General features: G+C 43.1%; 8 protein-coding genes, 4 long non-coding RNA genes, 1 other non-coding gene and 2 pseudogenes across 37 annotated transcripts in view; 8 read left to right on the top strand and 7 right to left on the bottom strand.

Moving 5' to 3' along the window:
• Positions 1-1,111: 1,111 nt before the first annotated feature.
• On the bottom strand, positions 1,112-58,924 carry CDC123 (cell division cycle 123). 5 transcript variants are annotated; one of them, XM_019460784.2, is made up of 13 exons: positions 58,814-58,924; positions 55,271-55,342; positions 41,534-41,591; positions 41,259-41,291; positions 36,003-36,098; positions 33,419-33,525; positions 21,087-21,135; positions 16,748-16,823; positions 14,989-15,111; positions 13,579-13,607; positions 6,361-6,489; positions 2,247-2,384; positions 1,112-1,397 (listed from the first exon to the last, which is right to left on the bottom strand). In XM_019460784.2, the coding sequence occupies exons 1-13, from the start codon at positions 58,885-58,887 to the stop codon at positions 1,371-1,373; spliced, it is 1,011 nt and encodes a 336-aa protein (XP_019316329.1). In that variant the 5' UTR covers positions 58,888-58,924; the 3' UTR covers positions 1,112-1,370. The 5 variants fall into 5 exon arrangements, with proteins under 5 accessions (XP_019316329.1, XP_019316331.1, XP_019316332.1 ...); XM_019460786.2 differs by lacking the exon at positions 36,003-36,098; XM_019460787.2 differs by lacking the exon at positions 14,989-15,111.
• LOC128775231 (U2 spliceosomal RNA) lies at positions 24,576-24,682 on the top strand (annotated as a pseudogene).
• Positions 50,766-50,884, top strand: LOC128775203 (U6atac minor spliceosomal RNA; annotated as a pseudogene).
• Positions 58,925-59,054: 130 nt separating the features above from the next.
• On the top strand, positions 59,055-82,338 carry NUDT5 (nudix hydrolase 5). 7 transcript variants are annotated; one of them, XM_053895306.1, is made up of 10 exons: positions 59,198-59,370; positions 69,083-69,190; positions 70,413-70,480; positions 74,479-74,528; positions 75,500-75,607; positions 77,009-77,104; positions 77,662-77,763; positions 79,477-79,514; positions 79,620-79,673; positions 82,093-82,206. In XM_053895306.1, the coding sequence occupies exons 2-9, from the start codon at positions 69,128-69,130 to the stop codon at positions 79,632-79,634; spliced, it is 540 nt and encodes a 179-aa protein (XP_053751281.1). In that variant the 5' UTR covers positions 59,198-59,370; positions 69,083-69,127; the 3' UTR covers positions 79,635-79,673; positions 82,093-82,206. The 7 variants fall into 7 exon arrangements, with proteins under 7 accessions (XP_053751278.1, XP_053751280.1, XP_053751281.1 ...); XM_053895303.1 differs by lacking the exons at positions 59,198-59,370; positions 79,477-79,514 and adding an exon at positions 59,055-59,170 and having other exon boundaries at positions 82,093-82,338; XM_053895305.1 differs by lacking the exon at positions 79,477-79,514 and having other exon boundaries at positions 59,197-59,370; positions 77,009-77,080; positions 82,093-82,338.
• A 2,128-nt stretch (positions 82,339-84,466) lies between these two features.
• On the bottom strand, positions 84,467-116,962 carry SEC61A2 (SEC61 translocon subunit alpha 2). 3 transcript variants are annotated; one of them, XM_019460781.2, is made up of 12 exons: positions 116,831-116,962; positions 114,697-114,764; positions 113,516-113,581; positions 107,327-107,405; positions 102,098-102,229; positions 101,866-101,975; positions 96,584-96,737; positions 95,441-95,601; positions 94,918-95,115; positions 92,910-93,101; positions 88,231-88,307; positions 84,467-85,572 (listed from the first exon to the last, which is right to left on the bottom strand). In XM_019460781.2, the coding sequence occupies exons 1-12, from the start codon at positions 116,835-116,837 to the stop codon at positions 85,386-85,388; spliced, it is 1,431 nt and encodes a 476-aa protein (XP_019316326.1). In that variant the 5' UTR covers positions 116,838-116,962; the 3' UTR covers positions 84,467-85,385. The 3 variants fall into 3 exon arrangements, with proteins under 3 accessions (XP_019316326.1, XP_053751277.1, XP_053751276.1); XM_053895302.1 differs by lacking the exon at positions 107,327-107,405 and having other exon boundaries at positions 116,831-116,950; XM_053895301.1 differs by lacking the exons at positions 113,516-113,581; positions 114,697-114,764 and having other exon boundaries at positions 116,831-116,954.
• A 5,596-nt stretch (positions 116,963-122,558) lies between these two features.
• DHTKD1 (dehydrogenase E1 and transketolase domain containing 1) lies at positions 122,559-173,389 on the bottom strand. Of its 2 annotated transcripts, XM_019460797.2 has the most exons (17): positions 173,139-173,389; positions 158,507-158,662; positions 153,239-153,450; positions 152,262-152,456; positions 149,313-149,582; positions 144,638-144,809; positions 143,415-143,613; positions 140,785-141,097; positions 139,454-139,538; positions 138,577-138,716; positions 132,372-132,522; positions 130,453-130,559; positions 129,230-129,394; positions 126,515-126,597; positions 126,011-126,180; positions 124,232-124,317; positions 122,559-123,310 (listed from the first exon to the last, which is right to left on the bottom strand). In XM_019460797.2, the coding sequence occupies exons 1-17, from the start codon at positions 173,293-173,295 to the stop codon at positions 123,209-123,211; spliced, it is 2,763 nt and encodes a 920-aa protein (XP_019316342.2). In that variant the 5' UTR covers positions 173,296-173,389; the 3' UTR covers positions 122,559-123,208. The 2 variants fall into 2 exon arrangements, with proteins under 2 accessions (XP_019316342.2, XP_019316343.2); XM_019460798.2 differs by lacking the exons at positions 138,577-138,716; positions 139,454-139,538.
• Positions 157,234-157,338, bottom strand: LOC128775137 (U6 spliceosomal RNA). Its single transcript, XR_008419788.1, has one exon. It is a non-coding gene; the product is annotated as a U6 spliceosomal RNA (small nuclear RNA).
• Positions 173,390-183,549: 10,160 nt separating the features above from the next.
• Positions 183,550-192,226, bottom strand: LOC128774979 (uncharacterized). 2 transcript variants are annotated; one of them, XR_008419568.1, is made up of 3 exons: positions 192,133-192,226; positions 190,900-191,057; positions 183,550-185,742 (listed from the first exon to the last, which is right to left on the bottom strand). It is a non-coding gene; the product is annotated as an uncharacterized LOC128774979 (long non-coding RNA). The 2 variants fall into 2 exon arrangements; XR_008419567.1 differs by lacking the exon at positions 192,133-192,226 and adding an exon at positions 191,866-192,068.
• A 468-nt stretch (positions 192,227-192,694) lies between these two features.
• On the top strand, positions 192,695-302,078 carry UPF2 (UPF2 regulator of nonsense mediated mRNA decay). 2 transcript variants are annotated; one of them, XM_019460800.2, is made up of 22 exons: positions 192,695-192,818; positions 198,248-198,627; positions 202,592-203,371; positions 212,538-212,698; positions 219,058-219,255; positions 228,774-228,923; positions 230,977-231,080; positions 236,611-236,696; positions 252,646-252,754; positions 260,517-260,630; positions 263,151-263,267; positions 264,343-264,528; positions 268,172-268,375; positions 269,094-269,369; positions 271,409-271,592; positions 277,440-277,579; positions 280,823-280,927; positions 281,228-281,326; positions 284,278-284,445; positions 293,299-293,440; positions 294,844-294,964; positions 301,674-302,078. In XM_019460800.2, the coding sequence occupies exons 2-22, from the start codon at positions 198,266-198,268 to the stop codon at positions 301,681-301,683; spliced, it is 3,816 nt and encodes a 1,271-aa protein (XP_019316345.1). In that variant the 5' UTR covers positions 192,695-192,818; positions 198,248-198,265; the 3' UTR covers positions 301,684-302,078. The 2 variants fall into 2 exon arrangements, with proteins under 2 accessions (XP_019316345.1, XP_019316347.1); XM_019460802.2 differs by lacking the exon at positions 192,695-192,818 and adding an exon at positions 193,109-193,133.
• Positions 302,079-320,157: 18,079 nt separating this feature from the next.
• On the top strand, positions 320,158-337,976 carry LOC109273832 (uncharacterized). Its single transcript, XR_002083306.2, has 4 exons — positions 320,158-320,300; positions 330,733-330,825; positions 332,200-332,338; positions 337,745-337,976. It is a non-coding gene; the product is annotated as an uncharacterized LOC109273832 (long non-coding RNA).
• Positions 337,977-339,390: 1,414 nt separating this feature from the next.
• On the bottom strand, positions 339,391-384,215 carry PROSER2 (proline and serine rich 2). Of its 3 annotated transcripts, none has more exons than XM_019460805.2 (4): positions 384,106-384,215; positions 363,261-363,477; positions 344,431-344,683; positions 339,391-342,396 (listed from the first exon to the last, which is right to left on the bottom strand). In XM_019460805.2, exons 2-4 carry the CDS (start codon positions 363,396-363,398, stop codon positions 341,363-341,365), a joined length of 1,425 nt encoding a protein of 474 aa, XP_019316350.2. In that variant the 5' UTR covers positions 363,399-363,477; positions 384,106-384,215; the 3' UTR covers positions 339,391-341,362. The 3 variants fall into 3 exon arrangements, with proteins under 3 accessions (XP_019316350.2, XP_019316348.2, XP_019316351.2); XM_019460803.2 differs by lacking the exon at positions 384,106-384,215 and adding an exon at positions 383,950-384,098; XM_019460806.2 differs by lacking the exon at positions 384,106-384,215 and adding an exon at positions 383,094-383,939.
• Positions 384,216-384,265: 50 nt separating this feature from the next.
• LOC109273735 (uncharacterized) lies at positions 384,266-414,372 on the top strand. Of its 4 annotated transcripts, none has more exons than XR_002083223.2 (6): positions 384,266-384,527; positions 386,117-386,482; positions 400,537-400,707; positions 400,893-400,993; positions 403,924-404,014; positions 413,247-414,372. It is a non-coding gene; the product is annotated as an uncharacterized LOC109273735 (long non-coding RNA). The 4 variants fall into 4 exon arrangements; XR_008419676.1 differs by lacking the exon at positions 400,893-400,993 and having other exon boundaries at positions 386,117-386,230; positions 386,335-386,482; XR_002083222.2 differs by lacking the exon at positions 400,893-400,993.
• Positions 414,373-423,629: 9,257 nt separating this feature from the next.
• Positions 423,630-456,857, top strand: LOC128775063 (uncharacterized). The gene is made up of 2 exons (XR_008419677.1): positions 423,630-423,752; positions 455,488-456,857. It is a non-coding gene; the product is annotated as an uncharacterized LOC128775063 (long non-coding RNA).
• Positions 428,792-460,686, bottom strand: ECHDC3 (enoyl-CoA hydratase domain containing 3). Of its 3 annotated transcripts, none has more exons than XM_019460808.2 (6): positions 460,389-460,686; positions 456,014-456,135; positions 454,183-454,280; positions 449,278-449,478; positions 439,485-439,792; positions 428,792-429,295 (listed from the first exon to the last, which is right to left on the bottom strand). In XM_019460808.2, the coding sequence occupies exons 1-6, from the start codon at positions 460,529-460,531 to the stop codon at positions 429,250-429,252; spliced, it is 918 nt and encodes a 305-aa protein (XP_019316353.1). In that variant the 5' UTR covers positions 460,532-460,686; the 3' UTR covers positions 428,792-429,249. The 3 variants fall into 3 exon arrangements, with proteins under 3 accessions (XP_019316353.1, XP_019316354.1, XP_019316352.1); XM_019460809.2 differs by lacking the exon at positions 428,792-429,295 and adding an exon at positions 432,616-432,907; XM_019460807.2 differs by lacking the exon at positions 428,792-429,295 and adding an exon at positions 432,876-432,988.
• A 61,060-nt stretch (positions 460,687-521,746) lies between these two features.
• Positions 521,747-576,716, top strand: part of USP6NL (USP6 N-terminal like) — a 229,874-nt gene continuing 174,904 nt past the window's right edge. The window contains exon 1 of one of the 3 annotated variants that reach the window (XM_019460816.2): positions 521,747-521,767. The gene's annotated coding sequence lies outside the window, so the exon portion shown is untranslated. Of the gene's footprint in view, positions 521,768-573,321; positions 573,436-573,586; positions 573,691-576,716 lie in introns of those variants that run through there. The other 2 variants (XM_019460815.2, XM_019460817.2) reach the window with 2 other exon arrangements.

Raw genomic sequence — 576,716 nt, forward strand, 5'->3', positions numbered from 1 at the left:
TTGCACCAAGAATTGTGCTTTTTATAAAATATTTGCCAAATTTTGCTTCAGTCTTTTTATTACTTACAGTCCGATTTTTTTCAATTGATATTAAAATATATCAACTATTTTTTTTTCTTTTGGGCTGGTGAAATACCACCTTGACGAAGCCCGCTTCCAGAGCTAAGTTTAAATCAACTCATGATTATAAATCCCTCCATTATGAGTTAAGTCCCTCATGAGCAATTTATTTAAAAACCAAAAATATTTTAAAGCACCTCAATTCCAGACAACTGGCCTCAGAAATGGCATATGATATACTGAGTACAAAGATCACAAGTTGATCTTTGTATTTTGTATTTAAAATACTAATATCCAAGTGACTGTAACTGAGAAACCACACAAAAAGCTACAATTTGAGATAACCAAAAAAGAAATACCTTTCTTCATTATGTATAATCTGCCTTAACCAAACAGAAAGGGGAAACTCTGCTCCATTTCCCTACCTTCCTATGGGAACATTCATATGTGCTTTCCTAAGTCGAAAAACATACCTCCAACTAGTAAAATATTCCTTCATACACACTACATAGATACCCTAGGAATGACTTCCTTCAAACTGTTCCACAATGTAAAACAATACACAAAGATCACATGGCAGAGTGTCTCAGTATATAGTAAGTACTAAGTAAATTAGTATTGATGATATCCTCATCATCAATTAGGGCACTGAAGAATAATTACTAAAATGGTGGCCTAAGTGAACTGACCTCCCCAAGATTCCGGCATTTTTTAAAAAGGCCAAATTCTAACTCTGTGATCATTTTACTAATACATATTAGACTAGTTGTGATATGCTGACATTTTCAAGGTTATGTGATAGCTTGAGAAGTCTATTATTTTACCGACACACAAACCAAAGATAAACCAGTAGAAAAATTATATGAAAATTCTCTCAAAGTAGGAAAAATATTTTCTACAGTAATAGAAGGTTCAACTTTTTTCTGTGAAAAAGTAATGATTAAACAAGAACCCACTTCTGTATAACAAATATAAATTCGCCCATCTACCCAATAGGTATAAAAACAGCACAAGAAACATCGGTAAATCTAAACAGACTGAGCCAAAAGAGTGAGGTATTTCACAGAAGGTATTTTATCATCAGAACAGTATGCTTTCCTATGTTTAAGATCTATTTATTATTTATTTTTACAGGTAGCAAAGTCCCTCCATTTTCTTCCAGCTTAATATACATGGATATAAAAAGCTATTGATTTCACACTGTCTCCCACCCTGACCCAAGAGGGGGAACAGGAAGTTGCGAGCTCAGAGCAGCCTGTTGACACCAAGGTGGTCTCCTCTTTACCTCGGACTTAACTCTGGCACTCTAATCAGTCATCCTCTTGCTGATTTCTTTTCTGTCAAGGGAAACCAAGATACATTAAAACAGCACATTCTAGTTCAGATATGTTCAGATATGTTCAGCCAAGATCACTTTTTCTGTCAGCAAATATAATTTTCTAGAGGCCCTGGTCAAAGATATGATTGAAAATCATGACGGAAAAATATGCCTTAACTAATTCATCGGACCAGTTTATCACTTTGGCTCCTGGGCACATTACCCTCAGCTATTTGAATACTTGACTTTCTTCCACATGCGCAAACATTCCCACACAGAAACACACAAGTACAAATACACATATCCGCCCCCCCCACCGAATAACCATAGCAGAGAGCTGGATCTTCTCTTAGCCCAAAAACAGTATACAGACTTCCTTCAAAATCAGAAGTATTATGGGGCGCCTGGGTGGCTCAGTCAGTTAAACATGAGACTTTGGCTCAGGTCATGATCTCATGGTTCGCTGAGTTCAAGCTCTGCATTGAGCTCTGTGCTGATAGCCCAGAGCCCTGAGCCTGCTTTGGATTTTGTTTCCCTCTCTCTCTGCCCCTCCTTGCTTGTGTTCTATCTTTCAAAATAAATAAACACTAAAAAATTTTTAAAAAAGAAGTCAGAAGTACTGTGAAAATTATTCAAAAAGCATAAACATCATAAAACACATTTCCTATCATTCTAAGCGAATTATTCCTTCAGCTTACTTCATATATTTCTTTATAAGATGACCTCAGTAATTCTGCCCAATTAATTCATAATCACCAAATAAAACCTAGGTACTATATATAACTAAAATGGAATTATTACAAAGTCAATTTGAAAATTTGAAAACAAAGCTGTACACGTATGTGTACTAAGTATATATATACTTTACCAGTTTAAGAAAATCTATGAGTTTGTGAGCATCCTCCCCAGTAGACAGGTCTACAAAGTCCTTGGGAAGTCGGTAACTCAGATAGGGACTTGGTTGAACTGTCACTTCACTGTTTGTGCAACGGAAAGCTGGAGAATCCTGTACAAAGAAAAAAAGGGGAAAGTCTGTGAAAAATTATCTTTTTAAGTCTATTCTTCAAAGTGACAAAGATGCTAGTATAACAATTTCACGTTCCCTTCTGTACGAGGTAAGGAAGAAAATAAGACTTTTTTTGAGTGTGACAGTGTATGTACACATGTGCGAACAAGCAGAGAGGGGGCAGAGGAAAAGAGAGAGAGAGAATCTTAAGCAGACTCCACTCCCAGCAAGGAGCCTGACTTGGGGTTCCTTCTCACAACTGTGACCTGAGCCAAAATCAAGAGTCAGACACTTAACCGACTGAGCCACCCACGTACCCCAGAAAATAAGATTCTGAAGTGAAAGAAACACCAAGACTTTAAGAATACTTCCACATGGGGGTGCCTGGGTGGCTCAGTCAGTTAAGTATCCGACTCTTGGTTTTGGCTCAGGTCATGGTCTCACAGTCTGTGAGATCGAGCCCTATGCTGGGCTCTGTACTGACAGCACGGAGCCTGCTTGGGATTCTTGCTCTCTGTCCTCTCCCTCCACTCATGCGCACACTCTCTCTCAAAATAAAAAGGAAAAAAAAAAGAGAATACTTCCACATGTTCACTGGAAAATAAACACATAGTATCTGAAAACAGTGTCCTCATGGAGAGCTATGGTCAAGCCCTAAATGCTACCAGCCACTGCGTCCTGCATATGGGTTATGGGTTCCTTAGCCCTGGAATGGGCCCGAGGCCTATGGCTAGTTCTCTCTGGCCTTGAGCAACCTCATGCAGGCTGGAGTGCTTTCTCAGTATTATCATTTTGTACAGGTGCACAGTGGAGAAGTACTGCCCTGGACCCTACACTTTTGTGCTTCTCTTAGTCATTTAACTTACTTATTTATCTCTCTCAACACCTATGGAAAACTGCAAATTTGAGTTTCACATTTAACAAGTCTTCACATTCTTCAACGTACTTGCTTAGAGTCTTGTATTTAATATTTACACGTTGCCTTGTGCCAAAAAAGGATTTCAGAGACAGAAGGCCTCGGGTTTGGACTTCCTGGGTGGCAAATATCTAGGTGAGGGATGAATGGGGTCCAGCAGATGGAGACAGTCCACGAACTGGAGTAGAACAGGACCGCAGAGCCCTAGAAAGCAGGCCGTATCTTATGACAGACAATCATCTGACAAATACTTAGGAAACATCCACGTGGTGCTCACCTTGTCCTAGGTATAGGAGATCAACTGGTAAACCAGACTGGCAGCCAGCCAATAAACAAGCAAATAAATACAACAGCAAGATCATTTCAGATAGTAAGAGGTGTTAGAAAAACACAACATCCGGGTGCCATAATATGAGGAGAACAACACAGGCTACTTCACCAGGATGGTAAGACCTTGCTGAGGAGGGGCCACGGGGACTGAAGAGCAGGACGAAAGCAGCCTCGTGAGGTCTGGGGACTCGGACAGGGACTGAGTATGGCCTGAAAGGCAGTGGGCACAGCCAGGGGGGACTGCGAGGCCCAGAAGGAAAGCCGGTTCTCTAGCGGTGGGGAGTAAGGATGGGGAGACAGCAGGACATGACACCGGGGAAAAAGCAGGAGCCAGTTCTTGTTCCCTGTCCTCCCCCGACCTCCAATATAATGTTGTTTAAATTAAAAAGAACGAAAAGATTTGGATCATAGAGTGAATTTTGTACAAACTGTTTCTATCCACTGACTGTGTCCCTCATCTTTAAAAATAACCCTGTGCTGAATAATTTACATTCTCTTTCCTTGACGCTCAGATTGAATGGCCCCCAAATCTAAGATGCCAGCACAAAGAAAATTCCTGCACTCGTTAATTCCACAAAAATCCGCTGTGCCAGAATTGTGCCAAGCCGCACAGATCTGTGGAGAACACGAGAGATACTACCCCTGTGCTCGGAAACTTACAATCTGAGGCTGGACACAGGGAAGTACGACACAGCAGGGCAAGAGCCGTGACAGGGAAAATAACCATCTGAGCCACATCTAGAACAGGGCCCCAGAGGGCCCAGGACAGAGAAAGGATGAAAAGAAGCCTTTCAGACGGAGACAAGAGAAAAGATGTGCACACTGAAGGCGAGGCGGCCGCCAGAAAAGCAGAAAGAAGACCGGGAGGAGAGCTTGTGTCACGGAAACCGAGGGAAGAGTGTGGTGAAAACCCAGAGGGGTAACACTTGCCAAGGGGTTAAGTGAGAAAAGGGCGGTGCATCGTCCACTGGCATCGGCAACGGGTCAGTGGAGCCCTTGCTGGGTGCAGTTTCCGTGGAGCGGCAGGGACGGGGGCACCCGGGCAGTGTGCGGAGGGCGCACAGGTGGGAAGCAGCAGGCAGAGGTGGCCAGGGAAGGAAGCCGGCTGCCAGATGCCCAACTACTGAGCAGCTACAAAAAGCAGGTCACACGCTAGCGTGAGTGAGGCTGCTACAGTCCCACTAGTGGGAAATGTGAGTGTAGGTGCCTACAGAAACATGCCCGCACTGATGTTAACGGAAGTGGTAAGGGTGGCAATCTAATTCTGTGCTTGAAAATGAGCAGGTAGAAACACGACTTTGTAAAAACGATATAAAAAATACACATAAGGTAACAGGGAGGTAGTACATTCTCATTTAAAAAGTTTGTATATATATTTACAGATATGTTATACATTCCAAATATGATATACAAAAATATAAACCATGGTTCTCAAGGTAGTAGGATTACGGGCAATTTCAGAATTCTCTTTAAAAATGGGCATGGGCTGTGGTGCCTGGGTGGCTCAGTCAGTTAAATATCCGACTTGGGCTCAGGTCACAATCTCATGGGGTTTTTTTTTGTTTGTTTGTTTTTTTTTAATGTTTATTCATTTTTGAGAGAGAGACAGACAGAATGCAAGCCGAGGAGGGGCAGAGAGAGGGAGACCCAGAATCCGAAGCAGGCTCCAGGCTCTGAGCTGTCAGCACAGAGCCCAGATGCGGGGCTTGAACCCACGAACTGGGAGATCATGACCTGAGCCGAAGTTGGACGCTCAACCGACTGAGCCACACCCAGGCACCCCACGATCTCATGGTTTTTGAGTTTGAGCCCCACATCGGGCTCTGAGCTGACAGCGCAGAGCCTGCTTCGGATCCTCTATCTCCCTTTCTCTGCCCCTTCCTGGCTTGTACTCATTCTCTCTCTCAAAAGTAAACATTAAAAAAAGGGGGCATGTATTAATTTTCTAAGTAGAAAAAAGCAACACAAAGGCGTTGTTCAAAGAAAGTCTGGCTGTGAAGATGAGACAGAAGGGCTGGCTGAAGACATGGTGTTAAAAGGCGTTTGTCTATTAGGACAGAAGATGTGCGAACACAGATGGAGGGCGGGTACAGAAGAGAACAGGGACAGGAGGGAGTGAATGGCAGCATGGGTATCAGAAGAGGCAGGAAGGAGCGGCATGCTGTTAGACTCAGGAGGAGGGACGCAGGGATGCTTGTTGGTTCGAGGACGATTACATGGAGTCCATTCACACCAGATTTTCTTCCTGTGAAGGACGTGGAATCATCTGCTGAGGAGGAAAGGGATGATGCGCAAGGAGGTGAGAGGGGCGTGCAGAGGTGTGGCATGGCCACCGTGGGTGGAAGAGGAAGCTGGTGAGGCAAACACCATAGGAGCGCCGCCTCGATGGGGCAAAGACGGTGCAGAGCACCTGCAGTTTCGCTCTCTCAGGGGTCAGCAGGTGGGGTTAGGATCAGCGTCAACATATAAAGTGACCCAGGGTCAAGATTCTTCCATGTGGGCAGGACCGAAGGAGCCAAGAGAAAGAAAAACAACTAGGGAAATATATAAAAGATGATCATTATTTGTTTTTATAATGTTAAACAAAACAAATGAATCACAACACACACGTTTTTTTGGTCACCTCCACAGGCAAGTATCTATTGGCAAATCTGTGTTCGTGCCTAAAGAACAAGCAAGCAATTATTCAGTGGATTATAAGGTTTCCTGGTATCCTTTTTATCCCCTTACCTGCTCCAGGCCTTCTCCTTCACTAAAATCACCTTTTAAGTTTCTTCCAGATATCAGTTCTTCCCAAGTAAACAGCAGTGAATCAGTTACTTCACCAAATGGATTAAAGTCAATCAGCCACACCTTCCCCTGGAGTGAAGAGAGAAAACTTAGTAAGCAGGGAAAAAAACCAAACACTTCCAATATGACACCTGTCTTACCTGGAAGATCATCTTCCCATTATTTTACCCGAAAGGTAATCTTAAAAATCTTTTAACTCATTTCAAAAGACAGTTCCTCCAGGTCCCAGCTGAGAAAGGGTCGGTCACCTGTCTAAAGAAAGCAGCGCCAGGCCCAGAGAGAAGGCTGCCGCTGAATGCAGAGAAGGGGCCTGGGAAAGCAAAGGCCTGACAAAGGCAGACACGTCAACTTCCTGCCTGGAATCACTCAGAAATTATAAGTCAAAAAACCCAAGCAGGAGAAAGGACAATCTCACAAAATGGTTCCACCGAAACAGCATGACTGGAACGCATTCAAGGGTGTCTGTACACTTCTCTGACAAGAGGAAGCCAGGCGGAGGCAGGGAAGAGCCGGCAGATCTGAGAGCACTCTCCTTACCCTCAAGAGCCTGCTACAAAGCGGGGAGGAGGTTTAAAAAAACATATGAAAGATGTAGGAAAATGCTCAGTGCTCTCTAACCTTGATGCCTTAACGTAGTATTTGTTTTGTCTGCATGATAGAGCTTGCGGCTCATGAAGATGAAAACAAAACAAAACAAAACAAAACAAATCAATCTTTAAAAGAAACTTCTGTCTTCTGTTCTGAGTAGTGGTGGGCAATCGGATAGGTTCTAGCCTCGAGGAAGGAATACCTCTGACCTGATCATGAGTTAGGTTAGGGAGGTGCATCTTAGTATATAAAGCAGCAGAGTAACTGACGAAACACACCTGGGAAATCTGGAAAATCCTGCCAAGAGATTAAAGCCACCGTTGATCACAGAGATCCATGTGACATTTAGTAGATTAAGTGTTTCCTTGAAACCTTTATCATTGTTCCTCTTGATTTTTCTCACGGAAACATTTATAAAACTGAGCCAGGGGCGCCTGGGTGGCTCAGTCGGTTGAGCATCCGACTTTGGCTCGGGTCATGATCTCACGGTCCGTGAGTTCGAGCCCCGCGTCAGGCTCTGTGCTGACAGCTCAGAGCCTGGAGCCTGTTTCGGATTCTGTGTCTCCCTCTCTCTCTCTGGCCCTCCCCCATTCATGCTCTGTCTCTGTCTCAAAAATAAATAAACGTTAAAAAAAAATTAAAAAAAAAACTGAACCATTTTGTTGTTGGCAATTAATTTTTTCTGTAAATACGTAATCACGTCTTGATCAGATGTGCGTGTACAAAATTACATAACCTCAGGAACTGGACTGTCGAGCCGGCATTATTAATATCTAGCACTGTTTCTCATCCGGGTTACAGGACAATTTTAAGAAAGATGAAACACCTTATTAGGACTAGTTTCAAACATCAGAAACGTGTAGTAAGTAGCCAAGAACCATTACAAGAAGTTTGGACCACACACCTTTTGGTAAGTTTCCTACTATATACAAACCCCAGGAGAAAGCCCGTAAGTCTTGCCACTTGAGTTGTTTCCTCACAGAGATTCTACAACCACTTGTACGTTGTTTGACTATGTGCAATGTCAGCCTTTCACCATCTTCTTCTGTGATGTTAGCTTTACTTTGGGGTGATTACTAAGATGTCTTTAACATACTGGATGTTATTTTAACAAAATAGGTATTTTCTAACCTGCAAACTCTTTCTACTTAAGTTTTTACAACCAGTAAAACTACCTCATTATTAAAAAGGGGAGGGGGGAACCCTACCGTACTTGTTAGTATAGGAATATTAAGCTCTGTAAACTAAAAATATGCCATCCTATAAAAAACAAGCAAAACAAATAAAAAACAAAGTAGACCACCACTGTTAGGACTGACAGCTGGCAGTGTGTGTTCTGTAGCTCAGAAGGCAGCCTCCACTTTAAAGGAAAATGAAACCAGCTGTAATAAGGTATGAAACAAACCATCAGAATGAGGATTTTATAGCTGTAACATGTTTTTTATGTGATATCTCAGGCACAAGACATCCTGAGAAATTCTGTTTTTAGGCAATCCATCAGATAAGAGTGGTCACGCTGACTTATCCACCAACTAACCACCCCCTCACCCGCCCAAATAAATCTCTATGCACCAAACACTGCTAGGCACTGAGCATAAAGATCAATAATACAGAATCTATTCCTTCAAAAAGCTCAGGCCAGGACGGACGGACGGACACACACACACACACACACACACACACACAGGATTGTTCACAGGAGTTTGTAAAACACTAGAAATAAGCTATGTATTAATTGACAGGAAAATAGCTAAACTATATAGTATATCCATAAAATTAAACACTACGCCATTGGAAGAAACTGGAAAGCTCTAAAAAACACAATGTTTTAAACAAACGTGTATATAAAGCAAGGTGCAGTGTGTGTATCATATGCTAACTCTTCTGTAAGAAAGATGAAAAAAATAAGTATACTGCTTGTTTTTGCATCAAGAAATACTGGAAGGATATATAAGAAACTGATAAATGTAAACCTGTAGGAATACAGAGGAAGAGGGTAAGACTTTCTACATATGTTTTCACATTGATTTAATTTTTGAGCAACGCAAATGTTTTATCAACTAAAAAGTTTAAAACTCAGAAGGTTTTAGAGAGCAGTGTTTGCCAGGGGGTAGGGTACAGGGAGGGTCATGAGGAAATTTGGGGGAGTGATGGAGTTCTACATGTTCACTGTAGCAGTGATTATACAACTGGATGTATCTGTCAAAACTATCAGAACTATACCCTAAAAAGGATGAATTTTACTCTACGTAAATTATTTCTCAAAAACTCTGATCAAAAAATGCAGTAGTTTTAAAAGACTGAAAATATAAAAGAAATCAAAACCCAAAGATGCAAGATACTATGAAAAAAAAACATACACAGAACTGAAGTTACCAAATGGAACCTACAGAAATGACAAAATGTAGCTAATACAATTCAAACTTAGTGGAAGGTTAAAACGCATCCAGTTGGACATAGCTAAAAGATGTAAACCAGATGTATCTGAGAAAATTACACAACACAGTACAGGAAAGAAAAGAGGTAGAGAAAAAGTTGGCACACATGAGGATAAAATGAGATGCACTAACATTCCTCTAAACAGATTTCCAAAGGACAGAACCCAGAAAGAAAGAGATAACATATGAAATGATAGCTGAGGGGCACCTACGTGGCTCAGTTGGTTTAGCGTCCAACTCTTGATTTTGGCTTAGGTCATGATCTCATGGTTTGTGAGTTTAAGCCCCATGTGGGGCTCTGTGCTAACAGAGCCTGCTTGGGATTCTCTGCTCCTCTCTCTGCCCTTCCCCTCCCCTGCTCTCTCCCTCCAAAATAAATAAATAAACTTAAAAAAAAGATAGCTGAGAATTTCTCACAAGTGACAAAGGAAACGAATTCTTGGACTTAGGAAGTATTCAAAAAAGACAAAAGAAAAGGAAAAAAAGATGCCAACGACAAGGGAGCAATGTCTTCAACATGCTGAGGCAACAGAACTTGTCAACCAAACATTCTATACCCAGCTAGGCTTGCCATTCATGCTTGAAAGCTAAAAACTCTTCCAGCCAGTGGCTGAGGGAATTTCTACTAAAGAATATACTATTAAAGAGAAAATGGATCCAAAGAGGAGTGGTAAGAGGCACTAGTAAGCAAAGAAAGTGAATAGCAACAGTCATGACTAATTTAGAGCTATTAAATACCAAGTGGAACTCAAAATCAGAAATCATACGTAAAATGTAAGCAGGTACTGGGAATTAGTGTTCCAAGGTCTTTGTATCATGAGGGCAACAGGAAGTGAGATTAACTTTTGAGCTTAATAAATATCCTTATTAAGATTTAACAGTAACTACCAAAATAAATAAAACCCAAAACTTCAAAATTTAGGGGGAAAGGGTAGGGTGGAAAGAATAAACAAAAACCAGTAGTATAAATGAAAGGAGAGAACAAAAACACAGAAAAGCAAATTGAAAACTCAAGATGGTATAAAACATTCAGATAGCAAATATAATATATGCAAACTACACTCACCTGTTAAAGCCAGAAATTGTTGGTGATTAAAAAAACAAAACCCAGCAATGTGCCACTTATAAGATATGTGCACACACTTAAAACCTAAAGGCTAAAACTAATAGGAATGAAAAAAGGTAAATTCTAAGACCAAAAGAAAATTATACTAACACTATTAATACCAGACAAAACATACTTTAATGTGAAAACTACAAAAGCATTCTTAGGGATAGAGAAGGTCACCACCTAATGAGAATTCACTGGGTAAACAAGACCATTATAAACTAGCATTTGTCTAAGAACATAACCTCAAAATATGTTATCACAAAAACTGACAGAATTAGAAAGCCGGAGATTTTAACATACCTTGTTCAGTAACTGATAAATTAAGTAGACCAAAAATTAGGGAAGATACAGATATTTTTTCATGGTTTTTAAAGTTAAAAAAATTTTTATATGAAAAAGTTTAAATACATACAAAGTAGACAAAATAGTATAAAGAACCCCAAAAAGCTACCACTCGGTTTCAACAATTATCCTGGGGAACATCACGGCCAGTCTTGTTACATCTATATCGCATCCATTTCCCCCAAATCTCTATTATCTTGAAGGTCTCCTCAGACATCATTTTGTCCATAAGACATAGATTTTCACATTATCACCAAGCTTAATGTAACAAACATCTACAGAATACTTCAGACAGTTGTAATTTTTCAATCACACATAGAACAGTCACAAAAAAAGTGATCAAGTTGCAAAACCAATCACAACAATATCAAAGACTCAAGATCAGACAAAGTCCACAAAGCAATGAAATTAATAACAAAACAACAGCCATCACTAAGGGAATACATACGGAGACTGGAATAATTTTTCCAGTCTCTGAAGAAGTTATTCTAAATTCTAGTTATGCGTTATCATCACTTAAGGAGCTTCTTAAAATACATATTCCGAAGCCTCATCCCGGACCTACTGAGTGTATGGGCCACCTCTGACATACATGATGGTTAGAATCTATCAACAATGAGTCAACTTGCCCAGCTGCAGTAAGAAAGTAGACACATCAAAGTACTGCCAGGCTCAAACACACTTCAATTCTGCACAGAAGAGGCCACCATAGAGTTAGTTTTCTACAACTGTCATTAAATCATCTATGCAACAAAGTTCCTAACAGTGATACGTGTGCCACTGAGTAAATGCAAATGGGTTTTACATCATGGTTTAAATCTCTTCTCAGAAACTGTCAGGAAGTTTATACTAGCATGCTTCTCACATGAAAAACACACAACTACTTTCAGTTCTGTTAGATCACAGCAGTAATTACTTCTGTATACGTGTCCAACTTCAGTTAAGACGTTTATATAACTCTTTCACCAAATTACACATTTGCAACCTTCTACCGCTATTGAATCAAAGCAGATCTTGACATTTGCCAGGGAAATATGGAGACCGTGGCAAATTCTAAATTTTTAAATGCCATTAAATATAACTGCATCAAAATATAATTGCTTCAGTTTTAATATGTGTAAAACGAGAACAAGCGATACATACCTCATAGGGTATATATGGATAACCTGAATTAAATACAAAGTTCTTCTCAGCTGCTCATCAGGGTAACAGGCTAGGTTTACTCACTAATTGATTTGATCCTGCCTGCTACCAGGCCAATTCCCTGGAATGTTTAAGCCTTGAAGATAAGCTGCTTGTAGGTCAGGAGATCACCTTGTTGGAAGCTTCTCGTTAGAAACATGGCATCAGACAGTCCACGCTCTCTATAAATGTTGGCTACGTGAGTGATTATGTGGCCAGTGTGTATCTATCCGTAAGAAGCAGAGGGAGGACCAGAGCCTGGGCCCGTATCAGCTCCAATTTCTATCCATTCCATCACACCAGCCTCCTGCCCTTTCTCTAAGGTTTCTTTCCACTAAACAGAAAGTGTGAGTAACATCCTTCTTCCTTACCAAGTCTCAATTGATAATTCCTCTTTCTTTTTCTTAAATTTTTTTTTATGTTTATTTATTTTTGACAGAGAGAGAGAGAGAGAGAGACAGAGCATGAGCAGGGGAGCGGCAGAGAGACAGGGAGACACAGAATCTGAAACAGGCTCCAGGCTCTGAGCTGTCAGCACAGAGCCCGACGCTGGGCTCAAACTCACAGACCGCAAGATCATGACTTGAGCCGAAGTTGGATGCTCAACCGACTGAGCCACCCAGGCGCCCTGATAATTTCTCCTTCTAACTCTTAATAGATGTTATCACCCTTGAAGACAGGTGAAAACAGAGGGAGTGATGTCTTTTGGCTAAACAGAGGCAAGTCAACATTTAATAGTTATTTTGAGACACGACCATATGGGCCATTTCTTTGTGTCCAACAAATGATTCAAAGGTTATCGCAAGCATCACGACAGTGAAGCTGATACAAGCTTGGAGAGGGAGTGAGAAATAGGCGGGTAACATTTGGAAAACATATGGTCACATATTCGGAAAACACACCTGCTGTCTTCTCAACAGCTTAGTAAATAAGCACTAATCGCAGGATGTTTAGTGACCCAAATTCCTTTGAAAAGATGGCATGTCTTGATAAGGAAATCTCTGCTGTAAAATGTATGAAGTCAGGTTTTTGTTTTCTTTTTCATTACACAAGTTTCCATCACTTGGAAGATTTAAAGAATACACTAATCCTCATCTTCACTCTAAAGATATAAGCGATTCCAATCATGCTAAGTGTCTTTCAGTTGACTAAAAATAATTATCTAAGTATCGAAGGAAAACTTCCTGGCCACATTTAAGGGCACAAACTGAACTTTTTAAGCAGGCCTGGACCACTGACAAAAGGGGAAAGTGGGATATAAGGCAGCCATTTAGCCATCTCCGAAATTAATAATCCCTAAACTTGTGACACAAAATTACTCAAGACACTATGTCTCCCAACGTTAAGTATGTGTTCAAGGAGATTCTTGAGCACTGTGAATTTCCAACACCTTAGCTGGTTTGAGAAAATAGTTTTTGAGCAGTGGGCCCTCTACATGCATAACGGCCATGTACTCTGTACTCTGACTTTAAAGCATGTCAGAGAGCTGTTACTTACCCTACTGTCTCTATATACATCGAACACAACTGTAAAAGAGGAAAAATTCAAGGTTAACAATGAACTACTATTTTCATGATCTGAGTCTCCTTTTGAAAATTAAACTGCATATTTTTATTACTCAAATAGCAGAATTTAAGTGCATTGGGAACTTCATGCTTCTTAGTATCAAAACTTTCAAACATGATAAAGTAGCCTACAATGTTTTCTTTGTATCATTTTGTTTTCCTTTTGTCTACCCTCAGCCGCAATCTTTTCATACAGTTGATCATTAAATAATGTGGAGGCTAGGGGAGCTGACTTCCCCAAAACTTAACTATTAACAGCCTACTGGTGACCCAAATCCTTAACAATAACATAAATAGTCGATTAACATGTATTAACATGCAGTCGATTACTGCATTCTTACAATAAAGAGAAAAAATGCTAGTAAAATCATAAGAAAAATATATTTAGAGCCCTATATTGTATGTATCAGGAAAAAATCTGCATCAAGTGGGCTCATGTAGTTCAAACCTGTGTTATTTAAAGGTCAACTATAGTTAAAATTCAAACACATCATCTCAACAAATTCACCATCATAAACAAATTATACATACTAGTGAAAAAAACATCACTCACTTAACTCATCTGATGAGGAATGATATCAATATAACTTGTAGTAGAAAAGCATAAAACCAAGCTGTGGTTATAGCATGACGAATCTTTTTTAAAATCACATCTGCCATAGAACACAGACTTGGCAAGTGAAAAAATATAAATCAGAGCAGATGCAATTTTAAGATCCGTGAAAACTCTCATACACAATGCGCTTTCTTAAAAAACAAGTCACAAATGTTTACTTTGTAACTGGTGCTGTCTGATAATTCAAATAAAAAAATCTAGAAAGGTAGATCAGTCAACTAATTCAGTCTGAATAACAGAAGCATTTTGCTCTCTGTAGACAGCCCTTTAAAATGAATAATAAAACATGTACAGAGAGAGAACTATCTCCGTATTAAAGTGACTCTGATTAAATCAGGTAAAATCAACACACAAAAACATCAGTAATACCAAAGAGCCAATAAAGCAACATGCTGAAAGTACAGTGTTTTGAATCCAGTTTTAAAATATGAGCCACCATGAGGGGCGCCTGGGTGGGTCAGTCGGTTGGGCGTCCGACTTCGGCTCAGGTCATGATTTCACACTCTGTGAGTTCAAGCCCCACATCGGGCTCTGTGCTGACAGCTCACAGCCTGGAGCCTGCTTTGGATTCTGTGTCTCCCTCTCTCTCTGCCCCTCCCCCGCTCATGCTCTATCAAAAAATGAATAAACGTTGAAAAAAAAGTTTTTTTTTAAATATGAGCCACCATGAAATAAGGTTCAATAACATCATGTACTTCATTTCACTGGGTCAATAAAAATACTCACAGTCTTCATCTAAGAATTTGTACTGTATGTGTTTCTTGAAAAAGTCTTGTATGCATCTGCAAATCTCTTCCTTTTGTTTAGAAATATGATCATAGTACTGTGTATAGTCCCTTTGAGAAATACCTGACAAGAAAAATATTTTATATCCATTATCATATAACATTCTTTTCAAAAACACCAAAATGTGATTTAAACCTCTTTTTGAGAGAAGCATTAAAGTAGACCAGGTGAATAATGCATTATACATGATTCAGCATTTTATATAAATATAAAACTTATCAGTTGTAAAAACTTACCCATTCAAGGAGTTGTATCTAAGTTGCATATCATGCATTCTTACTTTAGAAATAGTATTTTTATTTAGTACAATGGAAAGAACTCAGTCATAAATACGTTCATAATGTAAAAAATGAAAAAGGTGGTTTTAAACCTCTGCTTCTTTGATTTTTTCTATCAAACTCTACACAAATTAGTATTCTTTCCCAATTTTCTTTGGGACACTTAAAATATTCCATAGGTCTTCCGTGTTCATATTGTATTTCACAGAAACTGGCTATTTTTCCTGCTCATACATGCTACCCTGCCTTCACAAGCCTGAGGTTTCAAGCCATGGAAAAGTAAACATTCCTTTCTTCAGAGTTACTTGCTGATTTTATTCCAAATACGCTAAAGGGATTATTGTAAAAACTCTCTGTTTGCTCTAGGCCTAGGAAAAAGTTTTCTGCTCTGAAAAAAGGGTTTCCACCCAATTTCTTAATCACATGCAATATGACTGCCTTCTTTAGCTGGATTTGTACTGCAGTTTTTCCAGGACTATCTAACAATATGATAAATTCAGACACCCCACGTTACTTTTAGGTAAATTAACAGATGTCAACATCACATTCACTACATAAGAGTGCTGATTCGACTCTAAATCACACATTTCTTGGCTGAAGGCAAGTTTCACTTCATGGAAAACATGCAAAGACAAAAAAAAAAAAAAAAAAAGAAATTATCTTCAATACTTAACTTGAATACATCACAGCAAACAAAATTATAATCTGACAGGAAGAAAACGGGTGGTTTTTAGAGTAATGCACTTACTTGTCCACATATTTCCTCTGGTTAGAATAATAAACACTGCTCCAATAATAGAAATAAAGATCCCAAAACTTGGCTTTTTATGATGCTTAAAATAAGCAGTGTGTTGCTAGTAATACTTAGGAAAGTCCCAAAGAGAAAGCAGGTAATAAGGTACATATCCTAAATTGGGGATGGTCAAGACCATCACTTTCATCTCCAGAATCCAGACAGACATAATTAAAGGACAAGATTCTTTTTGTGGAAACTGAATATGGCCTCAGGATCATTATCAATATAGCATTCCAGTGAGTTAGTACCCATTGATTAGAGGTAGCATCGGAAATATACACTGATTTATTACCCTGTCCTAATTACTAGAAATTCACTTTCATCAAAAGCTTGTCTTCTTGGGGTGCCTGACGCTCAGTCCGAGAGACACGTGACTCTGGATCTTGGGCTCGTACGTTTAAGCCCCACGTTGGGTGGAGAGATTACTAAAAATAAATAAACTTTAGGGACGCCTGGCTGGCTCAGTTGGTAGAACATGCAACTCTTGATCTCGGGGGTCATGAGTTCAAGCCCCATGTGTGGCATAGTTTACTTAACACAAAATTTTTTTTTAAATTAAAATAAAAAAATAAGCTTAAAAAAAAAAAAAAGGCTTGTCTTCTTTTAATGGGTAAAAAAAACTCACCAATAAGCTTGTTTTCCTTTACAAAACATCTGAACTCAGCCCCCGGAATTAATTCACACCATTTTCGAAGAACAAGCTGTAGACAAAGGAAAAATGTAACAAAACTAAGTAACAAGGGGATGTTTACTGGTCTAACAGACAATTTTATGTCAAAAGTGTATCTTAACAATTGCCATTATCAAATAGTTTGGGGAAAAGAAGGCATCATTTCACTCATATGTGGATTTTAAGAAACAAAACAGATGAACACAGGGAGGGGAGCGGGGAAGAGAGAGGGGAAGGCAAACCATACCAGACTCTTAACAACAGAGAACAAACTGAGGGTTGCTGGAGGGGAGGTGTGTGTGTCGGGGAGGGGGTGGGGGAGGGGATGGGCTAAATGGGACATGGGCATTAAGGAGGGCACTAGGGATGAGCACTGGGTGTTGTATGCAGTAAGTGATGAATCACTGAATTCTACTCCTGAAACCAGTATCACACTATATGTTAACTAACTAGAACTTAAATAAAAATTTAAAAAATAATAAAGTAATTACAAGACTTGCATTTTGAAGATAGACCCCCAAATATCATGTGACAACACTTTTCCCTGTGTATCTTTTCATTTATCATAAAATTGTAACATTTATTTAATAAATATGCTGCTCAAATTTTAAAAAAATGGCATCATAAACCATTCTCATCATGAGACGTAGGGGACAGATCTATTAATTCAGTAAGCGGGGGAAGCACTATTGCACCTGTTTATGACAAAATGCATCTCTGTCACTTACTCATCACTCTGAGAGCTCTGACATGATATACATGTCCAAGGATGAAGTCGAACCCTACCATCATTGTGTACAGTTGCCCTGTAATTCGTATGTTCTTCACCCCTTATATCAAAAAAATAAAACGATTTCCGAGTTATCTACCTTAGCAACATTGTGTACGATGCTGATAAAATTATTATGATTTATCACTAAAAATTCCTATAACCCTCCCATGATTTTCCCACTACTTTAAAGTAAAACAATTCTAACAATGGCCCAAGTCATAAATGGGTCCTACTACCATAATTATTTAACATGTATAAATTCTCATATACTATTGAATTGCTACAATTTTATAAATAGGATAGTTGACAAATGCATGCTTCTGACCTTTCTTTGGAAAAGACTAGCCCTGTTCCTGTGAAGTATTAATTCTAACAAGTGGCCAGTGCCTCCAGGCTCCCTTTTCCTGGCACACACTTCGCATACACATCTTTGCCCTTTAGGACCTAAGAGATGGAACCTGAATTCTTCTAAGCCTCATTCCTGGCATTCCCTCCAGTGGGCCCAGTATTCCCCCTTCCCATATCCTGTGCTCCCAGTTTCTTGTACCTAACATTCTAGAGTAAGCCCACGCATACCAAGCTGTACTATGATAATCTGATACAGGGCTCTTTTCCTTCCTAACTAGCAACTTTCCTAAGGGCCGGAAACTGGGTCTTACTCATCTTATGTCCCCAACACGTATGTAATAACTAACAGGTGCTTAAGGAATGTTATAAAGTAAAACAGCAAATATATAGGATAAACAGCCACTAAAAATCCTGATACAAAAAAATACCTACTGAACTGGAAAAATGTTCACACTAAGTGAAAAAAAAATGATATGCAAAGTAATGAAGAGAGTATATATACACAGATATACACATCTCAAGAAAGGGAAGTTAAATGCCAAAATGCTAATACTGAGGGTATGTTCAGGTGGTAAATTCCGCGTAATTTCTGATACTTTTAAATTTTTGATAGTAAATTTCTTTTCTTAAAAAAAAATCTAGGGGCGCCTGGGTGGCGCAGTCGGTTAAGCGTCCGACTTCAACCAGGTCACGATCTCGCGGTCCGTGAGTTCGAGCCCCGCGTCAGGCTCTGGGCTGATGGCTCGGAGCCTGGAGCCTGTTTCCGATTCTGTGTCTCCCTCTCTCTCTGCCCCTCCCCCGTTCATGCTCTGTCTCTCTCTGTCCCAAAAATAAATAAAAAACGTTGGAAAAAAAAAAAAAAAATCTACATTGTTAAAATATGTCTAAGATTTTAAAATGCACTGATTTCAATTTTCATTATTGTGAGCTCTTGGTCAAGCTTTTTACGTGCCGTATGTTTAAAATAGAAATGAATTATTAAATGAAGAACCCCAAACTAAAAAATTACACTGCTGTCATCTATTAAAAGCTGATACTGGGGCAACGGAATGACTCAGTCAGTTAAGCACCAGATTTCAGCTCAGGTCATGATCTCACGGTCTGCGAGTTCCAGCCCCACGTGGAGCTCTGTGCTGTCAGCACAGAGCCTGCTTGGGATTCTCTCTTCTCCCCACCTACTCTCTCTCAAAATACCAAAAAAAAAGCAAAAACTGATACTGCCAAATATAGTTTTTTAGAGCTATAGTAATATTTACTTAAGCAATTGCTATAAACATTAATTTTGGGAAGAATTTGCATAATGTTTACTAAAATGTTTTGGACAGGTAGCACATATACTACAGTCAGTTAAAAAATTACACGGCGGGGGCGCCTGGGTGGCTCAGACCGTTGAGCATCCGACTTCAGCTCAGGTCGTAATCTCGCAGTTCATGGGTTTGAGCCCCGCGTCAGACTCTGTGCTGACTGCTCAGAGCCTGGAGCCTGCTTCAGATTCTGTGTCTGCCTCTCTCTCTGTCCCTCCCCTGCTCATGCTCTGTCTGTCTCTGTCTCTCAACAATAAATAAATGTTAAAAAAAAAAACACAAAAAACCATGAGGGTAAAAGAATTCTCTTCCCACCCCCCACCACCGTGCAAGACCATACAGTCCCTCTGTCTTCCTCCTCAGAGGTAATCAGTGTTGTCAATTTCTCACATATCTTTACAGAAGTAATCTATGAATATATGAGCATGGAGTACACGTACGTATCTTTTTAAATATACACAAAAGGAACACGACTATCCAGGATTCTGCTTACAACTTTTTTCATTTTAATTATTCTAGTATTACTTTCCTGAGCTTTTAAAACTGAGTTTTAAATGCTGTGCCTTAACATGATGATAGGATATTCCCCAAAAAACAATAAAAGCACAAATTGCTGGGGAAATGAATCTTGGGGACAGAAGATGACATCTCAACAAAGATCATGCCTCAGGGCAGACTAGAGAAACGATCTTTGTCACTGTGTTTTCAAGCACCAAGTAATAAGATACAGCAGGTGTTTAATAGATGTTTGTTCAATGAAACAAGAGACAAGAATATAATATGTGCACAGAAATAACATTATAAAAATGTTTAATGATTTGGGAAAATGCTCATACTGTGCTATTAAGCCAAAAAACCCCTCACTAATGGTACATAAAAAGCTCCATTACAAGTACTAATGGTACATAAAAAGCTCCATTACAAGTACTCCAGTTCAGTGGCCTAGGTAAATAGTAAATTATTCCACACCATGGCATGATCATAGAAGATACATCAATATATGCTTTAACTGCATCAAGTGATACAGTGAGTCAATGGACAAGTTTTGAAAGCACATGTGTACAAAAGTGAGTGGAAGCAAACAGACAATGAAGAATTTTTTTTAAAAGACCAGTGAACTGATTCTAATTGGTGTCATAAATCCCAAAATGCAAATGGTTTACAATTATGGAGCAGGCTGGCCACTCTCTTCAACAAATTACAAGCTATCAAAGTTTTCAAAAGTATTACATTTTGACAAGCCAAGTGCAGGAAGAACCAGGAGTGATGATAATAAGCAAGAGCCTATCAGGCATGTAGCTGAAACCTGGAGTCAGGATTTCAAAGAAAAGTATGTTCCAGATTCACTAGTGACAGCTGATGTTGGGATGGGCATGGGTGGGGGGTGTAAAATACCCTCAAACTAGGAAAATACGGAATATAAATTTGGTTTTGCTATGTCTGAATTCTCACTGCTACTTCTAATAACATTTTCACTACCCTTTCATTCTTACATCTGCATGTAATTTGCAAAATGAATCAACAACACAAAAATAAAAAGGGCCACTGGGCCTAAACGGTAAAATGATGATTACTATTTTTTCTTCATATACCAGGTTAAAAAGCTTACCCAGGTTAAGCTAGATGGTGGGTACAAAGCTATTTGTGTTATTACAAAATATGTACATTCTATAGTATATATATACTTTGTATGCATGTGTGTATATATTTGTATGATTTTTTCATAAATTTAAAAATTCAGTGCTTCTAGATTGCCAGAGAGATTGATCCAAAAAAATTTATTCATTCTGCTTAAGAATAAATAGCAATTTTCAAAACATCTTCATCTAGGATTATCAATTTCATCAAAATTAAAAAAATAAATCCTTACCTCATATTCTATACAAGGATCTGGAGAATCATCAGTACAATGAATAAATCTTTAAGAGAAAAAAAAGGCAATTGAATCTTTTTTATGGTGCCAGTTTATGTACACACATTACTTACATTCAATGTGAGAGTAGGTTTTACTAGAAGCATCCAGAAACAGGAGGCTAATTCAAATCCAATAAACCTTTATTAAGCACTATCGAACATCACACGTTAGCCGAGGCACTCTGAGATGTTATTTCACTAGTCCTCAAAACAACCATATGAGCGTTACTTCCATTTTTCGGTCAAAAAAAAACAAAGAAACTGAGACCCAGAAAAGACCAAATTTAGTGACCAAGCCAGGACTACAACTCAGATTATCTGAAGATAGATTCCAAATGAAGGCAAGACAGCGCTGAGGTTTTACAATACTCATTGCCTTCTTTTTTATGGCTAAAACCAGAAGTCTACTTCTCTGTTGACATCAACTCTACCATCTAAAGCCACACAAAGTTATAATCTAACGCTTCCACTGCATGCCATTTAAAAAAATATTTGATAGAACTACTCATTCCTTAAGTAAACTGCTTTCCACTCTAAAAATCCTCCATTTCATGAACAATTTTTCACGTATTAAATGCCTTTATTAAATACCTCCCTATGCCAAGGACCGGCTAGACACCAGGAATGCTAAAATCACTCAAGTCCCCTGTTCTTTAGGAGGTTAGTCTAGTGGGGAACGCCTAACAAGTAGACAAAGAACTTAAAACACTGAAAGTAAGAATAAAAATACTCTGGCAGCATAAAGGAAAAATGGATTAGCTCTCCATTGTATAGGGAGGAGGGAGGTCAGGAAAGCTTCAGTCAGCAGGAAGGGAAGGTCCACATTTAAGGCAGAGGGAAGCATGTGCTAAAGCAGGACGAGAAATGAGAACGGCCATGCAGAATGTGGAGAACTACTACAGATGGGCCCTGATGGGAGTGCAGAATGCAAGGGGAGAACTGCCAAAAGATGGGCTTAGGCCTCGCGCACCGCTGGTGGGCATGCAAACTGGCACAGCCACTGTGGAAGACCGTATGGAAGGTATTCACAAAACTAAAAGTAGAACTACCATATGATCTAGTAATCCCACAACTGGGTATTTACTCAAAGAAAAACACAACACTAATTCAAAAAGAGATTCACGCACCCCTATGTTTATTGCAGCATTACTTACAACGGCCAAGATAAGGAAGCAGCCTAAGTGTTCACAGATAGATGAATGGGTAAAGAAGATACGAGGCTTAAGTTAAACAAAAAGCAAAAACAGACTCCTATAAGAAATAGACTCATAAACACAGAGAACAAGCTGATGGTTGCCAGAGGGGAGGGCAGTAGGGGGGCGGGCAAAAAGTGAAGGGGACTGGGAGATCCAGGTTTCCAGTTAGAGAATGAGTAAGTCCCAGGGATAAAAGGCACAACAAAGGGAATCTAGTCAGTGGGACTGTCACAGCGCTGTATGGGGACAGACGGTAGCTACACGTATGGTCAGCAAACCATAAAACACAGACTTGGTAAATCACTGTTTCACACCTGAAACTAATGTAACGTTGTGTCAACTATACTCCAATTAAAAAAAAAAAGATGAGGTTGGAGAGAAATTTGCGATAGAGAGGAGCATTCAGATTGTGAAGGCTCTTGTCTCCCTAGGGAGGCTGTACTTCATTATACAGACAACGGGGCGCTGCAAGTTTCTAAACGCAGGAGGGCTTTCACTGTGGCAGTGGTACTGGATAGCCTGTGGGGGGGGGGAGTGGCAAGTAGGGAGGCAGAGAACCAGTTAGAAGGCTCCGTCCGATAGCGCTGGGGAGCGATGAGGGTCTAGCTGTCGCAGCGGGAGCAGGGAAGGAGGAAAGCACGATGTAAAGATATTCAGGAGGCAAAGCCAACATGGCCTGGTGCCCTGGTGGAAGTGAGGGGTGAGGGAGAAAGAGGTCGGGATGACTGAGGTCATCAATGACTGGCTGGCAGGTGATGGGAATGCCATTCACTGAGACCGGAAGAAAAGCAGCTGACGGGTGAGAGAACGATGGAAGGGAACCATGTTTGCATGTGGAGAGCTGGAGACATCCGGGAGAACCGCACAGAGAGGTCTAGGAAGCAACTGGAAATTAAGAAACTCAAAGAGAAGGAGGAATTGGAGACAATTATCTGGAGGTGATCCCACGGGTGTAAGAGATAAAGCTGAGAAGTAAATGGAAGGGATCACCTCAGGCACATGACAGAACCTTGGAGAATACTAACAAAGAGTGAGCAAAACTTGTGGTGGAGAGACTCTGTTATTAAAAAAACAACAACAAACACAAAACAAAACACCACGCAAACAAAACAGAAAATACTTTTAAAGATCTCTTTAAAAGAAAAAAAAAGATCTCTTTGAAGCAATTTAAAGTAAAATTGAGTTTCCAAAGACTTTAGGGGGCACCTGGGCGGCTCAGTAGGTTAACTGACCGACTTCAGCTCAGGTCATGATCTCACAGTTCGTGAGTTCGAGCCCTGCATTGGGCTCTGTGCCTGACAGCTTGGAGCCTGGAGCCTGCTTGGGATTCTGTGTCTGCCCCTCTCTCTCTCTCTCTCTCTCTCTCTCTCTCTCTCTCTCTGTGCCCCTCCCCCACTCACACTCAAGCGCACGCGCGTGCTCTCTCTCTCTCTCAAAAATGAACATTAAAAAAAAATTTTTTTTAAACAAAAGCTTTTAAATTTCCCTGAACATTCGATTAGGTTGGAATTCTCTGTAATCATTTGTGACCTATACTCCAAACAGAAACAATTCTAATTTATTTGGCTGGTTGAGGTCATCAGAAAAAAAACTTTTATCCCCACTAACAACTGGGCATCGGTTGATAAAATCTGAATTACAAAGAGAAGTACACTCAATGTGCTTTGTTAAAAAGCAGTGGGTTTTCCCTGTATTCTTGAATGGGCACCAAAGGAAGGATCTTACATTTGCTATCTCATTTAATCCTTTCAAAAGCTCTATGAGAAAGTGCTATTAATATCCACATTTATCACATGAGGACACCAAGGCTCTGAAAGGTGAGAGATCAAGCTAGTGGTAGGAAGGGTATGAAACCCTCCTCCAGCTGCTGCTGAAGCTCACAGATTTCAGCAAAAAGAAACAAACAAACAAAACCACAACAAAATACCACAAATACCAGATGCATCTAAAAAAAAAAAAGTCTTTGACCATCTTTTTTAATAGTCCACAATAGTCCATAATAAACTTTTCTTCATTTCAAAAGATCCCTCACTTTTTCTTCCTGGTTTAACAGTCTAAACATTTTAATTAGTAAAAAATTGCTAATTATTTTATGAATTCTATCATAAAAATTCCTTTTATCCTTAAAACATTTTCCATTTATCCTTAAAACATATATATCTATACACTTTAATTTTACCTTCTAATTTTAAGAATTAAAACATACATAAAAGTACAAAGTATACATGTATTGCTTTTATAAGAAACCAATCGCTTCTCGGCCTTTTGGCTAAGATCAAGTGTAGTATTTGTTCTTATCAGTTTATAAGAAACCAATTCAAGTTTACAAGTTAAAAATTTACATTTTGGAACATATACAAATATGGAATTGTCATGTGGTACACCTGAAATATAACGTTATGTCCATTCTATTTCAATAGAAAAAAAGTTAATATTTTGGCTTCCAACTAACCAATCGTTCATTATCATGTTAAAATTGAACTGACTGCCAGTCTTTTCTTAATGTAAATGTATCTACAACATACAGGGAGATGAAAGGAGAGAGATGACAAAGGACAAAATAACAGGGTATTATCTTAATGGTTAGTGTAGTCACAGAACTAGGACCATCTGTATTTTTGAAATGTGACTTTAATCGTGTGGGCGGCATACTTTTTATATGTCTGGTAACAGAGGATAGTTCTTATTAATATTCTATAAAGAACAAGGTAGATTAAGGTTCTATATCTACCTATTTTTTTTTTTTTTAACGTTTATTTATTTTTGAGACAGAGAGAGACAGAGCATGAACGGGGGAGGGTCACAGAGAGAGGGAGACACAGAATCTGAAACAGGCTCCAGGCTCTGAGCTGTCAGCACAGAGCCTGACGCGGGGCCCGAACCCACCGACCGCGAGATCGTGACCTGAGCCGAAGTCGGATGCTCAACCGACCAAGCCACCCAGGCGCCCCAATATATCTACCTATTTTTAAAACACTACAGGAAACCCAAAAGGCACAATTCCAAAATCCAGATATTCATTGTTGAATATTTTTAATGCTTCAATATTCCTACAAATACTGATTTCACTTGGTTAATCCTCATATTGCTACTTCAAAACAGATACATATTTTATTTTTTTTAATTTTTATTTTAGAGAGAGAATGAGTGAGCGGGACAATGGTAGAGGGAGGGGGAAGGAGGGAGAGAGCGAGAGCGAGAGCGAGAGAGAAAGAGAATCTCAACCAAGTTCCAATCTCAGTGCAGAGCATGACGCGGGGCTCGATCCCATGACCCTGGGATCATGACCCGAGCCCAAATCAAGAAGCAGACACTCAACCGACAGAGCCACCCAGAGGTCCCAAAACAGGTATACATTTTAAAACATATTTGCATTCTCCCATCTTGTAACATTATTTAAGTGTTGATTGGTTTAGCATTTAATGTTATTTTAAAAACCTGACTAGTTTCAAAAGGTAGAAATGAGAACGTCTGTGGTATGTGGGATTACTGTAGAAGGCTTTTTCATATTAAGATGATTAACCAAATGGTCGGGTACAGACCCTACAAGAGCAGAGAGCAGAGACAGTCAATAATAACATTTACAGGAGCTCAGCTGAAATACTGCAAAGAACGCTGTGTGTGAATATTTAGATTCCATTTACATTCTGGAGAAGGCAGGTTTAAAAGAGTAAAATGAGTAAGATAATTACAGTACTAACAACACTGGAATTTTTACAATCCTTCTATGTAAATTAACAAACCTAAAACTTGTTCTACGAGTATTGATTCTTTTTATGAGTGTAAGTAATTAAAACACGTCATTTACATGATCTTTGAGACTTCTGCTTTTAAATTCATACAGCTCTACTTCCTCTTGCCTGTCGTCTAGTTTGGGGGCCTGGTGTGCTGTTTCCTCAAGTATTTCCGTATTTTTGCCGAGAGCACCCATCTGGTGCAGCTCATTTCTCTGAGGGTCCCCCTGAGGCCTGGGTTGCCGAAGTCTTTCCAGAGCACTTTGTGTTTGCATCTTCTAGGTGCCTCAAGGGTAAAATGATTCAGGGACTGACTTTTACCTTAATGTCTTAGTTTGGGAGAGCTCCAACCAGACAGGTGGTTTAAATTTGTACTCCAAGTTCGTTGTGAGGTAGAGGCCTGAGGTCTCAACACTTTAAAATGCAAAACCCAAAGCACAAGGAGTTTCAGTTCTGCCTCCTGGTCTCTGTGCCAGTGGATGAATTGTTTTCTAGTTCATCCTTTACTGGAGGTGCAATAGGGTCTCTTTTCCAGAACTTTACTTCATTTTGGCTTAATGCTCGGCCTCCAGTCCCAGCAAGGGATTAAAAGTTATGTCCCTTATCAGTACTGGTAACCGTCCCTAAAAGGCTTATCTACCTAAGTGTCTGATTTTCCATCCTCTTTCCATTTCTTGCATCTGGGATTGCCGTTTGTTTCTTGTGAATTCAGCTGTGCCTTACATTTTTGGGTCGTAGCTCATATCTTATCTAGCATTTTTAGATACTTGTAACAAAACATTTTTCAAGTTATCTTAGCCTGTTACTTAGGCAGAACCAGAAATTAATGATCAGTTTCTTAAAGTTCTTTTGTAACTACAAATAAGAACATTTTGAATCGCATTTGAAGATCTGCCAACCTGACCAGCCTAGCTATATTAGATTAGCACTTAATAGCCATTTTCATATACACTTATGACCATGTTGGTTTTTAAAAATTTTTTTCCTGGGTGTGGGGAATAAGCTTAAGAATTCCCTGAGCCTGCAGCGATGGGTTAACAAGGCATAAAGAATTAGAAAGCCATAGGGTGTACATACCCAAGTTTGGGTAAACAAGATTAGGTAAAGGCAAAGGCCCCCAGTACAGGTAAAGCGGGACAAAGACCCCCAGTATAGGACAAAGATATAGGAATAGGGAATCTCAGGATGAAGACATCCATGAGGAGGTAAACAAGATTAGGTATTCAGGGTGGTAACGCGCCCCCCCCCCCCCCCAGTTTAGTACAATAGCAGAAAGCTGCTTTCACAGGAAGGAAGGACCAAATTAGGTAAACAGGTAAATAGGGCTATGGACCCCTGCGGGGCGAAGTTTCCCAGGGCGGAGCTAGTTAGCAAAAGAAAGGTGCCTTGCTGACCCTGAGGTAGCAATCTCCGTCTTTCTTGTCCCCTAGGCCAGTTTAAGTAAACAGAGGTGGGGCCTCAAGTCTGCTGTAAGCAACCTTCTGCCCAGCGCCAGGATTTTGTTTTGTATTGACCCAAACCCCCTTTCCCTCAGGCCCAGCCAGGAGTTAAAGTTCAGGATTTCCTTGTCTTTGTGCACGTCCATCACTATGTTTGTAAGCCTTCTGATCCTAATAAAAATGGAGCAAGGACCCTTACTCGGGGCTCTTGTCTCCTCTGGGACATTAGCCTCTCTCACATTGTTAATCCTGCCCCCGCTTTCTTGCTGGATCAGAGAGAACTCTAGACCCAGAGTCTACGACACCTGGGTTAGTATTTTATTTTAACTTGGGTAATTTCTTTGATTGAAATTTTCAACAAGGTAACAAGAGAAAGTAGTACTGAACTCCCTGCTTTACAGTCTGGATAGAAAGGAGGCCCCTGCACTGTGTAAAAAACCTGAAAGCTGACATTATACCTCAGAGGAAACAATTATTAAGTATAAGAAAAAGTATAAATCATGGGCAGAAAAAAAAAAAAAGAGAAAAGAAAACTGTAAAGCCAGGGGACATGCCGTATCAAAGTTGTGGTGTTGTAGACTTTACTGCTTGTGAGGAACCAAGTTAGGAGCACTGGGGCACAGACTCCATTTCAGATTTCACCCGTGGTAGAAAAGGAAAGATAAAAATAAAACGATACTGAACAAAGGATCATCGGGTGTGTTCATTCAGATTTTCATAGAGGGGCGCCTGGGTGGCTCAGTCAATTAAGCGTCCGACTTCGGCTCAGGACTTCGGCTCAGGTCATGATCTCGTGGTCCGTGAGTTCGAGCCCCGTGCTGACAGCTCAGAGCCTGGAGCCTGTTTCGGATTCTGTATCTCCCTCTCTCTGACCCTCCCCCATTCATGCTCTGTCTCTCTCTGTCTCAAGAATAAATAAACGTAAAAAAAAAAAATTTAAAAAAATTTTTTTCATAGAATTCTTCTTCAAAAAGATAAAATATGCTATCTAAAACTAATATAATCTATAGCAGAAAAGTGTCAACTAATTAAATGGGTCTTAAAAGTCACAAGGCACAGGGGCGCCTGTGTGGCTTAGTCAGCTGAGCGTCCGACTTCGGCTCAGGTCACGACTTCACAGCTTGTTGAGTTCGAGCCCAGCATCGGGCTCTGTGCTGACAGCTTAGAGAGTGGAGCCTGCTTCGGATTCTGTGTCTCCCTCTCTCTCTCTGCCCCTTCCCTGCTCAAGCTCTGTGTCTCTCTCCTTCAAAACATAAACATTAAAAAAAAAAATTTTTTTTTTAATCATAAAGGTCTAACTCACACACAAAATTTTACTCCTGAGACTATTTGCTGACCTTTATGTTTAATAACCAGTTTTGTAATAATCTTAAGAATGCATACAAACTGGGGAGCCTGGGTGGCCCAGTTGGCTGAGTGTCCGACTTCGACTCAGGTCATGATCTCACAGTTCGTGGGTTCGAGCCCCGCGTCGGGCTCTGTGCTGACAGCTCAGAGCCTGGAGCCTGCTTCGGACTCTGTCTCCCTCTCTCTCTGTCCCTCCCCCACTTGTGCTCTCTCTCTCTCTCAAAAATAAACATTAAAAAAAAAATGCATACAAATTATGTCGAGCATAGCAGTTAAACTACTAAGCCAAGTGAAATTTCCTGACCTCTAGTCAAACCTATCTCATAAGTGACAAGTCCCTCAGAGAAACACTTAATGGATTAATTTTTTTATTTACTCAGCCCTTTCTTCTAAATGCCAATTGAATAGCGAATATTATTTTCTTGCCTTGGCCTACTGAAATGCCACTTAATCAAGAAAATAATTACTGAAAGCAGCCATGATATTCGACAAGTCTAACCACATAAAATGTTTACATCTGGGCCAATAATTTGCTCAGTGACTACAGTGCAGACACACTGCGTTCAATGTGTCATACTTCAACTTCCACTTTTTAAAGCTTCCTGTGTACCATAACCAGTTGAGGAACGGGAAAAAGAAGAGCATTTAATATTCTGTCTTGGATTACAGCTGTGGCCGACAGTACTGGTCTCCCGCTAGCTCTTCCCAACCTCCATCCTTGCTAACACATCAGGAAGCACTGACGTTCTCGTTACCCTCCCGAATGCCAGGGATGCACGTGCCGGTTAATCTCAGCGGTCCTCAAGGTGTGGACCTGTCCAAGCATCATCAGGATAACCTGGGAATATTTTAGAAATTGTATTATTCTTGCACCCGGCTCCCAGCCTACTGAACCGGAAACTCGGGGAGGGGACCAGCAATCCCACCTCTGTTTCACCAAACCCATCAGGTGATTCTGACGCGTGCTCACGTGTGACAGCCCCGGTCCAAACCAGTCACGGCATTTCTGTTCCCTGACTATCGCTGGATTAGGCTGGTCACACTGTGCGACCAATGAGTCTGACAGGAAGTCTCCTGGAGAGCTTCCAGAATGCTCTACTTGCTCACACACAGAGAAGAGTGAGAGGAAACACACCACCCCTTCTATTTCTGGTGCAGATACCGTCAGGTCTTCATGTGATGTTCAGAACGGCAGCAGCAATCACGTAACCATCGGGTGATAATCCCAGATACCAAGCCAGCGAGCCAAGGATGAGAGTGCGTAAACACTGAAAGAGCCGGGGTCCCTGGAGACCTCGAGGACCTGCTCAACCAACCCCAGAAACACCCAAGCTCCAGAGTCCTTGTTAAATAATATATTTTTTAAAACTCTGCATGCGTCAAGTGCTTTGAGTTGGCCCTCTGTTAACTGTAATGTCTTTCTTTTTTTGAGGCAAGCCCCAAAATAGTATAAACAACATAACGTCACTTTCATAATATTATATAATCTTATACATATCACAGATTATATAATACCCCATAATGCCTTATTATGGTCTATGCTTATATTTATTATTATTTATAATATTCCTTATTATTTAGTAATTAAACTCTTATAAAATTAAGTTCTTTACAATATTTTACTATATTTTAATTTGAAGCATTGCTAGGGGGAGGCATTTATAACCTTACTATAACCTAACCTTACTATAAAATACTGTAAACATTTAGCATGACGTTGACTGAGATCATATTCTGGTTTGGGCTCTAGTAACTAACTTGTGCAAACAAATTACTAAACAGATTTAGGCCAATTTTCTAGCCAACAGAAGGAAAGAGATTAAACCATTAATACAATCCTGTCTACTTTAAAAAATTAGACTCCTAATTTAATCTTTAAGGGGTCCTGAAAGGTCAAATATGACACAAGTTCATTTTTCGGTGGAGATCCTGTCAATAAAGATTTCTGCACAGTGACAAGACTTACTGGCATGCAGCTTACTACCGACAAACGTTTCCAGAAATGGGTGATGACTCAGAGCCACCCAGATGAAAGGCTGCAAGCTCCGTGCTTGGGGTTTGCTCCTGCCGACTCTCAATTATTTAGACTAAGAGAAGGCTGGTATTCTTTGGGTAAACGCTCTTAATCCGGGGCCTCAAATTCACTTGCTGACTTTACTTCCCCCTCATGCAAAAATCAAAGAGTACAGAATACAAAACAACTGACGGGTATTTCCATCTTCTACTGGAGTCCCGGTTACATTCATGCACAAGGAGAGAGAGAGGTGAGCTGGGAAGAAGCAGCAGTTCAGCAAACTGCAAAGGTGATATAAAACACCACTAGCCACAGAGAATTAAAAGTGACTTACAGTTATTTTTGGAAAGGAAAAGATGTCCTCATACTCTCAATGCAACTAGTATTAAAGGTACATGAAAGCCTGTATCTGAAGAACTAACAGGTACAGAGCATTTTTTAATGTAATGTATTTTAAGACCTCTTTACTTAAAGCATTAGATATCAAAAAGCTTTATAATGGGGGTGCCTGGGTGGCTCAGTTGGTTGAGCATCCGACTTAATTTTTTTTAAGTTTTTATTTTATGTTTTGAGAGACAGAGCACGAGCAGGGGAGGGGCAGACAGCAAGGAAGGGGTAGAGAGAGAGGGAGGGGCAGAAAGAGAGGGAGACCTAGAATCTTAAGCAGGCTGCAGGCTCTGAGATGTCAGCACAGAGCTTGATGCGGGGATCGAACCCACAAACATGGGATCATGACCTGAGCCGAAGTCGGATGCTTAACGGACTGAGACACTCAGGTACCCCCCGTCTGACTCTTGATCTCAGCTCAGGTCTTGATCTCAGGGTCATGACTGCAAGCCCTGCGTTAGGCTCCACGCTGGGCATGAAACCTACTTAAAAAAAAAAAAAAAAAAAAAAAAAGGCTTTATAATGGACAAAGAAGATAGCCATCACTTCCTCTAACCAGAGGGTCTCTCCTGGAATGGAAATGCAACTGCATTATTACTAAAACAAGGGCCACCAAACACCTAGTAATATCTGTGCCAACATGATCATAAAAGGTGGACAATGAAATATCAAAACAATACGAAGCTTTCTTCTATAGATGAACCAAAAATATCAATACAGGTAAAACCCCTTTGTAATAACATTACAACATAACCACACTCGTTTATTATTACTGAATTTCATTTCTTTGATTACTGTAATACTAAAGTCAATGCCTGAGGTACCAAACTCAGATATAAAAGGGTAGATACACAACCGACGTGCAATGAATTTATGGTTTGGTTCCAGGTTCCTCAAAAAAAGATCTGAGGCTGAAATGGGGTGAATGGGCAGGGTGAACTACACGGACAGATGGGCAAGAAGTGGCAAGTGCGCACCGTGTTTGCACCCCTGCTCACCTACTTAGTTGCTGGATTTTGTGAGACACTTCACTTGAGAGGTCAGGTCTTAAACTGGTTTAAGATGGGAGGGATGGAAGGGGCGCCTGGGCGGCTCAGTCAGTGAAGCGACTGACTTTGGCTCAGGTCATGATCTCACAGCTCATGGGTTCGTGCCCCACATCGGGCTCTGTGCTGACAGCTCAGAGCCTGGAGCTTGCTTCAGACTCTGTCTCCTCTCTCTGCCGCTCCCCTGCTTGTGAGCAGTCTGTGTCTGTCTGTCTGTCTGTCTCTCTCTCTCTCCCCCCCACCCCAATATAAATAAACATTAAAAAAAAAAAAAAAAGAAAAAAGAAAAAAAAAAGGTGGGTAGGATGGGAAATCTAGAATACCTACTATTTGGTGACAGAACAAGAGTATAAAGAGCCCACCGACAGGTCAACAGTGCAGGTGCATTACCTGCCTATGATAAAGACAGCACAGGGTCAAGTTCTTTAGTTACAGAATTAACTGGCAAAGAAAGGAAAACAGCAATTCCACTTCCAGAAATTTATTCTAAAAAAAAAAAAAAATTAGGAACATGCACAAAAATTTAGCACAGGGATATTCATTGCAGGACTATATAAAAATAGAGGGCTGATCAAACAAATTATGCCATAGCTATCCAGTGGAATACCATTAAGGTAATTTTAAACAATGATATACACAAGTATTTAATGACATAAAGATGTTAATTATACACTGCAGTCTACTAAGCAGTGTGAACTACATGATCCCATTTCCGTCTTTAAAAAAAAAATCAGAATATGGTTAGGGACAGGCATATCTTTATTAGACGTATGCAAAGAAAGAATTCTGGAAGTATATAAAACCAACTGTGGTGAGATCATGAGTGCTTACTTTCCTTTGTTTAGCTCGAATCCCTAATTTTGTTTTTCTATGATGAGCATATATTGGTTTTTCAATAAAAAAATTATCAAAATACTTAATAAGCAGATATAAAGGAAGCCCTTGATATTTAGGAATATTCACTGTGGAGCATTTACTATCAAAGGAAAAGGAAGGTTTGCTTTAATAGGTCTGTTCTATGGAACGGCTGTTTTTAACAGTACTGGAAGTAATGGCATTTCGCCTTCAGAAAACGTCTCACAAGTACTGAACCTACTGACATGGGAGATCAAGAGACATACTTACGGCTGAGTGAAGTCACGAGTGATGAAATCAGAGCTCTTGAACAACAGAAAGATGTCGCTGAGGGTTTTACATTTCAGAGAACTGTTCATTGCTATCCAGTACGCATCCTAAATGACAAAGCACATGCTACTTAGGGTACATTCCAAGTTAGTTGTTATGAATGAAGCTCAGGCCTATACACAGAATCAACAATGCACATTACGTTTAAAGAAAAAGTTGAGGTAAGACATTTTAGCTGTACTGTCCAATTTCAAATTATACTTCTAAACAGTGAAGAGCGGGGCCGCTGCATGGGGGACGCTGGGTTACAAACACACAGGTCCTCACCATCCCGCTCAGGTGCAAGCACTTCCCTGCGTTTTTCTCACCGATGATGAAAAGAGGGGTGAAGAAATAATAGAAATCTGACACTTCAGCTCAACGATCAAGGTGTAAAGAGTCTGACCAGCTACTCTCTAAGAAAAAGGAGATCCTTTCTCTCTTCTTGTTTCTGGGCAGTGACAGCTGGGACACCTGAACTGTGAGGACTGGAGTTTAGACCCATATCTATCAATCTGCACCATCACAGCTTTACACGGTGAATGTCTCACACACATGAACCAAAAAAAAAGGTAACAAGAGCAGGCATGTGAGGCACAAAGCTTAGCAGAACATGCCTAAAAAGGACAGAATAATTAAGTCACTTACACAGCATACTTCTCCCATAGATCAGACACAGGACAGGAATGTGATTTTAAGAAAATTAATGTTTGCAAAAAACTATCCAAAAATTATCCACACTACGTGAAAGAAAGCAGTGGCACATGGTAGGCACAGAGAAAATGAAATATAAATGAACAAATGAATAACTCAAAACCAAAATAATATATCCATCTTAAGTGGAAAGCCTCAGCCCAGTTCAGCAGTAAGGAATGATTCAAATTACTGTTCATATACAAACTACAAATGAGTCTCAATGACTTCGTTGAAATAGCTTCTTTATAATTTCCCCCAATGAAAAAGATGATGAGCTTCTAGTTGAAAATGGTACACTGACCATAGATTTCCCTCCACTGAAACAACGGTTTATGCGTAGAAAACCATGAACTCCAAGAAAAACAAAAGATTGAGTAAGAAAACTGCGTCATCCTGGAGTGCCTGGGTGGCTCAGTCGGGCTAAGCATCTGACTCTTGATTTCGGCTCAGGTCGTGATGTCCCAAGGTTTGTGAAATTGAGCCCCACATCAGGCTCTACGCTGACACTGAAGAGCCTGCTTGGGATTCTCTCCCCCCTTCTCTCTCTGCCCCTCCATGCATGCATACGCATGAGCTCTCTCTCAAAATAAATAATCGTTAAAAAAAAAAAAAAGAAAATTACGTCATCTTGTGAAGCATGTATCAGATGTGCATACAGTGTCTGTGTTACCCTAACAGGAGAAACAGGGAGTCCTGACCTAATGAAAACATGCTATTACTCGAAGAAGGAGAATGGAATATAAAACAATGGGAAAGAGAGGAATGAGCATAATCTTCTCATTCCCAAATGGGCAGCAATAATGGGTATTATAGCTACAGCTAAAGAATAAAGTAGAGGAAAATAACAAAAGAACGTACTGAAATATGTGAAAGCAGTTGGCTCTGAAGAGGAAGAAATGGTGAAGAAAAAGAAATGTTAGGATCTGCTTATTTGGGAAGCAAGCATATAGATCTTTTAAAAATTTAAATTGTATAAAAAATTTTAATTCTATACATGTGTAACTAATTTTAGTAAGTAAAACTACAGGCTAGATGAGGTAGAATTTATCTTTCACTTTAGAATAAGCAAAGATAGGCACATGGGATGATTTTTGAAAATGTAAATAAGTCTTTGATTCCTTAAAGGAGCTTTGCTGACATAGTTGTTTTCTATTGGATTAGAAAAAAGAACAAATTTTTCCACAAAACTTAATATAAATATAAAAAAAAATAAATAAATCTTGTCAATGCACTATTATAATAAAACACAATTTAAGAAAATGTCTGTTGATTTCCCAAACGGCTCTATTTTTTAGGTGTTTTGACATTTTAATTTTTTTTTAATGTTTATTTTGAAGGAGAGAGAGACAAGGGGAGGGACAGAGAGAGAGGGAGACACAGAATCCCAAGCAGGCTCCAGGCTGTGAGCTGTCAGCACAGAGCCCAACATGGGGCTCAAACCCACGAACCGTGAGATCATGACCTGAGCCCAAGTCAGACGCCCAACCGACTGAGTCACCCAGGTGCTCTGGTCTTGTGTTTTAATTTTCAGTACTTTTCAAAAGAGAAAATTTCCTGTTACACTGTGAACAGCTGAAGTTTTGAAAAGGGGCAGAGAATGGATTTCCTCAGATTTCTAGCATGATCAGCAACATGAGAGATTGCAACTGTCTTCTGGCAAAATATATAGTATTTTACAAACCCAGGGAAGTGCTAAATCAGGAAAATAGGAGGAGGAAAATAAAAATAAATTCCACAGTATTTTCCCTAGAATTAGGAATAAAATTATATCTGTGGGGGATATAAAAAGAAAGAAATAGCAAAACAAAGAATATTTCAAACAGTGAGAGATTTACTGATGTGTTCCTACCCTTGGGGCACTCCAGTTAAGCTTAGGAAATACACTGCCCCCCAGGGAATTGATAGCTTCTTGGACCTTAGTGGTGAACTCGGGAAATTCTGGTGCCTATAGAGAAAGAAGAAAGCATTTGGGCATGTCAATAACGTCACAATAAATATAGAAAACAAGATCAAAATCTCAAACAATTAAGCGTGTTAAAAGTTGGAATACAAAGTACTATCAGAATTTCTGAACTGAGCCGAATAAAATCAATGATCAAATATTTACCAGAAAGGGGGGGGGGGGGGGAATAATAACAAGCGCCCAGATGGCACTTTCTAAAACCATCGAAGCCCACATAGCTAAAAAGACAGACATCACGAGGCATCTGGGGATGTGAGGAAGGACTGAATGGTTCTCTTCACATCTACAGAACCCACAGTTATGAAGTGAAAAGAGACAGATGAAATGTCACCTGTACACATATTCCAACGTTCAGAATTAACACCTCCCATTTAAAGGGCCAGAAGCCTTTCCATCTAGAGGAAAAGATTCTTGGACATAGCCTCAAAAGGCTTCATAAGAATGAGAAATAAATGATGTGCTTAGCCATATTTAAACACCGCTATTTCCAGACAAGTTTTAATATAAACACACTCAAAAATAGGACCTTGGTTAAGTTAAAATGTTCTTTCCTTTTTGGCTGATTTTAAAATGTGTATTTTATATAAGCAAGTAATCAAAATGTCCAAAATGTGTGAAGGAATGTTCTGCCGTGAGCCTTATGTCACTAGCTAGGGAGTAGTTGGACACGAGTAGAGAAAAGGGGAGCAACAGACGTGGAAGTGGAGCCTGCAGGGGACAGAATACGAAAATATGAACAGATTCGCTATGGGCACGTTATCCGTTTATATTTGCCGCCCCCTACTGGGCCAACTGCAAATTCTGAAAAAGTCCAGTAATGACCAGTTCTTCCAGAGGGGGCAAAAGTTAGAATGGGTCTAGAATTAGCTCAACTGCACACTGCAAAAAGAACCAAATGGCTTCTGTTGACCCCCATCATCTAATCCAGTTGCGACAGGGAGCAAACTGTGTCAAGAGTTTGGAAAACACACCAAAAAAATGTCATTTAAAAAAAATGGTGGCCTATTCCCCAAACTAGAAACCAGCTTTAAGCAACAGGCTAGTGAGTAAAGAAGGGAGAGCAGGCTGGACTCCCTTCCTTATGCTACAGAGGTCTGGGACTTCTAGACCGGCTGGCAGCATCTTTCGTATGTGCCACCGCATCCATTTTTTCGGACACCTTCAGTTTAGACACAGGAAATTAAACTGCAGCCATTCAGAGAGGCTTTCAAAATGAGTAACAGCCTTGAGTCCTTTATTTTCCATTGGCCTCTCCCCATTGAGAAGCAATCAGGATCTCTATTAAGCCAGTAATTTCCTTACGGTCTCCTGAAGTTGCTAATATGGCTCGCCAGGGTTCTATCCATAAAAACGTTTCTCAAAAATCTGCTGTAGCAATATTTTCGATGAATGGCAGTTATACAAATTTTATAACATGAAGGGATTCAATCTTCAAAGACAAGACAATTTAATTTTCCTAACCCATAACAGTTCAGATTGCTTTGTATTTACGTATTATATTTTAAGAGGTGACAGAGTTCCTCAAATCCTCAAATTATTCCACTTCAGGAAATCCTGCTTATCAGGATCCAAAAACAAATTTAAATTATGAAAAGTTTCCATACTGTGAAGACAAACGCGTGCTTCGTGGAAGACCATATTGTGCACCCACAGCGCACCCCCTGGATTATCTGACTGTAGCCAGGTCGACGAGCGGCTTTACGACTTGGTGAATTGCAGGTAAATGATGACAATGAAAAGTCCTTCTCTTGGACACACAAATTCTATCCTGGCTGAGAGAAATCCAGCAGTCTTCCTCCCACCCTTGAAGGAGGCAAAACCAATCATGCCTCATTTACATATTCATTTCAGTATTTCTAATCTACAAAGGTGTCTCTTCTTTGGTTTCCCTTTGGAACCAGTTAAAATATCTGCCTAGCTCCCTCAAGAGTTAAATAAAACCTTCAACATGTGTCAAAGAGTTTTATTTCAATATGGGAGCCATGATTCTACCTTTTTCTGAAAATTATCTTTCAACAGATCATTTTAAGCTGTCGCTCAGTGAGTCGATTTTAAATATGCAAAACACCTCAGTTTTCTGGGTGAAGTTTCCTGTTGTGAGGTAAAATCTACTTTTTTATCATATCTGTGGACTTTCTGTGATCCAAACTCTCCTGTCTTTCCAACTACACCTACCATACCCATTAAGAAAGGATATTTCTTCTTATATTTTTTTTAAATCATGAAATGTTTAAAATATAAAAAAATATATATATTCATGTTCCTGGACCCATATATTCAACAATTTGGTATACTTAACCCAGACGTTTAAAAATCTCTTAAGGGAACAAAGTGACAATACAAATGAAGTTCCTTACCTCCTCACTCTCTTCCCTAATCCTAATCCTAACCCTTCCCCCTCCCCAAAGGCAACCAGCATTACAGACTCAGGCATATTCTTCCAGAGTCATGATTTTATAATTAATGATACATGTGACTGACCATGAATTATAGCATTTAAAAAATTTAACCTAACTGCTGTCATTGATATGTATACCTTCAGCAAACAGCTCTCACTTTTAAGATTTACCCACCTGGACTGTGTTTTAATTTTTAGTTCCATGTCTTTGTATCTAGATTAATGGACTATTACCATTCGCCAATACCATGTATTACCTGCCCTTGGACCTTGGCTCACATTCCTCCACTAAGAGTGTGCTACTATGAATGCTCCCCTGCCCAACAACATCTAGTTCCAGCCAGTGAAAGCCAATCACTTTAGTGACTTTTTATTTTGAAATGATTTCAGTCCTTCAGAAGGCTTAAGAGAAGAATAATCAGAATTTCCAGATACTCTTCACCCAAGCATTTACCATGTTTGTTTTATCCTTCCCTGCCCCAAATCTCTCTCTTATAGATCTATGCAGATATATGCATTTATTTATACATATGCACACATAAAACAAACTTTTTTTCTTACATTCTTAAAGTAAGTAGAAGTCCCAATGCCTTTTTACCCCTAAATACTTCAGTATGGTTCCTAAAAAGCAGTAACATTCTTTTATATAACCTACAAAATTATCAAAACAAGGGAGCTAACAATGACAGAATACCATCATCTCATCTGCAGATCTTATTCACAATGTGCCCATTTCCCCAATAATGTCTTTTATAGCAAAAGAAAAAATTTTTCTGATCGAGGATCAGGTTGCCATTGATTACATTTAGCTGTTTTATCTCTTCAATATCCTTTAATCCTTCTTCCTGTTGTTATTATCTTTCATGACCTTGACGTTTTTGAAGAGTACAAAGCAGTTATTCTGTATGATTTCCAAAGAGTTGAGTATGCTGGATGCTTCCTCATGATTAGATTTAGGTTATGGATTTTTGGCAGGTGATGTGTCCTTAGTGTATTGTATCAGGAGGCACACAATGTCGGTTTGTCCCATCACTGACAAGGTTAACTTTGATCACTTGGCTGCCATGTCTTTCCTCTGTAAAGTTACCATTTTCCTCTTTATAATTAGTAAGTAATTTTGGTGGAAATACTTTGAGAATATTTAAATATCCTCTTTCTCACCAAATATTCACTCAATGGCTTTAACATCTACCCCAGCAATTACTATGATCATTGCCAAATGGTGATTTCCAAGTCTGTAATTCCTTCTACATTTGTGATTTGGTGCCTTTTCTACTCTAAAGGGTTTTCCCCTCTGCTCCGTTTAGTTAATATAACCATTTGTTTGTCAGTATGGGATCACAGACTCTCATTTTAATAAATGGTGACACTTCACTAACGTCCCTGTTTTGAGACTCCAATATCTGGCAGGGGGTTGGCCTATTCAAGCTGGCCTCTGGGTCCTTCTAGTCAGGTCTGCCTCCTGCTTACTTTCTGACACAAGCTGTCACAGGTTCATCTTCACTTTCTGACCCCTGGTCTTGACTTTCTCCAAGGAGCTTCAATTTCTTTCAGTGGAGAATGGTATCTAGAAACCACGATCAAAACACTTGGTGTGCTCACTGCTGCTATGATGTCACTACATGACAGCTCCCAGGCCTTGGAGAACAGAGTCTGGTAGATATACACACATGTAAGTTAGTAATTTCCCAATCTATCCATCTATTAGATAACAGGAGTTAGAACTGATAATCCTTAACCTTTTTAGGGTCCAGGTCAAATATCATTTCTCCCTTTACACATTCTAACTGTTGTCTGTTCTGACAGCACTTTGCCATCTACCCCCAAAGTGAGGCATCTTTCCCTGCTGGCTTATAAACCCCCTAATGGAAAGGAAGCAACCCAAATTCACCTTTGCTCGGAACTCACTACAGTGCCCTAAATATGGTAGATAACTACCATGTATGTTTAACTGAACAGGACTGTCATGAACAGAGAGTGACTGACCTGCATGACATCCAGAGTAAAAGGAAAACATAGAAACTTTCCCTTCCTGCATATAATGGCATGCTTTTTATACCTAAGGAAATACACTGGCTTAAGCACCTCCAGTTACTTTGCTTGTACTATATATACCAGGTCTCTTCCGTTGAAATAAACAAAAGTATCTTCTTATTTAGAATTGTATCAGAATATAACCTCCCCTAAAACTAGTTTCCTTTGTTGTGCCTTTACGTCTATTAGCAGAGAATTTGATAAAAAGTTCTCTTGTCTCACAGTATAAGAAGTTTCATTTACCTACTACATTTTTAGAAATACGTGTTTTACTTCACTCATTCCTTTAAAAATATTTTTATTAAAAATATATTTCAAGTTGACTTAGACAACAGCATTCTTATCCTCAAAGACTCCATAATACTCAATCCACTTCCACATTTTGATACAAGATACTGGTTAAAGCCACACATTACTCTCACCTGAAAGAAACTGTAATTTTTATGCCATTTAAATATATTTGAATAAGTGAACAGAGATTTCACTTTAGGTTCCACAGATCTGGGAAACATCAAAGTTTAATGTTAGGCTTGATTACTTCTTTCAGAGCTTAAGAGAAACAAGTCACAGCACCAACTATGCACCTTAATAAATAAAAGCCAACGAGAAAAATAAGTAAATGGGAATCCATCGAGATCCGCACTGAAATCCCGAAACATCCCAGGTGACAGCGTGAGGTTGAGCCCCGGCTGGCACAGCTCTGCTCTTACCGTTAGCGTGGCCGTGTTCTCGTCGTCCGACCACTGCACGGAGAGGACAGAAACAAAGTATTAAATGTGGATAGTGCACTGGGCTTCCCCAAAGCAATGCTCCATCTAAAAATGATACATACATAAGAGACATCTTTTCCTGAAAACAAAGTACATGTCAAAGCGAGATTTTCATGTAATTTCTCACTTTACCAAACATAGGCTAAGATGTAAATATGAGAACCATTTCAGGGCTCACTGAAATGATAGAATGGGCTGTTTTATTCTGAACCAACCTGTATTTCTTCTGCTTCATCATCACTGTCTGGCTGAGAACATGTTGGTGGATCTTCCCTAGAAGAACATAAAACAAAAATTAAGCAAGAAAAAGGCTTCAGTACCATGTATGTAGTCCTAAGTTCAGTCATACTAAATATATATTTGAAAAGGGAGAGGGTATGGTTTGCTCAGTTGGTTGAGCATCTCTCAATTTTGGCTCAGGTCATGATCCCAGGGTCATGACTCCACGTTGGGGTCCATGCCAAGTGTGGAACCTGCTTGAGATTCTCTCTCCCCCTCTGCCCCTCTCCCCTGTCACACGCTTGCTCGCTCTCTTTCTCTAAAATAAAAATAAAAAGACAGCCTCAGAATTGGAGGATAATGTTAGGAAAAGTTCATTTTTTTAGAGAGAAAAACCAATACAAAATAAAAAGAATACAAACTTCCTGCCCTCTTCTCATACGTCACTAGAACCACGGAAAAGAAAAATTCAACCTCCAACTCCAAGGACACTAGCAGTCATCTACAACTCTGAATCCCGATATATGAGAAAGTGCTGCCACAGACGAGGAAGATCAAGTGAGATGAAGAAGGCAAAAGGAATCATCGGAAGAGCTGTTCTACTGAAGAGCGGGTCCCCCTGAGAGGCAAAATCAAGAATCTTTTTCTACCTAGTAAGAAAAGAGTGTGTGGGCTGGGGTCAGGTATTGCCCTGGACCTTGACTGGCACCACGGAAACGTGTGGGGGGAGACAGGGAACGAAAGACTTGACGTGCCTCCTTTGAAGCAGCTGGCGAGCACAGCACGGGTGGAAATGGACCACCTAGTAGCCAATCCTCACTGCCTAGGGAGAAAGCAAAGGCTGAAAACACTCAGAAGGAATAACACTGCTTTGGTCTCTCATCAACACTAAACCACAAATAACTGGCCTACGAAGAACTCACCACGTCAATGAAAACAAATAATAATCCAAACAAGAACCAGCACAGGATCTGTACCAAGAAACTATAAGAAGAAGGGAAAGGGAGGCTGCTGGTTGACCAGGGGCATTTATCTATCCCTATGCTCCTCTGGAAACCCCACTAAAATGATAGGAAAACTCTCAAGGAAAAAAGGGATCAAAGAAGAGACAGCTGCAGAAAAGAGACAGCAACAGAACTTTGGAAAACCGAAAGCCAATGAGGAGGACAACCCAGCGAGCAAAAGGGAGAAGCTAGAATTACCACTGATGACGAGACCGAAGTTCTGGGCTACAAACAGGTAGGTTGCTTGTGTGAAGTCCACAGAAGGGACAGTAAGATACACGTAGCCTTCCTCACCCTGCACACCAAAACAACTAATCCTCTCCATGAACCAAAGAGGGTAAGGACTCAGGTCCATACTGCCCCGGAGGAATACGAGGGTGAAATGCTAGAGTGCGACAAGCAGCCTTGTGAAAGTCACACTAACAGTGAGGCCCCTAGTCCCCTTCCTCCCACTCTGCTCCCAGAACACACACAGGTTACAACATTCTTCTCTGTAGAAACTCAACCACCCCAGAGGAAAGACCTGTAGATCTTTCCGGGAAACTTCCGTCAATTTCTGCTCATTGCTGGCACTCTTAGCGAGCCCCACCCGGTTTTTACAAAGTTTCCAAGTGTGTGTGTGTATGCGTGTATGTGTGTGTGTCCCCCTCACTCTCAAATATGAATAAAAGGCCTAGAATCATTAGAAAACTAAAGAAAGGCTCCAAGATGAAAAAAAAAAAAAAAGTTTTTTAAAAGGAAAAATATTTTTTAAATCATTAATATCCTTAAAAATAAAGATACTACATCCACAAGAGAAGACCAGAGGGAACAGAGGACAGGATTGAACCTGTAGAAATTTAAATCTGGTAGCTGAAATTTAGTTGTCTTTATTTTTCTTAATGTTTATTTTTGAGAGAGAGAGAGAGAGAGAGAGAGAGCAAGCAAGCAGGGAGAGGCAGAGAGAGGGAGAGACCCAGAATCCAAAGCAGGCTCCAGGCTCCGAGCTGTCAGCACAGAGCCAATGTGGGGCTCGAACTCACAGACTGCGAGATCATGACCTGAGCCGAAGTCAGATGCTTAACTGACTGAGCCACCCAAGTGCCCCAAGTAGCTGAAATTTAAAAATTCAATAGCATGAATATGGCAAAATGAAGGAAATTTCCCAGAAAGGAGAACCAAGAAGACAAAGAAACAGGTAACAGAGAAGGAATGATAAAATTCAGAGAACCCAGCAAGATCCAATATCTAAATAATAGGAGTTCAAAAAAGAGAAACAAGAAAATAAGAAAAAATTATCAAAGATACAGTATTTTTAAATGTCCCCAAACTGAAAAATAGGTCTCTAGAATGAAAGGGCTCACCAAGTACACAGCATAGAGAATGGAGGAAAAAAACCTTAAATGCTATGCAAAGATGGCCACAATAATTCTTGCCATCTGGTCTGATATGCTCGTCTGCATGGCGACTTTGCCACACTTGCCATCAAATAATGGCATTTATTTCCCCATTCCTTTCATTTAAACTGGCATCAAGATTCCTTGTAATCAGCAAAATGTAGCACAAGTGACAGCACGTAATTCAAGGTGTCAGAAGCCTTTACAGCCTCCGCTCAGCATTTGGAATGCTGCCAACCCTATGCAAAGTAACTAAGGGTAGTCTTTCTTCTTTTTTAAAAAAAAAATTTAATATTTATTTATTTATTTATTTATTTGGGGAGGGGGGGAGACAAGCAGAGAGAGAGGGAGAGAGTGAATCCCAAGCAGGCTCCAGGCTGTCGGCACAAAGCCCGACATGGGGCTCGAACTCCCAAATCATGAGATCATGACCTGGGCCAAAATCAAGAGTCTGATGCTTAACTGACTGAGCCACCCAGGCGCACCCCGCCCCCTCCCCCAGAAGGGTAGTCTTTCTGAGATGAGAGTCCACATGGGAAGAGAAACCCAACATCAACTGCCAGACACGTGAGCGAGGCCATCTTAGCAGAACCACCAAATGACGACAGCGACAAGAATGCCTTAGCAAGACCAACAGAAGACTCATCCAGTGTCAAGAAGTATGGGCATCAGTTCCCTCTAGCCCGTCTAGTCCCGTGGGAGGTCAAGGTGTGGCCCAGGTTTGCAACACAACTGAGGAACCCTGAACTTAGGGAATCACGTCTTCTACAAGGTAAACCGGTTCGGTCTCTGACCCAAGGGCAGAAACACTGTCTTCACCTGTCCTAGACAATAAAAATCCTGTTCTGTGCTAGAGAGGGAGCTGCTATCTCTACCTTCCAAGGCTCTCTGCTATATAAACATCCTTGAAAAGATAACAAGAATAAAAGGCATCAGTGCCTCTGCTAGCAAGGTAAGCAGGAAGTGAGAGACCCAAGGAGAACTCTCAACACCCAGCGACGCAATCACTGACAAAGTGTTCATTGTTTTTAAGTCAATACGTTTGGGCAATACAGAGGGCTATTGTGAAATGTAAAAACATGAAAGAGGAATTCTCAAAAACATTCATAAAGAAAACCAAGTCACAATAAAGGAACACAAATCAGAATGACATGGGACTTTATGGAAGATAGTAGACCATGCCTTCAAAATCACAGGGAAATACTCTGCCTAAAATCCCATACTAAGCCAATTCACCCCCTCAAAAAAATCCAGAGTAAAATAAAAACTTTTTCCAGGTATGAAAAGACTCCAAGTTTTTCTTCCTATGCATTTTAGAGCATGTGCTTCAATAAAACGGGTAAATCAAGAGACCCAAAAACGTGATATCCAAGGAAAAGAAAATCAGGCACAGAATAGGAAAGTTCCAAGGTAACAACTGTATACTAGCCCTGAAGAGCTGCCAGACTGGAACAGGAAGATGGACTGCTAAAATGAATCTGGGAAAGGAAAATGGACCCGCTGGATCTGAAATGTCCTGGAGTGTTTAGAGAAACAGCTAACAGGCTTACGCCCTGTTTACTGGAAAAATTACTAAGTATTAGTGACAGACATATGGGAATTAAGTAAATTTAACGAAGCTGGCTAGTAGTTCCAGAGAAAACAAGGTTATAAAAAAAGAAAAGGTTGGGGCGCCTGGGTGATCTCGGGCTCAGGTCATGATCACATAGTTTGTGGGATCGAGCCCCGAGTCGGGCTCGGTGCTGATGGCGTGGAGTCTGCATGTGATTCTCTCTCTCTCTCTCTCTCTCTCTCTCTCTCTCTCTCTGCCCCTCCCCTGCTTGCACGTGTGCCCTCTCTCAAAATAAACTTAAGAAGAAAAAAAGTACAAAAAATAATTTTTTTTTAAAAAAGGTCATCATAGTACACAACGTGGCTCAGCAGCCAACAGTAACATCATAACATTGTGACCACTGACTAGTGATTTAACCAAAAGCTGTAATGAAGATCTCGAGGGTGTAGGAAAACTAAATCTTCAAATATCATAACAGAAAGGTGGAGATAGCATCTTTTTAAGAAATAATTAGTGTAAGTATATTGTTAAATACAAAGCTACCAACAGTGGTTCCATTCAAATCTGAGGGCGTAATAAATTAAGTGTTACGGCAGCAATCACTGGAATGGCATATCCTCCTTTATAAATCAAGAAACTGACACGTGGACTTATCAATAATTTAATCAATCAGTCAATCTGGTGTGATTTTGGTTAATGCAGATCAGTTCCCTACCTTTTTTTTCAAGTAAGCTCTATGCCCAACGTGGGGCTTGTACTCACAACCCTGGGATAAAGAGTCGTGTGCACGACCTACTGAGCCAGTCAGGCACCCCAGGTCTCTGAAGTTTAATCAGTCCTCTGTAATCCTCAAGAATAGAGTTCCCAGATCCACAAAGCTAAGACCCAGACCCTGGAGTATAATGAGAACGCTAACACACTGTCACCTGTGAGTTCCCTGCTCAAGGAGCTATATAGCCTTTCCTTCTCTTGCATCTCTTTCAACACCACACATCCTTAAATATGACATTATCATCTTTAATATTGCTCCACCATACAAAAGGTACTCAATGAACTTGAAAATGTGTTTTACCACTCTAAAACATCAGGTTTTTTTGATTGCATAATGAAATACATTGAAAAATCATGTTTATAATCAGTGTCTTCATACAGTTCTTAGAAGGACTTATCACAATGCCTACTCTGAGGTAGCTCACAAAACCGGATCACTGTAAATGATGACGGAAGGTATAAATTCTCAAGTTTACTAGACTTTCTTTCTAAGGTATAGCTCTTAACACTGATGACTGGAATGGTATGATGCTAATATTTAGAACTATTCTGTATTTCCTGTATCACCTCCAGCACAGAGCAATGGGAACCCTTAAGAGCACTGGCTTTGGAAAAAGACATGGTCTGAGTGTGTCAGTTCTCCCACTGTTAGTCGAGAGCTTTGCACCATTATCCCGTCTACAAAACCAAAAGAGAGGGGCTACTCTCGAGTTGTGAGGATTCAAATCAGGAACATACGCAACACGTCTTTAATAGCTGGTGTCTATCATTATTCTGCCTTAAGGGAGACAGGTCAGGAAAGAAAGAACTCAAGACCAGAAAGGAACAAATCAAGATTAGTTCTTGGAAGCAGTGAGTCAGACCACCTGAGTCAGACCCAATTTGTGAGACCAGTTCAAGTATCACCTCTACTGCAGCTTACAGTGATTATTTAAACTTGAAAAACATGCTTATCAGAATATGGATGCTTTTATTAAAAACAAAAACAAAAACAAAAAACAAAACCCAGACACCTATTTATTTACATCTAACTTGGCCACTGAACATGGATTCCCAAGGTAGGATACCCCACCCATCTTGTTATCTCAGTAACACACTCGGCACCCATTTCATATTATAGGCACCTAAAAATGTGCAAAAAATGACTCACTTGTATCAGAAGTGGATGTTACCAGCCTCCTTTCCCAACCCACTACAGACAGTAATAATCAAACCAAGCTTTCTTTCTTACTGAACCCTGGATGCAGCCTCAGAATCCTTCTCAACACATCACTCTAGGAAACCATTACCAGATCTGAGTTGGCAAACAAGATAAACCCAGTTATCAGCCTTGGTCTATACTATTCATTTGACTCTACCGTGGAAGAGAGTGAAGTAACCATGTTCATTTATTCATTCATTCACTCAATACATACTCATTAGGCCCAGACTCCGTACTAAGTTAAAAATGTAAACAAGATCCCTTACAGAGCTGAAACGCAGAAACGAAAAAAAACGTACTGCATGTGGAGGTTATGGGAGATTAGGAATGAAGAGTCAAGAGCTATGGAAACCCCAATACCCATTTCCCCACTTCTCTATTAATAAAACCTCCAATTTGTTCAGAAACTAAGTGCCCCTGTGCCTTGAGGACTTCTCCCTAACCACGCCAGTACCTACAGACCAGTCCACCACTCATGGCTATTCCAACGCCCTGCCACTGAGGGGGACCCACCCCTGACCAACAAGGGACAGAGAGCTCCCGAGAAGGTTTGCTCTGCTCTTCAAGAGGAATGTGAGACAGGATCTCCTTTCTTCTGGCTTCTGGATATGACAGTGGGAGGGCGTGATGCTTGAAACCACTATGGTGAACTTGGACCCTGGAGAGGCGAATCAAGAAGTTCACAGAGAAGCTCTTTTTGGGTCCTAGCATCACTGACCTACTACACTTCCCAACAATTGCCATGTCATAGGACTTCTGAAATAATTCATTTGCCTCCTTGTTTAAGTCATGTTTAAAATGGGATACTAAGTTAGTCTGTCTGGGCTACTAAAACAAAACACTGAGTGGCTTTATACTGAGTGGCTTATAAACAGGAGTTTATTTCTCACAGTTCTGGAGGCTGGAAGCCAACATCAGGGTGCCTGCAGGGTCAGGTTCTGGGCTGCAGATGGCCACCTTCTCACCGTGTCCTCACATGGCAGAGGGGGCAAGGGAGTTCTCTGGGGTACCTTTTATTAGGGCACAAATGCCATTCACGAAAGCTCCACCTTCATGACCAAATCACCTCCTAAAGGTCCCACCTTCCAATACCAAGTATCTTTGGGAGTCAAGACGTCAACATATGAATTTGGGGGCCACACAAACACTCTGACCATAGCAGATGTCCTGTATCTGCAATGAAAATCAACCCACTGACCTGGGGAACACACACAGGGAGCACTGGGTGGCAGGTTAAGGAGAGTATGTAAGAGCTGGGGGAGCAAAAAGGCCACATTCACTTCATGAGAGATGAAACTGAAGAAATATTCACAGCCTTGGTCTGCCTTTTAATTTCTTTGTACCAACTAATTTGGAAACCTAGAGGAAAGCATTTAATTAGGAAATCCACTTTCTGAGATAAGTACCTTAATACACTAGTGTTAAACATATAAATTGGTACAATGGTTAGTGAAAACTATCTGGCAATACTAGTCAATATAGGAGTCAAGACTCCTATAACTGGAGTCTAGGATTCTTATTGTACAGAAATAATCCTACGTGCAAACGGTGTTCCATGCAGAAATATGTTCATTGAGGAATTATTTTTCTATAAACTTGCAAATGACCTAAATGCCCAACAACTATGAAATTAATTACAGCAAGTACATATCCATGGAAATTATGCAGTTACTAAAAATAATTTTATGCCAGGGCGCCTGGGTGGCTCAGTTGGTTGAGCGTCCAACTTCAGCTCAAGTCATGATCTCACTGTTTGTGGATTTGAGCCCTATGTCGGGCTCTGTGGTGACAGCTCAGAGCCTGAAGCCTGCGTCGGATTCTGTGTCTCCCTCTTTTCCTGCCCCTCCCCCACTCACGCTGTCTCTTTCTCTCTCTCTCAAAAATAAACATTAAAAAAAGATTTTTTTTTTTTTTTAATAATCTTATGCCATTTTAAAAACACATGGAGGGGGTGCCTGGGTGGGTCAGTCGGTTGGGCATCCGACTTTGGCTCAGGTCATGATCTCACTGCTAGTGAGTTCGGGCCCCACGTCAGGCTCTGTGCTGACAGCTCAGAGCTTGGAGCCTGCTTCACTTTCTGTCTTCATCTCTATGCCCCTCCCCTGCTTGAGCTCTGTCTGTCTCTCAAATATAAAAAATTAAAAAAATCAGAAAAAAACTTAAAAACACATGGAAAATTACACAATTGTGTCACTGAAATAAAGAATATAAAATTATATATTATATAAAATATATATTATATGCAAACATGTATTATGTATAATATGTATTACATACTAGATGAATATAGTATAAATTATATAAAATAGGACATTACATATTATATAAAATATAGTATGCTCGTAAGATAGGCTAAAAAATGTATTTAAAAAGACTAGAGAAGATATTCCAATATTTGAACAGGATTTGCTTTTAGGTAGTAGAATTAGAAGTGATTTTTTTCTGCTTCTTTATATTTTCTCTATAAAGTTTTCAAGTCTACTATAATAAGTACTCCTTTGGTAATTAGTAATAAGGTGGGGCATCTTTTACACATGATGGAATCTCTAGGCATTCGTATTGTTCCCACTCCGTACCATTTCAGAATTTATCTTACCAAACAAAACTGAGTCATACATAACTCCCATAGTCTATGCTAAGGACAGATGCCTAATCGACAGATCTCAGTGTCTACCAGCCACAGTTCACTACTGGCCTACTCACAATAGAAAGAATATTCAGTAAGTCTCGTCCATTAACTCCATTCTATTTGTTTGTAACTATAATACTGTATTCCTTGATGCAGGGATACATCCCATGTAAAAGAGCTAAAATGTCCACATATTAATAGACACAATTGTGGTACTCTATTAACAATATTTTAAACATACACACTCATTCAACTAATTGTCACTATCTGAACTCAGGGAGAAATTACTGATAGACAGAAACCAACCTGGATTACTCTGGCCTGAATAGAGATATTCTGGCCTGCAGGACTTCAACAGTTGAACAAATGAAACCAATGGGATGTCTGGATCCGAGGCCATAAACCCTACTGTCGATATGAACCCCAGGATAGGACTGTGCTGTTTTCCCTAGTGTAACTTGCTCCGTTGGTCAATATCGTGGATCGATAAGTGATGTGATATTATAACCAGTGCATCTAGATTGTAATCACCTGGAGGCTGCCCAAAACTGTTAACCCATTTAAAGTTTAATTATCCCTTTAGGTTAAGTTAAATTATGTTCTTTTGGGGTTAATTAAAGCTTCATGGGGTGTTCTAGTTTTACTTTTTTATCCCCCTACTCTTCCTGGGAAAGTCAAAAAGATTAGGATAGCAAGTGTCTGAGCTGAGATGTCAGCACTCCCCTTGACAAGGACGGAAGGGGCCCTCAGGCCTGACCACACACATTCGGTTAAGGCACCGCCAACTACTGTGACACACCGACCATCATTTTTCAAGAAACAGACTCTTAACTATGGAGAACAAACACCTGGTCACCAGAGGGGAGGTGGGTGGGGGTATGGGCGAAGAAGGTGACGGGGATGAAGGAGCGCACCTGTCATGATGAGGACCCGGTGATGTTTCCAAGTGTGGAATCACTGTATTGTACACCTGCAACTAGTATTACACTGTATGTTAACTGGAATTTGAATTAAAACTTTAAAAAAAAATTCGTAGGTTAAAAAAATTAAAAAAAAAAAAATAGCATGGGCTCCAAGGAAAAAAATGAAAAGATTAGGACAGCAAAGAATATACTGAGAGGGATACACAACCAAGCCCGCACACAAAACAAACACTGAGCTTTAAAAAGACACATCCGGGGGCACCTAGCTGGCTCAGTCAATAGAGCATGTAACACGTGAGCTCAGGGTTGTGAGTCTGAGCCCCAGGCTGGATGCAGAGATTACTTAAAAATATCTTTAAAACAAAAAGGTTTGAAGAAAGCTACTTAGCAATGAAACAGAGTAACACATGAATCTCAAAAGCATTATGTTGAGTTGAAGCCAGACACAAAAAAATACACACTATATAATTTCACTTACACCAAGGCCTAGAACTGACAGAACTAAGCCATGGAGACAGAAATCAGACCAGTGTTTGCCTGGGGTGGAGTTGGAGGAGGTGGGCAGGATTGACCAACAGGGGAGAGCAGGGACTTTCCTAGGGACTGGAAATGTTTGATTTTCTTTTTTTTTTCTTTCTTTCTTTCTTTCTTTCTTTCTTTCTTTCTTTCTTTCTTTCTTTCTTTCTTGTTTGATGTTTATTTTTGAGAGACAGAAAGAGAATGAGAACAAGAACGACTGGGGGGGGAGGGGCAAAGAGAGAGGAGACACAGAATCTGAAGCAGGCTCCAGGCTCTGAGCTGTCAGCTTAGAGCCCAATACGGGGCTCAAACCCACAAACTGCACGAGATCATGACCTAAGCTGAAGTCAGACGCTTAACCGACTGAGCCACCCAGATGCCCCGGAAATGTTTGATACTTTCAATGGCAAGGTGATGAAACAAGTGTGCATTATTTATCAAAACTCATCAAACGTTACACTCAAGATCTGTGCATTTTATTGTAAATGTACCTCATTTAAATTTCACCTGTATTTTCAAGTTTTTACCTATAAAAATAACCCCACCTAAAATTACTGCCCTTTTCAAATCAAAGGTTTTTCTCAGCCAGAGTAAATGACACCTTCGTCCATCCAGACGTTCAGCCAGAAATGAGAGGGTAATTCTTGCCAGCTCCTTCTCTGTCACCAAGTTCTGACGGTGCAGCTCCAACACCTCACATGCACTCACATCTCCCCTCCAGTGTCACCATCGTAGTTCATGCCACTGTCAGTTCTAACTCGGCCCAATGCAGTATCCTCCTAACCAGTCTTCAATTCCCACATGGTAACCGGTCCCAGTTCAAACCCTGAAACCTGCTCAAGTCACTGTCTTGTTCTGAGCTCTTCAATGCATTCCTACTGACCTCAGAATAAATACTAGAATCTTTAACAGGACTCCCACACACCCCCTAACTACCTCCCCGGTGGCACCAACCAACTCTTGCACCGTTCGGCCCTCCGTGCTCCAGCGGCATGACTCCCTGTAGTTTCTCGCAGATCAAGACCTTCCATGCCTCAGAGCACTCCTTAATGCTGTTCCCTCAGCCTGGGAGATCTTTCCCTCCACCCATCAACTGACTACCTTCCACCCAAACTTCCTGACTGAGAGGCTCCTAAGTTACTTCTTCAGGGTATTCTCTGTCCTTCCCTGCCATCTTCAGCCACCCCACCCCCAGTGATTTAAAGTCTCATCAGAATTCTCAGTTACATATTTACTGGTGTGCTTGCTTAATGTTCCAGGTGAGATCAATGATGATGGTGAGAGCAGGTGGTGTTTCTTCAGAGCACACAGTAGACCAGGCACTGGGCGAAACATTTTACACATTATCTCTTTTCATCTGTGCAACAACCCGCAGTAAGTTCTAGGGTATCAGTCACCCCATTTACGGACAGGGAAACCCAAGCACAGAGCACTAGAAATTACAAAGACATGATCTGCCAGCAGGCAACGGGACTGGAGGACAGGCACTAGGCTGTATCCACTCCCACACACTTGAAGCTGAACCGCCAACTCCAAAAGGGCAAGATCCCTCTCTGATGGGTGCACTACTGTGCGGCAAGGTGCCACAGAGCCGTGCAACGGTATTTAGCAGGGCCCACCCACGCCACAAGCCCGCACAAACACCTGGCCAATGAAAAACAACACGGAGCTCTTCAATACGCTTGCAATACGGAAATCTACCCAGTACTTTCTAATGTTAGAAATTATTTTCTCTGTAGTCCCATTTATTTATTTTTGAGAGAGAGAGTGAGAAAGAGAGCACAGGGAGGGGCAAAGAGAATCCCAAGCAGCCTCCACGCTGTCAGTGCAGAGCCTGAGGCAGAACTCGATCTCATGGACCATGAGACCATCATCTGAGCCGAGATCAAGTGTCGGGCGCTTAACCGACTGAGCCCCCTAGGCACCTCTACAGTTCCATTTATATAAATAAACTCATTATTGTTCTAGACTTGAGAATAATAAAATTATGTTTTTAAGTGCCCCAAAGTTGAGTCTTGCTTAACTATTCTACTGTTTCCTAATCCTGCAATAGAATTCATGAGACTCTCATTAACAATCTTCAGGTTATTATGAGGCTAAGAATAACCAAAAACAGAAATGTAATCCAGAAAACTACACAGAAAATTCACAAGAGAAAGGGAAGCAGAGTATGAAATTAGTGTTACTGAAAACACACACAATTCTATTCCCAAGTTCCTTCATCCAACAAATGTCTACCAAGCACCTCTCACGTATCAGGTACTGCCCCAAGCGCCAGGAACAGACCTGTCCAAGTCCCCGTTCTCATGAAGCCTGCACTCTAATAAAAGAACAATTATGGGAATTATGCCAGATGGAAGTAAGTATTATGCAGAAAAATAAAATGAGGTAAAGAGTAAAAGTGAGGCACCAAAATGTGCCCACTCATACCATGAAGCAGTATTCAGCCTTAAAAGGAAAGAAATTCTGACACACGCTAGAATATGGGTGAAGCTTGTGGACATTATGGCTGAGTGAAATAAAGCCAGTCACAAAAGGACAAATCCCCTACGAGTCTGTTCATGTGGGGTATTTAGAGTACTCAAAATCATAGGCACAGAAGGTAGAACAGTGGTTAGGAGGGGCTAGTGGGAAGAGAAATGAGTAGTTCGTGTCTAATGGGGGCTGAGTTTTAGTTTTACAAGATGGAAAGAGTTCTGGAGGTGGATGGTGGTGACGGTTGCACATTATAAATGCACTTACTTCCCCTGAGCTGTGCACTGAAAAATAATTATGATAGCAAACTTTATGTTATGGGCATTTTATCACAATAAAAAAATTTTTTTTCAACAATTCCAAGGGAGGGACGCCTGGGTGGCTCAGTCGGTTGAGCATCTGACTCTTGATCTCAGCTCAGGTTTTGATCGCAGGGTCATGAGTTCAAGCCCTCCATGCTCTATGCTGGGCATGAAGAATACTTAAAAACCAAGGGCTCCATGCTGGGCGTGAAGAATACTTAAAAAAAAAAAAAAAAGGATAATAATGATAATAATAGTAATTCCAAGGGAAAATTATTTCCAACCTGGAATTCTACAAAAAAAAGGAGTTCTGTACACCAAGGGTTCCTGTTAAGCTAGTTCAGAAAGGAAGTGAGGGATGAGCATTTATTTAGGTAACATGACCTGTGAGCAAACTAGGAACTTCATTACATTCTATGATTCTTAAACTTTTTCAAGTTTGCCCTAAAAAGACTGAAGCATGGTAATGTCGTCCCTTTATAACTAGAGGAATTACAGCAACAGAGAAGGTGGAGGGGGGTTAAGCATGGGGAAGAAAAGGTTAAGGAATTACACGATACCCTAGTAAAGCTTTCTGTTTGTAATGGACAATTAATTTTTTATCTTAAAAGTTGAAAGATCTCAAAAAAAAAAAAAAAAAAGAAAACGAAAACGAAAACAGGCTGAAGAACTTCAGAGGGTCCTAATGGGCCCTCTTCCTGCCCCCACCCCCCTCCATTTTCTCAAGCAAGAGATGGAAGGAACTGCCCAGTTTCACAACCAGCAACTATCAGAGGAAGGAGTACTCAATTCTGAGTCTTATTAATTGAACACTGACAAGAAATACCCGACAAAGATCAGGATGTAATTTTAACTAGGGGAAAAAAAGGAGAGAATTGTGCCAAAGCTAATGTATTTATTTTACCTGGTAATTATTGAGATCTAATCACTGCAACATTTCTTTGTGATAAAGTTTAAAGAATTTTTCCTGGTACACTTTACCTTCCTGAAACCACCAGAGTTCCATCATCGAGTAAATAATCCTTCACATTCTGAGGAAGTGGAAGAATGACACTAAAAAAAACAAAAAACAAAAAACAAAAAAAACAATAATAATAAATAAATTTACCAAAAAGGCATCATTTTAAAAGACCAATCATAAGCAGAGAGAAAAATTCCAAACTCAATTTTTTAATTACTTGTTACCTTTATTTTAAAATAAAATGGGAAATGTTAATGATGTACATTCGATAGGAGACTGAAAATTAACAATATCAATAAAGATTGTGGGAAACTAAATTCGGCTCATATATTAACAACCGTGGTGACGAAACAAAAAACCACCAAATCCAAAGAACCACACTGAAATTACAGCATGAAAGGCACAAGCTCAAGAGAATTCTGAGTACATGGGCCTTCCAGAAATCAGACACCAGCAGATATCGGCAGCAACACAGGAAATGCAGTAAGCAAATCAGAAATTTACAGCATCTGACCACCTTCTACGACAGAAGACAGAGGTGGCCTTAAGATCTGGAAACCCTTCCTTGGTTGGCAGTGAGCACCTAAGGCTAAGAACCCACCATGTGTCTGGATGTGTTTTGGTGGAATCCCATTCAGCAGACTGGACTGCCAGAGCTATAAAGCTGCTTTAATTTGTTTCAGACAATTAAGGGAGGGCGAAGCCACAACCTGAAGTCACTTCAGAATCTCATGGGATAATCTTTTTACTCTGTAATAATAAATCATCAAGAAATTCTGCAACAGGTACCTAAACGTAATGCTATTATTTTGACCTTGAGGCATATAGTCTTTAACAACTGAAAAGAAATGATGGCTTGCTTTCAGAGTCAAGAGGACATCGACTCATGCATCATTTATTAAGTTTTCCGGCAAATCAGAAATGGTTTGTGTGCACAGAGATTATTCATGGGCTAGTTCAGTTCTTAAAACTAATATCTGATTTATCGAATTTTACAATTTTACATTGAAAAGCTTAATTCTTCAGGCTTTTAAGGTCAACCACTAGATCTTACTACTCTATTTGTAAATCTGCTAAACTTTAACCAATTTCAAGTGAGACTATGAAACTCAAAAGCTGAAAAAAAAAAAAAATCACCATATAACATGTTAAGTGCTACTCCAGGGGAGAATGTGCTTTACACAAACTAATGAGGCTGTCCAGAAAGAGCTTAGATCGGTCACTGAAATCCAAGTCAGGTGAGAGTCCAATGAGGTCTGTCCAACAGATGTAAAAGAATTAAATGACAAAGTACCTACTCCATTCTGTATCCCATTCAGTACCTTATACATTCAGTATCCTCTTCTAGATTCCAGAATTCTAGATCTTATCTGATTCTAGACCAAGGGAACATAATTATATACACACAGACAAGTTATTCTAATACAATTTTAAAGGTAAAAGGGGGCTTAAAAGATTATTTAATATAGCTCTTATGTTTGAGGAAAATAACCGATTTTAAAAAGTAAAGCAGATGGCCCAAAGTTATCTAGCTAATGATTCTTAAGCCTGAGTCAAAGTTCTAGAACTCATCAAAAAATCAACTTGTATTCTTACCCACCTAGTCATCTCTGAACCATGTAATAAACACTGAATAATAATGCTGAGTCAATAACAACAATATGGTCTCTCAGCATTAAAGCTGACAAGGACAATGACAAAGCTAACACAACGCCACCAGACTGGCCCAGATTGTGGAGGGATATCCTGCTGTATGTTAGGTTCCCGTGATATTACCACAGAACTAAACAGACTGAAGAAACAGCTTAAAGACAGAGCAAAGAACAGTTTCAGGCAACACGGCTTAGTTGTGGACTTTTAAAAACCCCACCTCCTGGTTATTTTTCACTCTTTGCTTCCGAGGAGTGGTACACACTCTAAGTGAACTAAAGTTATTTTGGTCAATGGAGCTTTGACTAAATCCAAAATGTAACAACAAGCAGCATTTCCGTGTGTTTACTACATGCCAGAAACAGTGGCAAGCATTTTAAATGTTTTATCTCATTTAATTCCCATGCCAATCCTATTATTTTCTCAAATTTCCAGATGGGGCTTAGAGAGATTAAGCAATTTGCTCAAGATGCTGGTGGGACCAAAATCCAAAGCCAGGCAGACGGCCCCGATTCGAGAGTCCAATTCTTAACCATCAGACTTTCCTGCCGAAGGCAAAGGAAAAACCACGCCACAGATGACAAAAAGGCACCTGCACACATTGCAGGTCAGCTTTAAGTGCCCTCAGTAGGAAAATGTCTGACAGGTTCACAAACACCTCTCTCTCACCAACACAAATAACTCTAGCCTCATCTCAGACCTAAAGCTTATTCTGATTATACAATGTAACAAAGGATCGGAATACCATAGGGGAAGATAACTTCTTAGGAGGCAATGTCCACTGCAGCTCTTGAAGCTCTTCCTTTTGTTTTGGTGTCACTTCAACCACCTTCAAATGCTTCAAAAGGATTATCTTCCTTGGAGCTGCTCTAACCTCCAACTAGAAACAGATCCTATGTATGAATACCAGGATGGAAGAGAACGGTCTTGTGAATAATCTCCTTACGCTCTTCCAAACCCTCAGGATTTCAAAATCGTTGGCCTCTCTGTATTCACACTCTGCACCAAGGGGACCAAATGAACAGAAGACAGTTGGTATCTAAATTAAGTGATAATATAGGCCTAAAGGGGGAGCGGGCAAAATACAGAAACTCCTGTCCATGAATATGCAGTTCTTTGATCTATCCCTCTTAGTGAGTGACAGCCTGCTCTTGCATTATTCTCCACATGTTATGATTGCTTTTGAACACTGGGGGTATTCTCCTAGCTGCCTTGCCTATATTACCTTGAATGACCCAGTGAAGGAAAAGTTACTCTTCTGCTTGCCCTGCAAACCAGGGATGGATCCCCTGTTGTAGGCCAGAGAACTAGACAACGAATCCCATTCCACTCCTTTTCCAGGGATGGCTTCCTGTCAAGGTACATCTCGATCCCTAACAACATATAACTACACTAATGCTTTCTTGTTAAGCTATCTTATCGGAGAATTTCAAGCAGGGTCTGTATCACTGTTCTCATCCTACAGCGACTGAAAGCAATTAAGACCCCAGCGGGTTAGTCAGTGGCAAAATCCAGACTACCCAGTTCTCCTGATCACTTCTCCTCTCTGGCAGTTCTACAAGCAGTGATGGTGAACTCCCAAGCCTGAACCGGCTTAATCCACTAGTCACCCCGCCATCTGACCTTCAATGAACCACGACCTGCCCTTCTACCCGCCCTAGCACACGCCCTGAACGCAACACGACGCACAGCAAACTCGCATCGACTTCATTAATCTCCCCACCTGAAATAGTACTAGGAAGTCGAAATCTGGGCACTGGCGCTTCCATCCAGTCGCTAAAAGGCCTGTGTTGTTGTTGTTGTTGTTGTTGTTGTTGTTGTTGTTGTTGTTTTTCGCTGATGGAGCGAGGACTCGCCCCAAATGTCGCAGTTCCCTTTTGCCTATCGCCCCGGCGTAACCCCTCCTGTCTTACCTCTTGATGGTAAGGCTTCGGAACAGTGGATACCACGCGGAGAACTGACAGCGCAGCACATGCTCCTTCTTCATCCTCCAGCCGCCGCCGCCTCTCCCTCTCTTTCCAGCACCCTCCCGGAACCCAGGTCTCCCGTCCCGGAAGTACCCGCCGAGCTATTTTGGCTCAAGGACTCTTCCGGTCCATCAAGCCAGGAGGCAGTAGCAGAAAAGGGAGCGGAAGAGAATCGCGGGGCGTCCTTGTAGCAGTCACTCGTACCCGTACACACGCACAAACGCACGCGAGGCGTTCGCGTCCCGGGAAAGGAATTCCGGAAGTGTTGAGAAGCGGCATCTAAGAAGTGCCCCGCCCCGGAAGGTAACTTTCTCAGGCGAGGTTACGGGCGGGGATTCTACGGGTACCGGGAGGGGCCGAGTGCACATCCTCATCACCGCGAGGTGAGGCTTTGCCTCCAGCAGTAGCACCGGTGTCTTCTGAGACTGCTGCCTCGGCTTCGTGCTTTCTTCTTTCGTCCCCCTCCCCAAAGGAGTACCCTCCCCTTCACCCCACACCTTGGAGTAGGTAACTGGGCGCGGGCCAATCATGTACAATCCCCTCTTTGGGGAAGAGGGAGGGAGCACATCTGGTGCGTGCGGGCAGCCCCACGCGCGTGTCCCAGTCTGCGGACTGGGTGCGCGACCCGGGAAGCGAGGGGGCGGCAGCTGCGAAGGCGCGGAAAGGAGGGCCAGTTTAGAGAAAACCAGGGACTGGGGTAGAAGAGCCTGGACTATTCGGAGAAGAGAAAGCAGGAAACCACTGCAATTAACTTCATTTGAGTGCAGTGTTTAAAGCATCTGCAAAGAGGATGATAGCACCTCTTCGTTCGTGGAGGGGAACTAGGAGAGAGAGGGAGAGAATCCTGGCCGTACGCTCCTGGGGGTTCGACTTTGAAGGTAGAGGAGGAGAGAGAAATTTGGGAACACCGACGAAAGGGGAGAGGAGTCTCTTTTGAGCGTGAAATTCATTTATTCCAGCCCTGCCAAAGTAACAGCCTGGAAAAATACAGCCAGATTGTATCAGTAGCCGGGCCATGCTGGAATCATAAGACTGGAAGAATTCTAGTCTAGTGAAATTTGCAGTATCATTCTTTTTCCTTCTCTTGCCTCCACCACTCCGTTATTTTCCTTATCTCTTCCGTAATGACGTTATCAGATGGCTACGAGACAACAGCATATTTTAAAAGTAAACTTTTGTTTGTGTCTTCAAAAGAATCAGATTCTAGTTGCTGAGAAATGCCTTTTAGAACCTAGCTTTCTTACAACTACATGCCCTGGACTTGCCCCAGTCACGTCTGTCTAAGGGCGTGTATTTTAGGTATCTTTTTAAAATTGCACGCTCTCCGGTGATCTCCAGGTTGTGAGTTCAGGCCCCATGTTGGGTGTAGAAATTACTTAAATCTTTTGTTTGTTTGTTTGTTTGTTTGTTTGTTTGTTTTTAATTGCACATTCCGGGCTAAGCAGTTTTAGGTTAGAAAGCAGGAAGCCCACCGACTACGGGCCTCTGTAGAAAAGTATTCATTAGGATAATTACAGGATCCTCTGCCTGTTTGGAGTGAAAAGCTCTTCCCCCAAAGAGTTCAATGGTTTGTTTTTCTCAAAAATGCTACTGGCTAAGTGGTTTAGTTGGGAGCATCACTTTTAAAGATACATTTTTCCAAGCAGAGGTAAATTACAATGTTGCAGTATATTCTGGGGGAGGGGAGGGCAGTAGTTTTTCATAAGTGTTTGGAGAGCCAAGATTATGCAGTTCTTTCTGTTTTGAGGGGCAATGAAGCAATATTCCATATATTTCTGGGAGAATAGTGCCAGACTGCCAGATTTAGGAGAGACCTGATGTGGGGGAGGGGGGGTTGGAGCAGTCCCTCTAAATGTTTGTTTTGTTTTGATTTGACTTGGAAATCAACAGGTTACTGCTGAAGGAAATATTAGCAGTGCGGGGGTGAATTGGGATAAGGTATTTTCTGTTGAAGATAATCAACAGGTGTATAGGAGGAAGTAGAAACTGGGAACACGGTCACTTCAGGAGGAGTAATATGTTAGCAGCCCAGGAAACCTGAGTGTCGAGGTTGAGGCAGCTGCAAAGCATTAATACAGAGCTGCAGTTATTTGTGCCGAAGCAGCCAAATTTGTAAACTTAAATATAAACACTGCAGGGAAGGAATTTGTTACAGATGTCTTCTATTCAGGCTCTATACTTGAGAAGCAGTGTTCAGTGACTTTTTAGGATTACAGTTAATTTTAAGTAACTAGTTACACATTTAACCAGCCTCAAATAAATCAACATTACAACCAGATGTGCCAGTATTCTGAATGGTACAGCTAAATTCCCTTCCATTATTTTTTAGCCACCATATTTGTCTTTTCTTAGCCGTGAAGTGTTTATACTCATGTTGCTTCAATAAAACCTTTACAACAATGGAAATAGTTGCTTTTTCTCATGCATGCCTGAAAATATCAACAGTTAAGTGATTGTGGAAGGGGGGGTTATTGCGCAATTCCAAATTAAATAATGGAAAAACATTTCCTTCCTTGAATCCCCCTTCTAAATTAATATTTCCATCTACCTGCTGGTTTTACCCACTTGGATATCTTGCCACCATCTCAAACTTGGTGGGCCCATGTTTGAATGCTGTACTGCCCCTTTCTCCTGATGTCCCGATGTCCTTTAAGAACATCTTCTTGCAAGTAGCTTTGGAAACCCTGTCCCTAAACACTGGTTTAGGACAAGTAATAAGGTGTCATGTGCAAGTTTCCTTGCCACTGCTGCCACCCTAGACCAAACCTACATTCTCTCTTGCCTGGGCTGTGACTCGTGGTTCTTTGCTGGTCTCATTACTGTAGGGCTGTAACCAATTAACCTTCCCAAGGGTAATTAGTTCCCAGCCGGAACTAAATGTAATGATTATAAATCACCAAGTAGCATAATTTCAGTAGAATGTTAGTTACCTCTTTGCCCACCCAACCCCCACATCTGCCAGAAAAGAAAAGAAACTCGATGACTTTCCATAATTAACAAATTCACTGCAGGAAGTCTTCATTATCAAGATAATCGTTGTCAGCAAAGAAAAATTCATATGAAGTGGATCCTTTTGATGTGAATACCGAAATTTTACCATAAGTGGTACCAAAGAAGGACCCCTCAAAATATTATCTTAAAAAAAAACTGAATTTTTAAAAGTTTTATGACTATAACCAAGACTTAACTGTAGCGATACTAATTGATTATTGTTCATTGTAAATCAAGTGTTTTTTCTGTGTAATTATTCTGAAAGAATGTAGAATGGCATCTTGGTCAGACCTAAGCATTTGATGTTTGACTTTACAAGGTCATAAAGTTATTTTTGCAAAAAAAAAAAAAAAAAAAAAAAAAATTTTTTTTTTTTTTTGCAAAAATTAACCCTTTCCCACTTAATTTCTTTCAAAATGCCTTATTGTAAATGTCTCGATCTATTCATCAAACTGTTCCGACTGCCTGACTTTGGTTCATCAGCTTTGCTCACGATTTGAGTTTCCACACCTTTTATTTGGTTGAGTATAAATGGTGTTTCCAATATTTAGTTTTTACCTGGGAGAGAGGAGCCAGCGTGTTTTTTCTTGTGATTTTTGCTTCACTTTGCAACCTCAGCAAACTGCAAGGATTCCGATATGGTAATAACTGAATAATGACAACCCTGAGTGCGAACTTCCCTCCCTCTTAACCTGAGTCCAGCTCTTGTTACTGAGACTGAAATACCTGAGGTTGTGAAAAAGTAACCCTTTCCCTTCTTCCCTGGAGCAGAGAATTTAAGTGCTGTCCTCAAGAGGAGTTTACATAGCAACAAGAGTTTGTGGCATGCCAGTTAGGGTTGCCCGCAAATTTGGGGGAGGGTCAGGCATCCAGCCAAATCTGCGTAAGCCCTTGGAAATGAGTTTGCAAGTATTAACATCATCCATTATATGTGTGGGCTTGGCTTCAGGTGTTTTTTGTTTGTTTGTTTTGGAAGGGGTTGGGAGGGAAAGGTTGAGAACAACAGAGTTGGCCCAACTCTACTGTACTTTCTCAACCCTTCCCCCAGTTAGTGTTTTTGTTTTTCATCTGGTTCCTTCTACTTCAAATGCTCTCCCTGCCTTCTTGGTATCTAAATCATATCTTAATGACCTCTTAGTAGCAGCCTTTTCAAAGTCTACGATTTTCCCTGCCTCCCAAGTGGATGTGATTTGTCACGCACTTAAAACACCCTGATATCGCATTATCTCTAGGATAGTCGTAGAGAACCAGGCATACCCTCTGGTTCTTTTCGAGTTGAACTATAAAGTCCCCAAAGGCAGGAATATGGATCAGTTTACACTTAGTATATACCTACCCAAATGTTTGAACTGCCCATGCTCATAAAGCCAGCTAGCTTCCTGCCTATCACTGTATGGCCCTCCTAACAATCCTTTGATGTTTTCCCTCACTAGAGTTTTTTGTGCCCTGGAAAAATCATACAGCAAACACATCATAGACCTTCAGTGTTTCAGACCAAACTAAGCGAAAATGCGTTATGTGAATTAAAACAACTCAACAGTATGTATACGGATATTATTTTAAGTCTAATGTGCATATTAGTAAAATGTAGGTGACTTGAAATGCTAGCTAATGAAGTGGAGAAAATTTACACTTTACTTTTAACTCTCAAAATAGCATTGAATCAGCTCAGGAAAGCTCTGTCACAGTAAGGGGAGGGGGGCGCAGGCTGCGGAGCCTCATTTGTTTCTGCGCTGCCTAAGCCTACGTGTAATGACTGCCTGTAATGACTGTCCCCAAATGGCACCATTTAGCTTCTGTTTTTGAAATGCTGCTAAAAATAATATTCTTTTTCTGTTTCAGTAGCATTTTTGAGATGCTTTTATAATCCTGAACATTTTGGGAATCACAGGGTGAATAATATACTTTGGAAATCACCCTTTAACCTCATTTTTTTTTTTTCCAGTTATTTACACTGTCAGCAGATTGCTACGAAATACTGTTGCCCCTTGGGGCTGATTGCATTCCAAGTAATTACCCTAGAGAGTCCCAGCCCTGTTTGCCACTTTTTTTCTTTCATGTAATTTATGTTTGTAGCTTGTTTTTTGTTTTTCTAGCTCTCTAACATTTCTAGCTTCAGTATTTTTTAATATGATCTGTTGAAACAACTGTTTAGAGCTTAACATTTGCTGACCAAAAATCCAGCTTTTGATTACAGAGACTGTTTTGTAAGGGAGTTTAACCTGGTTAAATGAAGAGTAGTAGATGAGGAGCAGTCCTTCAGAAAAGTACTTTTTCACCTTTGGGCCATCAACAATCCCTTTGACAATCTAAGGGAATCTATAAAGATACAAAGATAAGGAGACCTAGCAGATAATTTAAAGGAGCTGGTGGCCCCTTTGCCCCTAAAGATACTCACCTGGGGCTGGGGACTTTCTCCATTTTGTCTAGATTTACTGGCAATCCAGATTAAGAACCCTTTTCATAGAAAAAGTGACAGATTATTTAGCTCTTCCTTTATGAACTTCTGGTGGTGCTTATACTTGTGAGGTCTGCAGTTCGCTGTTTTTAAGTTTGGGTAAGCACAGAAAAGTTATTCGGGGTCAAAATACCATTTTTCAAAAGGAGGTAGAGGGGTGCCTGGGTGGCTCAGTAAATTGAGCGTTAGAGTTCGGCTCAGGCCATGATCTAACGGTTCATGGGTTCCAAGCCCCACATTGGGGTCTGTGCTGACAGCTCAGAGCCTGGAGCCTGCTTCAGATTCTGTCTGCCTCTCTCTGTCCCCTCCCCCACTTGCGTTCGGTCTCTGTCTCTCAAAGGCAAATAAATGTTAAAAAAAAAATGTTTTTTTCAAGAGGAGGTAGAAAATTAATCCAAGTATTTTGCATCATTCTAGACAGATTACATTGTGCAATAAATGGGGTCGCTTAGTTGCCTAAAGGTTATTTTCTTTTAAGTGTTAGAATTAAAAGCAGAGGAAATAATTCCTTCTCTGATGTATTTGTTACTAATGAAAGGAAATGGAAATCTGGAAGATAAAAATCTAGGTAGATGAAGTTCTTTTATTTGGGTGTAGAGACCACAAATAGTGACGAGCAGCCAACCTTTGATTTAGCTAATGGTGAGTTTTCATGCTGTTTTGATTGCCTCTAACAATGTAGGTTATTTGTCATGTATAAACCAAGGCTAGTTGAAAGTTTACCAGGAATCACTGCCTGTTTTCTTATGCTATATGCCTGTAGCTAAATGACTGCCTCTACACGTCCACATAGCTTACTGTTTTATTACTTTCAAGCCTCCATTCAATGTCACAAAATTAAAGGGAGCTTTCTTGATCACTCCACTCCCCCCCCGCCCCCCCATCTTCTCCACTCTTCTTCTTGGCCTTTTTCGTAAACTTAGCGGCTCTGACATAAATTATGTATGTTGTTCCTCAGTTTCCTCCCTTCCCCCCCCCCACCAGAAAGCGAGCCCCTGGAGGACAGGACCTTTGTCTGTCTTGTGCACTGCTGTGTCCTCGCAGCACGAGACAGCCTCACTTCCAGTGGGTCTGCTGCGGGGTGCTTTCGCCGAGTTACCTAAGACACACACTTGATGTTGGTTTGTGTGTGTGCTTTTTTACAAACATTAATACAGTTTGTGCGTATCTCTTCAAGGTTTAAATGAGTGTGAAAATGTGTTAACATTTCTTTCTCTCATCTTTATTAAGTGGTTTTTATTTTTTTAGCATAAAGTCATTTTTTCTTACCTAGGGCCTCAAGTTTTGCTTCTTTGCCAAAGTCCTTATTGGAAACTGAAATCGTAGGCTTGCCCACGTAATAATCCACAGGAACCGTATTGATCACAGCTTAATAATACAACAGAAATACATTTAATTTTACAACAGAAATACGTGTTGAGTATCAGGCAAAATATACACCCAGAGAACGGTAGAATGGTTGCTTGGGTTCAGTCACGCAGGGCTCCTTGAACTAGACTCCCAGGCTTTGTCAACCTTTAGATTTAAGGTGGCTTTCAACAACCCAACTCTTTGTCTCTTGGGGGTTTTAAGACTGCAGAGGTGATTGTTGTTAATTGAAATGCAATTCACATACCATAAAATGCACTTTCTTAAATTGTAAAATCCCCTGGTTTTTAGTGTATTTGCAAGATGGTGCCACCATCACCACTATTTAATTCTAGAATGTTTCCCATCAAAAAGAAACCCCATACCCATAAGCAGTCACTCCCTACTCTCTCCTTCCCCCTAGTCTCTTGGCAACCACTACTCTGCTTTCTGTATCTCTGGATTTGCTACTCTGGGTATTTCATATGAATGGGATCCTACAATATTTGGCCGCCTGTGTGTGACTTCTCTCACTTGACATAATGTTTTCAAGGTTCATCCATGTTGTAGCATGTATCAGTACTTCATTGCCTTTTTTTTTTTTTTAAGTTTATTTATTTTGAGGGAGACAGAGCACACGCATGTGGGAGAGGGGCAGAGAGAGAGAATCCCAAGGAGGCTTGGCAGTGGGGGCTGGGATTCACAAACTGTGAGATCATGACCTGAACTGAAGCCAGATGCCTAACCAACTGAGCCACCCAGGGGCCCCTGTACGGATGAATATTATTCCATTGAATGGAATACCACATTTCATTTATCCATTCATCAAATGATGGACATCTGGGTTGTTTCCACTCTGGACCTATTACAAATAATACTGCTCTGAACGTTTGTGTACAACACGTTTCACTTCTCTTGGGTGTATATATACTAGGAGTGAAATTACTGGGTCATATGGGACCTCTGTGGCTAACCTTTGGAAGATTGTTTTCCGAAGCGACTGCACCATTTTGTATGCCTTCTGGCAGCGTATGCCAGTTTCTCCACATCCTCACCGACACTTGTTATTATCAGTCTTTTATTATAATCATCATCATAGGGGTGAACTGTGGTATCTCAGTGTGGTTTTGATTTGCCTCTTTCTGATGGCTAACAACACTGAACATATTTTCATGTGCTTATTGGCCATTGTGTATCTTCTTTGGAAAAATGTCTATCCAAGTCCTTTGCCTATTTTTAATTATGTTATTTGTCTTTTTAATTACTGGGTTTTAAGGATTTTTTTTTTTTTTTTGCATATTTCGGATAGAGTTCTATCAGATTTATAAAATTTTTCCCCCATTTTGTAAGTAGTTTTTCACCATCTTGATGGTATCCTTTGAAGCACACAAGTTTTTAATTTCGATGAGGTCCGGTTCATCTGCATTTTCTTGGAATGCCTGTATTTATGTGTCACATCTAAGAGATTATTGCCTAAGATCATGAAGATATACACTTTTTGTTTCCTAAGAGTCTTGTAGTTGTAGCTCTTACGTTAGATCTTTGATCTCTTTTGAGTTAATTTTTATATATGGTGTTAGGTAGAGGTTCATTGTTGTCCTTATGAATGTACGTATCTAGGCCCAGAACAATCTCTTGAAAAGTCTGTTTTTTATCCCCCTTGAATACATGGCACTTTTGTTGAAAATCAGTTAAGCAGGGCATCTACGTGGCTCAGTCAGTTGAGCACCCAACTCTTGATTTTGGCTCAGGTCATGATCCTAGGGTCATGGGATTGAGCCCCACATCAGGTTCTGTAGTGATCATGGAGCCTGCTAAAGATTCTCTCCCTCTGCCCCCTACTCTGCTCGCTCTCTCTCTCTCAAAAAAAAAAAAAAAAAAAAAAAAAAAAAAGACCATAAATCTGTGGGTTTAATTCTGGAGTCTCTTTTCCAGTAGTTTTTATGTCTATCCTTATGCCAGTATCCACACCATCTTGGTTACCATGGAGCCTGTTTCAGATTCTCTCTGTCTCCCTCTGCCCCTTTCCCCTGCTCGTGCTCTTTCTCTGTCTCTAAAATAAAAACAATAAATTGTTTTAAAATGACAAGAAAACAGAAAATAGGAATGAAAAAGACAAGACAGAAGATCAGTTCAGGAAGTGCAACAGTTCCTGAAAGAAAGAATAGAGAAAATGAGGAGATTATCTGTGAAATAATTCAAGAAAAGTTCCCCATAAGCACAGTACGGTTTCCAGACTGAAAGGACCCACTTGACAAAATAAGGGAAGGGGATCAAAAGGTACAAACTTCAGTTATAAAAAAGACACGGGGACATAATGTACAGCATAGGGAATATAGTTAATATTGTAACAACTTTGGTGACAGATGGTGGTAGATTTAGCATGGGAATGACTTCATAATATATGTAAACATTGAACCACTATGTTGTATACCTGAAACTAATATAATATCGTATGTCCACCACATTCAATAAAAAAAGAAGGACCCATTTGAGTACCCAATGCAATAACGTCTGCGTGAAGGCATGTATAACCACAGATCTCCTGAGAAAGAAAACAGGCCACACAGAAAAAGAATCAGGAATCAGAATGGCTTCAGATTTCACAGCAGCAGCACCAGAAGCAAGACAACTGAGCAGTGCCTGCATATTTCTGGTAGAAAGTGACTTTCAGCCCATAATTCTGTATGCAGCCAGGTTATTCAGCCTATTTTGAGGGCAGAAAAAGATTTTGAGACATTCAGGGTACAAACGGGAGAATAAGCCAAGAATAGAGGACGTAGTAATGGATAACAAAAGAGATGGGGCCTTCTCTTTCCACAACAGACATGGTGGTACTTGTCAGCTCATGGACAACCGTGACTCTGATAATGTGTTAAAACTTCAAAGTGAACGGGCCACAATGAGATTGTGTTTAATTCCACTGAACCGCACATTTTGAAATTATCAAAATGGTATATCCATTTACTACCAGTTTAAAAGAAAAAAAGATACACGGGAGGTAGAAAGACCCAGCCCATGCCACTCTTACAGTTGAGCTGTAAAGGGTAGATAAGGGACAGTAGTTAAGGGGTGGGAGTGAGGAATGGTTTACAATTTTTGAACTGTTTACCCTGGAAAGTTTTTAAATTTGGAGTCAGAAAATGCAAGAATGTATATGTAAGTGCCTGATGCCCGCCCAGGAGGAGCTCAGCCCACATGGGCTGAATCTCACGGGGCCGGCTGTTGGTTCTTTTTGGATGTTTCCTGGGGCCTCTGCACTGACCTTCCCTCTAGGGCAGTTCTCCCAAGCTCACGTGAGCAAAGCAGCTTTGATGACAAATAAGTCTTTCACCATGTTAAGTACTTTGACCAGCAGCCTCTGTTCAAATGTTGAATTCGGAAAAATAACTGTAGCCTAAACAAATCTTATCTTACAGCGTGAACTTCTTGCCTGAGCATTGTAAAGACTGACTGGTTTGAACATGGAAAACCAAGAACCAGCGGATCCTTCTCAAAATACCAAACAGTCTATTATTTCAGAGGAGGTATAAATTGTTTTTCACTACCCTGCTCTCTCCCCACACACAGCCAAGTCCAAATGAAATGTGTAGACTGTCGTTTCAAATGATTGTATTTAATTCTTAAAGACGGGTTTTAAACATTGTTCCTGCTCCCTTTTTAGGACTCAGGGACATTTTGCTCTTGTGTGGGAGCAATTGTGTATCTCTTCATTATATGCACTCGTGAAATTGAGACTGTTTTAAAGTGGATTTTGGCTCTTCGTACAAAAAGTCTCAAATTTTAATAAAAGTTTGCCCGGGTAGAAGAATTAGTCCTCTGGGAGTTTCAGGGTTTAGACATTTCATACTTAAGCCTCGCATCTTCGTTAGCTGTTTATGGTCTCAGCATATATGTTTAAGAACAATAAAAACCTAAGTTGTTAGTTGTAGTCTGAATTCCAGAACTAATGTACGTCTTACATGTTATTCAATTTAGCTTTTAATAAGTCTCTTCCTGCAGGAAGCATTGGAATGGATAAATTTTAAGTCCTTCATCTTGGAACTCTGATCTTGACCCCTTCCTGCGGTTGTTTATGTTTTAAAAATCTTTCCATGTTGTCTGTGAATAGATCTGCAGATAATTATTAGGTTGCTGCCGGCCAGAAGTAAAAGATAGGATAGTAAGAAAAAGGCTACTGCTTTCTGTCCGCAGCGAAACTCCCCTCTCAGTTCAGTATAGTGCCGTAGGAACGTTAGTCCTCGTAACCGAAACTCGGTGTCTAGGCAGAATGACCCTGGGCTGCCTGTCTCAGATCGGGTGGGAAACCCACGAGTCACTGGAAATGCAGTCGTTGGACACGGTCTCCTCAGTCAGCCTTCCCATGTCTCGCTGACTAAAACGTCAGCGAGGAGTTTCTACCTACTGAACATACCTGTGTGACGGGCCCCAGGCTCAGAGCATAGAACGCTGGGTCCCAGAAAACCCCTCACTTCTTCGTCCTCCCTCTCTACCTACAACCCCCGGCCGCCAGGATTTTTTCAACTATCATCTCTTTTCATCTCTCAGTATTACTTCCAAAACTCCAAAAAGAAGTAGAACCACCCTTCAGGAAGATAGCTTTCCATACTTTGAACTGAAAACCTGCACTAATTATTGGGAGGGAACCGTGATCCCTGGGGGGGCCACACAGAGAAAATCTGAAAGAAAACACACCTTCTAAATAAAATCCTCGGTTTAAAAGCCTCCCAACTTATTGTCTCCTTTTAGTTAATTTCAGAAGGAAAATGGGTCAAGCTTGAAAAAACAACGTACATGGATCCTACTGGTAAAATAAGGTAAATGATTTTTTTTTCCCTTTTGTAAAATGCTCGGTATTCGGGTTCTCGGGGTCTCCGCTTACTGTTTGACATGAACTCTGATACTTTTCTCATTGTAAACTCGATCTTAAAGGAGAAATCTAATTCAGTATTTTCCCACTCTCAGAATGTTTGGCTCACTTCTCATCTCGGAATACAATCACATTGTAAATTTGTTACATTAACTAATCAGGAATTGATTTCAACACCATTCTCCCTGAGTAGATTAGTATGAACCTGAAATTTCGGTCCAAGCCCTATCGAAGCCAATAAAGCAGCAAAGTAATTAACAATCCAGATTGCCTCCTCCGAATCATACCAGGTTTTAATTTCTAAATTAGGATGAAGGAGAGAACATTGCTGGGTTGAGGTAAAACTTACGTGCTTTACACCTTGCTCATGGAAACGTAAATTGGAAAAAAAGAAAAAAAGCTTTGCAAAACATTTCACAGTATGTACCAATTGCTCGTAAAGATATAACACCCTTCAACCCAAGTAATCCCACTCCTGAGACTGGAGTCGGATTTATGCATGAAAAATGTTCACAAAATTAAAAAAATAAAAAGAAATCGAAAGCACCCTAACCATCTTAAAAATGGGGAAATAATTGTTATAGTGTAGCATGATAAAAGAATATGTACAGTATGAAGGCATACAGTCGATATTATAACAACTCTGTAGGGTGACAGATGCTTACTACATTTACTGTGGTGACTTGTATATAACTTGAGTGACTATGTTGTACACATCAGATACAAAATTGTATGTCAATTCTCAGTTTAAAAATGGGGAAATAATTTTTTAGTGTATTCATTTGGTAAAATCTATGCAGTTATCTACAAAGCAGATTCTGAAGACAATCTAGCAACTTGAGAAAAGTTATTAAGTTGACGATAAAATAGGAAATTGTGTATATGCTTTTTAAATTCTTTCCAAATAATATATAAGAAAAGGCTAGAAGGAAAATTGGCAGAACATTAATGGCATCTGTGTGGTAAACCTGTTTTCTTCTGTTTTCCACATTTTCTGTTTAGAATTTTTTCTTTCGGCCCCTGTCACTCTGCCCTGAAAAGAAATTTTTTGAAAATTATAATTAACTATCAGAAAAAAAAGTGTTAAAATAGATTAAACATTTCCCTAGTGAAATATGAAAAGGAATGAGAATGAGAAAATATAAAAATGTAACTAAATATTAAAGTATCCAGATTACATGATATATTGATTCATTAAAAAAAAAAAAAAAAAAACTCCATTTGCTAAGTGATCAAATGAGAATACAGAGTTTCTTCATGAGGAAATACTTCTGTCATCAGCGTGAAAGTACACGGACTTGCCAGTAATTGAAAGCACTTTAATTATCTCTGCTAAACTAGCAAAAATATTCCTAAGGGCCAGTGTTGGAGAGCTGTGGGAAACTTCAAGCTATCCATAGCACTCTTAAATTAAAACCTCAAAGCGAGAAAGCCAACCATGCTACCGCCCGTCAACACAGTGGATGTTCTGCCTTGGGCAGAACACTTGTTTAAAGAGACCGATGTGCAGAACTAAACAGGAAATAAATAGTGGGGACAGGAATACAATACAGACACGTGGCCAGCCCCGAGCCTGAAGGAACACAGTATGTTCAAATGGACTGATGTTTGTGAAAACGTAGATTGGCACCCAGTTTGTAGCGATACAGTTTGGCTCTCTTTTCCCCGTTAAGCTGTTACGGTTTATAACACAAATACGCCTCTTAACACTAATTAAAGAGTACGTGTTGGTTTGCGCCGGTGGTGCATCTCTTCACGGGACTCCTCTTCCTCCTTCAGCATTTCTTAATCAGGGACGTGCGTCAGAATCACGTGGAGACTCTTTTCGGGATACTCGTGTCCAGGTCTCACTTCCGGGGAGTCTGTTTGAGTAGCTGAGGCATGCACTGAAAAGCCTAGCGGGTACCTGCTTATGTGGCCTGCTCATAGCATGTTCACCTCCTTTCTTGCACGCGTAGGTCTTCCTCGTGAACTCCGGGGAGCTCGTAGGCAAAGCACTGACATCTCCTACCGGAGTGTCAGGCTTTGAAGAGGGAATCCCCGTGCTTTGCCATAGGTCATGACGTATAAACTCATAAAATGTTTTATCTGTTACCTGATGCAAAAGCATGTCGGTAAGGATGAGAGCAGCTAGAAAATCCTCTGTTCTACCATGTTAGTCGTGGATACGGATACGGAGTTGAGTCGAGTAGCGCAAACCTATGCTGGCAGTGTGCCCCTGATGGACATCGGGACAGAGCTGAAGTCATCCTTCGGTGCCCTTCCTGCCTCCTGCGTTTGTTGACCCGGGGAGGAACGCAGAGCAAGCTTTCTCCTATGACAGTTCCTCAGAAAACGGAGTCGCTTAACTAGAATCAGAATTCTAACGCCACAAGAGGCTTTTGAGCTAACATACTCTTAATTCCCTAGTTTTACACCGGAGGGAACGGTCTCACGGGATGTGTGGCTGGGCGCTCAGCTGGTAGGCGGGTGGAGACTGAGATTGTCTGACGCGGTCAGACGCTCATCTTTCAGAGTCCCTTGAAGATGACCGGAGCTCCCATGGGGCATCCCTGTTCTAGGATCCCGTGTCAATGCGTTTATATTTCATGGTTCACGATGTATGGCTCGTTACTGGTTATTTTACACCATCTTAACCGTAACCATGCTGCTCTTTTGTTTCCCTTATTCCTAGAGTATCTGGGATGGCGCCTTCACGGCTCCTCCCAGCACTGCCTTCTAACCCTGAGGGGTGGCACAGAGAGCTGAAAAGGTTTTCATCTCTTGCCATCTGTACTATTTACTTACCAGAGTTGCTTGTTGGTTGGCTTCTTGTTACTAACAGGAATGTCGGACAGTTGTGAGTCGTCACAGCAGCGTTCGGCTTTCACGGGTTCATTTTGACACACTCGCTGCTCGAATTGGGGTATAATATTGAGAGATCTACAGTTTACAGAAAGGTGTTTTTTGGGTTTTTTTAACTAGACTAAATACCGGGATTTCTTTCACAGAAACGTGACACAGTCCAACCCAGCCAGATAAAAAGTGCGAGGCTCCCCCCACGTGGCCCGTCTCATCATTCCTGCTCTTCTGGCGGGAGGCGGATGTTGACGCCTTCCTTACTCCGGTCCCCAGAGCCACTCAGATGTCTTACTTCTCCCAGATCCAAAGCTGATCTGCTTCTCCACTTTCATTTCTTACCACTGCTTCTCTCCAGTTCAAGGGAGAAGAGAGTGAAGGGGACTTGGCCTCATATGTCCTTCCCCTTCAGACAGCATTGTACCAGTAACCGGATTCTCAGGACGCTGTTCCCCAGAAACAAACAGCCCATCGGGAATAAAGCCATAAAAGGGAGCAGAAACCTACCATTCCTCATCTCACTTTCTCCACTCTGGCCCATTTTCCCCTTAGATAAGAGAGATCTCACACGTGCAAACTAGAGCACTCACCTAAATGTAATAATTCCTCAATTAGTAAATGGGACGGCCCTGCTTTCTAAAATTGTTATTTAGGTCACATATAAATAACTGTCTCAGTGGTTCCTATTCCGCAGAGTATCTTTTCCTCTTAGCGAAAAGGCTGGAATTCTCCTAGGAGCTTAATTTGCACAGACTGGTCAATACTTTCATTTACTGCTAACCTGTAGATTTAGGATCAAACTGAAATCTTCCCAGTGAATGATCTGAAAGGCAGCTCAAGCGATGAGTAGGCCTTCTGTTTAGATAGCACTCAGAGGGTCAGGCGTAGGGTGGCACGTTTTCTTCAGAAAAAGTTTCAGAAGCTACAGGAAAGCACGATGGAATTGGCTTTTCCCATATAGATCTGTACTGTCGTGGTCTCCTTGGCCATTATCGTTATTACACTCGCATGCTTCGCATTTGTAAAGTTCTGGTTGTGGACTGAAAACCCAAGGGCATTCTCCTCTGTGACGTTAGTGATTTTGTTTTTGCTTCTCTGCCTGAACAGAACGTGGGAAACGGTGAAACGTACGACCAGGAAGGGGCAGTCGGCCGATGGTAGGAGTGCAAACCCCTTACGACTCTTCATGGAGGAAGTCACCGTGCTTTACTGCAAGAGGCGGGGTTCTTTTTACTCTAACCCAGACCTCAGAGCAGCTCTCTTCGATTATGGTCTTTTATGTTTAAGTCTGGTCTTCCTTTTTGCAGTGCTTTGTGGCTAAATCAGGCTTTCTCTGTAAATAACTTCTGGCTTCAGTCCCAGTGTTTTTGAGGGAAAGGTATACTAATATTTATAGCCAAACAGAAGTCAGTATAATTTGAAGCCACATACTGCATCTAGATAGGACTTCTAGAAATCCTGTGTTCTGTTCAAAGGACCTAGGTGAGAGCCTTTAGTTTGGAAAAATATTTGGCACTACTTTATGACGGACCAGTTGCTTTATAAATTGAGAAGGATGCGGAATTAGGAGAAGAGACTACCCATTCAGTTCACATTCCCTTCTAGGCATAAATGCACTGACTGCAAAGATCCTGAGAATCACCTGTGCTCTGGGGGAAGTGGGCAATAGGTCTTTGTTTTTCCCTTTCATTCCTCCCTTTCATCTTGTTCTCTTTTTAGTGGAAGTAAACCGAGTAGCTGCCACAGCTGCTGTTTCGGTCTGCCGGGAGAGTTGGGTGGAGGGAGGTAGCCAAGAACTCCTTGTGGGCAGTTTGTGTTTTCCAGAACGCACTGGGGTTTTGTCCGTGTTCTGCTGTAAGTAAAATACCTCTCTCTTGGGAGAAAAGGTCCTTTATCCTAAAACAATAGACTCTAACTTAGCATCTACTACAAACACTGGGACTGACTCCATTTACTGCTGAAAGGAAATACAAGCACACGTAGATCAGTGAACACGGCCTGGCTGCTGCAGGTTGAGAAATAGGTCTCGGCAGAGGTTAGCGTAGGCAGGAATGTGGTCCTTGACCCTGTGCCAGGTACTCCCTGACCTTTCATGAGGGACCTCCTTGGTTTTATCTCCTGGTCGCAGGGGTGGCGGTCATCCCAGTGCTGCAGCGGACACTTCATTACGAGTGCATCGTTCTGGTGAAGCAGTTCCGACCGCCCATGGGAGGCTACTGCCTAGAGTTCCCTGCAGGTGAGTCCCTCACCGCGGGCCCGAGCACCCAGAACAGCCAGAAGGGCAGTGCTTGGACATTTAGCACTTTTTCACGTGTCTCGGCGGTTTTAAGTTTAAAAAAAAAAAGCATCCCTCCGATGCACTCTTTGGTGCACTGACCCCCCAAAGCGAGGCGAGGGTCTGACCTTCCCAAGCCACCCGTCCTCTCAGCAGCATTCTCTCTGGCTTCTCTGAGTAACTGTTCTTCCCTAATTTGTCAGGTGAGTTCATTTTCTATCACTAGCAGTCTGCTTCTGATAAGAAACAGTAGTAACAAGGCCAGACTCTTAACTCCAAAACCCGTGACTGGAAAAGACCGCTTGATCTTCCTGTATATACACAGGCCAGGGAAACTGCCTTAATTTCCACTAGAATATTCTCTTGAGTTGCGCAGAAAGAGCTATCCAGAGTTTGAAGTACTGTGTCGTCATAGGACCTAATTGGGCTGCTCCCATCTGAAGAGATTAGATCTCATTTACTTATCGTTAGTGGGCTGTGTCTTGTACTTTGAAATTCTAGCCCACGATAACACGTAGCAGCTCCATTTTTTTTCTCATGTACCCGCCATTTCACTGAAGAAATTAAGAACTTGAAAAGTAAGTAAATAGCTTGCATTTCACTTTTTTCTTCGCATCATCTCCTTTCGGGTGAAATAATCCGAGTTCTTCCGTCCTCCCCACTTGGCCTCCCTGGTTACTGCTGGCTCTGAGCACGGCCCCTGCCCCCAGTCCGCCAGCCTTCCGTCCTCCTCACAGGTGATCCTCATCCGGGCATTTCTCTGTGGCCTCAGTATTGCTCTGCGAGGGAGGAAAGCAAGATAGGTGACAGGGTCACATGAGGAAAACGGAAAAGAATGACAGGCTTCCTGGGCCATGCCACAGAGCCGGGTCCGTGAGCCGGGTCAGGGGGCCGACAGCAGCACCAAGCCAGCTCTCCTCACGGGTCCGCGCTGTCTGTGCTGCAGAGATGCCCACGGGAACAGTCGAGGTCTGAATAAGAGGAACAGCTGTCGGAACCTACTTACTCTGCCTGGGGTTTTATTCTTTTGCTTTTTTTTCTTCTTTTCTAAAGAGAAAGAGGGTGAGCACGTGAGCAAGGGAAGGACAGAGGGAGAGGGAGAGAGAGAATCCCAAGCAGGCTCCATGCCCAGTGCTGAGCATGACGTGGGGCCCGATCTCATGACCTGAGCTGAAATCAAAGGTCGGACGTGCAACCGACGGAGCCACCCAGGCGTCCCTGCCTTTTCTCTCAGAAAAGCTCCAAGCCTCAGTGTCACCCGTGCAACCGCTTCCCACAGTCCTCTGATTCCTCGCGTAGCTCCCAGCGGTACGTCAGGAGAGGGTTTCCCTGTCGCACCTCACAAAGGATTTGGACTTCCAGGTCTCATCGATGATAACGAAAGCCCGGAAGCAGCAGCTCTTCGGGAACTTGAGGAAGAAACTGGCTACAAAGGTGATGTGGCAGAGTGCTCTCCAGGTTTGTACTGCTCTCCGGGCGTGCGCTTGGGGACAGACCCTTGAAAATTAGCCAGCCGTTACACTGTGCGTGGTGTAAAGGATCTTGCGTTGAGGCTCATCCACGGAGGAGAAATCCTAACTAGGTTCGGTCACTGTCTACAGGCGAGTCTCTCTCCGCGCGAGGGCAGGTTTGAACAAGGAGGCCCTGAAGCTGGAGAAGAGATGGGAGATTCGCTTACCTTCCAGAGTTTCTCAGATCCTGAGCTTTATTACCTCATCCACGTGCCAGGCTCCTCGCTAGATTTTTTTTCTCAATGTGGTGAAAGGACCTGACAACATGTCAGCACCGTCTCACCCCCAGACTTAGCGCGCTTAACTCAGGAACTCTGGAGGGAAACACGTATGCTGTGCTGTCCCACAGCGTATACTGAGCGCATCGGGCCGAGTGTAGTTTTCCCGCACGGGCTCCGTGGGCACTGTGAATCATGAGCCCGGTTTCCTTCCGAAGGCATTTAAGTAACGAAACGTGTCGTGTCGGACCGGTGTCTGAACTTGAGCGTTTGCTTCTCTCCACAGCTGTATGTATGGATCCGGGCTTGACAAACTGTACCACACACATCGTGACGGTAACGATCAACGGAGATGATGCTGAAAACGTGAGGCCTAAGCCAAAGCCAGGTGAGTGTGCATGGGCCACGGTTAAGGTGGTTCTGTCGCACTGATGATTGGTTAACTTGCTACTGCCTTGGTTTTTGATCTGTGAGAAGAGGAACAGGTTTCTAGATACTTCATCAGTACTCTGGGCTGTTTTGCTCATCGTGGGTCCTGTAGCATTTTTAACACTTAACTGATTTTTAGGTGTTCTTTACAAATGTTAAATTCTCACATTTCCCTATCTTCTGTATGGAGCTTATTCCCACTTAGGATTATGAGCCCAAGGTCTGAAGAGGAAACAGTGAACACCTTCAGAATCACAGATGTGTGTCTTTGTGTGTATTATAAGAGTGGCAGAAGTACTTATCACTGAGTTCCGTACTTAGAGAAACGTTTAAGAACTTCCTTGCTCTGTTAGATTTCTTAGCAAGTTTGGGCTCCAGCTTTGATGCTTCTGTCAGTTCCCTGTCGTCTTCCACCCCGTTAAAGGGGGTGTCAGGTGGCACAGCCATATTCTTCCGTTTCTCATCACCTCGGTGGCTCCTGAATGTGTCGGGGCCCATCACAGCTGATTTTAAATGTTCGATGTGCAAACTCGCAAGTACGCACCTAACGTGCCGTGAAGCAGCCTGCCAGTCCTCGGAGGTGAACAGAACCACCGTATCGAGTCCCCTCGGAGGTTTATACCCCAAAGCACAAAGCAGGGGCTCATGTAGGGACTTGCACACCAGTGTCAGCAGCACAGTCCCCAAAAGGTGGACGCCACCCAAGTGTCCACCAGCAGATGAGTGGGCCCACAAAACGTGGTGTAGATGCCCCGTGGAATACCATCCAGCCGCTAGAGAAACACGCTGGTGCCTGCTGTGGTAGGGTGACTTTTGATAATGTCGCGCCGAGCGCTTCGGGAAGCCAGACAAAAAAGCGTAAACGGGGGCCCCTGGCTGGCTCGGTCACATCTGGGGGGTGTGAGTTCAGGCCCCACATTTGAGTGTAGAGTTTACTTAAGAAAAAAAATTTTTCAAGTGTAAATATTGTGGTTCCACTCCTATGAGGTGACCTAAAATATTCACAGAAACAGAAAGTAAACTAATAGGCACCGAGTTTCTGTTCGGGATGCTGAAAGGTTCTAGAGAAGGATAGTGCTGATAACTGCACAACACTGTGAATGTATTTAATGCCTGTAAATTGTATTTTCAAAAACGGTTAATGGGCACCTGGGTGGCTCAGTCGATTGAACGTCTAACTTCAGCTCAGGTCATGATCTCATGGTTCACGGGTTCAAGCCCCGCGTCGGGCTGTGTGCTGACAGCTCGGAGCCTGGAGCCTGCTTCGGATTCTGTGTCTCCCTCTCTCTCCGCCCCTCCCCTGCTCTCTCTCGCTCCCTCTCAAAACTAAACACTAAAAAAATGGTTAAAATGGTAAATTTTATATACTTTAACAACTTAAAAATACCTGTGTGTATTATCATAGAGTATGCTTTCAGTTTGGCTATTAAACATTTGATTTGGAGAACAAATTCTGTACTGTTGGAATGTTTTTTACATAGATTCTAATAGAATCTATAGAATCTGATTCTCCATAGATCACACACAGAACCTAACGTACATAGATTGGATTAGTAGAGACCCAGGTCTCTGTTGAAGTCTCAGACCCTTTTCGGTATGTCTTGCACTAACCTCTTCCAGTGTTTGACCAGAGCAGGCCTTGCTGCAACGTCCTCCTTCTGTTTCTTTTCAGGAGATGGAGGTACGTCACCCAACTCAGCAGTGGCTGACGTGTGTATGGCTTAGCGCAGTGGAAATGGCTACAGGCATGTTGTGGCGTTCTGGTAGGCTCTCTTATTCTGGAGCTTTGTTTTCACTTGCACTTTCTTTGTTTAGAATTTGTTGAAGTAATTTCCTTACCAAAGAATGACCTGCTGAAGAGACTTGATGGTAAGCATTCTTAAGACTGCCAGTTTTCTCAATTTTCCCCATCCCCAGTCCCATTCAGTGAGGAACTAAGTATAATTCCATTTCTTTATATTCTTCCTCGTTAAAGCCAAATACCTAGAAATGTTGGAGAACTGCAGTTAACCAACAATGATTTTCTTTTCTGGGTGGCACTGAGTTTGAAAATAGGAGCAAAACATTCTCTGTCGGGTTGAAGGCTTCCAATGGGATTTTTTTCCTATAGAATAGCCAAAACTATATTCCTGCAGATTAGCCAAAACTTCTGTACCTCATGTCGCTAATCCATGGCACTGAAGAGGCCTAAGTAGGTATCTCTTAGCTGATCCTCAAAAATGCTAGCATGTTGGATGGTACTTCGTGCAGGGTAGAAGTTAAAGGAGAATTTAACAATATTCTTTCTACAAAGACTGAGGTATCTGCTATATACAAAGAGCAACACGCTGATATAATGAACCAAACTAACAGCGTCACCCCTAGTAAATTACTGGTCATGAAATTACATTGTGTACTTTCTGGCCAGCCCATCTCCTAGGGATTTTGTAAAAAATTGAGTAAGCCTACGTGGGCAGATTAGGATATGCTGTACTGGAGCGTGACAGAGACCCTTCAGAGGGAGCTCCTCCATGCCGGCTGCTAAGTCCCCGATCACTCCTTTGTAAAGGAACAGACAGTCGTCATGACTTGAATGTTTTAAAGTTTTTACTTCAAAAATTAACTTGAAGCACAATTTGACTTGAGGCTTTGAGGGCTGTCTCTTCCTCCCCTTCCGTAAGTACCAGTGGCTTACAATTTTATTTCTAATGACTCTCTTGTTTTAAAAGTAAGTATGAGGGGCGCCTGGGTGGCTCAGTTGGCTAAACGTCTGACTTCAGCTCAGGTCATGATCTCACTGTCTGTGGGTTCGAGCCCCACATCGGGCTCTGTGCTGACAGCTCAGAGCCTAGAGCTACTTCGGATTCTCTCTCTCTCTCTCTCTCTCTCTCTCTCTCTCTCTGCCTGTCCCCCACTCGTGCTCTGGCTCTGTCAAAAATAAATACAAATTCATAAATTAATTAAAAGTAAATATGAGCTTCCAAGAACTACTGTGATTCAGATTCCTAGAAAGCTTCCCTTCCTGCTTTGCCTTTTTAAAAACTAGACCTAAGGCAACAAGTACCTCAAGATCTCAGTCCGAATGAGAAGTGCTCATACTGGAGAAAGCCTTAGTTGCCTCAGAGAGCTGTGGCTGCCAGTAAGGGGCAACACATCTTTGAGTCTGTCGGGTCTGACTGGGTCTGAGGTTCCACCGTGTATGGGTTACGACCTTGAACACGTGCCACAGCCTCTCCCGGCTTTTCTCCCGAAACAGGAACGAGAGGTCGCCCCTGTCTCTGGGGAGGCGTGAGTACAATTAAACAAGACAGTGGGCACAAAAGGACTTAAATGTTAGATGCTATATGTCTTTACTGCATTTTTATATTAGAGAAGTATTCTTTTAAAGAACGTCCTTCTCCCTTCCATCTAACTTAACCTCCCTGGATCTAGGCTTGGAAGAGGGGGCAGTCATAGTGCGAGAGAGGGAGGAAGGAAGGTAGACGGGGACAGATCTACAGGAGGAGGAAGGGGGGAAGAACCAGTTTTCCTAGCTTTATTAGAGTGGAAATATAGTAATCAAACCACTTATTCCACAAGTCACATTTGAGAGATTGGGAGGAAAGTATCCAGAGTTCAGTTGGTTACACAGAATAGCTTTCAGCACTTCCCCAGCCCCCGCCCTGCACAGAGGAGTAGGACGCCAGCCTCCCTTCCGGGATCAACGTGTCTCTGAGCTTGCGCCTGAACTAGTGGCTAGGAGAACAAGTGACAGATTCCAGGTGCGATAACCTCCACCTGAACGAAACAGAAGTTCCCCTCAAAGCCCATGGTACGACGTACGCTCCCGCGGCCTTGTTCTGGAATTCTCTAGAATTCCAGTCCTGTCGTGCAGGCGGCTGAACTTGTAGGCGGAAAATCAGTGCTGTCTGGCAGCGGAGAGGACGCACGAATCCCGAGATAAGGCACTGAAGGGTCACCACGGCAGCGCCCTAGAGCGCACTCTAAAAGAAGTAGTGATTGCATCTGTAGACTTACAGCTTTGCTGTTTTAATGCATCAAGTCCTCACCTCTGATATGTGTGATCTTCTGCCTTTATTCTTTCTTCCTGTTCTGGTCTTTTGCTGGAAATGTAACCCTGCTTATATATCCTTTTCTCTTCTGACTAGAGCAAGGTCCTTGAAGGCAGAAGGGGTCCTGTTCACCGCTGTATGTCTATCTAGCATTGTAACCGGCACGTAGTAGGAGCTCAGGCTGTATTGATTGATTGATAAGGGGTATTCTCCTTTATTCTCTTCATTATCTAACTTGTATTCTTTGCTTCCTGTAGCTCTGGTAGCTGAAGAACATGTGACAGTGGACGCCAGGGTCTATTCCTATGCTCTGGCACTGAAACATGCAAACACGAAGCCGTTTGAAGTGCCTTTCCTGAAGTTTTAAGGCCAAAGGACAGTAGCCATGTTTTTACAAACAAGACCACCCACCAGGCCTCCTTCACTAAGACTTTGTTATTCAGCTTAGCTTAATGTAGATTTGAAATTAGTTTTTTCATTAAATAAAAGCAACACAGAATGCATGTGGTGATATGGAATTGTAATTACAGGGAGGCTGTAGCCTTCATATTTAAATGCTAAACTCCAGCAAATATTAATGAAAAAGAACATAAATGCAGATATGTTTAATCCAGTGTTTTTTAATCCAGTCTAGTCCAGGAGATAAGGGTATTTCTAGAGGAAAAAAGACCTGAATTCCAAACTAGGGTCAACCGCCCCCACCCTCAGCCCCCATATAAACTTCCGTAACGAGGTATGCAAATAACTATTTACCGTATTACTGTTGAAACAAAGATTTTTTATAAACATTTTTTTTTTTAAAGAAAGACCTATGTAGGGACTTTTTTGGTCTCCTAATTGCTGTATGGAATTAATATACATCCCTGCAAAGCAGAGAATATACAATCAACAGAGAGTAACATTCGTGACGAGCAAATGTTTACATTTGGCCAGTCCTGCCTACCTATCGAGGGTAAACCAGCTCGTAGGTAATGAAAAGTGGCTGATTCCATTCATTGTAACAAGGTTAAGAAGCCACTGAAAATACAGGGCCCTTCCATCAAGCAAGTACCTATATTTTGGAATCTTTTCCTACCCTTACCTCAGAAACCAAGTCCATTTACATGGCTGGTGGGCATTATGGTCTTGGTGTTAAACCATGAGTGTAGCCAGCAAGGTCACCAAATACCGGAAACCCAATACAACTACCTTAAAGGGGAGAATAGGGGACTGTTTCCAGCTCATTCCATGCCTAAAGCCCGTCATTCAAAACATCTACCAGTGTTGTGGGCCGTTTTCTCGTCCTTTGGCTGAGCTCTTATGGTGACTTCCACAAGTCTCCAGAAGCTCAGGTTAGCCCCCAGCCAAAGTCTCACGGTGATGCTCCTTGGCCAGCCCGAAGTTGGGTTTCCAGCCCTGGGCTCAGGCCCCTCCAGTCAGATAAAACCAGGGTACTCATGCCAAAAATGGCGTGATGTAGTTCATTTGTCTACAGGTCCGTTGTGCTACCCAGAGAGGTTTTTGTGAGCAAAAAAACACGTATCTTTCTATTATACTTCCAAAACAAAAGCGGAAGGTATGGAAGTGGAGAACTGTCTAGATCAAATCTACTATCTATAAATATTGCAAAAATTAGGCCCCAACTACTTGCTCTAATAGTAGCCTTCCCCTGGGCCCCTAGCCCTTTTTTAAAAAATCATTATGGGCATCATGATGCTCCAGAGATCTTACTCTCTTTCTGAGCTCTCAAAGACCAAGTTCTATTATTTCCCTTGTTACTGTTGTCCTTCAAAATCAAGAACCAGATGGTATGTAGAAAATCTACAGACTCAGGCTTAGACCAGTCTCCGGACTAGCTCTTCCAAAGCCATTCCCCACAGGAATTGAGAAACCTACTCTTAAATGTCGGTAGAAGAGAGATGTTTGTAACCCCCACCCGTTCTGCCGCCTTCTCTTCCTAGGAGTGCACATTAGAAGTGACAGCTAAATCCTAGAACATACCCCTAATGCCATTTATGTTAACCTTTAAACATCCAGGGCTGTACTTTGGAAGTCAAGTCAGTTTGAGAGTTGGCAGCCTGAAGGTCTCCACTGGCTGGCACGGTTAATTTATGAGCATTTAAAAGGTGAAGGTTTCCTATAAAAAGCCCTGTTTCCACCTTCTCTTGAAAAAAAAAAAAAAATCCTATATAACAACACTGGATCCACATTTCTATTCTAACAATGGTCTGAGCCCCTTAGGAGATGACCCTTGTTCCTATCCTGCCAGCCTTTATTTTATCTGCCCTGCCCCTGTAATTGTTTGGTTTTGTGATGGTAGGCTAAAAAAGATATACTTCCTGCACTTACTAAATAAACAACGAGAAAATCTTACTTCTGAAAAGGATCTTTCAAAAATTAAGTTTGATCTCTTTCTGGACAACAGAGCACATATTTATAAAGAGCTATGTTATTCCAAATGGAGGCTGGGATGTTAATCTGACACCATTTTCCTATCCTTTGTAGTATCAGTCACGTAACTGAGCACCTTTAAGTTGGTCAGTGTTCCTCAACCATTTTAGGATTAAACACTAATTACATTTGACCTCTTACAACAGACATCTCAGGATGGGTGAGATGACTATGATGAACCTATACAAATAATCTCAGAAATCGTTTAATATCTGATTTTATTTTTCCAACACAACTGAAACAGTTTTATTAAATAAAGGTTTATTTTCTACTGTTTACACTCATGTTGCTGCTGTAAAGTACAACAACATACACAAATTCCTAGCATGAATTACTCATAATGTTCACCCCCACTGAACTACAGACATTGCTTGAGAATTAGATCTTTGCTTTAGGGGTTTAAAAAAAAAATGGGGCATTGTATCTTGAAAGCATATTCTCAAGTGATGGGTTGGAATTCGAAGGCATAGCCAATACAGTCAAACAGCACCGACTGCTGTCACTGGGAAGGAAGGAATGAAAATCAGCAAGAGTCCTCACGAGCACTTGTTTCTAGGAACAGCTGTAACCGAAGCCTGATTCTGCCAGTCGGCTGAGTGGCAGCTTTGAAAGGGGACAAGAAGGGGCGGTGGACGGAGAGGGAGGGTGGGAACGTGGATACTATGAGTTAAAAAAGTATAAAAAGTTAATTATATCTAAAATACAGATTAGATATAAATGTTCCAGAACTCATTAAATAAGCTCAAAAATACTGGAAAGTGGCAATTTGAACTACATTTATTTTTAAACAAGTGGGGGGAATAGCGAGTGTTTTGAATGTGTGCAAAACTGATCCACGTCACCATCTCACCGTCACAACTGAACATGGCAAGGCGGGCACATTGGTTTCCAGCATCACGGGCAACACTACGAGTACATTTTTTAACGAATAATGTAAACTTTAGTTTTAAGGCAGCTGGTACTAACGCTGCACACAGGCTTAGCTCAGTGCCCATTTCACAAATGGGACAGTCAGCACTTGAAAACAAAGTGTGAGGGAAGAAAAGGGGAACCAGCAGTTGACAGAAACAACGTGTCAAGATTATTTTCCCTTTCACACACACAAGAAATACTGGAACACTTAGAAAAACAAAGCACCCATCCCGCCAACTTCAGCCTGCTCCTTGACAAAAATTTCAAAATACTGATAAATAATAGTGACTGCGAGCAGAATCCCAGTGCCAGAGCCGATGGCCCCGAGGAAGTCGGCCAACACCGACAGGGCTCCGATGCACAAGCCCCCAAACGCAGCTGCTGTGGGGATGTACCTGGAAGACAAAACCCTGGGTCAGGCGGTGCAGCGAAACAGGAAAAGGTGCAACGGTCAGAAACAACACACTGACGCATCGTTAAACAAGCCTGTCGTGAACTCCAGCACGGAATGACCCGTTGTGCACAGTAGTTACGTGTTGGTGAAAACTTTGCCATTAAGGTAACGATGTGACCCCGACTTCCAGAAACCAGTAAACAGCCGAGAAAGACAATACGTGATTTTTATGGCAGGTTAGGATCCTCAACAGATCTACGCATTAAAACATTTAGTACTTCAAATAGGTCATCTTCAGCTCCCTCTTGCAGATGAAGAGTAAACTTCAAAATGCTAAGTAACAAATCTATGGGACAAGATGTGGAGGACCCTCTTTACAGTAATTCAACCTTGGCTGCACATTAGAATCACCTGGAGAGTTGTTTAATATACTTGGGTGATATTTAAAATATTCCAGAAAGGAAAAACAAAAGACTGGGGAGATGGTCGATGAACAGGAATGGCAGAAAGATGCTTAACTACTGAAGCTGGATACAGCTGAATACCCGGAGGTTCCTTATACTACTCTCTGCGATCTACATTCTAGATAAATAAAAAAATTACATAAAAATACAAATGCCTGTTCAATAAATAGTTCTGGAACAACTGGATATCCACACGCACAAAAAGAAATCTGGACCCCTATCACACCAAACACAAAAAACATTAGCTCAAAGTGGACCACAGACCTGAATGTTAGAGCCGAGACTCCTAATGGAAAATAATAAATCTTTGTGACCCTGGGTTAGGCAATGGTTTCTTAGATAAACACCAAGACCAGCACAACGCAACCAAGAGAAACTGAACGTTGTCAAAATTAAAAACTCGTGCAAAGGACACCAAGAAAGTGAAAAGACAACCCACAGAATGGCAGCAAATTATTTATACATCATACACCGAAGAGGAGCCATATCCAGGATATTGTCATAAAAAAATCTTACAACTCAGGGCGCCTCAGTAGTTCAGTCAGTTAAGTTCAACTCTTGATTTCAATTCAGGCCACGATCTCACAGTTCATGAGTTCAAACGCGGAGCCTGCATGGGATTCTCCGCCCCCCCTTTCTATCCCTCCCCAGCTCAAGTGCATGTGCGCGCATGCGCTCACTCTCTCTCCCTTTCTCTAAATAAACTCAAAAATTTTACAACTCTAACAAAAAGACAACCCGGTTAAACATAAGCAAAAGATGTGAATAGACACTTCTCCAAAGAAGGTACACAAATGGCTGATTAAACACATGAAAAGACACTCCACATCATTACTCATCAGGAAAAAGCAAATCAAAACCACAATGAGCTACCACCACATGCCCACTGGATGGCTAGAATCAAAAAGCAAGAAGCGGTGCTAGCAAAGGCGTGCAACGACTGGAAGCTTCACCCACTGCTGGGGGGATGGAGAGCAGTCCAGCCGCTCTGGAAACACTCTGGCAGTTCCTCGATACTAAACACAGCATTGTTAGGACCCAACGATCCCACTCCTACAAGAAGGAAAACACATGTCCACACAAAACATGTACAAGTATGTTCTTAACAGCATTATTCGTGATAGTCAAAACACTGGAAACAACCAAAATCTCCATCAACCGATGAACAGATAAACAAAACGTGGTACAGTACACCCATATAATGGAATAAAAGAAAACTATTACAAAAGATCACAATTCCACTTATATGAAATGTCCAGAATAGGCAAATCTGTAGAGATCAAAAGTAAAAAGTGGACTGGGGCGTGGGAGGGTGCAGTGAATGGGAATAGCCAACAGGTGCAAAATTTCTTTATTGGTGATGAAAAAAAAATTTTTTTTAAGTTTAAAAAGTAAGCTTTATAGCCAATGTGCGGCGTGAACTTATGATCCCGAGATCAAGAGTCACATGCTCCTCCAACTGAGCCAGCCAGCTGCCCTGGTGACAAATGTGTTTTTAGAATTACACTGTAATGATTCCACACTCTGAATATACTAAAAACAAAAAAAAAACACTACACCATACACTTCAAATGAGTGAATTACACAGTATGTGAATTACAGCCCAATAAAGCTGTTATCAAAAAATAAACTAATGCAAAAAAAGAAAAGAAGGGGCACCTGGGTGGCTCAGTCGGATAAACCTCTGACTCTATTGCAGCTCAGGTCAGGACCTCACATTTGTGGGATCAAGCCCCATGTCGGGCTCCGTACTAAGGGTGGAGCCTGTTGGTGAGCACGTGCCCACGTGTGCTCTCGCTCTCTCTCAAAAAAAGTAAACAAATAAACGAATGTATGGTATCCACCTTGGGCCAAATAAATCACAATTCCTAGAGGTTGAATATCAGTGCCTTTTAAAAGCTCCCAGGCGATTTTATGTGCAGCCAGACAACAAGGACTTCCAATCAAGAACATTTTACCACTGGGCTGAACAGTGAAGGAAACAATTTTACTTAAATCATTTAGATGTCAATTTTGATGTGGAGAACAATTCAGTATTGTGTTAAATTTTGGTTCTTCTGTGTGAAGTCGAAGAAAAATGCTTCATATTTAAACAGGACAACATTTGACAATAAATTAAAGACTGAAAAGCCAGGTATATACGTATGTACACACACATGTACACACACATCAAGGGTTAAATTTCATGACCTTACCTATTGAGCTCATGAACCATAGAGGTATCTCTGTGGCCCCTCATAACCATTTGCTGTTCTTTAAGCTGTTTAGCAACCTGCCAAGAGAAAAACAACTTTTAAAATCAAACTCTAGGGGCACCTGGTTTGCTCAGTCAGTTGAGCATCCGGTTCTTGATTTTCACTCAGGTCATAATCTCATAGTTCACAAGTTTGAGCCCCTGCACTGACAGCACAGAGCCTGCTTGGGATTGTCTCCCTCTCTCTGCCCCTGCCCCACTCTCTCTCAAAAACGAACATTAAAAAAAAAATTAAACATAGGGCACCTGGGTGGCTCAGTCAGTTAAGTATCTGACTGGCTCACGTCGTGATCTCTCGGTTCAAGGGTTCGAGCCCCACGTCGGGCTCTGGGCTGACAGTCCGAGCCTGGAGCCTGCTTCAGATTCTGTGTCTCCCTCTCTCTCTGCCCTTCCCCTGCTCACACTCGGTCTCTCAAAGATAAACATTAGTCAGTGGGCCACATGCTAGAAAGAACGTATTGGGAAGATGGCGGCATAGGAGGGCGCTGGGCTCACCGTGTCCTGCTGACCACTTAGATTCTACCCACATCTGCCTAAATAACCCAGAAACCCGCCAGAAGACGAGCAGAACGGACTCTCCGAAGCCAAGCGTAGACAAGAGGCCCGCGGAAGAGAGTAGGAAGGGCGGAGAGGCGGTGCACGCTACACGGACTGGCGGGAGGGAGCTGGGGCGGTGGAGGGGCAGCCCTCCCGGCAAGACAGAGCCCCCGAGTCTGGCTTGCAAAAGCGGAGGGGCCAGACAGAGTGTGTTCTCACAGCCAGCGGGACTTAACATCCCGAATGTTATAAGTCAACAGCTCTGCTCAGAAAGCGGGAGGGCGAGAGGACGTTGGGAGGGAGAGGTGTTGAGCCCCGGAAGACAGAGCTAAGCTCGGCGGGGAACAAATGCACTGGCCAGGGCCATTGCCCTCTCCCACCACCACCCTCCCAGCCAAAATTCCAAAGGGAACCAACTCCCGGCACTGCGCAAACGCCCAATGTTGTGCTTCTGTGGATCCATCCCTCCCATGGGCCTGCCTCCCTCCTGGTGCTGCAGGGCCTCTCCCGCAGGGGACCACCGACAGCAAAGCTGGCTAAGCTTGCCCCTCCCACCCCTGTGCACCTTGCGGATCCACCCCATCTGATACGACCTTGGCCAGATCCCATCAAAGCAGCTCCACAAGCCTGGCAGTGTGCGAGCAGCCCAGACAGGGGCCACACCACTCCACAGTGAGTCCTGCCCCTAGGACAGGGGAAGATAAGGTACACACCAGTCTGACTGTGGCCCCAGCGGTAGGCTGAGAGCAGACATTGGGTCTGACTGCGGCCCGCCCAGCTACCACAGGGACTACCCAAAATGACAAACCAGAAGAATTCTCCTCAAGAGAAACTCCAGGAAGTAGTGACAGCTAACGAATTGATCAAAATCGATTTAAGCAAAATAACGGAACAAGAATTTAGAGTAATAGTCATAAAATTACTCGCTGGGCTTGAAAAAAGTATAGAGGACAGCAGAGAATCTATTGCTACAGAGATCAAGGGACTAAAAAATAGTCATGAGGAACTAAAAAATGCTATATATGAGGTGCAAAATAAAATGGAGGCTGCTTCAGCCTCTCACAGACTGAAGGGGCAGAGGGGAGAATAGGTGAATTAGAAGATAAAATTATGGAAAAAGAGGAAGCTAAGAAAAAGGAAGATTAAAAAAATCCAGGATCACGAGGGGAGAATTAAAGAACTAAGTGATGCAATCAAATGGAACAATATCCGTATCATAGGAATTCTAGAAGAAGAAGAGAGAGAGAAAGGGGCTGAAGGTGTACTTGAATAAATCATAGCTGAGAACTTCCCTGATCTGAGGAAGGAAACAGGGATTGAAATCCAAGAGGCACAGAGAACTCCCTTCAGATGTAACTTGAATCAATCTTCTGCATGACATATCACAGTGAAACTGGCAAAATATAAGGATAAAGAGAGAATTCTGAAAGCAGCTAGGGATAAACGGGCCTTAACATACAAAGGTAGACACATAAGGGTAATAGCAGACCTATCTACTGAAACTTGGCAGGCCAGAAAGGAATGGCAGGAAATCTTCAATGTGATCAACAGAAAAAATATGCAGCTGAGAATCCTTTATCCAGCAAGTCTGTCATTCAGAATAAAACAAACAAGTGTAAGTTAAGCTTTCACTTTTTGCAGATACATGATACTCTACGTGGAAAATCCAAAAGACTCCACCAAAAGTCTGCTAGAACTGATACATGAATTCAGCAAAGTCGCAGGATACAAAATCAATGCACAGAAATCAGTTGCATTCTTATACACTAATAATGAAGCAACAGAAAGACAAATACAGAAACTGATCCCATTCACAATTGCACCAAGAAGCATAAAATACCTAGGAATAAACCTAAGCAAAGATGTAAAAGAGGTGTATGCTGAAAACTATAGAAAGCTTATGAAGGAAATTGAAGAAGATATAAAGAAATGGAAAAACATTCCGTGCTCATGGATTGGAAGAATAAATATTGTTAAAATGTCAACACTACCCAAAGCTATCTACACATTCGATGCAATCCCAATCAAAATTGCACCAGCATTCCTCTCAAAGCTAGAACAAGCAATCCTAAAATTCATACGGAACCACAAAAGGCCCCAAATAGCCAAAGTAATTTTGAAGAAGAAGACCAAAGCGGGAGGCATCACAATCCCAGACTTTAGCCTCTACTACAAAGCTGTAATCATCAAGACAGCATGGTACTGGCACAAAAACAGACACACAGACCAATGGAATAGAATAGAAACCCCAGAACTAGACCCACAAACGTATGGCCAACTAACCTTTGACAAAGCAGGAAAGAATATCCAATGGAAAAAAGACAGTCTCTTTAACAAATGGTGCTGGGAGAACTGGACAACAACATGCAGAAGGATGAAACTAGACCACTTTCTTACACCATTCACAAAAACAAACTCAAAATGGATAAAGGACCTGAATGTGAGACAGGAAACCATCAAAACCCTAGAGGAGAAAGCAGGAAAAAACCTCTCTGACCTCAGCCGCAGCAATTTCTTACTTAACACATCCCCAAGGGCAAGGGAATTAAAAGCAACAATGAACTATTGGGACCTCATGAAGATAAAAAGCTTCTGCACAGCAAAGGAAACAATCAACAAAACTAAAAGGCAACGAACGGAATGGGAAAAGATATTTGCAAATGATATATCGGACAAAGGGCTACTATCCAAAATCTATAAAGAGCTCACCAAACTCCACACCTGAAAAACAAATAATCCAGTGAAGAAATGGGCAGAACACATGAATAGACACTTCTCTAAAGAAGACATCCAGATGCCAACAGGCACATGAAAAGATGCTCAACGTCACTCCTCATCAGGGAAATACAAATCAAAACCACACTCAGATATCACCTCACGCCAGTCAGAGTGGCTAAAATGAGCAAATCAGGAGACTATAGACACTGGCGAGGACGTGGAGAAACGGGAACCCTCTTGCACTGTTGGTGGGAATGCAAACTAGTGTGGCTGCTCTGGAAAACAGCGTGAAGGTTCCTCAAAAAATTAAAAATAGACCTACCCTATGGCCCAGCAGTAGCACTGCTAGGAATTTACCCAAGGGATACAGGAGTGCTGATGCATAGGGGCACTCGTACCCCAATGTTTACAGCAGCACTCTCAACAATAGCCAAATTATGGAAAGAGCCTAAATGTCCATCAACTGACGAATGGATAAAGAAATTGTGGTTTATATACACAATGGAGTACTACGTGGCAATGAGAAAGAATGAAATCTGGCCCATTGTAGCAACGTGGATGGAACTGGAGAGTGTTACACTAAGTGAAATAAGTCATACAGAGAAAGACAGATACCATATGTTTTCACTCTTATGTGGATCCTGAGAAACTTAACAGAAGTGTATGGGGGAGGGGAAGGAAAAAAAAAAAAAAAAGGTTAGAGAGGGAGAGAGCCAAAGCATAAGAGACTCTTAAAAACTGAGAACAAACTGAGGGTTGATGGGGGGATGGGGGGGAGGGTGGGTAATGGGTATTGAGGAGGGCACCTTTTGGGATGAGTACTGGGTGTTGTATGGAATCCAATTTGACAATAAATTTCACATTAAAAAAATTTAAAACAAACAAAAAATAAACATTAAAAAAAAATTTTTTAATCAAACTCTAAATATTTCACTGTTTGCTACCTCCAAGGTTCTGTGGGAAGTGCTTTCCACACATCAATAAATACAAGAACCCTGAAGCAGGTGCGGCCGTACCATTACCATTACACCTGAGGCTCACTGCTGTGCAACCACCTAGTACCCACATACTAAACCATGGTTTCTCAATCTTTTTTACATATCACCTCCCTGAACAGAAATTAAATACTAAGGAACAAGAATTTGTTGGGTAAGGTTAAGCTTTGGAGGGTCACAAACCATTGTAAAACTCTAAAAATTTTTCCACTTTCAGATACCGGTTTTTAATCCCCGACGGGTGACATTACCTCATTACGAACATATGACTTAAAGTTTAAATTACAAAAGTAATTAAGAGAATTCCAATTACCATTTTTTGACAGCTAAAAAGTAAAAATGTTTATTTTCATATAAAACAAATACCTACATCTTTGGCTGAGGAACCAGACACCTCTATCCACGTCTTAGAAAAGAATGCACATGATCCCAACATGAAGATGATGTAAACAACCACATGGACAGGATCCTCAAATATGGCGCCCATGGACTCGGGAGGAGAAAGATAGTAACAAAGGCCTCCCACTGGGTAAGAACGAGCAGGTCCTCCCCCACTGACATCCTACAGGACAAGAACAATAAGGGCAAATGGTCAACCCAACTGGTCAAGATACATTTTTATGACTTTTCAAACTCCTCAACAATTATGACAATGTTATAAGCTCAAAGCACCTACAGCTAATGATCCTATGTAACTTGAAGACTTACTTCGGTGTCTGATATTTTCACTCCTTCAAAATTATATAGTGAGCATCTTTTACATAAAAGACACTGTGAATATATTATTAACAGAAGAGTGATCTTCTAAAAACCAACATTATAATACCTCTACAAAAAAAATCCTCCTTCTCTTCCTAAAATGGTTCCATTTACAGGCAACCTCTGATTACATTTAGAATCTGAAACTTTCTGCAGTATACAAGACCATGCAACATATTCTTTCACTTCATAGCATTCCATGAAGAATACAATTAACTGAAATACTGACAGACAACAAACAACTCGCTGCCTAAACTTTATATGTTTTTGCATGTTTTAAGAAATAGTCTTTTAGTAAATATTTGTAAGAGGGTATTTATCCAAACATTTAAGAATTTTTATAGTAACAGAACTGGGTACAGCATATGTTCTGGGGTATATGGGGTAGAAAGCAATTTCTGGCCGCAATGATGAAAACGTCTGCTTCCTGAATATACATTTCAAAATGATTTCTTTACTGTGCCCCTAGAATCACTAATCCCCAATCAAAAGCACTGTTTATAGAAAAATTCAATTTCCCAGTAATTATCTCATTAAAAAGAATCTTCGTTAGACCACAACACAGTCTATATACAACCACTCAATGCATTTATTGCTATGAAATTACCATAGTCATAATTATTGCTGGACTATTAGCTTGCAAGGGGAGGGACCACATCTTCCCTCATCACAGGTAATCACATTTCTGTTACATGAATGGAAAAAGAGTACTATAGATAAAGAGAATCCTATTTCCTTCAACTAACACTCAAGAGTTGCTGTCTTGCCCTGTTAAACTTTAAATTTAAAAAAAAATGACCATTAGAAGCAGAAAGATATGTCACTATAACTTACCATGGAAAAGCTAGCATATTAAGATAAATGCGTAGAATGAGCACATTTCAGAAATAAGGTAGTTGGTGAAATACTAATTCCACAGTTACATGTTCTGTAAAAGAATAAAGGCTCAGAGTCTCCTTCAATTCTATAGTTGTAAGGGGGAAAAGTACTCCGTGGTCATATGACGTAATTTAAATCACTCAAAATTCAATCCGACAAGAACTCGCACTCCAGTAACAACAACATGGCTGGGCCTCTTTAGAAAAAGCTATGCTGACAGGATCTAAAATGGGAAGTCAGAGAGTGCTGGATTCTATTTCTAGTAACTCTGTTCTCTCCTCAGGCCAATAATCACGTGCCTATCTCCAGCCCAGTTCATCACAACTAGTTTATTGCCACTCAGGCCGTGAAAAATGGGGGTGAAACAGGAGATCTCAGTACCCCACATACAGTCAGCAAATAGCTTCCTTAAAAAACATTCTAGATAACAGCAGAGTAAGTTAACAAAACAGAAAACCGCTTTCATGAGAGCAGCTGTGATTTTAACCTTGAGGTCCCTCCAGGGAGATGTGAAAATACTTCCTAGACAGTAAATTAACACAAAGAACCTGGCCAATCTTAGTTTTTGCAACACTCATCACTCCTTCCAAATAAATGACAAATTCTGCTACAGGTCAGTGAATATGAAAATGCTACAGCAACTGTTTCAATTTTGGCTTATCTCTTTCGACTAAAAATACAACCATGAAATGCAAATTACAATAAATTTAAATGTTTAGAATAAATAAGAAAATACTCACAGCCCACTGTCCTAGTAAATTTACCAAAAAGTTGCCACTAAATCGAACAGACAGCATCTGGGAAATAACATACAGGTTTGACACTAAGGCCGACTGGAGAATAATGGGAATGTTCGAGGTGTAGAAGAGCTTGATGGGATAGCTACTGTACTGTCCTCGATACCGGGCCGACTTGATGGGCAAGTCAACACGAAATCCCTAAAAAATGAAAGGAAGAGGAAGTAAGAGGAACTGTACACATCAAATAAAGAACAAACAGACGGCAGACGGGACCACCACAGTGGGGAGTATGAAAAGGCCATGCTAACGTTTTCCCTTCCACAGGGCACACAGAAACGGAAATCCTGTTCTAGGCGGTAACCACAAACATTTTGCACCTTGGAGTCCAAGAACAGAATCATGTGCTTGACTAGATTCTGCAACACTGACTTGTTAAATACTAACATTTCAAATGGCATGCTTTTCTTTAAAAGCTAAACAAAAGTCCACATCCCACGTATTTCGGTGAAGAAAGCAGACTTACCTGAAAATATATGACAACGGCAAATACAAAAACTGTAGCAATGAGGTTCATGAGGTTGGGTAAGTTCTGCCGGTAGAAAGCCTCCCTTAGAGCTCGGACTTTGTCTGTCCTGGTGGCCAGTAAATGAAAGAGAGCTATGACTGCACCCTCAAACTCCGTACCTGATAAATGAAGATAGAAATTGACTGTAGACTCGTTACCCAAAGTTGTCCCAGAAGCAAACAAATAACCTTGAAACTCCAGTACATGGCAGAAAATAGGAGTCAAAATAATTCACCAATGTTTACTCTTTAACACAGCCATGTGTGGGGCTTCTAAAAATAGCAACATCGTTGAGGCAAATGTATCTTTTTTAGCACAAATCTCAAGTTTTCTCAAGAGACTGTTCCTCATGAAAACAGCCAAAGTAGAATAAACCTAAGCAAATATTTAGGTCATAATGATTTGCCTCTCCTTTACTTTAGGGAAGGGAAGGGGACTATTTTTAGGTGGGGCTAGGGGGAAGCAGCAGCAAAGCAGAGTAAAGATGTCAGAATCAAAAGGTATGTGTTACTCTATCGTGCTTGCTTTTAAATTTGTTTTACCAAGAATATTAACAAACCATCACTGCTATTTTCCTAAGGCTGGGATCAGTTTAGATGTTAACCACTATGAACCGTGGATGGCATCTGAGAGAAATGGAAATGGGGAAAAGGAAAGACAGAACGAATCACTTCAAAATTCAGTTGCTATTACAAAGCCAAGTAGAAGAGCAGCAAAAGTATTAGTGCTCCCTCATACAATATGTAATAGTTTTTTCATTTGAAAAATCTTAATCCACTACCTTTTTATCCCCCTGGGAATGCGGAAATCGGTCAAATCAATGACTTCGGCAGCAATGACTTAAGCAAAAAACATTTTTGAAAAGCTGTTTGCAATCACTGAAATTTTCAATGAGCAGAGGCTAAAATTTAGTTATTGTTCTTTTTGAAGTAGTATTTCATACTCCACAAATCTCTGCTGCTTAACTCTTGAGCAATCAGCATCAGTGGTCCCCTGGGAGGGCAAACCAGGATGTCTACAGGCATGTCCTGCTCCGAGACAGGTTACTTTCCAGCACACATCCAGCAAAACTCGTGCAGTCGCAGACACTGTGCAATGTACCTCTGCCAGTGTTAATAGTAGTGGGACTAAAGGCCTTCCAGACAATGGTTTCACAGATGTTGGTGGCAATAAAGAGGGAAATACCAGACCCCAAGCCGTAACCCTTCTGTAGCAGCTCATCTAACAGCAGCACAATCAAACCAGCAACAAACAACTGTGGGGAAAGAAATGCAAGTAAGCTGAAGCAAGAATCAACTCAAGAAAGGGGAAGATGAACACCATTGACTACTTTCAAAGTACGGGCATTTGTAAATTTAAAACCTAACTTTTGCAGTATCACTGTTACTACTCTGCATCTTTTTAACCCCTCTTTAGTTCAGACAGAAGTCAGTTCTGCCAATCAGAGGGGTGGAAATATCGTTACATTATAAAGCAGACATTTCAACCTTTAAAGCATATTTATAAACCATCTGAATAGTTTCTCTTACAATGTTTACGTAAGGCCTATTGAAAAGCACCCTGGAACAAAAATGTTCAAGTTGTTGAATTTAGGACAGCAAGAAACTGAAAACATTCCAAGTAAGTGAAAGACCAAATGAAATAAGGTATAGTAATGAGGTGCAATTGTATACTGCCATTAAAGGAGAAGTACGTGCACTACGTTGACACCTTTTTAAAGCTACTGTATGTAATACTTTATAGATGTTATACATACAGTTGACCCTTGAACAACATGGGTTTGAACTACACAGGACCATGTATACGCAGATTTTTTTTTTTTATAAATACACTGCAGCACTATAAATGCATTCTCTTCCTTACGATTACCTCAGTAACATTTTTTCTCTAGCTTACTTTATTGTCAGCACCCCAGCCCCTGTACTGTTCAAGGATCAACTCTAATACATATAGAGTAAGTCAAAAAGAGCACAAATTAATATGCACAGATTATAACTGTGTAAAAAATGCATTCTATACATACAGTGGCAAAGACTGAATGTAAATGTGAAGACAAGGATTTGCCAGGTTCTTAAGCTCCTCATTTCTTAAAAAATAAAAGCATACTAACTTTAGTTCATGTGAAACTGAAAATTCTTAATGTTCCTCTTGGAGAAGACATTTCTGTAAAAGCATGCATCAATTAAAAATAATCCAAAGCCTTGCAAGTGACCTCCGCAGTCACGACGCCTTCCCTGAACTTCAGTAACCTGATCAAGAGGGGAAGAAAAAAATGCTTCTATGCCCCCAACCTCACACCTGTCCCCATTTTAAAAACACCATCCTACATAAGTGAGGAAATACCACTTCCACTCTTCCCAGCTCTGAAGGCTCCCACCCGAGTATTTACTCAGTTTACCCAACATCCCCGGTTAGGAGAGAGAGCAAACAACTACCATACACATACGCCATTTTAAGCATGCTTACCTTCTGCAGGGTTTTTTTTCCTTAACTGTCATTTCAGTCCTTGGACACAGACTACATTGTCTATTTACAGTCTTTTAGTTTGCCTTTCAAAGGACCGGAAAAAGGTACAATTCTTCAAACTTCTAAGAGAGCTCATGAATCCTTTACTGTTTGAAAACCAAGTTTACCACTTTGACAAGATAAAAGAGAAGTTAGGACTTACTACTGAGCTTTTAGTTTGACCACAATTATGTAATAAGTAAATAAATACTCGCAATCAGAAACCCAACCCAATGCAGGGAATAAGAGCTGTCCACAATGGATCAGCCCACCAAAAAGTCTCAGCATGGGCTTCTGATTAAATGACCTGTCCAGAGTCACTGTCACTCTGAAACACCTTTAATTCTCCAAACCCACCGTTCAGACCAATGACCATCAGACTACAGAGTGATTCCACATGTATCCGGTGAAAATCAAACTCTTATTTTTCTAACTGGAGAAAGGAATTCTAGAGAATCCTAAATGAGAGACACTTTCTATAATCAAAGGAGTAAGATAAAGATCGTAAAAAGTATAAGTATGCCTCTGAGGGTGATGAGAAACCAGGAAGTTACAGCACCTCACTGACTAGAACGGTGACAGAAAGTGAGCGCTACGTGCATGCTCTCGCAGAATGCACCATATGTGTAAGTCTCTACCGTAGACTTTACAAATAAAGTAGACTTTAAAAATAACTACATTTCAACTCTGCTCATGCATGTGCACATGCACACACACAGGCACACACATTTAGTGTGATGAAACACTTCCCTTTCCTATGTGCCATGCACACTGACGGTTTCTATTCTTTTATTTTAACCGAGAGCCGCTACTTAGATTTCAAAACTCACTAAAGACATGACCGTGAATGAAATAAGAATAATTAAGGTGAGAAACACCTTACATAACTGCATGCAAACGGTTTTCAAAATCTGCTTCTAGGTGAACCACACTGCTCCAATCATATCTCCTCAGCATATCCACACATTTGCAATGCTAGCAATGCCTTAAAAGATGCACTACCATCTATGATCAAACAAGACAAATTTCTCTCTACATTAACACCGGAAGACTCAATCTCAGAATTTATGTTAAAAAAAGTATATATCCATGTATTCACTCCTGGAATATTACTATTCCTTGACTTCTGATACTGGAAAAAAAACTAAAATAGCTTAACTCCATTTTATCTCAAATTCAAATTCATAATGACTCCACAGAAGTTACTTCAATCTAGAACTGGTCAGATGAGGTTAAGAATCCAAAAGTATCCTAGGGTGCTTGGGTGGCTCAGTCAGTTAAGCATCCCACTTCAGCTCAGGTCATGATCTCGCAGTTCCTGGGTTCGAGCCCTACATCAGGCTCTGTGCTGACAGCTCAGAGCCTGGAGCCTGCTTCAGATTCTGTGTCTCACTCTCTTTCTGCCCCTCCCCAACTTGTGCTCTGCTCTCAAAAATAAACAGAAACATTTTTAAAAAAATTTTTAAGGGGCGCCTGGGTGGCTCAGTCGGTTAAGCGTCGACTTCAGCTCAGGTCACCATCTCGCGGTCCGTGAGTTCGAGCCCCGCGTCGGGCTCTGGGCTGATGGCTCAGAGCCTGGAGCCTGCTTCCGATTCTCTCTGCCCCTCCCCCATTCATGCTCTGTCTCTGTCTCAAAAATAAATAAACGTTAAAAAAAATTTTTTTAAGAATCTAAAAATAGGGACGCCTGGGTGGTTCAATTGGTTAGGCAACCGACTTTGGCTCAGGTCATGATCTCACAATTTGTGAGTTCGAGCCCCGCACTAGGCTCTGTACTGACAGCTCAGAGCCTGGAGCCTGCTTCAGAGTCTGTGTCTCCCCCTCTCTCTACCCCTTCACTGCTCATGCTCTGTGTCTGTCTCTCAATAATAAACGTTTAAAAAAATTAAAAAAAAAAAAGAATCTAAAAATAGCTTTACTAAAATACTAGAAAAATTTTTACTGGAGCATAATGTTCTAAGAGTTAGGTACCAATTCTGTCATGTAAAAATCAGGGTTATTCTCAACTATGGATTGCATAAAGCAAAGGCCATAAAGAAACGGAAGATGGCAACGAGTGATGTATCAGTATTCTCAACAATGCCAAAAGCATGTGAAGAGATCCTGACCACTGACAACAAAATCACTTTTGAGAGGATCTTCTCTCCCAAGACATTCTAACTCTTCTGCCTCTAATTCTCAAAGGTTATAAATTTGCCAACCAAGTGTTTTTAAAACGGAGAAATAATAATGTCATTCTAAAAAATTCTACCTTATACCAAATGAGAGCTCACTAGGGCTCAGAAACCTACCAAAGACACTGATAGTCCATTAAAATTTCCTCCCCTGGTCAAAAGACAAGATATTTCCATCTAGTGAGAAGATCCCTCCCTGTTGTTAATGATGCCAATAAATATACTTGAACAATCTAATTCTCCTTGTTCTCAATCAGACTTACTAAATGATCTTATTTTGATTTGCTTCTATGTAACGTTTCTCATTAAAAAATAATGGTCAACCATGCCAGTCTGAAATGATCCTCTTTCTCAATGTATATATTAATAAGTTGGTATTTTAGTTTTATTTACTTCTAACCTTGATCCTTTGGCCATTAAAAAATGTTCCTAGGCATGCCTGAGTGGTTCAGTTGGTTAAGCATCCAACTTCAGCTCAAGTCATGATTTCACAGTTTATGAGTTTGATCCCTGCATCAGGCTCTCTGTTGTCAGCACAGAGCCTACTTCGGATCTTCTGTCCTCCTCTCTCTCTCTGCCCTTCCCCCACTGGTTCTCTCAATCTCTCACTCTCAAAATAAATAAACTAAAAAAAAAAAAAAAGAAAAAATAAAGAAAACAGAGGAAGGCAAATGGTGTCCTTTAAAAAAAAAATGTTCCTAATGAATACTAATTCCATAGAGAGAGCAAGAAGAGGCATTTCCAAAATAATCAAGACTCCAAATGCTATTTTTAGCTTCTCAAACTTCTTTTCAAAATCCCGTAATTATTCTAGAAAAGTACAATCCATTCGTGAGTAGCTTATCTAAATGATTTTTAAGGACTGCACATTAGAGAAATATCTTCTAAATTTGACACACTTTAAGATATTTAGAAGGAAAATTATGTTGGCCTTTAAAAATTCAATTCCAAAAAGTAAAAAATAAAAATAAAAATTCAGTACCAAAGGGTTTATTTTAAAAATCCAGGGAATATATATATATGGGCTCATGTATTTTACTGCTGAGATGTTATTTGTAATGCCATTATTCTGTGTACCACTAAGAGAAAAAAATACTGTCAATTAAACTATGACACAATAGCTTATCAAAATTTTTATTTTCTACTTATAAGAAAAGTTACTTTACACCTAACCACAGATTTTATCATCTAGCTTGCTCTGTGCCTTTGTGGCCATAGTGACTGTTCCATAATAAATCATAGGCTTTTGAAGACATTTTAAACAGCAACTAAACTCAAAAACATGTTACATCAACGATGCACGCAACAGATGTAACGACCATGTGAACAGCCCCAACCAGAGGACGCACACACGCAGGCGATGATTACCATCACCACTGCTGCCTGCCTGACAGCAACCATGAGGTACCATCAGCTCTGAGAAAACATCCTGGCTTCAGAGACATCAGAAAGTAAAAAATGTGCATCTAAGAAACAGTGAAATACAGTTGATCCGTAATTCTTTATCCAATGCAGCTATGAGGCTATCATAATAAATTTTAGTTTTTACATCAATACAATTTACATGGGTCACTTCAATAATCAAAATCTTATAGATAATACAAAAGTAAGAAAATTAATGTTCAGTCATCTAAAGAAGTGCTAGAAAAGAAAAAAGAAATCAAACTGCTTTGTTATCTGCAAATGAAAAATTGGCTTTCTTACCTGAATAATGATAAGGAGACAGATGCCAGCACCCATTTCAGCAGGGTCCCCATACATGCCCGTCATGACATACACAATGGCTTGCCCAATGGTAATGATCATACCAAATACTGATGAAAATTGGGGGGAAAGGAGTACATGCTTACAACCAAAGACAAAAAAAGACTAGAAAAATATCTTTACCACAAAATTCTCAAATTTGGTAAAGACTCTAATTGCATTAATAGCTCACGTTTCTGGGCTCCATTGAACAGAGCTCTGTCTTTGGGTGTGTCTCCAACTTCAATGATTTTGGCTCCAGCCAGCAGCTGCATAATCAAACCAGATGTTACAATCGGGGAGATACCCAATTCCATTAAAGTTCCTGCAAAGGAGAAAGAAGGAAGCAAATAATCTTTACTATACTCAATGCAGATTAATTTAAAAGTGATGCAGTCCTTAATTATGTCTATTGAAATACACGCTCGAATGTTAACAGGCAGATTTTCATCCTTTAAACATTAACTGCCAAAAAACAAAAAAACAAAAAAAACCTCTCATTTATTAACACAACCTTGCAACAATTGACTGAAATAAAATTACTATAGCATAAAAATGTAAATTTCTGTAAAGTCTAAACTTAAAATGTGAAAGAAATCTTGGAAGATTTATTTTTTATTTTATTTATTTATTTATTTTTTAAACGTTTATTCATCTTTGAGAGACAGAGACAGACAGAACATGAGCAGGGAAGGGGCGGAGAGAGGGAGACACAGAATCCGAAGCAGGCTCCAGGCTCCGAGCTGTCAGCACAGAGCCCGACACGGGGCACGAACTCACAAACTATGAGATCATGACCTGTGCCGAAGTCAGATACTCAACTGACTAAGCCACCCAGGCGCCCCTCAAACCATTATTTTTAAAACTTACAATGAACGTTTTACTTTAATGCAAAATAAGAAGTTACATACCAAGCCTGAAAATTAAATACCAAATTAATAAAAAATGATATTTAAGAATATTTGTGACTCTGGGGCACCTGGGTGGCTCAGTCATTTAAGTGACTGACTCTGGATTTTGGCTCAGGTCATGATCTCATGGTTGGTGAGTTCAACCCCCCATGTGGGTCTCAGTAGCACAGAGCCAGCTGGAGATTCTTTCTCCCTGTCTCTGCCCCTCCCCTACACGAACATGTGCACATGTGCACTCTTTCTCTCTTAAAATAAACTTAAAAAAAAAAAAAAAGGCTAGGGTACCTGGGTGGCTCAGTCGGCTGAGGGTCTGACTTTGGCTCAGGTCAGATCTCACAGTTCATGAGTTCAAGCCCCATGTCAGGCTCTGTGCTGACAGCTCAGAGCCTGGAGCCTGCTTTGGGTTCTGTGTCTCCCTCTCTCTCTCTGACCTAGCCCCCCAAGTCATTCTCTGTCTCTCTGTCTGTCTGTCCCTCCCTTCCTCCCTCCCCCTCTCTCTGTCTCAAAAATAAATACACATTAAAAAAAAAAAACAATAAAAAAACTTTAAAAAAAAGAGTATTTGTGACTCTTCTAATTCAAAATCTAAAATTACATAAAGTGTCATCTGAATCAATGTTGTAGAATATTTAGTGGCATGAAAAATGTTTGTGACCTACTGGGTAGCAAAAAAACATCTGGAAAATAGTATTACAGTTTGGTTTCAGTTAATACTTAAGTGGAAAAATAGTTTCCTGATATGGTTGCTAAGATATGATTTATTTTTACCCAGTGAGATTATAGATAATTTTTATCTCCTTCTTCTTGCCTCTCTTGATTTTTTTTCAGTTTTTCTTTACAGAAAACACGTTTTGTACTTACAGTGAAAAATAAGAAAACCAAATACGCCCAGTGTGTAAGGTAACATGTAGAACTAAATAATTCTACAGCACCAAGAATAGGTTTCCACTGGTTGTTTTTTTACCTTAAATCCTGGCTTTTATAAATCCTCAAAAGGTACCCTTAATATGAGAAAAGATCCCATTCTAGAAAGATTCTTTATGTCTTCTCAAATACTTCTTCAACAGTAAAAGGTAACAACATTCCCTGCTGTTAAAACCACTAGGTAGAGAAATAGGTAGGAAGGTAAACATTTTTTTTTAAGTCAAATCACAAAAATCTGTAACTGTCAAAAGGATGCAGTCCAAAATAAATCCAGTCAAACTTTGATGACAATTTCACACAGGAAATATGGCACCTCAAATCAGTAGGGAAAAGGACAAATGGACCTTACCAAGTGACTGGCCATCTATAAAAAATCATGCCTGCATTTCTTACCTCATGACTTATTTCAAAATAAAGGCCTGATGTATAGAAAATGTGACCATAAGAGACAAATAACAAAAAGACTAGAAGTGAGTATACTTGTCATCTTGGAAAGGAAAAAGCTTTCCTAAGCCTGACAAAAAAACCTAGAACCCACAATAAAAAAAATCAGACCCCCTGGTTAGATATAGCCATGAAAAATCCATGTGGCAAAACACTGCGTAAAAGTTGAAAGAAAGAAAAAAAAAAGGCAGAAAAGTTAAAATAAAAATATTCAAACACAAATGACAAAGAGTTCTTATCTCCAATATGCAAAGGGTTCTTACAAATCAATTAAAAAGGAACAAGCCAACAGAAAAAAATTTTAAAAAGGACAAAGAGAAACATAGTATGGCTGCTCCCAACGATGCTCTTTCTCAGGAAATACTGACAGTACAGGAGGGACCCCAGCACCCACATCTCAACTACATAACCCTGAAACTCTAACCAAAGCTGACAGAGCATGGTATAATGTTGGAGTTTGGAATTTTGAGCTACGAACCAAAGAACCAGGAATCTGGGGCGCTAATTCCCCAAAAGAAGGTTCCCAGTCTCTGCTGCTGAGTCTCTCTCCCCGGCCAGGCTTAGTTCTTTTACCTCCTCTGGATTCCAAAAAATAAAACAGTTATCCTTCTAATAAATTCCATTTTTGTGTTTGAACTAGTAAATTTTCTCTTACTTTAAACAAGTCCACTCAGAAAAAATTCAAATCTTCAATAAAAATATAAAATGATGTTCAAGGTCACCAATACATAAAGAAATACAAATTACGTAACAGATACCAATTTTTACATGTCCAACTTCCAAAGACTAAGATGTCATTCTCATATACAACTGCTGAGTGCACAAAATACAAATCGTTTGGAAGATAATTTAGCACTATCTATCAAAAATGTAGGTGTATATATCTTGCAAACAGTTAAACTCCTAGAAATCAATTGTATTAAAAAATTACAGGACAGAGCATAACAGTGATTGTGTCAAGGTAACACCGGTTATGATACAAAATCAGGGAAAACACTAAATGTGAGACTCAAGAGGACCCTAGTGGCCTGGAATCACACTTGAAACACTCCTTCATTTGTCTACAAAGCCATTTATAATCTGGCTCTTGGACTCATCTGCAACCACATTACTCCTTTCCTTATTTTCTTCCAGCCACAGTGACTCCTCATCGTTCCTTGAACACATTAAACACACCCCCATCTCAGGGCCTTGGCACACGCTATTCCCTAGAATGTTCCTTCCCCAGATCTTCACATGGCCTTCCATATCATGTCCTGTAGGTCTCTGCTCAAATGTCTCTCCCCTCGCCCGAAATACACTTCATGTAGAAGTTACGTCCCCAAACAGCGTACTATAAACTCCATGACAACAGGGACATTGTCGTGACCACATCTCTAATCTCGGCACCTGGCACAAAGTTTGGCACACAGTTAAGAACTCAATAAATACCTGAATAATTTGAAAAAAATCATGGCATATCCACCTAATGGAATGGTATATGGCCATTAAATGAAATACCTCGTCCAAAATACTAAGTCAACACGCTAAAGTAATAGAATAGTGACATAGTTTATCTTATTTTTAGCTCAAAAGAAAAAGTACAGTTGGCCCTTGAACAATGTAGGGGTTAGAGACACTGACGCCCCACACAGTCAAAAATCCACATATAACTTCTGACTGCCCAAAAACTTAATAGCCTACTGTTGACTGAAAGCCTTATCAATAACATCAACAGTCAATTAACACATATTTTATATCGGGGCGCCTGGGTGGCTCAGTCGGTTAAGCGTCCGACTTCGGCTCAGGTCACCATCTCGCGGTCCGTGAGTTCGAGCCCTGCATCGGGCTCTGGGCTGATGGCTCAGAGCCTGGAGCCTGCTTCCGGTTCTGTGTCTCCCTCTCTCTCTGCCCCTCCCCCGTTCATGCTATGTCTCTCTCTGTCTCAAAAATAAATAAAACGTTAAAAAAAAAAAATTTTATAAAAAAATTTTTAAAAAAACATATTTTATATGTATCATATACTGTGTTTTTATAATTAAATAAGCTAGAGAAAAAATGTTATGAAGACTGTCATAAGGAACAGAAAACAAATTTACAGCACTGCACTGTATTTACCAAAAAAAATCCATGTAGAAGTAGACCCACATGGTTCAAACCCATGTTGTTCAAGGGTTAACTAAATATAAATTTACATATGTGAGTGTGTATGCAGAGAAAAGGTCTGGATAGATATTCACCAATCCATTACCTTCCCAGGAATTAACCTTGACATGCAAGACTTTCATTTTCAGCTTTATATAAAACCATATTCAAATTTTGGGGCGCCTGGATGGCTTGGTGGAACATCTGACTTTGGCTCAGGTCATAATCTCACGGTTCACGGGTTCGAGCCCCACATCAGGCTTTGCGCTGACAGAGTGGAGCCTGCTTCTGCTTCTCTGTCTCCCTCTCTCTCTGCCCCTCCCCTGCTTATGCATGCTCTCTCTCAAAAAAGAATAAACGTTTAAAAAAAATTTTTTTAACTATACAAATTCTGGTGCATTTTAAAATAATTAACCAATATTACTATTTTAATCTAAAAAAATTACCAACAAAACCCTTCATAATCCAGCCCCTACCTATCTCTTTAGCCACTGCCTTACACACATGTGCTGTTAGCTCAGGCTTCCCTCTCCCATGAATCCACACACTAAGTTCCAATTCAAATGCCATTCCAGCACTGTCTGCTCTCTGACACTGTAGATCAGGGTCATTGAGTCCCACACAAAACCCAAGGGCAGACTTTGGATGGTCTGTGAATCTCCTGAGATTTTATGCAAAACATGTGTGTGTGAGTGTATACAAATTTTTCTCAGGAGAGTATACTTAAATTTAATTAGATTCTCAAAGGAAACATGACCCATAAAAGGATGGAGAACCAAAGCTCCAGCCGGCACTATCCCTCTGTCCTCCGTTGTACATCTACACTCCATACATACTTCTATTATTACAATACATGGAGTTTTGTTAAGTATTTATGTGTTGGTCTCTTCTCTTAGGCAATGAGTTTCTTTTACCATATGCTCCCCACCCCTGTAGACAACAAAATAGTTGTTTCCACATTGTCCCATCTATCTGATGTCGGTACTAACGAGCATGGAGGCAAAAGCAGAAGTCCATACCTCTGTTGGATGCAAGAATAACTCTCATCCAGTAGAAAGGATCTGCAGAATCTGATGACATGATTCCAAATAGTGGTATCTATAACATTACATAAAACAGTTTCTAAAAATGAATTATGTCAATTAAGTTGGAACTTAATTTAGTTCAATTACTTAATATTTGCAACACTTAAAAAAAAAAAAAACCGTTACTTCCCATGTTCTATAACAAAACAAGTGTACCTAAAGGCAAAGTTTTTTTAACAAAAATAAAAAAAACAGAAATCACTACTTATAGCAGTCTACTAGTAAAAATACCTAGCAGGATGAAGATTTGTTGCAAAACAACGTAAATGCACTTAACACTACTGAACTGTACACTTAAAAATAGTTAAGACGGTGGGGGCGCTTGGGTGGCTCAGTTGGCTAAACGTCCAACTTCAGCTCAGGTCATGATCTTGTGGTTCACAAGTTCGAGACCCACCATCAGGCTCTGGGCTGTCAGGGCAGAGCCCACTCCGGATCCTTTGTCCCCTTCTCTCTGCCCCTCCCCTGCTCGCGTGCTGTCTCAAGAGTAAATAAATAAGGCATTTAAAAAAAATAGTTAAGATGGTAAATTTTATGTTATGTGTGTTTTACAATTAAAAAAAATATATACCCCTACCAGGGCACCTGGGTGGCTCACTCAGTTAAGCGTCCAACTCTTGATTTCAGCTCAGGTCATGATCTCACAGTAGTGAGATCAAGCACCACATCGGGCTCTGTGATGACAGCACAGAGCCTGCTTGGGATTCTCTCTGCCCCTCTTCTGCTCATTTTCTCTCTCTCTGTCTCTCTCTCTCTCTCAAAATAAATAAAGAAACATTTCCAGGCACCTGGGTGGCTCAGTCATGATCCTGAGCCTTGGCTCAGGTCACGATCTCGTGGTTCATGAGTTTGAGCCCTGCACTGGCTCTGTGCTGACAGCATGGAGCCTGGAGCCTGCTTCAGATTCTTTGCCTCCCTTTCTCTCTGGCCCTTCCCCTCTCCCTCTCTGTCTCTCTCTCAAAAATAAATAAACATTAAAGAAAATTTTTTAATAATAAATTTTTTTTTAATTTTTTTTTCAACGTTTTTTATTGATTTTTGGGACAGAGAGAGACAGAGCATGAACGGGGGAGGGGCAGAAAGAGAGGGAGACACAGAATCGGAAACAGGCTCCAGGCTCCGAGCCATCAGCCCAGAGCCCGACGCGGGGCTCGAACTCACGGACCGCGAGATCGTGACCTGGCTGAAGTCGGACGCTTAACCGACTGCGCCACCCAGGCACCCCAATAATAAATATTTTAAAAAGATACCACAACCTATAAATTATAGGATATATCTACCTAGTCATAAAATAATTTTGCTAAGCTATGGGTACTAAGAACAGCCAGTCACACTCCCAATGTAAGACTGAGGATTATACATACAGTGGAATATTATTCAGCCACTGAAACTTATATAAAGCAGCTTATAATAGCATACAGAAGTGCTTATTTTGCAACAGTAAGTATGACACTGTTGTTATCAACCTGGGGCAATTTTACCTCCCAGGGGACATTTGGCGCTATCTGAAGACAATTGTTACAACTTGAAGGGAGATGCTACTGGCATCTAGTGGGTAGGGGTCAGGGGTGCTAACATCCTGCAGTGCCCCCACAACGAAGAACTGACTGGCCTAAAATTCAGCGCCATTGCGGAGAAACCCCGGGATAAAAAGAAAGGTGTGGAATTGTATGAATAAAAGTTCAACACTATAAAATATGTTCAGAAGATAAAACTAAGTGTAAATATTTACAATCTTGAAGAATACTAATCTGTAGGGGTAGGATTATGGTTGACTTTATTCTTTTCAGCATTGGTCAAGTTTTCTATAGTGAGTGCGTCTTAATTTTTAATCAGAAAACAAAATAAATTCTTAACTTCAGAACGTTTTGTATTATATGACCAATGTTTAGGACACAGCACCAGGCCATACCCCTCCCCTCCCCATGTGGAGATCAGACACAAAAGAAAAATACATTTCCAATCTCAAAAACCTTCTTTATAATAAAGCTGCTTTTCTTTTTTAAGTTCCAAAAGATGCTGCCAACAATGGTGAATGACCCATCTGGTCAACCTAAACCTCTCTAGATGTCTGGATTTATTAGCTGGGTAAGCAAAACTGGTGAAGCAAGAAGCATGGATATTTTACACGTACCCTAATGCTGCAGATGGTCTTCAGCTAACGTGAGAAACAGGGAGGAAGGAAGTTATTGTATTAAAACTAACACTATAGGACAGTCTACATCACAACATTCCCTAAGTGGAAAGAGGTCAATCAGTCAAATTACTTTCCTTAACTGCACCTGATGGAGATGGCCATTTCCTCCACAATTAGACAATTTGTGGGACACTGAACAAGAAAAAGTGAGCCAAACTCCCCTAAGTAAGGGCATTCCCTCCTTTCCTGTAGTCAACAGGATTATTAAACTCAGTGTCTAATTTTATTCCTCTTAGTAAAATCCATAGCTATAGGTTTACGTACAACAGTATTTGGGCAGCAACAGGAGCTATTTTCTGTGACCATCACAGTTACAAAGTTCCGGATTTTGCCCTAAATTACATACAATAATCAGTTTCAACTTGACAAGATACAGTACAGTACTTCAGAGAAGCATTCTATATTTTAATGAAAACCCTCAACCGATAAGGTAGACAAAAGAAAATTAGCAGTAGGGATTTCCAAAGGCAGTGGGAATGGAAAGCCAAGCAAAATACTTCTGGGCTAAGGTGGTGAGCTGCAATTCAGTTACACAATATCCTCCCCAGTGCATAAGAAAACACGATTTTTTAAAACGTGTAAAATAGTAAAAGCTAATACAACTGAAAAAAGCTAAGGAAAAAGAAAAAGGAAAAAAAAAATCTGTAAAACAGCCAAAGAAGAAAAGAATCGTAAACTTGAAGCACTAGTGGTCACGGGCACGAGAAAACCATAGACAACTGAGAAGTAGATAGAGACTCAGCACCAAGGCGGCTCCAACCATCACAATGGAAGGCAAGAGATTCCTCACAATTCCCACAACATTCCAAACCTGGAGAACAGCAATCTGCACGACAGCCTTATCTTTTTTGCCTCCTTTGGTTAGAAGGGAGTAGAAACAGCAGCTGGGAAGAAACGGATGAGAGAAGTGAGCGGTGGGGCTCTCTGCTGGTCCAACTGACAATTACAGGGCTGCCCTGAGTTGGGAAACAGGGACCTGATCTGAGGTTAGGAACGAACAGAGCCCTCCTCAGTCGCATGGTGAGAACCACCCAGGAGAAGACAGAGAGCAGAGCGCAGGGAGCATTCGCTGCGCTTCTCACGGTTCATCACCCCTCCCGCCATTCCCTCAGGTCAAAGAAAAATGGGTAGAACAGGAGACCCCAAGCCCTTTAACTGTGGCTGGGAGGGGAAAATAAACCTGAGATTCAGTGGTAAAAGAATCAAGAAATCACCAGCAGAACTGCCCAAGCATGAGAAAGACAAAAAACACAGCTTGGCAACTGTGCAATCATACTGTAGGGAAAAAAATAAATAATACAGTAATATAAAATGCATAAATTAATTTACTGCATGAAAACAGTCGTGAGAAATGCCACAGTTTTTGAGCAACACAGTTCTTATGGTTCTTGGGTTCTAGCTGCCAAGCTTAAAATATTTACCACCTAGCCCTTTACAGAACGTTTGCTGACTCTTGGATTAGAAGATTCAATACTGTCGACACGGTAATTTTCTCTAAACTTATCTATAGAGTCAAAGCAATAAAACCATAATCTCAGCAAGCTTTCGTGTAACAACTGACAAAGCTGACTCTAAAATCTATATGGAAATATTAAGAACCTACTTAAGCCAAAAACCATTTTGAAAAGGAAAAACAAAGTTGGAGGATTTTTATGACCTGATTACAGGACTTAATATAAAGCTACAGTAATCAGTGTGGTTGCCCATAACAATCATGGAATATACATCAGTGGAACGGAACAGAGTACAGAAATATATCCATGCTTATATGGCTAACTGATTTTCAACAAAGATGCCAAGGTAATTCAATGAAGAATGGGCAGCCTTTCAACAACTTGCTATCTATACAGAAAAAAAATGAATACCAACCTTACCTTATGCCCTAACACAAAAATTAACTTGGAATACATCACAGACCAAAGCATACAAGCTAAAACTGTAAAATATTTAGAAGAACACAGGAGAAAATTTTCACCACCTTAGAAGAGGCAAAAATTTCTCAGAAACAAACACCATGGACCATCAAAGGACTTGATCAAAACTTAGGATGTTTGCTCTTCAAAAGATATTAAGAAAATGAAGAGCCAAGCTATAGACTAGGAGAAAATATTCACAGTACATACATCTGAGAAAGGACTTAATCCAGAAAATATTTTACAATGCATACAATTCAATGGACAATAATGTAATTATTTTCAATGGGCACAAGATTTGAAAAAGATACTTCACAGAAGCTAAACACCTGATAAGTACATGAAAAAGTTGCTCAATATCATTTAGCAGGGAAATGCACATTAAAACTTCAACATCATTTATCAGGGCAATGCAAATTAAAACCCTACCCGTTAGAGGACTAGTACTGAACTGCCGAACAGTATCAAGGGTAGGCAAGGACGCAGAGAAATGGAACTCCTATCCGTAACTGGTGAAAATATAAAACAGGACAACCACTTAGAAAAAAGTTTGACAATTTCTTATAAAGCTGAACCTATAATTGCCATACAATCCAGCAATTCTACTTCTAGGTATTCACCCAAGAAAAAGGAAAAGAAATATTCACAGTCTTGCACAGGATTGTTCACAGCAACTTTATTATAGCCAAAATTTGGAAACCCAAATGTCCAACAAGAGATGAACAAATCATGATATAGTCCTAAAACAGAACACTACTCAGAAACAGGGATGAATTACTGGTACACCAAACACATGGACAAACCTCAAAAAGCTAGTGATGAAGTCAGACGCTGAGGAATAACACTCTATGACTCCACTTATGTGAAATTCAAAAGAAAAGAAAAGAAAAGAAAAGAAAAGAAAAGAAAAGAAAAGAAAAGAATCAAATTCTAGGTACAGAAAGCAAATTGGTGCTTGCCTGACACTGGGGGTGAGGTTAAAACTGACTAAGACAGATTACACAGAACTTTCTGGAGTGACAGAATGTTCTATATCCACTGAGGTACTAGATATGTGGGTGTATACATTTGTCAAAATACTTCAAAATGTACACTTAAGAAATGAGTGTATTTTACCATACATAAATTATACCTTCATAAAGTTGTGTGGGTTTTTTTGTTTTGTGTTTTGTTTTTTGTTTTTATGGAGAGGAAGGGAACTTCTAAGATGTTAAACGCGGTAAAAATAAGATTATTTTTTCTACTTTTCCATATTTTAAAAAAGTTCTCTCTCCCTGACCACCCAAAACAATTTTAAACTACATACAGTAGTAAAATATTAATGATAAAATCATTTCACTCTTCAAAAAAATATATTTAGCTTTTCCCCAGATTATGGACTTAATGTACTCCACTGCTTCCTAATACAATTTTTTTTTTTATATTTCCTTATATGTATCTCAATAGCTTTTCAAAATCCTCAAAAAACTTTCACCTAAATTATCTAATTTAATCCACACGACAATCCCATGACATGGACAGGTCACATTTATTCTCATTTTGTGAACTTAATCTCTGCAAAATATCATTTAAACGCATCACTGAATTTCATCAACTTATACAGCATATCACTGGGGTTCTAGTATTTGACTTTGGGGGATTTTTAAATCAATACATGCTACTTACAACATGATTAAAGGCAAACAAAACAGAAAATACATTTGCAATGTATATGTCAAAGGTGTAACACATTAATATACAAAAATCCATCTTAAATCAGGAAGACAAAAAAATCTCAAGAAAAAAGTGGGTAAAGATTATTAACTGCACGCTAAGAGAAAAAAAGGAAAAAATGTTCAAACCCACTACTAAAAACACTAGAACAAGGTAACCATTTTCGTCACCAAGTCAGATTAAAAATAACAATGCTCAAATGGTATTTATTGTTTTAACTAAAATAAGTTTCTCAAACTCTAACCAACCAAAACCCTCCAACAATTGCATAGATATCTAATTAGTATTTGGTTTACATACCTGACAACATACTAAGAAAATGAAGAGAGTTATAGCAGTCCATAGTACCTTCTCTCTAAACTGGATCTGTACAACAAAATGAGGATGAGCCATCAAAACCAGGAAACCGCAATCACAGGGCAAAATTCCACATTAAAGCATAACATTCCGCATCGTGACATGCTCCTATTAGTTGCTATTACAATACTCTCACCTAGTTAGTAGCAGCCAAAGCAAACAGCTCAACTTTTCGAACATAACTTTCTTTCCTTTTCCAAGAGTTAAGTAAGTTACATACAGGCCCCATCACACCGCACGACGTTAACGGAAACCAAAAAGGACAACATGCAAGACACAGACCAAATACGCATGCACTTCAGTTAACAGCATTGTGCAAAGCTGGGGTGCCCATGATAATATGCTACGAATATTTCGCGGAATATGAAAAGCTAGAGCTTCTTGGGACACCTAACATGGACCTGGAACAACTATTTTTAAAACCTCAAAGCAATAAAAAAAAAAAAAAAAAATTTATATATATATATATATATATATATATATATATATATATATATGCTTGTGAATAAAACAATAAGATGAACACAAGTTTTCCTTATTTCTTTCTACATCCCTCTCCCATTAGTTTTGTGAGATATCACAAGCACAGCAGAAGAGGACTGTCTGGGAATTGGCCATTCGGGATTAACACTATTTCTGAATTTAAATACCTTAGCTCCAAAAGTGTACAGTGATGGAAGAACAATGTGATGCAGTCACATTATTTTCTGAATAAATTTCTGTAATTTTTCTTTGTACTGAATGATCAAGAAATGCGAGGTCTATACTTGCACAATTTAATTCATTTATGTAAAACAGCTGTAGTCCTCCAAAGTGACCCAGCAGACTGGGTCATTCATAGCGCAGTGGGATCACCAGAGATAGAAGAGTATCTTATCTAACAGGTAGGCCAAAGAAACACTTGGTTTGGAAATGTCAACCTCAAAGAACTGTCATTTTTAAGACCACAAGATAACCTATCTGGATCTACACTGGCCCACACTAGTTTTACTCACTTTGTGCCTCTTGCGAGGAGGAGCAGGTAATATTTCTCCAATTACACCATAAAAGGGTTGGGGATGGTAAATCCATCAGGAGCACAAGTCATTTAGCTGCCCTCTATATTACCAAAATGGTATACTTACTTTCCTTTCAGGTTTCTGAATTTCTGGTAGAACTGCACAGAAAGGTTTGATAACTTCTAAAAACTTGACTGTTAAAAAAAAAAAAAGAAAGAAAGAATAAATGTCCCTATCACAAAGTTTTTAAAAAGAGATGTACCTTTTCACAGAAACAAATACAAATGTTCTCTAACTCTCAATGGCAATCCATCCCATTCCTACCTCCAAAAGTAATCATGGTGTTCTCCATTTCAAATACATCAGGGAAGAGAAATAATTCAAGGGACAAAAGAATCCAAAAGGTTTAAGGGTTTAGTCAGTGGAAGCAATACAAGCATTCTTTTACCAAGATTTTGCTTCCTCATGCTTGAATCCAGCTTTATAATATATAGAAAAGGAATAATTCAACGAGCATCAAAATACATCAAAGGAAGCAAATGCAGTCTACTACGTTACCCACAAGACAATACGCCAGAGAAGAAAATAAGACCTACCAGAGGAGGAATACAGGAGGAAAGTACAACAGGAAATGGGCTAGACTGCAGGACTGACTTTAGATGGAAAGACGCTGAAATGGATACGTGAGAAACATCGCGGAAACACCTGCTATATAGATAGCTCTTTTTGAAGCATACAATCTCTACTTCATTTCACTAAGTCAACACTCATTGCCTGGTTGCTCTCCCACATAATCTCAAAGTACTTGTGTATGTGTAATAATCAGCCCAGAAAATGACAATTACTTTTCATTAGAAAGTACTGCTTTCCCAGAGAACTCATTATATACAAAAGTAAGATAAACCAAGGTTCTTTAAGGATAGACACTATCTTCTGGCACAGCTTAAGTCAATTCCTGCCAAAGAACGGGAGAATGAAGATGATATTCTCTCAGTCTTTGCCAGCGTCTGAAATGTGCAGAAACACAAGAAGGCACAACTAGCTATTAGTTATGATCATCTTCCCCTACAGACACTGCATTCTGTATACTAACATCACGAAATTGTTTTAACACGGACCTGAGAAATTACGCTCTCACAGTTAACCAAAAGTTGACTCGATCATCTCACGAAACTCTCAAAATGATGGCAGTCACTGATGTCTGACCAAAGAATTCAGAAATTCTCATGGGAAGATATTCACTGCCCAAGTACGATTCTGGACTATTTGGAAAGCAAATCTGAATTATGGAAGAATTATTCTCTATGCAAAACAAATATTAATCACATCGGGAAACTTCCTAGACCCCTTTATCCCTTTTCTGCCCCACCTCAATCCAAATCCCCTCCCAGATTTCTTGGCTTTTTATGATCATTTGTGTTGGAGAGTTCAAACAATGCTTTGGTCAGCCACTTGTCCATTCTTGTGTTGCAGAATTTCACCGATTATACTGTAAATTCAAGGTCAGGGGTCTCCTCTACTTCCTTTCTAAATGTCCACTAGTTGGCCAATGGGGGCACGGCTCCCGTTTGCACTTACCCACTCATCCAACAAACATCTGAACAGCTATGTAAGTATCTATGTGAATACATGTGGTGTTGAGTGTTTAGGAGATGGCCCTCAAAGATGCCCATAATTCAAGGCCTTGTCCCTACCCTGAGGTTTATACAGCCTGACACACAGTGAGTTTTCAGTAAACGCTACAAAATGACTGAAATGAAAATTTTAGGGAAAACGCTATGCTACCAATCGCGCTTCTTTCCTCCCCTAACATATATATATGCCATGCATCACTTTCTAAAAAACCAAACAAGCCAGGGCACTTTATTCATCCCAACTAACACGCCAAGGAAGGGTGATTTGGAAATAAAAATACGAGCTTCCTAAGCTCCTGAAAAATCAGAAGTGGTCCAGGTTTCACTCGGTTCCCTAACTCCCCGCCCCCAAAACCACTGGCCTCCCCTCGCCGTCCCCCGCTCCTCGCCACCCAGCGAGCGCAAACGCCGGGCCTCCGGGTGCGGGCCCCCGCAGGCAGCCGGGGCAAGGCCGCACCGCCGGAGGAGCCTCGGCGGAGGCCCCCGGCCCGCGCCCGCCGCAGCGGCCCGGCGCGGCCCGTGCCTCTCCGGCCCCCAGGCTGGGCCACCCCGGGCGGGCGCCCGCCCCACCGTCCGCAGCCCGTCGGGGCCCACACCCCGGCGAGAGCCGCGCCGACGCTACTCACTGCCCATGGCGGCGGCTGAGGCGGCCCGGCGGGGCACAGCGGCCTCGGCACTGCCTTCGCTCGGGTCCCGCGGCTTGGGTCTCGCCGCCCGCTCCCGACGCGCTCCGGCCGGCCCCGCGCAGACTCCGCCCTGGACCACGTGACCCGCGCGCCGGCCCCGCCCGGCCCCGCCCCCCGATGAGGCCCAGGCAGTTGGCAGCAGGCGCGGCGGAAGTCCCAGCGCGTTGCCATGGCTACCGCCGGCGCTCCTGTGGGCGTGCTCCCGCGTTGCTGCGGGCTTCGGGAGCTTGGGTGAGACCATGGCGGCTGGAGCCTTTCCTGCGTGAGCTCGTCTGCGAGCTTGGTGTCAAGCAGTGGCGGTTTCCTCGACCGGCTGGTCCGGCCCAGGCCTCCCGGGCGCCCCGCGCGACGGGTCAAGACCCGGCCAAAGCGGCCGCCCGAGGGTCGCGGCCCTGAGACGTGGAGCTAAGCCGTCCGGGGAACCAGTGTTGACCCTAACAGCCTTTTTTATTTTGCTCTCGCCTTATCGGAACTTCTTGGAAGCTTTCAAAAATCTGTGACACTTTGGCTATGGTTAATAGCTTATGAACTTTCCACTATTACACGTGATCCTTCTTCAGCTTCTCTGACATACAGAGATCAGGATTTTGTCCTCTTTACCCTTCCTGGACAGCGTGGTGTAAAGGAAAGCAATCCTAGAAATCAGCCAGCCCCACAGTTAAATCCCTCCTCTCCTTCTTAATGCCTTTAGGCAATTAACCTTTCTGAGCTACATCAGTAAAATAAGGATAATAGCTGCGAACTACAGGTGTGAAAATTAAAGGACAAGATTGACACACAGAAGCCGTTCAAATGTACTTCCTAACTCAATTTTAACCCCCTGCAGTGTAACTTCTGCTCTAACTTCTAATAAAACAAGCTATTTCAAAGGCCACTAATGACCCATAATCACCAAATCCAGTGATCTGTTCTAATGCTTAGATCTGTGTCCAAGAAGGAAACAAATTATTCGTGTGTGTGTGTGTGTGTGTGTGAGAGAGAGAGAGAGAGAGAGAGAGAGAGAGAGAATTTTTCTCCTTGACCAAACTCCATCCAGCCTCCTATGAGCCCTTTCTCCATTAGGCTTTACCTTGGACTAGAGAGACTAAAACAGAAACAAAATTTCTGACAGCTCCATCCCTAAAATGACATTAGCTCTCCCTTAGAGAATCTGCCTTGGAAAACTCAAAACTGCCAGAAGAATTTACCAACACCTGAAGATAAGGGTTTCTGTCTCCCAGACTCTGAGGAGGGTAGGAGCCTAACTTCCAGAAGCACCAGCTAACAAACCCACAAGGGTGTCACATGGACCAATCCTTCCTCCTTCCGGCTCTCTGTAATTTTTCACTTCCCTGACTCTACTGAGCCCCACCCACCCCCTCCCTGTTCCTTTAATTTCCCTTTAAAACTCCACTTGCCTCTGTACAAATTAAAGTTGAGTTCAGCTCACTCTGGACTCTCTTTTTTTTTTTATTATATGAAATTTATTGTCAAATTAGTTTCCATGCAACACCCGGTGCTCATCCCAAAAATGCCCTCTTCAATGCCCATCACCTACCCTCCCCTCCCTCCCACCCCCCGTCAACCCTCAGTTTGTTCTCAGTTTTTAACAGTCTCTTATGCTTTGGCTCTCTCTCCCACTCTAACCTCTTTTTTTTTCTTTTTTTTTCCTTCCCCTCCCCCATGGGTTTCTGTTCAGTTTCTCAGGATCCACATAAGAGTGAAAATATATGGTATCTGTCTTTCTCTGTATGGCTTATTTCACTTAGTATAACCCTCTCCAGTTCCATCCACGTTGCTACCAAGGGCCATATTTCATTCTTTCTCATTGCCACATGGTACTCCATTGTATATATAAACCACAATTTCTTTATCCATTCATCAGTTGATGGACATTTAGGCCTTTTCCACATTTTGGCTATTGTTGAGAGTGCTGCTATAAACATTGGGGTACGAGTGCCCCTATGCATCAGTACTCCTATATCCCTTGGGTAAATTCCTAGCAGTGCTACTGCTGGGCCATAGGGTAGGTCTATTTTTAATTTTTTGAGGAAACTCCACTTTTCCAGAGTGGCTGCACCAGTTTGCATTCCCACCAACAGTGCAAGAGGGTTCCCGTTTCTCCACATCCTCGCTAGCATCTATAGTCTCCCGATTTGTTCATTTTGGCCACTCTGACTGGCGTGAGGTGACATCTGAGTGTGGTTTTGATTTGTATTTCCCTGATGAGGAGCGACGTTGAGCATCTTTTCATGTGCCTGTTGGCCATCTGGATGTCTTCTTTAGAGAAGTGTCTATTCATGTTTTCTGCCCATTTCTTCACTGGATTATTTGTTTTTTGAGTGTGGACTTTGGTGAGCTCTTGGATACTAGCCCTTTAGGACTCTCTTTTCTACTGCAGTAGTATACTACTGATTAAAAGCTGTCCTGACCATTGTAACCCATGTGGGGCATTATTTATCTTTGAACACACACACACACACACACACACACACACACACACACGGCAATTTAGGCTGGGGATGCACAGGTCTCTGCTCTAATTGGGGTCATCTGGGATAGCTCCAAGGCTGGGGATTTGAATAATCAGAAGGCTCTCTCACAAGTCCAGCATTTGCAGCTGGCTGTGCGCTAAGACCTCAGCTGAAGCTGTCAGTTCCAGTATTTCCACAGTCCTTCTTCACATTGCCTGGGCTTCCTCACAACATGGCTGCTGGGTGCCAAGGGGGACCTTGTTAGTGACGCAACATCACTTTCAGTGTATCATATTCATAGAGGCACCCACAAAGTCCTGCTCAATCTCAAGAGAGGTGGAAGTTTGACTCTACCTCTAGGTGTGGTTGTGGCAAGGTTCTGGAAGGGCAGATGGAGCAAAATACTGCTCTAGCCACTTTGGGAAAATCCAGTTTGCCCTAGTTATAACCTCACATCCTATGACGTAATTCTTACCTCATTCTACTTTGTATTAATCATTTTCATCCTTGTCTAATCTTCCCTATTATCCATAAACTGCTAGATGGCATCATCTACAGTGACTTGCAAATGGTTGACTTACATACAGTTTTGACCCTAGATTATGAGGTAGTTTCATGAATATGATTTCCTTTCAGCAAAGATGTGTGAAATTGAAAGTCTAATTGACAGAAGGAAAGTTGTTTGCACTTGTCTTTACTTTCTATTTCTGCTACGACTCTATCTTTCAAGTAAGAGCCTGGAATAAACTTTGACACTCTAGATCACTGCTGTGAATTACCCTTTCACCATCCCTCAGTCTTTCTGCTACTACGTGCTACTCAGGACTTTTTCTTGTATAACCACAATATGCCACCTAATCTACAGCTGTCAGGAATCTCACTCTACCTTGACATCCCACACTGTCTTAGTACATCCAACAAGAACATTTCTCCCTATGTGTAAAATACTTTGTCTTCTCAAATAGATGGTTAGTCCAACTGAGGACAAATGGCAAACCATGTTCTCTTTTCTTCCTGTGTATTTCTAATGTCCAGAACAATGCCATATATGCAGATGTCCAATAAACTATTGAGGAAATACCATTCTACTCTTACAGGGTCATTTCTTATTTTTGTTCAATTGTAGCCTGTTCTCCATATGAATCAGAGAAGACACAGGGAAACAGCTCTAGAGTAACACACTTTTACTAAAAGTTTTCTAAAATTAACTGATTTTGCAAATGTCAATTGGGGAAATGACAGTGTGCTTTAGACTGTTTTATCAGATTTAAATACAACCATGACAATGAACTACAACTTCCATAGAGTAATTTAGGAGTTGTTTATTTGTGTCATCATGGGTTATAAATATTGAGGATTTAAGCATGTTGTCCAAATGTCCTGAAAATGTGATGGTTTTAGCCTGAAACTTATGAGAAGCTGAAGATGAAAACCAAATACCCAAGTAAATCCAAGAGAAATGGAGGTGAAGCTTTTGGAACCCCAGGATCTAAAAGTCTTGACTCTTATCTGTGACTTCCTTCCTGTATAACCCCTAATTTCTTTCAACTGTATTTCCTCAGTTTTGTAGAAGGGATACGATTTCTATTGTCAGTCAAGGAATTTTTAAATAATAAAATTTCAGAGGTAATTACAGTCAGGCTAAAAGAGGTTATGCTTTAGAATATTTTCCTCATAGTATGCAGACAGAAAACTGAGAAAAATGGTTCTTTTTTTAAATGGTTTATTTATGTTTGAGAGAGAGACAGAGCAAGTATGGGAGGGGCAGAGACAGAGGGAGACAGAGGATCTGAAGCCGGCTCCACGCCGACAGCAGAGAGCTCAATGCAGCGTTCGAACTCACGAACCATGAGATCATGACCTGAGCTGAAGTTGGGACACTCAACCAACTGAGCCACTCAGGCACCCCCCCACCTCTTTTTTAATGTTTTATTTATTTTTGAGAGATAGAGCGAGTAGGGGAGGGGCAGAGAGAGAAGGAGACAGAGGAAAAATGGTTCTTAAGGAAGAAAAATTTATTTTACAATGAATATGTCACCTGAGACAAAATGAACATTTTTTTCATGGTTGTTAAAATTTCTATTCACTGAATACCCCATTTAAGTCTGCTCTTCATTGAACATGAACTTAATTAGCATAGATATAACAGGATACAAATATCACATTATCGAATTTCTCTGAGAAATATAATAAAATATTTTTATTTTACTTTGTGATTATATTTTTATTCCATACTTTCTAATGAGAGTATTTGATTTGGAATTCTTTAAATGGTCCCTTCCTACAAGGTGATTCAAGATGCTGACCCGTGTTGCAATCATGATTGAAAGTAAGAAGGTTAAGATACAGGAGACATCTTCTTTTTCAGAAGACACATTTGATGGCTCAAGGTGGAGAAGTGTAATAAGATACCAGAGATGAAAAGTTAGAAATTTGGAGAAATCTAAACTGAACTTTAAAAAGATGAAAAAAACAAACCAGTTTTCCATCTCATTATGTGCTTAAACTTTGAAATGTTTAGCCAAGAGATCTGAAAAACATGACAGCGCTTTTATGTTTTTCCAGTTCAGTATACCACACTGAAAACCATTCTCATTAAAAGGACCTTTGTAATTTTACCGATTTACATGCGTGGCACAAAGTTACGTGATTTATAAGGCTTGACACAGGAAGGAAGCATTAAGGTGCATAGGGATAAAAAAAGGATGTGAGTTTTACAGAAATATTAAATCAATACACTAACGCATACGTTTAAGATGTGAATCATGAATCCACTCCTGTGGCCAGAATAACCTACACATCGATTCTGAAAGACATTACCAGCTGCCAGGAAAAGTGCCCCAGCATGTCCTCCATCACCTCTGAGAAAAATGTCATGGCACAAGAATGGTAGATGGCCGAGTCTCTGCAGCACCAAGCCACGTAAAGCTACACCATTTGCTGCCGTTTAGTTATGTTTCCACAAAGTTTCAGAAGTAACAGACTGGGTGGGTGATCTCTGTAAATCCCCAAGTACCTGGTGCTGGGAAGTCTCCAGCATCAAAGTTAAAAAGCTCCTTAAACACTGCGAATGAACATCACATCACGTTGTCATACCTTTTAGAAGTAAGACTGACTGACCAGGAGCTGAAATCCCCACATCAGATACCCAAAGTCAATTAAAAATATCAAGATAACAATTTGGCGGGGGGGGGGGGGGGGGGGGGGAGATACTATGTAGCCCACAAATCAATTTCATTGTAGCTAAAACTCCTTAATAATACTGTGCAAAAAGATTATACATCCAGAGAGTTGTATTGAATGGGATGGATATATAAGGACAGCGGGTGAAAACAACTATCCTAAAAAACACGAATCAGGACTAATATGGTTTTGCTGCAGCATTTGGTGAAAACATTCTTCACAGTGGCTGGAAAGCAGCACTAGATATTACGTCAAAAGAAAATATTGATAGTCACAATGGCAGAATTAATGAAGTGACACACATCAAGCAAACGGAGAAGTAATGTTGAGGTCATCTGGATGGAGCTGCAAATTCCAGCTAACGAACTTTTCCTGGGCATATATAGTGAGAAAGAGTGGCCTGAAAAAATCTGGTTCATTGAATTAGCTCTACAACTCAGAACCAAAACAAAACACTGCTGTACCTTTAAGGCTACAACGGACTGGTCAGATTCATGTATTCATGGATAATTCATGCCCTTGGCTATTCCACATATTCTGATTAAACTGCCCCCATGAATCCCAACATCTTAGAGGAACATAGGCTTTTCATGTTACCTAATGGAAGGGGAGAGTACAGAAGCAAGCCTTTCTTCTCACGGAAGTTTTCTTAAAGGAAGTAGTAGTGATTGGAAGGACACCATCAAGCAAAGGTCTTGGTGAGGACATCTTCATGCTGCTGCAGGTGAAGGGCGCCAATTCCTACAGCGGGTGCTGGCAAAGGGGGTCGGCTCACGAGACGGAGCTGTCATTGGAGCAGAAAAGAAATAAAATGGCATTTGAACCTGATGAGAGCCCTGCTTCCTTCTCCTAAGGCAGTCCATGCATTTCTCTTAGCTTGTTTAACCACAAATCACCTTTTGGGCAAAATAACGAGTTACCTAGAATAGACTGGAAGGAGATATTTGTCACGACTAAAAACTAAATTCCAGGCACCATGAGGTGAGATGAATTCTTGAATTATGTCCTGTTCTTCAGTAATTACTAGTTGGTTTAACCTGCAGATTTTCCTAAATTAGAACTATCTATAGGTGATAGTTTGCTTGGGCCCAGCAAACTAGTAACAAATGTGTAAACTGAGTCCTGATCGAAGCAGAATAGGAAGATAAACAGAAGCACATTTGCTCTTCTCATTGTTCTTCCCTTTCTACAGCATGATCAGGAAGAATTTGGCCTTTGATGGATGCCAGCTATGCAGATGAGCCTGGGACAAGCGTTACCCGGCACCTTTTCTCCCACATTGTAAAATAAACCCACTCATCACCCTGCTCCCCAGGGCTGGATACTGAGCTTTGGGACAAGGCTTCTGAATGGACTAATGGGAAAAGTAGATGACAGGGAAGGGCTTTTACTGTTTGAAGGATAATCATTTTTTTCTTACATGATACTAGCATGTACACATATGTGTCTTTCTTGATAAACATGCAACATTTTATTCTGAGAAAAGAGCCTAAAATTAGATTTTATGTTTTTGTTTATCTTTAAAACAACTGGAGGGGCGCTTGGGTGGCTCAGTTGGTTAAACACCCAACTTTGGCTCAGATCATGGGTTCACGGTTCATGGGTTCCAGCCCTGCATCAGGCTCACAGGGGACAAACACATTTCTTGGCACTCCAGGAGAAATAACACACATACACAAAACATTACAAGACAGAAAGCCATTACCTTGCAGGCCAGTTGCTTTTCAAACCTGGGAGAAACAAAGCACCACGGACCCATGTTCTGAGGCTCCTCCTGACTCCAAATAAAATCTATAACAGAAGAAAGTTCATTTCAGTATTCCAGGTAAATGTACAATAACACACACACACACACACACATACACACACTCTATACATACATATATATATATATATATGTATATATACACACAGTGAGTACATACATATACTATGTATCTACACACACAGACACATCATATCCATTTTTATACACATATGTACCATATATAGTGTGTATGTATAGATAGCTCTCCTCAAGTAAATATACACCTTTCCAATATGGTATAGTGTTACTTGGCTTTTGTTTTTTTGTTTTTTGGTTTTTTTTGACAAATGCATAGTCGTGTATCCAGCACCTCACTTGTGATACAGAAAAATTCCATCAATCCCCCAAATTCCCTCAACCTGGCCCTTTCAAGGCAACCCCTCCACCCACCCAACCTCTGGCAACCACTGATCTTTCCTCTCTCCCTATAGTTTATGCCTTTTCCAGAACATCAGATAAATGGAATCATATTATGTAGCCTTTGGTTCTGGCTCCCTTGAACTGGCAAAATCCATTTGTGATTTTGCCTGTAGCCATAGGTCACGCTCTTATTCCTGAGCAGTAGGTATTGTAAGAATGTAACATGGATTATGTATCCGTCCGCAGGTTGAAGGATGTGCTGGTAGCTTGGGGCAATTATGGATGAAGCTGCTTTAGACATTTTTCTGTGAACATGTTTTCATTCCTCTTGGACAAATACCTCCAAGTGAACCGCTGGGCTGTACGGTAACTCTGTGTGTAACCTTGTAAGGAACTGACACATGTTTCCAGAGCGACTACACCAGTTTCCATTCCTTCCTGCAGTGAATGCAGGTTCCGGGTGCTTTGCTTCCTCATCAGCCTTGGATACAATTAATACTTATTGTTTTAATTTGAGCCATTCTAATAGGTGTGTAGTCGTATCTCATTTGGGTTTCACTTGCATCTCCCTTATCACTGATTATAGTTGTGCATCTTTTTTTTAATGGTTGTTTGCCCTCCCATTCTTTGGTTCAAATCTTTTGCACATTTTAAAAACTTGGATTATTTGTTTTTCTTACTGTTGAGTTTTGGACACTCTCTGAACAATCTGGATAGTCCTTTGTCACATATGTATTTGCAAATACTTTCTCCCAGTCTGCGTCTTGTCTTTCCATTTGCTCTGCAACACCTTTCAGCAATGCAAAAGCTTTCGCTTTGATAAAGTCCAATTTTTCTGTTATCTGATGTTCTTTTAGTGTTACATCTAAGAACGTTTTGCCTAACGGAAGGCCACGAAGGTTTTCTCCTAGAAGTTTTAGAGTTTTACGTTTTACATTTAGGTCTGTGATCTTGAGTTAATTTCTGTACCCAATGCATAGAGATGTCCAGTTATTCCAGTCCAATTATTGCAGCCAAAAAAAAAAAAGCCTTGCCTTTTACAGTTACATCAATTTATCCAAAGTAATATTATAGCAGAGATTACCTCCAGCCTCTCAAGAAATGACATGTCTTAAGTGAGAGAAGGGGAGACTGAAGGGATACCAGAAAAGACAAGGAGACATTGGCTCTAGCAGTACTTTTTTTTTTCATATTTCTAGACTCCAAGGTTGTTTCCTAATGACTCTCTCTGCCCCCAAACCTCTTTTCACATGAGATAGCTGGACTAGGTTTCAGGTATCTGAATCCAGAAGAATCCCAACAAGACCAGTGCCATACCTTTAACATGTTTGTATTTGCTCATCTCTTGCTGTAACGAATCCACTGGGAAAGGACAGAGTTCTTCTAATCGGATGATGGCAAAGTCACCCTTCTTGGCCTCCAAGGATTCTCTTTGCTTCAGCAGAGCATAGAAATGTTTGCCACAGCAGAACACTAGACTCTTAACACTGTTGGGTAGAAAAGGGACAATGTGGTAGAGGAGAAATGTCTGAAAGAATTGTATCAGAAAAGGAGGAAACCACGAAGATGAAAATGCTTCATTACTGAAGGAGTGGGGTCTCTGTAGTTGGGTTCAGTCTCATGCTGTGCCCTGGCAAGTCTTATCCAGCAATGTATGCCTCTTCCGCACATATTCTAACTCCTACCCCATGGATGCAAAGGACTTTCTTCTATCAGGATACTGAAGATTTGGGTCACTTTGGGCTCCTTAACATGAACTAGTTTTCCCACTAATTAAAATTCTACCGCAGAGTATGAGAACAGAGATACACATCAAATTACTTTTTGGGATCCACAGATGAATCACCAATGACCGGCTTGAATGTTGTTCCTGGTGCCATTTCGTGAAGACTTGATACGGCTGCCTAAGGAGAGGGAAAAAGGCCACAAATCTAGCAGCTGAAAGCAAGGAGCCAAAGTGCCTTACTTATAAGGGATCTTTACCAAGAAATAACAACAAATTTCCCTCCTAGCATTATATGTAAACATGTGTACTAATAAGCACAATATCTTTCCCAAAAATATCGATTCTGTATATTTCAGAATAAAATTATTTGTTCAAAGTGACTTAAAATTGCCTATTGTCTGATGCCACAATAACATTTTAAGAATCAACATTTCAGTTCAATCACACTTTAATATCCATCAAAAGTATGCTTTAATTTCTTGGAATTGGAGAGGACAGTTCATGGAATCTGTGAATGAAAACAGCTAAGCCAGGGCAATGATTTCTGTCTTTAGGATTTTAACCATAATTTATAAGTGAAACCTAATGAGTCACAGAACAAACCAGGAACAATAACAAACATTTCTGTGATGAAAAGAAATGGTATTAAGGAGTTCAATTTAAATAAGTACTTGTTGCAAAGAACTCAGAATAGACCATTAATGAGGGTAAGGTTGGGGAGTGGATTCCATTTCCTCATCTAGCTCATTTCCCTACAGTCTAGTCCCAACTGGGAAGGTGACACTTTGACTGGGCCACTGATAGGCAGCCTCGCTGACGCAAGACACTGTGATGTAACCTAAAAAAATAATATTAGCGAAGAGAATAAAATAAAAATGAATATATATTATAAAATAAAATGTACTATATTTATATATTACATGAGTTATAAATAGATACATTATATATAAATATATATTCTTTATTTATTCTTGTTGCTCAATAATGCACAATAGAATCAATCTTTCTCCATCCTGAACCAGAGCCCTTGGTCAGCTCACACTTCCTATGGTGGGAATCAAAAGGGGCTGGAGGGGCACCTGGCTGGCTCAGTCAGTAGAGCATGTGACTCTCGATCTCTGTTCAAGCCCCGCATTGGGTAAAGAGCTCACTAAGAAAAAAAAAAAGGAGCTGGAGTTGAGAGCTGGGTGGGAAATTGGGGTAGAATTTAGGTACCACTTGACAGGCAAACTCCCTAGAGCCCCGAGTCGTGTTTGTCACATGGTAAGTCATCTCCAAATGGGCCATGGAAACAAAGAGTGGACTTCTATTCTGCTAGATCACTTGTACCTACTGGTACAGTAGCTAATTTTCAGGAAGAAATCAGACTTCAATAACGGTGGTACTCACTTTCAATTACTAAAAGAACTTATATGTTTAAGGAAGATAGTTAACTACTTAATAAGAGTACATTTTGCTTGAAAATCTGTAGGAAAGCTATTGATATTTTAAAGGCTCCAGAGCAAGGCCTCACTTATTTCGTAAGTTATAGATTAGACATGGGGAGAGGAGTGGACAACAACTAGGGCCAGAATTAAATCTAACTCTCAGTTACAAACAGCAAAAGAAATTCTCAATAAAATTTCCGATAGTTCATTCAATACTTAGTAACATACATATATTATATTTAATATGATTATACTCTTTTAGAGCCATGATTGAGGGAGCAGGTGACAATCTTGCAAGTACAGTGAAAGTTGGGTGAAGAATCCCAGGTGTACATATTTCTAGAAATAAATTAATGTGTATTATGACTTGGCCCCTTTCACGTTGCCATTTCAAAATATCTGTCTCAGGGGCTCCTGGGTGGCTTAGTCAGTTAAGCGTCTGACTTCGGCTCAGGTCACGATCTCACAGTTAGTGAATTTGAGCCCCTGCGTCAGGCTCTGTGCTGACAGCTCAGAGCCTGGAGCCTGCTGCAGATTTTGGGTCTCCCTCTCTCTCTGCCCCTCCCCCACTTATGCTCTGTCTCTCTCTCTTTCTATCTCCAAAATGAATAAACATTAAAAAATTTTTGGGGCGCCTGCGTGGCTCAGTCGGTTGAGCGTCCGACTTTGGCTCAGGTCATGATCTCTCATTTTGTGGGTTCGAGCCCCGCGTTGGACTCTGTGCTGACAGCTCAGAGCCTGGAGCCTGTTTCAGATTCTGTGTCTCCTTCTCTCTCTGACCCTCCTGCATTCATGCTCTGTCTCTCTCTATCTCAAAAAAAATAAAAATAAACGTTAAAAAATTTTTTTTGTAATTAAAAAAATTAAAAGATGTTTCTAAAAATTTGTTTTAATGTTTATTTTTGAGAGCCAGAGTGAGACAGTGCGAGCAGGAGAGGGGCAGAGAGAAAGGGAGACAGAATCTGAGGAAGGCTCCAGGCTCTGAGCTGTCAGCACAGAGCCCAACACGGGGTTCAAATTCATGATCCGTGAGATCATGACCTGAGCCAAAGTTGGACACTTAACCAACTGAGCCACCCAGGCGCCCCTAGGTGTTTCTGTTTAAATACAATGAGACACAAAGGGAGGTGGGGGGGGGGTGGGGTTAAATAGGTGATGGGGATTAAGGAACGCACTTGTCATGATGAGCACCAGGTGATGTATATGGAAGTGCTGAATCACTATATTGTACACCTGAAACTAATGTAACACTGTATGTTAACTGGAATCAAAATTTTTAAAAGGCCAAAACGTTTTAAATAAGTATCATTACAGAAAATAGAGGCAAATGCATATAAAAACGACAGAAGGAGAAAGGCTTCCTAACCAGTTGTTTCTACTTACAGGGAACCTGAGTAACATCTTCGGAGAAGCAACAATGAGGGGTTTTCGGAAATTCCGGACCATCTGTCTCCTGAGCAAGTGGAAATACTGTGCAGGAGTAGTTGGGTGTACCACGAACATGTTCACTGTGTCTCCATCCACCCCCTCTTCTACACTGTCACACATCTGGGAGTGAAATGAAAGAAATAAGCAAATGTTCCGATCATCTAATTGAATCATAAGGACACGGCTGTCCTAAGGGAAACCCATCTGTATACTCATGACTCCCAAACGATGTCTTCCGCATACTCGTCCTATATTTCTTCCCAAAACTGTAGTTTTGTATTTCACATGCAGTCTTTAACTAACCTTCAGTTTATTTATTTCTGTAATCCACTTTTTATAAAATCATTTTTCTGTATTATTACCTATCAACATAACTATCCATCTATCTACTGTTCTACAGTAGACTAAACCGTCATCTAGCTATACATTTATCTGCACATATGCTAAAATAACTAATGATATTCATGCACTTAGGATAATGTGTACAGATTACACATCTGTGAACTGTACGTGGACACACGTCTCCATTTACCCTGAAATGCATCAGCAGATAATACAGATTTATAGATAGAAGAATGATAGATGAGTAAATGTGATAAAAACAAGTACAGTATAATAAAATATTAGTGGTAGAATCTAAGGGATTGGCATATGAATGTTCACTGTAAAATTTTATAACTTTTCTGTATGTTTGAAAATTTTCTTAATACTAGGAAGTCATATGCATAAAAAGACATAGGTAATGATCCTTACCAAATATTAACTGTGGTTATTTCTGCATGATTATTGAAACATTTTTTAATGATCATGAATCACTTTATAAAAAATACTATAGTTACTCAAAAATAATTTTTTAGGTAAAAATACAGGCTAGGCCACACTCTGAAGAATCTGATCTGGTGTTGGTCCCTGGATCTCTATTTACAAAAAGCTCTGTAGATGATTTTCATTATCAGCATGGTTTAGAAACCACTGATCTTTTCCATACAAGAACCACTTTTTTGCCATAAAACCACGACACTAATATACCCAAGGCATCATGTTGATAAAGAATACCGGCAGTGCATTAAACCCGTTTCATTCAGATACTACAAGGCCTTACAGTTTAAGGTACATATTAAGTATTCACAGGAGGTAGGTCTCTTTCAAAGCACCTAGGAAGCAGGGAGCGGACATACCTGCAAGAAACGCTCTATGCGACAAGAGGAGTGGTCGGGTCCAGCCCCGTCATACCCATGGGGAAGCAGGATAACAATGCCGCTCTGAAGGAGCCACTTGGCCTCCCCTGGGAAAGCACGTGACAGGGAGTGAGAACTCTCCGAAGCAGGAACAGAACCGTCTGATGTGACGTGAGTAGTGACACAAACGTTACTTTGCCGTCTGATCCCCTAGAGTCGTTTTTCCATTCTGTGTGCTTTCCAGCAGTGTTACGCGCTTAGGAGGACAATGTCCATCTTACCGGCTGAAACCCTATATGACACACTCACTGAACGGGCTGTGGCAGATGAGAGACAAATCACGAGGTGAATGTACCGGTTTCAAGGACAGCATGGGCCACTCTGCTTCCTTTGCAGCACGACTCCTACTGAGCACTGGTGGCTCTTGTCTTCCCCCCACAGCACCAATTACAACACAGCCCACTGTCCTCAGGCTGCAAGTGTGGACACTTCTGGATAGTCCCTGGCCATGTCAAAGTCCAGTCTCCTCAAGGCACTTTTCTTCCCTACAACCACAAGGTCACAGAGAAACACGGCCAGAGGGACGACTGGAGTGCAAAGAATCCAAAGGGGTTGGTTACCCCCCGAAAATGGGGTGATGGGGACTCACACTTGTACTTTGCATACTCTGATTTTTATAATAAGTACGTTCTGTTTTTGTAAATGATTATTAAAAACAATAAGGGAGCACCTCGTTGGCTCAGTCAGTTAAGCATTGAACTTTGGCTCCGGTCACGATCTCAGGGTTTGTGAGTTCCAGCCCCTCTTCCAGTGGGTGAGCTGGAGCCCTGATTCCGGTGAGACCTGCTTCTCTCTCTCTCTCCCTCTCTGCCCCTCATGGGATTCTCCCTCTCTCTTTCTCCCTCTCTGCCCTTCATGGGATTCTCTCCCTCTCTGTCAGCCCCTTGCTCACATGTGCCCTCTCATAAAACAAAACAAAACAAAACAAAACAAAACAAAACAAAACAAGGGGTGCCCAGGCGGCTCAGTCAGTTAAGCCTCTGACTCTTTGGCTCAGGTCATGATGTCATGGTTTCGTGAGTTCGAGCCCTAGGTCGGGCTCTGTGTTGACAGTGCTGAGCCTACCTAGGATTCTCTCTCTCCGCCCCCCCCCTCTACCCCTCCTCCACTCACACTGTCTCTGTCTCTTTCAAAATAAATAAACTTAAAAAAATTTTTTTAAACACAAAACAAAAAAATAAAGATGTCCCACTACCAGCTTTCAGATAGTTGAACATCCTTGGGTTGAGGGAAGTGGATTTTCTTTTCTTTTCTTTTCTTTCTTTCTTTCTTTTTCTTTTTAATATTTTTCTTTAATTTGGAGATAGAGAGACAGAGACAGAGCATGAGCAGGGGAAGGGCGGAGGGAGAGAATCCGAAGCAGGCTCCAGGCTCTGAGCTGTGACATGGGTCTCGAACTTATAAGCTGCAAGATCATGACCTGAGCCGAGGTCAAAAGCTCAACTGACTGAGCCACCCAGGCGCCCCGAGGGAAGTGGATTTTCAAGGCTGCCATTCACTCTGACCACAAATCTCTACTATGTCCCCACTGCCTGCTCGGTATTCATGTCACAGTTATGCAACATGCCCCAAGTGCAGACCGCAAAGTCAAACTACCTAGGAGCTGGCAGGTACATGCCCTTCTCCCTACAGCCAAGCACACTGCCCTGGAGAAAGTGCTGCCTGTACAGTGACCGAGTGGCCCCTAGCCCTCCAGCAGCTTCTGTAACCATCCAATAGCTGCCATGCCCCAGGAGATGGCAGGGCAGCCCCTAACTCTCCTGAGGGGCTGTGGTAGAGCAGTTATGGCCCCGTCTCATTCATGTTTCCCCACGAGGCTGGTGCTATACACCATTCCACATGCATATGCTGACACCCACCTCCAGAGATGAACGTGTCAAAGATGATCTGAGCACCATTGAAGAAATCGCCAAACTGAGCCTCCCAGATGGGCAGTAACCTGGGGCTTTCGATGCTCATCCCATATTCAAATCCCAGGACAGCCTCTTCTGACAGCGGGCTGTTGCTGATCTAATTAATACAAAGGAAAAGAACAGAAACACTGTCATGGCAAGGAAAGCCGGGGACATAGATCAGTCAAGGTAAAGCGTCACAAACCTCTCAAAAAGGAGGAAGGGCACAGAGGGGAGCTTTCTTTCCAGTTATCTCCTCATTTCTCGAGAAAGGACATCTACTGCCCCCTGTGAGTGATGCATGTGGGGGAAGGTGGCTCAAGGAAAGGAGGAGAAGAATGCAACGTGGGCAGTAAAAGTGATCTTTAAGGATAAGCAAAATTGATTGGTTAGAGTAAAACTGTGTCATACAAGCTTTTAAAAAACATATCACAAAGCAAAGGGGGAAAGTTACCAAAAGAAGGCCTACCTTTGGTTAGAATCCATTATTCTAATATCCTATCTGCACAATAAATCAAAAGAACCGTCACAGCATGTTAAGATAAAAAAGAAAAGCAGAACACAAAATTAGATCTCTGAGGAGGCAAAAGAGGACAATTAAACGCAACGTGATTCTACTCAGTCGTATGACCACATGGGTGGATCTAGAGGGTACGATGCTAAGTGAAACAAGTCAGACAGAGATGGACAAAAACTATATGATTGTGCTTAAGAGAAACAAAAAGACAAACAAAAGTGGAAACAGACCCATAAACACAGAGAACAAACTGGTGATTGTGGAGGGAGGAGGAGCGGGGAATGGGCAAAATGGGTGGAAGAGTGTGGGAAGTACGGACTTCCAGCCATGGAATGAGTAAGTCACAGGGATGAAAGGTACAGCATAGGGAGCATCATCAATGATATTGTAATAGCGTTGTTAGGTGACAGACGGTAGCTACACTTGTGAGCAATGCATAACACAAATAGACCTGTCAAACCACTATGTTGTACACCTGAAACTAACACAACTTTGTGTGTCAACTATACTTCAATTTAAAAAATAATAAAATAGGGGCACCTGGGTGGCTCAGTTGGTTGTGTCTGACTCTTGATTGCAGCTCAGGTCATGATCTCACCATTTGTGGGAATTTTACCCTTTAAGCTAGTAGCGTCTAGCTTCTGTTCTCACTGCTCCACTAAAATAGCTGTACGTGAAGTCAACTCTTGACTTTCCAGTGGCTAAATCCAATGGCCATGTTATTCTTCCTCATATTTGACTTCTTTCTTCTTCAGGTCATGACACAGTGACTCCCTGTTCTCCTCCTCCTCTGGATGCACTCTAGGGAAACACTTTTCCCCTGCCAGCCCCTTAGAAGCTGTTTTTCCCAGGACCCTATCCCTTGGCCCTCTTCCCATTCTGCTCTCTCCCAGGGAGATTCTCCCACCCTTGTGGTTTCAATCACTTCACCCTGATGATGTCCAAACCTGTATCTCAAGATCAGATTCCTTCATTAAGTCCAGACATACATATCTAATTGCCTTTCTGTAATGGACAGAAACTTGTATGTTACTCAGCCACCTCAAAGTCAAATGTTCAAAACTGAATCCATCAGCTTTCCTTACCAAACCTGTTCCCCCTCTTTATATTTGGGTGAGTATCACCATCATATAGCAATTGTCCAAGTCAGGAAGCCAGGAGATAAGCGAGACTAGTCTTCCTCACTCCCTCCATCTACCGCTAAGTCCCATAGCTGTTGTTTGGTAAATGTTCTCAAATCTGGTCCCATCTTCTGTCTGCACTGCTATTGCCCTCGTTCAGGTCCATGTGATTTCCTGGCTAGACTATTGAGAAGCCTCCTTAGAAATTGTCCTATTATGGGGCACCTGGGTGGCTCAGTCGGTTGAGTGTCTAACTTTGGCTCGGATCATGATCTCATGGTTCATGGGTTCAAGTCCCATGTCAGGATTTGTGCTGACAGCACAGAGCCTGCTTTGGATTCTCTGTCTCCCTCTCCCTCTGCCCCTCCCCACTCACGCTGTCTCTTAAAAATAAATAAACATTAAAAAATTGTTTTAAAGAAAAAAAGAAATTGTCCTATTATACCTCAATAAAGCTGGGTGGATACACCATCTGAAGTTCTCATCCATCTTCAGCTTCCAAAGTACCATGGGGAGGGTTCTTTCTGATACAAAAATCTGATCACCTGTTCAAAATTCCCCCATGGTTTCCGGCTTACATAACATTCCGAGTCTTTCACAAGGTGGGGAGTCTGGCCAGTCTCCTCTTCCTGACTTCTGTTTCCACTTTGCAACTTAACCTCCAGTCACATGGAGCTATTTGTAGTTCCTATCTTCTCACTTCACAGGCTTTGTAGGTATTATGGTGTCCACCTGGAATGTTCTCTCTATAGGCATCAGACTAGGCAACTCCTCATGTCCTTCCAGGCCCAGTTCAAATCTGGCTTCCCCTCCCAAGGTTTTCCTGACTTCCCAAGTAGATTCTCTGCACCTTCTCCTAAGCATTCACTGTCATCTGTACTCATGTATACACATATCTACTTTCATTTCTTGTATTTATTAATCCTTTTATTTATTCCAAAACATACTTGAGATGGCTCATAAATATATATATGATGTACAATGTGATGATGTAAATGTACATAGAAAAAAGATAAAGATTGAGACACAGAATAAAGGGGAAAAAGACAGCCTGGTGGCTTACAGTCACCAGAGGTCAGTGGCCTCCACCTCTTCCTGGGAGCCATTACTGACAGAAGAATGTGGCTCAATTGCAGAATTCACGGTACACACACCATAGAGACAAACCACTGCTCAGTCAACTCAGTCAGTACCAGGACCAGTACCAAGAGCAAGCAGGAATTCCTCCCAGGGTCCTTCATATAAAGGACATGGTTTTAATAGAGAAAAAAACTGAGGGTTGCTGGAGGGGTTGTGGGAGAGGGGATGGGCTAAATGGGTAAGGGGCATTAAGGCATCTACTCCTGAAATCATTGCTTCACTATATACTAACTAATTTGGATGTAAATTTTAAAAAATAAAAAATAAAGTTAAATTATAAAAAAATAAATTAAAAAAAAGAAACAAAAGAAATGAACAAATAGAAAAAGACACACACAAAAACAGACTATTAAAGAAGAAACTAGTGGTAACCAGTTTTTACCACTTGTAAAAACTGGTTTTACCAGTGGGGCATGGTTTTACCAGTGGGGGATGTGTGAAGTAGGTGAAGGGAATTAAGAGTAGGCTGATCTAAGATTAGTTGGACATACGTTTGTGGGTCCAATTCTGGAGTCTCTATACTATTCCATTGGTCTATGTGTATGTTTTTGTGCTAATACCATGTTGTCTTGATGATTACAGCTTTGTAGTAGAGGCTAAAGTCTGGGATTGTGATGCCTCCTACTCTGGTTTCCTTCTTCAATATTTCTTTGGCTATTCGGGGTCGTTTGTGGTTCCATACAAATTTTAGGATTGCTTGCTCTAGCTTCAAGAAGAATGCTGGTGCGATTTTGATTGGGATTGCATTGAATGTGTAGATTGCTTTGGGTAGTATTGACATTCTAACAATATTTATTCTTCCAATCCGTGAGCACGGAATGTTTTTCCATTTCTTTTCTTCAATTTCCTTCATAAGTTGTCTATAGTTTTCAGCATACAGATCTTTTACATCTTTGGTTAGGTTTATTCCTAGGTATTTTATGATTCTTGGTGAAATTGTGCATGGGATCAGTTTCTTTATTTCTCTTTCTGTTGCTTCATTATTGGTGTATAAAAATGCAACTGATTTCTGTACATTAGTTTTGTATCCTGCGACTTTGCTGAATTCATGTATCAGTTCTAACAGACTTTTGGTGGAGTCTGTCAGGTTTTGCATGTAGAGTATCACGTCGTATGCAAACAGCGAAAGTTTGACTTCATCTTTGCCAATTTTGATGCCTTTGATTCCTTTTGTTGTCTGATCGCTGATGCTAGCACTTCCAACACCATGTTAAACAACAGCGGTGAGAGTGGACATCCCTGTCATGTTCCTGATCTCAGGGGGAAAGCTCTCAGTTTTTCCCCATTGAGGATGATATTAGCTGTCGGCTTTTCATAAACGGCTTTTATGATGTTTAAGTATTTTCTTTCTATCCCGACTTTCTCAAGGGTTTTTATTAAGAAAGGATGCTGTATTTTGTCAAATGCTTTTTCTGCATCTATAGACAGAATCATACAGTTCTTATTTTTTCTTTTATTAATGTCATGTATCATATTAATTGATTTGCAAAAGAATATCCAATGGAAAAAAGACAGTCTCTTTAACAATGGTGTTGGGAGAACTGGACAGCAACATGCAGAAGATTGAAACTAGACCACTTTCTTACACCATTCACAAAAACAAACTCAAAATGGATGAAGGACCTGAATGTGAGACAGGAAACCATCAAAACCCTAGAGGAGAAAGCAGGAAAAAACCTCTCTGACCTCAGCTGCAGCATTTTCTTACTCGACACATCTCCAAAGGCAAGAGAATTAAAAGCAAAAATGAACTACTGGGACCTCATTAAGATAAAACGCTTCTGCACAGCAAAGGAAACAATCAACAAAACTAAAAGACAACCAAGGGAATGGGAAAAGATATTTGCAAATGACATATCAGACAAAGGGCTACTATCCAAAATCTATAAAGAGCTCACCAAACTCCACACCCGAAAAACAAATAATCCAGTGAAGAAATGGGCAGAACACATGAATAGACACTTCTCTAAAGAAGACATCCATATGGCCAACAGGCACATGAAAAGATGCTCAACATCACTCCTCATCAGGGAAATACAAATCAAAACCACACTCAGATACCACCTCACGCCAGTCAGAGTGGCCAAAATGAACAAATCAGGAGACTATAGACGCTGGCGAGGACGTGGAGAAACAGGAACGCTCTTGCACTGTTGGTGGGAATGCAAACTGGTGCAGCTGCTCTGGAATAGCACTGCTAGGAATTTACCCAAGGGATCCAGGAGTGCTGATGCATAGGGGCACTTGTACCCCAAAGTTTCTAGCAGCACTTTCAACAATAACCAAATTATGGAAAGAGCCTAAATGTCCATCAACTGACGAATGGATAAAGAAGATGTGGTTTATATATACAACGGAATACTACTTGGCAATGAGAAAGAATGAAATCTGGCCATTTGTAACAATGTGATGGAACAGGGAGGGTATTATGCTAAGTGAAATAAGTCAGGCAGAGAAAGACCGATACCATATGTTTTCATTCATATGTGGATCCTGAGAAACTTAACACAAGACCATGGGGGAGGGGAAGGGGGAAACAAAAGTTACAGAGAGGGAAGGAGGCAAACCATAAGAGACTCTTAAAAACTGAGAACTGAGGGTTGATGGGGGATAGGGGAGAGAGGAAAGTGGGTGATGGGCATCGAGGAGGGCACCTGTTGGGATGATCACTGGGTATTGTATGGACACCAATTTGACAATAAATTATATTTAATAATAAAAAAAGATACACTAGATGAGCACTGGGTGATGTATGAAAGTGCTGAATCCCTATATTGTACACCTGAAACTAATAAAACACCATGTTAACTATACTGGAATTTTTTTTAATTTTTTAATGTTTTTATTTATTTTTGAGAGAGAGAGAGAGCAGGGGAGGGGCAGAGAGAGAATGGGAGTCACAGAATCTGAAGCAGGCTCCAGGCTCTGAGCTGTCAGCACAGAGCCTGATGCGGGCTCGATCTCCTGAACTTGGAGATAATGATCTGAGCGGAAGTCGGACACCCAACCAACCGAGCCACCCAGGTGCCCCTAAATTTTTTTTTAAAACGATTGAACCCAAAGTTGCTGACATCTGTTTCTAGCTGCTTTAAGAATCCTGTAACTATAATTATCAGCACCTGGGTTTTACTTTTTAATTTTTTTTTTTTTCAACGGTTTTTATTTATTTTTGGGACAGAGAGAGACAGAGCATGAACGGGGGAGGGGCAGAGAGAGAGGGAGACACAGAATCGGAAACAGGCTCCAGGCTCCGAGCCATCAGCCCAGAGCCTGACGCGGGGCTCGAACTCACGGACCGCGAGATCGTGACCTGGCTGAAGTCGGACGCTTAACCGACTGCGCCACCCAGGCGCCCCAGCACCTGGGTTTTACAATAGACACTAAGACATCCTACCTCTAGAAACCCTTTCTGATTTGGGTCCATATGGTTCAGAGGGATATAGGTGTCATCGGTGTTCTGGCAAACAACCATGGCGTGCCTCTGACTAAAAGTTCCACGGCCGACATCTTGCCCACTCAGACGGACATTAAAACCTTAAGCAAGCAAGGAGGAAAAAACAAAAAAAAACAGATTCCCGTGAATAACCTAAGTATTAACAACACATGGTGATGCTGAATTCTTACACATCAGTTCATCCTGAGAATTTCCCTTAGCAATAGATTAACCACATTAAAATATACCTGTTCTGGGGCACCTGGGTGGCTCAGTCAGTTAAGTGTCCAACTTCGGCTTGGGTCATGACCTCACAGTTCATGGATTCAAGCCCCAAGTGGGGCTCTGTGCTGAAAGCTGGGATCCTGAAGCCTGCTTCGGATTCTGTGTCTCCCTTTCTCTCTCTGCCCCTCCCCTGCTCACACTGTCTCTCTCTCTCTCTCTCAAAAATAATAAACATTAAAAAAAATTATAAAAAAATAAAATATATCTGTCCTATATTCAAAAGTCTGTGTAAGGCAAGATCATACAAGAATGGAGAGTCATTGCTTGCCCTACAATGTTTGGAGGAAAATATCTTTCCAATTCATCCGGCACAGGGCCCTTTGTTTCCTAGCAAGAAATGTTCTATAGTCTATTCTTTGATGAAGGTCACCAACACGACTTATCCTGAAGATTAAATAATATTGTCGAAGAAGAAAAGCTAACACATTTTAGAACCTCTCTAGTTACTGAAAACAATTGGAGATAGTTTTACTCAGAACTGCAGGGGTCACATACATCAAGTGTAATATAAAGCAATCCCTACCAGTTGTGCAACTAAACAGAAATGTCTTACCCTCAGCAAGTAATGAGCCCAAGGCAAGAGCTTCTGCCGTAGCCCAGTCTAATTTTGTTCCATCCATCACTTTCTCCAGTCTGGACTGCAAAAAACAGAAGCAGAGGGGAAAAAAAGACACTTTTAACAGTCTATACCCTTTTCCACACTGAGTTCACAAAATGTAATGCAACAACAGTATGGATCAAAATTATAATGTTATATTAAAACAGAAAGTGCAGAAGGGAAAGATGAGAGTAAGATAGCAATTATAGGTTTTCAAACAGGCAAAACTAGCAGGCACTCAGGTTAGTGGTTAAGCCTGTGCACAATGGAGAGGAGACGGCACCAGGGAGGGCACGCAGAGAACTGTGCTTGTAATATTCAATTTCTTCACCTGGATGGTAAGTACACAGATTATTTTAAGAATCTCTGTACCTATAATAAAAGCCTAGGGGTGCCTGGGTGGCTCAGTCAGTTAAGCGTCCGACTCTTGATTTCAGCTCAGGTCATGATCTCATGGTTGTGAGATCAAGTCCCAAGTGGGGCCCTGCACTGACAGCAAGAAGCCTGCTTTGGATTCTCTCTCTCTCACTCTCTCTCTCTGATGCTCCCCTGCTGGCTTGCTCACTCTCTCTCTCTCTCTCTCTCTCTCTCAAAATAAATAAATAAGCATTTAAAATAAATTAAAAAAAACTGGAAATGAAGTAAGCATCTCAAAATCATTCAGAGGACAAAGTGCCTCTATCCAAGTTTAAGAAAGACGAAGGCCTTTGACTTTTGCTCCCTCACTTTGAGCATGCAGAATCCCACGTTCCAGGAAATTCCTGAGTCCCAGGCAAACCAAAGTTTCAATCTATCTTTAACGTGAGACAATATGTAAGAAACATCAGGGTGTGTAAGGGCAAATGGTTGCCTTTGGGGGTATGTTTGTTGATGTGTACTTATTTTTATTCAAGCTGGCCCCCAAAATGAAAGTGTTTTCTGCTCACTAATCAGAGAAATCAAAACAGGTATTTCTGTCCTGTATTTTTGATAATGTGCATGTAGTGCATGTACATGTATTAAACATGTATGAATGAGTAAGTAAATCGAGGAAAATGAGAAGTAGACAAAACCTGAATGGACTATCAGTACCAGAACCTGTTTGTGTATACAAAGGAAAGAAGAGAGAAAAGAGCACAAGTAGACAAATCTGACTTAAGAGAGCATCACTACCAAAACATCACTAGAACCTAGTGGCATGCAATAAATGTCAAATTCATTAGCTGAACCGAAAAGACCAGATCAACACCAATTTCTTTGTTGCACAAGACGAACAAACAACAACCGGAAATTCTAATGCTCCCTACCTGAACGTACATCTTCAGAAGGTGACTGTGCATGTGGAGTCCCTCCGGCACCTCCACGGACTTCCCACCAATAAATCGCAGGAGGTCTAGGGGCACACCAGTGTTCCAGGTTGTAATGGAAGCCTCCGGCTGGACCAGGCCCTGCCAATGAGCCTGCAGGTTGGTGGCCGAGGGGCTATAGTGGGCCATGTTAGTTAAATGGTCATTTAACTTTGCATAGTAGGAGGTTTTGATATCCGACACCTCTTCCTCGGTCATGAGTCCGTTGGCAATAAGGTGCTCTGCATAGGTGTCTGGGATGCTCTTCCGGGCTCTGTCCAAGAGAGAGGAGAGAAAAGTCAATCGGGTTTGTAAAAACCAAAGTGTGACAGATACACTAGTTGTCCAAGGTATCACAGAGCCACGTCACTATAAAAAGGCACACAGGAAATGTTCAGGAACTGGATAGAAGGGGTGGTTGTACTACGTTGTCAATGTACTAAATGCCTCTGAATTGTTCACTTTAAAATGATCCATTTTATGGGCCACCTGGGTGGCTCGGTCGGTTAAGCATCCGACATCAGCTCAGGTCATGATCTCACGGTTCGTGAGTTCAAGCCCCACGTCAGGCTCTGGGCTGACAGCTCAGAGCCTGGAACCCGCTTCAGATTCTGTGTCTCCCCTACTCTCTGCCCCTCCCCCACTTGTGCTCTGTCTCTCAAAAATAAAAAAATGTAAAATAAACAAATAAATAAAATAAAAATAAAATGATCCATTTTAGGGGTTCCTGGGTGGCTTAGTCGGTTAAGTGTTCGACTTCAGCTCAGGTCATGATCCAGCTTGATGAATTTGAGCCCCGCGTCAGGCTCTGTGCTGACAGCATGGAGCCTGGAATCTGCTTCGGATTCTGTGTCTCCCTCTCTCTGCCCCTCCCCTGCTCATGCTCTGTCTCTGTCTTCCAAAAAATAAATGAACATTAGAAAAATTAAAATAAATAAAATAAAAAATAATATGATCCATTTTATGTTATGTACCTTTCACTCCAATGCATTATTTTTTTAAGGCAATGGTGAGTAACAACTTCTTGCAGGCAAGCAAAAAAATAAGATTCATCTTTATAAGCTTTTAGCTACATCAAGGTAGAAATAATTAGTAGAGTTTTTCTATGAATTGGTACATTCTGGAAAGTTATCTACAAGACTGACCTACATTGTCTTACCACTTTATTTCAAACAGTATTGAACTCAAAGTCACCAACATCTGTTTCAGGTGGCTTTAATAATCCGGAAACTATAATAATCAGTATCTCGGTTTTACAACAATAATAATGCCAATCTATGCTCAAGTAATACTTTAAACAACAAATCTTGCTCACATATTTTATCATATTTAATCATGACAAAAGTGACAGATGGACTGGATAGATTTTTTTTTTTTTTTTAATGGGGCCTTGAGCCACATCTGGTCACTCAGCAGCTAAATTCAAAGCTAAACAGAGAACCCAGATTTGTTCTTCCAAGAGCAGGGTGCTACCTCTGACCAGAAAGACCTATGAAGTATCATCAAATTTCTTTCTCTACTTTAATTTATATCTATGAGGAAATAAAGTGGGGGAGGGGGTTCTCTTGTACTTTCTAGTATCAAAAAAGGAAATTCCAAAGTAACACGTTCCCCTCCATCTCATTAACTTTCTGTCTCAATGCTGTCCAAGAGAAATGCAGAGCCAGCCAACATGTAATTAAAAATCTCTTAGTGGTCACGTTAGAAAAGGTTAAAATTGGGGCGCCTGGGTGGCTTGGTCGGTTAAGCGTCCGACTTCGGCTCAGGTCATGATCTCACGGTCCAGTGAGTTCGAGCCCCGCGTCGGGCTCTGTGCTGACAGCTCAGAGCCTGGAGCCTGTTTCGGATTCTGTGTCTCCCTCTCTCTCTGCCCCTCCCCTGTTCATGCTCTGTCTCTTTCTGTCTCAAAAAATAAATAAACGTTAAAAAAATTAAAAAAAAAAAAGAAAGAAAAGGTTAAAATTAAACAGGTGGAATGAATTTTAATGACATATTTAATTCAGTTTACTCAAAATATAGTCACTTTAATACTTTATCAACATAAAAATTCTTATTGAGATAGTTTACATTCTTTTTTTCAAAGTCTTTGGAATCTGGTGTGTTCATTACACTCACAACCCATCTCCAGCAGGAATGGCCACATTTCAAGTGTTCAGTAGCCATGTATGGTAGTGGCTTCCATATTGGACAGCAGAGTTCTCTAGGTTCCTTAAAATCCATCATGTTGCCTCTTGCTGAGGCACCACGTGAATCACAGAGGATCTATTTCTGATCCTGTCAGTGACAAACTAAGTAGCTGCGGGCTAAGGGCTCTGCCCCAGTCTTCCTACCTCAGTGAGATTGGTAAATTGCCTTCATTTATTCATAGAGTAAACGTGTGGAGTTTGAAGACTCTGGGGAGCTTTCCCGGGATCCGTAGGATGATCATCCCAGTTTGCTCAGGACTACCCCAGTTTCAGTCCTGAAAGTTTCATGTCCCAGGCAACCCAAGGAGTTGGTCGCCCTACTTCAGAGTGTCTAATAAAAATAATTTAAAAAAATGCAAGCCCTATGGGAGTAAGGGGATCTTCAACGAAGATTTATAATTATACCTGATGATTTTGTACATGACTGGATTTGTGAAGAAGGGCTCATCCAGCTCATTGTGGCCCCACTGCCTGTAGCATAACAAGTCAACAATCACATCCTTCCGGAACTGGCGCTGGTATTCAAAAGCCAGTTGTGTGGCCCGAACCACTTCTTCTGGGCTGTCTCCATTGACATGGATGACGGCACAGCCCACAAGCTTCCCTGAGGCAGAGAAGACAGATGAAGCTGGCTAGCCGACCCCAATGGACATTAGCCCACCTCCAAGTCCTCTTGCCTGCGTGGGGAGGCAGCCCACATACTCAGAGATGATTTGGCTGGGCTGTTAAGAACCCACACTTTGGAGTCCAGCTGATAGGAAAGAGGTCATGTCCTAGCTCTGTGACTCACTCTGTGACCTTAGTAAAGTTATGAATCTCAGTTTTCTCATCTATAAAACTGGGATAATAGCTCCTATACCTCCTGGTGATGTTGTAAAGATTCCCTGAGTTACTGCATATAAAGTGCTGAAGAGTGCCTGGTATGTAATAACTACTATTTATTTTGTTACTGTCATTGTTACTGTATCTTTCCTCCTGAGATAAAACGGTCATTAAAGGACGAATCCTAAAAAAAATTGATTTTCTTCAAAGAAAAGCCCTAGAATGTGCTTCCAGTATCTTTGTCAAACTAATCCCAAAACATTCACATAGATAGCTCCAAAAGGCATCCAGGCCAGGGGCTGGGTGCAAAAACGCAATAGTTCCTACCATCTAACAATTCAGGTAACTCTGTGAATTGGGGGATGGGTTTAAAAAAAAGCCCTGCCTTTCTCTTAATATTGCTAATTTCCAGGGTAGAACAAGTCAACTTTGCTTCTTTGTATCTGATTTCTAACCAAGACCCCTTAGCCAAATTCAGTATCATTCTTGACTAAGGTCTTGGGCACCCTGGATCTGAATCTCCTAAAGATGAGTACCCCGGTGTTGTACTAATTGTGTTGATCTTTGGTTCCCATGAGAGCATTCAACTGGGTATCTGGGCAATTTGAGATGGCACCCTTTGTGTTTCCCTCTTGTTTCACCTCTTTGGATTCAAAGGTCACACTCGGATTTTAAAGGAACATGGATACCACTGTTGGTGACTACTAACCATATCTGACCCCAAATTTAAAACGGAGTAACCAGGGAGGCTTACTGTTCCTAGTGAACTAGATGTTTTTCTAGAGATGCCTCCCTACGTCACATACCGATATCACTGCAGTATAAGGAAGACCTTCCTCTTTCGGCAGGAGTGGTGTAACCCAGCTGGTTATTGACAATCAGATGGACACTCCCACCAATTCTGAAATGTGGGAGATTAGACAGCGTAAATGTTTCAGGAACAATCCCCTGACCACAGAAAGAAGCATCACCGTGAACCTAAATCATAGAGGAGAAAACAAGAAAATGAACATAAGAGGTGGAGAAATTTATGTATCCAGTTTGGAATAAATTGTTTTCAAATAATAACAGGAATAAAAACAACCACGCTCTCACTGCTCTCCTGCCCTCCTAAAAATCTGCTGGTTCCGTACAGGACTTTCTAGGATGGTTAGGCTGATCTCAAGTTGGTTTCAAAGCCCCTTTACCTCTTGTGGCCACCGCCAATCGATCTATTCTTTCACCCCCACATTGTCACTCGCACGCATCACTTCTAATATACCTATCAACATTCTAGAACATACAGCAGCACCACAGAAGGAAGGACTATCAGCAGTACTGAAGGAAAATCAGCTCCAGTACAGTTTTCATGAAAACAGCTTGCAAGACATGAGGAACAGTGCATAGCTTTGAACTCTCTCTCTCTTCTCCAATCATCCTGCCCCTGAAAAGAGACGGTGTGCAGCTCACATCACCTAATCCCCACTGGCTGTGTTGGCCACACCGTGAACACAAAGAGGTGGGGGGAGGGAGATATGACAGCAAAGACAGGAGGCATGGGGGGAAAGTATATCACAGGTAATTGAAAGGATGCTTTGAGGAAACAACAAAATACTATCACACAACATCTGAAATGTGCTATTCTCCCAGCACATCTGAAGTCTGTTAGATCACAACATCATCACAAAACCTGATAGATGGAAAGTAGTAGATAAAAGGGGAGATCATTTTCACAGAAGTTGAAAGCAAATAACAAGGGAATTATAGATCTTAGAAGATCTTAGAAGAAGATATGAGTTCTACTGACTTCAGGCTGCAAGGTGATTATCTGTGACATCAACATGTTATACACCTTAAATTGACATAATGCTATTGTCAAATATATTGCAATAAAAAAATAAATAAAAGTCTAGTATCATAAACAGTCAAAATGCTGAACTAAAGAATAAAAGTGGCGCCTGGGTGGCTCAATCGGTTAAGTGTCTGACTTTGGCTCAGGTCATGATCTCACAGTTTGTGAGTTCAAGCCCTGCATCAGGCTCTGCACTGACAGCTTGCAGCCTGCTTCAGATTCTGTGTCTCCCTCTTCTTCTGCCCCTTCTCCGCTTGTACTCTGTCTCTCTCTCTCTCTCTCTCAAAAAGAAACAAACATTTAAGAATAAGTAATCTGGGGGGCCCGGGTGGCTCAGTTGCTTGAGCGTCCAACTGGGTTTTTTTTGTTACTTTTTTAAAGTTTATTTATTTATTTTGAGAGAGAGAGAGAGAGAGAGAGAGAGAGAGAGAGAGAGACAGCATGAGTGGGGGAGGGGCAGAGAAAGAGAATCCCAAGCAGGCTCCATACTGTTAGCACGGAGCCTGATGCAGGGCTCAAACTCACGAAACTATGAGATCATGACCTGAGCCCCAAACCAAGAATCATACGCTTAACTGACTGAGCCACCCAGGCACCCCTAGCATCCAACTCTTGATTTTGGCTCTGGTCATGATCCCAGGGTCAGGTTCCTCACTGAGTGTGGAGGATGCTTAAGATTCTCTCTCTCTCTCTCTCTCTCTCTCTCTCTCCTCCTTCTGCCCCTCTCTCCTGCTCGCACTGTCTCTCTCACTGTCTCTAAAATAAAATAATTAATAAATAAAATAATATGATATGTCCTAACTGAAGGTAACCACTGGGCTCTAATAAGAATAGAAGTAAAAGACCTAAATATAAATGAAGAAAGAATACCTCGAAGTACATTTTTTAAAAGGACATTGACAATGTCCTTAAAATAGTCATTTTTTTAATGTCAGTAGAATATTTTGGCTAAGAAAGGAAGCACTCCTTGGCCTCAGTGAAATTTCCAGGCCCCGCCTTCATTTGGCTAGGGTGTATAGGGATGACTCCCATTTTGGAGTTATCTATACCTACTAATAACACACCCTTCCATTATCTCCACAGCATTAATCCCCTCAACAACCAGGTGGGGGCCAGGTAAGGAAGTCACTACTGTCCTTTTTACAGAGGAGGAAACCAAGGCTCACAAAGAGTGTATACTTCACATTGGACTATACCCTGGGCCTTCTGTGTTTTTTCTACTTATGTCTCCACCCCTCCAAGCCTTTCTCCTGGATCAAGGAAGTTATTATGTCCATGTTCGCATTTAATTCTCTGAACACACTCCCATTTTTCTATGAGATTCAGAGAACTACCATAACAGAACCAAGCACACCAAGCCAGAAAGCAGCAAAGCCAGGATTTGAACTCATCTTCTTGGTTCCACAGTCTTTGCCTCTTCTATACCACGCCACACTGTCAAGTCCAACCCTTAGCCACAAGGGCCAGGGGCTCCTGGCATCTGAGCACTCCTCCTTGCCCATGGGATTTCTTGGGGGTAATGATATAGGAGGAGTTCATTGGGGTGCCGGGGTGGCTCAATCAATTAAGTGTCTGACTCTTGATTTTGGCTCAGGATGTGATCTCATGGTCTTGAGATGGATCCCTGAGTTGGGCTCCCAGCTGAGCATGGTGCCTGCTTGGGACTCCCTCTCTCTCTTTTTTCCTCTCTCTCTCCCTCTGCCCCTCCCCTGCTCACCTGCACATGCGCTCTCACTCACTCTCTCTCTCTCTCTCTCTCTCTCTCAGAAAAAAAGAAAAAAGGAAAGAATTTCAGTAAAGCAAGGAAGATGTGTACTTCTTCTGCTCCTTTACAAAAATGTTACACTAGAGACATCAATAAGAACATAACATCTGGAGTCAACTATACTCAAAGAAAAAAATTTTTAGGGGTACCTAGGTGGCTCAGTCACCTTGATTCTGGCTCAAGTCATGATCTCACAGTTGTGAGATCTAGTCCCAAGCTGGCCATGGAGCCTGCTTAAGATTCTCTCTCCCCCTCTCTCTGCCCCTCCCCTGCTCACCCATGCACGCACACACGTACTCTCTCTCTCTCTCTCTCTCTCTCTCTCTCTCTCTCAAAAAAAACCTTTTTTTAAAAGTAACATAACATCTGCTCATAACTTGCATCATTTTATCCTGGTCTTCGGATTCACGGCACTAAGGCACACAGGTATCATCTGTTAATTTTATTTTCTTCTTAAATCAGAAGAGAAACCACTCCACTATGCTGCATATAGATTTTTGGGAGTGAGGGTCTATAAACACAAACAAATGCTGGATGAGGTGGAAGCTACGTAGCCAAAGATGGCAAGGGGGTTTGGACACACACAGATCACAGATGACAATCTACTTTCACCAGGTTTGGGACCAAAATAAACAGAAGAGGTCAGGCAGAAAAAGTAGCATCCAGAATCTCACCCACCATGATTTTATAGGCTCCAAATTTAGAGTTCCCACAAGAAATCAGCACAGCAGGACACGTACAGACACAGCAGGGCAAGTGATTTGGGAACACAAAATAGACAAAAGAGGGAAGTTTCCTATCACTTTGAAGAAAATGTTGGGGTGCCAGCATGGCTCAGTCACTTAAGTGTCTGATTTTGGCTCAGGTTATAATCTCGCGGTTTGTGAGTTTGAGCCCCGCGTTGGGTTCTATGATGACAGCTTGGAGCCTGGAGCCTGCTTTGAATTCTGTCTCCGGCTCTCTGTGCCCCTCCTCCCCCCTCCTCTCGTTCTCAAAAATAAATAAAGTGTCATTTTCATCTCTTGTTTCTGAAGTCTATGTTAAGACTTGCTAATGTGAATGACTAAAATATTTTACAGTATCGTGAATTAAGTCGAGCAAAAGGTAAAGAGAATGGCTAACAATGCAAGATTTCCATTTTGAAAAACTATGTCATTGTCAAATGCAATGCTGCATACCCCCAATTTACTTACTACAAGTTTCTGGCCCATGAAAAATTAACATGAATAAGATAAAGTTGTTATTTGTATATGCAGTCAAATATTCTCCTGCCTTACAGATGTACCTATTTCTATAGGGTTTAGAGACTCAGCCACTGATACCGAGAATTAATTACTGCCCGGTAGTTAAAGGTTCATATTTAAATGAATACTCATAGGGAAAAAAAAATGTGATCCACAGTCTGAACATCTAGGCTGTCAAGTTACAAAAAACTGAAGCAACAGCCACACTAATGATATGTATGGGTGGCCTTAATGCCAAAGACCTTCATTTTAAAACAAACAAGCAAGCTAACAAACTAAATCCAGACTCTTACAGCCTTGTTACGTATATGGATACTATGTAGTTTCCTAGAGGACCATATTTTCAGAGAAGTTCTGACATCTGTCCTCTGAAAAGCATCAGGGATACTAGTCAATACCCCCCGAAATAACTCATAAGAGAGAAATAAACACAGTGAAATCTCAGTCTAAAGTCAGTTGCCTTGAGATGAGACCTCATATCTGCTGTTAATTTTAAAAACAAGCCCAGAATCTTCTTTTACCAAAAGTTCATCTCAATTTCATCTTGGATGTCCACCATCTCCTTTCAGAACTACCAACCTGGGCTTCCCTTCTTCCCGGTCTCCCCACCCTCTGGCCTCACTTCCTGAAGCTACAAGTACCTGTAAGCAAATGACTTTGTCCCCAGGCTGAGCCGAACTGTCTGGAGAGTAGTCCCCGTCCTGTCTAGACTGCTGCCTTCCCCGAGTCTTCCCGACAGCCACGGGGTTGACGGCTTCCAGGTGCGAGGGATTTGGCAGCATCGTCACATGGAGGGGATGGTGCGCGCCGAAGTCCAGGTCAACCGAGGAGGTCAAGTGAGATAGGACATCACCGGTGGCTGAAACACCTTCTGGAAATTCACTTAAGCCTCGCATTTTACGGAACATCAGCTATTATGAAAAAACATACAAGAAAAAATGTCTTTTATAACAATGGACAGCTGGGAAGAGATGGCTAGTTTAAATCATACAATTAAAAAATAATTTAAAAAACACTTTTCTGTACATGCTTGTGTAAGTATTATTACCATGTATTAAACAAACTTTTAACTGCTCAAATGCACAGAACTATTTGAAGATCTTCATAATCAAATGAAGTACCAACAGTTTTTGCTTTGGTTTGCTTTATTTTTTTTAATTCTTTTTACTTTTTTTTGAGCGAGCACAAGCAGAGGAGGGGCAGAGAGAGGGGGACAGAGGATCAGAAGCAGGCTCTGCACTGACAGCAGAAAGCCGAACGTGGGGTTTGAACTCAGGAATCGCGAGATCATGACCTGAGGTGAACTCGGGCACCCAACCAACTGAGCCACCCAGGTGCCCCTATTTATTTATTTAGAGAGAAAGAGAGAGAGAGAGAGAGAGAGAGAGAGAGAGAGAGAGAGCAGGGGAAGGGCAGAGAGAGGGAGGGAGAGAGAATCCCAAGCGGGCTCCTCACCCAATCTCACAAACTGTGAGATCACACATGACCCGAGCCGAGATCAAGAGCCAAACACCTAACCGACTGAGCCACCCAGGCACCCCTGAAGTAACAACACTTTCAGAAGAGCCTAACATGACAGATGTGTAGATGATAAGTTAGACATGTAGACGATAAGTTAGGCAGTAAAATGTTAGATGGTAAGTCACCTCTACCTTGCCATAAGCAAAATAATTTTTTCTTGAATACACCTGTTAGAATATATTTTCCAAAAGAATTTTGTATGAATCTTGTTAAAGGTACACAGGAAAATGGCAGAATAGAACTTAATCCCATTTAGACATAAGATAACATGCACTGATCAGCTCAAATCACACCTAAAAAAACCTCTACTGTCTGATTCTCAAAGGACTTCTTTGCATACGTTCTCTGACTTCATTTTCATAGTCTACCACAAGATACATGTTACTACCCATTTTAAAAATGCACAAGCTAAAAAAAAAAAAAAATGCACAAGCTAGGAGTTAAGATGGCAGAGGAGGAGGGTGACCCCAAGCTTGCCTCCTCCCTGGAATAGCTAGATAAATATGAAATTATTCTGAATGCCCAAGAAATCAACTAGAAGTTTTAGAGAACAAAGCTGCACATCTACAGACAGAAAAAAATGACCCATGGAATAATTCAAGCAAAAATTTGAAAAGAAAAAAATTAAATATTTATGATTTTACATTTAATATTTATTTATTTTTGAGAGAGAGACAGACAGAGTGCGAGCAGGGCAGGTGCAGAGAGAGGAGACACAGAATCTGAAGCAGGCTCCAGGCTCCGAGCTGTCAGCACAGAGCCCAATGCAGGGCTCAAACTCCTGGACCGTGAAACCATGACCTGAGCTGAAGTCGGACATTCAACCGACTGAGCCACCTGGGTGCCCCTTCATGATTTTACATTTTAAAAAATGCACAAACAAGAGAAATTAACTAAATTGTTAAAGTTCCTTGGCCGCTAAGTAACAAAGCTGGGTCTCAAGCCAAGACAGTTACCAAAGACAACATGTTATTCTCAATTATCCAAATGGTTTGAGTGACCCAAAAGCTTCTTACTGACCAATTTACAAACAGGAACACCCATACTCACACAGTGTGGGTACATATGTGTTTCTCACAAATACGCTCATTTATAATTCAGTATCTTGGAGTCATTTTTTTGTGATATTTTTGGGAATGCAATTTTTGGTTTAGGGATTTCTGCATGTATTTAAGCACACCTGTCAATCACTTTATTTTGTCATTGTCTGCCTTTTCTAAAGTCTCCGTCTTTTAAAAGCAGATTATCAATCTCTCAGCATCAGAAAAACTGAGGTATGAGTAGTAGTGGTAAAGCTGGGCCCCAAACATGGCGTCATGTATACTTTCCAATGATGTAATGATGACACATCCTTCCATGGGCTCCATTCACTCCATTAACTTTCACAGTCCCTTTAACACTTATAATTACTTTTACTCTTCTGGCCCAGATCAGTGCTGAGGTTGATCCACACACACACAATGGCCACAATCTTATTAAATTACAAGTCATTTTGATGTTCCTGGCCATCAAATCTGCAATCCGGACTCACGAGTCTGTTTAGAGACTGATAGAGCAGCTGAGTTGGGCGAAAGAAGAACACCAAGATCCAGTTACCTACAGAACCACTCATGTGAGTGGTCTCCCAGGATGACAATAATACTAATGTATTATTAGTTTTAGTACAATATGTTAAGTATAAACTCTGCAAATAAATGGAAGGTAAAATTGACTCCTTGGAGGGTGAAATTGTAAATAATTGCACAGATCTTAATGTTTGAGCAATTTTTATTAAATTAGTAAAGCGTGCTTCAAAGAACAGAGATAATTTCAAAGAAATTATCTATTCATATCATCCTTGAGAAAACAAACTAACTTTTACTTTCCCTGAAAGAAGAAAGAATCCATATAAGACTACACAGAAAATCAACCCAAATACCATATCTATCAGCAGTGTTAGGTTCCATCAATTAATTAAGCTACCTCCTGGACCAACGGCTGAGATGTTTACTCAGGCTTCTAGAAGGAATTACTAGCATCGTCGGTTCTATCCTGTTACAGTCAATTGTACATCATAGAAAGTACCTTACCTCCGGAGGGAATTGCAGAAGGCCTGTCAATAAATTAAGCCTCCCTCTATGGGGCATGCCAATAATAACATCAGTTATCCCACTGTAGGCTGCCATTTTCAGCAACTCATGGAAAAAGCCCATCATGCTTTCAGCTCCTTCGCCTCCATACCGCTTCACTGTAGCAAACTTGGTGGCCAAAAAGTGGTCAAACTCCTATGGAACATCATGTCAGACACATTTGTGGTGGGAAGATAGCCAACTACTTAGGTCAAAATCAGACACATTCGTGTGTATTGTAGGAAGACCCCACACTGCTTCAAGTGACCGCAGCCGTGCCCCTTCACAACACACCCCAGAGACAGATGTAACTAATCCAGAACATGGCTGGAAAGCCTAAAGGACAGCAGGCAGCAGTCAGATTGCAGAGAAAACCACCCGAGTGGTGGAATAACTTACCCCAAGAGGGATCCTCTTAGAATGTGTTCCTCTAGAGTTGGGGCTGGGCCTTAGGGGTCTGCCCCTCCTAGCCCTTGAGTTTTAGTACCAGGCTCTACGGTACTATTTTGTCAAGGCCGCAAATGACCCAACTATCCAAATTACTGGGAATAGTTTCCTTGTCATCTTGACACGCCTGAGTCCTGATCATAGCCTTGACAGACTCAAGGTCTATTAATCTGCACCAAGAGTCTCTTCCATGCATTGTTCTTTTTTTGATCACTCCAGGTCATAAAAAGAGAAGCAAGGTCTTAAGGGCTTTTCAGTCTTTTACAGAGTGAAAAGGCAATTACATAAAAAGTATATATTTTGACTCAGTTGTTTGGGGTTCTACTTTTTCCTACTTAGAACAAAGTGGTGTGTATTCTATTATCTAGTGTGTTGACGCAACGAGGTAAATAGGGGTAAGTAAATGCTTTAATTCCCTCTCTTCAATATTGATATATCTTTGTAGAAAAAGAGCCGTCCTATTCCATTGATGTTAGCTGGTACTTTTATACCTGAGATTCTAGCATTAGTTTTGACAGATGTTTTCGCTCTTCTGTGGTAAAGGTCTCTTTTTTCAGTTCCTCAAACCGTTTGGCAAACCAGTCTTTCTCCTCCTGGCTCTCAAGCTGGGAGGTTTCAATAGAAATTTGCCCACAGTAGATTTGGTTGAGATAGGCTACTATTTCCTCAAGAGAGGCCTCCTCCTTCCCCATGTTCAACAATCCTACAAAAATGAAATCATAGGGATCGTTTTAAAAAACAATCAAACATGTAATTAATTATAGAACATACCAAAATAATTATTTCAATTCAGAGCATTTTGTTTTGGATAAGTTGGGTCATCATCAATGGCTACCTAGATTTTTCTAAAGACAAAACTAAAAATATGGTCAAAGGCCACAAAATAGTCAGACTAGGAAAGAGAATATCAGTCTTTCTCCACAAGGACAGAGCCATGCCGCTTTATGCCAAATTTTGATTCTATTGTAATTTCAAACTAAAAATGGAAAGTTAACACTCAACTGCTTTATAGCTACAGATCAGATATTCTACCTTTATCTGAAATACCTCCCCAAATGTTTAACTCTTATATTAATACCTACAAAGTAATGTCTACCATTGAACATTTGGCCTAAATGTTATTAATATTGATAGCAAAGCAACATTTTAAGCTAAAGGGAAATCTACCTGAACCTTGGTCAACAAAAGGAGAGCACTGTAAGTGTATCAATAGCTCAGCACCAAATCAATGATCAGTCATTTGCCTTAACCTACAACGTGAGTTTTTAACAAACCAACATTTACTTTATTATTGCTTATGGTTTCTTACAATAAACTTTAGCTCTTTGATACTGATTGACCATTCAAGTTATAAAAATTATTTTGCATATCGCTTGGCTTCTCTGCCCCACATTTTAATCTATAAAACAGGAACACCTCAGGGGGTAGTTGTTAAAATTAAATAAGATAGGAGGGTGCCTGGGTGGCTCAGTCAGTTAAGCGTCTGACTTCGGCTCAGGTCATGATCTTGCAGTTCGTGGGTTTGACCCTGTGTTAGGCTCGGTGCTGACAGCTCAGAGCCTGAAGCCTGTTTTGGATTCTGTGTCTCCCTCTTTCTCTACCTCTCTCCCTCCTTCATGCTCTGTCTCTCAAAAATGAATAAATGTTAAAATTTTTTGAAAAAAAAGATTAAATGAGATAGGAAATAACCTAATGTCCACTGATGGGATAAACAAAATGTGATATAGCCATACTGTTGCAGACTATGACTCTTGAGTTCTCTTTTGTCCAGCAAGAGAGTGGACACAGAATTGAATACAAGAGAGGCTAATGTCCAGAAGGAGACAAAAGCCCTGAACACGTGTTTCATCTCGTATTTATTGAGCTCTCAAGATCTTACACAAGTGTTGTACATGAGGAAATAATCAGATAGTAATCAATAACTTGTGTGTGGGGGCGCCTGGGTGGCTCAGCCGGTTGAGCGTCCGACTTCGGCTCAAGTCATGATCTCACAGCTTGTGAGTTCAAGCCCCGCGTCGGGCTCTGTGCTGACAGCTCAGAGTCTGGAGCCTGCTTCAGATTCTGTCTCTCTCTCTCTCTCTCTCTCTGCCCCTCCCCTACTCATGTTCTGTCTCTCACTCTCAAAAATAAATAAACATTTAAAAAAAAATAACTTGTGTGTGTAAGAAGCAAAGGGTCTGCCTGGGGGGGGGGGGGCAAGTGGTGTTTGTGATCAAAACAAATCTGGTATATTGGTACAAGATGGAAAGTAGTTTCCTGCAGGTAATATAACAAGTTACTTGTGATCCCATTATAATATCTTGCTAACTAACCTTGGGCGCTTTCACCCAGTGGTGGCAGCTTTCTGACCTAAGCTTTCTTAACCCATTTACATAAGTGTAAGGAATTCTTGAACCTATTTCCCCACACCATATGACGGACTAGTGTTCAGCCACATAAAGGAATAAAGTACCAGTTTATGCTACAGTATGGATGAAACTTGGAAACATTACACTAAATGTAAAAAGCCAGACCCAAAAGGCCACATACTGTGACTTCATTTATACAGCATGTCAAGAATAGGCAAATCTATAGAAACAGAAAGTAGATTAGTGGTTGCAAGGGGCTGAGAAGAAAGCAGAATGGGGAGTGAGTAAGTAAGTTTACTAGGCACAAGATTTCCTTTTGGGGTGATGAAAATGTTCTGGAACTAAACTGATGATTGCATAACATTGTGGCTGTATGAAATGTCACTGAATTGTATACTTTAAAATGGTTAGAGTGGAGGGCACCTGGCTGGCTCAAGCGGTACAGTGTGAAACTCTTGATCTCGGGGTTATGAGTTCGAGCCCCACGTTGGGCACAGAAATTACTTAAGGGGCGCCTGGGTGGCTCCGTTGGTTAATCTTCCGACTTCGACTCAGGTCACGATCTCGCAGTCCATGAGTTCGAGCCCCGCGTCGGGCTCTGGGCTGATGGCTCAGAGCTGGAGCCTGCTTCCGATTCTGTGTCTCCCTCTCTCTCTGCCCCTCCCCCGTTCATGCTATGTCTCTCTCTGTCTCAAAAATAAATAAACGTTAAAAAAAAAATTAAAAAAAAACCAAAACACTAAACTTTCCATTCCTGAAGGGCCATTTAAATTATGATGGCATAGATTTTGTCTCCAAGCCCCCCAAGTGAGAATTGCCTAGCTGAGTCCAGGCAGATTCTAGAACTGCGAGATAATAAAATTGTTGTACCCTTAGAAGTTACTGCATTTTGGGGTGGTTTATTACACTGCAATAAATTACCAGAACATTACTAATTAATGTATATACCAGAATTTGACATTGCCCAAAAATAACTTTAAAAAAAATGACATTGGGGCGCCTGGGTGGCTCAGTCGGTTGGGCATCCGACTTCGGCTCAGGTCATGATCTCGCGGTCCGTGAGTTCAAGCCCCGCGTCGGGCTCTGTGCTGACAGCTCAGAGCCTGGAGCCTGTTTCAGATTCTGTGTCTCCCTCTCTCTCAGCCCCTCCCCCGTTCATGCTCTGTCTCTCCCCGTCTCAAAAATAAATAAACGTTAAAAAAAATTAAAAAAAAAAAAAATGACATGACAGGGATCACCTGAGTGGTTTAGTTGGAAGAGTATGTGACTCTCAATCTTGGGGTTGTGAGTTCGAGCCCCGTGTTGGGTATAGAGATTACTTAAACATAAAATCTTTAAAAAATAGTAATAATAAAATAAAATAAATAAGTAAAATTTAAAAATGGCATGAGATAGGAGCCCAGGATGCTGCCTGGTTATCTAGCCCCCATTTTTTTTTAAGTTCCCAAGCTGGGAAATAAAACAGGAAGTGAGAGCTGGATTGTCACCTTACCTCTGCCACTTCTTAGCTACGAGTTACTTAAGTTCTCTGAGTTTCTGTTTCCCTGTCTGTAAAATAAAGATGGCAGTAACTTCTTAGGGAGTAGGTGTGGGAATGCATTGACAAAACAGATGTAAAGTGTCTGGTCCATAATGGGTGTCCAGCTTTTTTAAAACTATTATTTCAGGGCTTGCAACGTTTTATTCATTTTTTAAAAGTTTTTGGTTGTTTTTTTTTTTAGAAATGTTTATTTGTTTTTGAGAGAGAGAGAGAGGTAGAGAGCAAGCAGGGGAGGGGCAGAGAGAGAGGGAGACAGAATCCCATGCCATTGGCACAGAGTCCGGATGTGGGGCTTGAACTCACAAACCATGAGATGATGATCTGAGACGAAACCAAGAGACGGACACTGAACTAACTGAGCCACCCAAGCAACCCTTACTACATTTTAAAAATAGTTTTCTTTTGTAGTAAGAATGCTGATCGTAAGATGTTCTCTTAGCAAAATTTTAAGTATGCAATACAGTATTAACTAGAGCCCCTAGAACTTATTTATCTTTCATAATTGAAACTCTGTACCTTTTGACCACCATTTCCCTATTTCCGCTTCTTCCCAGACCCTGTGAACCACTGTCTAAGTTTGAACATTTTATCATTTTTCTTAAATATGGAAGACTTCACGAATTTGCGTGTCATCCTTGTGCGGGCACCATGCTGATCTTCTCTGTATCGTTCCAATTTTAGTATTTGTGCTCATGAAGTGAGCATGAGTTTGACGATCTTAGATTCCTCATATAGTGGGATCAATCATGCAGTGCCTGTCCTTCTGTGACTGGTTTAATTTCACTTAGTGTAATGCCTCGAGTTTCATCCATGTTGTCACAAATGGAAGGATTTCCTCCTTTTTTAAGGCTGAGCAATATTCTGTTCCATATACCACATTCTTTTTTTCTTTTTTAAGTAGGGCCTATGCCCAACGTGGGGCTTGAACTCACAACCCCAAGATCAAGAGTCACATGCTCTAGCAACTGAGCCAGCCAGGTGCTCTCATACTGCATTTTCTTTATTCATTTATCCATTGATAGACATTTAAGTGTTTTCATATTTTTTGCTATGGTAATAATGCCACAGTACATAAAAGTACAGATAACTCTTTAAGACCCTGATTTCAATTTCTTTGGATAAATACTCAGAAGTGGGATTGCTAGATCATATGGGATTTCTATTTTTAATTTTTTGAGGAGTATCCGTACTATTTTCCACAGTAGCTACACCTACTTGCAGTCCCACCAACAGTGCACGAGGTTTTCTCTACATCCTCACCAACACTTGTTATCTTGTGTCCCAGCCATTCTGGCAGATGTGAAGTGATACCTAATTGCAGCTTTGATTTGCATTTCTCTGATGATCAGTGATGGTGAATACCTTTTCATGTACTTGTTGGCTATTTAGTTGTTTGTTTGTTTTAATGTTTTTATTTCTTTTTTGAGAGAGAGACAGACAGAGAGAGAGACAGAGTACAAGTGGGGGAGGGGCAGAGGGAGAGGGAGACAAAATCTGAAGTAGGCTCCAGGCTCTGAGCCATCAGCACGGAGCCCCATGAGGGGCTCAAACACACGAACCGTGGGATCATGACCTGGGCCGAAGCCTTAACCAACTGAGCCACCCACGCATCCCACCTGTTGGCCATATGTATGTCTTCTTTGGTAAATGTTTTTAAACTTAGAGGAAATGAACCCTACTGAAAGACTATTCTAGAACCTCAAGACCAGTCCTCTTAGACAGTGCTTGAATGTGCCCCTCACGGTCAACTCACACTCCATGGAAGCCTCAGCTCCAGTGGGCATGTGAGTTCTTCAAGAACAGAGAAAGGAGCCATACTGCATCTTGGCAGCTAACCGTTACATGTAGAGTCTAGTGTTGGTGGGCTTTACCTGTGGTATTAAAAGGTCCCTGTAGGGTCTGCACAAGAGCTTGGACTTCAGGCACATTCTCCGGCAAGGCTTGTCCAGTGAAGAGGGGGTTGATTTTGGCAGCTTTATGACCATGTTCACAGTATACAGTCACCAATCTGGCAAGGCCATGATCAACTAATTCAAGGGGAAAATAAAACAATACAAACAATTTAGAAAATGCCCACAAACTAAAAAAAAAAATCAGTTTTTCAAAGAACCTTTGTGGCCTTAGACACTTTTAATGCATTCCTTCTACCTACCACATCTCAGGTTTATAGACTATCAGAATCCAGGAAAACACACTTACTTTTTTTTAATGTTTATTTTTGAGAGAGAGAGAGAGCACGAGTTGGGGAGGGGCAGAGAGAGAGAGAGGGAGACACAGAATCCAAAGCAGGCTGCCAGCTCTAAGCTGTCAGCACAGAGCCCGATGTGGGGCTTGAACCCACAAACTGCGAGATCATGACTTGAGCCGAAGTTGGACGCTCAGCCGACTGAGCCACCCAGGCGCCCTCAGGAAAACACACCTATTTCTTTAAATTTATCTCATGATTGCTAAAGTCAGTGAAGGAAAAAAAAAAAAAAAGAGAGAGAGATAGAACTATGGGTGCACATTTGTAAAAATAACTATGCCTGTAGAGAAATAGCACTGAAAATAACTGTTAAAATGCTGAGATTGTGGATAATTAGAGTCCTCTTAATTATTATTTGAGATTTTTAAATATTTTACTTAAAAAATAGACATAGGTAGAACTACAAAATCAGTTACATCTCCTTCCCTATTGCTTAAAGACCCAATGTACAGAGTTATTTCATAGACTCATGAAATTTATACTAGAAAAAGATCTTTTTTTTTTTCTTAATGTTTTTTATTTATTTTTGAGACAGAGAGAGACAGAGCATGAGCAGGGAAGGGGCAGAGAGAGAGGGAGACACAGAATCCGAAGCAGGCTCCAGGCTCTGAGCCATCAGCACAGAGCCTGATGTGGGGCTCAAACTCACAGACCGTGAGATCATGACCTGAGCCGAAGTCGGATGCTCAACCGACTGAGCCACCCAGGTGCCCCTAGAAAAAGATCTTAAAAATGATCTTTTCACAGGGCACCTGGGTGGCCCCATTGGTTATCATGATCTCATGGTTTGTGGATTTGAGCCCAGAGTTCGGCTCTGCACTGACAGTGTGGCGTCTGCCTGGGATTCTCTCTCTCTCCCTCTCTCTCTGCCCTTCCCCTGCTCGCACTCTCACGCTCATGTTGTCTCTCTCTCTCAAAATCAATAAGTAAACTTAAAAAAAAAATTTTAATGATCTTTTCACTCACATAATGCAAAACAAAACAAAACAAAACAAAACAAAACAAAACAGGAAACAAACCCTTTATAAAGCTCTAAATGAGTGGTTCCTCAGTCTCTGCTTGGAGGAGTTGCATTATCTTTTAGTGAACCCAATATGATGATTCTATTTTGAGCCCAAACTGCTTTTCTTCCCTCTTCCATATGAAAGTTATTCCAAAATTTGAAGAAAAAAAAAATCCTTCATGCCCACACTCCGCTAACCTTCAGTTCATCAAGGCAGCCTTACAAACAGCACAAATCCCCGATGATGAGCAGATCCACCATTTCTGAACATTTTCTGAACATTTTTCACCTTATGTGTTTATTCTTAGAACCCAGAGAAAAGTTCAGCATATTTTGAAACATTTAATGACCATTTTATGAACATTTATTGCCATGCAGTGAGCTACATATGTGCTTTGTATTCAGAGTACGGCAAAGTATGTGTCTTGTCACGGGCTGACAGGAAAGAACAGAGAGGTACTGAATACGTGAAGGATGTGTTGGCACTGATGCAACAGTTAGGACGATCCATGCTACGTCTAATAAATTGGTAACCTAATCAAACAATCCCAGTAAATGAATCGATTCCAGTCTGGAGATAAGTCATATAAATTGCCATAGGGTTCTATTCTGAATCTTACTGAGGTTCTCAATTGCTGTGTTATAAAGTAGGAAACCTTCACATTTATGACTAAAATCCAGAAAGACCACGTCTAAAGCATTGTCCCCACCAGTCACTCCTTAAAAACATATTCCTCCTCCCCACCAGAAAACAACAAAACAGCAAAAAAAAACCCCACATTCTTCCCTGGGCTCTGCGGCATCACCAAATCCTGGCTTTTCTCCTAACTCACTGGCTACGCACCCTCAGTCATTTTGGGGAGGGAGCTCCTCTTCTTTGTCCATCTCTAAAATATTAGTGGTCTGCAGATCTGGCAGCAGCCTTTTTCTCAAGCTGTTTTTCTCTGGGTGATCTCCTGCACCTTCCACAGTTTCCAGGAACATGTACAAAACTACATCTCTGGTGGGGCAAGTCTAATAGTAGATATGCACAGTTATCATCACCATCCCCAAATTAGCAGCCCTATTGAAAATATTCTCTTAGTGAACCCACATCAACTCAGAGATTATTGCTCCAATTTCTAAGTGTTCCCCAGGCTTCTCATGCCATTCTAAGAGCAATGGCATGGGAGTTGGCACAAAAGCAGGCTGCTCACTCCCAGGGACGTGTGGAAGCTACTATTCTGGCAGAGCCTGAGAGAGAGAGGTCCACACCCCTCCACACCTCTGGGCACATCCCACATCCATCCTGGCAATCTATTTTCTCTCAGACCCTCTTCCTGCCTTTGCTCTGGTTTCTTTTTTCCAGACCCAATCCCATATTCCTTCCCTCTCTGCCTCCCAGATCCTTCCACTGTGACCTCTGGGATTCTGCTCCATGATTAATCAACCTCTCCGCATTCTTACCCTCCTCCATAAACATTCCTTATACCCCTATCCTAACTGGAACCTGCTTTCTCCCAGAGGACAACGGGAGGTGAAGCTGCTCATCACCACACTGACCCCTCAAGTACTGAAGGTGGAGTTTCATTCCTCAGGGACATCCCCCCTCCCCCCACATTAGTCCTCTAACTCTGAAAATCTCCAGCCCCCAGGGGGACACGCCCTAGGGTTATCAACTAATCTCCATCTAGTATCAGTAGCCATTACAAAACAATGTTGTAGGAGAAGCTTCAGGGAAAAGTGTCAGTGTATATAGAGGAAAAAAACAACTATAAACAGTATAAATAGTATGAGCCTGCTCTTTGTTACAATGTATATATGTATAGTAGGTAATGTATATTTCATTACCTAGTCTATATAGCATAGTATGAGTATCTATATACTTTATATATGTGAATGTGTGTACATATATCCCATATACATAAAGGAAATGGACCAAAAATTTAGCGATTATCCTGTACAAAATTCCTCGTTTTTTCTTTCGCTTATCTGCTAAGTTTTCAATGGCAAACATGTAGAGCACAGCTCTTCAAATGTTATCCTGACTTGCTGCCTACTGCACTCGTAGGGCACTCCAGTGTACCTGTCCTCACCAGTGGGCTTTATGCTTGTAAAAATCAGTTATATTTGTTCCTAAGGCTGGTGCTGTGGGAGAAAGAAAATGTGGGGGGAGAAATCATAAAAATCTAGAGAGATGCTGCATTCAGATTGCTTCCATAGTGCTCTTAATTTTAAAGATTTGCAAAAACAAATCCAAGAAGAAATACATTTGTCAAAATACATGAAGCATCTCTCATTTCTTTATCATACTCCTTGCTTTAAAGAACTTTTTTTTTTTTTTTTTTTTTTTTTTTTTTTTTTTTTTTTTTTTTAATTAACTGACTACATTCTAGTTTCAAATCCATCAGGGGTGCCTGGGTGGCTCAGTTGGTTAAGTGTCTGACTTTGGGTCAGATCATGATCTCGCGGCTCATGAGTTTGAGCCCTGCATGAGTTTGAGCCCTGCATCAGGCTCTGTGCTGACAGCTCAGAGCCTGGAGCCTGCTTCGGATTCTGTGTCTCCCTCTCTCTCAGCCCCTCCCCTGCTTGCACACACACACACTCTCTCTCTCTCTCTCTCTCAAAAATAAATAAGTACTAAAAAAAATCCACCAGATATGATTGCTTCATCTATATTTTGTAGCAAACAGTGATATTATAAGATTTCAAAGGATGAGAACACATTGAATACATATATTGTTCATAAAAAGAATTTCATATCACTGTATAAATAAGTCAAAGGATTACTGTAAAAGAAAAATGAATATCTTCATGCTAGGTATACTACCAACCAAATAACTTGATACTCAGGATATCTATAGAAGTTCAGAAGAATTTAATTTTGTGTTTAAATCCCTAAGAAGCCAGAGAGAATAGGGAAAACAACAACACATATACACACTCCTTTACAAAACAAAATGGAAAATACTGAAGGCATGCTTCTGGCTCAAGAGACTGGCACATAGCAAATGCTCAAGAAGCATTTGTCATTAACTGAATGAAGTCCTGAGATTCAGCATATCGTAAGAGAGTCACAGAATCCTTGTGATGCAAGTTTTCCAGAGCCAGAGCCCTCAAACATGCAGTACAAGAGCTGCAGTGAATACATCTTCCACCTCACTTTGAGCTCCTCTTTTTTTTCTTTTTTTCCTTTTTAGAGAGAGAGACAGACAGACAGAGAGACAGAGAGAACACACGAGCTGGGGAGGGGCAGAGAGAGGGAGACGGAATCTTAAGCAGGCTCCATGCCCAGCACAGAGTCCCACGCGGGGCTCAATCCCATGACCATGAGATCATGATCTGAGCCAAAATTAAGAGTCGGATGCTTAACCAACTGAGCCATCCAGATGCCCCTGAGCCCCTCTTTCCCAAGAACTGCGCTCTCCCATTCCAGGGAGTGGGTTCCTAAGACCACGTCTACCTCATTCCATTCTGCCTCCCTCCCAATTAATGGATTCCAAAGACACCTGAGTCGAAGTGGGTCAGATTCACTCTTTCCAGAATTTATGACTTGGGATAGGGAGACACGGGTGGTCCACTATGCCTCCTGTTTGTGCAAACAACATGGTTAACGCTGAACACCTGCTTTCCTTCTGGGAGTCTGGAATTTTGGCACAGGCAGAGGGTGTTTACATGGACGTCTGCCAATAAAAACCTCGGGTGATGGATCTCAAATGGACTCCCCTGGGTGACACGGCACATATATTGCTGTATTTACGTTGCATGAACAGGAGTGTTTCTGTATCACCCCTCACGGGAGAGAGAGCACAAGGACTCCTGCACCACGGTGCCTGTGCTGTTTTCCGCGACAGTGCAGCTATGTATCCTTATTACATCACTGTGATGAATCTGAGCCATGAGTACAGCTGTAAGCTGAGCGCCATGAGGCTTTCTGGCGAATCTCTAAATGTAGGGGTGGTCTCGAGGACTCCTGACACGCATTATGGGTAGCACAGGAGCTGAGTACATTAACAGCTGTGCCCTGTGGGCCCACACACAGCTTCTGCCAATATTCCCAGAGTTAGTGCTGGTTTTCTCCCCCGCTGAGGCTTGGTTGCTGCACACATCCTTCAGCTCTGGGAGATATCCTTGTATCTTTTCAAATAAAGTCCCCGCTTCCCCTTAGGTGGCCACAGTTGGTTTCTGTTGCTTGTGATCAAAAGAACCTTTGCCGATACGGGGGTAAAAAAAAAATTATGATAAGGATATCTACATCAATTACTTTATTCTCTCTGTAAGCAAGCACAGTCGGGGCACTGAAGAGTGTTTTATTTTCAGGAAAAAAGGGTTCGTATTAACCAGCCTGAAGTACACTGACACATAAACTAAACTTAGTACTTAATCTAAAAGTCAATACAGTTCTTTTTCATCATCTGGTCATAAACAGCCTCCCCCCAAAAATATCTAGATCATATCCATGGGTTTCTTACATTCAAGGCAGCATATGCTTATAGCAAGTGGGAATGTTGGATATCTATAAAATGGCTGAAGATTCCAAGAAAGAGAATTTCATAACTGGAGTCTCTTCAAACCCCATTAAAATGTGATGGCCGCCCCCACCCCCCACCCCCCACCCAGTTTCAGCTTAGGAACTTTGGAAATAACCACATTAAAACAAAGACTTCAGGGGCACCTGGGTGGCTCCATTGGTTAAGCATCAGACTCTTGGTTTCAGCTCAGGTCATGATCTCACAGGTTCATGGGATAGAGCCCTGCATTGAGCTCTGGACCTGAGTGTAGAATGTTTGGGATTCTCTCTCTCCTTCTCTCTCTCCCCCTTTCCCCTTCTTCCGAGCTCTCTCTCCCTCTCTCAAAATAAAGAAACACTTAAAAAACAAAGAAATTAAGGCAAGACTTTGTACCAGACTATTATATTCTGTACAACAAATTCAGATAAACCTAGGCTGTGCAACTGAGTTTATTTTATATCATACCTTATCTTTCCACCTCAAATACAGTATCTTTATAAAATAAATTTATTTCAGGGTGCCTGGGTGGCTCAGTCAGTTAAGCGTCTGACTCTTGATTTTGGCTCAGGCCATGGTCTCAGGGCTTGTGGGATTAAGACCTGCATCCAGCTCTGAGCTGACAGCGCAGAGCCTGCTTGGGATTCTCTCTCCCTCTTTCTGCCCCTCCCCCACTTGTGCACACACACGTGCTCTTTCTCTCTTTCAAAATAAATAAACATTTAAAAATACAATAAAATAAAATAAAATAAAATTTATTTCATTCTTAAAAAAAAACAAACAAAAACCTTGTTCTGGTCCTTTCTGGTTTTTTTCCTAATCCTTTCTTAAATCACTGCCAACATAGATAAGTAAGGATCACAGATTGATAGTGAATGATAGCAAGTACTAACTTTTGCTCAGTGTTTCACACACGTCATCTTACCCAACTCTTGCAACAACTCTGAAATAGGTCTCCTCATCTGCAGAAGAGTAAACTGAGGCGCAAAGAGGTTAAGTGACCTGCAAAATGTGACAGAGGTAGTAAAGAAGCTACCTTCAAGCATATTTGACTTCAATCCAATGTTTTATCCATTATGTTATAACAAAAATTGAAAAGGGAAGTCCAGAGCCTACAGCAAAAAGGATGAGAGAACTGGAAATCAGTGAGACATTTGAAAAAAAAAAAAGTACAAGGGCTAACGTCATTAGCCTTTTCTGGTCTGCATTGTACCCGAGAATTATCTAGATTTTTTTTTTTTAATTTTTTTAACGTTTATTTATTTTTGAGACACAGAGAGACAGAGCATGAACGGGGGAGGGGCAGAGAGAGAGGGAGACACAGAACCGGAAGCAGGCTCCAGGCTCTGAGCCGTCAGCCCAGAGCCCGACGCGGGGCTTGAACTCACGGACAGTCAGATAGTGACCTGAGCTGAAGTCGGACGCTTAACCGACTGAGCCACCCAGGCGCCCCTATCTAGATTTTTTTAAATCTCTAATGCATTAGGATTTTCTTCAACTGCTTTTCTCATGAGTCCAGTAAAGGCTCCTATTATTTCTAATTTGCAACATACCCACAACCTCACTTCAACTACTAAAGCTCAGTGCCAAGGTCAGTAATGGCTAAATGCTGCTTGAAATCCTATGGCGCCCATCTCCTGCTGGTCCCTCAGTTCTGCCATATTTTTGTAATCTGAATCCTCCATAATGACATTGATACTCCTGAATCGGCACTCCTCCATTTTCAATTGGGATTGTTGATGAATAAACTGAAGTTTACCTGAATTGAGGTTTACAGAGGTTAAAGTACAAGCTGTTACTAATAGCCAGCAACAAAGAACACTCACCACAGGTCAAATTTTAACTAGTGAAACCACTGTCATTTAAGAGGTTACTAGAAGGAAATTCAATATCTCTTTAAAGCCTTAATGTAATGGATGTCTTAGTGAATGATGTAGTCGCCCCATGCAGGCATTGATTTTCAGCCAAGATAAATATTTGTAAAAAGAAGGCTGATGAAGGAAAGGCAAAGAGGAGGAGGGAGGCACCATAACTTTGATCGTATCCCATCTCACTATGTCACCTTGGATGTGGGAGGATGCCATGTGTCCATTTTCAGGACGGATTGTCCTTCGATTGACTTTGCCAATCCCAAAGAGTTGTGGACATGATCCACCAACCAACCCAATCATTTCTCTCAACCAAGATGGTACCTTTTAGGACACTGGCAGGCGTCATGAAAAAGGCTTGAGCCGGTCATGATCTCACGGTCCGTGGGTTCGAGCCCCACGTTGGGCTCTGTGCTGACAGCTCATAGCCTGGCGCCTGCTTCAGATTCTGTGTCTCCCTCTCTCCCTGCCCCTCCCCTACTCATGCTCGCTCTCTCTCTCTCTCTCAAAAATAAATAAACATTTAAAAATTTTTTTGAAAAAATAAAAAAAGGAAAAAGACTTGAGCCAATTAAATCATGTACTCCTAATTAACGGAACTGACCATAAGCACCCACTTAAATGGAATTTAAGGAAAAACCCAGCAAGTCTTCATTGTGTTCATGAGCAAAAAAGAAATTATTAGTTCTTCTAAAGCATAGTAATATAGTATATTACCCAATGTATACAGTGCTTCCTTTCTTGATAATTGGTGTTACGGTTATACATGCAAAATTCAAATGCGCTAAATGTCACAAATAAATTGCATATACAGAATTGTATTTCCATTTCTTAGTAGGAATAGCTCACTTAATAAGTATTCAGTTAAATACAGAGCTGAGAGGAATGTAAGACAAGGAGCTTACCAAGCAGGATCTTACAGCATGAGAGGATGGTCTCTATATGAAACTGCACACAGTCATAAAAAGTTCAGTAGAGTCCAAGGGGTCTCTCGGACTGAGAGTTGAGGGAGATCAGATTAGGATAGCCTGGAGTTGTCTAGACAGATGTTACAGAGGAGATGGGAACGGAGATGAGCCATGGAGAATGGGTATGAAGTGGAAGGGCATACAGAATGAGCGGGGAGAGCCTTGGATAACGGCTGGAACATGGGGGAATTTATGTCAGAGAAAGGTAAGAAAGAAGGCAGAATGGGTCATGAAACATGAAGGGCGTTCAATATCAAGCTAACAAATCTGGGATCTTATTCTGAGAGGCAAAATAGAGCCTTTGGAGACTTGAGTTAAGAAAATAACTCAATGAGGGGCGCCTGGGTGGCTCAGTTGGTTGAGTGTCCAACTTTGGCTCAGGTCATGATCTCACAGCTTGTGACTTCGAGCCCCGCATCGGGCTCTGTGCTGACAGAGCCTGGAGCCTGCTTCAGATTCTGTGTCTCCCTCTCTCTCTGCCCCTAACCCACTCGCATTCTGTCTCTGTCTCTCTCAGAAATGAATAAACATTAAAAAAATAAATAAATAAAAAATAAATAAATAAACATCAAAAAAATTAAAAAAAAAAGAAAATAACTCAATGAAACCAATGTCTTAGAGAAATTGTGGCAAGACACTAGGCTACAAATTTTCATAGCAGTGAGGCTAGCAGTTTTATCTTTTTGAAGTCATGGGAATTCAATGAAAGCTACAGGCCCTTTGCCTAAAAATAGACACACACAGTTGTGCAAAAGCCACAGACCCTCTAAAACTTTTCCACAGGGATCCGTAGACTTGGCTAGGAGCACCTGGATTAATATTTCTTGCAGCAGCAGCAGCAGACCAGAATTAAAGGCCTACGCTAGGATCCCAACAGTGAAAACAGAAAGCAAGGCTTTGAGAAACACAGTGCTCAAGATTTGATATGAAGTATGAGGTGAAAAGTTGAAGGTGGGTTGTTTGCCCCACATTTTTACAATATGTCTGTAGCAGAGCCTGCTACAACTCCTGAGATCCATTTTCTCTTCTCTTTCATGGTGATAATCAAACATATGGCCATGCAGAATAAAGATATACGTCCCAGCCTTCCAGGCAGCCAGTTGCCCATGTGACTAAGTTCTGATGAATGAGAAGGTAGTAGCCATGATCTGTGTAACTTTGGGGTCTTGCCCTTGAAGGGAGATGTGTCCTCTTTCCCTTCCCCCTTTCCTCCATCCTGCTGCACAGTGTGGATGCAGTGATGAGCTATCCTGGACCGGAGTAGACAGCAACACCCACAGGATGGTGAAGAAACAACACAGAAGGAGCTTGAACCCCTTTGGACCTTGCAGAGCAAAGCTGTCATACCAGCTCAGACCTTTACTCGTCTCACTTAGGTCACTGTTCCTCCACGTGTCCAACACAGCCCCTGAACTTACCCTATCTAATACACCATTTGGTACTCGAGGTGGGTTGCTACCATAACAGCCTAAAATACATATGACCGTGGCTTAGCAGTCAGGCGGTAGGTACCAAGAACCCAGATGTTTCAGACTAGAAAGCTAATGAGCACTGTGTTATGCTATCTGACAAAACGCGTGGTGAAACTGTCACCGGTGATGTCCTGCAAGGCAGACTGTATGTCCACGGAGCTGTGGCTCAGTAGCATGTGATCGTTGTTTCTTGTCACTTTCAGGAAAGCCCTGGGAGGGAGATGAGGTCAAGCTAGAGCGAGCTAGTTGGCAAGAAGAGATGCAGGGAAATTAAGCTCTGCTAGAAGGCAGATCCTAGCAGGTTTGGACAACTAGAGGCAATTATAAAAAGTGGTTCTGAAAAAGCTGTCTTACCAAGAGGGAAAAACAGACAAACCCTTCTTCGAGGACCTTCCAGTAAGCATTCCCCGTTAGGCAATGAGGGACACTGAGCCTCCAAGGTCCAATCAAGGGTATTACCTTCCCACTCAAGCCTATTATTTTTGATGGTCTCAAGGTAAGCACCTCTAAGTTTAGGAAGCTGAGTGGGTGGAGCACAGAAGCAGTAAATAAAAGACTGGAGTTTTCAGGCTTAAAAACTAGCTCTAGAGGAGATCTTTGTCTGGGGGCAATTTGGTCATAAAATGACCACAAGCAAAAAGACTGTAAGCCTATGAATTTCATGAGAAAACTGTACTGCCAAAGAAATCCCAACTTCGGCCATTAAAAATAAAAAAATAAGTAAAAACAACCGTGTCGTTGATAACCCCCTAAAGTAACTCTCAGGTTCCTAACCTTACCAAAATAAGGTAGGCTGTGGACGGTGGGCAGCCCCCAAGGAGGGCATACTCCCCAACGTCCAAGGCAGAGATGGCCACAGAAGACAATGGATAAAGAAAGACCCACACGGCAAAGCCAGGGGAATGTTGTGAACTTGCTACATCGCCACAGAAAGGAGCTCTTATCATTCCTCTCCAGCAGGATTTGATAACTGGTTTGAATAGTGACTACTAGAGTTCCTCATTCCTTTCTTTTCCAGATGGGAGTTTTCTTTGTATATGGAATGTGTCAGTAGGGGGTGCATGGCAATTCATGAAATTCTAAAGCATGAGCAGACACAGCCAGTCCTGACAGAGAGGACTGCACATTCTTGGGAGATAACAGACTTTGAACTGGACTCAAAGACTGAATAGAGGAGACAGAATCCATTCTATAAAAGGGGAAGAAAAGGAAAAAGCTTAGGTTATCTGAGTGGCCAAAGGGGTGGAATGTGGTGATTACTAGTTATTTTTCAGCATTTTCCCCAGATAATTCTTAGCTGACACATGGCCAACCCGAATAAAAATTATGCTTTCCAATCTCCTTTGCAGATACATACTGACCAAGTCCTGACGGTGAGATGCTACCAGAAGTGACAGCAACTCTCTTTGCCCCCTTTCTCCAACCTAGGCTAGTAGGAGACAGTGATCTACAAAATAACTGGTACCTTCTGAAACAGAAGAAAAAACTGCTACAGATCTGCATGCAATGGTAATTTTGAAAAAGGTACAAAGTGGACCACTTGCCTTTCAGTTTTATGCACAGTAGTTAAAAAATAGGAAGAATTGTGGGAAGGGGGGATGGGCTAAATGGGTAAGGGGCATTAAGAAATATACTCCTGGGGTGCCTGGGTGGCTCAGTCGGTTGAGCGGCCGACTTCGGCTCAGGTCACGATCTCACGGTCCGTGAGTTCGAGCCCCGCGTCAGGCTCTGTGCTGACAGCTCGGAGCCTGGAACCTGTTTCGGATTCTGTGTCTCCCTCTCTCTGACCCTCCCCTGTTCATGCTCTGTCTCTCTCTGTCTCAAAAATAAATAAACGTTAAAAAAAATTTTTAAAAAAATATATACTCCTGAAATCATTGTTGCACTATATGCTAATTAACTTGGGTGTAAATTTAAAAAATAAATTAAATCAAATGGTAAAAAAATTTTTTTTTAAAAATGGGAAGAATGAAGGGGCGCCTGGGTGGCTCAGTCAGTTGAGTGTTCACCTCTTGATTTCGGCTCAGGCCATGATCTCACAGTTCATGAGACTGAGCCCTGGGTCAGGCTTTATGCTGACAGCTCAGAGCCTGCTTGAGATTTTCTCTGTCCCTCACTCTCTGCCTCTCTCCCTCCCTCTCTCTCATTCTCTCTCTCAAAATAAACAAATGAATTAAAAAAAATAAGAATAAAAGATTGCCCTTAGCAACAGAATTTCTTTTCTTTTTTTTATGTTTTGATTTATTTTTGAGAGAGAGAGAGACAGCATGAGTGAGGTGGGAGGGTGGGACAGAGACAGAGACAGAGAGAGAGAGAGAGAGAGAGAGAAACAGAGACAGAATACAAAGCAGGTTTCAGGCTCTGGGCTGTCAGCACAGAGGCCGATGTGGAGCTCAAACTCACAGACTGTGAGATCATGACCTGAGCCAAAATCAGGTGCTTAACTGAGCCACCCAGGTGCTCCAGCAACAGAATTTCTTAAGCTAGATTCTGCAACTATGCATCAATTATTTCCCAGCATTGATTTCACTCTTTCCTCCCAATACCACACGAGCACACCCTTGGCATTCAGTCCTAACTCAATACTGAACTTTCAAAGTCACCAAGCACCTCACAGTATAGCAAAATCATTACTAGTCTGGATGGGCGGGGGGAGCGGGAAGAGTCAATTTGGTAATGAGGGAAGAGGGAAGGGATTACATATAAAATCAACCCCAGAGATATTTTTTCAAGCCACACCAGCCCAGAGCTCCCAAAATGATTTGGATACAGTCTTCCAGGTAAAAACCACTGGCCTAGGTTTTCCAAAGCAAGGCTTAGTTTTCAGCTGCCAGGCTGAAGAATCAAATAGAGGGGTACCTGGGTCGCTAAGTCATTTAAGTGACCAACTCTTGGTTCAGGTTCAGGTCATGATCTCATGGTTTGTGGGTTTGAGCCCGCATTGGGCTCCGCGCTGACAGCAGGGAGCCTGTTTGGGATATCTCTCTCCCTCTCTCTTTCTGACCCTCCCCAGGTTGCTCTCTGTCTCTCTCTCTCTCTTTCTAAATAAATAAATAAGAATCAAATAGAGGCCCAATTGTGAGGGAAAACCTTAAACAAGATCACAATAATTATGCACTGAGCACACAGTAATATGATCCTAAATGAAGAAGAGATGGTCAAATATGTCCTATACTTGTGAGTTATGACTATAACAGTATTTGGCCATAGATGGCTATAGCCTTTCTGCTAAAGAATCACCAGGGGTGCCTGATAAAAATCCATATTCTTGAAATCTATCTCAGACCACTGAATTAGAACCCTGGGGTGGGGGGAGGCTTGGGAAATGGTATTTTAAAAATCAATTCAAAATGATTTGAACACACACTTAACTTTGAGAATAACTGACATAGAAAATTCTTGACACTCGATTTGCAAAGTGAAATAAGATACCAATAGTCTTATCCCCAAGGATTAACAATCTATTTGGCCAAAATGAACCTAAAGGAACCCCACTGCATCTAAGAAAGAGAAATCAGGTTTACTATCAAAGTCACCTGAGGTCAAGAGCAAACTATGGGTTTGGACCTAGCAAACTAGGTCCCAGTGTGTAATATAAGAGTCAAAGTTCAGGTACTTATATGATGAAGACAATCTTCATTGTCAATCTAGTAACTGGATCAAAGATGCCAAATGATCTTCTTCTAATAATCAATCTGTATTCATCTGTTCTGTGAAGATTAAATGCATCACAACTTTGCGGCACAAACCAAATACCCCAAATAGATTTTTTGTACATGAGCATACAAAGAGAGGTCTCAAAAACTAATATTCAGGTCTCCTAACCCATTAAAACCATCAGTGACATGGTTCTGAACTCAGCAAAGAATCTTAAACTCTGAAATTAAAGTAAGAGGCTAGTTAGGCCAAGGAGACAAATAATGATTACCATGCTGTGGTCCAATCACCAGCTAACTGCCCTCTTCACCCTAGCTGTACAGTCGTGATCCCCACACATTCTGCTCACAAGAGCCTTAGAGATGGCCCTGGAAATGTATCCTTGAGTAAGCTCAACGAGCTGGGAGATCTTAGAGCTCTTCTTTTCCCTCAGCTCCGCCTGCGCAACAGCTAAGTTCCCACAAGTTTACATCCAAGGAACAGAAAAGACAAGACCTCACAAAACAAGTTTGAACACGAGCGATGGGAAGATCACCCACGCGTGGATCCAATGCCGAGACCCCGACTTCACGTTTCCCCACCTACTAAGGCTGGACAGAGGGTGACCCTCACACTGACAACCTCCCTCTGCCCAACCTGCCTTCCTTGGCCCCCTCATCTCCCCTTACTCCCTACGGGCCTGAGCGCACAGTGCAGACCCCCAGAAGTCCAGCCTCTCCCACAACAGCATCCCACCTCAGGCCTGTCAGGGAAGTCCCCTGCTTCCCCAGCCCCTACGTGCACGGCACGGCCCTATCCCCGACCTGAGGGGCGCGCCAGGCCGCCCCGGGGCTCCCGGCTCTCGGGCTTCCTCGGCCGATAGCCATAGACACCCTTCTCTGTCTGGTAGCCGCGCCGGAATAGGAGCGGAGGGGCTCGGCAGAAGCCTCGTCTTGCTGCTGCCACAGTGGCCGTGGCCATGTCTCGCCTGGACTCGGGGCGGAAGACAAGGGGCAGCAGTCGCCAGGATACGAGGGGTCAATCCTGGGCTGCCTGGAACGGGAGCAGGGGGAGGAGCGGGAAGCGGGAGGCGGGAGGCGGGAAGCGGAAGCCCCGCCCGAGACAACGCCCCCGCGCCTGATTGGCCAGGGGCCTGCCCCTGGGAGCCAATCCAGGTAAGCTGCCGGAGGGGCGGAGCCACCTCCTGGGCTCTGGCGCCAGGCGTGCGCTTCTGGCAGCCGAGGGAAGCCGGGAGTGCAGAGCCTGACGTCGTCATCTGCTTTCCGGTACAAAACTCGTTATCTCTATATATCCTGCAGACCCCAGCCAGGAGTATTCACCCACCACCCCTCTGCTGGAAGCCCCCGAACACGACCACACAGAACGAGAAAGGTTCTCGTACCGAAGGGAAAAATTCAGCGACAGGGTGCAAAAAAGTCGTGGGACCGAGACCAAGGGACTTAAGAAGGAAAGGCCATCTGAAGGAGCCAGAAAATCAATATCGCTCCTTTTATTTTTTTCTTAAGAAACACTGAGGCGGGGGGGGGCGGGGGTGGGCTGGGTGGCTCAGTCGGTTAAGCTTCCAACTCCGGCTCAGGTCACGATCTCGCAGTTGGTGAGTTCAGGCCGGGAACCAGAGCCGGGCTCTGTGCTGACAGCTCAGAGCCTGGAGCCTGCTTCGGATTCTGTGTCTCCCTCTCTCTCTGCCCCTCCCCCACTCGCACTCTGTCTCTCTCTCAAAAAATAAACATTAAAAAATTTTTAAATAAATTAAAAAAAAGAAACATTGAGGAAGAAAGTAGAAAATAGGAGAGAAGGAGCCTGCAATAAAGGGATAAAATAAGGGGCACCTGGGTGGCTTGGTCGGTTAAGCGTCCGACTTCGGCTCAGGTCATGACCTCACAGTCCGTGAGTTCGAGCCCTGCGTCGGGCTCTGTGCTGACAGCTCAGAGCCTGGAGCCTGTTTCAGATTCTGTGTCTCCCTCTCTCTCTGCCCCTCCCCTGTTCATGCTCTGTCTCTCTCTGTCTTAAAAATAAATAAACGTTAAAAAAAAAAAAAAGAAAAAAGAAAAAAAAGAAAGGGATAAAATAAAAGTGAAGAGAAATCAGGCAGTGTGGAGATATTTGAGATTCTCGGTTGGTGTATCTCTGACAGAATTTCCCCAACTAATTTATTCCACCACTTACCTGCCAATGGAGGGGGGGGGGTAATGAAAGGGATCTGAATCCTTCCCTAGCCAGTCATCCGCCATACTGTACCCCCCGCCCCCCACCATACTCCTAGAACATTACAAGATATCTCTCCACCTCGCTCACTCAACCGCTGTGCCCACAGAGCGCTTCGCTAGGTTACAAAGATTCGTAAGAAACAGTGTCTGCCCTTAATCAGTTCCCAGTCCAGCTGCAAAGTGAACTCAACACACAGTATGAGAGATGCTTGGACACCTGCCTGTGCAAGTACCCGGCGAGCATAGACAATCAGCATGGAGTACAAACAGGTGTGTCAGGGAAACCTGCAAGGGGAAAGGACACCAGACCAGAATCTTCAGGGATGAAGCTGATTATGGCAATTATGATTTTTTTCTTTATAATTTTAACACAAAAGAGTCCAGAACATGTTTGAAAGGTATTACAAAGTACTAAATCAAAAATACAGAAGGGAGGGATAATCCAATAGACTGAAGTCCATGCAGAGGTGGGAAAGGATGTGATCCAAGCACAGAGGATGCTGGAAAGGAGGAGAGACATGTCTTCCATTGATTTAGGTGGATATAAGAGATGATTGGTACAAAAGCAATTGGAGTAATAGATTCAGTGGTGGAATTCTGAGGGGATTTCTTCTATGTAAAGTATGAGGCTATAATTGATCCCCAAAGAATTATCCAAGAAGGTGCTGGGGAGTGGCAAGGCAAGTCGGAATTGAGAATGGTAGAAACAGTACGAAACCATTATTGAGGAGTGAAATGTAGATTGTCCTAAAGTTTTGGGGGCCACCCCGTTGAGGCTGGTGACCATGAATAGAAAGTGATAACAATTTCTGCTCTTTTGTGATTTTCTCCATTAGTGCTCATTTGGCTTGGTACAGAGAAGGTGGGAAGGATGATGACCGGATCCATTCAGGGCTATAGTTTTTCCAAGCAGATATAATAGGCCAAGAGTCAAAGACGTCTAAGATACTAGTTAGAGAGGGGTGCCTGGGTGGGTCAGCTAGTTAAGTGGCTGACCGTGGCCCAGGTCATGATCTTGTGGTTCCTGAGTTCGAGCCCCGCATCAGGCTCTGTGCTGACAGCTCAGAGCCTGGGGGCCGCTTTGGATTCTGTGTCTCCCTCTCTCTCTGCCCCTCCCCCCTTGCACCCTGTCTTTCCCTCTCTCTCTCTCTCTCAAAAATAAACATTAAAAATTATTTTTAAAAAAGATACTAGAGAATGAAATTTAAAAAATGGACTCTATGCTGAAAATAAAAAGGCAAGGAATATAAGAATGGACTGATAAAAGGAGGGAGGTGTCAGTGGGCTGGCGATTCCAACAAGGTTGAAGAATAGGTAAACTGGGGGTGCCTGAGAATCTGAGCTAGAACAGAAGATCTTAGCAAGAAAATGGGGTGTTTGATGTGATGATTGAAGTGATGCAAAATTTGACAATGATAAGGTTAGTTGGCTAAAGTAGAGTGTGGAAAATGTCATCAGAGGTGTGAAGGTCAAGGAACTGAGAGGTCAGATCTTTAGGCAAGTTGCCATTGGAACATTAACATCAGGTTGGAAATGGCCAGAATTGAGGTCTTCGTCTTGCGTTGAAGCCTCTGGTGAATGAAGAGGAACAAGTAGGAAGGTGGCAGTTGATGCTGAGGAGGGGAAGAAGGTATGGCATGTCCATAAGGCATGGATTCATTTATTTATTTTTAAATGTTTATTTTTTGAGAGAGAGAGAGAGAGAGAGAGAGTCAGAGAGCGCACATGCGCAGGCAAACAGGGTTAGGGCAGAAAGAGAGAAATCCCAAGCAGGCTCCGTGCTAACAGTGCAGAGCCTGACTTGGGGCTCAAACTGTGAGATCATGACATGAACGGCAACCAAGAGTGGGAGGCTCAACCAACTGACCCCCCCAGGAGCCCCCCCTAACGTGTGGATTCAAATCAGCAGGGAAATGTGCAAAAACCTAGGCAGCAACTGGGAATAAAGATGATATAGATCCCGTCTCTGGACCCCAAGTACAGTATATCCGAAATAGTTCTCAAATCCTTCTACTCTCCATCATTACTGCCTAGTCTGGGCCATCAGCACCTGTCTCCAGGAGTACCGCAATGGCTTCCTAAATGGTCTTCCGGCCTTGGGTCGTTCCTGAACTTGCCATACTTCATCCACACTGAGTCAGACTTATTTCCTAGAATTAATATCTGATTCATATTGCTATTGCCTGAATTTAAAATTATAACATTCAATTTAAAAAATACATAGCAGACTGTGGAAAAAGAGCTATTATAATCATTACTAAACTACTAATACTGTTATAAAACTACAGTTTTATATAGTTTAATAGTTTTATTATTCCTGGAAAACAAATGTTTTGTTCTCTTATTTATTCTTATGTTACATCCACACAGGATAGATACAGTGATGTAGAGATGGTTCTATGTACAGTTCTATATAGATAACTAGAATTAAAATGTAAAGCTGTCGGGGCGCCTGGGTGGCTCAGTCGTCCGACTTCAGCTCAGGTCATGATCTCACAGTCAGTGAGTTCGAGCCCCGCGTCAGGCTCTGTGCTGACAGCTCAGAGCCTGGAGCCTGCTTCAGATTCTGTGTCTCCCTCTCCCTCTGCCCCTCCCCTGCTCATGCTCTGTCTCTCTGTATCTCAAAAATAAATTAAAACATTAAAAAAAAGGTAAAGCTGTCATAGTTGCTTGAGTGTTGTACTGGGTATCAGGCTAACAGATTCTAATTCTATTTTTTCCATTGATTGGCTATGTGATCTTGGGAGGAGACAACCACTCTATTTCCTCATGGTCTACCTTGTCTTTAAAGTTTCTTCAATTTCTAAAAGTTTTTTATTCTAAAGCTTTCTATAAAAAGTAAAAGAAAGTGTATTGGGCCACTAGAGGAGAAGGGGAAAATGTAGGCTTAACTTATTTATACCATGGAATGCCACACAGAAATTAAAGATAAATGAACTAGATGTACTCATAGAACATAAATAGTTCCCAAGAATATAAAGTTGAGGGGAGATTTGATAGGAATGATATTCACACAAATTTTAAAAATATGCCAAATTAGTCTGTGTGTTTTTAATGAATATGTACATATATAGTAAAAGTATAAATATATGGTTAGGTAGGATGCATTTCAATTTTAGTAAATTGGTTATGGGGGGCATAGAGAAGAATAGAATGGGTGGGACAGCAGCTTTTATGATTTCTACAATGTTGTAGTACTTCTGAAAATTCTGATACAAATATTTCAAAATGTTATCTCTGTTAGTATTTCAAAATTTTAGCATTTGTCCAATTGTCGGAGAACATGGATATTTGGTTTATGATTTTCTGTATCTTTCACGTTTAAAAATATTTTAAATTTTAGGGGCGCTTGGCTGGCTCAGTCAGTAAAGCATGTGACTCTTGATCTCAGGGTTGTGAATCTGAGCCCCACGTTGGGTGTAGAGTTTACTTATAATATCCTTAAAATAAAAAGCTATATTTTAAATTTTAAACATTTATAAAATATTTTTAAAACTGTAACTGAAAATTAGAAAGGTCTGCCCTGATGTCCCTCTTAAAATCACCAGTGGCCTCATCACCCCTCATATGTCTGCTCCCCCTTACTCCACTCTTATTTTTACCATAACGCATATCATTTCCTAACATACCATACAATCTGCTTCTCATTTTTTGTCTATCTCCCTTAACTAAATGTAAGCTCCCTAAGGATAAAGATTGTTGTAGTTTTTACTCACCATTGTATCGTAAGTGCCTAAAACAGGGCCTGGCACAAAATAGGTACCCCAGAAACATTTGTCCAGTGAATGTATGGATATTAGAGCCTGACAGCCTGTGTTGAAATCCTGCTGCTAGCTTTGGGACCATGGCCAAGTCCCACTCTAAGTCTTAGTTTCCCTATCTGTAAAATGGGAATTGTAATACTACCTACCTAATGGTGTTGGTGTAGCCAACTATAAAACACTTGAGAACAACTCCTGGCATAATGTAAATAATACATATTAGCTGCTATCATTATTATTATTATTATTATTATTATTATTATTATTATATTGTTATTACAAGGTCTTAATCATGGTAGTGGCTCTCAGCATAATTCCTAGAATGTAATGATCTTGAGCCTGCATGAGGCCTGATAAGTAAGTCTGTGTGTCAGGGTACAAGACAATTAGCAATGGATTGAGCATGAGAATAGGAATATTCTAGGTATCCTCTAAAGGGGTTCATGGTATGCCACTCCAAAATATGCCACACTGGCATAAGGATCATTTTGAGCTGAAGGCAATTTAAGAAAATATAAAAGCAAATATAAGAAGGGCAGGATGATTCTTAATCACTGGACACAACTATAGACGCTAATCAGCTCAGAGAAGGCACCAGAGGAATCTACATAACAAACTCACTAAAATAAACCTTACCTTCCATTGACTCCCTTTTGTATTTACCTTTCCACAGTTTGCCACCCCTGAAAGCCTAAACCCTGTTTCCTTTGTCTCATATTTTCTACAGATTTATTGTTCTTCTGTTAAGATGCCATATGGGCCCAAGTTCTAACCACTCCTTTGAGTTACTCATCACTGAATTTCTCCTGTGTTTGCACACACACAATGCATGTGTTGATAAACTCTATTCTTGTTAATCTGTCTTTTGTCAATCTGTAATTTGAAGGACCCCAGCCAGAGAGTCTAGGAGGGTAGAGGGAAAAGTTTTTCCTCCTTTATACAGCTTATTCTGTTTTATTAACAGAATGTTCAAATATGAGAACAGTCAGTTCACCAGGCTGGAAACAGGCCTATTTTATTTTTGAAGAAAGGTCTTTCCTTGGGTTCTTTGCCCTATTTGAAGCACTGAGCATGCTAAAGTGTATACTTCTGAAGGTAGACTAATTTCTTCCATCAGCAACTTTTTTTAAGAAGAATTTTCAAATTACCGTGATAATGGGGCAATACATGCATTATTCTTTTTTATATATAACCCAACATTTATCTATTGCCAAAGGTAACTAATTTCATTTTTCCTCCTTACCCCTGCCCACTTTTACTAGAGATGTTAAGAAGAGTAAGGTAAATATGAACAACTATTCTGACCCATGAAATTGAGGAGCAAAAGGTGAAATTTATTCCAATGAATCTTTTAGGCTAAAAAATAACATCTTTCTCTATTACTGTTACTTAATCTTATTTAATTCCTGATTAATGGAAATTCTTTTAAAAAATGACTACTTCTTGGGGCACCTATGTGGCTCAGTCGGTTAAGTGGCCGATTCTTGATTTCAGCTCAGGTCGTGATCTCATGGTTCAAGACTTTGAACCCTGCATTGGGCTCTATGCTCACAGCACAGAGCCTGCTTCAGATCCTCTGTCTCCCTCTCTCTGCCCCTCCCCTGATCGTTCTCTCTGTCTCAAAAATAAATAAATGTTAAAAAAAAATTTTTTTAACGACTACTTCTTAATATCTTTACTTTCCTTGGGTTAATACCAAAGTTCTTCTCTTTGTTCTCATTAGTTTCCCCCCTACACTGTGGAATATATCTAACTTATCAAATAAATATATATATATATATATATATATATTTACACACACACATATATACATATATACATATATATGTGTATGTATATATATGAGTATATATAACATATAACATTAAAAATATATAAATAACTTTGATTATTATCATATCATTTGTCTGTTGTTGTATAACAAATTACCCCACAATATAGTAGTTTGAAAAGACAAACATATTATCTCACAGTTTTCGTAGGTCAATAATCCAGACAAAGCTCAGCTCAGTACCTGGGGCTCCAGGCCTCTCACGAGGTTGCAGTCTGACTGCTAGTTGAGATTGTGGTCTCATCTGAAGGCTCATCTAGGGGAGAATGGACTTTCATTTCACCCATGTAGTTGTTAGCAGGATTGAATTCATCATTGGCTGTTGGTTAGAAGCCTCCCTCAGTTCTTTGCTGTGTGTGCCTTTCTGAAGAATAGGTCACCATATGGCAACTGGCTGCCCTCAGATTGAGAGAGAGAGAGAGGAAGCTGCATCTTGGTGTTTGTAAACTAACATGGGTACTAACACACCATCATTTGTGCTGTATTTTACTCACTGGAAGTTAGTCACTAAATTCAGCCTAGGCTCAAGGAGAGGGGATTACATGAGGGTGTGAAGACCAGAAGGCAGTCATCATTGAAGGCCATCTTAGAGACCACCTACCATAGCTATGTGACCCTTTTTAGAAATGTATGACTGCAGGATGCACTGTGCTCATCCTTTTGGTCTGTTATCCATGCATTCAATCTTGCGACTCTTCCACTGGCTGCCATGACACTTTGCCCTGTTAGTCCTCTATCCTTGGTTTCTATTCTGAATGCTTTTTCTCTCGTTTTCCTTTTCCAACTTCTGATTTTCATCTCTATGCTCACTCTCTCAGAAAGTCCATCTGTCACCATTGAGACTTGCAGCTCAGGTCTCCCACCTGTGTTCTGTGAAACCTCTAATTGATGCACCCAAGCTGACCCCTTCCTTTCCTGAATTCCCATAACACATAGAGGCAGTGTTTTCAGCTGAACATTTTTTTCCTCTGTTTATCTTGTCTCCCAAAAGATAAAGTATTTGAGTGGGGATAATGATTTTTTTTTAAGTGTTTGCTTGAGTGGTATTTATCTTGAGTGTTCTGTGAGAGTACTTCCAATTCTCGCATTCTATAACTCAGTGACTCCCATCTCCTACCCAACACAATAGAACCTTGACATTATTTTACTTTATTGAAAATCAATCTGGCATATATTCATCCGATGGAAAGTAACAGGCATTTACTTAATATTTATTGAGTACCTACTATATGCTAGCATTGTGCTAGATTCTTTGGAATATAGAAGTGAAAAAGTCAGACATGGTCCCTACTTTCAGGAGCTTACAATGTCAAACAGAAGTAATCACATGAATAGTTAATTATAATTGTAAAAGAATCATGAAGGGTGGGTATAAGCTGCTATGAAACCATGTAACTGAGGCAAATGTTACCTAGTCTGGAGGATTACATAAACTGCAACCTTAAAAATGAAATAGGAGTTATGCAAGTAAACAGAGGTGTCAAGGATGAATAACTGAAGGACAACATCAGGTTGTAACAAGCTCCTTATCCTCTCCTGCTGCTTAGTGAAGGAGGGAGTGTATTTTTAAAGTACTTTTTTTTTAAACCATATTCTTTACTTGTGCCATGGTCTTATTTTCACTCTCACATCATTTCATCAGAGCCATAACAACTATCATGTTAACACACTGTCTTTGCAAACTATTGTTGGGGTGCCTGGGTGGCTCAGTTGGTTAAGTTTAATCTGACTTTGGCTCAGGTCATGATCTCATGGTTCGTGGGTTCAAGCCCACATTGGGCTCTGTGCTGACAGCTCAGAGCCTGGAGCCTGCTTCGGATTCTGTGTCTCCCTCTTTCTCTCCGCCCCTTCCCTGCTCACGCTCTGTCTCTGCCTCTCAAAATTAATAAATAAACATTTAAAAAATAAAGAAAAGAAAACTATTGTAAATGTTGCTCCTTTAGAAAATATCCTTGAGGTAAGTGACCCATCCCTTGTCCCTTTCTTAGCTTTGCTTCTGGAACAACTGAGTTGATGTTGATGCCATTAAGTGAGATGAGGATGAGTGGAAGGGGTGGGGTGCCTGGGTGGCTCAGTCAGTTAAGCCTCAGAACTCTTGATACTGGCTCAGATCATTATCTCACAGTTCATGGGATCGAACCCCTCCTTGGGCTCTGCACTGACAGTGCAGCTGGGAACGAGGACAGGTTCCCTAACTGCTCTGTCCCTCATTTTCCCGATTAGTAAAATGGGCTTAATAGTACCTATCACATTGGATTATTGTAAGGATTAAATAATTAGTGCATATAAATGTTTAGAACAATGCCGACACATAGTAAATAAGCAATGTTAGCTGTATTATGATTGAGCTGTTTTAAAATTTAAAAAAAGAATAGTTGATTCTCTCTCTCACCTTTCTGCCCCTACCCTGCTTGTGCTGCCTCTCTAAAAATAAATAAACTTTAAAAATTTTTTTAAAAAGAAAAATATTTTTAAAAATAAAATTAAAAAAATAATAAAAGAATAGTTGCATAGAACTTGCAATTTAGGAAGTACCAAAAGATGACAGTTTATGTCATTATTATTAAATGACATTGAATGTTGGGTATGAGAAATTTAAACCAAAGGGTTTAGATGAGTCTTTCATGAAGATGGAAGAAAGGGAGCAAAACACAATACGAATGGCTACTTCTACAGCTTCTATGGGGGAAAATTTAGGGAAGTTTAATGTAAACATAATTGTGTCTGCAGTACAGTCTTCCCAACGACAAATAAGTTGGAAATTACACCCATTCCTTTACCACTGACACAGAAGTTGGGGCACTTGGGTGGCTCATTCAGCTGAGCATCCAAGGGTTCATTTCAATTCAGGTCATGATCCCAGGGTCGTGAGATTGAACCCCATGTTGGGCTCTGTGCTGAGTGTGGAGCCTACATATTCTCTCTCTCCCTACCTTTGGCCTTCTCCCCTGTGCACACACACACACTCTCTCTCTAAAAAATTATTAAATAAAAATGAAACTACAGTCTATGATTGTTTCCTCTAAAGTGTTGCGCCCTTTCACTCTAGTTTTTTTTTTTTAATGTTTGGTGATTTTTGAGAGAGAGAAAGACAGAATGCCAGTGGGAGAGGGACAGAGAAAGAGGGAGACACAGAATCTGGAGCAGGCTCCAGGCTCTGAGCTGTCAGCACAGAGCCCAACATGGGGCTTGACCTTGGAAACCACAAGATTATGACCTGAACCAAAGTTGGACGCTTAGCCAACTGAGCCACCCAGTCACCTTATTTTCGCTCTGGTTTAATCCTACATTCCTGCATCAGTACACAGATATTTCTGCCTCTTCCAAGCCAGCATTTGTAGAAGAGAAAAAACTTTTCCTCTATCCTCTTAGGTGTTATAGCTGATGTGTATGAATTAAGCTAACAAAAGACAGATTAAAGGGAGGACATGGTTTACAACTTTAATTGATGTTTTTAATTTTACATGCAAGGAGGCTACACAGAAAAGAAGTGAAAATCCAAAGAAATAGATTCAGAAGCTTATATGCCATTTTAACAAAGGGTGATAAATTATGGAAAAGTGATTGGACAAAGGAGAGTTTGGACTTCTAGGGGCAGTAAATTATGGGAAGGTAAATATATGTGGAAACTAATGGAATATAAGGCTTGTTTTAGTAAGGTTTGTTTGTTCAGACTCATCTTGGTGTCAACTTTCCATCTTCTTCATGGTCACAGATCTCTCTGAGAGAAGATCAATGGAAGTCCTCATTTCACAGAGGTTTCTACTTTCAGTCAGATAATGGAAGGCCGGAGGCGGCTTCTTTGTGCCTGTTGATTCTCAATTGCTTTCAGCTCAAAATAATTTGTATGCCAAAGTGGCATATTTTGGAGTGGAATATTCTAATCCCCTTCCTATTCATTCACTTAATAATTCTTCTATCAAAATATTATTAAATGCCTTCTGTGGCCCCAGGACACAAAGATTAAGAAGCTATAAATCATATATTCAAGGAGCTCACAGTTTTAATGAGAAAACAAATATAAACAGATTATTTCAATATAATATAATGAATGTTATAACAGAGATGTTCAGAGGCTACTATGGAAACCAGGTAGGGCCAGGGACCTAATTGGATATATGTGGGCTGGTGGTGATAAAGAATCCCTTCCCCGGGGAAATGATGCTTGAACTCCTAATTAGAACACATTCATGGGAGAAAGGGCATTCTAGACCAAAGCATAATATGTGCACTAAGGGAAGAGGAAGTCTAGTCTGTGCAGGTTATTTATTATAGCTAGAACTTAGACCTGTGGGGAAAATAGTAGGAAGTGAGACTAGATATATAGGCAAAAGGTATGCATTATTAGGGGCTCCTGCTGAAGACTCTGAGTTTTACCTCATAAGTCAGTGGCTTCCAAAGTAGACTGGCACAAAGGGGTATGCAAGATGATTTACTTAGGCAAAAATATTAGAATTTCTGTGAGTTTTTTATTCTTACCTTTTCTATTGGGGGGGCTATATTTGTGTAGTATTACATATATACACAGTTTGTATCGAAGTAAATATACATGCATTGGGAGGATGCCCTCCTCCCCTCCCCATATGATTGTATGATCAAAGAAGTTTGGGGATGATTGCCACTAAGGGGAGTTAAATGATCTAAGACCCTCTGAGGTCAGAAGTGGAGAAGACTAGAAGCAATTAGGCAGGAGAACTAAGAGATGGTTGCCAGCAGTGTGGGTTTAAATTATGTGGGTATGAACTGAGGCTGTGGGGGTGGGGAGATGGGTGAGGACCCAGGCAAGATCTTTCTTTCTTTTTATTTTTTTTTTCAATGTTTATTTATTTTTGAGAGACAGAGACAGAGCCTGAGTGGGGAGGGGCAGAGAGAGAGGGAGACACAGAATTCAAAGCAGGCTCCAGGTTCTGAGCTGTCAGCACAGAGCCTGATGCGGGGTTCGAACCCACAAACCATGAGATCATGACCTGGGCCGAAGTCGGACGCCCAACTGACTGAGCCACCCAGACGCCCCTATCTTTCTGAGACATGCGGATTGTATTTGGACAAGGGGTGAGGAATAAGGACTACCTAACTACCAGAGAAAACCTTTTCCTCTATGTTCTTCATTTGGAATTGTGAATTAAGCTAACAAAAGATTAACAGGAGAAAAGACACTATTTTTATTAATATTTACATGCACAGGAATTCACCAAAAAGAAGTAAAACACAAAGAAGCAGTTAGACTCAAGGTTTGTGCATCATTGTAACAAAGGGGAAGGGGCTTGGGCTTCAAGGGATGACACAGTGTGGGGAAGTGACTTGGAAATATATGGGGAAACTGATAGAAGATAAGGGTTGCTGTGGTTGATCTGTTTATGCAAACGCTTCTGGGTGTTGACTATCACCAGTGATAAGAGTCCCTCTCTTCTTCCTGATACAGGAGTTGGGGGTGGGGCAGAAACCTTCACAAAGGGAAATTCATGCACTGCTTTTATGCAGATAAGGGGAGTTCTAGAGAATTCTTCCTGAAGCTGTTGATTCTCAATTGTCTTCAGCTGAAAATAACGGTCATGCTGGAGTGCCATATTTTGGCGTGGCATATTCTGATGCCCTTTAGCACCATTAACTGAAAGAATAAAAATTAAAAAAGAAGTAGTGGAGTTGCAGACCAACATGAAGTCCAATTTTGAACATTTTAGGTTTGAATATATGTGGAATATTTCATCACAGCTGTCCCACGGCAAAGACTCAGAAATATAGTTCAGGAATTAAATTAAGACAATTAGATGACCTGGGATTAGCTTTCTTACCACTTACTCATTAGTTCCCTCCCCCCAAATATTGAGATCGGTTATTCTGCTGGACACACTGAAGTAAAACCAGAATTAGAAACAATATTTACAGGGACCCCCGGGTGGCTTAGTTGGTTAAGCATCTGACTTCAGCTCAGGTCATGATTTCACAGCTTGTGAGTTCGAGCCTTGTGTGGGGCTCTGGGCTGACAGCTCAGAGCCTGGAGCATGTTTTGGATTCTGTGTCTCCCTTTCTCTCTGCCCATCCCCCACTCGTGCGCGCGCGCTCTCTCTCTCAAAAACAAATAAACATTAAAAAAATTAAAAGTACATATTAAAAAAAAGATGATATTTACAAACCTCTGCCTTTATTGGTTACAACAGCTGAGAAATCTCTTCCTTTTCTTCCCCTGCTGGCCTCCCAGCTTTATTGGGGTAGAATTGAAAAATAAAATTGTAAAATATTTAAAGTGTACATTGTGGCGATCTGATTTTCCCCCTTTTATTTTTAATTTTCATTTTAAGTGCATCTTCTTAGCACAAGATTTCCAATGCTTGGTGTAAAAGGTTTCAGGTGCAATGATGTCATAGTTGCATTAAGGCAAGGAAAGATGTGTTGAAACACTATTTATATGAACTGCAAGGCCAATTAGATCCTTTAGATGACTGTGTTTAATATTTCTGAAATGATTTAGTACTAGCTAACACAGAGCATATACTGTGAGCTAAGTGCTTTTATTTGAATTACCTCATTTACTGTTCGCAAAACCCTATGAAAAAGTACTGTTATCAAGATTTTTAAGAATTAAAAGCTGTGATCTAAACTGGCTAAAGAAAAAAAAAAAACTGGTTAAAATATTAGCCCCAGCTCAAAGAGCTGGTGTATTTTGGAACTAGAATTTGAATTCACGCAGTCTGACTTCAGAGATGCACGTGTCTTGCTTTCCGTGGTGGCTTTTAAACTAGTTCTCTTCCATCCTCTTTAAAAGCCCTCAGGTCTTCTGGACTTGTTCGTCTCTACTCCCAGCTACCGCAGCTCTCCGGAACCACATTCTGATGTCCTCCCCTATCCCCTTTAATTCACTGATGTTCTTGGTTTTGTTAAGAAGCAAACCACGGGGGGCGCCTGGGTGGCGCAGTCGGTTAAGCGTCCGACTTCAGCCAGGTCACGATCTCGCGGTCCGTGAGTTCGAGCCCCGCGTCAGGCTCTGGGCTGATGGCTCGGAGCCTGGAGCCTGTTTCAGATTCTGTGTCTCCCTCTCTCTCTGACCCTCCCCCGTTCATGCTCTGTCTCTCTCTGTCCCAAAATAAAAAAAAAAAAAAAAAAAAAAAAAAAAAGTTGAAAAAAAAAATTAAAAAAAAAAAAAAGAAAAAAAAAGAAGCAAACCACGGGGCCCAAATGGCGTCACTTAGGTGAAGGCCTCATATCAGCAAACCAAGACTAACTACCTAATGCAGTTGCAGTCCTCACAGGAGTGTAGCCTTTAACCAGTCACCATGGAATTTTCTGGTCAGCACTAGGAATACACTCATATTCCTCCCCTTACGAGGGTGACCTTGCCTAAAACAGTGCCTTCTTTGCTAATAATTTCCTTTATTCCACTCTCTACCTTTAAAAACTGTCTCTTTATAAATACAGAGAGGGAGGGAGGCAAACCACAAGAGACTCTTAAATATGAGAACAAACTAAGGGTAGATGACGGGGTTGGGGAGAGGGAAAATGGGTGATGGGCATCGAGAAGGACACTTGTTGGGATGAGCATTGGGTATGTAAGCCAATTTGACAATAAATTATATACATATAAATAAATAAATAAACTTAGAAAAAACAAACCAAAACAAAGCAAAAAACGGTATCTTTTTGGGGCATCTAGGTGACTCAGTTGGTTAAGGATCTGACTTTGGCTCAGGTCATGACCTCACGGTTCATGGGTTCGAGGCCCACATCAGGTTCTGTGCTGACAGCTCAGACCCTGGAGCCTGCTTCAAATTCTGTGTCTCCCTCTCTCTCTGCCCCACCCCTGCTCACGCTCTGTCTTTCTCTCTCTCTCTTAAGAAAATAAACATTTAAAAAAATACAAAAAAACCAACTGTCTCTTTTCTACAGCTTGATGGAGCTTTTTTTTCCTATTTCCTAGATGGTATACTGCCCAATTCATGAATCATTTAATAAAGCCAATTAGATCTTCCAAATATACTCAGTTGAGTTTTTGTTATTAAACAGTTTTTTGGTCACCATTTTCTTTGCAACCTCTACTCCTGTCAATATGTTAACCCTATGCACACTCACATCTTGTTCCCTTTAACTTCCCTCCGCACCCATGATCCTTCATGATTATCACTCTCTTGCAAACACACAATCCCCTTACTCTTTTCTTTGTCATCCCTCTCATGGAAAACAAACAAACAAACCCAAAACAACAACAACAAAAAAAAACGAACTGTTCATCTCTTCTTGAGAAATTGGCATATGTAGGCTGGATGGTTTTACTTTAAATTCATGATCAGAAACATCAAGTAGTGTGTCAGCAACAATCCTTAGTATGCATCTCCATTGCTTTCACACTCTTCAAGGTGTCTCTTTCCTACTTTCCCCTCTTATTTCAAACCTCCCCCAGTCTCTCCCTCACCTCACTCTTAGCTGATGACCTTGCCTCCAATTTCATTGAGAAAACAGGAATGATCAAGGAGGAAGTTCTTTATAGTCCCCCTTCCAAGTCTACAAGCCTACCTGTCCACGCATCCATCTTCTCTGTCTTCTCTCTTAATATCTTGTAGAAATGCCACTGCTATCAAAGGCACTCCTGCTTGTACTTTAGATTCCATTCCTTTTTACCACAAGGATTTTGCTCCTTTGTTACCTTCTTTCTGTCTCCTGCATCATTAATATTTCTCTCCCTATTGGATCATTCCCATTAATATACTTCCTCTATATCTCTCATAAAAAAATACAAAAAAGATATAAATGTAAAAAACACAAAACAAAATCCTCCCATAATCTCCTCCTGTTATATTTTTCTGCGGCTCTTCACAATAGTTTTTCAAATACCTGTCTTCACTTTTCCCATCCCTAACTTAGTCCTGAACCATTCCAATCTGTCCCCATTATTTCATTGAACTGCCACCTACAAAGTCAATATTGATCTCTATAGTGTCAATCCAATGAGCCCTTCTCTGTCCCCATTATTATGTTCTCTTAACAATATTTTAGACAGTTAACCACTTTTCCTTTCCTGATGCTTCTTTTTTGGGGCTTTCGTGACACTGCACTCTCCAGGTTTTCCCTTTCTTTACTCCTCGTTTTTAGAGACCTAACCACTATATTTGGAAGTTTCTCAGAGCTTAATCCTGGACCCTCTCCTCTTATTACATTTTCTTTGGTTAACTCATTCTTTCTTATGACCTTGAATACTAGCAATGTTGATGATGCTCTAATTGTCACGTCTATGCCACAACCCTCCTCTCTGCCCATTGGAGATCTATATATCGAGTTGCAAAACTTGAACCTTTCAATTCTTCAGGTTTTAGCTCAAATTTTGTATCATTACAGAAGCCTTTCCTGACCACTCTACAATAGCCAGCCTCTTCTTTCTCTCCAGTTACTCTCCATTATATTACCCTGTTTATTTCCTTTGCTACATATATTCCAACCTTTTAACTTTTTGCTTATTTACTATCCAGCTCCTTCATTAGATTATAATCTCATTTACAGGACTTTCACTAATTTGTTAGGCACTGTTCTAAGCACTTCATAAAATCTTGTGATTTATTTTGCTTTTTTGACTCACATATTTATCAAAACTAAGAAAAAAAAAAGAGTAAGCTCACATTGCTTCATTTCCATTTTGCTCAAATTAATAGAAGGCAGTATTAGTGAACTGATTTTCAATCTTCCAGTCCCATGAGATATCTCAATGATTTGGTAACTGGTACTATTATGTTTCATATATGTGATATTTACATTTGCTTAAATGTACCCTCACTTAGATATTTCTTATTGAATGAATATATCACAACACATTCGAGAAACTATTAAGTAGAGAGACAAAGGTAAAGTTGTTTGACAAATTTCCACCATATACTTTGAAGAGGTGGGTGCTTAAAGAAACAGGTAGCTTCAACTAGCTTAGTCAAACTGGACATTAGCATCTAAAAGACAGATGGATTTGTTCAAGATACAGCATATTTCTGGCAGAGCACCAGGCAGTTCATCTCACATGTGTTTTTTTTTAAATTTAGGATTTGTCCTGCCCTGATATTGTAATCCCTTTCTTTTGCGTTTGCTTTCTTCTGAGAAGCAGCATTGTAACTGGATTTAAAAACATTTAATGTTTATTTATTTTTGAGAGAGAGAGTGAGTAGGGAAGGGCAGAGTGAGACGGAGACAGAGGATCCGAAGCAGACTCTGCTGACAGCAGAGAGCCTGATGCGGGGCTTGAACTCATGAACTGTGGAATCAGGACCTGAGCCGAAGTTGGACACTTAACCAAGTGAGCCACCCAACGGCCCCTTAAATAGAAAATAGTATCATGTAAGTATATATATATACATATCAGGTTTTTCTTTTTTCATATCATACAGTTCTGTCAACAGGCAAAAAGAAAAAGGCATTTTTTACAATTTTCTCAAATAATGATATATCTAAACCCTTAAAAGCTAAATATAATGGAGTTACTGAAAAAGTGAAGTTTGAATTATCAGAATGCAAAAATGATGGCTTCTTCAGAGAAATGTATTTCTTGCAGTTACAGATTGCAATGATACCCCACATTAGAAGGCTCCGGTGGCTTTTGACATCTTTCTTTGGAAAGAAAACAATGGGGAGCATTTTCAGTTTATGAAAAAGTCTAGGCATAAAGGCAATAGGATACATCAAAAATATCTTGGGTTTTCAGTTAGATTTGCATATAATGCTATGCTTACTAGTTTTGTGGTATCAAATTAATCTTTCTGTGACTCAGTTTCTGTAAAATGAGAATCCTAATACTTACCAACAGTATTATTATGATTATTAATTAAAACAAATTTAAAATAAGCAAAATCTCCATAAAAATGCTCTCCTCTTGGGGCGCCTAGGTGACTCAGTCCGATAAGCATCTGACTTCAGCTCAGGTCATGGTCTCACAGTTTGTGGGTTCGAGCCCTGCATCTGGAAAAAAAAAATTTTTTTTAATGCTCTCCTCTTTTTTGATCCCATGTATTCAGTTGGTTTCCTTTTAATACTCGATGAAAGGCAAAAGTTGACTTCAGTTAGGATAAGCAGAATTTATTTATTAACAGCATAGGTAAATTTTCTTAGGGTAGCCAGACAAAATGAGAAATACTTTTGAAAAGAACACTGGTGGTCATCCCCAGTAAGGTGTTTTGGGACAGTTCTCTCCTAATTGTTTATCAGAGGTACAGAATTGTAGTACTGTCTTTCTCTTTCACTACCCTTTAAATGATTGACCTCTTGGAAGTAAGTGTTTTGGGGGAAAAAAATTAAGTACAGGAAACATTAACCCTTAACTTGTGAAGGCAATTTGCAAGCTAAACGGGATAGGAAAATAGTAAATAGAAGCAAATGGGCAAAAGCTGAATATAAGTGAACCTAGACCTTCCTCAAGTAGTTGAGGTTGGTAGCAGCTCATTTTGTGGGCTTGTATATCGGGTGGGGCGCCACATGTCAAGCAAGAATCAAGACCAGTTTGGCACCTTTGTTCCTTTGGCTCCTGATCAGCCAAAGCCAACCAGTACGAACACCCGGTGAAATCATGTTGGCAGATCCAAGCACAGTTTCAATAAAAATCGGAGGCCGGATACACAAACTCAATTGATAAACTAATACCCATTTTAAGAAGCTGACTTCGTTTCACATTCGGAAGAAATGACAAGACTAGCCAATTGTGACTACAATAATGACTTCATGGAGGTCATTTCATTGTAATTTTTAAAATTCGTTTGCTAGAACAGGGTACCTTCTAAGACCTGTTGAGGAAAAACCTTGATTCTTCTTCACTCTGGGTTGTTTTTACGTGGAACACCTAAAAACTGCTTCTGGAAATTCCCCTACGGGACTTTCGTAGTCTTTCTAGGGCACTCAAACCTAGACCCATTCCTAACCAACCTGTACCTTCCTCACCAGCCATATTCTTTAGCTTCTCCAGTTTCTAACTTCCTAAGTCTTCAACCTCACCCCTTGAATTAGTCCAATCAAACTTTCCCTTCTTAGACCTCTTCCTTACGTTCGCTCCTGGAAACTCCCCTGAGGATCACGTGGCCAAACTTGTCCTTAATGGCGCTCCGTAATTCTCCTACTGTTCCACCGCCCTTCCTTACCTCCTGTTAGCTCCGCCCCACCCCATTCTAGCTACCCCCCCCCCTCCCCTCCGGCCCGCAGTACCTGCGCCTGCGCATCTCTAATTCAGGCGCTTTCCCTTTCCAGGCGACCAATCCACTTCCTGCCTTCGGTCCTTGTAACACTCCTCCCCTCCGCTGGGGACCTGGCTTGAGGTGCTGGTTGTGGCTGCCCTATTTGTTGCCTGTCTGAAAAACTCGCTCCTCCCATCGAGTAGACCATTTGAACTAGCCGCTTTGTGCGTCGCACATCTATGAGTGTTTTCTCGCGATCCGCCACCCCAGCGTTAAGCCAAGGGCATCGTCATGCCGGCGGAATGGAGACCCGGACAGTTTGCGATCAGGCAAGTGCGTGGACGGCTTTTTCCTTTCCCCCACCCTCCGCCCCGCCCCCACTCGCAGCCTGGCCGCGCTGGTGAGTGGCGGGCGGGAGGGCCGGCGGGCGGAGGGAGGAGGGGGAGCTGAGGGAAGGCGGGCCCTCGGCTGCGAGATAGGTGGGGGGAGGGGAGGGGAGAGCCCGAGCGCTGGAGTTGGTGCTGGGAAACCCGGGGCTAATGTTGACAACAGGCTCGAGGTGAGTCCCGGGGAACCTCCTTCCCCTCCGCTCCAACGATCGGGAGGAAGCGGGACTGGGGGGCACCGGCCTGGACTCCTACTCCCCGAGGGACCCAAGAGGCGACTCCGCACCCCAGCGCTCCGGGGGCGGCGAGCAGTACACGGACCGCAGCTCCGGCGTCGTCCTCCTCAGACCCCTCTCCCGGAGGCTCCCATCACCGCGGGCGCCCCCGGCCCGGGGCAGACATGAGGGGCGGCCGAGGGGGTGTCTGCCCCACATGCCCGGGCTGGGCCTCGGGGCTGAAGGCGGGGAGCCTGCTGTGGCGGGGTGAAGGTGTTTGGGGGTGTGGAGTGGCGCGAGGGGAGGTTGGGGAAAGCTCTTCGGGAGCCGGGAGGGAAGCGAGGGCGAGGAAGTGGGGAGGGTGCGTGTGTGGGAGGATGTGGAGTGGGGAGACCTGTCGGAGAGTCCCGGTCTCGGGTGGTGAGGGAGTGTGGGGTGAGAAGTTGGGGTTGGGGCGAGGATGGTCCGCGAAGGTGACCGTGGCTACCCGTGGGAAAGGGAGTTGTGGCGGGGAAGCGTGTTGGGTATGGGAATGTGCCGCCGGAGCAGGGGTTTGTGGGACATGTGTGTGGAGGGGAAGGGGATTCGGCGTGTTTGGGAATGGTGGGCATGGGTTATTTGCTCCACTTCTGTTTAGTCACATAGACTGAGGGTTCTTCCCTTGGCTTCGTCCCAAGGCTCCTAGTACTTACTCTCGTTGGTACTTCTGAACTAAGGAGATCATCACGGGGTATTTGGTCGTCAGGTTGGCCAAGCAGAACCACCTTAGGATCTTGGGGGTGCACGGTGAACCGGACCACCTGCCCGCTTGCTCTTTGAGGACCCGTATGTAGTGATGCAGCCGACCAAAGTAAAACCATCACCCTTGTCGTTTATCGTAGTTTTAGGTGTTTGTAAGAAATGTACAACTCCTCGAGAAAACCAGTTTTGAACTCTGGTGAAATTTGTAAAAACTTTGAATGAGTCCTTGATAGGAAGGACGTTTTGAAAAGCCAGAGACTGGGAGATAATGCCCCGGTGCTATTCTGCCCATAGAACATTTTGAATAATAAAGAATTAAAAGGTAAAACAGCATTGTCTAACTCTGAAATATTTTCAGAGCAGCCTGATTGTGATTTCATACATGATCCATATGGTACTTTGTTAAAGGGATATCTTTAAAAGGGAAACATCCCTTTCTCTGCGTTCTGCCCCCCGCCCCCCCAGTACACTCCATTGATACTTGTTTTACTAACTAATAAGGTAGTTTTACTTTCTTTTAGGCATCGAGAGTATTTTTAGAAAACCAACTAAAATATACAACCCAAGAGCCAGGACTCTACTCGGGGAGCTAGGAAGGTGGTTTTAAAAGCATGGTTTCCTTTTAAGGACTGGCTGTGATTGTACTGCGTAATTTGTAAGCTAATCATATTCGAATTAAAAGATCACTCGTATTTATCTTGATTATTTTGAGATGCAGTCTATTTAAAATTTTAGTCTCTACTTGAAAAACTTTTTGAAGCGCTTCAGATACAATCTTTGGCTGTTTATTAAAGCATGGATTTATCAAAATAGTTTAAATTTTGGCATTTCACTAAATACAGTTTAATTGACAGTACAAGTGCGTACTGATCTAAATTACGTTGTTTGTAAATTTGGCTTTTAAAATCTTGAGTCAGGGCATTTAGTGGAGAAGAGCACTGGACAGTGAGGCTTGACTCAGCCATTAAACTAGTGTAATTGGATGGGTCACTCTTCTGCTGTCATGTCAGTGTAAAAATCGAGAATTGGAGTGGAGAAAGTCTAGTAGTCCTAACCCTAAAAACTCTCGTCTTCCAGCGAACTTTTCAGTGTTCGGTGTGAAAGAATAAACATTTATTGAACGCCTTCTGGATGCTAGCTGCTTTGTTAGTAGTTTAAGAATTGTCTCTCTGTTAGTAGTTTAAGAATTCTCTGAGAGAGGTAGCAGTGCCTCCATTTTATCAATGGGTAGACTCAGAGAAGTTGCCCAGTTCCCATAGCTAGCAGGTTGCAGAGTAAGCGTCTGATTTCAGAGCCTGTGTTATTTTCACGTGTTGCATTGCCGTCTTTACATGAGCCTGTACATTTTTATCACATTTTTTTGTTCACTGAAATTTAGTTCCAAGTGTACTCTGGGTGTGTTTGTCATACAAAGATGAGGGGATTCAAAGAATCTAACAGTACCAAGACTTAAGAGTCTTACTGAGAATCTGTTTTATCATGCTGTAGAGCAGGACCAATTCATGAGTGCCTACTACAGTTTGATATAGTAGGCACTTAAACATTTATTGAATAAATGAGTACTGTAGAGTCACAGAAGTTTAGGAAACTCTGTTAAGCTAACAAATGATCCTTTATGAATTTGTCAGATTCTAAGTGAATTTCTTAATGTTTTTGTAGAACTTAATATGTAGTCTTACCTTGATAAATGAGACATTACTTGTAAATTTTGATGCCGTTCTTTTTATTGTGTGTAGTTCCTTGTATTACTGAAATGTCGCTTGTTGATACTTCATTTTGGAAAATCCATACTCTATATATAAACAGTATTCTATTTTGCATATAATGACAATCTAAATAAGATTGTATTGCTACCTTAGGAATTATCATCCCTGTATGTTTTCGCTAATATCTGCCAAAAGTTAAAAACGTAATGTAAAAACTGCTATTAGGGACTCTTTATTCAGATACGTTATTGTATGATTTGTCACAGTATCTATGATCAAGTCTTCTGCCTCACAGTTTGGTACGCATGGTTCTTAATAACTTTAGTTGAGAGTATGGGTTCAAATTCCTGCTCTGTCACCAGCTGTGGAGGCCTTGGTCAAGTTACTTGGTCAAGTCTCAGTTTACTCATTTATAAAATAGGGAAAATAATACCCAACTCATAAAGATTTTAGTATTAAATGAGATAATGTATGTAAGATGTTTACTGTGGTGCCAGTGAGTGGTAGCTATGAGTATTCTCTTTTAAAAGTTTGCTTGCTTTAGGGCATGGTATTTTCACATTAAAGGTGGGTTATTTGAAGCTGTGTAAGCTGCACTTCCCAGATAGCATAAATGTTAAGGCAACCTTGCCACACAGATAAGTAATTATGCTCTTTCGTGTTTTAATGATTGCCTAAACGGGATTGACAGCTTTTTTTCCTTCTGAGTTACAAACCATTGAGGTTAACTAAAGCCTTTGGGTGTTACCGTCAAAATAAATGCATAGAACGTAGACAGCAGAGTCAAAAGAAAAAGGGGAAGAGGTAGCTGAGAAAAGATATAGAGTATTGAATGTGCCTCCAAAAATTACTTAAAGTGTTTTTATTGGCCTAGGTTTTCTTTCTATGATAACATTTTATTGGAGTGCTGAAATAAATGTGTGTGTGTGTTTACGAAATAAATGTTTATTATTGCAAATGTTTTGTTTGCTAACCTAGTTTTTATTGCTGTCACTTAAAATCTATATTTGAAAATAATTAAGAATACTGTGTGTATATTTAGCTTTTAATAAACTAAGCAGTTTAAATAATTTAATTCTGTGTTTCTTAAATAGAAAGTATTTTGATTTTCTCCTGTGCAATTTGAGATGATTTAGGACTCAAAACATGAATTGCTGTCCATTAAAGAAATTATATTAGAAAACTAGTACACAGAGAAAATTTATTTTTTGAAAAGAAAAATGCTGAATTTTGCTGGGAAATACAGTTTTTTGTTCTACAGTTTATTTCCAGTTAATAGAGCATCTGCTGTAGACTTACGTTATCCAGTAGAACTTAATGTGATAATTAAAATATTCTGTATCTGCACTGATGTGGTAGTCACTAGCCATGTGGAAGTGAGTACTTGAAATACGGGTAGTGACTGAAAAATGGAATTTCAAACTCTTAATTAATTTGCATGTAAGTAGCTACTTGTGGCTAGTGCAGTGGTTTTTAACTGGTGGTGATTTTGCTCCCAGGAGACATTTGGCAGTGTGTGGAGTAATTTTTGGTTGTCAAACTGGGAAGATACTGTTGGTACCTCAGTAGAGAAGGCAGGATGCTGCTAAACTTCATGTAGTGCACAAAATAGTGTCAGCCCCCACCCCCCAAACAAAAGCCCCAAAGAATTGCCTTGCCCGAAATGTCAGTAATGCTGAGGCTGAGAAGCCCTGGGCTGATGGTTACTGTATTGGCAGATACAGGACAGAATATACAGATTCTATAATCATCCTTATGTTTATTTATAGATTAATTTTGACTGATGCTAATGAAAAGATTCAAAGTCTAATTTGAGATATTTGGCGGTTTCTGTATTTGAAAGTTTGATAAGGTTGAAAACGATGGCATGAATTTGTGTCATTTTGTCTGTTCATTTATATAAATTTTTTTTTAATCTTTATTTTTGAGAGAGAGAGAGACAGAGTGTGAGCAGGGGAGGAGCAGAGAGAGAGGGAGACACAGACTCTGAAGCAGGCTCCAGGCCCCAAGCTGTCAGTACAGAGCCCAACGCGGGGCTTGAACTCAAACCGTGAGATCATGACCTGAGCCAAAGTCAGACGCTCAACTGACTGAGCCACCCAGGCGCCCCTTGTCTGTTCATTTATAGATGGCAGGAGCTTGTTTATGTTCCTGCTATAATACTTCTGTTGCACATTGTATGGAATAATGTCACCAGAATCTCTTCACCAAAGTGAAATGTTGGGATTGAAACTGATTCAGAGGCGCCTGGGTAGCTCAGTTAAGCGTCTTTTTTTTTCCAACGTTTATTTTTGAGAGAGAGCACAAGAGGGGAGGGGCAGAGAGAGAGGGGAACAGAGGATCTGAAGCGGGCTCTGTGCTGACCGCACAGAGCCTACTGTGTGAGACTCGAGCTCACAAATCAGCAGATCATGACCTGAGCTCAAGTCAGATGCTTAACCCACACTGAGCTACCCAGGTTGCCCCAAGCGTTTGACTCTTGATCTCAACTGAGGTCATGATTTCAGGGTGGTAAGTTCAAGCCCCGCATTGGGTTCTGTGTTGGGCTTGAAGCCTACTTAAAAAAAAAAAAACCTGATTCAAAATATTCTCAGATGCGTGCTGAAGTATTTATGATTAAATGCTATGTTTCATAACTGATAATGCTTGAATTTGGGAGGTTGATTATATTGTGTTCTCCACTTTTGTTTGTGTTATTTTTCCTTAAGAAAGAATGAAAAAAAAAAGTACTTAGACAAAGGCATAGCTAATAATGATAGAATGTGGAATGTGACCAGGAAGTTATTTTATCACAGAAATAATACTCATTTTGCGTGCATTTATTTAATATCTCACAACAATGCATTAATGTGTTCTGTTTCAAAAACAGCGTCACGTTACTAAAAAAGTCACTGCATCTACAATACTACAAAGAATACTGACATTCTTTTACTCTTACAGATTGTTCTGGGTAACATAATGCCAGCTGAGCGTAAAAAGCCAGCAAGTATGGAAGAAAAAGAAACTTTACTAAACAACAAGGAAAAAGACTGCAGTGAAAGGCGGCCAGTGAGCAGCAGGGAGAAACCAAAAGAGGAGATCAAACTTACTGCCAAGAAGGAGGTTATTAAGGTCCCTGAAGATAAAAAGAAGAAACTGGAAGAAGATAAGAGAAAAAAAGAAGACAAGGAACGAAAGAAAAAAGAAGAAGAAAAGGTGAAGGCAGAGGAAGAATTAAAGAAAAAAGAGGAAGAAGAAAAAAAGAAACATGAAGAGGAAGAGAAAAAGAAGCAAGAAGAGCAGGTAAAACGTCAGCAAGAAGAAGAAGCTGCCCAGTTGAAGTAAGAACATTTATTTTATTTATTGATAAGAAGGAATGGGAAGAATGAAGTGTTGGGAAAACAATGATTATTTGAAATCCGACTTCTGGGGTGCAGTTCCTTGAGAGTTGGGAGTATCTTAAGTTACTGGTTCTGTTAGTTTCACTGACCAGAAGCATGCTTATGATGCTTTAATTCCTCCAATTAAATAACAGGAATCTTTAATACATATTTTTTGAGAGGGTAATCTGAACTTTTTAATATTTTTGAGAGAGAGAGGGAGAGAGAAAGAGTGCGAGCAAGGGAGGGGCAAAGAGAGAGGGAGACAGAGGATCCCAAAGCAGGCTCCATGCTGACAGCAGAGAGCCCGGAGAGCCCGATGTGGAGCTGGAACTCCTGAGCCACAAGACCATGACCTGAGCTGAAGTCAGACACTTAACTGACTAAGCCACCCAGGCGCTCCTGGATTGTTTTGATTTTTAAGATGGCTCTTTTTTTTTCATGGTCTCTGGGTTTTTATTTATTTTTATTTTTTTAACGTTTATTTATTTTTGAGAGAGTGACAGAGCATGAGCAGGGGAGGGGCAGATAGAGATGGAGACAGAATGTGAAGCAGGTTCCAGGCTCTGAGCTGTCAGCACAGAGCCCAACACGGGGCTCAAACTCACAAGAATCATGAGATCATGACCTGAGCTGAAGTTGGGATGCTTAACTGACTGAGCCACCCAGGCGCCCCTCATGGTCTCTTTGAAGTTGAAAATCTTTAGTTCTTAATGGCTGTTTGCTGAATTCTTACTATGTGCAGGACACTACAGAGTATATCAGCACATATCCTAAAGGTAGTCATAATGAATAAATTTTATGATCCTCACTTGACAGATTAATAAAATGAAGCTTGAAAAGGTTAAGTAACTTGCATAAAGTCCTAATAAACAGTGGAGCTGCTGGGTTTTTTTTAACCTAGTCAACTTTAAAACTTTGGTCCTTAAAAGCGATTTCGTAGTACCTCCCATTCTTATCTTCATCTAAATCTATTTTTGACCTTGTAAATCTATGCAAGTAGTATGATGAACTGGCAAAAAACAAGGTAGTCCTCACAGGAAAACTACCAAGATGTAGCAAAAATGGCAGCTATTGAGTAGCATGGACTTTTCTCTTCATATGTATAAAAATTTTATATAATGTTTAAAAAGCTGTTTGCAAACATGAATTTTCATGGATCGCTAGAACAGCTCAACCACCTACTTTCCTATCAAAGTTTTTTAGTACCTGTATTTTTTTTTTAATGTTTACTTTCTCTCTCTCTCTCTCTCTCTCTCTCTCTCTCTCTCGACAGTGACAGAAACAGAGACAGTGTGAGTGGGGGAGGGTCAGAGAGAGAGTGAGACACAGAATCTAAAGCAGGCTCCAGGCCCTGAGCTGTCAGCACAGAGCCCGATGCGGGGCTCGAACTCACAAACTGAGGTCATGACCTGAGTCAAAGTCAGAGGCTTAACCGACTGAGCCACCCAGGCGCCCCGTGTACCTGTCTTTTTAATGAGGTAGTTGAGCCTTAGGTCTGGAAGGCAATAGTAGTGGCCAGTTTGGGAATATTCAGAGCCATGATTCTTGAGAGTTTCTTATATTCTGCTTTAAAAAGAAAAAAATTAACAAGGAGCTGTGGACCACACAGAATGAGGCAGGTACAAAATGAGACTGCTGTTAAGTATGAGTGTAAAAAGAACCCTGGTTTTGAAGACTCATGAAAAACAGTGCAATGTATTTCACTGCTATTTTATATTAATTACGTGTTGAAATTGAACTATTTTAGATTTGTTGGGCTAAAAATATGTTCAAATTAATTTTAAAAATTCATAAGGATATTCAATTTCACTTATTTTTGCTCCTCCCCCTACCCTCCTATAGAAAGAACAAACAAAACAAAACAAACCAATCACCAAAATCCCAACTTTTTATTGGGAAAAATTCACACATATTCAAAAAATAGGATAGAATAATGAATCAGTCCTCCCAACACCCCCCAATCACTCTGTCTACCCAGCATCAACAATTACCCACTTTTTTCCCCTGGAAAAAAAGGGTATTTTAGAGCATTATTATTTCACTGGTAAATATTTGATTTATGTATTTTTTTTTTTTAAACTGTTTTAAAAGTTTATTTTGACAGAGAATGTGCCGGGGAGGAGCAGAGAGAGAGAGAGAGAGAGGGAAAGAGAGGGAGAGAGACAGAATCCCAAGTAGGTTCTGAACTGTCAGTGTCGAGCCCAATGCAGGGCTCAAACTCACGAACCCGGGAGATCATGATATGAGCCGAAACCAAGATTTGGACGCTTAACTGACTAGAGCCACCCAGGCACCCTCATTTATGTATTTTAAAGTGTTTTTATTGCTAATGAAAATAGATTTAATTAATGTATATACATAGTTGTTTGTTTGTTTGTTTATTTATTTATTTATTTATTTTGAGAGACCCAGAGCGTGTGCAGGGGAGGGGCGGAGAGAGAGAATCTCAAGCAGGCTCCGCACCGCCAGTGCAAGAGCCCCACGCACAACTCCATCTCACAAACTGGGAGTTCATGACCTGAGCTGAAATCAAGAGTTGGATGCTTAACCAACTGAGCCACCAGGCACCCCAAGAGATATTTTCTTAAAGTGCATTCTCACTGCTAATCTTGTATTTGTGTTTGGCTGGGAGACTTCTTTGAGATACTCACATGTCCGTGTTTGCAGTGATGGATGCAATTTGCTGTTAAAATGTTGTGGCTTTTAGTGGAAAAATCATAGAAGGGTTGCTCAGGGATGGTTATTTCAGAAAGATGAAAATCTGATTTCTTAGAAATTTATATTTTAAAGTTACATATTTTAGTATCTCAGAGGCCTCACAGTCAGAGAGATACCCTACCCTCCCACCCCTGCCCAAGTTATTTTATTACTTGTGCAATTTAAACATGTTCCATCTTTTAATTTTTTTTTTTTTTTCAGGATAAACTGTTTGTTAGCCTTTTATTAAAGGAGTTTTATCGTATAGTTTTCTTCTGGTTCCTTTCCAGAATTTCTTAATTACACTTGAATTTTAAGACCCAAACCAAGAAAGGTACTTTATTAAAGGTTTGGTTAATGCTGAAGTATGGAAAAATGGTACTTAACATATTAAAACATTGTTTTTCTAATTTTTTTTTAACATTTATTTATTTTTGAGAGACTGAGAGAGACAGAGCATGAGCAGGGGGAACAGAGAGAGAAGGAGGCACAGAATCTAAAGCAGGCTCCAGGCTCTGAGCTGTCAGCACAGAGCCTGATGCAGGGCTCAAACCCGCTAACTGCGAGATCACGACCTGAGTCAAAGTCGGACACCCAACCGACTGGGCTACCTAGGTACCCCACATATTAAAACATTTTTAATGCATTTTTTACAAACCTTATTCTTTATAGTCTTTGTGGACAGTTTTTTTTTCTCTCTTACCAATGCTTTTACCTGTTTTAGGTATTTTAGGTATCCTTCCTAGGTATTTTGTATTTTTCATACTATGCATCATGTATTTAATCCATTTATTTTTTCACCTTTATTGCGGTAGAATTGACAAAAGTGTCTTATCCATTTCGTTTGCTTGTTGGCAGAATGATTTTTACTCTAGTTATTCAGAATCCTCCACTCTGTCACATTTGATATTTTCAGCGTACTGGGTTCTTATTATCTTAAGTCATTAATAAAAATGTTTTTAAAATTAGGAAAAGGAGCACCTGTCTGGCTCAGTCGGTAGAGCGCGCAACTCTTGATTTCGGGTTTTGAGTTCGAGCCCCACATTGGGTACAGAGATAACTTAAAAAAGATATCTTTAAAAAAGAAGTAGGAAAAGGGCCTTTTGCATGGTTTGTTCCTTTTGGATGCTGATGCTTATATGATTTTACTTTCGCTCTTATGAAATTTGTCAGAGATGCTTCAGAATATACAGGTTATTTTATTTACTTGTTTGTTTTTATATAGAGAGAAAGAAGAATCCCTTCAGCTTCATCAAGAAGCTTGGGAACGACATCAGTTAAGGAAGGAACTTCGTAGCAAAAACCAAAATGCTCCAGACAACCGACCAGAGGAAAATTTCTTTAGCCGACTAGACTCAAGCTTGAAGAAAAATACTGCTTTTGTCAAGAAATTAAAAACTATTACGGAACAGCAGAGAGACTCCTTGTCCCACGATTTTAATGGCCTAAATTTAAGCAAATACATTGCAGAAGCTGTAGCTTCTATTGTGGAAGCAAAGCTGAAAATATCTGATGTGAACTGTGCTGTGCACTTGTGCTCTCTCTTTCACCAGCGTTATGCCGACTTTGCTCCGTCACTTCTTCAGGTTTGGAAAAAACATTTTGAAGCGAGGAAAGAAGAGAAAACCCCTAACATTACCAAGTTAAGAACTGATTTGCGTTTCATTGCAGAATTGACAATAGTTGGGATTTTCACTGACAAGGAAGGTCTATCCTTAATCTATGAACAGCTAAAAAATATTATTAATGCTGATCGGGAATCCCATACTCACGTTTCTGTGGTGATTAGTTTTTGTCGACATTGTGGAGATGATATTGCTGGACTTGTACCACGGAAAGTGAAGAGTGCCGCGGAGAAGTTTAATTTGAGTTTCCCTCCTAGTGAGATAATTAGTCCAGAGAAACAACAACCTTTCCAGAATCTTTTAAAAGAGTACTTTACATCTTTGACCAAACACCTGAAAAGGGACCACAGGGAGCTTCAGAATACAGAGAGACAAAACAGGTGATTTTCATATTTCTCAGAATTGAGAATTTATTTTGGAGCTCATACTTAAAAAGTTTCTTAAGTCTTCGTGCCACTGAAAGAACTTGTGGAAAAGGGCTCATTGCAGGGGATTTCTTAACATTTCCAGGAGAATTTCAGAGTGTAACCGTTAAAGTACTCATGTTTAAATGGGAGTCTTATCATAGATTTTGTTTCTGAATTTAAAAGAAACCTGGCAAGTATATGGTGATTTTTACTTTGGGGATGTGTTTTGTTCCTGTGATTTAAGAAACTCCTTACTGTTGAGGGATTTTCTTTTTCTGTCACTTTAACTTATCTGCTATTATTTTTGTGTTTTGTTGTGCCCTCTCTATAACAGGTTTGCTTTCATTGTTTTGAATCTTAATTCATTGATGTCACTGTTGATACTTGCTCTTCTTAGAAAACAAGTCGTTTTATTTCATAGTCTGTATTTTAGATCAGAAATTTGGAAAATAGTGCAACAAATTAGATGTGAAAAAATTTCTTAAATGCTACTGTGTAGAGTGCATTTACAGGAGTCTCTCTCCGGGGAACATCCATTTAAAATTCTGAAGGAATAATGTATGTGTGTGGTAATTAGTGAAGATACCTGATTGAGGGGCCACCTTTGATTGTTACAAGATAACTATTCTGTAGCCTCTGGACCTAGGAGGCATCCATAAACTAGAAGTTGATGGAAGTTGGTGGGCACTAGGTCAACTTTTATGGAGGGTGGATTTGGAGGGCTGAGGGGTACAGAAAGGAGACAACAGCAGTAGCCAAAGTATTTGGCTGAATACTTTCATCTATTTGAAGTGCATGGTTGAGTCTGAAATTGCTGTTTTTCAGGAATTAGGATGGGAGAGGATACTTTTCTATTTCCATAAGGTCCTTCCACAGTGGGGAAGGACCTACTGGTTTAAGTAGTTACCACTAGAAGGTGATTGACTTAACTAAAGATTAGTAGTATATGCCAGTAATACAGTTAGGTCTGGGTCAGGATAGGTTCAGAGACTGTATGGCTAAACCCTGGTGGTTGAGGATCATTCAAGAGGCGAGAGTCTAAGATGGCAATGGTGTTCCTCAAGGTTTCTTTAAAAAAAAAATTTTTTTTTTGTTTTGTGCTTTTGATAGTGAGGACTGTTTTAAACTTTGAATAGGCAACTTCAGGCTGAATTTATATAGTCAGTAATGAGTTTAAAAAGAAAGTAGTGGTCCTCTTAATAATTCTCATATATTCAAGATCTTAATTATGACTTACATAGTGTTTTGTCATTTTCCTAGTCGTTTTCTTTTTCCCATATGTTCTACCTAATACATCACAACTGATTTTGTAGGTATGCTTTGATTCCTTTTTATTGGCTACTTTAAAGGTTTTGTGTGTGTGTTTATTTTTGATTGGCCTCACAGAAGCTTAGAGGGTGGAGTCTACAGTGATTTAATCTAATCACCCAATGAAGGAATCCATTTTACAGATTATCTGACAAAGTATTCTTCCTTTGAAAACCTCTCAAAGGAGCTTAGAGCCATATCTGTGTGGGACACTCCTACTTACTAGGAATTCAAGCAGAAAATTAACTCCATAAAATGGTTCCCTTTGATGTACTTCTTTTTTTCTGGTTCAGATGGAATAAAGCTGCTGAAAGTGGGGGTCTATGAACTGTTTACCTGTTCACAATGAATTAAGTATAGAAGCACACGAAGCATTTAGACATCCTTATAGCAGTTTTCCATAGTTGTGGTATTGTTCCTGTATTTTATAAAAGCACCTGCAGTGATTAGAAAAAAAAATAATTCCTTTACCACAGTTTGAGAAGCACTGATATGGGACATGTCTCCTCTTTTCATGATAATATCTCAGATATTTGCAGACTGCCAGGTGGTTTCCCTTTCATCTTCTCAAGGCTAAATACCTCCTGTTCCTTCAGTTTGTTCCATGATTTCGACATGACTATCCTTAGGACGTTTGTTTTGGATGCATTTTTTCCTGCCTATAATCTAAAATTCCATTAGTTTCTATAGCTGCTCTGTCATTCTTTTGACATTTAGGCTTATATATGCCTAAAGACTAATTTTTCAAATGAACTGCTGCCAAATCAGTTCTTCACCTTGAATTACTATAACTAATTTTTTGAATCTGAATGCAGACTTCCCTCTTTTAACTTTATTTAGATATTTTTGGCATATTATTTTAGTCTAATTATAATATTGAATGATGATTATTATTTTTAATATATCAGTGACTTATATTAATTTGTACTTACTTTCTGGTCATATCCAGCTTTGATAAGCAGACCTGTTCTTTAATATTATTTCAAGTGAAAATTTTGAACAGGATATAGTGTTAAGAGCATGGTTTTGTGGACTTTCCCTAGAAACTTTTATTCATTTCAATATGGAACTGTTAGGTTATTAGAGGAGGTTATTTACCTAGCAGAAATTGACCTTACCATCATAGCAGTCATTTTATCATGGGATACTGCCTACTTAGATGTAGTAATTTGGGAGATGGGAAAATCTTAATCATCATATAACAAATAATTAGCATATAGCTTAATAAATAACTCATGCCTAGGACAGCGTCAATCTGAGGAGCCTCTGTAGTGAAGATTTGAATACCTGACTGACCAAGACGCATGAAGAATGGATTAGTGCAGAGTCCCTTGGCCTAGTATTAGTACATTACGGTGTACTGTAAAAATGGTCAGTTTCCCAAAGTTTCCCCCTCCCAGTCATTATCCAGTAGGTGTTTTGAGGTTTTTCTAATCATGGGAATAAATCATGGACAATAATTTTTCCCAGTAAGGTTTCTCTTAGGCATGGTAATGCTGGAAATCTAGGTGCCAAGCTAGTGGATGTTTAAGCCTTTATTCAGTATCTTAATAATGACAGTTTTAAAAAAATCAAATCCATTGTATTTTCAGTCTATGAATCCTAAATGGTTTTGGTCATTTTAATTAACTTGGGAGATGGCACTATTCATAGAGGTTGTGAAGCCTTTGTGTATACTCCTTTGTTTTTATTTTAATTTTTTTAATGTTTACTCTTGAGAGAGACAACACTAATGGGGGAAGGGCAGAGAGAGAGGGAGAAGAATCTGAAGCAAGCTGCAGGCTCTGAGCTGTCAGTACAGAGCCCAGTGTGGGGTTTGAACTCACAAACTGTGAGATTATGACCTGAGCTGAAGTCAGATGCTTAGCCAACTGAGCCACCTAGGCGCTCCTATACTCCTTAAGCTCTATACTTAAGAATTCTTTCAACCAATTAAAAAAAATAGAATAATAAAATCTCTGGTATTTTCTTAAAGATGTTAATGAATGAATGAATGAATGAAGACAGTGACTGCACAAGACCTGTTGAGTCTTAACTGTTCCTTTCTCACGTTTGCTGGGCTGATACCATAGGTATTAGATAGTTAGTTCTGTTTCTAAGCCCTTGAGGGATTTACAGTTATAAGCAGAATACAACTGGCCCTAGGGTTTGGTGAATTTTAATAAATTTGAACTTACAAGCTTTTTGTACTTAAAACAATTTTTAAAATACATTTTAGTTAAGCGATTGATCCTGGGGACTTATAATTAATATTTAGACGTCTAAAAATATTATCTTGCAACATCTGCCAATTTAGAGTTAATAGCTTTACTTCTTGGTAAGTTTTATGTTCAGTGCTCTATACTTGAAATGTTTTGTACTATGAGATATTATTCTCATAGAGGTAATATTACCTGCTACTTTTTGGCTTTTAATAAAAATTGAAGAAATGATTTAATTTTTATTTAGATATTACTTAATTATGTAGAAGAATTTGTTTCTTGTAGTGAAATCGTGAATTCAGATGTTAAGTCAATTCTTGCTTGAATAATTTCGAAGTGTCTTAATTTCTTTCTTTCTCCCTAACTGATGGGAGTGGTAGCAGAAGTTTCTCCTTTTAAGTATTGGTGAATTAGGACCTTCATGATTACATGTTCAAACAGCACTAAGTGATTTGATTGAAAGTATAGTTAAAAAAAAAAAGTACAATGTAGGCTTTCCTCCATTAGTTAATAAAATCAGGGAGGTTTCTTTCATTAATGCAAATTCATGCGGTATTACTTTACCAGTGATGAAACTTGATAGCACATTAACGTAAAATTAAATAGCGTTGCTTTTACCTTCTGCTTTTCTCCCAGGTAAGTTGTACCTTGCCTATAGTTGTGGGTTGTTTGTTTTTTTTTTTTTTTAAACAGGTGGATTGTTTGATAAATTGTGTAGTACTTAAGCGCTATTAAGATGTTCTATCACTGTACTTTATACTCAGTGAGGCTTTTTTTTTTTTTTAAACTCAGTGAGGCTTTAACAGTTTTGTAAGTGCTCTAAAATTGTTACCTCTTTCCAGGTATTCTCTAACTCTGATTCAATGACTTTGACAGTTTAATAAATATTTGATCGAGTACATTTATGCTTACCGTGCAGTAGTGGCTTTTCACACAAGATTATAAGACATCCATAACTAAATTCTAAAATGAAACCGAAAGAAAATTATTCTCATGAAAATTTGACAAATTGCTGAGATGAAAGGTAAAATCTAGTAGCTTTTAATGGGTCTGCCTCATGATTATAAATGAGCTTGCTCATTGTGACTTATGTAGCAAGTGACAGATCGGATTCTTTCATACCTCTTCATACTGTATTTTTCACAACTTCCATGTTACTCTTCATCTGCATTTAGGACTTGTACTAGACTTTAAAGTGTCTAGTAAACACATTAGCAGTGCACACAGTGCTTACCCTGTCAGGTCCAGATAAAAGGACCTGAAGGAATATAAAATAAGCACCTCAGTGTGAGAGGGCTTGCCTTTGATAGATGCATTTGAGAGACATTCTAATTCCAATGTTAGGTACCAAGTGGACAATTTTACTTTAATTTGGGAGGCAGTATATATGGTCCAATAGTTGTGAGCATGGACGCTGGAGCCTGGCTACGTGTGTTCACATCTTAGATTTGTCATTTACTTAGTTCTGTAACTCTCAGCAAGTTATCTCACATCTCTGTGCTTCAGTTTTCCCTTCTGTAAAATGGAGTAACAGTAGCACTCTACCTTGGAGGTAAATGTGAACGATGCAATGAATTCACATGTAAAAGCACTTAACAGTATCTGATTCATTGTAAGTATTCAGTAAATGTGAGTTTATTGCTTGTGATATATTGCTTGCTTAATCCTTCAGAAAGTCCTGATTGGGATGTCTCTTGTACCTTTTTATGATTTTGAAAATTTGTATATTAAGCTTTGATAGCTTTTAAAAATTTTTTCATTTTTAAAATAACGCGAGACAACAGCATACAAAATAAAAGCGAGAAAGTCAAGAAGAATAAAAATGAAAAAAAAAAGAAAAACAAAAAATAGGTCTCAAGACTAGAATCATTTGAGACATTTATGACTTTTCTCATGAGATAGAATGCTCGATTCAAGAGTGGACTATTTGATATTTTCTGTCAGTTCTACAGTATTGAATTAGTAATATAAAAAACACTAGAAATCAAAGATTGACATACCTTAGGGTTGTTTCCACCCAGCTCATCATTGGGTGAAGGAGGTCTATTGTATTTTTATTATAATGAATCAGATTTGGAATTAATTTTGTTTTCATTGCTTGCTTTTCATATCTTTAAGATGGTCCCAGTAACTCCCTCTTGTACAATGATGTCATGAGAAGGAATGTACTCATTTATAATACCTTTAACAGTGATACTAATTCAGAGAACTCCAGTTATGACAAGGATTGGCAAACTATGGCCCGCAGGCCAGATAGACCCACCACTACTTTTTGTACAGCTGGTGAGCTGAGAATAAGAATGGTCTTTATCTTTTTAATTGGTTGAAAAAAAATCAAAAGAGGAATATTTTGTGAAATACTAAAACTATATGAAGTTCAGATTTCAGTGTCCATAAATAAAGCATTATTGGAAAATAGTCATGCTCATGTGTTGTTGTATTATTGCCTATGGCTGCTTTTGTGCCAGATCAGCAGACTTGAATACTTGTAACAAAGACCATATGGTCTGCAGAGCCTAAAATATTTATATCTGGCCCCTTTGCAGAAATAGTTTGCTAACCTCTGATTTATGATAGTCTCAAAAAGATTGGCTTCTATTCAACATTCTGAATATATGTGCTTCTGAAGAGATTATAATTAAAATGATATGTGATAAATCATATATTCAGCTTGATTTTGCATAGTGATAGATTGCTGTGGAATTTTCCTAAGAAATTTTGGTGAGATTTATTTTACACTGATGAACAGACTAGGTACTTGGGTCAAATGTGCTGTGTAATGTTTAGTTCCCTCATACAGGTCTTCTAAAAAAAGCTAAACTAAAAATCTTTTCCAATGGGCTTCATAAACATAAAAAACTGCCATATATAAAACATTCATTAAAAAATGTCTCATTTTAATTTCATTCAAACCTCTAAATGATTCTAGGGATTTTGAATGTTCAGGTACCTATGGTGCATTTATTTCTCTGCTTAAAATTTATAGACTTACTACATCCTGTGTGTTCAGTCCGATGTTTAGTAAATGTATATTAAATAAATGGTCAAGGAAAATATGTAGGACTGTATAAGTTTTGTGTGTAACAGAACTGTTCCCATGCCATTTCATTGGTATCTTGCATTGCTTGCCAAGTTTTCAGTATAAGGTATGATTAGAAAATAAATCTACCAAAATCTGAGCTTTTTTTCTGAGGACTGTTGCCTCTAGGTCGTAACCTAAGCACATATTAGTACTGTTAACAAGTCTGATCATGGGATTGAGATTTAGGAAGTGTGAGGAGTTACCTCTGGAGCTTCAGAGTTTTAAATTGGTTCCAGGATGACTGGAAAGGAACTGGAACGCATACAAAGGCAGCTATCATAGAATTATATCACTTTTAATTGATCCACTGCAAAGTCCCAGGCAAATGATTGAAAATGAGGTTGATATTGGAAAAAGAGTGTTTTCTGCTGTGATAAAATAGTCCTCACTTTGCTAATGCCTATGTATCATAAATCCTTAGTGAATGTTGTATAACCTAAAACTGGATGTATTGTTCTTTAGATGACTCTAGTGTTGCAACTTGTTAGAAAAATTAAGTTCCAGGTTCTGTTATTTTGTTTTTTTTTTAAATTTTTTTTTTTTAATGTTTATTTATTTTTGAGACAGAGACAGAGCATGAACAGGGGAGGGTCAGAGAGAGAAGGAGGCACAGAATCTGAAACAGGCTCCAGGCTCCGAGCTGTCAGCACGGAGCCCGACGCGGGGCTCGAACTCACGGACTGTGAGATCATGACTTGAGCCGAAGTCGGCCGCTCAACCGACTGAGCCACCCAGGCGCCCCCAGGTTCTGTTATTTTGAAACATTTCCCAGTGTCTTTTCAAGTACTGAAATAATTTTGCATCATCTTAATTGTCATTAGAGGTTCTGAAATCCCTTAGAACTGTTATTATCCCTCTTAACATAATTTGCTATGGAACAGACTGCTAAGGGGGTGCCTGGATGGCTCACTTGGTTAAGCGTCTTGATTTTTTACCTCAAGTCAGGTCTTCATGTCAGGGTCGTGAGTTCAAGCCCCACTTTGGGCTTCATGCTGGGTGTGAAGCTTACTTTGAAAAAAAAAAAAAAGAATAAAGTTTTTATTGGTTAACATTTTTCCAATACATTGCAGAACATTTCAGAGTAGCCTACTTTTGAACATTATTTATTTAAACAGTTTAATTTTAGTGGCTTTTTCTAAATTCAAAAATGACATAATTTCTAATTAAAAGTTCTAACAAGCTCACTCATTGAAAGCAGTCCCAGTCATTGCTTTCATGGTTTAAGTATTTTTGAATGCTTTGAGTTTAGAATTCATTCATGTAACTTACTGAAAGACTGTTTTTTTCAGTAAGATTAGTTTGAAATAAACAGGTGAAGAGAGAAACTATTCTTGTTGATAGAACGGTATCGTCCAATGTACTTTTAAATCGTAAGAAAATGAATGAAAATTTCTCATTTTAGATCCCTAATAGGCCAGATAAGAAAAAAAGAAGATTGAATTTAATGAATAGTAATGTATGCACTTATCTATCTTGTGCTTGTAATGGGAGCTGATAATTCCTAACAAAAAAAATGTTAGCTGGAATGTTACAGCATTTAAACAAAAGTTTATGTGAGTAGGACTAGGATAAGAGAAAAATTTGGAAATTGTTCCAGCTAAGCAGGGATGAATAAGTGTAGGCATTGTTTTTCACGTTATTTTCTGTTAACTTTTAAGTTAACATCAGAAAGTAACTCGTTCTCTTCACTTTTCATAAGGAAATTCAAATGACAAGTAAAAAACTTTATAATAATTTGAAAATGACTTAATTTACGATTGGCTTTTTGAAACCTATATTGCATTAAGATTTGTAGATTTCAAACATTACACTACATCTGTATTATAAATAGTATTATAAGTAGTTGCAGGTGTGGACATCTCAACTGTCTATATAGAGAGATTTTTACTTGACTATACATTTTGAAAAATTTCGAAAGTTCTGCATTTCTAATTATGAGTGGCTTATTAGTGAACTGTTGGTAAAGTGAAAGACTAGTTGTGTTCTCTGCTCCTCAGATGGCCTGGCCTGGCTTAAGTGGGTTTCTCAATTAATATTTGTTAAATGGATAAATAACCAGTACTTGTGTAGGAAACAGAATTGGCTGTTTGCAATATTTGGGCTTTTTCAAAAGATAATCTTGATTCATATCATTGTGAATGTTTAAGAATACTGATTTTATAACTTACTGTTTTTGAACAGTAACTTTTTAAGGTGTGTTAAGTATTTTTGATTAACTGTATGTCCGAAGGCAGTATGGCTTTAACAAAATACTTTAAAAATAATTTGTGTTTAGTGGCATTGTTAAATTTTATATTACTGCAGGCATAATTGTTAATTACTTTTAATGTTCTTTGAAGAACTAATGTTGAAATTTAGTTACTTAGGTGAATTTGATTATACTAGTTTTACTTTCAGATACATCTTGGAAACTTTACAAATAATTTGAAGAAAATCATGCTAATAAGCTTATGTGATAAAATCAAATTTTGTGGAACGTTTCCAATATAAGACATGATCACATCTGCTTTGATGAGTTTATCAGATTATTTCATCATTCATTTTATAGGCGTATTCTCCATTCTAAAGGAGAGCTAAGTGAAGATAGACATAAACAGTATGAGGAGTTTGCTATGTCGTATCAGAAGTTGCTAGCAAATTCTCAATCCTTAGCAGACCTTTTGGATGAAAATATGCCAGATCTTCCTCAAGACAAACCAACACCAGAAGGTAAGATAACCCTAAAAACATTGTGATTTTTCCACTAAGCACTATCCCTTATCTTTACTTTCTTTAGATGTATATCATTAAAAATTTAAGTTTTCAACATGCATTTAGAGTTTTTTAAATGAAGTAGTATTAAGACCTAATAAGAACTTTGAAAAGCTACTACTTGAAATGCTCCTCTGAATAGAGAAGGTTTGGCACTTAACAATACTTAACTCATATGATCTTATGATGTATTCTTTTGGGTTCTTTTGTATTAAGTATCTTTGGATTACATCCAACAGGGACCTGTCTGAAAACCATACCTGGGGTTATAGAAAGATTCACTTTCTTTCTCAAAGAGGTAATAAAGTGGATTGGATCTTTGGGATTCTAGTTTTGTTTTGTTTTTTTTTTTTAAGTTTATTTTATTTATTTTGAGAGAGAGCATGAGTGGGAGAGGGTCAGAGAGAGAGGGAGAAATAGAATCCCAAGTAGTGTCCAAGCCGTCAGCACAGATCCCAACACAGGGCTCAATCTCACAAACTGTGAGATTGCGATCTGAGCCAAAACCAAAAGTCAAACACTTAACCAACTGTGCCACCCAGGTGCCCCTCTAATATTTTTATATTTTCCTGGGGCGCCTGGGTGGCGCAGTCGGTTAAGCGTCCGACTTCAGCCAGGTCACGATCTCACGGTCCGTGAGTTCGAGCCCCGCGTCAGGCTCTGGGCTGATGGCTCAGAGCCTGGAGCCTGTTTCCGATTCTGTGTCTCCCTCTCTCTCTGTCCCTCCCCCGTTCATGCTCTGTCTCTCTCTGTCCCACAAATAAATAAAAAAACGTTGAAAAAAAAAAAAATTTAAAAAAAAAAATATTTTTATATTTTCCTTTTTTTTTTTAAGTTTATTTATTTTGAGAGAGAGAGCGAGAGTGGGAGGGGCAGATAGAGGGAGAGCGAGAGAATCCCAAGCAGGCTCTGTACTGTCAGTACAGATCCCAATGCGGGGCTTAAACCCACGAACCGTGAGATCATGACCTGAGCTGAAACCAAGAGTCAGCCACTTAACAAATTGAGCCACCCAGGTACAATATTTATCCTTATTTTTAATCCGTTGGTTTTGAATGATACATTATCTTAAACTGTTATTTAGAAGTAAAACTTGCTGTTTTGTGAGGTAAATTTTCATTTTGTGAGATGGGTTGTTTTTTATACTATTTCAAAGGTGTTTTAAAGTTACTTTTTTGATTGCCCTTAAGTTGGTAGGGCTCTTAATGCATTAAATCTGTCATACCAAGTACTTGATGAACGAATTATATTTATGTTTGTAGATGTATTGATACATCACTAATCTTCAAACTATCTGGCACTTCTGTTCACTTAAAAAATTTTTTTTTTTTTTTTTATTTAAATTTTTTTTTTTTTTTTTTTCAACGTTTATTTTTGGGACAGAGAGAGACAGAGCATGAACGGGGGAGGGACAGAGAGAGAGGGAGACACAGAATCGGAAACAGGCTCCAGGCTCTGAGCCATCAGCCCAGAGCCTGACGCGGGGCTCGAACTCACGGACCGTGAGATCGTGACCTGGCTGAAGTCGGACGCTTAACCGACTGCGCCACCCAGGCGCCCCTTGTTCACTTAAAAATTTTAAGAGTAAAGTATTTGTAAGGTATCTTTTTATAGCACAAGAGTTATTTTGTATTTTGTATCTCAATAAGAAATATGTGTTGCATGCCTGTATATGCATTTATTTTATTTACATTTAATTATGTATATAATTCCTACTAATTTTTATATCTCTTGATCAGTGAGCCTCAAACTTTTTTATTTTTTAAAAGAAGTTCCACATGGGGCACCTGAGTGGCTCAGTCAGTTGACTGTCTGACTCTTGTTCTTGGCTCAGGTCATGATCCTAGGGTCTGCACTGACAGTATGGAGCCTGTTTGGGATCCTCTCTTTCTCTTCCTCTACCCCTCCCTTGCTCACACATGCATGGAGTCCGGATGCAGGGCCTGATCTCATGAAACATGAGATCATGACCTGAACTGAAACTGAGAGTTGGATGCTTAACTGAGAGTTGTATGCTTAGCCAACTGAGCCACCCAGGTGCCCTGTGTCATCATTTAAAAATATATTTTTTTTCTTAATGTTTATTTATTTTTGAGAGAGACAGAATGTGAGTGGGTTAGGGGCAGAGAGAAAGGGAGACAGAATCTGAAGCAGGCTCCAGGCTCCGAGCTGTCAGCACAGAGCCCGATGTGGGGCTCGAACTCACGAGCTTTGAGACCATGACCTGAGCCGAAGTCAGATGCTCAACCGACTGAGCCACCCAGGCGCCCCACTATGTCATCATTTTTAAAAGAGATTTTCACCAGGTATAGAATTTTAGGGTGACCTTTTTTTTCCTTTCAGTACTTTTTTGCATGTGGTGTATTTTTCTTCTGGTTGTTTTAAAATTTCTTTATTATCACTTAATTATGATGTGGTTTGGTGTGGTTTTTTGTATATTTCTTGTGCTTGGGATCACTGGACTTCCTGAATCTGTGAGTTTACAATTTTCATCAAATTTCCCAAACCTTGACCCTTGTTTCTTCAAATATGTTTTCTGTTATTCTTCCACCTGCTATGGAGATTTAGTTACAACTCTCAGGTGGTTTGAAGTTGTCTTTTTTATTCTTCGGTACTTTTTCGTCTATTTTTGTATTGGATAGTTTCTCTTGCTCTGTCTTGAAATTCATTAATCTTTCTTTTTACAGTGTCTAATGTACTGTTAAGCTTATATAGAAATGTAGTTTTTATCTCTGGAACCTGGTTATATTTTCCATGGTCTTGAACATGCTCAGTTTATCTTCTAGTTTGTTGACTATATGGAAATAGTTATAATTGTTTTAATTTGTCTACTAATTTTATCATTTAAGTCATTTCTGCATTGATTTTAATTGAGTGATTGCTATAGCTCTTGTATTTTTTCCTACTTCTTTGTATGTCTGATCATGTTTACTGGGATGACTGCTGGATATTTTTGTATTCTTAGAAATATCATTGAGCTTCATTCTGGAACATAGTTAAGCTACTTGGAAAGTTTTATCCTTTTCAGGTTGGCTTTGTTAGGTGGGGTCAGAACAGCTGTTAGTCTAGGGCCAATTTTCCATATTACAGAGGCAATATCCTTCTGTACTCTACCTGATTTCCAATGAATTGGAAGTATGAGTAGTTATTTTCCCAGTCTCACCCAGTTCCCTCACAGGTAGGGGCTGATCAATATTCGGCTGAACATTCAAGGGGAGCTTTCTGCTGATATTTGAGGTCTGTCGATGTGCTTTCTCCTCTCTGGTATTGTGTCCTGCAATATCTAGCCACGTTGACTAGAGTAGTCTTGCCAGACTCAGCTCTGTCCTCAACTCAGGGAGACTGCTGGGGTCTGCCTTCCTTCTCCCTTACTTGGCTGTAGCCCAGAAAATCTTACCAGGCAGTAGTAAGCTAGGGCACTTAATTGTTGGGCTCAGCTTTTTTGTTTCTTCTCTGTAGGAATCACTTACCTGTGCTATCTGATGTTGTGTTCAAAAACTTGTATATATTGTTTGGTCTTTTTAGTTGTTTTAGGTCACTGGTACCCCATCCTGGCCTGGAGAAGCCTCAGCTTTTCAGTAATCAGAATGCCTGTTCTTGCCATTCAGAAATGAGATCGTATTATATACACTATTCTGCAACTATTTATTTTTTATTTTACTTCTTATGTTTTAAGTTTTTATTTAAATTCCAGTTAACATACAGTGTAATACTAGTTTCAGGTGTACAATATAGTAAATCACCAATTCCATAAGGTATGTGCATTTTAAGTTTTAATATATAAAGTTAGGGACGCCTGGGTGGCTCAGTTGATTAAGTGACTTAGGTTCACGTCATCATCTCATGGTTTGTGGGTTCAAGCCCCACATTGGGCTCTGTGCTGATGGCTCAGAGCCTGGAGCCTGTGCAGATTTTGTCTCCCCATCTCTCTCTGCCCCTCCCCTACTCACTCTGTCTCTCTCTCAAAAATAAATAAACATTAAAAAAATTAGAAAAATGTATACATATTTAAATACATATTTAAAAATATGTATAAATATTCTTCCAAAGAAATTTACATGCTACTAGCTATATGACAATGAATGTTTCCTTACACTCTTATTGTGATGTAGTTGTTGATTTTTACCTTCTGAGTGAGGTTGAGTATCCTTTTCTTTAGGTTTATATTGGCTGTTTTATATATGTTTGTTTCTCTGTGACATACTGGTTTGAATCCTTTAACTCTTCCTTTTCATTTTAATAAAATATTTATGTATCTTTAATCAAATTGTAAAAGCATTTTGCATATTAAAGAAATTATTCTTTGTCACATGCATTACAAATAGTTTCCTGTGATTATCTATTGCTTTTTTTTTTAACTTGGTAGCATTTGTTTGCTTCTCAGAAGTTGATTTTTCACAGCTTATGATTACTATCAAATACATTTTTCATATATGTAAAATATTCGTGCATATTATAGAGTGGAAAGTGAAAGTCTCCTAGCATATGCATTCCATTTTCCAAGGTATCTGTGGTACAGTTTGATATGAATCTGTCCAGACTCTTTTTATATAAAATATTTATGTAAAATATATAATCAGATATTGAGACATAGCTTGTTAATTTATGTAGTATGTTATTTTGCATGACTTGCTTTTCTCTTTCAATAACATATTTTTGAGAATCTACTGAGTCTGTTCAGATAGATACACGTCATTTTTTTTAGCATCTGATTAATATTACAGAGTGTATAAATATCAGCTGTTATCTTATTGGTAGATACTTAGATTCTATCCACTTTTGCTCTGTTACAAACAGTGCTATAGTCAACCTCTTTGTGAATCTTACTTCACACTTCCGTTATTTCTTTGGTATAAACTCCTAGAAGGAATCTTACGGGATCAAATATTATGCTTAATTTAAATATTGATAAGTACAGACAGATTACATCCCCTTAATGTTGTATTAATTAATATCCTAGATAAGATATGAGAGTGCTTACTTCCCTACCGTCTTGTTAGCATTTAATGATATCAGTCTTTGTTAAACATAATCTAATGGGTGAAAATGATAAATGTTTGTTTCATTTAAACCTTTAAATATAAAACATAATCACAAATATAAAACACTAAATATAACACTTAAATATAAAAATTAATAAAGCCCCTAAACAGGTAAGTAAAAGAGTATAGGAAAAGAACCTTAACCTCAGTACTCAGGTATTATTAATGAATATTAATGATATTAATTTCTTTGTATGAATATTGCTAGTATTGTCTTCTGGTTTGTCCTTTGCTTTTGTTTATATTTTTCATTAAACAGAAGTTATTATAAATTTATCACTCTTTTCCCTTATAGTGTATGGTTTTAGTGTCTTGTCTTTAAATACATTTGGTATAAGGCATATAAGTAATGCATCAGGGAGCCAGCGTTCTGTTGTTTTTGCTCTTGTTCTTCTTATGAAATGAATACTTTTAAAAGTTTACTTATTTATTTTGAGAGAAAGAGCACGAGAACAGGGGAGGGGCAGAGAGAGAGGGAGAGAGAGAGAAAATCCCTGATGCAGGGCTTGAACTCATGAACCGTGAGATCATGACCTGAGCTGAAGCCAAGAGCTGGATGCTTAACCAACTGGGCTACCCAGGCACCCTTCTTACAGTTATTTTCACTGTACATCATCATTCTCCACTTTACAGTTGTGGTTTGGAGAGAAGCACAGTGAGAACAGATAAATTCGTGAATGGTCTCATGATCATGAAGTTGGAAATTCTCCTGATCTGAGTTTAAGAATTTTTAGTTGTATGTAAAAGGTAGAGCGTGTGTAGGTGCATGTATGTATGCAAATGTGTGCATGGTTTTCTGTCTTCTACTGAAATATCTGTATATTTCTTCATCTTTTCTTCCATTATTTCCTATTTCTTTATCAGTTGACCATTTATAGCAATCTGCCTTATACTGTGGGAGATACGGATGTTTTAGGAGTGGCCAGGCTTATATATTTCTTATTTGGGTTTTAAGTTCCATGAAAGTAGGCCTAATATATCAAATGGCTACTTAATCTGACAGTAATTGCTTAAAACATTTATGAAAAAAACATCTTTCTCATATGCTGTCTTCTAGTTTGTCCGGATTTAGAGCTTTACTTAAAACACAGTTTATGATTTGATGTTAAAGATGGTCTTGTGAACAATTCAGAGTGTTTGTTGATTGAAGAAGCTTTTGTTAACACTCAAGGTTCATTAGTTGTGAAATTGAAAATATAAAATATCTTGTTGCTGTGTGGTTTTACACACTAAACCTGAAATGGTTTTAATTCCCTGTGGCTTATTTTATTATAGAGCATGGGCCTGGAATTGATATCTTTACACCTGGTAAGCCTGGAGAATATGATTTGGAAGGTGGTATTTGGGAAGATGAAGACGCTCGGAATTTTTATGAGAACCTCATCGATTTGAAAGCTTTTGTTCCTGCCATCTTGTTTAAAGATAATGAGAAAAGTTGTCAGAATAAAGATTCCAACAAAGATGATTCCAAAGGTAAATCCTAGAGGATAAATATTTACATTAAGTGCTGTAAAAATTGGTTTCAAAATAGTATTTGTAAAAGGTTTTTGTTTAGTTACTAGTTTTGCAATATGAACATTGAGTCATTAGATGAAATGAATGACAGAATAATACGCAAAGGAGCATGAAAGGGTGATAAGTGACAGTTTCAGCAGTGCTAAAACATTTATGTTAATGTGAAATAATTTTTTTCACTTTTAAATTTTTTGAGATGGTGTGAGCAGGGGCGAGGGTCTGGAGGGGGGAGAGAGAGAGAGAGAGAGAGAGAGAGAGAAAATCTTAAGCAGTCTCCATGCCCAGCACAGAGCCCAATGTGGGGCTCTGTCCCCTAATAGAGGCGCCCCCAGATAACTTGTTTTTAAATGTACTTTTGTATTCTTTTTTTTTTTTTTAATGTTTATTTGCTTTTGAGAGAGAGTGTGCATGAGTGGGGGAGGGTCAGAGAGTGAGGGAGACAGAGGATCCAAAGTGGACTCTGTACTAATAGCAGAGAGCCTGAAATGGGGTTTGAACTCACAAACCGTGAGATCATGACCTGAGCCAAATTCAGATGCTCAACTGCTCAATCGTCTGAGCCCCCCCCGGGCGCCCCTGTACTTTTGTATTCTGATACATTTATTAGGGAACCCATTTAAAAAAATAATAGCTAGTGGGGCACTTGAGTGGCTCAGTCAGTTAAGCATCTGACTTCGGCTCAGGTCATGATCTCGTAGTTCGTGGGTTTGAACCCCTCATTGGGCTCTATGCTGACAGCCTGGAGCCTGCTTTGGATCCTGTGTCTCCCTCTCTCTCTGTCCCTCCCCTGCTCACACTCTGTCTCTCTCTCTCTCAGAAATAAACGTTAAAAAAAAATAAAATAATAGGTAGTAATTTTTATTTGATAATCACTTCATGCCAAACATCATTTTAGTACTTCGAAATATAAGTGAAAAATTGTTTAATTCTCATAATAACCCTGTGAGGCAGCCACTGTTGTTACCCTGTTTTCTCATGAAGAAACTGTGGCACAGAGAGGTTAAGTAACTACCCAGGGTTAAGTAACTTACACAGCTAGTGCATGGTAGATCTGAAATTTCAGCCTTATTAATTAATGACTTGGGCCCTTAATTACTGTGTTCTACTGGTTTTCAGGTTATGTTGAGTAATTTCTGTGCCTTACACTAAAACTAGGAAGTAGTATTCTTTGCTTTGATGTATGAGTATTATAACACATACATCCAGAGCATTCCATTCATTACTCCTGTACCCATTGAGCAGTTTCTCTCCATTCCTCCCTTCCTCTAGCCCCTGGCAACTACCAGTTTGCATTCTGTGTCTATGGATTTATCTATTTTTAGTGTATCATATAAGCGGAATCACGTGATGTATGTATGATCTTTTGAGCTTACTTCTTTTACTTATGTTTTGGAGGTACACCACATTGTGCATTTATGAATACTCCATTCTTATGAATGAATTATATTTCATTTTGTGTATATATCACAAATTATTTTTCCATTTATCCATGGGTGGACTTTTGAGCTGTTTCCACATTTTGGCCACTGTGACTTGTGCTGCTGTGTCTGAGTCCCTATTTTCAATTTGTTGTGTATACACCTAGGAATTATAGGGTTATATGGTAATTCCATTCTTTAAAATGTTTATTCATTTAATTTTTCTTAATGTTCATTTTTTGAGAGAGAGGCAGAGTGTGAGCAGGGGAGGGGCAGAGAGCGAGGGAGACACACAATCTGAAGCAGACTCCAGGCTCTGAGCTGTCAGCACACAGCCCGACTTGGGGCTCGAACCCACAAAGTGTAAGATCACGACCTGAGCCTAAGTTGGACGCTTAACCAGCTGAGCCACCTAGGCGCCCCTAATGTTTATTCATTTTTGAGAGAGAGAGTGCATGCGCGCACGTGTTTGGGCAGGGGAGGGGCAGAGAAAGAGGGAGACAGAGAGTCCCAAGCAGGCTGTGCACTGTGAGTGCAAAGCCCAGCGTGGGCTCAGAGTCATGAACTGTGAGATCACAATCTGAATTGAGAACAGGAGTCGGATGCTCAACCAACTGAGCCAGGTACCCCTGTTTCTGTTTTTGTTTTTGTTTTAATTTAAGTGTAGTTGACATATAATATTATATTAGTTTTAGGTGTACAACATTGTGGTTAGAATATTCTGTACGTTGTGTAGTGCTCACCACTATAAGTGTAGTTACCATCTGTCCCCATACAATGTTATTACAACAACTACTGAATGGGAGAAGATACTTGGAAATGATATATTCGATAAGGGGTTAATATTCCAAAATATATAAAGAATTTCTACAACTCAACACCAAAAAACCAAATAATTTGATTAAAAAATGGGCAGAGGACCTGAGTACACATTTTTCCTAAGAGGACATGCAGATGGCCAATAGATACATGAAAAGATGCTCATTACCACTACTCATTAGGGAAACACAAGTCAGAACCACAGTGAGATACCACCTCCCACCAGTCAGAATGGCTAGTATCAAAAAGGCAAGAAATAACAGGTATTGGTGACAATGTGGACAAAAGAGAATCTTTGTACACTGTTGGTAAGAATATTAATTGGTGCAACAATTATAGAAAACAATATGGGGTTTTCTCAGAAAATTAAAAATAAGAACACTATACAATCTACGATTTCTACTGTTGGGTATTTACCCAAGGGAAACAGAAATACTAATTTGAAAGGATATATGCACCCTCTTTATTGCAGTACTATTTATTTATTTATTTATTTATTAAAAAAATTTTTTTTAATGTTTATTTATTTTTGAGACAGAGACAGAGCATGAACAGGGGAGGGGCAGAGAGAGAGGGAGACACAGAATCTGAAACAGGCTCCAGGCTCTGAGCTGTCAGCACAGAGCCCAACGCGGGGCTCGAACTCACAGACCGTGAGATCATGACCTGAGCCGAAGTCGGACGCTTAACCGACCAAGCCACCCAGGCGCCCCTATTGCAGTACTATTTATAATAGCCAAAATGTGGAAGCAAACTTAAGTGCCCATCGATAGATAAAGATGTGGTATATATATAAAATGAAATGTTAGTCATAAGAAAGAATAAAATCTTGTTATTTGCAGTAACTTGGATGGACCTAAATAAGTGACAAAGACAAATACCATGTGATTTCACTTATATGTGGAATCTGAAAAATAAAACAAACAAGAGAAAAAGAAAAAAAAACAGAAATAGATTTATTAATACATCTAAAAAACTGGTGGTGGGCATAGGGGAGGATGGATGAAATAGGTGAACAGGATTAAGAGATACAAACTTCAGTGTTTAAATTTTAGAACTCCCAAACTCCATCACACAGTGGCTGAACCATTTTAACCTTCCTAGCAACCATGTACGAGGGTTCCAGTTTCTCTACATCCTTGTCAACACTTGTTATTGTATGATTTTCTTTTTGATTATAACCATCTTAGTGGGTGTGAAAATGGTATTGTGGTTTTGATTGCATTTCCTAATGGCTAGTGATGTTGAATCTCTTTTCATGTGCTTCTTGGCCATTTGTCTTCGTTGAGGAAACAATGACATGGACAAATCCTTTGTCCATTTTTTTTAGAAGTTTTTTTTAACGTTTTTATTTATTTTTGAGAGTGAGAGCACACAAACATGAGAGAGGCAGGCAGAGGGGGAGAATCCCAAGCAGTGTTGGCACAGAGCCTGACATGGGGCTTGAGCTCCCGAACTGTTGAGATCATGATGTGAGCTGAAACGAAGGGTCAGGGGCCAACTGACTGAGCCACCCAGCCTTCCCACCTTTGTCCATTTTTCAATCGAGTTATCTTTTTGTTTTAAGTATTTTTTAAATATTCTGGATAGTAGACCCTTACCAGATTTCCAGATATTTTTTCCCATTCTGAAGACCGCCTTTTTACTTTCTCGATTATCCTTTGATGCATAAAAGCTGTTTTTTTTATATGTTAGACTTAATTTTTAAATTTAATTTTATTTATTTTTTTAATATCTAAATTTTTAAAAATGTTTCATTTATTTTTGAGAGAGAGTGAGACAGTGTGAGCGAGGGAGGGGCAGAGAGAGAGGGAGACACAGAGTCCGAAACAGGCTCCAGGCTCTGAGCTGTCCGCACAGAGCCTGACACAGGACTCACACTCACAAACTGTGAGATCATGACCTGAGCCGAAGTCACATGTTTAACCGACTAAGCCACCCAGGTGCCCTTAGACTTCATTTTTTAGAGCTGTTTTAGGTTCACAGCAAAATTAAGCAGAAAGTACACAGTTCCCATATCCTCCCTCCCCCCGCCCCCCCCCCCCCCCCCACATGCACAGCCTCCCTCATGGGCAACATCCCCACCACAGTGGTGCATGTGTTACAGGTAACACGTGTAATAACATATCATTATCACCCAAACACAAAAGTTTTTAACTGGGGAAAAAAAAAATTGAAGGATTAGTTTTGTTCTTTTTTTCCATATGTAACATATTAAATGGGGGATGGGGCGGTGCTGGTTAGAATACTGATTGGAAGAAGAATAGTAAAACCGTTTCTTAACTTTTTATAACATCCTTCAGAATCTAAGTTAAAATACATTGAAAATTAGGGTATTATTGTGAAAAGGGTAGTTGGGGTCATCCTATGGTGAGAACACCTTACAAGGGGCCCCTGTGGTACTTTGAAAATATAAAAACCTTGGTTGATCTCAAAGACGTTCTTACCTTAAGGTAAATTTTACTTTATATTTTTTGAAGAATAGTGTTGAAATATTTGAAATATGTCAAAAAATATAGGGAAAAAATATATATATAATGCTCATTTTAGATGCCTCCTACCCAGTTTTGTCAGTTAAAATTTTTCAGAAGGTATCTTCTCATGTATAGAGTTGAAGTCCCGAGTGAGGAATAGTTTCTAAAATATTAGTCACCTCAATAATTCTTACAGTTTTAAGGATTTGAAAAATTTGTGTGATTTTTACCATGGTCTAGGTTTTTCGTATCATCATGCAAGTTTGACTTACTTGAAGGGTTCTGATATTTGTTTCTCTTTGAGAAGTGGGTGTAGGACCTCATCCTCTCATGTGAGATAATGTACTGAGAGACAAATATGAACCCAGGGTCTGTGGTCTTCACGGTCACATTAGTGGGGAGCAGCCAGGGCTCAAAGAATTCTAATGTGAAGGAGAGTAAGTGTGGGGCCTTAGGAAAAGTACAAAGAACTGTGACAGTGGAGGCAGTAACCATGGTTGGAGATCAGATAAAACTCTGGAAGAAATGGAACTTGTGACAGACTTTGAAGTTTGGCTTGGGTTTTGACAAGAGACGACGTGGACCTTCCAAGTAGAGACAATGGCATGAAAGAAGATATTGAAGCTGGAAATGATTGAGTATATTTGGAGAGGAAGTAAGGATCAAATAATTCATTTTGTCTTTTTAGAAGATGTAATAAATAGGAGAGTAGGGGAAATTGGTTTGGACTATCTTGCTATAAACCGTGAATACCATTTAATTGAAGTTTGTATAACATGGATGCATAGCTGTGATCAATAAGTAGCTTACTGTTACTCTGGTTACTTTCTGTTAAAGTTTACTCTAGTCAGTGACATACAGCATAAAGTAAAGTGGAAATATGGTGTGGACTGGCTGGGTTTCTGTTTTAGTAATGTTAAGAGGTCTGTTATAGGAGCAGTAACGAGAATGAAAAGAAAGGGATATGGTCTCACATACAGATAATCAAGAATGAATAAATCAGATTTGGTGACTGACTAAATAGTTGAACTTCAAAAGAAAGAAAATGCCCTTGTATTTGGTAGAGGTATTTTGTGGATAAAAAATTATAGGACAGTTTCCACCAGTAACTGGTTTGAACTTAAGGAATCTCTCACTGCCTTTCATTCTTACCAGCATGATAGAAAATTAATCTTCCCATGGGGCGCCTGGGTGGCTCAGCTGGTTAAGCATCCGACTTCAGCTCAGGTCATGAACGCAAGGTTTGTGAGTTCGGACCCTGCTGTGCTGACAGGTCAGAGCCTGGAGCCTGCTTTGAATCCTGTGTCTCCATCCCTCTCTGCCCCTCCCCTTCCCTTCTCATGCTCTGTCTCTCTGTCTCTCTCAAAAGTAAATAAACACTAAAAATAAATAAATAAATACTAATAGTCTTCCCAAACTGCACCACCCTGAAATCTCTAACTTTAATATTTCTCTGTCCTTGCAGCTTACTTTCTCAGATCCCTTCATTGCCCCTCTTACTGTGCTTCTCTGAGACCTCTAGTCCATTGTGTGGCTCCCTTAATTTTGTTTTTTTCCATTCCATTAGTCTCCACCTGCTTTCATTTACCTTTTTTTCTAGATTGCATTCAGGTATTCATCTTTAGTATTTCTCTTGTACATTCTTTCTCTTTCTGTCTTTCATTTATATATGCCTGTCAAGTTCAACCTTGGCTGAACTCAGTCATCCAACATACTGGTTTCTGTATCCAAACTGTTATGCTCTCCTAGATATAGAAGGTCAGTTAGATAGCTTGAGAACTTGATAAATTCGTGGTCACCAACCTCAACCAGGTCCCCAACAGTGAATGGAAACTTGACAACATCTTTGTCCTCAGCTAACTCTCCCATACTCCAAACACATTTTCATTCTTTCTCCAGTTTCACTCGGCTTCCCAGCTTAGCAGATAATCATGTGCACTCTAGTACTTCATAGAGAAGATAGAAGCCATCACATAGAACTCCTTCAGCATTGTGCCCCTTCTGATTTATAAATCTACCTGTCTTAGGGCTTCTAAAACGTTTCTTCCCTGGGTGATAAGGTGAACTTTTATACCTTCTGTTAAAGGCCAGTTCATCTTACTGCTCTGAATCTTGTCGCCCTCTTTCTTTCGAACCCTATTACAGTCCATCATCCATCCTTTTTTGATTTCTTTGGTATCAAACTCTCGGTCTCTCTGTCCTTTTCTCTACTGGATCTGTAATCTCAGCATTCAAATATTCTCATCTTTAAAAAACAAAACAGATCAAACAAGTTGTGAATACTCTGACACCTCCTGGGTCTCTCATCTCTTTCCATCTATCTTTTTTTAAGCAGTCCTTTTGAAAGAATTGGCTATGTGTAGATTCTTCACTTTCTTACTTCCTCCTTTAGTCTGCTCCAATCTGGCTTCAACCTCTCCTCTACCCTGAAACTGTTTTTGCCAAAGTTACCATCATTTTCATGTTGCTGTGTCTCATGAGCAGTTTCCAGTCTTTGTCTCATTTGATTTCTCAAACCATGCAGCACAGTTTACTATTTCCTTTGTGGGGCATTTCCTTTCCATGGCTTCTGTGGCACTAACCCTTCCTGGCTTTTCTTACTGTTTTTATCTTCAGCTTCCACTTTCATTTGCCCTTTTAAGTGTCAGTGTTTTTCAGGGTCAGATAGAAGAGGAGGGAGCAGTCGCTTTAGTAATCTAGTTAATTCAACCTTTTAAATATATCTCAGATTGGTTTTATCCTTACAGCTACTGTTCTAACCTCAGGTGCCATCACCTCTGAACGTGGGCCACTATGTGATACTTCCTCCCTGGCTGCCCTGGATACGCTTTTGCTGCCTTGTATACATTCTAAAAAATTAATTTTACTCTAATGTCTTCTAATGGATTTGCGTTTATTTGGAATATAATGTAAACTTAACATGGTCTCTTGAGCCCTGCATAGTTTGGTTTAGGTCTTCCTTTCCACTATCTGATACCACATTACTCTTACTTTTTTCTCTTCAGTGTCTGCAACAGACCATTTCTCTTGCTTCATGGCCTTCATTCATTGTTCTGTTTTCTGCTTGGGGTCCTCTCCTCCCCTTCCCATACCCCTCTGAGTCTCTCAAGAAAATCGGCTTAATTTCCTTGGGTAGATTGTACATTTCTTGAGTGCAAGGGTCACATTTTAAGCTTTTTGTGAATATTCAGCAGCTTGGCATAGTTTTGAATACATAGTAGCTGATCATTGGGCTTTTGATAGGCAGATGTTAGAGATCACTGGGGAGTGAGTGTGAGTGTATGCTCCATGTGGGCAGGGTTTTCATCTGGTACAAAGTTGTATCCTTATTGTTTAGAACAGTAGTTAGCATGTAGTAGGAATTTAAGTGTTAGTTGAAAAGGTTAATGAATGAGAAAAGTCTGCCTCCAATAGAGGCAGCAAAACCAGTCCTTACTAGTTAAAGCTTTGATTCTTCCGAATATGGTGTGGTGTCATTTATCAGTGAAACATTTCTGCTTTCGATGCAGAAATTATGAGATTAGAAGATGAGGGTGAGAAATATAATAATTTTAGTCAACACTATAAGTCTACCACTCTTAAGCATAAAGTCTTGAATTTAGGATTGTTTGGTTTTTTATTTATGAAAATGTTCAAACACAAAAGCAAGGCTAGTATAGTGAACTGGTGGTTACCTATCACCTGGAAATAATGATCAACATTATGGCAATCTTGTTGAAATTGGGTTTAGTTCCTCTTTCTTTTTTATCTTTTTTATTGAGCCTTATTACCAACTGCTAGCCATTTTGCTTGTTTCTTCTAACCCCTGACATCTAAATCATAAGGATGTTTCCCTGATTGGTCTTTTCACATCTAATCTTTCCTTTCTTTCTAATTTATCTTGTATATTGTTGGTAAGTTAGTTTTCACGGCACTTCACATTTAATTTTTTTTTAATGTGTACTTATTTTTGAGAGAGAAACAGAGTGCATGTGGGGGAGGGGCAAAGAGAGAGGGAGACACAGAATCTGGAGCAGGCTGTCAGCACAGAGTCTGACACAGGGCTGGAACTCACAAACCGTGAGATCATGGCCTGAGCCAGAGTCGGACACTTAACCACCTGAGCCTCCCAGGCGCCCCTTCATATCGCCTCAGGTTTCTATGTTACCTCCTGGGGGTGCCTAGGTGATTTAGTTTGTTGAGTGTCTGACTTTGGCTCAGGTCATGATCTTACGGTTTATGAGTTTGAGCCCCACAATGGGCTTGCTGCTATCAGCGCAGAGCCAGCTTTGGATCCTTTGGCCCCTCTCTCTCTGCCCCTCCCTTACTTACACTCTCATAAAAATAAACATTAAAAATTTTTTTAAATGTTATCTTCTGCTCATGATTGAGTAAAGCTCATACTGCATAAAAGAGAAAGTCTGAACTTGTCATGGTGGAGTTTGGGACCCATCTTTATCTGAGTCCACTTTATCTAATCAACTTTATTTTCTTCTCATCTTTACTACAATTCTTCACACCGTGTACGTCTCCTTCCTTCCTTCCTTCCATCCCTTCAGTAAATAGATGGCATATTGAATCAAAGAAGTTATGGTTTTTGTTCTCAATGAGTATACTACATTTTACAAAATCTGAGTATATTAAATATACGCTCAGATTTGTTACCAGGTATATATATAGGTTCCAGAACAAATGATGCAGATTTTATGAATCCTTACCTATTTTTTGTGTCAGGATTTCAGTATGACTTTTAATTCAGAGATACTGATTCTTTGTTTTCAAATAGAGGCAAAAGAACCTAAAGATAATAAGGAGGTATCGAATCCTGAAGATTTGGAACTTGAGTTGGAGAACCTAGAAATTAATGATGATACCTTGGAATTAGAAGGTGGAGATGAAGCTGAGGATCTTACAAAGAAACTTCTTGATGAGCAAGGTAAGCGCTATATTGCTAACAATTTAATTAAAAAAAATTTTTTTTAATGTTTATGTTATTTTTGAGAGAGAGAAACCGCATGAGCAGGGGAGAGGCAGAGAGAGAGGGAGACACAGAATCCGAAGCAGGCTCCAGGCTCTGAGCTGTCAGCAGAGAGCCTAATGTGGGGCTTGAACTCACAAACCATGAGATCATGACCTGAGCTGAAGTCGGATGCTTAACGAACTGAGTGACCCAGGCACCCCACTAACGATTTAATTTTTAACTAAGCTTTATACACAGAACCCCTCGTTAAGAATATAGATCTTTACTCTGTAATTCCTTTTTTTCTTGTTGTTTCTAGGCCTTCACTTTTTTGGATTTTAGGATTTAGAACAGAAACACCACATGTCCCATATAATGTGACTGTATGCTTTAATGATCATCTACATTCTAAATATCTTCTTAATAGATATTTCTTACACTTCTTTACTTGGTAGTTTGTCCTGAATTTACTTTAATTCTGTGGTATAATCTTTACAGTCCTTTTTTTTATTGTTTTGTTTTTTTGTTTTTTAAAAATTTTTTCTTAATCTTTATTTTTGAGAGAGAGAGAGAGAGAGATAGATAGACTGCAAGTGGGGTAGGAGCAGAGAGAGAGGGAGACATAGAATCAGAAGCAGGCTCCAGGCTCTGAGCTGTCAGCACAGAGCCCCATGTGGGGCTTGAACCTCCTGAACAGCGAGCCCAGGACCCGAGCTGAAGTCGGACGCTCAACCGACTGAGCCACCCAGGTGCCCCTAATCTTTACAGTCTTAACATAAAGGTATTTAAAAGTTACTCTAAAATGGCTGAATTATAAAAAGACAACTAATATATTAGTTGATCTGTTATACTTATATCTGTCTTTATAATTGAGTAATGTTTTATATTTAATAATAAAAATGTTATACTATTAATTGTTTCCTAAATACTTCTATTGAGTTTATTAGTTAGGACATTTTTAATTGAAGTATAATTAACATATGGTGTTACATGGTTTTCAGGTGTACAATGTAATAATTCAGTGATTCTGTATATTACTCAGTGTTCATCACAATAAATGTACTCTTAATCCCCTTTATCTGTTTCATCTGCCTCCCCATCTACCTCCCCTCTGGCAACCACCAGACAGCAATTCTCTGTATTTGAGAGTCTTTTTTTTGTTTGTTTGTCTCTTTTGTCTTTGTTCATTTGTTTCTTAAATTGTACATATGAGTGAAATCCCAAGGTATTTATTTGTCTTTCTCTGTCTAATTTCATTTAGCATAATACTCTCTGGGTCCATCCATGTTGTTGCACATGGCAAGATCTCATTCTTTTTTAAGGCTGATAATATTCCATGTTATATGTGTACCACATCTTCGTTATCCATTTATTAGGATTTTTTTAATTAGAAGGATACCTTCTGTCAGTATTGCGTGCATATTTATGTATTGGCTTCGTTGTTTGCTCCTGCAGATTTTCTTTTCTCTATATCCTGAAAGGGACAGTGGGCATGGCTGGAGGCTGCTCTAGGCCCAAATCCTTCCTACCAGTGACATCAGAGGTTCTCCTTTCTCACTGTCAGTACTTAAGTGTCATGGAAGGATCTGGCTCTGTGTCATGACTGCCTGTGGCTGAGAGGAAGGTGGTGTGCTGTGCTTTAGCAGTGCCCTTCCCTGTCACAGTCCCATGGGTTGCCTTCAAAGGCGAGCAGGTGATGGGAGTGCTGTCACTTGAAGACATGGGGGAAGAGATGCTCAGCAGATAAAAATAACAAACTTACTGTCAAACTAAGGGCAATTGTTTTTAAGTTTTTGTGTCTGGTGCAAAAGTTTGCCTTTCATATTCAGCATCTGCAAGACTGTAATGACTTTGGGTTATGCTTCTAGAGATATCCAAACTTCAGGGTAATAGCTCAAAAAAGGCTTTATTTTTTCACAAGTTAGAAAAGCTCTAGATTATTTCCCAAAAAACTTACAATTGAATGTTTATATTCTTAGATTGTCTCTCTGTATTTTTTTAACCTATTTAAACACTAATTTTATATTAGAACAAGAGGATGAAGAAGCCAGCACTGGATCTCATCTCAAGCTCATAGTAGATGCTTTCCTACAGCAGTTGCCCAACTGTGTCAACCGAGATCTGATAGACAAGGTATAATTGTCTGTTTAACTTTATGCAAGCACATAAACCTTGTAGGATAGCTCTAATTAGGAATGTCTGTGGGTTTTGGACTATTTTAGCCATAGAATGAACCATTTCTTCAAATGGAATCTTATATGAGAATACAAAATAAACATAGAAGATTGGAGCCAATTTGTAAGTGTTCTCTGAGTTGAGAACTATTTGTTATAGTCTGGAATGGTGTCTAGAATCCTGTTGGGGTGACACTTCTCCCCTTTACATAGGGACCCCAGAGTTTGGAAAATATGGTTTTAGACCAGAAGTTCTTAAAGTATGTTTTGTCAGTTCTTGGAGTGAGTCTTCTGAGGTGCTTTCATGACGTTTTTAAGGTTAAAACTTTCATACTAATACTAGGGTTCTATCCTCCACCTTTTCATTGTCTTTGACATTTGCAAAAGCAGCCGGCAATTTGGCATTAGTGGGTGCAGTGGTAGCAAACTATAGCCTTTGTATTCTTCACTGCCATGAATTAAAAAAAGAGTGCTGCTTTCACTTAAGAATCTCCTTGATGACTCCATCAAAATTTGTAATTTTATTTCATTTCAACCTTTGAGCGCACATCCTTTTAATCTGAAAAAATGGGAATGGCGTGTAAGGCACTTTTGCTGTCTCAAGGTTGTCTTGAGAAAAACCACTTGTGTGATAGTTTGAGTTGCAAGCTCAACTAGTTGCTTTTTTCATGGAATACCATTTTTACTTGGAAAAAGTACTTAAATAACCAGTGGGCAAACTGTGGTTATTCAACCTTGGGTATTTAGCAGACCATTTTCTAACACGAACGAAGTGCACCTCTCACTTCAAGGAAAACAACAAAGTATTACCAATGAACAAATCTGAGTTTTCAACAGAAGTTAGAATTTTGGAAAACTGCCACCATAAATTTGATACCTTCCCAATTCTTTTCTGAAGAGACTTTATTGAGGAGATTGGCAGTGATATTAAATAATACAGTTCTAAAATGTCGTGTATGTGTGTGGAACATCTGCACAGCTCAGTGAACCATTGTTCTCAGTGACCCCTACACATTGTTAACAGAATCTTGCTTGGGTATCAAAGATGCATTCAAAAGTACAAGATAGGCCAGTGGATTTTAATGTAACATGGCATGAAAAATTGATTTCTAGCCCTTAAAAAACTGTCACTTGTCAAGTTTTGGTGTAGTATCAAAGAATATCTATGATTACTGGGAAGTATATTAAAATACACCTATTAAAATACACCTCCCTTTTTCAGCTATGTATATGTGTGAAGCTGGATTTTCTTTATTTACTTCATCCAAAAAAACAAATCACCACAGATTAAATGCATAAGTAGACACAAAAGTCTAGCTAACTTCGAAAAAAGTACTTTTGTCACTAAATTTTTTTTCATCTTGAAAAGTATATAGTTATTTCCCAAAAAAGTAACAACTAATAGGTTTGTTGGTATTTTTAAGTGAATTAATATTTTAAAAGTCTTTTAGTTTTAATTTCTAGTACAGTAAATGTTGATAAATGTAACCCATATAAATAAAATTCTTTAGGGTTCTTAATATTTTTGAGAGTATAAAGTAAAGGGCTCAAACCTAAAGTTTCAAACCTAAAGTTTGAAAATTGTTGCTTTAAATCATTTTTTTTGTCAAAGTTTATTATACTTAATTTTTTTTTTCCCTCATAATGCTTTGATGGTTTCCTATAGAGAATTATAGAAGTTAGGTTATTTTTCAACTTTGAACTCGTTTAGTCCTTCTTCAAATAATTTAGATGTATTTCAGTAACTATTTGTGTAATCGAGCAGGCTTGAAAAACTGTTTCCAAGTTGGTTTACTTCTTGGAATGATTAAATCAATGTATGGGTTTCAAAAACTTAGTAAGTTTGAAATATGATTGAATCTTTCCCTTGCCAGATTTTCATATATTCATTCATATGAGAGGATGAAAGAGAAATCTTGATACTCTGCTCTACCCCCGTACCCCATTTTGAGCATCATCATGAAAACTGAAGGTGGAAAGGGTCTCATCGGTTTTGTATACTAGTAGTGTTACTGTTCCAAGTGTGTACTGAAAAGTATCCTTTAGCGCCCAGTTCAGTATTAAGAGCTGTTGCCAGTAATGACTATATATTCAATTCGAAGTTGACTCTCAGAGTCAGGTGAAAAATAGGGGCCACTCTTCCCTGTTGGACCCCAGTGGGTTCCCCTGGGAGTCCACTTCTTCATGAAGGGAATTTCTTCCCATATACATTTACAAAGGTGCAATTGGCTTAAGAGGGAAAGGTACTTGGGAAACAGGTAGAAAAATCCAAGACTTGTTTGAACTCAGTAATTAGGTAACAATATAGAAATCAGAATGAAGATTTTTTTTAAGTAACTTTCTATGGGTAATGTCATTCATGGTAGTTTATTTCTGCATATATTTGATGATTATAAGAATGTATTTTTACTAAATAAAGTAAGAAATGATTGCTGGATTGTCTTTCATTGACCTAAAATGTTTTGAAACAGCTTTCAAAATACTGCTTATTGAGTTGTCACTTAGCTGTTGTTACCCAGACAGATACCATCAGGGCGACCTCTTTGCTTCTTTCTCCCCATAGGACAGGACTGGTTAAGTCTAGGAATTCATATACACATGAAGCTTTTTTCTTTGTAGTTTTCTGAAATTTATTCATTCTGGCAGTTTTTCTACTCATGTCATCTTTTGTTTATTTATTGCATATATTTATTAAATCCCTACTGTGTGCCAAGCATTGACATGCTTTAGGGACTCCTAATCTGTGGAGATTTTTGAACGTTGTAGGTTTGTTCCCTAACTGACCTTTGATTATTGTGGTAGGTGAAGTGAATATTGCCTTCTCTGTCTTCATAAAATTTATTTAGATAGAATATGCAAACTACTTATGTATTTTAAAGGATAGTGTTCTAAAGTAGTTATTGAAATACATTTTATTTTTCATGTTTTCTAATTTATGGTGAAATATACCCAATATTAGCTATTTAAAATTTTTCTTAATATCATCACAAATTTTGCTTTGAGGTTTTTTCCCATGTTTGTGTGAGAAGTTTTCTACTGTTAACCTATTTTATTTCCTGAGTTAACCTATTTCATTTTATTTCATGACTTGGGGTTTTTGTTTATTAGGTCCAGAATTTTTCAGTGTTTCGTATGGGTGAATTACTTGAAGGAAAATGTGTTATACTTTTATATTTTCTCTTTGTTATTTTAATTAGCTGTAATCTTTAATGTTATAAAGTGTAAGCTTTAATAACATTTATTACATTCTTTTTACAAGCGTTAAGAAAAATTTATTACTATTTTTTTAATTAAAAAAAATTTAAAAATATTTATTTATTTTGAGAGAGATTAGTCATGAGCAGAGGAGGTGCAGAGAGAGAGGGGGAGAGACAATCCCAAGCATGCTCCGCACTGCCAGCATGGAGCTTGATGCAGGGTTTGAACTCATGAACCCAAGATCATGATCTGAGCTGAAACCAAGAGTCAGATGCTTAATTGACTGTGCCACCCAGGCACCCTGCAGAAGAAAGATTTAAATTGATTTTACTCTCTTGACTAATTGTTGATGTAAAATTTCGATCTTGATGAATACTTCCAGTGTGAGTCAGTTTCCTGAATTTGAATCTAGTCCGTGTTAGTTGTGCCATTTATTTCATCAAAAGATTTAACCAAATAGGAGGTGTTACAGTATATTCTGTCTATAGTGAAGAGTAGAAATCCTTTATAGTTCAGGGAACTCTATGGATCTTCTATTTGCATCTGATAATCAAGAGATTATCAGATTAGAAATTGGGATTAATGATAAAATAATCATTACATATGAGCCTATGGAAGGACAATATTTGAGATCCTCAGAAGTATATTTAAAGGTAGTTTATTCCTATTTATTTTATTTATTTGAGAGAACGAGAGAGAGTGAAAGCACAGCAAGGGGGGGGGGAGGGGGGGAAGAGGGGAAGAAAGAGCATCCCAAGCAGGCTCCATGCTGCCAGCACAGAACCTGATGGGACATGGGGCTCGATCTCATGAACTGTGAGATCATGACCTGAGCCGAAATTAAGTCTGATGCTTAACCGACTGGGCCACACAGGCGCCTCTATTCTTTTTTAAATTATAACTTAAACTTGTTATTTTTCTTAAATGAAATATCAAACAATAAACTGAAAATCTTTAACATTTTAAAAATATACATGCCTGGGTTTTAAAAATACTGTATTTTATTTATTTATTTATTTATTTATTTATTTATTTATTTATTTTTAATGCTTATTTATTTTTGAGAGAGAGACAGAATGCGAGTGGGTTAGGGCAGAGTGATAGGGAGACACAGAATCTGAGGCAGGCCACAGGCTCTGAGCTGTCAGCACAGAGCCCGATGCGGGGCTCGAACTCACAAGCCGCAAGATCATGACCTGAGCCGAAGTCGGAAGCTCAACCAAGTGAGCCACCCAGGCGCCCCTAAAAATACCGTATTTTAAAAATTACTCATATTTTGTTTTCCAGTGGCTTTCCAGAATGTTCATCTCTTCTAGCTTTTCTTTTACGCTTATATGTTAGACATATTGATGAAATATTGAACACTTTTTTTTGATCTGTAGCATAGAATGGTGGATTGCTACACTAAATAATAGTTGTATTTATTAATAGTGGGCATTTATTACAATATTGCGATGTGGTTTCTTTAGTTTAAATTGTCAAGTCTGATTGTTGACACTAAACTAAATCTTTTTCGTCAATGTTGGGGCATTTATTCTTACATATTCCTGAGAATAATGTATGCCTTCTTTTCATTTCCAGTTTATCTTTGCTCCTTTTTTATTTTTGTTATTAGCATTAATAATTTTCTTGGCTCCTGGTAACTATTATTGCTACTTTCTAATTCTATCAGAGTTTTTTTCTGATATTACTTGACTTCAATGAGGTCGAAGGCATTAATTACACATTTCATACAGTTATTTTCCAGATAGTTCATGGTAGGTCTTCAGTCTACCCACTTGGGGTTCTGTTTTTAACACTAGGTTGCAATTAAAAAGTTTATGAGGGGCGCCTGGGTGGCTCATTTGGTTCAGTGTCTGACTTTGGCTTGGGTCATGATCCACGAGTTCGAGCCCCGCATCGGGCTCTGTGCTGACAGGTCAAAGCCTGGAGCCTGCTTCGGATTCCGTGTCTCCCTCTCTCTCTGCCTCTCCCCTGCTCACACTCGGTCTCTCTCTCTCTCTCTCTCTCTCTCTCTCTCTCAAAATAAGTAAGTAAGTAAATAAATAAATAAATAAATAAATACATTAAAAAAAAAGTTTATGAAACATGTATTTTGAGATCTGAAAGGAGAGGATAGTTTAAGTTCAGTGATCCTTTAATTTGGCATATGCTTATAATACCAGTGTTCTAAAACCATTTTGAAATATTTAGGAACACATAGAAGTCCTTTGTAGCATGGAGGGTTTCTGCTTTCATTAGCTAAATCAAAAAAGTTTTTTAAGGAAAAAAGTTTGCTTTTTCTCCCATAGGCAGCAATGGATTTTTGCATGAACATGAATACAAAAGCAAATAGGAAGAAGCTGGTACGGGCGCTCTTCATAGTTCCCAGACAAAGGTAAGTACTAAAAACAAAAAGTAATTTGTTAGTGGTTTTACTCTGTAATTATGGTTATCAGATCAACATTCACATTTAATTATCCCCTCAAAATATCTTTTGTCAACCGAGATGATTGTTTTTTTGCATATTTTCTAGGACTTGTTTCTCATTGACTTCTGTTCTTTTGTTCTTTTGCCCTAGTGGAAATATTTCTTCTGATGTTTACCTGTTATTTTAAGAGAAAATATTTAAGAATAATAGTAACTTAATAAGAATAGTAATAACTTAATCATTTCTAGAAGCAATTGGTTTACATTTTTGCCTTTGAGGGAGAAAAAGTAACAAAAGGTATGTAAGTTTTTTGGAGAGTTTTTATTTTGTATGAAGATCAGACTTAGTGTATCTAATTTTTAGTTGTGTATAAATGAAAAATTTCAAGTTTTTGTAATTATGCTAGTTTAGAGTTGAAAGTCACATTAGTGATTATGTTGCTAGTAATTCAAGAAGCATATTTAATTGTGTAATGCTTTTAGAGAATAATAATGCTGTAAATTACTCTAAATTAATGGTCCTGAAGTATGCAGGACCACTCAGACTATTGACCTTGGAAACCAGAGGAGATGCATTTCTATCTCTTCAACAATGAATAAATAATTTTGTGAACTATTATGATGATTACATACAACATAGCTAGGGTACATACTTTCCTCAGAAGATAAGGGTTCTGAGGGATTTAACTAGAGTTTCTGGAGCAGAATTTTAATTAGGCCCATTCGTTGGAGAGGCCCATGATCTCTTAATGTGAGATTTCTTAGTGAAACAAAATTGCTACTTGTTTTTTTCCCTTTCATACTGGATTTTATCTCCTGTCACCATCATTAATATGAGCATTTGGTTTTCATATTAGTGGGGCAAGAGAGATGGAATATGTTAATAATAGTGAGTAGGTAATTAAGAATTATGTAGTTGAGAAAGTCATATAGATAAATATTTTTATAATATGCATTTCATCAAATCTAAGGTACCATTAGTTATGAGGTACACCATTATTTTATGTACGACTGAGAGAGAAAAACATTGCCATTTACATTTAAGACCTTAATTGTGAGGCACATTCCACTTTCATGTATTTGTAAATGGGAAAAAGCTTACATCTTGAATTGATGAAAACTCAAATACTTTTTCCTCAGTATCTTGGACCAGTTTTTTTTCAACTGATTCTTTTCTTTCCTTTTACAATGGAATGTTTATTTTCAGATTTTTCTTTTCAACTCTTTATTTGCATGAAGAAACATGTATTAACAATTATTTGAACTTATATAACAGAATAAACCAAAGTTAGCAAAAATAAAAGGTCTTGTTTACAAAAGAAATTATGCAGTGATGTTTAAGTAGTTTACTTGTAAAAGACTGTCTCTTTGCATCCCCATTCTGTCCTTCACCACACCCTTCCCTCCCAAACCACCACCCCCTCAAGAAAGTCCTCAAAAGCTACTTGGTCTTATGCCACTTGTATCTCTTATAACTCTGTTTATCTGTTTAGCTCAGGAAATGGCTGCAAATTAGATGTACTTGGAATCTGCTAGAAGTGTAGACTTAAAAGTAGTGGGAAGTAACAATTTATGGTTTGAGAGGAAAGAAAAAAAGTCAAGGGACAAGTACTTGAAATGTATAGCATTCTAGAGCCATGAGGAAGAGACCGCATAGTCTGTATACCTGAAATGTATAAATACAATCATTTGGGTTTTTTATAATCCACCTGAGTGATCAGGAAAGATTAAATTATGTTCTACAATTTATTCATTTATTAATTCATTAAGGGTCTGCTGTATACTGTGATTAGTGCTAGAGATACAGTGTAAACAGGACAGATTAGGCTCTTGTATTCATACCTCTTACAGTTTGGAAAAGAAGAAAGACAAAGACTTCTAAGTGTAGTTACCAAGAAGAATCACAGCATGCTTTCAAGTATATAGCAAGTGGAACTGATTGATTTAGTCTCAGGAGTCCGAGAAGGCTGCCTGGAACAAGGGTTATTTAATGGGAGTCTTGAGAAAGGAATTAGCTAGGCTAGGAATGGCTGGGGAGAGGAAATGTAGAGAGCGCATTCTGATGGAGGCAATGGAGTATGTGAAAAGAGCTAGAGACAGGAAAGGTCCCGACATCAAAGTATTGCAAAAGCTGCTTTCTTGGTTTTGTTGGGTGTTATCCTCTAGACTAAGCTACAGGGAGGAGGCCATGTTTACTTCCTTATCCCCAGCACTCAGCATAATAGCGGACATGTAGAAGGCAATAGAATTACATAACATGGTATTTCATGCCTTTTCTTATCTAGCCCCCTTTCAGCTTCAGTCAGAATTCTAGGCACTCTTCCTGTTGCAAAATCCTGATCTGTAATGATTTCTTGAATACCTTTGCTCTCTTTACTTCCAAGCCTCTGTTTTCTAATCTGGGATGTTCTTTTTCTTTTTCTTTTTTTTTTTTTTTTTTTAAGTTTATTTATTTTGAGAGAGAGCAGGGGAGGGGCAGAGAGAGAGAGGGACAGAGAGAATCCCAAGCAGGCTCCACACGGTCTTTGCAGAGCCCAGCTCAAGGCTGGAGTTCACAAACCATGAAATCATGACCAGAGCTGAAACCAGGAGTTGGACACTTAGCCAACTGAGCCACCCAGGCGCCCCTGCCTGGCATATTTTTTATTTTTCCACCAAAAATTTCTGGCTTGCCCTTTAAATCTTAGCCTAAGAGTCATCTTCCCTGAACAACATCCTCATTTCCATTATGTCCGTATAGATGCCCTTATTGCACTTTCCACATACTGTCTTTGTACGAAGGATCAGTCACATATCCCACCTGTGTCCCCCTAAAGCGTAAAGACTACAGGCTTTTTGAACGTTCTGGGGGTGCCTGGCTGGCTCCATCGGTAGAGCATGCGACTCTTAATCTTAGGTTGTAAGTTTGAGTCCCATATTGTGTGTAGAGATTACTTAAAAAATAAAAAAGAGAGTTCTGAATCTTTTCATTTTGTACATTTTCAATACCAAATACAGTTTTGGTAAGTGCTTGAAAATATTTGATAAATTAATGTTGGTCATATGCAAATCTAAAATTTTATTTTAAAAAATAAGTAGTACATTTACAGGGCTCAAAACCCAGAAGTATAAAAACATTGTGTGCTGAAAAACATCCTTCAATATATCCTTGTCTCCCTATACCCAATTTCTACTCTTTCCAGTTGGAAACCACTGTCTCGATTCTTGGGTATCTTCCCGAAGTTTCTTTTTCATGTACAAGAAAATGCAATTATAGATTCTTATATTTCCTGTTTTTTGTACAAGGGCAACTTACTGTGCTTATCATTCTGAACCTTACTGTTTTCACTTAACAGTATATCTTGGAGATCTTTTCAGATCAGTATATAAAGATTTCCCTTGTCCTTTTAAAGCTGCAGTGTTTCTATTTATGAATGTGCTATATTTAATCATTTTGGACATTCCAGTCTTTGCCATTACAAACAATGCTGTATTTCTACTTCCCCTGACTTTTTCTCCTCTTGATCATGTTAGCTACTGGTTAATCCATTTTAGTTTCCTCACCAGTAAAACGCCTCAAGAAGACCAGCTTCCAAATGATAATGTATTATATCATTTTACTATTGTTTTACTCCTTACTTGTATCTTTACTGATTTCTTCTCTCTTGGTTTCTTCATTCTGTTACTTTTTTGGCATTTGCTGTATGCCAATACTTATTTGGCATTTACTGAGAATGGTCTTAGTTCTGACTTGTGATTTCTGTTTGTATGTTTTCTAGAAATTCTCCAATTTTAGTTTATATTTCCTTTTTGTTTCTTAAGGAGATGTTTGAGAAAGTCTTGAAAAACTTCCAGGTTGTGGGATGTTTTTGTTTTGTTTTATTTTGTAACTTGGTTAATAACTCATACTCTTAACTGCACTATGAATAGAAAATACAATTTATTCTTTTTGGAATTTTTTGAAATTTTCTTTCTGGCCTATTATAGAATCAATATTTGTGAACATTCCTCGAGATTTTTTTTTTTTTAATGTTACATGCTTTTTTTTTTTTCCTGCAAGTTTTTATTTATTTATTTTGAGAGCGAGACAGAATGAGTGAGAGAGGGGCAGCGAGAGAGAGAGAGAATCCCAAGCAGGCTCCGCACTGTCAGCTTGAAGACTGACCTGGGGCTCGAACTCAGAAACCGCAAGATCATGACCTGAGCCAAAACCAATAGCAGACGCTTAACCGACTGAGCCACCCAGGTGCCCCTAAAGGTTACATTCTTTGTTTTTATGGTGCAGAGTTAAATGTACTGATCAGGGAAGTTTACAGTATTAAATAACTTTTATTGAGTTCTGTTTTCTTGACCTTTTTTGTCTACTTGCCGGGGGGTCCTAGGCTAAGAGAGGTAAATTAAAGACTACTACTACTAATACTACTACTGTGATTTCAGTTTTTCAAATGTTACTGTTGTGTTACTTGGTGTGAAGATAAAACTTACACCTCATTGTGAATTTCACCTTTTATAAAGTGTCATTCTTCGTTTTATTTATTTATTTATTTATTTTTTGCCTGCTACTACCTTATCTGGTATTTATATTACAATTTCTAATTTCTTTTTATTTGTGTTTTTATAGTAGCTTTTGCCCTTTTATATTCAATCTTTCAGAATAGCTTTATTTTAGTTGAGTTTTTCTTGTGTGTTATTTATTTATTTATTTATTTGTGTGTGTGTGTGTGTGTGTGTGTGTGTGAGAGAGAGAGAGAGAGAGAGAGAGAGCGAGAGCAAGAGAAAGCTGGGGAGAGGGGCACAGAGAGAGAGTGCAGGCCGAAAAGAGGGGCAGAGAGAGAATCTTAAGCATTTAATCTGAACATGGAGCCCGACACAGGACTCAATTCCACGACCCTGGGATAATGACCTGAGCTAAAATCAACAGTTGGACCTTCAACCTAGTGAGCCATCCAGGTGCCCCTCTCTTGTATATTCTTGAATTGAATTTTACTTTGAGATCTGTTCTGAAAATATGTTTCTTACAATTGAGTTAGGATTTTTACTTTATTTTTTATAATTTTATTAAAATTTTTTTTTTAATGTTTATTTTTTGAGAGAGACAGAATGCAAGCAGGGGAGCTGCAGAGAGAGAGGGAGACACAGAATCCCAAGCAGGTTCCGGGCTCTGAGCTGACAGCACAGAGCCCGATGTGGCACTCAAACTCACACCGTGAGATCATGACCTGAGCTGACATCTGACATTTAACCGACTGAGCCACCCATGTGTCCCTAGTTTTATTTTATTTTTTAACGATTATTTATTTTGAGAGAGAGAGGGAGAGAGAGAGAATCCCAAGCAGTATCTGCACTGTCAGTGCAGAACCCAATGTGGGGCTTGATCCCATGAGCCATGAGATCATGACCTGAGCCGAAATCAAGAGTCAGACGCTTCACCGACTGAGCCACACAGGCCCCCCTAGGGTTTTTACATTTTTGATAAGACAGATATGATTGGTCCGTGTTCTGTTACATTATTTGTCTTTTTGGTTTAATTTTTAAAGTCTTTCATTGTATAATCTATATTTTATTTTCCGTACATTTTTCTGATTTGAGGAAGGTTTGTATTTTTATTTTAGTAGTTAGCTTCATAATTATGGGTTTGCTTCTTGGTCATTTATTTAGACAGTCTTTGTTGTTCCTACCACAAGTGATGATAAAATTAACTGTGTTCTCGTCCTTTCTTCTCACTCTCTGTCCTCACCCATCTGGTGTTGGTCCCTACTGTTATCTTCCTTAACATTTTCCTTTTTTACTGTTAAGTGTGCTTATGCTTGTATCATAGGGTTTATCAGCTTGAATATTAATTCGCTCACAGCACTACGAATGGGCAAGCAGGAAGCTTACCAGACTTCCCATCCTCTTTTCCATTCTCCCTCCCCTTGTTTTGTCTCTGTGTTGATAACACATCCTGATAGGGAATATGACATTTACATCCTCATTTGTCACTCTGACCCCCTCATTTGTTTTATCTTAGTTCTACAGGTTAAAATATTCCATGCTCCCTGCCAGTCTTGTTTCTCTGGTTTCCTAGTTATCTTTTGGTTTGCTGAAGTTTATCTTCTAATGATTTTCTGAAGGAGAGTTCTTGGGAAAAAATATCCCTTGAGTTCTTGTACAGAGTGATGTTTCTGGAGATTCATTACTCAAAGGACAGCTTCGCTGGTTATAGGATCTATGGCTCATGCCTTTTCCCTGAATACTTTATAGGTGTTACCCTGGAGTCATCTGGCATTTGCTACTACTGTGGAGAAATTGGAGGCCAGCCTGCTTTTTTTTCTTTCATTAATTTATTTGGTGATTCATATGGCTGCTCAACTAATTTTTTTTTCTAGTAAATCCAGTGGCTTTACTAGGATGGATATGCTGTGTTGTTGATCATTCTGGGTCACTCTCAACGCCCTTTCAGTTTTTGTATTAAATACTTCAGGGAAGTTTTCCTGATTTTCATCTTTAAATGTGTTTGAATACTTGTTGTGTTTTCTTGTTGTGGTTTTCTTTTTTAAGTACTCCAGGCATGCATATGTTGAATCTCCTTTGTGTATTTGTAGCTGTCATATTCTCACCAATCATTCTTTTCAGTGTCTTCTTTTCTTATCTTCTGTCTCTTACTCAGCGTTCTACACAGTCTGTTCTCCCCTGCGCTCTCTTCCTCATTTCTTTTAGGATTCATTTAGTATTTTTAAATTCATGCCAAAATGTTTGGCCAGAATTTTTTTTGGCAGTATTTTTTTGGTAAATTTTGGTATTTTTAAAGGAACTGTTCTTTTTCTTTGTTCTTTTTCTATTTTTAAAAGTTTTTATTATTTTTTTAGAAGTAATCTCTAAGCTGGAGTGCCTGGGTGGCTTAGTCGGTTGGGTGTCTGGCTCAGGTCATGATCTCACATTTGGTGGGTTTGAGCCCCATGTTGGGCTCTGTGCTGACAGCTCAGAGCCTGGATCCTGCTTCAGATTCTGTCTCTGTCTGTCTCTGCACCTCACCTGCTCATGCTCTGTCTCTCTGTCTCTCTCAGAGACATTAAAAAAAAAAAAAAGTAATCTCTGGGTCTAGCATGATGCTCAAACTCATGACTCTGAGACCAGAAGTCACATGCTCTACTGACTGAGCCAGCCATGCACCCTTCTCTGTTTTTTAAATAAATTGTGGTTTATATAAATCGATTTCAGAAATTTGCCCTGTTTGGATTAGTTCTCTGTTCACTTTTCACTTGTGACTTCTGCTGTAATTTACCTTGCATTGAATCTGGACTGATTTGGTAGCCTCCATCAAACATTCTGCAACATTTGCGTTTACTCTAAAATATGAAGTTTATAAACTTCATCTTAAATCATTGCCATAGCTTCCAAGACTGCCATGGCACGGGAGGACAGTGTGTGGACTCAGCTCATTCTCTGGGTACCGTGGACAAAAAGTGATGTGTCATTTACACTCAGCCTGAAGCCTGAGAGGGATCAAAAGGACATTCGGAAGATGTGGGGAAGCACATGGAGCCTTGGGCTAGCACTGTTGTCTTTGCTTCACAAATACACGGATTTGTTTCAGATCATTAGATTTTTCTATCTCTAGTAAGTTCTCTTCCTGAAAACAATAAGAGATACCAATTATGGTTTGGCTGGTAGGGGGTAGTCTGTTCAACAATGGAATGTACAAGTAGCAATGACTATTACTCTTTACTGGCATTTCTGTATTTTATATACATTTCAGATGAGCTGAGTTACAGAAAAATCTCCCAATTTGTGTAAGAGCAGATGTCTCATCTACCTGCTTTTCTAGTGTAAATAGTACTCTCTAGTCTCTAACAGTTTCAGTGTTTGGTTAAAATTTTGTTTTTTTAACGTTCCTGAGTGATTTGGAAAGTCAAGGCCTCTGTTTACACATCTATGAAATGGTGCGTTAGAGTCTGGGACTAGGTTAATGTTGCCTGGTTGTATATTTTTATTAATCAGAAAAGCCTTTAATTTTGAAAGGTTTTTTGTTGTTTTGTCTTAATACCCAGGCACGTTTCTACCTTACCTGCAATATTTGGCTTGTCCTGAGGATTATAGCTTGGTCCTTAGGGAGGCCAGAGTAAAAAGATAATAGTCAAGTGCCAGTGAGTCTCTTCTCATTCTATTTCTCATTCCCTATCTCCTTGGCCTCATAGGTTTACAAACCCTTCTCCATCTTTTATTGATTTTATTCATTCAACCTTGAATAAAAGAGATGACTGATCACCTTTAAGGGAATCAGTAAGAAGAGGGAACAAAGAATGTTGGGTCTAGAATGAGCAGGCTAGAATATTCTCTTGGGGAGCCAGTTATTAGGGTATTAGGGGTAGCCAGTTATTCTTTGAGTCTCTGGACTTAGGGAAAGCTGGGACACTTTGCAGCAGAGGGGAAAGGAGATTCTTAACACCTTCTTTTAGCTCTTGCTCTTACCTAGCCTCATTTTCTGCCTGTGCCCAACGAGACTCTGTGGGACCCCGGGCCCCTTTGGTAAGGTGCACCTTTCTGTTGGTGTGTCATTTTCTCTCCCCCACCTTCCCCAAAGGACATGAATCGTTTTGAGTGTCTTTATGGCCAGGATTCTTTTCTGTGGCCAGGATTCCTTCCTTTCTCCAGCTCATCCTGCCTGAGCTAACCAAATAATGTGCTACCAAAATCAGAATGAATTGTTTAATAGTTATTTGAGTGCCTACGACTGTGAGGGCCCAAAGGTTTTATATAGACAGTAGACCTTTGAACAATGTAGGAGTTAGGTTAGGGGCACTAGTCCTCTGCATAGTAAGAAATTCACATATAACTTGATTCTCCCCAGAACTTAACTAACAGCTTGCTATTGACCAGAAGCCTTACTGATAACATAAATAGGTGATTAACACGTATTTTGTGTGTTTATACAAACATATATGTATGATATATGTAATATTAACATGTAGTGTGTGTGTTTATTACATGCTGTATTTTCACAATAAGCTGGAGAAAAATTGTCATTACGAAAATAAGGAAGAGAAAATAACATTTACAGTACTATACTGTATTTATTGGGGAGAAAAATCCACATATAAGTGGACCTGCACGGTGCAGACTCGTGTTGTTCAGGGATTAACTGTATGTAGGTTGCCCCCACTATCCGAAAGTAGACCGTTCCTGTAAAACCTTTTTTAAGCCAAAATGGTGTAAAGTAAAGCAGTAAGTACCATAAATTCATATGGAAAAGTTTTTTAATGTACCCAGACCCAAAGAAAATCCTGTCTTAGGCTTTTGTGATACCCTGGGACACATCGTGGTAACAGAATCCAGAATCCGTCTGGGTGAGGCACAGTTCACACGGTTCAGAGCTGTGGCGATCTGATGCAGGGTTCCTGGGGATGGAGCTTGGCTGGGCCACTCTTGCTGCCCCCGGTCCATGCTGCCTCTGTAAGTGTTTGCTGCAAAACCAGCACTGAATGCTATATTTGCTTTTCAACTTTTTTCATAAAAGTGTGAACTCCTCTTCAGATTTTTTCCAGTTAGCAAAAGAGGTGCAAATGTAGGTCTTAAGGAAAAGCAAACATGAACTTTTGAAAGGCATGGGGTCCCTATGCTAGAGAATTTGACTGTCTTAACCTAGTCTGTATAGTTAGGTTTAGGAAGCACGTGACTAGATAAATCTTAAGGTTCTTTATAGTTCTTTTCCTTAAAAAAAAGGGTTTTTTAGATAATAATTCACATACTGTACAATTCACTTATTTGAAGTATACAATTCATCATTCTGAATATATGTAGCCATCACTATGATCATATTTTAAACGTTTTGTCTCCACCCATTAGTATGGATGGATCTCCTATCCATTAGTAATCAATCCCATAATTTCTCTGCCCACCCTTTCCCCTGACAAAGAAACCACTAGCCTACTTTTAGTCGCTTTGGATTTGCCTGTTCTGAGTATTTCATGTAAATTAAATCATGCAATATATGCCTTTTGTATCTAGCTTCTTTCACTCAGTATAATGTTTTCAAGATTCATCCATGTTGTGGCATGTATTTGAATTTCCTCCTTTTTACAGCTGAATAATGGTCCATTGTGTAGGCACCATATTTTGTTTGCCCATTTATCAGTTGGCGGACACTTGGATTGTTTCTTTTAGCTACTTGGAATGACGCTGATGTGATTACTTCTGTGGATATGTCTTCATTTTTCTTGGGTATATATCTAGGAGTGAAATTGCTGTGTCCTGTAATAACTCTAACATTTGCAATAATTGCCAAACTTTTTCGGAATGGCTACACTATTTTACATTCTCATCGGCAATGTATGAGGGTTCCAATTTCTCCACATCCTTACCAACACTTGTTATTGTCCCTTTTCTGCTTATAGCCATCATAGTGGGTGAGAAGTGGTATCTCACTGTGATTTCGATTTGCATTTTCTTAATGGCTGCGGATTTTAAGCATCTTTTCATGTGCTTATTGGCTTTTTGTATGTCTTTTTTGGAGAAAATTCTGTTAAATCTTTTGTCCTCTTTTCAATTGTTATTTTTAATGAATGAGTTTTAAGAGTTCTTTACATGTTCTTTATTCGTGTGTGCCTTATCAAATATAATTTGCAAATATTTTCTCCTGTTCCTTGAGTTATCTTTTCACTTTCTTGGTATCATTTGCAGTACAGACATTTTAAAATTTGATGTCCCATCTGTTCAGTTTTGTTTTTCGTCTGTACAGTTCTTAAAGGTTTGAGCTAAAACGTTTTAACTTTTAGTGTATTCTTCCTTCAGTAAATAAATAGTTGGCTAAAAAAATCTTACAGCCTGGGATTTTATTTCTGTTGAAGGACTCCACAGAAATGAAACCTATTAGAAATTCTCTTAGGTATTTCATATTATTTTATAGTTAATTTGTAATATAACACATATAATTGAAGTTGCACAGAAAGTGTTCATACCTTAAGTATATACATGTATCCACCACCTAGCTAGAGATCAAACCTAGCACCTCAGAAGGCCCCTCACCTAACCTAACTTTTGGAATGTATAGTCAGAATCAGGGAAAACACGTAGGAATGTCTTAGTTCCTGTTCTGGTATAGACAAATCTGGTATTGGTTTTAATGACTTTGTAGCCAGATAGATTGCCAAGTTTTTAAAGATGAATGATCAGATTAATATAAGCAAAGTGTTGAGAGAATGAAATGCTTCTCTTGATTCTTGAACAGCTTTTCCTTAGTCTTTTGAAGCGTATTAGCGTGTTCTACCACTTGATGGCACTATTGCCCTGGGAGCGTCAACATTGCTGGAAAAATCTCTTAGAACATTTGGTTGTTGATTTTAGAGTAAATGACTCCAGTCTTTTATTATGTTTCATCCTTTTTGAATCATCATCTGCTTCATTGTTTCAATGGAGAAAATCCTTTGTATTCTTTAATCGAATGGTAGGAGTGTTCTTTCATGTTGGTTCTTTTCCTAGGCATTTTTGAACAAGGTAAAATTAATAGCTTCCACCAGTTAAATTCTTTAGATTTTAAGGAGGGGAAGAACCTGGACATTTCTTTTAGAAAGCTGATTGATTACAAGAAAAAAACCTTTAAGAATTTCTTACCCTTGAGTAACAAAAGTGTGTGTGTTTCTGCATTCTTGTTACTTGTAGTTAATGACTGGATGTTTACTAACGTGATCATTAACTGCTAGTGAGGTACTTAAATGACCTTGAAAATCTAAGCAAGGTTTTATTGTTTAAGAAAAAAAATTGTTTTTAAAATGGTTCACTCATTAACTGTTGGTAAAAAATAGTCATCATTCTCTTAGAAGATGAACATTCAGTTTTCAAAGGAAGAATTTATTTTCTAATTGACTTTCAGAAAAGTCTAAAATAACATATATAGCTAGCTTAAATTTTAACACAGAAATTTGCTCTTTAGGTTGATTAAAATGTTTTATTTTGTGTGTAATACCTTTAATGATTGATATAGCATTTGGCACTCCATTCCCTTGCAGGCCTGCATGCATAGAGGAGTAGAAACAACAGAAAAACACACTTAAGCAGAACTAACATTCAGGAAATATATAATTTATTACCTTATTTACAACATAAAGGATTTTATTTTGTGAAGTAATGAATGGTCAGAGTTTGAAGATTTAAATAGGGCAAGGTGATATTTACTATCAGCTATCCCTTTAATTGTTAAAGGTATAATGGAAAAAGAGGAGTCTTAGAAACTTGTTGGTTTGAGAAAGATTTGGTGGGCTTTTTCGGAGTAGTGGGTTCCTGAGAAAATGGAATATCTAACTTTACTTTCACGTGGCCAGTCCCCACAGAACAAAAACCAGGGTTACTAACTACCTGGAAAGACATACAAGAGTTAACATCTTCCAGGGAATTCTTAAACTATTTAAAAAAAAATTTTTTTTTAACTTTTATTTATTTTTGAGACAGAGAGAGACAGAGCATGAACAGGGGAGGGGCAGAGAGAGAGGGAGACACAGAATCTGAAACGGGCTCCAGGCTCTGAGCTGTCAGCACAGAGCCCGACGCGGGGCTCGAACTCACGGACCGTGAGATCGTGACCTGAACCGAAGTCGGACGCTTAACCGACTGAGCCACCCAGGCGCCCCTTAAACTATTTTTTAAATCACGGTGGAAGCTGAAAGCACTTAGCTGTGTTATTAGTTCACTAATGTGGCCCTCAATAGGTAGCACAGACTGCTTTCCTCTAAAAAGGATACCTATATCTGCCTTTCTTTTGGGACTGGGAAAAAGGTTTGGTATAGATTGGGTTGATTTCCTAGAAGAAGAAAAAAATGAAACAAAGTATAAGTGACTTGTCCAGGAAAAGAAGGAAAAGGAAATGACATAGGTTGGTTAACACTTTTGATGCTAAGTGAGAATAATCTCAGATTGTGTTGAAAAATACACTGAGAAAGACAAGATTAAAATTAAAAATTAATTTTAAAAACTCAAGAGCTGGTTCTTAATTTCCAAATGGAGAAGCATTTAGAAAATAATAAGGAAAAAGAACATTTATTTTTTATTTTTCAAAAAAATTTTAAATGTTTAGTTATTTTTGAGAGAGAGTGTTCACATGCGGTCTCACGAGAGAGGAGCAGAGAGAGAGGGAGACAGAATCCAAAGTAGGCTCCAGGCTCTGAGCTGTCAGCACAGAACCTGACATGGGGCTCAAACTCACAAACCACGAGATCGTGACCTCTGCCAAAGTTAACACACGTAACTGACTGAGCCATCCAGGTGCCCCAAGAAGAACATTTTAAAAGTTTAAGAAAGGAGCCAGATGATAAGCTAAAAATATTTTTTAAAACACTTGAAAATCTCAGTGAAACAGAATTTTTTAAAATTTCCAAACTATTTTAACATAAAATAGACCAGTGGCATTATCAGTTAATTTCATCTTAAATAATCCAAGGCCAGATAGCTTTATTGAGTTCTTTCGATCTTTTATGGAACAAGTAATTTCTCTGCTGTCTTGGTTATAGAAAAGCAAACTTGCCATTTCATAGTATAAATGGACAGAATCTGACTGCCTACTCAATCTCACTTTTGAATGTCGATATAAAAATTCTAAGCAAAACACTAGCAAATCATATTTAATAGTATATTTTTAAAAATCCAGTAAGATCAAAGGGAATTGGTTTTATGAATAAAAAGATACCTTTATTTTTTAGTGTTTTTATTTATTTTTGAGACCGCGTGCAAACCAGGGAGGGGCAGAGAGAAGGGGCCAGAGGATCTGAGGCAGGCTCTGAACTGACAGCAGAGAGCCCGACGCAGGGCTCAAATTCATGAACCATGAGATCATGACCTGAGCCGTAGTCAGATGCTTAACTGACTGAGCTGCCCAAGCACCACTAGAAAGATACTTTATATAGGAAACATAGATATGACATAGGAAAAATAAGAAACTGTATGGTTATCCTTTTAATTGCATAAATGATATTTGATAGTTTAGCTTTGATACAATGTAAAATTTGAAGTTAATATTATTTTTATAAAAGTATCAGGTGATACTTCCTCACTATGGTGAAGAATATTTTCGACTGGGGGTGCCTGGGTGGCTCAGTCGGTTGAGCATCTGACTTTGGCTCAGGTCATGATCTCACAGTTTGTGGGTTCGAGCCCTGCGTCAGGCTCTGTGCTGACAGCTCAGAGCCTGAAGCCTGCTTTGGATTCTGGGTCTCCCTCTCTCTCTGCCCTTCTCCCCGCTTAACCCACTGAACCACCCAGGCGCCCCGAATGGATTGAACTTTTTATTCTTTCAGTAAAGAAGAATACGATGCCTTTGACAAAATTTATTGACACACTAGTACAAAGCCACTATTTTCTTGATTTTTCTCAACATCTGTTACCTTATTTCTGAAATGGTGATCAGAATATCCACTTCGTAAAATGTTTATTAGTATCAACAAGTTAAATAATGTATATGAGATGCCTAGGATAGAGCCTGGCATGTAAGAACTAAGTAAGTGATTATTTGTAAAATAAATTACAATGGTTAAGGAAGAATGCAAAGTTTTTCAGGCTCTTAGGTTTGAATTTGAGCACTTTTCTCCCCTTTCGAATTTACCTCCATTCTCCCTTTCTTTGCTATATCTCCTCTTCCAGCTGAGGCTTAATCTGTCCATGTTGGGAGTTTTCCAGATCTAATCCTAAGTATTGCATGGTGTGCAGACTTTTCTCTCATGATCAAATCATTTTCTCATATTCTGTAGTGATGTATTTAGGGATAACTAAGGCCTGTAGGATTGTTTGTTTCTGTCCTCAATGGCTTTGGGCTGTTGTAGTCTTTTGAGCTCTTGGCTTGAATTTGTATAGTTTTTATTTTTATTTTTTTATGTTTAGTTGTGTGTGAGAGAGAGAGAGAGAGGGAGAGTGGGGAAGGGGCAGAGAGAGAGGGAGACACAGAATCTGAAGGCTCCAGACTCTGAGCTGTCGGCACAGAACCCGACTCGGGCCTTGAACCCACAAACCATGAAATCATGACCTGAACCGAAGTCTGACGCTCAACCAAGTGAGCCACCCAGGCGCCCTGAATTTATAGTTTTTAAACTTCCTTCCTTACTGTCAGCTCCACATTACTTTGTATTGTCAGTACAGCTGCTTTTGTGAGTTCCTCACTGCTTCTCACCTATAGCGTACGATCTGTCCAGTGTTGCATCATTGGGTAATCGAGTTTTATAAAATAATGTCTGTGGAAGGAAGTGAAAATAAATTTTAGCTTGTATGTTCATTCTGATTAGTAGTGGCTGCTTCGAGTGCTGTGTTAATAAGCAGGATTCTGGAGCTGCATTGAAGTTTTATGAGAAAGTGCTCTAATAATGAAAGGGGGTGGCAGTGTGAATGACCACATATTTGTCATTTATTGTCTAGAGTAAGAGGAGATAGACACTGTGGGAGAATCTGAGTAGGTTCTGTAATGAGGAAGGTACAGAAGTTAGTGTGTGGTTTTGTGGTAATCTTTTGCCTTCTTAGATACCTTCTTAGTTATCAGTTACTGTTTCACTTTAGACATTAAAGTTTCCAAGTAACTTATCCATGGATAAATGAAGGAGATAGTTTTAAAAGGATTCTGTTTTGCACTATTTGAGTTACCTTTAGGGTTGTTTACTCAGTAATTACATGGTTAGAAATTTAGGCCATGTCAAAACTTGGTGTTCTCTCTGCTTGGTATTTCATATTTTACCAAAATTGTATACTTAGTGAAATTGCAGATGTGCAATAAATGCATGGAATAGAAAATACCGGGTTATTAGTAAGCTTTCACAAAGCAAATTGAATTTCCATATGCTTCATTATGATGGCAATAATAGGCAAGTCTGTGTGATTACTAGTTTTTATCATCATGTAATGTGTAAATATATCTGAGAAAATTTAAATTTTAAAATGAATTACTTCTGGTATGTCTTTCCTCTTACATATATCACATATAACTTTTGCAGGTTGGATTTGCTACCATTTTATGCAAGATTGGTTGCTACATTGCATCCCTGCATGTCTGATGTAGCAGAGGATCTTTGTTCCATGCTGAGGGGGGATTTCAGATTTCATGTATGTATTTAAGCATTTATTTTGTTTTATATATATATACATATATATATATATATATATACCCACACATATATACTTATAAGTTAAGTGAGGATTCTTTAGTTTAAGAATAAGATTATCGTATTGGTAAGCATATTTTTGAAATTTGATAGTGGTATAACAGTTCAGAATGTATGGACTTCTAAGTTTGTAAAATGTAAATTTTCTCAACAAAGCTTGAAATTGGTAAGTGATGTTCCAGTTTGGAGATGAGCTGTTGCTGCTACCTTGTTTCCTACAGGTACTACACTTGTTGGTTTTGTAAAGGAAAAGCCATCCTCTGAGGTCAAGAGAGTCAGCAGGTCTCATTGGTGTTCCCACGAGAAACACAGGATTGGCCCTGTGAGTCAGGGCACAGTGCCTGGAGGACACCTGCTTAGGTGTTGGGAGTCCAGATATCTGGGGCACCCGACATTGCATAATTGCTCTGATCAGTGAATGCTGTTCTGGCCCACTTTTTACTGACTCTTCCCTAAACAGCCTTTACCTTGAATAGTAGTCAGGGACCTGTTTCCAGACAGCTTCTCTCCCTTTCTAGTCCTAGGAGTCTTAACTGCCTGTTAGTGGTTCTCCAGATCCATATTACCCGCTCACCTTGTGCAGGTGCTACAGATACAGCATTGAAAGGAGTAAAATGACGCCTTACGAGTGTCTGAAAGTGCATATTGGTAGACCGAAAAGACATGAAATTCAAGTAGTTATGTTAGCCAATGGAAAAATTGTGTTGACAGAATTTAGCTTTATAGCAGGTTGCTTGGAATGCAAGTAAATGTTTGCTATGCTCACGATGCACTTTATGCACTCATTATACAGAAATTGGTATTGCTGAGCGCTCAGAGAACAGAAATAATTCCTGAGATGAGGAATCTCACAACATAGTTGGGAAGATAAGACATAAATACTCACAAAAATAACAGTGAAATAAACATTTAAACTCTAAATATATTTAATATTATAAAGAATGGCATGCTTAATTGCCAAATGAATTGTTCAAGAGTGAGAGCCTTGAGTTCGGAGGAAGGAGAGAATCTCAGTGAGGTGTGGGTTGGCCTCTAGGCTTCTTGCCATAGAAGCCAATTTATATGAGATTTGTGGTTAACGTTTTTCTGGGGCAGTTTTTGATGAAGTGTGTTTTGAATTTTTATGGATAGTATTAAGCAAGGACAGGATTCTCTGTTTTAAAGGAAGTTTGGAAACACTGACCTCAAGAAAGTTAAATGGTTGTGTTTTGTTTTGTTATAAGAATTCCCAAAGCTTTAGTAGGGTAATGTGCAGTGTGAACCTCCTGGAAGGGGTCAAATACGTAGTCTGATTAATCAGAGAACACACTTTGGTAAATGCTGCCATTTGAGGGACTGACGTGTCAGAAATTGTGATATTCTTGTTGATTTATTTAATCCCATCATGCAAAACAAGGAACTGTTTTACTGGCAGGCAGTATGACTCTATTATATGAGTTATATGCATATACCCCTCAACTGTATCCAAAATTAAACAACACACAGGTTGCTGGACCAAGCATGATTAGTGCTTTTGGTGAGAAACTTAAAATGAAGTATATTCTATTCATGTATACGTCCCCTCCCATCTTTGATAATTGGGGTGGGAGTTGAGGAATTGGACAGTTTTGTTCCTGATATAATGCTCCATTACAACTCAAAGACTTACCAGAATTCTAGGAGGATGCTGTGGGAACACTGCTCTCAGAGGAGAGAAGAAAAGGTACTTGAGGTCTGCCTCCTCCCCCCACCCCCAAATCTGCAGACTTTGCCAATGACTTGTTATCAGTCTCTCTCTCCCTCCCTCTCTCTCTCTCTCTCTCTCTCTCTCTCTCTCTATATATATATATATATATATACACACACACACACAATCGGTCTGTATATATGCTCAACTTTCCCATCCTTAAATGAAAATAAAAATAGCAACAAGAAAATGTTTTCCAGCCTCACCCCCTATCCTCTTTCACTTTCTTCTTGAGTTTTTTTAGAGTGTACTTGCCTCTTCTGCTTCTTCAAAGGCATTTACCCTTTGTCTTGCCATCATAGCAAACCTCGCAGAGACCACCAGCATCATCCTAATCACTTCATGCCAGTTGAAGTCGAAGTCCTCGCAGATTCTGAACTGCTGGACTGTTCTTTTTTTCTGTCATTCTGTCTCCACCACTTGCTAGCATTGTTAACTTTGGTCAAGTTACTTAGGTAGTATATACTGGTATCTTTTTATACTGATATCTTTTTAAATGGGATTGTTGTTATGGATTAAACTAAATGGATATAAAGTTCATCACACAATGCCCAGACATAGATATTATTATAACAATAATTATCCTTTCTCTCCTACCACTCTCTCCTGGCTCTTACGAGTGCTATTCTCAATATCATTTATTGATAGTAAAAATATTTTTTTCTTTTTTCCAACTGAGTTTATTTGTTTGCATTCCCACACTTTACTTCCTTCAACCTCTTTTTTGACAAGAACCCATTTTACCCAGGATTCAGTTGACATCAATTTCTCAGCACCCTCAAATACATATTTCTTGCCAGAACCTCTCTCTTGGTGCTTAGTAAGTTTTCATGCACTTATAGCTAAATACGTCCATTAAAAAAAACAAAACAACTTAGTACTTCTTAAAAACATCTTTACCCTTGGGGCGCCTGGGTGGCTCAGTCGGTTGAGCGTCCGACTTCAGCTCAGGTCATGACCTCGCAGTTCATGAGTTCAAGCCCTGCGTCGGGCTCTGTGCTGACAGCTCAGAGCCTGGAGCCTGCTTCCGATTCTGTGTCTCCCTCTCTCACTACCCCTCCCCCACTCTCTCTCTTTCAAATATAAATAAACATTAAAAAAATTAAAAAAAAAAGTCTTTACCCTTCACTTCCTCATATCAACCTCTATTTTGTCTGTAAATTTGCAGTATTCTTTTTATCATCACTAAGAGAAATACTTCTGCTTTTGTCCCTCGGACATTCAGGAGCCAGCATTCACCAAATTCTGTTGGCACCATCTTCTAAAACACCTCCTCAAATCTAGCATCTCCTCTTCTTAAGCTGAATGATGAGAAGAGCATTTTACCCAGGTTTCCCTGTCTCTGTTTCCTGTCCAGTTTCCAGCACGTTGTCGTAATCTGATCAATGTGCCCGCTTCTTAAGAACCTCACCTAAGGGGTGCCCAAGTGGCAGGGTCTGTTAAGCATCTGACTCTTGGTTTTGGCTCAGGTCATGATCTCACAGTTTGTGGGTGTGAGCCGTAAGTCGGGCTCTGTGCTGACAGCATGGACCCTGCTTAGGATTCTCTCTCTCCCTCTCTGTCTGCCCCTCCTCCGCTCACATTCTCTCCCTTTCAAATAAACGTTAAAAAAAACAAAAACACCTCACCTGAGAAATAAACCTGGTTAACAAAACTATATGAAATCTCATACAGTAGTCAAATTCTAGTTTTAAAACAACAGATCTGCTAATTTGACCAACGGATTAGTAAAGGTAACAGAAATGAGAAACCAGGTATACTTGAGGTCAGGATTTGGAGGAGGAATTTGGTAATATGTTTCAAGATCCTTAGAGGCGTTTATACATTGGACAGTTTTGAGAGTCTGTCCTAAGTAAATAATATGATATACCCAGAAAAGTTTTATTCACACCATGAATTAGTAGGAAAAAGGAAAATAATCTAAAAGCCCAAGAATGAATTAAGAAAATGGTCATATAATCAAAATGCTGAAATGATATAGAGCCATTGGTAGTAATATTTAGCAAAAAATTTTCATAACAAAGAGAAGGTGCTTCTTTTGGGCAAAAAAAAAAAAAAAGCAACAAGCTATAAAATCATAGCATAATAAATTTATGGTTGTGATGTTAAAATGCTTGGAAAGTTAAGAACAGAAAAGGATTACATATCAGTATGTCAGCTGTGGTTGTCTTTGGATAGGGGCAATAGAAAATATTTTTTCCTTTCTAGTTTTCCATGCTTTCCAAATTTTCAACAGAGCCTACTTCTTTAATAATGGAGGTGCAACTGTTGTTTAGATATGAGCATATCAGTCTAACTCATTGACATTTTTAAAATCAGTGGTCTTTCAGCTTTTTAAATCAAGCCTCTTTAGTGGTAAAATAAGTTGACCACATACCCCAATTTGGCATATTTGTATATAAATTATATGTGTTTACAGTTATATCAAATATCTTATGTAAATTTATAAAATAAAAGCAAATTGAAAGGTATGATATATCAGAAACAAATACAAGTTCCAAGATTTTTTCAAACCACACTCTAATAGATCAAGAGTCTTGCCCACCCTACCCTGGATATCAGTGGTCTATACCATAAAATAAACAAAATTTTTGAAGGCAAATTTGCTTGTTTTGTAGACTCAGTGTCTACTTAGTGTTTAGTATATAGTAGATTTTCCAAAAAATTAAAATGGTAAAATGAATAAAGTTTATGTAAAACAAAATGAGCAAATTATAGAGGAAAAAGTGTAGTATCTGTTTGGGTAAAGTTATAAAAGAGCCAGTTTGGGGCAGATGATCTTCCTTGGATAGATAGGCCTTTGAAATCCTTACTTTTTATATGTTGACATATCTGAAAAGTTTTTGTTAATGTTTATGAATTTAGTTATTCAGTTGATCTCAATTTCAGCAGTCATTAATAAATGTAAGGATTTTTGCTAAAGATTGCTTATATAAGTAAAATTGTGTAAGAGACATTGAACCAAATATATATATAAAATTTTATGTTGTTTATTCATTTACTTTTGCAGAAGTGTTTTGCTGTGTCTTTTGATCAAAGGAGTCAACAAATGAGACTAGAAAATAATGAATAAGGAGTCAGAATAAGTTAGGCTTTTTTATAAGTTACAGCCTTTTGAAAAGCTTTTATGTTTTTCCTCTGAAAATGAGGGAGTGAGAACTGATTTCTCATACTTAATTTAAAAATTAGATAATTTTGTCACGTTAGTTAGATTGTATCTCCTTAACTTCAATAATATTTAGAATAATTGTGGATGATACACTGTGTTACATGTTTTCAAAGTTATAAAGGTCAGTAATACTTAAAATTGTATGATACTCCAGAACAGTTGTTAAGAACTTGTACGTCCAGAATCACCCAAAGAGATTTTCATATATTTCTCAGCCCTACTCCCTCTATAAAGATTCAGCTTTAGCATATCATTTTTGAAATGCTTCCTTGTACATTTTTTGTTTCCATATTTCTTCAACTGTAAAAGAAGCACATGCTCAATGTGGATTATTTAGAAAACATAAAGGGGGAAGCCCCATAATTTCATCACTTTATTTAAAAAAAATTTTTTTAACGTTTATTTATTGAGACAGAGAGAGATAGAGCATGAACGGGGTGGGTCAGAGAGAGAGGAAGACACAGAATCTGAAACAGGCTCCAGGCTCTGAGCTGTCAGCACAGAGCCCGACGCAGGGCTCGAACCCACAAACTGCGAGATGGTGACCTGAGCTGAAGTTGGATGCTTAGCTGACTGAGCCTACCAGGCGCCCCAATTTCATCACTTTAAAACAGACTTATTAATCTTATAGTGTATTTTCTTTACATTTTTTCCTCTGTAGTTGTTTTGATGAATTTATAGTGTATATACAATTTTCCATTCTTTATTTCTCACTGAGAAGCTTTTTGCAGTCACTTCAAACACCTCTTACGCATCATTTTAAAGATTGTATAATCTGTTGTTCTGTACACTAATTACTTAGAAGTGAATTGAAGTGTAGTTGTCAAGTTACGACCACCACTATTTCCATCATCATCACCCTCCTTATTTTTATCTTTATTTAACCAAGTGAGCTGACAGATTCAGGGAATTTATGTGAGTTACCTTTAAGATTATATACCCCCCAAAATGGCACAAAATGACAACAATGGCTCAGATGTTCTAACTACAGATCATTTGCTCTTTTGTATCACTACAGTACATATATAAACATTAAACATTTTCTTTTATTTGTTCACTCAGTGAACATTTATGTAGTGTCCACATATTAGTGATACAAACATACAAAGATGGATAAAACTAATAATAGCTAATATTGACTCTCCCTGGTCTCAGGCACTGTTGTGTGTGCTGTACATCAGTGCACTTAAGACAACTTTTATGAGGTAGGTTACTTTTATTAGTTCCATTTTAAAGATGAGGAGATTGAGGCACAGAGTTCAAGTAACAGCTAGTAAATGATAGAGCTGGGATTTAAACCCAGCAAGTCTGGTGCAGGGTCTGTACTCTTAATGTATCCTGGATAATAAGCTTAATCACTATGAGGAGCTTTTCATATGTAGCACTTAACATAACATTTATTTGTGAAAGGATCTTTATGAAAGCTGTGCTCTTTTCTGAATTGCTGAAACAGTAAAGGTTAAAGTTCTAGAAGTTGACTTTTATGATTTTATTTTTAATCAGTGCAGTTTTATTGATGCTTTAATAAATACTTGTAGTGAGCTTCTAGTTTGCTCTGAGTTTTTAAATGAGTAAACAAACATAGTTTTGTTTACAAATTAAATTATCTTTGAAGAACTAAAAATCCTAAACACCTACCACTGCTTACTATAGACAGTAGGTCCTTAAAATTGAAGATGATAAACTTAAGTGTTAGCTCTCTGAGTATGTATAAGTTTAGTATTTATAAAATGATTATCATGAATTGTCCGGTGAGGTTGGGCCTTATTTTAAAATGCAGTACATACTAAGGTAGTGGGATTCTCCAGTACTAGTTAGTAGACTGGGATTTTAGTACTGATCTTTCATCAAGTCATTTGAGAGTTTTATGTCATTTTGTTATTTTAATTATTAAGCCAGAATTATAACAGCCATGTGGTACAAATAAGATAGGATAGGATAGTAATCTGGAAAAGTAGAAAACACTGAAAAAACTTTTCAAGTCACCACCATATTGAACAATTGCATAAGACAGGAGAGTATTTTGAAAAACTACACTAAACTAGCACAAGGCACCACCATGTTATTGTCACTGTTGCTTGCATAGGTTTCTAGACTGTAAGTTGTTTTCTGATGAAAATGTAATCCATTTACATTTATCTTGCTATGTCTGTTTGCACTGTACTGTTGTAAGAGGGTTTTGTTGTACTGAATACTTCTTGAAATGTGTGCCTAAGTTAGAGGCCTTATATTTGCAAAGGATTTGAATTTTGGTCTACAGTTTTGATGATAGAAAAGAATAGTGATTATATTGGAAATTTTGCTGTAATGAAATTATAATAAAAAATGCAAACTGTAGTTCACAAGTGTAATACATGAAGCTTTAATAATATTTTTGCTTAAGTGAACTCTTGGTACTTATTATTTTTAAGTTAGCATTTCCTAAAATGTGTTCCTTATTAATTTAATGGGATGTTAACTAGTACTTGCTAGTATTTCAAAAGGGGGTTTATATTGCCAAATAAATTTGAGATAAATTGAATTAAGTTAAACAGTCCTCTTTATTTGAGAACCTATTTAAGCCTGATAAAGTGTATTGTTTCCCCAAATTACTTGACCGTGGAACTGTTTGCAAATCATATCCCAGCACTTGTGTTCTGCAGAGCTTATATTGCCTTAAATGAAAGTAAGTTGTGTAGCAAGAAATTTACCCAAATTTATTTAAAATATTTGGAATGAATGCAGACTTAATAAAATAACATTTCTTATCACAAGAGATTTCAAAATGCTAATTCTCTAAGTTAATGTCTCCTTTCTCTTAATTTGTAGGTACGAAAAAAGGACCAGATCAATATTGAAACGAAGAACAAAACTGTTCGTTTTATTGGAGAATTAACTAAATTTAAGATGTTCACAAAAAATGATACACTACATTGTTTAAAGGTTAGTGCTGCATTATTTGTGTTCTTTTAAAAAAATTTTTAATTTTTTTTTTGCTTTTTATTTATTTTTGAGAGAGAGAGAGAGAGAGAGAGAGAGAGAGAAAGCAAAAGCACGGGAGGGACAGAGAGAGAGAGAGAGACAGACACAGAATCCAATGACAGGCTCCAGGCTCTGAGCTACCTGTCAGCACAGAGCCCAACACGGGGCTCGAACCCATGAACCGTAAGATCATGACCTGAGCTGAAGTTGGACGCTTAACCAACTGAGCCACCCAGATGCCCCTTGAGTTGTTTTTAATAGACAAATTTAAAGTTTTGGTTATAAATGCTGGAAAAAATGAATTAAGTAAGGAATATTTGTTTAATCTAAAGGAAGATAGGAGTGAAAGGGAATATTAAACAGATGAACAGAGTAGAAAACAAATAATATGCTAGAGATGCAGCTATCACAGTAGTTACATGAAATGTAAAAGGACAAACTACATGAAGTAAAAGCCTGAAGAATATAAGGCTTGATTAAAACAACACTGTAGGCTGCCTATAAGAAACATACCCTTAAATACGAAGACCATAAAGGCTAAAGTAAAAAGATGGGAGAAATATACCAGGGAAGCATTAATTAAAAGTCACCTGGTTTCATTATTATCAGGCAATTAAGGCACGAAGCATTTGTTAGAAATAAAGAAGGATAGTTCAGAATGATGAAGAGGTAGTTTTAATAGGAAGGTATTACCTTACTGAATCATTATGAATCCAGTAAGGTAGCTTCAGAATATATAAAGCAAAAATCAAGGAAAGGAGACATAAACAAATTCACAAACGTAAAGGGTTGGAAACACCTTTCACTAGCTGAAAGAAGCAGCAGACCAAATCAGTACATATACACAGATTTGAATAACAACAACCTGGATCTAACTGACACTCTACCCAACAGCATCAGAATTTACAATCTCTTATGATATACATGGATCATTTACCATAATTAACCATCAAAATAAAATCTCAGCACATTAGGGGTGCCTGGGTGGCTCAGTCGGTTAAGCATCCGACTTTGGCTCAGGTCATGACCCTACAGTTCGTGAGTTTGAGCCCCGCGTTGGGCTCTGTGCTGACAACTCGGAGCCTGCTTCAGATTATATGTCTCCCTCTCCTCTGCTCGCTCGCTCTTTGTCTCTCAAATGAAATTAAAAACAAAAAAAAGAATCCCAGCAAATTCGAAAAGACTGAAATTATTCAGATTATGTTTTCTGTCCACAATGGAATTAAGCAAGAAATTAGTTAATAAGTAGTTATATGTGGTAAAGCTGATACAGTATAGATGGAATAATTCTACATTTGGAATTGATTATTATTAACAACAACAAATTTTGTATCAAATTGATTTCCTAGGGATATTATTAGGTAGTTTACACAAAGTGGGTCTCATGGATTCAAGTACATTTGGAAAACCCTGAGTTAAACAAATTTGCCCAATTACTTGACTGCTTGATTTCTTAACAGTGTTTAAAATACTAATACTCATTGTAAATATTCAAGGGGTTAAGTTTCGTAAACCTACTTGGAGCATCTCAGGTGACTACAAAGTACATTTAGAGAAACTCTGGATAACATTTTAAGAGGGATTGTTAAAGATTTCTCAGTGCTGTAGTTGAAGGGAGTCATACCATGGAACAATTTAAACATTAGTATATTGCTTCATAATAATTATTACAAATACATAAGAAGGATATACATTTTTTTGACACAAATTCCATTTCTATAAGTTTTAAGGTTATTGCACAGATTTATCTACAAGGATATTAAGTATTGTTAAGTATTGTTAAATATTAACAAGTAATGTTAAGTACACAATTGTTTAAATAAGAAATTGTAAACAGTTTTAATATTCAATAAATAAGAATCATTGGAGTTTTATTGTAGTTCATATTATACAGAAATATGTCCCTTTTAAATCATGCCATGCAAGGGTAAATAAGGACACAGCCAAAATAGTTATATTATCTAAAAAACACCAAGTTATTAAATGATGTGGTATATTTGAATGTGTTTTGGTTTAGAAAATATGCATAGAAAAAGATTGGTAGGATAAATACTTAAATGCTATGGTAATGTGTTATGTTTGTAAATTTCATACAATGAGCCTGTTGTAGTCAGAATTTTACAAGTAAATATCATATAAACCAAAACAAAAAAGCCATTTAGAAAATGTTAGCTGTGTATGGTGCAGATATTTAAATACATAGCATGTGATAATCAGTATAGAAAGGGCTTTAATATTAGTTTTTCATGTATTTATCTGAAAGGAAAGGCAGGCATTAAATGTATTGAAGATTTTAGATTAAATTTTTGTGGCTGAACACAAAAGATACTTAGCAATGACTCTTGTTAAGCTAACGTAGACTAGCTTTTGTTTTTCACACTGATATTTTTAAGATTGTTACACACAGTAGATCTGTATTTTCTTTCTCTAATAGGACTGAAGTATTGTCTTTGTGTTCTCTCATCATCATTATTATTACAGATGCTTCTATCAGACTTTTCCCATCACCACATTGAAATGGCATGTACTCTACTGGAAACATGTGGAAGATTTCTTTTCAGATCTCCAGAATCACACCTGAGGACCAGTGTACTTTTGGTAAGGGCTTGAGGATCCTGGCAAGAGCTTGAGGTTCTTGATTTACTTCAGGGGTTAGAAATATTATATTGACCAGTACCTATGATCGATCTTGCTCTGCAGCATAAGCTAGAACCTCCCATATTTATGTGCTGCGCAGCCAGTCCAGGAGAGTTGCAAGAATTTTTCCCACTTGGGCGCCAGTGAGTTCACACTGTTGTAAAGGAGGATTAAGTTCAACCCCAAATAACTTTTGATAAATGATTCAAATGAGCCAAGTACTCTTAATACTATTATATTAGAATCATTGTTATGGATGTTCTTGGATATTCAAAGAAGCCATTGTTAAGTGCCATGAGCATATAAATTATAAGCTTAAACATATAAAATTGAAATTTTAAATTAAAAACAACTTTAAAAGTTAACTTGGGGTAGAAGTTATTTCTTAAGCTAATTAGAATACTGAAATGGCCATCAAGTTTCTTGATCAGTTAAATTGTTATGCTTACTGATAATACCCATGCATTCCCTTGCAGTCTTGGGACCTTTCCAAGTGTGGTGGAGGGAGTATTGGTGTTAGTGTTAAAGGGAGCTCAGGTTTAGGAATCGCCGGGCATGTACTGTCATTATTTCAGTGTTGCTGTTACAAAAGTCTGGATTGTGTCATTTTTTTTAGATGTTATTTTTTTAAAAATCTAGTTGTGAGCCTAAACATTCTCTGGCAATGCTATTTAAAATGAAGAAACACAAGAATTTATTTCTTTAAAAATTTTTTTAAAAATATTTATTTATTTATTATTTTTTTTTTTGTTTTTTTTTGTTTTTTGAGAGAGAGAGCGCAAGTCGGGGAGGAGCAGAGAGAGGGAGACACAGAATCTGAAGCAGGCTCCAGGCTCTGAGCTTTCAGCACAGAGCCCAACATGGGGGTCGAACTCATGAACTGGGAGATCATTACCTGAGCTGAAGTCCGACGCTCAACCAAAGGAGCCACCCAGGCACCCCTAATGTTTATTTCTGACAGCGAGACAGAGAAGTTTTGTTGGGAATAAGTATTAGAATGAAAGTATTTTGACTAACTTAGACTTTTTTATTATAGGAACAAATGATGAGAAAGAAGCAAGCAATGCATCTTGATGCAAGATACGTTACAATGGTGGAGAATGCATATTACTACTGCAACCCACCTCCAGCTGAAAAAACAGTGAAAAAGAAACGTCCTCCTCTCCAGGAATATGTCCGGAAACTTTTATACAAGGATCTCTCCAAGGTTACCACTGAGAAGGTAAATCTCATCGAAATTATAAAGTAATAGTAAATTTGAGATTTGTGGGAGTGTTAAGGTTGTGTAATATTCGGGGGCGCCTAGGTGGCTCAGTTGGTTAATCATCCGACTTCAGCACGGGTCATGATTGCTCCGTTCAGAGTTCGAGCCCCACGTCAGGCTCTGTGCTGACAGCCCAGGGCCTAGAGCCTGCTTCTGATTCTCTTTCTCTCTCTGCCCCTCCCCTGCTCGTGCTGTCTCTGTCTCTCTCAAAAAGAAACTTAAAAAAAAAAGATTATATAATATTCAAATTTATTCTTCTTCCTCCTAATGATAGTAGTATTAAGAGCAGTGCACTTTCCTTCTATCCATTGCACTAAATTATTTTAGGTCAGGAACATATATTTCAGCTTCCTTAGGTCAGTTTGTTTTATAAATTGCTTCAGTGTTTGACAAAGTATGCATAAGAAATTGAATCAGAGCTGTTAAATTTCAGTACTGAAGTTTAGGAGAGGTAAGATTAGATTCCAAGTTTAATTATGGTTGATTCTATACAAAAGTTCCTAAAATGGAATTCATATGATGATACTTAATATATAGGACTTATGTTTTGTTTTCTTTTATGATTCTCTTACTCTGAAGTAGCAATTCTTTCCATTTTAATTTTGCTGTTGTTTATGTTTGTAATTACTGCTTTGTCTCTCATATTCTATAATCAGTTTGACTAAATATTTTCCTTCAGTATAAAGGATTATAACTTTGAGTGGGCTTTCGGAGGTCCATGGCCTTCTGAAATTTCATAATTTTGAATGTCTAGGGCTGTTTATATTTTTCTAGAGGGAATGTTTATAGTCTTCCTTAGATTCTTAGCAGGGATCAATTTCCAGAAAAGGTTAAGAACTACTAACCTATTTTCTTTTTCTTTCTTTCTTTCTTTCTTTCTTTCTTTCTTTCTTTCTTTCTTTCTTTCTTTCTTTCTTACTTTTATTTTTTTAATTTACATCCAAATTAGCATATAGTGCAACAGTGATTTCAGGAGTAGATTCCCTAATGCCCCTTACCCATTTAGCCCTTCCCCCCACCCACAACCCCTCCAGTAACCCTCTGTTTGTTCTCCGTATTTAAGAGTCTCTTATGTTTTGTTCTCCTCCCTGTTTTTATATTATTTTTGCTTCCCTTCCCTTAAGTTCATCTGTTCTGTGTCTTAAAGTTCTCATGTGAGTGAAGTCATGTGATATTTGTCTTTCTCTAATTTCGCTTAGCATAATACCCTCTACTTCCATCCATGTTGTTGCAAATGGCAAAGTTTCGTTCTTTTTGATTGCCGAGTAATACTCCATTGTATATATGTACCACATCTTTTTTATCCAGTCATCCATCGATGGACATTTGGACTCTTTCCATACTTTGGCTATTGTTGATAGTGCTGCTATAAACATTGGGGTGTATGTGTCCCTTCAAAACAGCACATCTATATCCCTTGGATAAATACCTAGTAGTGCAATTGCTGGGTCGTAGGGTGGGTCTATTTTTTAATTTTTTGAGGAACCTCCATACTGTTTTCCAGAGTGGCTGCACCAGTTTACATTCCCACCAGCAGTGCAAAAGAGATCCTCTTTCTCTGCATCCTCGCCAACCTCTGTTGTTGACTGAGTTGTTAATGTGAGCCATTCTGACAGGTATAAAGTGGTATCTCATTGTGGTTTTGATTTGTATTTCCCTGATGATGAGTGATGTGGAGCATTTTTTCATGTGTCGGTTGGCCATCTGGAGGTCTTCTTTGGAGAAGTGTCTCTTCATGTCTTTTGCCCATTTTTTCACTGGATTATTTGTTTTTTGGGTATTGAGCTTGATAAGGTCTTTATAAATTTTGGATACTAATCCTTTATCTGATACATCGTTTGCCAAATATCTTCTCCCATTCTGTCGGTTGCCTTTTAGTTTTGCTGATTGTTTCCTTCGCTGTGCAGAAGCTTTTTATTGATGAGGTCCCAGTAGTTCATTTTTGCTTTTGTTTCCCTTGCCTCTGGAGACGTGTTGAGTAAGAAGTTGCTGTGGCCAAGATCCAAGAGGTTTTTGCCTGCTTTCTCCTCAAGGATTTTGATGGCTTCCTGTCTTACATTTAGGTCTTTCTTCCAATTTTGAGTTTATTTTTGTGTATGGTGTAAGAAAGTGGTCCAGGTTCATTCTTCTGCATGTCGCTGTCCAGTTTTCCCAGCACCACTTGCTGAAGAGACTGTCTTTATTCCATTGGATATTCTTTCCTGCTTCGTCAAAGATTAGTTGATCATACGTTTGTGGGTCCATATCTGGGTTCTCTATTCTGTTCCATTGATCTGAGTGTCTGGTCTTCTGCCAGTATCATACTGTCTTGATGATTACAGCTGTGTAGTATAGCTTGAAGTCTGGGATTGTGATGCCTCCTGCTTTGGTTTTCTTTTTCAGGATTGCTTTGGCTATTCAGGGTCTTTTCTGGTTCCATACAAATTTTAGGATTATTTGTTCCAGCTCTGTGAACTAACCTATTTTCTTGATTATTGCAGTTGCCTTGTTAAAAACTTCACATTTAAGTAAGATATGATTGAAGAGAACATTTCAAGGTTAACTCTACAAGTGTGGAACTTTTTTGTTTTTAGGAAAAAAATGTAAAACAAGTTAACTTCTGAACAGAGTAAACCTGGGGGAGAAAAGGTGTACAGTAATACTCATGTTATATATGCGACTTTGGAAATTGGACTCAGCTTTCAGAGAGTCAGAGACAGTACTTGTTTCAAACAATAAGCAATTTGAAAGCTGTTTTAGAATTGGCTAAAAGTTTAAAAAATATAGATTGCTTTTACAGTTGATAGCATTAACAGTTCCACTGAAGCTGATTAGAGAACATACTAAGTGCTTGAAAGATGGATTGTGGCTGTAGAGTAGAGATGGAAGGAGTGCTTTGCAATCTGCCAGCAGTATCCTTTTTTTTTTTTTTTTTTTTTAGAATAAAAATGGAAAGAACTTGATTATGGGTAGAGCTCTGCTCATCTCATTACCAGTAGAGCTTTTGAAATAGTAATGGCTAACTTTTATGCGGTACTTATAATGAGCCAGACACTTCCCTGGGTATCTCACATGTTTTAATTTGTCTAATCTTTACAACAAACTATGAAATAAGTGCTGTTATTATCCCCCCTTTTGCACATGTGGAAATAGAATGCTGTGTAATGTCAGCCTTGATTTTGTACCCTCCAGTTTAAGTAGTCTTTTAACCAATTGACCTTGGGTTTAATTTACTGGAAATTTTTGATTCATAACAAGTATCAGAGATTATTAACATTAATTATATGCAAAAGAAAATATTATTTTTGGTAAACCTTTATTTTTTTTTAGTGATCTGATTTTAGGAGTGTATGTTATTAGCTTGTATGAAGATCTGGGAACTCTATGAAATTTAGAGACTTTATGTGAATAAATTTAGTGACAAATGTGAGTAAATTTTGCCAATAATTAGAAAAAAATCTCACTTTTCCTATGTCTAAAGTCAAGTGGCTGGTAGAGGATCTCTAAAGTATTTTTCATTTCGAAAATTGTATGACTGCACAGTCAAAATAACTATATTACTGGGTATATGGGAATATTATGTGCTTATGTTAGTAATTGAAACAAAATTCTCTTTATGTAGGTTTTGAGACAGATGCGAAAGTTGCCCTGGCAGGACCAAGAAGTGAAAGACTATGTTATTTGTTGTATGATAAACATCTGGAACGTGAAATATAATAGTATTCATTGTGTAGCCAACCTCTTAGCAGGACTGGTACTCTACCAAGAAGATGTTGGAATCCATGTTGTGGATGGAGTTTTAGAAGATATTCGATTAGGAATGGAGGTACTGAGTACTTTCTTTAAAGGCATCAAATTGGAGTTTGTGGAGAATTTAAACAGCTTTTAAATTTGATTATTGAAAAATAATAATTTGGAAACCTTCCTTTCCTTTCCCGTTATGATGTCAATTTACTATTACTTCTTCAGAGTTAGTGTTTTCTTCAAAAACCCTTTTGTCTCAGATTTCCTGGTCTTGCAGGCTAATGCTGGAGAGTTTTTTGCCTCTTTCTCAAGTTCAGTCAGGCTTTTGAAAGATTGTAGTTTTTTTATTATTTCTGGGGCACAGTTAGGACTCAAGTGATAGGTGTTTCTAAACCTCTTAATTAGGAGACTTGGTAATCATTCAATAATAATTTCTGTAAACAGTTTTCTGTAAAGAATTTCTGTATGTATATAATTCATGAATTACAGAAAAATTAAGTTTTGGGGGCTTATAGGGAGAATTACATTTTAACTGTTTTGTCAACTCATTTAATGATAGCTTAATACTGAGTTTAGTATTTAACTTGTTCTTTTTGTAAAACATTTTAAACATAGTCATTTCTTAGAGAAAGAATACCCAGTGATGATCACTTTATTTAGAAAAGAAGGAAAGAACCCATTATTTTTTCTGTTTAGTATTCTTTCAGTAATTGATATTATCAAGTGACAGAGGAGAATTTTACCTCTTTTCAAACACATTACTATTCTTTAATGGAAATCTGTGTTTGTTTTTCCTTTAGGTTAATCAGCCTAAATTTAACCAGAGACGTATCAGCAGCGCCAAGTTCTTAGGGGAACTTTATAATTATCGAATGGTGGAATCAGCTGTTATTTTTAGAACTCTTTATTCTTTTACTTCATTTGGTGTTAACCCGGATGGCTCTCCAAGTTCACTAGACCCCCCTGAGCACCTTTTCAGAATTAGGCTAGTGTGCACTATTTTGGATACCTGTGGCCAGTACTTTGACAGAGGTTCTAGTAAACGAAAACTTGATTGCTTCCTTGTATACTTTCAGGTATGTAAACTGAAATACACAGTTTCGCATTTAATGCTTTACTGCGGTTACAAAAATACCAGAGAAGAGATGCTATAGCATTCACATATCACATGTGAGATGTGCTCATCATTTGATTTACTCCTGCTGCAAGGATGTAGAAATTAAAAAATATATGATGAATTCTATTATATAAACATTCTACTTGCATTGTCACTTTTATAATTGACAGTAATTCATCATTAGTTTGGGAATTATTTTGGTATAGTTTATAAATTTGGTAAAGTAATTTATGGATTATGGTATTTGGTATGGTAATTATGCATTAAATTACTTGTGGGTTTTTTTGTACATCTCATAACATTTTTAACTCATCTATGTTCTGTTTTTAAATCTAAAATTCTTGTTTCTAAAGGATTTAAGTTTTTTTTTTTAGAAAAAACTGTCATTTTTGGAAAATATGTTGTTTTCAACACAGGAAAAAATATTTGTTCATTCATGGTAAATTCTTGGGTTGTACTTTTCATATCTTAATTTTAGTTAATTATGTAAACTTATAATTTAGAGTAAATACAGTATAAATAAAATTCAGATACAAATATGGAGACAGTTCTATAACTTCTATGAAGTTGGTGTTCCAAAAGTTAACTTATAGGTTGGTTGTTTGGAACCTACTCTTTCCCATATAATACAGTGTTATAAATACTGATTAGGGTTAGCTGTTCACTATCAGATTCTCCAGGTGTTACTGAAATAAACTACCAAAAGTACCATTCAATTCTATATGATCATTCCATTCTGTATAATCTTTTGTTAGTGTTTTCTTCCTTTATTTATTGGTGAAGAAAATAAATCTAAAACTATAATTTTTGAAGTATCAAAACTATCTCCACATAGTGGCTGGTGTTAGATGGGAGGTGAATACTCTCAGGGAAGAGCAGTTCATTAACTTTGTTCTGCCACCGTACCTGTGTAGTAGAGGACGACATGTCACTCCCTTATTTTCTTAGTTGATAAGCAGAAAATTTGGAAATTTGAGAGTGAGATTGCCTGTTGTATGTAAGGACTATCTTAAGTTGGAGACCATCTGGTTTTGAAAACCAGAGATTTGCTACAAAATGTCACCTGTAACTATCATCATCAAAAGTAAACTCTCTTTCAGAAGTGTGTTCCTTATTTGCATTTACTCTGAAATCCTAGACTGAGAGAAAAAAGCCACTTAGAAATATCCAGGAGCAAAAAGAGACCAAAGTATTTTCCATACTGATTAGTCGGCAGAAATGTGTAGTAGGGTATACCTAGGAAATAACGAGTAAGGAGTGAGTGAGGCCGGGGAGATGAGGGCAGTGTGTTCTCCCAGGACAGAGGATGTACAGTGAAGTATGGGAAAGCCAGATGGAAAGTATCACCTGCAGCAGTGCTTCTAAACTTCAATATGAATATGCACCACCTACAGGTATTGTTAAAATGCAGATTGTGATTCATTCGGTCTGGGGTGGGGGCCTCAGATTCTGCATTTCTGACAAGCTCCCACTTGAGGTCTACACTCAAACTGGAAGAGAATGAAAGCACCCAGAAGAATACCTGTTTATATACAAGCAAATTCTTGGGTTGTGCTTTTTAGTTAAACTAAATGTAGGAATTACAAAGTATGAAATCGAATGAAGGAACCAGGCTAGGAGAAGAAAGGAAGGATATCTAAACAGTGCCATATACACAGTGGATGTTCAATGAATGCTTGCTGATTAATGATTTTTTTGTATTTCAGAAACTGTATTTTCAGATACTTTAATTGACCTTTTAAAATTAAAATCAAAGCAGGTAGTATAGAGAAAATGATGAAAATGTATCAAAACTATGGCTTTGAATCTGGTTGTTTTGTAAAATCAGTATTTAAACCTGGTTTGGGAGTGGGGTTTCTGCCTTGTGTCAGTACCTAGAAATTTATTTGGTATTTTATTTATGATTTTAACTAGGTAACATCACAATACAGATTATTATTTGAAAGTATTTTGGTTGACAATTTCTTACTGCTAAATTTATTTTTCATTTGTTATCAGCGTTATGTTTGGTGGAAGAAAAGTTTGGAGGTTTGGACAAAAGACCATCCATTTCCTATTGACATAGATTACATGATCAGTGATACACTAGAACTGCTAAGACCAAAGATCAAACTCTGTAATTCTCTGGAAGAATCCATCAGGCAGGTACACGACTTGGAACGAGAATTCTTAATAAAACTAGGTAAGCAACTAATTAAAGAAAATGAAGATGATATTTGGCAGATTGTTTTTAGAATTTGCTTCGTATTATCAGTTTGCTTTTGTATACTTCCTATTTTCAGTGTTGAGTGTTACTTAATAGTGTTAGGTGAGACCTGAGTGGCATATTTGATTTCACTGAATAATCCCAAATTGGAGGAAAGCAGTCATGTAAGTAGGGATGGAAAAAAACACAATCCTGTTAGCCTTTCTTAATTTTAGGATTTTTGGTTGCTATAATACAAAGTACTTTTGATTAAAGCATCTCTTATATATACAGTATGTATGTATTTTCAACAAGTATTATTTCCTAAGACAACTTGGGCATGACACTGTAGGGAGGAGTATCTGTTAGAAGTTTGGAACTACCTTGTGGAATTTCAGACCTAATTCCCTGGGAGAGTTGTCTCTTTTTCTAAGGACTAGAGAAAATGTGAGAAATAATGTGGTACAGGAGACTTGGTCTATTTACTTTCTCCACATCCTTCTGCAACTATTCTGGAATAAGAGTTAGCTCTTGAACAGTTCCCACAAGGGACTAAATGAGCTGACTAACTTTGTCAGTGGAAATAACTGGAACGAGGTGTAGTCTTTCAAGTCTTGTTTGCTTGCTAATAGTTCTTAGCATGTTAGCATGTTTTAGTGTAGTCATTTCAAAGTGACATGCTTTTAGGCTATTAAGCTAGTGTTTTATTTCCTCCTAGCACTCAGCACCCGTATGTCTGTCGCCGAAAGATCCTTAAGCTTCACCAGTTACACTAATTGCATAAATTTACTATGTTGCATATATGAGAAACTACTTTTCATGGCAAAGCATTTGTGATTTTTTTTTCCTTTAAAACTGTTTTTCTTATTATATCCAGCATTTTAATAGAATTTCTTTCTCTAAAGATCCGTCTTCCTTTGGAGAATATGATTACTGTTATCTAACTGAGCAGTATTTTTAAAGGTGCTACCGATTGTGTAACTATTGACTTTTCTACCACTCCACCCAGAAGGACATATGTGATTCTTTTGTTCTTTGAACTTTGTCCCAAGTCAGCACTTTTTTTTTCCTTTTCAGATTTCCAGTTGTATAAAATGGTCATTTCAAGCAAAGTACTTACTTATCTACTTATTTATTTCATTTATTTAACATGCTTTAATATAGTTAAGTCTTAGTCTTGTTTCCCAAAAACCTTCATGAATGGTTCTCTCTGTGTAGTGGGCATGAGATAGCGCTAGTTTGACACCCAGTTTGATAGCAGCAAAGAGTGTGGTATGCTTTATCCTTTGTAGAGCAAAGGGTTAAATGAAAGGACCGCAAGCTTCTTTTGAGGGGTCTGTTCCTGTTTAGAATATGGCAAGGAAAAAATAGGCCACCATTTGTGAATGAAATTCTAAAGATGATGGCAACTGGAATCAGTATGCTCCCAAGTCCCATTTTTCTCTTGCTTTAGAGTCTAAATATCAGGAAGAAGATGTACATGAATGAATCTATATTATATTATATATAGATTATCTTATATATATAATATATTATATAGATTTATATAATATATTTTATATATAAGATAATCTATATATTATATATATAATATAGATTATATTATATATAATATAATCTATATTATATATATAATATATAATATAGATTATATTATATTAAATCTGTATTTCCTATTGATAGATAATACAGTATCCTTGATAGTTTTTTTTTGTTTTCAAGCACTTTGTAAATTCTTTGTTATTTTAACTTTATAACAACCCGATGTAAACCTAATAGTTAATGAGAAAGCACTACAAAATTCCCTAAGATTTTTAAGTCATTTTTAATATTATTAGAAGTAGTACTTATTCATGGCAGAAATCCTGAAAAATACCGAGAAAACAAAAATTACATATTCCATACATAAGAACAATCATGTGTTAACATTTTTTGGTACATGTTCTATTCTTTTGAAATTTTTTCATGTTTGTAGTTATATTACTGGATTTTTTTTCTACCTAATACTTACGAAATTTCTTCCTGACATGAAATATTTTTCTAAGTCTTAATTTTTTTTTTAAATTGGCTATATTCCTTTGTATGAATGTGCCATAATGTATTTAATCTTGTTGTTTGATACTTAGGCTGTTTCCAGTTTTACATTAGTATAAATACCATTTCTGTGTGATTTTTGTGTGCATCTTCGTTTTCTCAAGAAAGACATAGAATTATTGTTTCAGACATTGTCTTCCAGTTTAAGAACAAAAAACAAAGTGGTAATAGGCAATATAATTTAGTCAGGCATGGAAGTTGTAGACTGTATAATAATACAAGGAACAGAAATGAAGGAAACAGAAGTGAAAAAAAAGAAGACTCATAAGTAAATTATAAAGCCAACAGTGTATTTCATAAGTGAGAAACAAATTCAGTAGAACAGAATAAAAGGCCTAGAAGCATCCCCAATTAAATATAAACTTATTTAGTGTATAATAAACTAGGAATCTTAAAAAATAGCATAAGGGCAACAGGTTGGCTTATAGGAGGAAAACTGATAGAGAGCCACATCTGATATCCTCAAACTCCAGATGGATTAAGCAGCTAAGTATTTTTAAAAAGTTTAAAAAGATATATGATTATCAAATATTTGGAGGTGTTAATTTTCCCAAATTCTAAAACAATTGAAGAAAGCACACACATGGCCACAGATCTGGGTGCTTAAAGCTTTTATACCATAGAAAAATAACTGAAATTAAAATGAGGACAGTTTGCATGTCAGGTTTGTTTCACTTACATAAAGGGCACAGGCAAATTGGTAATAAATTAGAATACCCCAAAAAATAAATGAACATGATAAGGGAAGGCGGGGAGAGTAAGTGTTCTTACTGAGTGCTGCCTGATGCCAGAAATCAAAGACTGTGCTCTCTCTGACATGTTGAGTATGGGAAGAAATGCTCACTGGGGCGCCTGGGTGGCTCAGTCGGTTGGGCGGCTGACTTCGGCTCAGGTCATGATCTTGCGGTCCGTGAGTTCAAGCCCCGCGTCGGGCTCTGTGCTGACAGCTCAGAGCCTGGAGCCTGTTTCAGATTCTGTGTCTCCCTCTCGCTGACCCTCCCCTGTTCATGCTCTGTCTCTCTCTGTCTCAAAAATAAATTAAAAAAACGTTAAAAAAAAAATTAAAAAAAAAATTAAAAAAAAAAAAGTTAAAAAAAAAAGAGAAATGCTCAACATGCCTAGTAAGCAGAGAAATATAAACTAAAGCAGTCTAAAAGGAAGTATTACAGTTAACTACTATCTCGGTTATGAGCAGGAAAACTGAGGCACCAAACAGCGTTTTATTGTTTGTCTTCTGTATTTTATCCCTATGTCCTGTGGGTATACATTTTTATTTCATTGTTTATTTTAGATTGACGGTGTCCTCGGGGTCAGCAGTAGGATAGTTCATATATACCGTTTAGTAAATGCAAAATGTATTTATAAATTGCTTTTGAAACTGACTTGCAATGCAAATGCAAATGTGTTAAAAATAGTATGTATTTTTCTTAGAAATTAGTAGGAGTATGACTATCAAAACAAAGTGACTTACAAGTTATAGTTCTTCCCAACCTGCATGTTTTAAATGGCTGTAACAAAAGCGTAAAAATAGCCCGTGCCATGTGAATTTATCAGTACGTGATATTTTTACCGAGAATGTTTAGATTTAGACAGTCGTGGGGTGCCCAGGTGGCTCAGTCGGTTGAGTGTCCCACTCCAGCTCAGGTCATGATCTCACGGTTTCTGAGTTTGAGCTGTGCATTGGACTCACCGCTGTCAGTGTGGAGCCTGCTTCGGATCCTCTGTCCCGCTCTCTCTACCCCTCCCCCGCTCGCTCTCTCAAAAATAAACCTTGAAAGAATAGATTTAGACAGTCGTGACTTTAAATTTTTGCCTTTGATAACTTAATTTTTTTGTTTGTCTGTTTGAAAGAGACAGAGTGCGAGTAGGGGAGGGGCAGAGAGAGAGGGAGAGAGAATCCTAAGCAGGCCCTGCGACGCCAGCGCATAGCCCAGTGGAGGGCTTGCAACCACAAAACCCCGAGATCATGCATGACCCAAGCAGAAACCAAGAGTTGGATGCTTAACTGACCGAGCCACCCAGACGCCCCTCTCTTTGATAACTTAGAGAACAGGGGCGCCTGGGTGGTTCAGTCGGTTAAGTGTCCGACTTCGGCTCAGGTCATGATTTCACAGTTGGTGAGTTTGAGCCCCGCATCGGGCTCTGTGCTGACGGCTCGGAGCCTGGAGCCTGTTTCAGATTCTGTGTCTCCCTCTCTCTCTGCCCCTCCCCTGCTCATGCTCTGTCTCTCTCTGTCTCAAAAATAAATAAACATTAAAAAAAAAAAAAAATTAAAAAAAAAAAAACTTAGAGAACAGTCAAATATTGTTTCTTAAAGTCTGTATAAATGAATAAGCAAATAAATAAAATTTATATATGTAAAATCTAAATTTGTATCTGTGAAATCTAGTAAGTGATGAGAAAATAAGTATTTAAGTTAATGGATTCTCATTCTGAGACACCATCTTCTTTTCTCAGCATTAATTTTCCTTTCTCTCTGAGCATTATCCATCTTTTCTTAAATTTTATTTTCAAACTTGAATGTACCTACTTTAATCACTCTGTACACTCATATTTTTGTCAGTTCAGTTAACTTCTTAGACTTAAGACACTGGAATAATTTTTTTTACTTTTATTGGTTAGTTAATTATTGAAACTCTCTGAACTTCAACATTCCTCATAAAATGAAAGAGTTAAATCATTACATGGTTGCTAAAGTTTCTTTTTGCCCTAATCATCTAAGAGTCTGAATAAAGTATTTATTAAACACCTGTGTGTTTATCAATATATGGCCTCTGATAAGTTTTGAATGTATAAAACAAGGTCTTTGTAGTGAAGAGTCTTATAATCTGATGTCATGTTTTATGAAATCTTAGAAAAAATACTACATGGTGTATTCTTAGATGAAAAGTGCCATGAGAAATTCTCCAAGAGCTTTAGGAGCAGATAGGAGGAAGAGTAATAGATTCAGGTACTCATTATGTGTATTCAGGAAGTAAAATTTAGACTGAACTTAGAGAATGTATAGGACTTGAAAGTACATAGTGAAGGATACTCTGCATTGAGAAGAGTATCTGATGAACAAGATTGCAAGATAGTATGCTTTGTGACAGAAGAGGCCCAGCTATAGGAGAAGGCTAGAGAGAGACAAGGGGAAAGTCAGATCAGATGAGGCATCTTGAAAGTAGAGAGAGTCGTTCGGAATTCCATTGTTAACTAAGAATTGACTAGGCAGTGAGATGTGACTGAACATAGGAGGTGGGAGCAAATTCAAGCCCAGGGGTTCCCTTAGGAGGAGAATGCTATTACTGAGAAAAAAAATTAAGCACTTTGGTGACACGCCTTTGGCTCCTTCCCTTAGTCTTAATTTGCAGACATTCAAATTGATAGCCAAATGTGATTTCTCTTACATGGTTGAGGCGGCATTTTATGTGCTAGTACTTTTTGACATGTTCATCTGAGATGGAGATAAACAGAAGCTGGAAAAAAAGTACACATATATTATTTGTGTGTGTGTGTGTACATATTATATATGTATTTATATATATATATGTTTGTTCATATATATAATGTATCATTGATTTTTTTGTTGAAATGAAGGTCTCTTTAGTTTGTAAAATGTTTCTCAAAATAATTTTAAATTGTATTCTTGTTTTACTATTCTGAGAAAATGGCTTTTGAGTCACTTTAATACATACTTCTAAATTAAGTGGTATAATATTGAAAATTTATCCTTTTTTATATACTTCTTCACTTTCTCCTCATTTCAAGGCCTAGTAAATGATAAAGATTCAAAAGAGTCTATGACGGAAGGAGAAAATCTTGAAGAGGATGAAGAAGAAGAAGAAGGAGGAGCTGAAACAGAAGAACAATCTGGAAATGAAAGTGAAGTAAATGACCCAGAAGAAGAGGTGATGACTTTTATTTATAGCAAATAGGTACATTTGTACAAGAGTATCTTGATTATTTGAGCCAAGATTTCCTTGAATGCATAAAATAAGATCTCCTTCCAACCTGCGAACTCTGAAAGTTTTCTGGGAAAGTAGATATAAATGATAAAAATTTAGAACTGGAATGTTTCTGTAATTGGTTTCCATATAATAGGTAGACATTACATTGTTCTTTTAAAAAATGAGGTTGTTGTAGAAACATTCAACCATATAATTTAAATTGGATTATTAAGTATTTTATAATAATAGAAGGAAATGAGTGTATCAGACCAATCTTATGGCTGCCTTTGGATTTTGCTACTACACCAGTTAGATAAACAGAATCTAATAAATTAAACAGCCTTAGTAAATGTGACTTCAAAGAGTGACTTGCGGGGCCCCTGGGGGGCTCAGTCGGTCGGGTGGCCAACTCAGCTCAGGTCACGATCTTGTGGTCTGTGAGTTCGAGCCCCGCGTCGAGCTCTGTGCTGACAGCTCGGAGCCTGGAGCCTGCTTCAGATTCTGTGTCTCCCTCTCTCTCTGTCCCTCCCCACTCATGCTCTGTCTTTCTTTGTCTCTCAAAAATAAATAAATATTAAAAAAAAAAAAAGTGACTTGCTTTCCTATAAATTCCTCATTTGAAGAATTGGGATGTATTACATTTTCTTCACTAAATACATTTCCTCCTTTTAAAAAGTGAACTTGATAATTTTGAAAATTGTATCTTTAAAAAAAAAAATGTGTATTTATCTATTTTGAGAGAGAGAGTTTGAACAGGGGAGGGGCAGAGAGAGAGGGAGAGAGAGAATCCCAAGCAGGCACCACGCTGTCAGTGGCAGCCAGACATGGGGCTGGATCTTATAAACCGTGAGATCATGACCTGAGCCTAAATCAAGAGTCTGATGCTCAACCAGCTGAGCCACCCAGGCTGAAAGTTGTATGATTTTTAACCATTGCTTACTTTTCCAATTGCAGTTGAATATCATACATGATACAGTGTGTTTGCTAAGTGGAAAAAAACACAGTGTTCGGTCGGCATTGCATGAGCCTTGTCTGGGAGCAAAAGTGAGAGAGATGTGGTTTAATAAGTGAAGTTGCATAGTTTGCTTCTCCTCCCACTCAAGACCACCCTCTCCCATGGTTGCTCTCTGAGCATAGGGAGAACATTGTTAAAGAGAGAAAGCGGGTTGATTAATAGCAGTGAATAAGAAATTCTGCAACCGCTTGTTTCAGCTGAGAAAGAAAAGGGCTGGAGTTCACTCTTCAGACAAATCGTGCTCTTTGTTTTCATCTTGGTCCTCACTCCTTCAAGCTCCGCGTGGCATTTTGAAGTTCTCCCCAGCAGCTAACAACCAGAATATTTCCTCCTTAATATCAGCTACATAAATTAAAAATGACTTTCAAGATTAAGTAAATGTTCTTCTAAAATTTGAATTTTCTTTAGCATTTATACAATTTAGCAGGTTAAATACAAGATTTATCATTATAATAGCAATAATATTTATCGAGCATTCATTGTTCATAGTCACTTTTTTAAACACTGTATTTACATTACCATTTCTCATACCACCCTGTGAGGTAGGTGAGAAAATAAGGGACAAATAGGTGAATTTGCCCAAGATCTCAGAGTAGTAAGTGGTGAGCCAGTATTTGAACTCAGACGGTGTGACTGGTGCTGTGCTGACCCCTCCTGCTCTCCTTAGCCAGCTTAGATTTTGCAGTCCGTTCACTTCCAGATCCCACAGGTTATTATGTCGGTGTATAATAGGGATTAGGACAATGGGATTCTTGTCCAGCCTTTCGGTTTCAAAAGTTAATTAATCCATTGTGTTTGCCTGAGTTATAAAAAATAAAGGGTAAGGAGAAAAAGTTAATGCATTTTATTTTATTTTTTTTAATTTTGAAAGAGCACAGGCAGGGGAGGGACAGAGAGAGAGGGAGAGACAGAATCCCAAGCAGGCTCCATGCTGTCAGCGCAGAGCCCCACTTGGGGCTCTATCCCACAAACCGTGAGATCATCACCTGAGCCAAAATCGAGAGTCGGATGCTCAACTGACTGAGCCACCCAGGCACCCCAATGCATTTTAATTTAAGTGTTAAGAAATGATTAATTTTTTTCCAAGGGCAAATTTAAGAGCATCTCTATTGCAAATTTGGTTGTGAATTACAGACTTATGTTAAAAAAAAAAAAAGTTAATGCATTTGAAAAAAAGTAAATGCATTTCTGTACATTCCCAGAGTATTTCCACTTTAGAAACTCTATAAGTTTCCAGATACCAGTATAGTAAATTATAATACACTATTTGGATTTTTAAAATTGTTATGTTATTTCTCATTCACATTCATTGTCTTGGCAGAATGAGAAGATGCTGGATTTAGCGTAGTCTTTTTTTACACTTACAGAACCAAGTGAGAGTGAGTTATGTTGTTGGAAGTGAAAGGCTGCACAGATGGGGCACAACTGTGTGCTTTTGTATGTGTCTGCCCTTTTGAAATATCCTTTGGGGTTCTCTTAGTCTTCTGTTTGAAAGGAAATCTGGCTGATCGAAGAGCAGGTGGGGGCATTGACAAGAGAGGATGGGGAGAAGTGGTGAGGGGGAGTAGAATGTCTAGCTCCTGCTTAATAGGCAGTGTGTCCTTGGGCAAGTCACTTCCGAGCCTTAGTTTGTTCATGTATAACAATGGGGCGTGAGGTCTTATCCTGCCTTCTTAGAACTGGATAAAGCAAACAAAATGAAGTATGTGAGAACACCTTATAGGCTGTGGTGCTCTGTACAGTGTAGTGCTTTATAAATCTACTGTCCTTGCTTTCCACTGCTAACCAGGCTAAATTTGAACTATTTACTGACGTTCATTCCAGAGTTAGTTGAGTATTAAAGAACTACTATGAGAAACTCAGTCTCAAAACAGCCAGGGAGGAGGAATAACACAAAAGGTTCAGGAAGCTCATTCCTTTTGGAATTCAAGGAAAAGAGTTTCTACAAAGGATCTTTGTATTATTAGATCGGTGGAAGATAGTGAAATGGGTTTTCGGCTACTGGTGTGCATTAGTTTTCAGCTAATGTTGCCAGCTGACTTTGCCCTAAATTGTAGGCAAACCACATAAAAGGCTGGAACTTGAGAATAATGAACAATTATACAGAAATTTTTAAATCTTTTTAAGTAATGTAAAATATAGTAACCCTTTTCAAAATGTTTTAATCTTCTAATGTTATATAATTTCAGGAGGGTTCTGATAATGATGATGATGAGGGCGAGGAAGAAGAGGAAGAGAATACCGATTACCTTACAGATTCAAATAAAGAGAATGAAACAGATGAAGAAAATACTGTATGTATGGCTGAAAATTTGCTTTTGAGGTCACACAATATTTTCATTAGTATTTCAGTTTTAGCCACTGAAGTTGTGTTTCTTGTGATTACTGAAAAATATTCTTTTGGAAATTCATTTCAATTTGTTTTCCTATCTAAGTACCTTACTGTATTAACAGGTTTTTTTAAACATGTAGTGTTACACATTTTACTCACTTGTTCCTTGAGTTATGTTGAGCAAGTTATCCATACAAAAGACTCTGCCATCCAAAACTCTGGTTACAATTTGTGGTCTGATTTCTTGTTTTGTTTTAATAAGGAGGTAATGATTAAGGGAGGTGGACTTAAGCATGTACCTTGTGTGGAAGATGAGGACTTCATTCAAGCTCTGGATAAAATGATGCTGGAAAACCTTCAGGTACGAGCGGTTCCCCTATTCCAGAGGGTCCTCTCCCTACAGGATACTGCAGCCCATTCAGTTGTGGTGGTTACAGGGGTCTCTACAGCTTAACATTTGCCTCTGCAGCAACAGTACAGTTTGCGTCTGCCAGTACTTCTTATACTTCTCCTGATGTGCACATTTCTCTGGGATACACTGGGGGGAAAATGTAGTTAGTGTAGGACTTTGAACAGAGTAATTTCATTGTACCAGTCTGCCTTTTTTCTCTGAAGTCCTATCTCTGTTGCTAAGACCTTTTACTTCTAGTTTGTTTACAATTCAAACTTGGCCAAAGATCAGTATTTGGGGAAATTTAATACACTAAATTATTAAGCTTGATTTAAAATTTGAATAACTTGTCTATAAATATTTAGAGGAATATTGGTTATTTGATGTTTAAAGAAATTTTGTTTAATGTATTCTTGACATTAATACACTGGATTTTATAAAAAGCTCCATCTTCCCAGTGATATAGAATAATTATGAATAAACAAAATAGCTAGGAAACTTCTGGAAGCTGGCAGGTAAGATACTCAGTAAGACAATAAAACATTTTAAACACACAATAATAGATTGGCACAAGAATAAATGGATTAATGAAATAGGAAAGTCCAAAATCGACCTAAAACATGACAATTTAATAATATGGCAAAGACAACGCTGCAAGTCAATTGAGGGAAAATGTATTATTCAATGGATTGTCAGTAAAAATAAAGCTGGATTTCTATTTTATATCCACACCGGAATTAACTGCAAACTTATCAGAAATCTTAATAATTGTGGAGACTGTTGATTATTGCATTAAGACTTCACCTTCTTCATACAGTGCTGTCAGACACTATTAGTATTGCTACATTTCAGTTAAAGCCACAGTAAGGCCACAAGAGTAGTAGTGGCGTAGTCTGTTTTCAGCTATCTTGCCCTATTGCTTTCTAGCCCAGAATGCCACGAGAAATGCCAGACCAGAAACAGACTGTATAATGCAGGGTAACGGCTGTATTATATCAGCAGGTCCCACACCGGTGAGGACAAATGAATGACCCAGGGTTTTTTTTGTTGTTGATTGAAACAATAAAGTCATGCTAGAGCTCACTGATAATCAAAAGATAAGCAGATTAAGAAGAACCTTTTTATCAGATCATCAGATACTAAGATGCGAAAAGTGATACTACCCATTGTGGTTAAGTATGGGTAAATATCTGTATTTGGAATATGTAAATCAGTCCATCTTTTTTAGAGAGAAACTTAGTAAACCTAGCAAATAGGCATGGCTTTTGATCTAAAAGTCCACCCTTAACTAATTTTCACCCAAGTATATGAAGTTAAATATATAAAGATGTCATACTGTAATGGGGAAATAGGTTTAGTAGAGAACCAATTATATAAATAAGAGAATATCCATATAATTAGCTCTGTATATACTCAACACAAAGATGCCCATTATATAGAATCAAAAAGAAGAAAAACGTATATAGTGAAGAACAGTATGCATAGATGGAGCTTGTGTGTACATGTGTGTTACTAATATTTTCAAGAAAAATGTGGAGAACACGCCCCATTGATACTGGTTGTTGTTCCTTGAAGCGTGGTGAGGGAGGGGTTGGTATGGAGACACTGGCTGATGCATTTTTGTATTTAAATAATTTACAAAGAGAATATGTTCATTTTATAATCAGAAAAAAAAGTTAATTTACAAATAAAGATTGATCTAACATGATCCTTTGAAATTTTAAGTAAAAAAGTCTTTGTAAATCTTATGAATCTGGGAGAGCGTCAAGCAAATTCTACAAATTGGAACTTATAAACAATAAGACCTTACCCCTTTATTACCATTTTATTTGATTTAGATCTCTTGCAAATATGGAGCCTATATCAAAGGCTATTTAAATTGTGGTAAAGCATTTTCAAAACCTTCGTGGCCTGTTAGCATTACCTGCTTAGATTTGAAGAATTACATTCAGCTCTTTCCTCATTTGTGCTCCATTCAGCAAATACAGAAAATTACGTGCAGTTTCCAAAATGCACCATGCTGTTTCATGTCCTTGCTTTTGGACCTGTCCTCCCCTTCGTAAACTCCCTCTGTATCCCCCAGACTGCTCTGCTGCCATCTGCTTACAAGAAGTCTTATGAAGCCTTAAAGACATTCTCAGACGTCCCAGTTTTGTTTAGTCTTTTGTGAAGTTTTAGCATCCACCCACTCCTAGCCAGGCCTATATAGTCACTTCACCCCAACACAGGTTATACATGACTTGGATGAATTGTAATTAATTTATTTCTCTATCCTAATTAACAGTTTTTGAGCTCTTTGAGGATAGAGACTGTCTTTTTAGTATTAGTATCTCAAGTAATAAGCCCAACGCACAAGTCTTCACTGAAGGTTTGTTTAAATAATTGATTAATAAATCCAGTGTCAATCTTGAAAACTTGATATTAACAAACAAAGTTAATCTGAACAGTAATAGATTCCATTCATTCCTAAATATTAATTGAGCACCTGCAGTATTTAAAACACCACTAGGGTATTTAAAACACCAGGGAAAGGGTATTCAGTGCCGAACCCCACCAGTCTGGTGGAGCATTGTCACAGAGAAGCAGACACTTGTGACACATGAGAAGTATGAAGGAAGATATGTGGTGCGGGTATGCACTTCAGGAGCATGCGGAGTCAGGAGAACCTACAGCATTGTGTGTTTGAGCTGCACCGGTAAACAGAGCCAGTCACTGGGGACTTGCACAGGTCTTCCCAGCCATACGAAAGAGGTGGGGGCAGAGGAGGGGACGCCTCTGTCTCAGCTGCCCGTCAGGTTACTTTGGCTCTAATGATGATTGTGTTTTAAGAAATAATGGCACTGAATGAATTGTTCAGTTTATGTTTACATATATCCCTGTGTACGTTGGAGTATTTATATTTTTTCATTTCTATCTTTAAGCAACGAAGTGGCGAATCTGTTAAAGTGCACCAACTTGATGTTGCTATTCCTTTGCATCTCAAAAGCCAGCTGAGGAAAGGGCCACCACTCGGTGGTGGGGAGGGAGAGGCGGAGTCTGCAGACACTATGCCCTTTGTCATGTTAACAAGAAAAGGCAATAAACAACAGGTAAGAAACTGGCCACCACAGGTGATTGTTACTTATCAAGTGTAAGCAATAACTTTGTTTTATAGGCTGTAAGTTATGTTTTGCCTATAAGAGGAGAAGAGTTGGAAACATGTAAAGTATTCCGTGGTAGGGGCGCCTGGGTGGCTCAGTTGGTTAAGCATCCAACTTCATCTCAGGTCATGATCTCACGATTCATGAATTCAAGCCCTGCGTTGGGCTCTGTGCCACAGTTTGGAGCCTGGAGCCACTTCAGATTCTGTCTCCTTCTCTGTTCCTCCCCTGCTCGCACTCTGTCTCTCTCTCTCTCTCTCTCTCTCTCTCTCACACACACACAAATAAAGATTAAAAATAAAGAAATAAAGTATTCAGTGTAGAAGTAATTTTATTTTTTATTATGTATAGAAGACACAGCTGACTTCTTTTGAATGTATTTTTTTTCTAAAATTTTTTTGTTAACGTTTATTCATTTTTGAGAGACAGAGAGAGACTGAGCGCAAATGGGTGGGGCAGAGAGAGAGGGAGACACAGAATCTGAAGCAGGATCCAGGCTCTGAGCTGTTAGCACAGAGCCTGATGCAGGGCTCAAACTCATGAACCGCGAGGTCATGACCCGAGCTGAAGCCAGACATTTAACTGACTGAGCCACCAGGCACTCCATTGAATGGATATTTTTTCTTTCTTTCTTTCTTTTTATTTATTCTTTAAAAGGAAAGGACATTTAAATTTTGAATTCATATGTGTTTGTTAGAATATATAAATCCCTTGACTTTCAGGAGGAAGGTTTCATAAGTAAACTCAGGGTGGGAAAGGAAAGGAGGGTGATGACAGATACATCTCAAGAAAATGTTCCGTGGTTAAGATTTTTCTTGAAAATCATTGTTTTTGACCCCTAATCCTTCTCCATTCTCCTTATACTGCTTCCTCCTTGTTTCCCATGTCTTACAGATGGCCCTCAAAATCATTTCCCTGACCACTAAGCTGTTAGTTTAGGGATTCATACTTTGGTTCATACATTCATTCATCAAATATTGTTGAGCATCTCGTATGTGCCAAATACTGTTCTAGGTGCTGAGGCTATGGTGATAAATAAAAGTCCCTGCCCTTGTGAGCTCACATCTTGCTAAGGTTGACAAATGTATTTGTAAGGAGTGAAAAATACTATGAAGAAAATAAAGCCCAACTCTCAGACTCAACTCTAGGATATATCACATATTACTAATTCTCTAAGAGTTTTTTCACATTTCAACATTTCTGAAATCAAGCTGCCTCTTAGCGTTTATAACTGGCAGCATTTTTTTTCTGTTTTAGTGATGTGTGATATAATGGTGTATCTTACAATTAATGGACCGTCAGATTCTACGAAATATGGCAGCCACCACAACTTAGAGACGAGTTGAATGCCTGGCTTCCATATTCATTCACACAGTCACATAACAGGTAATTGTTGTTCACTTGCTGTGTACCAGGCACTGCCCCGGGTGCAGAAAGTACAACTGTCACTAGAGTTCCTTCTCTCTTGGGAGCTTTCATTCTGGTGCTGGGAGGCAAACAGTGAAGAAATACGTAATGTCAGGTTGGGGGGAATGCTCGGAAGGAAAATAAAATAAAAAAGAGGCTAGAGAGAGATTGGAATGGGAGGTGCGGAGCCTGCTGTTCTGGGACGATCAGCAGGTCCTCTAATGAGATGCCGTCTGTGATGGACGGGATAGTCTGTTCCCTCCGGCAACACAGCCTCCACGAGATGATGCCCAAATTAATTTTTATCTTTGCTTTTGTCAGGTAATTTCTTACATGCTCAGAGGATCAGAGTTGTGCGGGGTACATTATTTTGTTATACTGCAAGTAAATCTTGAGATATAAAAACTGTACACCAATTAGAATCCTGGAAGGGAGGACCAGAAAAGACTTTCCATCGTGTTGTATGTGAAGTTAACCTTGGCTCAGGCTCAGAGCACTGCTGTGTCTTCAGACATTGCCTTCATGATTCCTTTCCAGCCGTAGCCTTTCCTCCATTGCGGCCTCTGGGGTTAGTTCTCAGGAGAGCTCTGCCCTCACCCACCCTCAGGCCAGGGGTGAGCTCTGGCATGTCCTCAGTCCCGATCCTCCACTGAGTCCCTAGAAAAATAAGGGCGGGGTGGGAGGAGGGTTTGATCCAGACCCTAAACTGAGCTTTGCAAAACCGCGAGTTCATCATGGTTCCTAGGATTCTCCAAGCCCAGAGTTTCTGCTTTTCTTTTCTAGGGACTGCATTGCTCTCTGAGCTTCGCTTTTCTGTTTCAGTCATTACCTTTTAGATCTGCTTCATTCTCTTTTTTCTTTAAAAGCTCTCAGCCCCTCCCTGACCCCATCACCAAATGTTCTTGGCATGAAAGAGAGGGGTTTTTCATTGTGAAGGGCCGTACCTGACAACCTCAGGTAGCTGTCCCTTGGTTACCATTTCTGTAGCGCTGCTGGACATTTGTATTGCTGGCATACTTCTCAAACACTTTTTCTTATCTGAAAGGGGGCTTAGGAATATCTTTCTGTGAAGATCAAATCACACAAAGGAAATAATTTGTTTTCTTCGTTTGTCCCTCCTTTTTGTGAGGCACATGTGAAAATTCATTTTAACTTTGTCAACTCGTATACCCCATTTGACCTTTTTAGAACATGTAGGCATAAATTAAACCACAGCCTACCTAAGAAACTCCTGAGCTTTGAAAAATAAATTCATTTCAGCAGTCCTGAATTCTATCAAGCAAAGTAAGACTATGTGTTTATTTTGTAGAAGGAATATTTTTGCTTTAAAGTAGATAAATTATATACTGTAGAACCCAAATAACTATACAAAATGAAGAGTGGAAGTTCTTATTTCTTAAAATGTGAAAGTCTGTTTAATTTTTAAGGAAACGTTTTTATTGAACTTTATTAAAAAATATTAGCAAGCATGAAATGAGAGCTCAGAGTACTTGGTTTTTAAGTAAATTTTCAACTCATAAACTTTATTTGGAATTTTGGAAAATGTTCAGTTTCAGGAACATTATTTGAAGAAACATCACTGGTATTTTGTGGTCTGAAAAAGAAAGTTATTTTGTTCTGATTTTTATTTCTTTATTTAACTTTTGGGTGTTAGCCCTTCTGGTGCAACGGTTTTTCTAGGAATGTGAAATGTTTTGCCTTATAGGAATCTTTAATTTCTAAGTCAAAGATCTCTTTGTGTACCAGATTTGTGCTCAGAAATAACTTTCTTCTGTAGTCATTAGGAAAATAAAAACTTGCACCAATTAAATGAGTAGTTAAAAACAAAGAGGATAATGCTATTCATAATTTCTTTCTTTCTAGATTTAAATATTTATGAAATAGAGTAATGAATTGAAATAAAATATTTTGATCATTAAAACAAGTTTTAATGTAATAGGAGCATTGTATTATGTTTTAAAGAGCTTTTTTTGATTGCTTTAAACAAGTATACATTATGTTATAGCTTAATACTTGTAAACAACCCATTTCTTTCCAGTATTTTAATATTTATAAGGAGTCATCATTTATTTTATATATTGTTTATCAATTGATACTTAAAGTAACTCGGGATTATGTGTGTATATATGCGTGTGTGTATTTCAGTTTCAGCTACAATTATGAAGTAGCTTTAAGATACAAAGTAAATCACCTTCATTCTATTTTTATATTCCAAGAAATCTCATTCGAGTGACTTTAGTCTTTTTGTCATTTAATTTGCCATAAAGTAGTGACTCTTTTTTAAAAATGTTTTAAAAGCTTTACGGGAAAGGCACTGGTGAAGTGGCATCAGAAAATTGGCCTCTTGTGCTCTCTGTATTTAATACTGTCTCTTTGGTCTTCTTTTTAAGTACATAATACTTGGAACACTTTTGTCTCAGGCCAGTTAGTCTTATAAATGAATAGAAACCTATGTTTTTCACATTTTTGATCAAATCATTATGAAATTTCTTATACGATGTTTTATGTTGTTTCATTAGTGTGGTAAATACCATCACCATTAATCTCGTCGTTACTGAATTATGAAGGACAATTCAAATGTTATTATTAGGAACCCAGTAAGGGGAAAAAATGGCCACCCTGTTTTCTCTCTGAATATGTTAATGTAGTGACAGATCGAAGCATCTTAGAATTGCAGCTTGTGGTTTCATAGCGATCAAGAAAGTGTCTGCATGCTTTGCCTTTAGTGTTTTGTAAAACAGTAATATGTCACTCTTTCTACGTATGCATGTATTTATACACATTTACAGACCAGTTTGTAAAGGCCCTGAGGAAAAACCAGCCAGCTGAATAAGTAAGAGCATTGTAATATTTGGAATCTGTAACTTATCTTGAGAGACTCAGATTTGTTGCCTCTCTTTACCCTTACCATCTCAAATAAGGCATCTTATTTGACACTAGGAACCGAATGACTTAAAATTTAGCTGTGATTCTTGAAGCCTAATAGGTATTTTGCATTTCACTGAGATAGTACTCAACATTGCCCATATTTCTTTACTTTAATAAAGATAATAAAGTAATTATGGTAATAACAGCTAAAATATATTGAATTCCTACTATGTTTCTCCAACATTGTTCTTTGATATGTTCTTTAAAATTGTTCTTTAAAATTATGTGTTAATTTATGTAGCTGTGTCTTTATTGATTTATACTGATGGGTTAAATTTTATTTAGAGTATTTGTCCCTCTGATGTCTATTTACTAACCAGATTTCACAGTTGTTGTGTTGAGGGAAGATTGGAAAATTGTGTCAAACCATCGTTTTGGAGATTGTTCTCATAGTTGTGGTCTTTGTAGAATTTGACATCTCTGTCTCTGCTGCCCTAGTAATTTGGCGTACTTCTGTGTACAGAGTCTGTTTTAGTTCAGCTTTTCTCTACCATTAGTTCTTTTAGCAGTGGATTTGGAAATGCGGGTGCAACAGGATGCTTTCCTCATGAATAGTCCTGAAAATGAAAAATTTCGTTATGAATTACTGTGACATCTTAGTAATTATGCTGCTTATTAGGAAGAGTACATATATTATGACGTTTTTGTTTCACATTAGATACATGTTAAGAGTCTGGCAGAAAATTCACTTGGAGCTGAACTTTTTCATTAAATTACTTTTTGTGTACCTTCCTGAGTTGTAAAACATAAATTAAAAGGTTTATTGGAGGGAACGATGGCCATTTTATTTTCACTTTGTTTCTGTTGTTTTTGTTAGTGGACGTAAGAGACAGTTGGGGCAAGTCCCATCTGATAGAGACATTCCTGGTGCAGACTACTGCACAGGCCCAAGGATAGTGTGCAGAAGCATTCACGGGTTTCACTTTCTACTTGGTGGTTGTCAGTCTCATTCTGCTAAGAAGGTGATTTTTTTAATTGAACTTGTGGGTTTATTTTGCTGCGATTTTAGTTTCAGAATGTCCAGTAAGTAATGAGGGCAACTGTTCTGAACTTTGTTATTTTGGCGCATTATTAACAGGTATTATTTATGGAGAACCTGGTGTGTGCCGGGCCCTGTACTGCACACTCAGAGGTAGTACTACCTCAAAGGTAGTGTGGAAATCCTCCTTGTATAGTTGAGAGAAAGAGCTGTGAACCCCATCTGTCTGACTACAGAAATCCGTGTTCTCTGCAGCATTGCCTGGCAAGTGCTTATTTCATGAAAGCACTGACCATAATGTGGAACTGAAAGGAAGTTTGGGGAAGAGGCAGAAAAAAAGATAGCACAGAATTCATAGTTGTGGATGAAGGGAAAAGCAGGACCATGATGAAACCATGGACAGTAGAATTTAGCAATTAACAGTCCACAACCTGCAGGTTTTAAAGGAGATGTGGTTGAGAGGATATGGAGATCCTTTTTTTTTTTTCTTTTTTCTTTTGGTGTGTAGTTGACGTGAGGAAGTAGTTTTTAAAAGGCTGCGTTCAGGGCCAGAAGAACAAAGGATAATCCCACTGCTTGTGGAGAGATTTGGGAGGAAAATAGCTGTTCACTTTCATTTTTATCAAGTGGGAAGATTCCAGGGCACCTGGGTGGCTCATTTGGTTAAGCACCAGACTCTTGATTTTGGCTCAGGTCATGATCTCACAGTTTATGAGTTTGAGCCCCACATCAGGCTCTGAGCTGACACCGTGGAGTCTGCTTCAGATTCTCTCTCTCTCTCTGCCCCTCCACTGCTCGCTCTCTCTCTCTCAAAAATAAACATTAAAAAAAAAAAAGAGAGAGAGAGAGCAAGGAAGATTTCAACCAGGAAGGGTAAGTTGAAAATTGGGTAAAATCAGATAGTGTCCAAAGGGATAACTTATCTACTTTAAATGAGTCCCAGTCTTCAGGCAAAAATAAATTACATACTCGAGGACTGAAAGAACTTCTGTATGTAATTGTAGAGCAGTTGTCGTTAAATTTAGAAAGTTTTTCAGAGTGAGGCAGTAGTCAAAAGATTCATAAATGAGCAAATGATTTCCTTTTTCAAAGAGCAAGGAAAAGTATATTCTGAAAACTATATAATCCCGGAAACTTGATGTCAACTTTCAGCATAATCCTAGATTGAATTTTAAAACAGATGATTTTAGTCGTTAGGAAAATGAAAATTAAAACCCGGGGTGAAAAATACCACTATATATACTCACCAGAATGGATAAACTTAAAAAGAGATAGATAGGTGGATAGATAGACCGACCGACTGACCATACCAAATGCTGGCAATGGTGTGACACAACCGGAACTTTCATACACTTTTAGTGGAATATAAAATGGCATACCTACTTTGGAACACATTTTTATAGTTTCTTAAAAAGTAAAACACACCACGGGGTACCTGGCTGTCTCAGTTGGCAGAGTGTGCAACTCTTGATCCTCGGGGTCATGAATTCGTGCCCCATGTTGGGTGTAGAGTTAATTTTTAAAAAATTAAAAGGTAAAACACACCAGGTATTCCCAGCTTTTCCTTCCTAGCATTTCACATTTAAGAAAAATGCATACATATGTCTACACAAACATTTGTTAAATATATTTGTAATAACCCCAAATAGAAATCCCAAATGCTATCAACAAGTGAGTGGATAAACAAATTGTGGTGTACAAGACAAGGAAATGCAGCTCTACAATAAAAAGGAACAAACTTAATACATGCAGCAGCATGAATGCATCTGAAAGTTGTTGCGCAAAGTAAAAGAACCTAGACAAAATGTGTGTTGTATGATTCAACTTACGCAAACTTTTAGAAAGTACAAGCTATTCAGTAGTGACAGAAATCAAGTTGGCAGTTGCCTGGGGGTGAGGTAGAGAAAGAGATGGGTTACAGAGGGACAAAAGGAGCCTTTGGAGGTAATGGACATGTTCATTGCCTTGATTGCAGTGAGGTTTTCTTGATTGTATGTGTATGTGTATTTTTTTTTTTCTTTAAAAGATGGTTTTGAGCTCATAAAATAGAACGGGATAGTTGCAGGGAGTCTGTACTCAACCACTCAGCACATTATGTCAGACTAAGCTCATCAGGAAGAACAAGTGAGGTCTGCTAGGCTGGTAGCCAGATGGACTACCATTTTTTTTTTTTTTATGTTTGTTTATATTTTTGAGAGAGAGATAGAAAGCACGGGCAGGGGAGGGGCTGTGGGGGGCTGCGGACAGAGGGTCTGAAGTGGGCTCCATGTTGACAGCAGAGAGCCCGACGCGGGGCTCAAACTCCTGACCTGAGCCACCCAGGCACCCTGCCAAATGGACTACCTTAAATATATTTTTATTTTGCTATATGAGACACTTAGTTATCTACTGTGGTAAAGATGAAATGTAGTTAGTTGGGTTTATACATGTTTTGTACCCACACTTAACTACTCTTCACCTTAGTGTATCTGGCCAACTGCACGTAGTGTTCTGGGTATTACGTTTTAAGAGGAGTATTGACTGACTGAAGAGCGTCATATAAAAGAGAATACCAGAAGAAGACATCTGAGATAATAACAAAGAATCAGATTGTCAAATCAGATTCAAATGAATCGGAATTTTTATACAGTGTTAAGCTTTACTAATAATTTCAAGGTTGCAAGCATCAAAAGGGCATAGGTCAAGCAGAGAGAGGTCTGGGGTCCTGAGCACAGCTACCTATGCCCTTTCTTTCCTCATGAGGCATGCTGTTGATCCAAAGTATTAGAGGAGGTCTCTTAACTGAGTTGTGCATGTTACACACCGCAGAGAGAATTCAGGTTGTGAAATGTTTCTGTCTTGTACTCAGATAGTTACATAGCTTACTCATCTATTTCCAGGGAACCATGGTCCTTAAATTCATAGATTTCTATCTAAGTTTGTTTACCTTGCACAATCCAAACCAGGGATATCCTGCTAAAAACAAAAGCATTTCACAGATAAGGACTCTCTCTCATAACAGAGAAATATGTCTCACAGGGCAGTTGCTTAATTCTTCCTCTGTTCTAACATTGCATTCTATCTTTAGAAATAAGGTCTGTCAATACTAAAGGTGGAATAGATTTGTTCTGTATTGTTCAGGAGGCCAGAACTGGTTCCAGAGGATAGAAATGAAAAGGCTGCAAGTTACAGCTTGCTATATAAAAAAGCCTTTTTTGACAGCGACCCATAAATAATAGGGTCTGTATGATGGAAATTGATACCCTGTTGCTAGATGTGTGCCTCCAAACATAGTGCGGGAAAAGAGAGGCTTCTCCTTTTCTTGAGGTTGAACTTGATGGTCTTCCATTTCCTAACCATCCCTAGTGGATTTGTCTCTAGTAGTTTAAGACTATTGTCTGTTTATGTTCTTAGATGATACTGTCTTTATTTAGACTTATTTGAAATCTTTGTTTTCTTCTTTTGATTTTCTCAAGCCATTTGTGATTTCTTTTGTTATTTTTTCTCAGTTTAAGATCCTTAATGTACCCATGTCTTCCCAACTTGCTGCAAATCACTGGAACCAGCAACAGGCAGAACAAGAAGAGAGGATGAGAATGAAAAAGCTCACACTAGATATCAATGAACGGCAAGAACAAGAAGATTATCAAGGTATACAGTCACTTATAGGACAGAAGTAGAAAATGTTTTTGCCTCTTGGGCTTTTTAAATATAGAATATCAGAGTTCTTATCTCCCCCTTTTCATGTCATCTTTGTAAATGTTTAGCCTGAGAAGTTGATTGTTTTTTATATTCCTTCCTATCTTCATTTTTCTCACTTACTTGCAAAATAACAATATAATTTTCATCATACCTTGCTAACTCCATTATTCAGTTAGATCCCATACTGTTAGAGCTATGTTTGCAGGTGAGATGAGGATCAGTTTTTAATTGGGTCATGTTGCCAGTCATCTGTGAGCAAATTAAATCAATACATAGTTATTATCTTATTTTGTCTGTTGGGGAGTCCTGTCTCAAGGGCCCCGTGCTTCTTCAGATTTGAGAGTATACTCAAATTAAGATTCCAGTTTTGGGGCGTCTGGTGGCTCAGTCTGTTGAGCGTCCAACTTCGGCTCGGGTCATGGTCTCACAGCTCGTGAGTTCGAGCCCCACGTCGGGCTCTGTGCTGACAGCTTGGAGCCTGGAGCCTGCTTCGGATTCTGTGTCTCCCTTCTCTCTCTGTCCCTAACCCACTCGCATTCTGTCTCTCTCTCAAAAATAAAATAAACATAAAAAAAAAATTAAGATTCCAGTTTTACGCAGGTAAACCGAACACTCTTGAATTAACTGGAACCTTATGTGCACAGAGTCCATGAACACTTCATAAACCAGCCTCTTGGCATTTCTGTGACACCTAAATTTTAGAGTCATAACATGTCTGTTGATACAGCACTGTACTGACACACTACTTTCTATGCAAGAGGTTGTTGCATAAATAAATATTTGGTTTTCTATCCTTGAGTCGGTCTTCTAGAATCTCTTCTGGTTGATACCCCACATTTTTAATAATAAGTAAGCTAGTACTCAGTGTAAAGGGCTTAACTGTGAGCTGGACACTGTCTTATGTACCACAGTTCTAGGAGGTAAGTGCTTATTCTCATCCCCATTTGACATTTAGGGACATTTAGGGAAACTGAACTGGAAGACCCATGGCTAGTAAGTGGCAGAACTGGGATTCGTTCCAATAGTGTCTTGTCTGGCTCCAGACAATATGCTTGTAGCTATTGAACTAGACTGCTTTTCATACTGTTTTACAGCCTCGCAAGATACTTATGTGGTGGCCAAATTGACAGGATGGGGGACATTGGATGTTAAATGATATTAAAGAGCATGTCTCCTCTCTTGATGTGCTCTTTCAGAATTTCTTAATCATTGTAGACTGTGTAATGGTTCTTTTTGTTTACTCCCCTACCTAACAACTAGTAAACGTGATCTCCCTAGGGTTTTATTTGCTTCATGGAGGGGAGTGCATTTACCAGAGTTAGCCACCTTTTCTGTTTTGCTCCTGCTTACAGAAATGCTGCAGTCTCTTGCCCAGCGCCCAGCCCCAGCAAACACCAATCGGGAGCGGCGGCCTCGTTACCAACATCCAAAGGGAGCACCTAATGCGGATCTAATCTTTAAGACTGGTGGGAGGTAGGACAGTCCGTCTCTCTTTCTTCTGTAGCTGTTTGTTTTTCATGATGTCCACATGAATAGATTGTTCTGGATTACACCTAATGATAAAGGCCTGATTACTAGCAAAATAGAAAAGTCTTTGAGTTGTAAGTATTTCAGAAAAAAAAACCTATTTATAGAATAATTACAGGGTTTTTTTCTTTTTTCTTTTTTTTTTTTTTTTAATTTCAGCCACAGTGATCTTGGCTTTCACCCTCTCTTTGTGGACTTTTTGGATTTTTAAATTTTCTCTTTTGCATTCATAGAGATGACTAGTTATAGATGAATTTGAGAGAAATCACAGGCTTTTGTGTCAGAATTTCTCAGGTCAGTGTTAAGTAATCCATGTTTATAAAAACTCAACCTGTTTCCTAGACTTTCAAGCTTTTAGGTTGAGTTTGTTTTGAGGTATTTTGTTTGTTTTTAATTGTAAAATGTCCTCCTGGGATCTATGCCAGTTTTACTTTTTTTTTTTTTTTTTTTTTTTTTTTTTTAAGTAGGCTCTGCGCTCAGCACAGAGCGCAATGGAGAGCTTGAACTCATGAGCCTGGTATTTGAGTTGGTTGCCTAACCAACTTAGCCATGCAAGTGTGCCCTCCAACCATGCTAGTTTTTCTTAAACTTGAGTTGCTTAAAGTGAAATAGTTAAAACTCTAGAAGGAATTTTACATAGATGTTTCCTAATAAGATCTTACTCGTCTTTTAAGGGAGAAAATTATTTAAAGTTTTTCTGAGATCTGATCTAAAGACCCATACCATCAACTCAGTTTTCTGTCTTGTGGTCGAGTTATGATCAAAGGTGTCATTGACTTTGCTGCTCTTACTGATCTCCTTCGGGGTATTAGTGTTTAGCTAAGGACATACATCAGCCCCAAGACGTCCCCTTGCTGTTAGGGGCGGGCAGGTTAGGTGTGGAAGGGATTGTGCTCTGAGCGGGAGCAGAAGAGTTCATTATTGTGTAGAGCAATGCTGGGGAAATGGCACAGGTCTCTTTTACTTGCTCTGTGTTTGTTCCCAATAACATTTTTCTTTTTCTTTTTCTTTTTCTTTTTCTCTTTTTTTTTTATTTTTTTTTACATTTATTTATTTTTGAGAGACAGAGAGAAACAGAGCACAAGTAAGGGTGGGGCAGAGAGAGAAGGAGACACAGAATCCCATGCAGGCTCCAGGCTCTGAGCTGACAGTACAGAGCCTGACATGGGGCTCAAACTCACAAACCGCGAGATCATGACCTGAGCCGAAGTCGGGCACTTAACCGACTGAGCCACCCAGGCGCCCCATCACATTTTTCTTTGAACTATATGCTTGGACAGCTGTAATCAAATTGCTGGTTAGAACATTGGTTTCTCATGACAGTTTAGGGGTCTGTTTTTTTAACATCTATGGAGTGTAATGTTTTTAGAAATCCAAGTTAGAACTGATGTACAAATCCATCTAATTAGGCATAATAAGATACTAGGTTATTTTTATTATCCAAGCTTCATTAAATTCTTTTAATAAAATCTTTTATTGGTACTAAAATGTGGAAGCCAGCTATTTTAAGAGGCCATGCAAGTTTTAGTTTTCAGCTTTTATATTTTCTTACATACCTTTAAATATATTTCAGTGTTCTTGATATACCCGTTTCTCTTCTTGTCTCATGATTGGTGAACAGAACTATTAAGAATATTTTATCTTGAGTGGCGCCTGGGTGGCTCAGTCGTTTGAGTGTCCAACTCTTGATTTCAGCTCAGGTCATGATCTCACAGGTCATGGGGTTGAGCCTGTGTTGGGGCCTGTGCTGACAACATGAAGCCTACTTGGGATTCTCTCTCCCTCTCCCTCTCCCCCTCTCTCTCTGCCCCTCTCCCACCCATACTCTCTCTCTCTCAAAAATAAATAAACTTTTAAAAAAGCAAAAAAAGAACTTTAAAAAGAGGAATGTTTTATCTTGATGTTTTCCGTCAGTTTCACCTGTTTATATTACAGCTTAACATCTCTGAACAGCATTATTTCTGTTAAAACCTAATCCCTTCTTGAGTCACATAATGCAAGTACAGTGTCTTTTCCTAATTTTTAAATGTTTGGGTAGATTTATAGAATCAGTAACTATGACATTTGGTACATAATGAGTATTTCCGGTATGATTTGCTCCCCTCAGCATCTGCCATGGGTTCAGTCCTCCTGTACTATGACAAATTAAAAAGTACGAAAAGATAAAGTCTTTACCCTCAAGTCTAGTGGGAAGACTAAGTATGGGTACTTGAAAGAGTTAATTCTGTCCAAGTCATACATTTATTTTAAAAAGCCATTGAGAGTTTATTAAGTCCCAGGCATTTCCTAAGCAGTTGGGGGAAAAATATGGGAAAACAGATGTGTGAACTTACATATGCTAAAAGATAAACATAAAGCTGTACCTTTCTTCGTTTGCTGCCAGTTATTCAGTTGTTTTTCCTCATATTCTTTAACTTTTTGTTTTTCCTTCCCTCCCTCCAGCCCCTAGTTAACCAAACTTGGAAGAATTGGCCCTGTTTGTTCTTTCTTCCTCCCCTCTCACTGGTGTGGCTGACTGCGGTCTTCTGCCCTCCCCCACTCCCAGCTGCCACCCTGTGCTTCACTTCTGTCGCTTTCAGGCTGCCTCAGCAGTGCTTAGCATGTGGCCCCTCTTTATCTTGACATATGCTCTCTTCCCTGGACTTCTGTGGCTCTCGTGTCTTCTGGTCTTTCTCCTCCCTCCTTGACTCCTCCTCCTCCTCCTGTCTCCTGACTCCTCTATGGGCTTGCCTCTGCCCCCCTCCAGACGCTCTGTCCCTCTGGGTCCGTCCAAGCCCTCCTGTCCTACTCTTGTGCACTCTCCACAGGAGGTGTCCTTCCCTCCTGTGGCCCAGTTCCCTTTCAGAGCTCCTGGTCAGGTCTCACAGTTTAGATTCTGATTGCATGTCCAGCTGTCTTCTAAACAACCGTCTAGAAGGTGTGTCCCTTGCCCCCATGCCACTCTCCTCCTCTGTTCTCTGGCTCATCGAGTGGAGGCACTGCTGAGCCAGTTATCCAAACTGGAAATGTAGGTTTTGGTTTAGACTCTTCACTCCCTCAGGTTCCATGTCTAGTTAATTGACAAATACTTTGATTCTACTACTGAATGGCTCTCACCCTTGCCTGTTTGATTCTGTCTCTGCTGCTGAGACCGGAGATCAAGCCGCCATCACCTCTCATCGCATTGCTGCCCGCAGCTCCCACATCTGCTTCTCAGTCTCCAGTGTCAACCCTTCCAGTTCATTCTCTGTGCTGTCCCCACATTGTTCTTTCTAAAATGAAGTCTGTTGTCTGAGGAGGTGAACTCTTGTGCTTAAAATCCTCAGTGGCTCCTCATGGCTTGTAGCGTATAAAGTCCAAGCTCCTCAGCTTGGTTACCATGGCCCTGCATGGTGAGGGTGTACTTACCTTATTGGCTTTATCGCTTTCTCTTCCTTCCTCTACTCCCAACCAAGCTGGCCTTTCTGTCTTTCTGGTTAGGTTCTTTTTTCACCTCCCTTGCTTGGAACTTTTTCACACTTTCCTCTGGATATCTCCTGTTCCTCCTTCAGGTCTTACCTTGATATTCTCAGATCTGACGTAGGTTGGTACATACATGCTGCCTTTGCTCGCTGTATTTCTACAGACCTTATCCTGTGTAATCGCCTGCCAACTTTTCTTTATCCCCTTTGAGACTGAGAGCTGAGGCGGAAATGAAGCCGCATCTTGTTTTCTACTATGGCTCTTCTGTCACTCTTGTGCCTGCCATACGGTAGATGTTCAGTTAATATTTGTTAAGTGGACAAAGGGACTTTTAAAGGTCTGTATTTGGTCATTTAATAAACTTTTTCCCTAAGCTCTGTTCCCTAAAAGCTCTTTTTTCCTCATTTCCTGATTTTGTGAAAGTCCCATTTCTTGAGCTACCATCTCTTCCTGTCTTAAATCTCTTCTTAAAATAATAACTCAAAAAAATGCTGACTTGTCCGTCATTCTTAAAAATGGCTCTCTATAAAGTTTTAAGGTACTTTTCAAAGCCAGTGCTCTCGAAATAGAGGTGTGAGTGAACGTGGTAGAGGAACAAGCAGTCACGTAAACATGAGTTTTTGAGCACCAAATGTTCTTGGCCATTTTTTTAAACTTAAGTTTTAAGTGAAGAAATGTAGTGATTTGAAAGAACATAACTGGTGGGGTGGAGTTTCCTGGTGGTTTGGCACCTCTTTATTTTTTTTCTATTTTAATGCCGGGCCAGACAGTGGAAAGATGTGTATCTAGAGCGGTGGTTCATCCGATCCCTTAGGGAGAAAATACCGCGAGGTGAGTTCCTAAACAGAGGAGGGAAGAGAAAACTTGTCAGGTCTGAGAAAGTGTTTTCAATTTGACTTTTAACTTGGCTACAGCTTATTTTAAAAATTAGTTACTAACATTGTTCATGTTCTATGGCAAATGAGGGGAAATTCATTTGGAAACTGTTTATTAAAGCAGTTAAAGTTCCTTACCCAGGGATTTTGATAGGTTCCCAGACATGAAATATAATGATTTAAAATTTTTCTAATCACAGGGTGGTCCTTAAAATAGGCTGTACATTAAAATAGTGGCCGTTCTCACTGGGCAGTGATGCCCTAATAAAGTACAGGCCTTTGCTTATAATGCGTTAAAATGGCAATAGCACTCTAAGTAAAACAATTAACCAGTGTAGAACAAGGTTGTTTTCCACTCTGCTGGTGTTGAAAAAACTGAAACTTTACATCTCTGGCAAGTGTTAGTGCTGATATGGTTGATATGCTAAAATTCATATGAATTAAACCAGTGCTCCTTAAACTTTATTTTTATTTTTTATTTCAGTTACTTAGGTAACCTCTATACCCCATGTGGGGCTCGAACTCAAGACCCCAAGATCAGGAGTTACACACTCCTCTGACTAAGCCAGCCAGGCACCCCTTCTTAAACTTCAAAATACGTATTTTAATCATCGTGACTCTTACTAAGCTGCTGGTTCTAACTCGTTTCTAACAACATCTCCCAGGTGATGTCAAAGCTGCTGGAATGCAGATCACACTCTGAGTACCAAGTGTTATTTATACTATCAGACTTTTCTTTAAACCCATCATAAGTAGATGCGCATTTTTTGTTAGATATTTTCTTTATGTCCTTACTATAAAGTTAAGTAATTGATACTTTTGTTGTAAAGCAGGGTCCCTTGTAGAATAAGCACATAATCCAAAGTGAATATTTTAGGTACTTTCTGAGCTCTTACATTTTTTAAGTCTCTCAAAACTATTGTTTTGCCTGTAAAGCAGTCAAATAATATTCTACACTATATACAGGGATATATTTGTCTTATCAAAGACTGGACATTTTTCCCCCTGTCATTTACTATATTTATTTAAAATACTCCATTTTAGGGGTGCCTGGGCGGCTCAGTCGGTTGGGCATCTCACTCTTCATTTTGGCTCAGGTCATGATCTCATGGTTTGTAGTTTCTAGCCCTGTGTCAGGCTCTGTACTGACAGGGTGGAGTCCACTTGGGATTCTCTCTCTCCCTCTCTCTCTCTCTCTCTGCCCTTCCCCCATTCCCTCTCTCTGCTCCTCCTTCATGTGCAAAAGAAATAAACTTTAAAACACTCCATTTTAGAACATGGCTTTGTCTTGACTTCAAGGAAGAGACGTTTCTTTCTCAGGGAATACTTGTGTTCTTGACCGTCTTCCATTCAGTTCAGTCCCGTTTTTGGTACGTCCGGCCAAAGATAACACTTTTCCATACTCGCATCTTACTCTTTGAAATCGGTTTCTCGCTAATGTAACTTGCCTTGTGAGAAGCAAACTGCGTGTTTGCTGGTGCTGCCATAAGAAGTACCACCGCTGGGTGACTGTAATGATGGAACGATGTCTCAGTCTGGAGGCGTCTGCAGGGCTGCTTCCTCCTGAGGGCTGGGAGGGACCGTCTGTTCCGGGGCCCTCCATTAGCTTCTGGTGGTTTGGCACAGTCTTGGCATCCCTTGGCTTTCCTTTGTTGATCCAACACCTGCCGTCTTCACCCGGCGTCCTCCCTGTCCGTGTGTCTGTGTCCACTTCCCCCTCTTTAGGACACACACTGGATTGGGGGCCCGTCCTACTCGAGTGTGGCCTTATCTTTACTAATTCCCTCTGTACTGACCATTCCAAATAAGGTCGTATCCTGAGGTACTGGCGGTAGACTTCAACATGTGATTTTATACACATTGTACAAACCATTGTACAAACCCTAAACACTCAGCACCTTAGAAAGCAGTTACCAGAACATTCCAAGACCACCTATCTGATCACCATCAGCGTTGCTCTTTTTAGTGCCTGCCCCTCTGTTCCTGTTGTTTTTCAGTTCAGTGGGAGTTTGTGTGCTTTTTTTTTTAAGTTGCATTTATTTTGAGAGAGAGAGTGTGTGAGCACGAGCAGGGGGGAGGGGCAGAGAGAGAATCCCAAGCAGTCGCCACGCTCAGCGAGGAGCCCGACGCCAGGCTCGATCTCACAACCTGCAATTAATACGTGAACCAAAATCAGGAGTTTGTCACTCGACCAACTGAGCCACCCAGGCACCCCTTGTGTGCTGTTTAAGAAGCACTGATTTGCCTGGGAGACGGTGGTCTATATAGGGCACCTTTTCTTGCCGCAAGTTTGCCCTCAGTACTAGTTCTCTTTAACGTTGCCCTATTTGTACCTCCAGGAGACGTTGATCCAGCAGCACGTGTCATTTCATTAGGTCCTGTATCTGATGTTGTGGATAGTGGAGTCCTCCAGCAATTGAATGAGAGCAGTGGACACATCTCAGCATGTCGGTCTAGAGAGTTGCGAATCTAAACCTGGGACGGGCTGGGGCCATGAGGCGGGAACAGCAGCCTCTGCCAACACCGGAACAAGCCGACGCTTCCAGATAAGGCGGAAAGGCCTTTTGCAATGGAAATCACGTGAGGGTTAATCTTCTCTTGAGAATAGCAGTCAAGAAATGAGATGGTTAACTTGACTACTGAGCAGTTACACCAAGAAGAGCGTCAGTGAGATGACTGAGCCAGAGAAGAAACGGTTGTGATGGTAATGGTATGGGGGAAATGAACTTGAGTTTTAAATTTGATTTGAGTTACAGTGTCTCTGAATTGAACATCCCATGTTGGAAGAAGATACATTTGGGGGCTCCAGGACTACAGTAGAAAAGTATAGAGCAAGCAGTAAAATCTTCTAGTAAAAACTTACATGCAGGACAACAAAATGATGAAAGATATCCAAATACCAGGTAATCCACCAGGAAGGCTTTTGTTTAGGAATTTGTTTCAAGAGGAACAAGGGATGAGGGAGAAAAATCAGTTTTATCCATCAGAGTCAGTAATACAAAATTGCCTATTAGGGTAAAAGAAAAATGTGAAGACTTAGTATACAAAGAGCATGAGTTCAGATGGCTTAGGGGAGTCTGACACCAGCCCAAGAAGGGAGAGTTGAGCCCATTGTAAGTATCATTGAAAACAGACAGCGTGCCGGTCAGCATGTCACAGAAAATGGACGAAGGACAACAAGAAGGGGATCAGAAGATTTTGTTGACCTTCATGGGTTTACAGCCTTTGTCTCTAAACAAAGTATGGAAACAGTAGAGCTTTTATTTTGCGTTTGTTTTTGTTTTGTTTTGTTGTTTTTGTTTTGTTTTGTTTTCCCCCCACTAAATAGAAATGAGGGTTCTTAGTCTGTTTCTGGCAATCTGTTAATTTATTAGGATAGTTGTCTTTTGTTTGCTTTCTGATAGGCATAGTAAATTTAGTTAAAGAGCACATCTGTATGCTACAACTTGATTACATCTTTTTTTCCTAGCTATTTTGCATTTTTTCTTTTACCATGTTTCAGTTTCTGCATGTAGAATTAAATAAGAAACAAAACTTGTAAAGTTGTAACATTTCACATGGAAATGCTGCCCGATCTTCACCAGCTTCAGAAATCTGACCTTTGCCGATGCTGCAATAAAGTGTTGTCATTTAGATTTGGCGTGGTCGCGCTTTATTTGGCTTGGGTTTTGAAGATTTATTAATGGGTAGATCCTCCGCGTCCTTCTGGAACAGTTTCAGAGTCGCTTTCTTTGGCCAGGCCGCGCTGGTGCTGCTCTCCCTGCAGCATCGTGTGTTTGCATGGTTTTCCCGGGTGCCTGAGTCAGCTCACCTTCGGGTCAGTACAAAAGGGAGCCTGTGAGTAGAATTAAGCATTTTTAGAATAGGCTTGAAGCTGGTTAGGATGGAAAAGGTGGTGACACAGCCTGGCCCAGCGTGAGGCAGCGTTTATGATTTTACCCGTGTGCGCGCAGTAGGATTGACAGAGCCTCTCAGCAACTCAGAAAGGAATCACAAGAACCATTGTTTTCAGTTTCTTTCCAGGTGTTCATTTCAAGGCCGCCTTAGGCAATCCACAATCTGAGAGTCAGTAGAATTTGAAAAGAAATAAACTTTTAATTAAAAAAAAAAAAAGTTTCAAAACTCCATTCTGTTAACCCATTTTTCCAACCCTCATTGCCATTTTTGTCATTGTTCTGTATGCCATCACCTGTGATTCTGTGTCGGGGGAAAATGGCTTACAAGTTTTATTATTTTTCTATTCTTTTTAAGTTTGAAATTATTAGAGGGAGCCAAGGGTAATTCTAATGTATATCATACACAAAGCGGAGAATATCCAAAAATCAGCTGCAATAATTCACCTTCGATCTTTGATCTAGTGAGACTAAGGTCACTAGTAGTTGTAATGGGTTTTGGGAACCGTAAAGAAAGTGGACCAGATGGATGGTGTGCAGCATTGGTACTTGATTGCAACAAAGGTCGATTAGTGGTGACCAAAAGATCAGTGATATGTAAAATAGGTTCTGTGTTAACCAAGAAGCTTGCTAGATAGATAGATAGATAGATAGATAGATAGATAGATGGAAAGCCTCCTGAATTTTGGGAAACATTCTGATTCTCATAACTTTGTCAGCCTTTTGGGCCTTTTCCCTCCTACGATCCACCAAAGGTAGACAGATGTTAATGAATCAGATGTCAGACTTCGATCCTTTGATTCCTTTTTGCGTACTCATGAGCCAAAAAAGGCTCTGGGCAGCCTAAAGGTCCTTTCCAGGTGAGTCCCTATACTTTCCTGTGAGTCGCCCACACCTTACATGCTCTGGCTCTCCCTGTAGTCATTACAAACATGAGCCATGTAAACCCCACGGCCAGACAGAAGGAAGGGGCATAGGTAGTGTGCAGTAGCTTGAAGCGTTGAAAAGGAACAAGACTAGAAAACTAACAACCACGTAAGCAAGACACAGAAACACCAAAGATGAGCGAGCGTGTTGCAGACCCACAGCCAGTGGGGTGGTAGTAATCCTGAAATATGTGGAATGTCCGTACTGGACAGTCTGCAGATGGTGAATCATCCTGAAAGGTACGGTGACGTCACACCATTTAATGTGGAAAGGTCAGTCATCGGTGGTATCAGAATTTCTGTAATCAGCAGAAATAACTGTCTTTATAGGAAGGAAGTGGACCCAGAGTGGTGAAGCCAATAGCAAAGAGAGGTAGACCTCAGATTTCCTAATAACCCCCATCATAGTATATAATGTCTTAATAATAGTCATAATGGGAAACCTGACGTATTGTTCCAAAAACAACACACAGTCTCTTACAAAAGGCAGAGGTAAAACATCTTTCATTCCCTTCTAAAACGGTTTTAAAGTTTTTTACCTTAATGGATGACCTTGCAGCTATCCAGTGTGTTATTTAATTGCAAATGGAAGATACCCAGTTTGAATTTGCCTAAATTCACAGGAGACTGTAAGGATCTGAGTTTGAAACCAGCACAAGAGTACTGTTTACCGCATTTAGACATAACTAAATGCAGTCAGAATTCACGTGAAATGTATGTTTTCTTCTCCTGGGCTTTATTCTCCACCACTGTGGAGGGTGGGAAGCCCAAGGTCAAGGTGCCAGCACTGTCAGGTTCTGGCGAGGACTGTCTCCCTGGCTTGTAGCAGGCCACCTTCTCACAGTGTCCTTACGTGGCCTGCGCGTCCCCCGTGTCGTGCTCTCATAAGAACACCCACTACACCACTCCTGTCACATTAGGGCCCCAGCCTGTGACCTTATTTAACCTTAGTAACCTCCTTAGAGGCCCCCCTCCAAATAACAGTCACACTCGGGGATGGTGCTTCAACTATGAATTTGGGGGAGGGGGCCCGATTCACTTCATAGCATTCATCGTAAACTTGGCCGCTGACATCTCCTGAGTCGTATCTGTAGCTACAGAAATGACCTGATGTACTCTGCAACCAAGTCTGTGTAAGCAGAACTGCTGGCCCCGTTTGGCACAGGCATCCGACCTTGGGCCAGTGAGCTGTGGTCAAGGGGCAGGTCTTACAGAGTCATGGGTGGTCTTGCAGGGGCCTTAGGAATTATCTGGGGGAGGGCCAGTTCCTACACAAAGTTTTCCAAAATTGGGGTTCTCTCAGATTTTAAATGTGAGGTTTCCCACACAACGGTAAGGTTATTAACCCCAAATGTTTTATCTACACAACGTCTCACTAAAGCATCCCTTGTACTTTGTGTACAGCTGTATCCGGGCGTAACTGTCCAGCTCTCAGTCTGGTGCTCGTCCCTAGACTTGTTTTGAGTGAAAACAAAATGGGGGTGGGATCCATTTAAAACAACATTTTAAAGATACTTAGCATGCTGCAAATAAAATCACATTTTTGGCGTTCTCATTTAAGTATTTTATTCTTAATCTTTGGAAATCCAAAAGGGATTTAGCCACTTTCTGTTATCTCAGTAGATACGCTTCTTTCTAGAGGAATAACTTTAAAATTTGTTGGATTATTATTCAAATGTTTGTTTTCCTTGGAAGTGGCTCTAATTTCATAGTTTTTGAGAAAAGCGTTTCAAATTTTGTTGAGTGTGTATGTGTGTGTACAAGTACTCATGTTTTTATGTCATTCTGGTTCTATGAACCATTTGCTTTGTAATCTAAGAGGTAAAACTTTTTGTAATCTAAGAGGGGTTTGATGTGTTTCCTCCCCCTCCCAATCCCCCAAGAGCTGTGTGCCCCTGTATACACTTGACATTAGGAGGTGCTTGGGTCTGGAACATATTTTCAGTAGAGCCCCAAGGGCAAGAAATGCCTGCTATATCCAGAGGGGCAGTGAAGGCACCAGGCTGACCACTGGTCACTCACTCATGAGTTGTGTATGGAGCATCATCTCCGACTCTTCCTTCCTATATGATTTTAGGTAGTTATTAAGCTCTAGACCTGACTTTTCTTATCTTTAAAATGGGGTAACTTATCAGGGTTATACGAGGAAATAATAGGATAATGGACATGAGGGTCTTCACACAGTGGCTGGTGTGTAGTAAGTGCTCAATAAAGGTTAACTAGTGGTGGTAGTGGTAGTACCAGAGTTTTTGTGTGCCAGATGCAGTGTTGGATACAAAGTTGACCAACATACTCTACCCTTAACTCATAAACCCCTCAAGTGTGCAGAGAGTGCATATCAGGTTCAGACCGGGGTGGCTAAAATCACACGCATGACTTCTAACTATACTGCCCACAAAAAGATGTGCCTGAAACACAATGGGAATGCCACCCTTCAGGTGAATGTGGCCAGTGCGAAGTCCTGTTTTCTTGCCAAGTAGAAAAATAATGCCTCTGTCTCCCTGGAGAATACTGGCCACTTAAATTTAGACATAAGCCTTTTATTTTCTCATCATTTATTTCCTGTGTCTTCCTTCCCCAACAACAGAGGGTTGGTGGTTGGTGGTTGACTTGAATGTTAAGGAAAACTACATGGTGGTCCCAGTTCATAGGACTCCAGAAGTATCATGGAAGCTGTCGAGTCCTCCTACCATTCCCAAGCAAGAATGGGCTGTTGGGTCAAACCACCCCTAGTGTTTTCCCAAGGCATATCATGCATAGGAGGTCATACCGAAGAAATTCCCGGACGCACTTTGGAAGAGGTGGGATGCTTGAAACTGGTGGTGACTTCCTCTTCCAGCAGACAGAGGGTGGGCCAGGAGAATACTTCAAAGTCATGTCGAGACTGAGGTGGGGTTTTTCGTGGGCTCCTTTGAGAGGGTGTTGACAATGAGAAGTAAAGGGGGAGAAACAGGAAGCAGTTTTGAAAAGAGACAGTGGAGTTGTTCCTGGGTCTAACCAGTTTGACTACCCGCCTGCGTGTGTAGCACAAGGGCATCTGGGTCTTGGCTTTCAAATCTGTGAGCCTACGTTTACTACGACTTCTGTGTGCACAGGGGCCATTGATGAAGCATTGAGAATATGAGGAATTGTAAGGAATGGCCCAAATGCTTCAGAAATGTATAACCTTGACCAAAGCTGCACTGAGAAGGTATACCCTTCCACGTCATCCCGGGACCATCGACCGCACTGCCCCCTTCCGTGACCCCAGTGTGGTGGCGGGATGCTGGACAGCACTGGCTGGAAACCCGGTTCCGCCCTTATTGGGTAAGTGTCATAACCTAAGCCCCATTGAACTCATTTGTACAATAAGAATCAAATTCTGAATTTTCCAGGGTGGTTTTGAAAATTGAAGGTAAAGCATTCATTCAGCGCCTGGTGTGTGCTAAGCTGCAGTGACAGGGATATACAAGGCAATATCCTGCTTCTAAGGAGCTTACATTCTAGGAGGGAGAGACATGTCATCAAAGCCATTAAGAAAAATGTCAAGAGTAGCCATGAGGGCAACTCTGTTGCACCGCCCAGACCACCTTGACTGAAGGCCTTGTTCTGGGAGCATTACGGGCAGGGAGCCTTCAGCGGTCCCTCCTTGTGTGATGGACTCAGCCGCAGATGTTTCTGGACGCAGCCTGGAGAGGCCCGCAGGCAGAGACTGCTAAATGCAGGAATGCAAAGGCCTGACCATCCTTGGCCTGAGTCAGGATAAGGTGAGGGCCTTTTCAACTGCAGAGCTCCCCATGGGAGTGTCATTGGGCCTGCATCACAGCCGACTTGCCCTCTACCCATCCGTCCTGCCCCCCCTTTGCACAGTGGTGGATCCCAGGAGTCCCTGGTATAAACTCCTCCTGGGGTCTGCTCTCCTGAGACCACACTGTAACCCAGGTGTTGTGCTAGCTGAGGCACCGTAGACAGTCGGCTGCTTGAGATCAGGTCTGTAGAGAAGGGGCCCTCCCTGCAAAGACAGCGGGCTCAGCCAAGACCCAAATGACAAGGTTCGGCCCTTGGAGATGGGGGAATACATATTCCAGATGAGGTCGGAGAAAAAGATGAGAGCATGGTCCACTGAGGAACTAAGGGGAAAATCAGTGGGAGGCAGGGCTAGTTATTAGGATTTTAAGCCCGAGTGAGAAATTTGGATTCCCTTCTGGGTATGATAGCACTGATTTGATCTGATTTTAACGGGTCACTGACTTCTGAGTGGAGAGCAAGATCGTGGGGGCTAACGTAGTACTGGGGAGACCTGTGAGGCAGGAGCTCAGACAGGACACAGTGGGGGTGATGGTGGGGAGAAGGAACAGGGTCAGACGTATTTCCTGAGGACATCTGAGGGGACCAGCGGGGGGGTGGGGGGAGTGGGGGGGTGGGGGTGTCTCATGGAGGAGGGAGGAGCTATTGGGTCCCTGGCCTGAGCAGCTGGGTGGTGGGATTCTGGGAAGGAGGGAGCACAGTGTCCAGGGGTATCATTCATGGGGAAAGGGAGCTGCATGGAGGTTCCTGCTTAGTCTGCTGGAATAATTTGCAGAGCTTGGCCCCATACCCAGTGTTTTTATGGGCTGCCTGAGAAAATGACCACCGCCAAATTGACCTGGTTTCTGGAGACCTTCTGGTCTGTGGGTGGTCAGGCAGAGGTCTTGGCCAGAGAGCTGAGATTATGTCTCCCTGGAAAAGGGAAAGGAGGCACCAGGAGTCTCTTCTCCAGAACTACTGCTCCACGTGAAGCTCTGAGAGCTCAGTCCCTGCCTGTCCTCTTGGGACCCCTGGAGCTGAGCCTGGGGCTTGAGGAGTGAGGGAACGCTCCCTGCAGGGCTGTGCAGGCCAGTGAGAATGGGGACGATTGCAAACTGATCTCTCTCTGTGTTCTGTGTGACCTGGACTTTCCTTTCCTTTTAATTTGACTTTTGTTTGTTTGCTTTGCATTGTCCATGAAAGACTCAGGAGACATCACAGGCAGCCAGGCGGTGTCGTTGCACACCTGAATCGGGCCAGAGGTCTCCCAGCCACACCTGCCAGTGTCCCTCTCTGAGGCCAGGGTCTCAGCAGCAAAGCCTCGGGCTTCCTAAAGTTTCAGCACCAGGCACACCACACCCACCCAGGGGCCTTGTCCCCTCCCTGCCTCTCAGCATCCCACCAGTAGGGACCAGGAGAAGGTGCCATTGGCTGACATAGCCCCAATGGGAGAAAGGCTTCTGCTTACTCAGAGCCTTGGGAGAGAGGCAGAAGGTAGGAGAGAGGATCTGTGGCTGGCAGAAGCATTTAGGTTCCTAGTGGCAATTCTGTGTGGCTCTGCCCCTTCCATATTCAAGCAACCTCTCTGTGCAGGCCCTCGGCACTCTCAGCTTCTGCTGTCTCCAGTCTGAAAACAAATATGGAGATTAAATGCACAAAAGCTAGGCAACCCCCTTGTGTTGCAGGGGGGAGGAAATCCAAAATAGGTACAAAACCCCTAATGTTCCATTTTACTTTTTAAAAACTTGATAGCTGGGAGGAAAAAAAAAACCTTTGTAGTTGGAAATAAGTATAAACTCAAGAGAGGCTGCAAAAATAGTACAAAGTCCTGCAAGCCCTTCATCCAGCTTCCACCAGTGGTGGTATCTTCTATGACAATAGCACAATATCAAAACTGGGAAATTGACCTTATTAGTTCAAAACTGGTAACTAGACCACAGACTTTGTTCAGTTTCCACTAGTTTTTACATACACATTTGCGTGTATGGTTCTATATGATGTGATTCCACTTACAGATTCACCTAACCCCACCAGAGTCAAGGTACAAAACTGTTAACATCGCCACAGAGGAGCTCTGATGTGCCGCTCCCTGTCACGGGTATATTAGAGTTCTCCAGAGAAACAGAACCAATGGGACACACACAGACGTATAGGAGGACTTTTATTACAGGAATTGGTTTATGCGGTTATGGAAGCTGGGAAGTCCCACAACCTGTGTCTGCCAGCCAGAGAAGCAGGACAGGTGTAATTCAGTCTGATTCCAACAGCCCCAGAGCTACAGGCCCTGTGTCTGAGGGCAGGAGAGGATGGATGTCCCAAGTTGAGCAAAAAGAGCAAATTTGCTCTTCCCCCACCCGTTCTATTCAGGCTCTCAACGAATTGGATGATGCCCACTGACATTGGGAATGGCGTTATTCTTTACTCAGTCCATCGATTCAAATACTTATCTCTTCCAGAACCCCTCTTACACACAGACCCAGACATACCGTCTGTCAGCAATCTGGGCATCCCTTAGCCCAGTCAAGTTGACACATAACATTAACCATCACACCCGGAAACTGCTAATGTGGTTTCCTGTGTATGGCTTGCCATTTTGAAAATGTTATATAAATAGAATCATACTAGTATGGGGGGCACCTGGGTGGCTCAGTTGGATAAGCGTCCAACCTTGGCTCAGCTCATGATCTTGTGTTTTGTGGGCTCGAGCCCCATGTTGGGCTCAATGCTGACAGCTCAGAGCCTGGAGCCTGCTTCAGTTTCTGTGTCTCCCTCTCTCTCTGCCCCTCCCTCGTTCTCACTCTGTCTCTTTTTAGCTCTCTCTCAAAAATAAACATTAAAAAAAGAATCATACTAGTATGGACCTATGGTGCCCTAGAAATCCATCTAAGTTGGTGCTGTGTCAATAGTTTATTCTTTTTTTATTGCTGAGCAGTATCCTGTTGAATGGATGTACCAGTGGGTTGTTTGGTTTTGTTTTGTTTTTTAACCATTTACCCACTCAAGGACCTTTAGGATGCTCCCAGGTTGGGGCTATTCTAAATAAAACTGCTCTGAATATTTGTGTACAAGTTCGTTTTTTAATGTGGTGAAATATATACAGAATTTGTCATTTTCACCATTTTTTAGTGTACGATTTAGTGTATGTACAGGTTTTTGTGTGAATGTAAGTTTTCATTTCTCTGAGACGGATGCCCAAGAATGCACTTGCCGAATCATATGGTAAAGCAATGTTTGGTTTCATAAGAAACAATTGCCAAGCTATTCTCCAGAGTGACTGCACCAGCAATGTATGAGGGATCAAGTTTCTCCACATTGTTGCCAGCATTTGATCTTAACCACTGCTTTTTATTTTAGTTTTTGTGATAGGTATGTAGTGGTATCACCTTAGTTCTAATTGGCATTTCCCCAGTGGCTAATATGTTAAACATCTTTCTGTGTGACTGCTTGCTAATCTATCTCTTCTTTGGTAAAATGTCTGTTCCTGTCTTGGGCCTCTCTGATTTGATGACAAGTAGTCTCGCACTGGTGTTTTCTCTGCATTTGTGTTTTTGAGTTTTTAAAAAAAAAATTGTTTTTTTAACATTTTATTTGAGAATAATTCTTTGTATAGATTCTGGATGTAAGTCAGATACCCAGTCTTCAGATATTTTTGTTGCCAATTCATAGCTTGTCTTTCATCTTCCTAATGGGGTTTTTGCTCAGCAAAACTTTTTAATTTTAATGAAGCTCAACTTAACCTTTCTCTTCTCATAAGTTATTTTGCATCCAAGAACTCTGTTCTTTGCCCTGCCCCAGGTCTCAAAAGATTTTCTGCCATCCTTCTTTCCTAAAAGCTTTATGGTTTTACCTTTTACGTGTAAGTCTGTGATCCATTTTGAGTTTATTTTGGTGTAAGCTGTGAGGTTTAGGGCGAGGAATTTTTTTGCCTTTGTATGTTTAATTACTCCATACCATTTGTTGAAGAGTTATCATGCTTCCATTGGACTGTTTTTCCATCTTTGTCAGAAACACACACACACACACACACACACAGAGAACATACTGTGTGCGTCTATTTTTCGTTTCTTTATTTTCTTCCATTGATGCCTGTGTCTATCCCTCTGCGAATAGCACACTGTCTTGATTATAATAGCTCCAAATAAGCCTTGATATCAGGTAGAGGAGTGGTTCCTCCCGTTTGATTCTTCTTTGTCAAGATTATTTTAGCTCATCTAGTTTCTTTGCCTTTCCATGTAAATTTTAGAATAAATATCTGTGTCTATAAAATATTTTGCTGAGATTTTGATAGAAATTGTGTTTATTTTTGAGCTATTGTGAATGGAATTATTTTAATTTCATTTTCAGATTGTTCATTGCTTATATCTAGAGATGTAGTTGATTTTTTTTTTTTTTTTTTTTAACATTGGTCTTGTGTCCCGTGACATTGTCTGAACTTGTAATTAGCTTTAGTGGTTGTTTTGTGGGTTCCTTAGGATTTTCATCATACCAGAGTATGTCATTCTGCAAATTCAGTTTTACTTGTTGCTTTCCGATCTGGATGTCTTTATTCTCCCTTTCTTACCCGATCACACTGGCTAGGATCTCCAGTACAATAATCAGAGGAGAACTGAGAATGGACATCCTCGCCTTGCTCCTGATCTTAGGAGAAATCATTCTGTTTTTCACCATCAGTATAATGCAGAGAAAACCATATACTGACCAAGTACTAGCGTCTTGAGAAAAGGGGCGGCTGGGTTGGGTGAAGGCATCTGGAAAGGATTCCCAAGGAGATGAGTTGGGCAGATGAGCTCACCCAGATTAGGGAGTCTGAGTTTGTCCTGACAGTGCAGTGCTGAAGCTGGTAGCTGAAGAGGTTGGACACCAGACTGGTGATGTTGTTGCAGGCATGGCTGGGCTTCCCCGGCAAGGCAGTGCTCTCCTTACCACCGTACCCATGGATGGGACAACCACAGGGTTTGTCTCATTCCCCATCACTCCAGGGTGTAGGGCAGACTTGGGGCAGATGGGCAAACTGAGATGCTCTCTGCTGTTCCAGGGAAGAAATCCAGAAGCCAGCACACAGAACTCTTGTCCTGGGGTGCCTGGGCCAGCTGCCACCAATAGGGAACTGTGGGCCTTCTCCCAGTAGTAGGAAACTGACCTTCATTTGTTCCTTCCTTCCAATAATCCCTTCACTTCTTGAATGCGTTTGTCCAGCACCGACTACGTACACAAGGCATCTTTTGAGACATGGTACATGATGAAATAGACTAATAAGATCCTTATTCACCAGATGTTTGTAATTGACAAGAGACCTAAGTCTCAAATACTCACGAACCCAGTGTGAGCTCTGAGACAAGAGAGGCGTAAACCCACTGCTGTGGTCATTCTGAGAAGGGAAACAGTACGTGTGTGTGTGTGTGTGTGTGTGTGTGTGTGTGTGTGTGTGTGTACGTGCACGCGTGTAGGGGGTGGGTTAGAGTACGTGGGATCGGGAGAGTTCCATGGAAGGAGGCACATGAGCCTTAAAAGATGCACAGGATTTTGCCAGATATCTGGCAGGAGCTTTGGGGTCAGCTTAGACTAGTGATTTTCAAACCTTCATGTGGGCGTGGCTCGAGATCTTGTTAAAATGCAGATTCTGACTCGGTAGGTTTTAGATAGGGCTTGAGAGTTCTGACAAGCTCCCAGGTGAGGCCGATGCTGCAGGTCAGAGGGTGGCTCTGAATTGCAAGGGTATAGAGAACATCTGATGTGATTTGACCAGAGACCAGTGGGAGAGAAGGACAGAAGTAGACAAGTGGGTAGGGGCCAGATTCTAGCCTGAGGAATTTGAACTGTTTGGCAGGCAGCACACAACCTCTGAAGGTATTTGGGTCATGAAGTGAGCCAGTCCAGACGTTAGGAAGATTTGCCTGCAAATCACCCAATGGAAAGACAGAGGAAGGCAACTAGAGGCAGGGTGATTTTCTATTCATCCATCCTTCACCCCACCCACACATTCACCCACCATCTATCCACCCACCCATTCACCATTCGTTCACCCACTCATCCATCCACCCACTAACATTTGTTAGATGGCTATTATGCTCCAGACCCTGTGGGAGGATGAAGACCCAGGCTTTCCTCCTGTGGATCCCAGAGCCTAGTGGGCTTGATAAACCCCTATTATGTGTGCAGGTTCTATGTGAGCACAGAAGAAAGGGGTGGGCAAGAGGCTTCCTGAAGGAGGGGACTCTTGAGAGCTTTCAAAGAACCGTGGGAGTTACTTGGATAAAGATTAGAGGGAGCTGCCTGAGCAAAAGTCAGCCACAGCAATGTGATGCGTGTGGGTAGTTGCTGGGTGTTTGAGTTGACAAGAGCTCAAGAGATGTAGTTGGGTCGCTGGTCACAAACAGTAGGGACACACACACACGCACACACACACACCCTCCCTTCTCTCTCCTTCTCCTTCTGGTCCCCTGTGCCTTCAGCTCGTCATGGGCTCTGGGTCAGGGTCCCTTTGCCAGTGAAAAGATTGGGCTGGTGTGGGGGGGGCCAGTGAAGGATGGCAAATGATCTAGACCTAAACGAATTCTGCAGAAGCAGATACTCCCTGCCAGAGAGGGTATCAGAAACAGAGACCCTGCTAAGAGTATTTGGAGATCCCGGGGGTCCTGGTTTTCCCACCCCGGAGTCAAGCCATCGTAATGTCTCTCAAAGGTGGGATCAACCACAGAGATGACACAGGTTTGGCTCCAGGCAAAGTCTCTGGCACGGAAGAGCAGATCCACTTCGAGACCCAGGAAGACAGAGGGAGAAGCCTGTCGGCCTGGGCTGCCACAGCCAAGTCCCACGGACATGAAGTTCTCACAGCCCTGGACGCTGAGGTCCACATCAAGGTATCAGCAGGGCTGGGCCTTGACAAGACCTCTCTCCTTCGCTTGCAAGGAGGCTGCCTTCTCACTGTGTCCTCACATGGTCTTTCCTCTGTCATTTGTAGGAGAGGGAGAGAGCGAGCGAGCATGCTCCCTGGTGTCTCTTATCTTATAAGGACTCCAGCCCTAGTGGATTAGGGCCCCACCCTTACAACCTCATTTAACCTCCATTAGAGACCCTTAGAGCCCCTGTCTCCAAATCCAGTCCCATTGAGAGTTAGGGACTCAATGTTTGAATTTGGGAGGGGACGTAATTCGGTCCATAAAAGGGCCTAAGAGACCCTCTAGTCCAGCCCCCTTTTTACTGCTGAGGAAACTGAGGCTCAGAGAGGTTGAGTGGTTTGCCAAAAGTCACACAGCTAGCTGGCGTCACAACCAGACATGGAAGTCAGGCCTGACATCTAGACGTGTGGAGGAAAGGGCAGCGTCTTCTAGCTGATGTGGCTGTGATGTGGTGAGGCCTGCCATAGGCATGCCCTTGACCGGAAGTTCTCTGTGTATGTGAGAGAGAAGAGCGGAGGGGAACAGGGCCACTGTGAAAGCTGAAGGGTTGAGTGTAGACCTCAGGAAGACTTCCTGTTTGAAAAAGATCTGACTCACCGCCAAGTGTGTCCAATGGCAATTACGGGTTTTTTTGTTTTTGTTTGTTTTCTCAGAAAATGGGAGAAAGTTTGGCAAAGGGCAGGAAGATGGGCTTCATAACTGTGAAGATCCTGGTAGACTTAGGTTTCTATGCTGATTAGGAAACTATTCCACCAAAATTTCCTGAATCCAGAAGTCTTGCCAGGAGGAAACGGTCACTGAAAAAAATCTCCCGAACATACCTTTGGCCCAGCAGCCCGACCCTGGGGGTGAGGGCAGGGACCAGGCCTGTGCGGGGCTGTTTACCTGGGTTAGGCAATGCAGATAAGTCGCCCCGTTGTTTACATGGGGGCTGATGTTAGGGTGGACAAGGTCAGGTTGGAGCCGGCGGGTGAGGCTGTGGGCAGCTGGCAGCCAGGGCGGGGTTCAGGGCTGGGGCAAGAGGTGGGGGTGGGGAGGGAGGGGGGACTGCAGGCCCAGCCAAGAGAGCCCAGCTCCCCTGTAGGCATCCTTTCACTGTCTACCCTGCACTCTGCGTAGAGGTGTGGCAGCCTTAACTCTGATGTTCCTTCTCTCTCTCTCTCTCTTTCTCTCTCTCTCTCTCTCTCTCTGTCTCTCACGCTCACCTCCCAACACACCCCTGACAGCAAAGTTCTGCCCTGACCCAAACCCAAAAGATTTTTTTTTTTTTTTTTTTTTTTTGTGAAAAACTGGTGTTTTCATTGAAAGATGAATTTGCACAATCCCTCTCAGGAACACAAATGCCATTTTTAGGAAAGTAGGAAGATTCTGAGACCTGCCTTGTTGGGTAACATGAGCGAGTGGCATTCTGAGCAGTGTGACTGCCAGTTTGCAAGGGGAGAGCATGGTCTTTGGAGAGAGGCATGAAGGTGTCTCTTCTCACTACAGCCTGATGATGAGCTGTGCTCAGTGTAAGGAAGCCACGGCTCCCCCTTCAGAAGATCAGGAAAGAAAGGAAGAGGCCCCCAAGCCTGCGAGGCCACCGCTAACATAAATAACATCCTCTCTTTATAAAGAGTTTCCAAAAGACTTTTTTTTGTTGTTGTTGTTGTTTATTTTTGAGAGGGAGAGAGAGAGAGAGAGCATGAACAGGGGAGGGGCAGAGAGAGAGACATAGAATCCTAAGCACGCTCTGTGCTGACAGCAGACAGGCTGACACGGAACTCGAACTCCCAAACCGTGAGATCATGACCTGAGCCGCAGTCGGGCGTTGAACCGACTGAGCCACCCGGGCGCCCCACAAAAGACTCTTTACAGAACACGAATCCCTTCTCTCGGAGCCTGCCCTTGGGTCGGGGGAAATTCCCGCTCTGTGAGACCCCATGCTCAGCCCCCCTCCACCACTGTGCAGGATGCTTTGTAATCTGTCCCTCCAGGCTGATGGAGAGACCTCCGGGCTGGCAGTTTGCTCTGTTTCCTGTGGCCGCTCCCTCCCTTGGTGGGCGAGCAGAGGTGCGTGGGCGAAGGAAGGATGTAGAATGTCCAAAGGCCAACACAGGGCCCAGGTTTTGGTTCAGTCCCAATTTCAGACGCTCGGCCCCACTGTCCCTAGAGGAAGCTCTGGGGGGAGACTGGTGATTCGGGAAATGTGGTCAGTGGGCACATAGCCCTCATTCCACACTGTTTGGTTTTCTAAAGAAATGAGTGCATTTTAAGACGGCCTCTACCGAGGAAGGCCCTGCTTCCTGCTGATGTGGCAGAATCGGTTTCCATTCTTAGTGCTCGCCTTGTTAACCAGGGTTGGGTGTGGATTCTTCGGGCCCATGTGCCCCTGCAAGTGTGGGTGTGACTTAGATCTCAGGGCTGCAGGGGTGGAGAATGTAACCCCTTCCAAAGAGCTCTTGAATGACCTTGACCAACATCCTACCCGGCTGGACAGGATATTTGGATGGTGCCCCTGACCCAGCCGTCTGACCTCAGACATGTGGATGTGGCCTCACCAGCCTTTTGTGTTCCCTGGAAGGATCTCATCCCACCCACAGGATACCGGGTGGGGCGGGGCGGCTGGCGTCAGACAGCTGGTGTGGTGCCCAGTCTCTGGTCACTTGCTGGCCCTGTGACCTTGGACGTTGGCCTGTCTCACCTTCAGCTTCCTCATCCTTCGGTGGAAATAATAAAGGAAGCTACTTCACAGGCTCGTCACACAGAGGAGTTACGACGACCCATATGAGGCCCTGAGCAGGGTACCTGGCGAAGTACACACAGCCCATGTGCCCCCGTGGACATCTGAGGGGGGGTCAGGAGTGAATCCAGGACGTCTGCTGCAGGAGAACTGCGAGTGACCGTTCATTTGAACATGAGGGCATCCACAGGGCCTTGTCAAATGGAGTCCTGGGCACTTGGCTTTGAAATAGCCTTACCTCAGAGGGGGTTTGTTGGCCCTAAATGACAAACTTGGCTTGAATAATAGACTTCATGCCGACTTCCTTAGCACACAGAGGGAGGCCCAGGGGCGTTAGTAAGAGCCAACAGGTCTAAAGGCATCCTGAACTGAAAGGGCTCCTGGAGCCCAGCGACTCACTGGACACGCTGCACTAACCCCAGTGAGCCAGCTCAACCCCCTTCCCAATGCCCCCTGGGCCCCCCACTCCAGGGGAAAGGATATGCAGCCTGCAGCCAGTGCAGCACCAGAAGCGAAGACATTCCAGCAGCCCATCCTTGGGGCCTGGGATGGGTGGGCGGATGGAGGAGGCATGATGTCACTTCTGGCCTGGCCTGTGAGTCACCTTCGGGCCTCTTCCTCCCCACGGGTGGGGCCCAGGCGGCCCAGGAGCTGAGACTGAATGAGGAGATGAGGGGATCTCCCAGGTTGATGATTATAGTGGCCTGAACTCCCAACCAGGTCCCAGACAGGTCTCGGTCTCCCTGGGGCTTCCACACAGCCCTCTCTTGGCCAGGGGCCTCTGAATGGAATGTTCTGGGACCAGCAGGTGTGTAACACATGCTACAAATGCCTCTTCAGTGACATCAGAGGATCAGGGCTGGCCCAGAGGCAAAGAGGTAAAGGCTGACTTTGCCATTCCTAACTTCCCTCCTTCTCCACCCCTTTGGCCGCCCCTTCCCACCCTAGTCCTCTTTCTTTCTCTCCTCTCCTGACATGAAAACTTCTCCTTAGAAAGGTAGACTTTCGACTATAGCATTTAGACTATAGTGTAAATGACTGGCAGCATTTCGGTGCTCCATCTGCCTTTCTCTGTCTTTTTGCATGGGCTTTCTCCTGGGTTTTTGAAACTAGGATCGTGACTCTCTGGGGATACTTGGTATACCACTGATATACAAGACTATTCTTTTCCCAGCACTTACATAATATTTTTGAGATTAAGGTTAGACTTTTCTGTCAGCCTAAACCCGCATTACCCATTCCAAACCTAACACAGAGCTTAAAGGGAATTCACAAGAATGTTCTGCTTTTCTGAGCATGTGTTTACTTAACGGCTTACAAGTTTTAAGAAGGGCAAACATGACTGAACCAGCTGTAAAACTCTGTGAAATCGCAGGGGAAAACCTTTAATGAAAACCTGGGAGAGAGCACAGACTGCAAGGATGAAATGAAACTACACAGAGCACTCAAGGACACAGCTGACAGTATTAAAGAACAAGGATGGATGCTTGGAAACCAGGAGGGATGGGCCATCACCAGGCAGGCTGAACAGGAGCTGCATGGGGAGAGTCGGGAAGCTGTAATCAAGGCCATTAGGAGTAAGCCGGGACTTCGTCCTTGTTCTGCACCCACACCCAACATGCCTCCCTTCTTTAGAAGCTCCCTAGCGTCTAGCCGTCTGAAAGTCGAAGCCACAGGGACTGACTTTTGACAGTATCTGATTCTAATTCCAAAAGCTTATCTTTGCTCTCAAGACCTCAGTATCATAATTAGTAAATGTATGTAGGAAGGATGAGGTTAGTTGTGTTTATGGTGAGGCAGGTGAATAAATAAATAAAATGCATTGTTTTGTTAAGGACTCCATCCTGTCTCACTTCTCATGGGGGTCTCTTCCTGGAACTAGCATCATCCTTTGGAAACCTTCCTCTTTCCTCCTGCGATCCCCTTGCAGGGATCCCCCAGTGCACCTCCACGCAGAGGCCCCTCAGCACCCGTGGGCTCCAGGACTGATAGTGAAGACATTTCTCGTGACGCCAAAAGGGCCTCCCGGGGCACTGGTCCCAGCACTCCCTGGAGTGCCCTTCCTGGGTGGGGATAATCCTTTTCTCCCTCCCACGTATAGAGAAGTCAGACTCCAGAAAGCAAAGCAGGAAAATGTATACAGAGAAAACCTTTCATAGATCCAAGACCCTTTTGCCCTTAATGTCCTATGCGGACTGTAGAAACCATTTCCTCGCTTATGTGCAGGTGGAAACTGAGGCTCAAAGAGATTAGGGAATAGGAGTGGCTGATGCTCATCAAGGGCTTGCTACAAGTCAGACACCGACATGTATTACCTGTTTAGTACTCCCCAACCCCACCACATAGGCACAATGATCTCTGCTTTACAGATGGGGAAATGACATAGAGTCACCAGGTAACTTACTCATGGTCCCAAGGTAATGAACATTGGAGCCAGGACCAGAGTCCAGAAATTCTGACTCCAAAGCATGTGTATTTCACCACCATGCTGCACTGCCCTCCAGGTCACAGAGTTATTAAACACGGGACTCTGAGTTCCCATATCTTTGCCCTCTGCTGAGGCTGTCCTGAATGCCCAGTGTCTGAGGCCGCATGGCACCTCCCTCAATACAGAAGGATGTTCCAAAAGGCTCAGTTGAATAAGAAAGGCAGGGATGCACCTGCCAGCCACGTGTGCAGCTGGCACGACAGCCTGGCGTCCAAGGACAGGGATCCCTGCTGGTCTTTGGGCACCTGCCGCTGGCACAGGATATGCACACGGGTGAGGGTGGTTTTTACCTTTCCTTATGTGCCGGCAGTTTGGCTCGGACTCCTGCCCACAGTTCAGGCTGCACTGGGGGCTGGCTGATGAGCCTGAACGGTCACCCTCGGCCAAGAGAGGCTTGGTTCTTCCGGGGGCTGCGGGGGCAGGTAGGGGGGGGTCACCTCTCCCTAGCCAGATGGAGGCAGGCAAAGTCTTGATGTGCAGAAAGAAGGAGGTGCCCGGCAGCCTCCCCCGCGTGACAGAGCAGGAGGCCCCAAAACACCAAACGTGAACAAGACAAGAGGGAGAGTGTGGAATGTTAGCACAGATTCCTGAGAGAGGCGAGGCGCACACACTGGTCTAGCCTGGCTCAGACCCAGCGTGCACTTCTGAGCAGAGAAAATTGGGTCCAGCTCGGGCCTGAGAGTGTGAGCGCTGGAGAAAAAGACTTCTCTGTTAGTTCCGAGCTGCTGAAATGCTTTCCCCCGTGTGGCAGAATTGCTAGTCAATGCCCCACATGCACTTACTACATAGCACTGTATTGCATCATATACTGTTAGTATTACATTGTACCTGGTACTAGGGTTGCTAGGTTCTGAGCCTCGCCTTTACCTGGCTGTGACCACGTGACAAAGTTCTGGCAACTGCATGTGCGTGGGAGTGAGGCGTGTGCAAATTCTGGGTCATGTCCTTTAAAAGGACGTGGTGTGCCCCTGCCTTTGCCATGCCACCTTCCTCATGGCAGGAATGCAAACATGATGGCAGGAACTGGAGCAGCAATTTTGGGCCACAGGATGGAAGCACATAGGGAGGATGGCAGAGCAAATAGTGAAAGGTCCTGGATGCTGATGGATGTGTGGTTGCCATGCTAGCTCTGTCTACTCATCTGAGCTCGCCTGTGACACAAGTACAGATTTCTGAAAACCAGTATTATTTGGGTCTCTTTGTTATAGCAGGCAAGTTGATGACCTTTTTAAATTATTATTATTATTACTTTCACATTGATTTATTTTTGAGAGAGAGAGAGACAGAGCGCAGGCAGGGGAGGGGCAGGGAGAGAGGGAGACACAGAATCCGAAGCAGGCTCCAGTCCCCGAGCTGTCAGCACAGAGCCTGACGCAGGGGCTCAAATTCACGAACCGTGAGATCATGACCTGAGCCAAAGTCAGACACTGAGCCACCCAGGTGCCCCCAGGCAAGTTGATGTCCTGCGAATGCAGCTCAAAACTCAGATAGGCTCTCCAGGTGCCCTTTGGGTGTGATGGTTTTGTAATTCCTTGTGTGAATGAAACACCACACTGTAAGGGCTCTGCACACAGCCAGGCCTCATCAGCCTGGGATCAAAGGGGGTGAATTTTGGAATTAGTTTATAGGAAAACAGAAGAAAAGAGCGTTCCAGGCAGCCTCCTTCTCGGCAAGCCTGTGGCCATTTTCAGGCAAGCTGACTGGTCAGTGCTTCTAGAAAAATGGGACCAGACCTGGTTCTGTTTCATTGACACTGAGGTTATTTTGGTGAAAACAGCTGGTGGGGAAAGAAAACACCCCAAGGGTACAGGGAAGGACTGTGTTGTGGTTCAGACGCGGTGGTGACCAGGTGGTAGAGTGGCCGTGGGCTAGTTTCTGTCTATGTAAAAACAAATTGACAGTAGCTGCTCTTCACTGGGCATGGCCATCAAGGTCTGTCTCTCAGGAGCCTGGCAAGACTTTTTCTACTCATGTCTGTGGCAGGTTGTGGTTTTTTTTAAAGATGAGAGAGAGGAGACCAGAATCGGAAGCAGGCTCCAGGCTCCGAGCTGTCCGCACAGAGCCCGATGCGGGGCTCAAACCCATGAACCGTGAGATCATGACCTGAGCCGAAGCCGGACGCTCAACTGACTGAGCCACCCAGGCGCCCCTGTTGTGTTTCATTTTAGAAGATAAGAGTGGCATTCTGGCATCCAGCGTTGTCTGTGCTGTGCTGTAGTGAGGGGAGGCACGGATGAGACCATCTTTCACTATCAAGGGCCAGACGACCTTCCCTGGGACAACTACATGTACCCTACGCCTTGCCCTCTATCTCTTCACATTAGTGCTTTTGAGGGACACCTCCCCTAAAATAAACATCCTTGTCTCCCCTAAAATAAATGTCCCTTTCATAAGCAATATTTACCTCTCTCCTGGAGAAGGCTTTTCCTGAATTCCTTCTCCACTTGACTCCTGTACCCCATGGGTGCCCGGGGCTTGAATGGGCCGCAGAGGCAGCTTTTCTTCTTGAGAGGAACTTCAGGATTGATGGTAGGTCCCTGGCCATCCAGGTTCAGCCCTGCCCATCAAGTCCACACTTAATTCCATTATTTTTTCCTCTTCTGATTTCAGTGTGGAAACTGCCTGACTAGGAAAGGACCCCACAGAGTAACGCAGGGTCATGGGGAGAAGGGGTGCTCCGTGAAAAGGTGCGGGGGAAGCCTGGGATGTTCTGACTTCTGCCACGCCCTCCTTCAGCCCCATTTATGAAATGGGTAGCCAGAGGCCCATTGCACTTCCCGCTCTGTCTCAACTATCTCTTCTGTGAAATGGGGATAATAAAAGCCATCCAGGCTCCAAGACAAGGGTCCAGACTATCTGATCTCTTGTCCCCCTGCCATCCCTGAGAACTGTAATTTTGTTTAAAAATTTTTTAGATGTTTATTTATCTTGAGAGATTTATTTATCTTGAGAGCAAGCAGGGGAGGGACAGAGAGAGGGAGAGAGAAAATTCCAAGCAGGCTCTATGCTGTCAGCACGGAGCCTGACTTGGGGCTCGGCCCCACAAACTGAGATCATGACCTGAGCCAAAATCAAGAGTCGGACACTTAACCCACTGAGACACCCAGGTGCCCGAGAACTATAATTTTATGGAAGACTAACTTATTTGTTTATGTATTTATTTATTTATCTGTTTATTTTTTTAAGTTTATTTATTTTGAGAGAGAGAGAAAGGGGGAGGGGCAGAGAGAGAGAGAATCCCAAGCAGGCTGTGCTCTGTCAGCACAGAGCTCTGCTCGGGGCTCGACGCCACGAACCTTGAGATGATGATCTGAGCCAAAACCAAGAGTCAGACGCTTACCTGACTGAGCCACCCAGGTGCCCCCCTGCCTGATTCATTTAGAAACGACCTCAAAATTTCACAGAAAGGTTGCAAAAGCACGTCACAAATATTTGTCCAGATCCATGTGCGAATAAACTGCTGACATGATGCCCCATATTCCCCCGGACGTCTCGGCACGTGATCTCCACACACAAGGACGTTCTGCTACGGCACCACGACATACCCGTCGAGCCGGGAAGTGTATCTGCTCCATTCCTACCGCCCGGTCGTCCTGGCCGCCTCCGACTCCCCCTCTCTCCCCAGCAGTGGCTTCTCCCAAATGGCCCCAGCAGAGAAACACATTCGGTTGCCAGTTCTCTTCCGTCTGTAGCACACTCCTCAGTCTTGGGTTGCTCTCATGGTGTCCTGACTTTTGAGTCCTACAGACCCGTTGTTTGTGGGGCGGCCCTCAGTGTGAGTGTTCTGATGCTTCCTTGCACCTGGATGCGGGTTCTGATCCTCGGGGTGGCATCGCACGAACGTGGAGCTGTGTTCTCGTCGCAGCCCGTCTGGCAGCACATGGTCTCTGTTTGTTCCAACACGGATGTAACGTTGATTCCTTGATTAGCGTCTGTCTGTCTGCCATGTTCTCACATGAAGCCAATTTTGTTATTCAGTGTTTTGTGGGGAGGTACCCTGAAACTATCTAAATACCCATTTACTCATCAAATAGTTCATTAATTCTAAATATAATTATGATTGTAACTAATTGACGTAATTAATGAATTGACATATGTGTGGACTTGTGGTTTCCTATTCCATCCTGTGGGTTATGACTCATTATTATCATCATTTATGTTGATGTTCAGATTGTCCCCGATGTGGTCGGTGGGAGCCCATTCCAGCCAGCTTCTGTGTCCTTTTGATGTGTCCCCATCACTCTCTGAGCACTTCTGGACTCTCTGGGACAAAAAAGCATTTTAGGCTGATCTTGCAGTTTTCTGTCCCAAGCTCTGGAACTGGCCATTCCCCACCCCCAAAAAAACCCAAGTCTTTTTGGCAGCCAGTGGATGGTGACAAAAACTGTCCTTGATCAACTTCATTCGGGCTCCTCTGAGCCCTCTGCTCTGCTGGAACCAGGGTGGGCTCTGTCTCTGTCCTTGCAGAATCCAGTTTGAGCAAGAACCATGCTAAGTCAGTTTATCACCAGCACCCCCCCCCCAACCCTGACCACCCTTGCTATCTGATCAAATTCCTCGTCCCCAACCTGGACACCATATCATCCTGGTCTGCCTTCAGCAGGAATTCTGTTGAGCTGTCTAGCAGGAATGCCCTTTACGCCCATTTTTCCCCTTAGACATTTTCCATCCTCTGCCTCCCCATCTCTCCTGGGCTGTAACCCCACTTGTCATTGTTGGGGTTGGATCCAGTCTGATGTCTGTCCCCTGCCACAGACCCCCCCCCCCCCCACCCCGCCCCGAATCATCTGCCTTCCCATTACTAAGAACTGTGGCGAACCATTTTTCCTTCACAGTGCGATTCGGAAATGCTTGAGGACGTTGTAATGTGGGCAGAACGTGGGAACATGTGTGTATGAACATGTGTCTACACACATTTATTTACATCTAGTTTATTTCTACTTCTATTGACATAGATTGAAAACATTGAGTGTACATCAACATCTCCGATTCCAGCCCAACCCCAAAGGGTTCATTCTAGTTTTCTCCTTTCTGTCTCAGTCACCCCCTTCTCAGGGACAAAGCTGGCTCTCATTGTCCTTAACACTTTCACTCCTACTGTATGTGACTCATCTCTTGTCACGCTGCCCCCTCATCCATGAAGAGGCCATCCCCCCGCCCTCCCCTGTAGGCTCTGGGGCCCTGTGCTGGGCCACCCACCCTCAACAGCTCTCTCCCCTCCCCCGCCCCCCACAGCGTGGCCCCTCCCCCATGGAGCCTCACCTTACCCCCCCCCCCACCCCCCACACTTCATGGCTTTTGGCTGTCCTTGTTGTTAGGGAAGGGAGAGGGAGGAAGAGCCTATGAGAGAGCCTTTGACCATGGAATCTTCCAGTCGGGGTGATGGTCTCTGAAGCTTAGGAACCTAAGATAACCCTTGGCGATATTCACACAGACTGTTCCCTAGAGACTGAGGCTTTCTGGCTCAGGTCACCTGTGACCCTGTCTGTACCTCTTAAAAAGAAGATCTGTTTGTGGCATTCAAGAGAGAACAGGTCCTTTCCCCCTTCTGTGCTTCCAAATTAGCTTCAGGCTACACGGGTGACCTTGGATGGGTTACATGTTAATGATCCCACCAGCTTCAGGTCTGGTCAGAAAATTTTCCACGTCTTTCCCCTGGTTGTTCATGCTTTTGGGAAGCGGGCTTCGTGCCAGCAGCTTCTGGTCTGAATCTGTCCGAGCAGAGCCAGGGCTCCAGACTCCAGCGCTCATCTGGACGGTGGGCTGAGAGGGGTGAGGGGCTATTTTTGGGTTTCCCTCACACCCCCTTGCAGATTACCCTTCCAGGGTGGAGGAAGACAGACACGGTGCCATTGGACAGGAGAGACTTCAGAACCCCCTAGCATGGATAACTGGAGACTAATAGCCCCAGAGGTTGCAGGGCAAGGGGCCCATCTGCCAAGAGGCCAACGAGGCTTAAAATGCAGGGACCCTCTTCCGATTCCGTGTCTCCCTCTCTCTCTGCCCCTCCCCCGTTCATGCTCTGTCTCTCTCTGTCTCAAAAATAAATAAAAACATTTAAAAAAAAGTTTAAAAATAAAAAAAAAAAATGAAAAAAAAAAATGCAGGGACCCTCACTTGCTCAGCCTCTTCCACAGCTTGTATGATTTGCAGTCACAGTTTTCTAGTCTTTATCTTAAAGAGGGACCCCTAAATTGTCTAAACTGTGGGCCCCACAACCTGGATCTAATGCCATGTGCCACATGACTCCCAGCCCCTGTGTGTGCTCCAGAGGGCTGGGAAAGGCCCAATGACAGGACCCCCTGTGCCTGGGAAAGTGGCTTCGTGTCTCGGTCAAGAGCATCACTGCCTGGGTTCAAATCTCAGCTCTGATATTCACCTTCTGTGGGATTCTGGAAGTCACCTAACCTCACCATGCCTCAGTTTCCTCAGTACTACATGCCTCACCTCCTAGAACTGATGTGAGGATGAATACATTCATTTGTGTGTGAGCTCTGTCTGTCCATCTGTCTGTCCATCCATCTACCTACCTACCTACCTACCTATCATCTGAAACACACAGACACAGAAAGAGTCCCCAGAATAGCACTTAGGTAAATTATCTATCCACTGTGCTGCCATGAAACCGTACCTGGGTACATGTCCTGCGGCCTGGAGAGCCCTTAATCTTCCCCTCGTTCTTCAAAGCCAGAGATTGTTCCCTAACTTCTTTGCCTTATTTATGGAAGGTTTGAAAGACTCATAAAGGTTTCAGAACATTTAGAACTGGGGCTTGTGGTCCTGGGCTGCTTTGCCAGAGAGCAGCCTGGCCTCGCCCTGACTCATGGGCTCATGCACCCAGGTCAGCAGCCAGGAAGGCAAAAGGCCTGTAGCTCAGCTGTGCTGCCTCCCGGCTCTCTCCCCGAGGGAAGGGCCTGCCTTGCCCTGTCTCCGTGAGGCAGACAATGAGAGGATTGGGGGGCTCGGGAGGGGTCAGGCTTTGGGGCGCTCAGGAGGGCGGCTGGCTGGCAAAGTGAGGACAAAATGAACCGGCTTGTGGGAAAAACCACCACCACCAGTCTCAGAGGATACTCTTACCTGGAAGGTGCCTCCGCTTTGTCCTGGGAATTTCAAGCCTCCCACAGGAGATCGACCACGACCACATGGGGGACTGTGGCCCCTTTGCCACTGTCCTGCCCACCTCTTAGTGTTGGAAAGCCAGGGGCTAGACTCTTGAATTTCGTTTGCATTTCTTTCTTCTTCCCTACCCTGCTGTGTGAGGCTACAGTGAGCAACAGCTCTGGTCCGGGCTCTGGATGAGGCTGGCCTGCTGGGGCCCTGGCTGGGCCTCAGAGCTCGGGTCCTCCCGCAAGGAAACCCTCTCTAGGCACCAGCCTGTCATCCGGGGGGATTCCCTTTCTCTCCCAACTTCCCAGGACATGACCTCCGTGGTCACTACCACCATTTTCTTCCCTCCTCCTCCTCCACCCGCTGCTACCTGGCTTCTCTGCCCACCAACCAGCCTTTCCTTCCCCAACCCCACACGCATCCCGAGGTTCTGGGGTCCCAGGAAGGCTGCGGGGCTTCACTTAGCATAGGGAAGCCGTATCATTTCAGTCCCTAACAAAGCACTTTTGAAAATAAACGGTGACTGTGGGACAGTGACCACAGGCAGAGAGACACTATCCGGGTCACCAGGGCTGTGTGGCCACCCTCTCCCAACACTGGTCATTTCATACTTCCCTGGCTCAGCTGGTGTTCCAACCAGCCTGTGCGGTCCTTCCTTCCCCTTCTGGAATAACCACAATGCTTGCTTCTACTCAGGCGGAGCTCCTGCCTCCTCTGACCTGCCTCTGACTGCAGGCGAGAGCTGGCTTGTCCTGGCTGGCCAGACTGTTAGGTTTTGGGGAATTCTACAGGCCATCTGTGAAACACAGCCAGCATCTTAAAATTAAATGATATGAACTTACAATTAACTAAGGTAGTAAATACCCTAAATTCAGCACTTCCTAATTGCATTGCTATTTTCTGTGCTCTTGATGTTGTTCACGTCTCCTCTGTGTTTTGCGGCAATACCATGGGCTGGTTTGCCACCGTAGCTTGCTTTCCACCTCTGTCTCGAGCGATGTCAGGTTGGTGGCTGGAAATTGGCCGCAGTGGGGGGCAGCTCCCCCATTGAAATGGCCCATCCTATAACCCAGGGCTTGATTGGCTGTTTTACGATTGTCTCTACTTCAGAAAGTGATGTGAGAAGGAAGATGTTAGTAATTCGGATTAAACGTAAGAGCATATTTTGCATCCCTTGCTATTACATTATGAATCATCCAAAAAACAGAGGGAACATCACAGCATTTGAAAACTTACCTGGTTTAGCAAAGAAGTTGCTCATGTGAAAAGAGGTTTCAGTTTCATAGATATAAATTAGTACGAAAGGGAGAGTTTACAAACGGATCACATATCAGATTTAAGGAGAATAGGGGGCACCTGGGTGGCTCAGTCAGTTGAGTGTCCGCCTTCAGCTCAGGTCATGATCTGGCAGTCCGTGAGTTCAAACCCCGTGTCGGGCTGTGTGCTCACAGCTCAGAGGCTGGATCCTGCTTCGGATTCTGTGTCTCCCCCTCTCTCTGCCCCTCCCCTGCTCGTGCTCTCTCTCTCAAAAATAAATAAACATTAAAAAAATAAATAAACTGTAGTGTGTCTCACCTTCTGAACTTCTTTATTTTTTTTAATGTTTATTTATTTTTGGAAGAGAGAGAGACAGACAGAGCACAAGCAGGAGAGGGGCAGAGAGAGAGGGAGACAGAATCTGAAATGGGTTCCGGACTCTGAGCTGTCAGCATAGAGCCTGATGTAGGGCTCAAACCCACGAACTGTGAGATCATGCCCTGAGCGGAAGTTGGACGCTTACTTAACTGACGGAGCCCCCCAAGCGCCCCTCACCTACCGAACTTCTTGAGGACAAGGACAAGTCTGTAGTTCTAACACTTAATGCCTGGCGCATATTATGTCCCCCTCCCTACATGTAAGGAAATAATTTATGGATTCAGTAGTTGAGCCAATGAAGGTGACGCTGTGCACTTTCCATGCATTTTCTCTTCCTGGGGAGGGACTGCATTCCAGGCCCTCTTGCACTGGGGTGTGGCCACGTAATGAGTTCAGGTAGGTTATTTGTGTGTGTGGTATGAGTAATACCCTCTCACACAAGACCCCCCAGAAGCCTCTTCCTTCCCTGATCTAGGGACCAAGTGTTCCTGGTGAGGTAGCCACATGACAAAGGAGGATTCCTGACCCACGAAGTGACTTTGAGTAAAAGAAGCTTTTATTTTGCTCAGCCACTAAAGTCATGGGGTTCCCTTGTTACCACGGTGTAGCCTAATCTGTCCTGACCAATACACTGAGGAAGCTGGGATGTGGCAGGTGACTTGGACCAGGCTGCATAGCTTGTCGGTGGCGGGGCCGGGCCAAGAGCCCGTCTTCATTTTCCCTGTGCATACGACCTCCCGAACACTTTTCCAGAAGTATAGAATACAATGTGGATCTGAGGTGGATTTTGTTCAAAGCCGCATTTCGGAGGGGAGCTGGTTAAGACCCACCCGTGGTGAGGCCTCCTGAGGCCACCAGCCCGGCAGGTACGCCCACCAAACATCCTCCTTCATTAGAGGATCAGCAGGTATGGCTGGCGTGTGGGGTTCAGTCTCCCATTAACCGTCATTAGCCTGGCTGATGTTTCACCCACAAGCACCCCTCCCTGGTCCTGTCATTTACCACTTCCCTCTGAGAGTATCTGGACAGGTCTGGGACTTGAAGGGAGAGAGAACCAGGTCTGGAAGGGAGACTCTCAGGACATAGAACTCAAGCCCCAAAGGCAAGCAGAAAAGATACCACCACACCCCCATTCTCAGCTGGAGAAACCTTAACTCAGTCCCACAAATATTTGTGAGTGTGGATTGTGTCGGGCATTAGACTATACTATAGTACAGTATGTATAGTATGGGCTTAATATAGCATAGTATGTATAGTATAACAGGTATAGTATAGTATTAGCATATATGTGTAATATGTGTATAGCGTAGTATAGCACAGTATAGTATATGGCATGGTGTAATATAGTATATGTAGTATAGTATGTATAGCATAGTATAGTCTCTAGTATGGTATAATATGGCATGGTATGGTATGGTATGGTATGGCATAGCATATTATAAAGCATTAGTATAGCATAGTGTGTATGGTATAGTGTTAGTATAGCATAGTACAGTATGTATAGTATACGTATAGCACAGTATAGCAGAGTATAGTATGTATAGTACAATATGTGTAGCATAATATAGCATTAGCATACAAAGCATGTATAGTGTAATATGTGTAGTATACATAGTAAAGTATGTATAGTGTAATCCGTATACATATGTATGGCATAGCATATACTACTACATACATAGTATATAACATGCTATATTACACATACTGTGCTATACTATATTATACATATTGTACTATGCATACTTTGCTATACTATACTATGTATGTATGTATATTATGCTATACTATACCATGTGTAGTATAATATGTACAGCATAGTATGCTTGTAAAGTATAATATAGCATTAACATATAGCATTGTATAGTGTGGATAGTATACAGAGTATGCATAATATATGTAAGTGTATTATTAGGATAGCATAGCATAGCAGAGTAATTTTTGTCCTTTTCTTCCTCCCCTGAAGGCGTGGCAGTTTTTCCTTTCTCTGATTACAAACCAGCATTCTGGAACCATCCGGTTGAAGTCACAGAGCCCTGAGTGGTGGGGTGATGTGGAGGTGAGCTGGTATGTTCCTGACTCTACCCACCTGTCATGACACTGCCTTCACCAATTCTCCCTTGCCAGGTGTTCCCTCCGTGACTTCCGCTTACCCCTCTCCTTGAAGCACTGTTCTTGGCTTTGTGGTTTATTTGCTTCTGTCTTGGCCACTAGGATGTAAGCCCCCCAAGACTCTTATTTTGTGCTCTGTCTCTGTTCTGCTGTCTCCCCAGCATCTAGAAAGTGTTTGTTGAATGATGGCTAGACTGCAAGTTCTGTGGCAAGGATTGCTCCCCTGCCTTACATCATGTCTTATACCAGCACTGGGTGACTGCTACCCCCCCACCTGTGCCCTCCCCTGCTGACTGCTTTAGTCCCCACTTGCCCCCGGTCTTTGTACAGGCCGTGCCCTCTGCCTGGGACACTCTTCTCACCTCATAGACCCATTAACTCCTGCGTGCCCTTCAAGTCAGTTTGGCCACCTACCCTGACAGGAGCCCTTTCCTGCCCTCTGCCTCCTCCTCTGTCCTCTGTATTTCCCCTGTCACAATGCTGTCACACCTTCTTCTTTTTTAAAAATATTTATTTTTGAGAGAGAGAGAGAGAGAGAGAGAGAGAGAGAGAGAGAGAGAGAGACAGAGCATGAGCAGGGGAGGGGCAGGAAGAGAGAGAGACACAGAATCTGAAGCAGGCTCCAGGCTCTGAGCTGTCAAGAGAGCCCGACGTGGGGCTTGAACTCACGAACCACAAGATCATGACCTGAGCCAAAGCTGGACACTTAACTGACTGAGCCACCCAAGTGCCCCAATACTGTCATACCTTCTTGCAGTTACTGTGTTTATCTGTCGGTCTTCTCCCTGGGCTGCCAGCTTGCAAGCATGGGACTGTGTGTACCCTGCTCACTAGTCCATCCTTGGTCCTTAGGGACAGCACATAATAGATGCTCCCATACTCATAGGATGAACCAATGGATGCTGATCACAGCCAACCTGTGACCTCTTGGTCCACTCAAGGCAGACCCAGAGATGCAGTGGGGGGGTTATAGGCCCCTTGTCTGCATGAAGGTTTCCACTGATCCTCTCCCCTGTAGTCGTCATGGGCAGGACCAAGAGAGTGGCCCACGTCCACTGTTTTTTTCTCTCTCTCCCCCCGCACCCCCTTCTCTTCCTTAAATGGGATTATCTGCTTTCTCAGTTATGAAAATAACACACACTCATTGTAAGACTTCTGAGCTACTCTTGTCTTTTAGTGTCCACACACTTATTCTATGTAAGGGCTATTAATTAAACGCCTACTATATGCCAGGTGCCACACCAGGCATTGGGGATGCACATGGCAGGACATGGTCCCTACCTTCCAGGGTAGTACACTCAGCACCTATTCTGCATTTCAGGTTACCTCCCGCAGCTGCGCACCTTAGAAGGCGGGGTCTGTTTTCTGTTCACTAGCCCAGTGCCTCAGACTCACATCCATGGAGGGCTCGCTCACATCAACTCCTGGGTCCCACCTCCAGTTGCTCGTTCAGGTCTGAGGTGAGTCCGCTAAGTTGCAATTCTAACAGATTTCCTGATGATGTTTATTCTGCTGGCCAGAGGAACCACACTTTGAGAAACACTGCCCTAGGCGATACCACTCTTACAGTTTTCAGAAGTTATGCACATCTGTTATCTCATTCATTGTTTCAGAATCGCTCACCCGAGAGTGCCTACGACTGGTGAGCACTGCAGTGGACTTTTAAGCCCGGGTCTTCCTATGGGATGCTGCCCACTCTTAGTCGTACCAGGTGGCACCTGCAATCCCCACCGCCACAGGACTCCCGAGAAAGCCATGATGGGTCCACTCAGAGCAAGGGAGGTCAAGTTGCAGAGGAAGGCTCCAGGAGAACATTTCTTGGAGGGAGGGATGCAGGGTCTAAGCCCTACACTCTGGAAGGAGAACTGGCTTGGGTCCCGATGGGCTGAGAAACGGTGACTTAGTAGAAGAGTTCCTGGACCCCCTCCACCTTTCTGCAAAGGAAGGGAGCCGGCCTGGGGGCCTCCTGAGATAGGTGTGACTGGGGCCCGGATCACTCCACCTGCTTCCCGGCGGCCGCTCTGGAAGCTCTGGCTGAGAGGCCCCCCTCCCTCTGCCCCAGCACCTCCCTCTGCCAGGACTGGCTGTGTAGGATGGAAAGTCTGAGGGCCACAGCCTGGCCAGACCAGCAACTCAAAATAGGCACTTCCTTCTTGGCAGTGAGGCAGCCAAGGTGCCAAGGGGTACACAATCCCCCAGTGTTCCCTGGAGCCTTTCGGGCGCTAGGCTGGGCTGCGCACTTCCTCGTCTGGGAGGAGGCCTCAGGAGGGGGCGGGAGGGCCCAGCTCTGAGAGGAGCTCTGTGAGTCCCACAGGGAAAGTAAAGGAGATGTGGAAAAGTGTGAACTTTGAAGAGGGAGTCCTCTGATGTTGTATATGTAAGCAGGAAGCCAGACCTACCCAGTTCTGGGGAAGAAAAATAAGCTCTGGAGACCTATTTTTAGAAAGCGGCAAAATTCTGTTTCTCAGTAGGCGGTGGAATTTAAATCTAAAACTTGTTTCATTGCTGAAATAACCACAGGACTGCATGTAGGAATGGGGCCATGGTGAGCAGTCATGTCTGAGTGAGGCTATTAGGCTAGTGCCCACTCACCCCTCATGGCACTGTACTTGCTCATGGCCATTCCAGAAGTCTCTGTAGGAATTCTCATGCGGGTTTTGTGGTGGTAATGATGATCAGGTGGAGATGGTAATGATAACGGTGATCAAGATAATGGTGGTGATATTGATGCTGGTGGTGATGGTGATGATGTTGGTGAAGGTGTTGTGCCAGGCCTACACTTGACATATGTGATCTCATTCAGTCCTTACAACAGCCTTATGAGGTGAGTATAGGTCACCCGCATTTTTTCAGGTGAAGGAAGTGAGGCTCAGAGAAGTTAAGTCACACAGCCAACTATCATAGGGCTGGGATTCAAACTCAGGTCACGATAACAACAAAGCCTGCTCTACATGAACCCATCACAAAGTCTCAGATTTGGGAGGGGCGACACTGAGCACAATTCCTATTGCTTTCCTCCTCCAGTGCACTTGCACCGTCTGTTTGCACACCTCCATGGCGATGGGACTCACACTCCTGTGAACACTTCTTTCCTTTCAGTCAGCTCTAGCCCCGCGAGAGCTCCCTGTGTGCAGCTCAAGTCTCTCTTTGTAGAATTTCTCCGGCTGCACAGAATTATCCCTTCTGACAGCCCTGTAAGCCTCTGGAGGCGGCTCCCATAGCCTCTGAAGGCCTTTCTGTCTGTGGGTCCGACATTCTCAGTCTTCTTAGTGCTCTCTGCTCCTCATAAAGCCCTGTGGGGCTCGTGTGGAGCCTGGAATTGCGTAGAGCACACTGAGTGCAAAGTATACCTCTGAAGGTGGATCTGACTTCTAGAAATAGCAAGTGGTCATTTGGAATCACTGTGCACGTGGATGATTAAGCTGAGGAAAAAAAAAGCTGGTTTAAAAGATAAAATTGAGTAATTTTTAAATCTGGCCCAAACTGGCACTGAAAGTAGTTATTCCTAGAAGAAATGAACCAAAACATAATTTAACCCCAGCAACATTCGTTATTAGATGAAGGCTAGAGCCTCGCAAGGCATGGAGATGCCCAGTTCTCTGAGCTGGCACATCCCAATAAAATGTAGACAAAACTCCACCTGCGAATGTTGGCAGGCTAGTCCTGACTTCCGACATGATCGGGGAAGGACCGCCACTTTGTGCTGCAGTGGTGTCTTGAGTGAAATCTGGTTAGAGATTTAAAATGGGGAGATGGGAGCGCCCGGGTGGCTCAGTCGGTGAAGCGTCCGACTTCAGCTCAGGTCATGATCTCACAGTTCATGAGTTCAAGCCCCACACAGGGCTCTCTGCTGTCAGTGCAGAGCCGGCTTCGGATCCTCTGTCCCACCCTGTCTCTGCCCCTCCCCTGCTCATGCTCTCTCTCAAAAATAAATGAACGAATAAATAAAATGGGGTGATAAAGGCTAGCCCCAGCACCCTGAGCTGGGTGACCTCCAGCAGAGGGTGAGGCTGAGGCCGAGGCCAGGCATGGGCCGCTGCTCTGCCTTGCCCTGCTCAGAGCACTGATGCTCTGTGCAGCCGGGTCCCGGACTTTCCACTGGAGCCTGGCTGCCTTTCCAGTAACAACCGCAACTTCAAAGGACTGCCAAGGAGCAGATTGGGCAATGTCCCCGGTGAACTCGGCTAGCTGCGTGTGCTGTGTGTGCATGGGAGTCCTGCACAACGTGGGTGTTGGAAACCACGACTGGCAATTCCGGATTCCAAAAGCAAGTCCTGAAGGAGGGAGTGGAGGCATGGAACCTGCTTTGAACTGGATCCCCTGAGGCAAGGGTCACCCGCAGCAGCTCCAAGAACCCCAGCCCGCTGAAAGGCCTTTCCCAGGCCCAGGGACACAGTCCCATTCCTCTCTCCAGCTCTGCACAGCCCACTGTAATGCTCTCTCCACCAAGCCTGACTGGCGGAAATGAGTCCGTCTTCACCTGCCTTCCCTTCTTTCCCTATAGACGCCCCGCCCTCTGGTCCCTGGGAGCTGAGGCGTAGCTGCACGTCAGGGACGAGCCCCAGTGAGTGGCGGGCAGACAGAACGCTTCGGGAAGTGGCTCCGTGCAGGACAAGAAGGGCTGTGTTGAGGGGAAAGGAGATGGTGATCTCGGGGACCCTGGGGAGGGTTAGCCCTCTCCACGCCGGGGAGAAGGGACAGCTGGCAGGCATCAGCCTGCAGCAGCTTGGGCAGCTTCAGAGGGTGTGGAGAGCGGGGCATTTGCACCCCCTGCAACCAGGGTATGGACCTACTAGCCCCCCCATTCCTGCTGAAGAGGAGAGAAGGCTGCATTTTCTTATCTGTAAGGGGTTGTCACACCCCCACCCGCAGGCAGCCACGAGGACTAGGTGGTAATATTTAGTACCACTCACAGTGCCCGGCATACAGACAGGACGCGGAGATTTGCTGAGTGAATCTGTGAACACTGTCATACTCGGCACCACTCGGTTCAACTCCTAAGCTTCACAAATTATTAGTTCCAGGCAACTGTTGTACATTATTAACATTTTAATTGAGTTCATTTGGTCTTTAAGATTGGACTGAAGAATAAAGGGCCTTACAAGAAGTGTCACAAACACACAGACTGTGAGTCGGGAAGAGCCTGGTCGTGGTGCCCCAGCAACTCCGGGAGGCCCTTCCGGAACCTTTCTGCTCTTTGAAAAAATCTTCACAAGGTAGAGGTTATTTCCCCCAAATTCAAAATGTTTCGACACCATCTAAGTGAAAGGATAAACTCTGTCCTATCTCATGGACCAGGAAACTATACAACGGGAGGACCAGTGGGAAGCAGAAGAGAACCTTCTATCATTGCCCTATCAGTAACTCATCGTGTGTGGCTTCTCTGAGGATTTACATAGTTCTACAAAGACCCCGGATGCCAGAATGCACTTTGGGTAACAAGGGCAAGCCTCTGGCAGCGCGCCCCAATGCTCCAGGGGTGCACACCACTCAGAAACAATCAGCAGGTGCCGAGGACAGAAACCAACCAACTGGTCACCTAGATGCTAGTGTGCATGCACGTGCAGGCATACATGTGCGCACAGAGCTCCCTGTTCTCTGCAGCCTTTATGCCTGACACAGATTCCTCGTCCACTCAGCCCCACCCCTTAAAGGCATTTCCAGAACTCAGGTTATTGTTACCCTTGGCACAGTGCTTCACACACAAATACTGGGAGGCTGGTTTATGAAGTGTGACGTGTTTATCAAGGACTAAGTTCCATTAACCTCTGCTTCCAAGTGTGAATTCCTACCTCTGGCCTGGGGTCGGACAGCACAGCCACAGCCTTTACAGCAGGTGGCAGGGGGGGCCTGGGAGGGGGGTGACCCCTGAATTCTGAACCTAAGCCACCACGCTAGGAGCTCCAGCGCCCAGAGAGCAGACCCCGAGGCCCTTCCAAGGGTGGGTCTTCCCTTGGAAAAGGTTTTCTGAACCTCAGAAGCAAGTTCAGCTGGGGAAGTAGCTGGCTTCATGGAGCTTGAAGAAGCGGAGGGAGTCAGGAAAAGCTACCTCGAACTCAACCAGTGGGGCCGGGAGATTCCTTCAGATTCGGTTTTGCTCTAGATCCTGGCACACCCCCAAAGCAGAAAGGCCTGGGGACTGCCAAGGAATCTGGAAGGCAGAAAACAACACCAGGAGGCGTCCCAGGATCACACAGTTCTCAGGGAGGGGTGGACCCTGCTCCCACCTTAGGGCCATTTATGGTTCTTATAGCCTTTCGCCATTTTGGTTTTCTGGGCCATTTCTGGAAATCACCATGTTTCCCCTGCATTAGCTCATTGTTGACTGAAAGTTCATATGGGTTAGATAATAAGAAGCAATCTTTACAGAGCCCGGCTGGCAGGTGCGGTGATGGGTGTCTGCCTGGCTCCTGGGGTCAGCAGTGGCCTCCCCAAAAGGCCAGTAGCCAGGAAGAGGGTGAGCTGGCTGCTGATGTCAGTGCTTGGTATTTCTTAAGTGTTAGGATCTGGAACATGTAGGGAAGGGTTTTGTTAACTTTTTTTTTTTCAATAAAGAGACATTTTAGAAGGACTAGAAACATTCACACACAAAGGTTGACCATTCTTAATGCTAAAAAGCGTGGGCTAAAAAGCGTGGGCTGGGAAGTGCCCTCTGGTCTCCATCCCACTGCCCGGATTCTTCTCTGGGCGGAGGGACAGATTTCTCCCCAGCAGCGCTTCCACTCATGGGGAAGAGGGCGAACCCTGCGGGCCTGGTCAGCAAGTGGCGGCATTCCTGGCGCAGACACACGGCCAGCGGCCTCTGTTGCAGAGTCCCCATCTTCCCAGGACACGGCGACTCACAGCCCTGCCTTCTCTTTTCTCAGGTATCTGAGAGCAGGGCTTGTCCAGCGAGGAGATTAGAAAAGGATACGAGCTCATTCCCATACGGTAAAGCCAGAGAAAGCCTTGCTGTGAAGAGAACAAACAGAACCTGTTTGGTGGCTTGTCATTTCAATGACAACACGAACCTTTCACAGGGGAGCATTCCTCACAAGCCTCCCCTTCCTCCTGCTCCTGGTGGGGGCGGGTGGGCGGGCAGTGGGGTCACCCAGCGGGAGCAGGGGAAAAACACGAAAACAAGTTACATGCCTTCAGAGAACCCAGGGGTTTGATGACAAACATTTAAGAACCCAAGGGAGAGTCGAGGGAGAAAAGTTTATTAAAACTTGCCCAGGCGATAAAAATCACTCCAAGAAGAAACAATGCCTCATTCTGCTACCTCGTTTAGGGAAACAGCACAGCAGGTACACGTTTCTTGATAAGAGTGTATTGTTTTCATATTTATCTTGTTTCTCTCTCTTCACTCCTCTTGAATAAACATAAAGAACTGATTTCTTAGATCACCTGTACGAAAAACATCACCACCAAATCCTCTGAAGAGTCAGAGTCCTCATAGCCAGAGCGGTTGGAATTTAACAAGAGAACACATTTCTGATTAAAAAAATTTTTATTTATTTATTTTTGAGAGAGAGAGAGAGAGAGAGCGAGCAGGGGAGGGGCAGAGAGAGAGGGAGACAGATTCCCAAGCAGGCTCTGCATGGTCAGCGCAGAGCCCAACATGGGGCTCGAACCCACAAACCACAAGATCATGACTGAGCTGAAACCAAGAGTTGGACATTCAGTGACTGAGCCACCCCAGGGCTCCCCGTTTCTGATTTTTCACAAATAAAAAGGCCAATCCTAAGGGTCCCTTGAGGCCTCACTTATGAACTCTGCTAAGGTCTCCGTGAAAGCTGGTTTCAAAAGGGGAGCCCCTGTGGGGGCCCCCCCATGAGGAATCTTGCATGAAGAACCCCATACTGGAGCAGGCTCAGGCCGTGTGCACTTTGAGAGACTCAGTGACACCCTGTGCCTCAACAGGGCTTGTGAGAGGACAGTGTGAGCTGGGGTGAGAAAAGCAGAGATCAGACTTTCTGCCAGTTTTGTGTGGATTAGCAGGCACAGAGAAGTCACCCAGCGGAGCGGGCAGGAGAGGGGCCGGGACAGATGCTTCACTCTGGTAACTGCTAAGTATTACTGTTTGCAGGTGAGACTCTGGTTTGGCCATGTGTACATACCCTCCTAAAAGCAAAAAATTTTCTTCCCCCTGATTTCAAGTATTAAGATAAATGGAGAATGATTTACAGGTATCACTTTGAAAACAATTAGGCACTTAAGATTCATCTTTTCTTTTCGTTACAATTTTGCTTTGAAATGTGGTCCTTACAATTCCCTTGAAGATGACCCCTTGTGAATGTCTAATGCCTCTTTGCAAAGTAGATGTTTTTGTTAATGTGATACGCACACATACAGGAGTTAGTTCATCAGCAGCTGTAATTTGAGCCTCATACAAAACATGGCTTTCATTACTAGGGTTCGGGGCCCAAGAAATGACCAGATTAATAGCCAGTATAATTATGAATAAATAGAAGGAAAGGTTATAACCACTTAAAATAACTGAGTGTAAGTATAAAATGCAAAAACAAAGCTGTTTATACTTAAATCTCTACATTTATTTTTCCAAAAATGTCATTACGAGAACAAATATACTCCTGTATAGTCAAGTTCACCTTAATCACAATGAAGTCATAGGATAACTTAAAAGAGATAATCCTCGTATTTAAAGGATGTTTAAAATGTCAGCCATAATCAAGACCCTCTAATTTGAAACACCATGTACGGCATCTCACTTTGTAAAAAGGTAATACATCCCTCAAGACTTCTTCAAACAAATCCAACATAAATAGGAGTACAATAAAAACTATTTTCAAAACCAAAAAAATCAAAGCACCTATTTAAATTAAATCCATCAAGAGTCTATAAGATTATTTCAGGAGGACACGGGCCGGATGAGACACTAAAAACTATAGTCCTAAGGAAAAAAATGACAATCATTTTATGTAACTTGCTATAAGGCAGATACATACTATATACGAATACTATAAAGGATGCACTTCACAGCACATTTAAAAGTATGAATTGAAATAATACTCAACAGGAAGAAACTGATTCTGTGACACTGGCTGAGACAGAATAACAGAAGGGCGTGACTTAAAAGCGTGGCCCTTCCCAGTCTATTTTTAGAGACTTAAGACTCCAGCCTTAAATAGTTTTAATAATGCTTGTGGCTACAACTCAGCTTGTAAAACATAGTCTGGGAGAATACAGTTCTTTTCACATCGTGTAAACCAGTTTGCTGCTTTTTCCCCTTGAAAACTAATCCCAAGGTCTTGCTCCCAGAACACGAAGGGGTCTTAAGAATTTCTTTGTTTCCGTCTGTTCGGTAGCTGCCTTGGAACATGCACAACTAAAATTGGGTGATAAGCTGAAAGCAGGTTAAAATTTGGTGATACATCTCTTAAAAGTGTTCTTCTCTAAAGAAGGAACTGTCTGCTTATCTGGAAGCCTACCTGGGCTATTACTCTTCTTGTGTACAGAGCAACTTATGGGTGAGGAGAAAGCACTTTGATTATGGAGATGTGCCCTTTTCAAGGTGCCAGTCTCGATGTCACCCATCACAGCTGGGACAGCAGCATCTGTCAAGGGAATGGGAAGGCCTGTCTCGCATCCTGTAGTCACTTGATAGGGTTTTAAGAAGTTTATGTATGTGTACTAATGAATGTGCATACGATACCTGTGTGTGTGTGTGTGTGTGTGTGTGCGTGGGCGCACATAGGCTTCTATAAACACATATTATGTACACATATATACACAATACACACTCACCCACGTATCCCCCAGTGACATGGCCCCCACGGTCTGATCAGACTTGCTTTCTGAAAATTACCACCTTTTCCAAATCCACCCTTTTCCATTCCACTCCCAGAACTCAAAATTATAGTAAATCATACTCTAAAGGTTTCATTTCAATTTTCAATTAAAAAACAGGCAAACCAAATTCTACCCAGAAACAAAGGCACGTCTAGGGCTAACACACCATCCTTTATCCTTCAGAACCAAACAGAAGACCCAAAGAAGTATTTGAAGACATTACGAAAATTAAACAGGCATTTCGTTTTTATTTTCTTAGAAAAGGAGGGGGAGATCCCTGTCATAGATAACTGAGTGTAAGAGACCTAAACTGGCTTGCGTGTCACGTCCTTGGGATAAAAGTCAACATTAGGGACTGAAGAATAACAAATCAGACCCAATCCCCCTCCTTCTGAATCCTCAAAAGATACGATGGCATTTCGGGTGTTAACGGTTATTCTCTGAGCCCCCGGAAAAAGGAAGACAAGATATGGGGCCGGACTGTCTTTCACAGAAGGCTATTCCTACTCAGATGCGGCCACAGAGCCGGGTGGCACTTACTGTCCCCAGTCCCTCGGCCCAGACCACGGAGTCCTGGCACCTGTCACGTGTCTCCCTGCACAGGGCACAGCACGGGGGCTGTTGCTCCGCCCCTTACGTGCACACCCCCTGCCCTGGCCACCCAGCCTCCCCAGCCCCGCTCTCATTCTCCATCACAAGTTCTCCTTGAGGAGGCCGAGCTTCCGCAAGGCCTCCCGGCGGGCCTCCTCCGTGGAACCGCGGCCAGAGAACTGGACGGTGATGCCCTGGGGTCTGAAGCCCACAGCCCTGGGCAGTGAACCTGACCGCTTCCTAGCATCCTGGCCGCAGTCCGGCTGCCGGTGCTCGTAAAAGCTCTTGCTGGCGTTCTGGCGAGCGAGTTTGCTGGTGAGAGCCGGGTCTGGACGGAAGGTGACAGTTTTTCCGGTCGAGACGAAGGCACTGGGCTCGCTCTTCAGGACGTCGTGGATGCTCTGGAAGCCGTTGGCCAGCGGCGGGGACCATTCCGTCTGCACGCCTCGGGACCGCTGAGCGCCGGGCTGCCCGCCGGCCTGCACGGACACGGCTTCGTGGACGGGGCCGGCCTCGCTCCGGCCACGCGGCCCCTGCTCCGGAGAGCCGCTGCTCCCCTGCTCCGCGAGGTCACCCCCGGGGGCCCGGCCTTCGGGGTCCCCCGGGGACAGGAAAGAGACCCCGTTGATGTTGGCCAACACCCGGGCCTTCCGCTCCTGCACGCTGACCGCCGCCCTGGAGATGGTCTTGTTGAACTCCTTCCCCGCGCTGTTGGTCACGCTGATGTTGCTGGGGAAGCGGTGAACCTTGGGCGCCGGCTGCGCCGGGTGTCTGTGCCACGGGAGGCGGGCCCCCGTCCGAGGGGTCGCCGAGGGCAGCGTCCTCCACTCCCCGGGCCTGCCCTCCTCGGTGGGGGACACCGGTGAAAATGTTTCACTTCCCGCCAACTTCTCGGACATTTTCTGAGCGATAACCAGGGGGGTGGGAACGGAGCGGGGCAGTTTGGGGTGCTCCGCGGGAGCAGCGGGGGCCGGCAGCTCTCTCCTGGGGGGCTCTGTCGCCGGGGCGGCCACCGGCTGGGAGGGCAGCACCGGAGGGGCCTCTGGAGCCTCGGGGTCTGGTGATGGACGACCCTGGGCTTCTGGTTTCCCGCATTCGAGGACCGGACTGTCTTCCTTCCCGGCAGGGCCAGCCCCTGAAAAGGAGGCAGAATCTTCATAAGCTACCACCTTATGTAAAAATAAATGCATCCCATTGCTTTCTTGCTGAATTTAAGAGCCCCCCCCCCCAGGGGGACATAATGCCATTGTCAGCAGCAGCACCTCCTGTCACCTAAACTCCCTGGAACAGTGAAGGAGAAGGTCCTGGGTGAGTCTCACCCCCTACTTGGCAAGAAGGAAACGATCAGTGATGGTGAAAGACTCGCGTCTGAATGCTCGGGACCTGGGACGCACACCGCGCACGCGCAGGCAGGCTTCTAAGGAGGCGAGTAAACAGGAGGGAACGATAACCCTCCTGGGAGGGGGTGTCACCGAGGGAAAATGGAGACGGGACGGACGGGTGGCATCCTCCTCCGCCTAAACAGATACAGATCGCAGGTCACCCAATACTATTTGCACTTACAATCACGCACCTGTCTCCCACTGCAAAACTGTAAGCCGTGTCTAATTTTTATCCCTGTATCCTCAGAATCTCACCCAACGCCTGCTGGGGCAGGCACTTAAAACCTCTGTGGAAGTATCATGTTAGACACTGATGGGCAAGGCGGCTTTCTCTCCATTAAGTGTTTTCCTTGGCACAAGCAGATGATCTGGCACTTTTAAAGGACCAGCAGGTGCAAATGCATTTTAGGAACTACACTTCAAAGACGTGTGATAAAAACGGGACATCTGTAATTAAGTCTCTTCTTTGAAGACACGGCTGTAAACTAAGCTCCTCATCTGGAGTCTGGAACCCCAGTCTGTGAAATCGGTGTAATGCACAGCCTCACGCGCACACACACGCACACAGAGGGAGAAAAAGTATTTCTAGACGCTTGTGACAAATGGCAGTATTTTGTAGTAAGAGCCACAATACTTTCCCTTCTGTTTTTCCCTCCTCCTTTCTAATCCTTATCCCCTTGCTATGTTTATTTCCAACATCTTTTCCAGTCAGGAGAAACAGTGCAAGACAATCCCACCTCATCCACCCCGTTGCTCTTCTCACAGCACTCAAAGGACAAAAAGCACGCCTCTCCTTTGAGGCTGCCCTGAATCCAACAGACCTGCAAAGTAGACACTAAGCCAAACTCTTGCTGCCCTTTTCCTGTTTTCCTGAACCAGCTAACTTTTTAGCCCAAATACTCCCACCTTAGGAAGTCATGCCATAGAAAGAGGGGGCATAAGATTGTTCAAAATCTGAGATCAAACCTCACAGGCTAAAAATATATATATAAACAGAACCTTGTATGTTCTGTTTGTAGAATGAATTGTTATACCTGGAAGTCAATTCCAATTTTCTTTCTTTCTTTTTACTATACAGTAAAGCCTTGGGTTGCAAGTAACATGTTCTGCGAGTGTTCCACAAGATGAGCAAACGTTTTTTTTTTTTTAATATTAACAAAAATTTTATTCATTTTTGAGAGACAGAGTGCGAGCAGGGATGGGGCAGAGAGAGAGGGAGACACAGAATCGGAAGCAGGCTCCAGGCTCTGAGCTATCTGTCAGCACAGAGCCTGACACGGGGCTCAGACTCAAAAGCCACGAGATCATGACCTGAGCTGAAGTTGGACACTTAACCGACTGAGCCACCCAGGCGCCCCAAGACAAGCAAACGTTTCCAATAAATTTTAACTTAATAAACAAGCAAGACTGATATCAGTAGTACGTGATGCTGAACATCACATGATCACAACCGAGCCAATGGTTCTTGAAATTCGCTTTGATATACGAGTGTTTTGGATTACAAGCATGTTTCTGGAACGACTTGTGCTCACAAACCAAGGTTTTACTGTATATGAAATAGATTCGTATGGTCTGCCAGTCTCATTCTTTATTCTAGTTCCTTTGAACTTTCCCTTCATGTGTTATCTCCTAATATGCTACGAAAGCATCTACTGGTTGGATACTCAAACTCCACCCTGCAAAAACCCCCACAGCGTCCACACTGGCACACACACGGGAAGACCACAGTGTCCCGAATGACACTAACGAACCGAGTCAGAGGCTGGGGACTGGGCTTTGCTCCTCACCTGCTGTCTCAGTCGCAGCCGGGAGGAACTCGGGTTCCCCCTCCTCAGGTGCCGGCTGCACTAAATCGATGACATCTCCCGGCTCCGAGTGACTGGAAGTGCTCTCGTCCAGAGACCCTGGAGAGTGGGAGTGCACACCGCTGTCACACAGGACTTGCTCCTCACAATCATCTTCCAGGGAATCAATAGTCTCTTCAAAAAACAGGATGACATCCTTTTCCTCATGTGTCAGGTACTTGAGGCTCTCATCATCCTGTGTTAACGGGTGTGGGGGTTGGGAACGGAAGGGAGAAAGCAAACAGTTGTTTTGCTGAAGAGAGAAGCCATGACAAAGTCAGGATCTCTTGCAGAGCCCTGGGTGGAATCCACGTCCCTCTACAAGTTCCCGTCGGGGAGGATCTGCCATTCAGGTGGCCCCACTGACAAACCCGTGCCTGTGTCCTCCCCGTGGTACCTGCGTGAAAAAGAACGCTGCCAAGAAACTGTAGCAAGTAAAGCGTCTTAGAATCTATTATTAACTCCAGTCTTATGGCTCCTAGGGAGCCAATGGCAGAAAAAGAATTCTTCTCCAAGCCTCCTTGGGAAGGAACACTGTTCTCAACTTCCTGCTCTCTGATGTCTTCCCACAATAGCAGTGGGGGACATCTTTGGATAAAGACAATGGCCATGAATGCACATATTTAGCTTCCTCTCCTCCAGAAACCTCACGAAAACAATAATGGGATTCATTTTTGTTGGAAGGCACCAATCACAAAGACAAAAAAGAAGAGGAAAAGAGACAGCAGTAACAGAGTGTGGGAAGTTAGGCAGCCGCAGGACAGGTGCAGCCGACTCCGGAGACCCAAGGAATCTGATTTTTAGCAGCTGTGGGAAGCCGGTGACCCACCTGCTGAGTACAAGGGAGCCCCTCGCTGCCCCCCCATTCGCAGGTGCTGAGGGTACTGGGAGCGGGGCCAAGAGGAGCGGGGCCAAGAGGGCCAAGAGGAAGGGCCACTTCTGTGTAAAGAGCAGAAGTGGTTCAGCAGGAATGAGGTCATCCTGGCAGAAAACTAGATGTTTTTTAAAAGAAGGTAAAAGAGGGATCTGAAGCAGAGTTGACAGTGAGAGACCACAATGAAAACGAGCAGTAAAGGAAGCCAACCTGATGCCCTCTGGACTGAAGTCTGGAAGTCTTCCCTGAGGTATCTGAATCCAAGGGCCAAAGGGGCCGACGCCATGGGCTCCCCAACGAAGCAGCTCAGCCACATGCCCCTACAGGGGAGAGGACAGTCAACCAACCCCCTGATTTCTGACCAGCTTCTCAACGTTCTCCTCTTAAACACTTGCACACGCCTAAGGATCACGGAGTCTCACCATGAAAGACGCAGCCGAACAGACAAAAAGGAAAAGAAAGCAATTTACAAAAACAAACTATGCAGAATGATGACAATTTCAACAAGATTACCATTCATATCCTTAGGGAGTTGTGGAGATACTGAATCCATCAAGAATATGATCTTATTTAAAAAAAAAAAACCCACAAGACAAAAACACAGCTCTTCGAAATTAACACTCGGACCACAGGACTGAAAAACGAAATAAAAGCCTACAAGGTAAAGTGGAGACACTAGTAAAGTAAAACAAATAGTCAAAATTTGTTTTAAAATAAGGAAGATAAGAAAATCAGAGGATAAGTATGGGAGGGCCAACATCTGAAATAATGAGAGCTCCAGAAAGATAAATCAGAAAAGTAGAGGGGAAGAAAGTAATCAAAATAAATAAGTAAAATAAGGAGAGGCCCCTGGGCTGAGAGACCTGAGTTTCCGAATGTAAAGGGGCCGTCAGAAAATCTAATGAACAAGAATGAAACAGACCTATGCGGGCTGAGGGACCTCCCTGTGAAATCTCAGGACACCGACGACACCGGAGGACAAGGGCAAGATCGTGAAAGCTCCCCAGAGAGAAAAAACAGGTCACAAAACAAAAGACCAGGAATCAGAACAGCAACAGACTTCTCAGCAGGAAGCCAGAAGATAGTGTCATGATTCGTTTAAGATTCGGAGTGAATGGAGAACTAGAATTCTACCCCTAACCAAATTAAGGTTATGGTAGAATAAAGATGTTTTAAGATACGTGAGGTCTACACAGTGCATCCCCACATATGCTTTTCTCAGAAAGCTTCTGCAGGGTGGTAGGGGAATGTGGTTTTCCCCTAGATGAGGGAGTAAACCAAGAAACAACACAGGACCAGGGGAGGATGAGAGAAAGCCAAAGGGGATCTCGGGACTCAACTGACATCCCCGGGACGTCAGCCATGCAGACAACAACCAGTCTGATGCACAGCAAGCCAGAGGGCTGAGAGCACAAAGCAAGCAAATAAAACCCGAAAGGTTATTAACCATAGAAAACTATGGTTATGAGAAAAATCACATATCTATGAACCCATTTACCTAGAGTAACGTGCACACATACACACACCTACATGCACACACACACACACACACACACACGCATATATATTAATTATATTCATATTCACAGTAGCGAGAGAACAAAAATGTCCAGGGGTGCCTGGGTGGCTCAGTTGGTTAAGCATCTGACTCTTTGATTTCTGCTCTGGTCATGATCTTGTGGTTGTGAGATCGAGCCCTGCATCAGGCTCTGTGCTAACAGAATGGAGCCTGCTTGGGATTCTCTCTCTCCCTCTCTCTGCATCTCCTTTACTCCCTCGCTCTCTCTCAAAATAAATAAACATTAAAAAAAATGTCCAACAATAAGGGTATGGTTAAACAAATCAAGGCACATTCACAGACAGAATATTACACAGGAATCTTAAATGGTGTTTTCCGAACAATGTAATGCTAAGTGAGAAAAATGCAGATGGAAAGTAAGAGTTGTCTCTCAAGTATGTGCATACTTAATATATACCCACATACATAAAATACTGGGAGGATATAGAGTAAAATGTCAATTAGAAAGCAAATAACAAATGGGTAGGAGTTAAAAGTCGTGTCCTCTAGTGAGTAGGAAGTTGGGGGAGGGGTGCTTTTCATAACACTTTGAAGCTACTTGACCCTCTATGAGTGTGAACTTTGATAAAACAACAGAAAAGGTGTGGAAGCAAACTCAGTTAAGAGCTGACCCAGGCGGTGCAGGGGAATGCTTTTCACACTGGGATCTGAGAGGTTACGCAAATGCGCGCCAGCCCGCCCAAAGCACCTGACTCCCAGACCATCCCAGAGCCTGCTGGCTCCACAGATTTAGAGACCGTTCTTTCGTTTAAGGCATCCATTTGTTTTTGGTATAATTAACCCAAGAATACATGCAAATGTCTCCACCGGGCTTGACTGTATTAGCTTGATCCTCAAGGCCGGAGGATTCAGGGAAAGGCACCTGTCTGCACCCGGGTTCGGTGGGCAGACAGAATGGAAAGTCTCTGGAGAGAGATCCACAGCATGGGTTGGGTCAGGAGACAGAGCAGAATGCGGCTCGGGAGAATAAGCAATACACATCCACCAGATATAAACCTATATACAAGTGCTGGGTCACAGATATGTGTCCATTATGGTAGATACAAACAGTTCTCCCAAATGCCTGTCCCAGTGTGATTCCCATGGGCACGCCTGCTTGTTCTCCCCATGCAGCTGGCATACGCGAGTCTCATTCTGATGTCCGGTCCATTCCCAAGAAGATGAACAGTGTTGGGCCATGTTTTTTCCCCATGATACTTAACTAGCCATTTGGAGATCCTCATACAAAGTGCCTGTTCAAATCTTTTGCCTATTTTTCTATCCAGTTGTCTTTTTAAAAATACAGGACTATACATACTAGATAGAAATCTTTTACTGGAAATATTTATTGCAAGTATCGGCCACTACTCACTAGCTTCCCTTTTCTCTCTCCTAATGGGAGTCTTGTGATGGCTAGTCCTTAATTTTAATGTAGCGTAAAGTTTCATGGTTAGAGTTTTTTGTGTCCTATTTAGGAAACCACTACCAACTCCATGGTCATGGAGATACTCACCTGTTTTATTCTAGAAGCATTATTTTTAACTTTCCATATTCAGTGCGACAATTAATCTGGAATGAACTTTTCTGTATGGCGTGAGATCAAGAGTCATTGTTTTCTTTCTTTTTTTAATGTTTATTTATTTATTTTGGAGAGAGAGAGATAGCAGGCAAGCAGGAGAGAGGGGGAGAGAGAATCCCAAGCAGGCTCCAAACTGTCAGTGCACAGCCTGCCACGGGGCTCGAACTCACAACCACGAGATCATGACCAGAATGGAAATCAAGGGTCAGATGCTTAACAGACTGAGCCACCCAGGTGCCCCTCATTGTTTTCTAAGTTGACATCCAATTGTCCAGCACCGGACCTTGAAAATACTATCCCTGAACACTGCATATTCCCTTGGTTGTAAGTCAAATGACAGTGTACATGTCTGTCTGTTTATGAATTCTCTTATCTGTTTGTCTACTTGTCTACTCATATACCACTAATACAGTGTTTCTTTTTTTAAAATGTTTACTTTTGAGAGAGAAAAATAAACGTGTACCCAAGAGCAGGGGAGGGGCAGAAAGAGAGGGAGACAAAGATCTGAAGCAGGCTCTGCATTGACAGCAGAGAGCCGAACGTGGGGCTTGAACTCACAAATGTGAGATCATGACCTGAGCCCAAGTCTGTTGCTTAACTGACTGAGCCACCGAGGAACCCCTAAAACATTGTTTTAATTATTACAAGTCTCCAGATCTGGTAGTTTAAAGCCCTCCAGTTCTGCTGTTCGTCTTTAATTCTGTGATAGCTCTTTCGACCCTTTTTACTTCCATGTAAATTTTAGTATCAGCTTGTCAGTTTCCAGACACCCAGCTACACACACACACACACACACACACACACACACACCTCTGCCGGGACTTTGACAGGGACTACACAGAAGTTCCTCAAGTTGAGGAGAACTGAATTTTCCAACGTTCTGACTCCTCTAATATGGTACACGCCCTCACTTACTCAGATTAGTGGCTCTCACACTGTGGCCCTTCGACCAGCAGCCACAGCACCTAGAACTACAAATGCTTGGGCCCCACCTTAGATCTGCTGCATCAGGAACATTAAGGGCCTCCAGTCTCTGTGTTAACATACACTCTGGGAAATACTAACGTGCTAATGTTGGGTAGGCACTGATTTGGTTCTGTGACTTCTCTTGAGAATGTCTTGCAGTTTCCAGCCCGAGCCACCCAGGTGCCCCCAAGTGTGTTTGTTTGTCTGTTTAAACATTTTTTTTTTTACATTTATTTATTTTTGAGAAACAGAGTGAGACAAAGCGTGAGCGGGGGTGGGGCAGAGAGAGAGGAGACACAGAATCTGAAGCAGGCTCCAGGCTCCGAGCTGTCAGCACAGAGCCCGACATGGAGCTCGAACTCACAAACTGTGAGATCGTGACCTGAGCCGAAGTCGGACGCTCAACCGACTGAGCCACCCAGGCGCCCAAAGTGTGTTTGCTTTTAAGATAATGAGTGGGTTTTGGATTTTGTCAAATCTCTTTTTATGTATTATAGTGGTTCTCAGCAGGTGGAGAGGTTCCCCTTCACAGGGCATTTGGCAGTGCCTGGAAACACTTCTGGTTGTCACAGATGGGTGGGCACCGCTGGCATCTAGGGGGTGGAGGCCAGGAGCGGTGTTCCACATCCCATAGGACAACTCCCCACATAAAGGATGATGTGGCCGAGGAGACTGAGGAGAGACAATCATATCCCTTTTCTCCTTTATTCTGTCCAAGAGCTGAATTGCAATGATTGATTTTCAAATATTAAACCAACCTTGCATTCTTGGAACACGACCAATCTGGTTGTGATGCTATCTTTTTTATACATCACTGAATTTGATTTGCTAATATTTTGTTTAGACTTTCTGCATCTCTGTTCACAAGACAGACTGGCCTGGAATTTTCCTCTTTTTGCCATCAATTTTTGTATATATCTTTTTAAAATGTCAAGTTTTACAAGCACCTGGGTGGCTCAGTCGGTTGAACGTCTGACTTCGGTTCAGGTGATGGTCTTGCAGTGTGTGGGTTTGAGCCCCACCTTGGGCTCTGTGCTGACAGTTCAGAGCCTGGAGTCTGCTTTGGATTCTGTGTCTCCCTCTTTCTCTCTGCCCCTCCCCTGCTCTCATTCTGTCTCTCTTTCAAAAATTAAATAATAAACATTAAAAAAATTTTTTTAAATGTCAACTTTTGGAACAATGTGCCCTAGGATTTTAATTTTAGTTCTTAGCTTATCTTTTTGCTCCACCTTTCCTGAGATGTTTTGGGGGTGGGGTGGGGAGGAAAGACTGAGTTTAAGAATACTTTTTCTCTAGCTGAAATTAGAGCAGGTTCATATTAACTAGATCCGTGTAATTTTATCAGTCTGCATACCTAGCAGTGTACAGTCCCTGAAAACTTCAACACTCCCTGTAAAAACAGGATCAGTGTGAAAGGCATTAGAAGAGGGGCAAGGTACTGTGAGGGAAAATGGGCATAAAGCGTTCCTGACTATTTTCTATTGAGCACTGGACCAAGGGCAAGAGAAATAGGTTTTAAAAAACCCAATATGGTCATCTACAGAACATGTGACTAAGGAATTTACACTTTATTCTGAGAATTCCAGGATCCAGCCCTACCTACTTTTCACATTTCATCTCTTTACTGCTCTCCCCTTTCTCCTCTACTGCAGGGGTGGTAACTTCCTCCGTAAGGGGACAGGGAGTAAATATTTTAGGTTCTGCAGGCTTTACCATGGCAACTACTCAACTCTGCCCATGTAGTGTGAATGTACAGTATGTTAACGAACGGGTCTAGCTTTGTTACAATAAATCTTTACAAAGGCAGTGAGGGTCCAGGGGTGCCTGGGTGGCTCAGTCAGTTGAATGTCCAATTTCAGCTTGGGTCAATGATCTCACGGTTTGTGGGTTCGAGCCCCGTGTCAGGCTCTGTGCTGATGGCTCAGAGCCTGGAGCCTGCTTTGGTTTCTATATCTCCCTCTATCTCTGGCCCTCCCTGCTCATGCTCTGTCTGCTCTCTCTCAAAAATATATAAACAACAACAACAAAAAAACCACAGGTAGGGGCCTAGATTTGGTCCATAGGCTCTAGTTTGCCAACTCTTGCTCTGTACTCTAATCAGATCAAACCACCTGACATCTCCTGTGCCTGTGTTCACATCATCAGTGCCTGTCCCTGCATAGCCACCTCTTACCTATCCTTTATGGTCCGATTTAAATGTGACCACACTTCCAGCCTACTCCATAGCATCTACTGAATCATACATGCAAATATTTGAGTATCTATTGAACACGAGCAATGTAAATACAACAGCGTAAATAAAGTTCTTGCTGTCTAGTTGATCATCTAAAGAGGGCTTTAGATGGGAAAACAGGTATTTACTTCAGAGTCTAGAAATGGCTCTGACGAGGTGACTACAGGGTGTTAAGGAAATGGGTACCAATCCCCACTTTTGGGAAAGGGGTCTGATCTGGAAAACTTTGGTGAGGAAATGATATCTGCCAATAGTCTGAAAGAAGTGGGTGAGAGTCAAACACAGGGGGGCAGTTATATCTGTGTCCAAAGAGGTCACGTTGGCTATCGTGTGAGGAATAGTGAATGTGGGAAGCAACCTGGATGAGATTTCAAGGGTCACCTAAACTAGAGCAGGGGTGATGGGAACAGAGGAGGAGACGAGATGTGACAGAGATTTAAAGTGTAGAATCAGGGGCACCTGGTTGGCTCAGCTGGTTAAGCGTCCGACTTGGCTCAGGTCATGATCTCATGGTTCCTGAGTTGGAGGCCGCGTCAGGTTCTGTGCTGACAACATGAAGCCTGACTGGGATTCTCTCTCTCCCTCGCCTCTGCCCCTCCCCCACTCACGTGCTCTCTCTTCCCCTCCCTCATTGCCTCTCCACGTCCCCTCTCTCTCAAAATAAATAATAAATAAACTTAAAAAAGAGAGAAATAAAACAGAGAACCAGCACCTCCTATTAGCTTCTCTCCCGTAGCTGTCCCTCACCCAGGGCTGCAGCCCCACTGGGGTGTTCACCCTTAAAGAGGAGCCTTGTGTGGGAGGCACCCCTGAACCACCCACAGAGCTTACAGGCTGTCTCGTCACTGTGACCAAAACGTCAGCTGCCTCCTCGCCATGTCTGTCTGCTTCGTCCCTCTGCCGACCAGAACAGGAAAGCTTCCTCCGAAATCCAGCGACACCGTTCATTTTGTGATTTTTCTAGAATTTCTTGAACACTGGTGGGATCATCTGGAGGGTCACAGTGTATGGTGTAGGGCATTCCTGCCTCCCCTTTCCCCCACATACCTCCATCTTGCCAGACCACCCTGTCCCCTATGCATTCAGCACTCAGCCTCCTAACTCTCCTGCTTCCCCAGACTCACCGTAAGACATGTCAAATGTGTCTCCTCTCCAGGCAGAGTAGTTTAGCACCGTGATGGAACAGAAAAACCTTGCAAGTCTAAAATCACTAGTGCTCTTGGCATAACAGAGGCCCCTGTAATTAATAATTACAACCATCATGGGTGGTTAGGATGATGTGATAGTGGTAACAACCATAATCAAATAAGACGTCTGAGGAAATATATTAATGCTCTCTACCCTCTTCCTCCTACTTTGCCTTCCCCAATTCAGCGTTTCGATAGGGCTATGCACAAGTTTCTTAGAGAATCTACTTTGGTTAGGTGTACAGACAGTAAAATTAAACGGGCAACTGGCCTGTACCAGCCCTTCAGCTTAAGACACATGCCGACTTCTGACACCAAGTGAGGGGCGAAAATACGAACAGAGCATAAAACCCCCGCAGATCTAATCCAACATCAAAGCAAGAAGTCCCAACGTAAGATTTCATTTGGAAAATAGGCTTAGGGAGTGCCTGGGTGGCTCAGTCAGTTAAGTGTCCGACTCTTGATTTCAGCTCAGGTCATGATCCCACGGCTCGTGGGATGGAGCCCTGTGTCAACACTGAGTCTGCACTTGACAGTGCGGAGGCCTCTGGGGATTCTCTCTCTCTCTCTCTCTCTCTCTCTGCCCCTCCCCACCTGTGGGCACTCGTGCTCTCTCTCTCTGAAAATAAACAAACATTTAAAAATATATTATTTAAAAAAAAAAGAAAAGAAAATGGACTTAGAAAGGGCAGGCCCCACGCAACCATTTTGTGTTCTGAGACAGATTCCAGGACCCACAGGACGAAAGACACAACACACCGATCAATCAGTCCAGCTCCTTCACTGGAAGATGTGACGCCAGGTTCAGAGGCAATGAAATGACTCCGAGGGTCATACAGCTGCTAACTACTCCATGGCGTGGCCGAGACTAGAATTAGTCTATTCTTGCTTTTTGCTTTGTTCACCTCATTTCTGTTTCTAATGACATACTTATCCAAGCTCAGAGGCCGGGGTCCTCAAAAACTCAGATTCTTGCATCCTCACCCCATCTGGGGTCTCTCCCTGGGGCTAGAGGCTGGTACAGGCCGTGAGCCTGGCGTGTGTGCCCACGCGCCTTCTCTGTGCTCAGGCTGGCCTTGAGCGCTGACCTGTGGGGCAAGGCCCCCCCAAAAAAGCTGTGGGCTCAGTCTGCTGCCTGATTCCCCAGACAAGAAGCTGCCCTCCACATGAACCGGGCCTCTGCCTGCACCTGGGAAGGGAGGAGAAGGCAGAAACAGAGAAGAGCCCAGTGCCAAGGGCAGGGGAACAGGGTCTTCAGGGCCAGGAAAGGGGCACATGCCCCGTCTGTTCCTCCTGTTCCCCTGCCCCCCCCCCCCCCCGCGAGATGCTGGCGCTGCCCATCCCCCAGGCAGGGATGCGAGAGAGGGAGGCAGGCCTTGAGGAAGAGGCAATGCGTGGAGCGCACAGAGGTGGGAACAGGCAAGTGTGTAGAGCCAGGAAGTAGGTGAGAGGGAACTGGAGGGAAACACAGAGTGACGGCTAAAGGGCACGGGGTATCTTTGGGGGTGATGGAAACGTTAAAATAATTTTTTTAATGTTTAATTATTTTTGAGAGAGAGAAAGAGAAAGAATGTGAGTGGGGGAGGGGCAGAGAGAGAGGGAGACAGAGAATCTGAAGCAGGCTCTGCGCTGTCAGCGCAAAGCCCGACGCGGGGCTCGAACCCGTGAACCTCGAGATCATGACCCGAGCTGAAGTCGGACGCTCAGCCGACTGAGCCACCCAGAATGCCCCGGTGATGAAAATGTTTTAAATGTGATTGTGATGGTGGTTGTACAACTTTGTGAATCTACTAAAAACCACTGACTAGCATACTTTGAATGGGTGAACCGTGTGGTATATGAATGACACCTCAGTACAGCTGTCACATACTGAAAAACAACAGCAGCAGCAAGCAAGGCCGGGGGCTGGTGGCTCATGTGGAGGAGGGAGGAAAGCCAGAGGCCCAGCAGTGGGGGTCCCCGGTGCTTTTGGAAAGCGGCATTTGCTAACTCAGCACCAAAGAACTAAGATAGGAAGTGAGGACAAACGAAAACAGCAGCTTTCTCTGGAAGAAACGAACTGAAGAAAACTCCAGTTTGTGCTAGTGTTTGGAAGGAAGTGGGCTCGCAGCAGAACATTTTTTTAAGTTTCTTTTCTATCAGTGGTGTTTGTTCTTTTCTATCAGCCAAATTGTGGCCAATTTGGGCTACAAATCTCCAGACCTATAAGAACTATGTAGAGAACCATACCTCGCCCATTCGACCCTGCCATGTTGGCATCAGGCAATGTCTGTCAGCCTCCCGGGGAAACACTGCTTTGCTTCAAGAACGTGAGAGTATATACTTTTCTCCCCTAATATGTATACTATGGTCGTGAAGAAATAATCTCTACTATATTCAAACCAGAAAATTCAAAATGCTAAATCTACTTAAGTAATTGCCACGCGTGCTATATGTGTCTCCTGTGAGAAAGGCAAAGTCCTGGTGTTGCTGACGTCTGTACTCTCCTACATGAAGAAGACAGGAGAAAGGTCTGCCTAGTCCCAGCGGAGCTCTGAGAGGAACATCCAGATAAGCTGGATGAGAGACTTTGAAGATCTTATTTAAGATCTTATTTTAATCTCTACACCCCACCTGGGGCTTGAACTTACAACCCCGAGATCAAGAGTCAAATGTTCTACCAACTGAGCCAGCCAGGTGCCATGGATGGCGGACTTTTATAACGAAAGTTACCAACAGTTCTAAAAGTCAACAATCCTCGATACACCTATGGGAGTGCCGATTTGGGACACAAGTTTCATTCTGGGGGGAGTGTGGAGCGGAAAAAAAAAAACCCTCTGTTTGGCTGAACAAGAAAGTTGAGGAGCCCTACTCCTACTAAAATAACGCCTGCCTATAACACTACTGAATTAATTAAGTTCTGAGGCTTTTTTCTTTTAAACAAAGAAATGTGGCTTGACTACTGCAGACTGAGACAATTGTGGTAACTCCTCATGAGGGAGAAAAAAGAAGTAGTAGAACTCTATTCTAGACAAAAAGAAAGTCATGGACAAGATTACGATGGCTAAAAATATTCTTGAAGTGAACCAAGATCTCTTCACGGCCAGTCTCTTAGGTGGGCAGGCCTAGAGTAGTTGTTTTGGCTGAGTGTGAAGTGATGTTCACATTTTCTTTTTACACACACCAAAAATGACCTTCCAGATGCTTGAGTCAGGCTTTGCTGATTTAATAATCTAAGCTGATGAGAGACATCCCCTCCTGCCCCCCACCCCCCCCCCCACCGTCCCACAGCTGAGGCAGAACAGGGGCAGAGAGCAGCACAGAGAAATCAGCCTCTGTGGCCTTCCCGACATGGCTTTAAACGCCGTGCTTACCTTGGCAATCTCCTAAGAAAGACCATAAGTGCCCTGGCGTTCCCCGCAGTCCAGTCTAAGGGCTTAATTATGGTTATCTCTACCCAGGCACCCTGGTGATTCTGCACCAGGGCTAACTCAAGCCTGTACTTCTGGCCGGAAAGAGACACAAACAAACCAGCACGGGAGGAGATGTGTGCACGGTTTTGATTACAGATCTAAAGAACCATGGCTTCGAAGGATTACAGCTGGGCTCCCTGGCGGCCTTAAGCTTCCTTCAAGAGGCAGTATTATAAAGAAGTTCCAATAGGACGGACCCGCCTCGCGTGCCTGGTATCGTGTGCCCTCCCAGATCCCTTCTGAAACCCGTCACGCTGTCCCAGGACTTCACACTTGCCGCTGAATTGCGAGTTTCCGAAAAGATGAAAACCATGTCGTACTCCTCAACCGCGCTGTGCTCCTGTACGCAGCAGCCATTTATTAAACGTTTACTGAATTTAACTTTTATAAAAGCTATGCAAGCTTTGTCGTAAAATGGCTGCTTCGACCAGCAAGTTGTGGGCTCAGCGAGGCTAAGGATCCAGAATGGCAAGGAAGATGGGGTTACTGCTGACCAGTCTGCCTCTCCTTTCTATCCTCTGTTGTTTCCTCTCCTTGAAATCATCCAGCCCCTGCTGTGTCCAGTCGCTGTGCTTGACCCTGTCTTCACCCGTCCCAGCCACGCAGACAGTGTTCACTGCTCTACCTTCTTATTCCATGAAGATCGGGTGAGGCCAAAAGGCATCAAAGGCTTTTGGAGAAGGAAGGGCGTAATCAGGAGCTGGCAAATGCTGTCTGATCACAGACTTGTTATGTGACTCTAGGGCCACAACATGTGTTAGCTCAGGGAGAAGGGAGGGTTTCAGGACAGTTCACTGAGTAGTAAATCTCCAAACAAACCCAGGAATGAATAGGGATCACTGTTTTTGCCCAAGGTGGAGATAAAAATGAACAAGGGGTATGCTTGGGAATTCGAGATGTTTCCAGCCCGCCCTCAAAGAAATATGTGCATTAAAAAGTCTCTTAAGAGCTGTGGGTATTAAGAGTTTCCCACTCTGTTCAACCAGCCAGTCACCTTCTGTCCTAGAGAGAGCTCCAGGAGGCCTGCCGGCTGCAGGACCACATACAGAAGGGGCACCCAAGCACAGCAGCAGGAAGCAGCCTCTGTCCCTGGCACCCAGGGCAGTTTTGTGAGACATATGCTCCAGAAGCCAGCCCGACGGGGTTAAGACTACAGGGAACCCTACACCCAAAGCTTCCTCTGTCCCCTTAAACAGCCATCATTGCTGAACGTCTCCAAATTCTTCTTGAAATTTTTATTCTGGATCTGTATCACCTACCGAGGTAGCCAGTTCCAGAACCGCCTTACTTAACTTTGCAAAGACGCGCTGCCTTGTGTTGCACTGAGGCCATCCTGAAGTTTCAAAGGAAAAAACAAAACAGAAACACATTCGAAAGATTGCCTCTTACTCAAGTATTTCAGGATTTGGCCAATTTGTTCTTGTTCTAGCTATGCCTTCCATTAAATAAAGCATTCAGAGGAAGAATTCCTTACAAGAAAAACAAAATACACATACAAATACAACTAGCCCTTTGATGATAAAGACCACATCCTTTGCCTTCTTGGAATGGCCCTGGTCATGGCGGTGGCCGTGTGGGGAGCCACAACAATCCTATTTAAGCAGCTACTTTAATTTCTAGCTTGCACTGGCTCAGAAGGAAAGTTTCTAAAGGGTAGAGATCTGTTATACCCCAGGCAACCCCTCAGCTAGTGTGTGAAAACTTTAGGATACTCTAACATCAGGCATTAATGTTTTATCTTCTTTCAAAAATAATCCTTGCTTACAAAAGAAATGCTTCTATAAATCGGAACTAGGTTATCTCTTATTTAAAGAGCCCTCCAAGAGGCGCATTTAACACCATACAACTTAGAGGCTTAAAAGCACTGTCCTTACTAGTCTTTTTGAGGTCAGGGATTAAGCAAGCAGAGAAACTACCATGGTTGATTCTCATTCTAAAAAAGATGAGCATTTTAAGGTCTTTTTGACCTGATGACTTAGAATAAACACATATAGCTCCTTTCCACATTTAGACTCCCCAAAAGTTCACAAATTTTTCAATAGTGTAGCTGGTTCTGGTGAAAGGGGCTGGCTGCTAATATATTGCTTTTGTGTGAAAGTCAAGTGCTGCACAGTTGTTTAGAAAACTTCAGTTCCATTTAAAGTGAAATGCCAGGGTGCCTGGGTGGCTCAGTTGGCTGAGCATCCAACTCTTGATTTCAGCTCAGGTCATGATCCCAGGGTCGTGGGAGTGTGTCCCATGTCAGGCTCTGTGCTGACAGTGTGGAGCCTGCTTGAGATTCTCTCCCTCTCCCTCTGCCCCTCTCCCCTGCTCATGTTCTCGCTTTAAAAAAAAAAAAATGAGGGGCGCCTGGGTGGCTAAGTCGGTTAAGTGTCCGACTTCGGCTCAGGTCATGATCTCACAGTTCGTGGGTTCAAGCCCCACGTTGGGCTCTGTGCTGACAGCTCCGAGCCTGGAGCCTGCTTCGGATTCTGCGTCTCCCTCTTTCTCTGCCCCTCCACTGCTCACGCTCTGTCTCTCTCAAATATAAACAAACATTAAAAAATGAAAAAAAAAAAAAAAGAAATGCCTAAAAATTGAAAAAAAATTTTCAGGGTGCTGGTTCTAAGGCAAATGCACAAATGTGAGGTAACAACTGAGGACAACTACTGTTGGCTCGATGATCTCCCACAAGGGAAAGTGCTTGAAAACAGGCAGGGGTCCACACAGAAGGCACTGAAACAGGACTGGGACGTGTCCACCAACAGGCAGAAATGGGTAGTCAAGTGGGGTATGTGGCAGAGCTATGTGGTCACGCCCATATCATGAGAATTTGATTTTTTTAATGTTTAGTTTTGAGAGAGAGAGACACACACACACACACAGCACAAGCGGGGGAAGGCAGAGAGACAGGGAGACACAGAATCTGAAGCAGGCTCCAGGCCCTGAGCTGTCAGCACAGAGCCCAATGCGGGGCTCGAACTCACAAACCATGAGATCATGACCTGAGCTGAAACCAAGAGTCAGAGGCTTAACTGACTGAGCCACCCAGGTGCCCCAATTTAATTTTTTTAAGTTTATTTTGAGAGGGAGTGAGAGAGAGCAGGGGAGGGGCAGAGAGAGAGAGAGAGAGAGAGAGAGAGAGAGAAAGAGAATCCCAAGCAGGCTTCCTGCTGTCAGCACAGAGCCCGATGTAGGGCTTGAACTCACAAACCATGAGATCATGACCTGAGCCGAAACCAAGAGTCCAACGCTTAACTGACTGAGCCACCCAGGCACCCAAGAATATAATTTAATTGTGCACTTCCTGAAAGTAGAACCTATCACGCTGTGCCCACAATTATCCTCCACTAGGTATAGTGACGGGCACTGGGGGGAGCAGAGATGCGTCAGACACATCACCGTGCTGCTTCAGGACATTACCAGATTGAAAAGAACTGTGGAGGGCAGGCATTCTTTAAATTCAGTTCAAAGCGATGCCCCAGGGGGAGACTGCCAGAATTAGGAACTTTGCGAGATGCTGGGGGAAGGGGTGTTTTCCCTTTAGTCTCATCCCAAAGAAAAAAATCTGAAGACTACTAATGAGACAGAGATACCAAATCCAACAAGAGGCAGCAGGATGAAGCGGAATCACATGCAGCCTGGAAGCTACAAGGGCGCCTGCCAAAGAGGCTGGTGTTAGTAAGCCCGATTACGTGCTGGCCAGTTCGTCCTTACGGTGTCCCTTGGAAAGAATTATTGTCCCATCACCCTCTTTTTAACTAATGAAGAAAGTAACTAATGGACAAATTCACTGAATAACTTATCCCAGGTTACAAAGGAGACAAAGTTGAATGTGAACTTGGGCTTGTCTCTAATGCCCTTGTGTTTATTACTATCCTGAGCTGATTTTTAGGATACAGACTGGTTAGTAAAAAAGAAAGTAACTTTAAACATGCATAAGGATTTTTTTTTTTTGAGAGAAATTATAAGTATACTGGAGAATGTCCTGCTGATGCCTATTCAACCTCACCATAAAACCTTGCAGGCCAATGCTGACAGCTCATAAATCTTTATTAGAGGTAGTTAATGTTGTCCTCACTTCCCCCACCTTGACCTCCTGATACTTATAAATGTAAGATTCACCTTTTGAATCTAATGATATATATATATTTTTTTGATGTTTATTTATTTTTGAGAGAGACAGAGACAGAATGCGAGTGGGCTAGGGGCAGAGCGAGAGAGAGACACAGAAGCAGAGGTAGGCTCCAGGCTCTGAACTGTCAGCACAGAGCCAGAGGTGGGGCTCGAACCCACAAGCTGTGAGATCATGACCTGAGCCAAAGGTGGACACTCATCCGACCGAGCCACCCAGGCGTGTGATATTTCTACTATATTACTAAAAATGGCCATGGCAGGGGCGCATGGGTGGCTCAGTCAGTTAAGCATCTGACTCTTGATCTTGGCTCAGGTCATGATCTCTCACTTTGTGGGTTCGAGCCCCGCATCAGGCTCTGTGCTGATAGTGTGAAGCCTGCTTGGGATTCTGTCTCCTTCTCTCTTCCCCTCCCCAACTTGTGCGCTCACTCTCTCTCTCTCTCAAAATAAACATAAAATAAATACCCATGACAAAAGGCTTCAAAATAAGTCACTTCTCTTTGTGACTCTGGGACTGATACTTAATCGTATCCCTTAATAGGGACACTTAAGAGTACCTCCCTTCAAACAAGAGCTTTTATCCCTGAAGATGTATTCCTGTATATGACATCCTGACAAAGCGTCAACATGGCGCATAGTCTCCCAATTTGCCAGATGACAGACCTTAACGTCCCGTCTGCCTATACCTACGTTCTATGGAAAGTTGTAGTTTCTATGGCAGTATCTTGTAAACTCCTGAGTTCACTTTACAGACTTGCTTCTTCCAGTAAAGACACCATGCAGGTACTCTGGTAGCCGTGATCCCTCCAAGAGGCCCTTTTTCATCTTCTTCTAAGCCTTCTAAGCCTGGGTGATGATGCACCACCCAGATCACCTGCTGGGAATAAAGGACATGTTCCCCTATCTGTTGGCTGTGCACCTGGAAGGTGGCCCCCAGCTGCCAGTCAATCACACACACAAGAGAGACAGAAGGTAGTGGAGCAAAGTCATTTCCTGCCACTCCTCATGGGACATAGAGGTCACTCGAGTCCTGTATGTCTTTGGAGCATGTGAGTGTGAGCCACCCTTAAGACTTGATGAAAGAGGGCATTAACTGGTTAGCATGAAGAGTGACCCTATGTGACCAGGACAGAGATTCAAACACAGCAGCTTTCCTTTCTGAAATTCAGAGCACTTGACATGCGTGGGATTGTGGTCTCTCCTAGGAGGAGATGGAGGGGGGTTCTTTATTATTTCATTCTCCTACAAAAGAGGCCATGCTACGAAGCAAGCTAAGAGACTCAAGTTCAACAAGAAAATAATTCAAATACCCTGACTGCTAACATGCTACACCCATTTCTTTAGCTACCATGGGGCGTCTGAGAAAACTCTACACTGTTTCCCATCACCACTGGCACAGGTGGTCCCGTAGACTATAGGACCTAAGTCACCACCTCAAGTCCTAGAAATACCGTCTACAGGGGCATCTGGGTGGCTTAGTCGGTTGAGCGTCTGACTTTTGATTTTCACTCAAGTCATGATCCCAGGGTCGTGGTATTGAGCCCCGTGTTGGGCTCTGTGCTAAGCATGGAGACTGCTTAAGATTTTCTCTCTCCCTCTCCCTAGCTTGTGCACTCTGTCTCTTTAAAATAAAAAAAAAAAATGGGGGTGCCTGAGTGGCTCAGTCAGTTGAGCATCTGGCTTCAGCTCAGGTCATGATCTCACTGTGAGTTCAAGCCCCATGTCTGGCTCTGTGCTGACAGCTCGGAGCCTGGAGCCTGCTTCAGATTCTGTGTCTCCCTCTCTCTCTGCCCCTCCCCTGCGTGCACTCTGTCTCTCTCCCTCTCAAAAATAAATAAACATAAAAAAAATTAAGAAAAAGAATTTTTTTAGTATTAAAAAAAAAAAGAAACACCATCTACCAAGCAGGCTGCTTCGTGATACTTTGGAGCATACACTCTGCTAATTACTGCCAAGTTCATCTGTCATTTCTACATACTTCTCCATTATTAAGGACTTCTAGTTTCCTGGATATTCAGAGAGTAATTTGTACTATATTTTTTCTTCTGGTGAATGAAATCAGATAACATTTCACGTTACTATGATGGTTTAAGAGAACATACAAGTAGGAGTCTATAAATTCTATCATTACTATTAACTGCTCTCTACACCATATGAATCTTATATTCAACACAACTGGGGTTAATTTTAGGGCTGAAGGAAGTTCTGCTCCCACTAGAAGGGCCTGAGATAAACAACAGAGACCATTCGCAGTGCGGCCAACATTAACTCGCTCCTGTCCTTCCCTCTATGAAAACAAACGTCTCTCTCCTGCAACATGAGTATCTTGAGGGGCAAGGGGTGCAGACGGGTCACCTTTAAAGCTAAATGTCCTTTCTGTGAACGTCCCCAAAGCTTTCTCAGGCTGTGTAAGGGCCTGGATCCTGAGAGAGATGGATACAAAAGCACTTGTATTTGCAAAGAGGTAAAAATCCGCTTCGAAGTGAATTTGCTTTGCCCCGTGAGGCCTTCTCTCCTTTCAACCCTCCGCGAGCTGAACGGCAGCAGGCCCCCGCCGGTGTCCTACGGCCTTCGGGGCAGGGTCCTCTCGGCGGCCGGGTCACCGGCCACCGCTGCGAGATCCGCCTGGCTGCCGAGCAAGGCTCGGCATCTGTGCAGACCCTACGACGATGACGAATCAGATGCCACCTGACAGAGCACGGATGCGGAGCTAGCGAACCCAAGAGGATGCCCCGAGACGTGCCTCCGGGAGGCGGGGGGCCGGCACAGAATCAGCCAGCCGCCGCGGCGGAGCCAACAGTCACTCACCAGCGTGACACTCCTGGAGCGGGAACCGCTGCTTCCGCTCTCCAAGCTGCCCCCTCGGCTCAGGTCGCCGAGCCTGCCGCCGGGTGACGCGTCCGGCTCCATCTCCGAAGACTCTGACTGCTGGCGGCTAACAGGCATCCCCGCGGACCCCCGGGCCCCCGGGCCGCTCACAGGGAGTGGGGAAGGGGCCCGCGTCCCATGCTGAAGCAGCAGCTACCTGTGGAGAAATGGAGCACAGGCGGACAGGGTTAGGGGGCCCGGGCCTCAGTCCCAAGAGAAAAGGCTGGGCGTGGGTCACGGTCATCCGGGTTCGCAGCCTCGACCATCAAGACGAAGGGAATCAGGGGCGCCTGGGTGGCTCAGTTGGTTAAGCATCAGGCTCAGGTCATGATCTCATGGGTCGTGAGTTTGAGCCCCGCATCGGGCTCTTTGCTGACAGCGTGGAGCCTGCTTGGGATTCTCTCCCTCTCTCTCTGCCCCTCCCCTGCTCTCTCTCTCTCTCTCTAAAAATAAATAAACTCTAAAAACACAAAGGGAATTATGAGCCCCTAAGTTAATTTTTGTTTGCTCATTTTCATTTCTCCTTTATATACCTTTCCATTAGGAAGATGTAAGAATCATTTTTAATAGACTTTATTTTTATTAAAAATTTTAAAATTATTATGTTGCTTTAGAGAGAGAGAGAGAGAGAGAGAGAGAGAGAGGCAGAGCATGAGTTGGGGAGGGACAGAAAGGGAGGGAGACACAGAATCCAATGCAGGCTCCAGGCTCTGAGCTGTCAGCACAGAGCCTGACATGGGGCTCAAACCCATGAACCGTGAAGTCATGACCTGAGCTGAAGTCGGACACTCAACCGACTGAGCCACCCAGGCACCCCAATTTATTTACTTTTTTAATGTTTACTTTTGAGAGAGAGAGAGAGAGAGAGAGAGAGGGAGGGAGACAGAGCACAAGTGGGGGAGGGGCAGAGAGCCAGGAAGAGAATCCTTTTTAAGGAAAAGATGGATGGATGCACTAACAATGACTTTGGTGCTGGAAATTTGATAGAGTAATGTTCTGAGCCCCTCCTTTATACCTAGGGCCAGCACTTTCATGCACCTTCACACTCAGATTCAGGATTTCCCTGTGCTGATTATTGATTCTAGTCTTTTCTACCTCAGACACCACAAAATTATGGTTCCTTTTCAGCTTCACTGCAGTTCAGAATTGAGCAGAGTGACAAGAGTTAGGAAGTTGTGAAAGGAAGTCTGGTGACATCTCTGAGATTCTAGACTCTCTGGAGGCTGTGATGCTCTTGCAATTTCTACATAAGATACTAAGGTACCTTAAGTTAACACAACAAGGAAGTTCATATTTTTACTTTCAGGAACAAAGACATTGAAATTCCCCCTATCAGCCCCTTAGTTTCATACTCTGACTCTTTTAGCAGGAAATTCAGCTCAGTCTCTGAACAATGGACAATTGAGTTCAACAAAACCTTCTAGAAGACCAAACAAGATTAATAGGGAATAAGGGAGTAAGCCTCTTGTGGAGGCTTATGGCAAGTGGAGAGATACAAGCCCACGTTCTTCCTTCCTAAACTGAAAATACTGCCAGGTGGCCTCACAAGCCCCTTTAAGAATACTGAGGGGTACGTGAGCTCAGAGATCCATCAGCACAACTGTGTGTGTGTGTGTGTGTGTCCGCGCACACGCTTGCGTGTGTGTTCATTTTTAATAGAAACATGAACATCTGTGGAGAAAGCTCAATCAGTACTGAACACCTTTAGGTGGACTTTGTCACTTTAAGACCTCAAAAATTACGGGGCACCTAGGTGGCTCAGTCAGTTAAGCGTCCAACTTTGGCTCAGGTCATGATGTTGCAGTTAGTGGGTTTGAGCCCCGCATCAGGTTCTGGAGCCTGCTTCAGATTCTGTGTCCCCCTCTCTCTCTGCCCTTCCCCTGCTCACTCTCTCTCTCAAAAATAAATAAACGTTTAAAAAACTAAAAACACTTCAAAAATTACTGTGAGATCTTTTAGGGAAATCCCAAAGGTGTTAGAACAGCTCAAAAATGGAACTAGTCCTCTTGGTTTCTCTTCATTCTTCAGGTGAATCAGCCCAACTCAACTGGCAATTTAAGAGCAAGGCTAGGGAACAGAAGATTCTGGGCATATATGTACTTTTTGAAAGTTGGCCATTATTCCAAATGTTAAAACAAAAAGACTTAAGAAAACGTTAAAAGTTTAAAAATTTTTTAATAGTAAGCAAGCCTCAACAATACACAGACTTTATCTAAACTGTCCACACAGCCAGTAACATTCCCCATCGCTGGGACCGTGAGTAGCCAGGGCCTGGGTGAGGTGGGCAGGAAATGCGAGAAGACACGCGGATGCTTCGATTCTTTCTGATCTGCACATTCCTACCCACTGACTCTGCTCTAGTTCCTTCCTGAACTACAGTTAAGTCATGCTCCAAGGAAAGGAGGGAGATGTGGGTCACTAACTTCCCCAGACACAACAGGGGGATGCAAGATGGGCCAGTGAGATGCTGATTCAGCCCCACGTGAGGCAGGAACCGGGTGGAATTGCCTCGTCCACGGGGAAAGGTCTGGAATTTCGTGCTTGTGCGCAGTAAGAGCAGCATCTGAGGCGCTCACAGGACGGCGGGAGGGTGCTAACTTAGCACGCCACTCGAGAGCAGACCTCTCTCTTGTGTTCCTACACTTTTAAAAGCTATTCTGACATGGTAAAACTATAACCTTGAGACTTTGACAAATTACTGTCTTGAAAGAACAGGAGGAAGCTAACCAGCATTCCCCGGAAGGCAGAGGTTGTCGGGGAGAGAGTGAAAACCCTGGTCTGATGTCCTTCACAGGCTCAATGTGGCAATCTTCTGTGGTCTCCGAAGGATTAAGAACGAGGGGCTCCCTGGTCCTAGTTCCCTAGCAACTGAAATATGAAATCCATGGCAGTCCGTGGTGGAGAGAGCTAAGTTTTCTGAAGAGGAAGGGCAAAGAAGCAGCCCTCTCTCTTTCTCCAGTCTGGCCTGGAAAGGGGATGGAAGGAGAGAAGTAGCACGTCACACAGGGCAGACAGGTTTGACGGGAGTGACCACAGCTAGGAGTCCGGGATGGTCATTACCACCCTAAAATATTTAGCCTCCTTGTCCAACCATGGGTTCACTCTGGGCTTGCAAACAGCGTACTTCACAACAACGGAGACTAAGAGACCCCACAGATGAAGAAGCTTCTACCAGAGGAGCAGAACCAGCCTTGCTGAGAAGTCCCGACAGGCCCAACACCACAGGAGCAGGAATTTGAGACACGTGTGCTCATTTCCTGTTTATTCTCTCATACCTCCTGCGCTTATCTCTCATTATTTACTAGTTACGTCCTTCTCTGGAGAGGTCTAGTATATCAGTTGAGCAGAGAGAAGGAGGTCAAGGCCACAACTGATCTACAGTCTTAGTAAATCTCCATCTGCCAAGCATTGCGGGTGGGGAGGATGGGCTATTTGGGGTTGCGGGACCTGGTGGGGCTGGTGGGGCTGTGGGACTTAGGCAAGTGAACACCCTCCGGTGGGTGCACTGGAGACAAGGGAGGAAGGCAGCTCCTCTTCTTCATCTTCCCCACGCATTCCAGAAAGACCTACAATGACCTGGAGGCATCAAGCATGAAGCCCACCTTCACCGTCACCCCGCCCCATCTCAGTTCCAAATAGCTACAGTCAGGTGTACAGAACAGCCTCAGGAGCTAGGTCTTTCCATCATGCGTCCGAAAGCACCCCAACCTCCAAAGATGAATGATGCCAGTCAAAGCCCATCCACAGACGTGGTGACTTTTGGCTGTGGCACATACGCCCAGCTTGGGAGATGTCCCTGAGGCCTGCCCCTCCCCACCACTCGCCATCAACCAGCAGCCAGCCCTCCTGTACTTCTTCAGATGGATCCACCCCTTTTCTAGTCCCACCACCAAGTTTGGGACCAGTTTCCCCGGTGCCCACGTGATGGCAAAGCCAGCTAACTGCTGTCCTAGCTTCTCGATCTCCCTTCTTCCCTGTGCTGTTGCTGTGTTCTCACAGGATTAATGCTGGAACAGCACTTTGACCATTCTCCTAAAAGCAATCAACTTTAACCCATTCCCAAAAAGGCTTCATAATTCAAGTTTTTTCCCTACCAATCAATACATGCTTCAATTTGAGGCCTACCTTCCTCTCTGGCCTAAGCATATTCTTTAGATGTTTGCTATTTTCCTACTTCACAGTGAGCAGACAACAAATTGATGGGTAAGAGTCACCTTTTCCACAGAGGAACCTGATACAGGCACTGGTTTTTAATTCAGCGAGGTATCTGACCTAGACCTACTGAACGTATTTGTGAGGGTAAAGCCTGAGCATGTGTATTTTTTTCTGTTTTGAATGCTGCATATACTCACAATCCAATAAATAATCTATTTCAGGGGCAATAAAAGCAGTTATCAAGTTATTTTCCTAGTTCACCTAAGAGATGATATAAAGACTTTGAAACTGCTGTGGCCATAAGGCTGGAACAGAAAAACATGAGAGATTAAAGGGAAGGGATTTTGAAATTTTCGTGACTAACAGGCAGGGCGGGAGTACAGTTCAAGAACAAAAAGAGAAGTGAACCGTGGCCGCCAAAATGCGAAACAGACTAAGGACCAAAAACTGTCCACTGAACTCACCAACCAAGGTGACCTCATAAAGAGCTAGCAGTACAGAGACAGTCGAGCGGAAAGCACACGACAGCAGACCAACGCGGGGACGGAGGAGTGGGGTGCATGGTGAATTGTTTTAGAAGCTGGGGTGTGATGTCCGGAGCGGGGGTGGGTGAAATAGGTGATGGGGATTAAGGAGTGCACTTGTTGTGATGAGCGCCAAGTACAGGAAGCGCTGAATCACTGTATCATACACCTGAAACTAATTTAACACTGTATGTGAACTACCTGGAATTAAAATGTAAAAAGTTGAGGTGTGACAGGAAGGACAAAAAGGCAGTAGCTACAGGAACTACTGGGTTGGAGAAAGGTATTTTGACTCATTGGTTTTGTTTACCTATTTTGTTTTGCTTTTAGGACTAGGAGAAGCCTACTGATTAGCTACGAGGCGGTGGCGAGAGAAGGTAAGCAAAGCCCCACGGAGAAACCCGCATTTCCAGGGTCTGCTGGATGAGATAGCCTGGTTGGCCCGTTGAAATGGTTTTCAGATGCGGGATGCGGTATGAAAATACCTCCGAGGACCCTCTCTTCCTGGCAGAAGGAAACTGTCCCATCATACAAAATGACCAGGGTAACTTAAAAAAGAACCAAATTGAACTCTTTTTTTTTAAAGAAAAAAAATTCATAGCAATTTAAAAATTCAAGTGGATGGGGGTAAACAGAAGATTTAGCATAGCTAAAGTGTTGGACAAATTTAATATTGGGCATAATTTTTTATAAACGTCACAAAGGATGAGGGGAGAACTTCTTTTAACCCAAATTTAAGGTATCTATAAACAACTACAGCAAACATCACACTTAATGACAAAAACTACAGCGAACATCACTCTTAATGACAAAACATTAAAACCATTCCCATTATTACCACTGCTGTCCTCTACTGCATAGTGTATTTTAAGTACTACCCCACCTATAAGGCAGGAAAAAAAAATGCATAAGGATCAAAAAGGAAGAAACAAAAATGTCAGTATTTACAGGTAATTATGGTATTTGTAGAAAACTCCAAAAATCTCATAAATTATTAGCATCAACAAGTGTGTTTTACAAAGTCACTAGATATAAATTAATATATAATAAAGTCAATTTCTATATGCTAGCCAGAAACAATAACTAAAAAAACATTTAAAATAACATAAAATAAAAAATAATAATATAAAACAAAATTGCATAAAGTATATATGTGTATATGTATATATTACTTAGAAATAGGTGTAACAACAAAAAATAAATTTAACAAAAAATATGCAAACTTTTTTGGAAAAAATAATAAAATATTATTGAAAGTCAGTAAGGAACTAATAAAGAGATAGCCACATTCAGGACTAAAAGAGTCAATACCATAAAAATGAGCTGTTCTCCTAAAATTGAATTGCACTGAAGCTATAGATGTGGGTTGTCCAATGAACTCTGGTCATATGTGGTTATTTAAATTTAAAGTAATGTTTTGTTTTGTTGTTTTTTTAGAGAGAGAAAGAGAGAGAGACCGAGTGCAAGTGGGGGAAGGGCAGAAGGGGACAGAGAATCTCAAGTAGGCTCCACTCAGCACGGAGCTCCACGTGGGGCTCGATCCCACAATCCTGGGATCATGACCCGAGCCAAAATCGAGAGTCGGATGCTCGACTGACTGAGCCACCCAGGAGCCCCTAAATTTAAATTAATTAAAATTAAATTAAAATATTCAGTCCCTCAGCTGCACTAGCTGTATGTCAAGCAATAATTACTGGAAAATTTCCATCATCCTAGAAAGTTCTATTGGACAGTGCAGCTAATAGAATAATCAAAATCACAACAGAGCTATTCTTAGAGAAATCCAACAGGCTGGTTTTCTAATTTTTTAGAGACTTAAAAAAAGGAGAAAGAATGTATTCGGAAGAACAAAGAGCCACGAACAACCAGAAGACTCCTAAATTTCTTAATTTGTACTTTAACTTGGAGAGTTTTTATTTTTATAAAGTTGTATTCATCAATCTTTTGGTTTATACCTCATGGGTTTTGCAGACTTAGAAAGGCCTTTCCTATTCTAAGGATGTCAACAAAACACTTCCTATATGTTCTATCTAGCATTTTTATGGTTTCACTTTTCATATTTAAAGATTGGATCCAACTTGAATTTACATGGTGTGAAGTGTGAAGGAGAGCTCTATGTCCCCACAGTTATGCAGTTACTCAAATGCCATGAATTGAAAAATGCATCTTTTCCACTGTTTTGAAATACTAAATGTTATTTCTAAATGTTTACGTGGTAGGCTCTATTTCTGAATTTCCTATTCTGCTCCGTTGATATTTCTATTCATGAGGACTCAGAAAACACAAATCCTCAGGTGAAAATTGCGGTTGCAATGAATCTATCTACATAAAAATGAAAGACACTGTAAGCAACGCTAACAGAAAAGAGGCAGGCTGGTAGACGACGGTTTACCGTCTCATAAAAGGAACTGATAGCTAGAATATACAAAATATTCTTGTGAACCAACAGTAACAAGACAGGAAACTCATCAGGAAAAAAATAAATAAGGAATATGATTAAGCAGTTCACAGAGAAGAAATCCAAGTGACTAAGAAGTGAAAGATGTTTAATGTTACTGGTGAACGAAAGAATTAGAAGTTAAAACTATTAACTATTGAAACTACCACATGCCATTATTTTATACCTACTGGATTGGCAAAAATTAGATAACTAAAAAATAACAAATACCAGCAAGAATGTGGGGCAACAGGAACCTTCATGTCCCACGGTTGGGGACTGTGAAATTAATACCTCCATGGAGCCGTCTGGCAGTGCTTCATTAGTGAAACTACGTCCTATGATCCAAAAATCCCACTGCTCAGTCTACGCCGTGGGAATTCTCCAGGAATACAGGGGAACTTTGCTTGCTGTGGAGTAGAGCCGGTGGGAATCTAGATTCGTCGCCCACTAGGGACTCCAAGAATAATCAAACCCTGGTAGACGCTTTTCCTATGCAATACTGTATACCAGTCAGAAGCAATCAACTGGACAGTGGCAGGGATAAGTCTTGAAATGTATTCAGTGAAACGTTATAATCAGATTCTTAGCACAATTCCATTTACATAAATTTCCCACCCACACACAAAACACTGTATTTTACACCCATACCCAGGGACACAGGCCAGTGGCAGGGACAGGTGGGCACATGACTGTCCTAGAGTATACACCTGCTTGTACCTCACTCCTACTGCTGGAGAAACAGAAAAGGAAGATGACCTGGAAGTTTGGAGAGGAACGATTCATCAGATCATTGGATCACCTGGGAAACGTGTGAAAGGTCCGGCATCTAAGGAAACGATGCGGGACAGATGGGTTCCCACTTAATGACGGAAGAAGAGAGACCTGTGTAGTCTAGAAACACCAAGGCAATGCAGGAGGGAAGTGCTTTCAAAGGAAGGAGAAACCACTTAAGATAAACTTTTCTTGGATTACAATTTAGCTCGAAATTAACCACGGAAAGGTTGATTTGATCCAGTTTACCGAAGAATCGAAGCTGGAACATATGAAGTTCCCTCACCTTCAACTATTTGGCTTTATACCCACTAGGTGGGGGAAGGGAATCACACCTTACAAGAAAGACTCAGATGCCCTCCAGACAGGCTACACAAAACCACAAGGGTGATCGCTGCCTTTGTTAGTGCTGAACATGAATGGAAAAACTATCCATCTTAACCGAGTGATGTGGAACTAATTTTGCTCAGTGTGCCTTTGTGACACTTTCTAAAAAAGAGAACTGCCCCCACTCTTTACCAGGGTAAAGTCTTCATAAAAGAAAAGACCCAGATTGTGTCCTAGGATGCTGAACCCCACGGACCTGTGGTTCAGACCCTCCCTCTGTCTAGATGCCACCTACCAACAGTGCTAAGATTCAGCCAGCAGAAGCACAGCTTAGCTGGGAAAGGGATAGAAATAATCCTAGAGACAGCCCCCTTCCCACGTCAGGCTGTGCAGGAGGGAGGGTCAGTGTGCACACCTATGAGTAACGGGCAGAATCACTCTCCACACTGAGTCCGTCAGCTGAGTCCCCCTACTTCCACTCACAGGAATTCTGTAAAGACTTGTTCCAAAATGTAGGAAAACAATCTTAGGAAAGTAATTATCTTTAAAGCTCTCTCCCAAGAAATCTCAATATGATGATTTAAAAGCCAAGCTGCTTTCAAAGGTATGGGGGGAGGTTCTGACCTTCAAGAACATTAAAAATGAACGAGTTTCACAGTGGGAACTGTTTCTGAGTCACCACAGCTCATTATCATGAATGGGCTTTTTCATATGGGTAAGCAGTGGGTGAAAATAAAGAGAACAGCCATTTTTACTGGAATGTACACACTCCTAGATGAAATAATCAGTAAACACAAAATAGCCATTGTTGGCCTTAATGCTAGTAGCTCTGCACAACATTCATTCATCTGAACACAAAAGGAGATGATCGGCACTTAGCTCTGATTTACTCAAACAAAAAAGGCAGGAGTCCTACTTTTTTCATTCCTATCTGGTTCTGCCTTAATTCCTACTTTTATATAAATAGTGTGTGTTAAAAATGAGTTTTTTATAACAAGATATTAACTAGAAGATGAAGCTATGAATGATACCAACTCTTTACCTTTTTTTGAGTTTATTTATTTTGAAAGAAAAAGAGAACAAGCTCAGGTGAGGGGCAGAGAGAGAGAGAGAGAGAGAGAAAGAGAGAATCCCAAGCAGGCCCCATGCTGTCAAGTGCAGAGCCTGACTCACGGCTTGATTCCAGGAACCATGCGTGAGATCATGACCTGAGCTGAAATCAAGAGTCAGATGCTTAACCAACTGAGCCACGCAGGGGCCCCTTTATTTTTTTTTTTTTTAAGATTTCATTTTTAAGTAATCTCTACATCCAAAGTGGAGCTCACACTTACAGCCCTGGGATCAAAAGTTGCACAGTCCACTGACTGAGCCACCCAGGCGCTCCCTCTATTGTTTTATTAACCCAATCCAGAAGTGGGACAGAAACTGAATACAGATATTCTCTTTTCTATTATTCAACTTAATTAGGGCTTTAACAGAAATTCTTAGACTAAACGAACCCTTTCATTTCTCCCCTAAAAATAATGTACCAGGCTGACTCCCTAAAAATGACTTCACGGCGGGTATCGCAGCACGTGGGGGTCTCTGAGAACAGCTCCGCTTCCGCCTTGCGCCCGGCGCCGCGCCCGCGCAGACGCACACGGAGACGCCGCGTGGAGCCGTTGCTGGTCCCGCACATCCTCTTTCGAGTTGTCGACTCTCAATATCCTTGTTAAAAATAAAACACGCAGGACAGCCTTCGCCAGTGAGTTGTAAGGACCGAAACAAGCCTTCTAAAACCCGGGATTACTTCTCCCACCACAGACCCGCCAGAGCTCGGAGGTTTTCGGCTTCCCGATCTGTACTGCCAAGGGACCCACCTGTCTGTAACACGGGGCTTACGGCGCCTCCAGCCCCGGCCCACCCTGGTCTCGTCCACCCTGTTTTCTACAACAGAAACATTTTATCTGCCTGGTCCGCGTAATGTTCTGGGCAGGCTTGAGCCAGGTTTTGACGGGCTCCCCTGTTGCTCTCCTCCAAAGCCTCGCTCAGAAACGCAACCAGACCTTCTCAAACCCTGCTTCCTGCTGCTGCTCATCACTGGCCTCTCCACCGGCTCCTTCAGGACCCACTGCTTGTATTTCACCTCTCGTTGACCACATCTTGCTATCTCTTGGTCGCTCTGATGCGTCAGATCACATCCGGTTTCGCTGTGCAGGGAATTCTTTTTTCTTCGATTAGACTACAAGAGCGTCGTGAGCAAAGCTCGCTCGCTCTCTCCCTCTCTCTTTTTCAGTGTAACCACAGGACTTTGGAAAACACTTGCCACAAAATAGAGACTTACTATTCAGTCCTTAACAAAATTTACATGTTAAAACCATCTTATTATTTTTTAAGTTATAATATCCTTAAATCAGACCTTTGATCTAAAAGAAAAGCTTAGGGGCACTTGGCTCAGTAGGTGGAGCATGCACCTCTTGATCTTGGGGTTGTGGGTTCAAGTCCCACGTTGGGTATAGAGTTTACTTAAAAATAAAATATGAAAAAAAAAATAGAAGTTTAAACACTTAGGAGTTATTTCATACACGATAACTTCGGGGGCACCTGGGTGGCTCAGTCAGTTAAGCTTCTGATTCGGGCTCAGGTCGTGATCTCGCTGTTGGTGGGATCGAGCCCCGCATGGCTCTCTGTGCTGACAGCTCAGAGCCTGGAGCCTGCTTCAGATTCTCTGTCTCCTTCTCTCTCTGTGCCTCTCTCTCTCAAAATTATAACTAAACATAAAGTAAAAATAAAACATGGTAACTTCGTTGTGGTGACCCATCCTTTATCATATCCATAGACCAAAGCTGTCAAATTTAGGACAAGGTACTCTCATTCAACCTATATATTTCATATATATTTCGGTCAAGGGCAAATGAAGAGCACAGGGGAAGTAACTTTAAATACAGCCATAGAGGAGATGCTTCACTTAGCTTTATGAATTATGATCTGTTAAAAAGTTGGTGCCAATAAATACATTAGACTCACCCAACCAGTAATGCTTCCCAGTATTAACATGTAATAAATATCAGTATAAATGCATGCATGTGTACATCTGTAAGTGTAATCCACACCCAAAATTAACTTAAAAAAATAAGCCCCTAACAAATAAACAGCTGAAGTAAAATAGATACATAGTAACTATTCTTTAGTAGAGGCTTTTCTCAATGTTGAGAAAACAAAAACCTTGGAAAGACAAGAAAGCTTCCAAAAAATACTCAGAAAGCCAACTGGCAAACTGGGACTGGACCCCAGCCCTGAAGATCAAAGGAAAATCTTCCTCAGGCAGAAGCTGGTCGGTGCTGGGGGTAGAGACTTAGTTTTATTCTGGAATTTTAAATTGTTGATGCAGTCAACAGTTCAGCATCTTTTCCATGCAATTTTTGCTTTTCCTCTGAGTTGGTTTTCTTCCTCTTCCCACTAAAACATCTTCTGTAAGAATTTAGGGCCTTAAACTCTAACTGGCACTCAAGGGTATTAAATACAATTATACATTTTAAAGACTGGTAATTTTACTTCCCCAGAACAATTACCATGCTTTCATTTAGATTTTTTTTTCTTTTGAAAAGCTCTTTCTGAACCATGTCAAAAGCCAAGATTCATTTCAGACTGTCTCAACTGTGAATAGTTTCAGCTATTTATAGGAGACGGTAACTTACTGAGGGCGGGCAGCACAGGAGAGTAACTGATGAGCCTACATTTAAGCAAACAAGTTCAGGGTAGAGGCCTCACCTAGCTAGGCTGGGTTAACAGGCCCTGAGGGCCTCCTACCATCCCTTTCCTATCACTGAACAGAAGATGTGGAAATTAGATTTTCCCAAAATGAAACCTCATCTGAAAACAACCTTGATGGGGCACCTGCTCAGTGGCTCAGTCGGTTAAGCCTTCCAACTTCGGCTCAGGTCATAATCTCAGGGTTCATGGGTTCCAGCCCCGAATTGGGCTCTGTGCTGAGAGCTGGGAGCTGGGAGCCTGGAGCCTGCTTCAGATTCTGCATCTCCGGCTCTCTCTGCCCCTCCCCCAATGGCACTCTGTGTCTCTCCCAAAAATAAATAAACATTAAAAAAAAAAAAAAAGAAAACAACCTTGACTACATTTCAGAGGAGTTCCTTGTGACAAAAAGGAATGACCCACACAACATGAGGAAGCAAACAGAAAAGCTTCAACAAGAGCAAAATCTAGTTCTATTCTTATTCTTAGCTCATCAAAAAAAAAAAAAAAAAAAAAAAAGTGACATTCTATACGCCCATTGCATTTCTGGATTCTTAAATTTAAAAAAAATTTTTTCTATTTTAATTTTTTTTTTTTTTTGAGAGAGAGAGGGGGATGGGGAGAAGGGGCAGAGAGAGGGGGGGAGAGAGAGAGAATCCTAAGCTCCACACTGTTAGCACAGATGCCAGGCTCGATCCCATGAACCGTGAGATCATGACCTGAGCTGAAACCAAGAGTTAGATGCTTAGCCGACTGAGCCACCCAGACTCCCCTTAAACAAATTTTGTAAAAGAGAAGAAAATGCCCATTTAACTTCTACTTTTGTTAAACAAGTTTGTGTGCTTTCTCTGAATTTATTCAGCAAATATTACCAGAGCACCCACTACATGCTACAATGGGGAGATAAAATGTCGTACTTCTTACTTAGAAGTAATAATTATGTCTTATTATTGTATAATGCTATTTTTTTCTGAGAAACTAAAAATTCTTAGTTGAATGTTTCTTTCATCCTCACAACAAAAGTAAAGCTGAGGTAATGCACATTCATGTAGCATTGGTATTTATAACACCTGGTTAGACTGGAAGTAGAGATCTGACTGACACAAGCTTATCTCAGATCGTACAGATCTAAATCCAAGCCAGGGGGGAGCAAAGCTCACACAAGACATCCTGCTGGGTCAACCCACCCACTGCCTCGGACATTTAACTCCGTCTTCCAAGACCTCCTATAGCCAGCCCTGCTGCTTGGATATATAGACAGAGGCTCCCTTCTTAGACACTTCCTGGGAACACCTTCTGTAAGAACTTACATCCCAATAAAATGGGAATTAGCTAAGAAATAAACAATATTTAAATACACTGTTTTTACATGAGTTTTCCAAGTTCACTGACTGCATGCTTACAGGGGTTGAAAAGGGAAGGGTCTAACAAGCCCACCGTTATTAAATTGAAATCACATAAAGTTGCCATTTGTGTAGGTCAAAAATAGCCGAATATTGGTAATTTTACATGGTTAACCTAACGTTCTTGGAATAGAACTGATAACTAGCCACGGCAAAAAAAAAAAAAAAAAAAAGGTATTCTTTAAAATGAAATTGTAGTGTAAGTACGGTTTTACTCCATGTTGATACTAAAATGTTTTTTCTCTGAAGACACCTCTAACATCACACAAGGAGTCTGCAGGGGGAAAGAATGCCCACTACACAATATATTCACCATGCATACGTTGTAAAGACATCTGATTCATAAAGTGAAGTTGCCTGCACTCGTAGGAGCTCAGTCAACAAAGTCATTGGTCATCTAGGGTGTGTGGAGGGCAATTTAACATACAAGGAAACTATGGTCTGAAACCCGTAAGTCGATTTGGCAAGTCGGAAAGAGCTGGGTCCAGGTCCTTCATTCTCTGCTCTGGAATAATGGGTGGGTTTTGTTTTTTTTTTTAAACTCTTCTTGCACCAAAACATCTATTCAAGATTTGACATCTTTGGCACCATCCCCTTGTTTGTACCATCTTATCTCATATTTCCATCCTCCCTTCCTCAACCCTGAACATCCCGTTCAACGTCAAGTTACTCCCTGGGTATACAGACATCTACGCCACAGTGAAGCCAGAAGACGGGACCTGCTGTCATAACCCAACCCGCACGCCTTCCGTGGTTCATGGCCGCAGACACAAGGCTAAACTCCTCAGTGTTGTAACCAAATCCACATTTCTATCATTCTGATTTTCCAGCAGCCTCCCCTTGTTGGCCCAGCTCCACCATTACATCCTCCAACAGGTATTCTGATGCCCTGAAGGAAAGAGCATCTCTGCCCTCTGCTCCCAAAAGAGAGCAGTGGGCCTCTGCTACGGATTCCTATGGACGTTTATCCTACCTCCTTTACTAGGTCAGCGCTTTTCAAAGGCAAGGACCACACCTTATCCTTCTCTATATTCCCCATCGTGCCTACCATGGTAGGAACTTAAATGTTCGCTAAAGTTCCTCAAACCCTCTGAATCTCTACAGGAAAAAATACCAAGTGCACCATTTTGGAAGGAAGCAAGTGACCAAACTCGCCTGTGTATAGTTTAGCATAAAAGCACAGGCATCTTTTTTTCCTACACGAGATAATTTCTTTAAGCAAAATTGGGCAACATAAACTATTTTAAGTACACTCACAGAATTAGGTTTGTAAAAGAAAGCGGTCACGAATCCTTAATTTATCCTCTTTAGTTTCAAGGTCTGAGGGGCCTGAGACGTCATTTAGTCCTACCCGAAATTTCGCAGACCAGCAAACCAAGTTCCAGAAATGCAAAGTGAGGAACCCTAGAAAATAGGAGGAAGACGCCCTCACTTCCAGCTGAGTGCTGCTCTTTTTCCCTATGTCAGGCACTATTAATATGTTAATTAAAAAAATAAAATAAAATAAAATAAAACGTAGCTGCAGACATCAAAAAAGAAGCATGTAAGGACTGGTATGTCTGTATACCCAGTGACTAGCTCAGGGCACAGCACAGTGCAGATGGTCAGGCTACAAATATTGCTTGAATGAACAAAGGAACACCTGAGGCCTTTGGAACAATAACTAAAATGGGCAGAATATTAAATATTTCAAAGCACTAGTCAGAACATTTGTCTCCTAGGAGGAGCAGCAGAAGCCTGCAAAAAGAGGCTGGGGAAAAAAAAACCCAAAACAACAGAATGAAGGTTTCAGAAAGAACATAACACACAAACCAAGCCCTATAAAAATAACTACACTGGGGCACCTGGGTGGCTCAGCCGGTTAAGTGTCTGACTCTTGGTTTCAGCTCAGGTCACGATCTCAAGGTTTGTGGGTTCGAGCCCCACGTCTTTTAGCGCGGAGCCTGCTTGAGATTCTCTCTCTCCCTCTTTCTCTGCTCCTACGACGACTTGCATGCTCTCTCTCTCTCTCTCTCTCTCAAAATAAATAAATAAATAAATAAACCTAAAAAAAGTAACCACACTCACTCACATGCAAGATTTTGGCAATACAAAAGCTAATACAAAAGCGAATCAAGTCCTTGAAAAGCTATTTCTCCAAAGACCTATTAAGTGGCTAACAAGCACATGAAAAGTTGTTCAACACGATTAGTCATTAGGGAATCGCAAATCAAAACCACAGTGAACTGCCACTTCATGGCCACAAGGATGGCAATTTAAACACACACAAACACAAACACACACACATACAGAAAATGACAAATGTTGGCAGGACGTGGGGGAATTGAACCCTCACGTGTTGCTGGCAAGAATATAATTTCACTCTTACTCAGGAATTTCACTCTTAGGTGCAGACCTCCAAAGAGTTAAAACAAGTGTTCAAACAAAAACTAGTAAACAAATGTTCATAGCGGCACTACTCACAACAGCTGAAAGGTAGAAACAATCCAAATGTCTACAAACTGATAAATGGGTCAACAAATTGTGGTCTATCCAATGAAATATTATTCAGCCACTTAAAAAACAGATGAAGTATGGGACGCCTAGGTGGCTCAGTCAGTTGAGCGTCCGGCTTCTGCTCTGGTCATGATCTTGTGGTCTGTGGGTTCGAGCCCTGCATCAGGCTCTGTGCTGATGGCTCAGAGCCTGGAGCCTGATTCTGTGTCTCCCTCTCTCTCTGCCCCTCCCCTGCTCACACTCTGTGTCTTAAATAAATAAATAAATAAATAAATAAATAAATAAATAAATGGGATGAGGTACCAATGCATGCTATCACCTGGATGAATCTTGAAAGCATTGCTAAGTAAAAGAAGCCAGCCACAAAAGACCACATACTGTATGATTCCATTTATATGAAATATCCAGAACAGGGAAATCCATAAAGAAAGAAAGCAGATTAGTGGTTGCCAGGGGCTGGAGTAGGGAGGAAATGGGGAGGGACTGCTTAAAGGAATGGGGTTTCCTTTCAGGGTGATGTAAAAGTTCTGGAACTAGATAGTGGTGAAGGCTGCACAACATTGTGAATTTACTTTTTTCTTTTTTCACACATTAAATAAGTGCAGTTTACTGAATGTCAGTTATACTTCAGCAAAGGCATTTAAAAGAAGATAAAAGGGATGGGAAAAGATACACCAAGCCAATATTCACAACAGCAACGAGAAGATCACTTCTGGCTATGTTACATCAGGCAAAATAGATTTTAAGGCAAAATCCTCATTAATGGTGAAGATAACTATGTAATAGTAAAAGTTCAATTCCTATCAGACACTGTATTGTCTACCAATATAAACTTACAAATGCACATTGTTAGTTAGATATTAACATATAAAGTAGTAGGCACAAAGCCTCAGAATATTTTCTAGCTTAAAATACAAGGAGATAGAGGGACGCCTGGGTGGCTCAGTCAGTTAAACGTCCGACTTCGGCTCAGGTCATGATCTTGGGGTTCGTGGGTTCAAGGGTTCGAGCCTCACGTCAGCAGCTGGGGGCTTGGAGCCTGCTTCGGATTCTGTGTCTCCCTCCCTCTGCCCCTCCCCCACTCACACTCTCACTGTCTCAAAAAATAAACATTAAAAAATATACAAGGAGATATTGACAAAGCCCCCATTACAGTGGTATCTTTCGATATAGATCTTCCTCGACTTATGATAGGATTATATCCCAATGAACCCATATTGCGTTGAAAATATTTTAAGCTGAAAATGCATTTAATACATGGAACCTACCAAACATAGCCGAGGCTACCTTAGAAGTACTCAGAACACTCATAGTAGCCTACAGTTGAGCAAAAATCCTCTAACACGAAGCCTACTTGATAATGAAATGCTAAGTATCTCACATAATGTACTGAACACTATGCTCAAAGAACAGAATGGCAGGATAGGGTTGTCGGTGGATGGATGTCTGTCCTCGGCTGCCAGCTGCCTGGGAGCTGGGTCTCACTGCCCAGCATCCGAGGGAGGACTGACCACAGGTCGCTAGCCCAGGACAAGACCCAAATTCCAAATACCAAGTATGGTTTCTACCGAATGTGCACCACTTCTGCATCATCGTCCAGTCTAAAAACCATCAAGTCGGGGACCTCTTGTACCCCTCTCAGTTATTGACATGTTAAGTGGACACAAAGTTAGTGAGGAATAATTCAATTAATAAGGTTCATTTAATGGATATCTGCAGATCTCTACAGAAAACATTTTTTTGATGTTTATTTATTTTTGAGAGAGAGAGAGAGAGAGAGGCAGAGAGAGACGGAGACAATCCCAAGCGGGCTCTGCACTGTCAGCACAGAGCCCGACACGGGGCTCGAACTCCTGAACCGTGAGACCATGACCTGAGCCAAAATCAAAAGTCTGAGGCTTAATCGACTGAGCCACCCACATGCCACTCTACAGAAAACAAATTAAAGAAAACACATTCTTCTCAAACACATCGAATGTGCATGTACTCGATGCCACCGATTTGTACACTTTAAAATGATAAACTTGATAATATATATGTATTTAGTACAATTTAGGAAATAAAGAGATTCAAGTCTTCACAGTGCTAGGATCTTTGGAAATATCCAGTCTGAAGATCTGCATTCATAAAGTGCTATCACCGCTCTCTCCAACAAGGGGGAATGTTCTGCCCTACACATTCCTTTACCACGAATCCTGACCGCATGGATTATAAACCCAGCACCTACTTTCTTAAAATAGGTTTCAATATTAATGCTGCGTGTCTAGAAGGGGGACAAGGGGGTTACTGAGAGGCACAGCCTCACTGCGGCTCTCCACAGAGGCTACTTACTACTAGTGAGTCCACTCTAGTGATCCTGCTGTGCCAGTGTGGACAGAGGCTTTTCTGCAATGGCCAGCAGATGCACTCAACGACTCAAGGCAGGGCGTGCTGCGGTGTCTCACGGGCAGAGTGGCAGGGCCCGTCCGCAGAGCACGCAGGCAGCTAGGAAGCCACCGGCATCACGACCAGAAAGGGCAACGGAAACTGAAATGCAATGCTGCCCTTCGGCGAAGCAAAGAGCTCAAGTTCTGGGATGCTCCTAGGATTCCCTGGCACCTACCCCCGCATGGCCTCCATGCCCCTGGCGACTGTCCTGCAACTGTGAGATAAGGTGCACCTGAACTTCTGTTTCAGAGGCTCCCCTGTTCTTAGCTCTGCTCCACCCAAGACTTTCACCTCTCTCCCTTCAGGCTTCAAGGCTCCACTCTACCTCATGGGGTTAGTTATTTGAGATGATCGTTAGAATCAACACACGGTGCCAACTACAGGCTCCTTAGGTGTCTGAGAACTTTGGAACCAGGGCCAGGTGTATCTTCAGCTCCTGATGAAGGCTTACTTGATCTGATTTTAATCAGTCTGGGCCATATGGCTGTTATCTAGATATGTCTGTGTGCCCAAGAATGAACTCAGAACTCAGCCTGGTGTACGTGGTCAGTCTCTAAATATCACTGAATGAATTAATGAACACTCAGCCCCTGCACCAAAGTAGGCAAAGGGGGACTGTCATAGAGTCTGACACACTCCAATCTTCTTAAAAGCATCTCTCGTCTTTCCAGCCTTCTCTAAATTATTACTAGCCAATATTACTCTAATTTTGCCTTCCTGATTTTTAGTAATGGAGAAAACGTGTTGCTTTTAGATTATTAGTGTCCAAAATTTTCAAAGAAAAGCTCATTTGAAACGCCGTTACCAAGGAACCTATCCAGTCACTTAAAAGTGGCTCTTATTGGTCTGGGCAAGAAAATACACAAGATTCCATACATACGCTGTCAAGTCTGGCAAGAAAGATTTGAGACAACTTCCGTCCTTCCCACCCAATCCCAAGTAAATAGGACATTTGTTTGTATTTCCACATTGGCCTCATGAACGAAAATACCTCCTCCACCTAGAAAAACAATCTGTAACATTCACACATGGAACTTTGAGGGCTAACTTTTTAGTGCATGCTAGAACCCTAAGTATGCAGTGCTTTAGAAAAATAAAGTAGAAAAGTATCTTTAATAAACATCTCTTCTGTGAGCATCTTTCTCAAGTTTGCACTTACACCTGGCTTGGCGTTTCTGTATTTTTCAGAAATACAGATTAAAAGAAAAAATGTTCTCCATTAAAATTAGAGCCAGAAGGAACTTTCTTCCTACAGTCCTCCTGCAAGAAACCTGAACGTTTGTTTTATTCTGCTGGGGGGCGGGGAGGGAGACACAAAAAATGACTTTCCTTTAAAGTTTTCTGCTGCGTACCAACCAGCCTGCCTGGCAAAGAGTTAAAGAGTTTTCTGAGGTTAGTTCCTGCGGTTTAAAAAAAAAAAAAAAAGTTAGATGCTTAAATTTAGACTCCGTAAAACAATACTGGGAAACTTAAAAAGCCTTGGAGAAATACTGGACTTTACTGTATTGCCTTTTGTTAAATTGCATCATTTCGGCCACATTTTCTTCTCCTGTTTTAATCCCTTCCGGCCCCGATTCACTGCAGATCCTACGCATTCCCACTTGATTCGGTTACCTGCTGGTGATCCGGGCCTGGGGGGCGGAGGTGGGGGTGGGGACAAAAATCTACTGGTCACTCGCGCAGGACCCAAGCTTAACAGGTGGCTTTGCCTACCTCCTGTCAATATTAGCCTCCCACCCTCCTCTCCGCAGCGGTAAGGAGCAGAGCTCCCGGGAGTTCGAGGACCGCGGCGGCAAGGCAGGCGACGAGTCCTGGAACGACTCCGGGGAAGGGCCGTGGGGACAGGGGAAAGATATTAGGGACAACTCGTAACCGCTCTGCGCCCAAAGCTAAACACGTGCCTCGGACTACCTTGCGCCCCCCAAACAGGACATCCTCGGAGCCGAAAATAGCCGCGTTCTCCCCACCTCCCCAATTTAGGGCGCAACCGAATCCCTGAAATCCCAAAGGGAGGCACTGGGTTTCCCGTAGGTGAGGCCACCGGGTCGACTACGGTCCCTCGGATTGCGCGTCTTTCCTAACTTCCAGGAGGCTTGGGCAAGCGAGGTGGAGGGGAGCAGCGCGCAGGAAGAGATCCACGCAACCAGGGCACCGGCGGGGCAGCGTGGGAAGTACAGAGAACCGGGCCACAAGAAAAATGGGTCATCCTCGTCTATCTGAAACCCATCCGAGCCCAAGCCTCCCTCTACAGACTCCAAACGGCGCCCCGCTCACCGACGTGCCAGGCGAGGTCACCGGCTGCCAGCGCACCCTCCCGCCTCTCGGACCCAGTAGGGGATCGCACGGTCCGAACTCACCTGGAAGGAGCCTCCGCCCCGGGGACCGCAGGTGCCCACCCGGACCGCGACCCGGAGCCCTCGCGCCGCCCGCTCCCGGGTCAGCCCGCGCGCGCGCCTCGCCGACAGTCCCAGGCCGCCCGGCCGCGCGCTCCCGCCGCCGCCCGGCGCTCGCACCTCTGCCGCGCGCTCCCCACCGCACGCTCACAGGCCGGCCGCGCTCTCGCCGTCCCGCGCTTCCACCCGCGCCGCGCCCTCGCACCCCCGCCCCTCGCTCCCTCCTCCCCCACACGCCGCGCGCTCGCTCCTGCGCGCTGCACCGCCCCGCCGCGCGCTCCCCGCCGGGGCTCAGCCCCCCAAAACACTCAGCGCGCGCCCGGGGCATTTAAAGGGACAGGCCCCCGCGCCGGAGCTGCCCCGCGGCCGCCTCTCGAAGGGGTCCTCGGTCGCCGCGCGAGGTCTGAATTTGGGGACCCTCCCCTCCCCCGGCGCCACCTTCGAGTTACACCCGCCGAGAAGAGCAATAGAGTCTGCGTCTGGAGCTCCGACAGGGTCGTCGTCAGCTTTGAGAGGGCGTGTTACTCGATAGTGACTCCCAAGTACGGACTATTTATTACCCTCGGAGGAGCCATGTAACGCACATGTTATTTCAGGCAATCCTTAGTACGAGCCCCTGATTTCTGTGCCCCTTTTTGCACCGAGGGAAAACTGAGGTCCAGAGAGGCGAAGAAACTCCTCCCGGGGCTCCTGACCCCATTGCTCGGTGCTATTTTCTTCTCCGTGGCTGTGGAAATAACGACTGAGGTTAATAGCCGGTGGTGGAAGGCTTTCATTAAGTTGTTGAGAGCTAATGTGACCAGTGTTTCCACGGGGCAGCACAGCTCTCGAGAGAGGGAGAAAGCAAGAATTACGGGGCTTTATTAATTGTAGGGTTGGTTGTGCACCCAGCCGGCAGGCATTCTGAAACCCGTGTTCCGAAATGCTGTGTGTGTATGTGTGTGTATGTGTGTGTGCGTGTGTGCGCGCGCATCCCCATTTTACAGAAAACGGGGGAAGGAAGTGGCCGCACGGAATGACTGAGTCACGGCGGCGCTCAGGGCCGAGCCCCAATACCTTCGTCCTTAGCTCATTTCTTTGCCCTCCCCAGGAAGACGGACCTGATTAAAGGAGAGACACCTTTTTCACTAATAACACATTGGCCTCAACTAACTCCCTGCATCTTTAATTAATGTTTACAAAGCACTTTAATCTACCCAACATGCTGGTTAATTAGGCAAGTATTATTATCCGCCCCTTTCTGAACCCAATCCAGGAGGGAATCAATACTGTCGGTCCTTAATCCTTGATGAATAATGGGTCTAAGCTTTCTGCTGTTTATTTATTTATTTTTGAACATATTGTGTTAAATACTAATTCATTTAGCATGAATTGGCTTAGTAAAAATTAAATATTAAACACCTGCCAGTGAGAGGTAATACAGGTAACCCTTGTCTTTAAGGATTTCAGATAAAGAAAAAAGACATTTTGTCAAGTGCTTCCCAGAATTCTTTTTTTAAACATTTTTTTAACGTTTATTTATTTTTGAGAGAGAGAGAGAGGCAGCACAAGCGGGGGGGGGGGGGGGGGGGGAGGGGGGCAGAGAGAGAGGGAGACACAGAATCTGAAGTAGGCTCCAGGCTCTGAGCTGTCAGCACAGAGCCCGACGACGTGGGGCTTGAACCCACAAACCGCGAGATCATGACCTGAGCCAAAGTCAGAAGCTAACTTACTGAGCCACCCAGGTGCCCCTTTTTTTCTTTTTATTATTGTGCTTTTTGCTTGGTTAAGTTTTCATGATATGTAAACTTATGTTTGGCTTACTTTTTAATTTTTTTTTTAATTTTTTTTTTTATTTTTTTTAACGTTTATTTAGTTTTGAGACAGAGACAGAGCATGAACGGGGGAGGGTCAGAAAGAGAGGGAGACACAGAATCTGAAACAGGCTCCAGGCTCTGAGCAGTCAGCACAGAGCCCGACGTGGGGCTCGAACTCACGGACTGCGAGATCATGACCTGAGCCGAAGTCGGACGCTTAACCGACTAAGCCACCCAGGCGCCCCTGGCTTACTTTTTTAAAGTTTACTTAAAATCTCCGACTTACACATTATCTTTTGTGTAGAAATTAAATTTTACTCTATCTTTTCTTACAGATGAAGAAGAGATAAAAAGGAAGAAGCTGAAGGATGATGGGAGTAGGAAGGAAGAGAAGAAAAGAAGGCAAAAACCCACCAACCGAACGCCACTATCACCACCAAAAAAAAGAGGTGGGAAATGAACAGGGATGAAAGTTTCAAGCAGGTGGCTTTGGGGCCATGAGCCCAGCCCCTGGCCAGCACACACCCCAGAGCTTTGTGGGAATTACAAACAGGTGGACCTTCCTCCAGCTGGTGCAGACCTACCCAGGGCCGCCACGTGACTGCCTGAGCACAGACCGGCTTCCAGTCCCCGGTGCACCCTTGTCTAGGCACCTCTGTGCCCACGGAATAACACAAACGGACTAAACAACACAATGAGAGGTAAGAAGACAAGAAATAGCTTAGAGGGGTAATTTAAAAAGAGTTATTCATGAAAGTACTTAGATGACGTCAAGGGAGAAAAAAGGAACAAAGAAACATCTGGGAAGTCTTTGTATCTCCTATTGTTATTACTTTAAAAGCCATGGAATTTATAAAATTTTACTTTATATTCACTGGAGTTTTATATGTCTTCTGAGGCTGCTCTTTGTTAAGAGAATCCCGGAAATCCATGACCCCCAAACAGTAGACAAATATTATTATGAACTTTGTGTCATGAAAATTTTTGAAGTAAACTAGAAAAATTAAGCTGAACATACATTTTTGTTTTATAAAAATAATTACTGTGTAGCGTCCACTTGAGAAACTGCAATATCCGTTATGGCCACTAGAGGGGGCACACACGAAAGAAGAATGGGTAGTAATTTTCATGTTTTTTTTTACTAAAAGAATATAGCATTTTAGAGCTGAAAGAGGAAATCCAGAAGAAATGATTTTACTTTATGCCTCTGCCACTCGGATGTGCAATTTTGAGCTGCTTTTCCTATTTGAGACTCAGCTCCTCATCTGTACAACGAGGCTACTAACACCTACCCTGGGGAAGGCGAAAATAAAATTATTATTAAAATTTTTTAAAATGTTTATTTTTGAGACAGAGAGTGAGCAATGGAGGTGCAGAGAGAGAGAGACACACACACACACACACAGAATCTGAAGCAGGCTCCAGGCTTTGAGCCGTGAGCACAGAGCCCAATTCAGGGTTCGAACTCACAAACTGTGAGATCATGATCTGAGCCCAAGTGGGGCGTTCAACCAACTTAGCCACCTAGGCACCCTGAAAACAAAATTATTTTTAAAAAAATTTTTTTAACGTTTATTTATTTTTGAGACAGAGAGAGACATAGCATGAACGGGGGAAAGCCAGAGAGAGGGAGACACAGAATCTGAAGCAGGATGCAGGCTCCGAGCTGTCAGCACAGAGCCCGACACAGGGCTTGAACTCACGGATTGCGAGATCATGACCTGAGCCTAAGTCAGCCACTCAACCGACTGAGCCACCCAGGCGCCCCAAAAACAAAATTATTTTAACGACCTGAATAAACAGCAGATGAGAAGAGTTAAGAAATGGAGAAAAATATGATAAATTGCACCGTTTTTAATTGAAACATAGTTCAGGACTATAATAATTAAAAGTGTCAATAGAACAGTAACAGATGTTGAGTGATACAAATAATAGAATAGAATCAATAATCCAGAAAAGGATAGTGTTGGTATAGTGTCGACTGTGAGATGTGATGACAGAGTCATCTAAAATAAATTTAAAAAGGACAGATTCTCAATAAACCGGCTTTAGAAAACTAGTAATTTGAAAAAATACTCACTGTAAGCCTTACCTTTCATTATGTGCTAGAACAAATTTCAGCTACATTAAAGAATTTTAAAACTAGGAGGAAATTTAGTCAGATATTTTTGTGATCTCAAGATGAGGGAAGAAAAGAAATGGAAAAATCATAGATGAAATGGCCATTAGACTAGATTACATAAAAAATTTTAAATCCTGACAACTAAAAATATTGTGAACAAAATTTGGAAAGAAAAAAACTCTATAGAACTATGCATAACAAATCTGACAGTTAGTATCATCCTCAATACAAGAATACCCATAAATTGACAAGAAAACTTAAAAAACTCAATGGGGAAATTACCACAAAAATAGTAATTGATTAGCTCCCTCTCTCTGTATGTATTATATTTTAAAGTGTTTGGACTAGCTAGTAATTGAAAAAGTAAAAATTTTAAATTGTATATAGTATCCCTATTAGAAAATAGTTTTTTAAGTTTTAATATTCAATAATGACAGGGGTGCAGTGAAATGGGAAATTTTATATACTATTAGTGGAAGCATAAATTAATATAACTTTACTGGAAAGCAATTTTATAAAATATTTCCCAGCTTTAAAAATGTTTATACACTTTGATCATATAATTCCGTATCTGTACGGAATTCTATAGAAGTAGTCAGAAACGAGCACAAAGATGTGTGCCTAGGGATATGTACTGCTGTCTCCTTTTTATAACGTCACAAAATTGGAAACAACAAAATATCCAAAATTGGAGAGAAATAAAATATTAATAGCTTTTTAAATTGAGAACTTTTTCTGGGGTGCTGCAGTGGCTCAGCTGGTTAAGCATCTGACTTTGGCTCAGGTCACGATCTCATGGTTTGTGAGTTTGAGCCCCGCATTAGGCTCTGCGCTGACAGCTCAGAGCCTGGAGCCTGCTTCGCATTCTGTGACTCCCTCTCTCTCTCCCCCTCCCTCACTCATGCTCTGTCTCTCTCTCCTTCAAAAATAAAATAAACATTAAAAAAGAATTAAAAATAAAAATGAGGAATTTTTTGTGGCTACAAGAAAATATCTATATATTGTTAAGGGGGGAAAGAACATTACAAAATTATATGTAAATTATTATTTCATGGAAATACATTTCCACATACTTGGAAAACGCACGTATGTATGGAAAATTAGAAAGAAATCTGTCGAAATGATGGCAGTTACTGTTTCTGGCTCTGATTACATGATTCTTATTTATGGTTCTGTTTAGTTCCAAATTTTCTGCTATGACTCTATATTACTTTTAGAAATCAACAAAAACTAATAAATATTATATTTCTGTATGAGACAGTAAATGCCAACGTGTATAGCATTGAGCCTGGCTCATATCAAACATTCAATATATACTTGATGGACAATGAGAGAAAGAGAAGAACGCTGTTATGCTGCCAGGAGATTTCTTAGTGAAGTTTCTTGATTTGAAAGAAGAAATAATTGGGGTGCCTGGCTCAGTCATTAGGCATCTGACTTCGGCTCAGGTCATGAACTCATGGTTCGTGAGTTGGAGCCTCGTGTCGGGCTCTGTGCTGACAGCTCAGAGCCTGGAGCCTGCTTTGGATTCTGTGTCTCCCTCTCTCTCTGCCTCTCCCCTGCTCGTTCTCTGTCTCTCTCAAAAATAAATAAACGTTAAAACTTTTTTTAAATAAAGAAAGAAGAAATCATTTAAAAAGTTAAAAAAGAAATATTTAATCTACTTCTACAGATGAAGAATTTATGACCTGGAGGTTTTTTGGTGGCACATTTAGAGGAAAACTAGAAAAGATGATGGTGGAATGGTTCCATACTTCCTGAAAGCAAGTGGATGAGGTCTGTATTCCCGGGCAGTATTTTGAAGGAGAAACATGTAGAAGAAACAAATATGCAAGAAAACAGTAAACAAGTTATTCTTTAAAAAGAAAAATGTAATGTTTATTTTTGAGAGAGAGACAGAACAAAAGCATGGGAGAGGCCGAGAGAGAGGGAGACACAGAATCTGAAGCAGGTTCCAGAATCTGAAGCTGTGCTGACAGCTCAGAGCCTGACGCTGGGCTCGAACCCACAAACCGTGAGATCATGTCCTGAGTTGAAGTCGGATGCTTAACCGACCGAGCCACTCACACACCCCTAAACAAGTTATTCTTGAAACTTAATGGTAAGCATTCAGAAAGAGAAGCAAGACCCCCCCGAAAGATCCCTGGGGAACAGGAAGTGCTGGTCAGACAGGCTTAAGACCTGCCAGTGAATGAGGTCCATACAGGGAGACAGGAGGTATGGTGCCCATTCATCCTTCACCCAAATATTCTTTGTGGTCCCACGTGGCAGGCACTATTATGGGCAAAGTCCAGGAGGTACAATGGTGGACAGCATGCACAACCCCCCTGCCTACATGGACTTTATGGTCCAGGAGGGCTTGGGGAGACACAGACAAGACTCAGGTGATAAAATGGTTAATCACCAACAGTCTGTTAACCCACAGATAGAATGTAAGTGATTCTGTAAATAAAACCAATAGTGAGATGAACTACATCTCTCCCCAGAGATAAGCCTAAGGCATAATTCGTAGTTAAAATTTGACCAAGTTCAACTTGTTTTGCTTCATGCTGATCTCTGGCTAGTTTTCAGTTTACAGATGGAGTATGCGAGGCCGACAGGGTTTGGAAATGGCTTGTGTCTGAAGAGACTGGGTATGGGGCAGCTGCTGAGGGAAGGACTTTTATTTATTTATTTTTCAAATATATATATATATATATATTTTTTTTTTCAAATATATATATATATTTAAGTTTATTTATTTTGAGAGAGAGAGAGAGAGAGAGAGAGAGAGAGCACAAGCAGGGGAGGGGCAGAGGGAAGGAGAGACAGAATCCCAAGCAGGCTCTGAGCCATCAGCACAGAGCCCAATGTGGGGCTTGAACTCACAAACTGTGAGATCATGAGCTCTGAGCCAAGATCAAGAGTTAGAAGCTCAACTGACTGAGCCACCCAGGTGCCCCCCCCCCCCCACCTCAGCGAAGGAAAGGAGAGTCTTGGAAGTTTCCTGTGCAAGGTGTCTGTTAACCCTCACCACCTTCCCACCAAACCTTCACTACCTCCTCCATTCCTCCTGAGTGTTTTTGGTGTCAGGAGATTTGAAGACGGGCCAACACCAGCCTCAGGTGAGTGTCGGGTAAGAGCAGGACTCAGTGAGACTCGGTCCTGTTTGTGTCACAGAGCGGGTACCACATTTGGAAGGAGAGAGAGTATAGTAGGTGGAGTACTGTATGTGTGTCATTTGTTGCCTTTCTGCGAAGTTGAACTTCTATAAACCCATTTCAGTTGAAATATTTCATTACATCAACAGCTAAGTTTGGAGGTGGACATTTTTCTATACAATTCTGTTGTGAACCAGTAGAACTTCCTGTTTGATCTGACCCTGAACTTGAGCATGTTAATTTCCTGAATTGTGAGTGAGCTCTTTCCTAGTGTTGCAGTCAGAGTCAGGATAAAGGAATCACCCAACCTGATAGGTGGCCACTTGTGGGGCAGCAAAGTCCCAGTCTGGGTCCCAGCTTTACAGATGCAGCGGCTTGATTCCCATCGGGGCCACCTGGGCGTTACCAGGCTCTCAGGCACTGAGTGTCAATTGTATTTCCGAGTTTCAATATTGGTGGAAGGAAGGATAGGGGAAACCTTACTGGCAATCCTTGGATAAACTTAAAAATTATTTTATTTTATTTTATTTTATTTTATTTTATTTTATTTCATTTCATTTCATTTCATTTCATTTTATTTCATTTCATTTCATTTCATTTCATTTTATATATTTTTAGAGAGAGAGTGCAAGGGGGGTAAGGGGTGAGGGGGAGAGAGAAAGAGAGAGAGAGAGAGAGAGAATCCCAAAAATCCCAGCGTGGAGTCTGGTGCAGGATTCGATCCCACAACCCTGGGATCATGACCTGAGCCAAAATCAAGAGTTGGACAGTTAACTGACTGAGCCACCCAGGTGCCCAAGCTTGAAATATTTTATTTCAATTTCTAGATTGTTAAATAGGATAAAAATCACAACAGGAAAAGAAAAGGGAAATCAGACCACACGCTACCATTCGCTGTGAATAATAAAATGTTGTGGGATGTGTTTCCTGTTGTCCTAAAATTAAAACTAAGGACTAACAGTACTTACCACCTCTTACATTCCAAATTCAAGACGTCACCAGCAATTAACCAGGGACTATTTCCTCAGGATTTATTGACAGTCAACAAATGTGAACTGGCCCTGCCACCAACAGCCCCCTCCCCCATTTCCTAACTAAGAAGAGGCTTGAGGGTCCTAAGCTTTGTGGAAATGCAGTTAGTATTCATGTGGGGAGGCTGTTCTCTCCCCCTGCTGGGGAGGAGGGATATATGGCTTTTGTATCCACCCAGGGTAACCTCCCTTCCAATTATCTCCGAGATTAGGGACTTTAGGTCTGCAGAATCCCTTTTGCCACATAATGTGACGTAATCACAGAGGTAACACCCCGTTGTGTTCTCAGGTTCCACTGATACTCAAGGGGAGAGTATTATACAAGGATGTGACACCAGGGAGCTGGAGTCTTAGGGGGCGTCCTAGAATTCTGCCTTAGAAGGGGTTCCTCTCATCCCACGGCCAAGCATGGGCCTGAGACAAATCGCTCAGAAAGACCGGAGTTCAGCAAGACGGGGAGCACATTACCCCACGTTACCCTCAGGCCACCAGGAACTGAGTGGGGTAAAGTCATGCCAAGCATTTGAGGAGCATGGCACAGAATGTGTTTCCTGCTGAGGTTTGAACACGGATTTGGAAGACTGGTGCCTGCTCCCAGGCTGGAAATTTCACGGGAGTGTAAGGAAGGGGACCTTTTAGTTTCCGGGGCTCTACCTGAAGGAACACAAATTATCTGAGAGGCAGACCCAATAAGCTGCTTTCCAGGGGGCCAATAAGCCAGGCAAATGAGATTGAGGTGGAAGGTTTTAAGTTTTTAAGAAAAAAATTTTTTTTTATTGTTGTGAAATATACATGATATAAAATTTATCATTTTAATAATGTTAAATGTATAACTTAGGGGCATTGTTACATTCACAACAACCATCGCCACTTATCTATCTCCAGGACGTTTTCATCTTCCCAAGCCGAAACTTTATCTCCATTAAACACTAACTCCCTATTCTGCCTTCCTCCAGCCTCTGGCAACCACTGTTCTTTCTGTCTATGAATTTGCCTACTTCATATATATGGAGTCATACGCTGTCTTTCTCATCTGGCTTCTTTCATTTAGCATAATGTTTTCAAGTTCATTCACGTTATAACATATATATTAGAATTTCCTTCCTTCTTAAGGCTGAATAATATTTCACTGAATGGATATACCACATTTTGTTTACTCTTTCATCTGTCAACAGACACTTGGCTTGCTGCTACCTTTTGGCTATTGGGAACAAGGCTGTAGTGAACATGGGTGCACAAGTATCTATTCAAGTATCTGCTTTCGGTGGTTTTGTATATTCACCCAGAAGTGGAATTGCTGAATCATACTGTGATTCCGTGCTTGAATTTTGGAGGAACCGCCATACTGCTTTCCACAACAGTTGCATCATTGTACATTCCCACCAGCAGTGCGTGTAGGAGAGTTCCAATATTTCCTATCTGTTGTTGCTGTTAGTTTTAATAATTAGAACTGAACCTGAAAAACAAACATAGACTGGTTTAATAACCAAAACTGTTAGAGAAGTTATTAAATCTGGCCAATCTGATCCCTGATGTACTGCCAGTCTGTGGGAAATGGCAATTTCACAGAGAACAGCTGGGGGCAGATACTGGCAGCAATAAAACTGATTCATGCTTATGCCCCAACAGGGTGAGACTCTTGAATAAGCTAGTTACAGGAACAAATAAATAGGTAAAAGAGAATTTTTCCCCCTTGGCTTTTTCTTAAAATGCTTGCTAACTTTGCTAATGATTCACATAAGAATATAGCAGGCTAAACATATGTATTGCCTTCATCACTTCACCTCCCATTCTTTTTTTTCTTTAATGTTTATTTATTTTTGAGAGAGAGAGAGCAGGGAAGGGGCAAGAGAGGGGGGACAGAGCATCCCTAGCAGGCTCCACGCTGGCAGCAGAGAGCTCGATGTGGGGCTTGAACTCACAAACCATGAGATTGTGACCTGAGCCAAAGTTGGATGTTTAACTGACCGAACCACCCAGGCGCCCCCCCCCCCCGCCCCGCCCCATTTATTTCTTAAACCCTTATCATCTGGGTTCTAGTCTCACAACTGTTCTGAAGCTGTGTTCTCTTAGGTCCCAACCTGATTTTCAGTCTCTGACAGTTGGGATCATCCATTAAATCTAAGTATTTTTCCCCAAGTTGAATCTTTCAAGCAGAGCAAAGATGCTCTTTGCTCCTTGGGCAAAGACATTCATCAGCCTGACCTCACATATTACTTCTATGACGATGACCTGAAAAATCGCCACCTCTGGGCATTATTCATTCCATTGAACAAGCTGAATGTCTCCTCTGGTTTCCATTGGGAACCTTGTTTTAAACTGTGTGCCAGGCATCTCATTCATGAAATTCATTGGTCCATCCATCACCCTCTCTGGTTGTGAAAGGCCAGCCTCTCTCCTTAGATTTCTTGAGCTGGGAGGAGTATAGACACACACAAATCATTCTGCATGATATGGAAACAGGGGTACTCCACTGGCAACTCAGGAAGGAGATTGGGATCCTAAAGGAGGAAATGGAAGGGTCAAGAGAGGCGGGAAGCAGGGAGGGCTAGCTAACAACGTGACAGAAGACCACGGTCTATGGAGAGACACATAAAACATTCCCTTTGTGGGAATGCGGGACTTCAGAAGAACGATGTCTGACAGTAAAGTTGAAGAGTTTGCAAATTGTGTGGCATTCCTGTGCAACTCCTGAACTTCCTAACACTCTTTGGGCTCTTTGGGGGAATGAAGAGGGTCATAGCCCAGGATTTTCTGGAAAGCAAGGAGAAGTAAAATAGAGCTGGGTATAATCATTTGGAGTCAGAGGACAGCAGATAAATCAATTGCAGCGTGGGTAAGAAAGCAAATCCCCGTGCCCTTAGGTATGTTAGGCAAATATGTGTTCTAAGCTCTGCCATCATCACTACCTAAGTCATTGACTTTGATATTAAGTAAAAGAGTGACCTCAAGAAGTAGGAAGCCATGGAGATTCTTGGATTATATAATATTCATAAATAGGACATCAACCTGTGGCATGAGGTCCCTGTGCTTCATAGATGTGAGAACACTCATGGGGCCAGCTGCATCTGTTTACTGCCATGAAGGGTTCGGCCCTCACCTTTTGGCTTCCTTCTTGGGCTCTAAGCTTCTTTCTTAAGCTCCTTAAGAGGCCTGGTGACCCTCTCATATCTCAGGGGTATAGTAATAATCATGCTGCATATCTTTATATCATTTCACAGTTTACAGAACTCATTCACACACATTTTATTCTCATAATAGTCTTTAGAAGGTATTATTCTTCCCATTTTACAGGTGAGGAAACTGAGGTTCAAAAAGGGTTCCATGATTCGCTCAAACTCATGCATGTAGTAAGTGTCTGAGTGAGTGAGAATTCTGTCTGTTGCGCTCCCCTTACCCCTGGAGCTGCCTTCCGAACATGAGTTCTTCTGACTGATTCAAGCACCTCTCTCTATAAAGTTGGTTAAGGGATTTGTGCTTCTGTTGCTGACTATTTTCAAGGTTTCAAATTAGTATTGGGGAAAAGTATGACCTTTATGAGAGTTTAGGGAATAGTTACAAACATTCAAAATGTGGAAATCTCACCTTAAGTATTCATCTGAGTGGAGTCAGCTGAGGAGGTACTAAGAGGGACAAGAAAAACCAGAAGATGCATTTCCCAGCTACAGAAAGGTTGAGAGCTGCGTACAAACCCACCAAGAGTTTGATGGAAATATTCGAGCATTTTCCTTAAGGATTTCATAAAGAATTGCTAAATGCTAAATACAAAGCACTGTTTTATACTTATGAGAAGATTCTTTGCTTCCATGTTTCAGGCAAATCTAAAGCAGAGCAATTCTCTGAGTCAAGCTCACCTATGTAAAGTGTCACGTCTTTCCAGGGCAGACTGAAGCCCTGCATCGAAGCAAAAGCCCAGAAACTGTAAAGGGATAAGGCTACAGGATTCATGCTACACAGGCTTCATCGTCTTGCCCATCTTCACGTCTTCGTTTGGTTTTACTCAGAAGCCCTTAACCAGACTGGTGGGGGGACAAAAAGGGAGTGTGGGCCATGCAGGTGATAGGGAGAGCTGGCCAGGGCACAGAGTTTGCTTCAGTCTCTGTCTCTTTCAGGAAGGGCAGACGAACCCTTAGGAACTATGCGTTCTGGTGGGAGAAAAATTATTCTCAATGGGGGTATTTAAATATGCACATTTCCAACCAACTATTTGAGGATCGCAGGGCCAGTTGACATATCCAGTAATTCTTCCCTCTCCCTCAGCCATGGTTTCGGTCACCCGCAGTCAAGGTCCAAAGCAGATGACCCTCCTTCTGATGGATGGTCAGAAGGTCACCAGGAGCCTTGTGGTATGTCATTCACCTTGCTTCATCTCATCATGTAGGCATTTGATCATCTCACGTCATCACAAGAAGAGCGAGTACAGCGCGATATACATAACTTTTATTATAGTATATCATCATTGTTCTACTTCATTATTCGTGTTGTTAGTCACTTACTGTGCCTAATTTAGAAGTTAAGCCTTATCATAGTTGTGTATATACGGGAAAAAATGCAGTGTATGTGGAGTTGGGTACCATCTCTGATTTCAGGCACCCAGTGGGGGGCTTGGAACGTGTTCCCATGGATAAGGGGCACAACTATACCAACAAGTCCCTAATAGGCTTGAGTTTTGTCTTTCATCAGCTCATTTCCCAAGTTTAGGAAGAAGAGCAAAATTAGGTCATTTAATTTTCATTGACTTTCCCTTCCCCTTCCTCTCCTGGGAAGAGGAACAGACCCGGTAGATTCATAAATTGAATAGTTTAAGCAATTAAAATCTGACTCGAGCTAACTAGGATATACTAGTAAGGAAGGAGTCATCTAATTTAATAAGTGGGAAGACATGATCAAGAATAAGCCATTCTAACTTCCACTCTGTTAAAAAAAAAAGTTGTGTTAAGAAATTCCAAATGTTTGAAACATTTCTAAGAAGGCCAAATAATTTTTTTTTATCAGTGTATTTACTACAAGGTATCTTTAAGTTGTGAGGGCCTTTGGTGCATTAAGAATGTCCAGGTTGTTGGCACAAAAACAGACACTCAGATCAATGGAACAGAATAGAGAACCCAGAAATAGACCCACAAATGTATGACCAACTAATCTTTGACAAAGCAGGAAAGAATATCCAATGGAATAAAGACAGTCTCTTCAACAAGTGGTGCTGGGAAAACTGGACAGCGACATGCAGAAAAATGAACCTGGACCACTTTCTTACACCAGACACAATAAATAAACTCAAAATGGATTAAAAACCTAAATGTAAGACAGGAAGCCATCAAAATCCTTGAGAAGAAAGCAGGCAAAAACCTCTTTGACCTTGGCTGCAGCAACTCCTTACTCAACACGTCTCCAGAGGCAAGGGAAACAAAAGCAAAAATGAAATATTGGGACCTCATCAACATAAAAAGCTTCTGCACAGCGAAGGAAACAATCAGCAAAACTAAAAGGCAACTGACGGAATGGGAGAAGATATTTGCAAACGACATATCAGATAAAGGGTTAGTATCCAAAATCTATAAGGAACTTATCAAACTCAACACCCAAAAAACAAATAATCCAGTGAAGAAATGGGCAAAAGACATGAATAAACACTTCTCCAAAGAAGACATCCAGATGGCCAACTGACACATGAAAAAATGCTCCACATCACTCATCATCAGGGAAATCCAAATCAAAACCACAATGAGATACCACCTTACACCTATCAGAATGGCTAACAGTAACAACTCAGTCAACAACAGATGTTGGCGAGGATGCAGAGAAAGAGGATCTGTTTTGCACTGCTGGTGGGAATGCAAGCTGGTGCAGCCACTCTGGAAAACAGTATGGAGGTTCCTCAAAAAATTAAAAACAGACCTACCTTATGACCCAGAAATCACACTACTAGGTATTTATCCAAGGGATACAGGTGTGCTGTTTTTGAAGGGACACATACACCCCAATGTTTATAGCAGCACTATCAACAATAGCCAAAGTATGGAAAGTGCCCAATGTCCATCGATGGATGAATGGATAAAGAAGATGTGATATAGGAAGTCCCCTGGTGATTCATATGCATGAGAATCTTTGCCCAAGGTCAAGGGACATTAAAAGAATATCCTTACAAAACACTAGCTACATTTACTCAAGGAATGTTGATGACATGGTCAAGATTTTTTTTTCAATTTAATGTATCTCTAAGCAACTAGACTGTTTTTGGGGCACCTGGGTGGCTCAGTCAGTTGAGCATCTGACTTGACTTAGGTCATAATCTCCCGGTTCTTGGGTTCAAGCCCCACTTCAGGCTCTGTGCTGACAGCTCAGAGCCTGGAGCCTGCTTTGGATTCTCTCTCTCTCTCTCTCTCTCTCTCTCTCTCTCTCTCTCTCCCTCTCCCCCCTCTCCCTCCCTCCCTCTCCCTCTCGCTCTGTGCCCCTCCCCCACTCATGTTCTGTCTCTCAAAAATAAATGTTAAAAAAAAAGCCTATGTTGCACATAGGAATGCTTCTTTTGCTTAAGATGAGCTACTTCCGTACCTCTGGCCCTATAGTGGTTTTCATGCCTCTGTCTCAGAATGTTTTTCCAACACTAATTCATTAAGTAGATGATGGAGAAACTGAAGCTCCAAGAGAACCAGAGGAAGGACATGGTTCCTGATCCCCAACCTGTAGCTTTCTTCAAAAAACAAGAAAAACCTTTGCCAATTCAGGGACACTGCCTGACAGGTAGAGTTGCTATAAAAGCAGTGCATTATTATTATTAAAAATTTTTTAATGTGTATTTATGTTTGAGAGAGAGAGAAAGAGAGAGCGAGAGAGAGCACAAGCAGGGGAGGGGCAGACAGAGAGGGAGACACAGAATCTGAAGCGGGCTCCAGGCTCCGAGCTGTCAGCACAGAGCCCGACGCAGGGCTCAACCCCACGAACCATGAGATTATGACCTGAGCTGAAATCAAGAGTTGGACTCTCAACCAACTCAGCCACCCAGGCACCCCTAAAAGCACTGTATTATTAAAACAAGGCTATAAGATGACAGGCTATGATTTTTGGCAAAGTAGATTTCAGATAATTAGTTGAACAAAAAAACATAGGGGCACTTGGGTGGCTCAGTCGGTTAAATGTTCGACTCTTGGTTTCAGCTCGGGGCATGATCTCATGGTTCATGAGTTCAAGCCCCGCATGGGGATCTGCTGACAGATGGAGCCTGCTTGGGATTCTCTCTCTCTCTCTCTCTCTCTCCTTCTCTCTCTCTGCCCCTCCCGTGGTTGCTCTCTAACTCTTTCTCTCAAAAATACACAAATAAACATTTAAAGAAAAGAAAAAAGCCATATACATTGGCTTGCAGAGGGAAAAGCATATTTAAATGTATTTTAAAAACATATAGCTTTTGTCTTCTTGCCCAGTGAAGGCATACCTGTAGGATGGCATTGACTGGATATGTTTAAATAAGGGAAAAAGTATCCAGTAACTGAAACAGGAGGACCGGCGTGTGCCAGCGCGGTGTGACATTTCAGCAGCAGCCTGTGGTGACCACCCTCCTCAGGGCTATCAGGGGATATAGCCCTGATCGCTATCCCCTGACGCACCGTTTGCCATCTCCACCGCCTTCCGTTTCACCCGCGCTTGCCGTCCAGGAACAGCCAAAACTGGCCTCCGGGGACAGAGCCTTCTTGGCAGCCGTCTCAGGATGGTCAAGTGATGACCCGGTTCTCCCCCAAGTCAGAGCCGATGAGGAGAGGGGTTGAGGTGGGAGGGCCCGAGGTCCCCCCCACCACTGCTGCTGGAGCAGCCCCTGGCTTTCAGAGAGGGGCTGGGGGAGGGGCGGGCAGCACCCCAGTCCGCTCCCCAGGCTTGGATGACCCGGCAGGTGCTCACGCTTTCCTCAGGGGAGACTCACAAGGAAGACTCCTGACCCGCTCACATGCAGATTCTGAAATCACTGACTCATTATGAGCCCCCTGAGTTACGCTTTTTCAGTTTTCACGCACGCCCCAGGACCAAGAAGGTTGACATAAAAGAACTTGGGGATCTCGCAGTTATAAGAATGATTCAATTCCTTTGTGATTACTAGGCAGTCGAGTTGGAACAAAGCCTAGTCGGTGAGAAGTTACTGACCTGTAAATACTCCTCCCAGTGGGTCCTGCTCATTCACTCAGTGGCTCACCAGGCTCAGCCGGCCTCTCCAGGGCGACATTCCTCTCCATCTGACCCCCACATCCCCTCCTCCCTCAAATCTCTCCCTTCTTCTGCAGCCTGGATACTTTCTGTGCTGCCCCTGCCCGCCCCCGTCCAGGAACTGCCCCGCTTGTAGGGATGACTCACGTCCTGGCCTGTCAAAGACCTCGTTGGTCCTTGAAGCTCATCTTAAATGCCGCCTCCTTCATGGCGATTTCCTGAGTGTCCCCCAAACAACTACCTCTCCTTTCTTCCTCTTTCTCTTTTTACAGGGCTTGGATTGCTCTGCCTGGTGGCGTGGCTGTTTCTGTGCACCCCACGGATCTCATCTCTCTGTAGCCAGGGCCGTGCATTCGTTCCCCCGTGGCACCTGGCACATGGAATTAACTCGCCGTTTCTAAAATGAAACTGACTTGCAGTACACGGAAACCAGACGGAAGGGGGTAAGGAAGAGACTAGGGGGTCAAGAAGGGAGGGCAGAGGCTGGTGGGCAAATGCAAGGGAGCAGGAAGGTGATTGCTGACAGTGCAGTCAGCCAGTGTGATGGCAACCAGGAGGAAAGGACACGGTGGATGAGTCTAGAGAGTCGAGTCGATTCTGAGTCACTGATGTATCTCGCCCCTTACAGGGGCCCACGGGAACCCGTGCGTGGGCAGAGCATTAGCATCTCAGAGCACGAGATCCGCAGAGTGTGGTATCACCAGCGGGTCACTGCAAGCAAAGCTCACGGTCAGTGTTCTTGGACCAGCGAGACCCCAACAGCACGGGAGCCGGTTGGGGAGAGGCCACGATGTCCAGAGCAATCACAACTGAGGGACACGGTTCCAGGTCCGGAGGAGGAGTCCCTGCTGAGCTTGACCAGTGTTAGGGGGCCGGGCGCAGATCCAAGGAGAACGCCGGGCCCCAGGAGACAGTCCCCTCTGGAGTCCCATGTCCTCCAGCTCAAACAAGATGAACCTCTCGCCGATTTTTAGGGATTTCCAGAAAAGGAGATGGTATTCCTTTCTTCCACAGGGAAGGTTGCTTTCTTGGGTTAGTTAAGGGTGCGTCCGTGAACTACTGAGACTGCCTGCACACTGTTTTGTGAGGCCCTGATTCAAGGTCATTGCACAGGACTGCCGTCCAGCCCTAAATTCTCCAGGTTGAACAGTGGAGAGGACACCCCTGGGCGTGGTGGCCACTGAGTGGATGGAATACGTGTAGAATTTACCTCGTACTTTCTGGATTCCGAAACCAGCCCAGTGACCAGGGTAGTGGGGCCGAGGCATGGGGTGGGGTGCGGGGGGGATGAGAGGCCATTTATCTGAATCAGGGTGTGGTCACACAGCTCAGAGAAGAGGCTGAAAGCCGGGAGCTGCTCCTACCATAGGGCCTTGGAGTGATGGCAGTCCACAAATACCTCCAGCCTGTGCTCAGTGACAGTCCAAACCTGACACAGGGCCGTTCTTTTACAAAGGTATGCAGCCAGGTATCCCTCAGAACTAAAGCCTGAGGGACGGCCTCAATCAGAGAGCTGGGCTAGCTGCCGTAGAGATCTCTGTGGTCCCCAGGATGCAACCAGGGGAGGAAGCAAGGGCCTTTGCTTTTATTTCGGTGCTGGGGCAGTTTTTCCCTTTAATTCTCAATTGCTCTCGTTTCTGGTCAGCTGCTGGCAGGAGGCAGCTCTCCGCCTGGGCCCACAGCTCCTCAAAAATCCTAGTGTGCCTGTCACCAGAGAGGCCCAATCCAGACAGTTGTCCCGTGGGATAGTTCCCGCATGGAACCCAGTTGTTCAAGCAAACAAACTCACAAGTTGCAGGCAGGTTGGCCTCCAAGTTTAAACATACTGTGTCCTGCCTAATGTTTTTGGGAGGCTGGGGGGGGGGGGGGCGGGGAGGGGTGCTGTTCAGACTAGAAAATTCTGTCTCAAAGAAACCTGTTACAGTAAATTTGAAGTGGATTCAGGGTCAATATTTCAGAAAAGGAGTCAAGAGACTTTAAGGGGACTCTTTATTTATTTTTTAAAGTTTATTTATTTTTAGAGAGAGTTCATGTGGGGAAGGGGCAGAGAGAGAGGGAGAGAGAGAGAGAATCCCAAGCAGGCTTCCCACTGGTAGCACAGAACCCGATGTGGGGCTTGAACTCACAAACTGTAAGATCATGATCTGAGCTGAAACCAAGAGTTGGATGCTGAACCGACTGAGCCACCCAGGTGCCCCTGAGGGGACTCTTTAAGGCCAGATATTGTTGTGGACTGATTTGGGTTTTCCCAAATTCACGTGTGAAGCCCTAACCCCTGGTACCTCAGAATGTGCCCAAATTTGGAGACCGCTGTTAACAGGGTAATTAAGTTAAAATGAGCTCATTAAGGTGGCCCCTAATCCAGTGTGGCTGCTATCTTTATTAGAAGAGATCGGGAGGGGCGCCTGGGTGGCTCAGTCGGTTAAGCATCTGACTTCGGCTCAGGTCATGATCTCACACTCTGTGAGTTCAAGCCCCGCGTCGGGCTCTGTGCTGACAGCTCGGAGCCTGGAGCCTGTTTCAGATTCTGTGTCTCCCTCTCTCTGACCCTCCCCCGTTCATGCTCTGTCTCTCTCTGTCTCAAAAATAAATAAACATTTAAAAAAATTAAAAAAAAAAAAAAAAGAAGAAGAGATTGGGACCCAGACAAGGGGGAAGGCCCTGTGGAGATATGAAGAGAAGGTGGCTGAGGAAAGAGGCCTCAGAAGGAACCAGCCCCGTCCTCACCTTGATCTCAGACTTCAGTCTCCACAATGGTGAGAAGTGAATTTTTGTTATTTAAGCGTCCCAGGCTGTGGGACCTTGTTGTGGCATTCCAAGCAGACTCATACAGGGCCTGGGAGAGAGGGAGGGCAAGGGTTGCAGTGCTCTGGAATGACAGTTTAGGTGGAGGGTTCCAGATTAGGGAGACTCAGAAAGGTGGGGGATTAAGGCCAATAGTAAGTAAGGCTGGATTAAGGTAAAAGTAACCAGCTGGTCTAACTCTGCTCCCTTTACTTCTCTTCCACATACCCTTCTCAGCTTGCTTCTTGCAGCTGGAGGTCTTATCAGGTCTCTCAGGAATATATACCATTTATTAGGAGGCCCCTGAAAGTGGAAAAATACCTTGTCCCTCCCACGTCCGTGCCAGTAATCGCTACTGGTGGGACTTCATAATGGTGGTGGAGAATGTAGAGTGAACACCTTTCTCAAGTGGCTCTCAGATTGTATCACTTGGGGAACAGCTTGCTATTTCTACTCTCTTTAAGTTTACTTATTTTATTTTGAGAGAGAGAGAGAGAAAGAAAGAGAGAGCATGAGCAGGGTGGGAAGAGAGAGAGAGAGAGAGAGAGAGAGAGAGAGAGAGAGAGAGAGAATCCCAAGCAGGCTCTGTACTGCCCAACGTGGGGCTCAAACCCACGAACTGTGAGATCATGACCTGAGAGGAAACAATGATTCGGAAACTGAACCAACTGAGCCACCCATGTGCCTCTATTTCTACTCTTAATTAAGTGTGCCTAATGGAAGAAGTAAAAGATTTAAAGAAAAAAAGTGATTATGGACGGTGGGACGTTGCAGTGAGTTTTCAAATGGAACAAAATCCCCTATGCAGAGTCCCCATGTAGAGTCCTGGCTCCTCTTTACTCTCAGATCTTGATTCCTCTCTTTTTTATTTTTAGTACTTGAAAACAAAATCAGCAGCCTCACACAAATAAGAGTTGGACCAACATTGGAAGTTCTGCCATCGAGTGGACCCACAGAGCCCCAGAGGTGAGTTATTTCATCAGTTCATGTCTTGATTTCTCCATGTGCAAACCTGTGGGCCATGCCCCCCACTGCCTCCTTGCTCAAAATGCAGTCAGGGACATTCAAGCTAAAATAAATTCAGGTTCCCAGTAAGTATAAAGTAAATATCTACCTCCAACGTACTTTTTAAAAATTATTTTTTAAAGTTTATTTATTTATTTGAGAGAGAGAGAGAGAGCACATGGATGGGGCAGAGAGAGAGAATCCCAAGCAGGCTCTACACTGCCAACGCCGAGCTCAGTATGTGGCTCGAACTCATGAACTGTGAGATCATGATCTGTGCCAAAGCTGGACGTCTAACCGGCTGAACCACCAGCCGCCCCCAACATACTTCTTACTAGAAGTGGGAAAGATAGTGAGCCAAAGCTTAAGTTCCCCCTTTTAGCTTTTGAGTTTGAAAAGGACTACTTCTTTCTTTTTATGAAAAACAAAAACAATAACAACCCCCCTCCCCCGGAAAACAACAAAACAAAACAAAACCCCAACCACTCATTTTGCTCATTAAACTGCTACGATTTTCTTTTAATAATAGGCCTGGAATAGGTAGAAATTCCCTAAACCCATTGAAAAGATGGCTCTCCTCTCACTATAATTTTGATGATTACAGCTAACAGCAGCTCACTTAGTTGGCTTCATTTGGGAGGACTGAAACTTATCTCTTGGAGTGTCTACCTTATAATAGTCGCTATTTTGATAGAATCTCTTCAAAATCCGTTAAACATCCTTTTTCTTCTAACCATTGTCCACTGGATGTAGGGTCATCATAATATTACCGTTGCATTAGGAGGTGTAATCCAGTCCTGTCACCAATGAGCCACTGTGGTTTTTTTCCCCTTAGGGCTAAATGATCATGTTCTTAGGGATCGTGTGTCTACTTGGTGCCACTGCCTGTTTTCGCCAATCTATCTATTTTGAGTCTCTGCCCCTTGCCGTGGGCTGTGAGAGCAGACGCTGAGCTTGTTAGACTGTCTACAGCTAGATACAATTGGCTCTGAACTCCAGGTGTCAGGGGCTCTTTGGCGAACAGTGGTATAGTAGACATTCATGAATACCACCCCAGCTTGCATTACTGCCTTTCCAACAGCCCCTGATTTCTGCTGGAGGATCCACATGTTTCTACCTGGGGCTCCGAGGTTGGAGCCCTTGAGCATAGCTAAGCTAGTCAGCACATTGCATTCCCTAGGCATGTGATTGGTCCAGAGGTGATACATGGACCCAAGAAGGTCCAATCAGAGTGTTCTCAGCATCTCTAGCTTATGATGCCTTGATAAAGGCATACCTGCTCTCTCTTAGACATGGAACAGAGCGTATGGCCTGCATCTGTCTGCAGTTATCTTGTCACCATTAGTGAGCTAGCTTTAGGATGAGGTTGATCCCAATGAAGGCAGAATGGAGAGAAGGATTGAAACAGTTCTTTGGTGCCACCTTCTTTTTTAATGTTTATTTTTGAGAGAGACAGAGACAGAATGTGAGTGGGTTAGGGGCAGAGAGAGAGGGAGACACAGAATCCGAAGCAGGCTTCAGGCTCCGAGCTGGCAGCACAGAGCCCGACGTGGGGCTTGAACTCATGAACTGCAAGATCGTGACCTGAACTGAAGTTGGACGCTTAACCGACTGAGCCACCCAGGTGCCCTGTTTGATGACATCTTCTAAGCACTGGATTAACCATTGCCTAAAGGTCCCTTGACCTCTGGATCTTTCTTTCTATCTTTCTTTCTTTCTTTCTTTCTTTTCTTCCTTAATGAGGCTTTATATGATAAATCTCCTTATTGTCTAAGCCAGTTTAAGTTAGCTTTTCTGATATTTACATCAAAGAGAGTCCTGACTGACTCATAATGTGAAAGAATTTGGACTTGACTTGGTCTGAAATCTATTTTGGTACTTCAGAAGATACTGTTGATACACTTCCTGGTAATACATGGGTATCCACTTATTTTTTAAATCATACATATGCAATGTATGTACTTTTGTATGTATGATATTTCACTATGTAAAAGAAAATAAGCATTACCAGTATACAGCTACTTAGGCAGAATACCCAGTAACATTAATTCAAAAAATATTTATTGAATGTCTATTCTATGCCAGACACATTCTTGGTCCTAGGACATGGTGGGGAAACAAGACAAAAATTCTCACTCAAATAAATAATTTTAAAAACATAGGATATATAGTAATGTTAGGTAATGATATTGCCATGAAAAAAAAACAAAGAAGGTTAAGGGAGAGACAAAAATGTGTTATTATTTTAGGCAGCGTGGTAGGGAAGGCACCTCTGATGAGATGATATTTGAGCAGAGACCCGAAGGAAGGTGAGGAGGTGAGCCTCGCAGGTATTGAGGGATTTGGGAAGAGCTCTCCAGGCAGGGGAAACAGTATGTGCAAAAGTCCCGAGGTAGGAGTGATCTTGGAGTGCTCTGGAAACAGCATGGAGGCTGGCAGCCTGGAGGGCAAGGGCTGAGGGAGAGGGTGGCAGGACGGCGGCTAGGAACACCGCCTCACAGGCTATGGCAAGGACCAACTAAGTTCAGAGAGAGATGGGATGTTTGGAGGATTTCGAATAGGAGGTGTTAGGATCTAACTTAGCATTCAGAGGATCACTGTTGCTATGTGGAGAATAGTGTGTAGAGAGTCAAGGTAGACCAGGGGAGGTCTTGCATTATTCCAGGTGAGAGAAGCAGTGGCCTGGACTTTGCTGTAGCAGAAGGGGTCATGAAAGATGGTCGGACCCCAAAAGTAGAGCCTAGAATTTGTCAGGGAACATGGATAGGATGTGGCATGGGAGGCAGTAAGAGGAATCAAGGGCACTTCCAAGTTTTTCCCTTAGGAACACTTGGAGAAGGAGCAGGTTTGGGGAGAGAATCAAGAGTTCTGTTTGGGGGCACCTGGGTGGCTCAGTCGGTTGAGGGTCTTGATTTCAGCTCAGGTCGTGATCTCATGGTGGGTACGATCAAGCCCAGCATCAGGCTCTGCACTGACAGCGTGGAGCCTGCTTGACATTCACTCTCTCCCTCTCTCTCCACCCTTCCCCCCGCTTTAAAAATAAATAGGCAAACATGAAAAAAATAGTTCTGTTTTAGATTTGTTAAATTTGTGATGCCTGATTAGACACTCAAGTGGAGCCCAGGTGGGCAGATGGATGTGCAAACGTGGAATTCGAGAGAAGATAGGGCCGTGTTTAGGGAGACTTCGCTCAGCCTCACCATTGCTTCTCCTATCAGTAACTGGTGGAAAACTCAAAACAAATGAAACGGTTTAACTGACTGAGCCACCCAGGCACCCCTCAAAACAAATGAAACGGATGGAAACTTTATGAACACTGGTGGTCTTAACTACAATATCCATGTAGAGGTGCTAAAACTTCCAAGTGAGCTGCCTAAAATGGACCGATCCGCTGTATCTGATCCAGAAATCGTGTTACTGGGGGACGGAACGGAGATGACACGGAAACTCTCTGGAAGCGTTCCTGCGTGGCACTATCCACCACTACCAGAAGATTCAGACCACGCTCAGGTGCTTGCTTCGACGACCTTCTAGATAGCAAAAGCACAGCTCTGGGTGCCAACACGCAGGCTGTTGTATTTTAGTTTTTCTCCCAAAGTCCTTAAGCGCTGTGGGTTCTGTCCTTCTGCATTTGATGCCATACCCCTTGCCAAGTGACCAAGGGAGCCCCTAAATGCAGCTGTAGTACTGCACGCAGATAATGACAGTATTGCCTGTGACCGTGACAGCCCCTGCCCTGGGTACTTGGCTACCTCTGACCTTTGACACACCAGCTCTGGGCAGCACACATCATTAAACGTGAAAGCAAACATGGAACCTGCTGGCCCCTGGGCTCAGGCTCTTTTATCCTCAGTGTGGGTCTCTATCAGACACGTTTTTACCCTAGGTCTTGAGCAGGTTCTCTATAAAAGTATCTAGTCTAGATTTCAAAATGAACATCAAACATAAATGTTCTAGAAGTTCAAACAACAAATCCTCACCTAGGGCACCTTGGTGGCTCAGTTGATTAAACCTCCGACTTCAGCTCAGGTCATGATCTCATGGTTCATGAGTTCAAGCCCTGCATCAGGCTCTGTGCTGGCAGCTCGGAGCCTGGAGCCTGCTTCGGATTCTGTGTCTTCCTCTCTCTCTGCCTCTCCCCCGCTTGCACTCCATCTCTCTCTCTCTCTCTCTCAAAGATAAATATTAAAAAAAAGAAGGAGAAGAAGAAGAAGAAGAAAACAGTGGAAGATACTTAAAAAAAAAAAAACCAAAACGCTCGCTTAAACTGGCAGAATCTTTTCTCCATTTTCCCAAAGGAGGAGGGCAAAAAGAAGAGGCATGATGGAGCCTTGTGACTCTTCAAATGATCTCAGAGTACTCTTGCTATGGAAGGATGAAAGCCTTCTTGAGGCATCCAAGCCCAAACACTCCCCTGTAGTTTTGCATTCAAATTAACTAATGAGATAAGCCCCCCTGGTTCAGTTTCCTGTCTTTGGTTATAATTGCTGTTGCGGTCTTACTAATCATTTCCTGCAGTTTTTCCTTCTTTTGCTATGGGAAGTATTAATGTCTTTAATTTTCCATTCCTTCTTTGGCCTGGGGAGTCTGTTAAGAGAGGATTTCGTATTCTCTAGCCTGCCTTTCTCAGCCATAAACAATTTTCATTTTTCTAGAACAGACTTTGCTAGGTTACTTTTTAATTCGAACCTTCATTTTTGTTTTACTTTGTTCTAAAACGAATGAGAAGCTTACAATAGCCAGAGTTGAATCCAAGAATTTGAGGCTCTTTGTGATCTCTTTTCCATCATTTTCTCTCAAGAGTCTTTAACTTGGGTTTCTAGGGGTGTGTCAGTCCCCTGAGATTATGTGCAACCTTTTGTGCTTATATGAGTAACATTCCCCCCAAGCCCCAGTAAAGATGTCATAATTGTCATCAGGTTTTCAATACATGTTACTAAAATAAACTCAGAAACCTTGAGGGGCCCTACTTAATCATTCTGGGGATTATTGCTTTGGGCAAATCTGGTGACCAATCCTTACCTACCTGAGAACAAAGAGAAGATCATCTCAAGACTGTAGGAAAAAGGCTACCTTCCACACAACATTTGAACTGCAAATTTACTTTTCCCCAACTCTTCCTCCTTCTACAGAGGCAGGAGCTGCTTTCTTAAAATGGTAGATGATGTGCCCAGAGTCCCAGAGCTAAGCAGTTGTAGAGGTAGGACTAGAGTCTATGTCTGGTTCTTGATTCTGTTCACCCTCCACTTTCCATCACCAACAGCAAGGTGACCGCTAACACTCCATAATATTCCACGCTGAAGCAAGTTAATTCTAAGTACCTAAGTAAAAGTAACCTAAGTGGGGAGGCTGGGTGGGCTCAGTCAGTTGGTTAAGCATCCTACTTCGGCTCAGGTCACGATCTCACAGTTAGGGAGTTTGAATCCTGCATCGGGCTCTCTGTTCTCAGCACTGAGCCTGCTTCAGATCCTCTGACCCCCTATCTCTGCCTCTCCCCTGCTTGCATTCTCTCTCTCTCTGTCTCTCTCAAAAATAAAAACATTAAAAACAATAATTAAAAAAAGAGAAATACCTAGGTAATATTTAGTAATTGAAAAGAAACCTTCTGAGCCATGTAAAGGGTGTGTGTGTCATAAACTCAGGAAATCATTTCTTGCCTTTCCCAGCCTACAGAGAACATTCCCGTGTGTATCGTGTACTGCAGGCATTACATTGTGAGCTACCTCTTTGTATCCATGCTCCTCATTTCTCCCAGGGTTTTAGGGCCTTTGAAGACGAGGACTTCCTATTGAATGGGTTTCTATCTCAGAGAATTTGGCACACAGGCATTTTAGTAAGGCAGATGTTTGTGGAAGGATTAGCACTATTTGCACATTCCATTACACTTTTAGGACATTATCTAGCTGTCACCCTTGTGCACCATAATTCATAAGCTCAAATGCCTTCGAGGGTCAGGCAGGTAATTTAAATTAATGAAGCAAAACAAGTGTAGGGCTCTGGGGGAAGTGGAGAAAGTGGACAACTGGGAAATTTATGCTCCATCCCATTTAATGTTTAAGAAAAAGCACTTTGGAGGCCAACCTTCCAGCTATGGCAGCATAAAAAGGTCCAGAGAACCCACTCCCCATAGAACAAGTTGAAAACTGGAAAAAACAAACAAAACCAAACAAAAACCCAGTCATTTTGGGGCCCTGGAAATTGGCCAAAGGCAGATAACAAATTGAGAAGCATTTACTCGTGAAAAATAGCTAGAGCTTCAGGAAGGAATGGCGGGGCCTGTAGCCTTTTTGTCTGTTCTGCTACTATCCCTGCCCTCCTCCCCAATTCTGTCCCCAGCTTTATCAGCAAGGGGTGACCAGAAAAAATAAAACAAAAAAACAAGTTTGCTGCCAAAGGGAGCAAATCAATTTTGGGCAGAGGGTGAAAGGCTGCAGTGTGGACAATAACAGAGGACTTGGCAGGAAACTAATGGGGAAACTTCACTGCACTGCAGGTGTGACAATGTGCTCCTGGTTGGGGTAAGCAACAGACCAGCCATAAATTTAACAGGAAATCTTGGAATGGGAGAGCCGTAGAAAGACTGAGATGGGCTCTCACACATCCCCGACTTCCTGGGAACCTATGTGCATGTGCATGAGAGACCCCAGACAGTCCAGCAGAAAGTGAAAACCAAAGCAATTTAACACTGGCTAAACCTCAGACGCCATCCCCAACCCTCACACGCATCTATGTGCGGGATGGAAGCTTCACGGGCCTGTGGTGTTGGAGAAAAACCTCTGCCCAAATTCACTGGCTGACCATTGGGCCACACAGAAGCAGGGAAACCCCTAGGAAATAAGGCTAAGAAATAAAAATAATAAGAATAAACCTACACATACACACACACACACACACACACACACACACACATATCAGTAGCTACACAAATGTGGGGAAGAGAGGTTCTGCCATTCAAGTGCAGATTAGTGTCAAATGATAAAATGAAACCCTCAGGAAAAGAAATCAGAACCCAGAGTTACTAAAATATTACCTAAAACAAATATTACCTGAAACTTTCAGTTTTCACCAAAAAAAAAGAAAGAAAGAAAGAAAGAAAGAAAATTATAAGACATGCAAACACATAGCAAAGTGTGACTCATACTCAGAAAAAAAAAAGCAGTGAATAGAAATTGACTCTGAGTGGGACCAGATGTTGAATTTAGCAGATTAAGGCTTCAAAACAGCTATTTAAAATAGGTTCGAGAAACTAAAGGAAGCCATATTTTAAAAATTAAAGGAAAATCTGATATTAAACAAATATGGAATCTCAACAGGGAAATAAAAACTATAAAAGGGAACCACACAGAAATACTGGATTACTGAAAAGTACCAATAATCAAAACGAAAAATTCACTAGTGGGCCCAGGAGCATATGTGGGATGGCAGAAGACAGAATCAGTGAACCTGAAGATAAAGCAGTAGAAAGGATATAATCTGCAAAACAGAGAAAAAAGATAGAAGAAAAACAGATCTTTAGAGACATGGGACAATATTAAGCACAGCACAATACATGTAATGGGAGTCTCAGAAAGAGATGAGAAAAGAGTGGAAAATATCTGAATAAATAATGACTGAAGATTCCCAAATCTGATGAATAGCATTAACCCACAGGCCCAAAAGCTCAATGAATTCCCATATCGTGAATACAAAAAGAACTACACCTAGACACATTATAAACAGACTGCTTAAGGGCAAAGACAGAGGGGTGCCTGGGTGGCTCAGTTGGTTAAATGTCTGACTTTGGCTCAGGTCATGATCTCACGGTTCGTAAGTTCAAGCCCCACATCGGGCTCACTGCTGTCAGCACAGAGCCTGCTTCAGATCCTCTGTTCCTCTCTCTCTCTGCCTCTCCCCTGCTGATTCTCTCTCTCTCTCTCTCTCTCTCTCTCTCTCTCTCTCTCTCTCTCTCTCTCAAAATAAATAAACTTGTAAAAAAAGACAAAAACGAAGTAATCCTGAAGACAGCAAGAGGAAAACAACTCATCAAATACAGTACAAAACTATGAATGGCTGACTTCTCATTCAAAGAAGACCAGAGGCCCTGGAGGGAAAGCTTCAGAATACTCAAACAGAAAACAGATGTAAGCCAAGATCTCTTTATCTGGCAAAACTACTAATGAAAATGAAGGTGAAATAAACATATCCCTGGATATTACCCAAAGACCCTGATGGAATGTGTTGCTAACAGATATTCCCTGTATGAATAAGTAAATGATGTTTTTTAGGCTAGAATTAAATTACACCAGGTAGTAACTTGAATCCACACGAAGACATGAGGAGCTCCAGAAATTGTGTAGGTGCGTAGATATAAAGACTTCATGGCTTTGTTTCTTGCTGTTTCTCCAGACCTGGCACAGTGCCTGGGACATAGGACGTCCTCAGTGCATACTGAGTCAGTGAATGCTATCCTGCCATATGCAATATATCCATCTAGGAGTTGTCTTAAATACTTTTCACAAGACAGGGTATAAGTAATTAAATTCATTAAAAACTATTACTCTTGAATAATACATGTTAGAGAGGGTGGGTTCAGGAGATAGGAGTTATTATGTACCTGATGGTCCAGGTACACAGGTGCATATCCAGTGAGAAGCAGTTGATATGTGATGGAAAAAGCATTTGATCACCTGGCAAAGCTCTTTCCCTGACATGGACCTGATTCTTGCCGCTTTTCTCGATGCAGTCTGGGTCCTCTGTGTTACAGAAATCTTTCTTGGGAGAAAAAAAATGTATGTGATGTGCTTAACACAGTGTTGGCAATGCGAGAACTCTGTGGAAATGTTATTAGGAATGATGTAATAAGTCAGTCCTACCTTGAGCCCAATTTCATGACACCACATAATTCTTCCAGGAATTAGAAATACCCAGATGGTAAGACACATCCTCTATCTCCAACTCTTGGCTTGGAACTTCCTTAGGGCATACAAGTAGACCAGCAGTTTATGCGAACTTGGGGTGCTAATTCAGCCTGGACATTGGGCAGAAGACCGACTTTGCGTGGGCTTTGCTGCTCAGGGCAAGGACTAAGAAAACAACTAAGAAAAGCCTTTTCTTGAGGTTGGAACGGGGTCCAGAAGTATGTGAGCAGTTTGGTACGTTGGGCTGGCCTGAGTGACTGATGACACCCAAATATATACCCTCCTTCTTTCCACAGAGTACAGTGGCTTCTGTCTACACACAGGCAGCGAGTCCCCAGAAGAGACACCTGGCTGAATGCCTGTGGAAAGCTTCTAAGCACCAGATTCCTGAAGAGATGCCTCTTTCAGGTGTCTTCTGATAAAAGACTTTTCAGTGGGAGGCCCAGGCTTGCCTCTGTGCAAGAACCAGAATTCTGAGGATGTTAGCTGCATTATTCTGCTCAGGCTGCCGTAACAAAGTACCTCACGCTGGGTGTCTTAACCAACAGAAGTTTATTTTCCCACAATTCTGAAGGCTGGAAGTCCAAGGTCAAAGTGTTGGCAGGTTTTGTGTCTTCTGAGGACTCTTTTTTGGGGGGCGCCTGGGTGGCTCAGTCAGTTACGCATCCAACTCTTGGTTTCGGCTCAGGTCATGATCTCGCAGTTTGTGAGTTAGAGCCCCACATCAGGCTCCGTGCTGACGGTGTGGAGCCTGCTTGGGATTCTCTCTCTCCCTCTCTCTCTGCCTCTCTAAATCAATCAATCAATCAATCAATCAATCAATCAATCTCAGGACTCTTTTTGTCCTTGGCTTTAGACAGCTTCTCCCTGTATCCTCACATGGCCTTCCCTCTGTACCCGTCTATGTCCGAATCTCCTGTTCTTGTAAGGACACCAGTCATGTTGGAGTAGGGGCCGCCATATGGCCTCATTTTATCATAATTACCTCATTAAAGCTCTGTCTCCAAATACAGTCACATTGTGAGGCACTGGGAGTTAGGACTCCAACATATGGATTTGGGACATTGAAGTAAACAGAGGGGTCGACGCCACTTAAGAAGGTTGTAACTTACTGGGCAAGACTAGAAGAGTGTACAAAAGAGGGTTTTTGAGGAGCAAAGGAGGATTATGTGCAGGAAATGTCCTAGAGGCTCTGCTTAATGAGACCTCACTGAAACCTCCTTAACCCTCACTTAAACAGCCACCTTACAAGGCAGTTTTTCATCTTGTGTAGTGTCGTTTCCCTTTCCTGTTTGACTTTTCTGTCTTATTCTGATGGTGGTTGTTAAGTCTGCTAAAGAACATAACTTACACTTGTTCACTCTCATTTTGAAGTTTTCTCTTGCATTCACTGAACCGTGGTAAAAATGCATATAAGCCTGTCTGCTGAGTCCTAATTTATTTCCCTGAAATGCAATGGAATACTCTTTAGCTTCTCCAAGTGATGGCGTGGTCCTGCCCGGATGTGACGGAGCTACAGTTTGGGACTGGCAGTTGTGCAAGGGGGAAGCCCGGGGTTGTGCTTGTGCGTGTGCTGGGGGGCTGGGAGGGAGGGGGGAGAATTCTCTGCCGAGTTTTGTCTGATGTAGTGAACAGATCAGGCATCTGCCTTGTAAGTTGAGACCCCGAGCATTTAGTTGCTGCCTTAACCCTTAGTCCTACACAGACACAAGTATGACATGCCTGTGGGACCAGCTACCTGATTTGCAGGGCCCGATGAGAGATAAGGGGCAGCAGAGTGTTATACCAAACGTGAGGTCCTTCTGAGCGTGGGCCCTGGGGGACTGCCCCCATTACACACCTGTGAAACCAGCCCGTGTAAGGAGAAGGACTTTTCTTTTTTTTGTTGTTTTAATTTTTAAATTTTATTTAAATCCAAGTTAGTTAACATATAGTGTAATAATGATCTCGGGAGTAGAATTTAGTGATTCGTCACTTACATATAACCTGGTGCTCATCCCAACAAGTGCCCTCCTTAATGCCCATCGTCCATTTAGCCCCAAACCCCCCCAGCAACCTTCAGTTTATTCTCTGTATTTAAGAGTCTCTCATGCTTTGCCTCCCTCTGATTTTATCTTATTTTTCTTTCCCTTCCCCTGTGTTCATCTGTTTTGTTTCTTAAATTCCACATATGAGTGAAAACATATAATATTTATCTTTCTCTGACTGACTTATTTCACTCAGCATAATACCCTCTAGTTCCATCCACGCTGTTGCAAATGGCAAGATTTCATTCTTTTTGATCCTGAGTATTATCGAGGAGGACCTTTCAGTTGATTATTATCCCCCTCCTAGACTAGAAGATCATCCATCTTCATTTGGAGAATCTGCATCATTCACTTCAGGTTGCCATTAAACCTTTCTCAGCTGGATTTCTCAGAAGACGCCACACTATCAGGAAAATCTGGCCTTTGGCTCCACGGTTACTACTCTTAGTTTGCTTGATGCTGGGGCGCTGGGGGTGAGGTTTGGATTCCTGATCATAGCTAACGCCCTTCTGTCTCCTTCTGCTGCCTGGCTCCTCCTCTCAGAGGTCCGCAGCTTGTCTAGGAGCAAAGTTGTAACATCGCTGGGATTCTGTCACTCCTGCAGAAGAAGGGGGAGGAGCCCCGGACAAGACCCCTGAGGCTCGCAGGATGCCTGGTGTGTGTTTTCTGGTCATAGTGCCCTTCTGTTTCTTCTCTAGTCAAGACTTCTTGGCTAAGGGGTTCTGAGTGAGATAGGTGCCAGCCCTCCCCCGTCCCTGTGGACACTGCCTCTCTTGTCCTGGCCTCACATGGACCTCCCCATGCTGTCAGTTCAGCCTGCTTCTCCTCCTGATTCCCTTATCTGTTGGTTTCTGATCAATATGGGCAGTACACAGTTGCATTAGTCCCGGGGTTGCTCCCGGGGCCTTGTAGACACCGAGGGGTTTCATTCCATCGTACTCAGGCTCCCACGAGCTACACCAGAAGCGAAGCAGAACTATCTTCAGTCCTGGAGGAGGAGTGTACCCCCCAACCCTTTTCAGTGAACCACCAAGATACATCTTGATCCAAGGGGCACCCCCCTTCTTTCTGCGGAGTTAGGTAATATGGTGGGGGGTATGTGGTACCAGGGATATATGGCGTGTGCACAATGGTAAACCACCACTTCAAGAGGAAATCCTCTGCTCTGTGTAACCCAGCTGCTGTCTCTGCTGTCTCAGAGACGACGTAGACTCTGAGGGGCCCAAGCAGATGGTTGGGGCAGTGAGGACCCGAGATCTGTAGGGGGGGGGGGGGGGGTCCCTGGGCCAGAAGTCAACACACCTGAGTTCTGGTCCCGTGAGGTAGGCAGAATAATGGTCGCCCGAAGATGTTCAATTCCCCAAACCTGTGAATGTTACCTCATGTGGCAAAAGGGTCTTTGCATAGGTGATAAAGGGTTGTGAGATGGGAAGAGACGCCTGGGTTACCCAGGTGGGCCCAGTATAATCACAACTGTCTTTATAAGGGGCGGGGAGGTAGGAGGGTCAGAGCCAGGGAAGGAGATATGAAGAAGGAAGAAGTTGAAGTGGGGTTGTGGTTGCTGCCTGGAGTCACCAGCCAAAAAACATGGGTGGCCCCTACAAGTGGGAAAAGGCAAGGAAACAGGTTCTCCCCTAGAGCTTCCAGAAGAAATGCAGTTTGCCAACACCTTGATTTTACTGCAGTGGAACCCATTTGGACTTCTGACCTCTAGAATTGTGAGGTAATGCATCTGAGGGTTTTTTTAATCACTAGGGTAGCTGTAACTTGTTACAGCAGAACAGGAAGGGAATATACCCTACATTTGCCATTAGTGAGCTATTTGATTCTTGGGAAGGTAATTCCTTTTCCTCGGTCCCAGATACTGTATTTTAGGCACAGTCAAACATTTAATAGAAAATTTAAAGGAGCAGGATGCTCTTATTGATTGAAATCATATGTGGAAGGTCAGTGTGAATCAGATGGGTGCAGCTTCTTGGCAAAGTTGCGGACCCACTGGGTAGTGCAGACAGAAGGGCGTTGGGTCTCAGGCTATCTAGTGCTATTGACTTTCCCTGGTGGGGAGCCTGGGCACTCTGTGGACTCAATTGGTTGACAACCTTTGACACACACACATCAAAAAAAAAAAAAAAAAAAACATTGGAGGGGCGCCTGGGTGGCTCAGTTGGTTAAACATCCGACTCTTGATTTTGGCTTAGGTCATGATCTCCTAGTTCAGGGGTTCGAGTCCCACGCTAGGCTCTGCTCTGAGAGCGCAGAGCCTGCTTGAGATTCTGTCTCCCTGTGTCTTTCTCAAAATAAATAAACATTAAAAAAAAACTTATTGGAATTAAGTAGAATTTAAACTTACTGTTGATATTAGTAAGGCTTACACCTGTATTTTATCTTGGGTGTTATATACAACTCATAAGAATAGAGCTCTTGTTCAAGGCATCTCCAATTCTTCAAAGGTGCTCATTTTAAATCCCTACCCCTCCAGGAACTTAAGCAGGGAGATGGTGCCCATCCCTCTTGTATGAATAGCCATTAATGCAACACATCTAGAAAGAATCACGCTAGTTTTTCATTGTTACCGAAATGGACTTCTGTAGCCTGCCAGCATCCTCAAAGTGTTCTTGGGGAAGATCCTTTTTCCCTGGATGTTTCCTTTTGACTTTCTTCTGTTGCTCTTGGAGGCTAGCCAGGATCTCGTGCACCTCTCTGTGGCTCTTGGTTTCAGATGCTTAATGTTGGGGACATCCTAGGACATTGTGCTCAGAAAATGGAATGGGTAGGCACTTGGGTGGCTCAGTTGGTTGAGCATCTGACTCTTTTTTTTTTTTTTTTTTTTTTAATTTAATTTTTTTTTTTTCAACATTTTTTATTTATTTTTGGGACAGAGAGAGACAGAGCATGAACGGGGGAGGGGCAGAGAGAGAGGGAGACACAGAATCGGAAACAGGCTCCAGGCTCTGAGCCATCAGCCCAGAGCCTGACGCGGGGCTCGAACTCACGGACCGCGAGATCGTGACCTGGCTGAAGTCGGACGCTTAACCGACTGCGCCACCCAGGCGCCCCAGCATCTGACTCTTGATTTCAGCTTAGGTCATGATCCCAGGGTCATGGGATCCAGCTCCATGCTGAGTATGGAGCCTGCTTAAGACTCTCTCCCCCTCTTCCCCTCTCCTCCTCTCTCTGAATAAAATAAAAATTAATAAAACTAAAAATTTAAAAATGGAAAGGGTAAGTAAGGAGAGAAGCAGAGACGTTTTCTTATTGGCACTAAAATGCTCTGGGAGGACACCAAGGGCAATATAAACACAGCCTGTGAAATCAAAGCATCATTTAAAAAATAAACAAGCTCAATAGGCTAGGATTACTACTCCCTTATGAAAAGCAACTTTAGGACTCAAAAAAACAAACACTAAATTGGAGGAGGGTTCTTGAATGTGAACTTGACTGTGCTGTACAGGAAAATGTTCTACTTGGTCGCTTCATGAAGAAATACACAGAGTGAGATAAAAGGAGAAATATGTTACATAGAATATGTATTTTCTTAGTGTTGACATAATGCCTATTAATCGGTGGAGGGCCTTGTTAAAATCGGGAATTCCTGTGTTCCTCCAGACGCAGTGATTCTGCTTCAGCAGGACTGGAGTGAAACACTCCTGGTGATTCTAAATGGACCGTCCCAGGAGGAGATTTTGACAATCCCCAGCGACTGTATCTGAGCCACCAAAGTGCTCAGTCCAGAGATTAAAGTCCACTCTTGGAAATTCGTTAGCAAGGACCCTCACGCATCCTTCTTTTTGTTTCCCATGCTGCGTTCCTTCTAAAATATTTTATCAGGTGACTAAGTAGTCCGTCTAGTAAAAGCAAAAGTATCTGTTGTTGTTAGTGTTGTACAATATTATGCTGGGTAATGGTACCTCGAGACACATTGCAGTCCAATCAACCATTAGATTGTTCTTTCTGAAATTAATAAGCTTTCTGTTCTCTCTGCTCATTTAAAATCACTTGAAGAGTCAAAGGTTTACACATCAGAAGATGTGAGGTTTGGGGAGGCCAGGAGAATCACTGAATTCGTTCACAACTCTTTTGAGTATTCTAGGGGACTTCCTTTCTTAGGTCACAGTTCATAGGTCAGGCTCCCCGCCTCAGCCCTTTGCCTTATTCAGACCTCAGTCTACCGGGGCGAGCCTACCTTTCCAGATCTGGGCTCTTCTCAGTCACTCTGGACATCAGCAGGACTCCGGCCATCAGCAGGACTCCGGCCTCTCGCATCCTGGAAATAAACCTCGTCACTGCAAGGAGAGCAGACCAGCCCACCCCTCCACCTGCGTCCTCTGTGCTCTCCTGTCCGGCGGCTATTTTCCCTCTGCACCTAACTCCTCTTTCTGGTTTCCTGCATAATTGGCCTTCTAGGGGAGGAAAAAATAATTGTCCCTGTGTTTGTGGCTGAGACCCCTACAATAAAGGTTAATGAGAAAAACAGGTTTATTAACATGTAGACCTCATGTATATGTGGGAGACACCCTGGGGTGTCTCTCCAGATACCGTCCTAATAGGGAAATTGGGGAGGACGTAGGCCCCTTAGGGGAGAGCAAGTGATTATCGGAAAGGATGAGGGGTTTTAGAAGAACAGATGGGAGTGTGGCAGTTTGTGACAAAGTCTGGGTGTGTCCCCTGCTGTGATGAGAGCCACTCGTCCCGGTTGATGAAACTCCCAGGGAAGGGATCTAGGACACTGAGTTCCTTTTGGAGAATCTGTTCGTAGGCAGATAAGAGGAGCTGGGAGAAAGCCTCTCCCTACATATGCTGTTTCTCAAGTGTCTAGGGCTTAAAATAATCAATATACCGAGGCGGCAGGTTTTGAGGTGCCACGTCCTGAACTTCTGTTCCTATTTCGGGCAGCGTATTTCTGCTACCCTTCAGTCTTGGTCTCTAAGACGTGTGCTGGCCCGTGCTGGTGGGGGCATTTGGGTGTTACAGGTGGACTGCTTGTGGGCAGGGCCCTGGCACTTGCCACTCCTTCATCTGAGTGGATGCAGCTCTGTGCGGGGCGCAGGCTGGGTCTGTGTCTCTCTGTCTCTCTATCTCTCTGTCTCTCTGTCTCTCTCTCTCTCTCTCTCTCTCTCTCTCTCTAACACACACACACACACACACTGCACAGCCCCTACTTTCCAGCCTGTTTTTATTTTTATTTTTCATGTTTATTTGTTTTGAGAGAGAGAGTGCTGGGGGTGGGGGGTGTGGAGAGAGAGAGGGAGAAAGACCCAAGCAGGTTCCGTGCTGTCTGCACAGAACCTGACGTGGGGATCCATCTCACAAACCGTGAGATCACGACCTGAGCCGAAATCAGGAGTCAGAGAAGCCTCTGACCAACTGAGCCCCCGGGCGCCCCTCCGGCCTGCTCTGTACCTCCCTCTGCAGCCCTCCCTACATGTCCACTCTGGTTTTGGCCTCTCAGCACCTTCCTGGTGGGCAGGAAATTCCATTCTTTCCCAAGGATGGTGCTTCCTGGGCAGTCCTCTCAGAAGAGGGTGCCTTCTCTTCCCCACCTGGGTCTGGGGATGGGAACTGGGCTTCTCCATCTTCTTCAGTGCTGCTTCTAGAGCATTACCTAGTCCTTTTTTTTTTTTTTTTAAGTTTATTCATTTTTGAGAGAGACAGAGTGTGAGTGGGGGAGGGGAAGAGAGAGAGGGAGACACAGAATCTGAAGCAGGCTCCAGGCTCCGAGCTGTCAGCACAAAGCCCGATATGGGGCTTGAACTCCTGAACTGCGAGATCATGAGTCCAAGTCGGACACTTAACCGACTGAGGCACCCAGGCGCCCCCTACCTAGTCCTTTTTTAAAGAAAAAGCGGGGCGCCTGGGTGGCTCGGTCGGTTAAGCGTCCAACTTCGGCTCAGGTCATGATCTCACGGTCTGAGTTCGAGCCCCGCAGGCTCTGTGCTGACAGCTCGGAGCCTGGAGCCTGTTTCAGATTCTGTGTCTCCCTCTCTCTGCCCCTCCCCTGTTCACGCTCTGTGTCTCTCTCTGTCTCAAAAATAAATAAACGTTAAAAAAAAAATTTGTAAAGAAAAAGCAAAACCCTTTTCTCTGTAACATCTAGTTTTGGTATGTGATAAGGAGGTTTCGGGATACGGAGTGGTTCATTCAAGAATTAGAACTCTCCTCTTCATTGCTATCTTTTGCAAAGACCTCAATTCAATAAATACGCTTTGTGGCCCTGCCAGACTGACTCTCCTCTCGTGTGTGTGCTCGTGCTCCCCTGAGGCTGCTGCTTCCTGGTCCTGTCACACTCTCCTCCTCCTCCTGCCCAGCTGTCCTCTCCCTTGGGACCTGCTTTACAGTCCAGGTCCACATCTACTCCCAAGGTCCTGCAGTGTCTGTAAAGACAGCCTGGCAGTACACTGTCCCCATGATCCCGACCTCCTTGCCTCCTTCACATCTGCCCCACCTGCGGGGTCCTGTGATCTCCTACCCTTCTCCACCTTTGAGACCTTCAACCACACCCTGCGGTTTTATCAGTCTGGCTCTCAGGCTTAATGCGTTTGGTCTTTGACCTCACAGAAAATGCCGGGGCCCAGGTTGTTCCAATTTCTTGTGACACATTAGTTTGCAGTCTGGACTTTCTGCCTTTCGTGCTCAGCCCGAACCCCTGATTGATCATTGCAATGACTCTTACCAGACGCATGCCTTGCACCTGTCCTGGGGAGACCCCGCCCATTCAAACCCCAGCCCTGGACTCAGCGGCAGCCTGCTTTCACTCTTACTGGATTTGTAAATTCTGCCTGTATGCTCCAACACTTAATTACACACCCAGTTGTGCAAGGTATGTGAATGTACAAATATGATAAAAGTCCTTGCCACAAACAGATGAAACTATTACTGGAGAAAATCTCTGGATTTTTGTCAAAGGGAATCCTTGTTTCTCTGTTTCTTTATTCTCTTTCTTGTGTTAAGAATTCTTAGGGCACCTGGGTGGCTCAGTCGGTTAAGCGTCCAACTCTTGAGTTCAGCTCAGGTCATGATCTCATGGTTAATGGGGGTTCATGGGTTCGAGCCTCTGAGCCATTAGCGTGGAACTCTTTCTCTCTACCTCTCTCTGCCTCTTCCCCGCTTGCGTGTGGGTGGGCATTCTCTCTCTCAAATAAACTAAAAAAAAATTCTTTCTCATTGGACTTGATTCCTTTTGCAGTCCTCTTATTGACCTTGAAGAGCTCTCCATGCAAAGACAGAAGCCGCTGATAAAAAGCCTTCTCCTCAGAGAGAGCTCATTCATTCATTCATTCACTTTCACTCATTCATTTGTTCGCTCCACAAATAATTGTTGGCCACCTCCTTTGTGCCAGGCGTGTCCTTGTGATGAGGGATACGGGGATGAACAAGACGGACAAGGTCCCTGCCCTCATGCAGCTTATGTGGTAGTGTGAGAAAATAGACAAGAAAGAGAGGGAGGAGGAAGGGAAGAAAAAGAATCAGGGTTGTAGGTGCTAAGAATAATATGGTAGATGGCATGCCCCAATGGCTCTAGATTGGTGGCTGGAGGACGGGGGGGGGGGGGGGGTACGGGTCTCAGGTTAAACATGGAGCCAGTGGAGAAACCACAAAGGCTAATTGTAGTAGGAGGGGCACATAGGCAGGAGGGGCTATGTGCTCAGAGATTGTAAACTTAAGATCAGACCAAACAAAACCTAATTAGCAGTGCAGTTGGATGCACCCCACTATTAAAAAAAGAAACACCTTAATTCCCTTATTCTTAGCTCCACTGGAATGGACTATTCAGAATTCTAGTCACCTGTGGAGCAAAACAGCTTTGCAGCAAACACCCAGACACTGACAAATGTTAACTGCCAGGTGGCCTAGTCAGTTCTGATAGAATTTCTTTCCGAGGCAAGAAATGTGCCACCTTTCCTGGGCGGGAATCCTACCACCCTCTTCTTGCTCTCCGAGTAGGAGAGAAGAAGAAAGCAAACCAAACCAATCAGACCCAAGCCGAGAAGCCAAACCCAAGCCCAACATCTCACTTCCCCTAAACAGAAATAACTCCCGTTTCTCACAACTCTAGCAATGAGAGAAGGGATGGCCATCAGACACGCTGTCCTGATATTCTGCGCCATTTGGAGCAAAAGGGGCAGAGGAGAGGTTTTAAAAAGATGGGGCACCTGGGTGGCTCAGTTGGTTTCGTGTCTGACTCTTGATTTTTGATTCCGGCCATGATCTCACGGTTCATGGGATCGAGCCCTGAGTTGGGCTCTGTGCTGAGACTGCGGAGTCTGCTTAGGATTCTCTCTCCCTCTTTCTCTGCCCCTCCCCTGCTCAAACTCTCTTCCCCACCCCCAAAATTAATAAAAAGTAGGCTCAAAGAACGACACATTTCCTCCTTGATTGTTGAGAACAGCCTTGCAATTAAAATACTAAAAATACACCAGCTTTAAATTGTTTGACCAACCCACCTGCTATGGACTAAACTCACTCCCAAATGTAAATGTTGAAACCTCAGCCCCCTCGTGTGACTATATTGGAGGTTTAAGGGACTTGTAGGAGGTGATTGAGAGTAAATGAATTCATAAGGGTGAAACCCTAATCTGTTACAACTGGTTTCCTTACAGGAAGAGGAAGAGGCCGAGATCTCTCTCTCTCTCTCTCTCTCTCTCTCTCTCTCTCTCTCTCTCTCTCTGTCCTCCGAGGACACCCTGAGAAGGCACCTACCTGTAAGTCAGGAAGAACACTGTCACTAGAATCCGATCATGCTGGCACCTTGAAATTGGACTTCCAGCCTCCAGAACCGTGAGAAACTAAATTTCTGTTGTTTAAGCTACCCGTGATGCTGTGTTCTGGCAGCCCAAACAGACTAAGATATCACCTTACCTCTAGTTGGCACAGAGAGGGTGCAGTAAAATGAGTGGAACATGACCTCACCACCCCCACTTCCCCACCCTGGACCCAGTGTTGGAAAAGTAGCTAATAAGATTGTGGTAACTCAAGGATTTAGGGTAGAATAAAAACAAAAATTCTCGGGGCACCTGGGTGACTTAGTTGGTTGAACGTCCGCTTCGGCTCAGGTCATGATCTCTTGGTTCGTGAGTTTGAGCCCCACGTTGGGCTCTGTGCTGCCAGTGCAGAGCCTGCTTGGGATTCTTTCTCTTTCCCTCTCTCTCTGCCCCTCCCTGCTTGCACTTGCTAGCTTTGTCTCAGAATAAATAAGCTTAAATTCTCTCTCTCTTTTTTTAAGGTTTACTTATTTTGAGAGAGAGAGAGCAGGGGAGGGGCAGAGAGACAGAGAATCCCGATCAGGTTCTGCACTGTCCATGTGAACCCAGACATGGGGCTTGAACCGAACTCACTGTGAGAAGTAAGTGAGATGATTCGTTTTCAGAAATACCAAATAAAAGCTGTGCTGTCTAATTAACATTGGTTTGTAACCTACTGGAAATATGTATGGAACCACCCCCACCCCATCCCCACTATGGAGTCCCAAACCCTTAGACACTTTCCTTCCTGGTTCTTCTCCCCTTTCCATTTTATGGGTTTATTTTTCACAGGCTTTGCAATGAGCATGGGCCAAAGAACTGAAAGTCTCTGTGTCACCTCAGGGAAGGTACATTTGTTCCAATCATACTACTATTTGGGCTTAATGTGGGCATAGGTAACTTCCGGATAAGGCTGTAACCTCTGTAGTATCAGCCAATGAGCCAGGGGAGGAACTTGTGTGCTAGGAGCCAATGAGGAACCAGGGGAGGGGTTTGCGTGTTAGGAGCCAATGAGGAAGCAGAGGAGGGACTTGCATGCTGGGAGATAAATTGTCTGCTGTAACTGCTCCGAGTCAGACACCCGCTCTTGCAAGATCATTGACTAAAACCTCGCTTTCCTGTGCTCTGAGTCTCCGTGTCCCTCCTTTGACTGGGTCAGTGGGCTTATTTCTCACACTCACAAACCGTGAGATCATGACTAGAGTTGAAATCAAGAGTTGGATGCTTAACCCACTGAGACACCCGGGCATCCCCAAAATTTTCTGTTTTTTATAACTTGGAATTCATGTATTTTTTAAACCAAAAGTTTATTAATATATATTTTTTACATTTAAATTCAAGTGAATTAATATACAGAGTAGTCTTGGGTTCAGGAGTAGAACCCAAGTTTATTCATATTTTTAAATGCATTATTTTTTCATTTATAGCAGGCCATTGGAAATGTTTGCTGAGTGAATAAATGAACATTTGAGAAGGATACCATTGACCCCATTATAGAAAAGACCTATACTTCTACATTTTTGCCCTAGCATTGAGATTTAGCTTTATGTTTGACCAAGACTGGGCCTAGATCCAGTGGGTGTGTGCCAGTGACACCCTCACTAAAAACGCCAGCACAACATCGAGGGTGTAGGGTGACTTTAGGGGACTCAAGGCACATTTGTCTTTATGGGACCCTTTCTCCAAAGAAAAATTAGAAATCCTATTTTACAGCGTCATGTTTTTTTTCTGATTTTAAAGGAAATGAACATGAAAACATTTTTGTGAGCTGTGAGAGTGTCGTGGGTCCTCGGCACTGCTCCTCTATGCCCTGATGGGCTTGGGCCATGTGATGGGGGTCTGAGCCCTGCTCCCATCACTTCCTGGCTGTGAGATTTGGGGACAATCACATGGTATCATCATCTATAAACTGAGATGGATGCAGGTTTCACAAGAAGGGGAAAGTCTTCCTTGTTAGCAGATTTGGTTGGGGGTACTCAGGTGTCTTAGGATGGAATGTGCTGGAAGGGTACTGCCTTGTCTTGCAAGGGTGCTGGGTGAGTGGAAGCTGAAGGCAGACTCTGTGCCCCCCACCGAGAAATTTTGGGGCCCCAGGTCAAGGGCAGAAATGTCAAAGGGAGAATCCTGTGAAGAGGCATCTCTTCTCCTTTGGACGTCTTCAGTGATCTTTCCATTTTTCTGTAAAGTTTTCTGGGAGTTCAATCTATTTGGGCAAAGCTGAAGGTGCTGCGTCCGGCTTGGAGGTGGGGTTGGGTCTGGAGCAGAAGCAGCTGCCCCAACTTAGGTGCCTGCCTAAGTTGAAACTCCGCACAGACACCCTGCTGCCTCTTCACATGGGCAGCCCTGGGCAGGGCGCCAAGCGCCGTGCGGGCCTCATTTGCATCCGTCTATCCCAGGATTGATGCACTGACCGATGATTATTAGGACAGTGGTTCTCAGCTGGGCGTGGCTTTATTCCTCCTCCTCCTCCTCCTCCTCCTCCTCCTCCTCCTCCTCCTCCTCCTCCTCTTCCTCCTCCTCCTCCTCCTTCGCACATTTGGCAATGTCTGGAGACAATTTTTGCTGTTGTAACTGCAGGGAAGGGTGCCACTGGTGTCCAGTGAGTGGAGGCTGGACTGCTGCCAGACGTCCTTCCGTGCACAGGAGGGCCCCGAAACAGGGATCACCTGGCTCAGGGCATCCATAGTGCCTGGCTTGAAAAACCCTGATATACAGCCCTTCCGCTAAGGGGTGCCCGGGAATAAAAGCTCCCAAGCAATCTTTATAGCACACTGTGAGGTCAGCCAATTGTATCAGGATTATTATTTTTTAAATAATTTATGAACTTCTTCCTCTCCACTGCCTGGCCTGAACTAACATCTAACTAAGTTCACCATATAACCTGCTAAATAAGTTCCATTTATTCTCAGGACTAAGAAGCAAATGTGACTTTCCGTTCACAGTAACCAAGCAAGTTAGGCAGCCGAGATTTCTGTCCAGAGGTAAAGCACTAATGCCCTCTGCTGGAAAAGTTTATAACTGCTGCTTTGTGCGCAGGACAAGAACGAGTTGACGCCTGTTATTCTTTTTTTTAAAAATTTAAAAAATTTTTGAGAGTGAGAGACAGAGTGTGAGAGGGGGAGGGGCAGAGAGAGAGGGAGACAGAGAATCCAAAGCAGGCTCCAGGCTCTGAGCTGTCAGCACAGAGCCCAACGTGGGGCTCGAGCTCACAAGCTGTGACATCATGACCTGAGCCGAAGTCGGACATTGAACCGACTGAGCCACCCAGGCGCCCCTGATGCCCCTCATTCTAACTGAGCAAGCGTCCGGGGCCACTGACCTTGTTTTGAACTTGTGATTGCCTAAAAGGGTGGGGTTTACATTGGTTTATAGGATCCATTCGTTTCTTATATCATACCCAAAAGTTTAGACATTATTTGATAATGATCAAATATTCCTCATCCTTCTGTATAAGCACAGAATTCACTCATGAAACAGTGTCAGAGTTTAATGATAGAAATAACAGAAGCAGATCCCAGGGTGCTTCTTAAAATTTTTTAAATATTATAGAAAATTTGGAAAAAAAAATAAAATAGAGGAAAGTAAGAAGAAGAGGAAAAATTTTGGCAGTCCCACTTCCAGAAAAAAATTTTTTACATTTTGGAATATTTTCTTCCACTTCCAGTTTCTAGGAATATAATGACCTTTTATTTATTTTATTTATTTGAAAAAAATTTAATACTTACTTTTGAGAGAAAGAGATAGAGTGTGAATGGGGGAGGGGCAGTGAGAGAGGGACACACAGAATCCGAAGCAGGCTCCAGGCTGTGAGCTGTCAGCACAGAGCCCAACATGGGGCTTGAACCCATGAACCGTGAGATCATGACCTCAGCCGAAGTCGGAGGTTCAACCAACTGAGCCACCCAGGTGCCCCATAATGACCTTTTAAAAAGTTATTTTTTTTAAGTTCATTTATTTATTTTGAGAGAGACAGAGAAAGAGGGAGAGAGCGAGAATCCCAAGCAGGTTCCACGCTGTTAGTACAGAGCCTGATGCGGGACTTGATCCCATGAACTGTGAGATTGTGACCTGAGCTAAGATGAAGAGTCAGATGCTCAACCGACCGAGCCACCCAGGTGCCCCCAGAATTATTTTTATTGTTTGCTTTGCCTAATTGTTACATGCTATAGATACAAATGTGTGTCCTTTTTCCCCCTCTGACTACATCATAACTGTTTCCATGTTATAATGAGCATATATTATTCCTGTGGGGGACATGCAGACATGTCACCTAGATTCCGTTTCTGGGGAAGGATGTGCTGTCCCAACTTCTGCCTTTGGCCGCCACCCTGCAGAGGGTACCTTGGCTATGAGTAGTCACCTAGACCCGGTTCATGCCCTTCCCACCACAGCCTGCACCCAGGGACCAGCAGAGACAGGTGTGATGGTTCCTGCCATTTTGGCCCAGGGGGAAGAACGCTGGTGGCTGTGTTGGCTGTGGAGCTTACCAGGAGGTCGGCTGCCCCTGGACTTCTGCCTCTGCCTGTTCCTGCTTGTCTCCCACAGCTGTTCATCTGAAGGCTCTTCCTGAATACCTGGTACACACGACATTGCCCTCACAGTCTGCCTCCCACAGAGCATATCCTGGGCGCCTGTGACTATTGTAATTTTTTGAGTGTGGTACTATGTACACGTGTTTAAAAACGGCAACACGGGGCGCCTGGGTGGCTCAGTCGGTTAGGCGGCCGACTTCGGCTCAGGTCATGATCTCGCGGTCTGTGAGTTCTAGCCCCGCGTCGGGCTCTGTGCTGACAGCTCAGAGCCTGGAGCCTGCTTCATATTCTGTGTCTTCCTCTCTCTGACCCTCCCCTGTTCATGCTCTGTCTCTCCCTGTCTTAAAAATAAATAAACGTTAAAAAAAAAAAATTAAAAACGGCAACACATGTGAACAGTACAAAAGGGTATGCAGTGCAAAAGTGAATCTCTCTCACCCTGACCCCAGTCCCCCTCCCCGCGGGTGTTCTCCCCAGAGGCAAACACCATTATCCGTTTTGAGTGTACCTTTCCAGGGCTGGGCTGTACATATACAAACACAGATACCGTGAGGGTTAATTTTATGTGTCCACCCGGCTGGACCACAGGATGCCCAAGTAGCTGGTTAAACATTAATTCTGGAGGGCGGCTGTGAGGGTTCCAGGAAGACCTCAGCATTTGGATTGGTAGACTGAGTAAAGTGGACTGCCCTCCCCAGATGGGCGGAACTCATCCAATCAGTTGAGGGCGTGAGCGGAACAAAAAGCAGGAGGCAGGGAAGGTTCTCTCACGTCCTGCGTGACTGCAGGAACCCGGACAATCCGTCTTCTCCTGCCCTGAGAAGCTCCTGCTTCAGGCCTTCGGACGTGGCTCTCCGCCCGTGAACTTCATCACCAGCTCTAGGCCTGCCGGCTCTTCGGTTTGCCCACTGCAGACGGTGGGACCCACTCAGATGCCACAAGGGCATGAGCCAGTTCCTCATGATTCATCTCTTTCTAAAGATCTCTGTCTGTCCAACTGTCCTACTCGTTCTGGTTCTCAGAGAACCCTAATGCAGCTGCGTTATCACTGTAAAAAAAAGAGAGAACTTTTTATTTTGAAAATAATTCCAGATTTACCTGAGAGTTTCAAAGATAGCGCGGGGCTCCTTCCAGCAGCTTCCTCCCATGTTCACATCTTACGCCACCACATCCACCACAGCTGGGAAATTAACAGGGGTGTATACTGTCGGCCCAACTACAGATCAAAGCCCGATGACGCCAGTTTTCTACTCCTGTCCTTGTCCTGGACGACGCGGGTTCCACTTTGCACCCACCAGACTTTGTAGCTTTCGTTCTCCCTTCCAGCAGAGGTCCTGGAATGACCACACTTGTGGACTTCAGCCAGTTCTGCTCCTTAGATTCTGTTCCAGCATAAATAACACCCTGGCTCACCGTTGTTCATAAAGCTTTTTCTGAATTTCTCGTTCTTTCCTGAGGGTACGGGGGGTGGCCATTTTCTAAAGTTTCATGTCGCACTAAATTTCTCTTACCCCAAGAGCACATCAATGCACCCTTTGCACTGCCCTTTGGTCAGCAGTGATGACCTAAACAGATTCACGCTGCTCCGATGCCCTCCGGCCTGTCAGGACAGCCTTCCACGTGTCCGTGATGTCCGATGTCAGACATATGAGTTTCAATGAATCTCTTGGACACATCCCTCCAGAGGCTTCTGTTCTCCTTCGGTTGGGGCTGGTTCCTCTCCAGGCCTCCTGCCCGGCCGTCACATTGGGACTCCCCTTTGCTGTCATTCTTAGATCTCCCTTGGCCCCTCTCCTAGGTTGGTATCTTCGCCTGGGCTTCCTGTAGAAAGCACTGCCCAAGCCCCAGCTTGGCAAGCAGGTGATTTACTTTGGAAAGTGATCCTGGGAGGAGGGGTAGAGGCATGAAACAGAGGAGGGAAGGTATGAAGTATGTTGTTGTGAGATCAAAGAAAGCACGTATGTTGGTCTCAGCCCTTGTTCCTGGCGCATAGCTCCCGAGACCCTTGTAATTTCCCGAAAACAGCACTAGGAGCGTCTTTTGTTCTAATATTTGGTGTTAGAGCCTGGTTCCTGACACAGAGCTCCTAAATCCCCTGGAATTTCCTGGATGATAGCAGTGTATTTTGTTTGAATGAGGCCACTCTGGGGTTCACTTCAAAATAGTCTGCGGATGGGGGTAGTGAGTATGGGACAGAGCATACAAGATTGGCCATGGATATGTTATCCATCGATAATTGTTATAAAGATATTTTTAATGTTTATTTTTGAGAGAGAGAGAGAGAGGGGGACACAGAATCTGAAGCAGGCTCCAGGCTCTGAGTTCTCAGCACACAGTCCCATGCAGGGCTCAAACCCACAAACTGTGAGATCATGATCTGAGCCAAAGTCAGACGTTTAACCGACTGAGCCACCTGGGTGCCCCGGTAATTGTTAGAAATCTGGGTAATAATTGTTAAAGCTGAGTACGTGGTAGTGTGTGACACTTTTCTCTCAACTTTTCCATGTGTTTGAGATTGTTCATAATTAAAAACCTTTTTAAAAAGTGCCCTTCCTGGTTAGATTCACATATCTGGTGGTAGGGAAGGTGGAGGAGGGCATGTGGACCTTGACATTGTTGACATGAGTGGTGGGAACTTCAGACGTCTCCAAGTGCTTCCCTATGCCATCATCATGTTAAGACGGTGCATGTGAGGGGAGAAATAAACAGTCCATCAAGGAAACTGGACGCCTGCTTTCAACACTTGCTAGTTCTAGACTTTTCTAAGGCAGACCTGTCATTCATGGTGAGACTGTGTCGCCCCTAAGGACTAAGTCCTGGTGATTATTTCACCCAGAAGGTCTCCATGATTTATTTTAAAAAGAAACAGAATCAAACCTGAAATATGTCTTTAAGGAAATGGAGGAGCATGATGCTGGAGGGTGAGCCATTCATTAAAGCCTGGACATTTGTCTAAGTTCTCTGCACGTGCCCCGGGGTGGCTGTTAACGCAGGAGGGGTATCTCGGTGGGCCTACCTGAGCTCTTTCCTGCTGCAAAGATGGATGGTTTCTTTTTTTTTTTTTTTCTTCAACGTTTATTTATTTTTGGGACAGAGAGAGACAGAGCATGAACGGGGGAGGGACAGAGAGAGAGGGAGACACAGAATCGGAAACAGGCTCCAGGCTCCGAGCCATCAGCCCAGAGCCTGATGCGGGGCTCGAACTCACGGACCGTGAGATCGTGACCTGGCTGAAGTCGGACGCTTAACCGACTGCGCCACCCAGGCGCCCCCAAAGATGGATGGTTTCTAAGTGGAACCTCTTCTTACAGTAACCAGGCATGATATTGAGTAAAATAACGGTCAGAAAGAACATCACCAGGTCCTTAATGAGAAGCAGTTGACAAAAGAATTATTCTAATGTTCATCAAAAAGCCAATAAATGTCAAGGAAGGGACTGGAGAGGAGCAGCTCATAAATTCTTTCTCGAGGGACCTCTGGAGGGGACTTTGGGGACAACACACCTGCTCTGCCTTTTTCCTGAACATTGCTAAAGAAACTTCCAGAGAACTTGGAACATTTATGGGGGCTTACCCTCATCGTTTCGAGGGGACGTCAATAGGGAGGCCATCCCACTCTTGGTCAGAGGATCCTGCTTTTGGTACCAGTACTGGGTAGGTCTGTTCCTCTTCAGTCATGTAGACACCGTGTGTGTGATGTCACAACTTGTGAGGTAACTGAGAACTGAGATCCCTTCCAGCTTGAAAAGTCAAAGCTTTATGCAGATGATCCTATCAAAATGGATTCTCCTCTTGATTCCTATAATCGACGTTGCCAGTGGGGCTCATTCAGCAGCCTCTCCCATTGCTTCATTGTAACATGTGTTCTGTTGCTAAATCTTGGTCTCACTTTTTTGTTAGGGGAAGGGGACGCTCACTGAGAGGCCAGTGTCAATCTGCCTCTTGACTTAGTTCAGTATTCTCCCAAAGGCAGACCCCGAGTCAAGGACTTACGTGAAGGTTGTTTATTTGGAAAGTGATGGCAGGATCCCAAGTGAGGGTGTGGGACAAGGGAAGGCAGGGAAGGAGAGAGCTGGTAAAGTCTTCGTGAACCGACGGGTCGGTGCTGTGGATGATGGGGTTCAGCCCTGCCGGGCCCTTTTGAGAACACACAGACCCATATCTCAGTGTTGTTTCCTCAGTCAACCGGGGGGGGGGGGGGTGGCATTTATCCATAGGCTCCTGTCTCCTGCTGCTCCAGGGGTGTCCCTGGTTGTCCTGCTGAAGGCCGAGCTAGCTGGTGGAATGCCAAAAATCACTCCCAAAGAGGCAGAGAGAAGTGCCTGAGGGTGTGTCTTAGCTCAGGCCGCTATAACAAAATACCACAGACTGGGGGGCCTAGGGGAAGAGATTTATTTCCTCACCGTTCTGGGGGCTGACAGTCCACAATCAGGTGTCGGCAGGTTTGGTTTCTCTGGAGGTCTCTATCTGCTGCTGGCGGGTGACTGCCTTCTTGCTGTATCTACGTATGGCTTTTCCTCTGCACGTGCACATCCCTGGTATGTCTCTCTCCTCTCCTAAGGACACTGGTCTTATGGGAGTAGGGTTCCATCCTGGCGACCTCCTTTAACCTTACTCTTCAGAGGCCCTTCCTCCAAATGCAGTCGCGTTGGGGAGCAGGCCTTCAACGGAGGAAGTTGGTGGGAACAGAATTCAGTCCATGACAGGGGGAAGCGCTTACCTGTGGAAACTGCCCACTGCACCTGCAGGCGTAATGGGGGTGGGACAGGGGGATATGGAGTTATGGGGTAAGTGGTCCACAGTATTGCTACGCATACATTAATTGAACCCTCCTAACCAGTTAGGAGGTGGGTGTTACTGTCACCCCTCATAACCACCAAGACCTTCAGACTCAAAGAGGTTGAACAGCTAGTGATAGGGGTGAGCTCAGAGGTAACTCAGCTCTCTGATTCTTGTCCCGTGATAACTGTTTCGTACTCGAATGCTAACATGTTCATGATTTAGACTAAGTTCACGGAGGGTCGCAATTGTCTTATGCTTAGAACAAAACAAACCCATCCCATAGTGCCTAGCATAGGGCTCTGCAATTAAGTAGACACTTCATAAATACAAGCATTGATGTTTTAAAAATCACCCCTTGCCTATTTCTTTTGGAAATAGATCCAGAAAAAAAAGAAAATCAATGCAACTAAAAGGAAGTTAAATCTGTTTTCATGGGAACGTGGTAACCTTGGGGAGACTGGTCACACCCACACTGAGGAGGGGTGTGATGGTCCTTGTGTGGGGAGGGGGAGGGGCACAACCATTGAGCCTGGCAACTGTCCACCCCCATTGGAATGGGGAGGGGTTGCTGATACAGGAACTGAGGGGCCTTGGGAAACGTCATTGGTAAAAACTGGACAGACTGGCTATCTTAAAGGATAATTATCAAATGATCACAGTAAAAACTTCGACGACAGTAACAAATGAGACGATTTTGGCTTAAGGTTCAAATCAGCATATTAACCAATCTGATAGATTCTATCAAGTGCCCATCTATTAGATATCTTCACCCCTTGCCAACCAACCACATATGGTATATGCCTCTCTGGAATGTTTTATCACCAGAAGTGTTAGCATTTGGAGACTAAAACATGCTTCAGCAATGCCTTTAAAGAAAGAAAACAGGCTTTACAGAACCCCTGGGACTGACTGCATCGAAGCAGAGCAACACGACGCCCGAGTACCGACCTACATTTACACAGAGATGCTCACCGGCTTTGCCGGATCTACAAAGAAAACAGTGATTTAGTTCGTGTTCTGCTCAGTTATTTCACTTCCCAAAACTGATGGAGAAAATGTGAACTGAGGATTTTTTAAAAGCCCGTCTGTATCATGTAGCCTGTGCGGGGGAACTGTACCCCTGGTACATTTAACTGGACCTAGCGGATCTTCCCGAAGGCCTGCTCTGTGCTGAGCAGTGCCTAGCCTCTGAGGATCCAAATGCCCAGTAAAGACTAACTGTGCTCCTGCAGGAATGCACACCTTTGCGGGGGGGGGGGGGGGGGAGTAGGGAGGTGGGGGGGTTGGAGAGGGAGGGACACTCGACTAGGAATGAACAAGAAATAATTTAGGGGTGCCTGGGTGGCTCAATCGGTTAAGTGTCCAGCTTCAGCTCAGGTCACGATCTCACAATTTGTGGGTTCGAGCCCCACATGGGGCTCTGTGCTGACAGCTCAGAGCCTGGAGCCTGCCTTGGATTGTGGCTCCCTCTCTCTCTGCCCCTCCCCCACTCATGCACTCGAGCTCTCAAAAATAAACATTAAAAAAAAAAAGAAGAAGAAATAATTTAACGTGGTTCCCACCCCACAGAAGTTATCTGCTGAGTGATGCAGTGTAGTGGGGGCAGTAAAAGAGGGGGCAGGAGAGTCGCATGGTGTGGCAGTCACAAGCCCGTGGCCCCACAACTGGACCCGCTGCGTTTCACAACCCAGGTGCCCTGTACGGGACACATGATGCAGAGAGGTCTTTGAGATTCTCAGACCACATTTCCTTAATCAGTTTTACAAAGTGGAAGTTTTGACCAGAACCTGCCCCTTCCTAGCTGGGTGATAGTGGGCAAGTCACTTAATAACTTCGTATTTTGGTTTCTTGTCTGTCCAACGGCATTCATAAGGCCTACTTCCTAGAGATTTTTGTGAGGATTCATGTGCTAACATCTGCAAAATGCTTAAGACGGTGCCTGGTGCAGAGCAATCACTACGTAAATTTAAGTGTTGATGGGCTCTAGATGGCATTCCCCTCAGGCTGATACATTTTTTTTCTTTTTCTGAATTTCTAGAAGTTTCTAAAACTGGCAATTATCATGTTTTGGTTAGGTGAATATTGAAAACAAACAACATAAAAAAGAAAGCGGTCTTAAATGTGAAAAAAAAAATGTGCAAATTGGTTTTAGAGTCTGTGCTTAAACATCCCTGGTCGTGACAGGGAGACCCGAAGGGACTGTAAATCACTAAGGATGTCAGAAGACTGCCACACGGGGAGTATAAACCTCATAACGCTGGATTTGCCAACCCACACCTTCCTTCCCTCGCTCCCCCTTTCCATATGGAAGGGCCACCTCCCCTACACCAGGGAACCAGAGGGGGCTGGGCCAGCTCATCCAGGAGACCCTGTAGGCACAGAATAGGTAGCCTGCCAGCTTTCCATGGGCCTCTCTTTGGGACCTGAAAAATAAACTTGGGGCTCCAAAATATAAAAGAGAAACCCTTGCAAGATCGAAATTTAATATTTTATTAGCTGTAACACATCAACTTCAAGAATGTTTAACTTCCAGAATCTTGATGACTGCCAAGAAATAATCATCGTTAGTCAAATATTTAAAAATAATTTATAAAGCAAATCATTTAGCTCCTTTCCCTAAATAGAAGCATTATATTTAGTGTGGAATATGGATATATTTCAGATTTTTTTTTTAATGTTTATTTTATTTTTGAGAACAAGCACGTGAGCAGGGGAGGGGTGGAGAGAGAGGGACACAGAGGATCGGAAGCAGGCTCTGAGCTGACAGCAGAGAGCCCAATGCGGGGCTCGAATTCATGAACCGTGAGATCACGACCTGAGCCGTAGTTCAGATGCGTAACTGAGCCACCCAGGCGCCCCTATTTCTGATGTTTAATGTGATATGGGGTGGGGCTCCCAAAGGCATGAGCACCGAGGGCCTACAAAGGCCCGAAAACCTGCCTGCCTGGATGGTTTCGAGAGGCTCCTGGAAGAGGCTGTTGACATCCCTCTCAGAGCCAGCGGTGACTGCCCGGAACTTCACCACAGCACCTGCACTGCTTTGACCCTTAAAATACAGATACAGCTGGAGACAGATGGGTCACCTCCACCTGCGTGCAGTCAGCTCATACATTTTACTGCACAGCAGAATCACTTGGAAACCCCCTTTTTTTTTTTTCTTTTAATACATATTTTTGGGCCCCGGGAGTCTGCATTTGTGATTCAGTAGCTCTGATGAGGAGCCCGGGAATCTGCATTTGAAGACCCAGGTCATCCACAGGCCACACTTTGGAAACGCGACTCTTAGTGCCATGGGTTTTCAGAAGGAGAAGAAAGTGGAGGGCGGGGCTGGCTGAATAAGGCACCCAGACAAAATTCAGGGTAAGAGCCAATTTTGGGGAGATGTGCCTCAGGGCGGGTCTTCCTAGTTGACCACATCTTCAGAAGGTTTGGATGTGGCCCCCACAGCTCTGAATATCTGTAATGGAGTTGTTGGTCTCAGATGTGCTCAGGTGTTTCCAGTGTGTACTACTCCTCCAGGTAAAATGCCCATCTTCTCCATTTGAAAAAGAGCATTTTCTTTGAGCAAAAGCGGCCTGTTTCAAATTTCGTAGCGAGTTCCCAAATCCCGGCACTGTAGAATCCGGAATGTCACAAGGAAGAGGACAAAAGTGTCCGATGGTGTCATTGTTACAGACACGCCCTCTTGAGCGGCGAAAGCAGTTTTGTCACCTGCACCTGCCACACGGCTAGTTCCGTGGCAGACCTGGGGCCAGGATGCTGTTTGCGTTCAGATCCCTGCTTTTCCCGTATCTCCTCCTGGAAGCGAAACTGCGTTGCCTTGGCTGTGGCATTTCCGACTGGTGGTCAGTGTGTGCGGGCTGGAACAGGAACCTTTCCAGGATGTCGGGAGGAACACAGTGCGGTGGTCAGGTGCACGGCCTTCAGAAGCCCACGGACCCAAAGCCACACACGGGCCTGACTTTGGCAAATGCCAGAACTTCCCAGAGCCTCCTGCACACCAGGGGGCTGGTAAGAACTGCCTCACTGGGCTGCTCGCAGGAACTGAGGAATTGAGGCTCATGAAATCAGCACTGGTTCCCGAATGGCAGCTACCCCGAGTTCACTGCAGTAGAGCAAACGGTGTCCCTCCTGTGCTTGTATTCTCTGGGGCTCAAGCCGGCCTCTGGAGTGCTCACTCACCCCGAGCTGGAGTGGATACCGGTTCACGTGCCTGAACTGTAGGGACGCGGTTGGCTGGGCTGAGCCCAGCAGGGCTCCCCGAGAAGTGCGCGGTACAGAGGGAAAGACGACACACACTAGGCTTTCCAAAAGCGAACATCGTGTGTGGCTATCAGAACAATCTCATTCAGCGTCCCAGTGGAGGGAAGCAGAGATGCAAACTAACCCCGGGTTTAGATTTTCCTGGGGATGAATTCTATGACTTCAGAGGGTGGGGGCAGATCTTCCTTCTGGGTTATTTTCTCCACAGGCGAGTGTTAAGATCTATAGCTGGTCCCTGCGTGCACTGGGAAGCCAGCCGAGAGCCCCGGGGATCTCACAGTTTTGGAGGATGGTGCACGTTCATACAGACCCTGGAAACTTAACTTTGGATTTGCATTGGCCAGACGGGGGTGTGAGGGGAGGCCTTGTCACTTTCTCTGAGGCCCGGAACCTTTCTCACACCCTGTCCCCTACACTGTGTGATCCAGTAACTGTGAAATAATGACTTCCACGGCAGGCCACCTGGGCAGGAAGGTAGCGGAGGGGCCCCGTCGACAGCCCTGTTTCTGAGCAGACGGTGACAGCCTGGTCCTTCACAATCTAGTCCAGAACTTCAGCCAGCTCTGTATTAGCTTCGTAGGGAAAACTCCTTCAGGGGTCTGCCAAAATTCGCAGCTGATGTCTGTTGTGCACGGGCAAGTTGCATAGCAGGGAGTGTGTGGCCCGTTCCCTTGCTTCGGAAAGCCGCCATGGGGCAGGGAAGTCCTCTCCCTGACCGGCCTCACACCAGCCCGGGCGCTCCGCAGGAGGTGGGGCGGCCAGAGGGAAAGGGCCTCCGGTGTTGCTTCAGGCAGGCAGAGTCTGGAACCCTCACCCTACCCCGTGTCCACTGTCTGACCTGGCACGAAGCGGGCCTTGACAACACATCTGTGGGACGGGAATAACTAGCACCTGCTCTACTGGGTTCCGAACGAAGACGGAACACGAGTGTGCGGATGGCACTTAGCACCTCCCAGGCGGCCAGGACGCGGGGACCTCTGCTCATGAGGAGCATCTTACTAACAAGTTCCTCCTTTCTAAGAAAACGCTTTTTTTTTTTTTTTTAACCTTTCTAAACTCAGGCAAAGCAAAAACAAAAATGTCAATCTCAGTAGGAATCTGTGAAAGCGTGAGGGGGCATCCTTCCCAACACACTCGAGCCTGAATGAGAGCCTCGGGTTTGAGCCACATGGTTCTCTATTTCTGTCACAGCACCGACCGCGTTTATGGCCACCTTCCACTCCTAGGGAAGATAAGTTGGCTTTTTAAAAAAGATAAGATCCTTGGTAAAAGCTTGAGGACAAGAGACTTAGAGCGTTTCTTAGGCGGTGTTGGACCAGAAGCCAGAAAAGAAATACGTTTAGGTCCTAATTCGAATGCTCAGCTGGGGGGCTCGAACGCCTGGGGCTGGTTTTATTGCCTACCAGAGGCTGGGCAGGGTTTGGAAACGTGTCCAGAGCGGGTGTTGTCTGGTGGGCAGGCCATGTGCTCCGTGTCCCTCCCGTGTCTCCCCGGGGTCTTTATCCCCAGCTCTAGCGCAGGACCCTGGTTTCAGGGTGTTGGATAGCCAGGACGCGCGCTCCAGGAACACCAGGCCTCTGACGTACGCCCACGAGTGTGGGCACCCAAAGAAAGAGGTCAGGGATTTTTTTTTTCTTTCTTTTCTCAGACGGCTTACAGTCTGGTTGGGAAGATAAAATTACCAGTCTCTCTAAATATGTAATCTTTCTAAATCATAGAAGATTAGTTCAAAGCCATAGGCGTGATTATTTCTCAGTGGAATCAAGAAGGTTTTCAGCGTGGAGAATCTTGGGGAGATTTGAAATGTCTCGCTGCTCTCGGGCGGACAGAAGGGCCTCCGCCTCAGGGGACGCTTCTGGAAGCGGAATTAGGTTGGCATCCTTCTTTCACGCCTCGCGTGTCCTCGCCTTCCCCCGCATCCGGTGACCCCTCACCTGTGGTCCCCGTGAAGGAGTATGTCAAGTACGAGCTTTCCGCCAGAGCTGGCCGGCACAGGTCCCAACCTCCGCTCCATTCGATTCCCCACCGCATCCCTTCCCCAGCGGAATCACGGCTTTTCACACAGACCACAAGCGACAAAACCATTATAAGATACAGCGGGCTGTCTCTTCTACGGTCACCAGGCAGCAGCGGTGTCTGGGCCTCAGAAGGTGGGGGGTGGGGGGTGCAGGACTCCTCCTCCGTTTCACTTACTGTGACCAGATGGGTTTTCTCTTCTGGATGAAGGCCTTGATCCCCTCCTGCCCATCCCTCAGGGCCACGTTGTCCACCATGGTCTGGGAGGTGAGGTAGTAGGCTGTTCTAAGGTCCTGGGGCAGCTGCTTGTAGAAGGTGGCCTTGCCCAAAGACACCACAGGACGGCTCAAGGAGGCAATCTTCTTTGCGATTCTCATGGTCTCTTCCTCCAGCCGCTCTTCTGGCACTACTTTGCTGAGCAGCCCGTGCAGCAAGGCCTCCTGAGCGGAAATGGGCTCCCCAGTAAAAAGCATTTCTAAGGCAACCTGAGGGAGGAGACGTGTGCGTTATTAAGGCACGCTGCTTGTGACCCTCTCCGTCCCACCCTACTTCCCTACAACCTCAGCCCCGTTTTCTGCTTCCTCAAATCACACATGGTCCATAGACCTGACGTCTGCCAGGTCACCCAGCATCTTTCCGGGAGCAAGGAGAATACAGGTGCCCGGGAAAGGGGGGGACTCTCCATGTTCTCTTGCTCCTTCCCTAGATTGGATCTCCCAGCCCCTGGCGAGCCAGGAGCTTCCCTCTGCCTCGTTCAAGGGCCAGGCATGGGGCAGCAGCCACATTTGATGCGAGGAAGGTGACACTACTGAACCGGTGAGGCCCAGGCTTCCCACAGACCAACGTGGTGGCTGCTTTCCAGAAGGAGAAAGATGTTCAGGGATCCTTCACCTCGGTCTGATTGAAAGAGCAGCCTCCCAAAACCACAGCAGGAGGGATGGAAAGGGGACACCTTCCAGGGCAGGGGTGCAAGAGCCTTGTGTGAGGCGGCTTTTACCAATAGGTGAGGCCCCCCGCACTGGCAAGACGCCCCTTCCTCCCTGGAGCCGCCGCCCGCCCCCCCCCCCCCTTCCCGGAAAAAGGGACCTAAGCTCCTACTCTCTGTGGCTTCCTCCCTTCTGCAGCCTGCTGCTATTGTGCCTGACAAAGCCTGGCCTCTTGAAATTCAAATTGACCATTTAAAAGAGGGTTTTACGAAGGCAGGGAGGTGCCTCTTCTGTCCCTCCCCCTCTCACTCCCCCGAGGCCCTGCTATTTCTTGAACCTGCCAGGCGTGCTGTCACCTCAGGGTGCGGTTCCCTTGGCCTGCAGTGCTCTGTCCTCATGTATCCTTACGACTGGTGCCCTCGTCCCCTTCGGGCCTCTGCTCACATGACATCTCGTCCAGCAGGTCCCCCATGACCATGCTGTCGAAACTGCAAATCAGACCCCAGCACCAACCCCCTTTCCGGCTGTATTTTTATCCTTTGTACTTCTGCTATCTAACACACTATACATTTGACACATTTGTTTTGTTTATTGTATTATCTCCTTTCCTAGCGTGGAAACTCCACCAGGTGAGAGTTTTTTTTTTTTTTTTTTAATGTTTGTTTATTTTTGAGAGAGAGACAGAGCGTGAGTAGGGGAGGGGCAGAGAGAGAGAGGGAGACACAGAATCTGAAACAGCTCCAGGCTCCGAGCTGTCAGCACAGAGCCCGACGCGGGGCTCAAACTCACAAACTGTGAGTGAGATCATGACCTGAGCCGGACGCCCAACAGACTGAGCCACCCAAGTGCCCCTGAGGGCTTTTTTTGTTTTGTTTTGTTTTTAGCTGCTCTGTTTATTTCTGTACTGCCAGCACCAGAAAGGGCACTTTGCATCTAGTAGGCAGCTTACTAAATATTTGCTGATGAGTGATTTGAGGGATGGATGGATGAAGGCAGACGGCACAGCAGACATGATGTTCCAATTCTTTTAGAGGTTTGGCCAGAGGTGACCCAGCTCCCACCTGGCTTTTTTGCTCGGGCTGCTGAGTCTCGGAGCCGGCCTGCCATGGCGTGGGAAAGTCTAAGACATACGAGAGGCCATGCGAAGTGTTCCAGTGACCTGCCCGGCTGGGGCCCCTGCGGCAAGGCAGCCTAACAGCCAATTGGATGACCGCCCCCAGCTGTCACTCTCCCCTGGAGTCAGTTCGTCCCAGCTGAGGCCACACACATTGCAGAGCAGAGATAAGCTTCCTCACTGAGCCCTGTCCAGATTGCAGATTCATGAGCTCGACAAATCACTGTTGTTGCTTTGAGCCACTAAGTTATGGGTGGTTCACGGTGCAGTAATAGATAATTGGACGAGCTTGAGATATAAATTTGGGAGTCGTTAGCATTTAGATCATGCTACTGACTAGGTTTTTCAACCTTGGTGCCATTGTATATTTTGGGCCAGATAACATGTTGTTATGTGGGGCTGTCGTGCGCACGGTGGGATGTTTAGAGCGTCCCCGCTCTCTGTCTGCTAGGTGCGGTAGTTAAGGTCCCACCCCAACAACTGTGACAATCAAACATGTCTCCAGGCACCAGCAAATGTCCCCTGGAGCCAATACCGCTCCCAGCTTACAGCCACCGATTTAGAAGGTTTTGGAAATCAGGACACTGGATTGTATCGGTGAGGGATGGAACTTTGATAAGGGAGGAGGGGTCACAAGGCTGGCTTTGAGGACTCCTGCCTACGGGTACAAGTGGAATACACTCTGGACTGGCAGTCGGGGGCAAGTGGTGCCAGGCCCCGATTTCCCTAACTCTTTAGGGGATGGACTAGATCGCAGCGCTGTCCAGTTTGGGGAATGCAATGCTCCACGTCGGAGGCAGCAGGAAGGCGAGGCCTGTGGGTCGCTCCGGAGACCATGTGTTGGTTGACCGGGAACAATGTCATCGCTCCAAAGTGGGTTTGAAGCCCTGATTGAACATGGAGCTGAGAACCAGGTCCTGCTGATTAAGGGCTGCCGCTAAGACCCAGCCGAAGACGCCCAGTGAGTCACCCGAAAGGGCCGGGACGGTGTCCGGTCTGTCTGTGCCTGAGAAGCGCGTGTCAGTGGGGACCCAGGTCAGAAGCCAGGTGAAGGCGGCGCCTTCCAGCCTGTCGTTCCCTCCGTTCGTGCGGGCGGCTCTCCAGAATTCCATGCGGACCACAGACCAGAAAGCGGCCAGTCCCGAAAACAACCTTAAAAACCAAATGCACCGAGGACAAGCCCATCACTCCCTTCCCAACTTGCAACAGTCAAGACCTCACGTGACTTTCCAAGAGTAGTTAGGAATGGCAGCAGAGTCGGGAGGAGGCCATCCCACAGTCAAAGCAGCGGGTGCTCCCGCGGCCGGCTCAGCAGACCGGCATTGACTCGTCCAGTGCAGTCAGCACCTGCCGTCCGAGCTCATGATCTGTCCGCGGGACAGTCCCCTTGGGAACGCCTTCTTCGGCATCTCTGTTGCCCTCACGTCCTTCTCTCTTTCTCTTCCTGAGCCTCCTTGTCTCCGTCCTCCTTCCCCTGCTTCCATCACACGCCCGCAAAGCGCCCGTCCGGCTCAGGAGCTGCCGCTGCACAGGACCCGAGTGCTGCAAGAAGTTCTCAAGGCGAGTCCTTCAGAGTCCAAGCTCCTGCAGGCCAGGGCACAGGCCAGGGAGCGGGCAGCGGCCTTGTCCCACTTGCTGAACGTGGCTCCTCCCGAGGACCCCGGCCTCCCGGATCGCCTCTCATCCCCGGCCCCTACCCCCTGGGCACAGATGGCTCAGAGATGCAGGACGGACAGCTGCCCAATGAGTGCAGGGCACACTGTCACAGCCAGTGCAACAGGGGTGCCAGGGAAATGGTCCATGTGATGCAGACATAAAGCAGGGGGGTTAACTGTGAGGGTTTTGCTTGCTCAAGGGGCCTGGCATGAGTTTGTGTTTAATGAGGATGGTAACCGGGTTCCGCAAAGGAGGAACCCAAAGCAGAGCACGACTTTTTCTTGTATATTCACTCACTTTCTTGTATATTCACCCAGAGTAGTGCCAGGCACTGAATCGCATCGCCCCAAAATGCCGGTGTTGAAGCCCTAAGCTTCGATGTAAGTGTATTTGGAGATGGGGCTTTTAGGGTGGCAGTTAAGGTTAAATGAGGTCAGAGAGTGGGGCCCTGATTTACTAGGATTGGTGGCCTTAGAAGTTAGAGACCTCTGTCTCTGTGTCTGTCTCTCCCTGCCGTATGAGGACGTAGTAGGAAGGTGGCCAGGAATCAAATCTGCCGGCATCTTAAGCTGAGACTCCCAGCCTCGAAAACTGAGAAAATAGATTTCTGTCGTTTAAGCCGCTCAGTCACGGGTATGCACTACGGCAGCCGCAGACGACTAACCCACGCCCAGGAAGAGTCTGGGTGTTTGTAACGTCTTAATTCTGGAGCACCTCCAAAACCACCCAGTCCCTGAACTGAATCACTCTGGGAGAATGCGGAGTCCTCACCCCTGGGGATGTGTGAATGGGGGCGGGGGCCTGTCAGTCACAGGCGGTTCTGCCCACAGGAGAATAAATGACCTCTTACGTTCCCTTGTAGACAAACAGTTCCTGACGTTATTTCAGGATCTCCACTCATAAACAAAGAGGAAGTGACCTTGAGCTACAACATGAAGCATTTTAATTGGACAGAAAAGATATTTCCCCTTTCAGTCAGTGAGTCAGTCAGCCAAGCAGAGAAAGACACAGATAGACGGTCAGAACACCCTTGAGAGACAGAACTTACAGCTATCTGAAGAGACCGCTACTAAGTCCTGGGCTCTGTTCCTGGCACACCCAGAAATAAAATGGGGCACACACCATCCCGGCCTCTCCTCCTGCCTGCTATGTAGCGGGTGTGAGAACCGCCCGATTCAGAAATCACCTCACGTGGAAATATTTTCGAAGACACGAGGCACTCCTCTTTCTGGGATACTCTAAATGGGGCCTTGCCTGCAGATAGGTGAAGGGACCACACCCCCCGGACCAGTCCCTGCGACTCTTGGATTCATCACCGCTTACTGTTGGCGCAAACTTCTTTCATCGCTTATACAGATTCACTAACGATTTTTTAAAAATCCAAATTGTTAAATGGTGGGAGGTTTACTCATGTCCCGCCTTCACATAAAGTGACCGACTCTCCTGTGAAGAGGGATAATGAGGGGTCACCAGGGGGCGTGGCGCACCGAGTCTCGTCAGGCTTGGGAACGCGGTTCGGGTGGCCTCTGCTTGGTCACGGGTTTGCAGTCGGTGGCACACGGGCTCCGCTTCTCAATCTCCTCTCAAACCCAGGCAGCAGCACAGACACGTCAACTCCCAGGAACACCAGTTTTTAAAAGCAAAGAAGTCAAGAGAAAAGGCGAAGGACCGGGATGGTGGCGAGGAGGCTGGCTGAGTGGCTTTGTCCCCGTGAGTCACAGACGCATCCGACTAGGTGTGGGTGGAGAGCAGGCCCACGGCTCTTAGTGATGGAGGCAAACCACTGGCCTGGGTCAGCCCAGAGACTGGCACGCCGGCGTCACCCTGGACCAGGAGGAGCACACTCTCCCTCCCGCTGCCACTGCCCTAGAGACCAGGAAGGTCTTTCATCCCAGAAGACCAGGAAGGTCTTAACGCGATTAACACCACTCGCTGGGAGTGAGGTCAGTAGCCAGAGGTCTTGGCTTCCTAACTCAGCCCTGCCTGGTCCATCCTCTCCTTTGGGCCTCAGTGTCCTTATCTGCCTATTGGGGTAATACTGTTAGCATGTATTGATTTATAGGGATTTTACCCAGGCAGGTTGGGTAACAGAAGTGGTATTCTCTAAGGAAAAGAAAGTCTGTTTATTTTCTAGCTAATCAGCCAATCTTTGCTTATGATTGAAGTGACTCTGTTGGGCCCCCAGAACTTTAGATGAGAGAGGAGACACATTCTGTTATCCTTGTCTCTTGTCAATTCAAGCTGCCTTTTAGGATGGCACACCTTGGGTCACCCTAGCAAGCTGGTGGTTTAATACCTCCTCTTCCTGGGGAACTTGCATTAAAAACAACAACAAGCACTTGAGGCCAAAGCTAATCTCAGAAGCAGCAGGACTTGGGTCTGGAGCTGGTCCCCCAAGGTCCATTCCCAGATCGGCCACTTAATAACCACAGGACCTTAGGATGCAACATAAGCCCTCTGAGTCTGTTTCCTCATCTGAAAATGGGAAGAAGCCTTCCATCCTCCTGTGGAATTATGAAGATTAGAGACAGTAAGTGTAAAGCTTATGCTACAGTGCCAGGCACTCAGCGGGCGCCTAATAAATGCACTGACCACTATTAATATGCCCATCCCAACTGTAGGTTTGTATGAATCTCTAATTGGCTTTTAGGTATCACAGCCCTGAAAGGGGGTGGCTCTTGAAAGCAGAGGGCTCTTTGGGTGGCCCAAGTCACATCTGTGACAAGAACCGGCCTGCAGCTCTCAGCATTATGGGCTGGCAATGCAGAGAGAACTCAGAGGAGAAGGGAGCTGACAGAGGGTCACAGGGCTAGTATAATTTCAGGTAAGGCCCTGACACCCCCCCCCCCCCCCCCCACAAGCCCTCCTGTAAATTGTGGCGGTTAAACTACATTTTCTCAAAGGCGCCAAGGCCGATGGCTGTGCAAATCCTTGTTAAAGTGGAGATTCTGATGAGGTCTGTCTGGGGCAGGCCTGAGACCCCGCATCTCTCAGGCCCTCTGGTGGTCTTCATACCAGGCTGATAGCAAGGCATTAACACTCTTTCTGGCTTGGAAGTTCTGCTCTGATCTAATTAGACGATTAGGAAATCAGATTCCACAGATACAGCAAGTTACCCCAGAAAAATAGGAGGACGCAAGCGTTTCCACCAGAGAAGTGCCTGGCGGGGGGAGAGGGGGTTCGGATCTTTCCTCTGCTCTCCTGTGATAGCAACTGCCGGAGGCACCGGCCGCGCTTTTCTGAACGAGGCCAGCTCTGGGGAAGGGAGCAGCTGCACCAAGCAGGTTGTTTATATGGTGCAATGAAGATGCATTATTTAACTCCTGCCAGAGGAGAGAAACGTTTTACAAACGTAGGAAATTATTCATGCCCGGCCTCGGTCTGGCTCGAACACAAGGGCTGCGTTCCATCATTTCTGCTCCCAGCGGACAAACCGCAGCCCTCCATTTTCGGGCACAGCCGAGCAGTTTCCCACAGCGACCAGCAGAGAGCACTGGTGACCCACACACGCGGCCCTCGCGGTGCGGAAAAGGGTAGAGCTTCCCTGCCAGGCCGGTTTGCAAAAAACGCTTGTTTCCCTGTGGACACGTAGGGGGGACGTGTGCCCACCACCCGCGACAGCCTACGGCCCGGGTATGGATGTGTCCGTAGGGGCGCACTCAAGCATCGACGACAGGGACGAAGGACGGTTTTTGGTTAGGTTTGGATTTTTATGGATTCCTAGTTGCCTCCGAAAGGGGGACAGCGCAGGTGAGACCTGCAGATCCAGAATCCTGGCAAAGGCCCTAAGGTCTGACCGACTTTTCTTCCTACTAAATTCCCTTTATCGGTACTGTGACTCCAGCTCATTAGTGTTGGCCCCAAGCCATGTATCTGCTTCAGGCCTCCATGTCGTGATGAACCCGATGGGGCAGGGACGTCTACTGACAGCTCTTAACCACTTTCAGACTGCTGACGAGGAAGAAACTCAGGGGGTCATATCACAAGGAGCACAGATCAGGGAGCTGAGTGGGACAGTTTCGGAGCCTCTGCCCTCATCTTCTGAGCAGGCCTGGGCCTTCCCAAAACTGTCTCTGGGAGGTAAAAGCTATTTTGGTTTCTTGCCTCCTGGAAACTTAAAGCCTGTACTTATCACGTTTTTCTTTTCTCAAAAACTAATTTAAAACTGAGCAAATATGATACAATGTTTAAGTTTTCAGGACTGACGTATAAGCCTTGATTTGAAAAGTTTACTTGTGGTGGGGGCTCCTGGGTGGCTCAGTCAGCTGAACAGCAGACTCTTGATTTCAGCTTAGGACATGATCCCAGGGCTGTGGGACTGAACCCCACGTCGGGCTCTGCGTTGAGTGTGGAGTCTGCTTAAGATTCTTTCTCCCTCTCCCTGTCTTGTGTTCATGCTCTCTCTCTCTAAAATAAATAAAATGGGGGTCGGGGGAAATCCCAGCCTTTAAATTAAAGACTGAATTTTTTTAAAAAATGAGAAGTTTGTGTTAAGAAAGAATGGATTCTTATCCTGGCAGTGTGGCTGACACAAAGGCTTAAATGCCTCACTGTGGACCCTTCTAGAACATGAGGTGTTAAAGAGATAAAAAGTTGCAGGTAGGGTAATCAGTACAATGGCCTTTTACTATGCACCAGCCTCATGATTTGATTTGCACAACTGTAAGGGAGCTTATCAACGAGCTCTGATGAGATATTTGAAACACACTTTAACGCACTGGCACAGAGTAGGGGCTTAAGAAGTATTTGCTGAATTACTGTATGTGTACATCGAAGCAATTTATGTTCCCTGCCTGCTGTGGTATATGACTTTGCCCCCCTTCCCCCCTTTTTTTTTCCAAATTAAAAAAAAAAATTTATTTATTTTTCAGGGAGAGGGAGAGGGAGAGAGAGAGCACGAAAGAGAGAGCAGGGGAGGGGCAGAGCGAGAGGGAGACACAGAATCCGAAGCAGGCTCCAGGCTCTGAGCTGTCAGCACAGAGCCCTGTGTGGGGCTTGAACTCACTAGCCGTGAGATCATAACCTGAGCCAAAGTTGGATGCCCAACTGAATGAGCCACCCAGGCGCACCCCCTTTTCCCTCTTTAAGAACAGATTTCCAGGGGCGCCTGGGTGGTTCAGTTGGTTAAGCACCTGACTCTTGATCTCAGCTCAGGTCAAGATCCTGTGGTTGGTGGGTTCAAGTCCTGGGTCAGGCTCTGCACCGGCAGCGTGGAGCCTGTTTGGGAATCTCTCTCCCCACCTCTGCCCCTCCCCTACTCATGCACACTCTCCTTCACTCTCAAAATCAATTAAAAAAATAAAAACCAATTTCCAGTGGAGCATGAGGATGTATTTTTTTCTAGAACAAGGAAGCCACTGGTCTACATTTGGGAGATGTGTAGTAATTATTAGTTTATCATGTAATAGGAAGGAAGAAAGCTTTGTGAAGAAAATGAACTTCACCATGGTCAGCACCAACAAAACCGCTCTTGTAACATGGCTCCTCCGGGGGCGGATCCAATACACCAAGCACAGGCTAATCGTGCTCCTGAAATGTAACCATCGTAAACCTGACACACCCCATCTATCGGCGATTTTCCATCCTTTCTGGAACAAGACGGATTATTGGCAAACAATAAGCCAGTGATGCCAGTATCCTAGCCTTTTGGTACTGGCGTATGTCACCATGCCATTACGTCTCGTGGGCCACCTTATGGTACAACAAAACTCACTGTCAAGTCCATTGCCAATAAGATTACAAAACTGCAGGGGCGCCTGCGCGGCTCAGTCGGTTAAGCATCTGACTTCTGCTCGGGTCATGATCTCGTGGTTCGTGAGTCTGAGCCCCGCGTCGGGCTCTGTGCTGATGGCTCGGAGCCTGGAGCCTGCTTCGGATTCTGGGTCTCCCTCTCTCTCTGCCCTTCCCTTGCTCATGCTCTGTCTCTCTGTCTCTCAAAAGTAAATAAACGTTGAAAAAAAAAGATTGCAAAAATGTGTGCCTTTATGAAAACAAATAAGAAACCTAACTAGTTGTACTGAGGGACAGGCAAGATTGGAATGGGGTGACCCACAGACAAGCCCACGGTGAGAAGCTTCAGAGGAAGAGGCACTAATTAGAAGGGACACTCCCTCGCTGCACAAGGCATCAGAAGGGACATCGTGGCACATCCAGCCAGCTACATGCTGGGCAGAATGTCGTGACTCAAACGGTATTTATAACAAGCAAATTCTCGAACTACCCGTCACACGCACGGGAGGACCGCAGCTGGAGGGGATGCCGGGAGTTACATTACCTTTCTCGGCACTGTTCTCCCCAAGGCAACTGCAGGGGTGGAGCAGAAGAGCCCAATGTTCACACCTGGAGTGGCAAAAGAGGACTTGTCGCTCGCCACGGCAATGTCACAGCTGGCAACCAGCTGACAGCCGGCGGCGGTGGCCAAGCCGTTCACCATGGCGATGACGGGGACCGGGTGGTTCTGGATCAGCATCATGACCTGAAGGAGCAGACACACCACATCATTTCCATCCAGGAGTGAGGTCCAACGTGAACGCGTGTATCATGTTATGTGACTGCACCATTTTCAGAGCATTTTCCGGATGCATCATTGTATCAGGCTCTGGAAAAAAGGTGAAAGGCGGCGCGAAAACTACCTTGGCATTAAATACCGACTGTGAACCAGACCGTACTATTTGGTCTTCCCGAGACCCACAGAAGGAACAGCCCCTGTTCCACAACCAGGACGTGAAAGCTTAGGGGGAAGCAAGCGGCCAACACTGGAGATGCTCACGAGGGGCAGAGGGGTCTGAACCCGCGTCTGGCGGACCCCAAGGCCCGGGTCTTCCCTCCCGGGCAGGGCGCCTCTGTGAGGCCACAGTCCCCGCTGCTCTCCCGGCAGCCCCACTGAGGAACAGAGCGATTTTGATCTCCGGAGGGAACCGTGTCTGTGTGGAGCCCTCCTCCTGAGTCTGAAACTGGTATTTGGTACATCCTTGAAAAATTAAGGTGGAAAGGAACTGGAAGGCAATTTCCTTAGTAATTACTTCCCAAATTACCACTATGAACACTCTCTCAATTCTATTAAAGTGGTAGGGGACACCCTGCTGTCATCAAAATAAAATTCCCCAAACAGGGCCACTGGCACAGAGAGGAGCCGAAAACTTGCTCATGTGACACCCCACCCCCCATAAATCTCCAGAACTTTAACTTATTTTTGCAGCTTACAAAATAACTTGGCTTATTTCTCCATTTTTTCTTGCTGCTCTAAACAGACTGCGTTGCTATGGTGACTTCAATGTATAAATGGTCGCACTTTGAACCTTGGCAGGAAGGAGGGCAGGCGGGAAGGAAGGACCACATCTGGACTTGTTTCCCATGGCGGCAACCCAGAAAAAATGACCTTCATTGATTTGAAGATTCTGCCCAAGGAACCTAGCCTTCTGCATTCACAAACATTTGATATTTGCCAGTTTTATTATAAAATAACCAATTGGATATTTAAGTATATGATATATTCTATAGTACTCGTTCTGGACTTTTTTTTGAGGGGGGGAGCCACCTTTTGAGAACCTGATCAATGCTAATGATCCTCTCCTCACAAGAATGCACATATCTACATCTGCACCCCAGACTGCTCATGGTGGAGTTCGTGTGCTCTCGGTGAGGGTTAGGATGGCTGGGGATGAAACTCATTCCCAGTGAAATGCAGTAGCAAGGAGAAAAACGCGTGAGAACTTCCAATGTCTTGTGCAAAGACAGACTTTTTTTTTTTTTTTTTGGCTGAGTGTCATCTGTCACCTAAGAACTGGTTCCTTATGTAAAGTTATTTGGCTCTGATTAGCACAGAACAGTCTGTGTCTCCTGCCTGCCATCTACGATGTGCTAAGATTTTCTACAGCCTGATCGGAAAATACTTACAGTAGGTACCGACAGTATTAAAAATATTCATGCCTTTCATCTAGGGATTACCTCTTTTTTTTTTAATGTTAATTATTTATTTTGAGAGAGAGAGAGAGAGAAAGTGAGCAGTGGAGGGACAGAGAGAGAGAGAGAGCAATGTCAGCACAGAGCCCGAGACAGGGCTCAAACTCACAGACTGTGAGATCATGACCTGAACCAAAATCCAGAGTTGGCGCTTAACAGATTGAGCCACCCAGGCGCCCCTAGGGATTACTTCCAAGGAGTAATCCTGAAATAGGGTAAAAAGCTGTCTGGACAATGATGCTCACAAATTATTTTATAACAGTAAAAAATTAATAAGTAACATAAATATACACCAATCAATAATGAAAAATGGCTATGTAAACTAAATGTCCATTGAAAGGAATGCTGTGTTCTCATTATGAGAGTTTCCACAAGACACATTAGCCTGATGGGCTGGGCCCTGTGTAGTGGTCTGGAGGCAGGCTGCTGGGGTTTGGTGCCCAGTTGACCTCTTAGCCACTGCTTATCCCTCAGTCTTCACATCTGGGGATAATAACGGGCATAACAATAGTACCAATATTTCATTGTATTGTATTGTATTGTATTCTAGAGTGTGTGTGAGTGGGGGGCAGGGGGGAGAAGGGGCAGAGCGAGAGAGGGAGAGAATCCCAAGCAGGTTCCATGCTCAGCATGGAGCCCAACACGGGGCTCAATCCCATGACTCCAAGATCATGACCTGAGCCAAAATCAAGAGTCAGATGCTCAACTGAGCTACCCAAGAGCCCTATAATAGTACCAATCTCAGAGAACACAAGAATTACATACATTACTATGTCTAAAGTACTCAAAACATTACCTGGCACATGGTAAGCATTCAACGATACAGTCATGTTATACAATTATACGGTATAATTGCACGTATGTATGATTACTCCGACAAATAGGATCACATGGGAAAAGATTCAGAAGAAATATACCAAATATTAGCATTCACTCTGGGTGGTATGATTATGGTCTAGTATCAATCACTTATTTTCCTTCCTCTCATTTTCCTAGATTTTCAAATTTTTCCATAATAAGCATTTATTATTTTTATCATTAAAAAGTATTTTAAGTACAGTTAGAGAGCAAATTCAGGAAAGACAAAGACAAGCTAGATAATAAATCAGCTGGGATATTAAATCCCTTGGTAGTCAGGACTTGGTTGTCCCTCCTAGTTTACTTTCTTGAACCAAGTATTTTTCCTGGCTGTGCCTGCTCCAAAATGTGACATAAACTTGACCCTACCTTAGCCTCACTCAATAGCACTGCTAAGGGCCCTGTGTTACTCCCCAAAAGTGAGAGGCCTTGTTCCATTGCCATTTCGGTGTGAGGATGTGATAAGGAAGAGAAGATTCTCTTCCTGGACTAGGGTTTCTACCTTCAAACTTCAACAGGAAAGACGCAGGGATAGGTGTCCAGTGAAATCTGCCAATCAGCTCCACAGAGGGTTACTTTTGGTCTCTCAGAGCCAAGCGCTCCTCATTCTCGATTTCTCCTATTCCTGATTTGGAAATAACTAACTATCGGGTGGTACTTGTGCTCTGTAATGAACCTGCTGTAGTTTAGATGCTGAGCCAGTTCAGGAATCTCTGCCTTCCTCTCTAAAACCCCGTCTTCTCATGCATGAACCAAACAGTGAAATATCTAGCTCACTCTGTCCCAATCTGTCTGTTGATTACATGTGGAGATTGAAACCTTGCCCAAGTTCACGATGCTCGTATTTACCCAGGACATTATGATTTTCTTAGAAAAAGTGTTAATCAGTGCACTGTCACTTGTATCTCCCTATGTTAGGACAAGGTCCTGCTATGCACTGTGTTCTGAAAGGTGAGCCTGAGGCATCCATGGGTTGCAAGCTTCCACGAAATCTGGCCTTTATCCTCTGAAGGAGCCCTGGTCCCCCTGTGGCCCTTTTGCCAACCCGTTTAGATCTCAGTTCGTGAAGACACCACGGCAGAGTGATAAAAGCAGGCCCTTTAGGGGGGATGGAAGGGGTCTAGTGGTTCTCTTTGATGATTTTCTGTTTTACTGGATATTAGTCGAAAAATAACTTTTAAAGCACCAAGCCTGGGCAAACACAAGAGCTCGAATGTTACATAAACATCATTAATGTGAAACAAAAGACCTAAGACTTCGCTCTGGTCTGAGTGCCAAGACTTCTGCCTCGCTATGAAGCCTCAAATCAATTGCTTTTCTGTCTTGTCCCTCCTTGACATGAGAAAACTATAATTGGATTTCCTTGTGGCGTTCTGGAAGGGCAGGGAAAACAAATGGTGGTCGAGAAGGTGTCTCAATCACCTCTGTCTGCTTCCCTGTTGCTCACCTCTGTCTTGTCTGTATAGAGGGTATCATTAAATATTTGTGGAATCATTAATGGCCAAATAAATGAACAAGTCAATGAATGCATGAAAAATTAGGTTAAGTAATCTTAGGATGGGGTTATGAAACGGTTTTGTGTCTTGCTTCTCACCTACATTTCCAGTTTCAGTTTGGCAGGAAACTTGTTTTTCCTTCTATTTCCCTCAGTGCCTTCTAAGTCTTATGCACACAGTAGTGCTCAAAAAATAGCCATGAAATGAACAATGTATTACTTAAAGTTGGATTCTGTATTCAATTTGTTATTATCCAGGGGCCGATTTAATATATTTACAAATCATCCCAAACTCTCTGTTCCTCTTCCTCCTCTCTGTCTGCAATTCCTCTCCTTCATATGGTTAAAGAGACGTCAACGTGAAGGAGCTAATTTTCCCACTTGGAGGAGTGGATCACAAAGGTTAGTTGGAAGAAGGGTTTGAAAATAATCTTTAAAATCGTTATGGCTGTTCCATTTACCTATATTCCCTCTTTCCCATTAACAGGGTTGTTTTAGTTTAAAATTTTTAAAAATGATACCCCTCTCAGGTTCTTCCCCTCTAAAGATGTACATTCCCACCCTGTAATTCCTCCATAAGACATGTGTACCAGGACATATCCCATAATCCCAGAGGTGGAACCTACCAGTGCCAGGATGTATTTTACTTTCTCTGGCACATAACAAGATCAATCGCAAACCATGGTCCCTTCTTAAAAATCTAAACCAAACGGTGACTTGGATGAAGGATTCACCAGTGACCAGTTTGCAGTGATTAGGTCTCACAGATAAAAACCTCATCTGTAACTTGGAAGCCTAATTCAATCGTTCACGTAATTAACATCTCCGGGCTTGCAATGCCGACCGACCGTCCTCCTGGCTTACCTCAGAACAGGTCTGAAATACTTCGGCATGATAATCCGGGCTCTGCTCATCCGTCAGCTCCTTTAAGTCATGCCCAGAAGAAAATACAGGCCCCTCCGCTACAAATGTTTCCAGTTGAGAAAAGAAAAAGAAGACGGGGGTAAATGGCCAGCTCTGGGACTTACTTGTCTACCTGGTAACTAGCGATAGTATGGATGCTGTGGACACTCAGAGAAAGTTAATGGCTCAATTTGGATAAGAATAATTCCATTTAGCTTGAAAAGTAACCGAGTAAGGTGAGGCATCTGTTCCTAAAGGTCTCTGGAGGGACCAGCGGAAACATGTAATTCCAGCAAGGAGAAGGCGCAGGAACCAAGGCGAGTGTACGTACTCTTCCCAGATTTATCCCTCTGGATTCACACTTTTGTTGCTGGACTCGGTCTGGCCTGAGCGTATAGACTCATATAGGCCCGTCAAATCCAGCGTGCCTCCCACGTGTCCCTGTCCTTTGTCTACAGACAATGGCCACCCACACAGGTTGGAATCCAGGAAGGGCAGAGTGTGAGGAGAACCCCCTTATTTTTATGAGGGATCTGAGGACGTGGTTTTATTGTTACTGTTGTCATTAACAACAACGGTGACATGTAATCCCACTGATAAGCTGCTAACGCTTTCTTATATTTTCCTTTTGCTGTGGCTGCTGGGACAGACGACATTATTCCCTTTAAACAAGTGAAAAAATTGTGTGGTTCAGAGTTTGCTGCCTTGCTGCATCCAGGTTACACCCCCATGGCTGCAGGACAATTTCCCTTCGTTGTATAAAACGTTGAAAATTTATATTCAACCACAGACAGGGAGGTAACGTTCTGAGTGCCTCCAGAAACACCGAATTTAATTTTTAATTTTTAAAAAATTAATTAAAAATAATAATTAAGTAATAAATAATTAAATAATTATATAAAATAATTATAATTATTTAATTATTAATAATAAATAATAAATAAAATAATAAATAATTAAATAATAAATAAATATTTATATATAAATATAATATAATATAATAAATATAATAAATAAATAATAAATGAATAAATAATAAAATAATAAATAATTAAATAATAAATATATATTATATATTAATATATAATATATATTTATATATAATAAATAAATATATATAATAATAAATTAATAAATAATTAATTAAAATAACTATTTTTAATTTTTAAAAAAGAGTGCCTCATAGGGCATCATGTGTTTTCTTTTTCTGTGGTTGCTCTAAAATGTTGGCATTGCTGTTATTTATACCACTGTCATCCTCACTAGATGATCTGGCAAAAATTCTTCCTGGAAAAAGAGCAAGGAAAGAAATGAGCAAAATATATGCTTTCTGGCACCACCGAAGAAGACCACAGATCTCGGGTGAAAGCTTAGTTAAGAACCCAAAAGACAAACCAACCAAGTGCCCCAAGCAGCCTGTCCTAGCCAACTAGGTTGTCTACCGAAAGGATCGGTGATTAAACCCATCTCATCAGGTCCATGAAGAAATCCGTTCTCTGACTTTGATGGGAAGACCAGCACAGCCAAGGATGGTGGCAGTGGTGTTTTGTATCCGACAAAAAGGAAAAGGCACATATTCTCACTGCGCGGTAATCTTTGCTATAATTCCCACGGTTGACAGTGTCAGGATCAAGGCCCCCGCTACACATGAGTTTTCCAGAATCAACGTTCTTGAAAGGAGCTTCAAAAACAATCACCCCGTTAAGTGAGGGAACGCCCCAGATAACCAAAGAATTTTGAGAAACCTCTTCTGGGTACTGCAGAGCACTGAGGTTGGATATCAGATAAATACCTGAGATGATAATGACTTTGAGGTCTTTGCTCTCCGCTTCGTGAAGAAGGTCACTTTGGAGAGATTTCAGCATCGCTAATGACAGCGCGTTCCTCTTCTTTGGATCACTCAAGACAATGTTCCTGGGAAGAACGTTTTATACTTACTGGGTCGAGCATGAGTCAAAACAAATGAGGACCTCCGTGATCCCTTTCTAACCTGGGAGCTATTTTTAAAACGCCAGGTAAAAGAACCATGGGTGGCAATTGAGAGGCTCTGCCCTCTAGAGTTACAGCTAAGTCAAAACAAGGAGACCAGCTGAAATGTGGGCCGGGTTTTCTCCCTCCTTCCCTGGATTGGTTTCTCTTTTTCTCCACGTTCGCTGTCAGACCCATGACTGTCGCCGCCACAGAAAGGGCAGGTTGCGACAGTTCCCAAACCACTGCCCATACTGAGAGGCGGTGAGGTTTGTGAGAAGACAGGGGTGGGCGCCAGGGGAAATTGCCACATTGTGGTGACCTTCGGGTTGTTTCTTCACAAGAATGAGGCCGGGGAAGGAGCCCAGAATGAAAATACGGCCCCAAGTCTCCTCCCGTCCACCCCGTAGAGGAAGCAGTGCAGTTATAGCTATCAATATGCGTATGGGACAGCATTTTCCTGTTGTTTTTTGTTCCTTACAGTGGCATCCTGTAATTCTGCAAAATAATTTATGCTGAGAATGGGCAATACGTGAAGAAGAAAAGGGCAGGCGCTTGCAGCCAAGAAGCCTCTTCCGGACGTGTCATCCGACAAAGAGCTGGCATGCAAAGGTCTTCTCGCTATTTTCAGGCATCCCACATGCTAATTAAAATGAGTGGTATTGTCATCTGGCTTCCCGTACACAGAAAATGTCTCATTTTTACTGTTATAGGGACTGGGCAGGGAGCCAAGCACCAGACTATTTGTCCTATATGTAAGACGTGTTTCCCATCGGTCCCCACCTACATGTTTTCTGCCTTTCTCGTCCTTTTTTGGAATCTTATATTCCTACTGCCGTGTGTCAGCCTGGATCCTCCTGTAATAGCCTTCTGCTGCCACTGTTTTCTGGAAAACCACTTTGGTGACGGACTTTATTTCAGCGCGGTAAGAAGAACCGGTTTCTTTGGAACCCCATGCCAGCTCGGCTGCCATCTGCAGGTGCCTGTGACACTCACCCGCTCTGTTCCTCACGAACACATTCCCTCCGAAGTACCAAGGGACTTGCAGCCGATAATGCTGGTAGACTAGGACACCCACGTTTTGGGGTGTGGTAACAAGTGCTGACGAACCTTCCAGTAAAATCATGAGCGTGCTTTCTGTAGCAAAGCTAAGCGCTGCCATCCCATAGGTGACATATGCCTTAAATTAAATTCTGAGGCCTCTGGCAAAATTGTGCAGAGATGCCAGCCCCTAGATGCCCTGGCTGCGTGGCAGCATCGGTTCCTATGTGGCCCATTAACCCTTTGGCTGGCACGTCCCACGCCCTGTCAGGGTGCTCTAAACTGCCGAGTTCACTTCTCAACCCGGTGTAACCAGGCCTCTGTTCCTGCTACTCCCCGGAAACCGTTCTCACCGAGAATCTCCCAATTGCCAGAACCGAATCCAATGGCCGTTTGGCTCATGCTCTCCTTCTGGAAGCACATCTCTTTAGTGCTTCCCTAGCCCGCCCTCCACTTCTTCGAGGGGCGCCTAGCCTTCTGCTACGCCCTAACTGATCCTCAGGGCTCCCTCCCCCGCTCTCTCCTTGTTCCATGTGCTTCCGGGTCCACTTCACCATGGCCTCGGCTTCTACTGGTACCTCTATGCTGAGGAGTCCCGATCTTTGCTCTCACTCAGACCTCCCTCCTGAGCTCCAGGTCTGCACATCCAGTCCAGGGTCCCCCGGACTGAGGTACCCTTGGGCATCTTCCTCTCTCCTCCTTTCCTGATCTCAGTGCTGCTACTCGGTTGCTCAAGCCAGAAACTGATAGCCGTGCTGTTGCTTCCCTATTCAACTGGTCATCACACCTACTTGATAATCCCTCCTAAAAATTTCACCAGTCTGAATTCTCCCAATGGCTCTCTTGGGTCAAAACGCGTGATGCCTTGCACCTACGGCTTCACCAACGCCGCCCCTCGAAAGAGGGAGGGAATCACTAAGAGTGAGGTCACCGCCACAGCATGTGACAAAAAGTGTAATATTTGTGTGTGCAAGGCAAGTGATGGGCCCTGCAGATGCCCCCGGCAACTGTCTAGAGACCATCACATCATTGTAAACCAACAGAAGGTCCATGAGATGAGGCATGGTCATGTTCACACACAGAGGAGACACTCTGCAGGTACCTGCTCACTGAATTAATGACCCCAAGTAGCACTTCGATTTCTCACAGCCAATTGCACCAAATTCCTGTATATTTTCACCTCACCTAGTGTTTGGCTACCTTTTTTTTTTTTTAAGGGGGGCGGGGAGAGAGAGAGAGAGAGAGAGAGAGAGAGAGAGAGAGAGAGAGAGAGAGAGACTCTTAAGCAGGCTCGCACGACCTGGGGATCATGACCTGTGCCAAATTCAGCAGTCACACACTTAACCAACAGAGCCACCCAGACGCCCCTTGTCACCTCTTTTAAACCTCAGTGGCGAGTACACTGGGCTACACAGCAGAGTGGAAACAACTCTGGAGGCACATGGACCTTTTCCTGCCTCCTTAGCTTTCTTTCCTCCTGGCTGTGTGGCCTTGAACAGGCTGCCACCTCTCTGAAATTGTGTCCTCACTGTAGCGTGGGGACGACATAATCTACCTCACAGGCTGTTAGGTATTAGGGGTAAGGATCGTACAGTACCTAGCACAATACCCGGTGCCTGGCTGGTTTCACTCCATGACAGTACTACTGCTGAGGGAAACAGCTTTGAAAAGGAATGCTTAGTGTGACTTGAGTTGTTCAATCTCACCTACTTAGTGCTTAACATACTACTGCTTTAGGGCTGGATCTGGAGGTTCCTAATTACCAAACAATGTCAGGCATTTTATGATAGATTGGTTCTCCCCATTATCTCCCTTTCAGATTCATGTTTGGCTCCGGGGAACTCAGACCTTCTTTGGTCAACTGGCTGCCATGCCAGAAGTTAGGCTGCTGATCAGGTGGAACCAGATTTGCAGAAGCAGAACCACCCTTGAAAATGGGCAGGAAGGACCCCTGCCTGGGCCCTGCCCTTTAGAGCACCCTGTTCTGGCCCTCTTCCAGCTGTGGCCCGCCAGGTGAGCAAGGAGTCAGTATGATGTGCCCGCCTGGAAATCACCACCCCCTTCCAAACCCTGCTGCAGTTATCTGAGACTCTGAAATTCTCTGGCTTTGCAGTGGGCACCCTTAAGCCCATCGGGTGGCCAAGAGCAATTATTTACAGGGGGTGAGGGGAAAGAGAGAATACAGGCATGCTGGGTGGGTGTCTGCAGACCTGGGCACCAAGCTCCCGGCAGAGCAGCAGGAAGGAAGGGTGGACAGGTGAGAGGGGGTAAGCACCCGGTGGGAAGAAAAGAAAAAGCACCAGCTGGCTCTCCACTGCTTCAGGGGAACTCCTAGGAGCCGGAGGATTACAAATTCAAGCATGGTCTTCCAGGTCTTACAAAGATAACACTTGTCAGGGTAGGAAAAAAAACATTTAGCTGTTAGTTTGATTTGTAACTTCTAACTGCTTAGCATGCTGGGTAGGCCTCTCTTTGCACCCTTGCCCTGGCCAGGCAAACATCAGGGTGAGGCCTGGATGGGGCTAGGGGCCCTTCACCTTTTACTGCTGCTACTTCATCCGGTTCCAGTTTGTGCACCGGTTTTAGGTTTGTTTAGCCAAAGGGCAGAGCTCAGTACAGTGTGTCCTTCATCCTACATATTTACCTGCCCCGCCGCGGGCACTTCTGGGGGAGGGCCAAGGAGCAGCTCCGCTAAGCCTAACCTGGCCTTGGAACTAGGTCAAGTTTGTGAGAAGCACAAAACCCTCTTTCTCAAAGGCCACCTGGCGAGCGGCCCACCCCGCGCCTTAAGTCCAACGAGGACTGGGCTCCGTGGCCATGGCGGTTTAGGGAGTTTGAGCGCTGGGACCTTTGGAGGCTGTCGCACTTGAAATTCTCCGGTGTCCTGCAGGGTCCCAAATGCTACCGTGCCCAGGCAAGGGACTTCAGGAAACACCGTGTCCGCGGGTTCCTTCGGGACCGCCGGCCAGATGTAGCCGTAACGGAGAAACTGCGGTCCCTAGCGGGCGGAGCTGACCCCAGGCCGAGCCCTCGTTGGCCTCCGTGTGGGTGACTGCCCACGCCAGTGTCCCTGCCGCCCACCCCCACCTGGGAACCGCCCCGCTCGGCCCGCGGGCCGGTCCGGGAGGGCTTGGGCGCCCGGTGGCCCCGCCGCTGACCTGATGCCTTCCCGCTGCCGCGCGCTGGTGGGTCGCGGCCCGGGCCCCCTGCTGCAGAAGCCGGCGGAGAGCGGGGCCCACGGGTTGCGCCGGAGCCAGCAGAGCCCCTTTGTCCCGAAGGCCCGCAAGCCGAGGGCGGCCATGGCAGCCAGAAATACACCCCGGAGGGCCGGACGCCCTGAGAGCCGCTGTGCGAGCCGCCGGACCGCGGCGCCTCGACCGCCCCCGGCCGCGGGCAAAACTGGATCGGACCCTCAGGCCTGGGCCCAGATCTGCCTCCTCTCGCAGGCCCGCCCTACCCCGCCCCTCCACCACCGCCCCGCCCCGCCCCTCCACCACCGCCCCGCCCCGCCCCTCCACCACCGCCCCGACCCGCCCCTCCACCACCGCCCCGACCCGCCCCTCCACCACCGCCCCGACCCGCCCCTCCACCACCGACCCCGCCCCGCCCCTCCACCATCGACCCCGCCCCTCCCCTCCACCACCCACCCCGCTCCTCCCCTCCACCACCGGCCCCGCCCCACCGCCGCAGCCCCGCCACCGCCGCCACCGCCCCGCCCCTCCACCACCTACCCCGCCCCCCGCCACAGCCCCGCCCCCGCCGCCACCGACCCCGCCCCTGCGCCGTCGCCCCGCCCCTCCACCACCGGCTCCTCCCCTCCGCCGCCGCCCCGCCCCCGCCGCCACCGTTTCCCGCTCCCTCCTCCCCTCCGCCGACGGGCCAAGCAGTGGTGTCTGAGGTGTAGTGCGCTAACCCTACAGGCGGATTCAGCGGATTGTTTGTTTTAGCAAGGCCAGATAAAGAGTTCAGGGGAAGCAAGGAGAGGGTTGGCTTGTTCCCTTCTGCACCGACACCAGTGTGTTGGTTTGCCTAGATTAGAAAAATGAGTGTCAACAGGTGGCGAGTGGTACGAGCTACGAGCTACGGACGCCACTTTGTTACTTCACCCCACCCACTGCAAACCCGCTCTGGCCACAACCTGAGGTGTATTCCGCACAGGCACTGACTTTTGAAGGACTTTGTGTCCTCTCCTCAAAAACCTTACATTTGTCTCTTGGGATTTTCCAATGCACCCGGGAGGGAAAGGGAGATCCTTCTCAGGGTCTAAATGAGTGGCACTAAAGGAGACAGCTTATCCTGTCGCCGAAAGCTTTAGTATAATGAGAATATCCTCACTGTCATTTGTTAGTTAAATTCTCAAAGTCTGGAGGGTTTTCTTTTTTAATTTTTTAAGTTTATTTTTGAGAGAGAGAGAGAGAGAGAGAGAGAGAGAGAGTATGCCTACAAGAGCAGGGGAGGGGCAGAGAGAGAATCCCAAGCAGGCTCTGGGATGCGGGGCTTGTACCCACCCACCCACCGCTGCCAGCTATGACCTGAGCTGAAATCAGGGGCTTTCTGAGCTACCCATGCACCCCGCAAGGTCTGGAGGTTTTAAGAAATGTTCTCACACACTTTATTTTTATTGACTACATGCTCATTCTCAGCAGTAGGTACCCTCTGCAGGGATTGCTCTGGTCTTAGGACACAACCTTCTGTCTTCCATTATTGTTCAGTTCAAGTATTTTAGTCAACCAAATCATCTTTTCAAAATACATCAGATCATGCCGCTTCCCTGCATCCTGCTGCAACATGGGCCCCTGCTCCTTCAGTCTGTCTCGTGCTGTTCTCCGCGCTCCAGGCACACAACAGATCAAAGTCTGGAGATTTGCAGGACACACGAGAGAAATGGTCTTAGCCTCGAGGATCTTACAGTCTCTAGGGGAGACACCGTGCTCTGCTCGGGACCATCCACACCCTTTGCAGCGGAAAGTTTTGCAAGAATAACAATTATACGAAGGCATATTTAAATGAGGCCCTGGAGACTGTACAGTGGCTTCAACTAGTCACACACTGGGTTTACCTCTCAGCCTCATAATTGCACAGGACTCTTACGTGCAGAACAATATTCTGAAGTATCAGTTGAGATTTCCAGTACCCCCACTCACCCCATTTCCTTGGTCCTTGATCCACCGAGGCAGCTGGCGTACTCCTCATTCATTGTCTCGAAGGAAGAGGGGGCCTGGCAGAACTCAAGAGACAAACAGGGAGCAATTTTTGGCTCCGGCGTCATAAAACGCCAGCACTTGGGGGGTGGAAAGAACACCAAATTGGCCTGATAGATTTGGGAGGGTGGCGCTGGTGAGTAAGATAAGGCCGCTAGCCCTAGCCCGAGGCTGGATTAGATCACAGGACTTGTAAGCAAAGCCAGAAGAAGCAACTTTTATGGAATTTGGGGACGGGGTTGGGTTGGGCGGAAGCCTCCTGGAGAAGAAGTGGCAATGGCCGGAAGCCCCAGCAGGGGCAGAGGTGGGCTTGCTCTATTTCCCTGGTAGAACACCCCCCCCCCCCCCGGGGAGTCCTGAGATTCCACGCAGCACTGAATGTCTGGGCAGATGGGCCTGAACAACTCACGGAATTTCCCACGTCCCAGTTTGATGCTGTGACAACAGATGGGTCCCTGCCCTCAGAGAAAGGCTCAGAAACAGCTGACAGAGGTCTGGACCCCAGGAGGCCCTGAGTGGGGGATGGAGGGTGGTCAGGAAGCGGGACTGCCAAGTTGAAGGTGGGAATGAGGACATCTCAGATGGATGCCCTACCTGTACCCTTCAGGTAGGCTAGGGTAGGCCCAGGTTAATAAAAACAGCAACAACGAAAACGAGTCTAAGTGGCTCAAACCACAAAGACTCATTTCTCACTCACACTACGGGACCAAGGAAGATCAGGTGAAAGCTCGGTGCTGGGTCAGCACTGTCCTCACCCCAGGATCTCCTGGAGCAGTCTTTATGGGGAAAGTTGCCAGTTTCTGTGGCGGGAGGTGGCGGGGGGGGGGGGGTGTATAGAGAGAAGCATGAACTGGCACTTCAGACTTCCTTCTGGAAATGACACTTGCTCTCGTGTTTTATTTGCCAAAGCAAGTCACATGGCCACCCTTAACTTAAGGGGAAAAGAAAGGAGCTGGAATCTTCTCCAGCACCAGCTGCCTAATGACTGCCCAAGCACAGAGCTTTGGTGTTATAAACTAACTTATGCATGGGGCACCTGGGTGGCTCAGTTGGTTAAGTGTCTGACTTTAGCTCCGGTCACGATCTCGCAGTTCGTGAGTTTGAACCCTGCATCGGGCTCTGTGCTGACAGCTCAGAGCCTGGAGCCTGCTTCAGATTCTGTGCCTCCCTCTCTCTGCCCCTCCCCCACTTGCATTCTGTCTGTCTGAAAAATTAATAAACATTAAGAAAAACAACCTAACTTATGCTTATTATTCAGGGATTCGTGATAGAATTCAAATTGGCTTAGATTAGATTTCTGCCCTCAAGGCAGAATGGAGGTTTGAAATAGAAATTAAGCTCTGCTATAAAATGAAGTTAAATTTCTAGAACACTGAGTTTGTGCCCTGGGGTTTGTACCTATCACCTTAGTCTTGCCAAGTCCTGGAGAAAAGGCAGAGCGATGCTATCTGAGGCTGTGGGTCACGCAGGATCAAAAAGCCAGCTCAGAATGGTCACCACCACAAACCATATTCCACCCCTGGAGGACATTTCTCACCTTCTTCCTGAGGTTGGTTTTGCTGGCAGGATGGGAGGTTTGGTTGGGAGACAAAGAGATGGCTGTATCCTAGCATAGGAGCTGGAATAGAGGAAGCAATCTGGAGTTTAGGGTTCTGAGAAAAAGAAGGAACTGGGAAGGCACCCGGAGCCTACCAGTCACAGCTGCAAATGGAAGTTTCCAGAGCCAACATCCGATCTTCTAGATTTTACTTAATAATAACAGTGGCTCTTCGAGAAGCCTCCCACTTGGTGCCTATGCCTACCCTTGTTGCTCTCCTTCTACCATCTCAGGATAACTTGTGAGGGCAGGTATCACCATCCCAGGTCAGAGGGGTTTCGCTGGCCGCACTCTCACTCAGTGCAGTGGTTGCAAAGTTGGGGCTGGAAGCTGGAGGTCACCTGAAGGGTGGTGCTGCTCATCTAAATTCCTCTGCCTGGTCTCCCATCCTTTCCACGTGTCTTTCCCCCTGCCCCCCCATTTCCTGCAGCCCCGCAGCCCCAGGTTGAGAATGGCGAGGCACTCCCCGGGAAGGGGAGACGAACGGCCATCGCATTATCCAAGTGGGACTCGAACGGTTGCCGAACCGTTCACCCGTCCTTAAGCAGCGCGAGCGTCTTTTGGCTCAGGCTGTTTCTCCAGGCCCCCTCTGCCTCTCATTAATTTTGGTAGGGCCTGCTTGTCTTTCTTCTCTCTTGTTCGGCGCCCTTCTAATCTATTTTCCACACGGGACTTCTCCCTGACACGATTTGATTTCCAGGTTGCTAGCAGAGAGAGCTCTGGCTTTGATTTGTGTGCTCCTTCTCCGCGCCACATGTCTTTGCCGCACAGATGTGTCTTTGCTACCTTTTCACATTTCCTTTAAAGGTCCGCAGATGCTTGGCAGAATGCTGCAGAAATAATGCAGAATAAAAGACAGTTCTAGGGAGCCTGGTGTCTCAGACTTGATGTCGGAATGAAGGAAGATTTAGAACTCCTCCGGGTGCAGAGAAAGAAAAGTGAAGGGCAGATTTTCTGCTGCTTATGGAGTGGTTTTTGAACTTCTTCTTTTTATCGATTTCAGGCCCTTCTAAGGCAGGCATGTAATGACACAGTTCAGAGGTATGATGCGAGAGCGGGGCTGAGTTTCAGTGAAGGTCCCTCTGGCACCCGGCTGATTCCCCAGGCCCAACTGCCTCCCCCACCAATTCTCCACACACCTGCACCCCTGCAGAAGCCATAGGGGGGCCAGTCCCCCACAAACCAGAAATGTTTCAGACTTCCCTTGTTTCACACAGCTACAGATGCTTTCCAAAATGCCTCAGTTTTTTATTATTTTGTACTTCATTTAAAATCCACCGGTCATTATCCTAATGCCTTTTGCAAACCTGAAACTTCTTTGTGAAAAACCCAGACAAGTTGGGTGAGAATTAATTTAGAAACTAAATAGGAGGGGCGCCTGGGTGGCTCAGTCGGTTAAGCGTCCGACTTCAGCTCAGGTCACGATCTCGCGGTCCGTGAGTTCGAGCCCCGCATCGGGCTCTGGGCTGATGGCTCAGAGCCTGGAGCCTGCTTCCGATTCTGTGTCTCCCTCTCTCTCTGCCCCTCCCCCGTTCATGCTCTGTCTCTCTCTGTCTCAAAAATAAATAAAAAAATGTTAAAAAAATTAAAAAAAAAAAAGAAACTAAATAGGAGGTGAGGAGGAGTGTGTGGATGAAATTAAGTTTCTTTTATCCCCACTCAGCACAAATTCTTGAGTTTGCTCACGTGCCTTAAACCAGACGAGCTCAGTAACTTCTGGTGAGGAATATGGAAGCTTGGGATGGATTGCTGGAGACGCGTATGTTTCATGGCCTCCGGGCTAGAGGCAACATTTTGAATGAGCTTGCTAAACTGAAGGATCCTGGTAGCACATAAATAGCACCTTTCTGGAGGGCACAAGGTCATTTGGGAGAGGAATGTTCAACATTGGATTCATTAAATGGTGCGAGAGAAAGACAGCCATGTGGAGACCGAACCATCGCTAGAGAGAACCCTTGGTTCCTGTCTTCTGCACCTCCTGCATTTCATTATGTTTCAGTATTTTTTTTTAAGTTTATTTACTTATTTTTGAGAGAGAGAGGGGAGGGGCAGAGAGAGAGAGGGGGAGAGAGGATCCCAAGCAGGCTCTGCACTGTCAGGGCAGAGCCTGACTCAGCGCTCGAACTCAAGAACTCAGAGAGCCAAAATCAAGAGTCAGAAGCTCAACCGACTGCACCACCCAGGCGCCCTTATGTTTCGGTTCTTTAAGGGGAAAGGAAAAGCGGTGGACATCCTGGCATTAAACAGGGTAACCTCCAGCCAAAGGGAACACGGCACTGTGTGGAGTGATCTATGGTTTGAATACTCCAGATAGCCCCAGCAGAGAGTCAGGGCGGTGGTGAGGGGGATCAGGGAGGAGGAGGGGGTTTGCTTGGCCGGAAGAAGAGGGATGATTTCCTATCTGGTTGCTGGAAGGGAGGGATGGGGCAGGTTCTGCTTTTTGGTAGTTACTAGATTACTAGTTGGATGACGTTTGGCAAATCACCACGGAGCCTGCGTCCTCGTCTGTAAAACGGGGGAAACAAAATTTTCATCCTTTTCAAAGGATATTCGTTGAGCCTATTGTGTGCCAGGTATTGATCTGGGCTCCAGGGAGAGGGCAGTGAACAAATCTAAGTCCTTACTCCTAGAGGGCTTGAATTCCAGTGCAGGCGAGCAGAAGATAAGCAGATTAGTGGGTAGCGTGGCAGGTGGTGATGAATGCCACGAGGCAAGATAAAGCAGGGCGAAGGCAGAGAGAGGGGGTGCTAGTTCATTATAAGAGGGTGTGTGTGTCAGGGAGCATTTGACAAGATGATGTTGGAGCAGAGACCCCAGAAGGAAGTGAGGGAGTGAGTTATGCAGGTGTCAAAGAGGGAGACAAGCATAGAGGCTGGGGGCAGGGGCAGGGGTGCTTGGAGGGAAGCAGAGGCAGAGGTGGGACCTCTGGCGGGACCAGGTCGTAGTGGCCTTTGATTTAGGTGGCAGTGAACCCTTGGCTTTCTCACTCTGAGCAAGGTGGAAAGCCACAGTCTGGAAGGAAATGGCGCTAATCCACACAGGAAGTGATGGTCCTGGACAGGGCGCCGGTGGTGGGGAAAGTAAGCAGTGGCGTCTGGATGTATTTTGAAGGTGGAGTGGACAGGATTTGCCGATGCGTCAGTGTGGGTGTGAGAGAAAGAGAGACGTCAGGGACGGCTCTGAGTGTGTTGCCCTGGACAACTCCTCTTATGCCAAAAGTTGCCATGAGTGTCCCACAACATGAAAAGTGGTGTGGAGTATTGTCGATGAGCCTGGACTCGGAGCCACACGGCCTGGGTTCAGATCCTGGCTTTGCCACTACTTGCTAGGTGACCTGGAGCATTTTGCTGAACCTCTGTGCCTCAGTGTCTCCGCCTGCAGCCCGGTGCTGACAATACCCCCTGCCTCACCCGGGACTGAATACAGGTAAAATGTTTGGACCGGTGTCAGGCACATGGCAAGCTCTATATTAAATGTTTGCTATTTTTATGTGAAGTGATACATATGTCATGGGTTTATGTACATGTAGATGTAGTATGAGCTTGGGAAACTCAGTAGATGGTTAGCTGCTATTGCTTTTATGTAACAAGGTAATACAATTTCACAATAGGTGGGAATTATTTTAGGCAACTTCCACTAGTATTTCTGTCTCTCTCTTGGTTGCAGGTGCCTTTACATGGTCTTTCTCTGAGCCCCCTGGCGCTCCCCACAGTGATGCCCTCACAGTCCTTCCACTGCACCCTCCCAACCCCCAAACGGGTATTTTCTCTCCTAGTCCCCAAGGGAAACTTAGCTGGCTCAGAAGTTAGAGAATCACAGTCCTTTAAACCACCACTTCTGCCTCATCTGTCACCGCTTCTTGGATACCTCCACTGGGTGTCATCCTTGCCCCCAAGTTGGGAGGCCCGGTCAAACTCATCCTCTGCCCCCATCCGACCCCACTTCTTCCTTTTGTTCCTGTGCAGACTCAAAGCTTTCACATCTCCTTGAAGGCCTTTCATACTCTGCTCTCCCCCTAGGCCGGGGCTTCCTCACCCTGGAAGTTTGGGTGAGGTTTTCCCAAACCACACACTGACCATCCTCCCTCTCATGCCTCACTCCTATTCCCCAGTAAGACAACCGTGATGGCCTCCCTGCCTCTTGCCTTTCACTCGACATCCATCCTGGGGCCAGATCAGCCTTCCGGGAGCCCTTCTCCCCATCCCCATTGACAGCCGCTTGGACACAGCCAACACACGGGCAACTGCAGAAGCCTTACAGCTGGCGTCCCAGAGCCGACCACACCCCCCTTCTGGTGTGTTCTTCGCACTGTACCAGAGTGATGTTTATAAATGCAGATGTGCTTGAGTCCTCCTCAGCTGTCCATGGCACTTAAAATCCAGGCTCATTGCCATGACTTACAAGGTCAGCACAGACTAACGCCCATTTTCCTCTGCCACCTGAGGCCACCCTCCTCGTATGCTGTGACCCTCCACTCACATCAGCCTGTTCCCAGTCTCCTGAGCTCAGCAGGCTCCTTACTTCTTCAGGGCCTTTACGTGAGTCTGGAAGGTTCATTTCCTGAGTCTTCACCTGGCCGGCACCTGAACATCCTTCATGTCTCAGTTCTAAAGTCATTGTCCCAAAGAGGACTCCTCGGACACCCAATCTCAGTTAAGTCCCCAGCCCCTCATTATTCTCTAATAAGGGCTTGTTCTTCTTTATCTGCCTTATCATGATCTTGAATCAGGGGTGTCTTGTGGGAATACTCCTTGTCACCTGTCTGCTCTAAGCTCTGTGAGAGCAGAGCCCATGTGTGCTTTTTTTTACCTCCGGGTACCGAACGCCTCGTGCCTGGCACAGATAGGCACACTAATATTTGTTGAATGAGACCACCGCATAAATCAAAGAATAACTGAGCGTCTCTCCTCTGCTCAAAAACCTTCTCTGGCTCCCACTACACCACCCAGAGAAGCCCAAGTTGGTTTAGTCCTAATTCACATCATTACCCTTCACAAGTCCATATGCCAGGAACATAAAACTCCTTGCTATTCCTTCCACGGGTCCTGCACGTTTCTGCCTTGGGGGCTTTATTTCACCACCACTTAAAATATTTCATGAGTGAACGAATGAATGACTGGCCCCAAATCATACCCAGTCTTCAAGGGTATCAAATGTCACATCTGCCGTAAAGCCTTTCAGACACCCCCCGCTGGAATGAAGTTTTCCTTCTTCCAGCCCTCCACGGCACTTTCTCTGTGGCCATTAAAGAAATTGGTCACATTGCACCTCTCCTTTCGGGTTCTTTCTGCGTGTCTGATTTTCTACTATATGGTGAGTTTCTTGAGGGCAAGGTCCATGTTCTAATCATTTTCGCACCTGCCACCGTCATGCTTCGCCTGTGGCAGGGGCTCAGTGTAAGTGAAGACAAAAAATTATTATGGATTATTGAGTCAAAGGAGGATGATTTTCCTAGGGTAGTTTTTCTAAGGTAGATTCTTCTACAGGTAGTTCCTTAGGGAGACACGTGGGGGTGCCCTAGCCAAGCAAAACTATATGCTGCTCAAGACAGATTCATTTCTAAATTATTTTAAAGATAATGGGGCTTCTTTTGAATTTTGTCTCACGGGTCATATTGATCAGCTGTGGAGGACAGGAAGGAAAGGTAACGGACAACTTAGTGGGCCAAGTAAGAGTTAGTAAATCAAATCCAAAGACCACATCTGGTCAGAGAGACAAGGCAGGATACATCTGCTTTCTCTGAGTGAAGGGTCCTATGATCACAGACTATGGACATAACATTGTATGGTTGTCCTCCAAATAAGGAATGGCTGAGGGTTGTGCTGTGTCCCCTCAAAATAGATAAGTTGAAGCCCTAACCCCAAAGTGTGGTGGTATTTGGAGACTTTGGGAGATACTAGGTTTAAATTTTTTTTTAATGTTTGTTTATTTTTAAGAGAGAGAGACAGAGACAGAGACAGAGCAAGAACAGGGGAGGGGCAGAGAGAGAGGGAGACACAGAATCCGAAGCAGGCTCCAGGCTCTGAGCTGTCAGCACAGAGCCCAACTCAGGGCTAGAACTCACGAATGGCGAGATCATGACCTGAGCTGAAGTCGGAGGCTTAACCGACTGAACCCCCCCAGGCGCCCCAGGAGATACTAGGTTTAGATGAGGCATGTTGGAATTAGTGTCCTTACAAGAAGAAGAGAGACCAGCACCTGGTCTGTGCCATGTGCAATAAATACAGTGAGAAGGTGGCCATCTGCAAACTGGAGGGGGGTGGGAAACTCTTACCAAGAGCCTGGCCCTGCTGGCACCCTGGTCTCCAACTTCCAGCTTCCAGATCGTGAGAAATGTATCTCTGTGGTTGAAGCCATCCAGTCTGGGGCGGGTCGTTATGACAACCCGTGCAGTTTATCAGAGGCCACGTACAGAAGGGGCTGACTTCCATGCCCTTTGCCTTTTCAACCAAGAGGTTGGTATTTAGGTAAGGAAATGCTGAGCGGTGTCTGTGTGGCTCAGGTGTTAAGCATCGGACTGTTGATTTCGGCTCAGGTCATTATCTCATGGGTTGTGAGTTTGAGCCTAGCGATGGGCTGATATCGTGGAGTCTGCTTGGGATTCTCTCTCCCTTTCTCTCTGTTCCCACCCCCTCTAAAATAAAAAATAAAAAGTTTTAGAAAAATGTGTATATCCTGGCGCACCTGGGTGGTTCAGTCGGTGAAGCATCAGACTCTTGATTTCAGCTCAGGTCATGATCTCACAGTTTGTTAGTTCGAGCCCCATGTTGGGCTCTGTGCAGACACCACAGAATCTGCTGGGGATTCTCTCTCTCTCACTCTCCCTCTGCCCCTCCCCTGCTCATGCTCTCTCTCTCTCTCAAAATAAATAAATAATCTTAAAAAAAAAAAAAAGGAAATAAAAAGAAAATGCTGAAACATTTGTTAGGAACAGACAACAGGCTTTCAATCCCCTATCAGAGCCTCTGATTTTGTTCCCTTACTGTATATGTGATGCTTTGAAAACCTATTTTCCATGTTATAAAGAAGGACCAGTCTTCTCTTCTTTCATAACAGTAGGTCAGCGGCCGATCGGTTTTGTTAGATTGTTTGGACCAGACTTTTATTTCCATTTTTGAATGTAATCTTTTTCATTCTTAATGTCAGAATGTTATATTGCAAATAGGTGGTGGGAGCTCCGTCACCCAGGCTAATTGGCTCCCCACTCTCACTGTTGGTCTAAATGTGCAAAGCATTAAGTATGCCGTTGACCCTTGAACGATGCGAGTTTGAATTGTGTGGCTCCACTTGAGTGTGGAGTTTTTACAGCACCGGACTGTAAATAAATGTATTTTCTCTTCCTTATGATTTTCTTAATACCGTTTTCTCTTCTCTAGCTTACTTTACTGTGAGAATACAGTAGGCAATACATATAGCATACAAAATATGTCCATCAACCATTTATGGTACTGGTAAGTCTTCCGGTCAACAGTGGGCTATTAGTAGCGAAGTTTTGGGGGGGAGTCAAAAGTAGTAGGTGGATTTTTGACTGCACAATGCCTCGGTGCCCCTAACTTCTATACTGTAGGAAGGTCAACCGTAATTAATCCGGGAATGTCAGTTCAATAGCACCTCACTGCTACCTGGGCCACTTTGTCATGCCTGGATTTACAAGTGTCAAGCTATTGTCTTCCCGATTTCTCATCACTATCCTCTACTGTAAGACCTTTACATTTTTGGGGCACCTAATGGCTCAGTCGGTTAAGCGTCCGACTTCGGCTCAGGTCATGATCTCGCGGTCCGTGAGTTCAAGCCCCGCGTCGGGCTCTGTGCTGACAGCTCAGAGCCTGGAGCCCGTTTCAGATTCTGTGTCTCCCTCTCTCTGACCCTCCCCCGTTCATGCTCTGTCTCTCTCTGTCTCAAAAATAAATAAACGTTAAAAAAATGTTAAAAAAAAAGAACTTTACATTTTTATTATTTAAAAAAATTTTTTTTTTAACGTTTATTCATTTTTAAAAGAGACAGAAAGTGAGCAGGGGAGGGGCAGAGAGAGAGGGAGACACAGAATCTGAAACGGGCTCCAGGCTCTGAGCTGTCAGCACAGAGCCCGATGCGTGGCTCAAACCCATGGACCGCAAGATCATAACCTGAGCCAAAGTTGAACGCTTAGCTGACTGAGCCATCCCGGTGCCCCAAGACCTTTACATTTTAAAATTTACATGTTTATTTATTTAGATAAACTGAATTGACTAAGCTGAAAACATTGGCAGAATTCAGAGGCATGTAGTGAACAGAAGTCTCAGGTGCAAGGGGGCATGGGTGGCTCAGTCGGTTGAACGTCTGACTCTTGATTTCAGCACAGGTCATGATCCCAGGGTTGTGGGATCAAGCCCCAGGTCAGGCTCTGTGCTGGGCATGGAGCCTGCTTACGATTCTCTCTCTCTTCCTCTGCTCCTCCCCAGCTCGTGTTCTCTTAAGAAAAAAAAAAATGTCTCAGGTGGAATTTAAAGCGTTTACAAGCCGAAACAGAAACCTCTCCTTTCCTGTCCTTCATTCTTCCTCCCTCCCTCCGTCCACCCACACACATGCTTCATGCTACTGTGTGCATATCTGTGTGCGTGGGGGTGTCTGTGTGGAATTGTACGTGTACATACATTAAGGATAGGGCTGAGTTTCGCATCTGGGTCAACATGATGTAGCCATGAGAGCACGTGTCTTCTCCCTCACCTCCTACTTGGAAACTGCGGGGATCTCGGGGAAGGCTTCAAACATTCACAATCCACAGAATTCACGAGGAGGCACCAAACCAATTATACCTGCATCCTGAGAAGTAGAGAAGTCCCAGTGGAATGTCTAAGTTACACGTTTTTCCTTAATGTGTATATTCTAGGGGCACCTGCATGGCTCAGGTGGTTAAGCATCCGACTCTTGATTTCAGCTCAGGTCATGATCTCATGGTTTGTGAGATGGAGCCCCCCTTATCAGACTCTGTCTGATAGGGCGGAGCCTGATAGGGTGGAGCTGATAGGGCGGAGCCTGCTTGGGATTCTCTCTCTCCCTTTTTCTCTGTTCCCCACCCCCTCTAAAATAAAAAAATATATATATAATATTATATATATTTATGATATATGTAATATATATATAATATTATATATATATTTTTTAATGTGTATATTCTGGGGTGCCTGGGGGTTCAGTCAGTTAAGTGTCCGACTGTTGGTTTCGGCTCAGGTCATGATCTCACGGCTTCATGAGTTCGAGCCCCGCAGCAGGCTTTGTGCTGACAGTGTGGAGCCTGCTTGGGATTCTCTCCTTCTCTCTCTCTCTTTCTCTCTGACCCCACCCCCACCCCACTCATGCTGTCTCTATCTCTCTCAGAATAAATAAAATAAACTTAAAAAATAAAAGAATTTAAAATACTAAAAAATAAAAAAAAAATGTGTATATTCTGTAACATAGAACATAAACTTGGCATAAAACGGGGTGGTGTTTTACCACTTACTTTTTTCTTGAATAAATTATAAATACTTCTGTGGCACAATATCCTCCTAGAAATGACTAAAGTAACACCATGCTACTTTATCATGTAGTTTTACTATAATTTATTGAACCAATCTGTCTTGACCTGCATTTAAATTGTTCCCAATTTTTAATATTATAAGTAACACCACAGTGAACACCTTTTTTGCATATTCTCTCTGCACATCTCTGATATTTCTCTAGAATGAGTTCCTAGAAGCTGACTTGTTGGATCAAAGGATATGAACATATTTAATGGTCTCTCCAGAAACATTGTTCTTCTTCTCTTGGGTGTTTTTATAAAGAAAGGGTGTGATCTTGGGTTAGACTTAGAAATCACCTATCTATTTGTTGAATTGGGTCCACAATGATAAAATACTCACTTGCCTCCCACTGACGTGTACATATGGCTTTGCAGAATGAACAGTTTTGTAGGTATTTTAAAGACTTCCTCCGCATTGATAACAACTCAGAGAATTATGGCTTTGTGGACAGATGATGGGATGGGCAGAGGGCAAACAGGTAAATCAAGAACCACTACAACTTTGCCGTATTGTTTGACCATCCCAGACAGTTCACAGAGTGATTAGCAAAAACTCCAGGAAAAGACTCAAATGTTGTAACTTTGAGATTAGATTATCAGTGATTTAAGAAACGGTGTTTTGCAAAATGCTTATTTCAGTCATTTGGCAGTTTCTGTCATTTGTGCCCCTTTGTCATATGAGATATGGTCTTGCCCAAGGGACAGATACAAACAGCAAAGCATCATCATCTCCCCTCTCCCCACTTCATGGGCAAGGGGTCTCTTTTCCTTTTCTTTTCTTTTCTTTTTTTTTTTTTTGGCATTGTCTTTTACATATGAAGATACTGCTTTTGACCTCCTTCAATCAGATATGCTGTCTTGATTTTTGTTGTCGCTGTTGTTGCAAAAATGTTGCTCATATCTGTCTTTTGCATTTTGTCTCCCTTCCCTCTGCCTTTCTGCTATGAGTTGGCGGCCGCCATCACCAATGCCATTACACCATTAGCAATGGCTTCCACCATTCTCAGCGTGGCATAAAGGGACACGAACTGGGCCTGAAATCAAGACATCTAGGTTCTTGGGGTGCCTGGGTGGCTCAGTTGGTTAAGCATCCGACTTTGGCTCAGGTCACGGTCTCACCGTTCATGAGTTTGAGCCCCACATCATGCTCTGTGCTGACAGCTCAGAGCCTGGAGCCTGCTTCGGATTCTGTCTCCCTCTCTCTCTGCCCCTCCCCTGCTCACATTCTGTCTCACTCTCCTTCAGAAATAAATAAGCACTTTTTAAAAATTAAAAAAAAAAAAAAAAGACATCCAGGTTCTAGGAACCTAACCTCTGTAGACTTGTCTACTCATCTATCAAATGGAAGAGGTAAGTTAATTGAGGTTGTTCAAGAATAGTCAGAGCTGGACCGTTGTTAAAGCAGGAAGAACACATTTCATTTGGGGCTACTGCAATAGGGGGAGAGACCTCAGTTCGGGGCCGTGCTCAATTCTGACTACAGCGTGCACAAGTAGGGGGGATAGCCAAGGAGCAGGGTGAGAGTCAGTGGGTGGAAAATTACGAGGAGACATCAGGGGTGAACTGGCCTAACTGGATTCTTGCTGAAGGCAGGCCAGGGTGATCAGATGTCACCTGGGGCATGCTGGAGGATGCAGAACCTGATCTGACACTGAGGGGGATTAGATATGAAGGACAGGGATGCTGGCTGAACCAAATTAGCAGGATGCTTGTTAAAACTGGACAATGCAGAGACAAACACAAGGTTCCAAAAGTTAAAGCCAGGTGGGAGAGGGGTTGAGGAGAGACTATTTGTCAGGATGTTTTCACACTGTGTCGTGAGAAGCCCTGGGGGTTCAAGGAGGGGATTTAGGACTGCGGATGGCCAGGGCGTGGTGCTCAGAATGGCCCCAACCTGCACCAGCCTAACAGTTGCACTCTTATCTGCCTGATATGTTGGGTTCTATCCAAAATTTGTTGGTTTGTTTTAAATCAGTAGAACCCTCTTGTTCTGGGGCACCTGGATGGCTCAGTCGGTTAAGCATCGGACTTCGGCTCAGGTCATGATCTCACGGTCCGTGAGTTCAAGCCCAGCATCAGGCTCACTGCTGTCAGTGCAGAGGCTGCTTTGGGTCCTCTGTCCCCCTCGCTCTGCCCCTTCCCCTCTTGCACGCTCCCAAAAATAAATTAAAAAACTTAAAAGCACCTTTTTTTCCCAACCTATGAAGACTATTACACCAGAAAACGTGTGAAGACAGTTCCAGACACATTTTAGGATTTTGAGCCAGCCTACAGCAATCTAAGGGCTTAATTTTCTTCCTAACCGATGTCTCAGGAACTCTGCATGAGGGACAGAGGCTTTTTATGAATTACAGAAACTTGCTATGCTCAGTCTGCCTTTCGTGAGAGGCATACCCTTCAAGGACAGACCCTTCCTTTCAGCACATTTTCATAGCCAACGCTGAAATTGATGCGGATTTGAGCGCGTCTCTCGAACTTCCCAGGGATAAGTATTCATCCCCGCTCCTGACTTCGCATTTTAGGGCATTCATCCTCTGTGGGAGGCCCTGATTATTCATCCATTTCCACAACACATGCTGTAGTATGATTAGTGCCTGTTCTGCCGCAGAGGAAACTGGAACACAGAAGGCATAAGCAACTGACCTCAAATAGCACGCACTGTGTAGCAGAGGGAGTGAATAAGGACCAGAGCTTCCTAAAAACAGTTCCCTTTTTGCTAAACGCTACCCTGCTGTGAGGGGACTCATTTCTCTTTTCTGATCTCTTGATGGCACCCGGAGAGCTTCTCTCTTTTTATCTTCTGGGAAACCAGCCAGTACAGTTTGGCTGCAGGGCCCAGCGGAGGCAGCCTCTGGGCTTGGAAAGGCGGAGCCTCAGTCAAAAGACACACCTTCTCAGGCTCCCAGGAGGGTGAGCCAGTCAGGGAGGGTTGCCCTTATTGACCCACAGCGCCTGACAGAGTCTAGTGCCTTTCGTTGAAAAGGGACCTCACAGAATAACCCAGAGACGAGGAAGCAGTCAATTGAGTTTCAAATAACATTTCAACTCAACACAGTAGTTCAGGACTTGAAGCCCAGGCTCACTTCATCTGCAAGGACTGAGATTTTTTTGAAAGGGAAAGGATTCTAGAGTTCCAAAAGTCTAACGTTGAACACTAGGAGGCAAAGCTCAAAGAACAACAAACAGAGGTTACATCGTAAGGCGGAGCTCTCCCGCCCATCCATCTCGTGGCCTTCACAGAAAACGATAAAGCTGGATTAGTATTGGCAATACCACCGCCAACAACCCAGGGTGACTGCCTCAGCCGCCCCGGCCACCTGAGGGGTGAAGGGATCGGCGTTCTTACCCCCGCTCATTCTGGCTGCTGCCTGACATCAGGCAGATCTGCCAAGTAAACGAGAGCTGGGACGGAGCCCGATGACGCCAGAGTGAATTTCCCAGAAAGAGACAAGAATCATGTGTCAACATCGGAGAAGAGACCGTGCCTCTGATATGGACACCCTGACTTCCCCTGGTGGAGTCTTGAGGGGATTGGAAGCGCAGATTTAAAAATTCAAGAGGCCCCGGGTGGCTCAGTCGGTTAAGCACCCGACTTGGGCTCAGGTCATGATCTCTTGCGGTTCACGAGTTCAAGTCCCGAATCAGGCCCTGGACGGACAGCTCACAGCCCGGAGCCCTCTCTCTCTGCCCCTGTCCTGATTGCTCGTGCCCTGTCTCTCTCAAAAATAAATAAACATTAAAAAAAATTAAAAATTCAAGGCAATACCACAGCGAGACACCACTGCATACCCATTAGGATGGCTACCGTCCAGAGCTGGCGAGGATCGGATGTACTGGAAACCGTGTGCTATGGGTGGGACTGTAAAAATGGGACAGCGCATACAGGAAGCAATGAATTGTACACTGAGTTACCATATAACCCAACAATTGTCCTTCTGGGTGTGTGCCCAAAAGAATCGCAAGCAGGGACTTGAAAAGATATTTGTGTGCCCATGTTCACAGCAGCACGATTTGCAGTAGCCAAAAGGTGGTAATAAGCCAGGCGTCCGTCAGCAGATGAGTGGGTAAACAAAATGTGGTCTATCCATACAATGGAATATTATTCAGCCTTAAAAAGGAAGGAAATGCTGATACCGGCTACACCATGGGTGAATTCTGAGGACCTTCTGCTAAGTGAAATAAACCAGTCACAAAAAGACAAATATCACATGATTTCACTTGTGTGCGGTAACCAAGAATAATGAAATTCATACGTGTGGAGAGTAGAATGGCCAGGGCCTCTGGGGGGAGAGAGAATGGAGAATTGTTGTTTCATGGGAACAGAGTTTCATTTTTGCAAGATGAGAAGAATTCTGGGGTGCCTGGGTGGCTCAGTCGGTGAAGCGTCCGACTTCGGCTCAGGTCATGATCTCACGGTTTGTGAGTTCGAGCCCCGCGTCGGGCCCTGTGCTGACACCTCAGAGCCTGGAGCCTGCTTCAGATTCTGTGTTTCTCTCTCTCTGCCCCTCCTCCACTTGTGCTCTGTCTCTCTCTCTTTCTCAAAACAAAAAACAAACAAAAAAAAAAACATTAAAAACAAATTTAAAAAAGAGTGAAGTTACTAAAATAAATGGTTAAGATGGTTTTTTTGATGTTACCTGTATCTCACGACAATTTAAAAAAATCCGGCAAGTAGGTAAAACAAAACTAAAGATAGGTTTGGAAGGTTCTCGGGCAAGAAAGGACTTGCATCTTGATTTTCTAGAAAAGCCCCAGGAGGCATCAAGCCTTGTGGAGAGATTTCACCTCTGCTAGAGCATGTGACATCTCTACAAAGCCTGCAGAGAGGACTTGGCCCCGTCCCTCCCCCTCCTACCTCTCTTGGCCAGTGGACTTCCCCTCTGGAGAGGCGCAGGGCAAGGAAAGCCCCATCCGACTGACTCAGAATGACTGGGAAATCAATGAATGGACGTGGAAGTGACTAGATTAATTTCTGCTATGGAGACAGAAAGGATGTTATAGAAAAATGTAGCCAACCCCCACCTGCACACTGGAGGTGGTGGCCATACGACTCCCACTCCAGAGGAAAACAGGGGAACATGTTGCCAGAACGAAATAGTGCCGCTGCTGGGTTGCCCCCGAGCGCTCAGCCATCTGCCTGCAAGTGTAACGGTGCTGTCACTTCCTTCTCTTCACGTGGTCTTTCCCAGACTCACTTCCTCGGCAGAGGTGACTGGCAGAAAGGGACCCAGTGCACATTAGAATCTGCGTCACTCACGGGGAAGAACCCTTTCCCATTTTCACGGGTTCGAGAGCAGCAGACGTCTCTGTGATCCGTCCTCATAGGAGGTTTTAGATTTTGTGAACTTTGTCAGGGCATGAGTGTGTGTGTGTGTGTGTGTGTGTGTGTGTGTGCTGCTGTTCTTTCACATTCCTTCTGAAACAGACTGCCCTTTTCCTGTTGTAACCTGTACGCCCCAAACATCACCCCTGGGCGAGGTCTCCTACATATATATATATGCTCATACCTACCCTGCAATATGGGCGCGTTTTCATCTTGCTTTCCTAGAACAGCTTCTTTGCTAGGGTCTCCTCCTGAGCATTTCCGGGGCTTTCCCATGGGGGCCAGTGGGCTGGCTGTTGCAACCCACGCTGGCTGTTGCTTCCCCCCCACCTCCCGGGGCCTTGGCCAGCACCCTCAGGGGGGATCTTAGCCACCGTCGTTCCCCTTTCTGTGGCTCCCTCCCCTTTCTGTGGGGGTACCTCCCCTAGTTCTGGCACCTTCACCCAAGGTGGGCACAGACTCTTCCCTTGCTCCCCTCCCCCAGTGTGACAGCTCAGGTCAGGTTGTAAATTTGGCCAGACTCTATTTTCAGGAGGATACAAAACAGAATAATACCACGGTGGTGGCGGGCCCAGGGTAGGTGCCGAATAGGTATCCCCTGAAGAAATGAACTTCGCCCACGGCCCGCAGGCCTATACCGTGTTGACTCCTTGCCTGTGAGGTTCCATGAGGCGGGAACCAACTTACACTTGAAGTAATCCCAGCCTTGCAGGCTGAGCCCAACTTCAGCCTTGAGGGGACCAACAGAACAGAACAGGGGATCAACAGAACAGAACCAACAACTGTAACCCCAGCCCTCTCCTTGCTCCTTGTTTCCTCACTCCAGGAGGGACCCCTTCCAGGGAGATGGACGATGGGAACGCCCACCCCTCCCTCATGGGGGCGTGGTCTTGCCCAGCGATCTCCACCGGGACTCAGTGGTCCAAACCAGGCCCTTCCAGATCTTTCCATCTTGGACAACCTGGTGGCTTTCACAGCCTCTTCTCAGATAGGAGGGGGACATCTAAGAAGAAACAACTCACAGAACATGGTAACAACAGGACACCCCACGTTCAAACCAAAAGAATAAGCAACAGTTCCTGCAAAGCATCCTCTAAGTCCAGGCAGAGAAAAGGAGCATTTCTCTCAAAGACGTGCGGTGTCTCAGGGTCTTGAAGCCTTTCCCTGAAGTGTATACATATTTCTTGAAAAGTCACTTTATCGAGGTACGGTTCACATACAAAAAGTTGTATGCACAAATGTAAACATTGTTTTTAGATGTTTATTTATTTACTTTGAGAGAGAGAGAGAGAAAAGAGAGAAGGGGAGGCAGAGAGAGAGGGAGAGAGAATCCCAAGCAGGCTCCACACTGTCAGCACAGAGCTCGACGCGGGGCTTGAACCCACGAACTGTGAGATCATGACTTGAGCCGAAACCAAGAGTCAAGACACTTCACGGACTGAGGTACCCAGGTGCCCCCACACGTAAACGTTTTTAATGCCTAGAACGTGCTGAGTTTGGAGATAAGTATATACCCATGAAACTGTCACCACAATCAATGCTGTAAACATGGCCCTATCTCCAAAATTCTCTCCTACCCTCTTTTTTCTTTCTTTTTTTGGTGATAAAAACACTTAACATAAGATCTCTACCCTCATAGCAAAATTTTAAGTACCCAATACAATGTCATCAGCTGTCAGTGCTCTGCTGGATCGCGGCTCTCCAGGACTTGTCCCTCCTGCATGTGAAGCTTCCTGAAGCTTTCTACCTTTGAGCCTTACGTTTTCATCCCCTCCCCCGCCAGCCCCTGGCAACCTCCGTTCCGCTTCTGCTTCTGCGTTGGACTGTTTTAGATTCCTCCTACAAGCGGCGTGGTGCCGTATTCGTCCTTCCGTGTCTGCCTTATTTCACTTAGCATATTGTTCAGCCGTAAAAGAAGGAACTCCCGCCGTTTGCCACAACGTAGATGACTCTGTACACACATTTTTTGCCACCGAACCTTAGAGTCAGCTTCTCAGTGGACAGCATCCCGTTCAGGTGACTGTGCAGCCTCGCGAGAGCAAGGAGTCACATATCGGCACTGCGCACTCCAGGGGCCCGGGGTGGCTTTCCCTAAACAGGAAAATCTGCCCGGTGGGTGAATTCCAGTGTCTGATACAGGCTGCTCCCCTCCCTCTCCCCCCTCCAGAGGTGCTTTCCTGGTTTTTGTGGGATGGGTCACCGGCACGCTGCTGAGAGAGAAGCCCAGCCCCATCCTGGATCCTGCTGTTTGTTCTGAGCTGGTGGCCTCGTCCCCCAGGCCCCTGCTGGGCCCCCGGGTCAGCTCGGGTCAGCTCAGCTGCCCAGGCTGGTCTGGACCTGACCCTTCACCCCTCCGCCTGGCTTCTCCACCCTCATGGGACCTCTGCAGTGTCCTCTGTAGTGAGACCCACCTTGGTCTCAGCGGGTCCGTCCCTGGCTCAGGTGCCAGTGGTCACCCATTAGCATTGCCTCCCTCTCCACTCATCGTTTATTGCTTCCAAACACCCTCTTTCTACGCCAGTTGGAGAAAAAAAAGTGACTCAGTGTATTTTCCCTTCTCTGTCCATTCTTTCTGGCCTCCTTTCTCTCTGTGAGATTGGACACGCTGTGTCAGGCAGAGGACTTGATTCATCTTTGTGTCAGAGCGAAAAGAGGGCGTTTGGTTGGGTCAAGGTCCTGGACAGTCTTTTCCCTTTGGCTCCTATGCCATCTGGCACGAGGTCAGTCCTGCTCTGACTGGAGTTGGGGGCCCCCGGGGGGGGGGTGCAACACAAAGGCAGCACTTCAGGCTTCTGGTGGGTGGTGCCCGGAGCACAGACATTCCCTCCTTGTTCCCCGGCCGCCAGCTGGGCCTTCCTTCTCTCACATCCCGCCATGCCAGCTCCGTCTATGAAAGCACCGTTCTTTCCTTGGGGCCAAATGCAGCTTCCACTCCACCCATCCTCAGCTGTGCTTCTGGGTCCGGGGCCCGTCTGTGGTGCAAAGTAATCACCTCTGTGGTCGGCGATGAAATCTAAGGCAAATGTGCCGGGGAGACGAGGGACAGAGCCCAGGTTTCTGCTTGGCTGACATTGCCCCTCGGGGCCTGCGGCTGCGTGTTGCACACGGGCCGCCCCCCGGGATACCCGAGAAGGCTGTCAGGTTGTAACGTCAGAGGAAAGCATCAGTGCATACCGGTCGGATGCTGGGACACAGGCCACACTTGTGGCAACACTCCTGTCTCTTTGCTTCTCAAACTCCCCCTCCCAAGCTGCCCCCACTTAAACCTCAACGGGAAGGTTTTCCAAACAAGAGCTGAAAGTCTTTCAAAGGCGATCATAAATTGTTTCTCCACCACCTCCAATGATAGATGTACAGTCCATTCTGTGACTCTCACAAAAGTTCCAGATGAGGGAGGGGTGCCTGGCTGGGTCAGCTGATACAGCATGCAACTCTTGACCTGGGGGTTGTGAGTTCAAGCCCACATCGGGTGTAGAACTTACTGAGGGGGGCTGGGGAAGGAATAAAAAAACGTTCCAGTTGGGGCACCTAGGTGGCTCATTCGGTTAAGTGTCCAACTCTTGGTTTCGGCTCAGGTCATGATCTCACGGTTTGTGGGTTCAAGCCCCACATCAGGCTCTGTGCTGATGGCATGGAGCCTACTTGGGATTCTCTCTCCCTCTCTCTGCCCCTCCCCCACCCACACCCTCTATCTCAAAATAAATAAACATTTTTTTAAAATATTTATTTATTTTTGAGACAGAGAGAGGCAGAGTCTGAACGGGGGAGGGTCAGAAAGAGAGGGAGACACAGAATCCGAAGCAGGCTCCAGGCTCTGAGCCGTCAGCACAGAGCCCGACGCGGGGCTCGAACTCACGGACTGTGAGATCATGGCCTGAGCTGAAGTCGGACGCTCAACCGACTGAGCCACCCAGGCGCCCCTAAACATTTTTTTCTAACAAGTTCCAGTTGAGGGTACAGAAGGTCTGGAAGGGTGAGGGGCAGGTAGGAGGTGCCCAAGCCTTAGTCCACGCCGACCCCCTTTGAGAACACCCTGCACATCTCACTGTCATGGGCGTGTGTGTGTTTGCTAGTGTGTGTGAATGCGTGGGCAGCCCTTCATCTGGATCACCACGTCTGCCGTGCTTTCCTCCACTAGTGTTTGCACACCCGGAGGGGTAACAGTTGAAACAAACTCAATGCCGGTTCAGGCTTCATGCAGATTCCATGCCTGCTCCTGCACCAGCTCTTTACCAGACTTTTCTGGGCCCACAGACACCTTCACAGCAATCAACGTCTCTGAGGGCAGCTGGGCGCCTTGGGACACCTGAAACAGCAGATAATTCTCAAAGTGGACACATACAGCAAGGGTTTTGTGATTGTTCAGGGGCCTTTTAACCAGGAGAGAAAATATAAGCTGTTTATAGTGATTTGAGGCCAGAGATGCCTCGAGGTGAACTGAAAAAAATACCCAGGCGTGACTGTGTCCTGTATATCCTTGGAGCGACACCAAGTGCACAAGAAATCGACAGACCACCAATGGGCGTCCAGAGGAAAGCTTAGCGTGCTGGTTATTCTGCTCGGGCTGTACAGGCGTCTGTGGTTCCATCGGCTGCCGGATGCGAGAAGACAGCGCACTCAGGGTCTCGGGGGTAGCTCCATCGGTTTAGCCTCTGACTCTTGATTTGGGCTCAGGTCATGATGTCAGTTTGTGGGATTGTGGGATCGAGCCCACGTAGGGCTCTGTGCTGACAGCGTGGAGCCTGCTTGGGATTCTCTCTCTCTCTCCTCCTCCTCTCTCTTCCCCTCACCTGCTTATGCTCTCTCTCTCTCTCTCTCAAACTAAATAAATCAACATTTTTTAAAAAGTGCACTCTGGATTCTAGTTTTTATATGTTCAGAGATGTCCCGAAGGTGTTCTCGAGGGTCCCTCCAGTCATGGTGCAGAATGCAGCCTGGTGTTCCAGAACAGGTGCATGCTTGCACGGCAGCCCCTCCCACCCAGCCCTTGCCTTTCTTCCTTGGGGTCTCAGGATCCCTCCTACTTACTACCCCTCGTCCCTGCAGAAAAGGGGAGGGTATTGACCGCAGACTTCCGAGGGTCTCTGTTAGGAGTGGGCCATGCTTCCGGAACTCATCTCACAGTGAGCATCTCTTCCGTTCCTGAAAAGCCTCTGTCTATTCACCAGAGTGAGATTCTGCTGCTTCTATCCCCCTCCTTGAGGTCCTTTTCTTTCCCACTGTGAGCAGTAAGTGATTGCAAAGATCATCCACTCAGTGAATATCTACTGAGCACCTACTATATACTAGGCGGTGTTCTATGACCAGGGATATGCCTCATAAAACCTTCCATGTATCTAGTGCTTTACTATTTACAAAGAGCTTTTGGTTCACTCACCTCATCTTCCTGTTTTCTTTGTGCATTTTCTTTAATGGCGCTAAAAGACATTATTATTTTTAAGTGTACAATTCAGGGGTATTACGTATCCTCACGTTGTTGTGAAATGGATCTCCGGAACCTTTTCATCTTGCAAAACTGAAACTCATTCCCATTAAACAGTAAGTCTCCTTACCTCCTCCCCCAGCCCCGGGCAACACCATCCTACTTCTGCGAATCTGACTCCCCTAGGGACTGCGTATAAGTGGGATCATGCAGGATTTGTCCTTTTGTGACTTGCCTTTTATCTCACTTAGTACCACGCCCTCCAGTTTCATCCACATCGTAGCATGTGACCCTAATCTTTTGTAAACCTCTGGTTGGGGTTCTATGTTTGGCATATGAGAAAATTGAGGCTCGGAAGGATTAAGCTATTTCTCAGGGCCACGCAGCTAGTGGGTTGAATCGTGTCCCCCAAAAGATACGACCAAGTTCTATCTCCTGGTACCTGTGACCTTATTTGGAAATAAGGTCCTTGCAGATGTGATCCAGTTATGGGTCTCGAGACGAGATCATTCTGTCTTTCGAGCGAGCTCTACAACTAACCACGATGTCCCCCAGAAGACAAAGGACAGGGAGATTTGAGACACTGAGAAGCACGGGGAGGAAGGACATGTGAACGGAGAGGCAAGCTGCCAAAGCCACACGACGCTGTGAGCCACCTGTCGCTGGAACGGGCAAGGAAGACCCCTCCCTGGAGCCTTTGGAGGGATGTGGCCCTGCTCATAGCTTGATTTCAGACTTCTGGTCTCCATGACTGTGAGAAGTAAATTTCTGTTGCTTTGAGCCCCCCAGCGTGCGGGGATCTGTTATGTCAGCCTTAGCAGAGGAATACAGCTTAGAAGCTCCAAGAGGCAGGACCCAGATGCCATGACATCTAGCCCCATGTTCTTTCCATGAGAGTGGGTCAGAAGAGAGGTCCTCCATGAGGGTAGGAGGCTTTCTGTGTGATGGAGTTCATACAGGAGAGAAAAGAGCTATTTTGTGGGAACGCCCTGCCTAGTCCCTTACTCCCTTCCATACATAGCAAGCCTCCTCCCCTTCGCCTACTTCCTAAACTTGCAGAGGCCCCAGAATTCAAGCTGCGGGTAGATGGACTGAAATAGCCCCACGCCACCTGCCTTCTGTCTGCCCCGCCGGATCACTCTCTGCCTTCTCCACCCTGCTGTCTGCATAGGATGCTGGCCTGTAGGGACGGATCCATGAGCTCTCCTGCCCTTGGCTTCCAGGTGAGGGCAAGGAGGGTGAGGTCAGGGGGCCTCTGCTGGGTCACCGCGGCGAGGCTGGTCCCTCAGCCGGAGATCAACGCTCTTCTGATTATCTCCTCCCGGAATGGGGGCCGCGGTCTCTCTCCTCTGCCTTTTGGTCCCCACGGTGGCTCTTCTCTGGACCCTCACCCAGACCTTTGCAGCTGGTCCTTTAGTGAACAAACCCACCTTGAATCACCTCCTGGGTCACACGACAGCTGTTTCCTCTCAGAACAGCTAACCACTAGACTAACTACTAGTCACAGCAACCACTAGAACATGAGCTTCACGGGGGCACCTATTTTTGTGCTGTATCCCAGGTGCCTAGAATAGTTCCTGGTAAATATTGGGACAGGAGAGGTTTTTGCATGAACGGAATATGGAACTCTCACGTGGGCTGTAAGGTTATCTGCATTATTAAATCCTAGGAATTATTTCCCCCTTTATAATTTTTTTATGTTTCTTTATTTTTTGAGAGAGAGAGAGAGAGAGAGACAGAGACAGAGACAGAGCACGAGTGGGGGAGGGGCAGAGAGAGAGAGGGAGACACAGAATCTGAACCAGGCCCCAGGCTCTGAGCTGTCAGCACAGAGCCTGACGTGGGGCTCGAACCCACGAACCCCGAGATCATGACCTGAGCTGAAGTGGGATGCTTAACCGACTGAGCCTCCCAGTCACCCTTATTTCCCCCTTCATAGAAAGAACACCATAAGGCAACCTCAGATTTAAAATATTATGAAACAATAAAATATTATGTAAATATTATTATTAATAAACCTTAACGTTATTTTTTAGGCCCCCCCTCCCCATCCCATTTGGTTAGGATAGCAGGACCCACAAAAAAACCTGATTGGTTCACGGTCATTTGGGTGGACAACAATGAACTTCTCCCTACATTGAAACAAACTAAGCCTGAACCTCTGCTTCTCTGGCTTCCACACTTCCTTTTCCTGTGAGCTTTTCCTTCCAGACGGAATGGCTGATATCGGCCACGCTCGTGTCTGCTCTGTCCTGCCTTCACATTGCCTCCAGTGTTCCTCCTGTCTCCGCTCAGCAGCAAAGCTTCTCTTTCCAAAGGTCACTGATGACATCTTTAAGGAGCCAAACATCTTTCTCCATGTCCCTCCCTCTGAGCTTTGGGTTCCCCTTGACCTACTCATCACTCTGGCTTAGATGGCTCTCCTCAATGAGCTTCCTCTTGTGTATCTTGTAGTCCTTTGGTTTCCTTCATCCTCTGCTCCTTCTCCAGCTGCTGCTGCCATACATGAAGTCATTGTCTCCTGGATCAAGATGTAAGCCACCAAGGGCCGAGAGCGCTTGGTGTTGCCTTGTGCACCCATGGCCCTCCAGCCAGCTCTGATCTCCCGGGAGATTCCCAGGAGACAGTCATTAGTTCTGGCTCTTCTCCCTCCCCCTGGTCTCTGTCCTTGTTCCTCCTGGTTTCACGTTGTTGTGGGCTGGCCCCACCACTGAGCCCTGCTCCCTCTGTTTTGTTCCAGACCCAGTTCCCAGGCAAGAGGGGCTGGTACCCCTTAATGGGCACTTGGATTCCTCATGCAATAGTTATCACTTGGTGTATTAGTCAAGGTTCTCCAGAGAAACAGAACCAATAGGATCTATCTATCATCTATCTATCTATCTATCTACCTACCTATCCATCCATCCATCCATCCATCCGTCTATAAGAGGCTTATTATGAAGAATTGGCTCACACAATTATGAAGGCTGAGAAAGTCCAATGTTCTGCTATCTGCAAGCTGGAGGCCCCAGGGAAGCCAGTGGCTTAATTCCCGTTCAAGACTGTAGATTTAGAGAACCAGGAATGCCAATGTCCACAAGCAGGAGAAGACCGATATGCAAGCTCAGACAATCAGGCTGAGTGTGAATTTGCCTTTCTTCCGCCTTTTTGTTCTGTTGAGTCTCTCCATAGACTGGGTGAGGCCCATCCACACAGTGAGGACACATCTTCTTTACTCAGTCTACCAATCCAAATGCCAACCTCTTCCAGAAACACCCTCACAGACATACCTAGAACTAATGTTTAATCAGCCATCTGGGTATCCCTTGGCCCCGTCAAGTTGACATATAAGATTAACCATCACACTTGGAATATCTGCCTTTCTCCTCCATGTTGGTTGAGAGTCAGGCCCTGCTCTGGCCGAGAACTCACAGTTGATGCTAATTTCACTTGCTTCTGAAAGAATTCCAACTTCTTTGGAAGAGCTATAGCTCAAAAGGCATTTAACATCTCTTTCTTTACTAATGGAGGAACCAAATGATGGCACTTCTGACTTTAAAAAGTCCTAGATGCTGAAGATCCATACGACCTGAGAATGAAATTTGGGCATGGTGGCCATCCACTTCTTTTCTCTGATGGCAGTGGGGACTGTGCTTCAAACTTGCTTCCATCTCTAATAAAGAAGCCATGTTCCATTCTCTCTGGAACAGGGGTGCAGGGAGCATCAGAACCTTGTTATTTGGGGCAGTTTGTGTGTAACACAGCATATTATTTCCCCAAGTGTGCCCCCGTTATATGGGTAAGTCTAATTCCTCAGATTCCTTTCTCAAGAGAAGTTTCCATGGTCCAACAGGGAAATGCTGAATGAAAGCAAGTTTATATCGGCTACTTTATTGCAGAATTTCCCAGAGTCCTTATTGCTAATTCAGTCATCACATCAGCACCTGTCTGTAGACTGCCCACTGTGTATGTGGGATTGTATGGAGGTGCAGGGAAGGTAGGGATGAGGGAACGTGCCCTTGTGAAGTTTATATGGTAGCAGCCAGCAAGCAGGAAATAACCAACTACCGGCTAAGGATGCAATTATACTAATAAGCGCACCGAGGGGGAAAAGCAGGGGGGTGAGGGAGCATTTGTCATTAGGACCTAATAGAGTCTGGGGAATCAGGAATGGCTCATCTGGGGAAATGATGTTCAAGTTAAGATCTGAAGAAGAGAACGGTATGTACCAGGTGGAAAGGGTGTGGGCAAGGAGCATTTTAGGCAGGAAGATGGTTTATGGAAAGGTCCTAAGTGGGAAAGGGCTGGGTGTCTCTACAAGGTTTTGAAAACAAAGATTTGTTTTCAGGGAGCACTCCTCCACACCCCTTCCCACCCTGCAGTGTATTGTGGGATTAGAATTCAGCTTTTCTGGTGTAGACAGACCCCTGGCTGGGATCCGGGAGACTCAGGCTGTGGTTGCTGTTAATTGTCCCAGAGACAATGTCCCTAATTTCTTTGAGCCTCGTATTTCTTATCAATAAAGTTAGGGGCAGGGCACCTGGATAGCTCAGTCGGTTGAGCTTCTGACTTCAGCTCAGGTCGTGATCTCAGGGTCCGTGAGTTAGAGCCCCACATCAAGATCTGTGCTTTAGACTCTCTCTCTCTCTCTTTCTGCCCCTCCCCCATTCATGCTCTGTCTCTGTCTCTCTCTCTCAAAAATAAATAAACATTAACAATTAAAAAAACAAATAAAGTTAGGAGCAGACAACATAGTTCCTAAGATCCTATGTGCTCTCTTCTTTCAAAGATGGGATTTCCAGGGGAGCATGAAAACTAAACTCAGTTGGGGAAAAGGGGCTCTGAGGGACACTGGGGAGGCCAGATGGTACCTAGGACCCTGGAGAACCCAGTGGATGCTCACTGCCACCCAGGAGACTTTCAGAAGAGCATTTATTTTATAAAGTAACATGCTTGCTCGGGATGCCAACAAAGTCCTATTTTTAAGTTTCTGCAGGTGGAGAAGAGAAGACCCCCCCCCACCCCGCCCCGCACAGCATCGGCCTAGAAATTAAGAACAAGTAACAAATGAAAACTATTCTCTCTCAGGATCCCTATTTCTCACTTTTTCAACTTTTAAAAAGTTACTCTCTCCTGCCCACGTTTTTTTTTTTTTTTGCTCCTTGGTCCAGATCCTTCTGTTCCACGTCTCCCCACCTGCCCCAGAATATAAACACTGGTTTTCCTGCTGCTGTCAGGTTACTTCACTTCATGTGAGAAGCTCCTCTCTGCTTGAAGGAAATGGAGTGCTAAGCCGGTCTTCGGGTTGTGGCTCAGAACATTCTAGGTGCCCCCACCCCCACTCCACTGCGGATGTACGATACTGTTGTAAAGGTCCCTCTCTCCATGAAACCAGCGTATCATTATTTCGTTGTTGTTAGTGCTGCCCTAACAAAGTACCACAAACCCAGTGGCTTCAACAACAGACATTGATGGTCGCCCGGTTCTGGAGGCGGCGAGTCTGTGATCAAGGCGTGGGGAGTGTCGGCTCGCTCTGAGGCTGTGAGGGAAGAGTCTGCTCCAGGCCTCTCCCCTTGGTTTGTAGAGGGCTGCTTTCTCCCTGCGTCCTCATGGGCTCTTCCCTCGGGGCACATCTTTGGGTCCAAATCTCCCCTTCTTAAAAGGACACAAGTCGTATTGGATTAGAGCCCACTCTAATGACCTCATTTTAACTTGATTACCTCTTTCAAGATCCCATCTCCAAATTAGAGCCCATCCGGAGGTCCTGGGAATTAGGACCCCAACATATGAATTTTAAGGAGATGCAACTCAACCTATAAGGGCTAAAAAGGCTTAAACTTCAGTGTACCTACTGCTTACCTGGGAGCTTGTTAAGAACGGAGGCACCAGGGGCATCTGGGGGGCTCAATTGGTTAAGCGTCTGACTCTTGGTTTCCGCTCAGGTCATGATCCAGCAGTCTGTGAGTTCAAGCCCCAGGTCAAGTTCTGTGCTGACAGCTCAGAGCCTGGAGCCTGCTTCAGATTCTATGTCTCCCTCTCTATCTGCCCCTCCCCCAGTCATGCTGTGTCTCCCTCTGTCAAAAATAAACATTAAAAACATTTTTTTAATAAAAAAGAAAAAAAAAGAAAATCATAAGAAAAATACATGTATGGTGCTGTGCTATAAAAAAAATCGAGGGTGCCTGGGTGGCTCAGTCAGTTTAGCATCCGGCTCTTGGTTTCGGCTCAGCTTGTGATTCTCATGGTTCATGGGTTCAGGCCTCGTATCGGGTCCACGCTGACAGTGCAGCTGCTTGGAATCCTCTCTCTCCCTCTTTCTTTACTCCTTCCCCACTCTCCAGCTTGTGCGAGTTCTGTCTCTCTCAGAACAAATAAATAAGCTTAAAAAAAAATCCTCACTACGTGGACCTGTACAGTTCAACCCCTTGTTGTTCAAGGACCAACTGTATGTCCTCTTGGTTCTGTTTCTTTGGGAAACCTTGACTAGTACAATTACCTACTTGATGGTACAGTAACAAATATATTTTTGGTCTTCCTCGTCATTTCTGGCACAGAGCTTCTGAAAGCCTTGCAATTTCCCAAGAGTTGAGAGTGACAAAGGTGTCTTTTGTTATGTTAATAAAATCTTTTGGCCCACACCTAAGCGTGGGGGCAGTTGCCCTGGGAACTAACTTGTGATAAGAAAGTGGGAACTTGTAATCCTACCCCCCTGACTTCCGAGGAGGGGAGAGGGGCTGGAAGTTGACTCCATTGCCAATCATGCTTAGGTAATAAAGCCTCCATTAAAAACCCAAAAGACAGGGTTCGGATTGCTTCCGGGTCGGTGCACAGGTGAGGGTTCGGGGAGAGTGGCACGCTCAGAAAGCGTGGAAACTCCACGCCATTTCGCCACGCCCTGTCTTACGCATCTCTCCTATCTGGCTGTTCCCGAGTCCTATCCCTTTATGGGCCCAGCACACTCCCTCTGCGCCACTCTGCTCTATCCCTTTATAAACTGGTGATCTAGCAAGTGAAATGTTTCCCTGAGTTGTGTGAGCTGCTCTAGCAAATGAAGCAAATCCAAGGAGGGTGTCATTGGAACCCCCAATGTAGAGCCAGCTGATCAGAAGCACAGGTGACAAGGACTTGTGATGACATCTAAAGTGTTTGCATACGTGTGGGGAGCAGTCTTTTAAGACCAAGCTCTCAACCTGTGGGATCTGGTGCTATCTCTGGGTAGATGGTGTCAGAATTGAGCTGAATTGTAAGACACCTGGTTTGGTGTCCGAGAATTGCTTGGTGTGAGGAAACTCCTTCCCATACACACATTGGAATTGGTGACCAGAACCTTTACTTGAGAGCTTTCTAGAACTTCTGTGGTCTAGGAAGAGAGAGTAGGGTTCTCTAAGGAACAAAAGAATTTCAAATTGAAGTTGGAAACCTAAACCAGGAACGCTGGACAGGGGGTCATTTACCAACAGCACGGAGGAAAAGTGGAGGGATGAGTCAGGTGTGGACAAGAGAATAGTCGAAACAGGAGGCTGTAAGAGGTGAGGGCATTATTCTTCCAGTGACCAAGAGGAACAAAAAGAAAAGAGCTGTCTCACCTTGGGCGATACAAGCTCTTGGAACTGCGAAGAAAGGGCAGTTACTCAAGAAATGAAAAGGGAATAAAAATGGTGGTGGGGGCCCCTGGTTCAAGGTAGTCCTCGGCCTTGTCTACGGCGTTCAACCTGCATGCAGTCACCTGAGGCCCTGGGCACCCTGTGCCTGCAAGACCCCATAGCTGGCCACAGCTGGTGCCCTGGGGTGGTGGGGGGAGGGGTGTGGGGGGCGGCATTAACACAGCACTCTGTGCACTCTGGAGCACGGGCCTACGTCTGCGGTCGAAATGAAAGGAGTCAATCTTGGGAAGAGGACCCTTGTCTTTTGTTCCCTGTTGGCCAACGGCAGCAGAAAACTATTCTCAAGAAGTGGCACCTGAGATTTCCTTATCCTGCAGACGGACCCACCCAGCCTGGGCCTTGAAAGCTGGTGGGCCTGCCCAAGCATCACGCCCCCGTGTCTGAAGAAACAGGATCCGATGTCGCCAGCTCGTTCCCTGTCTTGGTCGGCTCAGGCGGCCATAACAAGATGCCACAGACTGTGGGTCTGAAACAAGGCACATTTCCTCACAGTTCTGGGGGCTGGACATCCGAGATCAAGGTGTCAGCGTGTTTGGTTTCTCCTGAGCTCGCAGACGCAGGCTTCTCTGTGTGCCCTCACATCCCTTCTCTCTGGGCGTGTGCGCCCTGTGTCTCTTTGTGTGTTCAAATTTCCTCTTCTTGTAAGGACACCTGTATCCCCCGCTTGGCTCTCTGTGCCCCCTGGGACAGGGCTTACACTTGTCTACACACAAAGAGTTCTAGGACGTGAGAGATACTACAAAACAAAATCCAACCAAGCGTATTTGAAGATCGAATTGGCTTTATTAAGCGATTCCTGAAACAGGAAGCATCCATCTAGCAAGTAGAGGGGAGCTCAGAGGAATTGTACAGAAGTGGAAGGTTTTTATAGGAGGGAGGGTGGGGCAAGAAAGTTATCAGCAAAAGGAAAGGCAGGATTGTTCCAGACCGGTTGCTTTCCCTCGGTGGGCGGAGCTGGGGGTCTTATCCTGCAGATAATCTCATCTTCCCCGGGGGTGGGGTGGCCGGGAGAAGGCTCAAGTGGCAGATGACTTCACTGGTGCTGATCCGCAAATTCCTGACTGACCGGTTAAGACTATGTTTCTGGGGGAAGTTGAAATTGCAACTAGATGAGATATCAAGCTCCATTTTGGGGACTCAACCGAAGTGGCGCCATTTTGGGCCGGTGGTTTTCTGTTTAATGTGGATTGAGCCATACGGTTCATCCTGCTTCTGGCCACTGGGAGCATTTATCCTGCTCAGCGTTGGCTCCTGGCAACTCATTCCCCTGTCATCTGCTGCCCAGTGTCTAGGGCAAGGTAGTGAGCAGATAGCAAGCTCAGGAAATCCAAGGTCTGAGTTAGCACCTCTGTTCCCAGGGCTTCCTAGCAATATGGCCCTGGCAAATTTCCCTCTCCAAGCTTCCTCTCCCATGGCAAATTGGGATGATAACACCTACCATGTAGAGTTGTTTTAACAAGAACAAAACTACCTCCCCACAACTCTCCTTATGGACAGAGGCCTGGGTGGAAGATGGTCATTGATCCACAAGTTAATCTGACCCTTACAAACAAGTGTACTTTTAAGGTGTTTGCAGAATATTCCAATCTTGCTACAATTAATCCAGGAGCCATGAGTCCTGTTCTTTATTTTTAGCAGGCTACAAGGAGCCTGACTGAAATGGAGAGGGGAGGAGGGGAATTTTTCGGCTCTGGAAGATAACACGGGAAGTCTCACTCCATTGTGAAAGAGGCAATGTTGCCAATTGTGAGGGTAACAGAGAAATGTCACTTTTATGGTGTCTCTCCAATCAGATGGGGGGCCCTCAAATGTGGGGGGACACAATCCGGTGGGGGGGGGGCAGGTGGCTCAGGGGGTGGAAGAATTCACCTGAGGCAGAACAAAGGAGATAGGAGCTTATTGACTACAAGGGAGCAAGGGAGCAGTGGGCAGGACAGCAGGGGGGAGGCTGTCTGCAACAAAGTGGTGGGTGGGGGCTGTATTTAAAGAGGGGAGCTCAGGAGGTATGGAGACTGACAGAGTTTTCCCTTTTTTGGTAACTGGGCCTGGTTGCCAGTAGCCCATTGGTTAGTTAGGTCCTATGGATATTTTGAGGTGAGTCGCCCGATGAGCCTGTCTGTATTCATCCAGGGGGTCGCTTTGGGCCCTTTTGCCTTGATCAAGTCTTCATTGCTCAAGCCTATTGTCTAAAAGCAGCCTCTACAACTTTCCCTCACTGTGTGTTTATAATATACTCTTTCTGAGAATTAATACTTGTCCTTTAGGGATGTGTTTGTGTAAAACGCTGGTTTACAACCCCAGCTGCACATCAGAATCACCCAAGAAGCTCAAAGAGCAAATACTGGTGCCCAGACCTCCCCCCTGGATGTTCTGTTTGTTGTTGCTGTTCTAGAGGGAGACCTAGGAACCAGTGTTGAAGAACCCCCGACCCGGGGTTCGGGTAGTGTTGAGAACCACTCACCCTAGGGTTACACCAACAGCTTCTGCACCGACCTGCGGTGTGAACTGGAGCATTTAATCAATGCTTTGTCTCACTGTCTTTGTCTGAAGAGTGGATAATTGTGAAACGCTCAGCCTGGCACAGGACAAGCTCTATATAAATGTTTGCTATTTTTATGTTCAATGATACATATGCAATGTATGTAGGTACACGTATACGTGATGTGAGCTCGGGACACTCAGTAAATGGTTAGCAGCTGTTATTTTTATATGATATAATGTAATACCATTTCAAAATAGGTGCAAGTTATTTTAGGTAACTTCCATTTGCGTTGCTGTGTTTCTTTCTTGCTCAGAGCTGCCTTTCCATTGTGTGTCTCTTCTCAAGCCCCCGAGCTTCCCTGGTTTGGGTGGGGTGGGTATTCTGCCACCACCCTCCGTCCAGCTCCAGGAATGCGTCCTTGTTTTTCTAAGCATTATAGGGTAGTCCCACCTGAACCCCAGGCACATGGTGGATTCAGAGATGAGCATGTGATTGAAGTCGGTCTATACCGGAAGGATGCTCAGGACTTCGATTCCAGTTGGGGGAAGGATATTTTCTTCCTACTCTATGGGGCTGAGACAACTTATCCCGGGAGCTGGTGGTGATCTTCTTAAAACCAAAGAGGTGAGGGCCCTTGGATAAAACCAATCCCAGGAAAACAAACAGGGACAAGAGATAGAAAGATGGGGTTTTTGGTGACTTGTGAACTGCTGGGTCAGTCCTCGTCTAAAGCCTAATCCCCCTTGCGGCTTTTCATTTATGGAAACCAGTAAGTTCCCCTTCGTGTCGAAGCCACTTTGAGTTAGGTTTGCTCTTACTTGCCAGCGAAAGCATCCCAACAGATACAGCTTGTTGAACAACGTGGCGATTTTCCAGAGTGCAACAACGGATGGGGCCACAAAGAGAGGTGTGATCTGCCTGGTTCTTACCCCTGCCCCACCCCTGCAAAGGCTTCTTAAAAGGTCGCCATATTGCACCAAGAAGAATCAGCCCGTGTCAACAGTAGCGTGAGGAGTGGCCCCTGGGAGCATCTTCCATAGACTTTCAGCTATACTGACTTGTTGACAACGATGGACACGAGAGGGTGTCTTTGTAAATGTGTCACCCAGGGCAGGGAGGAACACCCTGGTGGAGGAGGGATGATCAGGCGGGGAGCTCTGGACCAGGTAGGGGACAGCGCTTCTCCCTCTGTCATCACACCCTCCCAAACACGACCAGACTGGTGCCCCTTAGAGGGAGGGAAAGGCCGACCCTGATTCCCGTGTGAAGCGCTGGGCAGTGCCTGGCACGCGGCAGCCCTGGTGAGGAGTTGCACGCTCCACGTCCCCTGAGGTGGACCGGGTACTCGAGCCAGGTTTCACTGACCACAGGACAGGCCTGCGCTTGTTCTTGCCTTCAGCAAAGCCTAGAAGCTACCTCACCATTATGGGCTGAATTGTGTTCCCTCAGGATTCATGTGTTGAAGCCCTAACTCCCAATACCTCAAGAACGTGACTGCATTTAGAGATAGCTTCTTCTCAGAGGTAATTAAGGTTACATGAAGTTAAGGTTGACTGAAGTGAGGATAAATGAAATGGGGTGGGTCTCAGTCCAGTCTGTCTTGTGTCCTTATAAGAAGAGGCCGTAGGACACAGATACACAGAGGGTAGGCCATGTGCAGACTCCGGGAGAAGTCAGCATCTACATTTTTTTTTTAGCTTATTTATTTATTTTGAGAGAGAAAAGATACAGCATAAGTTGGGGAGGGGCAGAGAGAGAAAGGGAGAGAGAGAGAATCCCCAGCAGGCTCCGTGCTGCCAGCGCAGAGCCCTACATGGGGCTTGAACTCACAAAGCCGTAAGATGATGACCGGAGACAAAACCAAGAGTCGGACGCTTACCCGACTGAGCCACACAGGCGCCCCAGAAGTCAGCATCTAAAGCCAAGGACACACACCTGCAGAAGAATCCAACGTGCCAACATCTTGGTCTTGGACCTTTGCCTCCAGAATTGTGAGAAGATAAATTTCTGTTGTTTAAACTATTCAGTCTGCGTGTATTTTTTTTTTTTTATGGCAGCCCTCCAAACAAATACACTTATTTAATCTTGCAGCAAATATTTATCAAGTGCTTTCTCCATATCAAGTGCAATTCACCCTCTCATTTGGAAAGAGGGAGTTGATGAAGTGAATTTAGAACGTGAGTAAGGGAGATGTTGGCGCGTGCTAAGCCCTATGATGATAAGACAGGACAATGTCTTGGGAGGTTAGGGGAGCTCCTTGGGACTGAGCGCACTGTGAGGCCGTCCGAGCAGGTCTCAGTGATAACAGCCCCTTAGAAGGGAGGCATGTTGACATCAATGAAGAAGGGCAAATGTGGGCATCTTTAAGTCCCTAAAGGTGGCTCCCTGTGGAGAAGACCAGGTAGCATTTCTCAGCTGCGTTTGTACAGGAAAAGGAAAAGTGATTAGATGTTTTGTTTCAGAGGATTTGAAAGAAAAAGCTATTAGGGTGCCTGGGTGGCTCAGTCTGACTTCAGCTCAGGTCATGATCTCACAGTTCGTGAGTTCGAGCGCCATATTGGACTCTGTGCTGACAGCACAGAGCCTGCTTTGGATTCTCTGCTGTTGTCTCCTTCTCTCTCTGCCCCTCCCCTACTCATTCTCTCTCTCTCTCTCTTTCCCCCTCCCTCTCTCCCTTCCTCCTTCTCAAAAGTAAATAAACATTTAAAAAAAAAAAAAAGAAAGAAAGGAAAGGCTGTCTCACTCCTGGGCTCAGCTCCAGGCTGTGGAGCGGACAGGAAACCGACCCAAATAGCTCTGGCCTCCTGAGCTGGCTGAGGCCGGAGTAGGGTCTGAAAGATGCTTACCTGGTGTTAAGGCCTGATTTGTGTCTTCCCAAAGGTCATATGTTGGAACTCTACCCCTGGTACCTCGGAATGTGAGTGAATTGGGAGATGGGATCTTTAACGAGGTGATCAAGTTAAAATGAGGCCTTTGAGGAACCGAGGGGTGGCTAATCCAACCTGACTGGGGTCCTTCTAAGAAGAGAAAATTTGGACACACACAGAGACACCAGGGGTGCACAGACAGGGGAAAGACCAGGTGAGAAGGCTGCCATCTGCAAGCCGAAGATCTTGGTCTCGGAAGAAACCACACCTGCCAGTGCGTTGATCTTGGACTTCCAGCCCCCAGAACGGTGAGAAATAAATGTGTGCTGTTTCGGCACCCCCGTCTGTGGCCGCTGGAGCTAAGGTACCCGGGCTGAATGGCACTCCCCTAAGATCTGTCCGCCAGACCTGGGAAGGTTGCCTTATTTGGAAAAAGTATCTCTGCAGACGTAATTAAGTTAAGGATCTTAAGATGAGAACATTCTGGATTGACCAGGTGGGCCCGAAATCCAATGACACATGTCCTCCCGAGACAGAGAAGCCAAGAGGAGAAACCGTGTGAAGGAGGGGCAGACTGGAATGATAGAGCAAGCCCAGGAGCCCTGAGGGTGCACGAGCTGGGAGGGAGGCCTGAATGCTTCTCACACACAGCACCCGGGAAGACCAGCTCCCCCAACACCTTGCACACTTCCGCCCCCGAAACTGTGACAGAATAAATTCCTACTGTTTTCAGCCACCCGGTTTGCGGTCACTTGTAATGGTGGCCCTAGGAAACAGCTCGCCCGAGAACACATTTCGGGCCCTCTGGGCTGGACCGCGTCCCTGGTGGGGGGAGGTGGCTCACCCCACCTCCGGGAGCCCAAGCAAGTGGCGCACAATTGCAGCTGGGTGTGGACACCGAGTAGGGCCCACCTCCCGCGGTAATGCTGCACGGCAGCCAGAGGCAAAGCCTTTTTATTTTTTATTAAATGAATTTATTTTTAAGATTTTTTTAAAAGTTTGTCTATTTAATTTGAGAGACAGAGAGAACACGTGAGTGGGGGAGGGCAGAGGGAGAGAGAGAGAAGGAGAGAATCCCCAGCAGGCTCTGCACTGTGCGAGCAGAGCCCGATGCCGGGCTCGAAATCATCAACCGCGAGATCATGACCTGAGCCAAAATCAAGAGTTGGTCTTAACCGACAGAGCCACCCAGGCGCCCCAGGAGCGAAGACTCTTTAGACCTCAGGGTTTTCTCTGCTCAGACGGTGTGGACTTCTTGGGGTGAGGAGGGGAGGGGGGCCCCATGAAGATGAATGGATTTCTTGTGAATTAGACAGGGTCGGAGTATTCATGGTTCAGGAAAGGTTGTGGGTGGGGGGATGGGACCATCCGTACACACTGACTGGTCATACGGGGCTGGACCCGCCCGGGTAGCCTGTCCTGGGAGCTGCCTTGGAAAGTGGAGACTCTGGGGGCGTCTGGGTGGCTCAGTCAGTTAAGTGTCAGACTCCGCGTCAGGCTCGTGCTCTGTCTCTCTCTCTCTCTCTCTCAAAAATAAACATTTAAAAAAATTTTTTTGAAAGTGGAGACTCTGCACGTCTCAATGTCTGCAACCACTTCTCAAAACAAACGTTATTACAATGCAGCATCTGATGCTTCCCATAAAACTTACTATTATTTAAGCTAGAGGCGGGGCTGAGGAGTACAGTGATGGGCCCTGCCCCTCGCCCACACTGACACCCACCCCCTGCTCTCACCTGCATTCGTGCCCACCACGCGTGCAGAGGCAGGTGCCTCCTGGTGCTGCCAGGTGGAGGCGGTCCTGTTGTTATAGGAGCGTCTGCGGCTGGGGATCAGGTGAGGGATCCCTAACATCCCTGGCAGACTCGGGTGTGGGTTTGGCAGCTAATGGCTATGCTTCTTGCCATATTCCTTCTCCTGCTCCAAGATTACAGAAAAGCACTTGGCTCTGGGCACCCTGATTTCTTGCTCTGTTTGACAAAGTTTTCCTTGGTTTTCTCTGCGCCCATGCCCACGTCATACCGCGTGAGTGTAAGTTGAGGGGATGTGTGATCATGCCCCAAGACGGGAAACCTGGTGCCGGAGAGGCTGGAACCGACCCAAGGCCACCTAGTCCATTGGGAACCCTTCTTGGACAGTGTGAAGCCCAAATCAGGACAGGGAGGCTGTGCTTTGCTACAGGACACTGAATTTCAGAGGATACGGACGTTTGAAATAATGCTTTTAAAAGACTGTACAAGGGGTGCCTGGGTGGCTCGGTTGGTTAAGCGTCTGACTCTTGATTTCAGCTCAGGTCACGATCTTATGGTTATGGGATCGGGCCCCGCATCGGGCTCTGCACTGACAGCAGGAGCCTGTTTAGGATTCTCTTTCCCTCTCCCCATCTGCTCCTCTCCCACTCTGTTTTGCTCTCCCAAAATAAATAAAATAAAACTTAGAAATAAATAAATAAAAGACTGTACAGGTTGTAAACTGTTAATTCCCGAGGAAATGCTTTACCATGCGTCATCCCTCCCCAAGGCAGCTCTCTGGCTGGGGTGGCAAGGTGACCCTCTGGCTGTGTCAGCTACCACCGATGTCATGGTGCACGGAGGGGGCTTTGCCTGGGTGGGGGCCACTCTCCTCCCACTTTTCACTTTGCAAAGGACACTTTTCATATTCCTAGCCCCAAATGCCAAAATTGCTGGTTACTGTGTTGGGAAAAGTTTCTTTTGCAGGGAAAGATAGACTGCTGTGCACCTGTCGAAGGAATAGGCAGAGAAATCAGAGGAGGTGGGACCTTTGCAAGGTCTTGCTGAGGTGACAGCCAGGGAAGTCACCTTTGTGACTTGAGTGTGAGTAGACAGATTAGTTTTGAGGGTGGAGGCTTCTAACAGAAATGAAAGGATTTCTTTTTCTCAGATGTCAGTTGAGTTGAAAGCAGGTCTCTGTTTCTTTGGCTCTGGGTGAGGCCAAGAGGAAGTTGTCTCCGGGACTAAAGGCTCGCAGAGGTGTTGCGTGGGCGACGCTGGGCCACCGTTTCGGAACGACGAGGCAACCCCACAGCCTGGTATCCTGTTGTTTTCTTTGCTGCCCGAAGCCTGCTTGGCGGACGCTGGTTTCTAATTCCGTGGACTTGCATTTTCTGAAGAATAAGTAAAAGTTAGATCACAACTCTCTTTCTCTCCCCAAAGCCTAATGAAATCAGAGAACGTGGTCATGCCAACAAAACAAAACAAAACAACCCACAAACACTGTTGGCAATCAAATACAGAAGAGAATACAATTCCACATTGTAAACTCTGAAAAGTGGACACTGGGGAAGGAAGCATGATACCTGAAGTAGCTCTTAACTTTACCTTCACCTCCCCGCCGCCCTGCCTTCTCCCCCTGAACCCCAAAACAGGATATAAAAGGGAAGGCTGATCAGTAAAATCCCTGGAGTTCTCAGGAACACGCTCTAGTAAATGAAGGAGTCTAGACAACACTGATAGGGAAATCTCATGAAGGTAAAAGCTCTTACTCACCCCCTTCCCCACCTCCAGGCTCTCGGGATGTTAGTCCTTTTCCAGAGCTCCACAAAATTGGAAAGAATGACCAAAAGAGCCTGGGGGATCCATACAGTAGTCAGAAACACTCTTAATGAAGTGGGATGAAACCCGGAGCAGGACATTTCACATAATCTCAGAAGAGAAGGCAGCTTTGCGAACAAAGTCTGTGCAGAAGCCCCAGAAACTCTCCTGTGTCGTCCCTGCCAAGTCACCAGGCACTGAAATGTGGCTGTGGCTGCAAACCACGCCCCCCCCCCCCCCCCCAGCTACATGCCAAATTGCACCTCAGAAGAGGGGACGTAAAAGCGGTCAGAGAAGGAGTGACAAATGACATGGAGCATTCCACCTCACTCTACGTGAGAGAAACAGAAGGCTGGAACAGCAACCACGCAAAAATAAGAAAGGAAACAAAGGAACACAGAAACACACATACCAATGACGGATGGAGAAACCTGGCTGGAAAAAAAAACCAATCAAAGGAACAGAATGCAGACCCCCTACGTGTTTCATGCTGGGATAGACGCGGGTGGTCTCCCCCCGCCTCTCACTGGCCCTGTGGGCTGCCATCACTGCCTGGCTGCCCCTTTGCCCAGGATGGTATGCAGCCTGCCCCATGGACAGGACAACGACAAGCCGGTGACCGCCGACTGACAAAAGGCTGGCCGCCTCGCCTGAGGGTGGGACTGCCCCTGTGATGTGGCTCAGGCTCCACAGCGCTAACGTGTGGGGCCCACAACTTTACCAACAACTTTGTTGGGCAGTGCTAGAAGAGCGTATGAAAGACGCTGTTGATACCTGGGAGTCATGGGTCATCCGTGTTTTGATGAACACACAAAGTCTTATTCTTTCCTGCTTACTTCTCCACCCGAGGAGAAGTATTTCTAAGCCCTTGATGTGGCTGCGAAGAGAGGCATTTCTGCCTAGGAACTGAGTCTCATTAAGCCTTCCTGGGCCTGCCATCTGAGCCCAGCATCAGCAGGCTGTGGGTGGTGAGCAGGTGTAACTGGTTCTCTGGACAACGACAGTAATGAGGTCACCAGGGAGCCATCCTTCCTGTGTGTGTGTGTGTGTGTGTGTGTGTGTGTTTATTTTTTTTTTTTTACATTTATTTTTGAGAGACAGAGACAGTGTGAGCAGGGAAGGGGCAGAGAGAGAGGGAGACACAGAATCCAAAGCAGGCTCCAGGCTCTGAGCTGTCAGCACAGAGCCCAACGCGGGGCTCGAACCCACGAACTGTGAGATCATGACCTGAGCTGAAGTCGGACGCTTAACCGACTGAGCCACCCAGGCGCTCCCCTTCCTGTGTGTTTAAATGGCACAAGCCCAGAATACCTGCATTCCTCCTGGGGTGATGAGCAGGGGACACTCCTGGGGCCGGTTTGACTCTTGGCAACGCCATTTTCTGTTTCCAGATCCTTCCCTCAGTCCTGTGTGTGAAGCCCCTTTGTAGGGAAGGTCTTGTCTTCTGGGACTCAGAGTTCCCATCCCCCATCAGAGAGCTCTACTGAGGCCACGTCAGACACAGCCAGCAGCAGTTGGGCCACCCTTGTTCCCTGGCTAAGGGAATAATCAAAGGTGATTAAAGAGAAAGGTCTGCAGCACTGTGCAGTGGTTTCTCTTGAACAACTGGTCTACCCCACAGTACCTGGCCTGCTTTTGTGTGTGGCTCACATTGGTGACACCTCCTCAGTGAACTTTAAGGGCTTCTCTGCTGCGTTCCTCCCTAAGCCTCACACTTGGCTGTACCTCCCTTTCCTCCTGACATCCGAAATTCCAGTTAGACCATATTCCTTTTTGTATTAGTCTTCCCTGGAGAAACAGTTCAACAGGAGATAGATCATAGATAGATAGACATGAGGAGATTTGTTTAAGGGGTTGGTTCATGCAATTATGGAAGCTAAGAAGCCTCACAAGCTGTTGTCTGTGAGCTGGAGGCCCAGGAAAGTGGGTGATGTATTTCTAGAACAATCCCAAAGGCCTGAGAGCCAGGAGGGCCAATGGTGAATGTCTTAGTTCAAGTCAAGAGGCCCAAGAACCAGAACTGGGGTTGAGGCTATATGTCACAGTCCAAGGCTAAGGAAGTGAGAACCAAGGCTAAGGAGTGTCGATGTCCAGGGATAGAAGAAGCTGGACATCCTCGTTCAAGCAAGCATTGAGCAAATTCACCTTTCCTCTGCCTTTTTGTCCCACTCAGGCCCTCAGCAGAGTGGATGACACCCACCTACACTGGGGAGGCTGGTCTTGCTTTACTCAGTCTATTGATTGCAATGCTAATCTCTTCCAGAAACACCCTCCCAGACGACCCAAAAATAAGGTTTTACCAGCTACCTGGGCATCCCGTGACCCAGTCAAGTTGATGCATACAATTAACCACCACACTTTTCCTTCAGGTTTTGTCAAGAAAACCTTTGCTGCTCAGGGAGGCGCATCTGCCAAAGATCAGCCACTTGTGTCTCAAAGAACGGCCATGGGAGTTTCCTCAGAGCTTTAGTTTCAGGAGAACATAAGACTGGGCTGGGGCAGCCAGGAGAAGGAAGGGAGCTACAGATACTTGAGTGGTCAGGCTGAGGAAGCTAAAGATTTATTTTACCTTCTAGCAGTTTGACTCTGGGCAGGTCCAGCTTTGGGCCAGATGTGAGAAAGAGGGTCACCAGGAGGAGGGACCCATGAGGACCCTACCTCACTGCGCCCACACCAAACCTAAACCTTGCTTTGCAAATAAGATCAATGCAGTGGTGCCTGGGTGGCTCAGTCTGTTAAGCGTCTGACTCTTGATTTTGGCTCAGTTCACGGTCTCACGGATCGTGGGTTTGAGCCCCACATCGAGCTCTGCAGTGGTGGCATGGAGCCTGCTTGGGATTCTCTATCCTTCTCTCTCTGCCCCTCCCCTGCTTGGACTCTCTCTCTCTCTCTCTCTCAAAGTAAATAAATAAAACATTTATTTTAAAAAAAGATTGATGTGGGGCACCCTGGTGGCTCAGTCGGTTACGTGTCCGACTTTGGCTCGGGTCGTGATCTTACAGTCCCTGAGTTTGAGCCCCATATCGGGCTCTGTGCTGACAGCTTGGAGCCTGGAGTCTGCTTTGGATTCTGTGTCTCCCTCTGTCTCTTGCACTCTGTCTCTCTCTCTCTCTCAAAAACAAAGAAACATTAAAAAAATAATAATAAAAATAAAAAAATAAAAAAATCGATGCAACAGTCAGCCGTGGTGAGTTCCAGGGGACTGTCTGGAAGCCAACCCCACCTCTCCAACCCGTCCAGTTACAAGGGAGGAAGAACAGGAACATGGCTTCCATTTCCTGCCCCACGGACCCTGCCTAACCTCTGAAGACCAGTCCTATGAGCTGGGTTTGTTATCGCGTTTGGCTCCTGGATTGTATTTTTAAGACGTTTGAAGTCCTTTGATGAGCTGGTGTTTATACTTCATGTTCTTTCATGCCAAGTGAGTACTTATTATTATCTAGAATTACAAAAGCATTTGGTGTTTTCCAAGCGTAGGCAGCTAGCTTCAGAATCCAAGAATGTCTTGCTTTACACCATAGAGGGGTCTGAAAAAGTTTTGTACATCAATCGGATTTCTAACAATTTAGTAGTGTTTTAAATTCACTAGAGAAGCGACCAAAGGGAAACTTGAAGGCATTTTTTGTTGTTGGCAAAATGAAATAATCACATTCTGTAATGAGTGTTATTGGCTGTATACTACACAATGGAAGTACCGTAAATTGAGATTCGGGTTGGTGTTTTCCACAGTCGGGCCACTAACATAAACGCTTCTTGCCTTGTGCTCTCTGTGTAGTTCTGGCTTTTTCCTTTTTCCTCGGCCACTTTTATTTTATTCGGACTATGACTCACATAATGAATCAAGTGCATTAGAAGCCAGACCAAGACACCCAGGGCCAGTCCCAAGAACCCCGGGCTGGCAGTGCCCCCGACTCTGGGAGAAGCCGTCCATTTCCTCAACCGGTCCAACTGGCAAAAGGTAATTACAGTCTGAGATGCTTGTTAAAGCCACTGGCTCAGCGAGAACAGGTTGAACTGCCCCTTTGTTTCCAGCCCACAAGAAATGACACAACAACCGTCCCCAGCCCCAGCCCACAGCGCTGTGGAAATTACTTCCCTGCGCAGCTTTAAAACTTGGCCTTGAAAACCAGCGCCCCCTGTCCAGAAGCAGGTGCACAGAGTGGGGTCTTCACCTGTGGCTCCTGGTTCTTCCCAAGCCTAGAGTTCTCGGGATTCTAGATCCCATCAGGCCCCAAGGGCAGCAGGAGCCAGAGTCCTGAATGACTTGATGGGGAAGAAGAGGTGACTCACAGGATTAGTTATGATGTTAAGGTGTGAGACAGTGGCTCCTTTAAATGACATGGAGTCATCTCCTCTCTCCTCCGAGAAGGAGTAGCCATAGCCCTGGTTTAACAGGGGCCTCGGGTGCCAGAAAGAACAAAGGACACTCGGCCTGCCAATCTGGTTTGGAGGCTGCTTGTGCAAGTAGCCGGGCAGGCCGCCCCCGCACCTCTCGGCCCAGCCCTCCCGAAGCCAGGCGGTCCACGGTGGCCTGTGCTCGGAGGTGAGGCTGGTAGCCAGCAAGGGTGTGCTTATCTTCATGATCAAGTAGGCCTGGAATCTCAGAGCTGGATTCTTTTTTTCGTGGTTCCAGTCGTGTGTGTGTGCAACGCACAAGAAGGGGGAGGCGTCTGCAGGGGACAGAACAGGTCTCCCAACCCAGGCCTTCTCCAGAATCTTCCAGAACTGAAACTCTGCACCCTTTAAGTAATAACCCACCGTTCCCGTCCCCCAGCCCTCTCTGTTTCACTCCTGTCGAGCAGGGCAGTGCGAGAGGCCGAGGTTGATGTTATCCCACCAGCAAAGAAAGAAGCTTAGACCAGACCCTGAAGCAGATTCGTGCAGGCCTCTGTGACAGGAGGCAGAGATTCTAGAAGGAACAGCACATAAAAGCCATTCTGTTTCACTTGGCTGAGTGTTCCTGGGCAGAGAAGAAGCGGAGATGTGCACCTGGGAGCAGTGGAGATGGGATGAGGGCAGAGCTAATCTCGCAGTTTTGTGCCTTCTTAGGACGTACAGATGTATTTGCTCAGTGCCCTCCCTGGGAAGCAGGCTGGGTGTGGTGTCTCAAATGCCTGGATTGGGTATGCAGTGGGGCATGGGGCCCAGGCAGCCTTTTTGGGAGAAGCTAAAGCAAAAGCCAAGGCCAGGCCAGCCACAGAACAAGGGATGGCCATCACCACGCGCCCTATCTCTGACCGATCATGGCCCCCAGGGGGCTGGGTTAAGAAGAATTCTGAGTCTCCATGTTCACGAACTTTCAGGTTTCACTGAGGCTGTCAGGAGGCCCAAGAGGTTCGTGCACAGCGGGCTGCTGAGCTCATGAGGAGGCTGTGTTCATCTTTCCTCACCCCTGCCACACATGTGATCCCAGTCACCCGAGCTCTGATTCCAGGGTGCTCGGGACCCCTTTCTCTATGAACACAGCCACGTCTGGGCTGCGAGGCAGGGAGGAGCAGAACCTGGAAAGCTGAGCCAGCAGCCAGATGGGGGGCCTCCTCTGGTGAATCTCTGGCAGGTTGGGGCAGTTGATTTGATCATTGCCTGGGGACAGGAGCTTAGAGAATGCTGTGTTCATTCCCTTCCAGAGAGAGCCAGGCCTGAAGTCCAGAATGGGGGGGGGGGGGCAGGGGGAGGCTCCTCTAGACACGTGACCAGGTGTGGCTGCTGGCCACCTTGCACAGAACCCTGGAGATTTTGTTTGGGATTAAACAAACTGAAGCCTTTACAGCACTTAGGGCAGCGCTGATATATATTAGGTACTCAATGAATATTACATCACTTTCGCTGTCTCTTTTCAAAAAAAATGTGATCAAATATATACAACATGAAACTTACCCTATTAACCATTTTTAACAATATAGTTCAGCAGCCTTAAGTACATTCACACTAATGTACAACCACCACCACCGTCCTTCTCCGGAAGCTTCTTGAACTGAAACTCTGCACTCATTAAGGAATAACTCCCCATTCCCCATACCCCAGGTCCTGGCAGTCTTCATTCTACTTTCTGTTCTCCATGCTTTTGGCTACTCTAGATACTTCACGTAAGTGGGATCATACAACATTTGACCTTTTGTGACTGGTGTATTTCACCTCATACGACATACTCAAGGCTCAACCATGTTGTAGCACATGTCAGAATTTCCTTCCTTTTTTAAACATTATTTTATAATGTTTATTCATTTTTGAGAGACAGAGTGTGAGTGGAGGAGGGGCAGAGAGAGAGGGAGACACAGAACCTGAAGCAGGTTCCAGGCTCCGAGCTGTCAGCACCAAGCCCATCGCGGGGCTTGAAGTCACTGATTGTGAGGTTATGACCTGAGCCGAAGTGTATTGCTTACCCAAGTGAGCCACCCGGGTGTCCCTGGAATTTCCTTCCTCTTCAAGGCTGCGTAATATTCCCTTGTGCGTGTATATCGTACTTTGTTTATCCGTTCATCCATCGACGGACACTTGGGTTGTTTCCACCTCTTGGCTGTTGTGGACAGCATTGCAGTGAATGTGGGGGCACAAACAACCATCTGTTATAATCCCTGCTTTCAATGTTTTATGTCTATACCCAGAAGTGGGTCCTTTCTCTTTTGAAACACCTGTAGCAAATCTGTCTTTCAAGAACATTAATAGACATAATGGAAGGGGCAGTCTGCCAGCTGTTGTCTGTAACACTCTCACTTTGCCCATCTCAAGGCCCACAGATGAGGCCATCAGCCCACCTGGCTCCTGTTCCTGTGGGGCAGGGGGGGTCCTCACTCTCTCCCAAAGCGACTTTTAATTTCCCTAGGCCCCTGGGACATTTATGGATCAGCCTACCCCCCTCACCTTACAAGGCTTCCCTGTGGCACGGGCTGTAGTGACCATCTTCTAACCTGTGTCTATGCCATCTGTCCCAATTCCTGCAAATCCATCTTTCTCATTGGCCCCAGACTCATCTAGATGTGATACAGGTGTGACCCTGTCACTTCCCACTGCCTTTGGGGTACAAGCTGAGCTCTGGAGCAGGGCCTGGCCATGCCTCCCCACCTCTTACAATTTACACTATCGTTACTCATAGTTTCGCTCTTTCTCTGGCTTCTCTGCTGTCCCCTCTGAATGCCGTCCACCTGCCGCCCCCAAACCCATGCCTCTAATGTTTACCTGATCTGATTTATCCTGTAAGACTCAGCTCAGGGATCTGTTCCTCCAGAAAACCTTTGTTGTGTGGCCTGGCAAAGTAGGACTCAGAAATGTCTGATGAATAAGCAGGAGAAGGGCATGGCCAGGGGTCTCTCTCCAGGTGAAACGAACACACTATTTTCATACTGTTTCAGAGGCGCTCGTGCCCATGAAGGTCCGGGCTCAGGTGAGCCCCACCGGGCATCCGTCCCCTCCTCAGTTGGACAACTATGTAGTGTTGGAGAGGGTTAACAGAAACACCGAGGCTTCTTTTTTTTTTTTTTTTTTTTTAATTTTTATTTTATTTGAGAGAAGGAGAGAGGGAGAGAATCTTCAGCAGCCTCCACGCTCAGTGTGGAGCCCATGGTGGGGCTCGATCCCACAACCCTGGGAATACGACCTGAGCCAAAATCAAGAGTCAGACGCTCAACCGACTGAGCCACCTAGGCACCTTCTTCCTTTTGAAGAAGCCACTCAAGGACACCGCATGATTAGAAGTTGGATTGGAACATGGGAGGGGGCGGCATGGCTCTTTAAGGATTTGTTGTACAAATCTACGTGCATAGATCTCGGTGCATGTCTGTAGGTGTGGACCTCGCTCCACAGGAGTCTTGGGGCTGTCTCAGGAGCAATGAATAGCACCGCGTCCCTGATGAGTGCCCGGGGTGCCCTGGCGTGGGGGCCAGAGCAGGGCTACCCTCGCTCTGTCCTGGCCGTGCGTGCTCCATCTAGGTTGTGACTTACATACTCTAATACCTCCACTCCTCACTGCCCTCAGTCTGGTAGGTTAGACTTCCCCTGTGGGCTGCGTGCCCTACATGTAAGTGCATTCTTCCTCGTCCTCTGCAGTATTCCAGGCTTAAATACTACCCTACACAAGGAATGTAATTGCTAGGGTGAGACAGCGCAGAGCTAAACAGGTTGTTGATTAAAAGCGGTGACTTCACCACTTTCTCGGAGGTGCCAGCTCAGGGATTAGCACCGCGTGTGTATCAGACCCCATTTCTGGGGGCTGTTTTCGTCCCCTCGGAAGAGATGCTTCAAATGCAGCTGCCTCGGTTCTAAAACAAGATCAGTTTGACATCTGGAGGTCCGTTCTGTCAGCAAGAGGCCAAAGCCACCACGACATGGATTGAACCATTTAACCTCGGGGTCGCGGGCAGCCTGTGTCTGACGGATAATTTTTCTGTCCTCAGAATGTTAAAGGAAAATAGTCTCCCGCAGACTGTGCGAGGAGCACAGAACTTCCCTTCCTTTTATCCCTGCCCGCTGAGGCCAGAGAGAGGCGGACAGAGCTCTCTGGACATGGGCTTCTGTGCACGGGCCAGCCTGCTGTGGTCCCGTCTCGTTGAAGGTCCCGTCTCGTTGAAAATCCCTTCCCAACTGGTATTCCGTTCCCAACATGCGTCCTGCCTTCACCTGGAACATGGCAGGGCAAACACCTCCAAGTCATACACAGCCACGTTTCTTCCCTCCGTTCTTTATTCTCCCTGGTCTCTGCCCTAGAGGGAAGGCCACGGGCTGGCAGGGACGGCTGGCGGGGAAATAGATCATCACAGGGCAGAAGGGCAGGTGAAAGCAGGGAAGCTGAGGGCACCGGGAGAGCCAGGTGAAGGCCCTTGGCCCACAGGAGGGGAGTTAGGGCATTTCAGAGGAGGAGAATTCAGGGGATGGGAGGCACAGTAGGGAACATTTTTAAATTCCGGGTGTTTCCTTCCATGTAGAGGGAGCTTGGCCAGCATCACACTTCTGGTCTCCTTCTGCCATATCTGTTCCTAGAGGAAGAGGCATGACTTACATTTGGAAAGAGAGACTGGATTTGCAGAGTCCAGATGTCCTCTTCTGGTCGCAGAGAGCCAGCCTGCCTTCAGACAGCACAGTAAGTATTCCTGGGCAGGACCCCCCCACGTGGGAGGTCCGCGATGACACAGCACAGCCTGTGAACCCTGGGTTGGTGTTAGGAAGACATTTGTTTGCAGATATTATAAGCCACATTCTCCAAAACCAATTTTGCCAGTCATAAATGTGGTATTTTACTCTCCATCTGCCTGGCTTCTTTGTCTGATTTCTCAAGGGCTCAGAACTTGGACAGAAAGGAAGGGTGCTATTTTGGGGCCATGGTGAACTCCAATAGTGACAGTCAGCTCAGCCCCAAGCCCCGATAATTAAAAAGAAGAAAGAGATTGGGAGTGTGCTCTGTATCCAAGGTGGCAGTCTCTGAAGTGTGTGGGGTGAAGTGCTCGGGCACAGGCAAGAGAAAATACAGAAACTCAGGGTGGGAAGAAGACTGAAAAATACCGATGTTGCTGGAACATTGTGACTGAGGAAGGAGTGATGGAGAAAAGGCTCGAGAAATCACCAGATCAGATCGGGCAGGCTTTGTAGGCTAAGGAACAGAGTTTGAATTTTATTCTAAGTGCAGCTGGACGTCAGTGAAGGATTTAAGCAGGGCACTGAAATGGTCTTCCTTATCCTTCACAACGTCATTCTTTTTAACTCTGTAAAGAATGGTGTGGGGGCTGGACAATGAAAATAGAAGAATTGGGGATGAATCCTCAATTCTGTCTGGATGAATGATGGATGTGGGTGCCATTCACAGAGTTGGTGAAGGCTGGCAGGATGAGGGGAAGATAATTACATTTCAGGTGCTCCCAGGCTTCTCGGGGGCAATGTAAGCTGTTAGATGTGGGCACTGGTGCTCACAGGGTCTGGTGGAACCCCAACATGTAGAGGTGCAAAGGGGACGAGTGAACAAATCCCTGGCTGGTCCATAGAATCCTGCCTGGACAGTCACAGACTGGAGAGCACCGAGCAAAACACCTTTTTTTTTTTTATTATTATTCAGCAGGGTTTGGGGCTGAATGATACAGACAACCTCCTTTGGAAAATTCTATGTAGAAAGCCTTGCATCATAAAGAATTATTGCATGATTTTGTTTGGGGGAGATTTTCCTAACTTCCAGGATATTTGTTCTTCTTTATACAATAGCTGGTTGTCAATCATTTTCCTCTTGAGGGCAAAGAATGCGGAAGACTTTTTATTCATTACAATCGAGGTCTTTTGAAAAGGACCCCTTAATTGATGTTTACATAGGGCACATAGCTTTTTCAAAGACACCCATCCCTTCCTAAGACGCGCAGCTGTGTTTTAGAGCCTGATTTTTCACTGAGCCTAAGGACCCCACAGGGATCCACTATTCATCTCAACCTCTACCTCTCTACATTTTTCATAATGGAACCACTTCCCTGCAATCCTCCTGCCGGCTGGATCCCATTCATCCCCATGAAAGGGGCTGCTGGTATTTAAAGTTCATTGCAGGAAGGTTTCATAATAAGAACTGGGGAAAATAACATAATCTCATTTTAAAACATTTCCTTCCTCTGTTCTGCTGATAGAATCAAACAATTCAGAGTTCCATCTGTCCTGTAACGGGTCCAGATTGCATGATGTGGTTTTGAAGTGATTTGTTTCCTTTGTTTCGGGGCACCTCTGGTGAGATCCCCTCCGCTCCTTGATGTATTCAGACCATGCCATTCGATCCTTGCATTTGCAATTCCAGAAGCAAAATAATGAGCCAGCGTTGTAGGAAAATGTCACTCTGCCCCAACAATCAGTACCTAGGGCTGGGGAGGGAAGTCCAAATGTCTAAAAGCAGAGTCCGTTTTCACTTAAAGGAACACTTTTCAAAGTTAACATAAAAACACCCAGGTTTAAAATAGAACAGCCACAGGCTAAGCGTGAATCTGTATGTGATGTGCTGACATGCTCCACGGTATATTGGTTAGTCTCTCTCCCCTCCTCTGAACAGCACACTTTGCACCAAGAAGTCCCTGATATGATCTCCCTCCTAGATGAAGGTGGGAAGGGATGGGATCCTGCGGCTCTGCCTGATCCTTTCCAGAGTTCCTGTTTGCCCATCCCCTTTCCTCAAGGGCCGGCAATTTTTTCTGTAAAGTGCTATGTCTTACCTGTTCAGGCTGCTATAACAAAATACCACGGACTATGTGGCTTGTACACAACAGACATTTATTTCTTACCGGTCACTGGGAAGTTCAAGACCAAGGTATGGCAGATTCAGTGTTTGGTGGGGACTCCATTCCCAGACAGTGCCTCCTAGATATAACCTCACTAGGCAGAAGGGTGGGAGGGAGCTCAGTGGGGCCTCTTTTATAAGGACACAAACCCCATTCATGAAGGCTCTACCCTCATGACCTCATCACCTCCCAGAGACTCCACATCCTCATACCATCTCATTGAGCATTCGCTCTCAACATAGGAATTCTGGGCGAACACTAGCATTCAGACCATTACAGGCTGGATGGTAAATACGTTAGTCCCTGTGGAGCACACCATCTCGTTTATGACTGTTCCGCTCTGTCACGTGCCATGAAAGCAGCCACAGGCAACATGCAAATCTCTGAGGGGTGGCTGTGATCCCCAAAACACCTATTTCTGGACATTGAAATTTGAATTTCAACTAATTTTCACACGTCATGCAACAGTAGACTTCTTTTGATCTTTTAAAAACATTTAAGGGGCGTCTGGGTGGCTCAGTCGGTTAAGCGTCCGACTTCGGCTCAGGTCATGATCTCGCAGTTCGTGGGTTCGAGCCCCGCATCGGGCTCTGTGCTGACAGCTTGGAGCCTGGAGCCTGTTTCATATTCTGTGTCTCCCTCTCTCTCTCTGACCCACCCCTGTTCATGCTCTGTCTCTCTCTGTCTCAAAAATCAATAAACATTAAAAAAAAAAATTTTTTTTAATTAAAAAAAAATGTAAAAAAAAAAAGTACAATGGCCCATGTGCGGTACGAAAACAGGTGTTGTACAAACACAGGCGGTAGGCAGGACAGAGCTGGCCCACGGGCTGGAGGTTGCCAACCCTGTTCTGGTTTGTGGCTTCCTTACTAATCTTCCTCCTGGCCACAAGGGGCACATGACTTCCTCCTTCCACCCTGATGAAAATCCCATGTTCACAGATGCAGGGATTAGAGTAGGAGGAAAGGGGGAAGGATCATTCTTCTTTCTATTTTTTTATTCTTATTTTCTACTGGTGTTTTTTTCCCCCCCTCATTGCTCTGCCTCTCTGTCCACCTCCTCAACGGAGGTTTCATTCTCTCCTGTTTCACCTTCTTGTGTGTGTGTTCTAAATCCTCATCTAAATTCTATCACGTCTCACGGTTTGGGCTACCCTCATGCCCTAGTCTGGGCCAATGCAGACCAGAAGGACTAGGACACAAGTTTCTTGGGTTTGCGGCCAAATGAGAAAAAGGCTGATCGAGGGACGTTTTCATAAGCCTAAACCTATTCCAGTTAAAGGAGCCTCCTTTATTCTGAGATGATGGCTGTTGTATTTTGTGGAATTGCAATATCTGGCCTTTTGCGAAGTGCTGTTGACAACGGACGAGAGTATTTAACACAGATCAAAGTCTCGGCGTTGTTGACGAGGCCTCCGTACATCTGTCCCACATCTGCTCTACATCTAACATTCCAACCTCATTCCTCACCATCCCTGGGATGGTTAATTTTATGTGTCAACCTGACTGGGCCATGGGGTACCCAGATATTTGGCCAAACGTTATTCTGGGTGTTTCTATGAGGGTGATTTTGGATGAGATTAACACTTGAATTGATAGACTGAGTAAGGCAGATGGCTTGCCCTTCCTAGTGTGGTGGGCCTCATCTAATCAGTCCAAGGCCTAAATAGAACAACAAGCTGACCTCCCCAGAGCAGGGACACTTCCTGCTGCTTGACAGCCTGTAGAGGGACACTAGCTTTTCTCCTGCCTTCAGACTCAAACTACAACATTGGCTCTTCCCTGGGTCTTGAATCTGTTGGAGGAGAGACTGGAAATATACCCTCTGCTCTCCTGGGTCTCCAACTTGCTGACTCACCTGCAAATCCTGAGCCTTGCCTGCCTTCATAAACCCATGAATCTGTTTCTTATAAAAAATCTCTCTCGGACACCTGGGTGGCTCATTCAGTTAAGCATCCAGCTCTTGACCTTGGCCTAGGTCATGATCTCATGGTTTGTAGGCTCGAGCCCTGCATCAGGCTCTGTGCTGACAGGGCAGAGCCTGCTTGGGATTCTCTCTCTGCCTCTCTTTGCCCCTCCCCTACTCACTGGCTACCTATCTCTCAAAATAAATAAATTTTTAAAAAATTAAAAGAAAAAGGAATCTCTTTCTCTCTGTATACATCCTATTGGTTCTGTTTTTCTAGAGAACCATGACTAATGCAATCCTTTCTCCTTCCAGTCATCTGTAGCAACCCTCTACGGCCCTGACTTTGTGTCCTGGCTAAAGCCTGCCCCACCTCAAGTCTCAGCTCAAGCGTTGCTTCCTTAAGAAAAGCTGACCCCACCACTGCACCTCACCCCCACTATCTGGACTAAGTCCCTCTAAACTTCTTTCCGAACACCTACCATAACTGTAATTGAAATGTTTATCTGTGAATCTGACTTAATGTCTATGCCCCTTCCAGGATAATATGCTGCCTGAAGGCAGGGAACCACAGCTGTCTTTCCGACACTGTGGTCCCAGCTTGCGGCACAGGACCATGCACGGGTGGTCGAGCGATCACGTGGACCCCAGGGCCTGTGGCTGGTGTTATACTGGAAGTGATTAAGTTCCATGGAAGGACAACAAAGTGTCGGGGCAAGGTGAAGACATAAATAGCCTGCCTGCCTTAATCTGTGTCAAGAAGTGTCAGTCCTGAAGAGGAAGGTGTTGGTTTTTTCTGCTAGTTAGAAAAATCACTATTTCTCTGCCATGGCTGAGACGAAACTCAGTCGAATTAAGGCAACAAGGTGTTTTCCAGTCGGGTGATTTTTCTTGTTGTGGTTCTTTAGCTGGATGATAAGAAATGACTAGGAGTCAGGACAGATGAAGTCCCAATTTTCATGTCTTCACTGTATCCATCTTCTACTTTCCATAATGACTTCCATATGGGGATAAACATGATTCATAACTCGTGCTTTTAAGTGAAAATGCATACAGTGCAGCTCTCTGGTATGCCTCACTACCTTCCTTCTCTTAGCAGAGACTTCCTGTTAAGTCACGTTCTCCTGGAGCACCGAGGTCTCCCTGGATGCCGGGCAAAGGGAGGCCGAGCTCACTGACTCTGGGGTTCCCACAGGTGGGTCACACCACTGCTCTAAACGGTCACACACTGTCCCTCCGTCTCCCACCTCTTCTGCCTCTTGCCTCCCTCCTTCCTCTCACAACACGGACTTGGCTGGTTTCCACTGGGGGTTTGGAGTGATTGGTTCCTTTATCATGTACTACGTTCTCTTTACAATTCCCCAAAGGGAACAACATGAAATCAACTGAAGAAAAGGGTTTCGAAATAGTAGTGAAGACGTTGGTGACATAGGAGGCCACCAACTCGTGATCGGTTAACGCACGTATGTGTTTTGAGAACCTACTTTGAGATTGTGCTCTAGTAAATGACTGGGAGTTACGAGAATGTAGCATTATCTATTTGTTCCCTACTTAATCCATATGCATTGGGACACGCAGTGCAGAAGATGATGTTGAAGTTGGACAGCCAGCACTAAAGAGAAAAGAAAGAAAAGAAGGACAGGCGCCTGGGTGGCTCAGTCGGTCGAGCGTCCGACTTCAGGTCAGGTCATGATCTCACAGTTTGTGGGTTCGAGCCCCACGTCAGGCTCTGTGCTGACAGTTCAGAGCCTGGAACCTGCTTCTGATTCTGTGTCTCCCTCTCTCTGCCCCTCCCCTACTTATGCGTGCACGCGCTCTCTCTCTCTCTCAAAAATAAATGTTAAAAATTAAAAAAAATTTTTTTTTAATGTTTATTTATTTTTGAGACAGAGACAGCATGAACAGGGGAGGGGCAGAGAGAGAGGGAGACACAGAATCGGAAGCAGGCTCCAGGCTCTGAGCTGTCAGCACAGAGCCTGACGCGGGGCTCAAACCCACAAACCGCGAGATCATGACCTGAGCTGAAGTCGGACGCTTAACCGACTGAGCCACCCAGACGCCCCAAAAAATTTTTTTTAAAGTTTAGGGAACTTGGTGTTCTCTGGTATGGGGTCCATGCTGAGAGATCACACCCACTGGGCTTCTTCCTGTATAGGTTCCCTCTGTAACCTGCCTGGAATGTTGTTCCCCCAAATACCTTCATGGTAGCCCTCGCCTTCTTCAAGTCTTTCTGCAAGTGTCATTTTGTCAACAAAGCCTCTTTGTTGACATTCTGGATTTTGTGTCTCTCCCAGACTCCCTGTGTTGGAGCCCGTACCCCAGTGTAATGGTATGTGGAGGTGAAGCCTTTGGGAGGTAACTAGGTCACGAGGGGGGAAGCCCTCAGGAATGGGATTAGTGCCCTTATAATACAGGCCCCAGAAAGCTCCCTTACCCCTTGGACCATGTGAGGACATAGAGAGAAGATGGCCATCTGGGAACATGAAACTGTGTTCTCACCAGGCACTGGATCTGCCCGTGACTTGATCCTGGACTTCCCGGCTTCCAGATCTGTGAGAAATAAACTTCTGTTATTTATAAGCCACCCAGTCTGTGATATTCTGTTATAGCAGCTCAAACAGACCGAGACACTCTCCGTGCTATTAATGCTGTTTACAACTGCAGCATCTCACCTCCTCTAGAACATTCCCTGCCTTGCACTCAAATTCCCTTTAACTTTTCCAGCTTTTTCTTCCTTTTAATAGCATTTATCATCTCCCAATACACTATGTAACACACTTGTTTATTTTGTACATTAGTTATGTTTGTTCCCAGAATGTATGTTCTACCCCAGGATGTATGTTCTATGAGAGCTCTCTGTTTTTATTCATTGGCGTATCTTAAGTGCCTACAAAGGTGTCTGTAGATGCTCACTGAGTATGTGTTGAATACATGCATGGTCACATAGTTTCTTTTTAAGTTTTTTTTAATGTTTATTTTTGAGAGAGACAGAGCGCCAGTGGGGGGAGGGGCAGAGAGAGAGGGAGACACAGAATCCGAAGCAGGTTCCAGGCTCTGAGCTGTCAGCACAGAGCCCAATGAGGGGCGCGAACCCACAGACCGCGAGATCGTGACCTGAGCCGAAGTCGGTGGCTCAACCGACTGAGCCACCCAGGCGCCCCACGCATGATCCCATAGTTTTAATGAATTTACTTGTGTTTACCTTTAGAGGCATCATTACATTGAAAACGATAAATAATTTACCCACCAACATCTGTTCCCTTTGTTTCCTGGTTTTTAAGTGGCTGAGAGGCAATCACTGAGGTGGTAATCTTCTTGCTAATGGAAATGTGAAATTTGCATCACCGTGGCAGGCGTGTGCTCTTTCTGGATGTTTCCACTCCAGGCAGCGTGCCCCGCCAGCCGAGGTGCAGAGAAAACCAGCCCAAGGATCACAGAGAGCTAACCTGAAGCAGGAGGGGGCAAGGAGGAGATGCCGAGAACTGGAGAAGCCGGGCAGAGGACCTGGGGCATTTTGTGGTAAACAGAGTCATGTGGCTGTGCTACGCGGGCCAGCCGGCAAAGTGGGGTCAGAGAAAGTCAGAGAAACCAAATGTGCCATCGTCACCCCCAAGCAAAGGAAGGTCTGAACAAGGTACTAGGACAGGCTAATGTGAAAGAGATTTTGAAAGAAACAACAGAAGCTTTTCTCATTTTTATTATGAAAAATTTCAAACATACAGAAAGAGGGAAGATATAATTAATCGTTACACATACAGACGGGCACACACACACACACACACACACAGCCTCGGTTCAACAACTGAAACAACAGAATTTTAATCGGATCTTATCTCACCAAGAACCTAAAACTGGTTTACAGTAAGTAATACATTCTGTAGACAGGAGAACACTTTTCCAGTTGTTACACTAGGAAACAGTGTAACAGATTCAGATGCAGCACCTGATCATATCTTCTCATCGCACTTTCAACAGTCAAGACGAGAACGCTGTTTTCAGCGTACGTAGTCCTTGAACACGAACTTCTATACGAAGCCGCATCTCCCTAAGTTATCGAGGAAGGCACTGTGATGCCACCGTGATTGTTATCTCTGCCAGCAAAATAGTTTTGAAACGTTCACGTTAGCTGGGTCACGATGGAAAATAGTGTTTTGTCCCTCTCTAGCTTGTGTGGTTAAGATTTTATGTGAAACATTCTCCGAGGATGAAGCACTCATTCAAGCTTCACCATTTTTTTTTTCTCATGTGGAAAAAAAAAAAGTAAAAGACTGAAATGTGAAGGTGAAAACGTGGAGGAAAATGAGGCTTATCGGCCTGCGGCGTGCAGACCTTCCGCGACTTACGAGGGGGTTAAGTCCCAAGAGACTGAACAGAAGTTGCAAATGTTCTAAGGGAGAAGCATGTATGTAACGCATCTGACCCACCACACGACGTAGCTTACGTAGCCTGGCCGGCCTTCAACGTGCCCGCAGCACCCACAGCAGCTTCCACGTGGGCAAAGGCATCTCGCACAAAACCTATTGGATGGGAAGGTGCTGACGGTCCCGTGTAATGTGTTGAGGGCTGGCCTGAAAGGGAAAAACAGCACAAGCCCTCCGACACTGGCTGTCTGGGAGCTGCCACTTACCTCAGCATCCGAGAGAGGATCGACCGCGTGTCGCTAGCCGGGGACAAGATCCAAGTTCCAAATCCCAAGTATGGTTTCTATTGAATGCCTGCAGTTTTGCACCATCACGAAATAGAAAAACCGTAAGTTAGACCATCGTAAGTCAGGGACTGTCTGTAGTATTTTTTTTTTTTTATTTCCGGATGCCTTCCTTTCCCCAGTCCCCTGTTTCAGGTTGTTTAGATTGCTGCTTTTTTTTTTTTTTTTTTTTTTTTCAGTCTGACCCGGTGTTTTTCTAGGTGTATCAGTTCTTAGGCCACAGAGATGTGTGCCACCTGTTAAAATGCCGATTCCGTAAATGCAAACTGTTCCAGCGTCTCTGTTTTATTTTAGTTTCTAAAGTTTATGTATTTATTTTGAGAGAAAGAGCGAGAGAGAGAGAGCATGAACAAGGAAGGAGCAGAGAGAGAGAGAGAGAGAGAGAGAGAGAGAGAGAGGATCTCAGTGGGCTCCTTGCTGCCAGCACAGAGCCTGACGTGGGGCTTGAACTCAAGAACTGTGAGATCATGACCTAAGCCGAAAGCAAGAGTTGGACGCTTAAGCCACCCAGGTGCCCCAGCCTCTCTGTTTTCAAACCATAGCCACCCAGGTGCCCCAGCCTCTCTGTTTTCAAACCATAGATGCCTTGGAGTCCCTAAGGCTGACTAGTGCGATGATGAGGTCCTTTGAATTCCTTATGTGATGAAACTCTGCTGGGGGGAGAGCCAAGAGACACGATCTGATGTTCACTTGGGAGCTATAGATGATCACATTTCACTGAGGTGAGGTTCCTAGCTGTTGAGTTCCTTTGATGATCATCTTCAGGCCTGTGAATGCCTCATTCTGAGGGGGTGGAGTAGCAATCTGGGGTGCTATACTGCTTCAGAATAGATTGCTGGGCTGTCCAGCAATTAGAGGTTGATGCACTCCATATGTCAAACATCCAATCAGCATGAGGGAGAAAATGGAGACACTGTTGTTTAGCTCCTCAGGAAAAAGCTCCATCCTTCTGAGTGGTCAACTCTATTTATATGTCTGCCTCATGAAGACAGGTGCTCTGTCTTCATGATTCTTTTCACTCATTCTTTTAAAGTTTATTTTTATTTGTACAACACACAAGTACATTCTCATTGTAAAAGAAACTTCTATACAGATAGATAAAAAACCCTCTTAATTCCCCCAATTCCCAACCATCTTCCTTCCTCAGAAGTAATCACTGTTATCAGTTTGGTATAAATCTGTCCAGATTTTCTTGTTTGCATTTGCATGGCTGTATTTACATAGAGAAATGTGTAGTTTTATGTATGCATTTACATGAATAATGTCACGATTCCTGTCGTGTTATGCAACTTGTAGCTTTCAGTGAACATTATGTCTTTGAGGTCTTTCCATAAGATCATTTATGTGGTCTTTTCCATATAAATTTACTTCATTCTCTTTTTATTGCTACATTATACTCCATGGATGTGCCAAAATGTATCCAATAATCCTAATGATGGCCATTCAAATTAGTTTCTGTTTTAAACAATGTGTAAACACTGCTGTAATAAACATGCTTTGCTTTTTCGTGCATACACTTGACTAATTCTCTAGGATAGATGTCTCTAGGAGATACCCAGAAGTGAACTGTTGGTTGAAGGAACTGGAAATTTCATTAAGATAGACACTGCCAACTTGCCATCCCCAAAAAGCAGCATATAAGAGAATCTATTTTTCTCCACCTCGACAATGGATAACCTTGAATTTGTATCACTCCGTTTTGCAAGAATGTAGTCTCTCACTGTCTATTATAATTTGTATTTCCATGAGACTCAGTGGGGGCAGGGGGGAGTTGAGCAAACTTATTACCCACATACCTTTCATCTTTTATTTTTTTCTCATTAAGAGGCCTTAGATATTTCTTTCAACCAATACACGCACGTATAATTACAGAAAGAAGTGTGTTATTTGAAAGGGGTGGAATGGGGATTCTGTTCATCTTGGACCTGGCCCCTCTCACTGTTTTTGGAGTTTGGGTTTGGCGTCTGGGCTGTGGTGGGACCAAGGGTCCTGCCATTGACCTAAAATAGTTTTGAAAGCTTACCGTTATTACTTAGTAAACATGATGGCTTTTTTTTTTTTTAAAGTTTATTTATTTTTGGAGAGAGAGAATAGGAGAGGGGCAGAGAGAGAATCACAGGCAGGCACCACACCATCAGCACAGAGGCCGACACTGGGCTGGAACCCACGAGCCGTGAGATCATGACCTGAGCTGAAGTCGGTCGCTTAACCACTGAGCCACCCAGGCGCCCCGACGTGGTAGCTTTTAATGACAGAATTCTCTCGTACTTTTGAGGCTGCTGATGTCGAGTCAGGTTTTACTACTTATCCATATCCCTTTTACAGGGTCTGATTCTAACTCTGGTCAGCTGGTCAGCTGTAACCGTATGGCTCCCGTTCATGCCCTTGTGTGTGGTTTTCATTCCCCCGCAGAAACGCCCGGCCCCTTGCCGGGGTCTTCTCATCGACAGGAGCAGATCTAAGGATGTTGTTCTCCGGGGACGTTGACCTCGTCATTTATCAGCATTTCCTCTGGGCAGGACGTGTTTCATAGCCTTCTCTCCTTGACTTCCAATCATGTGTTTTAAGCTTTACCTAGACCCTCCTCTTCTCCATTTCCACCAGGAAGCATTCCAGAATCTACCTTGGGTCTTGAGCAACCCGTGGGCCTGGAGGCGTGGGTGGGGTCATCAGCAACAGCTGCTCTGTGTTTTGTTTCGCTTGCCGGTGTCCTCTCCACAGCCATCCCAGCCTCTCCGCTCTCTGCGAGCCACACCCTTGCTGCCTGCCCTCTGCGCCTCCTGCTCCGGCCCAGCTGCACCCCAACTTCCTCCCGCCTGCCGACGAGCCAACCCCACAGCCTTCGCTGCACTCCGGGAGACTGACCTGGTATCTTCTACAACACGTGGGCAGTGTCTGCAATTGCACCTGTGCGTCCCTGGAAACCCGACAGCTGCTCACCCCGGACGCTCTTTCCTGGCCCCCTGCCCACAAATGCTCTGACATTGACCGGGAGGATGCTTCAGTGTCCAGTCCATGGTATGCTTCCAATTTACCATCTGCTGTTGTTGTGTCCCGAACCTCTTTGTCCAGGTGAGTGCTAACTACCTTTATGTGATAAGGTCTTTGAAAACGGGACAGACAGACAGACAAGTTCAATGCAGTTCCTTTTATACAGTGCTTAGCCCAAAGCTATAAGCAATTAGGTACTTACTAAACACTTCCTGGTGGTATAATACTACAGGAAGTTATTTCTTTAATTATGTATTTCTTGGACTTCTCTCTTGTATTGGGTGGAAGGTGGGTGGCTGAGGGGTAGAGTGGTGGTAATTATTTCTGAAAACTTTTTCCAGGGATTCAATGTCTCATTTGCATATATTCCTTAGAGGGTCTGATTTCATGCATAGCTCTGGAGATGTAAATCATATTTACAAAGCCAGGTCACATTTAGTCCCACAAGGAGCTGCCGTGCACAGATCTGAACAAACGTGTGTTGCTACTGCTGTTCTGCCTTGCAGACCCGTCGTCCCAAACCAAATAAAATGGGCAGGAGAAGGCGTCTTGGCCCATCCCGTGCCTCCTAGACTCCCTCAAGGAAGTTTTCCGTGGCCAGGAGATCCTGCTTTATGTCCCATTCTTCTTTTTAATGGTAAATTTCTACAATTTAAGGAATTGTTCAAATTGACACAATTTAAAGAATTTCTTGAAAAGTATGACATTTTGGCGGAAAGGACGTGGACATACATATATATTGTTTTATCCGAAGGCTAAATAAATGTTTTAGAGGAGGTAGGTAGGATGTGGAATCAGAGAAAGCTATCAGTTTTTATTTTGGGTTGTTTGCTTTAGTTTATGAAACCGAACCCTCCTGGGCTCCAGACTTGTCACAGCGGAACACATGTAATAACATTTAGAAGGTGTGAGTAGACTCATACACTGCCTCTTGTAGCTGTTTGTTCTTTCCCACGAGGCATTAGCAGAGCACCGCCCGGATACTCTGCGTCTGGGAACTGGGGTGTTATCTTCCCGGTCCAACCCCCTGTCTCACTTTGTGACGTGGAGACCGTTAATCTCTCTGTGTAAGTGTGAGTTGTAAGGCTGGGAACCGTAACACCAGCAAGGATGACGCCTGCCACCCTAGGCAACCCGGAAAAGAGTTGCTGCGTGAGTGCGGAATAGAAAGTGAGCCATGGGGGTGGCTCAGTCGGTTAAGCGTCTGATTTGGGCTCAGGTCATGACCTCATGGTTTGTGGGTTGGTGAGTTCGAACCCCGCGTGGGGCTCTCTGCTGTCAGGGCAGAGCCCAGTTCGGATCCCCTGTCTCCTCCTCTCTGCACCTCCTCTGCGTCATACATGCTCTCTCTCTATCTCTCTCAAAAATAGTAAAAAAAAAAAAAAAATTATATATATATATATATATATATATATATATATATATATATATATATATATATATATATATATATATATATATATAGTGAGCCCATGTTTAAAGGGTTTGCCCCCAGATGGCTTGGCAGATCTTTAAAAAAAAAAAAAAAAAGAGCCCAGGACTTCCTGCCTCGTGATCTGGTGCCGGGGCCAGAAGTTTGGAGGGAGAGGAAGCGGAGGGAACCAGCTCCAAGCACGTGTGAGCTCTTGAGGCTGCCGACTGGCGGGACACCAAGGGACTTTCCCGGGGCACTTTGTGAAGATGGTTCCTCCTGGCTCTGCCAGTAACCTGGTGAGGACCCCGGCCGCTGCCTCTCGGGAGATGGGTGCCGGGGGAAGGTCACCAAGGCCTTCGCCTCTGCTGCCCTCGGTGTGTTCCCAAGGCCCGTGCATCCTGGGCTCCTTCATCAGACCGAGGCAGGCTCCCTGGCCAGAACAGCTCTGGGGGACGGGGTGGCAGGGGGAGTCAGCTTCTGCATGGGAGACAGAGGGAGGGGTGTGTGTGTGTGTGTGTGTGTGTGTGTGTGAAAATAGAAGAGGCCACGAGAAAGAGAGTGGGCTCTCTGGTCTCATGTAACTTAATTTTTATTTCAAAATTCAAAATGCTTTTCCTGCCGCTTTGTTCTCAGCTGTCTCCTTTGCTCTGTCTCGTGAGTTCTGACCCTTCGCTTTGGTGTGCCTGATTCCGTTGTAAGCTCGGCCTTTTGTTTTCCACTTTTGCTGCATTGATCCAGGCTTTTTTTTTTTTTCTTCCCCTCCTGCTGGTTCCTGCAGTTTCCAGAACATGCTTGAGAGACAACATTCCTCTCAGGCATTAGGTGAAAAGTCCTATTTTTTATAAGAGCATATTTTTTCCTTTCTCTAAAACAAACAAACAAACAAAAAAACACTCTCTTTATCTCCCTCTGATTTCTAAAGTCTCGTTGTTCATTTCCTCCTACATCGACTTCCTCCTTTACCCCCTTACCCTCACCGTGAGTTGCTTTTCTTTCTTTTTTTTTTTTTTTTAATTTTTTTTAACGTTTATTTATTTTTGTGACAGAGAGAGACAGAGCATGAACGGGGGAGGGTCAGAGAGAGGGAGACACAGAATCCGAAACAGGCTCCAGGCTCTGAGCTGTCAGCACAGAGCCCAACGCGGGGCTCGAACTCACGGACCGCGAGATCATGACCTGAGCCGAAGTCGGCCGCCCAACCGACTGAGCCACCCAGGCGCCCCGTGAGTTGCTTTTCTGGTAACAGCTTTATTGAGATAGAATTCACATACTGTAGACTTCATCCATTTAAAGGGTACAATTCATTGGTTTTTGGTATAGTCATAGAGTTGTATAGGCGCATGATTGAAATCGTTTTCATCACCTCGAAAAGAAATACCGTGTCCAGTGACAGTCACTCCCCGTTCCCCTCCCCTAGCCCCTTGGCAACCGCTGTTCTATTTTCTGTCTCTACGGACTTGCCTGCTCTAGACATTTCACATACATGGAATCATCATATAGCATTTGTCTATTGTGCCTGGCTTCTTTCACTTAGCCCTTATTTTTAAGGTTCCTCCACGCTGTGGAGGTACCTTGTTTTTATTGCTGACCTCAGAGGTGCCTTGTGTCTGTATGGCTCGGGTTAGGGCGGGGCCAAGAATCAGATGTGATGAACAGGAACATACATCACGTGGAAAAGAATGCAAAGTGATAGATTATTGAAACCCAGTGTGGAGGATTTGCCAGCGCATTGGCAATCATCTTGTGCCAAAATCATATCGAGGACCGTTAAATATGCCCTGGCAGAAGATATGACAATATCTCTGAAATGGAGGAGGCGCTCGGTCCAGAAAATTCTTTCCATGCAAATCTCAATGCACCCAACACCCTCCGCTTGTTCCTTTCTCCTTTCCTCCCTCTAGTCTTTCTGGGGAAAGGCGCAGCAGTGTCCTGTTTGGAACGATATGCCCGTGAGGTTGTAGGCATGCCTGGGTGTCTCCGTTCTAGTCTTGGTCAAGAAGGGGGGAGGCAATTTCTTGAGAATTTGAAAGGGCCCAAATAAGGAAGCATAGCTAGACTGAAAAATAAAAAAGATGCTATCAAGTCAAGAGGAGATGAAAAAAGGCCCAAGACCCTGGAAGGAGAGAGCTGGAGACCAACTGGCATTGAACCCAACTCTGGCCGTGACCGCCAGCTGGGTCGGCACCTGGGAGTCAACTTTGGTAGGTACGTGTGGTGAGGGAGTCGAGGAAAGGGTGTCTTAGATTTCCTTCATTATCCTGGCAGAGGTCAGAAACCTTCCCAGAGCCTCCGGTGTCTCACTCAGAAACAAAAACAGCTGGCCGCGTTTAAAGTCAAGAATTACAAGCCGTTGGCATTAATGTACACCGTAAGCTAAGAAAGGAATGTATGAGCAGGATGGGAAAGTTCTCCTCTTGCAAAAGTGTCTCAAAAATTATATTCATAGCTACAAAATCCATTAAAGTTAAGTATAATGAACTTGACTGATGTGGCTCCAAAACGTTAATAGAGGAAGAGAGAAAGGCCGTGTGAAAGCTCTGGGACGGCTGAAATCTAAGATATTTTGAGTTTGGATTGGAAAGAAAGAAGAAAAGTCAGAGTATGATTTACCCCGCCTCACCGTCAGGTGATATGCTGCTGTGAATTCTGAAAATCTGACACTCGGGCTCATTCTGGATAGCTCTTATCTGTCTGTCCTTTTCCTGAAGGTGCTATGTGGCGTTGCTTAATGATCCTGGGGTATTACAGAGTTCAGGCCACAGTTAACTTCATTTACAATCTTCTGTGACTCCAGCAAGCATCTGCAGAGCTAGGAAGGAACCGATCATGCTAGCCACACTATTCTGTATTCCGAATTCATTCATTTATTTAAACATATATACTGCCAGGGTGATTAAACAGGGTGCTGGGGATGAATAAAATATTCATAGCCCTGGCTACACACTGAATATATCCCCTCCACACACAGACACAGACACACACACACACCCATACACGCACCCCAAATTCATATGTTGAAGTCCTATCCCCTACTGCAATGGTATTTGGAGGTCAGGACTCTGGGGATGACTAGGTCATGAGAGGGAAGCCCTGTAAATGGGGTTAGTGCCCTTCCAAAAGAGACTCCAGAGAGCTCCCTCACCTCTTCCCCACGTAAGGATGCAGAGAGAAGACACCAGCTGTGAATCAGGAAGCAGGTCTTCACCAGACACTGGTTCTATGGGCATCTTGATCTTGGACTTCCAGCCCTCAGAGCTGTGAGGAATAAATGCCCGTTGTCCATAAGTCACCCAGTCTGTGGTTCTGTTACAGAAGCCTGGACAAACAGAGACAGCCTGCTCGTGGAGGTGTCCATGCAGAGGCATTAAAACATGGTCCATGGTGGGGCACCTGGGTGGCTCAGTTAGTTAAGCATCTGACTTCAGCTCAGGTCATGATCTCACTATCCATGAGTTCGAGCCCCATGTCGGGCACTGTGCTGACCGCTCAGAGCCTGGAGCCTGCTTCGGATTCTGTCTCCCTCTCTCTGCCTCTACCCCACTTGTGCTCCCATCTTTCCAAACTGAAACTCTGTACCCCTCCCCTCAGCCCCTGGCAACACCATTCTACTTTCTCTTTGACTATTCTTAGTGCCTCGTGTAAGTGGGATCGTAACAGAATTTGTCCTTTTGTGTCTGGCTTATTGCACTTAGTGTAATGTCTTCATGGTTCATCCATGTCGTAGCGGATGTCAAAAACTTGCACGTGTATGTTAAATTCTAAGCACTTACAAGGCCCCTTCCCCACTATATTTTCAGGGTCCCTGCAGGAATGATTTTAGATATTGACATGGATATTGAACAGAATTTAACAAAGGGACCATTTATAAGAGTGTGGGTTTAAGGAAGCCAACCTTGGGTGGTGAAGCCCCTCAGAACGAGCAACAGTGGGGGGCTGTTACCATTCCAAGGCCTTGGAGGGGCCAGGGGAGGCAATGATTGCCAGAACCTGGAGGGAGAATTGTAGCTGGAGATAAGGCCACCAGATAGCTGGAGATAAGCCTTGGGAAGAGAGAAGAATAGACGCCCCCCCCCCCCCCCCATTCCTCAAGCTTTATAGTATGCAGCCCAACCAGGAGCCAGAGGGCAAGATTGACCTTTCTGGGCACAGGTGCCAAAGGCTGGAGATGGGATCTGGAGGAGCAAATGATTTACCCCTGCACACCCACCTTCTGCAAGGGGTTGAGTGGGGGGTGAGCAAGAGGGATGCGAGGCCAGGGAATCTGAGAACAGAAGTGAGCTGGGTTTCTTGAAGAAGAGAAAGGATGTGGCATATACTCAGAAGGAAAATAGGTCTGGAAGGAGTGGGGGAAGGACGAGAATGAGGAGAAAGTGGAGTCAACGGTTCCCATGAGGAATGCTGGGTAGAAACCTCAGGAACAAGAGATATCTAAGGAGAACTTACTAGGTGATGACCTCAAACTCCCTTCTCAGTGTCCTCAAGGCATCTTCAGTAAAGATACACTTTACTGTCCAGGCGTTTATAGAATTGTGAATGTAGCGCCATGTTGGGAACAAGGAAGTCCAGTGGTACTTGACGGTAGACAGAGTAACTGGCCCCCAAACACGTCCACGTCCCAATCCTGGAACCTATGAATGTCAGCTTACATGGAAATGGGGAGTTGCATTTGCAGATGGAATTAAGGTTGCTAGTCAGCTGACCTTGAACTAAGATTATCCTGGTCGTCTGGGTGGGCTCAAGAGTCAGTGTCACATGACTCTGAGTTGAGTGGGGTCAGAATGACTCAACCAGCTGCTGCTGGCTTACAAGATGCGAGCAGGCCACCAGCCGGGGATTCCAAGCCTCTGGAAGCTGGAGAAGCCCTCGCAAAACCCTGAATTTAAGCCAGTATGACCCCTTTCAGACTTCTCCCTCTAGAACTGCAAGATAATATACTGGTGCTGTTTAAGCCGCGAAGTGTGTCGTAAACTTGTTACAACAGCGATAGGAGACTGATACGCTGGGTTTTATGAGTTTTGGGCAAAGTTAACTAAATTTGGGATAAAAATACGGAGCTGTTGGGGGTTCCTGGGTGGCTCAGTTCATTAAGCGTTTGTGGCTCAGGTCATGATCTCACGGTTCGTGGGTTCAAGCCCTATGTCGGGCTCTTTTGCTGACAGCTCGGAGCCTGGAGCCTGCTTCGGATTCTGTGTTTCCCTCTCTCTCTACCCCTCCCCTACTCTCTCTCTCTCTCTTAAAAATAAATAAACATTAAAAAAAATTTTTTTACATATGGAGCTGTTTATAATTACCATAAGTACTGTATTGATAGCTGAACTTGTAAACTTTACCAGCGAAGGTTGTCATTCACTACTAGACTCCCTCGTCCTGGCTAAAGCATCACTCCTGCTTCCAATGCTGCAGGACTTGTGTTGTTCTCGTCACCTGGGTTCTGGTGTAGCTGTTCTCAGCCTGATTCGTTAATCAGCGCGGGGTCTGTGGTTTTCATTTTGCACCTTCATCAGTCTCCTTTGAGAGCCCAGGGCTGTGGCCCCCTTCTGAGCCCCACACTTTAGTTTTAGAGCTCTCCCTGTCCAGTCCATCATGCAGAGGTTTTGCTGGTTTGGGGAGCCCTTTTTTCTGCCCACACGAACTCTCATTGCAATCTGTTAGACATACAAATACAGCAAACTCGTGGTGGAAAGGATTAAGAGACTGGCTCTCTGGCAGTAGACAGTACCTGCAGAGTAAACCCTCCGATCTCCCGTTCCTGAAACAGCTATGCTTCTCGACATCAGTGCCTCCACAGCTGACAGAGGCTCTTTCGGGCACTGGTGGCAAGAGTACAGAGCAGATAAACAATTAAAGATGAGAATGGAGCAGGATTTAATAAAACAACATCGAATGGGTCTTGCTGGGCTCGAATCAACGTGTCGGCAGGGCTGCGTTCCCTCTGGCCCAGCAGTCCAGCTTAGATCATTTTATTCTGAAGAAACATGCTGCAGAATACAAAGCAACATATGAAAAAGGGTTACTGACTGTGGGATTTTGTTACAATAGCAAATATTGAAAACACAACCAGAGCTCCTGTCCATCAGAGACTGGTTGAATCAGTCATGGAACAGCCAAGGGATGGAGTATCACACAGCCATAAAAAAGACTGGGGACTCTCCGAAGGGATAGAAAAGGATGTCCAAGCTATATATATTTTTTAAAGAGAGAGAACAGGGGAAGGGCATAGAGAGAGAGGGGGACAGAGGATCTGAAGTGGGTTCTGTGCTGTCAGCACAGAGCCCGATGCTGGGCTTGAACTCACGAACTGTGCGATCACGACCTAAGCCAAAGCCGGACACTCAGCCGACTGAACCACTCAGGCAGCCCATCCAAGCTATATTGTTAAGTGAAGAAAGTAAAGTGGAAAAGAATATATAAAGCATGTTACCATTTCTGTACAAAAAGGTCGGGTAAGAATTGTGTGTGCGTTTGCTCGTTTTCACAAGAATCACTGGAAAGATAAACCAGAAACAAGGGGAAATAGCGTGGAAAGAGGAGGGGTGAGAGGGACAGTGACACTCCTCTGAGGATCTTTTTGTGCAGCTTTGAATTTTGAGCCACGGAAATGTTTTAAGTATTTAAAAAATTAAAGAGAATTAGGGGGGGAAAGTCGAACATAAACACAAACAAAGGAAGCTAAGTGGTTTGCAGCAAGCTGATGGCATAACACCCCATAGAGGAGGATTGTCAGTAACTTTTGAACCCTCTGCTCTGACTACTGGGACATACTCGAAGGGAAAAAAGACTTGCAGGAGGCTTATGCATCCCAGTGAGAGCTAGTAGCAACATTAGCGTCATCATACTGACGCTCCTCTGTGTGTGTTGTAAGGTACAGCATCTGAGTTAACACACTGACTGTGTGCGGAAGCCTCGGGCTCTCAAGATCCGAGGAAGGAGGTAACGTGCATGGAGAAATGCTCTGCTTCTGGATGAGAACTGGAAGGATCTCTATGAATTCACCATTTCCCACCTCTAGTCACCGCCAAAGACAAAGCGACGCGTTAGTTAACGCGGTGAAAGCAGATTTTATTCAGGAGCTACTGACAGCAGGGACAGGAACTGAGTTCCGTTCTGATTTGCACAGAGTAACTGGTGTTTTAAAGGGAGAATAAGGCAGTTGGGAGGGGGACAGAGCGGTGCTCAAGCGATAAATTACAAAAGATTGGTCAGTGTCACTTAGGTCAGCTGCGTCTGCTGGCTGGCAGTGGAGGAAGTCAGGATTCTTCCTCCCAGGGAGACTGGGAGACCGAGGTCCTGTCCTTCCTGCTGACTGCCTTCCAAAGGCATGACTTTCAGAGCCCCAGGGAAGGCATTCCTGAGTTTAGGAGGTACATCTACATCTCAAAGGGTCAGAGGAAGGATTCACAATTATATGCCTGTTTTAGTGAAAAGCTCTGAGACAGGGTGGTCAGAAGCCTGACCTGGAGGCTTGAGCTTTCCAGGCATGCATTTGGGGAGGGGCTGGAGTCCTCGTAGGGACACAGCCTCCTGCTGCTTGAAGCCATGCTGGAGTTTGGGGTCTCTTAGTGTAGAGGTTTGGATGGGGTCATTATGTTCAGCTCTTCCCACTGAAGATGATTTGAAGCAATGCCACTCCGGGATCAAGGGACACATTCGTCCTCAGATCTTGGTTTCTAAATAACCATTCCCTCTACAAGGAACACCTTGGATAAATTGGCTGATTCCAGATTAAGGACAGGGAAAATGCAATGTGTTTGGAACTTCTTGTGCCCGAAAGCAAGAAGGTGCTCCAAGACCAATGGGCAGGACCAGCTACGTAATTTGCAGGGCCCAGTGCAAAATGAAAATTCAGGCCCCTTGTTGAAAAATTACCGGGAATGTCAAAATAGCAATCGCAGAGCAGTGAATCACACAGGTGGCTTTCCTAAGAACAAGGTCTTGTGCAACTGCCCAGGTCACCCGCCTGCGATCCTGAGCCTGATCGTGGAAGATGTGTGAAAAGTTCAGGGGAGCTTGAAGGGGCTCCTGCTGGTTAATTTTGGGACAATGTGACCACCGAAAACCAGTAAAAATGGCAATGGGCTATAAAACATGAAATTAGAAAAGAATCCATGAGTTTATAGTGATACAAAAACTGTGTATTGCAAGGGAGGGAAAATTTTATGAAGAATGTCAGCTAATGTAGACAGAATTACAGAATTAGGAAAATTACCATTTTTTTGGCAGTCACCAATGCAATAATGATGCTAAACCCATTGTGTTTAAGATTGTAGAGGACAAGGTTATGCAAACAATTGATGTCTGCCTTTATTACTTATTAATTACAAATTGGAAAAGATGTTTTCGCAATAAATCTGATAGAAAGCACCCTTAACCAAATGACCAACTTTGCACGATTGACAATGAGACAATATATCACGTGCCTCCTGATAGGAAACAGTGAAAAGTACACCAGGTAGTATTTTGCCCAAGATGTTTAATTTGAATCTGACCATGAGGAAACAAACAAGGCAACTGGCCTGAACCCTTAAAAAGTGAAAGAAAGAAAGAAAGAAAACAAAAACAACAAACCCAGAGCTGTTCTGGATAAAAGGAGGATAAAGGATAAAGAAACACGAGAACCAAGTGAATCGTATGACGTTTGATGACCTAGAAGGAAAAGGAGCCACGGAAAACTTCCAGGGACGACTCTGGGCGTCGGGATTTTGAACTGCAGATAGTAATACCATTACCTCAGTGTTAAGTTTCTTGGATGTGATGGTGGTATTGGTTATGGTCATGTAGAAGAACGTCCTTGTTTTTTGATGATACATGCAAAGGATTTTAGACTGAAATGCCTTGGCATCTTCAACTTAGTTTCAAATGGAAAGGGAGGCTGGAGGGAAGGAAGGGGAAAGGAAGAGAGGAAGTGAGAGAGATTCAGAGACAGTGATGGGGAGAGGGATAGAGAGGGCAAATGTGGCAAAATGTTAATAATGGTTTGAATATGGGTGAAGAGTATGTAGCAATTGTACTGTTTTTTCACTTTGCAATAGGATAGACATTATAAAAAATAAGCTAAGGAAAGAAAGGTTTCCTCGCTAAAGTCACATATCAAGGAGGAACACAGTTCCTGGCACATCAGGGGCACAAAGGCTCTCTAGCTTGATTGGCAGTTCCCCTGAAGCAGCAGACCTGCCACCAGGCGCATCAACATAATTCACGTGTGTCCCCGATCTGTATGCCCGCACGATGAGTCATGGTGAGCAGGACAGAGCTGACGGCAGACGGCAGTGATGGGCACCTGTCTCCTGAGGACTAGCAAGAGCCGAAACTCGAGTTGGTAGACCAGCGAGCCGGTGGCTACGGTTCCTTCTGCATTCAGGTGCCAGTACAGGCTCAGACAGCCGTTTTGGGTCTTATTTGAACATTGGCGACAATATGCCTGCTCTGTTAACGCAACAGAGATTGAAGAAGAAAATGTATGAGACAAAACGTTCTTATTTCCCAGATCTATTTTGTAGATGATCCCATGTTTTATAGATTTTATTCTGGAAATACAGATTGTTTAGGAGGTGTTACAGATGTTCTTGCTGTTTGTAGTCTTGTAATAATTTGTGTCCTATAAATACAGAATTCATGATCATTCTATTTCATACAATTACCATCAAAAAATGGGGGCAAAAAAACACAAGGCAGCGTATCTAAAATAGTAAAATCGTCTCTGCTACATTCCTGAGCACTCCTGACAGGAGAGGATTTCTGTTCTGAGCGGGCTTCCAGCTGCACACTTCAAGCTTGTTTTTCTTTCACTACCTGTATCCTTTCAGGGCTGGGTATAATTGGACATGTTCATATCATGACATGCCTTCTGGGTGAATCAGCCTAATGGGCAGCAGGGATATTTCTGGAAGCCAACCCCACCCCGAGATGGCTAGCAGTCACCATACACCCAAGTGATTGTGAGCCATGCAGATCTACCCCGCCAAGCCCTGGCATCCCTGACTCAACTTCTCCTTAACCAGAGTCCAAAATGTCATGGCCATTTCAGTGGTATCTGTGCAAGGGAAGGTGTGATGGAGAGAAAAATCCCAAGAGGAAAGAGACAATGGTATCAACCAATTATAGTTAAAATATCTTAAAAAAAAAAAAAAGAGGAGAGCAAGAGACAGAGACAGGGAGAAAGTTCATGAGTGTTTTTTATGTTATATGGGAGGTAGAGATGTCTGAGGGGGCAGTCAGAAATGCAGGTTTAAAGAGCTGATGGATGGCAGTGTAGAGACTATGGAGTCATTCACAATCAATATGGCTGCGTAAGTGGATGAGCTCCCCCCGAAAGAAAGTGTGTAGAAGAAGAGAACTTAACCAAGGGCAGAATGTTGGGTGATGCCAAATTCTGTTGTCAGGTGTAGGTGAGGAGACCGCTATAAAGTCTTGGGCCAAAATGCTGTTTGCAGCCAGGATAAGAGGGCTGTGAAAGATGAGCACAATCAGGTCGGTTTGGATTATTGTCATTTACAATGAAAGGGTTTTTTGTTTTTTTTTTTTTTTAAATGAAAAGATTTTTGATAATATACACATTTAAATATTTAAAAGAAGATGTAAACGTAGGCTGATAGTCTTATACAATTATAAAATCAAAACATACTAGCAAAACTACAAACTCATAAAGTAAAAATTAAAGTTCAGTATGACAGATGGAATTGTCTTGCTGAAATAAAGTCACTGCTAGTGATGGTAATAGTAGAAAAATCTATTTATATGGTTGAAATTTCACTTGTTGGTTTGGTTATTTTGATTTAAAAAAAATATTTATTTTGAAAGAGAGCGAGCAAGCACAGTGGGGGAGGGGCAGAGAGCGAGAATCCCAAGCAGGCTCTGTGCTGTCAGCAAAGAGGTGGACGTGGGACAAACTCACAAACCATGAGATCATGACCTGAGCTGAGATCAAGAGTCCGACACTTAACTGACCGAGCCAGCCAGGTGTCCCCTAGTTATTTTGATTTTGAGCACACTGCCCATCATTGGAGTGACTGTCATGATCTATGTTGATATTTTTTCTCCTTTTAAAATTTATTTTTTATTATCTCCTTAACAAAGTGGGTTTTACATCCCCTACCTATTATTTAGAATGGACAGTCTAGGGGCGCCTGGCTGTCTCGGTTGTTTGAGTGTCTGAGTCTTGAATTTGGCTCAGGTCATGATCCCAGGCTGGTGGGACTGAGCCTGCATTAGGCTGTGACCGCGCTGAGCATGGAGCCTGCCTGGGAGTGTCTCTTTTTTTTTCTCTCTCTCACTCTGCCCCTTTCCCTGTTTGTGTGTGTTCTCTGTCTCTCCCTCTCTCAAATAATAAATAACACAATGCGATATAATACAATAAAGATGGGACAGTCTAACAGTGCCTCTCAAACGTGATGACAATAGTATCATTTACCGAAGTTTATTCATTGATTGTTCACTGTGCACATTGATGATCTGTGGTAAAGCTGGTGTGGGTCCTCATCACCGGATCCTTACTCCACATGGCTCGCCGTGGAGCTGGATACTGGGACCCACACTTCTGGGTTCTGTGTGCTTTTACCATCATGCATATTTTGAGGATTCAATTCTCCCCCCGTTTTTCTCCTTTCAAGCTACTATAATACCTTCATCTCAATCACCTGGCTTCAAATGGCCTGCAAATACTTAACCATATAAATAAAAGAACTAAAGATATATAGTTAACTAAAATTGGGTGGTGGAGGGAAGCAAGGAAGGAGGGAGAGGAAGGATCCACTAATTCACCATTGCTCTAAGTACGGTGTCACTATGGTGGAAAGAATGTAGGGGCGCCTGGGTGGCGCAGTCGGTTAAGCGTCCGACTTCAGCCAGGTCACGATCTCGCGGTCCGTGAGTTTGAGCCCCGCGTCAGGCTCTGGGCTGATGGCTCAGAGCCTGGAGCCTGTTTCTGATTCTGTGTCTCCCTCTCTCTCTCTGCCCCTCCCCCATTCATGCTCTGTCTCTCTCTCTCTGTCCCAAAAATAAATAAAAAACGTTGAAAAAAAAAATTAAAAAAAAAAAAAAAAGAATGTATCTGGCAGGGCGCCTGGCTGGCTCAGTTGGTTGAGCATCTGACTTTGGCTCAGATCATGACCTCACAGTTTGTGAGTTCCAGCCTCAGTTCAAGCCCAGCATTGGGCTCACTACTGTCAACGCAGAGCCCGCTTTGGATACTCTGTCCCCTTCTCTCTTTGCCCCTCCCCCTCTCGCTCGCTCTCTCAAAAATAAATAAATATTAAAAAAAAAAAAAAGAATGTGTATGACAATTTTTCCTTGTCAAAGGCTTAGGTGAGCTATTTAATTACTTGGTTTCCTCATCTGTAGAGTCATGTTACAATGATCAAATGATATCTTGTAGCTAACATGCCTAAAGCTGTGCCTGGTACACAATTGTTATTCAGTGATAGTAATTATCAAGTTTAGACATTTATTTATTTATTAAAATTTATTTATTTTGAGAGAGAGAGAGAGAGCACACACGCAATTGGGGGAGGGGTAAAGGGAGAGGAAGAGAGAATCCCAAGAAGGCTCCACACTGTCAGCTCAGAGCCTGACTCGGGGCTCGAACTCACAACTGTGAGACCATGACCTGAGCCAAAATCAAGAGTCAGATGCTTAACCAACTGAGCCACCCAGGTGCACCTTGAGTTTAGACATTTAGTAAGACTAGAATAAATGTGGAACTCACAATGCTGGCTGATGAGGTAAGACTCAGAGGTATGATGGGCTTGACCATAGAGAGGGCTGTGTCCAGTCAGACCAACTGAGCAAAGGGCGGGTGTTGGCACCTGGATCTACACAGATTTTATGCATCCAGATCATTGCCAGTTCTGATGTTTGACCTGAAGTTAATGTCTCACTGTACTTGTGGCAAGGTAGTTGCACCTGTCCCAGATTGCACAAATCCCGGCGTTCACCACATTTTTAAGTAACTTTATTATCAATTTGGGAAAATCTTTTGTACACAGTCCATTCCTGGGGATTAAAAATGATTATTTCTTTTGTCTTTGAGGGTTACAATGCTTTTGGTCTTCTTTGGAGCTTCTCTTTTTAGTCTTTCTTCAAGAACTAATTTCTATTCTTTTCTGTTTTTGTTAAAGACTTCAGTCCTGATCATGTCGTAGCAAAGGTTCGATTCAAGCAGACCTGGCTTCCATGCTGGCTGTCACTTAGATATTATTTGATCTTGAGCACGAGCTTCCTAACCTGGCAGATAAGGAAAAATAATACCCACTTCCTCTGGATTGTTAGGATTAAATTAGACGATGGCTTGAAAACTCTGAGCTCAGCAGCAGCACTAGTAACCTTAGTACCATTGTCCACATCCTCCCAACTCCTCCCACTCCAGTGAAAGTGGAATATTTGCAAGATTAGCAGTGCTTTGGCATATGAAAAAATAGTTTATTTTATTTTATTTATTTTGTAATCTCTATACCCAACGTGGGGTTCAAACTCACAGTCCCAAGAGCAAGAGTCACACACTCTACTGACTGAGCCAGCCAGGCACCCTTCCCTCCTCCCCATGATCTTTAATTCATGTTGGGAAAATATTAAAAACTATAGTACCAGCCTGAGTCTTACCACATTTGAGAAAAATTAGAGTTTCTAACTGTAAGCTTACTTTATCCAAGATGAAGACATATTAAAATTCCCAGGCAAGGGAAAAATATCTGCCATTAACCAAAATATGTGATTATTATCAGAGTTTCCTTTTTCCCGAGGAAAAAGAATACAGCTAAAATACAAATGATTCCCACAGATTACCCAGAAATGCATTTACTGAGAGCAAGAGAGTGCCGGAGAGTTGCTAATGAGCCATACAATCTAAGCAGTCACTGCCTCTACCTTTCTTCTGTTTCCTCACCATAGGTGAGGTGATTATCCTTAGCTGGGGAGGGGAGGGCAGTTGGGAATATATGTAGGACATTTCTGTTGTCACAGCAGCTACCCTATATGGTGGCCATCTTCTAAGATGGCCCCCAGCGATCCTGCTTTGGGTGGTCACGGTTCGTCGTACCTCCCATACTGCAGCAAAGTTGGTCTGTGTGATCGACAGAATTCCCACAGAAGCGAAGGTCTGCTACTCCCAAGATAAGGTTAGAAAAGGCAGTGCAGCTTCCCTCTTGGACTCCCCCTCTCTCCACTTGTTTGGTGGAAAGCCTCATCATGAGCACCCCTACGGAGATGCCCATGTGGTGAGCAACTGAAGCCTGCTGCAAAGCAGCCGTGTGAGTGAACTTGGAAGCAGACCCTCCATACCCAGTCAGGTCTCAGATGGCGGCAGCCCCAGCTGACACCTGGACTGCAGGCTGGCGAAGACCCCAAGCCTGAACGACCCAGCTAAGCTGCTCCCAGCTTCCCGACCTATAGAAATGGAGATAATAAATGGTCCTTGTTTTAAGATGCTAAGTTTAATAATATTTTTAAAGTTTATTTCTTTATTTTGAGAGAGACAGAGGCAGCGCAAGTAGGGGAGGGGCAGAGAGAGAGGTAGAGAGAATCCCAAGTAGGCTCCGCGCTGTCAGCATGGAGCCTGACGCGGAGCTTGAGACCACGAACCACGACATCATGACCTGAGCCAAAACCAAGAGTTGCACATTTAACCAACTGAGTGCCCCATTAAGATGCTAAGTTTAAAGTAATTTGTTGTACAGCCAGGTTGCTACTGGCTTTTAATAAGCAGAGTCAAAGATGTTAGATGTCTGGCCGTCCCTGGAACAGCCCTGCTCAATGAAGACTTGTCCTACCTTGCTATAGACTGAATGTTTGTGGCACTGACAAAATTCACATGCTGAAACCTAATCCCCAAGGTGATGGTATTTGGAGGTGAGGGCTTTGTGAAGTGATGAGGTCATGAGTGGGAAAGCCCTCATGAATGGGATTAGTGCCCTTTTAAAAGGACCCTAGAGCACTCCCTTGTCCCTTTTGCCATATGAGGGCACAGTGAGAAGACAGCTGTCTGTGGGCCAGGAAATGGGCTTTCACCAGACCCTGAATCTGCCACTGCCTTGATCTTGGAGTTCCTAGCCTCAGAACTGTGAGAAAGAGATGTTCATTGTTCAGTTCACACAGTCTGTGGTATTTTTATGATAGCCACTTGAATGGACTAAGACACACCCTTGATGTGGAAATCAGGCCTATCCTAACACTGGTATGATCCCTCCCAGTTTGAAATGTGTATGATTGTATTAGGGGGGTTAAAAGCAAAAGATCAAAAAGAAAAGGTAACCGTAAATTGTTATGTGACTCTATCCAACTTTTAATGTAGGTATCCAATAGCCCCCAAATTGTTCTTTGAATCTATCTTACAGAAACTCATATGGATATAGATAAAATTATGTACAAAAATAACTCTTGCCCTTTTGTTAGCAATAACCAAATACTGCAAATAACTAAATTATTAGAGGACTAGTCAAATAATTATAGTTTATCTGGGATATTATGTCATGACATAAAGTGGACTCTAAAGGATATTGTTAAATGAAAATCTAATCATAGAATAATACAAATGCCATACCATTAGGGTTTCATGCGTGTGTGTGCATGTGTATAAATGCACAGAAATAGAGAAGGTATGGAATGATTCACCTCAAATTTGACTTTTCATTCTCTGTGCCTTTCTGTATTTGAATTTTTTACAATTAGCATTACTTTTGTGGTTACAGAATACTCTAGATTATTATATTCAGCGATAGGGGTAATGTCCTGCTTACTTTTGGTGCCATCGAGGTTGCTCCAATCTCATTTTATACTCCAAGATGGGCGGAAGTCGCTTACGTTTCTGGTTTGGATCAGATGGAGCTCAGGAATGAAGTGATGGTCGGTAGAGAGTAGAGTACCAGAAATGGGGAAATCAGCGTGGAACATAATTCCTGACTGGGCCTCAGGCCTTCAGCTCTGTGGGCTCTGCCCTCCTAAAGGACCCATCATTAGCTGGCCTGGGAACATTACAAGTAGCTCTAAATCCAGAAATGGAATTGGAGACACCTGAACCTAGTAGGTTCTGCGGACCCTTGGGTTCCCCTTGGCTCCTTTAAAAAGGAGGTTGTGCTTTCAACTCAAAAGTGAAGTCAGAGATTTCAAGTAAGAACCAGGACTTGAAATTCCTTCGACTGGAATGCATCCGTTCCTGTACTCAAAGCACACCTCCCCTTGTTCATTGGCTGGCTGCCTTTGTTTGTTTGTTTGTTTTTAAGTATGCTCACACCCAACGTGGAGCTTGAACTCACAGCCCTGAGATCAAGACCTGAGGTCAGTGAGATCAAGAGCGGATGCTCCACTGACTGAACCACCCAGGCGCTCCTGCTGGCTGCATTTTTACCTTTGCAGGTCTTTGCCGGATAAAACATATGGTAATAGAATGGGCCCTGTTCATTATCAACCAAGAAAAGCTTGGAGTTATGTCTCCCAAGTCCAAAAATGCACAATGAAGATGAAAACGAGAGTAGTAAATATGTCTAAGGGAAACTGAAAGTTTCGACTTGTGTGTCAAGATAAGGCAACAAAGATAAGCAGTACAGACATCACAGCAGTGAGGGATAAGAGCCAAGTCGAGAGATGTGGAAACAAAGAAAAAAGGGGTGAAGGAAGAACGTTTTTAAAGATTTGGCTGATCACTTTTTGACCGTCATCTTAAGAGAATATAAAATTGTATATTTTGGGTTGTATGAGAACCCAAACTCCCACGATGCCCTTTAGTCTGGGGTTTGTTACAAACAAGGCTTCTTCAAGAGAGTGAGACGTTGTTTCCCCCCCTCCCCCACAGTCCACAAACACCTCACTCAGGACAGGAAATGTACATTCAGCAAATGACTATGTCTAAAACACAATCCATAAGAGAATGGGTAAAACTTACTTTTTTTCTTTTGTGTGGAATTAAATTGTTGGAAGGAAGCCAAGGAAGTGACACATTTCACCTCCTGTTTCTGGTGGAACAACCCTTAAGCCATTGGTGGTTGTTCATCAAATTGTTTGGGGTCTTAGGTACTGTGGGTTACTGAATTTATTTTCCAGGCAACAAATTTTAATTTTTTCGTATTTCCATAAGGAAATGAGATACAGTGCCTTTACATAGATTGCAAATCTATTCTTTTTTTAAAAAATTTAAATTGTATTTATTTTGAGAGGCAAAGTGGGGCAGGGAGGGAGGAAGAGAGAGAGAGAGAGAGAAGAGGGGAGGGGAGGAGAGAGAATGAATCCCAAGCAGTCTCCACGCTCAGCACGGACGGAGCCTGATGCCCCGCTTGATCTCACGACCCTGAGATCATGACTTGAGCTGAAGTCAAGGGTCAGACGCTTTACTTACTAAGCCACCCAGGTGCCCCAATTGTAAATCTACTTTATTAAAAGTAGTGGAAAAATATCCTTCGTATCATCTACTTTGGTTGCCAGTGTGCACAGGGTGGTGGTGGTTTTTCAAATCTTTAAGTAACTTCTCTCCAACTTAGTCAAGGCAGAGAATAAATCTTATTTCTTTTGTGTTTTTCTGAATGTAGTTGATTTCACTGCCTCTCAGAGTCTTAGTTTCCTCATCTGTAAAATACAGGCATTTACTTTAAAGGGTCACGTGTATACTTTATATACTTTATACTATATACATATGCATATAGATCAAAGTACTTTGCCAACAGTAAAGAGGAAAACGCTAATTACTTTGTTTCCAATTGAATTTATGGGAGTTGAATAGTTTTTCCTAAATCCAAGATAGGAGAAGTTTGTACATTTAAGAGAGCATATCAAACCCAAGTCAGGAGAGTGGGAAGTGAAGACAGTTGAATGTGTGGTTCTTAGGCTCAGGTCAGAGGTCTAAGCTGGAGATGACAGACGGGGGAATGAGCAGCCTGTCTGGGGTGGGTGAAGTCAAAGGTGAGGGTTAGGTCCCACAAGGGAAGTGTATGGAACTAAAAAGGGTGGGGATGAGGGCGTCTGGGTGGCTCAGTCGGTTGAATGTCCAACCCTTGGTTTCAGCTCAGGTCGTGATCTCACTGTTCATGGGTTTGAAACCTGCTTCAGGCTCTGTGCTGACAGTGCAGAGCCTGCCTGCTCAGATTCTTGCTTTCCCTCTCTCTCTGCCCCTACCCCGCCCCCCCCCGCCAATAAAAAATAAATAAACATTAAAAAAAATAAAAGAGGTGAAGATGACCAGTGACTAAACCCAAACAAATACCAGCTGTTGAAGGCAGAGGTCCTTAACTGGGATAAAACACTCCTTGTGAAGACTTTCTAAGGCATTTGCGTACATAGTTGGCTTGTTTTTTTTTTTTAATGTTTATTTGTTTATTTTGAGAGAGAAAGTGTGAGCAGAAGAGGGGCAGAGAAAGAGGGAGACAGAGACTCCCAAGCAGGGTCCATGCTGTCAACACAGAACCTGACGTGGGGCTTGACCTCACAAACTCTGAGATCATGACCCGAGCTGGAATCCAGAGGCAGATGCTCAACCAACTGAGCCACCCAGATGCCTCTGTCTGTAGAGGTGTTTTAAGGGAGTCCATTTCTAGATTTTCAGCTTCAATTTCTTTTCTTTCTTTCCTTTTTTTTTTTTTTTAGGTTTATTTATTTTTGAGAGAGAGCACAAGTAGGGGAGCCAGAGAGAGAGGAGTGAGAACAAATCCCAAGCAGGCTCTGCACAGTCAGCACAAAGCCCAATGCAGGGCTTGAACTCATGAATCCTGAGATCACGACCTGAGCCAAAACCAACTGAGCCACACAGGCGCCCCTAGATCCTCAGCTTTGATTTCCTCATTATATATATTTTAATGTTTATTTATTTTTGAGAGAGAGAGGAAAAAAAAATGAATGAGCAGGGGAGGGGCAGAGAGAGAGGGAGACACAGAATCCGAAGCAGGCTCCAGGCTCTGAGCTGTCAGCACAGAGCCTGACGCAGGGCTCGAACCCACAAACTAGGAGATCATGACCTGAGCTGAAATCAGATGCTTAACCAACCAAGCCACCCAGGCGTCCCTTTCAGCTTTGATTTCTAATCTTTCCTCACTTGCTCTATTTCAGAGCTGACCTGGGATGGGACAGAGGATGGGGGACTGTGTCTCCTCTCTAATCCTCTCACGCTTACCTTTCTTCCACTTTCCAAAAGGAAGACACACCCTTCATCACGCAACTTGCATTATGCTGGAGGGAAAAACCTCCAGGGCAGCAAACAAAGGGGCAGCTGGAAATACTGGTGCTGGTTCTAAGAGAGCACATGGCTCTGGTGGCCAAGGGGCAGGCCTGCCCGCTGGCGGTCTCCAGCTCTGTACGGGACAGAATTGAAGTTGGACCTTGCTGACCTGTCCCCCGGTAAGCCATCACGAGTGGTCTGTGATCATAGATTGCTCTGATTTGGGGCATAACTCAACAAGAGCTCGGATTTGAGAGCCATTGCTCCAAAAACCAAACCAAATCAAACCAAAACAAAACAAAATTTCTTCCTTTTCCATCCATTTATTTGTAAGGTTTCTCAAGGCTCACATCTATAAAAATGAAAAATAGGAATAGAATTGATGGTGAACCTTGTCTCATTCTAGAGACCAGTAATATTTACTAAGAGGTGACTAAACTGGGAAATAGATGTAGATAGATATCTATATCTACCAATGTATCTGTATCTATATCCATATCTGTATCTCCAGAGCCACAAATTAAGAGATGCATTTCTTAGTCAATTCAGGCTGTTTTAACAAAATACCACGCTGGGTGTTTTATAAACACTAGAAATTTATTTCTCACTGTTCTGGGTGTTGGGAAGTCTGAGATCAAGATGTGGGCAGATTCTGGTCTGGAAAGAGCTTGCTTCCTAGTTCATTGATGGCGTCTTTTCCCTGGATCTTCACCTGGTGGAAGGGGCCAGGTGGCTTCTCTTTGTGAGGCCACTAATCCCCTCACGACCTAATCACCCTAAGGGCCGCACCTCCTAATTCTGTCACATGGGGGATTAGGATTTCAGCATGTGAATTTGGAGGAGACACAAACCTTCAGACCACAGCAGTTTCCAATAAATATTTAAGGCAAAGACTATAGTGACAGAAGGCAGATCTGTGGCAGCCTGGAGTCAGGAATAAGAGTTGAGGACCATCTGCAAAGTTCCAAGAGGGAACTTGTGGAGTCAAGGAAATGTTTTATATCTTAATTTTGACTGTGGTGTTGGTTACATAAGTCAACAGGATTGTCCAAATATATCAGCGTGTACACCTAAAGTGGGTGAATGTTTTTTGGATGTAAATTATATCTCATTAAAACCGGGGCAAAGTTTTCCTTTTCTGCTTAATCATTATTTATCAACTTTATAGTATTTACACTGTTTTGATGAATTACATACCAGTGATCATTGTAATGGCAACTCAACACAGAAGAAATTTTTGAACATTTAGAGGCTTATGGGTATGGGAAACACAGCAAATTGTAATTGGTACTTTTTTTCCCAGAGAAGAGAGGGATCAATAAAAGGCTGCAAAGTATAAAATATATTAAGATTAGGATCACGTGGGTGGCTCAGTCAGTTGAGCCTCCGACTCAGCTCAGGTTATGATCTTGCAGTTCATGAGTTCGAGCCCCATGTCAGGCTCTGTGCTGACAGCTCGGAGCCTGGAGCCTGCTTCGGATTCTGCATCTCCCTCTCTCTCTGCCCCTCCCCCACTCACACTCTGTGTCTCTGTCTCTGAAAAATGAATAAATGTTTTTAAAAAGTTTTTAAAAAACTTAAAAAAATATTAAGATTAAATTCTGCAGGAGGGGAAATATGAAAGGGAAAAAGAAATATAAAATGCCAAAGGTTAAAAAAGAGGTTGCTCAAATATTTTAAAATATGGATGATAGTGGGTTATAACCATACCATGCTTTATAGATTCCATTAAATTTATTTAAAAGAATGCTAGAACAGTTTCATTTTAAAATAATACGATTTACAATATACTGGAAAATTCATTCTTTGCAACCATTTAGACTTAGGAGAACATGTCAACTTCAAAATGTACAGGTATGTAATCTTAGGGTACATAATCTTTTCAGGTACTTTTAAGAACAAACAAGGAAAGAAAAAGAAAGGAAAACCATTGATTTAGGGATGAGCAGAACAAAGAGAACTAGAAGGAAAATCACAAAGAAGGGAAACTCAGAGAGAATGTGCACAGAATTCAAAGGAGAAGAGACTTTCAATGAGGGGAAATTGTTCTCACCTTTAGAGAGGCTCAAGCAAGGTAGGTACCAAAGCATCACCAACTGAGGCTTTGACTCATGAGGCTTTGACTCATGTGTCGATGGGAGATGTTTTCATCTTTCCTTTGCCCCAGTGGGGATCTTGAGTTTGGAGATCAAGGATTCCATTGGTCCCCCAGGGGCTCCTCAATTGCAAAATTGAGGGCAACTGGGGTGCCTCAGTCAGCAAGAGTGTTCTAAAGGGTAGGGGAATGAACCCAGGCTCATGGACTCGGAGAGCAGTGGGGCCCAAGGCCTTTCCCCTTAGGACTCCCAGGCAGATGCAGGTACAGTGTCTACCTAAGAATAAACCAGATTTTCCAGTCTAGACAGAATCTGCTGTGTCCAGCCATGAACAGAAGGAAGGGAGCCACTTGTCCCCAGGGTAGGTGGACTGGGCGGGACAAGAAGTATGTCGCTCAGGACTCTTATGAACTAAATACCCCATCCCCAGTGTTCTGGGCTGTCTAAAACCCTCTTGACTCTTGTATGACCCAAGACCTGGGAATCTTAATCATGGCTGCGATTGGGTTTCCTCCCTGCCCAGTGGGAAACGGAGCTTAGAAACATTAATTTTTAGAGTCAGAAACATAAATATCACACTTCTTGAAATCCACCTGCTGTTGCATATTAAAAGCCACTCCATAAGGACCGAATAGCGTTGGGTTGGATTTGGCAGCTTAGGAGGTCAAAGGTGCAGTTTCAGCAAGGGGTGGGGGGTGGGGAGCAAGATCTACATTTATAAAACAAGGAATGAGTGGGAGGTGAGGACATGGAGAAAACACATGTAGACTGCTATTCCGAGAAAGTCGGTTCTGAATAGAAGGTGAGGGAAGGGGTAGAAGCTTGAGGAGGATTTGAAGGAGAGGATTCAGCTGTGAGGCCACGGACAGCATTGTTCTAACACATACTCTTGCAGACCATTGCTCTTGTCCAGCTGTCTCTGAGCAACTTTCTGTTGTTTCACTGGCATTTATAGACGTGATTGTAAGGTAAAGTGAGCTGCTATAAGAGGAACTCCCAAATGTCAGTTGCTTAACACGGTAATTAAGTTTTATTTTTCATGAAGGTAAAACCCAGTTGGGTATTCCTACGGGGTGGTCATGTTCTCCGGCAGAGATGCAGGGCCCCAAGCTCATTCTTTCCACGTGATCTTGCACACTTGGCTTCCGGAGCTGCCCTGGAGAGGGAAATTAGCGTAGGGAATTGCCAGTGGGAGGCTTATGTGGGCCAGGACTGGAAACGGTGGACGTCATCTCTACCCACTTTGAGCAGAACTGCCACGTGACCACATTTAACTGCAAAGGGGCTGGAAAATGCAATGTGGCTACCCATGGCATTAGGAGGTGGGTCTGATGAATGTGCACTAGTCTCTGCCACGTGATTCTGCCCATTCGTTACTATGACCTCCTTAGCCTATATCTTAGCCTTTCAGGACCTCACCCTCAATTTAGACTGGTATCTTGTCTAAGACACTGCTCACACTGCGGTCCCAACCTATTTCCAGTCTGATACATTCAAGTCTCAGAGTTTCTTATAGAGACTGGAAGGGAGTCATCCCTGCTTGTAAATTACACAACCCTTAAATTCTTGGCTTGGGAAGTATCAGAGGGGAAAGATTAGGGAGTTGAGGTGTGATAGGCAGCAGGACCAAAGAATCTCCCATGAAACATGGGCATTTCACTTTTCCCTTGGGGTTCTCTGCTGTGATGCCATTGTTAGCATCATGGCCATAGGGACTGTCTTCATGAACATCCTACCCCCCAATATAAACGAAACCCATCTTCCTACAGTTGGAACAAGATGACATTTTCAAAACGACTTTGCTAGGGACGCCTGGCTCAGCCGGTTGAGCCTCTTGACTCTTGATTTCAGCTCAGGTCATGATCCCAGGGTCGTGGGATCGAACCCCATGCTGAGTGTGGAGCCTGCTTGGGATTCTCTTTCTCTCCTCTGCCCCTCTTCCTCCACTCACACTCTCTCTTTCAAAAACAAAACAACAAACAAAAAGACTTTCCTAATTTTGAAGGGAGGGCAAATGGAAATAAATAAAAGTATTGTGTGTAAACCAGAGGTCCCTGGTCATACATAGTGGCAGGATTACTCACTACCCACCCTCTTTTGTAAGTGCTGCCCCTCTTGACCAGCATAACTTCTCAATGTGGACTGTTGGGTTTGGCCTGACTCCAGATCCGCCTCTACTCTTTGATATTTGACCCTTGTACATATTACTGATGAATCACCTTGTTAGTTTTGATGCCTAGTATTAATTTAAAATGAAAATATTAAAATTATAATAGTTTAAACTCTTCTGTCTTCCATTTCATTACACATTTTTTGCTTGTTAAGAATTTACCTGAGGAGACTAACAGCAATGAGATAATTGTTTGGAGAACATAGAACCTGCATGAAGAGAGTTTAAGGGCTTTTCATGATGATTCATCCAGGCTATGATATGATTTGGAAAATCACTTCCACAAGACTATGTGGTATACCCTTTTCTTGCAGAAATGTTCCCAGAGATGTAGTATTTCCCTTTGATGGGAAAGGTTGAATAATTACAAATTCTTGCCATTTGATCTTTTTTTTTTTCAAAGATTCATGCAGACTTCTACCTTTATATTTTGAGCACTTATTTTCTATACAGTATTAAGTTTAGTTAACTTTTTATTGGTTACATTTAGTCCAATTGAGATGTAGGACATACTCTAAATTTCATAATGCTTTGGATAAGATATGAATTTTTTCTTTTTAATTTTTTTATTGAGTCATAACTACAAAATATAAAATCCTCTCTTCTAAACAACTTGGAGGTTTTTTAGTATAGTCACAACTACTGTCTAATTCTAGAACATTTTCATCACTTCAAAGAGAGACCACATTCAGGGTGTCTGGGTGGCTCAGCCGGTTAAGCATCTGACTTTGGCCCAGGTCATGATCTCACAGTTCATGGGTTCGAGTCCCGTGTCAGGATCTGTGCTGATGCCTCAGAGCCTGGAGCCTGCTTCGGATTCTCCTGTCCTCCTTTCTCTCTGCCCCTCTCCTGCTCATGCTCTGTCTCTCAAAAATAAATAAATGCTAAAAAGAGAGAGAGAGAGAGAGAAACTACATTCAATTAGCAGTCAGTCTTCATTCCCCTGCCCCTGGCTTGTGGCAGCCACTTACTTTCTGTCCTTACGGATTTGCCTATTTTGTATATATTTCATATATGGAATGGAATCCTATAATAGGTAGCCTTTTGCACTTGGCTTCTTTCAATTAGCATAATGTTTTAGGTTTATGTATGTTGTAGCATGCATTATTACTTCATTCCTCTTTGTGGCTGGATAATATTCCATTATATGGATATACCACATTTGGATTATTGGCTCAGTAGTTGATGGACATTTGGGTTGTTTTGACTTCTAGGCTATTATGAACTATGCCGCTATGAACATTCATGTACAAATTTTTGTGTGAACATTTCTCAGCTCTCTTGAGTACATATCTAAGAGTGTAACTGCTGGGTCATATGATAAATCTGTGTTTAACTTTTTGAGGAACCATCAGAATGTTTTCCAAAGTGGCTGCACGATTTCTCATTTCCACCAGCAGTGCACAAAAGTTCCATTTTCTCCATATCTTCGCCATCATTTGTTATTTTTGTAGTTTTGATTGTGGTTTTAATGTGTATTTCCCTAGTGGCTGATGATCTTGAGCATCTTTTCATGTGCTTTTTGGCCATTTTAACCATAGGACAAATGTCTATCCAAGTCTTTTGCCCATTTTTAAATTGTCTTTAAAAATTTTCTCATTGTAGTTGTAAGAGTTCTTTATAGATATATTATTAAGTCTTCTATTTCCTTGTGGATCTTATGTCTAGTTAATAATTATTAAAAATGGAGTATTGAGGGACACCTGGGTGGCTCAGGCTCAGTGCCTGACTCTTGGTTTTGGCTCAGGTCATGATCTCACGGTTTGTGGGTTGAGCCCTGTGTCAGGCTCTGTGCTGGTAGCATGGAGCCCACTTGGGATTCTGTATCTGCCCTTCCCTTGCTCACACACATTCTCTCTCAAAATAAATAAATCAACTTAAAAAGGGCATATTGAAGTCTCCAGCTATCATTGTTGAAGTGTCTGTTTCTCTCTGATTTCTGACAGCTTTTGCTGTGTGTATTTTAGGGCTCCATTGTTAGGTGCATATATACTCATAATTATTATCTTTTCTTGATGTCTTGGCACTCTTATCATTATAAAATGTCCTTTACTGCAAGTAGCTATTTTTTCTTTTTTTAGAGGGAGAGTGAGAGAGTGTGCATGTGAATGGGGGAGGGGAAGAGGGACAAGTAGAGAGAGAATCTTAAGTAGGCTCCATGCCCAGTGTGTAGCTGATGCAGGACTTGATCTCAGAACTGTGAGATCATGACCTGAGCTGAAATCAAATCATGATCGACACTAAACTAACTGAGGGACCCAGGTGCCCCACAAATAACAATTTCTGACCTAAAATCTATTTTGTGGGATATCAGGATAGCCACTGTAGCTTTCTTTTGGTGACTATTTGCATGGTATGTTTTCCATTCTTTAAAAAAAAAAAATTTAATGTTTATTAAAAACTGAGCCACACTGGTGCCCCTGTTTTTCTATTCTTTCACTTGACACCTATTTGTATCTTTGTATCTAAAAGGTGTGTATTGGGGTGCCTGGGTGACTCAGTTAGTTACACGTCCAGCTCTTGATTTCAGCTCAGGTTGTGGGATCAAAACCTGTATTGAGCTCCGTGCTGAGCATGGAGTCTGTTTAGGATTCTCTCTCTCCCTCTTGCTCTGCCCCTCCCCCTGCTTGTGCTCTGTCTATCTCAAAATAAATAAACATTTAAAAATAAATAGGAGTGCCTGGTGGCTCAGTTGGTTGAGCGTCCTACTTTGGCTTTGGTCATGATCTCGTGGTCTGTGAGTCCAAGCCTCACATCAAGCTCTGTGCTGACAGCTCAGAGCCTGGAGCCTGCTTTGAATTCTGTGTCTCCCTCTTTCTCTGCACCTCCCCTGCTCACACTTTGCCTCTCTGTCTTCTCTCTCTCTCAAAAATAAATAAACATTAAAATTTTTTTAATAAATATATAAATAAACAAATAAATAACAGGTGTATCTCTCATAGATAGCATATAGTTGGATCATGTGTTTTTGTCCATTCTCCCAGTCTTTGCCACCTTTTAATTGGAATGTTTAATCCATTTACATTTAATGTAATTATTAGTAAGGTAAGATTTATATCTGCCATTTTACTATTTGCTTTCTCTATGTCTTTTGCCTTTTGTGTTCCTCTATTACTGCCCTCTTTTTTTTTTTTTAACATTTCTTTATTTTGAGGTGGGGGGCACAAGCAGGGGAGTGGCAGAGAAAGAGGGAGAGAGAATCCTAAACAGGCCCCACACTGAGTGGACGGGCTCGACAAGGAACTCGATCTCACAATTATGAGATCATGACCTGAGCCAAATTCAAGAGTTAGATGCTTAACCAACTGAACCACTCAGGCGCCTCTATTACTGCCTTCATTTTTAGGATGTTTTCTAGTATAGAATTTAAATTCCCTTGTCATTTCTTTTACTATATTTTTTGAGTTATTTTCTTAACGGTTGACTGGTGGATTTTAATTACATTTTTAATTTATAACAAACTAGTTCAAATAAATAGCAAATTAATTTCAATAGTATATAAAACCTTTACTCTTATGTATCTCTTCTATTCCTCCCCCCCCCCTTTGTGCTATTATTTTCTTTTTTTGTACTATTATTTTCATACAAATTATGTCCTTATATTTTCTGTTCCCATCAACACAGATTTAGAATTATTAGTTTATGTAGTTGCCTTTTAGGTTACATAGGAAGAAAAAGAGGTACAAACAAAATACACATTTATGCTGTCCATTTAGTGATTTTTATTGATGTTCTTTTTTTTTTTTTTTTTTAATTTACATCCAAGTTAGTTAGCATATAGTGCAACAATGATTTTAGGGGTTGATATTCTTTATTCATGTGGATTTAATTTACTATCTTGTGTCTGTTTCAGCCTTCCTTTAGTATTTCTTGTATTTCAGTCTGCTAGTAACAGATTCTCTGTTTTTATTTATTTAGTAATGTATTCTTCATTTTTGAAAAATAATTTTCTGGATATAGAATTCTTGGTCGATATTTTTGTCTTTCAACAACTTTGAGTATATCATCCATTTACCTTCTGGCCTCCATGGTTCTGATGAAATTTAGCTGTTAAGATTATTGAGGATCACTTGTATGTGATTAATTACTTTTCTCTTGCTGCTTTCAAGATCCTCTCTTTGTATTTTCAACAGTTTGATTATATGGTGTCTAGATGGGGATCTCTTTGAATTTATCCTACTTGGACTTCTTGGATAATAATTTCTCGGATATATAGACTAATGTTTTTCTTCACATTTGGGAAGTTTGGGGTCATTATTTCTTCAAATATTCTTCTTTTTGTTCTTTTTCTGTGACTATCATTATAGTATGTTAGTATGCTTGCTGGTGTCTTACAGGTCTCTGAAGTTGTGAATAGATTCAATTCTCTTCATTCTTTTTTCTTTTTCTCAGACTTGATACTCTCAGTTGATCTATCTTCAAGTTTATTGATTCTTTCTTCCATCTGATCAAAACTTCTATTGAGCCTGTCCATAGTCAATTATTTTATTTGTTATTGCACTTTCAATTCTAGAACTTCTATTTGCTTCTTCTTTGTAATCTCCTTTTTATTGATATTCTATACTTGGCAAGACATTGTTTTCATGCCTTCCTTTAGTTCTTTAGACACGATTTCCTATGATTTTTGAACATATTTAAAATAGATGATGTAAAGTCTTTGTCTAGTAAGTCCAGTGTATGGATTTCCTCAGTGATAGTTTCTATTTATTGCCTTTTCCCCTGTGTGAGCCATAGTTTCTTAATTATTTGCATATTTTGCAATTTTTGCTTATAATTGGATAAATATATTAATATTTTAAAATAGTATGGCAATTCCAGAAATCAGATTCTCCCCCTTCCTCAGGGTTTGTTGGTGCTGTTTGTTTTTTACTGTTTTTGTTGTTGATTAGTCTAGTGGCCTTTCTGAACTAATTCTAGAAAGTCTATATTCTTTATCGTGTGTGGTCACCAATGTATCTCCTCACTTAGCTTAGTGGTTAGCCAATGATTAGACAGGGATCTCATTAAACTTCTAGAACCAACAAGCCTCCCAGTCTTTCCCAAAGGACTCTGTGTTTGGGGGCACGCCTTTAACATTCAGTGAGGCAATGGACTAATCTGCTTTTGTGTTCATTTCTTTCTTGTGTTGAATCTCAAAATTAACCACAGGTGATTGTTTAGGTCCTCTCAGGTCTTTCTTGAGCGTGCATGCAGGCCCATGCATGCATGTAACCTTCTAGATTCCCATATGTTGAAGCTTTTCAAAGCCCCTATGGACATCTCATTTCCTAGGTTTTCCTTTTAAGCATTCTCGTTAGCCTATTGTTTTCTTTTGATATCTTCATCTTCAACTTCAGGAAACTGCAAAGTTAAACAATGGCCTCTAAATGTTTTTGACAAATTGCCTCAGGGAAAGGGCTTTTCTTACTAGGTGAGCTCTCAGTCAGATTGAAGACAGCCTTGGAAGCAGAGTCTTCCAGACAGGTCAAGTAATGAGAGTTCTCTGGTAATGAGGCTTTGAAGGATTTCCAATGCTAGACTGCCTGCTCCAGTGGCTCTCTGACTGCTGGTTTTCACTGTGATTGAGGATTGTTGTGTGTGTGTGTGTTTTTTTTTTTTAAGGCTACCACAAAGCTGTAGAGAGGGGGATTGGAATAGGAAAAGTTAAAACACCCAAGGTCCTCTCTTTTTATCCGGATTAAATGATTTTTCTTGAATAAACGCTCCCAGATTGCTGTAAACCTTTGATTAATCTCGAGTCCTGGCTGACTCTGTCAGTTTTTCCAATTCTCTCATTGAGTTTTGAAGGGGAGAATTTTCATAGGTCTTACCCCACCACTTCTGCTGACATCTCCCTGTATTTATTCTTATTAGTTTCAAGATCTTTGGAATAAAGTCAAATGTTATTTGGAGCTATTACATACTGCACCTACCATATCACTATACTCATTCAGTCACCCATTCATTCATTTAAGAAAAATTGTTGGGTTCCTGATATTTACCCAAATTTTGTGTGAGGTATTGGAGATGCAACAGTGAACAAGGCAGACATAATTCTGCCTCGATGGTGCTTACATTCCAGTGGGGGCAAAAATTGGATGACAGTGAAGGGGATGAGGATAGAGTGAGAAACATGTAATAGAAAATAAGAATACAGTGTGATAAGTGCTATCAGAAGGATGTACTAGGTTCTGTGGGGTCTCATAGGAGAAGCACCCAACTTGAACTTGTCAGGGAAATCTGAGAAAGTTAAGGAAGCCTTCATGGAAGAAATGACATCTAATGTGAGACCACAAGAATGAGCTCAACTTAGCCATGTGAGGAGGAGGAGGAGGAAGTAGGTTTCAGACAGAGGTAAGGTAAGAATGTGAGAAATTACAGCAACTGAATTCCTAGTTTAGTATGGTTACAATATTGAGTGGGTGGAAATAGATAAGATGCTGGAGGTGTAACCAGAGGCCGATCATAATGGGTCTTTATAGCAGTCTTCTTAGGGCAGTGAGAAGTATCTTCTGGGAATTTCACTGTGGTTTTTGTGTCCACTGTCTCTCCCTTGTTCAAGTAACAGCACTCTCCCTTTAGGGGCATTTGTTCTACCCATCCTGCTTCAACTTTATGGCTCTAGTGAAGCTTCAAATCCCAGAACCCAAATTCTGACCACAGACATGAGCTGAGCCAATCTGAGTCCTTTCTGAGAAGTTTTGTTTTTAACTGGAACTATAGAAAAAGGAGGTGCTCTTTTTGAGTTGTGAGGCCGGGAAGAGACAAATCTGGATGTAAGGGTAAGAGTGCCATGGAAGTGCAAAATTGTACAGGCAGAGCTGTTGAGAGATCTGGCCTTGCACATGGAGCTAGATCCAGAGCCAAAAGGAACTTGGGCGCTCCCAGGAAATGTTTCGGCATCTCGGGATTAAAGTTTAGATATTAGAAGAGGTGGAATATGATCTGTGCGTCCTGGAGGGGCTACTTAGGACACGGATCAGAGGCCTATACTTTGAAAATAATCTTATTTTATAATAGTAATTTATTTATGTATTTTTTATCATTGGAAATCTAATGACAAAGCATCACACAATTCCAAATTGAGGGATCTTTCTATAGAATAACAAGCCTAAAATCTCCCAAAATGTCATTGTCACAAAAGGCAAAGGAAGGCAAAGCAACTATTCCAGATTAAGAAGAGTAAGGAGGGGTGCTTGGCTGGGTCAGCTGGCTGAGCATCCGACTCTTGATTTCAGCTCAGGTCATGATTCCAGGGTCATGGGATCGAGCCCCACTACACGTGGAACCTGCTTAGGATTCCCTCCCTCCCTCCCTCCCTCCCTGCTTGTGCATGTGCTCTCTCTCTCAAATTAAGAAAATTTTTAAGAAAACGAAATGAAAAGATTAAGGGACACATCTACTATGTGCAGTGTGTGATGATGGACTGAATCTCCAGGTAGGGAAAAATTTTGTTATGAAAGACATTATTGGGATCATCGGCAAAATTTGAATATGAAATGTATATTCATCAGCATGTTAAGTTTCTTGTTTTTGGTAGTTGTCCTGTGGTTATGTTATAGCATGTCCTTATTCTTGGAAAGTACGTGGTTAAACATTTGAAAATAAAGGAGCATGATGTTTACATATTATTCTCAAAAGGTTCAGAATGTGTGTGTGTGTGTGTGTGTGTGTGTGTGTGTGTGTGTGTGTGTATGTGTGTGGGAGGGTGGGTGGGTGTGTGAGAGAGAGAGAGAGAAAGAGAGAGGAAGGGAGGGAGAGAGAGAGAGCACACGTGAGTGCAAATGTAAAATGTTAATTTTAAATTTGAGTAAATCATTGTAGAAGTTCTCTGTACCACATTTGAAATTTTATCAAAACAAAAAGTTAAAAAAATAATTTTTATAGAGGACCTATGTTATGCCAGACGTTGTTCTAATTATTAAGGTATAATAACCAAAGAAAACCTCTTGCCATCAAGTAGTTTACATCCTAATGGGGGAGACAGAACGAACTACAGAAGTAAATGATATTGTATATTGGGAGGTGATAAGTAAAATGAAGACAAATAATCACGATAGGAGGATAAGAAATCCCAGAGTGAGGTATTTGCAATTTTAAATAGGTGGTGAGTTCGACGTCTCTTCTGTCCTCAGATCTCTTCAATGCACACTCTGCTCAGCCTGATGCAGGTAGAACCTGGTAGCACCACCTGCCTCTTCTCTCCCATTCTAGGGCTGCTCTGTTAATGACAAGGTGGGGGACACACCTTTCGGTGCCCATACCTGTGCATGCATGACGCAGAAGTGCAGGTTACTTAATGCTCCTTGTTGGTTTGCAAACTCGCCCCCCTGCATGCAGGGCAAGAAGAGGCCAAAGGAAGAGGCAAGGCACTCCAGATTGGTAGGTGGCAGGTTTAATAAGTAAGGGAACTTACCTATGTGGCTGTCTTGGATGGAGGCGAGATGAGTAGATCTCCACACCTGCCTGCCAAATTTTAAAAGCCTACAGAGGCCTTAACTGGGCTCAGTCACATATACCGTCAGACGCTTTCCACAACACCTTACTCTCTCAAGGCTACGTCTTTGGAATAGCTCTGATGGTGGGAACTGTGGGCAGAGTGTATTTTTTAAGGACAGGGGTGGGGGTAAGGAGCCTCTGATTGCCTAGGTCTAGCTTAAGGTTCAACCAGTGGTCATATCCTCTAGATTACTTTCTCCAACACCCCATAGGGCTAACATTTGACCCATGTGGAACAGGAGTTGATGGATACATGCTTCCTCCTTTCCCTTCCCCACATAAATGGAGGATCCTGAAGGACCTGTTGAAAGACTTCTCAGTTGGTCCTATAGGACCAAGTGACCAGGTGCCAACTTTGTAATGCTACTTTGCATCCTTGTGTTGGCTCTCCCATCTGCCCTGCTTTGCCTCCTTCTCTCTCTCTTCTGATCCCTGAAATCACAATCCCCAATAAAGTACACAAAAGCATCTTTCTCAGATTCTGTTTTTTTGGGGGAACCCAAGCTAAGACAGGCAGGGAAGGGCCCACTGACAAGATACCTTCTTAAATGGGAATTTTTTGAACATTTAAAACAACTCAGTGATAGAGATTCTATTGTTATCATCTCTTATGTCATTGTTGAGGAAACTGAGGCTTGGGGAGGTGATGTAGCTAGCCCAAGGTCACACAGTGTAGAAATGGTATAACCCACTTAATCTGTCTCCTGCTCACTCTCTGAGCCTTTGTATTCTGCTGCCTCTTTTCTCCCACTGTGTTTATTCATGTTGTTTTGAAAGTTCCAGTGTTTATCAATGAAGTCAACAGGAACCTAAGAAAGTTTTTGTCGATGTTGGGATCTCAGGGTTAAGGGAAAGTTTGTAATGAGGATCAGGGTGTTAGTGATAGCAGTAATCCTACTGTATTAGGATAGGCTAGACTTTGCTGCACTGAAAAACAATTCCAAAATTTCAGTGGCTAAAAATAAGATTTCATTTTTATTAATGTCATATTTCTATGGCAGGGCAACTAGGGGTTTCTATTCTGCATTTTGTAATGTAGGCTCATGGAGCAGCCACCATCTAGAGCATTGCTGGTTATTGTAGCAGAGGGAAGGATCGCTGGAGGGTCTCACACCAGCAATTAAATGTTCCACACGGAAGTTACATATGCCACATTCTGTTCACAGCTCACTAGCTGGGATGACTGTACCCAACCCAATGGGGCCAGGAAGCAGTCCTACTGTGTGTTCAGCATTAATAGCATTGAACACTGTTAATGACTATCACACTCATTGAGAAAACCCCAGGGGGAAATGAAACTCAGGCGACAGAGGCAAGTTCTCCATCGTTAACATCTTGTCCTTATAGAGAGCATCTTTTCTCTGAGATGAGAGAGACAGCAGTCCCTTAGATTTGTGTTTTAAAAAATGTATATCCTGGGCGGGGGGGCCGACTGGCTCTGTCAGTAGAGCACTTGACTCTTGATCTCTGAGGTATGAGTTCAAGCCCCACATTGGGCATCGAGCTTACTTAAAAAAAAAGTATACCTTGCTTATTTAAAAAATTGTATTTTGGGGCACCTAGGTGGTTCAGTCGGTTAAGGGTTCGACTTTGGCTTGGGTCATGATTTCACAGTTCATGAGTCGTGAGTTTGAGCCCCATGTTGGGCTCTCTGTTCTTGGGCAGAACCTGCCTCAAATCCCCTGTCTCCCTCCCTATTTGCCCCTCCCCCACTCACGAGCATGTGTTCTCTTTCTCTCTCTCTCTGTTTCTGTCTCAAAAATAAGCATTAAAAAGTGTATTCCAAGTGTTTTGCTTAAAATGCCTTTTCAGATGTTTTTTATTATTAATATTTCGAGGAAGGATAGCAATTACTTCAAAGGTCCACAGGCTTCAATACTGCTGAAATAAACGATGACTTTCCTTTTAACCTCAGCATAGTTATGTCTTATTTATCGTTTTCTTTGTATATTCCCTATTTACTCAACGACACTCGCGGGCCATACATTACCCAAAAAAGTACATGATGCAGAAGGGTTATCACCAGCCGTTATCAATAACATCAGCTGCCATTTTGAGCCTGTCTACTAAGTGCAGGTTTTGTTATATTTCAGTGTCTCTTAATAAAATGAAAATGAGCAAGCATTCCTGGATTGATTTGATTCTTTGTCCTAGATTGTGCAACATTGGAGAAGGTGGATCTTAACATTTTCTTTGTTAAAAAGAGTATATTTATTATTCTTAGAGAAATGACTTGATGTTGGCATCTCATACAAATCTGCAATTCGCTCTCTTTAGCTGAACTGCATCTTCCCAGCTTCTTGATGATAAAATCACATCAGAATCTTTATTGCAGAGAGTAGATTATATAGATTATAACTATTGCTTCCTCCTTATCAGCATAGCCTGATAGCCTCCAGCATAGCCTTTCTCATCCTGGAAAGAAATGAAATTGCTATTACATGGCTTGTACTTTTCCACGTTCTGTTAGATGTTCTTCAACCCTTTCTCCCCCCCCCCCCCCCACCCCTCTTATTTGGAAATGAATTATTTCATAGTTTATCTTAGCATTTTCCCGGTAGCAAGGCTAAATGCATATGTAATTACCAAAGGTATCTTTTATTTTTCCATGTTAAAAGTGCCTTTTTCCAATTTTAGGCACTCTGTTATATACACAAAAAAATTGTTGTGACCTTGTAATGTGTAAAGTGCTCCCCCTTGAACTTCTTCTTGTGGCATAGTGAAAATATGAATGAGTAACATGTAACAAAACTTGGGAACACCTGTTTTGAGTCTGTCCAGAGACCGGATGGTATTAGATTATTATAACAAAGGATGATTAGCCCAAAGTTACCCCAGATTGGGAAGGGGGCTGGCAATCTTGTTCCAAGATAAGTCCTCCCTTTATGTGGTAAGTCAGTAGGTCATTTATTGAATATTTACCTTGCATTTTATTTTGAAGCTCAGAATGGGTGAGAGCATGCCATGGCCAGATTTAAATTTTAGGAAAACTGTGCTGTTAACAGTTTGAAGCATAGCTGTGTACAACAGAGTGAGGAGGAGATTAGAAATAAGAGTTGTAGTTACTCAAACACAAAGCGATGAGAGATTGAATTAAAACAGTTTTGGCAGGAATAACGAGGAGAGAATGGATTTAGGAGCTCTCCAAAGAGAGAATCTACACTTGTTGACTTGCTGGATGTGGGGAGAGATGAGAAGGAGCACTAAGGTGGGTGCCCAGGTACTGAGCTTGGCAACTAGGAGCATGGTGGTACCAGTCAGTGAGAGTGAACACCAAAAGAAGAATGGTGTGTGTGTGTGTGTGTGTGTGTGTGTGTGTGTGTGTGTTAGTAACAGAGGAGTTTCTGAGAGAGATATGATGAGTTAATTATTTGGGTCTAGAAGCCTGGGGAAAGCTTCATCTATTTAATAAATTTTTATTGTGTGCCTGGGCTCTGGCTGTAAGCGTGGCGATTCCATGAAAGTGGTAGTTAAAACCACAGTGTGGATGAAATCAATCAGGACTATGGGTGGAATGAGAAGAGCTCCCTCTCCTCTGTCCCACTACTGGATGCTTCTATCAGCAGTGAAATATGCTCTCTCATATTTCCCACCTTGAAAAACCTTCCCTGTACCTGTCATCTCCTCCATTACTTTTCCCCATCCAGCCCTCTCCAATCTGGCTTGGCCACTGCTCTGAGCCTGATTTTGCTAAGACAGCAGGGATTTCTTTCTAGGCTGCCACAATGTGAGAAGAATGCAAGTGTTGTGGGCTCGCAATGCCAGGATGGGGAAGCATTCCCATAGACCCTCACTGCTCCTTCCTGCTGCCCTGAATTGAGAGTCACTCTTTGTCCTACTCTGTGTCACCTGCCACATACCCTACTTGAGTAATGTAGTGACACTGGTTTTTTTTTTTTTTAATGTTTATTCATTTTTGAAAGAGAGAGAACACAAGCAGGGGTGGGGCAGAGGGAAAGGGGAACACAGAATCTGAAGCAGGCTCCAGGCTCTGAGCTGTTAGCACAGAGCCCGATGAGGGCTTGGACTCACAAACCGCAAGATCATGACCTGAGCCGAAGTCGGATGCTCAGCCGACTGAGCCACCCAGGCTCTGTGTCTCACAGTGACTCCTGGGAAAATATTTCTTCAGTCCTTGCTTGCAGCCTATCTTGCTATTAGGTTCAGACCTAGTCTGGGGGCCTGAGCTGTAGGTTGGACCCTGGTGTCCTCTTCCTCCTCTTTTCGGACCCTTCCGTGAGCTCATCTCCCCCCCCCCCGACGACAGAGAGGTACACAAACTGCCTTAGAGGCTATGCCTTCAATGAAAATTCCCTTGCAAATAGTTGTAACACATCTGAATGTGTATTTCACAAAATATAAAGGGTTTTAGAGGGGAGGAGATTTTAAAGGTGTAACACATGCTTGCTGTAGAAATCATTCAGAAGGTATAAAAATTTTTATTATGAATAAAAATTTCTAATATAATTTTCCAGAAATTATCACTGTTAACATTTTCAGTAATTTCCTTCCCTCTCTGTATCTCACATTTATTTTATTTAAAAATAAGATTATACTATATTTGTAGGTATTTTTATATATGTAGTTTAAAAAAGTCATTTAAAGGGCACCTGGGTGGCTCAGTTGGTTAAGCTTTGGACTCTTGATTTCAGCTCAGGTCATGATCTCATGGTTGGTGAGTTTGAGCCCTGTGTTATCAGTGTGGAGCCTGCTCGGGATTCTCTTCTTCTCCCTCTCTCTCTGCCCCTCCCCTGCTTGTGTATTCATTTTCTCTCTCTCAAAATAAGTAAACATTAAAAAAGTAATGGTAAATAAATTAAAAATCAGTTAAAGGTGTGTTTCTGTTATTAACAAATACAGATGAAATGATTTTTAATGGAATTGCACTTTGCTGGGGGGGGGGGGGTGGGGGTTACTCTATTTTAACCAGTCCCTTCCTGACAGGTAGTTAGCTTCCAATTCTTTGTATTATAAACTAGGCTATGCTGAATGGCCTTATACATAGATTTCTGTGGGTTTTCTTTGTGTATATGTATGTGAGTTATTTCCTTAGGAAATATTCCTAGAAAGTAAATCACTAGATCAAACTATTTATACTATAAAATCTAATATATATTGCCAAAATTCCCTTTACTTAAATTCTACCAATTTACACGCCCACCAGCAATGTATGAGAGTGCCCGCATCACCCTATTTTTTTACATATTCTGGGTGGTTTAAAATTTCCACCAATACGGTAGATGAATAACTACATTCTATTGACCTCAATTCAGATTTATTTGGTTATTTATGGGGTTGAACAGTTGTGTATTGATCATCTGTGTTTCTATTTCTCATAAACTTCCTTGCCACGGGCCTTGGCGGTTTCCTAGTTTTCTATCGGAGTGTTCATATTAAGACTCAATACGTCAAAACAGGACAGTGGTGGTTACTGTTATTATTTAGAGTGAAATCAACTGCTGAATGACTGGTTCTCAAATCTCCTGCACCCGAACCACTTGACGTGCTTGACAAAGTGTGGCATCTGGGCAAATCCTTAATCTCACAGAATTGGAGGCTCTGGGGATGACACCCAGAAACAGCGTTTTTCAAAAGTTTCAGGTGACGATTACTGGATTTGGGGATGTTTTCTCCCAGGGGCTGCGAGGCCTGGCCCCTGTAAACTGGTTGGAATTACCTACCCATCAGCAACCTGCTGGAGGAGGCCTGGGGCTCTCGGTTGGAACAGAGAATTGTATCATACTATCTGGGAAGGGCAACTCATTGAGCACAATGACTTCATCTGATGAAAGCATTAATGTAAGTTCTGTGAGGGCAGGAACCGTATGTGTCTTGTGCCTTGTTGATACTATGGGGCGTCATGCGGCGTGGCGTATCTGGGGCGTAGTAAGTGTTATTTGCACTAATAAATCCCCCTTTTGTTCATTGCCTTTTAAAACGGACTTTATATGTTAGAGCAGGTTTAAGTCCACAGCAAAGCTGAGTGGACGGTAGAGAGATTTCCTGTATCCACCCCCGCCCCCCACCCCCGCCCCTGCACACGCACAGCCGCCTTCATTATCAGTATCCCCACCAGAACCCCATCAGGTTCACAACTGATGAACCTAGGCTGGCACATCATTATCATCATCGCCCAAAGCCCAGAGTTGACATTAGGTCATACCTTCCGTGGGTTTGAATGTAGAATGGCGCGTATCCACACTTGGTAAAAATCCTTTAAAAACCCTATAACTCCTGCATTCTCTACTTATCCCTCCCACTCCCCAACCCCTGGCAACCGCTGAGCCTTTACTGTTTGCATTGTTTTGCCTTTTCCAGGATGTCACCGAGCTGGAATCATACGGTGTGTGGTTTTTCATTGTTTTTTGTTGTTATCGTTTGTTTTGTTTTGGTTTGTTTTAAGGAGTTTTCTTTTTTTTTTTTAATTTTTTTTTCAACGTTTTTTATTTATTTTTGGGACAGAGAGAGACAGACAGAGCATGAACGGGAGAGGGGCAGAGAGAGAGGGAGACACAGAATCGGAAACAGGCTCCAGGCTCCGAGCCATCAGCCCAGAGCCCGACGCAGGGCTCGAACTCACGGACCGCGAGATCGTGACCTGGCTGAAGTCGGACGCTTAACCGACTGCGCCACCCAGGCGCCCCTTAGGGAGTTTTCTTTAAGGATAAGCCTGCCTTCTTATTGCCGGGTGTAAGTTAGGCTGTTTCACTTCTCAGACCAACGTGAAACTACATTTTCTGGGTTGGTGATAAGAACTGTTCTCATCTCAAATGCATCCTTCTGAGCTCAGGTAACACAGGGAGGAAAGGAGTGACTCAGAACAAAAGTTATGGACTTGGGCAGGTAAGAGGCTTTATAGCTGTTCTTCTCCAGCCTTGCCTCTTCAAAAGTACAAGGTAGAGGTCTACTAAAAGAATAGGATGGGGGAGGGGGAGGGGGAGGGGGGAGAGGAAAGAGGGACACTTCAAGCACAGTACATTAAGGGTAACTTCATTATCTAGTCTCTGCCTTGATTTTAACTTGACAATATTTAGGTCTACAATTGAGGTAAGCAAAAGTCATCCATTTTGAAGTTGGGTGTGTTGAGCTTGAGGTAAATAAAATCTTTGGGTGAAAGAGTGACTTCTCTGAAGTGAAGTATGAACTAGACTTGGAAGGTTCAGAAGAGGAACGGACTACATTGCAAGACACACGGAGATTTCCGTCTGGTTTGTAACCCAGGATGCAAAACTTTCCAAAGGCAGGTGAGACATTAGAATCTGAGGCCATGATGACATAGATGATAGGCTTTCCATTGGCCTATAACCTTCACAGGGCCAACAACATTACTATTTTTCACGATTGAACCGCCAGCTATCACCAGTATAGTGCTGGACACACATTAGGCACTCAATCAGTATTTGCTGATTGAATGAGTGAATGAATGAATTTCCAAAAGTGAATATATCCTATCAAATACCAAGGTCTAGCATTAAAATGAATCCTTCTAAAGTTCTTACATATCTATACAGGTTTTTAAATTTTATTTTAATTTTTTAGAGACTGAGAGAGGGGAAGAGAGGGGTAAGTGAGGGAGGGAGGGAGAGAGGGAGAGCCAGGGCAGAGAGAGAGAGAGAGAGAGAGAGAGAGAGAGAGAGAGAGAGAGAGAATCTTAAGCAGGCTCCATGCTCAGCATGGAGCCTGATGCGGGACTCAATCCCATGACCCTGGGATCATGACCTGAGCTGAAATCAAATTAGTGGCTCAACCAACTGAGCCACCCAGGCATCTCCCCCCATACAGTTCTAATTAGAGAATGTTTTCTTTTTTTTTTTTCTGAGAGTAAGGTCATTTTCTTTTTGTTGCTTGGGGAATTAAGTCTAAACTCATTAGGCATTTGAAGTCCTCCATTATGATATGCTCTCAAGTTAGCCTCCTAGGATTAGGAGCTTTCAACTGACACCAGTGGTCCAGTTAAAATGGACGATTATTCCCTGTTTTAAAAAAATGAGCCTTCACACTGTCCTGGTGTTTGATTCCCCCTGACCAGGTCAAATCCCATCTCTTCTGCTAAGACTTCTCTGAGATTACCTGTGGTGAACATTGTGATGGCTTCCCCATATCCCTTCCTCTTTTCTTTATCACTTGCCCAATTTCCTTTTGAGGGCCATATCTTCATGTGGGAAGAAGCCCAACTCCATTACGTGCTAAACAGCAGTGAGAGTAATTAACATAATCATACGTCCTGGCAGTAAATGTTGATTCAGGAAGGGGTATGTGATTCAGTTCATACCAGAGCCTGAGGCAGAGACAGGTGTTAGCTAGGGGTTGCTCATTTTCTCAGACTGAGGTGAGGAGGCATGGAGCCCTGGAGATTGTTGGCAGCCATCTTAGTTGGATGGAGCAGACATGATGGGAGGTAGAGAAAGAAGCTGGTCCTTGACGATATCATTGAATTCCACAAAGCCCATCTTCTAGTTGGCTTTCAGTGACATAAGCCAATAACTCATCTGTATTATTTAATCCAGTTTGAGTTAAAAAAATTTTTTTAAATGTTTATTTATTTTTGAGAGAGAGAGAGAAACAGAGCGTGAGCAGGGGAGGGGCAGAGAGAGAGGAAGACACAGAATCTGAAGCAGGCTCCAGACTCTGAGCTGTCAGCACAGAGCCCAACGTGGGGCTCGAACCCATGAATCATGAGATGATGACCTGAGCCAAAGTAGGATGCTCAACTGACTGAGCCACCCAGGAACCCATGAGTTTGTTTGTTTGTTTGTTTGTTTGTTTTTTATTTGCAACATATTACTCCTCATAAATGGCAGTCCAGTCTTTCTTAGCACTTCTGTAACCTTCTATTAGTATGTAAGAATAATATACTATACTAATAAACAATACGTATACTAATAAGTGTGTGTATATATAGTCTACAGTTACATACAATCTAGTAGAGATTTGTTCATAGTCCTGGCTAAATAAACCCATTTACTAAAGAAATGAGTCTTTCAAGGGTGAGTAAATTTCAACAGTTATAGAATTAATCTAGGTCAGTGGATTTACCTTATTTCTATGAAAATTTTATACTGTGATTTAAAAATCATGTATACACATAAAAGCTAAAACATAAAACTCTTAGAAGAAAGCATAAGGGCAAATACCCCTGACCTTGGATTTCGCAATGGATTCATAGATATGACACTAAAAGCAGAAAAACAGAATTAAAAAAAAAAGAAGGTAAATGGACTTCATCAAGTTGAAAACTTCTGCTTATCAGAGAACATTACCAATAAAGTAAACAGGAAACCTACAGAATGGGAGAAAGTATTTGCAAATCTCTTATCCGAGAAGGGTCAAGAATACATAAAGAACTCTTACAGTTCCACAATAAGAAGACAAACAACCCAGTTTTTAAAGTGAGCAAAAAGCGTGAATAAACATTTCATGATACACGAATGGCCAATAAACACATGACAAGATGCTCAGCATCATTAGTCATTAACGAAATGCAAATCAAAACCTCGGGACACCACTTCACACCCACAAGGATGGCCGTAATCACAAAAAGCAGAAAATAAGTAGTGTTGGCAAGGATATGGAGAAATTGTAACCCTTGTGCACTGCTGGTCGGGAATGGAAAATGGTTCCTCCCTGATGAAAACGGTTTGGTAGTTCCTCAAGAAGTTAAACGTAATCACCATACAATCCCACAATTCCAATCCTAAGCCTACTTCCAAAATAACTGGAAAGCAGGCACTGAGGCAGATACGTGTACACGTGTGTTCATAGCACTACTCCCGATAGCCTAAAGTTGGAGGCAACCCAGATGTTCATGCATGGATGGATGAGTAAGCAAATGTGGTATATCCATTCAGTGCAATGTTATTCAGTCCTAAAATGGAATGAAGTACAGGGACATGCTACAATGTGTATGAACTGCAAAAACCTTAGGCTGAGTGAAAGACGGACACAAAATGTCACATATTATATAATTCCATTTACATGAAACATCCAGGGTGAATCTATAGAGGCAGAAAGCAGGATGGTGCCTGCCAGGGGCTGGGGAGAGAGGAAATAGAAAGTTAACTGGTTACTGGGTATAGAGTTTCTTTTTGGGGAGATGCGTATGTTTTGGGATAACATAGAGGTGGTAGTTGAACAACCTTGTGAATGTATTAAATGCTACTGAATTGTTCACTTTGAAATGGTGTATTGTATGTGATGTGAATTTTACTTCTGCATCAAACAAATCTTACCATGAATGAGTCAGTAGGAGCAAAACACACTGATGTATATTTAACACTGAGCTACCAAGTACTTTCCAAAATTGAACTAATAAATCCTCTGATTGTGAGCTCAACTTTCAAAATTGATACGGCAGGAAGCATTGTTACCTGAAGTGTAGGATGTATTTAGAAGGTAAGATGGCTAAGGCTTTAAATAACATTGCCTCACGTAGTGAGAAATTTAATTTCTTTTCAAGGATTTTAGTCATCTTTTAGACCTTGTGAATACATCAACGAGAGAGTTTCAGTTTGGTCTTAGGTGTTTGCTGTTCGTATGTCTGACATCTAACACACCCCAGTCTCCATTTTCAACAGAGAGCAGGCTTCAGGCTCAGTGCCCTCTGTGGGCAATGCTATTGAAGTGGTCTTCATATTATTGTGTGGTTTTCTGTGTGTTCATTTTTTTTTAATGTTTATTTTTGAGAGAGAGAGAAAACTCAAGTGAGGAAGGGGCAGAGAGGGAGACAAAGGATCTGAAGTGGGTTCTGCATTGACAGCAGAGACAGTGAGGGGTTCCAACTCACGAGCTGAGCCACGACGGTCCTGACCTGAGCCCAAGTGGTCGCTAAACCTACTGAGCCACCCGGGCGCCCCCTGTGTGTTCATTTTTACTTTTATCTTCCATTTATGGTACATGACATCTGCTTTCCGCTTCAGTGATTTGCATTATACTTTAGATAGCGATGCAAATTTTCCTATTTAAATTGACTTAAGTAGAAATGTGAGCCACCTTAAAGAGAGACAGTATGTAAATAATACAAATGGTATGAGGACTTGGGGGAAAAAATAGGACTCGGATGAGCATTGGGATAAAGCATCACACTCTAGATTTGGAATATGAGCATCCGAGTGTCTCACTACTCAGCCAACTCTGGACACGTCACTGAGCTCTCTGTGCTCAGTTCCTGCTTGCCTCGCAGAACCTTACGGCAGATGCTTTACACATGTAAATCACTATTATTAAATTATTTGTGTTGGGTATCATCTGTATCACAGGGGCTGCGTTTCCCAGAGTCCTTTGCTAGCACCGTTCTGATAAGGTGTTCTGCCAGTGAGAGGCACGCCTGGGATCTGAATGGCATAGGGAGCCTGACATTGTTCCTCTGACAGCAGTGGCTGACATAAGGGTTTGACAGACATGCATATGTGCCGTGAAGCTAGACTCCAGAGAGTACCCCTGGCAGTTACCAGCTTCTAAGCTGCAAGGCAGCTGTGGCATTGGCAATGATTTCGTGTCATTTCCTGTGACTCCAAATTCTGGGTTCAGCAGCTTCCTGACACCGATCGGGTCCACAACTGCTGTGGAATAACTCAGGACTCAGTGCTGGTCCCCTTCCCCCCCACTCACCCTTTCCCAAGATTTTTTACCTCTGATTCCCTGTGTTAAATATCTTCCTGCTGGTAATACCTTGAGTAGTTTCTTTTTTTCTCACGGAGCCCCAAGAGAGATATTAGTTTTGTTGAACATGAAAAAAAGCTTATATGTAATAATAACACAATAAGACTTGACATTTGTTGAGTGTTTACTAACTGCTGGTCATTGGGATAAGCCCTTTGCATGTGTGGCCCCATTTAGTTCTCTAAGAACCCTATGAGGTAATTTTTATTACTGTCTTCATTTTGCAGAGGGGAAAACTGAGGCAGAGGGTTTCTCTAGGTGTCAGAGGTGGCAAACAGTGGAGAGGGGATTTGAACTCAGGCTGTCTGAATCGAGTGTTCAATGACCCCACGTTAATATCGCCCCACCCCTGTGCAAAAAAAAAAAAAAAAAATGTTACTTCGGGTCTCTAATAAAGTCTACTTCAGGTCTGAAGCTAAAACTGTTTTGGAATTCAGAAGTTTCGGTTTCTAGAAGGGTGACATAGCACATACACTGCATATTACTTGAGGGCAGCATAGGTGGGAGCTGGGCCAGGGCCTTGTCATCAACACGCTGATGGTTCTGTAATAGGACGAGTGTTCATATCAAATAAAATAAAGACCATAAACAGCCAAAGGAAAGTCCAGTTGCTACCAAATGAATCTAGGTGCCAAACTTAGGTGGGAAAAAAAAACAAAAACAAAACCCTTTTTGTTTCCAGAGCTTTTTAGATTTCGGGGCGCCTGGGTGGCGCAGTCAGTTAAGCGTCCGACTTCAGCCAGGTCACGATCTCACGGTCCGTGAGTTCGAGCCCCGCGTCAGGCTCTGGGCTGACGGCTCGGAGCCTGGAGCCTGTTTCCGATTCTGTGTCTCCCTCTCTCTCTGCCCCTCCCCCGTTCATGCTCTGTCTCTCTCTGTCCCAAAAATAAATAAAAAAAACGTTGAAAAAAAAAAATTTTAGATTTCATAAGTGCTGATTAGGAATTATGGGCCTGCAATCTTCATAAAGCATTAGCAAATAGAAAAGAGAAGCTGAGTAGATTAAAAAAAATTTTTTTTTCCATCTATTGTCTCATTTTAATTGAACCTTTAGTCTGGTTACTTGTGACCGCTCCTTTCCTTTTTTAGCCAAAGCATGTGGGTGGGGACTTACTTCATGTCTGTGTAAGTCACATGTAATTGCAAGTGTATTACTTTGCAGACACAGAAAGGTTAAGGTTGTTATGTTGTTTCATGGTGTCCAGAGAGCCACCCCCCACTCAAGGGAAGAAGCCAGACAACATCAGCCAAGAACAGGCCATGGGATACCTCAGGATCCTTTACAGCTCACCTTGTTCTTCTCGAACTTGACCTTCTTATGCAGCATTTCTGTAATTTTGATGAAGTTATTTATTAAGGTCTTAGCGTACATATAGCTAAATATAGCTTTATCAACTTTATATTTATTTATTTATTTATTTATTTTTTATTATTTTATATGTTTGTTTATTTTCGAGAGAGACAGCAGGAGTGGGGGGTCGGGGGCGGGTTGCGGAGAGAGAGGAAGACACAGAATCCAAAACAGGCTCCAGGCTCCAGGCTCCGAGCTGTCAGCACAGGGCCTGACGTGGGGATCGAATATCATGAACTGCGAGATCGTGACCTGAGCTGAAGTCGGACGCTTAACCGACTGAGCCACCTAGGTACCTCTAAGCAACTTTATTTTTATTTTTTTATTTTTTATTTTATTTTTTAGCAACTTTATTTTTAATCAACATATCCCAGTTATCAACATGTGGATAACAAAGCAGCCTGTTTCAGTGACTTACAACAACAATTAATGTTTGCTCTTGTGGTTCCACGGGTTGACTGCGCTCACCTAAGACGTCCTCATTTGGGGTTTCTCACGGGGTCACAGAGTTGGGGGCCAAGGCATCTGAGGGCTCATCTGTGCTGGATGTGCAGGATTGTCTCACCTGCGTGCCTAGCGGTGGAAGCTGGCTATTGGCTGGGGCTCAGTGAACGTTGCCACTATTGTGGCCTCAACGTGGAAGCTGAGGGGACGCTGGGTGTTTCAGTCGGTGAAGCGTCTGACTTCGGGTCAGATCATGATCTCACTGTCCAGGAGTTCGAGCCCCACGTCGGGCTCTGTGCTGACAGTTCAGAGCCTGGAGCCTGCTTCGGACTCTGGGTCTCCCTCTCTCTCTGCCCCTCCCTGCTTGCTTGCTCTCTCTCACAAATAAATAAAAACATTAAAAATTTATTAAAAAAAAGAACAAACCCTGGAAGCTGAGTTCTGGGAGGGGGTGTGCTAAGGGTAAGTATTTCAGAGATCCAGACAAAAGCTGTAAGACTTCTCATCATCTGGTCTTAGAAAATATTCAGTGTCACTTATGCCCTATTCTTTTGGCCAGCTCAGATTCAAGAGGAGGACGATATACAAAGATGTGAACACTGGAGTCATGGTTCACTGGGGGACCATCTTTGAAAATTAGCTACCACACAACTTATACAGATTTGTGTACACAAGGGTTTAAAAGTTAATTAGAAACCCATACATATAGAGGCAAAAGTTTTATCACCCTAAATTGGGGACAAAAATGCCTTGCAATCATACCTCATTTATTTCAATATCTTACAGTTCTTTTTTTTTTTTTTAATTTTTTTTTAATGTTTATTTATTTTTGAGACAGAGAGAGACAGAGCATGAACGGGGGAGGGTCAGAGAGAGAGGGAGACACAGAATCTGAAACAGGCTCCAGGCTCTGAGCCGTCAGCACAGAGCCCGACGCGGGGCTCGAACTCACGGACCGTGAGATCATGACCTGAGCCGAAGTCGGACGCTTAACTGACTGAGCCACCCAGGCGCCCCTTACAGTTCTTTTTAATACAACTCTGTTTGATGAGATTAAAAAAAATTAAGGGCATGCCATCTAAGATGTGGTCAAATGAGACTTTAAAGTTGAGCAGGCAGAAGCAATTCTCTAAAGCTATAAAAACATAATGAGACACTCTCCAAATGGTATGACATCATCGTAGGCTTCTGGCAAACCATGATAACCATTTTGTTCTGTGAGTAGGGTGGCTGGTGAGCAAAAGGGCAGAGGAGATAATGAGAGGTGGCCTTTGTAGTTGAAAACTGGTCTTTCTTACTTACTTGTGTGTATGTGTCACAGACCCTTCTGAGCATACGATGAAAGTTAGAAGACTTCTGCCCAGAGAAAATGGGTATCTGTGTACCTTTGTTCCTTCCTCTCTCCTTCCCTCCTCCTCTTTCTTCATTCCTTCTACAAGTGTTTATAGAGAGCTGGTCTTGTACCAGACACTGATCTGGACCAAGAGATAGAACAGGGAAGAAGACAGAGGAGTTCCCCAATCTGTGGCATGGACGTTCTTAAGACAGACAGAAACAACCCCCAAGTATACCGATAAACGGACAAGACAACCCCAGATAGTTGTAAGTAACAAATTGTGTACACAACACCTTGCATACAGTTTTATGGGGTTCACAACCCTTCCGTGAACTTTTTCCTTGCTCTGCATCAGTAAGTTACCTTTTGAACCAAAGGATAACTTTTTCGTATGAGCAGTGTGGACGTGGTTGTTGATCCCCCATTGCTTGTGTACTTACACTGGGTGCACAGATACTGACTGGGCTGGCTTTTTCCCCAATAGTGAAGAACAATTATATGCAGTCTCACTGGAGGTGACTTTCCTAACCAATAGGAGAGCATTGCTTCCTTAGGAAATTTCAGAAAGTATTGCTGCTAGTGAGGATGAGAATGTGCACAGCAGAGTTTGCCTCAGCTTTTTTGTCCCCTTCTTCCTCCCGTCCCTCCTTAGGGACCTATCTGTTACCCCTATTAAAAAGAAATTGAATGGATCAAATAGCCACGGATTCACATTTGAATTCTCAACTTACAGGAGACTCAAAGGACCTATACTTTCATCCACGTTGTAAAGATGGCAGTGAAGGATGATTTGCTTTGGAGAATTTTTTTTTTCTTCTATGTTCTATGTTCTTATGTTCTCACCTCCAATTGTACTTCTGGCTTCCCAGAAGTTATTATGGCATTCCGTGGGTGCACTCATACCTTTGTCAACATTTTACGTATTCCCATTGTCCTAACTCCTAGCTTTTGAAAAAAACCAAAGGCCAATATCCATCTATCTTATTTCATTATAGTACACAAAATGTAGTTCTAAACCTTTGGTGTTTGTGAAATATTTTAATTGGTAACGTGAACTGATTCCATACTTTTTTTTTTGACTTTTTGGTGCTTTAGTGATATCGAGCTTTTACCCTTTGTATTTTAATATCTGGCATTTCACATTGGAGTGAATAGAAAAATGGAGTGCATCTGACAGAATTCTTTAGGGGTCAGCAAAATATGGCCTTGCGGGTCAAATCCACCTATTTCCGTGAGTTTTTAGTGGAACACAGGCACATTCATCCTGTTGTATATTGTCTACTTTTGCCCTCATGTTTACTACGTTTCCTCTGTATGAAAAAGTTTGCGCATCCCTGGTTTAGAGGAAAAATGATTCTATCTTTATTTCCTTGATAATCACTGATGTAAATTCCACGTTTATCACATGCCACAGATAAGTGAATCTGCACGCCTACCCCAGTGTGAAGCCCTACACAGGGGATCTAAAGACAAAAATCTGTGTTTGTCGTTTAACAATACCTCCGAGATGCTTAAATATACAAAAAACTATAGCAATTCCCTGAAATTATACCTAAGAACAAATACTAGTTTTATACTGAAGTGACAGAACTCACTGGTGACACTCTGACTTGGGGAAAAATGTGGGGATTTCTGAACTTGAACTGTACTATAGAGTCAGAGGGCTATTATTGAAGCATAAAATTCAATCAGTGGTGCTCATAATTAGGTCCAAAATAAAGTTAAAAAAACTTACCCATATAAGTTGTGGAAAAACCTATCTGAAATTTCCACTTTATTTTGCCAAATATGCCTGAGGCCAGGGTTGTTCATTCCAAAATCACATTTACTAGTGACGTGGGGTTCCTGTTGATTTGCAGTGATGTCCCTTGAGTAACATCTCTTGTGTATCTCTGTGGTTCCCAAGGTCTCCTTAAATGATGAGCACTCAGCCATAAACATGGCAATTTAATTCAATAAATATTTATTGAGGGCCTACCATGTGCAAACTGCTGGTCCAATACGGGCTACAAAGCTATATGAGCGGCGGGGCTCCTGCCTTTCAGAAATTCAGGTATCTCAGTTTGAGTAATCGCTAATCAGAGCATTCCAGAACTTTTGGAGAAGTGTTTGGGTACTGAAAAAGTTTCCTGCATCCTGCCAACTCTTGACCTGTTTTTACCGCAATTCATATATCAAACTATTTATGCCAGTTTTGGATCAGGCTTATTAAACACCTGTCTTCACAAACCTGGTTTAAGTGAATAGCCAAAGGGAAGTATAAACTTAAAGAGTGTAGGAATAAGATCACAATACTTGTAAGCTACAAGGAACCTTGGAGACTATCCAGGACCCGGTCTTACGCATAGTTATTAAAGTCTGCATCCTTCAGCAGAGTCTGTGACCCCACCTTCTCTGTCCATCCCTCTGTTTCCATATTGCACACAGCACCCAGTTTTTTGGTGTCTGTTTTCACCAGCTGGAAAAGAGATAATAACAATAGTGCAGAGTTGCCAGCTTTAGTAATTCTAGTTCCTGGAATCAAGGACAGGAAGCCTTTGTTATTTGCACACCCTAACTCTTCTAGCTTCTATTGAATAAATCATTTAACTGTCAGCTAATTACAGTGTTGGAAAGTTTACATCATTCACCTTTTTATGGCACCTCTTAATGGAAGACTCTGGAGATTAAAACTCTTGACAGTTTCCATGATATAAAAAAGGAAAGCTGACCTAGAGAAAGATGGGACAAAAGATGAACATTTGGGAAGTTTTAAGCAGCAATGGGATCTGAGACAGTAGCCTATTTAAAGCAGTGCTGATTGGAAGACCTAAAGTTCCTGGAAAATGACAGAAATGTGATTTTTGTTAGAAGCAATACCTTTTTATTTAACGATCATTTTGCACTTACTACCAGGCACTTGCTTGTTCCAGGTGATAACCTTACGAGGCAGGTACTACGATTATGTCACTTTACAGATGAAGAAACTGAGGCACAGAGAAAATTAGAGTGCCCTAGCTCTGACAGCTGGTAAGATGGGCCCGAAACGAAACGCGCGGCAATGTGGCAGCAGAGAACGCGCTCTAGGCCACTACTCTACTGACTTCAGCCCTGAGCTCGCCCATCCCTTGACCTTTCCAATTGGACGGCTTAAGTGGGTCGTTTCCGCGCCGTGCCTCGAAGCCTCGCTCCAGGTCCGGGGTCTGCAGTGCGGCGCGGGTCCTCCCTCCCTTGCCGGCCCGGGGTCAGAGGCGCCGCTTCCCGCCCGGGATCCCGGGGAGCTGCGTCCGCACCCCGCAGCCCTGGAAGCGCGCCCCCGCGGCCGGCGGGAACGCGGGAGCGGCGCGCACGTGCCGCCGGGAAAGGGCCGCCCGGCCGCGCCAAGATGGCGGCGGCCGCGGCCGCAGCGGCGACGGTTGGCGGCGGCCCGTGAGGCGGGCGGGGCCGGCGGCGCGGAGGCGGGGTCCCGGGCGAGCCGCCCTGGGAGGCGGGGGCCGTTTCCATAGCGGCGGCAGGAGGTGTCGCGCCGGGGAACTTCCTGGTTCCCGGGCTCGGCTTCGCCGGGAGCCTCTTGGAAGGGAAACAATGGGGCGGAGGGCACTGCGGTAGCCGCCGCCGCCGCGCCGGGACCTGCTCGGCTGCCCCGACTCTCCGCTCTGCGCCCCGCCACAGCCTCCGCCGACGGGACCGTCCGGAGGTAACTTCATTTCTTCATCTCCCACCGCAGGCGGCCGGCCGGCGGCGGCGGTGCCGGTCTCCGGGGTTTCCTCCGGGCAGGGACTCGGGTTGGCCCCGGGGAGCCGGACGCCGCCATTCCCGGCCCCGGGGAGGTGGACGGAGCTGCGGCTCCCCGCCTCAGCTCTTGGGGGGGTCAGGCTCGGGGAACCTGTGCGGGGCCGTCCGAGTGCCCCCTGGAACCTGGATCGTGGGGCTCTGCGGGAGTGATTGGCAGGTTGGCGGGCGCCGGGTGGGGGGGGCGGCGCTGGGATGCAGGGGGCGTGCGGGGAGGGTCTGCGGCGGACGCCGCGCGAGGGGACCTGGTGGCGGGTGAAGGGGCCCGGTGGAAAGGACCCGGGTCCTCAGATCCTGGGGGAGGGGAGCCCCGCCGCCTCCCCCTCCCCCCCGGAGCAAGCTTCGGTCCCCGGGAGACGTGTCTGTCTCCCCTGCAAGTTTCACTTGCGTCCTGCGGAGCCCAAGTGGGCAGGACTGAGGCGAACTTCGTTCTTTTAAATTACTGCCTTCGTGCCGCGGAACTTTCTTTCGGCTCCGCAAGCGGAGGATGGGGTGAATGAGGGAACCGGAGAGCCTGGAAATCTGTGCGCCTTTGCAAAGTTTGCAAAGTAGTTTGCAGCTAACAGCCGAGTGACGGTGCGGCAGATCTAATGCGTGAGAATGGTTGCTCGCAGGTATTTTAATGCCAGGAAATGCGAGGAGTCTGCGAATCCACATTTCTGTAAATTGGAAGACAGTTCTATAAATTGAGAATTGCACTCTCCCCGCCTCCTCCCCTTTCCCCGCATTTTAATCCACAGTTGCTTTTTCGTCAGTAGACTTTAATAGGAGTTAAATGGGTCCCTTATGGGACTGGGGAGGATGTTTGAATTGGGGCACTACCCAGTCGCGGGAAATAATGTGACACAAATGGGGGGAAAGAGAGTGGGGACACGATCTTAAATATTTTGCTTGCTGGAAGAAAGTGACTTTAATCCTATACTAATCCATTTATAAATGGAATCAAGTCTCTGGGATACACACTGAACATTTTGTAGCTCCGAAAAGTTGGACAGAACTTTAGAGATCACCGTGGCCAACTCCCTCTATGTGTTGAATCTCTGGGAAGTTCTAATGGAGGGAAGTCAGGGTACTTTTTCCTTTTGTAAAGTCATTTTAATAAGAATTCAGTTCGCCAGCATCACATGAACAGTGGTGTATTTACTTGTATTTCTCTATCAGACCCTCAAATTAAGAAAAAATATTTATGAGTTTGCTGTTTCTGATAATAAAGTTTGTAAACATAGTTTAGGTTTTTACTTAGAGTGGATGTAGATCCTGTGTGGGATTCTACCCACGCAATTGACATATGTCAAACGTACATAGGTCAAAATATAACAGAAAAAAATTATGCTAATAGAAGTATAAATTAATTTTTAAAGGAAAACAGGTATCCCGAGTTAACAGATTCCTTTGCTGATTAAAGAATTAGTGAGTTGTCTCAAAGGCATTTGAAGAAGCATCGTTTGCCAAACATGAAGAATTTGGGCCCGAGTCTTGGTGTTTGTGCCTACTTACTGTTTTTAGCTAGCGGTCAGACTCCCCGGTGCACTTGTTTCTGATGAGGGTAGCCCATTTCCAGTTATGACAGTGCTTCGACGTGAAATACCTCCTAGTGAGGACAACTGCCACTGGTTATACAAGCCAGTAAGTGGAAGTGTCAGCTTTGCCACCATCTGTCAACTGGCTGGCCATCCTTGGAGTTGTGGGGAACGAAGACAACTTCCTGGCATGGCGGATTCAATGTGGGCCTCCAGTGCCTGGCAGAGGTTGTACCGGTCCGCCGTGGCCGCCACGTGCACATCTATCTCAAGTTCCTGTTACGTTTTGCAGCCGGTGAACGTGACTGAGAAGGAGGCCAGTAAATGAAAGCTAGTGGCAGATTGAAAACACAGTTAACTTCGGTTAACGTGCACTAGGCATGTTAGTTAAGGCAGTTGGAAGCTGGCAGAAGACTTAGCCACAATACTAAAACTTGGGGAATTGGTGCTTCAGTTCGAGAGAAAGAGACAGGTGATTGCATTCTGGTTTATGTTTGCAATTGCACTTTAACCGTGCTTGTTTTGCTTTAGTGCAATGACATTGTTATCAACAGTGTTCTGACCGTTTATTCCCGGAAAGTTTCAGTTTGTCCCTTCAGGGTGATTTTTGAAAGGCATATTGGCATTTAGGTGGGATTCGCTGGTATTTAGAGTCTCTCTCCCCTCCACCCCCCATTAAAAAGTATCTCACTTTTTACAGTGGAAGTCAACAAAAGTACTACCAATTTGAAAGAAATCTGTCTTCTGGCACATTTCATTATAGTACCTGGGGGTCACAGCTTGGGAATTAGAATTGCAGACACTTGGATTCTCAACCGATCTATGCCATTTCCAGGCTATATCATTTCATGCAAATAACTTAATTTTTGAGGGCTGTTTTCTTTGCAAAACTGGGGAGAATCGTAAATTCAGATTTGTTTGTTCATCCAGCAAGTGTTTCTCCAGTGCCTTCCGTGCCTCAGGTTAGCTACCTTGTTTTCAACGATGACAGGGAGATAGGTTCTTTGAAGTACTGGGAGCTATAAAACCCAGGAGCAAGGAGCCTAACCTGACTTGGGGGTGGTTGGGCAAGCTTCCCTGAGCCAGGGACTCCTAGACCTGAAGGAATAGGAGGAGATAGCAGGTGCAGAGGGGAGGTGAGCGGGTGGGACGCTGTGAGGATAAGACCAGAGCATGCGCACGGCCAGGGCGCCTGAAGAGACTGCTGTGAAGGTTAGAGAAGAACGCTTGGGTAGGAGTTAGCTCCCCACACGGCCCGTCGGCTGCCGCGTTTGGTGTGTGGAGAAGGCTCTTGGCACCGCGTTCGAGCCCCCTGAACGAAGGGCTTGGTCTTGCTCCTCAGCCCTCGTGGAAAGGGAGTCCGTGTCGTTGACTCTAACGCAGTAGACCTGGACATGCCTCTCTGTACGCTTTGGGGTCTCGTTTTTTAATTCTGGCGCTGTTCACTCTCAGTTTTTAAATCTGAAAGGCGGGAATGAAATAAAAAGATTCTTTGATTTCTTTACAGAGAGAGGCTATACGATACGAATATAGTATTTTGATATAATTTTGGTAGCATTGTTTCTTTGCGAGAGCTTAGGCTACCTTAAGATACCTACCTCTCACAAAATGGTAGTAGCAATCTACCGTAAAATCAAAAAATATTTATTAAGGGGCGGGTAGTTTC

Source organism: Panthera pardus, unplaced genomic scaffold (assembly GCF_024362965.1).
Source record: "Panthera pardus isolate Hobbes unplaced genomic scaffold, ASM2436296v1 HiC_scaffold_6, whole genome shotgun sequence".
NCBI lineage: Eukaryota > Metazoa > Chordata > Mammalia > Carnivora > Felidae > Panthera > Panthera pardus.

Coding starts and splice junctions, on each gene's coding strand:
- NUDT5 (XM_053895303.1), top strand. CDS start 69,128: ATGGAAAACCAAGAACCAGCGGATCCTTCTCAAAATACCAAACAGTCT. Junction 75,608..77,008: donor CTGCCTAGAGTTCCCTGCAG/GTGAGTCCCTCA, acceptor TTGGACTTCCAG/GTCTCATCGATGATAACGAA. Junction 79,674..82,092: donor CCTGCTGAAGAGACTTGATG/GTAAGCATTCTT, acceptor TGCTTCCTGTAG/CTCTGGTAGCTGAAGAACAT.
- UPF2 (XM_019460800.2), top strand. CDS start 198,266: ATGCCAGCTGAGCGTAAAAAGCCAGCAAGTATGGAAGAAAAAGAAACT. Junction 260,631..263,150: donor ATACACTACATTGTTTAAAG/GTTAGTGCTGCA, acceptor TTATTATTACAG/ATGCTTCTATCAGACTTTTC. Junction 269,370..271,408: donor GCTTCCTTGTATACTTTCAG/GTATGTAAACTG, acceptor ATTTGTTATCAG/CGTTATGTTTGGTGGAAGAA.
- ECHDC3 (XM_019460807.2), bottom strand. CDS start 460,531: ATGGCCGCCCTCGGCTTGCGGGCCTTCGGGACAAAGGGGCTCTGCTGG. Junction 449,479..454,182: donor TATTTCAGACCTGTTCTGAG/GTAAGCCAGGAG, acceptor CTGCTCCTTCAG/GTCATGATGCTGATCCAGAA. Junction 439,793..449,277: donor GGAGAACAGTGCCGAGAAAG/GTAATGTAACTC, acceptor CTCCTCCCTCAG/GTTGCCTTAGAAATGCTTTT.
- PROSER2 (XM_019460805.2), bottom strand. CDS start 363,398: ATGCCTGTTAGCCGCCAGCAGTCAGAGTCTTCGGAGATGGAGCCGGAC. Junction 344,684..363,260: donor GCTCCAGGAGTGTCACGCTG/GTGAGTGACTGT, acceptor CCGTTAACACAG/GATGATGAGAGCCTCAAGTA. Junction 342,397..344,430: donor GGCTGCGACTGAGACAGCAG/GTGAGGAGCAAA, acceptor CCTCCTTTTCAG/GGGCTGGCCCTGCCGGGAAG.
- CDC123 (XM_019460784.2), bottom strand. CDS start 58,887: ATGAAGAAGGAGCATGTGCTGCGCTGTCAGTTCTCCGCGTGGTATCCA. Junction 41,292..41,533: donor ATGAAGCAGAAGAAATACAG/GTTGGTTCAGAA, acceptor CTCTCCGTGCAG/TGGTCGGACGACGAGAACAC. Junction 15,112..16,747: donor AAAGGAAAACAAGCTTATTG/GTGAGTTTTTTT, acceptor TTTTCTTGTCAG/GTATTTCTCAAAGGGACTAT.
- DHTKD1 (XM_019460797.2), bottom strand. CDS start 173,295: ATGGCCACGGCCACTGTGGCAGCAGCAAGACGAGGCTTCTGCCGAGCC. Junction 158,663..173,138: donor CGGCCTGGCGCGCCCCTCAG/GTCGGGGATAGG, acceptor CCCTTGAATTAG/TTGATCATGGCCTTGCCAGA. Junction 132,523..138,576: donor ATCAGAAAGGGTTTCTAGAG/GTAGGATGTCTT, acceptor TGTATTAATTAG/ATCAGCAACAGCCCGCTGTC.
- SEC61A2 (XM_019460781.2), bottom strand. Junction 88,308..92,909: donor CTGGTTCCTCAGCCAAAGAT/GTAGGTATTTGT, acceptor TTCTCTTGGCAG/GTTGCTAAACAGCTTAAAGA. Junction 85,573..88,230: donor ATGGTTCATGAGCTCAATAG/GTAAGGTCATGA, acceptor TTTGTCTTCCAG/GTACATCCCCACAGCAGCTG.